The following is a 576,716-nucleotide window of genomic DNA, read 5'->3' as shown; positions in this document are numbered from 1 at the left end:
TCAGACATTATTATTCACTCCTTTTTAGAAATTTGACACAACCAGGGAGAAAGACACAACCATGGTCTAGTGCTGTCACATAGACCGATGAGGTACCTCAGGACACTTATTGTATTTCAGTGACATCTTTCAGGATGCAGGAATATTTTCTCCATACCATTCCATAAAAATATATATATATATATATATATATACACACACACACACACACACCGATCAGCCACAACATTAAAACCGTCTGCCTAATATTGTGTAGGTCCCCCTCGTGCCGCCAAATCAGCGCCATCCCGCACCTCAGAATAGCATTCAGAGATGATATTCTTCTCACCACAATTGTACAGAGCGGTTATCTGAGTTACTGTAGACTTTGTCAGTTCAAACCAGTCTGACCATTCTCTGTTGACCTCTCTCATTAACAAGCATTTCCATCCACAGAACTGCCGCTCACTGGATGTTTTTTTTTTGGCACCATTCGGAGTAAATTCTAGAGACTGTTGTGTGTGAAAATCCCAGAAATACTCAAACCAGCCCATCTGGCACCAACAATCATCCATGCGATTATCTAATCAGCCAATCATGTGGCAGAAGTGCATAAAATCATTCAGATACGGGTCAGGAGCTTCAGTTAATGTTCACATCAACCATCAGAATGGGGAAAAATGTGATCTCAGTGATTTTGACCGTGGCATGATTGTTGGTGCCAGATGGACTAAGTGACAAATAAAGTGAATCTAATTATTTCAGATATCTCACTTGAAATTAGTGTTTTTTATGGTGTCATGGGGCTGGAAGGTATTTTATAACAAAAAAAAAATTGAAGTACAATCTAGTCCCAATCTCTCAATTCAAGCGGAATACATTATAAGGTTTGTTTAAAGTGGTCAGTCACATCTAATGACTAGATTAGACATTATATCTCACTAGCGATTGACCGATATATCGGCCGATATCTGGCCATTTTTCAATTACGGGCATCGGCCGATAACCGCATTCGCTTGGTCGATTAACAGAAGTATTTACTTCACCTTGTGTCCGTTCCCAAATCTCCCAATAGATTTGTCAACACTTTGTTTTCAAGGTTTTTTCTTTCCAAGTGTATGCAAATTTTAGAAAATATTGCATAATATAAGTGTTTGTTTCACTTTAGAAAATATGTGTACATCTGATTTGCTGTTTTTAAATTGCATTATGTTTATCGGCCATCCTTGCTCTCTACATATCGGCAATGTTGGGTGTAATGCATTACTAATTAATTAATTATGGTATTTAAATTATTTTTTATTAAAAAAGTAAGGGATTACTCTTAATTTTTCAGTAATTTAACTACAGTTACTTCTGATATAATTGCATTAAATACTGTATAGACTCTAGAACAATTCTATATAAAACAATGGTGAATTTAAAATCGAAATTTAACGTCTAATGTTTTCTAATTTAACGCTGCCCCCCCTTAAATTCTTTGGCCAGTTCATGAATAATTCCTTTGATTTTATATGATTTATTTGAAAGAATTAAATGCAACCCAATCTCATGAAAAGTCGTATTTCGTGTGATGTCGCACGATTTTGATCACATAAACTCGTACGACTTCATCACGTGCAAATGCCCGGATGTCTAATGCTGAAGTAAGCGCGAGTTCCGCGCACGAGGCGTTAAGGACATACTTATTAATATTATGCCCTTACCTAAACCCCTTATCTAAACTTAACCAATCGGTAGAGTGTGTAAACTTGACAGGAAGCTGTTGCGTGTGACAGAAGAAAGTAATTGTCACGTATTAGATGTAAACGATGTCCAGCGACGTCATTGGCTGTGGTGAAAGTCGTAGGAATTCAAACGAGTGCAGTCGCACGATATTATACGAATTAGCCAAATTTAGAAAAGTCGTACGAATCCCACCGATTTCGCCACGAGAGTGTGTTGGATTCATGCCTATCCTTGTATTTTTTATCTGGTCGAGGTTGATCAGGGTTTTAGAAAGTAATTAGCAATAAGTAATGCAATTACTTTTCAGGCAGAGTAATTAGTAATCTAATTACACGGTAGAAGATGTAATTAGTAGTTAGTAATTAGTTACTTTTTTAGAGTAACCTTCCCAAAACTGCATATCGGTATCGGCCATTGAAAAACTGATATCGGTCGACCACTACATTTCACTAGATCAACACCTTACATTAAAATAGGCTTCCAAACACTCATTAATAGACTGAATTTGCCCCAGCAACTCCAGACTAGCAAGATCAAGCAACATGTATGCAGATATAAATACTCCAATAGAGATACACAGAAATACAATAATAGAAGCTGTGTCTCCAAACATAGTGAGTTCCCTACCTAGACAACAGATCAAAGCATTTGCAGTGTTCGAAATGAGCATTTTGCCCGAAATAGGCGCCTATAAACGCTGTCTAGGTAGGAAGCACACTAGATTTTGAGACACTGGCAGAGAATCTCGGGTTGGGTCGACACTCACCTGTGAAACTGAACTCAAACTGAACTTTTAAGAGCTCAAGCGGTTCACTCAAGAGGTTTTCTGTCCGGCAAAGAGCTTGAGCTGAAGTAGAAGCCCCGTCCGATCGTTTCTAGGATGATTTTTGTAGTTTTTTTGTGTCGGTTTTGGGAAGGGGAGGAACCCAATAGTGCCTCTTTCTGCCCTCTCGACTGCAGCAGCAGTTTCCGGTGCGATGGGGTTGAGAGGAAGTGAATAACAAAATAAAAGTCACCTGAATATCTGACTTTATTATTATTAAAGGTGCTGTAAGCGATATTAGCCGTTCTAGAAATTCCACGAGCCGTTAAATTACACTTTCCAGAGGCACACGCGCACACACAGAAATATATTTGGTTTGGGTACTGTTTTAATACGATATGTGATGGAGCAGGAGAGCATCTTAATAAAAATGCCATTTGATGTCAGCAATCCCAAACAGTTACACCAGAGATTATTTAGCAGAGACGGGCCACTTCTATTTAAATAAATGGGAGAAATTGGAACGCTCAACCAAGCAGCTGTGAGCGCCCGGATGTACAAAAGTAGTCCCGTCTTCCAGTAAAAAGAGCCAATCACCTTTTAGATACAGACATCACCTGTCAATCAACTACAGAATGCGCATGCGCATCAGCTATACAAGCAGGGAAAATTTAGTTTTTTAGCGTAATATGAGGTTAAGAATCACAGTTTATGATTCCAGAATTGTCAGATTGTATTGCTGATTTGAAAGATGTTCTTTGATCGTAATCTTGACCAACCATCTTTGAGTTTTCGGTCTTTTCCCATTCAAGTAGATCAGAGCTGCACTGTCATGACTAGAAATAGCCTCCCGAGAGCGTTCCAAAGATGGCCGTTAGTGGGCTGACTTGCTAGAAAGCCTTTGGTGACACTGAACTTGTACAGGTTATTCGGGTGCTAGTTGTCAAAAGCAACGGTAGCAAAATAGCCTTCTAACGTGACAAAATGACGCTCTCAGCTTCCTTTTGACCATATATGGGCTGCCCTGTGAACGCGCGGAATGATTGACAGGCAGAACGTGTTTGACCGCAGCCTGCGGTAATCCTTTCCAGCTGTTTACAGAGGCCAGCGCTGTCACAGAGACAGATGTGATATTTATTAACACTTTTAATAATATTCCTTAAATTCTGGGGGCCTGGGTAGCTCAGCGAGTATTAACTCACTACCACACCTGGAGTCCCGAGTTGGAATCCAGGGCGTGCTGAGTGACTCCAGCCAGGTCTCCTAAGCAACCAAATTGGCCCGATTGCTAGGGAGGGTAGAGTCTGTGGGGCACGTGGTGAGTTGTGCGTGGATGCCGCGGAGAATAGCATGACGCCTCCACACGCACTAGGTCTCCGCAGTAATGCACTCAACAAGCCACGTGATAAGATGCGCAGATTGACGGTCTCAGATGTGGAGGCAACTGAGGTTCGTCCTCACTACACCACCACGAGGACTTAGAGCACATTGGGAATTCGTCATTCCAAATTGGGGAGAAAAAAAAAAAAATAATATATATATATATATATATATATATATAAATACAGGCTGCATGAACTGTTGCTCTCGTGTCCTTTCATGAACGCACACAGGAGATCAACGGTCAGTGAACATTTTCACTAAATAACACATTTGATTTCAGTTTGTTTTGCACCAAAACTTATCGTATCCTTTCATAACAATCATGAGTCTCATGGAATAATTTATCAGACTTATGAATTATACTTTTGTGTTCTTTTGAAGCTTGAAGAGGTGGTCACCATAAACTGCCAAATATGACATCACTGAGAACAACATTTTTTCACAATTTCTCCCTTTGTGCAAAGAAAAAGAAAGAAAGTCATATGGGGTTATAACAACACAGAGGTGAGTAAACATTGACTGACTTTTCATTTTTGGGTGAACTAATCCTTTAAGCCCCAGAAAAAATATCAAAATTACTTTGAACACAGAAAGTGAAAACATGTTTATAATAGTAGAGGTGCATTTGTTGTAAAAGTAATTGTTTTGCTTGAACTGCATTTTTAACTTGAAAAAAATGAATGTCACACCATTGACCCATATAACAAAATGCACTGTATTCTTTGTGGCTTATATATCCTTTTTATTACCTCCAGATGTGACCACTGATGGAAATGCCATTTTGAGTGAAGATGCCAATAGTAGCGAAGCAATGTGGAATAAAGTTTGTTCCTCCATCAATCATCCTCATATAAGAGAATCAGAACACAAGCAAGATGCGAAAGAGAATCAAACCTGTGACGAACTTCTCTCAGTACTCAGGTGTGACCATCACATATATCACATTTTGAAATAGATTTCATGTTGTATTTATATACAGGTCAATATCAGGTCAGAATGTTGGTTAATTCCTCGTCACTCTTTTTCTAGACTGTAAGAGCATCAGAGCGACTGAAGCATCATGTTCGTCACAGTGTTTACCTGGAATCCGTCTCTTTAGCACAGCTGGAAAGACTCCATCTTATCCTCCGCGATTACTTGAGCGGCCTCAGTCTGGAAGAGTCTAGCTGCCCAGCGGGGCACCAACCCCAATGATGATGACCTCAATAAACTGAGCGATGAAAAGTTAAACCACAGGAAAGCCCAGATGGATGTGCTTTTCGAACCAAACCGTCGACACAAAGGCAATCCAGACTTTGTGTACGATCTAGAGGGGAAGTTTCCTGAGAATAGCGTACGAGAGACGTGTAGCTGGGATGAAGACAAGACCGATGATGAGTTTTAAAAGAACAAGGACACTGGATCTCATTTTAAAGTGCTTCTCAATTACAATCACATTTAATTATTGGAGTTACGTCACAGTCTGTGATGGCGAACATATCTCTATTCATTGTTATGTAGTTCAATTTCTTTTCCTACTGTACAGATTGTTCTAAGACCAGTTTCTTCGTTGTGGTTAATACACTTTAGTACACATTATTTTCAAGCAATATAAATCTAGTTAAAATATCAATAAAAATCTAAATAAAAAATGTAAAAATATATTTTTGGTGTTAGATTTTTTTTTACATAACATAGTTTAGCCTACCAGAGAACACGGTTGCTAATTTTTGCCAAATTTAAATCCGTATAATTTCCTTAAAATCAAAAAGTTTTTTAAGGGTACATATTTGTTTTTATGAAAAGCTATATGGAAAATCTAATCCGTTTATCTAGCGATAGTTCAATACAAAAAAAAGAAACCTAACAAATCATCAATTTTTTAAAGCTTCATTATTCAAATACTTTTTAGAAAATGTAAGTATTGAAGCAAGAAACCCATATTTTAATGTTAACAAATCTAGTCCATATATCCAGGCATAGTTAAAGTAAAAATAAACAACCAAGTATGATAAAAAAAAAAAAAAAAAAATATTGAAATATTATAACCGTCTATGGTCGCAGGGCTAGGTCATGGACACATCGGCCTCCCTGCTGCCCCTAGTGGCAGACCACTTATCCCACCTTTTTTTTATTTTTATTTTTTTCTCCCCTTTTCTCCCAATTTGGAATGCCCAATTCCCACTAGGTCCTCGTGGTGGCGCGGTTACTCACCTCAATCCAGGTGGCGGAGGACAAGTCTCAGTTGCCTCCACTTCTGAGACCGTCAATCCATGCATCTTATCACGTGGCTCGTTGTGCATGACACCGCGGAGACTCACAGCATGTGGAGGCTCATGCTACTCTCCACGATCCACGCACAACTTACCACACGCCCCATTGAGAGCGAGAACCACTTAATCGCAACCACGAGGAGGTTACCCCATGTGACTCTACCCTCCTTAGCAACCAGGCCAATTTGGTTGCTTAGGAGACCTGGCTGGAGTCACTCAGCATACCCTGGATTTTAACTCGCAACTCTAGGGGTGATAGTCAGTGTCAATACTCGCTGAGCTACCCAGGCCCCCTACGCCACTTATCCTACCTTAGTATTAAATATCCTTTTTCTTTTTATATATATATATATATATATATATATATATATATATATATATATATATATATACATATATATATATTTGAATGCTTACGATTCATGTAAGCAACTAAGTCACCTTGGCGCTTAAGGCAGGATAAGGGGTCTGCCACTAGGGGGGCAGTAGAGGACCTCGCGGGTCCATGATCCTGACCTGCGTAACATAGAGGTTTAATGATTTTACACATTAAAACAATATAACACTTGACATTTCCTTTCAAATAACAAAGAAGTTTTAAATGGTAAATATTTATTTGTTTTTACGAAAAGCTGTACGGTACATCTAGTCCATAGATTCTAGGATAGTTAAACATAAAAAATAAAAATAAAAACACACACACACAAAACGTTACTTGATTTTCACACTTTCAACCTAGTGGATTCTACCCACTAATGATATGACACAATTTTAAGATTTTCAATTGTACTGTTCATTCGCACAGTAATATAATAATGCAATATTGCATGTTTTATATTTGGATCACATATAGAGTCATAGAAATAATACAACAGCAGTGTAGCTTAAAACAGTGCTAACACTACTTAATCTCACTTTGGTAAATCCTCTGACATTTTTTGTGCCATCGCAACTGTTTGCGCATTTTTACGACCTATAACGCAATTGGCAGTAAAAAATGGCAATCGTGTCTCATTCTCTGCGAGTCGTATCACAAGTGCAGGACTACACAGCAAATTCAAAAAGCATTCTGGTCATAAGTGCCGAGTCTGGTCGATTAAAAAAGTGCATCAAAGCTGCAGGAGAAAAGAGATGGCAGATACTGCCAAAATCGATCGTTTAAAACATTCAGACGTGGAACAAACACAATAAGAATTAGCATGTATTCTGTTGTTCTCATGTCGCTGGAGTTCAAAAAGCAGTAGTCTCAATTACGGTTGCATTGAGTTCTATAAAATATCTCGGGAACAAGGCGATCTCAAACTGGAATGGAGTGGAATTCGATTGTCCAACTCAAGTGGAAAAGCATTCAAATGATGACACTTACGTCCCACGAGTTCTGTTCAATGATTTGTTCAGTGACTCTGAACAATAAAATATCTCATTTGCAATTCAAAGTTTCTCTTTGCTTAAACTGGTGGTAAAATGGTGGTCACCAGAAAAGTAGTCACATTGTACTTTGAGTGCAAGAAAATAAAGTTTACAGCTGAATACAAATCGTACATTGCCTGCATTCAGCAAGTCAAACGTTTTTATTCCAAGTAAATCCTCTAGATTATGGGCAAATTTGCGGATTTGCTCTAAACGGCGTGCCGTTTAAAAAACATTTTATGAGCGAAAGCTTGGATGCTTGAAGCTTTGTAAATGAAAGGGTAAGAAAAAGCTACATACCAATTGTTAAGTAAAGAGGAAAATATATATATCATATATTGTTGTGCTCAAAAGTTTGCATACTCTGGCAGAAATTGTGAAATTTTGGCACTGATTTTGAAAATATGACTGGTCATGCAAAAAAACTGTCTATTATTTAAGGATAGTGATCATATGAAGCCATTTATTATCACATAGTTGTTTGGCTCCTTTTTAAATCATAATGATAACAGAAATCACCCAAATGGCCCTGATCAAAAGTTTACACACCCTTGAATGTTTGGCCTTGTTACAGACACACAAGGTGACACACACAGGTTTAAATGGCAATTAAAGGTTAATTTCCCACACCTGTGGCTTTTTAAATTGCAATTAGTGTCTGTGTATAAATAGTCAATGAGTTTGTTAGCTCTCATGTGGATGCACTGAGGAGGCTAGATACTGAGCCATGGGGAGCAGAAAAGAACTGTCAAAAGAATTGCGTAACAAGGTAATGGAACTTTATAAAGATGGAAAAGGATATAAAAAGATATCCAAAGCCTTGAAAATGCCAGTCAGTACTGTTCAATCACTTATTAAGAAGTGGAAAATTCGGGGATCTCTTGATACCAAGCCAAGGTCAGGTAGACCAAGAAAGATTTCAGCCACAACTGCCAGAAGAATTGTTCGGGATACAAAGAAAAACCCACAGGTAACCCCAGGAGAAATACAGGCTGCTCTGGAAAAAGACGATATGGTTGTTTCAAGGAGCACAATATGACAATACTTGAACAAAAATGAGCTGCATGGTCGAGTTGCCAGAAAGAAGCCTTTACTGCGCCAATGCCACAAAAAAGCCCGGTTACAATATGCCCGACAACACCTTGACACGCCTCACAGCTTCTGGCACACAGTAATTTGGAGTGACAAGACCGAAATAGAGCTTTATGGTCACAACCATATGCGCTATGTTTGGAGAGGGATCAACAAGGCCTATAGTGAAAAGAATACCATCCCCACTGTGAAGCATGTTGGTGGCTTACTGATGTTTTGGGGGTGTGTGAGCTCTAAAGACACGGGGAATCTTGTGAAAATTGATGGCAAGATGAATGCAGCATGTTATCAGAAAATACTGGCAGACAATTTGCATTCTTCTGCACGAAAGCTGCACATGGGACGCTCTTGGACTTTCCAGCACGACAATGACCCTAAGCACAAGGCCAAGTTGAACCTTCAGTGGTTACAGCAGAAAAAGGTGAAGGTTCTGGAGTGGCCATCACAGTCTCCTGACCTTAATATCATCGAGCCACTCTGGGGAGATCTCAAACGTGCGGTTCATGCAAGACGACCAAAGACTTTGCATGACCTGAAGGCATTTTGCCAAGACGAATGGGCAGCTATACCACCTGCAAGAATTTGGGGCCTCATAGACAACTATTACAAAAGACTGCACGCTGTCATTGATGCTAAAGGGGGCAATACACAGTATTAAGAACTAAGGGTATGCAGACTTCTGAACAGGGGTCATTTCATTTTTTTCTTTGTTGCCATGTTTTGTTTTATGATTGTGCCATTCTGTTATAACCTACAGTTGAATATGAATCCCATAAGAAATAAAAGAAATGTGTTTTGCCTGCTCACTCATGTTTTCTTTAAAAATGGTACTTATATTCCCAATTCTCCAAGGGTATGCAAACTTTTGAGCACAACTGTATCTATTATATCCAAGATTGTATGAATTTTTTTTTTGACAAGACAGAATGAAGCTTAAACGGACAAAATGGAAACATTTCAAGTACTTCAAAAAATAAAAGCTTTGTTTCTAGTGACCCTCAAATATTTCATCATGGCCATATAGAAATGAGTATATATTATCCTATTTTACCACAATACATATTTAAGTTTATTCATATATAAATGTAATCTCTCAACGTTACAAATGTTCATCTCATTTTTTCTTTCGATCTTGGGTGCATCGTGGACAGAACCTGTAGGAAATAAAGCAATATGTTTTTTGGGGGGGGTTTTGTAATGCTGAAAAGTAAGATATCAATGGTTCCTCATTTACCAAATCTACTTACCATTTCCCTTTGGGTTTTGTCGTTAGATCAACACAGGCGAAGTGAAACCACTCGATAGGACACTGTAAAGGAATAGACTTTTGTTGAACAAATACATTTGGGAAAGGATAATAAAGTGTTTAAAAGTGTCACAAACGCATGTAAACATAAGGCAAAAAAATGAGTCATACATCAGGGTTGTCACATCCGATCATTTCTCCATATGACACTTGGTGACAGAGGCAGTATGTGGGTTCATTGGGGTCCACTGGCATGTCCAAGACGTCTGACGGGTGAACTGGAAGGATGGCTTCAGAGAACTCAGGGCTAAGAAATAGAGAAAAAAAGAAAACATGAGGCGCTATATGGAACATTTGGTGCTATAGGTATATAATATATATGAAACCAAAATTGCTCGTTTACTTGCTTTTTGTTCCTGGTCTTATTTTGCACTCAAAATATCATGTTATTGTAATACAATAAAACCTTCTACCAAACATTTATGAAAATGTAATAACATCCTCCACCTCTGAAATGACTTTCCTTTTCTGCTGATATAACCAAAGCCGTTAGGGTGGGTTGGAAAAATTATATTAACTAATAATATCATTGCCTACTTTTCACGATACAATCAAATCCTTTCCCACTTAATAGTTTCACATCAAGCAAGTTAAAAACATTGTGAATGCTGTTTCAATAAGTCTTTGATGTACATATTATGGTTTGATGTGTAATAATGGATTATAAGATAATAATAAATCATTGTAATAAATCATTTCAAAAGTATATATATATATATATAACAGATTAGATTTAGCTAGATTTCCACAACTAAATTAAGGTGTAAATGCATCAATGCGTCTGTGAACAGAAGCAAAACATTCACACTAAAAGCAAAGTCATTATGGTTCATACCCTAAAGGACTCCTCCACTGTCATTAGATCAACTCACACAAAGTTCTTTCATGCTTACCTGTTTTTCATTTTCTTTTTTCGAAGTGTGTCGTCGTCCGAACATTTTCTTCCTCTTCCTTTGGGGCCTCGTTTTTCCTTCAGGCCTCCTCTACCACCTGACTCTGCAGGAAAAAATCAATTCAAACTCTGCTTTCCATACATTTCGAATAGAATGTGGAGGCACATAATACTAGATCAGCAAAAACGCTCTTTTGTAAAAGTCATATGTGTTTGGAATAGATGTAGACCGATATATCGGTTTTACTGATTAATCAGTGCTGATAGTTGCTTTTTGGAACTATCGATTATCAGTAAAAATCTATGCCGATAGTTGCCGTTATATCATCCGTAAACCTCATCTGGTGAAATGTATATCTATAAAACTCTTTATCCGGTGAATAGACGTATTAATATATTACGTATTGTAATATATTAATCATATATTAATCATATATCGGTTTTACCAATTAATCAGTGCCGATAGTTGCTTTATGGAACTATCGATTATCAGTAAAAACGTATGCCAAGGATTTTTTTCAGCAGCAGTGCCGTTGTGCACGCGTCCACAAGCCCGCAACATCGGACCCGTGTTAATGCATATTGGTCGAGGAATAACTTAAAACAGGGGTGTCAAACTCAATTTCAGCTTGGGCCACATCAGGGTTTCTTTGTGCCCTCAAAGGGCCCATTGAAAATGTGGCATCAGCACATGCTTTGGTAGCACCCATGCAATTACCAATAATATTACATGTTATGTGCATTGAACATGTTATTGCACATTTGACAATACAGCATTGATTTTGAGGTCGGGGTGCAGATGAAAATTATGATATTAACAACAGTAACATCTGTGGAAAAATTAACACCCAATTTTTATATTGCTACATTTAAATATTCTGACAGTGTGATTAAGTTGGGTCTTTACAGATTCCTTTCATCAGGCTCCTACTGATTAAACTATAGTCATGTCTTGGAATTTCTGAAGGCAAACAAAACAATCAGAGAGCATTACAAGAGAACAGATTTTACACAGATGGAAAACTGATAGTTTGATCCATAATTATGAAAATGCACCATAGTTCTTCCATAATATCCATAGTTTTAACAATGATATTTGTAATAAGTCCATGGTAACCATAGGTAAAACCATGCATGGCTCCTCACTACCATGATTATTAACTATGGTTTCTATATAAAGAACTATGGCATTTTTGTAATGAAAAAACAGCAGCCTAAATACATTTAGAAACGTTTTCTGCTACAACTACTATAGTTAATACAGTACAGTTAGTGTTACTACAGTAAATCCATGGTACATTTTTGTAAGTGTTGTGATTTGAGAATGGAAAAGACTTCTAATTTCTGTTTTCTCCTGTTTTCTTTGTCAGTGCCATTTGGGGGCTGTTTATTTTAAACTAGTTTTATCACCGAGACATAAGAGTTTTGCTACAGACAATTCTGTACCACATTCAAACGAGTTTTGCAATCCCCGCCGCACATCTCCCTGATTAACAAGCGCATTTAAAATAGTCTGTGCAGTTGAGACCAGTCCTTGAATTACTGCACCTGCTCTGCACTCGTGCTGCTATGATTAAGCAGTGTTAATAACTGATCCATGTAGCGCTGTTTCATTCCACTTTTGAAGCGAGCAAAACGCGCTCCAAATCATACAGATGACAGTGGAAGGCTCATTAATATTTACGAGGAAAACACTAGCTGATTGTTCAGTGAAACGTTGCGATCCCCTGCCATCCTGCATTTCAGAAATGAGCTTGCGGGCCACTTGAAATTAAGTGAGTTTGACACGTGTTGTTATGCGGTGACGTCACTATGAGTATGTGCGTGTATTTGTGTGTGTATTTTGTGGGGTCTCTTACACAGTATAAAAAGCGCACAGCTGACTGGGGCTGGCAAGTGTTATGTTGCATCAAGAATATTAAATGAACCATGTGAAATCCCAAGAGTGGCACTGCTGCAAAATGCCTATAGGGGAAACACTGATCTGTAAACCTCATCTGGTGAAATATATATCTATATACAAAACTCTTTATCCGGTGAATAGAGGTAGACTGATATGTCAGTTTTACAGATTAATCGGTGCCAATAGTTGCTTTTTGGAACTATCGGTTATCAGCGAAAATCTATGCTGATAGTTGCTCTTATATCATCAGTGAACCTCATCGGGTGAAATACACTACTGGTCAAACGTTTTGAAACACTTATTCTTTACTATAATTTTTTTTTTTTTCACATTTTATAATAATAGTAAAGTCATCAAAACTATGGAATAACATAAATGGAACTATGAGAATTATGTTGTGACTAAACAAAATCCAAAATAAATCAAAACTGTGTTATATTTTAGCATCTTCAAAGTAGTCACCCTTTGTCTAGAATTTGCAGACATGTACTCTTGACATTTTCTCAACCAACTTCTTGAGGTATCACCCTGGGATGCTTTTTAAACAGTATTGAAGGAGTTCCCATCTGTGTTGGGCACTTATTGGCTGCTTTTCTTTATTATTTGGTCCAAGTCATCAATTTCAAAAACATTTTTTTTTTTTATTAAATTTTAGTTTTGTAATGAAATAAATTAATATGGTGGCACAATTATATTTTTGTCTACAAAACTAATTTCAAACATTTAAGCATACGCCTTCAGATCAAAAGATTTTTAAGATCATGAGAAACATTTCAGTCGTGTTTCAAAACTTTTGACAGGTAGTGTGTGTATATATATATATTATATAAAAACTCTTCACATATAGAGCACAGTAACAGAGGCAAGTCTCTGTCATTTCAAAATAAAATTCCCCGGTGTATTTCGGGCTTGTTTATAGTTAAAAGTACCGCATTATGCACCAAATCTTAATTTTTCTGGTTGTTATTATTGGGATTTTAGCAGCACAATAACCTACCGTTACTGTGTTCTATATGACAGTATATACAAATTATACTTATAATAACTTATATATTCACCGGATAAAGAGTTATATATATATATATATATATATATATATATATATATATATATATATATATTTCACCAGATGAGGTTTACCGATGATATGACGGCAACTATCGGCATAGATTTTTGCTGATAACCAATTGTTCCAAACACCAACTATCGGCTCCGACAGTTCCAAACACCAACTATAGGCACCGATAGTTCCAAACACCAACTATAGGCACCGATAGTTCCAAACACCAACTATAGGCACCGATAGTTCCAAACACCAACTATAGGCACCGATAGTTCCAAACACCAACTATAGGCACCGATAGTTCCAAACACCAACTATCGGCACCGACAGTTCCAAACACCAACTATCGGCACCGACAGTTCCAAACACCCAAACACAACCTATCGGCACCAATTAATTGGTAAAACCGATAAATCGGTCTGCCTCTATTGACTGGATGAAGAGTTTTATATATATGTATATATTGGGATTTTATTCATTTTTTGGACTAAGAATTTTTTTATCATTAAATAAATCGATTTTATCAGGCAATTAATCAGTTATCTGCCTTTTCCACCACCCTAGTTATTGGTACTGGCAAAATCTACTATCGATCGGCCTCTAGTTTGGAACAACATGAGGGTGAGTAATGATGACAATTTTCAATTTTGGGTGAACTATCCCTTCATTGTGAGCTGATAACATGATTGCTTTATGACCATTTCCATGACTTACTCTTGGGCTTTCTGTTGTCTGGGCTTTCGTAGCCGCTGACGTCTAACTTCTCCTTCAACTCATTCTCAAATCGTGCGAGATCAGCGTCGAGTCTGCGGATGTGTTTGTCCACCTTGCAGGAAGAAGTCCAAGCAATTTTCAATAAAAACAAAGAGAAAAAAAAAAAGAGAAAAAAGTAAATGCAGTTTCCCAGGAAAACTTGTTGCAAAGTTTTATTTATTATTTATAACCATATACACAGACATTTTAATAGACAAATAAACTCGAGAACTACCAATAATTATTTCCAATAATTCAAGTCTCACACATTTTTCATGTTTTTGAAACACATAACGCATACTGACCATCTCATACGTCTGCATGGCGAGTTGCACTTTGTCGTCACTGTATTCTTTGCATTTGCTGAAGCCGCTCTGAATCTTCTGCAGGTGCTCTACTCTCTGATCTGGGGCCAGATTTCGGATGTTACTGATGTACTCTTCAGCAAGCTTATCGATTTCACCTTTCTTTTCTGCAAACAGAGTACAAAAACAGTGCGGTCAGTTCCAAAAATGAATTGCCATGTTACTGGATCAGCTGTTCATGTAAACACACTCTACAGCTGTGTCTCAAAACTAGGGATGTAATGGTTCCAAGGTTTCACTATATACCTCTGTTTTAAAATGGACGCTTATCATACCGTTGAAATCTATTGTGTAAATATAGACAGATTTATTTCAGAACTTTTCTAAAATCCAAATCAGTTTAATTAAGAGACATTTACACAGCATCATATAAACTTGGTGAGATAAAATAAGATTACACCTTCCTCATGTTACATTCGACTGTCACTTAATTTTAAAGGTGACATGTAGGTGTCACAAGCGCATCATACAGATATGTACGAGCCTGAACCTTTATTTCCGCCGACAAAGCAGTTGAAGTCCGCTCTCTGGGATACTCTGGTATGTTAAAGACCAACGAGCACCATCAATGTTGATGGTTACCAGTCTGTAAAGTTTGTTTCGAGCAGGAAACCATCACATGAAATTTGCAGAGATGAATGTAAGTGGAAATACAGTATACAGGATAATAAATTATAGCCCCCGTTTCATCAAAAACTCCAGATTCAACGTAGTTTTACATGATTTGTAATGACTAGGTAGGCTAAAGTTATGTTTATGCTTTCTGTCACATTCACAAATGCAGCAACGGTTTTAAGCACTCGCTCAACGTTACGTTGTGCCAACTGTTTGTACATTTGCCTAAGTGCAGTGCAACAGTAGGCCAACAATGTGTTTGATACTAATATTTTTTATTTGTAAAACATAGCACTAAATAGGGTTTACAAAGTGCATGGCTTTTGGTGTGCAGGAAATTGACAGTATTGGACAAAATGCCAATAAATAATGAATGTTGCATTTATATAGCGCTTTTCTGACACTATACTCAAAGCACTTTACACAGTGAACAGGCAACTCTCCTCAACCACCACTAGTGTGCAGCATCCACCTGGATGATGCGACGGCAGCCATAGTGTGCCAGTGCACTCACCACACACCAGCTATTGGTGGAGAAGAGGGAGTGGAGTTATAGAGACAGTTAATGGATGGGGATGATTAGGAGGCCATGACTGAGAAGGGCCAATGGGGGTAATTTGGCCAGGAGACCAGGGATGCACCCCTACACTTTATGAAAAGTTAAAGGGTTAAAGTTGAAAACATCCAAAACAAAGTTCAAGAATTGGTTATAATTGAAATATTTCTCTGTGTGTTTATCAGACATATTTCATAACCAAATATTAAAGTTCAAAAATATTATCAATGCACCTCAGTACCGTGATCCCGTGGTATTTTTTGTGACGGTTTTCATACTGTGAAAATGTCATACCATTACACCCCTACTTAAAACCTTGTGCTGCCTACCTAGACAGCATTGTCAGGCAACACAGGCATTTTCTGAGTCAGCAGCATTCTTGGGAATCATATGGACGCTGAGCTGACTCAAAAGGCTACCTAGGAAGACAGCACCCTACGTTTCCAGTTGCATCCCAAATGTCATCTTACCCTCCGCTCTGTTGTCAAGCTCTCGCATAAGTGTGAAGTTTCTCTGGAGTTCACAGGGCAGGTTTTCAATGCCTGTGGACATACAAATAACGATGCATAATAAATGCATAAGATGCAAATAAAGCAACTTTAACTGTTTACATGCAAAAGGGAAAGTCTAGAATCTAAACTATCATGCACAAGTTATCAACGTAAAGACACATAATAATCCCATTAAAGACACATAAATGTTAAAACAACATGTTTGTTGACGTAGCATACATGCTAACCATATGCTAACTGCTTTCTGCCCTGTATTTACAACTATTTACTTTAGTTTCATAATAGCTATGTATACTTTCAAATATTTAAGACTTAAATAACAAAACAAAGCACTGAAAACATATTTAAGCAGTGTTATTGAGAAGAAATGAAGCAAATCAACCTGTTATCTAACTACAGTAGCTCGCTAATGCTAATCTGACATAAGCCATCAAAACACTCTCAGTTTAAGGCCACTAAAACACCCGTGAACCCTTTAAAATGACGATAAATACATCTAATTTATTCCTAAATATATTATACGTACTATCAAGATAATGTTCGAGATATATCGCTGTCGCCATGGTGACCACCGTCACTGGATTACTGTGTGATTTTCTACAACACCAGCCCGTGAGGTGAGACAACACTGACGTGTCATGAATAATTAATTAGACAACCCTCTGCTATTGGCTGAGACGTGATAGATGTGAATAACGCGGTTTGATTGGATGGCAGTGGGGCTTGGCTCATTAGAGATGTTTCAAGGACTCGTCTTCATAATAAATACATAACTTATTAATATTAACATACATACACACACACACACACACACACACACACACACATTATATATATATATTATAATGACAATATTTTACAGATAACGATATTTGGGGTCATTTTAAAATGAATAAAATATTTAGGAATAAAATAATATTGGTGGCTCAGCGGCTAAGGCTCTGGGTTACTGATCAGAAGGTTGGGGGTTCAAGCCCCAGCACTGCCAAGTTGCCACTGTTGGGCCCTTGAGCAAGGCCCTTGACCCTATCTGCTCCAGGGGCGCCGTATCATGGCTGACCCTGCACTCTGACCCCAGCTTAGCTGGGATATGTGAAAAAAAGAATTTCACTGTATATGTGCAAATGTGTGATAAATAAATATAATTAAAAAAAAAAAAAATTTAAAAACAAAAAAAATATATACATTATATTTTTATAATACATTTATAATATAATATTTAATATATTACATTTTTATTAATAAACAAAGCTTTAAAATACATTTTTGATGATATTATTTGAATTTTAATGTGTTGTTAAAATGTATATTATGCATATAATAAAATATTGTCATTATAATATATATATACTGTATATATTAGGCATGTAACGATACATGGACTGATGATAAATGGACTGTCTGTATACAGGTGAATATATGAGATCAGTTGAATTCAGTTAAACTTTTAATTATTTATATCATAAATGACAGCCCTTTCCCCCCTTTGGCATTTGTTTATATGTCAAAGATCATACGTCCACCAGATTACCAGAGCTCAGCGCCATCTATATATCAAATAAAGTAAGCATGAATTGATTTAAATGATTTACATGTACTTACTTAATTTGAGAAAATACATAATCTGGTTTCAGAGAATATGGGAATTTGTGCATTCATTGTATACATTTTAATAGTATGTATACTGATCTTAAATGCAATGCAATTCACTTTAGATAAAAGTGCTGCCAAATGCATAAATGTTAATGTAAAGAAACAATGTTTAATGTACTGAATGCAAAAGTCTGTCAGTTTAGAGGAACTGTATGTGTAAGTATGGTTTATTTCCGTATTGTCAGTCATGTCACGTAAAGTTAATTAGCCCGGCTACCTGTTTGATCTGTTATGAAAATCTGTGGGGTCTGAATGTGTGTTTTTTGTTGGTTTTGTCGTGTAGAGGGTATGCAGGAGAGAGTATTTTGTACCTCTGGGTGGAAAAAATCAGAGAATTCCTCATGAAAAAACCTCCAAAGCATGTAAAGATATTTCAGAAATATTCATCTGTAATTTCTGCATCACTAGCATCACCAAACGTAATAGAGTGCAACAGTCTGGTTCCGGAAGTAAAAATCCCATTCATTTTCTCCATAGGCGAATTTATCTATAACGATAACTTTTAAACCTTTAAAGACAGACCTACCATGAGCTCCAAAGTTGTGGTATATGCTTCTGTTGAAGTCGTCAGTCCCCGTTATTTCAACTTCATTGTTTAAAAATTGTGTTTGATAGCAGAATTTCTGGAAGAAGAACTACACTACCCATAATTCTGAAGAGAGATCCACCAATCAGAGAAGCGCTGTCACGGTCCTGTCACTCTGTCAGGTTGGGGTTTTGTCTGATGGGACCATGACATCATCATCCCATGTCTTGTGTTTCGTGTACGTTCTTTGTGTGAGCGCACAGGTCCGGTTGTGAGTTACCACCGTGCGGATGGTCTTGTTTCAAGTCCGGAGCATGGTGTCTGGATCCTGACTTCCTGTATGGTTCGGTTTCAGTCTGTGTCGGAATCCGGATACTCCTGCAACATATTCTGTTTGTTTTGGTCTAATTGTGTTGACGTTTCTCCCTCGTGTTTCAGGTGCCTCTGGCAAACGGAATCAGCATTTCCATGGGAACCCTGATTGTTTCCATGGGAACGCTGATCATGGCAACTTTCAGCTGGCGAGCGGCACCTGTCCCTTGTTTGTTCCTGCTTATTCTAATCTCCTCGTGTGTCATGTTCGTGGCTGGATTGTTAAATGTAGTCTAGTTAATGTTGAAGTGTGTTTGGTGTGAAGTAACTTACCTCACTCTCTCTGCCTAGTTGGTCCTGTCTCGTGTATCTGTTTGGTTGCCCGTCTCTGCCTGCATGTCGGGAGAGTGGTTGCCTTCCAGTTTGCTGTACGCAAGGTGCTTCAGCAGAGGTTTCCTCTCGGCTCTGTTGCTCGCCGTCACGGCACATGCGATCGCCTGCGGGAGCACTCTTCACGGAGGATTCCTCATAACTCTGTAAATAAATCCTTTGAAATGTTCCTCTGCTCTTGGGTCTCGCTCTCGCTCTGACAAGCGCGGCTAACAAAGAGCACCAAAAGAACTCTGCAGCAAAATATATCTGAATGTTTTGCAATATTCTTTAAATATATTGATTCTACATTTTTAGTAAACAACTTTAAATCAATAGTGTAATATTTTTTCATTGTTTTTAATTTGATTAAGTCATTTGCAGTGCTTCATGGGATTGTAGTTCCATCCCTCCAGATGGACATTAAGTACGCGGTCTTGTACCTTTGTGTTTTTATCCGATTTGCAAATATGTTTTTGCTTCAAATCCAAGTTTGTAATGTTGTGATTCACCTCAGAGATGAGTGGTTGGGTTCATGGCTTACAAGTTTTATATGAAGGATTTTATGAAATCGCTATGGAAAAAAATCAATGGGGAAAAATACTTCCGGCACCAAAACGACTGCAAAAGTGGATGGGCAATGTTGTACTCTATTGCAAACATAATCACTGTTTGTTTTTTTTTTTTTTCTCCCAATTTGGAACGCCCGATTCCCAATGTGCTTTTTAAGTCCTCGTGGTGGCATAGTGATTCGCCTCAGCCCAGGTGGCGGAGGACGAATCCCAGTTGCCTCTGCGTCTGAGACCGTCAGTCCTGCGCATCTTATCACATGGCTTGTTGAGCACATTGTCACGGAGACATAGCGCGCGTGGAGGCTTCACGCCATCCACCACGGCATCCACGCACAACTCACCACGCGCCCCACCGAGAACGAACAACATATAGCGACCACGAGGAGTTTACCCCATGTGACTCTACCCTCCCTAGCAACCAGGCCAATTTGGTTGCTTAGGAGACCTGGCTGGAGTCACTCAGCATGCCCTGGGGTTCAAACTAGCAAGCTAGCGAACTCCAGGGGTGGTAGCCAGCGTATTTTACCACTGTTTTAAACAGATTCCAGAGAACTCCCCATCTTTTGGTTGGACAAATATATAGTCCCGCCCCAAACTCACAGCATTGGCCGAGCCAGTGTTGCTTTGTCGGGCATGACGGGCCGCTTAAACAAACAGTGGAATGTTCCAATTGAATGTGAAATCAAAATGCAAATGGCTTACTTATATTTGACTTATATTAAGGTGGCATACAAGGAATTTTAACATCGAAAATGACACACATCAGCTGATTTTGGACAGTTGACTAAATATTTCACACTATACAGTACATTTTATTATCTTTATATTTAATAAATAATTAATTTATGTTTAAAGTGGCTCTTCTTAAATAATTGAAGTATTGAGATGTTGCTCAGGTCGGTGTATTTAACTCATTACCCTAAATCTTCAGCATTGCTTAGCACTTAGTACACAATTAAGAGTGTCTATCTAGCTGGTTTAATTTATCTCACTTGCCTGCCTCATTAGAATGTGAAAACACTCTTTCCCTATTCACAGAATGCATTCTAGTTGATCAAGCCTTCTGGTTGTCTCATTTCATGTAACACATGGGGGCAGTAGTCAGCCACACCATGTGCCTCACCTGAGATTTCTGATGAATAAATGACAGTTAGGTTTCTTATAGCCAGATGGATAAATATAGCACATATATCTAGTGTTGCATAAATAGATCAGAAATGTCACATAGTAACATCTCAAGTGTAAAAATTGCAGAAACGACCACTGGTGTGAGTTTGGGGTGGGACTTTCTGTTTATGCAACCAATGGAAGACGCAGCAAGTTTGTTTGAAAACATTGTGTATTTTTTGCATTTTGATTATGCTAGTATGCATAAATTACACACCTTTGTTGTAGACAGAAGGACCGTCTGCCCATTACAGTCACAGTCACAGACAGGACTGAGTTTGTGTTTGCATCAGTGGCTCCTTCTGTTTCTCCAAAACATACTAATTACCCTTTTTGTTAAAGCCCTGCTAGGGATTTTATTTGTTTTCTAAGCTTTTTGTTTTGAGCAGTTTCACTGTTGTCTCGCTGGAAACACACTCATTTGTGTATAAAGAAGGGTTGTTATAATTTTGAATTTCCTGTTTTCAATTAGTCCTTTCAGTTGTTTCATTTTCATTAGTTTTCACTCTGTGAGTGTTAGATTTAGTTTATTTTTTTGTAGTTTTTCCCCCCATTGTTTTCTAGTTTCAGTTTTAGTGTTTTCAGCATTTTTAGATTATATTTTAGCTTTTGTATTAATGCATTTACTGACATCATTTTATTAGGTTTAACCATATTAAATTTCATGGGGCCTGGGTAGCACAGCGAGTATTGACTATCACCCCTTGAGTCGCAAGTTCGAATCCAGGGCATGCTGAGTGACTCCAGCCAGGTCTCCTAAGCAACCAAATTCGCCCAGTTGCTAGGGTGGGTAGAGTCACATGGGGTAATCTCCTCGTGGTCGCTATAATGTAGTTCTCGCTCTCAGTGGGGTGCGTGGTGAGTTGTGCGTGGATGCCGCGGAGAATAGCGTGAAGCCTCCACATGCACTACGTCTCCGCGATAACGTGCTCAACAAGCCACGTGATAAGATGCTCGGATTGACGGTCTCAGACGTCTAGGCAACTGAGATTCGTCCTTTGCCACCCGGATTGAGGCGAGTCACTACGCCACCACGAGGACTTAGAGCACATTGGGAATTGGACATTCCAAATTGGGGAGAAAAAGGGGAGAAAAAAACAACAACGTTAAATTTCTCAGACCCGTCGAGTGTTATCGCTATCTAGTGGCATTTTCATGTTTAATGAAGGTACGCTGTAAAAATTTCAAAACGTGTAACATACTGTGAATTAAAAACTAAAACTCATTTGGGGTCATTAGAGGCCAAGCACTGAAGGTGTGAAGCATCTACTAATCTGTTAAGCCCAAAGTATGCTCCAGTCAGCGCTGTTTGTCTGCGTACAGGATGCGTGAAGCATATTTCGAGCGCGCGAGCACTAAACACGTGCAACTCGATTTTTCTAATCGCAGAATGCGCATGCGCCTGGAGTTATTTGCACTAATTAGTGGGTCCACAAGGTGGCAACACTCACATTTGAGCCGTTGCTGTCACGAGAAAGCAGTAAGAAGATGTAATCGCCACTTAACATCAGTAGATGAAGGTAAAAACAACAACAGTTGATGTGCAAGTCAAGAGCATGTGTGTGAGAAGGTCTGGAGACACCTGCATTTGTATAACTCGAGTCTGAAGGAATATAAAGACGACTTATGGGTTTAAACTCCTGAAGAGAAAGTCTGGTGACTCATTGCAGTCATAGCACGCATGCGCCAACCGCCTGTGAATGCGCGCACATTTATATGGATTATACTTTGACATGCTCGCGTTCGACTGTACGCAGACCTAGGGCTTTAGTGTTCTTAATATTCTTCTTCCACTGTTGAATTTTATGGCAGCCCATAGAATCCGTACATAGGAAAGAGATTAAATTTGGTGCACTGATATAGGATAGTCTGAAATGTAAATGTCCCAAATTTGGGGTCTCTAACTCAAACCATCTATCGCCACCAACTGTTAAAAATTTCACACACATTTAGGCAGTTAACTTTTGAACCGGGCGGTCACACTACACTTCGTGCTCCATTCACTCCCATTCAAACGCATCTAAACGCGTGAGACCGGAACGCAAGTTCATGCGTAGAAATTTTGTATGATACTGTGTACCATTGTTCAACCTTGGTGAACTCCAAACTGCGAATCTGACTGACGAGAGGACTCGTGACTAGTAGAAGATCGGAATGCCCCACACTGACATTTTTGCTCAATTCAAAGGTTTCAAAGCTGTGTTTTTATTGTTGCTGAAAAGTGAGTAGACGTTTTTTCTAACATTTTCAATATGATATTATTTTTTTCTTTGGGAAATGTTATTTACTAAACCCAGAAGCCCTCTGCGTGACATCATACCCTGGTCTGTTGCGTTATCTGAAAAATGAATTGCATGTTCAAAGCCTAGTGTGACCGCCACTTGAGGCCTAGAAACAAAATTATTTTTTTCCTCTGATTCCTTGGGTCATGCCACATCTCAAAAGGTTGCATCGTTTTTTTAGCTCCGCCCACTCCACCCATTTGGAATTTTCTGTAAAACCTACTTTTCTAACTTCTCCAAGATCGTATGTCCGATATGCTCCAAATTTGTTGTGTACCATCTAGAGACACTCAAAACAAATAGTAATGAGATTTATTATGATAGACCAAAGCGTTCTCATATACCGCAGTAACGATTTCGACCACGAGTACGCCAAAATGGACGTGAGGCTGTATGTTCGCAACGCTTTAGCGTATTGACACGAAACTTGCTATATGTCATTACAAGCACGACCTGAAGGTACCTGCACAGTTTCGGCACAGCGCCAACTAGTTCATTTTGAACTCATTAAAATGAGTTTTATGTTTAACTACGTAAAATTTCTCAGGACCATCTAGTGGCATTTTTACGTTTAATGAAGGCGATTTGTTAACATTTCAAATTGTTAAATATACCATGTATCAAAAACTAAAATTAATTTGTGGTCATTTTTATTTTATTTAAGGTACATTTGGAATTTTGAAAATATATATTAGTTTCAGCTTTTTTAGATATGTTATTTTTAATATGTATTTCAGTTATCGTAAATGGTTTTTACGTTTTTGTAAACAACACCATGCTTTTTTCAATTTTGTCTCAGCACCATCAGATGATTCTTCTGTCTCCACAGCACAAACTACTTTTTTGTTAAAGCCCTTATAGGGTTTTGTTTTGTCATCTGGCCTTGTTGTTTTGAGCAGTTCCACGGATGCCTCACTGGAAACACTCTCATTTGTGAATAAAGTGAACAATAGAATGAAGAGAATTAGAGTCAGGAGTGGTATTACACCAGTCATTTATTCCCTCCTGCTTTAAAAGGAACACAGCGTTCCACCGGCAGATGGAAATTACACCCGGCCATTTCTGTATCCGGAAAAGCCAGCTGGCCAACCTCCCTGGCTTTTCATATTTCTATAGTTGTAGGTGCTCGACGAGTTAAAAAAATCAAGCAAATTTTCAGGTATGTTGTTTCATACGCCCTCGAAAAGAATAGGAGGCATACAGCGTTCTCTACAGAAATGTACAGGAAGGAGGCACAATTGAAACAGGTGCACAGGGGACTGTAGGCAATCAGGTATATGGCCTGTTATTAAGCGAGAGCTAAAACACCCTTCAGCCGATGGTATGAAGCCTCATTGATTGTTTGAAACTGGTAGGTGGAGAACAGCAACCCAAGACAAGGAAGTTATACATGTTTATTCTAAGAATACAGTAAAGGCATATTCATTGTGCACATGGTGATGAGATTGGTCTGCAGTTACTGTACATTGATATTAAAGGGGTTAGTTGAGGTGAAAGCCAGATTTAAAGTTGGTCAGCTTTATAAAACGCTATGTTTTTTGTCTAATACCTATATTCTTAAAATTTTGCTTTTATGTTTTAAATTTAAAACTATATGTGAAGAAAACAATATGAAGAAAAAGTGAGTGGTGCTTTCAGGTGCAAAAGTCGCCTCCACAATTTTGGAGCGTTGACATACCGTTACTAGGTGGTTGCTGGTGTGTTCTAGCCCAAGTTCTGGCTCAGGTATCCTTTTCAATGTAAGCGGGAATCTTAAATAAGATGAGATAGTAAAGTCTTGCATTTCAATTTAAAAGGAAGTCATGTGGGGAACACCTGTGCTGATGTAAGGTTTACTTTGGTGTGGTGAAATCCTGATAAAAATAGCCCTAGAAATACAAAGCGGCATTTGACAAGATACATCTGGCTAACCATCTTAATATCCCTTGAGCCAGTGGGCACCAGTCCAATCTTTATCCTCTCTGGATGGATAGTTTCTAAGCTCGCAGTTTTAAGGTTGATGGTGTGAAGAGGGTTTCCAGCTTCAGCAGAGGAAATTAAATTTGTTTCTTTTTAGAAATGAAGGAACAGATAGAAATGTAAATCAGCATCCTCACGAGCTTTCCTTGGTGCGTTCATGAGAAACTAGTGATTTCTGATTCGTGAACGAATCATTCTTTTCGGCCAGATCTTTTTTAAAGAATCAATTGATTCCGAGACACAAAACCGATGAATTTGTTCATGAATCGGACTGAACCAGTTCTTACTCAATGGTCTCAGCAGTTAACAGCTCACTAAAGGGGAAATTGTTTTAGTGAACAATAACTTAAATTACGGTATATTCCACTCACAGTCATTACTGTTAATGGCTTCAGACTTGAAATAGATCTTACAAGTCATATGGACTACTTTTATGACACTGTAAAGGTGCTTTTTTGTCTTCTTTGTAATCTTGACAGTCCCCATTAACTTTATTATATGTTAAAAGCTGCCAGGATATTCTTCAAAACACAACATAAAAAATTCATTCAGGTTCCATGAGGCAATTTTCATCTTTGTGTGAACTATCCCTTTTAAAACAGGATGATTCTGTATTACAAAGTGTGAACAACATACTGAAATTCCCATTAATCTTTTGCATGGTTGCAAATGTTGGCATTATTTTCACCTGAGTAGCCCAGGCGCAATTTCCCAAGCCATTTGCTGTGATTGTCAGCCTCAAATCTCTCTTGGCTTTGAACAAAATTATTGCATGCTGGATATTGGATCCATGCCTTTGATCTAGTTATCTCAATAAAGTTGAATTGTTTGGATAAAATGAATACAGCAGCCTACCACGGAGGAGGTAGGTGGTTTTAAAGAAAGCTCCTTTCCCCTCGCTGTCACGAAACTCAGCACTGGGGGAGATCTAATCGCAATCGATGGAGAGACTTACACTGCCTTGACAGAACCTGTTAATCTTTTTCACCGAAGCACTAAAAAGCCCCATGAGGCCAGTGCCAAGTCTAGAATTGACTCTGATGTTTTTTGACACTCACGTCGTTTTCTGTGCTCTTTTCTTAAGGTGGAGAAAATCTTATATTTAAAGGAATTACTTTCCTTCTTAGGGAAAGGAATTTTTTTTTTCTTTGTTAGTTTGTGTTGATAACACACTCTTCTTAGCTGTCTAGTAGAGTTAGTCAACTAGGCATGTTTATCTCTGGCATAAGGTGCATTTTGGAACACCATTTATAAAATGTCGCTGCTACCTGAAAGATCACTGAAATAAGTGTCCTGAGAAATCACACCAGTCTCTGTGACAGCTCATCGCCCTGAAAAATTGCAAAAAGAGTCACACTTTTTTGGCTAATTAGAAAACTTGGAGGCTCTCATTGCCTGTCAGCTTTTTGCATGTTTGGGTTTGCGATCATCGGATTGGCTGATGCGTGGACATTGTGTTTTGGCTCTGCTATATGCAACATACTGTAAATAACATTTATTTAAACAACTGATCTCAGCTCAGGAGACTGTGGGCTGTCAGTAAAGGGTTAAACTTACCACGCACGTGTCCACGAGTCATGTGACGAAACAACATGTCACTGATCACAACAGAGTTTGTCTTTGGGAGAAACGCCAACAAAACTACATCTGGTAAGAAACCTAATTAAGTTTTTACATTGAAACCTGTTTGAGTCAAAAGATTAGTCTCTAGTTTCATCTGATATGCCTTTCTTTTAAATTTGAGCCAGTTTTTGTGAAACACCATGCTGCTAAACACAGTGTACACTATAGTGGACAATAGTACTTGGTTTTCATAAGAAATCCTATATTTACTGTGCACTTTCACATGGAGAAAGAAAATTGCTTTCAGATTCTTTATATGGAGTTAGGATAAAAATAAGATGCATTTCGAACTGTTCTGAGACCAGTGCAGACATACAGCACACTGGAGGTTAAGTCATTCACTAAATAGGGAGTAAGGGAGCATCCTATAGCTTTCCTATGAAGCCAAGTGCATTCATTCCAAACTTCTGATCAAAAGTTCAAAAAGGGTTTAAAAAGCATGAGAGTTTTGTGATGTCAGTCAAAAATGAAAGTGGTTTTGGAGGTGGAGAAAGTTTTAATGAAAGATTATAAAGATGAACACAACATTCACTGATGAATAGTTAACAGTAAAACTAGGAACTTGTATTAAAATAATTAGGATACATTTCTATTAAATTTGAGGTAACGCTTTAGATTACAGCCCGCAATTTACAGCTTAAGTACACCGAATTTACAGTGTACCTGATTGTTGTTTAGCATAGTATAAGATCATATACCCCGTAATATTAGAATAGTTACCCCTTAGTTATAAAATACTTACAGTATAATTTATTTGTAATTTTCCAGGCTGTTACCCCTTTATTCCCCAAACTTTGAATATTGTTCCCATATCCCTACAAGTATGTAACATGTAGTTACACTATTAACACAAAAAAGGTACGCTGTAAATTCGGTGTACTTACACTGTAAATTGCGGGCTGTAATCTAAAGCATTACCAAATTTGACTATCAATATGCACCCACGATTTTGCACTGACCTGCTTTTTTCCATCTGTCTCTTACAGTTTAAATGGTTTCAGCATCAAAAACATATTTCAGGGACTATCACTTGAGAATTCATTTATAACGGGCAACATCATATTTATCAACATCCGTCATTATATAGCCACTCTGCATTAGCATCTCATAATAAGCCCATAATTGGAACATTTATGTTTTTGATTTCTAGTTCCTGTCTGCTCATTACATGCTACAAGAGAAATAAATTGTGCATTAGTGTTGTGTGCATGCATAACAATTGTGCAACCTACAAATAATGTCAATTGGTTATTCATTTTAAGTAGTACTTGTTGCCTGTTGTTACATTCTGGGACAAGCATTAGATAATTTGTTCTGGTCTTATCACTAGTTATCACATATGGTCACATGACAGTCAACTTACAAACACTTTAATACAAATCCTTAAAAGCTTTTGTGTTTGAAAGACAGCTCTCCCATGCCTTTCTCTGAATGTGATAATTGCAACAGAAATTATGTATGTATGTTAATGATTTCAATATGCAAATGCATTACCATGAATGGAGAACTTGAGTGGGAAATGGAGACCGTATTGAAATGGGGAAAAAATGGAAATAGGTGAGTGACTAGCCGTCTTGTTTATTAGCCAAGTCCCATTAATTATTTTAAGTCTCACATTTCCACAAGTCCTTCATAAAACGCCATACTCTATAAACTCAGACGTGGTTAACATGGACACTCAGGCGTGGGAGTTTCGCGAAGAAATCCGAGCTCGCTTCATTAAAACCTTTAAATAGAAACAAAATTACATGTTTGTGGAAATAACGAAGGCTGATGGAGGTGAATAATGGGTTAAAAGGTCTTCTGAGCGTTGCTTTTGAGAAGAGAGAGAAACTAAAGTGTTAAGTCTCAGTTTTACCATCAATGTTTCAAGGTGGCCAAGATGTTGTTTAGCTGGTCTCCCAGCCTGACCAGTTGAGAAGTGCTCAAAACTCTTCTAAACCCATCAAACAGACCAGCCTGATGAGGCTGGGAGACCAGCATACCAGTTTAGTCTGGTTTATACTGTTCTTTCAGCCTGGCCAAGCTGGTGTTTAGCTAGTCTCACTGCCTGACCAGTTAAAGAGTACCCAAAACTCCTCTAAAACCACAAAACAGTCCAGCCAGACTTGGCTGGGAGACTAGCAAACCAGTTAAGACTGGTTCATGCTGGTCACCTGGTCTGACCAAGCTGGTGTTTAGCCGGTCTCCCAGGTATCAAGTGCCAAAACTCCTCTAAAACCATCAAACATTCCATCCTGACTAGGCTGGGAGACTAGCAAACCAGTTAATACTGGTTCATGCTGGTCTCCTGGTCAGGCCAAGCTGGTGTTTAGCTGCTCTCCCAGCCTGACCAGTTAACAATGCCCACAACTTCTCTAAAACCATCAAACAGTCCAGCCTGACTAGGCTGGGAGACTGGCTGACTAGTTCAGGCTGGTTTATACTCATCTCACAGCCTGGACAAGCTGGTATTTAGCTGTTCTCCCAGACTGACCAGTTCACAAGTGCCCACAACTCCTCTAAAACCATCAAAAAAGTCCAGTCTGACTAGGCTGGGAGACTAGAAAACCAGTTTAGGCAGTTCATTCTGTTCTCCTGGTCTGGCCAAGCTGGTGTTTAGCTGCTCTCCCAGCCTGACCAGTTAAGAAGTGCCCAAACTCCTCTAAAACCATCAAACAGTCCAGCCTGACTAGGCTGGGAGACTGGCAGACTAGTTTAGGCTGGTTTATACTCATCTCACAGCCTGGACAAACTGGTATTTAGCTGTTCTCCCAGTCTGACCAGTTCACAAGTGCCCACAACTCCTCTAAAACCATCAAAAAAGTCCAGTCTGACTAGGCTGGGAGACTAGAAAACCAGTTTAGGCAGTTCATTCTGGTCTCCTGGTCTGGCCAAGCTGGTGTTTAGCTGCTCTTCCAGCCTGACCAGTTAAGAAGTGCCCAAACTCTTCTAAAACCATCAAACATTCCATCCTGACTAGGCTGGGAGACTAGCAAGCCAGTTAATACTGGTTCATGCTGGTCTCCTGGTCAGGCCAAGCTGGTGTTTAGCTGCTCTTCCAGCCTGACCAGTTAACAATGCCCACAACTTCTCTAAAACCATCAAACAGTCCAGCCTGACTAGGCTGGGAGACTGGCAGACTAGTTTAGGCTGGTTTATACTCATCTCACAGCCTGGACAAGCTGGTATTTAGCTGTTCTTCCAGCCTGACCAGTTAACAATGCCCACAACTTCTCTAAAACCATCAAACAGTCCAGCCTGACTAGGCTGGGAGACTGGCAGACTAGTTTAGGCTGGTTTATACTCATCTCACAGCCTGGACAAGCTGGTATTTAGCTGTTCTCCCAGACTGACCAGTTCACAAGTGCCCACAACTCCTCTAAAACCATCAAAAAAGTCCAGTCTGACTAGGCTGGGAGACTAGAAAACCAGTTTAGGCAGTTCATTCTGTTCTCCTGGTCTGGCCAAGCTGGTGTTTAGCTGCTCTCCCAGCCTGACCAGTTAAGAAGTGCCCAAACTCCTCTAAAACCATCAAACAGTCCAGCCTGACTAGGCTGGGAGACTGGCAAACTAGTTTAGGCTGGTTTATACTCATCTCACAGCCTGGACAAGCTGGTATTTAGCTGTTCTCCCAGTCTGACCAGTTCACAAGTGCCCACAACTCCTCTAAAACCATCAAAAAAGTCCAGTCTGACTAGGCTGGGAGACTAGAAAACCACTTTAGGCAGTTCATTCTGTTCTCCTGGTCTGGCCAAGCTGGTGTTTAGCTGCTCTCCCAGCCTGACCAGTTAAGAAGTGCCCAAACTCTTCTAAAACCATCAAACATTCCATCCTGACTAGGTTGGGAGACTAGCAAGCCAGTTAATACTGGTTCATGCTGGTCTCCTGGTCTGGCCAAGCTGTTGTTTAGCTTTGTCTTGTCTAATGATCAAAAAATATCTGGATATTGGCATTGGCATTGGCCATTAAAGAACCCATATCGGTCGACCACTAATTTCAAGCTCACAGTTTTGACAGTCTGCTCGTGTCCTAAAGAGAATAGACCTTTGAATGATTAATAAGACAGCTAAAGATAAACAAAGTTCTTGATTACTTGTTTTGAACATCTGTTGCATTCAAATTTCATTTACTTTGTTTTCAAATGAACGTTTTGGCATCGATGGCACTGTGTGCGATTCCGAAACCCCCATCGACTCACAGTGATACACCTCAGTATGTGTGCTGTCGGGTTTTAAAGCGCAACTATTACATTAGCGATGCTAATTTGTTCCCCCCACACATTTTAGTAAACAAACAGACCTAAATACACTCTGTTCTCATTACGCGGCTCTCGTGTTGTCAGTGATGTCACTTCGTAAGAGTATATAAAACTTCAGAGGGTAGGTAATTAGCGTCTTCCCTCATCACTGAAATGATTACAGCTTAATAGACTACGGTGTCATGAAAAGTGCCGCCTCCCTCCACACTCAGAAAACATCAAGCTCTGTTTTTACAGTAATTATGCAAAATAGATGCTAGTTAGAGCAGGTTGTGCGGTGAAGGCCCCTTAGGGAGATCAAAAGGTTCAAGGCTATGAATATTCAGGTCTGACATTAGAGGTGGGTTAGTTTGGGGAAAACTGGAAAAGCAGTCAAAGGTTGCTAAAGCTTTGGAAGCAGTTTAATTTTTTGACAAGCTATAATTAAATTCTGAAATTGATTTGTCTTAGTTTTACAGAAATAAATGGGGTAGAGAAAAGCCCACCATGGCATGTCAGTTTAAGATGTGTTTTCTGGAGTGCCTGTTATCACCCTCAAGTGTTTGTTGAAAGACAAATTTGAGTGTTAATTTTATGGCCAGCAGGGAAGAGGCAGTAGTATTTGCTAAAAGTTATTGGTCGGGGGAGGTTAATTAATCAACCATTCAGGGTTCCCACAGTCCTGGGAAACTTGGAAATGCCAGGGAATTTTACAATTGTGATTTCCAGGACTGAAAAAGTAATCTTTGACTTTTTTTTTTTTTAAATCTTAGGGGCCCTGAAAGCTGAATTCCCCCTTGATATCACATTCAAATCTCAGGACATTTTTAGTCTCACTGAAGACATTTGTACTTTAATAAGTAGGGCTCAACAATAAGGATGACCCGATGCCAATTTGAGAGAGTTTAGGGCCAGCTGACACAACCTTCACTTGCACTTTTTGGCAAATACTATGTTTTTACTACATCTTATGTTTGTGAAATATATGTTTTTATGGCTTGCAAACTTAAATATATGTCTTTCTGTGATGTACTGAACATAATTTTTGTGAATTCCACTGATTTAAAAAAATCTAACATAGATTATTTTTTCTCGAAATTGTGAGAATGAATTGTTAAAGTTTTGTAACTTTAACATATTGTAACCATATGCCATCATTTCCCATCGAAATTGCGTTCATGAATTCATAGCTGTCATGGATATACTGTAGCAATTTCATTATAGCGGTACAATTTCTAGTGTTTGTATTTTCCCAATTAATAAATAATTTGTAAATTGTTTTGGTTTCTTTTGTTAAGAACATTTTACATGCACAAGAACAAGTTTACATGCACAATCTTAAAATATTTTGCTTAATAAGATGACAACGGATAAGGTCATGCAAATGACTTAAACTGTTTTCATGTATCGGGGTAAGGTTAAAAACGGTTTAAGCAAAAAACTATCGCCATGCATAGATTTTTGCCCATTACCCTGATTTCCCGTTGCATGTTAACACCTTTACTGTCATTCTTACCAGTTTATCCAATGTTTGCAATTGTTGTGCGAATGACTGCTTACATTTTGACGTCAAACTCAGAGAATAACCCGATGATTTCAAGTCTCGTGTAAACGCAGTTTTCTTGCGTTGTCGGATTTTTGGAATAAGATGATTTTTGGTAGTTATCAACATATTGGTGTGCATGTACATTAAATGCACTTAATGTTTACTGAAAAATCCGCTAAATAAAAATATGTTGCTAAATATACACAGATGAGCCAAAACATTATGACCACTCACAGGTGAAGAGAATAATGTTGATCATCTCCTAACAAGGCCAAATGTCAAGGTCTGGGTAGATTAGATGGTAAGCGAACAATACAGTAAGTTCTCGTAGTCAACGTGTTGAATGCAGGAGAAATGGGCAGGAGTAAAGACCTGAGCGACTTTGACAAGGGCCAAATTAATTTGACCAGACAACTGGGTCAGAGCATCTCTGAAACGGATAGGCTTGTGGGGTGCTCCCGGTCAGCAGTGGTGAGTACCTACCGACAGTGGTCCGAGGAGGGACAAACCACAAACCGGCGACAGGGTGTTGGGCGCCCAAGGCTCAATGATGCGCAAGGGCAATGAAAGCTATCCCGTCTGGTCCGAACTGACACAAGGACTACTGTGGCATATGTCACAGAAAATTTTAATGATGGTTCCTAGAGGAATGTGTCACAACACACAGTACATTGCACCCTGCTGCGTATGGAGCTGCATAGCCACGGAATGATCAGAGTGTCAATAATGACCCCATCCACTGTCGAAAACACCCACAATGGGCACGCGAGCGATGAAACTGGACCTTGAAGCAGTGGAAGAAGTTCGCCTTGTCCGATAAGTCCCATTTTCTTTTACATCACGTGGATGGCTGTGTACATGTGCACCATTTACCTAGGGAAGTGATGGCACCAGGATGCTGTGAGAAGACAACAAGCCAGTGGAGGGAGTGTGATGCTCTGGGCAATGTTCTGCTGGGAAACCCTGGGTCCGGCCATTCATGTGAACCTCAATTTGATACGTGCCACCTACCTAAACATCGTTGCAGACCAGGTACACCCCTTCATGGCAGTGGTATTCCTGATGGCAGTGGCCTCTTTCAATAGGATAATGCACTCTGCCACACTGCACACTGCAGAGTAACATGATGAAGAGTTCAAGGTGATCAAGTGCATGTGTGTGTGTTTGTTTTATGTTGAGTTTTACATTAAAAGTTACACTGACTGTTCAGCTGGTTCCCGCCTCCTCCTTACCCATCCCTCACCCCTGTTACATTGGTGCTGAAACCCAGGAGGGAGGAGGGATGTGCTGTCGTGGAGTCCTCACCACTGCCGTCCGCCCAAAGGAGCGGCCGTCACCGGGGGACGGAGGAGTCGCTGCCGGCCGCCGTCCATGAGGGGAAGAGGGACTCACTGCTGGCCGCCTGGAGCAGTGTAGCCATTTCCAGGGGCGGAGGGGCTCGCTACCTGCCGCTAGAACACGAAGGGGCGTTCCATCTGCCAGGGGTCGGAGGACTCATTCCAGTCCACCCAGGGAGGAGTGGCTGTTGTCCACCAAAGGGTAGAGGAGTGGTCGAGGACCAGGCGATGGCGTGTCTGGGAACTGGCGAGCAATTTTTGGGAAAGGCGGGGAAAGCCTGCCGGAGGCGCGGCTGGAAGGGCAACGACCCCCCCCACCTTCAGAAAAAGGGGGGGTGGATGTACATCATGCCAGAGGTTCCCCAGCCTGAGGCAAAGGAGGGAGGAGTGTGACAAGGAGGAGAGCGGGGCCGGGCCGTGAGTGCGCAAGGCCAGCCCCCAATCGGGATAATCAGCCAAGGAGAGGGATAAGGCCGAGTCGGATGTGGCAGTTCGGGAGAGAGAGAGCCACACGCAGCTACCGTGTGTGTATATTTTTTCATTAAACATTACTTTGATGCTTTGTCCGGTTCCTGCCTCCTCCTTGCCAACATTACCCTGTTACATGCACATATTTAGATTTATGCATAATTTGTATTTTTGTGTATATACTGTACTGATTATATCATTTGTTAGTATTTTTTAAAATTATTTTGACAGGCATCTAGTCAAATAACACTTTTGTATTTGGCGAATAAAGCTTCTATAGGAAGAAAGCATTTATAAACGATTTACACCCAAGTTGATTTTGCTTAATTTCCATAAATAAAGCCCATTTCATGTAATATTTGCAGAGAAAAATGTCTAACACAATCTGTAATGAATATGGAGCAAACGTCCTTGGTGTCTTATGTGCATGCAGTCTCTTGTTGATTGAATGAAATGTGCAATGGTCTGTTAAATTATGTGGTAATACAATTCTTCGTCCATCATCTGTCTTCTCTTGTCTTTGAGTATGTTTTTCCATGTTTCCTTAGACGGACCAGATACGGGCAAGACAATGACAACAGAGGAAGAAGGTCAAGACTACAGCAAGGACGATTACAACGTGCTAAAAGTTGGTTCCAGCCAACCAGCTTACCTCTTTTACATTGTGTCAGATGGTATGTTCCATTATACCAGCATTCATTTCCACTCTCGGCATTCCAAGAAATTCCAATTTTAGAAATAAGATTCCACACATCACATTTAAGCCTCCTATCCACACTAGTACAACATTTTCCTCCACCGACAACTAAGTGTTTCGAAGATGTTCTCCATTACTGCATATTTTGGAAAACGATAATGTAAGGAAACAAAAATGAATTAGTGTTAATGTGGCCTTAAAGTCAAAATGAAATGCAAGAAAGAAAGTGATCAGGGGCAGATTAAATATTAAAGGCAGATTAAAGGGTAATTTTTTGGTTAACTACCCTGTTAAGAAAGTAAATAAGGCCAATTTTCATGTTGACTTTACAATTCCATTGGGTAAAGCAATCTTACAAAGATATTGTTTTTTCTTTGGAAGCATGTGCACCAACAAATCGTGCACAATAAGACTATTAACACTCTGAAAGTTTTGAGTTCATGTTGACTTTAAAACTCCCTTCAAAGAACTTTGAACAGGGTGGCTTTGGGTAAAAACATTCATTTAGGTTCATTAGTCATCAGCAACTCGCCAAACATTCAAAGGAATAATTTAATTTGTTTTTGTTTTAGATGAAGAGCTGCCATCGATTAAACATGGGGAGACAATCACAGATAGACGGAGCCCATTCCAACCTCATTTAGCGCCAGTGGTGACTCCTAAACAGGTGTGAGTTATTACCCATAACCCCCCTTTGTATTAGCATGCAGCAGACTGCGCCTCAGTGATTAAATAAACAGCGATATTTCTCACCAAAATATCAGACCTATAGAATTGATTTTTCAAAACAGCCGTCACTGTTTTTATTCTCATGTGAAAAACGGATGTCAGTGCCTTTCAGTTTGGTCTCTAGTGTGCTCCGGGCTCGCTCCAAGCTGTTTACGGAGCTCTCTGTGAACTCTCTTTCACTTCTGGAATTCACTGTCAGATGCTGCCCCACGCACTCCTCTGTGCCGGCGCAAACAGACACTTGACAGTGTCACTGAGCCATCGCTGCTCACTTTGCCCAGCTGGATAGATGGCGGATGACTCATTCACACCTGCCCTGATGTGAGTGCGCTTCTGCATTATTACAGCGTGCATTTATACCCCCGCCCTTTTCCAACCCCCTACAAACTTTATTGTCTTCTAAGTCCCCACTTGTATGAAATCTTGATGGCATCATTTTACTAAATTGACTACAGATTGACAAATTGCGTTGGCACTGCAGTGTGTTATATCTGTTCCGCTTTCAAGAGCATCCATTCTGAGTGTCAAGCCATCCCTTAAGTGAGAAGTTGACATTTCTGACTCTTGTTTATTCTTAAACCAATTTCCTTCAAATGATTGACAGTTTCAAGCCAAATGCTTACTATTTACATTATCGACCTTGGGTCTTTTCATTCGTTCTGCTAGCTTTATATCAAAACAAGAGGTGCAACACATAAGTGAAGTACAAAATTCGTTTTTAAACTGATAGAGCAGACAATTTAAGGACGTGAAGCATTTTTCGAACTGTTGAATGTAACAAGATATTTACATTTTCTGAAGAACTGTTGCAAAACTCAGTTCTCCAATGCTAGAGTGTTGTGGTTGGTTGCCGTAGCATTGCTGTGTGGTTGCTAGGGTGTTCTCAATGGTTACTAGAGCGTTGCTAGATGGTTACTATGGTTATGGTTTTGGGTGGTTGACCCAAGTCAAAAGAGCCCACCCCTAAGTATATATTATGCATTGTAGTTATTAGATAAGTCTTGGGTCCCTCCTTAATGTAATTACAATATGCACCCGTTTTATCGTTCGCCAGGCAAAAATGTAATCGTTTAGAAAAGTAAAAACACCTTTTGTCAACAAGCCTCACAATTTGGTGTTTCATTAATGTCCATAGCACCAACGGTGCAGGGCGAGTTACGCACTGAAGTGTAATACTTAGAGTTAGATGATTGTTCAAATCTCTAACCCAAAATATTACTATAGAAGTAGTGATTCTTGCTTGTCAAACACCATTAGTAAAAGTAAAATGCATTTGGGAGTCTTTGTGACTTACTGTACTGAAATGTATTAGTTTCACATACAAATGTAGAAAAGAAGACCTTCCAAATCCCAAAGCATCAAGCAAAAGTCAGATACTATAACTGCATCGCTCTCACCACCAAGTCAAAGACAAAGGAAAAAGAAAAATCAGAAGAACTAAAACAAAGTAAAAAAGTGAGAAAAAAAAGATTTTAATGGCCTTTTATCAGCAGGATTATAAAGAATAAACACATCTCAGGCAGATGTCTTTAATTAACCACTCAGTCTGTCTCTAATATCATATTTCATCCAATTTAAAAAAATAAATAACCATAATTTAATTCCTCACTTGTCTGGGGGGATTTCAAATGAGTTGGTACAAAGTGTCTCATTTGCATTAAGCTGTATTATTCCTTTGATTTAATGAATATCATCTTTGGTTTATAGCAAAAGGTGCTATGAACGCACCGGTGCATAAAAACACAGTATTAAAGAAAGGAATGATATTTGGCGAATGCAGCACATACAGTACAATATGAACAAACTCTAATATGACAGATTATGTCGACATTGAAACCTAATAATGCCTAATAATTAAAGTGCCGCTAATCAAATGTCTAACAAACGGTTGGAGACACAATCTGTACGTTCATTTAAAGTGTTGTAATAAATTCCATTGGTATGTAACAGGTAAATGTTCTTGGTAGTTTTGCTTGTTACGCAAACATCACGCAAACATCTCGATAATTATTACTCATATTTAGGGTTAGGGATTTCAACAAAGTCCTAACACTAAATATTACAGTTCAGAATGGTTTGTTTTTGCCATGGACATGAGGTGTGCTATTAGTTTTCCATGCGATCAGAATTTTGCCAGTGTTGGACCTCCGGTGGCAAAGAATTTACCCTGGCGGATTTCGCGTGGAGTTCAAGTTTGGTGAACTTTGACAGGCGAATTCGCCACATTGACCAACAGGAAATTTTTTGGGTTTGGCAGTGACCTCTGTGTGGGCAGTGATTTGTACACTAGTGCACTGAATATTCACAATGGACATCATTTAAGCTGCAATTTCTTTTTAGCTTCACTCTCTCAGAGCATAAAGTGCAGCATTAAAAAGAGGCTGCTTGGCAATTAGCTTTTTGCTGATTTCATACGCGCTCAACATCCGCCCACACCTGCAAAGGTAAATGTGACCACGACTTTAGAGCAATTTTATGTCTGAAGACCAAATGGGGAAAATAATCAACCGCTAGAACATAATGTGAAGCATACAGGGTTAAGGAAAGACCCAAAGCCATATATAGGGTCCAGAATATCATGGAGACTTGACCTAGAGATGTGGACTATTATGACTTGGGCCAATAAGTAACGGCATAGCAACCACCCAGAACAGGATCGTGGCGGCAAATTTTGCACAAGCAAGTGCCACTCACATTTTCACATTTTTCTTCAGAAAATGTGAAAATCTTGCCATTCGGATGATTGTAGAAATGCATTCTTGGATTAATAACATCAGATGTATGTCTTATTGCACCAACACAGCTATACTAATGCCCTGTAGCAGCTTGAACAACCTTATCAGTTGTAAATGAGCTTGACAAGCTTGATATAAAATCAATGTATATGTTTAGTTCAGCCGAACAGCTGAGAGGATCTGTCTGAGAGCATTAGACTTGGAATTGTTCTGTACAAACAATGCCATGAAAAAGGAGGGAAAAGCATATCTCTTATACACTTTGTAGTTCTATTGAGATTTCAGAAGCTATTCCGATGCTTTTTGATCTTTTGCTAGCATGATATTGTGTTATCAACAGGGATTTCAAAGTTAGGCCACGCTCTAATTTTCATAAAAGGTTAGTGTTGACAGAAGTTTGTAAATGAGTTTGTCTGTGAACTAAAGATGCCAGACGAATCTACCTCTGGAGTTTTGATGGAACATATCTGTTTGTTAAATAAAAAACTTCAAGGAAGGAAAGCATCTTCTAGATCACAAAACATTTAATTCCATTACTTTTCAACAAAAAGATGTTTTCACAATAACCAAACAAGAAACATAAAGCGACCTCAGAGGAAAAACAAACGATTGAAAAGGGGTTTTACTTGTTTAAAGAATGTTACTTTGTGTTTACTTTGCTATTTAGTCTAGATCTGCAGTGATAAAAAGGAAACATTTGCAAACACCATTCAAAAGCTGTCTCATTAGCCTCAGTCTGACACAGGTGTGCACAGAGAGTGTATTAGCCGGAGAGAAAAACAGACTCTGTCAATAGCGAGCAATAGATGAATCGTGCTGATAGGGGCCCCGATTCGTCATGACTGTTTCTTTGGGGAAGTGTACTGTCTTAAATATTCATTAGCATTTTGCATGTTCTTGATTTCTGGTTAGAAATTGGATATTGAAACATGACTGAGTTGTGCTTGCAACTACCACATTTAAATAATGTGGTAGTTGTCCTTGTTGACAATACCCTAAAGGAAGTTGCAAAAAAAATGTATGTTTGTCTTGTTATCCAGTGAGAATGTCTACGCATATTTAAAACAAGATATGAAGAGCTAATATGACTTCTTTCAGACAATATACAGTTTCAAATGAAAATGCATCTATTTAGCATTTTTCTAATTCAATACTTTTTTTTTTCATTGCAAATTCTATTATTATCATAACCGTTTAAGTGAAAAGACCCGGTTCCAAGATGCAGTCTTTGGGCGTGAGAGTTTTGATCTTTAGGGTAGGCAAGTGGTTGTTTCTTCATTGGACCTGGAGGGGGGTGTCAGATGTTTGTGAGGGGGCACAAGGAAAATCTTTGAAAATCCCCCTCTTAGACCTGGCTATGATAACTTTCAGAATGTGTTAATATTTGGTATGTCTCTCTTTTTGTTTTAACGATAGCATGCTCTCGAGCTGGCATGGAAACTAAAAGTTTGTGCAAAACCTGATGATGCATGTTATCCATCATGCTTCGAGAATATTTCAAAGAGCATTTTTTGTGCTTCAATGAAAGCAAAGAAATCTGACTTTTTGTTCAAAGGTATTAATATACACAGTGTCACAAACTGACTTTATTAGTGACCATGAAAATGTGCAGAATTGTTAATATTTCATATTCATTTTACATCATACTGTTACTTTGTCCTAAAAAGGGTTAGATTTTCAAGCCCAGCTTTTCAATATGAACTATTATCAATATGGATGTGGAAATTGAAACACTATATCTTGAAATATGTTTATTTTTCATAGCTCATTGGAAACAGCAAAAATGGTCCCACTTTATATTAGGTGTCTTTTACTACATTGTACTAACATTGTAATATATACAGCCAAATAATGTATTTTTTATTTAACTACATGTTATTTTGCACAGTTCTCACAAGATTCACATTTGGTGCTACTGAGGTTGAGGTACGGGTAGGTTTAAGAGTAGGGGTTAGGTGTAAGGTTAACTGTATACTTGCGGTGTAATTACAGATGTAATTAAATGCAGCTACTTTAAATTTATTTACATAATATGTAAAAGTACATAGAAGTTAAAGACACCTAATATAAAGTGGGTCCGTAAAAACAGTTTGTCAATGGGGAAAGATAAAACGTAATTCAAGATATATTCTCTGAAAACAGTTGTTAATGTGTCATGCAATTTTGCTTCAAGTCAGTTCATCTTGTTTAAAAGAATTGTAGGTCTTTTTTCCTCAAAAACAAGACTAAAATAATTTTTGGCAGAGTACATGGTCATATTTATTTGCCCATGTTTTGTCGCTGTTTTTTGGCTTCAATAAGGTCTAGACCTGCATTATGGAAAAGCAGTCTCTGGACCTATTTTTGACTCGCTGGTCTCTCTCTTTCTTGGCAAATAATGGAAGGACACTCAGCACAAATATGCTGAAACCCAATTTGATGGAAAGAAACAACCAGTGGTGTCCTTCCCCAGGGTCTTAGAGCAATATTTGAACTCCTTGGTATTGTGTACAAATACAGATTTGCACTCAGTATCTGGTAAAACAATCCAGCGCAGCTGTGATTGTTGTGCAAGTAAAAGTTGTCTCTTTGATTAGTGTATTGTATCAGGGATGTGCTGCTGCTTTGGCTTTGGTAAGCCACCAATTCTGTATCTCTAGGATTAAAGCCTAATTCACACATACTCTGTGGAGCATGAGCGGGGCATGAGCAATGCGGTCACATTGGGCTTTCACAGTGGCCGTGTCTCTTCTGCAAGCCAGTGCTGCAGCTGTGCGCAGGAAAAAAGTTATCTCTAGGTTCATACGGTAAGTATTTTCTTGCATAAGGCCATACATTAGAGTTTTTTGAGAGGGGGTAACTGATACCTCCACAATCAATTGAGCATCGTCCATCGTTGTAGCCTTGCAAATCTGAATGAGGCAAATTGTTGCTTTATCCACAGCGGCTGTCAGTCACTTGCACTTCAGCGTTCTTGGTCATGATTGGTTAATGTTGCAAAGCCTATAATATACGGCGAAACAAAAACACGCTACTCATGATCTGCTCACGCCTCGCGGAGTAGGAGCATGTGTGACTCAGGCGAAAGACTGCGCAAAGTTTCTCTACCGTTTACTTTAGGGCATTGCGATATAATTAAACTGTTATAGCTTGGTATTTTTCAGCCTGTCAACTCGGTTTGATGTATATATCTTAATATTTATTTGGTCTGAAATGCCTTACAGGTGTGATTTCTTTTTAAATAATTATTAATTTAGTTTGAAACGTCCATCAATGCTCTTATAATTTGGCAAATTACAAAAATACTCCTTTGGTCTTAGCTTGAGGAAGGGGGCTTTCCCAGCTTGGTTCCTCTCAAGGTTTCTTTCTCTTCTATTTATAATCTTAGGTGGTTTTTCTTCTTGCCACTGCTGCCTTGGGCTTACTCACTGGGGGGGTTACTACTGTAAGCCACTATTTTTTTCTCTCTATAAAGCTGCTTTGGAACAACATGTATTATAGCTAGATAGGTAAAGTTTTTCAAACAGGCTTTAAAAGCCTTGTCTGAAAGTTTAACACGAATAAAAAAAGAATACGTTTGAAGATTATAGATACATAAATAGACAGATAGATACATGGATGGATGGATGGATGGATGGAAAGAAAGTTATTATGTTATACCTTATTATGTTGGCTAGACAAAGCCAACACACTGTTATTTTACAGATATAGTTGAGTTTTTCCCGAATCCTTAAACCAAGACCAAAATTTCCAATTGTAAACCCTCCTAGTGCTTTCAACCTACAACCACCAAACCTGGCACAGACCTTCAGAATGTTCTGACTCAGGTTGCTCTGACTTTTCTAACGGATCAGACTCATAGTTTTCCCATAACAGATGACTTACATTTATGGAATGGCCATGTTCAGATGGGCCACGGATTATTCGTTATTTCAGACTCCAATGTCAAACCATTCAAATGTACACACACAAGACCTTCAAGCTTCTTTCTATCTATTTATCTAGCTAGCTGGCATTTTATCTGCCTTTCTTTCTATCTTAGAGTCTTTGTGTCTGTCCATCTGAATGTTGGGCCTGTAAAACCTTATAACTTCAAGCTTTAAAACTATTTTAAACTGCCAGGGCAGGCTTTGTAAAGCCAACATCAAGGTTTGTCTTCATAAACCTATCAAGTGCTATACAAATAAAACTAAACTGAATAAAAATTTACCACCAAGTTTCCCATTCGTCCCTCCTTTACATAAAAAAAACAGTAAACATCTGGGGTGCAGTAAGGCACTTACAATGGAAGTGAATGGGGCCAATCTGTAAATGTTAAAATACTCATTGTTTCAAAAGTATAGCTACAAGACGTAAACAATATGTGTGTTAACATGATTTTAGTGTGATAAAATCACTTACTAATCTTTTCTGTGTAAAGTTACAAAACATTATGACCACCTGACTAATGTGCTGTTGGTCCTCCGTGTGCCGCCAAAGCAGTGCTGACCCACCAAGGCATGGACTCTACAAGACTCCTGAAGGTGTCCTGTGGTATCTGGTACCAAGACATTAGCAGCAGATCCTTCAAGTCCTGTAAGTTGCGAGGTGGAGCTGCTGTGGATCGGACTTGTTTATCCAGCACATCCCACAGATACTCATTCGTGTTGAGATCTGGGGAATTTGGAGGCCAGATCAACACCTTGAACTCTTCATCATGTTCCTCAAACCATTCCCGAACAATGTGCACAGTGTGGCAGGGCGTATTATCCTGCTGAAAGAGGCCACTGCCATCAGGGAAAACCATTGCCATGAAGGGGTGGACCTGGTCTGCAATGATGTTTAGGTAGCTAGCACATGTCAAATTGACATCCACACGAATGGCCAGACCCAGGGTTTCCCAGCAGAACATTGCCCAGAGCATCACACTCCCTCCACCGGCTTGTCGTCTTCCCACAGTGCATCCTGGTGCCATCACTTCTCCAGGTAAATGGCGCACACGTACACGGCCGTCCACGTGATGTAAGTGTCTCATCTCATCAGACCAGGCAACCTTCCACCACTGCTCCAAGGTCCAGTTCTGACACTCCTGTGCCCATTGTAGGCACTTTCGACAGGAGTCATCATGGGCAGCTTGGCCGGTCTGCGGCTAAACAGCCCCAAACGCAGCAGGGAGCGATGCACTGTGTGTTGACACATTCCTCCAGTAACCATCATTAAAATTTTCTGTGACATGTGCCATAGTAGACCTTGTGTCGGTTCGGACCAGATGGGATAGCCTTCGTTGCACTCGCACATCAATGACCCTTGGGCACCCAACACCCTGTCGCCGGTTTGTGGTTTGTCCCTCCTCAGACCACTGTCGGTAGGTACTCACCACTGCTGACTGGGAGCACCCCACAAGCCTTGCCATTTCAGAGATGCTCTGACCCAGTCGCCTCGCCATAACAAGTTGGCCCTTGTCAAAGTTGCTCAGGTCTTTAGTCCTGCTCATTTCTCCTGCATTCAACATGTTGACTACGAGAACTGATTGTTCACTTACCATCTAATCTACCCAGACCTTGATATGTGGCCATGTTTAAACCTTCCAAAAACTGGCCCTATTCACTTCCATTGAAAGTGTCTCACTGTAACACTGGAATAGTCAAAATACTTTTTTGGGTTAATCAACATTACGCCACAAATGTTGTCGATTGAGCTTAACTATATATTTTTAGTATATCAGGCTGTTTTTTTTTTCTGAGATGATCAAGGAAAATTTGACTCATAATATGGGCCCTTTAAAAGGCCCTAACATCTATAGCTCTTGGTTGTGAGTTTGTTTTACATTACTGTAATTAAAAGCATATCTCGTGGTCACAGCAGGGCTCGTGTTCAGTCACACTTTTCATTTGTTATGGCCAGACCTGTTGCGACAGGAATTGGTTGGTGATGAAATAATAAGTTGCGCTTCAAGTCCACTCGTGTTTTTGAAATAGTGTTTTATTAGCGTCAATATTTTTATGTACACACCCATCAAACACATACATTCTCAGCATGATAACACATCCTGTTTATAAAAACAACCCTCCCCATCCCTTTAAAGATGAGCATGGAAAATAAGCCCATGCAGGTTAATCTGTGTGTGTGCGTGCATGCATGTCTGTGCGAGACCTTTATATTGGCAGACAGTGCATGCATTATTGTGAAATGTTGCTGCTTGCACCCTCTTTCCAGCAGTGAACGTGTGAATTTTAGTTATTTTCTTCTCATTGTTTTATATTCAGACTTTGGATTTGTCTTGTAATAGTATCTGGTTTGGTACAGTATGTACATATAGTAAGTAATGCAATATTTCTCGTTTTGTATTTTATAATTGATCTATTTATTTACAGGTTCAATTTGTTCTTAACAATTTGTATGAAAACAAGATCGCAAGTGCCACTCACAATATCAATGAATACAGGTATTTCTGTTTTTAATTGACTTAGATTGATTACAGTGCCTTCTTCTTTCCTACATTAATGTGGAGAGTATCTATCTCTTTGGGGATTGTTTGGGAAACCTGTTTGGTGAGGCTAGTGGTACAGGAATAACACGCTTCGCTTTTAAGAAATTTGAGATTAAAGTTCAAAAATCTCCTATTGACTTACATTGATAGCAATGTCGTATTATTTGCATACTGAATTGTGATTAGTCCTTCTCACATGATTTGCATACTGAATTGTGATGCTCTGATACAGCATTTCATCTGTGCACTAGACTAGCGAAAGATCTGGTGGAGGGTTTCACGTATAGGAATGTGTTATTTTTGTCTTGTTTTCCATTGAAAATAATGAAACGTCCTTAAATCAAAATAAATGTACTGCATACAATATTTAGACTGGTTTTAAAAGAATAATAATCTTGAATTGAGTTTATTTTTCATACGCCATTGGCAAATAGTTTGTTCTTGTTTAATTAAGCCAAATTTACTGAGGTGTGCCAATGGGGTAGGAGCATGCATTGCAGCATTTTCTCAACTTTTGGTTGCATGATGGTGTGTCACTTTCGCACACCCATGTATTTTCCACTCTCCATCCTTGCAATGCACCATTCACATTAAAAATCAATGAATTCACAGTGTTTTCTGATGCAGCGTAAACTTTAGTGTCTAGGTGCCATAAAATGTCAACTTACATAAAACTTTAATATTATTCTTTGGCTGCCTTGCAAGGTATTTCACTACAAATTACTAATTCCTACTCTAAAATAGTAATCAGATTACTGACTGTACTAATTACTTCTTACAACAGTAATCAAATTACTAATTACTTTTTTAGTTGTTTTCTAAAACACTGCACAGAAAAGATTTTGTTTTTCCACTCAACAAATTTAAAATAATGTCATTAACTAAGTTTACATGGATACCAGAAAGCGGCTTATTGTGAAAAAGCAGCGTTCCCATTTACATGCACTGTATAGGCGGCGTACTCTTTACTCCCGTATTCATGTGGCTTGATCAATAAGTAAGCAGCTTTCTCCACAACAACGTAATTTCCCCACAACGCTTCGCATTATTTCCAGATATCCAGAGTTGTTGCTGTGTTTGTGTCCTTAACTTTCCATCCCGACATGCAGCAGAATTGCGCTGCAATAGTGGGGTTTCCCTCTAGCATAAGACACAGGGATTCCCCCGGTGTACAAGGGCATATTCGCGTATGTGAGGGACAGTCGGTGTTTTACATTGGTGTGTGTTTAAATGGGTATAGTTTATAGACAAAATTACTCTGACGTCACACCACAGGCTTCCGGGTTCTTTCGAGCAGCAGATTTCAATGGTGGAAATAGGCAGCGCTGCATTATTAATAATCTTTAATAATCTTTTTAAAGCATTTTAATAATCTTTTAACCTTTAATTAATGATGCCTGTTAATGTTAATAAAAGTTATTATAAAGGAATGTCTATGGTTAACAGTGAAGAAATTATGTGGGTTATTTTCTGAAAAATCAGCAAAACAAGTTTAAACTTGGTTCAGTGCACCTGTGTGATTATGTCGGACAATGTAACAGGTTGATGAATACACATTTGTGTACTCAGAAATTAGAACTACCATCAGATATACAATATGTGTCTTAACTGCTTAAATGATTAACCCACATACAATAAATAATAATATTTTACTTCAATATGATCATTTTCCATATAAAAACTTTACAGCCATTTTCGATTGAACAATATTATTTACGGCACTCAAAATAAATGCAAAGACAATTTTAGCAGTATGACATTATTTTTATTCACTTATCTTTTCACAAAGAGTAATCCATGCACAGCGGTGGTTGAGATGCGTCCCGTTCCTTCCATTATATCATATATGGTGGTCTTGATCATATAAAATCATCGGAAGATCATATTTTACCTGTCACAGCGACAGCACTTTGGAAATTAAAACAGCCGTTTGCGATCCAAGTTTGCGTGATTTCTTCTTAACAAAAGTTAATATCCACCAACAGTTGCTGCAGGTATTTTGTGTCTAATAGAGCAGACACGATAACAATGACGTTGACCCATGAAATATCATAATTATGTAAAACCCTGAGTTTTTCCTGATGCAGCGATCTAGTGGAAATTTAAAGAAGCCCTAAATTCCCATAATCTGTGGGAAACGGGATGTTTCATCCCCACAAACAGCACTTTTTTGGCAGTTTCAGCACAAATTGAGCGAAGCGCCCATAGACATCAGTTCTTTTCTGGGCTACCAAAAGAACCTGGATGTGGCGGAGCATTTGTTTGTTAACAGTAACTTCACCTATAGTGTATGTGCTTTTCCCACTGTACTCCCAGAAATGTTGAATTATTTCCACTTTGTTGACTTGGGCACCATCCTATGAGAAGAAACCTAGTTGTGTTAAACTGCTTTCTCTGAATACCTTAAACAGCGTAAGGAAATCTGCGTTCTCGTTTACATGACCGTTTCAGAACACCGCTTTCTACAAAAACCCTGGAATAAACCGTTTTTTGAAGTGCATGTAAACGTGGTCTATATTTCCTCCTTGTTCATTGACTTGTTAGGGTGTGCACGCCCTTCAGCTGTCACAATCAAGCTGTCACAATCTAGAATCTAGCTTATGTTTACAGTATAATGTACATCGCATTTAACATGTATTGCATGCAGCAATGCTAGCATGCTTTCTTTTTTTTCCAATTTGCAACTACATTTAATTCAGTAATCCAATTACACATGTATTTAGATTAATGTGTTTGACAAGACAAAAAATGGAATGGATGTGTGTGATGTGTGTGTGTAACCCCAGGAGGTTTTCTAGGACATGATTAATGACATGCAGTAGGAGAGGAGTGGGTGTCATTTGAGCGAGATTAAACCGCAGGTGATATTGACATTCAGAATGTTCCAGAAGCCCCCAGCATTGAGGAGGCAATGGATATCCGATAGAACTAAATCACAATCCGGTTTGCTTCCTGAGGTGAAGCCTGTAGCCGCCCAAAACACCAAAGTACAGCTGCTGTTTTAATTAATGTCCACAAGACATTTACTATTGACTACTCACAGTCATTTTGTCTAGAAGTATTGGATTGTTCTTTATTATTGCTTGAGGTGTGTAATTATGCCACAAAGTCTTTGAAGTTAGAAAGAAATAGGCGAGTCTCAATTTGTAAGAAATATCCAGGTTATATTTCACCCCAAGATCAAAAGAAAAATGTTTTATATTAACTGTCAGAATTAAGAGTCCATCTTTCTTAATTGTCAACATTATTAACTCTTTTTTGACTAGACTATATAGTAAATGTGAACTCATTTAAGCAAAGTAAAGTCAAACCCATGGGTGGGATCAATGAGCATCAACAGGTTAAACACGATTAATGCATTTACCGTTAATACGTAAAACCAGCATAAACACTGGTTGGAAGTGCGAAACCTTTGTAATGTGTCTGCCTGGAGTCATAACACTGACGCACACTTCACAACACGCACACAAATTATGGAGAAAGTACCTCTTAATGCTATCTGATGTACAAAACAAGCCCAGATGGGACTTATGATAAAAATTAAGTATATTTCAGCCTAAGTAAGGCACATTTTAATTACCACAGAAGCACATCAAATCTTAACTATCACCAAAACGCAGAATGAGATGTTTTTGTCTGCAAGCACTTTTCACGTGGAGTTCAAAGCGGCGCTGATGCCCTGACGTGAATCATGAACGCGGCTTCAAGATTGCTGTAGGAAAGTGGATAGCCACAGTCTACCAGCAGATTAATATTGTGGAGGATAGGGAGGCCTGGGTAGCTCAGTGGTAAAATACGCTGGCTACCACCCCTGGAGTTCGCTAGCTCGCTGGTTTGAATCCCAGGGCATGCTGAGTGACTCCAGCCAGGTCTCCTAAGCAACCAAATTGACCCAGTTGCTAGAGAGGGTAGAGTCACATGGGGTAACCTCCTCATGGTCGCTATAAAATGGTTCGTTCTCAGTGGGGTGCATGGTGAGTTGAGCGTGGTTGCTGCGGTGGGTGGCGTGAAGCCTCCACATGCGCTATGCGCGGGTTGACGGTCTCAGACGCAGAGGCAACTGGGATTCGTCCTCCGCCACCCGGACTGAGGCGAATCATTATGCGACCACGAGGACTTAAAAAGCACATTGGCATTCCACATTGGGAGAAAAAGGGAGAAAATCCAAAATAAATAAATACTGTGGAGGATAAGGGGCCTGGGTAGCTCAGCGAGTATTGACACTGACTATCACCTCTTGAGTCGCGAGTTCGAATTCATGGCGTGCTGAGTGTCTCCAGCCAGGTCTTCGATGCAACCAAATTGGCCTGGTTGCTAGGGAGGGTAGAGTCACATGGGGTAACCTCCTCGTGGTTGCGATTAGTGGTTCTCGCTCTCAATGGGTCGCGTGGTAAGTTGTGTGTGGATCGCGGAGAATAGCATGAGCCTCCACATGATATGAGTCTCCGCGGTGTCACAGCAAGCCACGTGATAAGATGCGCGGATTGATGGTCTCAGAAGCAGAGGCAGCTGAGACTTGTCCTCCGCCACCAGGATTGAGGCGAGTAACCACGCCACCATGAGGACCTACTAAGTAGTGGGAATTGGGCATTCCAAATTGGGGAGAAAAGTTTTTTTTAATATTGTGGAGGATGAGAGTTTAAGAGATTTAATGACCATTAGAATGAATATGCAACCAATGGAGGAAACTAGTTCTTTCAGTTATTCTAACTCCCACTTAGACTTTGGGAAATGTTTAATGTTACTTGAATTGGTGCTATTTTAATTTGTTTCTATCTTTATACTGTGGAAGACTTTGTTTGGAAAATGTTAATAAAGCATTATATTGTTAAATATTGCTTTGTTTTCTTTCCTAAGATGGAAATAAATGCATTTTGACATGAAAAGAGGTATATATTGTGTCAAATATCAGCACTTTCAAAATCTGTGATTAATCGCAATTAACTACAGACTACATACATTATTGCCATTATGTATGCATTATATTATAATTATGCAATAAAGTCTGAACTTGAAATTTATTTAGCTAAATTTGCTCAACAGCACATTCATTCAAATTTTCAAGAAAATTCCATATATTCCAAATATGACCATATTTCACATCAAAAGGAAAAATATAATTATATTAGATTAGATATTTATGTACTGTTTTAGATATTAACTATTTACTGTCACTAAGTTTAGAAATATTGGATTTTTTTATTACTGTTTGAGTCATGTAATTATGCCATATAGTTAGTGAACTCGGAAATACTTTAGCTAACTTTGCTAAACAGAAAATTCATGACATTTTTTATGAAATGTCTAAGTCAAAAGAAAAAATATATATTTTGCTCAAAGAAAATGAAGCTTTGCATGGAGACATTATGTTGCCACCTAACCACCAAACAACCATCCATAACACCCTAGCAACACCCTTGCTTCCTCATAGCAACACCCTGGCAACCCAGGCAAGAACCAAAAACGTCTAGTAAAATTGTATTCTAAAAGGGAGGTTACATTATTTCAACTTCAATTTCAAGTGACTGGTCACTTTATTCACCTCAACCACCTAAATAAAGCATCCAATTGGCTGCCATTCCCCATCACACATGAAAAGCAATATGTGATGAAAGCTGACTGTAAACATTGAAATGTTTACTCTGCCAACGTCTGTTGATATTCTACTTCCACGTTAACAACTCCCAAAATTATGGACCTTGTGGTCTCAATACCCTCGTGACCATGTCAAGCAGGAACCTCAGCGGGACTTCTCAGATTCACACACTCCTCCCAAAGTCTGGTATCATGCCTCATCCAAATCTTTTCTCCATTTTCCCTTCTGAAATACACCCACCAGCACAAAACCCCAGGCACCTCGCAAAAACCTGCATAATCGTTAGCATCACTGCAGGCTGTTTTATTAAAAGTGGCCGCTGAGGGTAAACAAGACTGAAGAGCTATGATTCATAGCAAGTTTTTGTGCTTTTCACCAATTTCTTTGTGTTTTCATCAGGATATACTGTGAGGATAAAAACTCTTTCCTGCAGGACTGTGAGGACGATGGAGAAACGGCTGCTGGCGGGCGATTGCACCATCTTCTGCAGGTAAACTTTGTGTGTGTACGTACTTCACTATTGTTTGGGGATAAAACTGATGGCAAAAGCGAGCTAAATTTAACAAAACCTCTCTTTGGGGACTTTCGGGAATGTCTTCAATTGGTAAAAGCAATTTATAAAAACTTTAAAGTAAATGTTTTGTTTTTCTAAATTCAAAAAATGTTTCCAAAAAAAGCTTTCTTTTAGAGATAGGTTGGCACTTATTTTAGGTAAGTGGTTAATGGCACATATTTTAAAGACAGATAGCACAAGCACACTCTGCAAGCTATACATTGGGCAACGATGCCACTTTCTTTGATATTTTGTTATCTAATGTGAGGACATTCAGACATTTTTGGTTAGTTCACCAAATCTTGTCGTCATCACGCCTTGAAGTGGGTGTGTCAGATAAGGGAGAAATCCAAAATGTGCAGTGTTTCATGTGTTGTAAAATGTGCAATTTTTATTTACGTATTTAACTTTAATAGAACATTTCAGCAACCTTGTTGTTATGCCGGTGGGTTTATCTGCCCTCACTTCCTGCCCTGATCCCAATACCGTTCTTGCCGTGTCAGATATTTACACACAGTTGTGTCATTCATCCATAATCTGTTCTCTTATCTCCTGTTTTCTGATGAAAGGCCTGCGAGCACCAGCATCAACACCCTGAAGTGTGAAATATGAATTGACAATGTAATCTCTGCCCACTTTCATTTAGACCCTGCGAAAAATGATACAGTATTTCTGTCAATAACGTTTGCCATAAACAAGCCCTGAATCTGTCATGACATTCATAAAATGTATTATGGAGCATGCAAAACGTTATATTTCAAATAATCTTGACTGAAATGTGATTTTGGAGTCCAAGTTTCATACATTAAGTCTTTGCTTCAAGTAAGAAATTGAGCATACAAAGCTTTTTCTTTTTTTTTTTTTTTAAATGATCTTGACTGAGTGTGATTCTGGGTAAATGTTTCACTCATTAGGTGTTTGCTTAAGTTACGAAATTGAGCATGCAAAACGTTATTTTTCAAACGATTTTGACTAAAATGTGATTTTGGAGTCAAAGTTTCACACTTAAGGTGTTTGCATCAGTTACGAAACTGAGCATAATAAATTGTATTTTTGGAATTATCTTGACTAAGTTTTGATTTAAGAGTCAAAGTTTCAGACAAGAGGTGTTTCGTCAGTTATTGAACTTAGCATACAAAGCATTTTTGTTATGATCTTAACTGAGACGCAATTTTAGAGTCAAAGTTTCGCACATTAGATGTTTGCGTCAGTTACGAAACTGAGCATGCAAAACTTTCGTTTTCAAATGATCTTGACTCAGATGTGATTTTAGAGTCAAAATTTTGCACGAGGTGTTTACGTCAATTACGAAACTGAGCATGCATAGCGTTATTTTTCTAATTATTTTGACTGAGATGTGATTTTAGAGTCAAAGTTTTGCAGATTTGGTGTTGCGTCAGTTACAAAACGGAGCATGCAAAAAGTTATTTTTTGAATGATCTTGACTAAGATGTGATTTTGGAGTCAAAAGTTTTGCACATTAGATGTTTACGTCAATTACGAAACTAAGCATGTGAAACGTTTTTCTAATTAACTTGACTGAGATGTCATTTTAGAGTCAAAGTTTCGAACATTAGGTTTTTGCATCATTTATATCATCTTGACTTTGTTTTTAAATGAGACATGATGAAAAAAACAGGAATTTTCATGCTCCTTTGAAATAAAACACTGTACTATGTAGTCGTGGGGTGTCTACATTGTACAAATTTCAATGTTGTTATTGTTCGATATGGTAAACACCTGATACGTTTGTATTAGTGGTGCAAAACATGAACGAGGAGCTAAGGAGCTTGATGACCCCTGTCCTAGTTTGTGAATTGAAATAAGCCAATGATATCTAACTAACAGCCATTCAACATGACATCATTTAGCCTTTTGGAACTTGTCCTACTATTTCCTGTTTTCTGAATGTGATGGCATGTTTCACAGAGAAACGAATAGACTATTAATAGCAATAGCACGTGCAGATGGTTGTGATACCACCTCCCCTCCAGCGGGTCGCAAGCTACATCCCTGTGGTTCCGCAGGAAAAAATAAAACAGGCAGGAGAGTAAAGACACTTGAGAGCTCATTCTTCACAAAAGAGCACATTTTGTCTATTCTACAGCTCTGAAATGATTGCCCTTCCAAAGAGCGACTGACAGGCTGCATTCCACCTTGGGAAAAATGTGGCATGAAAAGGCAGCATTAGTGAATTGGAGCTTCAGTGACACGTTGACATTGACTTCACCTTTAGACTAAAGCACACGTGTCAAAGATGTGTTTGTTTATTCTCTGGTGTGCAAAATGTTTAACGTATCTTTACTGATATTTTCAGACTAATGCAGCTCTATGAAGCGCATTCAGTAAATTCCATCACTTTCTAACTTTTCCTATGCAAAATTACACTATTGGTGCTAACATTTACCTGTACATTTACACATTTGGTAGAAGCATTGTTTGAAAAAGTCTGAAGATATTGGTTACATTTGGAGAAAAAATGTGGTACAGGCAACACAAAATCAACCTGATAGACTTCAATCAAAGTAGTATTAGTGGTGTTTGCTAAGGCATGCATCACTATTGCAGTCAACGTGTAAGTCTTCTAGTGCTACGGGCATGAATGAAACCTCAAATTATGTGGCTTTTAACTCTGTCTGTAGATCCTGGATGTTCGTAATGTACTAGTGGTGGTTTCTCGATGGTATGGTGGGGTTCTGCTGGGTCCCGACCATTTCAAACACATCAACAACTGTGCCAGGAACATACTCATTCAAGAGGGATACACAGACACCCCAGTAAGACTGCTATACAAATATATTGTTGTTCCAATTGTCTTACTGTTTTGATGAGCCAAAACATTATGACCACTCACAGGTGAAGCAAATAACGTTGGTCATCTCCTAACAAGACCACATGTCAAGGTCTTGGTAGATTAGATGGTAAGTGAACAATCAGTTTTCGAAGTCAACATGTTGAATGCAGGAGAAATGGGCAGGAGTAAAGAAGTGAGCGACTTTGTTATGGCCAAAAATTATTATGGCCAGACGACTGGGTCAGAGCATCTCTGAAACGGCAAGGCTTGTGGGGTCGCCTGGTCCGATGAGTCCCGTTTTCTTTTACACCACGTGGGTGGAGGGAGTGTGATGCTCTGGGCAATGTTCTGCTGGGAAACCCTGGGTCCGGCCATCCATGTGGATGTCAATTTGACACGTGCCAACTACCTAAACATTGTTGCAGACCAGGTACACCCCTTCATGGCAACAGTATTCCCTGATGGCAGTGGCCTATTTAAGCAGGATAATGCACCCTGCCACACTGCACACATTGTTCGAGAATGGTTTGAGGAACATGATGAAGAATTCAAGGTGTTGCCCTGGTCTCCAAATTCCCCAGGTCTCAATCCGATTGAGCATATGTGGGATGTGCTGGACCAACAAGTCCGATCCAGCGGCTCCTCCTCGCAACTTACAGGACTTGAAGGATCTGTTGCTAATGTCTTGGTACCAGATAACACAGGACACCTTCAGGGGTCTTGTAGAGTCCATGCCTCGGCGGGTCAGCGCTGTTTTGGCTGCACGCAGAGGACCAGTAGCATACTATGCAGGTGGTCATAATGTTTTGGCTCATCAGTGTATGAAATATCCTGAAATGATGAGCTCACAAATGCCTAAAACCCTTCTAAAACCAGTTAATCAGATCAGCCTGACCAGGCTGGTAGACCATCTAAGAACAGCAAACCAGTTTAGACTGGTTGATGCTGCTTTACTCAGTAGCATATGAATAAAATGGACAAAAATGACAAGAAATAATGTTGCACAATTGTTTTGCCACCTATCTCGTTTACACAGGTAGTTTGGTACATATTTGTGTACTTTCAATATATGCCTCCGAGTACCAAATGTCCAATATCCAATTTTTGGGTTACTGTTGTGGATTTGTATCAAGAGAAGCTCCCCTGTTAAGTGTCCGCTACTTTCTCACCCAGCAATCACAGTGATAAGGTCGGGGGAAAAACAAGTTATGAGGGGATTTGCCAGCATGTGTCTGACTTCTTTCAGGGATTCATTTGTTTGTTGTTTTCTTTCATTTCTGTGCAAATGAGGATGTGTGCACAGCTGCAAGGCTGCTATGGTTACCCGGATAATAGGGCCGCATTCGTTGTGTACACACATACAATTACACACATGTGCGATATGATTATTTAAGATTTTGCTAGGATGCATTACAAAAACCTCGATTCAATTAAAGGAACATGCGCCTTTTCATCACAAGCCTTCAAACATGAGCTCGTCGACATGCAGAACCTAATACAAAAGCAAGAAACATGCAAGAAAACACAGGCCCCCAAGATCCCATTTTGTGACATGTTGTGAAATTGGTGGCCATCGTGGTAATGGTGATTAGTGTTAAACGAAACTAAGAGGACACTGTGTTACGCCAAGCCTCTCATTTTTCTCTTTTTATCAGGGACTGGATGAGTCGGTTTTCAGCAGGCTCAAAACTTGCCATTTTCAAATTATGCGAATAGTGTAAAAATATTAATGAATTGAATGTATTTGGTGAATGTAGAGTCAAAGTGTAAGTGAATGTAGTCACGATGTGAATGTGATCAAAAAGCCAATTAGTTGATAGATGTGTTAAATTGTGCATGCAACAAAACAAGTGACATTAATTGCACTGAATTAAAAGAAACTCTTGTTCTTAATTGTCAGTCTATTTGTAAAGCTTTAGACACTCGTTACCGGATTCCTTCTCATTGCCGTATTTTCCATTACTCCATTTGGTGCTTGTGTATACCATATTTCTTTATTTTATCCTGTCTTTTTGTCCTTAAAAACCTTTAAATGTTAACAATACTGCAAGAATCCATTATTGCAATTATTGTGTCAAGGATCTCTGTACGTTTTTCCAATTCGTAAGCACCATTAAAGTATAATTAAAGTGTTCCATGCAATGATTCTGAGAGTTCTGATTTAACAGACTGAAATTTATGTTGCTATTCACAGATAATTTTCCCCTCTGGTGAGCTGTTAACTGCTGCACACGGATCATTAACTAATTCAGATGACCTTGAGAATCAGATCAGTCCGATTTGTGAATAAATCATTAAGAATAGTTTTTGTGAACCTGATGAATGATTCATTGAAAAGATCCAACTAAAAAGAACGATTCGTTCATGAATTGCCGTGAAGAACATAGTGCTGATGTTGAGATTTTCAGTGAAAAACTTTCAGTTTTGACTTCAGAACACTTGGAATATAACGAACGAATCGTATGGACTACTTTTATGTTTATTTATGGAGCGTGACAGCACTAGGTTTCTTAAACTTTCATTATAAGCAAAATAGTGGTCGGGATATTCTTCATTATTTCTCCGTTTGCATTCCACAGACAACATGAGGGCGAGTAAACAATGACAGATTTTTCATTTTTTGGGTGAACTATTGCTTTAAATAATGCACATCTTTCCTGACAGCAAGCATGTCTCAGCTGCAGATACATCATGCTGTTCACTCCGGGTGAACATGAATGTTGTTCTGTCTTCACAGTGAGGGATGGCTGACTCAATGTGTGTGTATTCTGTCCACTGTTTCTCAAAAGTAATTAACATTCAATACATAATAACAACCAGAGGCTCCAGGGCACTAGGACGAGTCATGTAAAAATAATAAAAATTGACTACTTTCTCGACATTCATTTGGACACTATTTGGTCCCTTGGGAAACAGTCCGAGTAGAAGATGCAGTAACAGAAATCTGAGCAAGTTAACAAGTCGTTCTTGTCCATATGTTGAAGAAAAACCGGTGCATAGAAGACTGCAGTGTGTGCCGCAATGCTAATTGGCTGGGTCTACATTGCCACAGCAAAATAAATGATGTTTTAGCAGAGTTGATGTGCAAACTTGCACTTGTACTTACAAACTTGTGATGGGCAATGAGAAATATTTCTATTGCATTGTCTTTGCTGGCTACATGCAGCAACAACAAACATTCAGTGCAATCGTTAGATTTTGATTGACGAATCAATGACACTGACAAGCCAGTTCTTTGTAATGAAATGTTCAGAAAGAATTACAGTTTTGGGGGGGCCTGGGTAGCTCAGTGGTAAAATACACTGGCTACCACCCCTGGAGTTCACTAGTTCGCTAGTTCGAATCCCAGGGCGTGCTGAGTGACTCCAGCCAGGTCTCCTAAGCAACCAAATTGGCCCGGTTGCTAGGAGGGTAGAGTCACATGGGGTAACCTCCTCGTGGTCGCTATAATGTGGTTTGTTCTTGGTGGGGCGCATGGTGAATTGCGCGTGGTTGCCACGGTGGATGGCGTGAAGCCTCCACACGCGCTATGTCTCTGTGGCAACACGCTCAACAAGCCACGTGATAAGATGCGCGGGTTGACTGTCTCAGACGCGGAAGCAACTGGGATTCGTCCTCCGCCACCCGGACTGAGGCGAATCACTATGCGACCACAAGGACTTAGAGCGCATTGGGAATTGGGCATTCCAAATTGGGAGAAAAAGGGGAAAAATCCCCCCCCCCCCCCCCAAAAAAAAGAATTACAGTTTAGTGTCGAACTCATGAATTATTGGTTAATGTCTGATTTAAGTCGTATGAACTAGAGGTAGACCGATATATTGGTTTTACCGATTAATCGGTGCCGATAGTTTCCTTTTGGAACTATTAGTTATCTGCACAAATATATGCCGATAGTTGCCGTAGTTTTTTTTATTATATCTCTGTGTTCCTCTGTAGTCGGCACTGGAAGACTGTACAGTTAGAAAGGCTTGGTTCTACAGTATAAAAGTGGCCTTTAGAGGTGAAATAAAAACAATCACCGACACGTCATGGGGATTTGCTGTGTCTAAATCTTTCATCATTGACAAAATTCGTCCATATTTTTATCCTCACTTCAATGCATATTTTGTTATTTTGATTATGTAAATCAAGTGTTCTAAATTGAAGCGAGGGCATGCAAAGAAAAATGTGAATATAAAGAAACGTGCCCCGTCAGCACATACATTGAATCTCCAACTTCATAAAAAACGAATCTGGGGGTTTATAGGCTATACTGTGTAGAGCAGGCATGTGCTGTGGTCTTTGAGACTGGGCAAGCATCAAAGATTTTTAATATGCTTTATTAAACGCGGCACCCAAAACGCGATATATGGGTGAGTATAATGTCGCGGAAATGTTATTGACGTAAATTGCCGCCTTAGAACCCATCAGTCAATGGAAACAGTTGTCACGGTGGCTTCATGACCAAATTGTTTTAAATTAAGGACAGTAATATTACTCACATCACACAAATGAAAGACTGTCATATATTGAGTCGAGCATGTTTATGTCCATTAAATCATACAATGAAAAATGTTGTGACAGATGAAGAGCTTGTTTTCACCCAACAAAAAGAAAAAGAAAAGATTGCCAGTTACTAGTTTCAACATCATAGGCCTCACAAGTCACTCTTCCCTCAGTTTAGAACCACTGGAATGGACAGCAGCAATTAACTAACCTGACTACCAAAGCAACGATCTTAACCTGAATGCACAAGGCAAATGTAACGCTGACACTTCAGTCTACATTCCTTAATATATCGTTTTTTAAACAGACACAGCGCCCTAACGTTAGAACTATAAAACAGACATAACACAAGAAGGACATGATTGCCAGATCAATACTTCATAGCCTCAGACTAACCAGAAACAATGACCTACTCTCTATGACCTAGTTTTTAATAAATAGATTAACTGGGGGTCCTGGGTATCTCAGCAAGTATTGACGCTGACTACCACCCCTGGAGTCGCGAGTTTGAATCCATGGTGTGCTGAGTGACTCCAGCCAGGTCTCCTAAGAAACCAAATTGGCCCGGTTGCTAGGGTAGGTAGAGTCACATGGGGTAACCTCCTCGTGGTCGTTATAATGTGGTTCTCACTCTCGGTGGGGCATGTGGTGAGTTGTGCATGGATGCTGCGGAGAATAGCATAAAGCCTCCACACGTGCTATGTTTACGCAGTAACGCGCTCAACAAGCCACGTGATAAGATGCGCCGATTGAGTACTCTAAAAAGTAGTCTTATTCACGAAGGAGTAATTTCTTTTAATGAATCAGTCAAAAAGATTTATGAGCTCAAGTTATTGGTTTTAAATCAGTCTAGCGAATTACTCTCTAAATACGTCAGAGCAGTTACTAAATGAACATCTGACTCACTCACTGAGAATGTTTATGACAACATGTAGTTAAAGACTTTTGCTGAAGTGTTAGGTGAAATAAATGGTTTTCAAATTAAAAAAAAATTACAAAAACCTGTTTATCTTATTAAATTTGTAATTATTTTCTTTTTGTTTAGTTAGGATTACTTGGTAAAACAAGAAACAAAAGCAACATTATGTAGGAAACACTGGATGACAGTGTCCATGCATTATTTATGGTACACTTTGTGTTGCATCATTACACTCTAATCTTGTGTTAAAAAATTGTATTCTTCTTTGCTGTTGACGTTTGTTATTTTATAAATGTTATCTATCATGTTCTAGATTTGAGTTTGTGTACAGCAATTGCTGATCCAGTCATTACATTTTTGTAATACATTTGTGTTCGTTCTGCAGCTTTTGGGCAAAACCCTTGAGTAGGAAGCCCTTCAATTCAGTTTCCCTTTTCACTCAAGTCTTATCACTTCATTTTCTGTTTTCCCTTTCAGGAGGAAGCTTCCAAAGCTGGAGGGAAGAACAAAAGACCTAAAAGCAAAAAGCCAAAGTAAACAGCACCAAAAACAGCCTACCATCTGGAACAGATGGTTTTTACTACATTTCGTTCACTATCAGAGCTTCTTGTGAGGAGGAATTGTCAAGCCTTGAGGAGTCTGATGAATAAAATAAATGGAAATTTCCTACAAAGGTGTAAGGCTTTTAGAGCATTTTGTGATTAGCATTATCGGAACAGTTTCTGTTATGCAGTAACAGAAATCTGAGCAAGTTAACAAGTCGCTTCTTGTCCATATGTTGAAGAAAAACCGGTGCATAGAAGACTGCAGTGTGTGCCGCAATGCTAATTGGCTGGATCTACATTGCCACAGCAAAATAAATGATGTTTTAGCAGAGTTGATGTTCATACTTGCACTTGTACTTACAAACTTGTGATGGGCAATGCGAAATATTTCTATTGCATTGTCTTTGCTGGCAACATGCAGCAACAACAAACATTCAGTGCAATCGTTAGATTTTGATTGACGAATCAATGACACTGACAAGCCAGTTCTTTGTAATGAAATGTTCAGAAAGAATTACAGTTAAGTGTCGAACTCATGAGTTATTGGTTAATGTCTGATTTAAGTCGTATGAAATAGAGGTAGACCGTTATATTGGTTTTACCGATTAATCGGTGCCGATAGTTTCCTTTTGGAACTATTAGTTATCTGCAAAAATATATGCCGATAGTTGCTGCAATTTTTTTTATTATATCTCTGTGTTCCTCTGTAGTCGGCACTGAAAGACTGTACAGTTAGAACGGCTTGGTTCTACAGTATAAAAGCGGCCCTTCCAGCCCCGTCTGCCGGCAGGTCATCCCTGCCTTCCTGGATCTGGGAGGGGACAAGAGGAGGGAAACAAAACAAACAAAATGCGGTACTTGTACGCCGTAACGGCGATGGTACCAAATTAAAACACTAATATTTAAAAAGAGAGGGAAAAGGCCAATGCCGAGCGGCAGCGGGAGAGAGAGAGGAGAGAGAGAGAGAAGAGAAAACAAATTATGATAATTTACTCACCGGTTCTTCGATACGCCATAGCCTGGTCCTCGGCCACTCCTCCACCCTCTAGTGGACGACAGTCGCACCTCCCCGGCCGGATCAGAGGCAGTCCTCCGGCCCCTGGCGGATGGAACGCCCCACAGCGTTCCAGTGGACGGAAGAGGACCCCCTGCTCCTGGCAGTGGTCCTTCCACTCCAGGCAGTCGGCCAGGGGCCCCTCCCTGCTCGCGGTCGGTGGTCTCAGACCCCGCCACATTTCAGCAGCTGGTAGGGGTCTCCTCCGCCCCTAGCAGTGGCCCTAACCACTCCAGGCGGTCGGTTAGGAGCCCCTCCTCCCCTCGTGGTCGGTGGCCATTCCTCCCCACTCAGGCGGCCGGGGGACCGCGGCTGCTCCGTTGGGGTGGATGGTAGTGGCGAGGACTCTACTACGCCGCATCCCTCCTCCTATCCCGGGTTTCGGCACCAGTGTAACACAGTTCAATGGACAGGAGGAGGCGAGAACCGGCTTGACAATATAAATGACAATTTAATAATAAACTTAACCAAAAAGACAAATACACCCACAGGTGTCGGGCAGCTGCCAGTAACTCTCTCTCTGTCGCACTCTCGTCTCTGGTCGCCTTTATCCCTTTTCTAGAAATAAAAAAATAGTGTTGAGAAAAACGTAATTTGTTGGTAATCTTCACTTCCAGTGAGCTGTTAACTCGAGAACCGGATCTGTCCGATTTGTTAAAGAGTCATTCTTTTAAGCCCGATTTTTGAACTATGAACTGTCATTGTACATAAAAAGAGGAGTGTGAAATTCCACAGAGATAATAACAGCATACAGGTTTGGATCAGCAAGTAAGTTAACTATTTCTTTAAACAACTTTAAAGTCACACTGTAAATGGGTTTTATATGTAATTACGGAGTTTATAGTCTGTTGATGCACATTTGGTTGTGGTACTCTGTCTTATGATAAAGATTTTTGTGAATTTCAAATTGATTTGCAAATGAGGGTTCGAGTCTTGCCCGAAGTCACAAGGACAAAAGGGTGCAAAATAGGTAATAAGCACCACTGGCATTCATCAGCGACCTTTGACCCTTTCTCTGGTTTACTGAAGCACTAATAATGTAATTTGATAAAGCCTGACAAAAGTAATTTGGCCATTTCTGCAAAGCGTCATACCAGCACGTTTAATAAGAAGACTCTATGTCAAATGTCAACACAAAATGGGCTGTAATGCTGTGGTTGAATGTCGTCTTTATGTTTGACTGTCAAATATCCATTATGGCTGTCCATTTAATCCCCCGTCACATACCAATATTGCGTTTTCTCTCATACGTACCCTTTTGAATATTGCATGCAGTTATTTTACTAATAAAACTTTGCAGGGCCAAAGACCACCACTACCTGATGAGTTTTGCCACTTTATGACTCGCATGCTAATTTTCCTTAATGAGCTCATGTGAGAATAATGCGGATTGTTTTGGCACTTATGACTCTAATAAGCAGATGCTAGGCCACGGGAGAACAGTCCAGGGGAGTTTGAATATCAAATTGGAATCAGAAGTAGATTGTGGGGGTTAGTAAATACTTTATTTCACTTCTATATCAAGCTATTTCACTGCAGCCCCAAAACTTTAGTTGCTTCTTTTGAGCTACCAGAGAGACCTTTACCATAACCTGCCTATTAAACTGGTGGTAGTTACTGTGATTTGAAAATGTAACAAATTATATTTTATTTTGTTATGCCACACCAGAACAATAAGGCTTGCACAGCATCAAGAGACATAAGAGAGTCGCTGTTAATGTGGAATGGGTGAACAAAAAACTGAACATTTTGCCTCTCTACAGTGGCAAGAAAAAGTGTGTAAACCCTTTGGAATTACCTGCATTTATGCATAAACTTGTCTTAAAAATACAACAATGAACAAACACAGTCTGTTTTAAATAATATCACAAATGGGGCCTGGGTAGCTCAGCGAGTATTGACGCAGACTACCACCCCTGGAGTTGTAAGTTCAAATCCAGGGTGTGCTGAGTGACTGCAGCCAGGTCTCCTAAGCAACCAAATTGGCCTGGTTGCTAGGGAGTGTAGAGTCACATGGGGTAACCTCCTTGTGGTCGCTATAATGTGTGGTTCTCGCTCTCGGTTGGGTGCGATGGTGAGTTGTGCATGGATGCCACGGAGAATAGAGTGGGCCTCCACACATGCTACGTCTCCGCGGTAACGCGCTCAACAAGCCACGTGATGAGATGTGTGGATTGACGGTCTCAGACACGGAGGCAACTGAGATTCGTCCTCTGCCACCTGGATTGAGTCGAGTCACTATGACACCACGAGGACTTAGAGTGCATTGGGAATTGGGCATTACAAATTGGGGAGAAAAGGGGAGGAAATTTTTTTTTACAATAATAATAATACCAAAATTATTATATTGTACATATTACATCATTCCAACATTCACAGTGTAGGTTGGAAGAAGTATGTGAACCCCTAGGCTAATAACATCAACAAAAGATAATTAGAGTCAGTAGTTGGCAAACCTGGCATCCAATTAATGAAAGAAGATTGGAAGTGTGGGTTAGAGACACTTTGACTTATAAAAATCACTCAAGCATTTTGAGTATGCTATTCACAAGAATAGCACAAAGAAGATGCTGACGTGGACCATGCCTCGCAAAAAAGAAATCTCAGAAGACCTATGATCAAGAATTGTTGCTTTGCATGAAGCTGGAAAGGGTTAGAAAGTTATCTCGAAGAGCTTAGATATTCATCTGTCCACAGACAAACTGTCTATAAATTGAGATGATTTAGTACTGTATGTTCTCTCCCTAGAAGTGACCGTCTAGCTGAGATGACTCAAAAGGCACACCGCAGAATGATCAGTGAGGTAAATAACCCTAGAGTGACAGCTAAAAACTTGAAGGAATCATTGGAGCTGGATAACATCTCTGTTCGTGAGTCTAAAGTACAGAACACATTAAACAGGCATGGTGTCTATGGCATGACACCACGAAGGAAGCCGCTGCTTTCCAGGATCACAGTTTATGACAATTAATTCAGAAAACTAGCTAACTCCAAAGGGTTCACATACTTTTTATTGCCACTGTATATAGAAAACAACATAGTGAATGTCACTTAGTTCACTATATGAGGAAAGAATTAGTGAAAATTAGTGTATTCGGACAAAGCTCCAGACAAGATTGCGCACTTTGTTACATACATTGTACGTTACATTCACACTGTGTCCCAAATGACCAAAAAAAATAAATAAATACTTTAAGTCCCATCTTATTGTTCAGGCAGAGATGTGCTCTGGAATCGAATATGATTGAGATTTGGATCAGAGTCAGATAAATCAAAATTGCTGTCTTCCCTCTTAATTTCCTCTAGGCCTTTGGCATTTTGGCCCCTCTTCACTCTCCAGCGCAAGTCATTGCCTTCTCGCTTTCATCCTCCCAGCATGCATCTATTCCCTTTTCTCTGGCCTATTCTTTCATGCCTGTCTCTCTCGCTCCCTGTGTTCCCTCGCTATTTCCTTTCAATTAATATTAACACACCTTTTGAGTGTCAGCACCAACTCTTTCATATCCAATTGCTTGCTTCGACTCAAGAGGAATTTCTAAATGTTTCAGGGAATTCTGTTGTGAAACGCTTGCCTTCTGCAAGAATAAATGTGGCTTGCATGCAAAACTTGCTCAGGGACTGTTTGGCATTTCATCTGTGCTCCGACAAAATGATGTCTTTTATTTTGGGCCACAGTATCAAGGTAGTGAAGATGATGGGGGCCTGGGTAGCTCAGCGAGTATTGACGCTGACTACTGCCCCTGGAGTCACGAGTTCGAATCCAGGGCATGCTGAGTGACTCCAGCCAGGTCTCCTGAGCAACCAAATTGGCCCGGTTGCTAGGGAGGGTAGAGTCACATGGGGTAACCTCCTCATGGTCGTGATTAGGGGTTCTTGCTCTCAATGGGGCACGATGTAAGTTGTGCGTGGATCACGGAGAGTACCATGAGCCTCCACATGCTGTGAGTCTCCGTGGTGTCATGAACACTGAGTCACGTGATAAGATGTGCGGATTGACTGTCTCAGAAGCGGAGGCAACTGAGACTTGTCCTCCGCCACCTGGATTGAGGTGAGTAACCACGCCACCACGAGGACCTACTAAGCAGTGGGAATTTGGCATTCCAAATTGGGAGAAAAGGGGATAAAATAAAATAAAAAAGGTAGTGAAGATGAGAACAATTTGCCCAAAGGACAACTGTGTTACGTTATTGCCGATACCATTTCTGGTGAGAAATTTAACTTAGCTTGTCTACAAATAACTGTACAGTACATCTGAAAATTGTGCCATACTGTGCATTGCTGCTTTTTAAATTGCCTAAACCAGATTTGAAGGCCAAACAGTCCCTAAACAAAAAAGATCTCATATGTGCTCAGATTAACTGATGTCTCCAATGTTGTCCACGGTAACAACAATTTGCCCAAAGGATAACTGTGTTACATTATGGCTAATGCCATTTCTGGCAAGAAATCAAGCTAAGCTTGTCTACAAATAACTGTTCAGTACATCAGATATATGCTGTGCATTGGTATATGTTGGTACATTGGTAAGTAGCTCTGAGATAACCGTCAATTTCACTGTCAAACAGTCCCTGAGCAAAATTTGGCTTCTCATTCATGCTCCGACCAAGGTCTTTTATTTTTTGGCCACAGTATTTTGGACAAGGATTCAAGCTAAATTTGACTATAAAGTACCGTATAGTACATTAGTAAACATCATGTTGGGTTTTGGTAGCCTGACTTGCTTATGGTCAGTATTGAACTTTCCAACTTCACCAGATAATATACATCCCAACAAAGAGGCTAAGATAGAGCAATTAGCATTGCATGAAAGTAGCTAATTTGCATTGTGGACAACAAACACTTCCCTTTTGTAAATTAACTCATAACAGTATCAATGAATAATATTAATCATGGGAGAAATCAAATCAGCCCATTAGCGGTCCTCCGTTGAGGCCTAAAGAAGCAAGAAGACTAGAGTTGAATGGTAATTCATGTTGTTTTATCGTCTGAAGTGGCATTGGGATACGGCTGCTGTTGTTTGTACAAATAAGGGACAGGGCTCTTCAGCTCTGGAGATCAAACATCAGAAGGGTGCAGCCGAAAGCTTGATTCATAAGAGTCTCTCCTATTTCTTTAGAAGGTGAGAGAGCAGATCCTTTTTATGTTAGTTGTAGCTTCCGCATTGGGTCTTTGGTTTATTGGGGTTCTTCCACTGCAAGAATAATTCAACAAAGAACTTGATTTCTAAGGTACTTAGCTGCTTTTTCCGGTTATCTTCCCTTGGCACCTTTGTGTACGCTCCAAGTCGAAGTGCTTTAATGTTTGAAATCCCTCGCATTAGCAACACGAGACAAGAAAAGCTGAAACAAGTCTGTCAAAGCTTTAGCTACAACCTACAACCCACTAATAAAAATGTACAAAAAGGTATGGGTTAGGGTGCTACCATGTTTGTTTGAACATGGTACCATAGTAATGCAATGTTATGTTTTGTTTTGTTGACATGGTACTATAGTACTGCAATGGGTTTTGTTTTGGGGGTTTTAAGGAAATAGTACCATAATACTACAGTTTTTTTCTTCTTCTTTTTTAAATGTGTTTTTCTTTTTGATATATACCATGGTAATACCATGGCTTTTTGGAAATGTACTACCCTTTTTGAGGGAGGGGGCATGCTAACATGGGAATAACTATCTATCGTTATTTGCTTTTTCTTTTTGTTCTATTTTTGTCTTGTTTATTATATTAATGTTAACAAGCATTAAATTGTTGCATTAAATATTGGTGAGATTTTTAGAAAGGCAGCATTACCTACAACAGTAGCAATTTATAACATTATTTGATATATACGAAAGATTATTAAGATAAACTACAAAGTTTTTTTTCTTTGGAATAATGTGTTTTATGTAAATAGAAATTAAAGGATGCTTTTGGAATTGGCAAGAATATCAGGGTGCTCTTCCAGGAATTAAATCCATTTGCATGATTTACACATTTGTTTCACTGTGTCAAAACCAAATTACTCCCTTCCCTTGCTTCTCATGTGATTGGAATCACTATAGCAACTTAAAAAAGGAAATCCCAGGTTCAGAGCCTGTTGTTAATTAGCACTTTATAATTAAAGAACAGTGAGATATTTTAAAACAAGATTACACAATATTTAGTTGGTCTCCAAGTATCAAATACAACAACCAAATAATCCTGTAGCAATTTCACTTAATTAAGTAGGGTATTATTTAATTCTTAGGTGATTTTTGACCCCATTGAAGTAAAAGTTCACCCGAAAAATAAACTTCTGTCACCATTTTCTTACCCCTCATGTTTTTCCAAACTTAAATTACTTTCTTCTATGGTGCACATAAGCAGAATGTAAAGAAATGAGACTGACATTCTGCCTTTTGTCTTCGATAAAAGGAAGACAAATGGGTTCAGGGTTCCCAGTCTTTTCAAGGCACAATTTTCCAGGATATTTTATGTGAATGCTCTGCTCACTGTTTTCAGTTTATGAGTGGCCAGCTTCACACAGTCATTTTGAAACACGCAGCACATGCAGATTACATATTTATTCAATTATTCAATTAAATCACAACCTTTTGTGGTAATAATCACACTAAGACATATTGCAATTTTAATTGGATTAATTGTGCATTCAAACATTCGTTTTCGTCCCAAATCTGTCAAATTCTGTGACATTCCATGTTTTATAGCTAAGGCCATTTTTATGACTGGATTTGGTGTGTTCCTCCGTGTTTTCCGCATCGCTGAAATAATAGGGACCTACATGTGGGAACCGCAGTAAAAGTGGACTCTGATCGTTGAATTAATACAAAATTATTTACATCCTGAGGTAAGCAATCACCACGCTATCACCTTGAGGTTTGAATTTATTTATTTTTTTAAATCAGCGGCCTGGCCGTCTTCAATGTCTGAAGTGTACAACTTAAATGTTTTTGTAGTTAACAAAACAGCATTGTTGGAATGAATTTAAAAACATAATTTGCACTATATCAATACTTAAACTATTTTGTTGGAGCAAAGTAGAGATGACAGCAGATGAGCAGAGATTGTACGGTACAGGGCTTCGTTCATGACAGTTAAATGTTGATGTTTTTTCTCAATGCGCAGCCGCCAGCAGTGACAAAACAATATGAATTTTTGTATTTGACATCTATTCCAAGTCCCAGTTATTACCATGTTTTTGTACATGTAACAAAAACTTTGTTAGCTACACATTCAAACTGTTTTATTATACTAAAATAATTCCCAGGACAAATCATTATTTTCCAGGACATTTAGGTATTTTTCTCATTTTCCATATCTGGAAAACTGCATTGCAAAATTCTAGGTTTCCAGGATGCATGGAGCCCTGGGGTTTGGAACAACATGACAAAATGTTCATTTTGAGGTGAACTATCCCATTAAGATCCTTCAGGATTAGTTCAAAATTATGATAGAAATTCCAACAGGAATCCTCTACACATTGCTTTAGGATTTTTTTGACATTTACACATTGGTTTCAAATGGTTTTCAAATGGTAAAGCCACACTTCTGCCAATCGAGTTGCTCCCCAGCCACTCAAGTGACCCTCTTTGGAATTGATTGGAATCACTATCGGAACTAGAAAAAGAAATCCCAGGTTAAGAGCTTGGGGTTAATTAGCACTTCATAATTAAAGAACAAAGACATGTAAAGGGGTTTTAGGGGTGTATTTAACCACACAACTGCTAGAACTAATGTAAGCTAGAGGGGCTGCACTATTTAGTGCAATTAAATTGGATTTCACAGATGCACCATTATTTCAGTATCAATGTCATGCACGTGTGTATGAACCACAGGAGCGAAGTATCTGCGATTTTCCTGCTCTGTTCTCAGCTGAGGAGCAGCACATGGGACTAAAGTTAGTCTTTTGTGTCAGAGGGGAAATGAGTCATACAGTAAAAGAAGACCAGCGTGCATAATTACAGATTTTTGGAAACCCGGAACACAGACTTGGTGAGCGTGTTTAGAGTGCAGAGGCAATTAAGGGATGTTTATTTGTCATGCTTTTGACATCATGTACTTGAATGATTATGGCATTAACATTTTATTTGTTTTACTTAAATGCTTCTTGAATTCACTGCTTCTGGTTTGATGTAGTAGAACTGCAAAATCATAGCCCAAAAATCTGTAATATATAGGTAAGGCACAGCTACTGGGTAGGGAAGGAATTACTTGATGAAAATTACCTCTTCGCTGACTAGCTGCCTAGAGTGGATGGCAATAATGGTGCTGTCCAAGGTGCTGAAACCAGTGAACTGTGCTAGAGTAAAAATAAGGTAGTGAAAAAATCCCAAAGGAATGTGTACTGGGTTCCTACTGGAATTTTAATCATACATTGAAAACCAATCCTAAAGGATCCTAATGGGAATTTTGATTGAAGATTCCAACCTAGCACAGAAAGAACTATAATATAATTTTTTAGAACTATAATTATCAATAGGATAAAATATCTTTGTTAGACATCAAAAGACATTCCAAGAAAATCTTTTGGGATTTTGTCCAGTAGCAAGAAATTATTTCAAAGTAGGGTTCTGATTACTAGTAGATTACACAATGTCCAATATAACAATTAGGACAATTACAAAATAATAAAATCCAATCCAATTTCAGTTCATTTTTTCAGCAGGTTCTTATTTGATTCTTAGAGGATTCTCATTCAATTAAAAACCATTAGGATCCTTTAGGAATGGTTCCAAATTGGGATACAAATTCCAAAAGGAATCCTGTACACATTCCTTTAAGATATTCAGACTAGGTTAATTATGGATTTATCAGTGGTTTTTATTCAGTAAAAAAATCATTAAACATCCTCAAAACAAGTTAGAACAAATTTTGATTTTATCAAACTGGAATACTGTACAATTTTATTTAGGACTGTCGACTGGGATCATGACTGATTAACAAATTTATGTTATAAACATTTGGACTACTCAATCAAAGCATCATCAATCTGTATATATTATTGTCTAGAAATAATTGCATTCTTTCTAACTGAATGCAAGTATGGCCCTGATCAAAAGTATAAGTTATAGGACTTTTAATAACAAATTTAAATAGTCGTTTTTAAACTCCTGTAGGAATGTCAGTTTATCCAGTAGGATCCTTTTAGGATCATTTAGCATTGGTTCACATTTATGATATAGGGTATGATAAAAATGCAAATGCAAATTGTAGTATGCTTGGTCAAATCTTCACCAAGTTTAGCAGAAATTGCGCAGAGTACATACCTTTGATTTCTTCCCAAAAAGAATAGCACCGTGTCCAACTGGAGGCGCGAGTGCGCAACAGTTGACGTGCGCGCCTGACGGGAACGCGCTTATGTTTTGGAAACTCAGAGATCAGAAACGGTGTGATTAGTCTCAGTACACGGACTTGACTTACCAATTCATGGAGTTCCCTTCAGAAAAAAAAAAAAAAAAAAAAAAAAAAGGCATTTCACATCGGTTTCAGGCATCGCTTTGACGACTTCAAAGAATGGCGCGCTCTCCGGGCGTTTGGAGACTCCAACTGGAACGTTTTTTTTTTGTTTGTTTGTTTTTTTTGGAAACGCTCTGAAGTTAACGCAACCCTAAAGGGGTGAAAACTCATCTATTGTCTTTGTCACCAGGAAGCGGGCACACAATGAGCTCAAACCTGTTGCTGGTTCTCCAAATGCTCTTGATCTGACAATGGTCACCTGCTTTTCTGGATTCAATTCTTCTGGTTCCAACATCACGACCGTCAGCTCGGATTTGGACGCGTTCCCCGGGTACACGATGGTTATCCTGGCGATCCTAATGATAACCCTGGTGGTCGTGGTGGTGGTCGGAAACGCGTTGGTCATCCTTGCCTTTGTCGTGGACAAGAGCCTGAGAAATCAATGCAATTACTTCTTCCTAAATTTGGCAATATCAGACTTCCTTGTTGGTATGTATAAAGCATTTAATTTTAACCTGCTTGCAAATTATATGCATCGCAATTTCGTATATGGAAATACATTTGATTACTTAGAAATGACCTATATGGCATGAACCATTGGAAACCCCATGTTCTAGAGGAGCAAAGTTTACTGTATGTCTTGTACTGCATATAATAGGAATATTGGATCTGACAGATATTCCAGAGAGAGAAGAGAAAGTTTTATAGGTCAGATTGAAGCATGCATGTTGAAACATTAGTGGTCAAATTGACCATATGGATTTTTCCATGGGCGATTGCTGATATATAGCTACACAATACAATTAAATGACAGCAAATGAAAGTAAAATGCTTATTTTACACAATATTTACAGAGAAAACCCGCTAAAAATGTCATACAGACAAGGCTGGCTCAATGGAAAGGTAACAATGCCGATAATCTCAAAATAGTCAAATATCGGCCGATTAATGGGTCTGGTCGATATTTTGGATGATCACTACAGAGCGTTGGATCCCTAAAGCACTGTCACAGTTACTGGTTACAGTATGTGCACTGTTTGACTAGTTTTGCAAGTCAAGTCCATTGGCATGCCTAGTTTTCAAACAGTGAATGTAAATGAATGTAGATATTCTTTCGTTTTGGAATACTGATTAGACCAAATGTGTCCAGTTTTGGATGCTATTCACAACCTCATCTTTACTGAGGAGAGCACTTGGATCACTTTCAAATATAAAAAAAAAAATCATGTTTAGTGCTTGCCCAAGAAACATTACGCCATACTTACACAATCCTCAGAGATGGTCATGCCACTGTGGTCATATGTTCTACATTTGGTCATATTTCTTAATAGATAAATTCGAGCAGTTGTAGTATGGCCAAAGTAGGGTTGTTGTAATGACCAATATATCAGCCAGGCTGATTAATCGGCCCATTTTTGACCAATTTAAGATTATCGTCCGATAACCATGTCCACTTGGCCAGTTAATAGAACTATCCTTTCCAAAACCGACTGACAGCTTTGTCAATAGATAATAAACATTTTCTGTTATACATTTTTATGTAAATTCTGAGTAAATGCTGTGTAAATAAAATGTTTATTTAATTTGAGTACGTTGTGTACATCTCATTTGCTGTCATTAAATTGCATTATTACACAGCGCACTGGAAAACATGATTCTGCGGTCAAATATCATTGCATAATGACCTCTATTTGACCGTTGTCCCTGACAACTAATCTCATATACTAGTTGATGTTTTTTCATAGCACTCAGTGCTCTTTTTTTTATCCCCTTTTCTCCCAATTTGGAATGCCCAATTCCCACTACTTAGTAGGTCCTCGTGGTGGCGCGGTTACTCACCTCAATCCGGGTGGCGGAGGACAAGTCTCAATTGCCTCCGCTTCTGAGACCGTCAATCTGCGCATCTTATCATGTGGCTTGCTGTGTACGTCACCACAGAGACTCACAGCATGGGAGGCTCATGCTACTCTCCGCGATCCACGCACGACTTACCACGCACTCCATTGAGAGCGAGAACCACTCATTGCGACCACGAGGAGGTTACCCCATGTGACTCTACGCTCCCTAGCAACTGGGCCAATTTGGTTGCTTAGGAGACCTGGCTGGATACACTCAGCACACCCTGGATTCGAACTCTCGACTCCAAGGGTGGTAGTCAGCGTCAATACTCAGCTGAGCTACCCAGGCCTCCCACATAATAAATGTTAATTTATATTTCATTTGTATGTTTTAATTATTTGGTAAGTAGCCATGTACAGTAATGCATGGTATAATGTACAGTAAGCCAGTCATTTTTTTAAAAGTAAGCCTTTCAAGCTGCTGATCACTCTGTCAGGGTTTATTTAGCATCTGGCACGAACGATCATGCCACAGTCTAAATCACTGAGATCACATATTCTGATCCCCATTCTGATGGTTGATGTGAACATTAACTGAAGTTCCTGACCCGTATATGCATGATTTTATGCATTGCACTGCTGCCACACGATTGGCTGAATAAATAGGTGGACAGGTGTTCTTAATAAAATGCTCAGTGAGTGTATATCAGCATTATATTGGCCATCGCCCAGCCAGCTTTCTAGATATCAATATCGGCATTTGGCCATTGACTACCCTGTATTGGACGACTATTACCTTAAAGATATTTAATAAAAGCCAAAGCTAATTCGGCATTTGGCCATTGACTACCCTGTATTGGACGACTATTACCTTAAAGATATTTAATAAAAGCCAAAGCTAACTAGAACCAAAATCCCCAATCAGCCAAGATTCTTAGCCTTTATATGTAGATTTATGATCTTGTCAGATTCTTTCTAGGCGCAGCAGTGTAGAAGACAATTATTCTGTTTGCGATGTCTAAAATTCTGAGGATCACAGTCAGGTTGAAAAGCTAACAATTACACCCATGCATCTGCAGTAGAGAGACACAGACCAAGTTTTCTGCTGTTCTGCGATGTGCCAGCACAATAAATTATTGGCTTGGATTCAGAGTGCATTAAGAGACAAAATCATGTCTGCGGTTCATTTCAAGATCCACACTGTCTCCCTGTCTATTCACTAAACCCACTCTGCCTCCTCAAGTGTTTGCGGCTCAAAGGCATTAGTGCTCAGATGATGTGCTCAAATGTTCTTTGAAAAACCTTGGGTATATCTTCGTGGTGAAGAGAGGAGGGTGGCACTCTCACTCAAAACTTGCTCATGTAGTTTAGATGATGCAGGAACTCACCAATAATGAATTGCACCTGGTGAAAGCATTGTTTTTAGCGCACTATTCACATTATGTAAATTAGCAATGGCGCAAACATGGCCACAAATTTGTGTTGAGCATAATTTGCACGGTGCAATTCCCTATGTTTCAGGTCGATTCTAAGTGCCAGATTGAGAGGGATACAGCAGCCATCCAGGATCTGGCATACTTTACTGGGACTATACAGCATCACTCCACTGCATCACCAATGCAATCCAGACTTGTCTGGATATACGCCCTGTATATAATGCTCTTCTCGATCATTTGATTAATTTTTGCTGAATTATCATTAGAAAAATGTACACAGACATCTCTTTTAAACTAAATCGCCAGATTTCTGTAAGCAGTAATAGCGAACGCAAATTTCAGCAGGCAAATAGCGCTGACTTTTGTGAATAAGGCACAAACTATATTAAGCCTAATTTACACAAAAGCATGTTTGCACTGAAAAGAATAACTAAAACTAGAATAGTGTACCCATAGAGTAGTTTACCCACATAGCGTGCTAGTCGTATGAACCACTTTTATGGTTTTTAAAGGTGCACTCAGTAAATGTAAAAAAGTTTTATTCCTATAGAAATTATTTGTAATTTTCAAATATATGTGGAAAATCATGACCACTCACATGACTTGAAGACTTCAGTCATATCAGTAACCATATAAAAGCAGTTTAATTCTACATGGGGGCTGACATTGTTAGGATCATATGACAAGTTAAATACTGCTGGCTTAATGCTGCATCCAAGGCGCTAGGTAAGTTCAAGAAAACACAAACAATAGTTACTGAGTGAACCTTCAAGCTTGAAAGGTCCAGTCCAAAAAATTATTCATTGTAATTGCATGTAAAAGAGAGTCCAGTACATGATTAAAAATGTCAGTCTCAAATGCTGCACTATATGCACTCGACCATCAAGTGTAGTATCGTCTCAAATGGAACTCAAGCAGTTTTGACTACACTGAAGCATTTGCCATTTTTCAGCTGACGGAAGTGACGTTTCAAACACACGCGATGTGTTGCCATTAGCTTTAGTGCATTTGTCAACTTCTGTCAAACACTTATCTCAAATGACATACTTATTCACACAGCGTTTGGTGATGGTAAAGCATTCAACTCACAGATGTAAGGTGCCACATTCACCATTAATTACAACTGTTTTGTCAGACCAGCATAGTGGGTAACCCTTCAAGAAAGAATTTCATACGGGTTTGGACTCATGGGTTTAGACTGAGTAAATGATGACAGAATAAGCCTGGTACATCACTATACCCACTGTACAAAAACTGCATTGTGGTTGGTTAGTGAATAAGACGCAGGTTTTTGGACTGGAATGCCACACTCAGAAGTGGTGACACTTTTTGGTGGAATGGCCACAAAGAGCCTCAGAGCCTAAAAGAGCTGCATTGTTTCTTCCTCTTTTTCCTTCTTTTTTCAACCAGCTCGAAAGCTCTTAACAGAGCGATTGTGCTGTATTTAACTGGATGATAGACAAGAGATCTCTGCGTCCTTCAGAGAGAAGATGTTCATGTGACTTCTTTCTTTATGCTTTTCTGGAAAAGCTTTCTCTTGTTGTGTGCCGTATATAAAGAAAAAGAGAAAGAGGTAGCCGGCTTTAGGCTGTCATTGTTCCCTCTGCTTCTCGATGGCTTTTAGATAATGGCTGTGGTTTTATTGGTCGTATTGTGAAGTGGCTCCTCCGTGACATGATCCATTGATTTTACACTCTGAAGGGCTTATTATATCCTGACTAGGAGAAGAGTGTGGCCTTTGATGCAAGTCTCATTATAACCAACCTGTGACGAGGATGAGGGCGGGACCGGGCCGTGAGGACACTCGCCCGGTCCTGAATTGGGCTAATCAGCCAGAAGGAGGATAAAGACAGAGAAAGCCACATGCATCCGCTGTGTGTGTGCACTGTGTATATGTGTGCGTCTATGCGTTTTATGTTGTTTTAAGTTGAGATTGTTCTACCGGTTCCCGCCTCCTCTTTGCCCATCCCTTACCCGTTACACAACCATATAATGCTATGACTCTCAACAGGTGGGTTGTGGCCCAAAAATAGTTTTCAGGTCTGTTCTGATAGGATCACAAATATCAGGGGAAAACAATGATAAACGCAAATCACAATGTAATCGTGCAACGTTAGGATAGCAAAACAAATATGCTTTTTAACTTTTCAAAAAGACAAAAAGGCACTTCTAATTTATGAGTGAGTGACACTGTGCACTGTCTCTACATGTGTATTAATTATTGCTCCTGGAAGGGCCACACTTGCTGAACTTTAAGTCATCATGTAGACTTTTGTAGTTACTACAGTGATTAACAATACATTTTAAAGTGAAAAGCAGACTATATAGTTCCAGAAGATTAGTATATCATGTTTATATAATTTAAAGATGCTGTAAGCGATTTTAGCCATATTAGAATTTCCACAAGCTGAGCCGCTGGATTAGCCACGCCCCCTATTTCCAAAACCCTGCACTCCAGAGATACCAAATGAGCTTTTTTAAAATAGCGCCCTCAACTGACAAATGTTATGAATAACATGACATAAAAATGGCATTAAGCCTCAATAATTCACTGCAAAAAAAGAATGCACAAAATGATTGACAAGCAGAAAGCATCAGAGGCTCTGCCCATCGACACATTTTTGTTTGCTGTTTACAGAGCCTAGAGCTGTCACAGAGATGGCACAGAGAGTGTGTGATATCTCACGACACTTATTTCATTCATATCTTTCAGGGAGTAGGAACATTTTTGCATACTTTTCCATGAAAAATCACTTACAGCACGTTTAATAATATTAAAGGTAGTTAACCGTAAAATATACCTGCATCAAAATTACATCCCGTGGTCACCGTATTTTTGAGGGTCAATTTCTGGCAACCAAAGCTGTTAGTATTTTACCGTAAATTTAACAGATTTTTTTACAGTGTGTATTAGCGATTCATGCATTAGGCTAGTTAATTACACTTCTGCTGTTGTTAATGCTTTTACTTTTTTGGTGTATTATAAACTATATTGGTACTGTGTTTGGATCACCACTTATTGTCCAATTTAACCAGTTGAGAACCACCAATATAATGCAACGTAATGTAATGTGATGTTTCTCTTCCTAGGGGCCTTTTGCATCCCGGTCTATATCCCCTACATCCTGACGGGCAGGTGGATGCTGGGCCGTGGACTCTGCAAGCTGTGGCTGGTGATGGACTATTTGTTGTGCACGGCTTCCGTCTTCAATATTGTCTTAATCAGCTACGATCGTTTCCTGTCCGTTACACGAGCGGTAAGTAAATAACACCTAATCAGCCTGCTTCAAGTCAACATGAAATTAAAATCGACCCTGTTTACTTTCTTAATAAATGTTCCTGGTCTTATGTTGAATGATTCATTGGTGCATGTTATTTTAGAGAAAAATCTGTACAATCTTGAATCAAAATGTAATAACTTGCTCCCCCTCTGAAATGACCTTCTTTGGTGGTAAATGTCACTAAGGCTGTGCAGACTATAAGTTAATGTTAGCTGTTTAGGCATTGTTGTATGCTACTGTTGTGGGTAATGCAGCCTTTCTAAAATCTTGCCAATAGTTTACTCCATTTTGTTATACAACAGCCATTTTTCACTATCCAATCAAGTCCCCCCTACACTTGATATTCATGCTGAATATCGCATTTCACTCTGAAATATGGCCCATTACGGAAGGAAAAGGGGTTGCGAATGCCGTTTCACGTTGACTTGAAGTGTGTAATTCCAGCACCACTAACAGCACCAAAAGGAATTGCAAAAATTGATTGTTTAAACAGGTTTCCCAAACACTCCCCACATCTACCATTGGTTGACAAACAGACAGTCCTGCCCCAAACTCACACCATTAGTTCAGCCAATGTTGCTGTCAAATTTCCCTTTCTTGAAACAACCAAGCTGTTCAAGAAACTTGCAAGATGCTGAAGAGTGTGTTATTGCAATCCGATGAATAATAAAAAATGAGTTCTGCTTTTTTTGCCCGGTTGACAGATTGTAGATAAGAAAGGCTCAGTAGACACACACACAGTCTGCATCCTCCGCGGACCCACCATTTAACTGCTCTATGGTCATGAATTTTTCAGTGCAATTTACTGCAAATATCCGCTTTGTTAGTCACGGACAGCATCATAAATTCATATTCATATTTCACAGTCATTCAACTCGAAGCCTGGTTTTGATTAAAAATCAATCAAAGACTCCGTTTCAAAGTTGTGAGCTGCCTTGCTGTATACGGCCTACTTAGACAGCTACCTTCTAAGACAGAACCTCACAAGTGACTGATTTGGAATGCTCTTCATAGGCAGCAACTCCATAAAAATACATAGTGCACACAAATAATTATGCTGCCTACTTTTTGGAATAGCCTTACACCTCGTCCTAACCAGACCTGATTCCAGCGACAAGCTATCTGCCTGTCTACACCAGACGCGATGTGACACTGCGATATTCATTTACTAAAATGAGGATTATTGACAATAAAATGTAGAAATCAGAGCCACCACAGACGGAACTGTGTGTTTATTGAACGCAACTCATTTTCTCACTGAAGCTTCGCAACGCTTTTTACGGCAAGCCCCGAGGTGATAAATGCACAATCACACACATACACAGGGAAAAGTTACTTTATGAATCGCATCCTTCTTTAGTATGTTACGAGTGTTTATGCTCATGCAGTACTCCTGATGTTATTTCGCCAATCTCCAATAACAGGGAAGTGGAGAGAAAGTTGGAATGAGCTGGGATATCTCCCCACTTCCATTCTAAACTGGTGTGTGTGTGTGTGTGTGACAGAGCTCTGGCTAAAGAGAACAAGACCTCAAGCACAACATTCGGTAGGTGTGTGACACCCTCGGCCAAAATCAAGTTGTTCTGAACCGGCTAATTACAGTAGATGCCGGCTTTAATATACTGAAATATGAATAATTTTAGACCAATTTGTTGACAGCGCTGCTTGGCGCGACGTCACAGGAATAGAAACCATTCCAGAAATAGAAAGCCCTGTTGCTGTCGCGGCTGGTTAGGACAAAAACTCTGACTAACATGGAAAAGATACCTTTTATCGCGTGTCGCGGCGCGTCTGGTTAGGACACGGTGTTAACGTCAGTTTCTTCTCTGAGCTCTTTGCAATGCATTCCAAAATCGCCTTCTCCACAAAGGATAAAAGGCAATGCTGCCTTAGAATTTGGCCTAAATTAGGTGCAGCTTAATAATACCGCCTACCTTTTGGAACAGCCTTCGTTTCGGGAGTGCACCTATGATGCCTTAAATGCTGCCTACATACCTCACTAGTTTGGAACAGAGGCTTTCTCTTATTTTGTAAGCAGTGATCGTTCTGTTACCTTACTTGTCACATGTTGTATTGTATTATTGTATTGTAGCATAAATGTGTTTTCTAGTTGGTGTATCACTCCTACTCTCAAGAATCTGTAGTGGCTTGATTGAATTCAGGTTTAACAACTGCCACACTGCTGTCAGCTATTTTAGACATGCAGAATGCTGCCCAGAATCTACGAGCTGTAATGACGCACGTGGGCCACCTTAACAAGACTGCCCCCTCTTCATGACCTTTATATCATGTTTGTGTATGTTGTGTGATGAAAACCACACGGCTAAAAGTCATGTCTGAAACAAGAGCCAACCCATCAAACCAAATATATATACACTGACGGTCAAAAGTTTGGAATAATATACAGATTTTGCTCTTATGGAAAGAAATTGGTTCTTTTATTCACCAATCGGGCACTTCTCACGCACTTTACAGTCTAGCTGATCCCACAAAAGCTCAATGGGGTTAAGATCCATAACACTCTTTTCCAATTATCTGTTGTCCAATGTCTGTGTTTCTTTGCCCACTCTAACCTTTTCTTTTTGATTTTCTGTTTCAAAAGTGGCTTTTTCTTTGCAATTCTTCCCATAAGGCCTGCACCCCTGAGTCTTCTCTTTACTGTTGTACATGAAACTGGTGTTGAGCGGGTAGAATTCAATGAAGCTGTCAGCTGAGGACATGTGAGGTGTCTATTTCTCAAACTAGAGACTCTGATGTACTTATCCTCTTGTTTAGTTGTACATCTGGTCTTCCACATCTCTTTCTGTCCTTGTTAGAGCCAATTGTCCTTTGTCTTTGAAGACTGTAGTGTACACCTTTGTATGAAATCTTCAGTTTTTTGGCAATTTCATGCATTGTATAGCCTTCATTCCTCAAAACAATGATTGACTGATGAGTTTCTAGAGAAAGCTGTTTCTGACGTAATATTGATCTTAAGACATGCCAGTCTATTGCATACTGTGGCAACTCAAAAACAAACACAAAGACAATGTTAAGCTTCATTTAATGAACCAAATAGCTTTCAGCTGTGTTTGATGTAATGGCAAGTGATTTTCTAGTACCAAATTAGCAATTTAGCATGATTACTCAAGGATAAGGTGTTGGAGTGATGGCTGCTGTCTAGATTTGATCAAAAATGACTTTTTTCAAATAGTGATGGTGCTGTTTTTTAACATCAGTAATGTCCTGACTATACATTGTGATCAGTTGAATGCCACATTGGTGAATTAAAATACCAATTTCCTTCCGAAACATCACAATCTGTACATTATTCCAAACTTTTAGCCGCCAGTGCATGTCTTGGTCTTATGGAATAATTATTGGTCTGAACAGTGAAATGAATGTAATTATTTGCTCATGATGTTCTAAACTCGTGTGACTTACTTAAGTGGAACAGTAAAGAAGAAAATTTAAAGAATGTACTAGGCGATCTTATCCATGCAAATAAAGCTTCACTGCAATTGCATGAAAAACAACAACCAGAATTTTTTTTCCAACAAGTCAGCGATCATTTCAATGAATAGCTTTGTAGCATGATAAAATGATATGTAGCAACATAATGTATTGCACGCAGCTTTACAGCGGAGCAAGCTTTGGTGAAAATGTAATGTTCTCTCATCTCTTATTTGTAAAATTTTAATGTCTGATTTGTTTTAGTGAATCAGTTTGATCGGATTGTTCATGTAAACAAACCGGATCAAAAATAAATGATTCACTAAGTCTCTGGAAGCATTTTGCATATTTTTTACGTTAATAAACTCATTGAGCACTTTATTAGGGACACTATACTAATACTGGGTATGGCCTCCCTTTGCTCTCAAAACAGCCTCAATTATTCATGGCATGGATTCCACAAGATGTTGGAAACATTCCTTTGATATTCTGGTCCATGTTGACATGATTGCATCATGGAATTTCTGGAGATTTGTCAGCTGCACATTCATGCTGCAAATCTCCCGTTCTACCACATCCCAAAGGTGTTCTATTGGATTCAGATCCAGTGACTGGAAAGGCCGCTGAATAACAATGAAATCATTGTAATGTTCATGAAATCAGTTCGAGATGACTTGCTTTGTGACATGGTGCATTATCATGCTGGAAGTAGCCATTTGAAGATAGGTAAATTGTGCTCTATTCAAATGCGTTTAAAAGTGGGAGACTGCAAAACGCAAGCAAATGCAAAGAAATTTTGCACTACGCTGCAGAGGAAAGTTTAAGTTTAGCGAACTCTGACCTGCAAGTTCAATTCAAAGGATACATATTTCAAAGCTGAATGTTTTTATTGATGCTGGAAAGTGAGTAGACAGTATATACTAAAATTTTAAATGATATATTTTTGTTATTTGTGATTTATAACCATAAGCCATCATGCGTGACATCATATCATGGTCCGTTGCGATGTCCGAAATAATTTTGCATACTCAAAGACTAGTGTGACTGGTGCTTAACTATGAATAAGTAGATTGGCAAGCCACAGTTTCAAATGAGCTCTCCCAGCATTGGATCTGAAGTGGTTTTGAGCTTCGAGAACCACATGGTTAAACACTGGCTCTTCTAGCTAAATCAAAAGAGGAAGGAAGTGGAAGTGGAAGGAAGGAAGTTAAATATTTTATTTCATTGAATGCAGCATGTGCATTTATCTCCAATTCAGATTGTAAAATGCTGATGATTTGGGTTCTTGAGGTCCCTAAATAACCTCTTATACATTCATACAAACCGTTGAGCAAAATAAGCGCTGAAAACACAGGAATGAGACCCCACTCGAAAGACGGATGCACTGAACGAAAAATTATGGCGTTTCAAAGCAGCCTATTTCCCAGCCCAAATGGCTTTTGACGTTCCAGAGTCACGTTTGAGAGAATAATGAAATGCAAATATTGATTTCCAGCAGAGAAAATAGTTCGAAAAGGTTCAGAATTGTCAAAAAAACATTAAGGCATAGATATACACTACAATAACAAGCCCCTGACTTTACGAGAGATCTTGCAATAGTGGCTTCGAAAGTGTTTAAAGGTCTAATAACTTAGCTGTACATGACTGCACTTTGGATTACCATGAGCAGCATATCATTTAATAGCCCCTTTACTGATATCCAAACATATTATGCAATCAAAACATCTCAGGAGTGTATTTGGCGCCCTCATGAATAATGCATAGGAATATGCATGTATTGCAAATACATTTATTATCCAGCTCTTTTGAAGTGCTCATTGTTTAACAGTAACGTCGCCCTTTCCTGTTTACAAATGGTCTATTGGCTTAATCTAATTGCTTCTGAAAGAGTGACAATCCATCACTGTCAATGACAAAGTGAAATGCTTTTCAGATTTCATATGACATTTCAAGAAGACGTATTTTAATGCAGATGTTTATGTAATAGAATCATTAGTTTGACATTTGACAAACACATCTGACTTTTTATGGCCCGACTATTCTCTTGCTTTAAAGGTGATTTTTTTTTTAATAGTTTTTCCACGTTAAATTGTTTCCTCCTGTTCCAGCTTAATATGCAGAGACAGCTATAAGACATTTGTAGGTTGACTACTTGAAAAGTGTAAACATTGTGGCTCTGTGGCACTATCAAAACTGGCCATTGGTTTAATCAGTGGTGTGAGGTTTAGACAGGACTATCTGTGTGTTTGGGAAAGCCATTATGTTCCTTTTGGTGACGCTCGGGGTTGGGAGTAACAGTAACGGGATTACTTATTTAAAATAAAAAATATTAGTAACTGTGTTCCACTACAGTTACAATTTAAATAGTTGGTAATCAGAATACAGTTACATTCAAAAAAAAGTATTTAGATTACTGAAGAGATTACTTGGAATTTTATTGTCATTTGTTACATTTAATATTTAGTCTATTCAGTTGGAAAACATTTATTCATATAAATGATGCGATCCAAAGAGCATTTATAACAGTGGTGAAACACTTTCTTATGATGTGTAACATTCATATGAGCAGACAGAGAAGTAGGTTTGGAGGAGCAGAAATTGTCATGCGAACATTTAGCTTTATGCTAAGCTAAAATGCTATTTCTAGCCATTTTACATGCACCTGTTACCAGGCACGATTATATTTATTTATCAAGAAAATCCATGTTGGATCATAATTCTTTTTTTCTCTAGTAAGACCTTTGATATTAGGGCATAAATCGTATTCTTGATGAGAATTTTTTGTATTGTTTTTCTGTAAAAATATCACAAAATCCTGAAAACAAGATCAATTTGCGTCATTTTGTTATAGAAGGAAACGTAAGCATAAGATATTTAGGTTTTTCAGAGAATGCATTTTTAATGTGTATTTTGTCTCAATGTACTGGCAGATTTTTGTATAGTTTTTGTTTAGTTTTTCCCCTTTTTCTCCCAATTTGGAATGCCCAATTCCCAAAGCGCTCTAAGTCCTTGTGGTCGCATAGTGATTCGCCTCAGTCTGGGTGGCGGAGGACGAATCCCAGTTGCCTCCGCGTCTGAGACAGTCAACCCGCGCATCTTATCACGTGGCTTGATGAGCGCGTTGCCACGGAGACATAGCGCGTGTGGAGGCTTCACGCCATCCACCGCGGCAACCACGCTCAACTCACCACGCACCCCACCGAGAACGAACCACATTATAGCGACCACGAGGAGGTTACCCCATGTGACTCTACCCTCCCTGGCAACCGGGCCAATTTGGTTGCTTAGGAGACCTGGCTGGAGTCACTCAGCACACCCTGGGATTCAAACTAGCGAGCTAGCGAACTCCAGGGGTGGTAGAGATTTTTTTATAGTTAAAACAAGTGAGAAAATCTACCAGTGCTGAAGAAGTAATTTAAAGCATTTAGATTACGTTAATAACCTTGAGTATTGTAACGGAATACATTACAAATGACATTTTACAGCATGTATTCTGTATTGTAATACATTTTAAAAGTAACCAACCCCGGTGACACTTTTGGCAAAGAAATTACACAATTCACATTTAATTACTGTATTATAGTAATGAGAATCTAATGAGAAGCATTATTGTAAAAACTGCTCACACAAAAGAATCAGAAGTAAAACATCTGGATATTTTCCAGTAATTTGGAGTGAAAATTTAAAATAATGAAAATAATGTCACGATAAACATTAATGGTTCTAAAAAAAATAGGTTGAATTACAATTTTAAATGCCTTCTGATTTGGGATGGAATATAATCTGGACATGATTCCGTGTAGATTCACTCTTCTTTGTACCAAAGCTTTCCCTCCAGCAAAATGGTAGTACTTTAATAACACATTTCACCATGGGGGCGACACATCAAAACCGAAACGTGTCAACAGAAGTTATTTACCAGCTGCGATGCCCCATAATCCAACTGTAGAGCGCTAGAAGGTGTGAAACGCTGTCATGTTTGTCCTCTGCTAATGCTAGCGAGATGTCCCTCACTCCCCAAAGACAACTATTATTTGCAGTAATTTCAGACTTCAAACGGTATTAGTTTATCACAAGCAGACAACCTTAAGGGCTCATGGCTTTTACGAATAGATGATTCCTTTCACTGGTTGTCATCTTTCCAATTGTCATTTTTAAATGACTGAAATAACTCTGGAGAGAGAGGTGCTGCGGTGAAGACAGCCTTATTGTAACACTGACCCTGCTGTCCATCAGCAGAGACAATTACGCCTGTCCATTATATACTGCTCTATGTCCAGAGATAAAAAAGAACAAGATGAAGTTGGAGAAAGAATTTTTTTTTTCAATTTATCCTGGAAATAAACATGCACAACATAAAGTACATTTATTCACTTGCACTGATATTTCATTAAATATAAATACAAATTGAAATGAAGATTCTACACTATTTCTAGGTCATTAATCATATGTAAGCATTTTTATATTAAAGTATTAAAAAATGCAAAGGATGCATTTTCAGTAGTGGTCTCGGACTTTTGGACCACGTACATGCTAACTGCAAAACATCGGATAATTTGAGTCGGGGGAGGAAAGCTGCTACTCGAGATTTAATAGCCAGCTGTAATGGTACCCGCGCTGACAGAATCCATGGCTACCCAACAAACAACATGTGTTATTTTTCGAATTACAGCAGTCACGGACATCTGGATCCTTATAATAATTTTGATGATTTCAAAATGAATTTTATGATATGTTGCCTTAGTCTTTATGCTCACTTTTAACGTAAATTTCTGCCAATGGCATTGTGTCTTTCAACATCCCACCTTATGGTAATTCATGTGTTTTTCGTGCTGTAATTTTGTAGTAAAGAGGAACACTGATAGGAGAGACGCTATATGCAGCACTCCCGTTTGAATAGAGCACAACAGTGCACGCCCACTTTTTCAGCCGTCTGGGTTCCAGAAGTATTTTCCCCATTAATTTCTTCGATTGACTTTTTATAAAATCCTTCATAAAGAGTTGTGAGCCATGAATCAAACCAAACAGCTCAGAGGAGAATCACAACATCACAAACTTTGTTTTGAGGCAAAAAAGTATTTGAAAATCGTACATAAAGACAAAGGTACAAGACTGTGTACTTACCGTCTTTCATGAGGGCACAAACTACAATCCCATGAAGCATTGCGAATGATGTCATTGAATAAAAAACGATGGGAATATATAAAACTATTGATTTTGGGTTGTTGTTTAAAAGTATAGAAACTAAATATATTTTACGTTTATTGCAAAATATTCCGATATGTCCAAATATATAAGTAGTTTAAGGGTGAAGGGAGATCAACTCGATTACATCATTCACAGTGCATCGTGCGAGCGCACTGCCACTCCGTGGCACATTTCACGAGTTTCGTTGGCTGCGGTTCTCTGATTGGTGGATCTTTCTCTGCAGGACCATGGGTAATGTAGTTGTTTATCATGAATTCCACTATCAAACACGTTTTGTAAACAATGAAGTTAAGATAACGCAGACGGATGGCTTCAATGGAAGCATATATTATCGATGAACAACCTCGTTGTTTACGGTAGGTCTGTCTCTAAAGGTTTATAAGTTATCATTGAAAATCAATTAGTCTATGGGATAAATGAATAGGATTTTTACTTCCGGAACCTGCCTGTTGCGATCTATTGACACCAGCATGATTTTACACACCACATTTAAGAGTATAAAAACGACATTTATAGTTTGAATTTCATGATAATATTGATATAATTTAAAAGATGAGACTTTCGGGGGCCTGGGTAGCTCAGCGAGTATTGACGCTGACTACCACCCCTGGAGTCACGAGTTCAAATCCAGGGTGTGCTGAGTGACTCCAGCCAGGTCTCCTAAGCAACCAAATTGGCCCGGTTGCTAGGGAGGGTAGAGTCACATGGGGTAACCTCCTCGTGGTCGCGATTAATGGTTCTCGCTCTCAATGGGGCGCGTGGTAATTTGTGCGTGGATCGCGGAGAGTAGCATGAGCCTCCACATGCTGTGAGTCTCCGCGGTGTCATGCACAATGAGCCACGTGATAAAATGATAAATCTGAATGGTCTCAGAAGCGGAGGCAACTGGGACTTGTCCTCCGCCACCCGGATTGGGGTAACCGTGCCACCACGAGGACCTACTAAGTAGTGGGGATTGGGCATTCCAAATTGGGGAGAAAAGGGGATAAAAATAAAAAAAAAAGATTTTCAAAATTGTTGTTTTTGATGACCCAAAACTATAAGAATTATCACGTTTTAGACCAAAATTAAAAAAAAATTCAAGAATGGCCCATTGTGACTTACAACTCATTCTGATGGAGCATGTCGGGTGTGTGTTTATGCCCCCCTTTAAAACTCTCCATGCACCCCAGTTTGAGAACCACTGATCTAAGTAATCAAACAAACTTTGTACTCCTGTTTATTGCTAATAAAACCAATACCTTTGGTTATTCTTCCAACAACAATGGCTTGCGCAAAGGGAATAAAGGTGAATGAAGAGAAGATAAAGAAATTGTGGTGCGAAGAGCAAATCAGTGCAGCCTTTTGTCTGTAAAAGACATAATCACAGCAATCATACACCATTTCCATTCGTACATGCCTTGCTGAAAAGCAACAATTACGACTAGATGTGCATAAATGAATAGAGGAGAATGAGATAACAATTAAATTTTTTATGGACACTTAGCTTACTCCACTTTACATGCAGTAAAATTGAGTTAAGATGGAGGAATGGCTTTGTTCTAAAAACATATTTCACTACCTACATGATAAGGCTTCATAGGCATGCCCCCAACACAAAGGCTGTAAGGCGATAGGACGATGTTATCGGATATCGACGATGTCTTACAAAGATCACGATTCCGACTGCGACACTCGCTGACAGACGACGATCGACAAAATCGTGAAATGGCAAAACCATGGATCTGGGAAGTCATCAAATATATTATACAGTAGCCCAGGGTGTGAAACTAGCACCCGCCACCCGCAAAATGCGACAAGGCTGAATCCAGTTTGCAGGCTCCTTGTCCAAATGTATTTCATGCGTGAGTAATTTTACTCATCTACCCGCAACAGGAGGACGACCTGTAAGATGTCTCGGAGTGACACATGACAAGAAATGCTGTTAGTCACAAAGACACCCTTAACACCTTAAATAAACACCGTTTATTCTATTTTTAATAACAGACAAAAGAAAAGCTGTCAATGCTTGTGTCTGATTCGCTGTTTGTTCAAAGGTGTCCAGCACGAGTCTGTCATGTGGAACAAGCGCATGTAAAGTGTTTTCACAATTGTTCCCTATGTTTCATTCATCTGAAAACCGTTTGCAAGAATAATGTCGTCTATAAGAATGCTGCAAATGATCTCTGATTATCTCAGGAGGTGCTGTGAGTTTAGTTTGCTTTATTTCCACACGGTTAACGTGATTTGTGAACGCAACACTGCAGGTTCAGTAATATATATCTTTGTATTAAAGAAACAAAGACGAAAGTGATTAAATTGAAATTTTTTTAAAAAGCTGTTCCAAAATGTGGGCAGAAATATTTGGTGGGTTAGCTTCAGCAATTAGCCCCTGCTGGTAGATACCATAACTACACCACTATGTGGGCAAAAAGCCTATTTTTCTATTGATAGCCATTCGAAAATAGCCGTGTATTCTGACAAAGAAAACTATTTCACCCACAGTTTTTTTGGAGGGTGCTTTGAAAGTGAAATGGACTTACTGTATACAGTTGTGGCCAAAAATATTGGCACCCTTGGTAAATATGAGCAAAGTCTGTGAAAAATAAGTCTTTATTTTTTTATCCTTTTGATCTTTCATTCAAAATATTCACAAAAATCTAACCTTTAATTGAAGCAAACTAATGTACATTTTTATTTAATTTATTTTAAGTTTTATTTTATTTAATCTCATAATTAAATATTTTTTCTCCAAAACAAAATTGCCACAATTATTGGCACCCCTAGAAATTCTTATGAGTAAAATATATCTGAAGTATATTCCCAGTCATATTTTTAAAAACAATTAGTACATCTGGGTGACAAGGAACATGAAATTGTTTAGCCATGACTTCCTGTTTCACATGGGTATAAATATGAGGTAACACACTGGCCAAATTCTCTTAGGCTGTGTCTCGTTTGGAAGGATGCGTCCTCCGGAGGTCGCATTTGTCGGCCGCATACGTCAACGAGGCTGTCTTGTTTCAGAAAAGCAAGTAGGACACTTCGAATGCAGCCTTTGAATGCGATCTTCTTTCACGGGAATTCGGAGGATGCATGAGGTGTATCCTTTGTGGGCACTGACAACCCACAATTCTTTGCTTCAACAGAAATGTCTAAAAAAAAATGACACCAATTTGCCCGTAAATATGATGTTCAAACGCAAGGGATGTTAATTCCCAAGTTGAAGTACCTCAGTAGATGGATGCAGAGTATATATTATGTATAATTATATTAATATATAATTAAAATAAAGTATTAGACTAAAAGTACACCTGTGAAACCTATATTTCCGTTTCCGTTTGTCCTACGAAGGCTATCTCGTTTAAACAAGGCTTGTTTAAAGGAGGACACTCGGTATACTGCAGCCTTCAAAGGACGCGTCCTACCTAGCATGCAGCCTTTGAAACGAGACACAGCCTTTGTCATCCATCACAATGGGTAAGACCAAAGAATAAAGTTATGATGTGCAGCAAAAGGTTGTTGAGCTTCACAAAATGGGAAGTGGCTATAAGAAAACAGCTAAAGCATTGAAAATACCCATTTTCACCATCATGGCAATAATTAAGAAGTGCCAATCAACTGGAGATGTTACGAATCAACCTGAAAGAGGACGTGTGTCTATATTGTCTCCACGTATGGTGAGGAGGATGGGTCGAGTGGCCAAAAATTCTCCAAGGATCACAGCTGGAGAACTGCAGGAATTAGTTGGGTCTTGGGGTCAGAAAGTCTCCAAAACTACAATCAGATGTCACCTACATCACTGCAAGTTGTTTGGGAGGGTTTCAAGAGAAAAGCCTCTGCTCTCATCCAACAACATATTCAAGAATCTTCAGTTTGCCAGAGACTACTGGAACTTCAAATGGGACCAAGTTCTATGGTCAGATAAAACAAAAACAGAGCTCTTTGGCAGTAAACACCAGAGATGAGTTTGGCACACACAGAGAGGTAGCCATATGGAAAAGTACCTCATGCCCACGGTTAAATATGGTGGTGGATCTTTAAATTTGTAGGGCTGTTTTTATGCCAGAGGTCCTGGACATCTTGTGTGGATACATGGCATCATGGACTCTATCAAATACCAACTGATAAAAAAATCAAACCTGATTGCCTCTGCCAGAAAGCTTAAAATGGGCTGTGGTTGGATCTTCCAGCAGGACAATGATCCAAAACACACTTAAAAATTAACACAAAAATAGTTCTCTGACCACAAAATCAAGGTTCTCCCATGGCCATCCCAGTCCCCTGGCCTGAATCCCATAGAAAACATGTTGGGTGAACTGAAGAGGAGAGACCACCAGCAAGGACCACTGAATTTGAAGGATCGGAAGAGATTCTGTATGGAGGAATGGTTTTGGATCACTTGCCATGTGTTTTCCAACCTCATTAGGCATTATAGGAGAAGTCTCAGAGCTGTTACCTTGGCAAAGGGAGGTTGCATAATTGCCAAAAATTGTCACCCATATATTTGACAAAAACATTTGTTTTTTGATAAAACTTGTGTTGTGTTTGGAATTGTTTGATATCTATTTGAGGATAGATTTTTGTGAATATTTTAAATGAAAGACCAAAAGAATAAACAATAAGGATATAATTTTCACAGCCACCTTTTCTCATATTTACCAAGGGTGCCAATATTTTTGGCCACAACTGTATATTTCCCTATTTGCTGCCTTTTGATGTCACAGCTCAAGCACCAGCAAGATACTTAATAGTGACTAGCCTGGTACAGTGTGTTCTTGTAATGCCATCAGCAATCAGCATTGTCAGGTCATAATTTTCTTGTGGCTCCAGAGGGATTAGTCAAATGGAATTTACGGCTCAGGTGGTTTGCCTTAAAATTTTTTAGAAAATATGCCGGTATGCAAGTAATGTGCCTCAAGGTGGTGTACACAACTGCCATTGAGAGTTATGGGACTGCTAACGGATAGCTGTCTCCAGGTCTTCTAGACCTCTTTGGCCTCTCTCGTAAGACTTTAATTTAATTCCTCCTATGTTTCTTATTCCTCAGGTGAGGTACCGAGCCCAGCAGGGTGTCACTCATCTGGCAGTGGTCAAGATGTTGGCGGTGTGGGTCCTGGCATTCCTCCTCTATGGTCCAGCCATTATCTTTTGGGAACTGCTGGTCGGAGAGAGCATTGTTCCAGATGACGAGTGTTTCGCTGAGTTCTACTGCACCTGGTACTTCCTGCTGTCTGCTTCCACCTTTGAGTTCTTCTCACCATTCATGTCAGTGGCTTTCTTCAACTTCAGCATCTATCTCAACATCCAGCAGAGAAACCGTAGCAGGATGGCACACATGGAGTCCGAGAAGGAAGACGGATGGAGGGTAGTGGACGGTCAGGCCTCGTCGGTCTTCTTTGTCAAAACGCGCAAGGTATCCTCTAGGGAGCCGGCGGCCGTGTCAGCCGTTATCGAAGACGACGAGGAAGTGTCGCCTTCGTCCAGTGGAGATCCGAGCAGCACACATTCTGTGTCTTTGACAATGAAGACGACCAATAAAAAACAGGGATTGTTCAACGGTTGGGTAAAGACACGCATAATACGCACACAGGAAGCTTCGACCACTTGTGGCCCCTGCAGGAGTGGAGGACACGCACGTCTTTCTCGAGACAAGAAGATTGCCAAGTCTCTGGCAGTCATAGTGTGTGTTTTTGGGGTGTGCTGGGCCCCTTACACCCTCCTGATGATCATACGGGCTGCCTGCAGTGGTACTTGTGTGGAACATCACTGGTACGAAGTCACATTCTGGCTCCTTTGGCTCAATTCGGCCATCAACCCTTTCCTATATCCGCTTTGCCACAGCAGCTTTCGCCGGGCCTTTGCCAAAATTTTGTGTCCCAAACGACAGTCTGTTCGGCCACACGAGGAAAGTCCTTCCTGCCAATGATAATCTGAAAGCAACAGAGGGGATTTTGCTTTCACACTGAATATTGAATGGTACAATAAAAGCACCAAGGCAAGAAGGCAAAAACATTTACGCCCTAGCACATTCAGCTCTGAAAATCAATGTCCTTATGAGATGGAGTAGCATGTTTTCTTCTTCAACAACACAAGACACATCCTCACATGAAAAAGATTTTTAAAAAACTGCATAAATAACTGACCTTTAATTGATGGATATAAACAGTGCATCCAAGCTGTTGTTATATCTTGTCTTAATGTCACATAGGAACAGAGTCGATTCACTTGTAAGCTAACGTACTGTACGTTGCATGTTGTGTGACATCTGTGGTGAAAAAGTGATGCAGCTTGTGTTCAGAACGTATCCAGTTGACAGTTTTGCCCACATAAACATGATTTACTGACTATTGTTTATTCCACTCCATTAAGTCACACTGTTCAGCAGAGAAGAGCTGATCTGTTTGAGACAGCAATTCAACTCAAAAGAGAAACGAAAAATGCACTGTTATAGGACTACAGACTTCACAGACAAACTCTAAGAGAATTCATATTACCTGCTATGGACAGGCAGAACTTCACATTGTTTTTGAATGTATGTTTTGTGGAATTCTTGTGGAATGTGTATGATGTTATTAATCAAAAGTATCGATTTACAATAATGAAGGAATGAATATAGAACTTGAACATCACAAAATTTACTGTATCAGGATGGAATTGTACAGGGTATGTTTATCGGATTATTATTATTATTATTTTCATAATTTACTCGGAAGCTATATTGCACAATGTCCAGAGTGCTTTTTACAAAAGTCTTTGGGTGCATCTTAGTCAGCTCCCTTATTCAGTAGTCAGGGCACTGTCGCAAAATCATTACAGTGCACTGAAACATTTGCTCCCTAAAAACTCCTAGAATGCACCGTAAAAACCAGGGAGCATCACCGCTTACTATTGTCCCCTACCCGAAATGTTGCCATCTGAAGCTCTTCAAGTCATTAGAAGATGAGCACAAGTGTAAAACTATGAAGTCACAGCCTTATTTTCCCTTTAAAAGATACAATATGTTGTTTGAAATGTGTTTCATTCATAATGACCATGAAAGGGAAACAATCTTTTAAATATTAAGAGTTATATACACTATTTTTATTTATGTAATAATCTATAATCTAATAATCTTCTTTATTTATCACACATTATACATTTGCACATATACAGTGAAATTCTTCTTTTTCACATATCCCAGCTAGGCTGGGGTCAGAGTGCAGGGTCAGCCATGATACAGCGCCCCTGGAGCAGATAGGGTCAAGGGTCTTGCTCAAGGGCCCAACAGTGGCATCTTGGCAGTGCTGGGGCTTGAACCCTCGACCTTCTGATCAGTAACCCAGAGCATTAACCGCTGAGCCACCACTGCCCCTATGTCATTTATCTTTCATAATAAAACTGTGTATTTGAATATCTACAATGAAAATGCATGACAGTGTCATTTATACAGCGACATTGTTGATTAAAACCAGCTGTTTTAATGCACAAACTCGTAATTGTGTCGCAGGTGATTTAGTCAAGTGTTCCCATGTTCAGTGGATAAAAACACTTGCTAGTGCCCGAATTCGTGTTCACGATATACTGATTCACGACACAGGGAGCTGGGGAACTGATTGAGATGCACCCTTTATTTTCATGTTTAATTAGCTGAAAATCTTAATTCCTCCACCATAGCACTCATCTTACTCAGTTCAAACAAGTTGCATCTTGACACATCTTATTTGAATTGAATGTGAATTATATTGGGGAACTACATCAGAGGGAAAGATTTTCAATGATTAATTAATTAATTTCGGTCTTTTCCTCACACAAACTTATTGTGTGGCTTCAAAATACTTGGACTATCGTGCACAAGTTGTATGGACTACGTTTATGGTGCTTTTTTTCATCTTTTGAGCTCGACAGTCCCATTCCCCATTATGAATAAGAGCACTCTAGACATTCTGCATCTTATTTTGTATTCCACAGAAGAAAGCGAGTCATACGGGAACAAATCGAGGGCGAGAAAATGATGATGGTGAGTAAATGACAGAATTTACAGTTTTTCGTGATTTTTCGTAGCAAGAAGGACAGAATCATTACAATGAAAACATTACTTTTTTACGAGAATATCTATTGTTGCTAGGAATGTTTGGAAAATTGTTTATAAACATGTCAATGTTATTTTAAACATGATATTCAAATCCTTGTAAAGGAGAATGTTGTTAATCTACACAATAAATACACTGATTACTTGTTTTGCCTGTGAAATGTTCATCTTGGTCCAGTCACACTGTGTGCATTCAATTTCAAAGAAAACTTTATAATTCAAGTAATTTATGGATTGAACCAGGTAAGCCAACTGAGACCAATTTATTTACAAATGAGATTAAACAGCTTCCTAGTTCTTTGAGATTAATTGAATTGAATTTGTTTATATCACGGAGAGGAACTTGGGTAAAAGCTACAAAAAAGTTGTAAAAAACTGCAGAGTTTTTGTTTCAGAGTTTATTTTAAAAACACGATATAGGATGTTCATTCATTTCATATTCTAAACATTTAATCATAAAGACACTTTAAATGAAAATGCCCCCAACACACCCAACAATCACAGTAATATTCTGCATACAACTTTGAAAATCAGGTCTTATCCCTGGAGCTGTCAGTACTCTTCTGCTGCTCTGGTCTGCTTTTTGCTTCAGTGAATTAGTAAATGGCTTTTTTTCCCAGATGGCTTTGAGAGCTCTCAATTTATCAGTGCTGTTTAGAACTCAAGTTAATTAAACGACAATGACAAGCATCCTCATCAGATCCTTGAATATGAAAATCTATAATCTCTTACCCAGGTGATGCTGTTGCACACTGGTTTTTATGTAAAGTGAACATTGAGAACGCCATGGTTATTTACATGATCAATGGGTTCAGTGGTTAGAGAGCAGCGTTTGAAGTGACTTCTTGATATTTGCTGCTTGACACTTGTGGAAAAAGTTGTCTCTTTCTTGCATGTTTTTTTGTTTTTTTTTAGATGTTGTGTAGTACATAGCTGTGTTGGGGAGTAACAAAAGGTAGAAACGCTACTAACTGCATTTTTTGGTAGCGTGACAATTAAAAACAGTGTAGCTTTTCCAGTGACAAGGTACTTTCTCCAGCCAAAGTGGAGTAGTGTGACAGAACGCGAATTGCTGGTTTTAAGTTTTACGTAACTTTAAAAATGTTGCTACGATTACGTGCTTAACGAATGATGTGGAATTAAGCGAATAACATTATGTCTTGATGTAGAAACATTTTAAAACCACACGTTTGAGGTATGACGGTGTAATTTCTTGTAGAACAAAACAAGTAATGTCAACCACAGGCTTTATTTTATTCATAAATCAAAAACCACTATTCTAAAAGCCCATTAGAAAGAGGGAACCCATGACTCAAACCTACTGATTCTCTGAGTTTTAAGACTACAAACTGAACAGATCTATTCAGCCCTGATATTATAAATTACACTGTGTAACAAGTTCCTGGGTAGTAAGTGTTATTTCCTAATTGCTTATGCCTCAAAAGTATAGAAAATGGCTGTTATTCCCCACAAACTTTGCTTTTGTGACCACAACAGTGATATTTTGAAATATACCTATTTCTAATGAGAAAACGGGCGAATTTGTGTCTTTTCGTTCACATAAAGTCAGAGAAAAACAACATATGAATCCAAATTAACATGTATTTATACTAAAGTAATATTCAAAGCCGTGCTGGTCCATAATGGTAACAAGTACCCGTCTCTTCCCCTGGCTCACACGGTGCACCTCAAAGAGGATTACAACAGCATCAAGACCTTGCTGGACGCCTTGAAGTATGATGAGTACGGCTGGGAGGTCATAGGAGACTTCAAAATGGTGGCATTCTTGATGGGTCTCCAAGGTGGTTTTACCAAGTTTCCCTGCTATCTTTGTCTTTGGGACAGCAAGGCGCACTACCACAGGCGGGACTGGCCACAGCGGACCGAGTTCTCTGTGGGGAGGAACAATGTCAAGTAGGAGCCACTGGTGGACCCCCGGAAGGTGCCGAAGCCACCACTGCACATCAAATTGGGCCTTATGAAACTATTGTCAGAGCTCTAGATAAGGAGTCGGCAGCCTTCAAGTACCTTCAAGACTTCTTCACTAAGCTGTCTGAGGCAAAGGTCAATCGTCGGACCACAGATAAAGAAGGATTTTTTATTCATATGTTGTTTTTTTCTGATTTATGTGAACGAAAAGACACAAATCCGCCTGTTTTCTCATTGGAAATAGGTAAATTTCAAAATATCACTGTCCTGGTCACAAAAGCAAAGTCTGTGGGGAATAACAGCCATTTTCTATACTTTTGAGGCATAAGCAATTAGGAAATAACACTTACTACCCAGGAACAAAAATTGTGTTACATAGTGTTATAATGTAAAGATATAGTAAAGATATTGCTCCGTAGCTTCAATATAGTTAGCTACTTTTTGTCAGTAACTTAAAGTAACTACTTTTTCAAAAAGGTAGCTTGACTGTAGTTACATTGACTAGTTTGTAGCCTAACAAGCTACAGTTTCAAAGTAGCCTCTCCTGCACTGGTAAACAGACTAGCAGACAGTTAGGGACAGTTGCTTTAATAATATCAAGCATTGTGTATATGCACACAGTTCTACTATAGCGGTCAAGGAAAACAGCAGGGAAGATTCGTACCACCATTGAATCGGATCAGCATGAGCTGCCGCTTGCGGATGATACGCTCCCACATATGTGTGTGGATATCAGGCTGCTCTGAAGTTACGTTGGCAGAACACAATAAACGGAAATAAATCTGGGACCAAAGCTCTTTGGAGATGTTTCACTGAAATGCAGAACTCAGTCTGACTCAAGCTTATAGCAAGAACCAAACTTAAGGGTTTAACATTGCAATACAGTGTCGAGGACAAGTTTGATTAGGTGCTTCTTTCATCATTTTCTGTAAGATTAACACCATTATAATATCTGTAAAAAGGTTGGTTAACCTGCTGAAAAGCCAGCTTAGATCTTCAAGAATCTCTTTGCATGTCCAGGCTGGTTTATGCTGGTTTGGTGTTGGTCTGGCTAATTGAACAGTATAGCCATGCAAAACTTGGTGACCAGCAAGGTCTTGCTGATAAAGCTAGTTAAGCAGCCTGGTGCATATGATGCTGGTGTCCACACCAGGCAGCCGGTCTATGCTAGTCTTGTGAACAGATTGGTCATTTAAGTCAAGTTTGGTATTGACAAAAAACATCGGGACCAGACAGCTAGACAGATACCTGAAACAAAATGAATGCCGTCTAAAGCTCTATCAAATAACGACAGAATAAAGTACTGCAAGTAAGATCCAGCATTCCCTTCCTCAGATTACTAGGATGCCAAAACACTCCCAAGAATGTCCCTGGCCTTGCCCAATCCCAGGGATTCCAAAACCCAATTACCTGCAGCACCTGCGTCTCTGGGATTATGACCCAGATTTGGCGAGACCTTTGCGGTGAATGTCACAGACATTCGCCCCATTGTTCGCCTTCCGGCACAGCAGGCACCACAACAGTCATTAACACTAGCAGACAGCGGCAGAAACTCTGAGCCATGATAGTGCAGTAAAGGACACAGTTTGTTCCAATTTAAAATCCCAAGCACAACAAACCTCACAGGGGCAGCACACTGTGCTTAATGCATTATGTATAATATTTATACCACTATATTATGCATTGTATTTTGTCCTTATTAAGGTAATTTGAACATGATTATTGTTTTTACACCTTACAGAACAAGCTGTTTACATACTGACATCAACAGACACTTGAGCCACTTTGATCTGGTTGTCTCACGCTGCGTTTGCTATCATTTCTTCTGTAAAATTTGAGCTTGATTAGATTCACAGTGGGCAATTGATTTTTGGAAGTCCAGATTTTTCAATTTACTCCCATGTGAAACTCATCTAAGCAGTGTATAGTCCTGTTCCCTGTTGAGATGGGTTTTTATTAAATTTTTCTGTACACTAGAGAATTATCTGTCTTATCGTTTAGTGGTGTGGCGAAGTAGCTCGAACTCAGGGCCTGTAAGTGAAGGTTGTTGATTCAAAACCTGCCACCACTGCGCCCTTGTGTAAGACACTTTAAATGGTTACTTAACGCAAAAAATAAAAATTCTGTCATCATGAGATTATGTTAGCCAGAGTGTTTATGCTGATCTTTTCCATACAGTGAAAGCAAATGAGGATGGACGCTGTTGAGCTAAAAAAATGACAAAAGAGCACTATAAAAGTAATCCACAAGTCCTTGTGTGCTCCAAAGTCCTTGAGTCTTCCGAAGTTATATGATAGCTTTGTGCTGAAGCATTGTACCAGGTTTTACATCGATGGTGTTCGATTACGAGACGTAAAAATCAATGGCGTCAAATCTCGTCACCCCATTCATGAATGTATGCACACCCACTAAACATTTGGAACATGGGGGGGTGAGTAAATGATGACAGGATTTTTATTTTTTGGTGAACTAACCCTTAAACCTCAGGTCATTACATGAGGATTATCCCATTCTGAAGAAAAAAAAAAAAAAAGCATCTCTGAAATGGCTACTCGCTTCTAATTGTCAAGAGATTATTTATACGTTTATTTATTTTTATGAATGATTGTAGGATATTCAGTCCCCTTTACAAACATAATAAGCCATCTAAATGTCCAACCAACCAACCTCCCACACACACTCTGTTACATTAAATAAAAACTTAAGCAAAAAACAAAAAGAGACAAAGAAAAAGACTTTCGTAAGACAGATGGGCAGTTAATTTTTTCTATGACTCCTCTTTTGTTCTCTATTACAAAGTTGCTGGTTAATCTTTGATTATCCATGAAAATATAAGAATAATTAAATTGTTTATTTTGGCATGCCCAGTGTTTCAAGATCACATAATGTGAATGTTAAAGTTAGATTTTTTTTTTGATTATTATTCAGCCAGACTTTCATGTGGACTTACCCTGGGTCCTTATGCAATGGACACAATTGGAAGACTCCAATGTGAATGCTGAAACTAAAATATTCTCCACAAAAGAGAACAAACACAAAAACATTCTTGTGCATGTACAGATGTGTTCCATCCAGAAACTTTGGGGAAAATGGTAAGAAATGCTTGCAAACTGCATGTAAGTTTTTGCCATAGTAGACGAACTGTCTGCAAAACCTGTTGAAACAAAAGTCACACTTCGTTTACTTCATCATTAAGACTTGAAACCCACTTGACTTGCCCTGATGTAAACCCTGAAACTTCTACAGTTGCATCATTATAGCGACAAGCTCTCTGCAGGTTCGGTAGAAATGTTTTCTCAAGGTTAAAACCTGAGAATAGACATAAAGACTTCTCTCTTCACAGTGCACAAGGTCAGCTCCACTGTGCAATGGAGCATAAAGCGGTCAAGTGCTCAAGAATACAAGGGAAATGCACAAATAATATGAATCCAGGATATGGGGATTCATTTAAGAGTTCTTTTCACAGTGCCAAGTAACAAGGGAATGCATCGGTATGATGAGAGATTAGGTTAAAAAGGTTAGGATACTGTTGTGTTTTTCTGTCCAAAAAGAACTTACCTACCAGCAGAACTGTCTAAAATGACAGCAGCACAATTTCGTGCTATGCTCTCGAGTCAGGTTATTTTTAGCACCTTTGGAGCTGTACAGAATTTTAAAATGCCTTTGGCTGACTGAATAACCAAGCCATTTTGAATGAAGGTCCTTAACTAAATCCCAGACCTCTTCTCCAAAATAATCTCGATTTCAAGTTTGGATTCACATTTAGATTTAAAAGAAATTAGTCTTATTTTTTATTTTGGAGCCTTTGAATAGATGGACTCTGAAATTGGACCTTGGGAAGGTAAAATGGAATTTGAAAAAGAGGCATTTGGCAGCGCCAGGCTTTTCTCACAATATTCGAAAGCTAAATGCAATAGACCATTTTAATTTGTGAAAAAAAGCCTCTTGGGTGATCTGTATTGGGGAAATACATAATTAACAGTAACTTGTCAATGGCATTGAAGGGAAACAAAGCATTGGATGAAATGGAAGTGAGCAAAATAATGAAAGGAACTGCAAAAAGGTTGTTTCACTCGTAAACAGCAGGGCACAGACACCCCATTTTTGCTCCCAGCGGGTGGGCTGTCAGTTGGTTGGTGGGCGTACAAACTGGACATTTGCAGGAATGTGACAAAAAGAAAACACAATTGCATTCAGATGGACTTTAAAACCAATTTGCCGCAGGATGGTGGCAGTAAACAACTAGACTGTTCTTTCGCCTTGGCATTAGCAAGTAATTTGATGCTGGACGTGCACTCACAACTAAAAACAAGCAGAGTGTACTACGGATTAACCCTTTCAAAACCACAATCCACTAATAGAAAGTACCAAAAGGAGGTACTAACATCGTTTTATGGACATGGTACCATGGCTCTGTTTAGTTTTTTGACATAGTCCCATGGTACTTCCATGTTTTTTTGGACACGTTCCCCAAAAAGTACCCTCACAGTATGGTATGGCAGCATGGTTTGGTACCGCGAGGGTACTTTTGTGTAAATGGGATCATGAAGGTACTATATTTTTGGGACATGTACCATGGCAATAAATCCCTTATAAAAAATAGTACTGTGGTGATACTATGATGGTATCAAATGGTAATCCCATGGTACTCTGCTATGTACATCATGGTACAGAAATTAATGTAATATAGCATTGTCAATACTCCAAGGAACTTCCAAAAAATAAGGGTACATGTCCAAGAAAAACTTTTGTTTTTTTGAAGATGTTCCATCGTACTAGACATATTCTTTGGTACTACCATGTTTTGGGACATTTACTATAATACTGCAATGTTTTTTTTTTTTTTGTACATATACTTACATATTTTATGTTTTGACATGGTACTGTGGTAAAGTTTTTAGATACATACCATGATGTTCTTTCTACGATGGTACTGTGTAGTCAGGGTTGGGGAGTAACGAAATACATGTAACGGGATTACGTATTTAAAATACAAAATATTAGTAACTGTATTCCACTACAGTTAAAGTTTAAATCATTGGTAATCACAATACTGTTACATTCAAGGAGTATTTTGATTACTGAAGAGATTACTTTGCATTTTATTGTCTTTTGCTTAATTTAATATTCAGACTATTCAGTTGAAACACTTTCTAATGATGTGTTACATTCATTCAAGCTCGTACTGTTATGAAAAGGTGGATATGACATCATTGAGGAACTTTCCCTTGGAAGCTTAGAGGATCTACATCATGTATCTACAGCTTAACAAAAAACAGTTAGAAATGCTTTGACAGATGAAACATAAATCCAATAAATTCACGATTGCATGCCTTGTCAATGTTTTTTATGCAGTTAGGGTATTTTCTACAAGAAATGCTAACCAGCCTTTAACATCGTATAGAAAGCTACAAATAATATATTTTCTGCTTCATTCTAAGAACAGAATCGACATACGATCAGAGAAGGATATCGCTGTGGACACTCTGTGGGGTTTTGAAGTTTGGAGCAGCAGAAATAGTTTAATAGTTAAATAATTTTATGCTAAGCTAAAATGCTATTTGTAGCCCTTTTACACGCGTGATTATATTTTAATGAATTCTGACAAAAATGAACGTTGGAGCATTACTTTTTATATTCATAGACCTTTGACATTAGAGCAAAGATGGAATCTTATTCCATTTTGTTTTTGGTTTTTTATTTTTTCCCCAATTTGGAATGCCCAATTCCCAATGCGCTCTAAGTCCTTGTGGTGGTGTAGTGACTCAATCCGGGTGGCGGAGAACGAATCTCAGTTGTCTCCGCGTCCGAAACCGTCAACCCGCGCATCTTATCACGTGGCTTGTTGAGCGCATTACGACGGAGACGTAGCGCATGTGGAGGCTTCACGCTATTCCCGCGGCATCCATGCACAACTCATCACGCGCCCCACCGAGAGCGAACCACATTACAGTGACCACAAAGAGGTTACCCCATGTGACTCTACCCTCCCTAGCAACCGGGCCAATTTGGTTGCTTAGGAGACCTGGCTGGATTCGAACTCTCGACTCCAGGGGTGATAGTCAGCGTTGATACTCGCTGAGCTACCCAGGCCCCAAAACTCTTACTCTTAATGAAAATGTAAATATTGTTTTTCTGTAAAAATATCTTTAAAAAAATCCTTTTTTAATATAAGTGAATTTTTTTTTATTTACTTCAGTCAAAACAAGCAACATTGTTTTCCAGTGCTGAAGAAGTAATCCGAAGTATTTCAATTACATTACTGACCTTGAGTAATCTTAACGGAATACATTACGAATTACATTTTACTGCATGTAATCTGGCACCTGTAGTGGAATACTTTTAAAAAGTAACCTTCCCAAACCTGTCTGTAGTGCTATATAAATACCATGGTATATGAATATTGTACACTCAGTATCGTGATGCATATCATACTACAACTGTACCACCATCTCTGTACCACAGTATTACCTCAGTAGATGGGTTTTGATGGGTTCCCTTTTCAAACATTTTGCAGGACTTTACTGAACAACATCAATAAATGTAACATCAGGAATTTAGCAACGATTGGTACAAGCTCCCCCACTGAATTGTTTACTGATAAGAGGCAGAGACATCTGGTACATGTCCAGCACGGAGTATTTAACACGCTCCGGCTACCAGCACACAGACAGCGTGGGTGTTGAGATAGTGTGTGGGAGACATGGCCAGTGTGTGTGTGTGTGTAATTGAGGGTGGGTGGATGAAAGACATAGAATGAAAGTCAGTGTGAGAGAGAGAGACCCCTTTCCTCCCCACAAGCACAAGAGACAAGGCTAGACGACACGGTTCTTACTGCAGGCAGCAGCACAGTGCACTAATGACAGAGACAGTCAGTAGGAAAATAAGAAATTGAGGCATGCGTGGGAGGTCTGGCACTGTAAGACCTTTCTTCTGAAAGGCAGAGTGAGGTTGGACTTAAGATGAACTGTGGTCTCATTTCTGAAGCTGAACATAATATTAAAGCTTTCAGAGTTGTGCAAAACAGTCCCTAACCTAGAAAGGTCACGGAGTGAATACAGAATGAAAACCCAGTGTATTGCCTTCTATGGTTTGAGTGAACAAGCTGATGAATTTATATTTCAAGAGTGCAGCGCAACCTAGCGGTGAAATGGGTTGTCAACTCGAAGAGTAATAATGCATTGATCCATGGGCACAAATTAGGGATGCACAATATACCAGTAACATCATCAGCTGATGTTATGCCTTAATTTACATGAAACATTTAAATGTCTTGATTTTATTTATTTTGTTATAATTCTTATATCCGACCACTTAAAAAAAGATATCAAGCATCATATTAGCTTTTTGCATCGGCAAAAATCAGTTTATTGGTGGGTCCCTATCTCAATTACACATTACAATAAGGTTCAATTTGTTAACATTAGTTAATACATTAAGTAACATAAACACTGAACAATTTTTTTTACAGCATTTATTAATCTTGCTTGATGTAAATTTACCGAAATACTTTGTGCATGTTAGTTCTTATTGCTAATGTAAATGAATACATCGTAATGTAAAAAAGTAATACTATATGTGGAAATCAAAAATGAGCATTAATGCATGCTGTAAAATAACTGTTCATTGTTAGTTCGCATTAATTTTCGTGTTTAAAAATGTTAATATAGGGAACCTTATTGTAAAGCTTAAACTACTAAAGTTTCACTGACAGCCAAAATAATTTTCTGAAATTGAAATGCGTAAATCTTACAAATTCGCTAAATATATTTAATAATAAACTAATAATGGTGCCTGCTTTGCATGATTAATAAGAAGTGTTAGCAGACGTATTTAGTAACTCCAACATTTGTACTCGATAACAGACCATTAAAAACAATGAATATGTAAAACATTTATTGGATACTGCGTACAAAACAAAATGACAAAAAATTAAAATAATGTATATCAAAATGAATGAGACACTTTTGGCATGCGCCCTCCCCTATTATAGCCCTTCAAAAGTCCTAACAATTAATAATTTGTTTTTTTACCCCGTCACAAATTTGATTCACATTTATTCACAATTTACTTTTGGCTCAATTTTTGCAGCCTTTAACTCACATTTCAGTACTTTTGATGGTTTTTCAAATAGCAATTTCTTTACAGTAGATTACAACAATTGCAATGACGGATTGACAATTTTGTAGAAAATCTATCAAAGCACATTGTACCTGTTACATCAGTCACAGCTCTGTCTAATAAAACCTGAAAAAACAAGGAAACTATCCCTTATGAAAACAGTGTTACACAGTATTTGTTAAGAAAAAACTACAACAAAAAACTACACAATGGTAAATTCACAGAAACAGAGTTTGCAGGAAAACAGTTTCCATTCATAAAGTAAACTAAAAAAAACAAAGGTAGATTTTATTAGCTCAGAGACCAAGTCACAAATGTATGCAAATACAATTTTACTTGAGCTCAATTTCACTTGCTAATTTTGACAATTCTTGCGCACACTGAGCCTGCATACACTATCAGGTAATTAAACATTACTTTTCCATTTGCGTACAATCTTCACAATTACCCCCAAAAAAGTAAACACAGAAGAATACAAATACCCCATTAAAACAACTCAATAGTTAAGCACTGCAGAACCTAAAATAATCCATTAAAAAACTGTTTCACAGGTCAATTTTTTGAGCACACTGCGTTTGATATATTTCCCGATTTACAAGGTATTTCTTCTACATTTCAAATGCAAGCACTGAGATTTCTTTTGCACTAGGGTTTTAAAAAACCTGAGGAAATATATCAAAAATAAGTATGTAGATAATATGTCGGTAGAACTGAAGCATCCCTACAGATCACGTTAACGCTCAGTGGCTGTTTAGATTCATTAGCAGTGTCCCTGATCATTAATTTGACTTGTATATAAAAAATATATATTTGCTGCATGCATAATTGACTGAGAAACATTTTTTTTTTTTTTTTAAACTTGATAGCTTTAAAAATGTAAAATGCAACAGAATCAACAGGGTGGAAGAACAGATTACTCACTGGTTTTGATTTCAAAATATTGATCCATTTATTTAGAGTGTTTCAGGCACTCAAGTCGAATTGGTTTTATTAGTCTCAATATTTATTTAAAAAAAAAAAAAAGGTCATTCATTGTTTCGTTGGTTAATGTCACAAAGCGTCTGTATTGTTGTTAGCATGTTGATTCTGGTCTGATTTTATTAGCACTGAATAGCCGCGTTTCCACTACTGGGCTAAAAGAGGGTGTGCTAGTGCGTGCCATGGTCAGTTGCGTTCCCACTGTCACTTCTGGGGCTTCATCGTGCCTCCTCTGGGCTTTCTCGGGGCCAACGGCCAATGGCCTTTGGCCCGCCAATTACCCTTGGGACAAACAAGGCCAACTGGAGATCGAGGCAGGTTCAATGCCAGGATATGTATCCGGCACACAACGGTGCAGGCTCAGGAAACAAATTAAAGAAAAAAAATGCAGGCACAGTACAAATCCGTTAAAACGCACAATGGACAAAGCGGTGTCCAAAGAAATTACGTTCCATGGCTCGGTGAACTTTCATAGACGGTGTGCTGGGACAACATCCCGCTGTTTGTGGACAGACCACTCGGGACACCACGGCAGTTACAGTCGGTGAGTTGCCAATGCTAACTTATCTTGCAAGCTAGCTAATGTTTACATTTGATATAAACTCGATATTCTAGATAACATGATACCTCAGCTTGAGCTTCCCTTTTGCTTGTGAAATGGGCGAGTTGTGCAACGTTGGCACCAGGGCGGCATTATAAGGGCTGGTTTTAGGGCAACGCTGCAGGGCTATTGGCCAGATGGTGGTAATGCAGATCGATTTTGGTCTTGCGGTTCGAGGTCCGATGCTATTGGCCACGGCTGGCCAGTTAATAGCTCTGGCTCACACTGGCCCAATAGTGGAAAAGCAGAAAATGAAGAGTCAAACTTCAGTGCAGAATTAAATAAACATTGATCATATGAACTCAAATCAAACCACTGATAAAAAAAAACTACATTGGTAAACTCAAAATGCTTCAAATTTCGGTGTATAGTGGATGTACTATACACTATAGATTTGTGTTTTAATTCTACATGATTTCTCGACACAATGCAGCTTGTATTCATTAATACTGAATTGCATGATTCAAGTTGTTTTAGCTATTTAGGATAGGGCGATCTAAAAAATGTCATAACATTTATTGACTTATTTAAACATTCACAATACTATGCTAAGCATTCATCGATACACATGATTATTTGATTTTAACGACCCCCAATTTTTTTTTTGAAGTACTCAGGATGAGTAATCACTTCAAAGTCAACTAAATGCAATTCGATTTCATTTCCACCCTGTTCATCTGGTTGGCAAAGTGAAAAACAAGAGGTGTGCTAAGCGACAGCTGTCAGTTATGTGCTACAGTGCACTACAAAACATAAACCAGGGAGCTAACTCCCCATCAGAGCATCCCATAATAATTCCCCCATTCATAACCTCGCAGCAACAAGAATAGGCATGAATCATTTGCATGAATATGCAGATACCTTAGTCACTGGCTTGCACAAATACTTGCTAATTTCAGATCATTTTGACTCATTGTCTAATAGCGCTATGCCGACAGTCCTTAATGGGAGGTTGCCGCCATTCAGAAGTGTTCCGACTCCTCCGACGAGCTGTCTGTTACGTCAAACGGCATTAAGACTATTCACTGATAAACTGCAGCTGAAAAAAAACAGCATCGTCTGCTGCAGTTCATGGTTAACTGGCTTTAAAAATGAGGTCCATAGAAATAAGAAAGGGTGGTAAGAAATCAATTTTAAAGAATAAAAAAGTAGTGGCTCTACAAAAGACTGAATAGTAGGGAAGGAAAATACTAAAGGCAAACGGCTTCATCACATGACGGCACATTCTCTAGATTGGGTCTTTGGGTCACCCTGAAAATAAAAAGCAAATGATCAATAGGTCTCAATATCTTTTTTCACAAAGTGGAAGATTATGAATTATTCGTTTTTCTGTACAAGCCTGTCACCTCATTAACCAGCTAAATCAGTAGTATTTCAGGCTAGCTTTATCACTATTCTTCATTTTTTTTGGGGGGGATTTTCCCCTTTTTCTCCCAGTTTGGAATGCCCAATTCCCAATGCGCTCTAAGTCCTCGTGGTCGCATAGTGATTCGCCTCAGTCCGGGTGGCGGAGGATGAATCGCAGTTGCCTCCGCGTCTGAGACAGTCAACCCGCGCATCTTATCACGTGGCTTGTTGAGCGCGTTGCCACGGAGACATAGCACGTGTGGAGGCTTCCCGCCATCCACCGCGGCAACCACGCTCAATTCACCATGCGCCCCACCGAGAACAAACCACATTATAGCGACCACGAGGAGGTTACCCCATGTGACTCTACCCTCCCTAGCAACCGGGCCAATTTGGTTGCTTACGAGACCTGGCTGGAGTCACTCGGCATGCCCTGGGCTTCGAACTAGCGAACTCCAGGGGTGATAGCCAGCGTATTTTACCACTGAGCTACCCAGGCCCCACTATTCTTCATTAACAGTACATAAAATGCATACAAACTAAATTGTGCAGTCAACACTTACAATGAAACTTAATTCTGACCAATACTAATTAGCTCCCACCATGATTCTATATTTGACACGTCCCCAACTCGGGGCTCAAAGAAAGTCCATTTCCATACTGGGAATAGCAACATGGTGGCATTTATGTGTGCTTACATTGTAAATACCCTTCCGACAAGACTTAAAAGTAGCACAAGTAAGCTGGTTTGCTTTTCAAATGAAATGGATGGCCAAAGCATTGACTAACCTGCTGATGGAAAAGATCTTCATCTCCAAAGTCTCCCTCCTCATCATCCCCATTCTCGAGCTCTACAACACTTTTCCTGATAGTTCGCTTAGCCACTTCCTGGAAGCAGAAGTTTGTTATAATATTAGATGAACAGAGTACCTTTTTTAAAAGCACACAATGACGGTTATTTGTGCTTCTTTATTCAAGGCTATTAAGCATTAATGAACAACCAATCAGTTCGTAGGAATTCATACCTCTCCATTTGAATTGACCAATGAGGTGAGGATGTTTTCTCCAGTGCCCCAGGAGCTCTGGCTCTTCCACAGCAGGTCTGTGGGGGGGCTGTGGGACATGCCAGCACTGGCACTCCACACCTTCCAATGTAACATCAGAATTTAGTTCAACGTTGCATCAACGGCAAGAAATGCTAAACAAGAGATTTGGTTCCATTCGCTTACCGTAACTTTCTGACCGGCCTTCAGGACAAACTTGGGGCTGAACTTGTATACGATTTCATCTTCATCTCCATTCTGTCTCTTTAGTCGCCAACTGCCCAGAGATTGATCCTAAAGTTAAAATAAAAAGCGATGAAACACACAGATCTCAAGTAGATACTGCATTGCCATGTAAAAGTTGTTCTTTAAAATCAAGTTCAAAGCAAGTTAGGCTCAATCGACAGCATATCGTAATGTTGATTACCACTACAACGTAAATGGGGTCAATTTAGTCATTAAAAGTTCTTACCTTATCAGAGTTGTTCCTGAGGGTGACAGACTTTCCTTCCAGATCGATTTCTTCAATGCTAACGTTGCCTGTGGCTTCTGCCTCCTGGTTGATCTGAACTTTAGGGGCAGCGGTAGACTCCCCTTCCAGTTCCACGCGCTTTCTCTTTGCACGAGAGGTACGTGAAGAACTAGTACTGCTCGCTGTAGTGCGGGACACCGTCACCCGTGAGGACGGGCTGGGGGACAACTTCAGCCTAGAGAACAGGGAACGGAGATTTCGTTTTCAATGCCAAACAGGAAACCATGTACAAAATAAAAAGTGAGAAAGAACGATGAGTGGACCACATCACTAAATAAAGGTTATGCAAATGCACTGCCTTCTTACCTTTCCTTCATATCATACATTGTCCAAATGTCTCAACTCTGTCTCTTTATCTAGTCTCAATGTTGAAGATGGTCTAGCTGCCTCATGGACTTCCTTGTTGCATCTTCATGCTAACTGAGCTCTCTTACCTCGTATTCTACTTATTTTCAACTGTCTAATGACAACGCTGTCTCGGGTCTTTTCTACAACTGATCTGCTGTCTGTTTGCTCAAATAACAGGACAAAGCTATTAGCGTTCCAGTGTGACATTTTACAACCTACCTTACTCTGTCGGCACTTTGCGAATGTCAAGTATGAAGCGTGATAATGTAAAGTGGATCTGAGGAACATTCCTGGGCACGTTACAAGATACAGGTGTCAGTGAAGATGACAATGTCGTTAAGCAATAATAACTAGGCTGCTAGAACAGAAGCAGCGAGAGACAAGTGTACAATCCCAGAGTGATTTAAACACTCAAGAACAGCATGTTATAGAACAGCATTTATATGCATCGTTCGAGCATGTTCAAACAGGTTTCAAACCAAAATGAGGCATCAGAGGTGCACTGCCACATGATGCAAAACCTAGTGAGCTGCCCATCTTGACAGCATTTTTTTGACCTTCATGGGTGCACTTTAAAGCCTAGTAAGACAAATACCTACACAGTATTTTTAGCTATTGCTGAATCTGAATGGTTTTGAAAACTTAGTAAGCTGCCTACTTGCTATGTTCAAATGCATTATTAAACCTAGTGAGCTGCCTAGCCAGACAGCATTTTTAGCCATCACATTTGCCTCAGATAGTGGCGTAACCAGGATGTGATATTTGGGTTGGCTCTTTATGGTGGGCGACTGGTCGCAGGCTGACTTTGAATGGGGGGGATTGGGTAGGCGATCCTCAGACAATCTGCGAGCAATGCCCACAGACAGGCCCCTGGTGTCAGAACATTTCAAAACCTAGTGAGCTGCCTATCTTAGCCACTTACCTTTCATGTCCAATAATGATGTCTAGGTAGGCAGCTCACTAGGTTTTGAAACACAACCAAACATTATTGTGTAATTGTTCTATGACTGATTCAAGAGGGGGGTAATTGGGGAAGCTTTCCTCAGACGATCTGTTTAGCTAGGCAGACAAAGTTTCAGGGTGGGCAATGCCCGTAGACAGGCCCCTGGCGTCAGAATATTTCAAATCCTAGTTAGTTGCCCATCTTAGACACTTACCTTTGATGTCCAATAATGCTGTCTAGGTAGGCAGCTAACTAGATTTTGAAACACAGCCAAACATTCTTGTCATTCTTGTATAATTCTTCTATGAGTGACTCTAAACAAAGGTCTAATTATTTTTCCAGCCATCTAATCCTTCAGTCTCTAACAGCAGGTGTGTATTGACGGGTGACTCTTCAGGAATGTGGACACTTACCTGTCTTCCTCTCCCTCCAGCAGTTTCCTGTAAGCATTGATCTCCATGTCCAGAGCCAGTTTGACATCCAGCAGCTCCTGGTATTCATTAAGCTGCTGTTGCATGCAGTCCCTCATCTCAGCCATCTCGCGCTCCTTAGCGTCCAGCTGACGACGGTACTTGTCTCGGTCGCTAGACAGAATGTCTTCCAGCTCGCGGATTCGCTCCTCAGCGGCAGACGCCTACAGGCGAGAAATTCGCGTTAAGGCCAAAGTATACTTAGGTTTTCGCATGTGTGATGCAAATCATTTGGCTCAAGTTGAAATTAGTACAAACTACACCAACACTGAAACTGAGACAAAGGCTCAAAATTCTTTTAATTTGCCAAACCCTTCTGTCACAGGATATATCAGGGCCTAAGAGACCATCAATTTTGGCAAAGTGGTTTTTAGTTTTGCCGATGCAGTGCAGTCTAAACTGAACGTCATGAAATAATACAAAAGACAATAAAGAGTAAACTCATCTATTGTGTTGTTAAGTCCTTGCTAGGTACATAGTAGGTAAATTATCTTGGTCACCTTTGTTCGACTTATTTTGAAACTACTATGATTTGGGACACACTATCTTGCATACTATATAGGACTTGAAGGGCACTAAAGTAGAGACAAAGTAAAGAGGGTAAATGGTGGGGCGTTTGTACCTGTTTCTGCAGGGAGTTGAGCTGATAGCTCAAGCCCTCGATTCTCATGTGGGCTTCCTGTAGTTCCTCACGGGCGGCGAGCACCGCCTTATCATTCAGGTCAGACGACAGCTTAGCGTTATCCAGCTGTGGAGAGAAGATGCACTTACGGTTCACTCTGCTCTACTTTTCCAGTAACGACAGCTAAATAAAGATTTCATCCAATCTCATACTTTCATGCAATGATGGTTACCTTGGACATGAAGGTATGCTGTAGCTCGTCTTTGTAGATCTGCACTTGTTCTTCATGCTGTTTGCGCAGATCTTGCAGTGCCTGTGCCAGTTTGAACTCATAGTCCTGCTGCACGCCCGTGTCCACTTCCACCATGCGTTTTTCGCGATGTCTACGAGTTTCGCGCACCTCCTGCATGAGACATTTGCATCTGGTGTTAGAACTGACCTTTGACCTTCTTAAGTTTCTGTGGTATAGGCAAACAGCACTCAATAATAATAGAAGAATTCACAAGTTAGTCTTTATTCACGCTAACAAAGGAAACACAAGAGTAAAGCCCAAAGTACACTTCGGCTAGACGTGAATGCTTGGTGTCTGCGTACAGGACACATGACACAAATTTCGTCATCAACAGAGTGCTCGAGCACTGCCGTGCATGCCAACTTTTCTAGCCGACTATGAGCAAGCACCTGGAATTGTTAGCATGAATAAGTTGGTGCACAAGTTGGAAAAACTCTCAGTTGAGCCATTACAATCAAAAAGAAGTGCTAGATGATGTAATCGCCGCTAAAAACAGGAGACGAAGGTGGAAACAACAACAGTGGATGTGCACATCAAGAACATGTGTGTGTGTGAGGAGGTCTGGAGATACCTGCTCTTGTATAACTTGAGTCTGAAGGACTATAAAGACATCTTAATGTATCAACTCCGGAGAAGAAATAGTCCAGTATCTCATAGCAGTCGTAGCTCGCATCCGCCAACCGTTTGTGTACCGATACTTCCTTTTCCATACTTGCCAGTACTGATACCCGTTTGTTTTATTTATTTATTTTTGGATTTGGAATGCCCAATTCCCAATGCGCTCTAAGTCCTCGTGGTCGCTAAGTGAGTCGCCTAAGTCTGGGTGGCGGAGGACGAATCCCAGTTGCCTCCCGCGCATCTTATCACGTGGCCTGCTGAGCACGTTGCCACGGAGACATAGCGCGTGTGGAGGCTTCACGCCATCCACCGCGGCAACCACGCTCAACTCACCACACGCCCCACTGAGAACGAATCACATTATAGCGACCACGAGGAGGTTACCCCATGTGACTCTACCCTCCCCAGCAACCGGGCCAATTTGGTTGCTTAGGAGACCTGGCTGGAGTCACTCAGCACGCCCTGGGATTCGAACTAGCAAACTCCAGGGGTGGTAGCCAGCGTATTTCACCACTGAGCTACCCAGGCCCCCTGCCGTTTGTTTTATTTTTTCTGAAAACCATGCCAACAGTTTTTCAATTTTATCATCAAAATGGTGTCTGCATCTGCCTCACAGCCCAATCCAAAATACAACATTGGAGTTGTCAAATAAAGTGCTGCATAACAGCATCATAAGAGATACTGCTTAAATATTACACAATTACTATTGATTGATTATTATTAGTAGTAGTAGTATTACAGTGAAAGCCCTTTACGTTTCTGCTTGCTTTAACGGACGTTTTCACCTCCAGAAAAGCCGATCGTTACGTGACTCAATGTGATTATTAAACTGCAAACATCTGCCATTTAATTAAATATGTAGTCTGTATGAAGTTAATTTGCGCTACAAACCGAGCACGTGGAGCGTGAGCCAAGGAGCTCGTAAGAGCAACCAAAGTCAGCACAACACCGGCTCCACACATACAAGTACGAGCGCGGCATCCCTACTGCTAACTGAGACACTGGATGAGCAGCGGGACTAGCTAATGACAGCTGTTCTATACCTTACTGACTGCAAGCATACAGAGCCCCCTTGAGGACAAAACTGGAACATTATTTTACAACCTGAAACAAACTGATACAGAAAGTGTCGCATGACACCTCGAATTTCCCCAGCCAAATAGAAATTTTACCAGCATTTGGTGCATGGCGGGTGTTAATTTTGGACCCTGGCGTGCAGTAAAATGAAGAATACTTTGAAAGGCTAGCGTTTGACTGTACGCCGATGCCAAGTGCTCGCATCAAAACCGAAGTATACATGGGCTTTAGAAGTGGTGGTAGACCAAAAATATTGGGCAGGCCAATAAACATGCCTATTTGGCCCATAAACCCAAAAATCTACCAACAGTTGTGTCAATGGATAATAAATGCTTATTTTCTAATTTTTTTGGATTAAAAAACAAAAAACTTTATCTTCCATTTTCAAATTTCCAGAGTCTTTTGAGAAAATAGAGTAAAATGAACAAAAACTATAAATAACTGAAGCTTTAAAATTCATAAATTCATTAAATATATGCAAATATAAAATTAATATACCTACAATAAATATACAGTGCATTCAGAAAGTATTCAGACTCCATTTTGTTATGTTGCAGCCTTATGCTAATATGCTTTTTTTTATTCACATCAATCTACACTTCATACCCCATAATGACAAAGCAAAAACCAGATTTTTGATAACTTTGCAAATTTATTAAAAAGAAAATACTTAAATTTCACATTGACATAAGTATTCAGACCCTTAACTCAGTACTAGGGGTATGCAATATTGACAAAAATTATATCTTGATATTTTCTGGGATTTTGTCAATAGCGATAAGTAGACGATATTTTGCATCCTTCAAAAATGTGTTTGTAAAAGTCTTATATTGTACTAGCTCGCTCTTGTTAATAGGATATTAACTTTTTTGCAGAATGATTCCGCTAAAGTTTGCCGAGTGTGTTTTTGTGCTGGTACCTTGGCTTGTTTAGGCCTGTCGTGGACAGCTGACACCTGAAGCCTGCGGTGGTTAGTTCGCAGATGGTGAAACAAGTCGAGCTGTCTTTAACGGCAACCGATTTCCAACATAGTTTGTAGATTGCCGTCTTTTGAGCAACATCCATCTTTTCAAAGTCAAACCACCTCCATGCGAGTGAGGATGACCCACGTCTAGCAATTAAATCTAACGATGTAGATTGTGAGGCTGATGGTGTCTGTATTTTGTCTCCTGGCGCTGTTTGTTTTTAGGCAGCTACGCTAGCTTAACTTGTGGTGCGGTGACCATGTACGCCTATACTAGCACACTGCATTCTAATAGGCTACATCACGCAGTGAATTCGTGGACTCTCAAGGCATGTTTTTTATTAATTTTTTTTTGCAATGTGAGTGACATACTCGATAATGTCAGCTCACACATCGTTAAAACAAGATATTATCGTAGATGATACATAACACACGCCCCTACTCAGTACTTAGTTGAAGCACCTTTGGCAGCGATTACAGCCTCAAGTCTTTTTGGGTATGATGCGACAAGCTTTGCACAACTGGATTTGGGGATTCTCTGCCATTCTTCTCTACAGATCCTCTCAAGCTCTGTCAGGTTGGATGGGGACCGTCGGTGGACAGCCATTTTCAGGTCTCTCCAGAGATGTTCGATTGGGTTCAAGTACGGGCTCTGGCTGGGCCACTCAAGGACAATTCAGAGTTGGTATTGTGCAGGTGATGAGCGGTGCCTGGTTTCCTCCAGACATGATGCTTGGAATTGAGGCCAAACAGTTCAATCTTCGTTTCATCAGACCAGAGAATCTTGTTTCTCACAGTCTGAGAGTCCCTTAGGTGCTTTTTTATGTGTCTTGCACTGAGGAGGGGCTTCCATCTGGCCACTCTGCCATAAAGCCCAGATTAATGGAGTGTTGCAGTGATGGTTGTCCTTCTGCAAGTTCCTCCCATCTCCACACATGATCTCTGGAGCTCAACCAGAGTGACCATCAAGTTCTTGGTCACTCTTACCAAGGCCCTTCTCCCCCGATTGCTCAGTTTGGCCGGGCGGCCAGCTCTAGGAACAGTCCTGGTTGTTCCAAACTTCTTCCATTTAAGAATTATGGAGGTCACTGTGCTCTTGGGAAAGTTCAATGCAGTCAAAAATGTTTTGTACCCTTCCCCAGATCTGTGCCTTGACACAATCCTGTCTCTGAGCTCTGCAGGCAGTTCCTTTGAGCTCATGGATTGGTTTTTGCTCTGATATGCATTTTCAGCTGTGAGACCTTACATAGACAGGTGTGTGCCTTTCCAAATCATGTACAATCAATTTAATTTGCCACAGGTGGACTCCAGTCAAAGTGTAGAAACATCTCAAAGATGATACAGAAAAATGGGATGCACCTGATAAATGTCAAGTGTGATAGCAAAGGGTCTGAATACTTGTCAATGTGATATTTCAGTGTTTTCTTTTTAATAAATTTGCAAAGTTTGATTTGATTTGCAAAGATCTGGTTTTTGCTTTGTCATTATGGGGTATGGAGTGTAGATTGATGCAAATTGTTTTTTTAAAGCATTTTGGCAGAAGGCTGCAACATAACAAAATGTAAAGAAATTAAGGGGTCTGAATACACTGAATGCACTGTATATATGTGTGTGTGCGTAATATATACACATACATATATACACACACACACACTGTATATATAATTGTGCGCCATATTGTTCAACTACAATTTTAAAGAACTAACCTCCTCAAACATGCTCTTTCTGAACTCCAGCTCCTCAGCCAGACTCTGGCAGCGGTTCTCCAGGTCCACCCTCATCAGAGTCTCCGCCTCCAGCTGTTTCTTGGCCACTCCGTGAGCATCTTCAGCCTGGAACAGCAAAAACACATCTCAGTTACGCCCCGTTCTGAAGCCTTCGATAGTGATGTATCTCAAATGTGAATAAAATGACTTACTTTGGCCAGCTGAGCCTTCAGGTCAGCCAGTTCTGCAGAGAGTGTGCCATTTTCACTGAGGGCCGTGTTGAGCGCTGCCTCCTTCTTGTTGTACTGAGCTTCCAGTTCTTTGATACGAGCCAGAGCCAAAGCGAGATCTCCATCCTTCTTTTTGAAGCTTAAAAAAAATTTCAATGAGTAAATATCACAATTCACGAGAACAAAGCTGATAAGTAATCTTGTCCTTGAATGCATCTAAGTCTTGGATGAAGCAGCTGCAAAAACAAATTTTTCTTGTAAAAAATATTATTTGACAAAAAATTTATCAAGAGACTTTCAAAAGAAATTGCAAAGCGATATTAAATCCTTTTAGCAATAAAAACCCCAAGTGCAGGGGGCCTGGGTATCTCAGCGAGTACCATCGCCGACTACCACACCTGGAGTCGTGAGTTCGAATCTAGGGCGTGCTGAGTGACTCCAGCCAGGTCTCCTAAGCAACCAAATTGGCCCGGTTGCTAGGGAGGGTAGAGTCACATGGGTCAACCTCCTCGTGGTCACTATAATGTGGTTCTCGCTCTCGGTGGAGCGCGTGGTGAGTTGTGCATGGATGTCGCGGAGAATAGCGTGAAGCCTCCACACGCGCTACGTCTCTGCGGTAACGCGCTCAACAAGCCACATGATAAGATGTGCGGATTGACGGTCTCAGATGTGGAGGCAACTGAGATTCATCCTCCGCCACCCAGATTGAGGTGAGTCACTACGCCACCACGAGGACTTAGAGCGCATTGGGAATTGGGCATTCCAAATTGGGGAGAAAAATAATAAATAATAAATAACCCCAAGAGCAAATATAAAATCGCTGTAATTGCCCATGTAAATCGTTTTCATAAAGCCTTGCAATTTGAGGTATAACAGCAAAGCAAAAATGGTGCAGGACGACTTGCGAACCAAAGTTAAAGCACACAGTGCTTTTGAAAAATCCCTAACTGCAAGTATGAGCAATAGTAATAGTGATGTTTGTCTTAGCAACCACTACTAACTATTGAAATCTGTGTGACAAATATAGGTTTACATCATAATGTAACACTACTTGTGGTTAAAGCAGTTACCCACAATCGGGCACATAGCAACACACTTCCTGTTTGAATGCGTTCCTTAGCAAAGAGATAAACTAAAGCCAGTGTTTGAAACTAAACTTCTGTGACTCATGCAAGTGCAATTTTCTAAGAAATGTAAAACAAAAACATAAAGCTGTTAATAGCCTGAGAATGTTTGTAGAGATGTTCTTTTGGTCGCATTATCCAAAGCAGCAGATGGAACCAGATTTAAGTCAGGTTAAGTAAGCCGACCTAAGTTCAGCTTTAAGTTCCGACTTTAAGCTTTGGGTGGGTGGGGTTGGGGCAATGCCCTCATCTGGCCCCTTCATATCACAAGATTAGTCAAAAGACCCCATGTTAAAAATCTGTCATGCACGGAAGGTCACATATGTTTTTGTGCTTCAAATTCAGGAATACTTACTTCTTAGTGACCTCCTCGAGATCAGAATTGGCTTTTCCTAGATTGATCTGAAGTCTGGCTCTTTCATGAGCGGTTTCGTCAAGAACACGCCTGGTGTCGGCAAGTTCGGCTTCGTAAAGAGACTTAATCCCTGACACCTTAAATGAGAAAACACACCATCGGTTAGAGGTTTAACTACGTGCCTTTGACCCATAAAACATGCTCAACACATGTTGCATTACGGCCAATAAACGAATTGAGCTTGGCATTAAAGATTCAAATTGGAGATTAGAGATTTCAGGACTCATGCAAGATTCAAAGCAAGTTCAAACCTGCTTACAAAACGTTTTAAAGATGATCTCCAATTAAACATTATCACCCATCTGCGAATTTATCAAGCAAGCAGAGTTTTAGTTCAAACTACTGAGTGTGCATGTGTCAAAAGGTGCATGAAAAGATCATGCATAAGTATTAATCTGTATTAATAACCTACAGAACAACTTTTAATATTTAGCCATTTTCTTTTTTTGCTGTTTTGATTCATGAGGGGGGGTTTGCTGTGGTCTCCATTCAAAACAAAGGGGGGAGCAGATGGTTGTGATCAGATTCAAATTTGAAAAGAGCATTTGGCCCCGCCCACAGTTTCAGGAAAACGCCCAAACACACCATGTCCAAAAGTCAAATAAAAACACACAAAGTTACTCAGAATTTATACTTAGTCTTCAAGTTGCAACTTTAACCTGCTTTCACATGTCTGATCAACACACACACAAATATGGGTCTTTTTCATGCTTTTAGGATAAACACAGCAAATTAGAGCCAGATGTCTGCACTTTAGTGTCCCCTCCCTGTTCTAAACATTACATATATGATACTTACATGCAATGCATATATGTAAATGTAAATGCATATATGTTTATACTATCAATACTCTTCCTGATGGTTTTTGCATATGCAAAGTTACATTTATTAGGCACGTGGTGCATTAGTAAAATGCATGGCATACTCGCGCGACTTTATATAAGCTTACGACTCTCATATAATATGCACATTTAGTATAAAACAGATTAAAAATATATTTAAAGAGTTTCCTCAAAGCTTAAAGCGTTTTAACAACAAAATGCACATAAACAGACTACACAAACACGTGAATTTATCATGCATTTAACCAGGAATCGTGTGCATAATGTAGGAAAGTTTTTACTGCGAATAACAATGTATTGCTCTGTACCTCTCTGGTGGTGACTTCCTCCTTCTCGGACACTTTGACTAGCAGTCGGTCGTTCTCGAGCTCCAGCGACCGCACGCGGTCGATGTACACGGCCAGGCGGTCGTTGAGCGCGCGCAGGTCCTCTTTCTCCTGCAAGCGCGAGATGCGCGCGGGGCTCAGCGGCGTTTGGGCGGGTTTCGCGCGGCTGGACTCGCGGCTCGGGGTTGCAGTCGCCATATCGCTTCAATCTATAGACCCACTTTACCTCAGAACAAAAAAACTCATTCCCCGAGGCGGTAGTTCTCCACTTCGGCCCGGTTTTCGCACTGGCGGCCGAGTTGTAGATGGAACGGTTTTCCAGTGGTGTTCGGAAGTTTTATGTTTGATGAAAGTGTTTTTGTAGTCCTGCTGCTGGTTGGCTGTGCTTGAAACGGAGGTGTGAAAAGAAAATGGCCGCCGGTAACGTAAAACCGCGCCAAAATTCAGTCAAAAGGAATTATGGGAGTTGTAGTTTGAAGCTCAAATTAATATTTTCTCAGTAATCTGTAGCATTTTTTTCAGTGATAAAACTGTACAATCCTTTTTTTGTAACATTTATTAACAAAATACATTAGATAATTATGTTTCATATATAATATTTAAAAATATTTCCAAACAGGCAGCGTATTTGTAGGATTTTCAGTGTAGAAAACAGATTTCAATGTTAAATTTAAAACGAACAGTGAATAAATGGCTCTTTGTTAAAGGAATATTTCGGGTTCAATACAAGTTAAACTCAATCAACTGCATTTGTGGCATAATACTGATTACCAAAAAATACATTTTGACTTGACCTTCCTTTTCTTTAAAAAAAGCATAAATCTGTGTTACAGTGAGGCACTTACAATGGAAGTCAATTAAAATACTCACTATTTTAAAAGTATAGCCACAAGATGTAAACAATATGTGTTATAACATTATTTTAGTGTGATAAAATCACTTACTAAACGCATCTGTGTGAAGTTATAGACAATTTTACAACTTCGTTGCCATGACGATAATGTCAACAAACACTAAAACGACTGTAAAAATGGCGATTTAAACAATTTTACAGCTCAAATAATACATTAGTTTTAACAGAAGAATTAATGTAAGTGCTTTTATAAAATTGTAAACTTCACATTTCTGCCTTTAAACCCTCCAAAAATTGGCCCCATTGACTTCCATTGTAAGTGTCTCACTGTAACCTCGATTTCTGCTTTTTTTAAAGAAAAGGAGGAACGAGTCAAAATTAATTTTGTGGTAATCAATATTATGCCACAAATGCTGTTGATTGAACTTAACTTGTATTGAACCCGGAATATTCCTTTAAGTACTGATAAGTTCATTTATTTAGTTTATCGACACATTGGACTAGATTTTTATTTTTATTTATTTTAATAAGACATTACCAAATTACAAAAAAACAGACAAAATGAGAAAAGTGACAATTTATACAAAACCTTTTCAATCTTATGGGATGTTTTCAAAGCTTTTGTATTGGAGGATATTTTATTAATATAATGAAAGACATAAAACCTTTGCAAACATTTTAGGAATGGAGAGGTGCTTATTATTATTATTATTATTATTATTATTATTATTATATAAAATCTATCAAATAAAACAGACAGAGGGAAACAATTATAATAGGTTATCATAGTATTCATTGAATTATGTTGTTGTTAATGCCTAATAAAGATTAAAATCAACCAAATAGAGTGGGAAGAGCCTGAGAATTTACAGTTATGAATGAAATATTTTCCAAATTATACACAAATTGACAATGTATTGAATCTGTGAGTTTTGTTGTTATAGTTAGTGTCGGGTGTAATGTATTACTAAGTAATGAATTACTATAAATTACTTTTCCGTTGAAAAAGTAAAGTAAGGAATTACTCTTAATTTTTCAGTAATTTAATTACAGTCACTTCTGATGTAATTGCATTAATAGAACAATTCTATATAAAACAATAGTGAATTTAAAACCGAAATTTAACGTCTAATGTTAAAGTTTATGTTTTCTAATTTAACGCTGCCCCTTTAAATTGTTTGGCCAGTTCATGAATAATTTATTTGATTTTATATGATTTATTTGAAAGAATTAAAAGAACAGTTTCATGTTTATCCTTGTATTTTTCATCTGGTCGAGGTTGATCAGGGTTTTAGGAAGTAATTAGTAATAAGTAATGCAATTACTTTTCAGACAGAGTAATTACAGTAACCTAATTACACTGTAGAAGATGTAATTAGTAGTTAGTAATTAATTAATTATTTTTTTAGAGTAACTTACTCATCACTGTTTATAGTAAATCAGAGGTGCTGAATTTGTACGGGGGGAACTTCAAAAAAATGATAATAAATAAATAAATAAATAAAAATTCGCGTGCAGACCTCCAGGTCGCGCTATATATTTTCCCGCGAGTTTTCTTTTCCGTCGCATCTGAAATATGCAGCTTCCGCCTAGCAGCGGTCCTTCCGGTTTGGACGCCATTAGCAAATCGCAGGTATGAACTGCCGGAGAATTATAAGTTGTGAAATCCGATTGATATCTAGTACATCTTGGCACAAATCATCATAGATGTGTTCTCATATGCACGTTTAAACGATATGAAGTGATATCCAGCTGTTATTGTGAACCGATTACGTGATGTTCGTGTGTTTTAGAGCTGTTCTTTACGAGAAGATACAGCAGAGCGTTCTGATGCTTGTCTGATGTGTTTCTCAAGCACTGTCATTGTGAACAAAACTACATTCGTGATTTTTAACTGTGCCACTTATTCTCTCTCGTCATGAAATATTAGTACAGTGATTCTGGGCTCATCTATAGACCATATTTCAGAACATATGCAGCCTATGCCATTAAGTATATATTTACACATGTATGTTCTCCACAGAGATGGCCATCAGGTATCCTATGGCTGTTGGCCTTAACAAAGGCCACCCAGTGACCAAAAACGTTTGTAAGCCCAAGCACAGCCGCAGGAGAGGGGTGAGTACACATCTGACATGTTCTTGTGAGAGTTCAAGTTGTCAATTCCTGTTGATCTCTTTGATTGTGAGTTCCATGATATAGTTTTAAAAAGAAGAAAACCAAAAATCTAATTATTTTAAACAACAAAACAACACCCAAGCGTTCAATTCTGGAGACTTTAAGAAGCATTTGTTTTCTTTTGTATGAGTAGCATTCATGTAACTATTGGCTAAAGCATTCCTTCCAGTAACCAATGGCGTAAGTCAATGGGGGACCAATCTGTAAATGTTAAAATACTGTTTCAAAAAGTATAGACACAAGGGGGGCCGGGTAGGTCAGTGGTAAAAGACGCTGACTACCACCCCTGGAGTTCGCTAGTTTGAATCCAGGGCATGCTGAGACTCCAGCCGGGTCTCCCAAGCAACCAAATTGGCCCGGTTGCTAGGGAGGGTAGAGTCACATGGGGTAACCTCCTCGTGGTCGCTATAATGTGGTTCGCTCTCAGTGGGGCACGTGGTGAGTTGAGCGTGGATGCTGCGGTGGATGGCGTGAAGCCTCCACACGCTCTGTCTCCGTGGCAATGCGCTCAACAAGCCATGTGATAAGATGCACGGATTGATGTAGAATAACATGATTATTTCAAGTGACATATATAAATGCAAACGGGCTCAATGTATAACTAATGTTGCTTTGTTCTTTTGTTTCAGCGTCTGACCAAACACACCAAGTTTGTGCGCGACATGATCCGCGAGGTGTGCGGTTTCGCCCCTTATGAGAGACGTGCTATGGAGTTGCTGAAGGTGTCCAAGGACAAGCGTGCCCTCAAGTTCATTAAGAAAAGGGTATGTGCTCTTCGTCAGCAACGCTTTGCATGTGTAGTTTGCCATTGCTTACATAGTGACGCTCTTGTATGGTTGGTTATTTGTTTAGAAAACACTTTATTTCACGAAGTAATTTGGGTTTAAGTGTTTCAAGGCAATATTTGTACTATTTTGTACACTGTGTAGACAGAAGTGGAACAACAATGACCTTTTATGTTCTTCCGCTAATATATTGGTCTGAAACCACTAAACTGGATAGGTTAAACGCTTTTTCCTAGACGTAGAACTGATTTTAAGGGTAGGGTATGTAGTTGTATAATGCAACATTAGATGCGTTTTAGTGTTTTTCTCATTGGGAGTATTTCTCTACATAGGTGGGAACTCACATCCGCGCCAAGAGAAAGAGGGAAGAGCTCAGCAACATTCTGGCCGCAATGAGGAAAGCTGCTGCCAAGAAGGAGTAACCTGTATTTTGACAAATAAATTTGTGTGTAAAAACATGCATTTTGACTCTTTGCCTCATTTAAACATGTCGGAGGTTGTTGTTGTTGACTTTCTGTTCTGATGGATCATATAAGGTTGCATTAACCAAATACAGTTCATTTTGTAAACATGTTGGATGGATGTTTATCATACGTATGAGACTGTGCGGTGTACACTGTATACTGCTTTTCCAAAACAGAATAGTATGTGAAATATCCAACGATAAACATTTAAAATGGTAGTGTCCTACATTTTCACATGACGTTGCTCTTTTAAGTCAACCGAAATCAAAACTGCAATTTAGCATTTTAAAATCTGTGTACAAAATGTCAGGCTAAATTTTGAATCGTATACTATATCTATTTTTGGCGTATTTAAATAGTACTGAAGTGCGCAATGCTGAATTTAGCCTTTCTGACTTGCACAAAATCAGATTTGAAAACTGGTTCAATACGAGTGAAACTCAACAGCATTTGTGTCAATATTGGTTTTCACAAAAAATAAGTAACTCGTCCCTCCTTTAAACAATAGCAAAAATTTGGGTTACAGTGAGGCACTTACGATGGAAGTAAATGGCGCCAATACATAAACGTTAAAATACTGTTTCAAAAGTAGAGCCACAAGATGTGTTAACATGATTTTAGTCTCATAAATTGACTTGTTAACCATTTCTTTGCGAAGTTTTATCCAATTTTACAACTTCGTTGCCATGATGACATAATGCCGCAAACCCTGTAATCCCGGTAATTTAGTAGTCCACTGAAAAAAAACAATGTTTTGGACAACTTTACAGCTCTAGTAATAGTTTTACCAGAAAATTTTTGTGCTTTTATAAAACAAGCTTAACATTTTTTGCCTTTAAACACTCACAAACAATTGGCCCCATTCACTTACATTGTAAGTGCCTCACTGTAACCTCGATTTTTGCTTTTTTTAAAGAAAAGGAGGGGCGAGGTGAAATATTTTTTCTGGTAATCAACATTATGCCACAAATGCTGTGGACTGAGCCTAACTTTTGTTCAGCTGCATTTATATGATTATGAATTTGGCCAGATGCAGATGTATTTTTACAGATGTAGTCATTCATCCAGGTTTTCAATTCATAGAAAGTATGTGCAAGCTATGCACATTAAGACTACTTTATTTACTGTATGCCGTTCCAAACAGCCACAGTGTTTATTCTCTAAAGTGGCTTAATATTGGATACACTCATCACCAGCTGTTCTATAATATTTTTATTGTAAATGACTTAAGGGGAATACATTTAAGGCAGTTATTTACAAAGATGACACTCAAAGATGTGATTTTTTTTTTCCATCATGAGAAGCTGAATATTAATATATAAAAAAAACATTTAATTAGAGGCTGCGTAGCAGCGATAGCAGTATCCCAGAGTCTTGAGGGATTTTACGATATTTCAAAGGTTCAGCTGCAAGATCTTTCCATCAATAAATACTTCAACTTTCTGATCCATGTACCACAATACAAGAGGCAACATGTCGCAAACTCCTGTGCAGCATTTCACATGCGACTTCTGTTGGATAAGAACACACAACAACAGAAGAACGAACCTCATTTGGCATCTGATTCAGTGTGCTTGTGATTTCCTGAAATGGGGGACTTCTTATCGGATAAAACTGTATCATAGTCCAGAGAAAACAATACTGTATATCTCGCTGTAATGCTCCACAAAATGCACTTCCAACCCTTCCCTGATGTACTCAGCAAGGTCTGAGAAGTCTTTTCTGTTTTCTGCCGGCAGGATGATGCAGGTTACGCCAGCTCTCTTCGCCTAACAGAAGAATTAAAAAATATTGGCAGACATATTTAGGTAGATAACTGGAGCAACACTGTAAAGCATATTTGTGTAGAAGTGAGATGGCGAGTGTGACCTTCCTCCCTATAAACTCACAGCAATGGTCTTTTCCTTGATCCCACCGACAGGCAGGATTTTCCCAGTCAGGGACACTTCTCCCGTCATGGCCACGTTCTGACGTGCTGGTGTGTTTGTGGCCAAGGACAGCAGAGCTGTGACGATGGTGCAGCCAGCACTTGGTCCGTCTTTTGGAGTTGCACCCTAAAAAGATCAACAAGTTTTCTTTACTAACTGACCTCCTTCCAGGACCTTGAAGATAAGAATGACTATCTAATGGCTATTTATACCAAGCTTGGTCCTACAATTACGAATCAAACTTTATTGAAATACAGGCCGTTGTCCTCACCTCAGGCACGTGGAGGTGTATATGGGACCCTACAAGGAAATCATTGTCTGGTTGCTCCTGCATGAGGAACGAGCGTGCAAACGTGTATGCAATCTTCGCACTTTCCTTCATCACGTCTCCCAGCTGCCCCGTGACCTCCAGTGATCCTTCTTTGAGACCGTCTTTTCCCTGAGGTTCTCTTGGTCGCCTCAGAGACGTCTCGATGAACAGCGTTGAACCACCTGCGGAGGAAAGTACAAATTAAAGGACAAACGTTTTCTTTATGCTTTTGTGTAGAAACATACCATCTTGAATGTGTTAAAAGTCTTGAGGAGGCTTGAAGGACCGTTCACACCAAGTCCAATGCAAACAAACAATACAAAAATATAAAATAGTCGCAAACAATATTGTGGACAAACGTAACACCCTCACTACGACGCAAGTCTTTAGGAGTTTCGAAGAACTGTTTACACCAGGTCCAATGTGACTAAATACGAAAATGTAAAATAGTCGTAAACACCCTCTCTATGATGCAAATCTTTCAGAGGTTTGAAGGAATGTTTGCACCAGGTACAACATTATAATCCGATACAAATGTAGAAAAGAGTCACAATTTATGGACAAACGTAACATCCTCACTACGATGAAGGTACAATGTGACTAATTTATACGGAAGTATAACACATTTGCAAATTTTGCACAAAACTATTTACTATAAGTCCAGTGTGACTTGACTTAATTAGAAGAAAATAATTGCAAACAATTTTGTGGACAAAAGTAACAACCTCACTACAATTCAGGTCTTTTGGAGGTTCGAAGAACTGTTTGCACCAGGTCTAAAATGATAAACCAAAACGAATGTAGAAAATAGTCTCAAATAATTTTGCGTGTATTGTCCGCGTGCAGCCCAGTTTTTCTAAATGTGGAGAAACCACATCTGTGCGCGTAGTCTTCGCATGTGCCTTGATTGTACCAAAGAATATCACAAAGTAGTCGTAATGCACATTCTTCAAAATTGTCCATCCGGGCTCGCAATCAAGAGTATAATTTGAAAGGCTAGTGCGACTGACCGCCGCGAGATGTAACGGCACATGGAAAAACGAAGTATAAGCTAGGCTTAAATGATACAAAAGTATAAAATATTTGCACATTTTACACGGAACACCAAGTCTAATGGCAATTTTTTGTCATTCTGTGAATGGTTCATGAGTTCACCTGGAAAACTGATCGTGCCTCCAAATGTAAAATTTTGGTCCAATTTTGGTCCTTGTGTGAATACGCCTTAACCCAAGTAAGACTGGAAACTAGCATATCATTTACTCTCATGAAAAGTTCTTTGTTGAATGCTTACCCATGGCTGTCCATGCCAAACCCATTACGACACCGGGTGGTGTGACATCGTACATTCGGTCCACGGTGAAGATTGGCTTTCCAACGTAATCCTGAAGGTTATCAGAGGTGACGTTGACCGCTGTTTCCTCACCCTTGACTATGCGGAATGCTACTTTCCGGAACACCTACAAAGTCGGCAAAAGGTACAAAACTTACCTACAGTTGCGAAACACCACTACAGAAAATTAAGAGAGACAAATAAGATAATCGCACCTTCTCGACTTGCTTCTGAAGGTTTCTGACGCCGCTTTCCCTGCAGTACTGTCTAATGAGCACGTTAAGAGCCTCAGAAGTGATGTTAGCCTTCTGGTCATCCAAGCCGCATAATGCTCGCAGTTGGGGTACCAAGTATCTCTGTAACCACAAAGACAAGGAAACTAAGCAAAGGGGAATTTTGATGCAAACATCCTTCGATTCTTTTTTTCTCCTCCCCTTTTCTCCCCAATTTGGAATGCCCAATCCCCAATGTGCTCTAAGTCCTCGTGGTGGCGTAATGACTCGCCTCAATCCGGGTGGCGGAGGATGAATCTCAGTTGCCTCCACGTCTGAGACCGTCAATCCATGCATCTTATCACGTAGCTTGTTGGGCGTGTTACCGCGGAGACCTAGCGCGTGTGGAGGCTTCACGCTATTCTCCGCAGCATTCACGCACAACTCACCAGAACCACATTATAGCGACCACGAGGAGGTTAACCCAACATGACTCTACCCACCCTAGCAACCGGGCCAATTGGTTGCTTAGGAAGCCTGGCTGGAGTCACTCAGCACGCCCTAGATTCGAACTTGCGACTCCAGGTGTGGTAGTCAGCATCTTTACTTGCTGAGCTACCCAGGCCCCCTTCGATTCTTTTTGATGAAAAAAAAAACTTCCAGTCCAAAGCTTTACCGACTACACCACACCCAAATTGTTAAATTGAGATTATGCATTGTCGAGTTTCAGGAAAACAGATATACTACTAAAACACACCTCTGCAATAGCCAGTTTTTCCTGAGCGACATAGCCCGATACGTTGATAATTTCCATTCGATCTCTCAAGGGTTCAGGAATGGTGTCTAGAACATTGGCAGTACAAATGAAAAGCACCTGAAAAGCAAAGAAGACACCAACAGAGATGTACACTGAATCAAGAGACTCCTTCCATCTACATTAAATAAAGTTTCATGATGATTTTTGCCCATTTATTTATACCTTAGACAGGTCAATGGGCACATCCAGGTAGTGATCTAGAAAGTTAGCATTCTGTTCTGGATCTAAAAGCTCTAGGAGAGCTGAGGATGGGTCGCCCTGGTAACCTCGACCGATTTTGTCAACCTTTACAACAAATAGAGCACCACTCATTATTACATTCCTAATGAAGAACAAGATTTTTCATAGCAATGTTTTATTAAAATTCATGAAAGATACCTCATCAATAAGTACCAATGGGTTTTCAGTCTTTGTTTTCTTTAAACACTGGATGATCTTTCCTGGCATTGCACCAACATATGTTCTCCTGCATTGTACATACAAAACGAATGTTCAAACTTATACCATCAAATGTATATGGCCTTGAAAGAAACATTAAAAGTGTGTAATTTCTGCACCACTTGCGGCACCAAGCAGAGTTGCAAAGGTAATGACTGTTTCCAAACAAGTTTCTAACACACTGATTTACATTATATGAAAAACAGGTAGTGTGTACTGTGCTAATGACGAAATTTGCGTCATATGGAAAACCAAAGTATATATTGGCCTTTTAACAACAAGACTGCAATACTATTTAGTGTCACTAGTGGTGCCAAAATGACTCTTTACTTCATCTTTAAGTCTTTTTAGGTAAAGTCTTCAATGCTCACCTGTGGCCTTTAATTTCAGCCACATCTGTCATTCCGCCTACACTAAAACGGAAGTATTCACGGTTAAGTGCTCTGGCGATTGAGCGGGCGATACTGGTCTTGCCAACACCAGGAGGGCCATAGAAACACAAGATCTTTCCTTGTGTGCTTCCTCTCAGCTGGCTTACTGCTATAAACTCCTGCATGACAAAACAATGACCAGGATTAATGGGATTTGAAATGCTCATGTGACCAAAGTATTTCAAAACAACTGAACTTTGTACTCATTTGGTGTTTTACCAAAATGCGTTTCTTGACATCGTCCATTCCATAGTGGTCTTCTTCCAAGACCTCTTTGGCTCGGCTCAGCTCCAAATTTTCCACACTGTTGGTGCCCCACGGCATAGAAGTCAGCCAATCTAAGTAGTTCCGAGTAACACTGGGGATTTTTAGGGAAATTGGGGAAATAAAGAAGGATTAAGGCAAGAGTAAGTAAAATACCATTTAAAGACAGTCAAGCTGCTTTTTGGAACCTACTATAGCTGGTTTTTTGATGGTCCAAGAAGGTCTATCAGCCCTAACTATATTGACCTAAATGGTCTACCAGGTCAAAACCAGGTCCACCTGCCAGCAGTCCAAATGATCAATTATCTAAACCAGCTTGGACCAGCAAATAACCAGAGAGAAACTATGTAAGGTGGTCCCAATGCTTTTTGGAAGATGAAATCTGGTTTGTTGATGGTCTAAGGTGGTCTGTCATCCCTAACCAGCTGGACCAAAATTGTCTACCAGGCCAAAACCAGGTCAACCAGCAAGTAGTCCAACTGATCAATTATCTAGACCAGCTCAGACCAACAAATCACCAGAGAGAAACAATTTAAGGTGGTCACAATGCTTTTTGGAAAATGATTTCTGGTTTGTTGATGGTTGAAGGTGGTCTACCAGCCCTAATCAGCTTGACCAAGATGGTCTACCAAGTCGAAGGTGGTCCATGAGTCCTGACCAGCTGGTTCAAAATGGTTTACCAGGTCAAAGGTGGTCTTTCAGTCCTTGCTAGCTTAAGCAAAATGGTCTACCAGGCCAAAACCAGGTCCACCAGCCAGTAGTCGAACTGATCAATTACCTAGATGAGCTTGTACCAGCAAATGACCAGAGAGAAACAATGTATGGTGGTCACAATGCTTATTAGAAGATGATATCTGGTTTGTTGATGGTTAAAGGTGGTCTACCAGTCCTAATCAACTTGACCAAGATTGTCTATCAAGTCCAATGTGGTCTATGAGCCCTAACCAGCTGGACCAAAATGGTCTACCAGGTCAAAGATGGCCTGTCAGCCCTTACCAGTTTGATCATATTGGTGTACCAGATCCAACAGCTGGTAGTCCAACTGATTAACCATCTAGACCAGCTTTGGCCAGCTAGTGACAATGTAAACCCAGCTACCATCTGGTTTTAGCTGAATATTCCACCTGGGAGAAACTTCATGAGCATTTTTATGGACATTAAGAGGAAAACTTAAACCGTTCCTCACAGTTTTAAAGTTTATAGCAATAGATCTTTTGCAGTTGTAGATCCCCTTACTTGAACTCAGAGGAATGGTTATCTAACATCCCCAGTTTGTTCAGCTCCTCATTAATGACATCCATGATGTGCTGAGGAACAGTGCGATCCTTCAGTCTCTCTCTGAACTTCTCCTCAATAGCGTCTTTGTCTTCTTTCTCCAGCCCGAGCTCTTTCTTAATGATCTTCAGCTGCTCCTGGAGTAGATACTTCCTGTGTGTCTGCTTGATCTTCTCCTCAACCTGAACATCAAGATGATCAACCATGAAGTGTCTAGGGTTCCATTTTCAAAAGATTCACATTGCCCACGTTCAAATAGCTGTCTGAGATACTTCAAGCACACTATTGAAACTTTTCTCACCTCCTTTCCAAGACGCTGCTGTAGTTTACTCAGTTCATATTCTTTCTTCAGCAAAGAAAGAGCTTTGTAGAGTCGTTTGGGAATCTGTCAAGACAGTATTCATGTCAGGTACACATTAAATGAAGGAAACAGAGTGTGAATGTTGTGGGGGTCATAAACATACATTTGTTTCTTCCAGGACGTCCTGTAACTCATGCGATTCTGCCCCAGTCAGAGCAGCCCCCATGTCACTTAGGTAAATGGGGTTATCAACAACTCTCTGACCCACCTGCATCATCTGGAGCACAGACTCTCTACCAAACAAACAGAGAGAAAGAAATGTTCTTTGAATACTTGACACTGCCGTTAGATACCAGAAAGACTTCCACTGCTTTTTACTTAATTTGTATATTTTTTTCTAAACTATAGCTTATAATTTGTTTATTTGTTATTTAACACTAAAGGTTCCTTGAGAATTTACTTGAGAACTTAAAGCAATGTTTACTTAACATGCCATTGTTTCACTTAATTTGTGAATATTTATTTAATACATTTTTAAAGGTGCACTTTGAAAAATTTGTTTTATGTTCTCAGTTACCAATGTCTAGGTAAACATATTTGTAGTCAGCCATGATTCATTTATTCCGCAAGCGAAAGCATCCGATAAAGTGAGTAATATTACCATTTCATTCATTCAAGTTAATCAATTTGCAAAAAAACTACTGAGTGCACCTTTAAATAAACAAGTGTGTTGTTTAGCATATTAGTTTTGTTGCCGAGTACTGTGTAATTTTACTGGTATTGGAATCGACAACTGATATTTTGGTATCATAACCCTACTAGCGAGTTTCAGAATAGAAAAAAAATATTACCTGTACAGAGGATTCAAAGCAATAATATCACGAATAGTCTTGACAATCTCAGCAGTCAGGGCCTGGTTTAAAACAACGGTGCATATAAACTCAATTTGATCAAGTGTATATCATTTCAGAGATCCTGTCTTAAATGCCTAACATTCTAAATCTTAATACCTTGACCTCCTCTGTAACCTGAAATTCTTCATGGACAACATTGTCCACCTCCACCATGAGAATGGAGGACAGAGGCCCCGCCTCCACCACAAACTCCGCCTCCTGCACCGTCTCCTCCATCGCCCAGGGTAGCGATGCCGAATCCTTACGAGATCGCTTCTGTTTTCGGCGTGGAGCTTTCGGCTGCGCACCTTCACCTTCGGTCTCCAGGGATATGGGCTCGTCAGGCTCGACATCCAACTGTTTATTGATACGAATTCTGCAAAACAGGTCAAAATAATTACAAAAATGCTTGAAAAGTTTCACAATCATTGGACAAACAATCAAACAATGTAGTATTCTTTCGATGGTGAAAATACATGGTTTTCCCACTGGCAATTTTACAAATCTCTAGTGGTTCGAGATGGAACTGCAGGTAGTTTGTGAAATGCCAAACCAATTAAAGCTGAAGTGTGTAATTTCTGCTGCAACAAATGGAATTGCAATAATAAATGTTTGTTTTCAAATAGCTTTATGAATACGCCTCCGTCTGCTGTTGATCAAACAAACACACAGTCCAGCCCCCAACTCACGCCATTGGTTGAGTCAATGTTATTGTGTGGGTATGGACGGGTTGCTCAAAACAAACGCATAGTCCCACCCCAACTCACGCCATTGGTTGAGTCAATGTTATTGTGTGGGTATGGACGGGTTGTTAAAAACAAACGCATAGTCCCACCCCAACTCACGCCATTGGTTGAGTCAATGTTATTGTGTGGGTATGGACGGGTTGCTCAAAACAAACGCATAGTCCCGCCCCCAACTCACGCCATTGGTTGAGTCAATGTTATTGTGTGGGTATGGACGGGTTGCTCAAAACAAACGCATAGTCCCGCCCCCAACTCATGCCATTGGTTGAGTCAATGTTATTGTGTGAGTATGGACGGGTTGCTCAAAACAAACGCATAGTCCCGCCCCCAACTCATGCCATTGGTTGAGTCAATGTTATTGTGTGAGTATGGACGGGTTGCTCAAAACAAACGCATAGTCCCGCCCCCAACTCATGCCATTGGTTGAGTCAATGTTATTGTGTGGGTATGGACGGGTTGTTAAAAACAAACGCATAGTCCCGCCCCCAACTCATGCCATTGGTTGAGTCAATGTTATTGTGTGAGTATGGACGGGTTGCTCAAAACACACACATAGTCCCGCCCCCAACTCATGCCATTGGTTGAGTCAATGTTATTGTGTGGGTATGGACGGGTTGTTAAAAACAAACGCACAGTCCCACCCCCAACTCATGCCATTGGTTGAGTCAATGTTATTGTGTGGGTGTAGACGGGTTGCTCAAAACACACACACTGTCCCGCCCCCAACTTATTGTGTGGTTATGGACGGGTTGCTCAAAACAAACGCATAGTCCCGCCCCCAACTCATGCCATTGGTTGAGTCAATGTTATTGTGTGGGTATTGACGGGTTATTAAAAACAAACGCACAGTCCCACCCCAAACTCACGCCATTGGTTGAGTCGATATTATTGTGTGGGTGTAGACGGGTTGCTCAAAACACACACACAGTCCCGCCCCCAACTCATGCCATTGGTTGAGTCAATGTTATTGTGTGGGTATGGACGGGTTGCTCAAAACAAACGCATAGTCCCGCCCCCAACTCATGCCATTGGTTGAGTCGATGTTATTGTGTGGGTGTAGACGGGTTGCTCAAAACACACACACAGTCCCGCCCCCAACTCATGCCATTGGTTGAGTCAATGTTATTGTGTGGGTATGGACGGGTTGTTAAAAACAAACGCATAGTCCCGCCCCCAACTCACGCCATTGGTTGAGTCAATGTTATTGTGTGGGTATGCTCAAAAGAAACAGAGGAATTTGTATTGCACCACAGAGACACACTGTTTACAGTTTTTAAGAAAATTAAACAACAAAGGGCTTACTTACAGTTGTTTCTGGATATTAAGGTGGGATACGTATTTTAACACAGAAAAAGTTACACATTTCAGCTCTAAATTAGAATTTTTGTAGATTTGTTTAATTAAATGATTTTCATAAATGTTTATGTTAAAATGGAGCAAAACTTTCAAGGAATTAATGGTTATTTTTTATTATTTATTAATAAAAATTAAATTAAATAATAAAAAAAAATATATAATATTGAAAATAATATTTAAAGTACAATAATTCATCTGAACAGATTTTGACCATCACCTTCGATGTCCCATCACGATCATACGAAGCTTGTCTCCGAGGTCTTGCATTTCATGGATCTGCACAAATGTTCCGGTGTGATAAACGGCTTCCAGACTCTCCACGACATCTGACTCATTACTGACAAGTAAAAATGTGAAATTATCTAGATATGTAATAAATGTCATACAAATGACCTGGATTTTACATATATTAAACCCTTACTTGTCATCTTTCTTCAAAAAGACACCAGCATATGGCTGAGCAAGACGTACTTTTCTTCTTAACAGGTCCATGAGCTGCTTATTTTCAACCTAAAGATGTCAAAATATTACAAAAAACAATATACATATTAGTTACTTACTGATGTAAGCTAAACAAATTCCTGAGTAAATATATTGGTAGTTGACAAATAAAATATCCGTGACTTATTTATTTTCAACATCAATATTTATGGTTAAAATGTATAATGTACATTGAAAACGTAAATCTCAAGTGGTCACTATTTAAGTTTTTCACCATTTTCTATAAGAGATCAAATACATTTTTATTTGGTACTGCCCTTCAGAAGCTTCTTAACAGATATTTACATATGTTCCACAAGACAAAATAATAATTTACACAGATCATCTTGTTCAGAAGTTTGGTTCTTAATATATTGTGTTGCATTGAGCATCAATTCATGTTTACACCTTTTGTAATAGTTGTCTAAGAGTCCCTCAATTATCCCGTGTCAAAAGATGGATCTCAAAGTACAGACACTGTTGGGAAGAACTCGGTGCAGAAAATGCTGTGAACCAAAAACTGTGCAGTACCTGTAGGATTTTTCTTAAGAACGGTGGACAGTTTCACTGCTCAGGACAAAGCAGAAACTCATGCACAACTATCACAAAACATAAAAACAGTCATTGATCATCGAGGAAGCAAAACACCATATTAGGAATCAATGGGATGTAAATGTTTGTACATAATTATTTGTGTAAATTCAGTTATTATGTGCTGTGGAATATATGCAAATATGTGTTATGTCAAATAGCTTCATCAGGGCAGTACTAAATAAAAACAAATGTGCAATTTTTATGATCCCGCTTATTTATTTAAAATGATAAACATCTTGCAGATTCTTATGCACTCAAATGAAATTCCAGATGTAGTGGGATTGAGTTGAAATCCCTGGGAAAAAAAAGAAGATTTGGTACAAAATGCAAGGTTTTTAATTATAAACAAGCCCCAACACAACAGGGACTCTTATTTTGAAATGTATGTGCTCTAGGCGCTCCCATTTTTTAATCCATTGACGCTCATGAATTCACTCTATGGGTCGCTGAGAAAGTGACTCAATTTTAAACTGATTCAAACTGCTAACCTGAAATCCTGAGTTCAAAACCGTTTTGTGAATCTTTTCGGCTGATTCATTTAAAATAACCTGTTTGAAAGAATCATTTGTTCGTGATTCAGACCTCACGGCTCATCTAAACGAAGGGCGAAACATGGCGGAAGACACACTGGCACGCGTTCTAAAGATGATATCTGATTAAACCTCATATGAACGCACACAGTATTCCTGACTGTCACCAATGGCGACTAGATTTTAAATAATTGTTGCAATTATTTATTTTTTGTCGCATTTGTGACCAATTTAGTCGCAGTCTGAAGCCCTGTTGAGTAACACTTTGACTTAATAAAATTGTATTTGTTAACATTAGTAAATGCATTAATTATCATATTCAAACTTAACATTTAACAATATATTTTTACAGCATTTATTCATCTTAGTTAATGTTAATTTATAAAAAATAAAAAAAATTATTGTTTACATTTTTAGTTCATAATCTAACTAATAACATTAACATATAACTTTTGATATAAAACATGTTTTAGTTTATATTACAAAGTACACTGCCTGGCCAAAAAAGTTGCCATTTGGATTTAAATAAGCAGATACTTACGAGCCTGTGATTGGATCATTATTGCAGTGATTAATATGTTTCAGCTGGCAACAATTCTTTTAACCCTAACTGATGCAGTGTGAAGCTTCTCATTTCTTAAACAATCATGTCGGAAGACATATCCCGTGGTCATGGAAAAGATGTTACTGTGTTTCAGAAGGGGCAAATCACTGGCCTACATCAAGCAAAGAAAATAACTAAGGAGATCGCTGAAATCACTGGAACTGGGTTAAGAACTGTCCAACGTGAGGCCTGGGTAGCTCAGCGAGTATTGACGCTGACTACCACCCCTGGAGTCACGTGTTCGAATCCAGGGTGTGCTGAGTGACTCCAGCCAGGTCTTCTAAGCAACTAAATTGGCCCGGTTGCTAGGGAGGGTAGAGTCACATGGGGTAACCTCCTCGTGGTCACGATTAGTGGTTCTCACTCTCAGTGGGGCGTGTGGTGAGTTGTGTGTGGATGCCGCGGAGAATTGCGGGAAGCCTCCACACACGCTATGTCTCCACGGTAACACGGTCAACAAGCCACGTGATAAGATGCACGGATTGACGGTCTCAGACGCGGAGGCAACTGAGATTCGTCCTCCACCACCCGGATTGAGGCGAGTCACTACGCCAACACGAGGACTTAGAGCGCATTGGGAATTGGGCATTCCAAATTGGGGAGAAAATCACGCAAAAAAAAAAAAAGAACTGTCCAACGCATTATTAAAACCTGGAAGGATAGTGGTGAACCGTCAGCTTAATGGAAGAAATGTGGTCGGAAAAAAATCTTGAATGATCGTGTTCGGAGATCACTAAAACGCTTGGTGAAGTCACATCATAAAAAAATCAACAGTAGAACTCACGGCCATGTTTAATATTGAAAGTAAGAGCATTTCCACACACACAGTGAGACGAGAACTTACAGGATTGGGACTAAACATCTGTGTGGCCACAAGAAAGCCACTTGTTAGTGATGTTAATCGTAAAAAACGACTTCAGTTTTGTTAGTGAGCATAAAGATTGGACTGTGGAGGAATGGAGAAAGGTCATGTGGTCTGATGAGTCCAGATTTACCCTATTCCAAAGTGATGGGCGCATCAGGGTAAGAAGAGAAGCACATGATGCACCCGTCATGCATAGCACCCACTGTACAAGCCTCTGGAGGCAGTGTTATGATCTGGGGTTGCTTCAATCGGTCAGGTTGAGGCTCAGCAGCGTTATGCGGCAATAAAATGAAGTCAGCTGACTACCTGAATGTACTGACTGACCAGGTTATCCCATCAATGGATTTTTTCTTCCCTGACGGCACGGGCATACTCCAGGACGACAATGCCAAGATTCACCGGGCTCAAATTGTGAAAGAGTGGTTCAGGGAGCACGAGGAATCATTTTCACACATGAATTGGCCACCACAGAGTCCTGACCTTAACCCCATTGAAAGTCTTTGGGATGTGCTGGAGAAGACTTTACGGAGTGGTTTGACTCTCCCGTCATCAATACAAGATTTCGGCCAAAAATTAATGCAACTCTGGAGGGAAATAAATGTTGTGACGTTGCATAAGGTTGTCGAAACTATGCCACAACAAATGCACACCGTAATCAAAGCTAAAGGCTGTCCAATGAAATATTAGAGTATGCAACTTTTTTTTGGCCAGGCAGTGTACCATAAGTATGTATTTCATAAGTATAGCTAATTTGTGTTAACTGATGTCATTAACTAATGTTAATGGATACAACTTTATTGTAGAGTATTAAATACATAAAAAAAAGGTTAAAGCACATAAAAAAAATAAATAACAAAAATGCTAAATGGACAAACGTCCATTGCCATTCACTGCACAACAAAGATTAGCTCACACACACTGAACTGCCTCTGTGGATGATGAAATCCCCAGCAAGCAACAAAGTAACCTGTAGTAAGTTTACTGTAGTAGAACTGCAGTAAAACACAAAACATTCACTTTAATGCCACTAAATGCTACAAACTATACTGATATCCTAAAGCAACAGTTTTCAACTTCTTAGGGTACTTTTGAGACGCATTTCACTCCATATCCTGATTGCATCATATGTGGATGATTTAAACCCCTCACCTCAATGATTTTGATGAATCTTGGAAACACTGGATTTCTGTTGACAGCTATTAGAGGAACATTCGGAAACACCTCAGGCACGAGCATAGGGGTGAGAGCTGTCATCTGAGGAGGAGTGTAAGGAACTTCATCACCTCCAGACTCATCCCCCGCAGACCCACTGCTGTTCTCAGCCCCATCCTCTCCAGAAAAGCCGCTGCCCTTATTCCCGAACAAAAACCTCCTCTGACAGTCGCTCATGAGGGTCCCGGACCCGACAGCACCACCCGTGACCCGGGTCCACCTGTCAGTCACCATGGATGCTGTGGTCCTGGCATTGCATAATAATGTTCTGCTGGAGATGTGTGAATAAGAGCGCTGGATGTGGATGAAGGCGCTCCTGCTGAGCGGATCCCGCGGGAACAACGCGTGTAGTCCGGCTCTGATCGCGGCGGGACCGGCTGCAGAAGCAACACTCATGTTCCTAGACGCTTGTCTGTATGATCTCCACATTCTCATGTACGCCGCCATGTCTGATCTGGAGTGTTCTCTCAGAGGAGCACGTGACTTCTTGGGCTGCTGTAAACGGTTGATGACGTAATAAAAACACGCCCCCATCGCGACAGCCGTGATTATGAAAAACAAGAGACTGAACATGTAACAAGGTTTTCAAGGTCTAAATTATGCTAACAATAAAATTACGAAAATAGAAAAGAGAATAGATAGACAGACAGATAGATAGATATAGGAGGGTTACGTAAACTGCCAAATTTCACTATAGTCCCATAACTTCAAAAACTGTTTCATAAAATATTTATTATCACTTTTTTCCATTTTGTTTTAATTTACCATAGTTAATGATAAATTACTTTTTATTATTTTAAGCATTCATAGTAAAAACAATAGTTGTTATTATTATTATTCTTGTTGTTGTTGTTTTATTGTTATTATTCAATAATTTTTAAGTAAACTTGAAAGTCTGACAATAGTCCCATAACTTCAAAATCATAACAGCTGTAAATCCACTAATGATTTTATGGCAAATTGAAAATATCTAATATTAATTTTTTTGGAAGTAGCCTTTATAAATTATACATTTATATTTATTAATTTTAAGCATTGATAGTAGTTATAGATGTTACTAATATTGTTGTTGCTGTTTTGTTGTTTATTACATCTTTATAGTATAATTTATTTATTTATCTGTTTATTTGTTTGTTTATTTGTTTTTAAGAAAAACCTCAAAGTCTGACTACAGTCCCATTCCTTTATCATCTGTTTCGTGAAAGCTGAAAATCCACTAATGATTTTTATGGCAAATGAAATTATTAATTAACAATATATATATATATATATATATATATATATATATATATATATATATATATATAATTAACCATTATTAATTATAAATTACTATTCATTCATTTTAAGCATTGATAGTAATAATAATAATAGTTATTATTTTTTTGTTTTTATTATTATTAAATCAGAATAGTATTTATTTAGTTATTTATTAAGTAACTCTCATAGCTTCAATGTCTGTTTCATATTGGCTGTAAATACACGTCTAAATTTTATGGGAAATTATCATTTAGAGGTCAAGTGTTTTACAATTATTATTATTTGATTAATTTGTGATGGATGAACTCTGTCTTACACAAATGAATGGCCTACATAACAGAAGAACACAAAAATATTTTTTTTTGCATGGATTTATATATATATATATATATATATATATAACATATACCTCATATACACAGTAAATTATGATTTACATATTAAAAAACTTTTAGTGCTGAAGCCAGACGGTGAGAAGTTATATGAAAAGTGACGTCATCTCAGTGCGCCACCAAAATACACGTGGAGCTCCAGCGGAGAAGCACGACACGGTGAAAAGTGTCCAAATACTGCTGGATAACTGTTAAAAACAGAAATCATGGGTAAAAAACTGAAAGTGGGAAAAACCCGAAAGGATAAATTCTACCATCTGGCAAAAGAAACCGGTAAGTCGTGTAAACTCGTGTTAGATTGCTGCATGCGAGTTAGATCTGGATAATTTTTCATACTTTACCATATTCAGTTGTTATTGAGCTTCACAATCTGACATAATCTGGTTGTATTTATGTGTATGAACTACTACAATAAAGTTGTGTAAGTCAATGTAAACCATTTGTATTACAATAATCATATACCTTTAGGGTGCCCAGTCGTTTATATATTTCAGGTTGTTATACATTTTTGCTTATTTATTATTAGTCATGTCTTATATTTAAGGTTATCGGTCCAGATCATCGTTCAAGCTCATTCAGCTCAATCGCAAATTCCAGTTTCTTCAGAAAGCTCGAGCTGTAGTGGATCTATGTGCAGCACCTGGTGGATGGTGAGTTGATCTTTCACAGTATTAACTGAATATTATTTCTATATTGATGTAATACATTCATGGTCATTGAAATCTCTCATTCAAATCCAGGTTGCAGGTGGCATCCAAGTTCATGCCTGTATCCAGTCTTATTATTGGTGTGGATCTGGTCCCGATCAAACCCATCCCAAATGTTGTCACATTACAGGAGGACATCACAACTGAGAAATGCAGACAGGTCAGATCACTGTTAAATCTGACTTTATCTAAACTGTACATGTAATATTAAAGCAGCATTGACGAACGCTCTTTGTCCATCAGGCTCTCAGAAAAGAGCTGCAGACATGGAAAGTGGACGTTGTTCTTAATGATGGTGCTCCCAACGTCGGAGCCAACTGGCAGCATGACGCCTTTACTCAAGGTATGTGAGAACAACACGTGCACAAAGGTAGAAATGGTTTTTAGAAAAAGCTTTTCACCTTCTGCAGTCTAAATGTATAAATGGTCATGAGTTATATGTGTCTTCTCTAGCTCATCTTACTCTAATGGCTCTCAAACTGGCCTGCGAGTTTCTCACGAAGGGTGGGACGTTTGTCACAAAGGTTTTCCGCTCTAAAGACTATCAGCCTCTCATCTGGATCTTCCAGCAGTTCTTTAAGAAGGTGCAGGCCACCAAACCACAGGCCTCCCGAAACGAATCTGCTGAGATCTTTGTCGTCTGTCAAGGTAAATCAAACTTTTCATGACTGTCTCTGTAAATAATTGAAGTGAAGTGTTTGAATTTAGCTTTTAGAGGTTTAAGTATTGGAATACTTGGAAAATTGGGCAAAATATGGGTATCAGTATCGGCCAGTAGTTATTTGTGAATATCGGCCAAAATCGGTGCATCCCTAATTTTTACCCAGACCTACTGAATTATATAAAAAGTGCAGCGTTCTCTCACTTGAATAAAGTCCTTGAAAATGTATGCTGGAAAAAGTACTTGAAAGTCCTGGATTTTGCCTGTATGAACCTTCTCTGTCTAAATAAAGTTTCTGTTTGTCTTTCTGTCTTTTTCTTTTCACCCATAAATGTACTGTAATAAATATATTAAGAATATGTATTATACTTTTTTTTTTTTTTTCCCTTAGGTTATTTGGCCCCGGATAAAATTGACAACAAGTTCTTTGACCCCAAGCATGCTTTTAAAGAGGTCGACGTTCAAGTGAAAACTGTTAAAGAGCTGATAACCACAAAAAAGCCCAAAGTAGGTGTTTACATTGCGCTCATGTTGACATGTACATAGTCCTATTTAAAATCTTTCAAGCTACACACACCAAACTTGGCACAGACCTTCAGACTGTTCTGACTTGAGTTGCTATGACTTTTCAAACTGATCAGAATTACGGTTTTCGCACAGCGGGTGATTAAAGATCCCCAAAATCCCATAGATGTACATTAACAGAATGTTCAAATGGGCCAAGACTAAATTAAACAAATTAAAATGTAAACAAGCCCTTCAGTCTTCTTTAACTGTCTCACTCTCTCTTTCTTGCATTTCTTTCTATCTTTAACCTTCAAACTTAAAAAAAATAAATAAATAAAAAAAAATAAGAACTTTACCTATCTCGTTAAATATTGAATTATTTCATATTTTTGTTTTACTTACATTTATTTTCTACTGTTTTTCAGGCAGAAGGCTACAGTGATGGTGACCTCACTCTCTATCACACTTTCTCAGTAACTGAATTCTTAAGAGCCGAAAACCCTGTCGATTTCTTGAGCAAAGCCAGCGAAGTAAGTTTTCGAAGAATATTATTTGCCAACTTCAGTATGCCAACCTTAGGAATGTTTTTCACTGTGATGAGTTTCTAATTTCAACCTTTTGTTTTGTTTAGATAACCTTTGATAACCCAGAGCTAGAATCCCACTCCGCTACTTTCTCAGAAATCAAAGAATGTTGTCGCGACATTAAGGTCTTGGGACGAAAGGAATTGCGGTGAGGCCCAATGTTTGGTTTTAAAAAATGTATACAATACCAATTTATTTGCAAAACACCTCATGAAGTTGTTTGGGAGAATGAGTTACCATAGCTTTGATTTTACTATATTTTTTATAATTTTTATCCCCTTTTCTCCCAATTTGGAATGCCCAATTCCCACTACTTAGTAGGTCCTCGTGGTGGCGCGGTTACTCACCTCAATCCTGGTGGCGGAGGACAAGTCTCGGTTGCCTCCGCTTCTGAGACTGTCAATCCGTGCATCTTATCACGTGACTCGTTGTGCATGACAACACGGAGACTCACAGCATGTGGAGGCTCATGCTACTCTCCGTGATCCACGCACAACTTACCACGCGCCCTATTGAGAGCGAGAACCATTAATCGCGACCACGAGGAGGTTACCCCATGTGACTCTACCCTCCCTAGCAACTGGGCCAATTTGGTTGCTTAGGAGACCTGGCTGGAGTCACTCAGCATACCCTGGATTCGAACTCGTGACTCCAGGGGTGGTAGTCAGCGTCAATACTCGCTGAGCTACCCAGGCACCCCCTTGCGATTTTACTTTTCTTTTAAATTTGGAAAATAATAGTAATAAAGAATGTAGGTGTGTCCAAACCATTGACTGGAAATGTTGGCCTGTTTTGTCGTCAGTTTGTTGCTATCATGGAGGTCCAAGCTTAGGAGGTTCTTGGCTAGAAAACTGAAGGTGGAAGCCAGACATCCGGACCAGGAAATCAGGTACGTTATGACCTCATAAAGCCGCAAAAACAATTATTTTATTAGTTTGACAGCTTGTCGTTATTAATCATATATGTTCATGTAGCCTTAGCTCAGGCGAAGAGAGCGAAACCGATGAGAAGGAAAGCAAGAAAAAAGGAGTGGGAAAAAAGGCAGAGGACGACAAAGCAGAAGACGATGAAGACGAGGAAGAGGAAATGGAGAAGAAGTTGGCGGAACTGAAGGCCGAAGAGGTCGCAGAGCTTAAACGGTAAAGTTTGATAGCTTTAGATTGTTTGTTACCTCCACACCGTTTGGGAGGTTTAATATACGTTCTTGGCTGTAAACAGGAAAAAGAAGAAGCTTCTAAAGGAAAGGAGGAAGCAGAGAGAGAGGGTGGAGCTGAAGATGGACCTTCCTGGAGTCTCCATCGCCGATGATAACGATACATCCATGTTTTCACTCAGTACCATCAAGAAAGCCCAGGCAAGAGAGTTGCATAAGCCTATACATGCCTAATAATATGATCATAATAAGGTTGTCAAGTTTCAGAAGTCAATACCGGTGAATTTTCACGATTCTCGATACGAATTTCGATACCACAGCAAAACTAACATGCTGTTAAACATAATAGAAAGTTGAATATTTAAAATACAATTTAAAATGATGACTTTCAGCTTTTCCTAACAAATAAGCACAAATAATTACAATATTATATTTGGATTGTTATCATAATTTAATAAAGAACTTGTTTGAGGTTTTCTTTAGGGGTCATAGATTGTTGTCGTCACAGCTAATATACTGGTTATATATAAAGTTGTAATTGTTTTGTAGGTAATAGAGGTCAACTGATAGGGGATTTTGCCGATATGATAACTACGGTGGTGGAAAAGGCCGATAACCGAAATAACAGACTAAAGCCCAAAGTATACATCGATTTTGATGTGAACGCTCAGTGTCTGTGTACAGTCGAGCGCGAGCCTGTCAAAGTAAACTTCATTTGACGGTGCGCGTATATACATGCATTTGGTGCATGTGCGCCACGACTGCTATGAGACACCGGACAGTTTCTCTTCAGGAGTTTAGACCCATAAAGATGTCTTTATATTCCTTCAGACTCGAGTTGCACAGGTATCTCCTGACCTCCTCACACACGCGCTCTTGACGTGCTAACGTACTGTTGTTGTTTTTACCTTCATCTCCTGTTATTATTCGTGCCAGTAATTCCAGGCGCATGCACAGTCTGCGCGTTCAAAGATGCACGGTTAAAAAATGGGGCTGCACACATTTAGTGCTCAAGCACTCTGAGTGCTAAGTACTCAAAGTGTAATTCGGTCTGACCGAATTATACTTTGGACTTTAGCTCCATTACAAGTATTAACCAAATTAAGATTTTTATAGCCTTTATATTCAATAGATGAAGGGTTTTGTATATGCGTGTATAATATATATATATAATTTTTTCTCCAGATGAGGTTTAATGAGGAATAAGGTTTATTATTATTCACAATATATGAAGTTAGACAGTGTATTTGTTGACGCAGCACGTTTCGATAGTCACGTTTCTTTGCTTGCCTCTTCGCTTCAATTTAAAACACTTGATAATCTAATCAAAATAGCAAAATGTGCATTGAAGTGAGGATAAAAATATGGATGAATATTGTCAATGATGAAAAATGTAGATATCACAGCAAAATCCCCACGAGGTGTCAGTGATTGTTTTATTTTACCTCTAAAGGCTGTTGTTGTACTGTAGACTCGAGACATTTCAACTGTAGAATCTTCCAGCGCTATCGGTATAGGTTACCGATAACCGATATAGGTTACCGATAACCGATAGTTCCAGAAAGCAACTACTGGCACCGATTAATCGGTAAAACCGATATATCGGTTCTACCTATAATACGTTAACAAACTCTAAAAATTGATGTGAATTTGCTTTCCTCCAGTCTCTCAGTGAAATCACTCAGGGTGATATGAAAATAGCGGACGCTCTGGTAGAGGATGAGGAAGATTTGTACTTCTCTGAATCTGAAGACGAGCGCATGTCTCTGGCCTCTGACCTTGACTCAGACGATCTCGAAGAAATAGAGAAGAAAGAGAAAGAAATCGAAAAAAAGACTCCCAAGAAAAAAAGGTACTGCACAATCTTGTTTCCTTCCTTTATTTTTCCTTTGCTGAATTAGTTGACATTTTCAGCTACAAGTAAAAACTGTCGCAACATCTTTATTTCAATATGTGCGAATGTGATTTGAGAGCTGTTTCGGAAGGGAAGATTTTTTTCTGTTGGATAACTTACATTTTCATTTTGTTTCTCTGCAGAGTTTCATTTGCCAATGAGGAGCAGGATGAGGGGGAAGCGAACGGGAACAAATTACTCGTTGAACTCGAAGGAAAAGGCGAAAAGAAAGAACGAGAGACCAATATGTGGTTCAGCAAGGTATTTGAATCGCTTGTTTACATGTTTCAACTACAAGAGGACTGCACTATTTCAAAATTTGGATAATAGATTTTTCTGTTGATTATTTCTTCGATTAATGCGATACAAAAGTCAAATCAATCTGTTTCGATTTAAACTCTCAATGTCGTGCTAATTCTCGTTTACGATGAACGTCTGCACAGGGCATTTTCACTGAGTTGGATTTGGACGATGACAAAGACGCTATCAAGGAACTCAAGCAAACCCAACTACTGCAGAATAATCAGTCTGCAACTTCAGGAAAAGGCAGAAAGAGGAAAGCTGACGAAGAGGCGGAGCCTGCCAAACAGGAAGAGGAAGTAGCCATGCCCACACAGGAAGCGAAGAAGGTGGAAGATGATGACGACAGTGATTCTGACGATGACAGCAGTGATGATGATGATGAGAGGTGACGTTTATAATAAGCACTTGCGTGCTTTCCTATTTTGAATGATCTGCGCGAATTGTGTAAAAACGACGAAAGTGCGAAAATGGTTCTAGCTTAGCATGCTCTATGTCAATGCGATGTTGCATTCCCAAAACCTTCCGAATGCAATTTATAACGTAATAGAAGTACGCATTGCATTCTCAGCATTGCCACAAGGGCCGCTATAGTGGTATATTAGCGGGAACTGTCTTCTGTGGTCAGTTTTCTATTTCAGGTCAACTCCTGTCAACAGTTTCAAGAGACTCTTGCTGAGCAAGTTATTTAAACTGTCGACATGTTTATAAGTAGGTTTAATTGCACTGGCATTTGAATGTCACTCTATTGCAACCTTGAGGATTGAGCTTTATTACCACCACAGTAACGCAAGAGCATCAAATGTTCCCATTTGTGTACTTTCGTGGAGTATATACCTGCCAAAACTTTGTGTAACTTGTTCTCTAACAAGAATAAAATGTTTTATTTAACAGAGATATTACCCAGATGCAGAAAGCTTCCACGGCTGCCGGCGTGGTGGGAGCAGGCGACGATGAAGACTTTCAAGTTGTTCCGGTTGAAAGCATAAGTCAGTTGTAAATGTTTACACATTTGTTTGACATTTGTGTACCAAATATGAACATTGCATATTTTAAAAACCTGAATATATTGTACATTTTACTTTGCAGATAAACGGGCTCGAATTCTGGACGCAGAGGGTCTGGCGCTCGGTGCACAAATCGCCACTTCTAAAAAGAGAATGAGAGACCTAATCAACGGCTCATTCCACAGGTGAGAACACCTGTCCACTAATGGGAAAAAGATATAAAAAAAATAAATTTTGTTATTTGAAAGTAAAAATTATGAATTAGCTTAATTTATGGTCTGTAAATGGACGTTTATGGACAATATGCATACTTTTTAGGGATGCATCGATATTAAATTTTTTGGTCGATACCGAATTTAACAAAACTATATGTCGATACCGATATTTCGCCACTTTCCTTATTTTGTCATCAGATCACTGTTTAACCAAGGAATGCTTATAAAATATAAAAAGAGGTACAAAAGCTTTTTTACTGTTCTAACAATAAATAATTATCATTGAACATTGGATCTGTTGGCCAAAATTTTAAAGAGCGCCACAGTGAAAGAAAAACAAGATAAAAATAACTAAATATGATAACATGATGATTGATATGCAAAAAGGTTATTTTGTACTTTTAAAACATTTTTGCACTTCTGTTTTTGTATTTTAAAACGCAGCCTTTTAAGGTTTAGTAAGCACACAGGGCCATATTGCAATTTCAATCTTAATTTAATCAATCGTGCAGCATTAATGGATATACCGATATCTCAGAAGCCAAAGTCTGGAGGTTTCAAAGCATTTGAATGTTTTTTTTCTCATCATGTATCCTATAGGGAAGTGCCGCTTCCACAACCGTCACGTTCGTAAATGGCATTTTATCTGCGTTTAACGTGACAACGAGAAAGAATAAACAGTTTTTATCAAGTGTGTTTTTAATGAATTATAAATCAACCATCATTTTTTCATATTGCCGTTTTCATGCTTATTACCAATATGCCAATTGGTATTAATTTGGTCAATAATTGGCTGCTAAATATCGGTAGCTGATACATCGATGCATCCCTAGTATTTTTACAAAAAAAATTTGTAAATTATTTTTTTTGGAAATAAGTCACTTTAATTTGGTGGGCTTGTCACAGATCTAGTTGTGTTTTTGACGTAATCAAGTAATCTTTGTGGTGCTTTTTAGGTTTGCTAACTCTGAGGACATGACCGAAGTCCCTGCTTGGTTTGTTGACGATGAAAAGAAGCACCGGAAGAGGCCGCTTCCTGTCACCAAAGAGATGGTGGAGGAATACAAGCAAAAATGGCGGGAAATCAACGCCCGTCCAATCAAAAGAGTGGCAGAGGCCAAAGCCCGCAAGAAGAGAAGGGTGAGACTAGCAAGATGGGAGAATACTTGAATAATGAGAATAAAATAAATAATGAGAACGGCTCTCATAATGGGCCATATCATAGAAAATTTTGATGTAATATGTAGACATTAAAGTTCAAAAGCTAAAGCCCTGTGACCATTTTATTCAGATCATTTATGAAAAACGAAACTACAAAAATGGGTCATGGTTGCCATGATCTTCGAAAATCTGGAAATGTCAAGACATTTTTAAATTGTGATTTCCAGGTCTGGAATAGTGAATATAAATTGAATAGTTAGTAGTATAACTTCAGGGCATTTTTATTCAGACAGTCATTACAGCAAATCATTTACATATAGAATCCTTAAAGCTACAGTACGCAAGTTTTTGGTGCAAGAAACTTTGACAATATTAGGAGTGTACGCACTTCAGATGTCACAAAAAATGCAGAGAATATAATGTATTCTTTGCATAAATTAATAGTCTAATGATTATTATTGTGTCAAAAAGCATAAAACACTATCTGGTTTTGCATATCGGTTATCAGACACAAAAATTAATCGGTATCGGTCAAAAACGACTATCGGTAGATATCTATAATGTATTCTTTGCATTAATTAAGTCCAATGATTATTGTCAAAAAGCATAAAACACTAATTATCTGGTTTTGCATATCGGTTATCAGACACAAAAATTAATCGGTATCGGTCAAAAACAACTATCGGTAGATCTCTATAATGTATTCTTTGCATTAATTAAGTCTAATGATTATTGTCAAAAAGCATAAAACACTAATTATCTGGTTTTGCATATCGGTTATCAGACACTTAAAAAAATGAATCGGTATCGGTCAAAAACGACTATCGGTAGATCTCTATAATGTATTCTTTGCATTAATTAAGTCTAATGATTATTGTCAAAAAGCATAAAACACAAATTAACTTGTTTTGCTTATCTGTTATCGGACACTTAAAATAATTGTTATCGGTTAAAAAAAAAGCTATTGGTAGATCGCTATAATGTATTCTTTGCTTAAATTGATAGTCTATTGATTATTATTGTGTCAAAAAGCATAAAACACTAATTAACTGGTTTTGCATATCGGTTATCGGACCCTTAAAAATAATCGGTATCGGTCAAAAAAACAAACATTTAATGTATTCTTTGCTTAAATTAATAGTTTAATGATTATTATTGTCAAAAAGCATAAACACTTATTACATTTTTTTTTTTGGCATATCGGTCATCGGACACTTAATGATCGGTATCGAGGGAAAAATATCGGTAGATTTGTATAATGTATTTTTTGCATTAATTAATAGTCATATAATTATGAACATAATTGTACATGTGTCACCCAAATAACATACTTAAAAATCAGTAATTGTAATCTGACTACTAGAATTTAATATGTAATGTTTTACACTACTTTTTGAACTAAAAAGGTAATTAGATTATTATAATTACTTTGTAATCTGTTTACACCCAACACTGCTTTTTTGTGTGTTGCAGATGCTGAAGAAGATGGAACAAGCTAAGAAAAAGGCTGAAGCTGTTGTAGACACCGTGGATATTTCGGAGCGAGAGAAAATGGCGCAGCTCAAGAGGTCAGTCTTGGCATCAATACAGCGCTCAATCATAATCTTTAAAAACCTTTTTAAAACATCTCTAATCGCAGTTTTGTCATTGTTTTATATCTCTCTTCTGCAGCATCTACAAAAAGGCTGGTGTTGGTAAAGAGAAGAGAGAGGTCACATACGTGGTGTCCAAGAAGGGCGCCGGACGCAAAGTGCGCCGCCCCGCTGGGGTGAAGGGTGCTTTCCGCGTGGTGGATGGACGAATGAAGAAAGACACGAGGGGCATGATGAAGGAGCAGAGAGAGCGAGGCAAAGGGGGGAAGGGAAAGAAAGGCGGGCGGGGTATGAAAGGCGGGCGGGGCATGAAAGGAGGGCGGGGTATGAAAGCAGGAAAAGGACGTCCGAATAAGAAGTGATTGACCACTTCCTACCATGCCACGGCCTTTTGATTTCACTCGGCACTCAAACTGCTTTAATTTAGCCAAGTTCAAGACTAGCTGTTTCATAGTGACCGGACTGTACTTTACTTTATCTAGTACTATACGCTGGTCTGATGTTTTGGCCTATCGAAAGGCCACTTTGTAATTACCAACAGCATGTTATTCAGCTCGAACTTTGATATACTTGACTATGAATAAGGGTCTGAACCCTTAGACCAATCAGATCTGGGTCAGATTGTTGACGTTTCTCAGCAGTGTTATAATGCTGTATGTTTTCATGTCGAATGTCCTTTATTGTGGAGGACCTTCAGGTGTATACGTTAAACTCTTGAGTTGTATGGGTTAATTGTGCTTGAAATATTATCTAAAAAATATTCTGCTTGTATTGTTGTTGTTGGAAAATATACAAATTGAAATGATCGCTGTTAACTGAAATTAAAATACTTTTAAGTAATACTAAAAACAATTGTTATTTTTATAACCATAATTTAAAAATGTTTTCACCTTGCATGGCATTTTTTTGGTTTGCCATGATTTTGAGTGTTTAAATACTATCTAAGTGATAGATATTGATTATCTAAGCCACTTTGACTGAAGCCAACAATTTGTAAGGTCATGCGAACCATTTAAACAGTCTTTTATCGGGTAAAGGTCAAAATAGAATTTTTTAATTATAAATACTGTTATTTTTGCTTATTACCCACAATTTGTGCTCTTCTTGTAAACACCTTCAGCAGTTTATTCAATGTGCGATGGTCTGTTTACATTTTAAAATCTCATGTAAATATGGTTTTCTTGTGTTGTCAGGTTTTTATAATTAGCTAATATTTTTTTATATATGGTTATCAGTGTTTGGTTGTACATGTAAAAACATTCATTGACTAAAAACAGCTCTTATAGCTATAACTGGTGTGATGCGTTTCCCATCCTACAAACTAGACATAGACCGATAATCGGTTTGACCGATATTTTTTCCTAGTCATCACACTTCTCTATTTCTCTGGTTGTCAGTTCATTAATATTGAGTCAGCTGATAAATAAGGCCATTTGGTGGGTCTCAAACAAATAGCACCCAAAAACTTCATTACACCACGGAGTGTTTAACAGGCAACATTGGTGTTCACAGTTAAAGTATCTTATTTAATGTTTGTTTATTCTTTTGTAAAATTTCAGTTGTTACTCAACATTCATTCTCAAGTGTATTAAACATTCAAAATGCATGTTTTTATAATTGTAGTCTAATGATTAATATTGTTAAAAAGCATAAATAAACCTAAATATCGGTTCTGCATATCGGTTATCGGACACTTAAAAATGGTCTGTATGGGGCGAAAAAACTTAGTAGATATCTATATTATTTAATGTATTCTTTGCATAAATTAGTAGTCTAATGACGATTGTTATTGTTAAAAAGCTTAAACACTTTAAAAATTGGTTTCGCATATCGGTTATCAGACACTTAAAAATAATCGGTATCGGTCGAAAACAACTATCGGTAGATCTCTAATGTATTCTTTACATAAATTGATAGTCTAATGATTATTATTCTGTCAAAAAGCATGAAACACTAACTGGTTTTGCATAGCGGTTATCGGACACAAAAATAATCGGTCGAAAAAATCAATATTTGTAGATCTCTAATGTATTCTTATAATAGAGTATATTTAATAGTCTAATTATTATTATTGTGTCTAAGCATAATTAACTGTTTTTGCATAGCAGTTATTGGACACTTAAAACTGGTATCGGTAGATCTCTAGAATGTATTTGCATAGATTAATAGTCTAATGATTATTATTGTGTCAAAAAGCATGAAACACTTATTAACTGGTTTTGCATATCAGTTATCGGACACTTAAAAATAATCGGTATCAGTTGAAAAAAATAGCGTAGATATCTATATTTAATGTATTGTTTGCATAAATTACTTTTAATAGTATAATGATTATTATTGTGTCCAAAAGCATAAACACATTTTAAAAATGTGTTTTGCATATCGGTTATCGGACACTTAAAAATAATCGGTATCGGTCAGAAAAAAAATATTTAAAAAATATCGGTAGATCTCTGTAATGTATTCTTTGCATAAATTGATAGTCTAATGATTAATATTGTATCAAAAAGCGTAAAACACTAACTGGTTTTGCATATCGTTATCGTTCGAAAAAATATCGGTAGATTTCTACTACAAATTATGTAATCATCTCTTCACCCAAACACTGGTTTGGTTTGACCCCCAACAGGGATGGTAGGCAAAAGCCAAGACTTTCTACCAGGATTCATCAGCAAATTTCGGCCCAAAGGACAAAGAGATGGAGTGCAGCTAGAAAGAGAGAGAGGCAAGTGAGTGTCAACACAAGGGTGGCATACGTCAAGAAACGTCCCACATTGCATTCTGAGACCATTGTTGATGTAGAAGACTGGTGAGATTGTAAGGGAACGAGAGAATGAGTAAACGAGTGCAAAAGATGTGCATTACCTCATTTCTCACATGTTGGACTGGATCATTCTATTGTGGCTGGAACAATGATGGCCAAGTGAAGAGAGCTTAAAAACCCAAGAATCAGACAGACAGATATCAAGCTACTGGACAGACAACAACCAACAAAGAGGTATGTAAAACTAAATTATTTACATACTTATACATGCATAAGTTGGAAGAGCTAACTCAAAACCTTACTTTTATACAATATTGGTAAAATCGAGACTTTGTTTTCTATAGATTTGTTTTTAGGATAATCTTTATTTTGGGAATGTGAATGCACTTGCTTGTTTTGAAATTATTTGACCATTGCTTGAAGAGATACAATCCACTTGTTGTCTTTAAATTGTGACATTGCTGCAAACAAAGGCCTGGTTTGTTCTTTGCGCATCTAAAAATGCATTTTATGGCATGTTCTTGGAGATTCAATATGAATAGCTCTCTTATGTACTTTATGAATAGAAAATGGTGGTAAACTGGTTTTGCATGGCTTTTCCAGACACTGCTGGAAGTGTGTGTGTGTGTGTTTGCTGGCAGCCTTTGTGCACAAGTTAAAATGTGCTGATGTAGTTTGTGCTGCATGAACAATTTGAAATCAAAATCTACTTATGCATATTAAAAACATATAAAGCTTGATTGGTTGGATGCTCAGTTTGATGTGATCCAAATGCAGATGGTGTTTTTGTCCAAACTTAAGGGACAGTTGAAGGGACTAGTATGCAAATGAACTGTTGGAGACTGTGAACAGTGTTATCAACCTTGCAAAGAGATTTTAATGGTTTTGCAAAAATGATAATACCTTGTTACCCTTTGAAGTGCCTTTAAGTGCTGTGTAAATACAATGGTATATGTGTATGGCATATCAAAGTACTATGGTACCATATAATCACTTTACTATGGTGACACAACAGTACTTTTTTGGGTACTTTCTTATGGTAAGCCACCATAACACATCTCTCAAAGAGTGTCATTTTATATATATATATATATACACTACCTGTCAAAAGTTTTGAAACACTTGACTGAAATGTTTCACATGATCTTAAAAATCATGAAGGCGTATGTTTAAATGTTTGAAATTAGTTTTGTAGACAAAAATATAATTGTGCCACCATATTAATTTATTTGATTATAAAACAAAATTTTAATTAAAAAAAATATATATATTCATATATATATATATGAAAATTTAAATTATTGTATTTATTAATATTATTTATTTTAAATCAGGAAATGTGTAAAGATTAATAATAATTAATTTAAATATTAATCTATAGATATATATTATCTTTTATTTATGTATGTATTTTTATCCCCTTTTCTCCCAATCTGGAATGCCCAATTCCCACTACTTAGTAGGTCCTCGTGGTGGCGCGGTTACTCACCTCAATCCGGGTGGCGGAGGAAAAGTCTCAGTTGCCTCCGCTTCTGAGACCGTCAATCCGTGCATCTTATCACGTTACTCGTTGTGCATGACACCGCGGAGACTCACAGCATGTGGAGGCTCATGCTACTCTCCACAATCCACGCACAAATTACAACACACCCCATTGAGAGCGAGAACCACTAATCGCAACCACGAGGAGGTTACCCCATGTGACTCTACCCTCCCTAGCAATTTGGTTGCTTAGGAGACCTGGCTGGAGTCACTCAGCACGCCCTGGATTCGAACTCGCGACTCCAGGGGTGATAGTCAGTGTCAATACTTGCTGAGCTACCCAGGCCCTAATAGATATACATATATATATGTGTGTGTGTGTACATTTGTGCATTGAGGGTAATCCAATCACAGAGTAATTAGTTACTGTAATATAATTACTTTTTAGTCAAAAAGTAGTGTAATGCATTGCGTTTTTAATTCTTGTAATCAGATTACAGTTACTGACTTTTAATTTAATTACTTTTAAGTACTTAATAGGGTTATGTTAATTTCTAATATATTATTTATGTAGAATAAATGAATTATGGCCCCGTAACGAGTCATTGTGAAGGAGAAATGTGAGGTGTTGAGTGCATGAATTGTGTGAAACAATGAACAAGAAAGAAATATAGACTAATTACTAATGTGATTACTTTTTTAATGATATTAATAGGAAAGCAGTAATTAGTAAAGTAATCTGATTACAATTTCTGATTACAGCTATTTTTAAGTAACTTACCCCACACTGCATATGTGTATATTTATAGATAAGAATTTTTAATACTTTAATACTTATGTGCCATTGACAAATAAGGTTGTCCAAGGTGTTAAAATAAGAAATCTTTTAAAATCTTGTGTAAAACACTTGTGTCAAGTTCTCAGAAATGTAATCTTTGTGTCCAATTTCATACAATTTTGAAAAACTTTCTAGCATTTTCTACAAAAAAATTTTTTAACTTTAAAATTGTCATGCGGTGTGACCATCAAGTAAACAGTATAATGATATTTTCTTGCACCGTGAATACATAAGAGTATAAACAACTTAATAATTAATTTCCTAAAAGTTTTCAACACATTTGTCAAGGTAAAAAAAACAAAAAAAAAACACATATATATATATATATATATATATATATATATATATATATATATATTTTTTTTTTTTTTTTTTATATGATGCATTTTTTTTACTGTCTCTCAACACCACATGACATTTTTTACTTTAAGCCCCAGAAAAATAAGCTCATCATAGAAGAGGTGTATTCAAGTAAATGGTTTGTGTGAATTGCATTTTTATTTTTATTTTGATGTATTTTTAATTTAATAGATCTGGACAAAAATGAGCGTCACTTCATTGACCCTTATGACACATGGCCATAGTATGCATAATATCGCTCACTGTCACAGACATAACTGAAGTATTAAGGAAGTTTGGGCTGTTTTGACTGATTGATTGATTGTCATTGTTTTTACAATGAAATGTTGAGTAGCATCATCTCCTCCAAATAGCTCACACAAAGTGCCTACACCTATAGAAAAGTGCACAGAATAATAAGTGCCCTAAAAAACAACTATGCGCTTGCTGGGACATTACACGACGTGTCAGGACATGCAACAAAACAAGTATTTCATCATAGATCAGTGCTAGTGCGTGTGTGATGGGTGGGGTCGATCTATAGCAGCACAGCTGGAGCTGCTCCCCCCAAAAACAGATCTACAGGAGTTTAATAAGTTTACTGTTTTTCAGTCTTTTTGTACATGTTGCCACTGTTCTGAACCGCCTTCCCGATGGCAACAGCTCAAACAGTTGGTGTCCCGGATGAGTTGGATCTTTGCTGATGCTCCTGGCCTTCTTAAGGAGTCTATGAAGGATGCTTAAACAGTGGTGGAAGAAAGTTGTTCTACTCACTTTTATGGGCGAAACCCTGAAACTGTTTGAATTAAAAACATGTACACGTAATTGTACACTTATCATAGCAGTGTCTTAGATTCTGTTTTCTTTATTTTAATGACGAGTGATTTTCTTGAACTGTTCTCTTGGCCATTTTTGAAATTGAGCAGAACTTGCAACCCATCGCTAAACTCCGACATACCTGTTTGCCAGTGTTACACTTTTCGCAGTGTAGTGAGAGCTTGCGTGCTCAAGTTTGCCAGATTGTGTGACTAAAGTGTCACCCTGCCAGAATATTTCCAAACTGTACAAATGTCCAGATGTGATTGGGATATTTCACCTATTTAAAACTGGCACCCGCACACATGTCGAAATCTAATTCTGACCGGCTAATCGCCCTTATTTAAAGTCTGTTTTTTATCAAACGTAGAAAATTAAATATTTCACTTGCATGATTAGTTCTAAGTTATGCATGTCATAATTGATCTAAAGGGGATGATAAGGGGGAATGGTGGTTTTACAAGTTGGATACTTTTTGGTATTTCTTGCAACAAGGGGGATGGCATCCCCTCGCATCCCCCCTCAACTCGAGCCCTGCTTGTATCTACAGGAGAACGCTGATCCGGGTCTCTCCTTGATGGTGTTTTCTCTGGTAGGCGGGGCCACACTGTGTGGCGCAGCAGCCCTAGTGCTGCTCCTCATCTCTACTGCAACGGACCATTGGATGCAGTATCGCTACTCGGGAAACGCATCCAATCAGGGCCTCTGGAGGTTCTGCATCAATCGCAAGTGCCACGCCCATACGCTCACTGCGGGTAAGTTTTATAGGATTAATCTATAATCTTTTCACTCAAAAACGAAAATGCTGCGACCATTTCCTTATCCTCATGACTTTCTTTCTTCACTGGAACTCAAAAGGAGATATTTTGCATAAAGTCCTGGTGGCGCTTTTCTATATAAAGAAAGTGAATGGGGACAGCTGCTATGGAGCTACAAAAGTGACAAAAACACACACACGCAAAGTAGTCCATATGACTTGTGCGCTATATTTCAAATACCAGCACAACGGTATCATATGGCTTCCGAAGACTTGGAATAAAGCACAATTACTTTTATGACTTTATAGCTTAAAATTGAAATATCAATTGTAGATGTATGAATTCAGTGAAATGTTCCTATTTGCATAACAAGTCAAGCTCTGTCAACAGTATAATGTGGATTTAAGGAACATTTCTTTTACTTAGTTAATCTTCTGGCTATGTAACGTATTTAATATTTATTAAATAATACGTGTATTGTGAATGTTTACATTATTCAAGTTATAATAGGAGTCAGATGTATAAAGTTTATAGTAAAATATCAAGCCCTCCTTGCTGAAGTTACTTACATTTTTATATTTTATATTTGCATATTATTACAAATAATCACACATTGAGATTAAGGACAAGCATGTACATTAATGTATAAATTATTTATTCTACAAAAAGATTTACACTCTATATTACATTACCCAGCTGCCTGAGACAAGAGACATCATTTTAATGCAGAAGTGTGTTGTTTTTTCCATGTTAAAATCAGTGTTGGGTGTAATTGTATTACAAATTAGTTACTGTAATTAATCACTTTTTTATTCAAAAAGTAGTGTAACACATTACATTTTGATTCTTGTAATCAGATTACAGTTACTAATTTTTAATTAAGTTAATTACATTTAAGTACATTACTTGGATTACACATTTAAAAAATATTATAATTGTTATTTTAAAAATACGGAAGCCCTGAACTGCACTGTGAAAAAAAATGTAGGCATCTTCTTGAGCCTATGTCCTACAAATATAGTTTTTTTTCTCATTTTTTTTTATTTTCCTCATACTTTTTTTTCTATAATTAATTTTTCTCTCTAAAAAAACGTTTCTACTTGAGGCAATGCATTTTTTTTTTTCTTTTTGCTTGCTAGCTAACAATTAGCATGCGGTACCAACCTTGGCCACCAGGTGGCACTACTAGTAAGCACGAAATCTTACAAGGTGACATATGACAGCTGTGGTACTTGATCTGTTGATTTGTAGTTGTATAACACTCTAACAAGAATGTTTTGCAAATCTTATTCAAGGAACAAACATATATAATTTTAGAGAGTCTACTAATACATGAAATCCCACAATTAAATGAATATGCCTCAGATTGCATCCTGTATGTTTCATATGGCATTCAGGGGTTATTTCTGGTTGTTTGATGACATTCACCACTGGGAATATCGATGCTGCTATTGATATTGTGCTTTTTTAATTTGTTGGCCTATGTAAACATGCGCTAGATAGACATCTTTGACAGTTGCGACGCCTCAGTGCTGTGTTTAAAGGGATGACTCATGTTACCATTGCCCAAATCAATGAACTCTATGGAGCGACGTGTCAGCTTAAACGGTATCACGGCACCGTGTCGAATTAAAGGAAGATGCAGAGCTGCTTGAGGATCATCAAACAACCAGAAATAACTCACGAATTCCATATGAAACACATGTGACCTGAGGAATATTCATTTAACCTCAAAATCTCTGAAGCATATTAAGCCAGCAATTTTTCACACTCAAATTTAAAAGCTCATTTAAACCATTTACACATACTGTGGACTACTACCAAAATGTATTCTCATTTTTTCAGAACTCATTTTTTTAACTGTTGTATTAGTGCAACAGTCTCATTCCTGAGAATGAGAGCTTTCATTTGATATATGACTTGTCTATTTAAGTGCTTTTTTAAAGACTTTTATATTCATATTAATATTTCTACCACATAACCACTAGGTGGCGCTTATTTGCGACGTTGAAGTTTTAAGGCCTTATTTCCTTATTTTAAGTAACACAAATGTAGAAATTATCTATGAAAAGTTCAGATTCTAGGCTTTCAAACGATACCACATATGCCTGACCTATGTATATGGGGACTTGAGCATTTTAAGCGTAAATAGCCCGATATAGTGCTCCCTTTTTGTGCATATTTCATGTATTAGTAGACTCTCTAACTCCTCTAAAACATTCTTGTTAGTGTTGTACAACTACCAATCAACAGATTAAGTACTACAGCTGTCATCTTTCACATTGTAAGCATTAGATTTCATGCTTACTGATAGTGGCACCTGGTGGCCGAAGTTGGAACCGCATGCTAATTTATAGCTAGCAAGCAAAAGAAAAAGAAAAACATTTTTTTTTTTTTTTTTTTTTTTTTTACAAAGAATTTGTTTTTTAGAGAGAAAAAAATTAGAAAAAAAGATTGAGAGAAAAAACTTTTAGAGAGAAAAAATTTTAGAGAGAGAAAAAAACTTTTTGGAGATTTATTTTAATTTTTTTTTAATTTTTAAATTTTTTTTTTTTGAGAGAAAAAAGGCCATAGTGCCTTCCTGAGCCAATGTTCTACAACTAAGACACCTAAAAAAAAATTGTACCTAGTGGATTTTTTTTTTTCATAGTGCGGTTCAGGGCTTCCGTATAAAAAGTCAGCCATTCACCGGATGATTTAAAAAAAAAAAAATAAAATAAAAAAAAATATATATATATATATATAGCTCCACAATATAGCAACATTGACTCGACCAACGGCGTGCGTTTGAGGCAGGACTTTCAGTTTGTTCGACTAATTGCAAATGGGTTGAGTATGTGGGAAAGCTGTTCGAAATTGTTTTTATTCTTGCTATTCCATTTGGTGGCGCTAGTGGCTCAGTAATTATACAGCTTCAGCTTTAAACATACACTGCTTACATATATATGTTTTTGAATCGTAAAATGATCAAGAATTTCCCACAAAGCTCTGAAGAACCAGTATGTAACCTAAACAAAGTCTAATTACATCTGATAATGACAAACAGGATGTTTATAAAGTCTTTTTTCTTACCCATAGCTTTTTGGGATGCCACACGAGCCTTCATGCTGCTGTCGGTTTTGAGTGCTTTTGCTGGAGTGGTTTTGGGCTTTGTTGCATCCAACAGGCCCAGGAGCAGCCGAGTACGGACCGGAGGGATTGCACTGCTCCTGTCTGGTGGGTATTCACTCTACAGTCTCATTAGATTAGTAGTTAAAGGGTTAAAGACAAATACAGATGTCCAAGAGAATGATTCATGTTTAAAATGTTTAGCTGTTTCAGAAATTAATAATAAAAAAAACATTTATGCTATTTTCAACAAAGGTTTGATTTAATGACTCTTAAAAATGTCAGGTGGCACAACCATCAAGTAAAAGTCAAAACATATTATATACATGGAAAAAAGTAACTTTGTAAGTTTTTTGGGGGTTATACCATTTGACATTTGAAAACGTGTGTGACACAATTGACCCAAACCCTGATAAGTGACAACTGGGGACTGTTCCAACAATTAGAGCAATGCTAGTGACTTTAAGAAATATTTAACAAATGACAAACAACCAGTAAATACAGGAGGTTAATTATGAGAGATTATTGAGATATTTAATCACTTGTGAAAGACTTGATACTTTTAGCTGATTTACTCTTTTTGGATAAGTAATTTCAGGCCTCAAGTAGTTTGTTTTCTTTATACTTTAGGATTCTTTGCACTACTGGCTTTGGCAATCTACACTGGAGTGATGGTCGATTTCTTTGGCAAGCGTTACATTGACTGGAGGTTCTCATGGTCATATATCTTGGGTTGGATTGGCATCATTTTGGCTTTGGGGGCGGGTAAATCTGCTCTAACTCTGTTCAGTATTCCTGCTTTTTCCATTCCTCCATTTTGGCAACAAATACATATAATCGCCAATACAAAATGTCTATATTTTTTAATGTATATAGCAAAATTGCAAATTTAAAGGATTAGTTCACTCAAAAATGAAAGTTCAGTCCCTGTTTACTCACCCCTATGTTGTTATAACCCTATAACCTCTTTCTTTTGCTTAACACAAAGGGAGAAATTGTGAAAAAATGTTGTGCTCAGTGATGTCATACAATGGCAGTTTATGGTGACCACCTCTTCAAGCTTCAAAAGAACACAAAAGTATAATTCAGAAGTCTAATTAATTATTCCACGAGACTCATGATTGTTATGAAAGCATATGATAAGGTTTGGTGAGAAACAAACCGAAATCTAATGTGTTATTTAGTGAAAATGTTCACTGACCGTTGATCTCCTGTGTGCGTTCATGATGGGGTACCCTCACGACATTGGTGCGTTCAAGCGATAGTGACAACAGAACACAACACAGCTGCACAGAACAGAACTTACTAAGCAGGTCTGAAGAGTTTGTAGTTGAAGAATTGATGCATTTCTATGCCCAGCCTTATTTTTTTGAACGCAGTACTTGGAAATCAAACAGAAACAACGAGGAGGCTACAGGCAGCCACAGTCACACCATGTCCTAAACTGATGGCAAACAACACACGATAAAATGTCTCTTTACTATGTTAATCAAAGAGTGACGAGCACCATCAGTGACGAGCAACGGTACATTCTATCGATTGCTTGTGTTCTATTTTCGGCATCGTGCGGGTAAAACGTCCACTGGGAACTGGCACCGGTCCAAAAACACTCAAAATAATAAGGCTGGGTATAGAAATGCATCAATGCTTCGACTACAAACTCTTCAGACATGTTTAGTAAGTTCTGTTCTCTGTTTTGTGTGCAGCTGTGTTGTGTTCTGTTGTCACTATCACTGTGGAGGATCTGTTTTTAGATAAACAAAACGGGTTTTAACTTGAATGCCCCAATGTTGCGAGGAGGCTGAGTGAACTGTTGCTCTCGTGTCCTTTCATGAACATGCACAGGAGATCAACGGTCGGTGAACATTTTCACTAAATAATACATTAGATTTCGGTTTGTTTCTCACCAAATCTTATCGTATCCTTTCATAACAATCATGAGTCTCATGGAATAATTTATTAGACTTCTGTGTTCTTTTGAAGCTTGAAGAGGTGGTCACCATAAACTGCCATTGTATGACATCACTGAGAACAAAATGTTTTCACAATTTCTCCCTTTGTGTTGAGAAAAATTAAGAAAGTCATATGGGGTTATAACGACACAGAGGTGAGTAAACAATAACTGAATTTTCATTTTTGGGTGAACTAATACATTAACTCTTGTTCAATATTCCTGTTTTTTTCCATTCTTTTTGCAAATACAAAATTGCTTTTTTAATCTATATTGCAAAATTGCAAATTTAAGAAGTTTGCAAATGCAAAAAATGCTTATTTACAAATACCAAATTTCCATTACATTTGTTTTTTAATTACACATTTCAAAATTGCAAAAGTATACATAAATATTTCAAAGCAATTTTGAAAATCTGATTTATATGTGTGTGTGCGTAATGTGTGTATATATATAAATATGTTTATATACACTGATAAGCCACAACATTAAAACCACTGACTGGTGAAGTGAATAACATTGATTATCTCGTTACAATGGCACATGTCAAGGGGTGGGATACATTAGGCAGCAAGTGAACAGTCAATTCTTGAATTTCATGTGTTGGAAGCAGGAAAAATGGGCAAGTGTAAGGATCTGAGCGACTTTGACAAGGGCCAAATTGGGGAGCGAAGGCTAGCCCGTCTGGTCCGATCCCACAGAAGAGCTACTGTAGCACAAATTGCTGAAAAACTAAATGCTGGCCATGATAGAAAGGTGTCAGAACAAACAGTTGTTCGGGAATGGTTTGAGGAACATGATGAAGAGTTCATGGTGTTGCCCTGGCCTCCAAATGCCCCAGGTCTCAATCCGATTGAGCATCTGTGGGATGTGCTGGACCAACAAGTCCGATCCACAGCAGCTCCTCCTCGCAACTTACAGGAATTAAAGGATCTGCTGCTAATGTCTTGGTGCCAGATACCACAGGACACCTTCAGATGTCTTGTAGAGTCAGTGCCTCGATGGCTCAGAGCTGTTTTGGTGGTACGAGAGGAACCTGCACGATATTAGGCAGGTGATTTTAATGTTGTGGCTGATCGGTGTATATATATTGCAAATACAAACAATTGCAAATAATTTGTGAATACATAAATGGTATTTTTTTAACTCCAAGTGCCTGATTATTCAATTACATATTTATCAATATAAATATGCAAATAATTTGTAAAAAAAAAAAAAATAATAAAATAAATGTATTGCTCTTTTTCAATCTCTAGTTTATTTGTATATACAAACAATTGCAAATAATTCCCAAATACAAAAATTTTCAGTAAAACAAAATTATACAAAAAAGCGTTTTTTTTTAAACCATAGTGAACACTGAAATTATAGAGTCTAGATGAACACTCTCTTTCCCGTCCTCCAGGTGTTTTGCAGCTTTGTGCATATAAAAGAAGCATTGCTGAGCCTGCACCTGCAAGTGTTTCAGACAGCTGAAATACTGCCTGAACTTCTCAAGAAAATGAAAAACATTATTGTGGATCTCCGGCATTCTGAACAAGATCTCAAACATCACATGATAACTCATCATTACAAAACCATTCTAAAGAACATTCAAATATTGGACAAAAAATATGGATGAAATAAATTGCTTTTGGGCTCCGTTTGTCAGTGCCATGTTGTACTTTATGTATTGACAGTGTTTATAGTACATATGGCAAGCATCTGTAATTGTGCACGACCAACATGATTAAAGACCTGGCATTAAAAACAGACCTGTCCTACATGGTATTCTCATGAGCTAAGGTGCATGTATGTTCTGTAGATGGTGTACAAAACCAGTCATTAAAAGAGGAATCAGCTGTTTGTACACATTTGATAAATATCCACGTACTAGAAAGGGTTCAGCAGCCAAACTTAAAGCAATAACAACTACCCAGAGTTCAAGTTTTAAAAAAATCCAATTAGAAAATATGTTTGTATATAATCGTTCTCATTGAGTTTTCTGCACAGCCAAATCTGCGGTGCAAGCTAATATAACATTATCACGTCTTTGATAGTACTTTCAATAATTTCCCCCAGTTTTATGGTGATTTTTCATTCATTTTTGCCTATATGCTTTTTAAAAAGGCCTAAAAATGGTAAGAAAAATGGTCTTTCCAGAAGAGCCATGTAAACTTTATAATGCTGTAAAGTTTACAGATCAGATCATTTACATACAAGTCAAAATGTCATGAAACAATATTTTCATATTTATTTTTAAATGTACATGTAAATGTACTCATGTTTTAAGCATTATTTCATGTTTGGACTGCTTATAAAGTGTTACCAGCCATAGTCATTATAATGGAAACAATAAATCTCACTAAGAAGCAGCTATAAATTTAATTTGGGACTTTGAAGGGAAACTCTGTTATAATTGCATTCATATGCTTCATTTCTTGTTTTATTGGTGCAGCACATATTCCATGACGTTTTGGTGGCAAAATAATAACTAAAACTGTCCAAACCACAGTTCATACTGGCAATACACATAGCACCATGCACAAAGTTGTGTGCAAAAAACTGCACGTCGCAATTGTAATTTTTAGCTTGGGTTATGTACTTGAAGAGAAACCCAAAGTGGACTGGGAAAAAGCATATGACAAAAACAACCAAATTGGCTGAGATGATGAAGATGCATTGGATCTTTTCAGTACGAGATCCGATGTCCAACTGTTTTCGTAGCGTATCAATGACTTTGATGGAGCAATACAACATGACTAGAATGGGCAGGAGGAACCCAACTATGTTCAACACCAGAATGAAGACCAATGGTAACTCCTCTGTCTGGTTCTTCTGAAAGCACTTGATCGTCATGTTATGTTCAGGGTCGTCCACGCGGTGGAAGGCAGCACTGAAAGAGCAGTTTACCACCCATATGAGCGCACAGACCACCAGAGCTTTCCTGCACGACAGAACATCTCTCGCCTTCATAGGGAACCTGATGGCCACATAACGCACAACACTTACGGCGGTCACGGTGAAGATGCTGACGTACATGTTTACGGTAGTACACCGACACAAGTACATAACACAATTCCTTGTTCGAATGGTCCCATAGTTTTGAAGTTCCCTCCAAATTCTGGTAGTATGAAGCAATCTTGATGGGCAAGATCACTAACACAATGCAGTCGGCGATGGCCATATTGGTGATGTAGATCTTCACGTAGTTCCACTCTGATCTGGGCTGACGGCAGAACATTAATAAGATGTAGAAGTTCCCCAGAACTCCCATGATGAATGTAGGTATAGATGTGGCTAATTGGAGAATCTGGATGCCTTCTGTGATGTTGAGGTTGCAGTTAGCCATCATGAACTATCCCTTTGCGTAATGGACTTGGTTACACTTCGAAACCAAAAGCATTCAAAATAATGAAGAACCTAAAAAGAAAATGGATCACACTTTACATTACAGTGTTCGTGCTACTGTATATTCACAAGCGGTGTTCATACTGAAAGCAATTAAATACACTGAGGTTGCCAAAGTGTTGATCGCTAATAGAGCACAACAATCACTCTGTCTTGAAAGGTTCATGTAACTGTTAAAAATCAATTTCTCTAAATGAATTTACTTCCTGCTAAAATGTAACTCAAATTAAGCCATATCCACACTAATCCATTTTCTTTTTAAAACTCTGTATTCAGTTTTCTATCGTTAACATTACAGCACAGTGGCAAGAAAAAGTATGTGAACCCTTTGGAATTACCTGCATTTATGTATAACTTTTTTTAGGTTTGATCTTGTTACAAAATTGAACAAACACAATCTGTTTTAACTAATAACACACACGTTAATATTTTGTTCTTGTACATATTGAATACATCATTCAAACTTTCACAGTGAAGGTTGGAAAAAGTAAGTGAACCCCTAGGCTAATGATGTCAACAAAAGCAAGAGTTGGCAAACCTGGCATCCAATTAATGAAACGAGATTGGAGGTGTGGGTTAGAGCTTCTTTGACTCATAAAAAGCACTCAAACATTTTGAGTTTGCTTTTCACAAGAAGCATCTGTTGACATGGACCATGCCTCATAAACAAGAGATCTCAGAAGACCTACAATCAAGTATTTTTGCCTTGCATAAAGCTGAAAAGGGTTAAAAAGTTATCTTGAAGAGCTTAGATATTCATCTATCCACAGTTAAACATTTTGTCTATAAATGAAGACAATTTAGTACTATAGCTACTCTCCCTAGAAGTGGCCGTCCAGCCAATACTGACTCAAAGGGCACACTGCAGAATGCTCATTGAGGTATGAAAGAACCCCAGAGTGACAGATAAAGACTTGAAGGAATCATTGGAACTGGTTAACATCTCTGTTCATGAGTCTACTATACAGAAAACATTGAACAGGCATGGTGTCCATGGCAGGACACCACGAAGGAAGCTGCTGCTTTCCAACAAAAACATTGCTGCGCACCTGAAGTTTGCCAAAGACCACCTTGACACTCCACAACACTACTGGGAAAATGTGGACTGATGAAACTAAAGCTGAATTGTTTGAGAAGAACACGCAGCACTACATATGGCGTAAAAAGGGCACTGCATACCAACATGAAAACATCATCCCAACAGTGACGTACGGTGGAGGGAGCATCATGATTTGGGCCTGCTTTGCTGCTTCGGGGCCTGGACCGCTTGCCATCATCAAGGGAAAATAAATTCCCAAGTTTATCAAGATATCCTTCAGGATAATGTCAGGGTGGCTGTGCGCCAACTGAAGCTCAGTAGAAGTTGGGGGATGCAGCTAGAGAATGACCCTAAACATCGAAGTAAACCGACTACAGAATGTCTTTCAAAAAAAGAAAATCCACCTTTTGGAGTGTCCCAGTCAGAGCCCAGACCTTAACTCAATAGAGATGCTGTGAAATGACCTCAGGAGAACCGTTCACACCAGACATCCTAAGAATACGGCTGAGCTGAAGCGGTTCTGTAAGGAAGAATGCTCCAAAATACCTTCTGATCTTTTTGCAAGTCTAATCTGCAGCTACCGGAAATGCTTGGTTGCTGGCAAAGTAGGATCGACCAGTTATTAAATCCAAAGGTTCACTTACTTTTTCCACAGCACTGTGAATGTTTAGTGGGATGTGTTATATAAAGACATGAAAGATTATAACTTCTTGTGTGTTGTTAGCTTAAGCAAATTGTGTTTGTCTCTACTAGGGCTGCTCCGATACCAAAAATTTTGGCTTCGGTATGATACAAGCCCTGGTACCTCGGTATCGGAACTAACTTGATACTTAGGAAACAAATAAAAAAAAATGATTGACAAAAAGAGCTGCATAAAGTCTTATAGATAATTATGCCTTTTCTGTTTTAATTTGTCTGGATTCCATGTTAAATGTTTTAATTAAATGTTACGATCAAACTGTGTTTAATCAACTTTGATCAAATAAAAATATAATAATTTATAAATAATTATTTTTGGTAAAAAAAAACAAAAAAGATGCACATCAGAGCTTTACAGTATTAATGAAAACATTAAATGAAAACAATCTGATTACCTGAGGCGAAAGGCTGTCATGGATGAATCACAACATGCTGATATTCAGTACTGGTATTCAGCTTTTGTGAAATTGCTTACAGATAATAATACTAATAATATTACCATTTAATATAATATTATTGTTATTATGAGTATTATTGCTACTACTTTGAATATTACACTTTTATACAGTAGTAATATTTTTCTGTTGTAATGTCTTCAATTTCACGCATCCAGTTAACTAAAGCTCTCATTTCAGCGGGACTTTTATTTTGAAAGACCTCTGTTTTTGAAGGATTCGTTATATCAAACTTCCCCTGACTAGCGAGCTAAAATCTTCGGTGAAAAAGTCATTTGAGAGTTCACAGCCATTTATACACTAAACACACTGCTCTGCGGCTCTGCGGCTCTGCAGATGGATACTACTGGACACACTGCATGAAAATCAAGCAGTAATAGTGTGTTTCGCACACGTGTGTGTGTGTGCACGCCTGCGTGCCTGTGTGTGTGAAGGAGATGACAGAGCAGAGCGGAGCCTCTCATTCATTCTGTGGCATGCAGCACATGTGACTGTATATTATTTAACTAAATTACATCCTTCAGCTGCTTAATGATCACACTTTGCCATATCGAGACTTTTTATTTTAATTATTTTCAAATAGTCTTTGATTTCATGTGAAAACTGTCACATTACATTACACAAATGGCAGCATACTTTAATATGGTACCAAAATTAACAACAAGATGATATTGTACCATTTAAATATTTTTGGTATCACGATATTTCATTAGTATATACCGTGCAGCCCTAGTCTATACTTGTGACTTTGATGAAGATCAGATTTTATGACCAATTATTGCAGAAAACCAGCTAAATCCAAAGGGGCCACATACTTTTCCTTGCCACTGTATGTGGTCATGGAAAGCGTTTTCAAATAGCACCATTTTCGGTGGAGGGAAATGCCATTCTAGTGAGAACATGGCTTTCAAATAAAAACGTATGGGTGTGGACCACATACACACTAATCCATTTTCGTTTGAAAGTGCATTGATTTTGCTACGTTTATGTCTCTCATCCACACTGGGATGGCGTTTTCCTTTATCGAAAATGGAGACTCTCCATAACCGCATATTCTAGATAACGATGACATCAGGAAACTAAAAACGGAGGTTTCAAACTTATGCTGCATTCAACTCGTAAAGTCGGAATTTCCAACTTCCTACTAGGGAAAGTGCAATGGAACGGCACTTGAAGTAGGACTTCCAACTTGGAAACTTGTGCGGAAATCTTCAACTCCAAAGTTAGTGATAATCATCCACTTTTAATAAATAATATCAATCAATGAGTCAAAGTTCCTACATTACATGATATTAAAGCTTTTTAAACAAACGATTGCAAAGACATTTAGCACAAATGCAAGCGTTGCAGCTTTGTTTATCAATTGGTTTGAGACTTCTCTGGTGACAGTGGAACACCTGCTTAGCTAACGAGAGCATTGCAGTTTTATGGCAATGGAATTCCTTAACCCTCTATGGCATGGTGTTGCCCTCAGGCAACAAACTACTTTTTGGACCTAACGCCGCCCCTTTCATTTTTTTTTTTTTTTTTTTTTTTTTTATGAAAAGAAAATATATAATATCACCTGACATGTCTGTGTTCAATGAAAAGAGGGGTGAAGTGGGTCTGGCCTTTTGTCTGGGGGTGGAGCAGTCCTTTCAGGAAGAAAAGCCACATGGGACACAGTGCCTCCAATTGCTAAGATAAATATCACTTTTTAACATGTTTAAATTGAAATAACTTTATATGAAAAAATATAAATTTGTGGTATAATCCACAAATTACATGCTCATGCATGTGCGTGAGCATGTAAAAAGTATGTTTGATTGTTTAAAGATTTGTTTTGTTTTTAATTATATACTAAAACTGTGTTTTTTGGTTTGTTGCCTCAGGGCAACATTGTGCAGTTAGACCACTTTTGTTCGGGCAAGTGTGCTCGGATGCATAATTAGGACCATATCACCTGGCTGCTCTACCGAAAAGATTGTGAAGGCACTGGCATGAGAAAGAAGGAACATATGAAGCTGTATACCATCAAGTCATACATCGCTGAAGGCCTATGCAACACACACACACACAGAGTCAACTGGATGTTGGTTTATATGATTATATGAAATGTGAGAAACATTTATACATGAGGTGTTAGCTGTAATTAGTAGAGCTTTGTTTATTTGATTGTGTGATGTTTGTGATTGGTTGGAACCATTTGTGGTTGATGTTTGTCAAAATAAAAGTTTTTCTAATTTGCATATATTGCTTGTTTTCCTTATTCCACTTATCATATGCACTATAGAAATCCTTGGTGTTTCAGTACCCTCGTAGCACATTGTTGCCCTTAGGCAACAAACCAATATCTGGTTGGGGGGGATTGGATGGACACATTTTAAGATGGATATATTATCAGGGTCCCCCAAGCTCCCAAAAAATGGGGTGAAATATTTTTTTCACCCCCAAAATAAAAATTCATGCCATAGAGGGTTAATGGTCAGCGATATCAAGTAGGAATATCCCACATCCAACTTTGAATGGAATGCAGCACTAAACGGATTAGTGTGGATGTGGCCTGAAATTAATGATTTCCAGTCACTTTTTTGCACCCCTTTACACAATTCAATAACATGTAGGGGCAATCAGGGATAGTTAATACACAACAATAAGTCAGAATGTATTCAGTAATGTTAGAGAAGTCTTCACATTTACTGTTTTATCTGACACTTGCATGTTCATAACAGGAATTTCATAACAGATGTGCCATCTGCACTGTATCAGATTTCAGCTTTACACACCTTCACACAAATTCATGTTGTTCTGTTTTCACTAAAGCTGCTGTAAGGCAAACAGCACTGTGCATGCTCAATTGTTTCTTTCCCATATGTCAAATTACCCCAATTATGTTAAAGCTTACCCAGATACTGGGCTACGTTGTTATATAATAATAATAATAATAATAATAATAATAAAATCTTAAAATGACCAATGTTTTCAGCAGATTTGTTAGTAATACTATTTGTAGACAAATGTATAAATGTATTTTGTGAAGATGTTTATAATGATGCATTATTGTACATTGAAATATGAAGAATATTAGTGTATCAAATATGCATATTCTAATATTACACACTTCATATAATATACATCATTTATACTGTTTTATTTGTATAAGTTCAAATATTTATTCAATGCATTACTGTATTTATTGCTCTTACAATGTATATTAACATGCAATATGTAAAACATAGATATTGCAAAGTGTTACTGAGAAAGGCATTTTCACAAGTGAAACCAACATATACATAAAGACAAACCTTACCTTTGCACGTGCACGACTAGAAGAAAGAAGTGTGATTTTGTCCTCAACCGATTCCGAAAACAGGTAAACCTTCAAGATTATTACCGGATTATATAGGTAAATAACATATTATTTACATATATATATAAACACTTAAACAGCGGCAGGTCTCATACTTTGTTGGTGGTTCTTGCAGAGATTATGGTGTAGACTAATCAAGAGTTTCAGGAAATGGTCTCATATATGTTGATATCTCGCAGACAGAAAAGTCTGAATCATTTGAACGAATCGGTTCGTGCAAATGAACCGACTCGCCGTTCGTTTGAGTCATCACTCAAAAGTGTACAGGTGCATCTCAATAAATTAGAATGTCGTGGAAAAGTTCATTTATTTCAGTAATTCAACTCAAATTGTGAAACTCGTGTATTAAATAAATTCAATGCATACAGACTGAAGTAGTTTAAGTCTTTGGTTCTTTTAATTGTGATGATTTTGGCTCACATTTAACAAAAACCCACCAATTCACTATCTCAAAAAATTAGAATATGGTGACATGCCAATCACCTAATCAACTCAAAACACCTGCAAAGGTTTCCTGAGCCTTCAAAATGGTCTCTCAGTTTGGTTCACTAGGCTACACAATCATGGGGAAGACTGCTGATCTGACAGTTGTCCAGAAGACAATCATTGACACCCTTCACAAGGAGGGTAAGCCACAAACATTCATTGCCAAAGAAGCTGGCTGTTCACAGAGTGCTGTATCCAAGCATGATAACAGAAAGTTGAGTGGAAGGAAAAAGTGTGGAAGAAAAAGATGCACAACCAACTGAGAGAACCGCAGCCTTATGATTGTCAAGCAAAATCAATTCAAGAATTTGGGTGAACTTCACAAGGAATGGACTGAGGCTGGGGTCAAGGCATCAAGAGCCACCACACACAGACATGTCAAGGAATTTGGCTACAGTTGTCGTATTCCTCTTGTTAAGCCACTCCTGAACCACAGACAACGTCAGAGGCGTCTTACCTGGGCTAAGGAGAAGAAGAACTGGACTGTTGCCCAGTGGTCCAAAGTCCTCTTTTCAGATGAGAGCAAGTTTTGTATTTCATTTGGAAACCAAGGTCCTAGAGTCTGGAGGAAGGGTGGAGAAGCTCATAGCCCAAGTTGCTTGAAGTCCAGTGTTAAGTTTCCACAGTCTGTGATGATTTGGGGTGCAATGTCATCTGCTGGTGTTGGTCCATTGTGTTTTTTGAAAACCAAAGTCACTGCACTCGTTTACCAAGAAATTTTGGAGCACTTCATGCTTCCTTCTGCTGACCAGCTTTTTAAAGATGCTGATTTCATTTTCCAGCAGGATTTGGCACCTGCCCACACTGCCAAAAGCACCAAAAGTTAGTTAAATGACCATGGTGTTGGTGTGCTTGACTGGCCAGCAAACTCACCAGACCTTTTGTATTGTCAAGAGGAAAATGAGAAACAAGAGACCAAAAAATGCAGATGAGCTGAAGGCCACTGTCAAAGAAACCTGGGCTTCCATACCACCTCAGCAGTGCCACAAACTGATCACCTCCATGCCACGCCGAATTGAGGCAGTAATTAAAGCAAAAGGAGCCCCTACCAAGTATTGAGTACATATACAGTAAATGAACATACTTTCCAGAAGGCCAACAATTCACTAAAAATGTTTTTTTTATTGGTCTTATGATGTATTCTAATTGTTTGAGATAGTGAATTGGTGGGTTTTTGTTAAATGTGAGCCAAAATCATCACAATTAAAAGAACCAAAGACTTAAACTACTTCAGTCTGTGTGCATTGAATTTATTTAATACACACGTTTCACAATTTGAGTTGAATTACTGAAATAAATGAACTTTTCCACGACATTCTAATTTATTGAGATGCACCTGTATTTGCACATATTCGATTCAAGTAGATTTATAAGTATTTGTTTAAATACGGCGGTTTCTATATCGTGTTTCTACTAGATTTTTAAAAATATTTTTTATGGTTTTGTTTAGTGTAAATGTATATGTTCCAGTTGTATGCTGTTACACTGAGAGTATACAGGTGCATCTCAATAAATTAGAATGTCGTGGAAAAGTTCATTTATTTCAGTAATTCAACTCAAAATTCTGCCGCAATGACATCTCAGATCATTACCTCGTCTCTTGTATGCTGTGATCAGCTAATGTTACTCAATCTACACCATGCTATCATTCAGGTAGAACTATTCTTTTGACCACTAAAGATAGCTTCAATAATAATCTTCCATATATATCTCATATATTCAGTAAGCCAAAAAGTCTAGAAGAACTTGAAGTAATACCAGAAAATATAGATACAGTCTTCTCTAGCACTCTTGATAGTGTCACCCCCCTTCGATTAAGGAAAATTAAAGAAAAAAGCCCTGCACCATGGTACAATGATCACACTCATGATCTCAAGAGAGCAGTTCGGAAAATGGACCTCAAGTGGAAGAATACAAAATTAGAGGTATTTCGCTGTGCATGGAAGGATAGTGTCTGTAGCTACAGACAGGCACTAAAAGCTGCCAGGTCAGCATATTTGAGCAAATTCATAGAAAATAACCACAACAATCCTAGGTGTTTATTCAGTACTGTGGTTAAATTGGTTAGGAATAACGCATCGACTGAAACGGATATTCTGCACAGCACAAGAGTAATGACTTCAATGAATTTCTTTACTGATAAAATTGAAATAATCGGAAATAAATTTGGAATTATGCAATCGTCTGTCACAGTACCACAGAAAACAGTGTCTCATAATTTTCCTCACGAGCAACTTCAATCCTTCACTGTCATAAGTCATGAAGAGCTAGCAAAACTTATCAAAACATCAAAAGCCACATGTATGTTAGATCAAATACCAACTAAGCTCTTAAAAGAAGTATTCCCTGTAATCTCAGAACCTCTTCTTAATATTATTAACTCCTCACACTCTTCAGGATGTAGACACACTCACTCAAAGTCTAGACTAAAGACTCATCTATTTAGTCAGGCATACACCTAATTTATCCATCAACTCACAATTAGGCTGCTTTAGTTAGGTCTGCCGGAACCAGAAACATTTATCATGATCCATAACTCTGCAAAACATTTTATGGCATCTATGCTAATATTATTCTGTTTGTTTCCCTGTCTCAACCTCGGGATTCATATCCCGAGGTTATCAGAGCCGGCCAGATCCACCTCCATTCCTTCTTGGTGTTGGACTCCACTGCTATGTGTCTCTGAGGGATAACGACTAAATGCTGCCGGTGCCAGCCAAACATCACTTCAGTCTATTAAGATGGACTTTATGGGATGAACTAATGCCAACTCCAACCAGAAGACATGGGATACTTCATATGCCACTGCCTGAACCTTGGACTTAGGATAAACCTCACCGAAATGACTGGCCGGTTGAACTGCAATGCACCTCACTGATCTCTGCCTGCATCACCTTTGTCTAATGATGGACTATACTGTTAAACATAGACTATCATTTAATTGCCAACAAAAGCCTTCATCAGCCAACTAACAAAGGACAATGCATCTATATGAACTTCTGCAGTTAATCCAGGATGAACTTCAAAGACATTAATCATTAATCTTACAGTCCATGACTTGCACTGCACATAAGTAACTAATATTGGCATTATATTCATGTTGTTTAGCCAGAGGGGAACTGGCCCCCACAGTGAGCCTGGTTTCTCCCAAGATTATTTTTCTCCATTAATCAACATCTTATGGAGTTTTGTGTTCCTTGCCACAGTCGCCTTCGGCTTGCTCACTGGGGTTATAAAAACAATTATTATTCAATTACTTATTGTACTTAACTTACAATCATATTTACACAATCTACACAATGATGACTAAGACTTTATAGATATTACAGTTTCATTTATTAACATTCAGTTAATTAATGATTTTCTGTAAAACGGCTTTGAAATAAATGCGTGTTGTGAAAAGCGCAATACAAATAAAAATGATGACTATAATAGGGGTTTTGAATGTTTCGCGGCCGGCCACAGGGAAAATCCCTGTTCAACCGATGGCCTCTGCTCAAATGTTCAAAAACCACATTATAAAAACCCATAGGAAAATTCTGAGGGAACGCATGGTGAATTCTCTTTTGTGTTTTTGGACTACAACCTGAACAGTTCTATATTCCTTTAATGTAAATAAACCGATTCAAACAAGGTTTGGAGATTTTGACCATAGCATTTTGACCTTTAGGGTTCTCTTTTCAGCTGACTGGGAGGGTCCCCCTTGGTCGATTCCCGATCCGACTTAGAGGGCACAATGAAAATCTAGCTCCAGCCATGGTCTTGAGACACTTCTAAAGTTAATGACTTATGGTGAATTGCTTATGCTGTAGTAAAGCAAATGTATTGCAAAATAAACATACATGTACATTTAGAAAAGCATTTATTGCAACTTAATTTGGCACTATTCAATGTTTACCACATCTCTCCAACATTCTTGAAGTTCCACTGGCCCCATTTGAGAGTCGATAAATACAGTTTGCATTGTATTAAGATTGTTACTTTAGAACTAAACAAAATTGAGACAGGTTTCCTTAGCACTTGATTTATTCAAACAATGCCAAAGCCAGTCTCACAGAGACCACTTTGAAATACACATTATGCAATAAATAGACAAAATTAGATTTTTTACTGACAAATTGATACAAAAACAACAAGTATAACACTTCAATAGTGCAATATAAACAAATTATAAAAAGTTGGGATCCTTGCATTGTGGTTATTAGACAGCTGTTAAACAGACTTTGAGGCTGCGCGGTCCCAGCGTTGAGTTGAAATGCAATGCTTCGACATGCTATGTGCAAATCATTTTTAATTGAATCCCCTTCGTTTGTTTAGATCAGGACATCAGGAATCTCTGTTTTGTAGGGCAACTGCCTTATAAAATGTGAAATCCACAGATCTATGTCGACATGCATTGATGTCATTGTTTGGAAACTGGACATAATTAATGCCAAGGCAAACAGACAGTTCTGTGTAATTATCTTGGCAGGTTCATGTGGGTGTTCATTCCAAACGTTACGATATGCATTCCGAACGGCTGAAGGATTTACGAACCATGAAAAACAGCAGATCAGGTCTGCCAAGAGGACCAAGATGCCAAAACTGACACGCAATGCATTGCAAATTGGAGGTTAGTCCCAGCCCTGAGTGAGACGTCTTAGCACCATCTAATACCCCACAACAAAACGACATCAATAGAATGCCTTCTTCATCCACTCCATGCAATATAGCGCCTCCTTTTGGACAGTCTCTACACTTTAAAGTGCACTCTATTAATCACAAACATCTACACTTCTCACTCTTTTACACGCAGTCTCTTTAAACAAATTGCAACATATTTAGAACACACATACACGTAAAAATCATGCATATTTTGGACCATTTTCATTATATCGCTAAATATGACTAAAGTATCGCAATCAGTCTCATTATAAGTCCTGAATGGAAACGGTCCTTTTGGTTGGCGCTAACATGCAATAAACCATTTTAGCTGTAAAAAAACGTCCCGTGTTTGAAGCACTGAGATTTGCATCTATGCAATATAGTCAAAATGCATTTTTTTTCATTCTTTTTTTTTTAATGGGTTAGAACAGTTGGGATTTGGAAGAGACTAGCATGGCGGACTACATCTTCCCGAGTATAAAAAAGACAAACAAAAAACAAACTCTTTAACTACCTGATTTGAGCAATTTTTTTATGCATAGATGTATACATACAGTAATATTAAGGGTTGGCAAGTTAGATTAGCTCTTTTTTAAATATCGTGCTAAACCAGGTTTAATATAGCAACCACGAAGAATCAAAGACGAATGAAAAACAACTTTCACTAGAGGAAGATGAAAAATTTAACATTTTTGTCTGAAAGATGCGCCTACCGCAAAACAAGAATTGATAAACAAAAAATGGAAATTTGAAAAATGTAACAAAGTAATTCGTTAAACTACAGTGACAGTTTGATGTTTTGATGGTCGTAAAAGTTCCAACACATACAACAGGAGTGTACAAATGGGTCAAGACGAAACTCAAATATTGAACATAAAAACTGGTGAAATGTTTTCCCATAGTAGAACTGTTTGGCTCCTTTGCTGATTTTTTGACACCATTTAGAAACAAATCAGTTGTCTTTGGTTGTTTAAGGTGGTTTTGGTTACCTTAACACAATCACAAGTCAAATCATGCCCGTTTCTTGTCAAAACGATCACCTTCCCATAACTGTTTGCCTTCTGGTTGTTATCTTGGAACAAAGTCAGACATGATTTACTACTGGGGAACTGGCGAGTATGCAACTAAAGTTCCTTCACAACTTTCTCTGTGGGCAGATAGGGGATCTTCAAGAACAAGAGATCCAACGTGATTCGTTTTTGGTACTTTTCACAAAAGCCAAACTTGATGGAATAAATCTCTTCGGTGGTGTTGGGCTATGTTTCTTTGTACCTGAAATGGAGAGAAACAAATTGTGTAATGTACTGAGGCTTTAGGCAGGTAAGAGCAACATCATGAATAGCAGATTAATGCAATAAAACCATACATCACGAATTTTGTCACATTGTAATGTGTGCACAGCTTCACAACCATGAGAGCTCACCTAAAATGTCAACCCTCTCTCATATGAAGCACTGATTCTTTTAAATGAACCAGTTCTAAAAATGACTCATCAATGCATTTTACATCTTTGTCACAATAAACAAATTACAATCATTTTTATAAAAAAATATATATATTTAAATAAAATGCTGCTGTTCTTCCTATATTATATTATTTTGTAATAGTGTGATTCTTTACCTGCTCTGTAGGGTAAATTCAGGTAGGGCCCCTAGGGAAGTCAGCTGTTCTTCTAAGGCCACAATTCGCAGGCCGATATAGCCAGAAGATAACAGGAGGAGAAACACCCTGCCAAGAACAAAGACATACATTTTTCATATACCACAAAACCAGTTATTGTTAAAACAGTAGTGAAACACCCCAACAGGCCTGAGGGTGTTTCACATCACCTTAATAATCCTACATCCTCAAATGGCATTACTGTACAGGTGCATACCAGATACATGGAACTAGTTTCCACAGATATCACTCATACAAACAAAGCCCCTTTTAGTCCCATTCATCTGTATGTACTTCAACCAATATAATACACGAGATACTATGGACAAATCATCATAACTAACTAACTAAAGATTATAATGCATTGATGTAGAAAATTAGGCCGATACTGACAATTATGATAATTAACAGATTATTGTAAGTCATTTTTTATTTGTATCCTGCTTTCACAATACACATCTTTTTAATCAGCTTTACAGAAAATCAAACTGTAGTGTCTAATGTCTTAGACACCATTGAGCAGTTGCCTTGAAGTTTTCTTGGAAAGTCATGCCTTAATGTTTGTGTTAATATAATAAATGTTAGGGCCGATAACCAAGATTATAGCCGATAATTAAAATAAATGTTATGGCCAAGAACCGACACTATTGCGAAATTTATAGTTGCTAATTGTAATACATTTTATGGCCGATAACAGATACTATAGCCAATTTTATAGCCGATTATTGTAACAAATGTTATGGCCAATAACCGACATTATAGCCAATTTATAGCCGATAATCATAGTCAATATTACTACCAATAACCGATACTATAGCCAATTTTATAGCCGATAATTGTAAATGTAATGGCCGATATCCTATATTATGGCCAAATTTATAGGCGATAATTATAGTAAATATTATGGCTGATAACCGACACTATAGCCAATTTTATGGCTGATTATTATAATAAATGTTATGGCCGATAACCGACATTATAGCCAATTTATAGCCGATAATCATAGTCAATATTATTACCAATAACCGATACTATGGCCAATTTTATAGCCGATAATTATAAATGTAATGGCCGATATCATATATTATGGCCAATTTTATAGCCGATTATTATAATAAATGTTATGGCCAAGACCCGACACTATAGCGAATTTTATAGTTGATAATTATAATAAATGTTATGGCCAATAACCGACATTATAGCCGATAATCAGTCAATATTATTACCAATAACCGATACTATGGCCAGTTTTATAGCCGATAATTGTAAATGTAATGGCCTGTATCTTATATTATGGCCAAATTTATAGGCGATAATTATAGTAAATATTATGGCCGATAACAGACACTATAGCCAATTTTATAGCCGATTATTATAATAAATGTTATGGCCAAGACCCGACACTATAGCGAATTTTATAGTTGATAATTATAATAAATGTTATGGCCAATAACCGACATTATAGCCAATTTATAGCCGATAATCATAGTCAATATTATTACCAATAACCGATACTATGGCCAATTTTATAGCCGATAATTATAAATGTAATGGCCGATATCATATATTATGGCCAATTTTATTGCCGATAATTATAATAAATGTTATGGCACTAACCGATTCTATGGTCAATTTTATAGTTGATAATTATAATAAATGTTATGGCCTATAACCGATTTTATAGCCAATAATCATAGTCAATATTATTACCAATAACCGATACTATGCCAATTTTATAGCCGATAATTATAAATGTAATGGCCGATATCCTAATTTGGCCAAATTTATAGCTGATAATTATAGTAAATATTATGGCCGATAACCAATATTATGGCCAATTTTATTGCCGATAATTATAATAAATGTTATGGCCGATAACCAATATTATAGCCGATAATTAAAATAAATGTTATGGCCAAGAACCGACACTATAGCCAATTTTATAGTTGATAATTATAATAAATGTTATGGCTGATAACCGATGTTATAGCCAATTTATAGCCGATAATCATAGTCAATATTATTACCAATAACCGATACTATGGCCAGTTTTATAGCCGATAATTGTAAATGTAATGGCCTGTATCTTATATTATGGCCAAATTTATAGGCGATAATTATAGTAAATATTATGGCCGATAACAGACATTATAGCCAATTTTATAGCCGATTATTATAATAAATGTTATGGCCAAGACCCGACACTATAGCGAATTTTATAGTTGATAATTATAATAAATGTTATGGCCAATAACCGACATTATAGCCGATAATCAGTCAATATTATTACCAATAACCGATACTATGGCCAATTTTATAGCCGATAATTATAAATGTAATGGCCGATATCCTATATTATGGCCAAATTTATAGGCGATAATTATAGTATATATTATTGCCGATAACCGACACTATAGCCAATTTTATGGCCAATTATTATAATAAATGTTATGGCCGATAACTGACATTATAGCCAATTTATAGCCGATAATCATAGTCAATATTATTACCAATAACCGATACTATGGCCAATTTTATAGCTGATAATTATAATAGATGTAATGTTAGGTATCTGATATTATGGACACATTTTAATATTTTTGATAATTTTTGATAAAACAGACTAAATACAATAATATTAATGTAGACTGCTGGATGTCTGGTTAACTTACAGGATCAGGTAGATAAGGAGAAGTGTGTTGAGGCTGCTCACATCTCTTTGGATGAGGAGAGATCGAGCCCTCTCCGTCACATTCCAAACCCATGAACTTCCTGTGGTTAGAGGAAACACAATCTTTGTTAACCAATCATACGATAGCTGCATGTTGCCAACTTACTGACACTGCAACGATTTTAACTGGAATTTTATCATGTTTTATTTCTGGATCTCATTTATACATGCCTAAATAAACATCGCCATTTAAACACAATATAAGGACTTTTGCAAGTCATGACAGTGTGCGTCTAAAATAATTCTATTCACATCATTTGGTTCCAGGTTTAGACAGTTTTTCATACCATTGTATTCTTCGGTGGAGGTGTCGTCTTGCTCTTGTAAAGCGCTCTTTGTAGTGGAGTGGGTTCCAACAGCACTACTTTCTGTAATAAAAGAACGCACAGATATTTTAACAACCAAAACTTCTCTTTGCACTTTGTTTCATCCTATGAAGTGTAATAATGATGATTTGCATACATCATGTACAAAATATGCCAAACCAAACAGATACATTTACTAAAGTTACTTGGCAAAACATCCTTATTGGCATAAATGACTTGTGTGTTTTGGGATTGTACAAACCTTTTGTTAGTCTAGATGCAGAAAGTTCCAACTGGGGAGTGACACGTCCTCCATCCACCTCATAAGAGTCATCAAGACTGGACTGACTGGAGTTCTGCTGAGAGAAATGAATATAAAATGTCACACACTGGTGACACACTAAGTCTGCACCCAAACAAAGTCCTTACATCACTTACCACCAGTTTGACTTGATCGAAGCTGTTCTCAGCTGATGAGAAGAGAGGACTGCTGTTGGCACTTCCTTCCTGTAAAGAATAAGGTCATCGTATCAGAGGTGAATATAATGACACATCAAGCCATCAACGTTATCATGAGAGCAATGAAATTGCAACAGCATTGTCAAATATTTACCTCTATCTGAGGGCAAACTGATCGTAGCAGCTTGTAGCATCCTTCTCTATTCCGTAAGGACACAAATAAATACTGTAATACAGAGAGAAAGAAGATCAGATGGTATTTTTATTTATATTTTTTTATACTTTAGATCCATGGTTCTCAACAAGGGGGCTGGGGGGCCACTAGGGGGCCTCAGCACAAAGTTTGTAAAAAACATGTCCAGGTCACATTTTAGCCCAAAATAAGAGGAATGAAATAAAGAAAATGAAGCTTATTTTAGGAGCATAAGGAAGGGCAGTCGACAGGGTCAAATATGGATGTCTGAGAAACTGACCTTTTCTCCTTCAGTGGTTCTGATAGAAATGGCATTTGGCACGAGCAACGCAGTGTTCTGCTTCTTAAGAATATTTACATTGGACACGGGAATAATCACCTAGAAACACAAACATATTAGCTTATAAGACTTTTTGTCTTGTATTAAAATGCTTTCTTTGTTACACTGAATATGCAGCAAGAGGTTGCGTTAATGTTTCAAAAATTTCCATCATTCACAGAATCTTACAAAAAAAAACAATGACAGATGTGGTACATCATTTCAACAGATAAAAAAGGGTCCAACTTTATATTAGGTTTCTTTAACTACTATGTACTACCATTAAAATACATACAATACAATGTATTTATTGTGCAACTACATGTTGTTCTGCAAAATTCTCACAAGATTCACAATAGCTGCTACTGAGGTTGAGGTACAGGTAGGTTTAGGAGTAGGGTTGCGGGTAGGGTTAGGTTTAGTGTAAAGGTTAACAGTGTAACTATAAATGTAATTAAACGCAGGTAATTTCAATGTAAGTACAATGCAACAACACATAAGTACACTGTAAATAGTAGTTATAGACACCTAATTAGGAATGCACCGATGTTTCGGCCGCCGATATTTATCGGGCAATTAATGACCAAATTAAATCTATCGGCAAATCGGTTTAAGGGTGAAAACGCCGATATGAAACACCGAAGGTTCAGTTATAATCATCATCACACTTTGTAAAAACTCTGAATTCAAAAGCACAATCCAGAAATAATGATAGCCACAATATGTCGAAGGGTTGGCACCCCTAAGAACATGTAACTACATTTTTATTCTCTCGTTCTCACATTAATAAGGAAAAACGTTGTTACGTGACACTTGTGAAAGCGGCACTTACCTATATATATATATATATATATAGTTAAAACCATCCAAACGCTTTGAAAACAGCAAACTTTATTGGTATGGTATCCATTAAGGCTACACAATTAAGTTTGAAATCGCAATAAGGTCTTGCGCGATTTCGAAAGCTTCAAAGACTGCGTTTAAAAATAGACTGCAATTAGCGCTTCAGTCAGCATTGTGTAAGCAAGCGGCGCCCTCTAGCGGTCTGGACGGCATTTTCCATTATCCATTACACCACTATAGAATTTAAAAGGCCGTTTTGTTCCTTTAGTAACTTTTTATTTTTAATTGATGTGGTTGATATTTCCGTGGAATTGCCCAACATCTGCATAATATGAATCTGTGATGTTCATTATATTATATACAGTACAAACATGTAAAATGTGAGTTCTGTTCTTTTGAACTGCAAAAATGTTTTAGAATAAAAATAACATTTTATTTTTACATGAAGCATCATGCTATGATATTTAGTTATTTTTCAATATATTTTAAAATCTTTTTATCTTCCATTGTGGCTCTTTAAAATTTTTACCTGTCATGTGTTCCACAGATCCAATCCATGTTCAAGTGAAATTATTTATTGTTACAACAAATGCTTTTGTACCTCTTTGTACATTTTTAAAAACACAATTCCTGAGCAAAACAGTGACCTGATGAAAAAATAAGGTAAGTGGCAAAATATTGGTATCGGCCAATTTATTTGTTAAAATTGGTATTGGCCAAAACTTTTCATCTCGGTGCATCACTACACCTAATATAAAGTGGGTCCAAAAACTATTTAAACCTAGTGCATCATTTAACCATATTTGTGTTAACAGAGCTTTTAGCCAAGAGACGTTAGGAAAACATCACTTTTTAATGCAATAATCTATAACGTTACTTATATTAAATCTGAAAATTAATAAATAATCTGACTCGCGTTAGTTAATTGTTCATAATTTTCGTTTTTAAGATATGTTAACATGTAGCCAAGTCCAGGTCACTTTACTCCTATAAATGGATTACGACTCTATATGATATAGGCTTAAAGTATCACCATTAAATACTTATTACCGAGTTAAGCTGGTCCCAGGTAAAAGTTTTTTCAAAAATGTTAATATTGGCTATATCAAAGACGGTATCAAATCTACATACACAAATGAAATGGCATACGTCTATATAAATTATCTGGTTAATGAAAACAAATATCATGTGCATATAAGTGATGGATCATTAAAATTTGTTGCGCAACCTCTGCGTGCATCAGGGCGGCAAGTCATATCACCTTGGTGTCCTTTCGCAGCACAGAGGAGTAGAAGCAGACATTACTGCCAGTGATGTATAGACGACCATGATAAGGCACCTCCTTTTGCAGGGCACAGATGTAGGCTAAAGAGAGAGTGACAATAAGATCAGTAATATGGAAAATATGACATCACACAATTGTGTACTTTGTGCGTCAGCGATTCACATCACGACCCCACCTGCTTTATTGTCTACAGGCCCTAAATGTCAATGACAGCTCTACAAACAAGTATTTCAGCAATACAACAAATATTTGTAACAGTAGCTTCCTAAATGCACAAATAGAGTATAGGTAAATATTGACAGACTCCACTTACCATGTAGTAAGTCCTCACTTTCTGGGAGTTCTGGGAAGAGTTTGTGGAATGTTTTGTTGTGCTTTATAAAACTCTGATAAAAGAAACATAGATAAATTACAATAAGAAGAATGGCAAACGATAATTATGTACGAGATGTGAAATCGCTCAAAAGTTCAACGTAGCAAAAGCTTACACTTCTAGAGTTGATGCTCTCACTTCTTTCCAAAGGTCTGTCAACATCAAGAGTGTGAGACCTGCCAATAATAACGCCACAAATTTAAACACACATGCGATTTCAAAAGTAGTATTTTCTGACTTATTTGGTCTGTTTTGCAAAGAAAGTCACGACTTTTGCAAAATAGCGATAGACTAATATAACAGAGGGGAAGCTAATATAATTTAGATTATCGGTACCAGCCGATAACCATATCCAGTTGGTCGATAAGACCAGATCAAGTTGCTGTAAAACAAGATTGACATAAAATTGGATTATATTAGCCATTGGTCACCCTGGTGACTAGATATTGGTATCGGCCAGTGAAAACACCGTCAGTAAACCACTACAAAAAAAAAAAACATTCGTAATTAGGCATTTGTTTTGGTATACAACTAAATCATTACAAGATCTGAAATGGTACTTTGTCCCTAGACAATATACGTCAAACTTTTTTTTTTTTGCCTGTTGGCCATTAGGGTTACTGTTTAAGCTTTAAGGTCTTTTTCAAAAGGAGTGGTAGAGGCAAAGTGGTCAAACAGAATATAATGAATGGAAAATAATAAAAGTAAGTGGTTTACCTGGGCGGGACCTGCCGGCTCAGGCTCTTGGACTGCTGTTGAAGCTCAAGTTGGTTTTCCTCTAAACTAAAAGCTTTCCTGCTTCCCAACTTTGTTTTCATCTTCCCCTTCTTCACCTTTCCGGGGAGCGCCCCTGCTTCCACTGCATAACTGTGAAAATAGCAAAACAAGACTGAGTCTCATAGCACAGAAACCAGTATCAAAAACAAAAATTTTCTTAAATCAGTATTTTCGTTTTGATTTCCAGTAAAACATTTAAAACATCTTTAAAACAACTTAAGATTACTTGCAAGGTAACTTGTTTTTAAAGGTAAAGTTTACTTATTCCATTGGCCATTTTTATTTCTTTCTTTTTTGGTGTTGTAAACAAATCTAACCAAATTATGTGCACATTATGTACAAAACAAGAAAAATACAATTTGCTATTAGGGTAAGAGCTACATACACTGAAAACAAGTCTTAATATCTACTGAATTTGCTTCTAATGTAAATTAATCTTGCTTTAATGTTGTTTACATATTTTACTGGAAAACAAGACCAAAATGCTGATTAAGAAAATTATTTTTTGCAGGACAACAGATTGGTCGAAAATTAACCCTTCAACAGTAAGTCTTGTAAAAATTTTATAATCCACATGTAAAAGAGTAATAAGCCTCCAAACTCCAAAACTCAAAGCCAGCAAATTGGCTGAAAACAAGAGCAATTTTTGTTTATTTAATAAAGCCAATTCTCGGAACATAATTTAATTGAATCGCTTCTTTAAAACGAGAGTGGCCGTGAAAGTTCCAGGTTTATGGGTTATATATGTTTTTTTTTATTTCGCCAGAGTCGCAAATGTTGGTGTAATGTTTAAACCGAGTCAAATAAACACCACAAAAGCAAATACACCATTAAAGCCTTGATGCACAGTACTTTAGTTTGACCTTAATAACTGTATTCCATCAATAATAATAATAATAAAAAAAAATGCTCACAGCTGTTCAAAAACTTTCCTCTTTATATAGTGCCTTCTGTGAAACACTTTGCTTGAAGTGTGTTTGTGCTGTGATTCTTTAATAGAAATGATACTTGATTTGATTTTTTTGATTCATACATTGTGTTGTTTAAGTGTCCAAATACTCTTGGAGCCACTGTAAAGTCAAATACATCTCAAGTATTCCTCACCTGTACAGATGATTGCCATGTCTTCTAGGTACTCGTAAACTCAAAGATCTATTCATAGTTAAAATACTCCTCCAAAAATGACAAAAGCCCTCAACACTGGCCTCAAGCCATATCTCTTCAATCCGACAGTTTGCCAGAAATAAAGAAAATCTGAACGAGTTCAGATGGCGTAAACTAAAAACAAACACTACTGGCAAGCAAACTTCTGTCTTCCCAGGGTCTGTGGTTTAGTTCCTATGGGAGTTCTTTCCTTCCTCTGAATGCAAATAAGGGGGCGGAGACACTGACTTCAGATGGTGTGACATGTAATGGAACACCTCATGCATGTGGGCTCAATACACACACAGGTATAAACATGTTCACAAATGCACCACCCTGTTGGACAAAAAACATTTAGGCCTACCTTTCAAAAAAATGAAAGCAAAAATTTTCAAAATGCTGAGTAGCTACATATCTTGACAGCTTACGAGAAGTGCAAGTCAAATAACCCTAATAGTTCACTTGAAAGGAACGCAACAGGAAGTAAAAGCTAAAAGGAACCACAAGCCACAGGGTGAAGAGTCACGAAATGCAAGACTATTATCTTGAGAGTTTTGGGCAATTTAAGCTGAATTAGAGGGTTCAAAACAACATTTCCACAGTCTGTCCAATTTGGTGGCTATATAAAAGCAGCAATGGAAAGCCCAACAGTTGTTGACCACATCCATACATATCCAGAACTTTTTAAACACTATTAAGGGTGCTTCCTGCAACCGTCCCTTACCCTACATTCAGATAAAAGGCCAAAGACAAGAAGGAAAACTACAATTACGATATGCCTCAAGGACAAACATGTTAAGTGATGCTTAAAGAAGCAACACTTTGTTAAAAGATAGCACATGACCAGACGAAATAAAAATAGTCATATGACGTCACATGACTAGGCGTAAGTATGCAAAACTTCAACTTTTTAATGGGTTGCAGTGAAGAGCTCCTAGCTACGTTGGGCGTGATGGCTACAAACAATCTTTGAATGGCACTCAAACATTTCTGAAGTCATTAGTGGGGGAAGGGATGGAATTTTCAGCATGAAGGAAAACAAGAAATTGATTAGACATTTTAAAGAGAGGACACAAGGAAATGGGCAACAGTAATGTGACGGATATAACATCTTGGGCTAGCATTCGCTGTTGCGCGATGAATATGTTTTAGAGAATTTGTTAACTACAACAGGACATTTTGTTAGCTTGTTTTTGCCTGTATGCCTTTTTCAAAGCAAATTTGCACGTGGCACACAAATGGATTCAAAATAGACAACGCATCTACAAAATGGTCCAAATTGGCGAGCTGAACTGGCTATAAATCGAATAAATGCTAGCATGTGTACTTTTGTACAACATTGAGTCGTTGTGAATACTGGAGAATATTTCCTAATCATCTCAAAGTGTAGCTAAAACAAAGTCATTTACTTCCCAAAATAAATTTCAAACACGTCATTACAAATTATCTTGCTGGAATAACATTTTTGCTCAAGCATTTTTGAAATGCTGAGGAGTGGCAAATATCAGGTTACAAACATTGTCACTCCAACATGTTCAAAGGACAAATTAGATCACATCTGTGTAAAGATGAGACGTGGAGCCTATTTTTGGCCTGCACAAATGCATGCTATAAAATGAAACTACAATATAGATTAAACTATTAAAGGCAACGCTAAGTGTACCGCCAATGTCCCTACCTAGGGTTTAATGTTTCTTAGTTAAAAGAAAAGTTCAATCAAAAATACAATTATGTCATCAACATTAGGGAACAAGAATTTTCATTTTTGGGTGAACTATTCCTTTATAAGTGCAGTTGTAATATACATTAGAAACACCGTGAATCAAATTGGGATTTACCTTGAAATCTTTGCATTAACAGCCTAAAAAAATCTGAAACTAATTCAGCTAAACACCTTTTTCTTACTTCTCATTTTCTAGCAGTGGTTAGCTTTCTCTTTCAACAAGTTGTAATTCCTGTAAAATGAGAATTTTTAAGCCATCAATGAGTTGTTTCTGCATTTCTGAGGTTGAGCTGTGGTGTATTTGGACTTGGTGATATTAAGGGAAACTACTGCCCTGCCGTGGGTGTTTAGGGGAAACACAACACAAGTAGGTAAAGCAGTCTAGCCCCAGCGTTTGAGAAAGGTGTTACATGCTGGTAAATAAAAGAACATGCTAATTTTAAAAACTTTAAAAGTAAATCTCCTAAAACTTGTATTTGTACAAATGTACATTTTACCCCAGCATATGGCAAGGCAAGTTTATTTATATAACACATTTCATATACAATGGCAATTCAAAGTGCTTTACATATACATTTGATCTATCAGCAAATATGGACCGAAGTTTGCCAATAACCGATATTTCCAAAAAGCAACTATCGGCACCGATTAATCGGTAAAACCGATGTATCAGTCTACGTCTATTCACCGGCTAAAGAGTTTTATGGATATATTTCACCAGATGAGGTTTATGGATGATATAACGGCAACTATCGGCATTAGTGCCCGACCGATATATCGGTTGCCCGATATTAGCCTTTCACTGATATATCTGTATCGGTGTATATGTTTACCGATATGCGCCGATATGAAAACTTTTTTTCAGAACATATAATGCAGGAAAAAAAGGCTTTAGAATTAGTGTCATAGCGTAGTTTGTCCAACAGAGTGTGCTCCGACTCCATTGTTTACAGAGCTGACGGTGGCTTTGCAGACAGAGCGGAGTGAATTGAGCGGTGTTTTCAAGGCAAGTTGCTAACTAGTTTGCGAAATACATACTGGGAAGTTTATAAACAATGACCCCATCATTTTATCTAACGTTAACCCTGTCCCTGACAACCATGTCACTCATGTTTATCACAACTGTTTGCTGTTAGCCAGCTATAGTTTGTAAGTGCAGTCAGTAATGTAGCAGATTGAAAGGTAAACATCAGAGCATCTTTCTGCAGCTCAGCATACAACGGTGCAGTGGTGGATTGTGTGTGGTGAGTGTGGATTTTACGCTTTGCTGTTACCTAATTGGTGAGACGCAATGCTGGAAAGTAAATAAAGTCCATCTTTCACTCTACGTAACAACGAGCTTATAGCTAACTAGCTAATCACATAGCTACTTTCATTGTTGTCAGCTGAATGGAAGCTAATGTGTAAACATGTATTCACCAAACTGTTTTGTTCAGGATTCATAGTTTGGTACCCCCTTCAACCGAACAATACCAGTCATTGCATTTATAAAATGTAATATTTAAAAGTCTGGTTTTCCAGACATTTAAATAGGATACGTAATAAAAGTACATTTAATAAATAGTATGTATTGTTGGAACTGTATCTAAAATAAAAGAGGGGTGATAAATACTAATACAACAAGCTGGAAAAATAGACATTTATTCATTTTAATATCCTATATATATTTTGAATTTGTTGAAACTTGACACCGGGTGACGCACCCTAAAAATGGCACTGTTAGATCAGTTTCATACTGAAGAGCTGCTTAAAAAAAAATTCTCTTTCTCGTAAATGTAAATGCCAACATCATCATATATGTCGAAAGGATTGAAGCCTGTCACCCACAGCATGGGCTCATTGATGTCATTAAGTGAGTCTGCACTTTTTATTCCATCAGTTACTCCTGGTCGGAGGCTGCCGTATATATTTAGTTTACATGTAGGGTTACGCCCTACATAAATGTAATGGTGCAACGCTCATATTTAATAGTGCATACATTTTGACTTAGTGCCCATTTATTTCACAACTAGGCTAAGTTTTAACTTACATATATTTGGTGCAACCAGCCCCTGATGTTTATTTATTGTATTTTTATTTAAATGGTCAGCCATTGACTGATACTAAACAGTGCTGATATTTATTTAGCCATTTATCTATTCTTTATTTAGATGGTCAGCAACTGACTGATACTGAACATACAGTACTGATGTTTATTAAGCTATTTATTGTATTTTTATTTATTATTTATTTTCTCAGTGTTCATTTCTAGAATTTGTTGACAATGTATAATAATGTCAAATGTTCTTTGATAAAAATATTTAAGAAAGCAGCCTTCGGAGTACCTTTGCATAGTCATATCGGTGCAAAATCAGTGCACAATCCACGTAGAAAAGGTCTGTTTTCATTCCATCTCAAAAATTAACTATATCGGCCACCATATTGGTAATCGGTCCATTTCTCCCCTCTAAAATCGGTATCGGTCGGGCTCTAATCGGCATAGATTTTTACTGATGATGATAGTTCTAAAAAGCAACTATCGGCACAGATTAATCGGTAAAACCGATACATCTGTCTACCTCTAGTTTTTTAGATAAATTAACAATAACCAAGATGAATAAATGCCAAATAAATATTCATATTACCTAATGCATTAGCCAGTGTTAACTAATAGAATCTTATTGTAAAGTGTTAACATTTATATTTAGCTGAATCTCCCCCCCCCCACCTATTTTAAGAGCATTACAATGTATTACAACAGTCCCCAATTCTCATTACTGTTCTGCAAATTTTAGTAGTATATGTTGTACTGCCTTTATGATTAAAAATATGTTTTATTTTAATACAAAAAAAAACAAAACAAAACTGCATTACACCAATAAGAATAAGAATATTATTTTTAATAATAATGGGAAATAATAATAAAAAAAAAGGCAAATAAAAAAAAATAAAAAAATCAGATGCATTACAGTAATGAGAATTCACAATGAAAATAATGTTACAAGGTAAACAATAAAAATAGTCATTTAAATTTTTTCCCTTCTGATTTTGGGGCAAAAATTGGCCTGGCCACATTTTTTTGTTAGATTCACCCTTGAATGAATAGAGTTTGACCATTTGCATTTGTTACATCTTTTAATTACCCAGCTCCTTATAAACAACACTGTAGTTATCAAGCAAGACATTTTGACCCAACTTTACTGGGAACTTTTTTTATTAATCCATGAGATAATAATCAATCACCTAGAGATCCTATTCAGACACTAAAGGTTCTGTTTACACATCCATTTGTGGCGTAACATTGTGTTAGCATTGTATAATCCCATTTACACTGAGTGCTATAGCCTCCCCAACTTCTATTCTTCTAAGTCACACACTGATTTACAACAGAATCAAATATCCCCTGCTGATTCATTCGAATACCCAAGATAAAACGCAAGGCCCACACAAGAACTAGAAATGTCCTGTCTTGATAGTTATCAAATCAGATATTTGCTAGCATCAGACACAATGGCTTGAGGCGCTTCATAAATATGCCAAACAAGGAAATGTGCTAAATGTTTATCAGTGAGAAAAAGCCTTGAACTTTATCATACTTCCCTCTGTACTATCTAAATGACTAAAGATTTGTACCTTAAAGAGCAAAAGTGCATTAGTTGCTTAATTAGTTTCCTTTTACAATAAATACAGAAGTACAGATTCCCAAATTTATGGTGACTGCTGAAGACGTTAATCTGTATTACATGAGAAATATAGCAAATAACTTCACATAAATTCAGTTTCATTTCAAGAATTGAACTTTGATGACTTAACAGAAACTACAGATAACCATGAACATTATAGTTTACTTGTGGTGACTGCACAAAATGTTTATACAAATGTCACAAAAAAATGTCTTGTAAAACAAGCACTACTAATTACTGTTATTTTTGAACAACTGTTTGTTCGAATTGAATCCACTAGATTTTTACAATAAGTACAACTCCCCATGAACTCGTCCCAATTTCTGGTGACTTCACAAGATGTTTAACTTTACTAAAGTACAAATATTGCAAATAGCTTCCTGTAGGACCAGGAATTTCCATTCTTCTCAAAAACAACAACAATTCGTACAAAATATATCCAAAAGAACCCCCTACACTGGTTAACAAAAAAAACAATTCAAACCCCTGAACGTGTCAAAGTTTCTCTGCAGCTGTTCGAAGACGTATTCCCAGCTGCCGTAGACAAGACTATATATCACCTTGTTGGAAGCACATGGCTAATATGGACACCGGTTGCAAATCCTGCTTACCCTTCTACGTCTTCACACACCGCTGTGTCCATGTGGTTTGGGTCCTTTTCGCTATCCATAACAAAGCCAGAGCTCTCCAAAGAAACTTCAAGTGCTTGGCCTTACTAAACGTCTCTCGACTAGTTGAACAAAATTTCCAGCAACTGGGTCTAAAGGTTTCCTTTACAGCTACTCCACTGCACAAGCACTGCTCAGCCAGGCCGTTGGAAAAATTAGATAATGAGGACAAGGAAGCCAAGGGGGAGACCGAGGGAGGGAATAAACAAGCCTTTGCCGGCCCACTCCGCACACCTCCAACCGTGGCAACTGGTGTTTCCAAGGAAACGAGTGGGGTGGTGGGTGATGGAGTTATACTACACAATGGTCCATTTAAAAGCCATTGAAGGAATGCAAAAGAAAGAATGGCCAAAGACAATACAAAACACATCCAGACAAAGGACTTGCTAGTGGTCCACCAATTCTCTTTGGGATAGGGCAGAAGCTAAACATTGTAAAGCCCATGATAAAGCTAAAAGAAAAGAAAAAAGAATTGCAGATGCTTAGAAATTCACAATATATCATTTAATTGCCAATATTGGTATTATAGGTCTGGTAAATACCAACATAAGATGCAGGTTGAGCAGAAACATGAGGGCAAGTACATGACAGAATTGTAATTTTGGGGTTAACCATACCTTTAAGTTGAAGCTCAAACCTGGCCTCTAAAGGAGACCCTTGGACCCGACCCAACCAGCACGGTCATATTTTAAGATTAAATTCAAAATAGTTCTCCAACAGCTTGCTAAACTCTCATGTGAAGATGGAACGCATTTGCATGTGCAAAAAATGTGTTGTTGAAATTAAAATATGAATGCCCAATTACAAATCAGAACCCAACACAAACTTGATTGTTATGAAAAACGTAAAATCCACGAAAAACTGACCCGAAACATAACAGTTTGTCGGACCTTTAGGTTTAAAGCATGCCTGTTTTAACTTTAGTAGTATGCAAATTCTAGAGAAGCTCTTGTTTACAAAAGACTTGTTCATATTAATAATATTGGTCATAATAGTGATGTTGATCATACCGATTATTGAACAAGATAAAAACTGGCAAATCGAAAACCCAGTGCATTACTTAAAGGGACATTTTTATTGCACTGATAGTTACGCAAGATACACAACAGCCTTGTGACCAAATTAAGATCTGGGCCACAGCAAGTTCCAGTTCAATCACCATTGAGCCTGTTCTCCATCTGACCTCTGACCTCCTTATGACACGTTAATTCAGGATAAGTCATCCCCGGCCTAACGCACAGCACACATACACAAGCTTATGTTCACCAATAGAAATGCATTAGCTCATGTATGAATAGAAACAAAGCTAGGCTTGCACTACACTTTTGTCGATGCCTAATTAGCATGCAAATCTTTGTCACTGTTATAATCAAAGTCCTGTTACAAGTGAGTTGACTTGGTGGCTATCTTGGTAATGCCCAAGGGCAGCTATTTACTATTTAGACAATAGGCAAACACGTACAGTCCCTATCTACTTAAATGTCTCCGTAATATTTTCTGTTTTAGTACAAATTATTTGTATTGGTACTACTTAGTTCATTCTGTACTCTGGTTTAAAAACATTCTTAAATGGTATATCATTGTGCTAGTTGTAGTACTGTATTTTAAAACACTACCACAGTGTAAAATGATCCCACACCTGTCTTCGCCATGCTCGCTTCATTTTTCAAACATATAACACGCAGCTCAATGCTACAGCGTGCCCTCTAGTGATGTATTATTTCTGATTTGCTTGCTGCTCCACCGCTCACATTATGACCAAACGTAAATAATAAATCGACAATCAATAAGCTTAATCGATTAAATTATTAATGCCAATTAATCGATCATCGATTCATCATTAACATCCCTACATCTAACCTAGATCAAAGTGGACCTTGAATGTGATAACTATACTTAAGTTTCTTGCAAAGTGGCTTACTCATTAAACCATGGAGCTGACGTCTACAGTCAAAGGCGTGGGCCAAGAACTGTGCTTCAACATCGCCCAACCAAGTGGTCTGTTCAGCTAACACCAATCGCTGTGGCCAAACAACAGCTTGCCACTTGTGGAGGGGGCCAACCAACAACACAGAGGACATTTGTGCAAGTCATGTGACCCCAATGCATCATCTTTACTTCCTCAGTGTGACTGCTCTAAACAGAGGAGCTCTTTATTTCCACTGACCAATCCAGTCACATAAATCATGGAATTTCCATCCAGAAATCATATGATTACTGATCATACTGTATCTTGTTCTCCATCAAATGTAGCTTAGGGGAAGTTTAGGGGATGCAAATCATGCAAATATATCTTTCTTACTAAAGAGAATATGAGGTACAGTATCGGAAGTGAAATGAACTTTTCAATTAAGGGACAACATTTGCCTCCTGGATTTGATTTTCAGGGCCAATTTTTACTTTTATGCGATAATATAACTATCCCTGATAGCACATGTACATCACGTAGATGTCCATTTTTATCTGGGAGACATATTTGAGTGTTCGCTCATTTGCAATATGTCTATAAGACGTTTCCTCTCAGATGTCAAAAGGACATTCAGCAGATGTCTTCCAGGCAATTATGCTTTTAAAATGCATGTAAAACTGCCTTTATTTTCTTATTATTTTCTCCCCAATTTGGAATGCCCAATTCCCGATGCGCTCTAAGTCCTCGTGGTGGCGTAGTGACTCACCTCAATCCGGGTGGCGGAGGACGAATCTCAGTTGCCTCCACGTCTGAGACCGTCAATCTGCGCATCTTATCACGTGGCTTGTTGAGCGTGTTACCACGGAGACATAGCGCGTGTGGAGGCTTCACGCTATTCCACGCACAACTCACCATGCGCCCCACTGAGGGCAAGAACCACATTATGGCGACCAGTAGGAGGTTACCCCATGTGACTCTCCCTTCGCTAGCAACCGGGCCAATTTGGTTGCTTAGGAGACCTGGCTGGAGTCACTCAGCACACCCTGGATTCGAACTCGCGACTCCAAGTTTGGTAGTCAGCGTCTTTACTTGCTGAGCTACCCAGGCCCCCTAAATATGCCCTTACTAAGATGTTTGCTTTCCAGATTATACGCTCTTAAACAGACGTCTGCGAGATGCTCGTGTGCTATCTGGGTAGGCTTAAAACTGAATATTAAAGGTAATGCAAGTGATTTTTTATGGAATGGTATGCATAAAATGTTCCTACTCCCTGAAAGATATCTCTGAAATAAGTGTCCTGAGATATCTCACTGGTCACTGTGACATCACTAGACTGTGTTAACAGCGAACAAAAATGTGCCTGTGGGCCACGGTCACATTCTTTGATAAGCCAATGAGAAGACTGCCTGTCAATCATATTACACATTTTCAGTGTAGTAGTTTAAGTGGTTCATTCAGGTTTAATGGCACACTGCTGCTCTTCTACTCATTGTCTGTTTTGATGGTATCTGTAAAAGGCAGGGTTTTGGAAAGAGAGGGCATGTCTAATTCAACGGCTCAGTCTCATGGAAGTTCCAGAATGGTTAAATCGCTTACAACACCTTTAAGGACAATATCAGATGTTACAAATAAAAAAAGCAGAAGTCATTGCAGTGGCACTTTTCCATTTGGTGGGGATTTATGGCACTTTCAGTGGCATTTTAGCCCTGAGCCCTCCCCCTTAATTTCTGACCCTGGTATCAGTAGAGGTACAGAGCATTAAATAGGAGACAATATGCCAACTTGTGCACATTCATTTTGGGTTATTCTTCAAACTGATGTCAAATGTCGAGGAACAAAATGTAGGGAAACAGCTAGAATGTTTGTTTGACTTATGCTAATAACTTTTGCTAATGAGTTGCTAGCAAGTTGCTGGGAAAACATGCCAACAAGAAGAAAAAAATAATAATTCACACGCAAACGATGGAAACCACATAAAACTGGACTTAGGAGTGGCCCAAAGTGCGAATGTCAACATGGAAATGCAACAAACCGGTCACACCACTTCTACAATGATCCCAAGTCTACCAAAATAAAGTTAGATGGTCAACTTGACCTTGTACGAGGGACCATGCTCCTAAATTGTGCAAGACCACCATAATAACTCAATGGCACATCTTTGGCTATCTGTGGGAATGATAAGCAGTCAAGGCAATGTGGGCCCATAACTTTCTTTTCAAGGTCTGGAGAAAGTAATGCAATTTCAGTGGGAAGCAAAATCAGCATGGACAGCTTTCTCGAACCTGGAACTGACCAACAATCTTTCGGGTTAAAAATACAGCGGTAAATGATATCATGACCTGCATGTGTTAGGACATTAATACAATGCTACGAGATCATTGCTTTATCTGGAGAACTACTCGTCAATCTAAACCACTTAACATGCATTGTGATGAAATGTAGACACTTTGCAAATGGTGTAATTTGATTGAGACGTAATTGGCGGAAGGGCTGTTTAATACCATCAATGAAAAAACTGTTTAGCCGAGAACGAGGTCAATTTACATTTCAACTGCCCAAGCGACTGCAAGTGAATTGTCGTTGTGACCTCAAATGTGAACATTCACACCTTGGAGATAGTTAGGAATTTGGAGCATAACTGTGATGTTCATTAGTTTGTTGTGGTCCCAACAAGAGAAAGGACTCCGGCTGGTACAATTATAACATCCATTCATGAAGGTTTACACTAAGAACAGCTGGCCTAAATTGGTAGTTGCCATATTTTCTATTTAAATGGACTAAAGTCAAATTTTTTATGAGCATGGATACAAATTTGAATTAAATATAAAGTCTAAACATATCCCATTGTCAGGAATAGCCCACTCATTGGAAAATGTGATACGGGGAAATAAGCTCGTCTAAAATTAACCCAGTAAATCCTTTACAATAGCACGAGTGATGCGAAACAGGTACACTAAAGGCTTCACAACTCAAGTCAATATTAACCAATATTAACATGTTTTAATGTGTTTGAGTATTAAGGTGGTTGACATGATCTAAAAATAGAACTTACACTAACATAAAAAATATTAAGTAACATGGCACTACAATGTTTTAAATGTACCATGGTAATACCAGTTTTTTTTTTTACATGTACTATGGTATTACTTTAAGTACCTTGGACCACCAAGAAAATACAATGGTAAATGAACATGGTAATCATTCAGCAGCATTGTATATCTCTAATTACCACGGTATTACAATCAGATACCATGAATGTACCCTGGTAAAAATCATAGTATTTTTGTAAAGGTAAAGCCCCCCCCCCAAAAAAAGAAGCATTAATGATGTTTCACCAGTGTTGGTTGTAATGCATTACTAAGTAATCAATTACTTTTTCATTGAAAAAAGTAAGGGATTACTCTTAATTTTTCAGTAATTTAATTACAATTACTTCAGATGTAATTGCATTAATAGAACAATTCTATATAAAACAATAGTGAATTTAAAATCTAAATTTAACGTCTAATGTTAAAATGTATGTTTTCTAATTTAACGCTGCCCCTTTAAATTCTTTGGCCAGTTCATGAATAATTTATTTGATTTTATATGATTTATTTGAAAGAATTAAATGAACAGTTTCATGTCTATCCTTGTATTGTTCATCTGGTCGAGGTTGATCAGGGTTTTAGAAAGTAATTAGTAATAAGTAATGCAATTACTTTTCAGACAGTAATTACAGTAATCTAATTACACTGTAGAAGATGTAATTAGTAGTTAGTAATTAATTACTTGTTATTTATTTTTAAGAGTAATTTACCCAACACGTTAAACTGAGTTTAATTGTATTCAGGCCAACTATATGAGTATTTTGTAATGTGTAGCCTATATAAATTTAAACAAAACTACTATTTAAACAGCGACGTATTGCGATAGTGTCCAATTGATTTATTTGTTTATGAACCTGCCAAAAGAAATGCCATCACTCACTCACTCACTCACTCACTCACTCACACACTCACTCACTCACTCACACACTCACTCACACACACACTCACACACACACTCACACACACACTCACACACACACACACACACACACACACACACACACACACACACACACACTCACACTCACACACACACACACACACACACACACACACACACACACACACACTCACACTCACACTCACACTCACACACACACTCACACACACACACACACACACATTAATCTGTTCCATATCAATGCAAATCGCATTCATCACATAATCTAATCATGACAGACACACTAGGACCTTATTATCATAATATAAATACAATATTAACATATGTAAATGAGCTTGTGCATATATGGGATTATCTGATGTACACAGCTGATGACGGTTAGGCTCACCTCTCCTTCATTAAATGCTTGATTCGCGATATGGCGCTTTCGTCGATTTTCCTCAGAAATGTTTTCAGTCTCTCCCTCTTGCTTTCCAGCATTCTTCCTTCACTCACACCGACAAAAACACGCCGTCGAACGAGGATGCGATGATCCGGTTTCTCTTTGGCGATCCATGAGCGTTGCCTGATTAACGAAGTGAGACAAAATCGGACCAAGTGCTGTTGGCCAATCAGAGCGCGCCTGATCAGGCGCTTCGTCCAATAGCAGCGGGGCACTCGAATGCTAACTCCTCCCATGCCCTTGTATGGTCAAGACGCGTGTTCGCCTGCAACGTGGTGGAAGGCAGAGGAAGTCAGGGTGGGTAGCTGTAGTTTGGAGTGGATAATACAGACTGGCATTGTTTTTTTTGGCGATGTTATTTTCATATGATCGGTCTCATAATGAACACATTATGTGTGTATAAATGTTCAGTATTCATCTGTATCATAGCTATTTCCTTCCCGCGTTTGCCACATATATGAAATACTTAAGTCATCAAGCTACATCATTTAGTAATCAAATCATGCCCTGCAACCCAAAATTCCATCATGACACAATCATCTCATCCCTTTCCTTTCCACATATGACTGTCACATGACATCTCATGACCTGCAGACGCCCTTTAATGCATAAAACATAGCAAGTTGCAGTCTTTTTAGTGTATAGTCAGTAGTGTATGGAGGCCAGGAGTTGACACAGAAGCTCATATTACACTAACCCTTCAGACTGAACAGAAGACGCACTGTACCAACTGCAGGACAAATATCAAATCCACAGCCAGTGCCTGGTATCAGGCTGCAGTTGATTTGACCTTTGAATGATCGTTAAGAATTGTCCTAACATTTAATGAGGCCGGTTTAAGATGTCTTGTGCCATAGATATATGTTAAAAATAATAACTGTAAAAATAATGAACTAAAACAAATAATATTCAGTGTATTTATGTAATTTTTTCTAAAAGATTGGCATTACATGCAAGTTACTTGCATACGTTTTAAAAATTCAGTTCTTTGGTGTAAAGTTTGATGTAAATGTTGTATTAATACTGGCTAAGAATGAAACATGCATTTGTTAAATTCATAATTCTAACATATAAACTTGCATTATCTGATTAAATGATGTAAATATTTTATTGGAGGAGGTACTGTCACCAAAAACTGACAAATTTCTCAAATGGCATTCTCCATTCTGTGCATTTGAACTGGCATGTCACATTTGGTGAGGAAAAATGCAAGAACCAATGGTGTTTGGTGTCAATTAGCGCATTTACATGAACAATCTTTCATCGATTATGCGTAATAAGCCAAAAAATGTGTGTGGTCATGTTAACGTCTTAAACGGTTTTCCTTATTCAGAATAATGTCATAAACGGTTTAAGCAAAAAAAGATCGGCACAAGTAGATTTACACCTTTAGCAGCGTTCTTACCGGCTTGTCCAATGTGTGCGAGTGTTGTGTGCATGACTATTTAAGTTTTTACGACGCAACATCTCATCCATTTTTCGTGAGAGCGCTAATTCTAAGTGCAATTTACATGCCAGCGCAAGTGGGCGTGGGTGGGAGTGTTTGCGCTGTCTATGGGTGTATTGTATGTAAATGAAGTGGTGCAAAGTGCAATTTGCTATTTTCCTGTGAAAAAGGTCATTGTGCTAAGACGTTTTGGTAGCAGGTCTGTTTTCAGTGCAAAGTCCCAAACATTTGCAGTTTGGAGATTCCACCAGCAGATGGTAATAAAGTTTATGACATTAAAGTATCATGACATTCTCTTGAATAGGCTGGAGAATTATGTTGGCATTTGTGGACTTGCATTAGAATGGTTTAGGTCCTATTTAGCAGACCGCTACCACTTTGTCTATGTAAATGAGGAACTGTCAAATCAAACAAAAGTTAAGTATGGCGTGCCACAGGGATCAGTTTTAGGGCCTCTGGTTTTCTCCTTATATATGCTTCCCCTGGGAGATATTATCAGGAATCATGAAATAAGTTTCCACTGTTATGCCAACGATACCCAACTTTATCCAAATTCTCCAAATTAGCAGAGTGTATCAATGAAATCAATGATTGGATGGCCAGAAATGTTCTTCTACTCAATTCCAACAAAACAGAGGTCCTAATTATTGGACCAAAAATCACTAAAATATTTGACTCTTGATGGATGTACTGTTACATCGTCTTCTATGATTATTGTAATGCATTACTGGGAGATTGTCCAGCAAGTTCAATAAATAAACTTCAATTGGTTCAAAATGCAGCAGCCAGAGTGCTGACTAGAACCAAGAAATATGATCATATTAGCCCTATTTTATCATCGTTACATTGGCTACCTGTTCAACTTCAAATTAATTTTAAAATTTTGTTAACTATGTACAAAGCTTTGAACCGCAGTACTTAAGGGACCTTCTACCGCGCTATATTCCATCACGTTCATTACGATCGGAAAATTCTGTTAATAGTTCCTAGAATATCAAAATCCACAAAAGGAGGTTGATCCTCTTCCTATTTGGCTCTGTTCGGGATGCAGACACACTCACTCAGTTTAAGTCTAGACTAAAGAGGGGGCCTGGGTAGCTCAGCGAGGATTGACGCTGACTACCACCCCTGAAGTTGCAAGTTCAAATCCAGGGCGTGCTGAGTGACTCCAGCTAGGTCTCCTAAGCAACCAAATTGGCCCGGTTGCTAGGGAATGTAGAGTCACATGGGATAACCTCCTCGTGGTCGCTATAATGTGGTTCTCGCTCTCGGTGGGGCACGTGGTGAGTTGTGCGTGGATGTCACAGAGTATAGTGTGGGCCTCCACACACACTACGTCTTCGTGGTAATGCGCTCAACAAGCCACGTAATAAGATACGCGGATTGACGGTCTCAGACGCGGAGTCTAGACTAAAGTCTCATCTATTTAGTCAGGCATACATCTAATTTATCCATCAACTCAAAATTAGGCTGCTTTAGTTAGGTCTGCTGGAACCAGAAACTTTGATCATGCTCTATAACTCTGCAAAAAATTGAATGGCATCTAAGCTAATATTATTCTGTTTGTTTCCCTGTCTCAACCAGAACCGGCCAGATCGACCTCTGTTCCTGCTTGGTGTCGGACTCTACTGCTATGTGTCTCTGAGGGATGACAACTAAATGCTGCCGATGCCAGCCAAACATCACTTCAGTCTATTACGATGGACTTCAGAGGATGAACTGTCCAACCATAAGACATGGGATACTTCATATACCACTGCCTGAACCGTGGACTTAGGATAAACCTCAACGAAATGACCTGCTGGTTGAACTGTGATGCACCTCACTGATTTCTGCCTGCATCACCTTGGTCTAATGATGGACTGTACTGTTAAAATGGAATACATAGACTATCAATTAATTGCCAACAAAAGCCTTCATCAGCCAACTAACAAAGGACAATGCATCTATGTGAACTTCTGCAGTTAATCCAGGATGAACTTCAAAGACATTAGTCATTAATCTTACAGTTCATACAAAATCTTTGGTAAACACTGGCCCTTAACACTTACTTAGTTTACTAATTTTAAACCATGACTTGCACTGCACATAAGTAACTAATATTGTCATTATATTCATGTTGTTTAGTCAGAGGGGAACTGGCCCCCACAGTGAGTCTGGTTTCTCCCAAGATTATTTTTCTCCATTAATCAACATCTTATGGAGTTTTGTGTTCCTTGCCACAGTCGCCTTCGGCTTGCTCACTGGGGTTATATACACAATTATTATTTAATTACTTATTTTAATACACAACTTAATCATATTTAATCAAACTACACAATGATGACTCTAAGACTTTATAGATATTACAGTTTCATTTTCTGTTAATGCATGATTTTCTGTAAAGCTGCTTTGAAACGATGTGTGTTGTGAAAGGAACTATACAAATACAATTGACTTGACTTGACTTCATGTCCAGACTCTGAAAATATAGTGGAACATCAAATTATGTCCATGACGATCACTGTTGTAGTCGTTTTATGAAACAAATTATGATATTTGTTAAACTATCTTTAGGTCATGATTTATGAGTTATTCTAATTATGTTTATATTTACAATAGAATTTATGATCTAATTTGTATTGGTATTTTTCCACCTGTTGTCTTAGAGTGATTTTTAAGTCACTGCAAAAGGGGCCGGTGGAAGAAGTTGGAGAGAGTAAAATGTTTGGATTTGGTATGATTTTTTTGACCACTTTGTTATTTTGATTATATTATATAAGTGTCATTTGAATTTAGAAATATTTTTGCTTTCATTTTTTCGTGTTTCAATAAATGAATTCAAGTTTTCAAAATCAAAATCAACCGGTAAAAGTGAAATGTGCATGCCGATACAATCACTGTTAATACTAGCCATGATTCGTGTGCAAGTAGATGAAAATGATAAATAATGCTTACATTCTTTACAATTTAACGGAGCATAAATCCAAATCCTGATGAGAACCACATTTTCCATGCATATAAAAGGAGCGTGTCATATTCAACAAGGATGCAGTAAATGCACAAAAGAACGTAAGTCCATATTTCTATTCTTCTAATTCATTGCATACAGTCCATTTACTCTATACTACCAACTTCTTATGAATTTTCTGTGCTTGACTATGAATTTGCATATGAATATAACTGGTGCTTGACAGGGAATTTACTATTTATTAGGACGCAGATGGTGCCAGAGAAGAATTAAATTGCACTAAGTTAGCGCATGCCTAGACTTAGTGCATGCTTGCATAAAAATACTAAAACTTCATGGCCATGCCCACTGACTTTACACTTATGACTTATGGCATAGAGCTGCGCTTAGCACTGGCACTTTTAAAATAGGACCCTAAGTCTCATGTAAACGCATTATTCTTGCGCTGTTGGAGTTTTTGAATAAGCTTAGTTTTTATAAATGATCAGCATATTGGTGTGCATGTAAATGCACTCAATGAAGTAAAACATGGGCATTTTTTAATATGCATGCAAAATTGAATGGATTTCATTTTTGGTGGAGTGGAAGATAATTAACAAATAACCAATTAAATTCGGTCTGTTCCTCACAAAAATCATATGACTTCAGAATACTTGGAATTAAGCGCACAAGTTGTAAGTACAACTTTTATGGTATCTTTTGGTTCTTTTTTTAACATGACAGATGTGGACACTCTGAGCTGTTATGAAAAAACGATGAGTGAAGATTCTTCCACAGTAAAAACAACAGTAAATGGGTTTGAAACATAGTCGGGTCAATGGGGGGCTAGGTGGGCCGTTGCCCCCGTAGATTTTACCTGTGCCCCCATCCCCAGTTGGATGGTGAAATGACCAAGGGGGACCCCTTCAGTCAGACGAAGCGTGAACCTATTGCCCTTCCTAAAGCCCAGGAGAAAAGAAAACATATTACCAGCCCTGGTTTGAAAATGACAAGAAGGTGATTAAATAATGAAAGATTTTTCATTTTTGGGTGAACATTTCCATTACGAAAATCCCATTTTTAGTCATTCTACCTACATTTATGCTCACAACCCCAAACCAAAAACACAATGTACACAAGTTCCATCTCTTTAGACTTTAGCATGAAGATCTTCCGCATTGCCAGCTCCACCAGATGGCCTCCACGTCCTCAGCTGTGTTGCTTCACTTCAGCTGTCTGGCTGGTGTGATATATCTGTTTTTTGAAGAACTCGGTCCTGGTCTCCAGTGTCACCCATGAGATCTCTAGCTCAGGTGGTTTTGGGTTTCCACTAAACAGGGTCCAAAATCGCTCACCTGTTGAGAGTTGCTTAGCAACCCTCATCATTAATTTATCGCACCAGCCCCAACTCCCGACAGTTGCGTATGCCACAGTCCAACATGCAGCAAAACCAGGACCAGGAGCCGATGCCGAACGGAGAAGCCATGAGTCCGGATGTACAGGACTCCAAAAGTTCATTGGGAGATGAGGAGAACCAAGGAGTGGTACCATCAGCACCACCGCTGCCCCAAGAAGCTCCACCATCCGGGCCTTCTCCGTGTCCTAGGCCGAAGTTAGTGTTCCACACCCAACTGGCTCACGGAAGTTCAACGGGCCGCATTCATGGGTTCACCAACGTAAGGGAACTCTACGCCAAGATCGCACAGGTCTTCAACATCTCAGCTTCTGAGGTAGAGTGAGCGGTTGGGCCTCATAATCCAGTGTTATCTAACTGTCTTATTGGGATGTGGGGTCTCAAAGGAGATGTTACTTGTATGAAAAGTAATGCATGGTTGATTTGAAAAACGTGTTGCTAAGATCACTTGTTTACATGACGTATAATTAGGACTTGCTGGGAAATTTATTTCAATTCCAAAATTATTTTTCACCCATGAGATTTTTCACCCATAAGAAAAGTGCAAATTAGAGCATTTAAATAAATAGAAATATATATATATATATATATATGATCATTCTTATGTCCCTTCTTGTACATCAACAGATCAACTTACTTAATGGGTCAATTCTATCAGTGTGATTTTAACAATACAGTGCTCTTGATGAGATAATAACTTTAAATGAAGAATAATCATGCAGATTTTCAGCATTAGTCCTAATAGGAAACTAGAACGTTTGATCTTATGTGCGTTGGTAAAGATTGTAATACTATATGAATATACAACATTGCTGAGTGAATGCTCATTTGATTTTACGAAATATGCAAGTAATATTATTTATTGATCATGACACCAATAAACACCACAGTGCTCTCTTCTGTACAGTCCTGTGTGTGACTGAATCGACTATAGAAAACACTGGTGAAGGTTTAGGTGTCTGTGTTCCTGACACATGTACTGTATGTGAATACACTGAATCAGGTCTTCTGCTTGAATGGCTCTTTACATTGTCTGGTTCTTCTTTGCCCAAGATCCTTTTCTGCACACTGAATTCCCACAAAGTGGACATGCAGAAACTTCTAGGAGGTCAGATCGGACTGGAGGACTTTATCTTCGCCCATGTGAGGGGAGAGACCAAAGAGGTGGAAGTCATTAAAACCGAAGATGCCCTCGGTCTGACCATCACAGATAATGGAGCAGGATATGCCTTCATTAAAGTAGGTGACAGTACAAAAGTTAACGATCCTAAAATAACTGATTCAGATGCTTCACCTACAATTTCTGAGGAAACAAGCTTAGAGACTTTAGTATAGAAAATTGTTGTTAGAACATTAAGATACTTTAGAATTGTGGAATCTTAGAACATTTTAAGACTTTGAATCTCTACTTATTAAAACTAAGCTTTAAAATCGTAACATTTTATAATCTTATAAATCTTTTGAATCATAGACTCCTAGAATCTTAAGAATCATTGATTCTTTTGAATCTTATAAACTTAAGAATCTAAAATCTTTTGAATTGTAGATGCATAGAATCTTAAGAATAATAGAATCTTTCAAATTGTAGACTCATCAAATCTTAAGAATCATAGAATCTTTTGAATCGTAGACTCATAGAATCTTAAGAATCATAGAATCTTTTGAATTGTAGACTCATAGTATCTTACGAATCATAGAATCTTAAGAATTATAGAATCTTTAAAATCTTATAAACTGAAGAATCTAGAATCTTCTAAATCCTCGACTCTTAGAATCTTTAGAATATTATAAACTGTAGAATCTAGAATCTTTTGAATCCTAGATGCTTAGAATCTGAAGAATCATTGATTCTTTTGAATCTTACAAACTTAAGAATCTAGAATCTTTTGAATCGTAGACTCATAGAATCTTAAGAATCATAGAATCTTTTGAATTATAGACTCATAGTATCTTAAGAATCATAGAATCTTTTGAATCGTAGACTCGTAGAATCTTAAGAATCATAGAATCTTTAGAATCTTATAAACTTTAGAATCTAGAATCTTTTGAATTGTAGACTCCAACAATCTTAAGAATCATGGATTCTTTTGAATCTTATAAACTGAAGAATCTAGAAATCTTTTGAATCCTAGACACTTAGAATCTTAAGAATCATAGAATCTTTAGAATATTATAAACTGTAGAATCTAGAATCTTTTGAATCCTAGATGCTTAGAATCTGAAGAATCATTGATTCTTTTGAATCTTACAAACTTAAGAATCATAGAATCTTTTGAATTATAGACTCATAGTATCTTAAGAATCATAGAATCTTTTGAATCGTAGACTCGTAGAATCTTAAGAATCATAGAATCTTTAGAATCTAATAAACTTTAGAATCTAGAATCTTTTGAATCGTAGACTCCAACAATCTTAAGAATCATGGATTCTTTTGAATCTTATAAACTGAAGAATCTAGAAATCTTTTGAATCCCAGACACTTAGAATCTTAAGAATCATAGAATCTTTAGAATATTATAAACTGTAGAATCTAGAATCTTTTGAATCCTAGATGCTTAGAATCTGAAGAATCATTGATTCTTTTGAATCTTACAAACTTAAGAATCTAGAATCTTTTGAGTCGTAGACTCTTAGAATCACAGAATCTTTTAAATCTTATAAACTTTTGAATCCTTGACTCTTAGAATCTTAAGAATCATAGAATCTTAGAATATTATAAACTTTAGATTCTAGAATGTTTTGAATCCTAGATGCTTAGAAACTAAAGAATCATGGATTCTTTTGAATCTTATAAACTTAATAATCTAGAATCTTTTGAATCGTAGACTCCAACAATCTTAAGAATCATAGAATCTTTTGAATCTCATAAACTGAAGAATCTAGAATCTTTTGAATCCTAGACTCTTAGAATCACAGAATCTTTTAAATCTTATAAACTTTTGAATCCTAGACTCTTAGAATCTTAAGAATCACAGTATCTTTTGAATCTTATAAACTTAAGAATCATAGAATCTTTTGAATCATAGACTCATAGAATCTTAAGAATCATAGAATCTTTTGAATCTCATAAACTGTAGAATCTAGAATATTTTAAATCGTAGAATCTTAAGAATCATAGAATCTTTAGAATATTATAAACTTTAGATTCTAGAATCTTTTGAATCCTAGATGCTTAGAAACTAGAGAATCATGGATTCTTTTGAATCTTTATAAACTTAAGAATCTAGAATCTTTTGAATCTTAAGAATAATAGAATCTTAAGGATAATAGAATCTTTAGAATTGTACTCATAGAATCTTAAGAATCATAGACTCTTTTGAATCTCATAAACTGAAGAATCTAGAATCTTTTGAATCATAGAATCTTAAGAATCATTGAATCTTATCAACTTTAGAATGTAGAATCTTTTGAATCGTAGACACTTCCAATCTTAAGAATCCTAGAATCTTTAAATATCTTCGATTCTTCGATCTTTAGAATCTTTAGAATCTTTCATATATTTTGCACCTGAATAAAGGTGATTATGGTAATCTCAGTTTATATATTATATATTTCTTTCTTTCAGAGGATAAAGGAAGGCAGCACCATTGACCGAATAAAAACAGTATGTGTTGGAGATCACATTGAGGCTGTTAATGACCAGAGCATTGTGGGATGTCGACATTATGAAGTAGCTAAGATGCTGAAGGAGCAGCCGAGAGGAACACCCTTCACCCTGCGCCTGGTGGAACCCAAGAAAGCGTTCGGTGAGTCACAAATGACAGATTTCACTTGTTTCAGAACTGAGTCAGTAAAATGAATTACTTTAAAGCAGTGTGTTTATATTTCATTTGAATGATTATATTTAGAACACATAATGACCAATGTCTATTTGGCACACATATCATTTGCTGCTTGAGTTAAAGTGTCCTGAAGAGGTAGAGCGCCATCGTGTGGTCAGACAGTGGAATAACACTCCTCAATATTAGAATGAAGCTAAAGACTTGCCATCATCCTGTAACCACCTTGAAACCAGAGCTTGCCAAACTACAAGATACTAAAAATAGTGGTTAAAACTACTTAAAATGTCTTAGCTACAGTTAGCTAAAGATGCTCTTAGATGCAGTTAGCTACACTTCAAGTTACTAAGAAAAAACAGCTAATTACATTAAAGATGGCATTTTAAAGTCATGCTATCATCTTTTGAAATCCAATATTTATATGGCATAAAAATGATGAGGATTCCAATTAGGAATACAGCATCAAATTTGAACACAATACAACTAAAAAGACTAAAACTGCTCTAATTTATATAACCACACCAATAACACAGTGAGAAATAACAGAAAGTCTCCTGAAGTATAGATTTGTTCCAATACAAAAAGGAACGGAGCGATGATTCAGATGAACTGGTGAATCGGTTCATTCATAAAAATCATCTGAGCTAACCGAATCGAATCGAAAACTCTATTTGAGCGTGTGTTTGACAATGCTTGAATTCAATACATTCAAGTCATTACAGTTTTGTTGCTTTTTTGTAAATAATGCTGAAAAAATTATAAATGGTACCATGATACCGTAATGGTATTCTGTGGTGGTACCACAGTACTTTCATTACCATATTGATGTACCATAGTATTTACATGGTACCCCAAGAACTTCAAAAAATACCATACTATGGGACATGTCCACAAACCATGTATCTGCATTGTACATGGTATTACACAAAAAAAAAAAAAACATGTTGTAACCATGGTACCCTTTGTTAGTGATGAATGACAAACAATTCTGTCTTCAGTAAATGCACACACGTCATTTAAAAGAATGATATCTTACATTACATTGACCTTAGGGCAGAAAATAGGCGTTTAGGAAATAGGAGTTAACTCATAAAGACATAAGAGGAGAATTCCTGAAATTGTACTTTGAATGAATTCAGTCGCGCAAAGGCAGACAGAAACGGAAAGCCACGTTTTCCTCTGTAATTTATAAAGGAAATGTTCCCAGGTTACAAAGAGAGGTACTGACATCCACCCCTTGTAATTAAAATCCCTGTGCAGACAGAAGTTAGGGAAGTTTAAGCTTTGAAATCCGGTGAGTCACTAAACATAATTGACTTGATTACTGTTTTGTCTCTTGGATTATAAAGTACATAATTTAGTACATCATGCATGCCATACTTCACTCACCTTCATGTTGTTCCAAACCCATGCGTTTTCCTTTCTTCCATGGAACACGAGGAGTCTTAGTAGAAAAGTTTAGCAGAATGTCCAAGCTACTCTTTTCCAAGCAATGAAAGCGAATGGGGACTAAGGCTGTGGAGCGCCAAAAATGACAAAAATAAAAAGCACCATAAAAGTAGTCCGTACTACTTGCACGCCATATTCCAGGTCTCCTGAATGCAATGTGATAGCTTTGTGTGAGGAACAGACCGAATTATTGCAGTTGGAGTCTGTTTTATCTGTATATATTCCTTTTAAAACACCAAATGCGTTACTGCCCCTTCTTAAATTAGCTTGTAATTACTCCACAGACAGGTCTAATTTCTTTTGCTATTATTACAGAATCTAAGTGGTAAATGCTTATAATTAGACGGCTGTTTTGCTCCTACAGGTCCCTGCATTCGAAAAACAAACACAACTCCCCATCTCTCTCGCACGCATGCTCTTGTTCTATTGTGCGATCACCCCGACATGCTTGATAGCCAAGGCAAATTTGGAATTAGCCTTAATATGCACAAGCTGAAAATGAGCATACCAACCTCTCCTTTCTGTGACAGCAAATTACTGCTGTTAATAATTGAAAGACCTTTGATTATCATTATAGCATTAGCTAATTGGATGTTTTAGAATGATGGATTAGCCTTTGTGAGGGAATCGCGGGTAATTACACTCCCGAATGCACACAGAATTTTTCCACTGTTTTTGTACACAGAGGGGAGTAGAAGATCAAAGCCATATGGAGGAAGATGGCTGGCGGAGAACAACACTTAGATCTGTCTGCTAGCTAATTTGACGATATTACAGGCCAGTGTTGGGATAACTACTTCCCCGAAACTGTAATTGGGGAGAAGCTAACCAAAAGTAGCGATGCTACGAACTATGTTTTTCAAGAATCTGACAGCTGATTTTAAAACAGTTACTACAAGCTACTTTTCCCAACAAGTAGCAATGTAGTATTACCAAAGTCTTTCTAGAAAGTCAGTCCACTTTTGGCCATCTTTGGAACGCTCTCGGGAGGATATTTCCAGTCATGGAAGTTCAGCTCCTATCTACTTGAATGGGGAAAGATCGAAATCTCCAAAACAGTTGGTCAAGATTATGATCAAATAACAAATTTCAAATCAGCAATAAAATCTGACAACACTGGTATCATAAATTGTGCTTCTTTACCTCATTTTACACTACAAAAAACACAGTTTTCCCAGCTTGTATAGCTTATGGGCATGCGTGTTATCGAGTTGATTGACAGGTGATGTCTGTCTAAAAGATGACTGGCTCTTTTACCTGTTAGGCAGGACTTCCTTTCTACATTCGTTGACCACTGGGCATTTCAATTTCTCCCATTCATTTGAATAGAAGAGTCCTGTCTCTGCTAAATATTCTCTGGTATTACATATTTGAAAAGATAGCTTTAATTCTCTTTTTGTTAGCAGCTTGAAGTGTAGCTAACTACTTATTCAAAAGAGTAGATTGAGTGTAGTTTAACTTCTTTAAATTGTGTTAACAAGCTACTTTTCCCGACAAATAGCAATGTAGCATTATATGTTTAAAAAGACATTACCTCCTTAGCTTTACTGTGGTTAGGCTTTTTGTAGCTAGCTAGCTTGTAGTCTAGCTAACTACTTGGCTTGACTGTAGTTTAACTACTTTAAATTGTGTTAACAAGCTACTTTTCCTGACAAATAGCAATGTAGCATTATATGTTTAAGAAGACATTACCTCCTTAGCTTTACTGTGGCTAGCCTTTTTTTGTAGCTAGCTAGCTTGTAGTCTAGCTAACTACTTAGCTTGTCTGTAGTTTAACTACTTTAAATTGTGTTAACAAGCTACATTTTCCAACAAATAGCGATGCAGCATTATATGTTTAAAAAGATATTAACTACTTAAGTAGCTTTAAGCCACTTTTTGTTAGCAGTTTGAAGTGTAGCTAACTACTTATTCAAAAGAGTAGATGGAGTGTAGTTTAACTACTTTAAATTATAAGTTTACATGCTTTTATTTCCAATAAGTAGCGATGTAGCCTTATATTTATATTGCCTCCTTAAGTAGCTTCAGTGTGGTTAGCCATTTTTTGTAGCTTGCTAGCTTGTAGTCAAGCTCACTACTTAGCTTGACTGTAGTTTAACTACTTTAAATTGTGTTAACAAGCTACCTTTCCCAATAAATAGCAATGTAGTGTTATATGTTTAAAAAGACATTACCTCCTTATCTTTAGTGTGTTTAGCTTTTTTTGTAGCTAGCTAGCTTGTAGTCTAGCTAACTACTTTAAATTGTGTTAATAAGCTACTTTTTCCAACAAACAGCGATGTAACGTTATATATTTAAAAATATATTACCTCCTTAATTAGCTTCAGAGTGGTTAGCCATTTTTTTTTACTAGCTTGCTAGCTTGCTTGAAGTCTAGCTAACAACTATTTCCAAAGAGTAACTTAACTGTTAGACAAGTAGGGTTTTTGAATGAAAGAATGAAACTTAAACGGATACATTTGCACTTGACACACAAAAAATAAAAGAATATGCTAAAATTTATTTAACTATTTATCAACATCAAGAGTGTTTACATGCACAGTCTTACATCAGTTATGCTTAATAAGCCAGTAATGTACATGACCATGTAAACACCTTAAACGTTTTCCCTTTATTGGGGTAAGGTCATAAACGATTTAAACAAAAAATCAGATCGGCAACATCGATTGTTTCCCATTACCTCGATATTACGTTGCATGTGAACACCTTTACCGGCGTTCTTACTGGCTTTCCAATGTGCGCAAGTGTTGTGCGAATTACTGTTTATGTTTTGACGTCAAAAGCAGAGAATAATGTCAAATCTCACGTAAACATGGTTTTCATGGTTTTTTGAATAAGCTGATTTTTGGTTGTTATCAGTGTATTGGTGTGCATTTAAATGCACTAAATGGCTCAGCCATTCCTGTAAGTTTGGGGCGGGACTATTTGTTTCTCTGACCAATGGAAGATGGGGGAGTGTTCGGAAAACCTTTTGAAAAAAGTGGACCCTTTTTCAGATTGTGAAGACTCGTTTCTACACTTCCAAACCAGGAAATGTGAAAAGTGTAAGTTTGCAGTTTTGTTTGGTGATGCTAGTGGTGCTAAATTACACACCTTAACTTTAAGTTACTAGTAGCGTTACTACTTATACTGTAGTTAGTTGCTCTACTATGCTGTTGCAGATACAAAGGTTCTTATTGGCTGATTCTTGGACCAAAGTATCATACATGAAGTTTAGCATGATATCTGGACTGGATATGACATGATAGTTGTGATATGTCCAGATGAAATGTGATAGTTCCTTGCCAAAATTAGAAAATCATTTTTTATATGCAGTTTGGAATAGTGCTTAAATTTGCTCTCATATAACTTGAATCCCTGCTGGGAAAAAAAGAAGCCAAAACTAGCCTAATCTGGTTGGGTACTTAGCTGGTTTTAGCAGTTTTTTCAGCAGAGTTTGACCTGAACAAGGGGACACATGCTTTCAATAAACAGGCGATGAGGACTCAAACACATTGGAATTTGCTTTCATCAATTGTGGTTGATGATTAAATTTGTTTTCCTCCTTATTTTTGTAACCACTTTAAAAGATGACCATCAGTAGAGTACTGAACTGATTAACTTGTAATGTTAAGTTTTTTATTTTCATTCCATTTCGATTAGACATGATTGGCCAGAGAACGCGAGCACCCAAGTCCAGCGAGGGCAAAATGGTCAGTGGGAAAGAGACTCTTCGTCTGCATTCCAAAGGAGCAGCGACGGTCCAGGAAATGGTGAGTTCAGGGTGTGAAGTCTGCAGTCTGAAAAGTATAGTTCACCCAAAAACCATTTACTCACCTTAGTAAATAATGACAGAATTTTATTTTTGGGTGAACTACTTTAAATACAGTGTTGCCTGCAAAGGCCCTCCACTTCAACTCATCTCCATTTATTTATCTTCCAGCCCAGTGAGTTTGAAGACAAGGCCATCAGGAAGGTTGACGACCTTTTAGAAAGCTACATGGGGATCCGGGACCAAGAGCTTGGTAACGTCCCCACAATTCCCATGCATTCATTGCCTGATATCATGAGTTTTAGCAAAAGTATTTCTTGGCTCCAGGGATTGACTTCTCTAGGATTGTCTACAATAAAAATTAACATTACAGAGTAATGAGAGTAATCTTCAGAAAGACATGGAATGAAGCAACAACCAATTATAATATTCTCAAGTAAAATGACTTCTGCCAGATTTGCCCTCTTGGTGATTGTATTGATCCATCTCTGTCAGTTAATCTATGACAATATTGAAGGGACACATCCTTTACACTGTTACGAACTTTAGTCCCACTTGTTTACTTAATGCACTTCAAAGAACAGTTCACGCAAACATGAAAAATCTGTCATTGTTTACTCTAAACCAATATGCTGTTATTTATATGTGGGACATAAAAGAAAATGCTTGTAAATTTAAATTACACAATTCAATTTGATGGAATTTTATGAAACTGAAATCTTTAAAATAGGTGGAAATATATTTTTGAGTGTGGCTTTGTCTGAGGAACAGTTTAAACCAATTAATCAGACTGAAAAATGGCATGTCAACATCAATGATGGCAAAACGGCATTGGTTTGCGCATGTGTAATAATCAAATGCAACTCAGCATTTTTTAAGTCTGGAAGCAAACGCAGGCTATACGCAAGCTTCAGGGAAGGGGTAGATTATGTTGGTCTGTTACTCTGTTGACCTGGACTTGAAATGAAGCATACTAGTTGCATGGACTACTTTTATGATACTTTTATAGTGCTTTTTGGGTGTACTAGACAGCTAGACAGCTGTGGTCACAGTGAACTATCTTTGTATGGCAAGAGCTGCATTTGAGTCCTTTTGAGAAGCCCTAGTTTGGAGGGAAACGTTTTGACGCAGCCTTACCGTATCTCATGTGTGCTCTACAGCGACCACTATAGTTGAAGCTGGGAAGGACAAGAAGAACCCGGATGATTTCGCAGAGGCGCTTGACTCAGTATTGGGAGACTTTGGCTTTCCTGATGTCTTTCTGTTTGAAGTTTGGGGCGCTCTCGGAGATGTCAAGAATGAAAGAATTTAGAGGTCAGGTAAGGTTAAAGGTTTTAATTGGTTTCGATGATTACATTCGTTTTCTTTTTTCTCCCCAAAACTCCAGTTTTAAACATTGCGTTCATAGGTATCTGCTGAATAAAACCATGTTAAACCAGCCTAAGCTGGTTTGCTAGTCTTAGCTGGTTTTAGCTGGTCTGTAAATTGCATCTTTCGATACTAGGGCGTAGATTTGGCTTGAACGTTGGGGGAGTTGCAGCGTGAAGCATTTACCCATGTTTCCAATGTGAACAATGCTAATTTCAAATACAAATTTACAAAACAAAACTGTGATTATTGCAATAATTTTAACACACTCGCAAGTATGAGAGCGTAAAGACCAAGATATTTTTATTGGAAAACATAAAATAAAATGTATAAAAATACAAATATATATTTGAATTTACATGATTTAATCATGTACATCAGTTCCACATGAATCATATTTTTACCGCATTAATTCTAACCCATTCTTTGTCAGAAAACATAATTTCATAACGTAATTTCAACAAAATGGAATCAAGTTATTTTTAAATGGCTCAATTAAGTAGTGATTTTATATATGTCTCTATGATTAATTTTTTCAGTTTTACATCTTATTTTTGTGTCACATTACTGATTTATGTTATAAGATTATGCTAGTTAGATAACTTTTAGCTAGCAATAGCATACATTAGCATGCTTAATGCTAGGTAGTAATTGATCCATGATACAAAATGTTTGTGTACCCGTATACCGCCAGAAAGTCTGAAAATTATCTAGATGTTTTTACTATATCGCCAAGTCCTAGTTTCATGAAAGCCGCAAATGACGATAGTGATATTTGTGTACTTAGTAGAGAAAAGCGCAAAGATAATAACTAGCTCATCTCAGGAGGCCTTTATTTATAGGTAGTTCTCAACTGAAATCGCTCCTCCACAACAGCTGAACAGACAGCAACACTTACAAGAAGCAATTAACACTTATTTTTACTTGAAATTGGACGAATCTCCACGTCAAGTTCTGCATTCAGTCTGTAGTTTACGAGCTAAAGATATCTCACTAAAGCACATGCTTTTCTTGTCTGTGTTTCAGAGCATGTCAGACATCTGAGAGTTGCGGTGGATTTGTAAAGTCTGTCATGTGATTTCAGATACAATCCTCCCGATTCTTGTGTTGATCCAGAGAAGTGGAGAATCTCAAGGTGTTACAGGCGAAATGGCGGACTAAATCAAACATTCCAGTGTGTAGAGAAATAAGAAGTACGATGAACCTCATTTCCCATCAGTATGTATAGCTAACTAAGGATATAAACCAATTATCTAAATGCTTTCCACATTACAGGGATAGTTCACACAAAAGAATTAACACTCCATTTATTCACACATGTTAGTCTAAAACCGTATTACTTACTTTCTTACGTGGAACACAAGAAATAATATTTTGAAGTACATAACTCATCTTGCATTTATTTGTCTTTTTTGCTTTAAAACTAGTTTCTTTGTGTCATCTATAACTATACATCATGTTACAAGGGAAATGAATGATCTTTTAATGGTAGTTCTTGTGTAAATAATTAAATTCTATGACAACATTAAATCAGTTATATGTATGTTGAATATAATAACCATGGGTGTTTACTTAACTCTCAAATCTACTAAAAGTAGAAGAATAATAGTTTTTGTGTATTATATATTATGTTTTACAATGTATGTACCCTTTTAAATGATCTGATGTGACATATTTGAATATATATGAAGATTAAAAACGATCTAGCATACCAAACATCTTGTTTCCAATTACATTTTTACATTTCCAAATTTAATAAATCAAAACATGTACTTAACATACTTACTTGTAAACCAGCTTAGGCTGGTTTAAGCTGTTTGTTTGTTTTGTCAACAGGAAAGTCTTTCTAAAACTACACAAAATGTGGTTATTTCACCAGGCAACTTTATTTGAAGTTGGTGATACGTTAGCAAGCATGCTAATGCTAAGTGTAATGGGGTGTGGCCTACACACTGACAGTGATTTTAATGCTGGATGGTTGCCGAGTTGTGGTCCATAGCATTAGAAAATCTGATCATAAATGATATATATTCATTGTTGGGGAGTAGTTAAGTAAAAGTAGTGGTGCTACTAACTTAACCACATTTTAGCAGCGTGAAAGTAGCTTAGCTATTTTCACAATAGTGTAGCCTTTCCAGTGACAAGCTAATTTCCAATGAATAGCGCTGTAGCGTCACAAAACTGTCTGGTTCCGAAAGTAAAAATCACATACATTTTTTCCATAGACGAATTGATTTTCAACAATAACTTATAAACCTTTTAAGACTGACCTACCTTGAGCTCCAAGGTTGTTCATCGATGGTATATGCTTCCGGCGAAAGCCATCAGTCTGCGTTATTTCAACTTTATTGTTTAAAAATTGTGTTTGTTAGCGGAATTCATGGTGAACATCTGCATTACCCATGGTCCCACAGAGAAAGGGTCAGTCCACTGGCAGCCATCTTTGGAACGCTCTCGGGCAGCTGTTTTCCTATGTAAACAAGCGCCATGCAAGAGCAGCTCCTATCTACTTGAATGGGGAAAGACCGAAATCTCCAAAACGGTTTGTCAAAATTATGATCAAAGAACACATTTCAAATCGGCAGTAAAATCTGACAACACTGGAATCATAAAATGTGCTTCTTTACCTCGTATTACACTAAAAAAGTGCAATTTTCCTGGCTTGTATAGCTAATGCGCACATGCGTCCTCGAGTTGATTGACAGTTGATGTCTGTATCTAAAAGGCGATTGGCTCTTTTACCTGTAAGGCAGGACTTCCTTTCTAGATCTGTTGACCACTGGGCGTTTCAATTTCAATTCACTTAATAGAAGTGGCCCGTCTCTGCTAAACAGTCTCTTGACTATATAGAGCGCAACAGTGCCCGCCCACTTTTTCAGCCGTCTGGGTTCCGGAAGTATTTTCCCCATTCATTTCTTCCATAGACTTTTAATAAAATCCTTCATAAAGAGTTGTGAGCCATGAATCAAACCAAACAGCTCCGAGGAGAATCACAACATCACAAACTTTGTTTTGAGGCAAAAAAGTATTTGAAAATAGGACATAAAGACAAAGGTACAAGACTGTGTACTTACCGTCTTTCATGAGGGCACGGACTACAATCCCATGAAGCATTGCGAATGATGTCATTGAATAAAAAACGATGGGAATATATAAAACTATTGATTTTAGGTTGTTGATTATAAGTATAGAAACAATATATTTGTTTGTTTCAAAATATCCTGATATGTACAAATATATATGTAATTTGAGAGTGAAGGGAGATCGACTCGATTACATCATTCACAGTGCGTCATGGGAGTGGGCGATCGCTCTGAGGCACGTTTCACAGGTTTCGTTGGCTGTTGTTCTCTAATTGGTATATCTTTCTCTGCAGGACCATGGGTAATGTACCATGAAGTCCACTATAAAACACTATTTTTTAAACAATGAAGTTGAAATAATGCAGCCGGATGGCTTCAGCGGAAGCATATACTATCGATGAACAACCTCGTAGCTCACGGTAGGTCTGTCTTTAAAGGTTTATAAGTTATCATTGAAAATCAATTAGTCTATGGGATAAATGAATGCGAATTTTTACTTCCGGAACCTGACTGTTGCGCTGTATAATGAAACGTGCTCGCCTAAAACCGTCCTCTCTGTCTATCATGTAGCACTGGGAAAACCATATCATTTAAGTGAATTGGTTCCATCGGACAGTTCATGTAAATGAACCTGTTAAAATAATCGATTCCCTTACAAATAGCGTTGAGAGCTTTGAATTATTTTAGTGAGTTGGTTCTGTCGGACGGTTCCTGTAAACGAACTAGTTCACGTAAATGATTCACTGATTCACTTGCCTTCTTTTTTTTTTTAGCCAAATATTTCGCTAATTGCTGTTGTTTATTGCTATATTTCGATTCATTTATATAAAATAGAGTGTTTTCTAGTTTTATTAGTGTATATTAAGTGTAAATTTGTTTAATTTAATGTTGTAAGCCTAGATGTTTAACCCTTACGAAAATAAACCATGGTTCTACTATAGTAATATTGTAGTAACCGTGACTGTAGTAACCATGTTTTTTGGCATAAAACATTGTTTTAAAACAATTAATCATGGTTTTGCTACAGTAATACAGTAGTATCCATACAGGAACCATGGTTTCACTATAGCAACATTTCGGTAACCATGGCTGTAGTAACCATGGTTAATTTTGTGATTACTATGGTTACAAATGGTAAATCACTGGTTACTTTACAGCTTCAAAGTAGATTCCTAAACACTGGATATAATGCTGGTACAAATAACCTGCAATTTTAATTTGACAAATATATTGGGGTCTAAGCATATATGGAGAGAGGACCAAAATAATCAGATTTGACAGAAAAGATCCTGTGGATGCCATCGACATAGTTGTTTTGGTGTTGGTTAGGGTTAGATAAGCCTTAGGTAACTCTAACGCTAACTTTAACCCTGACCCTTAAGGCCTCAGTATACTTCGGTTGTCCGTGTTGCTGATGGTCTGACTGCGCCCCACCCAGTTTTTATTGACCCGCTGATGCGGTTGTCGTTTGTGTGCATCATGGTTGCATGCGCCGGCCATTGACTGTCCCAAAACTGTCCCATTTGCTTGCAATCAGAAAAGTATACTTTGAAAGGCAATGCGGTCGGCCTGGCGCGATCCAATCCAGAATGCAGAAAAATTAGCCAGGGCTTCAACTCAGACCCTGACCCTAACCCTAACTCTAACCCTAACTGCCTGTTATAGTGCCCCCTAGCATCACAAATTGATGAAATTTAGCCAGTGACCTGCAGAATATTCTCTTGTACATGTGTTTTAAGTTTTGTTCAGTTTGAATATTGCGCTTACAAGAAACAGGTCAATTAGTCAATATAAGCCACACCCAAAAATGTATTGGCTTATATCTTTAGAACGACAAAATTAATAAAAATTATTTTGTTAACTTTATGTCTGGAGGGTCTGTAGATGCTGTATACCAAATTGTATTCAAATCGGGGAAACGGCCTAGGACGAGTTTAAATAAGTAGGTTTTTTCAGAAAAATCGAAAAGGTAGACAAGTTTTCTTGTGGAAATGGAAATCCATGTGACCATATGATTTGGGGGCACTGAATGATTTTGAGAAACTAAAAAAATATATTCTAGCCTATGCGGTTGCGGCGTTATTAGCAAAAATGCGAATTAGCTTATTATAGCGCCACCGTGTGACCGATTCTTACAAAATGTGATATACAGCTTCGTGTCCACACCCTGCTAAATCTCAGTCTGTGTGAATGCTCCTTAAGTGGCTGTGAAACAGGGGCCCCCTGGGGCCAATAATTAGTTAGAAAGAGGATGCAGATATGAATCTAGACATTCCATGTTTGTTTGTTTTCCTGGTTCTTCCTTTCCCACCTACTAGCTCTGCTAGCAACATTGCTTCCCAGAAGTCATCTGTCACAACAACGCAAATGCTTTTCAGACTGACAGACCAACGCAATCCAAATAGAAGTGGGACGAATCATGAGTATGACCATTATGATGCAACATACTGTATGGGTTAGCACATCAAGAATAATAATGCACAACTGTTTACATTCAACATAAATATGAGATCATACCAAAAAATACCAGACATTTTCTCAAAATATTTAGGAGCTGGCTAAGTAGTAAGCATTTTAAGGCATCATAAGTGCACCCGATGCAAAGGCTACTCCAAAAGTGCTTCAAATCGGTTACTTAGAAGGCAGCTGCCCATGTACACTGCTAAAAAACAGCTTAAACCAGCCTAAGCTGGTTTGGTGGTCTTAGCTTTTCTCCCAGCCTGGTCTGGCTCATTTGTTTGAAGGTTTTAAAGGTGTTTTGGGTACTTTTCAGCTGGTCAGGTTGGGTTAACAGCTAAAGACCAGCTTGGCTGGGCTGAGAGACAACTTAAACCAAGTAAGACCAGATTAGGCTGGTTTAAGTTGTTTTTCAGCAAGGTATAGGCAGTAGACAGCAAGCTCATTAGGTTTTGCAACAGAGCTAGGGTTCCATGCTAACGTTAAATATTAGTAATACAATTTTAACGACCTATTTTTTTCTCTAAAAGACAAGAACTTTCCATGATGAAATCGAGCAAGAGTCTTCTTTTCACATTTAGACTAGAAATAAACCAGAATTCCTTTCATAGTTGCATTCAAAAGCAGACAATTGTTTTAATGCCATTTTGACAAAGTGTGTGGTCCTCATAGTTTTAACGACAAGCAAAGGGAGTGTATATGTCTGGGAAGCAAGCCAGTACTGGGCAGTATTCCTGAAATGAGACCCGTCTGTGAGCTTCCACAACAACATCTGTAAGTTTGCCTCAGTTTAATCCCTCTCCATGTGTATGCTTTGAATTACTACAAGTTTGCCACATTAAGACAGCTCAAACATGGCCTTCTTGAAAAGTCTTTTGGCCAGACCGGCCTTCAGTGACTCTCCGAAAACGATGCATCTCGATCCGCCACAAGCTGAGCTCATTGCTCAGAGGAACGAGTGGAGAACAGTGAGTGTGATCCACAGCAGATCACAAACATCTGATTTCATTCCTGATGGACGGGTTTACTCGGGCATTAGACCAGTGGAAACCGAAAACAATTCACATTCTTAGAGGCGAATTTACAGTTGCGCCACTTTTGAGCACGGTATTTCAGCGCAAAAACTTGCATCTTATTCACAAACCATCGCAATCCAGTTTAACCAGTTTATCTGTGATGGAATAACATGTATCTAAATTAAGTCAATGGGCCTGATTCATAAAAATATGACTAGAACGAATGTGCTATTTTTAATTGACGGTCTATGTACTGTACATAAGCATCAGACGGACACTTTTGGAGCTTCTCATTGGTTTTCAGAGTCGTAAATGATGTGTTTTAGGATGCGTGGCAAGTGAAAAATAATTTGATAGTTTTAAAATCGCATCTTATTCTGTGCTCCATCCAGTTGTCAAGACAGTCTCTGATTCGGTGAGACTACCTTTTGGAGTTGGTGCAACCCCCTTCTGGAGTAACCCTGCCCCATTGTGGAGATCTCCGGCTTGCAGCTATACCTACTTGGATTCGGTGGCTGCGCTGCTTGTGAGGTTTGTTGAGGCGCGCTGACTGCCCCCTGCCGACGTGGCTCGCGAACACACAAAGTACTTCCAAGCTTGAATTGCTCCAATGGTGGAAAAAAGTACTTTAATTATGGAATTAACATTCGGGTAAGGAGGCATAATTAATTGCAACACGTTTCTTAACACATCATTTTTTAATATAATTAATCAAACTAAAGTAATGCATTAAATCAACAGTCCAAGTAAGAACCTAGCATTTTTGAATGGTTTTCACAACAACACCAAAAATCGCTCTGCTCTTGTTTCATAAACAATTTCCATTGTCATCCTTTGCAGTGCAAACACGCGTCCTTTCCATGTAAATTAATTATTATAAAACACGCATTATTCACACAAGTCAGCGCTATTCACCCGCAGAAAGCAGGCGGTAAATGAAATTTCGTTTAAAAGAGATGTTTATGTTCATTTTCTAGAGATCATTGCTACAGTTATTCATCTAATGATGATCAAACGATTTTGAAGAGCATTCTAACCAGGCGTCCATCTAGTGTAGCTGAGCGAATTTTCAGCATTTTAAAGACCCAATCCAGCGATATCGTGAAGTCGCGATAATCTGCTGCATCGTCCACAACCTAGCACTCAGAATCATGATGCACAAATTGCATTCTGCAGAATGTTTTTGGGTGTCGTTATCTTGATTTGCATAATTGCTTTATAGAGTCGGGTGCTAAAACAACGCAGACAGTGCATGCAAAGAAACAACACTAACAGCGCAATTCAGTCTTTGCAAATTCATGACAAAGTAGATTTAATAATTACAGTAGTACAATCTACACAAGTTTCAACTCTTTAAATTGCTAAAGGATTGAGAAGAGCCAGAGGTGATTTGTACTGATAAGGGAGTATCCTCCTGTTTAGATCCGTCTGGATTTTGTCGGACATGATCCAAATCGCCAAGGGTTCCTGCGAAAGAGGCACGAGTGAGCTTCCGAACTGAGGTGGAGAATGATGAGTACATGCTGACGATTGAGCCACGGGACCAGTCCATTCTGGGGTAAATCTGTTTCAGTATGGAACGTCGGAACAGGATGTAGACCCAGGGATCCAAGACCTGGTTCCCCGACGCAAAACGAAGCCAGAGAAGCAGGTAACGAACTTCGAGCCTGCTGCCCGACAACACGGTCTGTGCAATAAACACCTGCAAAGAGCAAAAAAACGAGTATGTGAGTGAGAAATGGTTGAAACAAAACAGAAACATAATTGGCCATGTGTACGCTGAGCGTGAGCCAACGCTTGAATTCCACTTGAGTCAGACGTTGAAAATTAAACACAGTCATTGTGGTGCACTGGGGTCACTAAGGGATTTGTCATTTAAAAATGTATACAAGATGACTTGAAAAACAAATGTTTTTTTTTACAATATATATATATATAGAAGCAAGACCAGAATATATCATCTGAGGGTGTCAGACAAACAGTTTCCAGAACCAAAATTACATCATGCCGATACTAAATATACTGTATTTGGTAATGTTTTTTCAAGTCTCTGAAAACATTTATTGCATGAATCTCACATAATCTGTCAAGGACAATATAGATATATATAGGCTCCATTTCCTTCATGCAAATATAATTTCTGTTTCATTTTTTCCTAGAAAATACTGGACATACTGTAAAATGAATCATGTGAGGTCAGACGCCGCCTTATTTGGAGACTGCAAAGAATTTTTAAGCGTGGAATTGTCTGGTGGTCACATGACCTTTTTGATTATTTTGATTATTCCTGTAAGATACCAAAGGGGTATGTTGTTATCATGAACACTTAGAAATAAAAATTGTGAGCTAGACAGTTCTAAATTACACATCTTAACAGTGTTCACTCGACAGAATACACACATGCTCAAACACACACAGTGCATTTGATGCAACAAAACATTCTCATCAAACATTTACCAGCTTACCATAGTAACCACAGTATCCACCAAAACAGTATAGTTGCTACAGTAAGTACTGTCATTTTTTGCACTTGGTTTAGCTACTGAAGTCATTCAAATAAATTAATTAAATCGCATAAAATATATTATATTTTATAATTGTATAAATTGATTAATAATTTATAATAATCCTATAATAATTTTGTTTATTACCAAAACAATATAGTTGCTGACATTCAAATAAATAAATAGGTAAGTAAATAAATACAATGTAACAAAATATATTTGTTTTATATTATAAATATATAAATTGGTTTATAATTTATAATAATTCTATAATAATTTATCATCAAAACAATATAATTGTTACAGTAAGTACTCTTAACTTTGTATTAGCTACTGAAGTTATTCAAATAAATAAATTATATTGCAAAAAATATATTATATTTTATTTTATAATTGTATTAATTTATATTTTATAATTCTATAAGTAATTTATGTTTATTATCAAAACATTAGAGTTGCTACAGTAAGTACTGTATCTTTTTGAACTTTGTATTAGCTACTGCAGTCATTTAAAATAAATAGATAAATAAATAATGAAATTGCATAATATATTATATTTCATAATTGTATACATTGATTTATAATTTATAATAATCCTATAATAATTTTATTACCAAAACAATATATGCAGTCATTCAAATAAATAAAGTAGGTAAGTAAAAAAATACAATTTAACTAAATATATTTTATTTTTATGTTATATGAATGTATAAATTGTTTTATAATTTCTATTAATCCTATAATGATTTTATTATTACCAAAACAATTACTACTGCAACTTTTTGAACTTGCTTATAGATACTGCAGTTATTCAAACAAAGAAACAAATAAATACATAAAATGTAACAAAATGCATTATATGTGTGTGTGTATATATATATATATATATATATATATTATTTTATATAAATGTCTAATTCTTTTATAATTTAGAATAATCCCATATCTATGATTTTTACAGTAGTAACAATAACTGGAGTAAAAATAGTATTTTGGCAGAAACTTCCGTTACCATGGTAACCGTAATGAGATGTCAGGAGGATGATGATGATGCCAGTACACAGCGGCCATTCTTGCACTGTTGCTGCAATGAATCAGCAAATGGCAGAAGAAGTCTGCAGCAATCTTATGTTACATTTGACAAAGGAGTGTGAATGGTGCTCGCTGTTAATTCGGATTGCAATCTGGATTAGCCAACTGGATCGGTTAATGTACTCGCCTCAGTCTAGACTCCTGACATAGGATGTAAATCCAGGGGTCACATATCTGATTGAAGGTGGCCAATCGCAGAGAGAACAGTACGCTATAAGGGTTCACAGGTACGGAGGACACAACGGTCTTCAAAATGTATATCTGTCCAGGAGAAACAAGGTTAGGTAGTGTCATTGAAACCTTAAAAACTTCTGGTGTGCAAAGAGTTATTATCTTTCATATTTTGTTAAAAATGCTGGATTGTGTGTGTGTTGGACTTCCTGTTCTTTCCTTCCACAGGAAATGACTCTTTCGCATTAGTCTTATCAGTATCCCACACGCAATTCTGTAATGTTCCTCAACTTACAGAACACTGAAAAAACTTCCTGAGTTAAGCCTCTTAACATATTATTTGAAAACCTGTAAAACCTTAATACATCTGCCCTTATGACTTCAATACTGTTCCTGTATTGAGTTAAACTAATACACAAACACCTTTTGTAAGATAAATGTGATGAGCAGGAAATAAAACAAGCAGCGTCAGAGATAATTAAAATAGACAATTACAAGAAGCAGTTCTCGTAAAGTCACATCACAAGTTTGTACCAGATGCTGCTGACATCTGGATTTATAATTGGTGAGTCATATTTAAAGAACATTGTTTTGCATTAACAAATTATTTGAAATCAGATGTGAACAATGAACTTGTACCAATGGCATGTTTACAGATATCACAACAAGTCTGTGTAGTTTGAAAAAAACCATACGCCAATGAACAAGGCAACGTTTTGTGTTGAAAGCTAACTTGAGACAATTGCTTTGTTCCAAAACCTAGTGAGTAGCCTATATAAGCAGTATCCTATGTTTAGGGGTTAGGTTCAGGACCCAGATGTAAAGGATGTTCCAAATGGTAGAGGGACAAACTATGATGCCTCCTAAGATACCTTGTTTTAGCCAAATTCGAAGGCAGAAAAAACAAGTGGAAAAATAAATCCAAGATGGCCGACGAGTCAAGAATTTTTTTGTTTATGAATATATTTCATTCAAAAAAGTATTGTATAAGTGCATGTTATGTCTATTTTGTGCTTTTAGATTTATTTTATATAATATAGATTATTATAAAGTCATTAGCAACATGTTAGCATAAAACTCTATTGGAATCAACAGCAAGTTTTCCGTGCTGAGTGCTATTTGCATGGGGTGTGGTGTTGCTACATCTATAGAGTCACTTATGAGGTTTCTATCTCAGTTAGGATGCTGCCTTAGAAGCCAGCTGCCTATGTAGGCAGTATGCAGCTCACTAGGTTTTGAAACAGAGGCTATTTATACAACGATTCCAGCTAATTCCTGGTCATTTTGGTCAGTTGAGCAAAAACAGGCTATTCAATATTTAAGAATAATTTCATAAGCACAATGCATGTAATGATGCCTGCAGAAAAACCCAGCTTAAACCAGCATAAGAATGTTCACTGGCCTCCCAGCCTGGCCAAGCTGGTCTTCAGCTGGTTTAGCTGATCTTCCTTGCCAGCCAAGTCCCCAAGTGCTCAAAACCCATTTAAAACCAGCAAATCAGACCAGCCTAACCAGCTTGGCAGGGCTGGAAGACCAGTTACCCACCTTAGGCTGGTTTAAGTTGTTTTTTTCAGCAGTGATAGAATCAACACTTACCAGTAGAGGGCACCAGCAGATAGATGCAATGACCATGATCAGGATCAACTGTACCATCATCTCCACTTCATAGTCTCGTCTCCGTTGACTGGCGTCTTGCCCGCAACACACCCTTAGAAGTGTAATCACGCTCACCGTGTTGAGCAAGAAGGACATGACCAGCGACAGCAGACCAACCAGTGAGAAGATCAAACTGAAGGTCATGTCCAGAGGTTTGGAGCTGATGTTCAGGAAACACCATGATCCAGGCATCTGCAGGTGATAGCTTCCAAGCCCCACCAAAGGCAACAAGCTGATACAACCTGCCGTAACCCACAACATGGCGACGATTGACAAGGCTCTGCTCTTGGACATGTTGGTAGAACGAGCAAAGGGTCGGTTGATCCCCACAAAGCGTTCCATGGCCATGGCGGCCCCCAACAACAGCGGGCAAAGGCCATAGAAGACCATGGACATGCCCATGAAGTTGCAAAAGTGGCAATGGGGGTCCAGCTCGCGCCAGTTGAAGTGTGTAATATGGAAGGACACCACAATGGAACCAGTGATCACGAGTCCCATGAAGTCGGTAAACACCAGGCCACCGAGAAACAGCAGGAAGGAGGAACGGGACCGGCTCTTGGTGTGATGGAACGTCTTGGCTAGCACCACCAAGGCGAAGAGGTTCGAGCTCAGTCCAAGTCCGCTAAACACTGCTGAGAAGTAGGCAGAGGCAATGGTGTGGTTGTATTCAAAAGGGGGGCTGTTGATCGAAAAGCACAGGGGAGTTTCATTGGATGATACAGCAGTTCTATGGTTCGAGAAGAACGACGAAAACATGATGGCAGCAAATGAGTTGCTTCTCCAGAGGGAACTTCTTTTGCTTATTTCATCTTGTGAACTTCACATCTAAAGATCTTTGGGCCTGGTGGAAATACACACACAAAAAAATGGATGGCAGTCAAAAAATGTATAACGGTTGCCAAGCAGTACTATTATTACTCAAGAAGACTAAAACAACATCATCACACAGGAAATCAACATATTGCTTCCGAAAGTTCATGTACCCTAAAATCAACATTTTGCATCAATTGGAGCATTGACACATTTACCTCAAGCTCTACTGATAGCTTAAATTAATATTTGCTTTAAAATTCAAATTTTACTCCACTTACGGTTGGTTTAGGTTTGGGGTTTGGGGGTACAGTTAATCAAATATGCATTCTTGTAGACTGTATTACATCATTTATAAGTAAAAATACAACTCGCTTTTGGCGCCACTCTGTGGACATTTCACTCGCAAACTGGAGCTCATGCGCGCCTATACGTTCAACAACACTTCCAGCTTTGGCCACTTGAGGCAGTGGTTCGAATTTTGGTAAGCACAGACTGATTTGTGTAGGATATTCATATAGGAACTCGCTTAGGGCCCCATATGCTCAGAAACCCTTCTGTTAACACCTATCATCCACAATGCAACAGCATTTTTTTCCACCGAAAATGGAGACTTTCGAAAATGCTCTCCATAACCACGTACTTTGGAAAACAATAACATTAGGAAACTGAATTTTTTTTATCTTGTTGCATAGTGCGTGTTAATTATGAAGCTAAACAGTCAAGTTTGACGTATTGTTTCAACACTTCTTGTGCTTTCAATCATTGATTTGGAAGAAAACCGAATAAATGAGTCAAATCCATGGGTGTTGTTTTTCCAGACAGCAACATTACAGAACTCAAGATTCTAAACAAACATTCAACAGCACACGTAATCTAAAACATGAACTATGATGGACAAAACGTGTGGACTCGGTGTTCTCCAACCTTTGCTTTTCTGTGAAACAGGCGTAAACAGGAAGTGCGAGACATTTGATGATTAATTCCATCACAAAACACAATCAGACTCCTTAAAATCTGAGAGGTCATAAAAAGAAAAGAGGTTAAGCCTAAGGTGGTTTGCTAGTCAGAGCTGGTCAGGTTGGTCTGGTCTGATGGTTTTTGAGGGGTTTTGGGTACTTGTCAGTTTGTCAAGCTTAGAAAACAGCTGTCCAAATAAACACCAGCTTGTCCAGGCTGGAAGATTAAACCAGTTGAAGACCAGCTTTACCAGGCTAGAAGACCAGCTAAACAAGCTTGAACCAGTTAAGACCAGCAAACCACCTTAGGCTGTTTTTTTTTCCAGCAGGGTTTCCAGTGTTTCCCTAAGGAATGTGAAGTGTCCACTTACAATAAACATTAGTGGCTTCATCCACAAATAATATTTGCTTTCCACACTTAGATCGATACCTTAAGTGCTATTATCTCTCAGCCATTATTTTTCATTGGGCAAATGGCTAAACACCTAAATACATGAGGGGGACACAGGATACCTCGCTGGACGATGGATCACAATGTTGTTTCCACTGCTAGGTTACTGTAATCCGGGTTAATGAGGATACAGTATACAGAAACCCGAAGCTCTTGATGCTGTTTATGTGTCTCTCTTAGCAGCAATTCCAATACAAACTGCATTAGTCAAACACAGCGCTTACCACAGCACACGCTTGTAATCTATTTAATTTGTAACAGACATAAAAATAAGCTAGACAAATGTCAGAGGAAGAGAGTGGACTGCATAGTCTCATGGTTCCAGAAAAAGATTCATTCTTATGCATGTATATTCAGTTTTTCAATGTAAAACTGCATTTATCCAGGACAATAAAACATTGACTGTGGGGGCCTGGGTAAATCAGTTCGCTAGTTCACTAGTTCGAATCCCAGGGCATGCTGAGTGACTCCAGCCAGGTCCCCTAAGCAACCAAATTGGCCCGGAGCTAGGGAGGGTAGAGTCACATGGGGTAACCTCCTCGTGGTCGCTATAATGTGGTTCGTTCTCGGTGGGGCGTGTGGTGAGTTGAGCGTAGTTGCCGCGGTGGATGGCGTGAAGCTATGTCTCCGTGGCAATGCGCTCAAAAAGCCACACGATAAGATGCGTGGGTTGACGATCTCAGACGCGGAGGCAACTGGGATTCATCCTCCGCCACCCGGACTCGGCTAATCACTACGCGACCACGAGGACTTAAAAAGCACATTGGGAATTAGGCATTCCAAATTGGGAGAAAAAGGGGAAAAATAATAATAATAATAATAATATGTTGACTGTGTTATGCTATATAAATTACATAGGGACATCTTTCTATGATTCTTTTATGTGTTTCAAACTTTCAAACTCAGCATTAAATAATCTTTTTTGTGTCTTACATTTATACCATTTACAAGATGTTCCACTGATATTACTCGTATCTATTCATCAATGTTTATTTATACAGTACTGTGCAAAAGTCTTAGGCACATACTGTAAGATGTTTCTCTTTTCTTAAGATGTTTATTTATATCTACCGCTTTAGTGTGTCAACAGGAAATATAAATGTTAGACTCCCAAACATTCCTTTTGCAAACAGAATAGAAGAACAGGGAGCCCTGCAACATATGGCATGGCCCCCACAGAGCCCCCCACTGAACATTGAGTCAGTCTGGGATTATATAAAGAGACAGAAGCAATTGAGACAGCCTAAATAGATAGAAGCACTGTGGCGAATATTCCAAGAACCTTTGAACATTCTATCTGCCAACAACTAAGAAAAACTGCACTGTAAACCCTAAAGGACTTTTCACACCAAACTCGACGCGATTATGAGAGGCGAATCACCGGCAAATGGCCCATTCCATTGAAAGCGAAGCGACTGTTCGCCGTTAGCACATTCACGCCTTTACAATAGGTGGTGCTAATCGACAAGCAATTTTATCCTGGTATGGTAGGCGGTTTAACGCACCTTTTGAGCTGGTCCACCCTACGCCCGTCAGCGGGTTAGAAGAAATAACCACTTGACAAGTTTGCAAAATAAACAAGAAAAGCAAGCTATCTAGTGAGCAGATCGAAAAAATAAAACGCATCACTCTACCAGCTGAAGCAGCAATGATGAGTGTGTTGTTGATTTGCTCAAAGAGTAAGAAAACTTTCGAGACACTTCACAAATTATTTCAGTTCATCTGCTGACAAGTTGACTGACAGTATTATAATGATTAGAAAGAATCGAGTGTGAAAAATGGTTTAACGGTTAAAGCATGTTACCATTTGAAAAAAAAAAAGTTTCTCCCCAATTTGAAATGCCCAATTCCCAATGCGCTCTAAGTCCTCCTGGTGGCGTAGTGAATCTGCACATCTTATCACATGGCTTGTTGAGTGCGTTACTGCAGAGATGTAGAGCGTGTGGAGGCTTCACACTATTCTCCGCAGCATCCACGCACAATTCACCACGCGCCCCACCAAGAGTGAGAACCACACATTACAGCAACCACAAGGAAGTTTCCTGATGTGACGCTACCCTCCCTAGCAACCGGGCCAATTTGGTTGCTTAGGAGACCTGGCTAGAGTCACATTTGGAGCAATATTAATTATATGCCACGGTCACCAGTTGCTCTGGCTCTGGTTACTGCAACGGTTTCTGACACGTGATCTAAAGCTTATATATTATTGGTCAGGGCAATTGTTCGGGCGAAGAAAAACAAAACTGTGAAAAAAGCTTCGCTTTGTCGCCACGCGATCCGGCACAAATGTTTGCTCCAGGTGAGAATAGCTCGTTAGGAATCTATTGTTTGGATTCAAAATGTTACATTTGTTATTACTGGAAAAATCAAGTTTTGGGCTCATAACTCAAATATCTGTGTTCCTTGAACTTATTTTTCTTAAAAATCTATAGACTTAAGATTTTAAGTGTTAATAACTCAAACTATTGAGTACAAAATTGAGGCAATGGGGTATAACTATAACGCCTTGCGCTTGAATGATTTAATTGTAATTATGTTTCTTGGTCAAAGGGAACATATGGGGGCATTTAAATAGTTGTTATTAAGACTTCATAGAGGTTTTAGCTCTTCTGAGTTTTATTTGAGTCTACTTGCATCTAGTTACCTTAATTTAAATAGTTAAGTTCATATGATCACCAAGTCAAGTGAACTTCAGTTATTACGTTTTGGAGACTTAAGTCTCTGTTCAACTGAGGGAACGAGTGTACTCAGTCAATTAAGTCAAGTCAACTCACTATAGTTTCCAATTCTAGGAGAATTGGTGCTGTTTTGAAGGCAAAGGTGGTCACACCAAATATTGATTGAGCTTTTTTATGTTTACTAGGCTTTGTATGATGTTACTTGATAAATGAATACACTGTGTGACATTATATTTTAAGACATCCTCACTATGCAACATTTTTCAAAAGTGCCTAAAACATTTGCCCAGTATCCTGTATGTGCTAATGACATCATTCTAATTCTTTATTATATACAAGTGGTTCAAATTCAGGTGTGTTTTTAATCATATCTATTCAATTATGATATAACAGTTATACTATGTTCAATCATTTATTCTGTAAAGGCTAATAATGTCCTTCTGATTCAGTAGGCTACTAGTGGGTTGAATTTAGGGTTGAAAAATCATTAGTATATCTTTATATGAATTAAGATAGATGTTCCACATTTATGACTCATATGATATCTTAATGATATAGTTTTTTAGGCTATATGTTATATAATGACATCATTCTGATTCTGTATTAATATGTAAAAGAAATAACGCTAATAATTAATCTTAAATCGATACAAGATGTTCCACAACTATAAATCATACTAAATATCAATTATGAACTGCTATATACTATGAATCTACATTTATCATCATTTGTAGCTAATTAGAGCTTTATAAATGCAGATTAATAAAGCCAAAACTTTATATCTCTTACGACATTTGCTTAATAATTTACAATGTGTTTTGGTCCAAATAAATCAAAACCAAAAATAAAAAGTTTACAAAATAGCTATTGGATCTTATGCAGAAATACATTTAATCATATTGTGGATTTTTTGGGGATGGGAGACTAACATCCTACAATGTGCAAAAATTCATTTTCATCTGCATTAAAAAACAAATAGAGCTCTACTGCATGATGTTTAAATTCTAAAATAAGTTCGAAAGCAAAACAGTCAATGTTGACTTATCTATAAACACCATTAATCATTTTATAAATAAAAAATGTAAAAGTACTTTTACCTCTCAAAGGATGAAAGTTCTCGGTTCTCCAGAGCGCATTTCTCCAGTGACACCAAAGACCTTCAAGATGTGCGTCTTATCACCTCCATCCTGCCTGAGCACTTACACTCCTCTGATGTTGAGCTGAAAACACGCATGACTGTTATAATCATCCACAGACTATAGACACTATTCTCTTTCCTTCTTCCTCTTGCATTAGTGCTGCAGTTCCCAGAAGAGCCGCTCAATGATACTGAGATAATTTTTGGACTGGGGCCAAAAAAAACAATCAAAACAAAACTGTAAAATTAAAATCCATATCAGAAACTCTCAGAAACCACAATTTAGGTTGAAATGTTCTGAGATGATGGAAAAAACATGTTAGAACAAATATTAAGTGTGTTGTGTATTTGCAGTTCAGTTAGGTTTAAATTTTGCATGAGCATGTAATTGGCTCTGGGAGAATGTTTTTTCATCTTTAAGTTTAAATAATGCACGACAGTAAGAAAACTCCAGAAAACATTTTAGAAACCTGATGTCAGTGAATAATGACTGGAAGTGTATTTGTGATCATGACAAACATCCCCCTTTAATAAAGGCAAGCCACTATTTTAACATTTTAAGATCATTTTGAAGTCATTTCCATAAAGGTGAAAATATTTTGATCTTTAGGGTGGGCAACTGGTTGTCTCTTCATTGGGGTAAGGGCATGAGAAGTTTCCGGGGCGGGGCACAAGGAAAATCTAGTGGGGCAATGCCCCCCCTAAGACCCGGCCATGTTGTAGCTATTTCCTGGAGTATGTTAAAGGGATAGTTTACCCAAAAATGAAAAGTCAGTCAATGTTTACTCACCTCTGTGTTGTTATAACCCCATATGACTTTCTTTCTTTTTCTTTACACAAAGGGAGAAATTGTGAAGAAATGTTGAGCTCAGTGATGTCATATTTGGCAGTTTATGGTGACCACCTCTTCAAGCTTCAAAAGAACACAGACAGTATAATTCAGAAGTCTGATAAATTATTCCATGAGACTCATGATTGTTATGAAAGGATACGATAAGATTTGGTGCAGAAACAAACTGAAATCAAATGTGTTATTTAGTGAAAATGTTCACTGACCGTTGATCTCCTGTGCATGTTCATGATAGGATACGAGAGCAACAGTTCACTCAGCCTCCTCGCAACATTGGGGCATTCAAGCGAAAACTCGTTTTGTTTATCTAAAAACAGATCCTCCACAGTGATAGTGACAACAGAACACAACACAGCTGCACACAAAACAGAGAACAGAACTTACTAAACATGTCTGAAGAGTTTGTAGGTAAAGAATTGATGCATTTCTATGCCCAGCTTTTGTTTATGGACCAGTGACAGTTCACAGTGGACGGAGCAATCGATAGAATGTACCATCGCTCGTCACTGCAGGTTTGGACAAAAACTCTGATTACCATAGAATATATACCTTTTATCGTTTGTTGTTTGCCATCAGTTTAGGACATGGTGTGACTGTGGCTGCCTGTAGCCTCCTCTTTGTTTCTGTTTGACCTTGAGTACTCCGTTAAAAAAAAATAAGGCTGGGCATAGAAATGCATCAATTCTTCTACTGCAAACTCTTCAGACATGTTTAGTATGTTCTGTTCTCTGTTTTGTGTGCAGCTGTGTTGTGTTCTGTTGTCACTATCACTGTGGAGGATCTGTTTTTAGATAAACAAAATGAGTTTTCGTTTGAACGCCCCAATGTTGTGAGGGCGCTGCGTGAACTGTTGCTCTCGTGTCCTATCGTGAACGCACACAGGAGATCAACGGTCAGTGAACATTTTCACTAAATAATACATTAGATTTCGGTTTGTTTCTCACCAAATCTTATCGGATGCTTTCGTAACAATCATGAGTCTCATGAATAATTTATTAGACTTCTGAATTATACTGTTGTGTTCTTTTGAAGCTTGAAGAGGCGGTCACCATAAACTGCCATTGTATGACATCACTGAGCACAACATTTTGTCACAATTTCTCCCTTTGTGTTAAGCAAAAGAAAGAAAGTCATATGGGGTTATAAAAACACAAGGGTGAGTAAACAGTGACTGAATTTTCATTTTTGGGTGAACTAATCCTTTAAGCAGAGGACAATTACTGCTGTCCAGATCAAGGCTGGAATTCTCTATCTAAGCCCTATCTATCTAAAACGGGTCAACCTTTTAAAGAACTACTAAGTTTACACTCAGTTGACTGAATTTGTGATCTTTTAATTTTAAATAAATGTTTTGTAGATAAATGTGATGTAGAGTATCAACATCATGTGTTCTCAGAAGATTGTCATTTACTCTAGTTTTTACCAAATGACTTCAAAGTGCAAGTCCCTCTGCAAAGCATTCCTACTTGATCAGACACATGTGTGCACCCCATGACCACCGTAAATAGCCCAGTCTGTTAGGTTGAGGATCTTTGACTGTTATGGATCTTTAGAAGACATTTTGTCAGGAGTAATTTGAGCATAGCTTGCAAAATACATCCATCAACCATGAGAAAACAACATTTAAAGGGATAGTTCACAGAAAAAATGTAAAGTCTGTACCCATTTACCCACACTCATCTCTTATCCAAACCGATAAGGCTTTCCTCCTTCTGTGGAACACAAAAAAAAAAAAAAAGAAAAAAGGAAATTTGAATTATGTTCTGGTCGCTCTCTTTCAAGTAATTACACTGAAAAACCCTAATAAGTTGACTTTACTTAATTGATTGAGTAAACTCATTCACTTAGTCGAACTGAGTAATGGCATCTCCAAAACTTGTGTAATTAAGTTCACTTAACTTGGTGATCAAATAGAATTAACTATTTAAGGTAACTAGATGCAAGTAGACTTAACTCATATTTGCTATTTAAATGTTGTTGTTTCTACTTAATCATTTCAGTTGAATGGACTCAAACTGAGGTATTACAATAACACAGCTTAAATAAAGAAGATTATAACTGTTTATAAGTCAATTACTAAATAAACTTATTTCTCCACAGAAATGCACAGACATCTGTACTTCGGATTTCTCTCATGAGTTCTCATGAAGGCGGCAAGGAGAGCAAGAGCGGATATCCAGATTTACTTAGTGAATAATGACTTAAATGTTACGGAAAGACAAACATTACATTGAAATTATTATATTAGTGATTAATGCTCTTTTCTGAGTCACTTTATTTAGATGTGGATGAAACACATTCGCACAAACACGCTTACAGATTCCCCTTTTAGAAAGTCTGATGTATAACAAAAACCATATGACTGGAATGAGACACTATAAACCAAACACATACAGCTGAACTTCAAAGCTGAACCTCTGACCTGGTTTACTTCATGCTTACAGACTTTTATGACATGTCTGGAGTCATTTGCCAAAGTTAATTCTCAGCCAGGTTAAGAGCAGCGTTAGAGTTTTTGAACTCATCTAAACTCTCTCTCAAACTGATGATTCGGCATAGCATGTGTCTTTTGAACGTCTCAGGCGAGGGCAGTTTGACATTTGGCAGCATTATTATCTGCCTTTCAAGACTGCAGTGAACTTTTGTCCCTGTGTCACATTTTCTCATATTCCTTCAGGTTACATATGCTGCTTCTGCACAGCTTCTTATTGCCGTAAAGCCAAGAACCAAGAGCATCACTAGATTATTATTATATTTTTTTTTACTGACATGAGCCCCAGTAAATTTCTGCTATGATACAGGAATCTGATATATGGCAATATGCAACTTCTTTGAAACATAATTGTGGTTACATTAATGCTGTAACATATATTTTAAGGGTGTGAATCTTTGGGTTGAAAGCGAATCGATTCGATTCACGATTAATAGGTTTTTTGTTTTCGATTCAAAAGGATTTTTTGCAAATTCAGAACGATTCGATTCCTTTCGATTCAATTAACGATTCAGTTAACAATTTGATTCTGTATTTCTTTTTCTTTTTATTAATTTATCGGATTTTTTAAATACTCCCCCCCATGTGTCTTAAGTAAGAAAATAAAGACAAACTACTTAAGAATGTTTCTTTCACCAAAAGTAACTTGAAACAAATGAAATACAGTATACGTACATACAGGCTACTTCGAAAACAACAAAAAGTTCAATGTGCTCAAATAAAATATTTCAGAGCTGAGCATAACTAGGAAAGTATTCCATATTCCACTATTAAAATTCCATGATACTAATTTGTAAATAATTTGCCGCACATTACTAATTTATACATTTAAAAATATCGTACACTGTTTTGCCGAATCGTGATTCATTAGATTTCTAACGTTTAAACCGATTATTGACAAACACTAATGATTATCAATTACAAAATCATATTTCTAGATGCCGGTTTAGTAATCGATGGATCGAAAAAATTTGTCAATCGTTACACCCCTAACTAACATAGAAAAAATACACTCAAGGAAATGTAAAAATTCTGCTCCCAAAGTTACAAGAATTTAACGCCTTTATGCTGTTATTCCAAAAAATAAATTAAAACAAATCTCTATGAGGGATCTCTACACCACCGGACCCCCTAGAAAATAAGGGTACATTATGCTTTAAAGCTGCAAGATTCTGGATAAATTGAGAATCACGGTTTTTTTTTTTTTATTTAGAATAAAGATCATGATTTTCTCACGATTCTGAAGAAAAATGCTTATATCAGTGATTTACAAAACCTGGACATAAGGGTATTAAACAAAGTAAAATGTCATTTACTAGAGGTTCTCTGCTTCAATCTATGCAAAAATGCAATAAAGTTCATATATAATATATAAAGTTCAAATATATAAATTTAAAAAGTCCTAAGTCCACAAGAGGGCACAACAAATACATTATAAACCAAACAGCACCTTGTGATTATTGCAAAAAAATAAAAAATAAAAATAATAAAATAAATAAATAAAAACGGCATAATAATAATAATAATAAAGCGATTTAACCTGTTTCTCACATGCTAAGTAAAAAGCAAAACGAGCAGAAAAAAGCTTCATTAACAGTTCTATGTTAACTTGGTATTGCACTTGTATGCAAATATGCAAAAAAACCACTGTTATTTTTCAAAAGTTTTTTTTTACTATAAATTTTAACAATTTAAATGAAAACAATGAGGCCTTCAGTGTCTCTTACTTGCTTCAAGCTTGTAAAGGAATTATTCAAGAGCCAGTAATTAAATAGAGAATAAACAGTGCTTTAAGTTTATTAGCAACAGTAGCAATTAAACATTAAAAAAATTATAATATAAATTTAAAGTTAAACGAATCTACTTAAATACTTGACACTCTTTACTCTGTGGCAGATCTACATTAAAACTGATTTGATGCCGTAGGAATGCCTGAATGCCTATAACAGACAGCATATAGCTTATATACATTTAGACATCGCACAAATCTGACATTTTGAAGAATTTGTTTCGTCTGCTTATACATTAACAACTGTGTTTGCTTTAATATACTGTTAAGACAGTGTAGATTTAATCCCGTCTGTTTACACTGGTAATTCATTAACAGCTGTGTTTACATTAATATCACTTAAAGATGGATATTTTGATTAAAAACAGCGCAGAGTCTCGTGCAGGAGCGCTGCATTCATCACAAGACACAAGTGCATGGGCAGACACACGTATGTGAGCATTTAAAAGCAGCCGGCAGTGATCAAACAGCTCACAGGAAGCGAATTTAGTCAGACCTAGGTAATGCCAGTATTTTTGCAGAATCATTGTCATTCAGAAATGAGATCGCGTGGGTGTCTGAATTAAGATCGCGATCTTTTAACGAATAATCGTACAGATGTACTATGCTTACATTTTTTTACTTGTTGGGGGATTTTTACTACAGAACTGATAGGCCTAAAAGTTTAGAAACGCAAACTTTTATCGCTAAAATAAAATAGCTAGAAATAGCTAGAAATGCTAGAGTCGGCAAGACTTATTGGTTGAGGTCCGAAACCTACGCTACGCAAGTACATAAACACAGATGCTTCAAACCACTTTAGCTTGATTTTGTGCACTGTTGTGTTTCGAGATGTTGTGCATTGTTGTGTACCTTGTCCACAAATCATATACAGTGCAAGTACATGTTGCAGAATCAACATTGCCACAAGGGGCACTATAGTGAACATTAGTGTGATCTGTCCGCTTCTACGGTAGATTTGCCATGGTATCATAATTTTCACACTGGTGCGGTGTTCACATTCAAACTGACTAACACTGGTATTACCGCTGGTTGGACGCTAAGTGGTACTAATGGGTAATTTTCGTTAAGCAATAACCTACACAATAATGCAAGGCGGTTTGATTTCAAACTTTGAACTTAATTTTTATTTAATTAAAAATTTGAATGAAACTGAAAAAAATAAAGTGCAATTAAAATGTGTGTTGTTCAACTTTTTGAAAGATGGCTTTTCAACAGTTGCGAAGGGCAACATCTCTTTGGTAATGAACCTACTTCATCCGTACATTCTCTCCATCATGGGCTACCGGTCGGTATTTTGTTGTCCGGGCAAATACATCACTTACTGAGGGATCGGTGAATATTCTTGCTTTAGTGATTTTGCATTGAAAATTAAATAAATTTATTTAAAAAATGAAAAACTTAAACCAAAGACATTTCTAAATTCAAATTGCACTTCAAACGAAACGAAAAAGCAATGAAAATAACGAAGTGGTCAAAAAAAAAAAAAGTATAACCATTTTTCCATTTACCATCACGCAAGTATCCGTCTATGACAACAGGTGGAAAATTACTAATACAAATTAAAATATGAAAACTAATATAAATGTAAATATAATGATGATAATAATCACTGAAATATAAATCATGGTTCGAGGTGAATGTGTTTTCTTTATTTTATGATTTAATCAAAGATGTATAGTCTATATATAGAGTGACAATGCAGAGTTGCGCTCACAACAAACTGCTCTGTGGAAATAAAGTGAACTGAACTCTAAGCACCTTCTGAGCTGAGATGGTCTGAGGTCATTTACAGCATTCTCATAGATGATACTATTCTTGCAAAACAATTTCAGAAGACAGAAACAAAGAAAGAGTGAGAACTCTTTACATACACGTGTTCCACTAGACTGCACGCCTCCGAACAAACAGCGCATCAGACACATGCATAGATGGTTTTTCTGTCATCTGTTCTTAATAATATAATAAAGTGTGTTTCTTCAAGCACGTGTCTGTGTGTCTAACAGCATTTCTTGTGTCATTCCGAATCCGAGACGACTTACAGTTACCTACCATGCACATTATATTCGCTACCTGCAATTAAACATCTTCTGTCTGTGTGTGTACTTTGCTGCCTGTGTAATTTGATACGTTTGTAAAGAACATCTGGAATTCAATGCGTTTTTTAGCTTCATTTTTCATGGGTCACAAACTCTTCATTAGGCAACTATTCTTTATTTAAGACTATCCTATTCGTTAGGCTATTGTATTGATGTTGAAAGTTCCATTCATAATGTTTCCCCCTTTTACCCGGTATAAAATTTCACACCGGTGTTGTCCCTTGTACAGAGTAAAACCGGTAACACCGTACACCGTGGCAACCTTGTCTACTGTAAGTTTTCTCTTTTAAGTCAACAACTGTAATGGCTGAGCAACAGATTGAAGAGAATATTGCTGGACAAATTAGTTCACATATTTATAGCTGATTAGCTGATAGCTTACCTGACTATAAACACATTGGTTTAATGGCAAAAACTTTGGAAGGAAACTCTCTTGCCCTCTTAAGGTCTGAGATTTGTTACAGCCAAAGAACTGGACTGCGCATTGGTCGAGCCTCATGTCTGCATTCACAAACTTGCGTGAAATGTAAGCGCAGCGTAGTTCTAGTGGGAAGACTAGGAGCTGTATATCATCGCACCATAGGCTACGTACTGTAATTCCTAGCCAATCACATGTAAGCCATTGCTTTATAAGTCTGCTTACAATCTATCATATTGCTGTTTCAGTGTGCTAACACGGCAACCTCCACCACCCCACCACCACCAGTTGAGTCCCGTCCTGCATGGGGGTAGGCTCCTCGCCCCTGCCTCCTATCTCCGGCAGGATCTGATGGTTCCGAATACAACTTCTTCGGACCGCCAGACGGGGCTTACTCCAAAGAGAGACATTACATTCCTGTTTTATATTCATCAAATAAATGCATCTTAAACTTTACTCAAGTCTGCGAGTCTTCCTGATAGAAGTATGTTTCCGGCCTTATTTTTAAGAGTGTTTTTGCGCCATTGTTTAGTTAATGTTGCTGTGTCATTCTGGTTGGGTGCTAAAACAAACAGCAATACATTGAAAGCGCTACAGTTTTATGCTACAGTTTTTGGTATAGGAGTACTATTTTAATATAGAAAGAATTACCCATGTGCACTTTACGATTGGTATTTTCAAATGTTTTATAATGCTCCTCTCCAAACTGTTAATATTTATAAAATAAAATGCAATGTTTTTATTGGTTTTATGCTCCCATTAGCATGAATGATCCATGATACGCTGCGGTAGGTAGCGTCAGCCAGCGCACTTGAATCCAACCGCTCTGTCAGTCAAGTGGCAGTCAACTGCAGCTAACAAACCAACCGACAGGTTCTGCTTCATTTCACCCCAGATCAGTGCATTGCCATGTAATTAAATTAAATGGCCTGCTGCCATGCCCACTGGGCAGCTTGTCAAACCACCCCTGTAATTGGGCATGGGCACCTGCAGTGCATATGCCAACACCTGATGCCCGCGATGCCACCCTGGCACACGGGTACAGATGAAGGTCATGGCCATCTACTGTTTTACAACACGGTATGTGTGCAACATACACACACACACACGCAGTGTCAATCGCAGCCTGGTGCATTTAAGAGCCAACAATCTCATAATTTGACCCAAAGGGGGATGTGGTAGATGCCCAACTTGAGTGTCTGTGCCCTCTATTTAAACTCTTACGAAAAATCACAGTCAAAATATCAAGGCAAGATTCCAGACTTGCAATAACTGCATCCAAATTCAACATGTTCAGTATGAGAGAAGACGAGAGAGAATGATAAGCAGTGACAGCAATGTCTAAAAATATTTAAACTAATTTCTCAATTTTTTCTATATTTGTTATTAACGCACTTATTCACTGAGAGAAATATACTTTAACAAATCTTGTCACATGATACGCTAAATAACTATTTCAGCCAAGATTAACGCATTTCAAAGCATGACAAATTTCCATAAACTGAATTGCGTTATGTTTAAAAATAATGTACATATTATGAATTCAGAATAAATGTCAAGTATTTAATTTAACTTAATGAGGAGTATGATCTCTGGATTGCCAAAGGTTTGTCAGTTTAGTGGCATTAAATCTTTGTTGGAGGCACTTACTAGCAAGTAAACTAGATACCCATAGGCAGAACTGTAAATTTCATTATATCTGTGAAATAATGAATATTTATTACTTTTTCAAGATTTAAAGTCCATACACATATTTGCAATTTTTCCGGTGTTTTCTGTACACGCGATCGACTGTCGTGTCATTACTGAATTCATACAGTTCTATTATTGTGTTATTATTTATTCAGATAAACCCACCCCTACACGGCACGTTAACCTTTTAAGCTTGAATGGGCCAGTGTAAGAAAAAATAATTGTAAAAATAATAACTACAGTTCTGACCAACACAAACTAGGTATCATTTGAAAGCTTAGAAGCTCTACTTTCCAATGCATGTAGGCATTATGATCAAAACTGAACAAGTGCTTTGAAATTCGCAGACTGATCAGAAGTGTTCCATTTTGATCATTTATAAAAAAATTTGCACTGTACATATTATTGCAATCAGTAAAAACATCAGACTGATCAAATAGCCATGTGTCATATGTTGTTGGAAAGCTCTTGAAGAGTAGAATACAACCAGACAGAAAAATAGAGTGAGTAATAGCTACGTATATGTCTTTGACATTTATGTTTCATGTAAACTGGTGTGGCTTATATGCCGCGTTTTCGCTAATAACTTCACGAAAAATAAACCAAACAAAATATCACATACCATTACTTAGAGGAGGTGATTATATTTCAAGATAGATCATTAGTTAATTGACATGAAGCACAATGTGCACATAGCATGTGGCTATCTGGAATCTTGCAATCTGGCATCATGGAACGCTAAACCAATCATATCGGTGCAAAAATCATCCATATTTGGGCAGAGAGACATGTGATTGGTGACTGTTACATATGGCCACCAGGAGATGGCGCCAAGTAAATAACACAGACTCAATGATGACTCAAATGACACAGAATGAAACCCATTCTGTGAAATTTCATTACTAAAATCATGTTTCCATGCTATGCAAACCTTTAGTCATTGTTGTGTAATTAGTTCTTATGTACAATTATTATGCTTTATTTGTTTGAAGAGGCTTTTGGACACTTGGAGACGTTGTACACTAGGATAAATTATTTTTGTAATGCTATAACTTTTGATTGCTTTGTTGAATCAGCACAAAATTTTACTCCGATACAGATGACATGACTGGAAACAAAGCAAAAGTAGTTTTTCGGAGCCACCTTATTTACACCCTGAGATATACAGTATAATGTCTCAGAATCAGAATAATAATTTTTTTTATTATTATTTTTGGCTTGTTTTTTGTGAAACCTGTAAGTTTCTTATGCTGATGGTCTGAGAATTTATCATAATTTATATCATTAAAAAAACTGAAATGTTTTCTTTACTATGATTCTAAACACTTGGCCCTTTTTGAGTTATGAGCCTTTAATTATGGGTATGCCACTGAAACAGGAAATCTTTAAAAACACCCTCAGATTTTAAAGGGTTAAAACAAAACAAACTGTGGTTGGTCGCTTTACCCCAAAGTGCGATCTCCGCTCCTCTAAATCTGGTCTTTTAACTGTCCCTCAGACTCGTTTACGTTCTATGGGTGACAGGGCCTTCTCTTCTTACCCTCAGAACTTAGAGAAGTTCAGTCTTTTAGTGAATTTAAATCATATCTTAAAACTTACTTTTTTCCGGGAGGCTTTAATTTGATCGTATTGTTTTCCATTAATTTATTATTATCATTTTATTTACTGTGTTTTATCATTATCTGTTTCGAGATGCATGTTTATTCTATTTGTATTAAGCTCTGTATTTGTTTTTCCTTTCTATATAAAGTATTGAGAGGCCTCTTTAAAGGCACTATATAAAATAAAGTTTATTATTATTATTATTATGTCAGTCAGACAGTTCCTATCTAAATGGGCAGTTCTTGGCCAGACTTCATGCCAATTGTCAAATGTCTGGCTATGTGAAACTATGTGAAAACAAAGAAAAGACAAATAAAGCAATGACTCGCACTGCCTCCAAACTGGCATTTATTTCCATTATCAGCAATTACCATACAAAACTCTAGACATGTTTCAACAAACTCTTGTAACTGATTTGTTCATCATTGTAGACTAAAATCTGAGATGACGGAATAAAATCTACCAAATAAGGCTGCTGGCGTTACAATCAGACCTTTGAACTGTGGGAGGAAATGCTTGTTTTTGAAAACAAAAATCGGACTGGAATCTGAATTGACGAGCTGTGTTGATGTCTTCTGCAGGATGTGCAAAATCTAAACTTTTCATAACATCTTATCAGGAGGGAGAAGCCTCTTGGAACAACTTAGTAGTTAAAAAAATACCATGGGATTACCATGCTGTTTTGGACATGGTACCATGGTAATACCATGGTATTTTTTTAACTACCATTTGAAGTGCCATGGAAATACCATATGGTAATTATTCAGATCTATGGTATCAAAGTAGCACTAGCATTTGATATCTAATGTAATATGGTAATATCATGGTATTCTTTAAAGTGCAACAGAGTACCATGAAAATACCACGAAAACACGTAAAACTGTACAAAAAAGATAATATTACAATGGCAAATTTCGGTGAAATGTGCTAGGATACAAAATAATGAAATAAACCACTATGGTAAGGTGGACTCAAAAAAAAAAATAGCTCTTTGGCTGAACTGATTCAAACGTGGACAGTGGTTCCACTTGTTTGAAATGAGTTTTCTTAACTTAAAATTACTATGTAATCTCAACACAAACACTTTGTGTAGAAAGAACCCAGCTGAACTGGGTAAACCCAACAAAACTAGATGTGTCAATGTAACTCAAATAAAGCTTTTATTTCTTAATGTACTAACTAGTAAAAGTGAATGTTAGCATGCTAAATACATGCTAGTTGGAAGCACTACAGTGTGTAGTTTAGTAAGTATGCTATGGTTAGCAGATAATTTTCTCAACGAAGTGAGCAATCAAGTACCTGTCCTCATCGTTAGCTCAAGCTCCAGTCTTCACCAATCTCCAACAGTAACAGAAACAATTCTAAATCTCAACATAACAAAATATTAAACACTAACAAGTATCCCCCTTTATGTTCGTCTTGCACAAAAACACATAAAATAACAATTAATTTTAACATTTACTTTCCCTGTCGAGTTGAAAACCATGCTGGAAACCCCCTTCCCAGTTTCATCAATGCTACATTAAAACCACAATAACTATTAATGTAGTCCTAACTCAAAATGATTAAGTAAAATTACATTTCAAAGTTTAAATGGATAGAACGCAATGGAATCAAGTTGTCAAAATGTTCTAAAATTGTGTTGCTTTAGTTGATTTTAATTAAGTAAATTGAACAAGCAGCAAAAATCTTTTTTGAGTGTGATGGTATTATATGGCAATAAAATATCCACATAACTAATTGAAGCGTTGATGTGCGGAACCTCTAGATATGGAAAAAAAAAAAAAAACCTGCTATACAATGGTTGTGTAAAACCACTGAATGTGTTCTTAAACTAATTTAAACCTTAAACTAAACCACAACAACTGTACGGTGGCCTGTGCGTATTGCCTACGTCTATAACGACTTTGTTATCTTTGTTATCAAGGCACAAAATGAAGCAAATAATATTCATAAAAGGAAACAGTTCTCCACAGCCAAAAAATGATTGTGTTTCAGTGATTTCCACAGAATGTGTTTATATGGCACATTTCCAATAACTGGCTCATATCCCAGAATTGTGTTATCTTTAGTTAGGTTTAAATTACCTTTATTTTATTTTGTTTAAATGACTACTGTTATAAGGAAGATATTAAGAGACAATTGCAATGTTGTTACAGTGCACAGACCACTATATTTCTATATGAATAGGAAATATTGGCTTCCTTATTACTGTTTGTGTTGTACAGCAATCCAATGAAATTATTTCAGAGTTTATCACAAGAGGGCAGCATAGTTTCAAGCTTGAGAAAGAGACAGAGAGAGAGAGAGAGAGAGAGAGAGAGAGAGAGAGAGAGAGAGACATCATAATTCTAAATTATTTATCAAAAAATATACAGGAATACATATGTCCTTCATGGTTTAGCAATTTTTTTTTTTCATTCCCGTTGGTAAAAAGAAAATGTTTAAGCATTTAAATTTTAAGCATGCCATAATCTCAGTTCTGTTTTCACTTTACCCTTGTACCACACAATGGACAACAAATATGCCCTTGCATGATAAAAATATAAATAAAATAAAATAACATTATTGCTTGCTTGTAAAATGCACAGTTAATGTTTAGTTGTCTTTTTAACTTCAAAATCTAATGCATAAATTAACCTAATGGACATTGAGAAAATAAATTATATAATATAAATGATCTAAACAATATGAATTACATACATTAAATAATATATTTAGTAAAAATAATACTATAAATACATTGACATAAATTATATAAATAAATAATATATCTAGTGTTTAAACAAATAAGTGCATATATGGTATAGTAGGTTTTATATATTTACTGTATGAACAAATTAATCAATTATCTAAAACATTAACATTTTAATTCACAATTTAAAATTAATATCTGCAATGTTTTGTTGTGCTTTAAACTCAAAACGTTTAACTTAAAGATTACATTTTAATGCACATACAGTATGAAAAAAAGTGTTCTAGTGCATACTGAATACATCATTCAAACATTCACAGTCTAGGTTGGAAAAGTATGTGAACCCCTAGGCTAATGACGCCAACAAAAGCTAATTAGAGTCAGGAGTTGGCAAACCTGGCATCCAGTTAATGAAATGAGATTGGACCTACTTTGACTTATAAAAAGCACTTAAACGTTTTGAGTTTACTATTCACAAGAAGCATCTGCTGACGTGGTCCATGCCTCGAAAAAAAGAAATCTCAGAAGACCTACGATCAAGAATTGTTGCTTTACATAAAGCTGGAAAGTTATCTTGAAGAGCTTAGATATTCATCTGTCCACAGTTAGACAAACTGTCTATAAATGGAGATGATTTAGTACTGTGGGTACTCTTCCTAGAAGTGGCCGTCCAGCCAAGATGACTCAAACGGCACACCGCAGAATGCTCAATGAGGTAAAAAAGAACCCTAGAGTGACAGATAAAGACTTGAAGGAATCATTGGAACTGGTTAACATCTTTGTTCATGAATTTACTATATGGAAAACATTAAACAGGCATGGTGTCCATGGCAGGACACCACAAAGGAAGCCGCTGCTTTCCAATAAAAACATTGATGCATGCCTGAAGTTTGCCAAAGACCACCTTGACACTCCAAAACGCTACTGGGAAAATGTTTTGTGGACTGATGAAACTAAGGTTGAATTGTTTGGGAAGAACATGCAGCACTACGTATGACGTAAAAAGGGTACCGCGTACCAACATGAAATCATCATCCCAACAGTGACGTACGGTGGAGGGAACATCATGATTTGGGGCTGCTTTGCTGCTTCGGGGCCTGGAACGCTTGCCATCATTGAGGGAAAAAATAATTCCCAAGTTTAATCAAGAAATCCTACAGGATAATATCAGGGTGACTGTGCGCTAGCTGAAGCTCAGTAGAAGTTGGGTGATGCAGTAGGACAATGACCCTAAACATCGATGTACATCCACTACAGAATGGCTTCAAAAAAAGAAAATCCACCTTTTGGAGTGTCCCAGTCAGAGCCCAGACCTTAACCCAATAGAGATGCTGTGAAATGACCTCAGGAGAACCGTTCACACCAGACATCCCAAGAATATGATAGAGCTGAAGCAATTCTGTAAGGAAGAATGGTCCAAAATTCCTTCTGAACGTTGTGCGGGTCTAAACTGCAGCTACCGGCAACGCTTGGTTGAGGTTATTGCTGCCAAAGGAGGATTGACCAGTTATTAAATCCAAGGGTTCACTTACTTTTTCCACAGCACTGTGAATGTTTAATGGGATGTGTTCAATAAAGACATGAAAGATTATAACTGTTGTTAGCTTAAGCACATTGTGTTTGTCTATACTTGTGACTTTAATGAAGATGACAAAAACCACAGTGTAGCTAGGCCTACTAGTTCTTGTCTTAATTTGAATAGTCATCTTGGTCCTCAAGACAGAGTAGATGTATTACTCTTTTGAGAAAGTGCTTTTGAGGACTTATGAAGTTAAAAGACCCCAGAAGCTCTCCTCCATATAAACATGCCTGCCGCCCAGTGCAATGGCACACCATGCAGAAGCCAGCTGCCTGTGAACAGTGATTATGAAAGGTTGCGTGCAATCTGTCAAATAGTTTCATTTGCATAATAAACTCAGAGAGCAGCCACTCTCCTCTTGCGCAGATAAACCGTAAGTGTATTCAAGCAATTTTTTTTTAAAAGAAGTGATTTGCGTCCCCAAAAAGGTCTCAGTTAAAGTTGCTCAAGAATTATAAGTGGATTACCACAACAGAAACCTCACATTACACTTTCATTTACAGTATAGTAATAGTACTTAAAATACTAATATATCATTGTGTGCTATATAGATCCAGTGGATGTACAAAAAATCCATTTAGAACTTAAGAATTAACTAACAGGTACAGTTATAAAATGCACAGAACATTTTTAATTGTCATTTTAATTTACAACTTATTATTTTCAAACCTAATGCAAATGAACTTTGAGGAAAGTGTACAATAAATGTAGTATATAAATAAATATGATAAATATTAGAGGTCGACCAATAGTGGATTTTGCTGATACGATAACTAAGGTGGTGAAAAATGCTGATAACCAATTAATTGGCCAATAGTTTTTAAAATTGATCAATAGAATGTTAAAAAAAACTTTCTTAGCTTTTCTTTACTATGACCAAGAGTCCAAACTGAATAAAATCCCAGATGCAGTTTTATTGTGCAACCAAAATCCCAATAAAAAACAGAAAAAATGTAAGATTTGGAGCATAACGCAGGATTTTGCACAAGCCCAAACATGACTGACATGAATATGCCACAAGTGAGTGACCCTCATGTTGGGCCAGGAGGGGAGCACTCAGAACTATATTCATATAGTATGAATTAACCCCTTTACAAACCCAGTTGGGAAAGGAATTTATTTGTAATGAAAGTACTTGTGACTTTATGGTAAATTACAATGGCCTAAATGCAGATGGTTGTGTAAAATGATGGGGAGCCTGTACTTAAGGGGAGGGGCATAAGTATATGTTTGGCAAACGAAATAGCAAGCGCTCTAAACAGAGAGGACTTGTGAAGATGTTACGTCTAGGTTGTAACCTTGCGAATGTGTTTTGAGAAGACCATCCTGCTGCAAAACATATGTCTTGTAAAGACACACTGTTCGTCCAAGCCAATGAGGAGGCCATGCCTCTAGCTGAGTGTGTTTTAACACCAATTGGGCAAATTTTACCCTGCGACTCGTAAGCCAGGGCAATCGCATCAACAATCCAGTGAGAAAGTCTTTGCTTGGAGATGGACATTCCTTTCGTGCATCCTTCATAGTACACAAAGACCTGATCAGACAGTCTGATCTGGCGGGTGCGCTCAATGTATGCGTGTAGCGCCCGCACAGGGCATAACAAATGCAAGGATTGTTCCTCATCCGAATTAAATGGAGGAAGGAAGAAAGCTTGAAGGTGAACCACCTGCACTCTTAAGGGCATGGTTAGAACCTTAGGCACATAGCCTTTTCTGGGTTTGACAGTGGCTTTTGAAAGGCCGGGGCCAAACTCCAGGTATGAATTGTCAATTGATAGTGCATGTAAGTCACCGACCCGTTTTACTGAGGCCAGAGCCAGCAGTAGTGCGGTCTTAATGGAGAGCATGTGCAAATCAACAAGTGGGGCCTTGCGAGTGCTTTAAGGACCAAAGTTAGGTCCCAAGTCGGGACTGTAGCTGGCCGAGTTGGATTTAATCGTCTTGCTCCTCTAAGGAACTTTATGATTAAATCATGCTTGCCTATAGTAGCGCCGGCTTCAGGTGCGTGATATGCAAATATATTTGCCAGCATTGATGGAGTAAGTCCTGCATCTAATCGCTCTTGAAGAAATATGAAAATTTCATGTATGGGGCAGTTTACTGGGTCTTTGCCATGTGAAAGACACCAATCAGTAAACACATTCCATTTTAGTGCATAGAGGCATCTCGTGGATGGCACTCTGGCCTGTAAAATGGTGTTCATGACTGAATGCGTCAGTTCAGGCGAGTTTAGTGCGCTCCGTTCAGGGGCCACACATGCAAATTCCACAGCTTGGGCTGGGGATGCCAGATTGTGCCTTGCGCCTGAGAGAGGAGATCCCTCCTCAGCAGTATTTCCCATGGTGAGCTGTATAACATCTCTATCATTTCTGGAAACCATGGCTAATTGGGCCATTTCGGCGCAATTAACAGAACTGTTCTCATGTTCACTCGGACATTCTGCTGATGACAGAATGGAGGTGGCGCACCAGGGGAAGCACATACTTGCGTTTCACCGGCCATATGTGGGCCAGCGTGTCATGGCGACATATATACGCCACTACTGCTGTGTTGTCTGAACGAATCAGAATGTGGTGATTCACAATATCGGAATGAAAAGCCCTAAAGATAGAAAGACAGTCAGTAGCTCCAAGTGGTTGACATGTCATGGCCTTTTCACACCTGTTTCCATGTGTCGAAAGTTGGGCGTCCATTACACACTGTGCCCCAACCTGCGTTGGATGCATTTGTGGTCAGCACTTTCTTTCTAAAAACTTGACCCAGCATAACACCCTGTTGGTAGAAGGCTGGTGCTGTCCATGGTGCTAGAGCAGCCAGAGTTACCGTGATGCACATGAAAATGAAATGTGGACTTCAGTGGTAATGTTTTTTCAGTTTGAACTGAAACGGACACAGAAGAATGGTCTGTACGTGTTCGTTCATGAGGTGCACAAGCATGAACTCCTAAAAAGAAGATTTACTGGCTGGGGAAAAGTGAGCTTTTCGCCAGTAGACATTAGACCAGATTTTCCATATGGCAAAGCAGCAAGTCTCTGTGTTCACTCGGTAATGCCTCTGATTGGCTAGTAATAACCAATCGCTGAGGTAATTCAAAACAGACACACCATTCATTTTCAATGGGGCGAGCGCCGCAGCGATACATTTCGTGAACGTGTGGGGAGCCAGAGACAGACTGAAATGAAGGACTTTAAATTGATCCGCAGTTCCCTCGACCGTGAATCTAAAAAGCCGCCTGTAACACAGTGCAATTGGTACATGAAGTACGCGTCCTTCAGATCTATTGACGCAAATCAGTCCTGAGGACGGATGTGCGATAATATCTGTTTCTAAGTTAACATTTTGAATGAGCGCGTGATTCAAGCTTCTCAGAACTAGAATGGGCCGAAGCCCACCGTCCTTCTCAAGAACGAGGAATTAACAGCTGTAAATCCCGCTGTGTGTGTCGCAGTCTGTGCATGCAACACCGGCATATCGTGTGGTCAGACCACAGATTGTGCTCGATTGTTGTAAACACCTGCTCTGAAATGCCTGTGAGGACTTGCCACACATTCGCGCAGTGGGACAACAGGCATATTAATTCATATGAAACAACCTCTATCGTGTTCTTTGTGAGAATATTGTGTATTTCGACTTGTAACACTGGCGTGTCTTCAGACAGAACCGTGGAAGACAGAACACTGTTGAAATGGGGCAGCTGACATGCAAACTGGATTGTATCACCATGTTCGATCGTTTTTTAGCACCCTGTCGGAATGCCAGTAAGAGCTCGCCACACGTCCGGTATATCATAACATGATATAATGCGGCGCTCACCATTGGGAAGCGGTTGTGCAAAATATGTGGGCTTTGAAGTGGGAAAACCCTTTATTGAAAAAGTGTGAGCATCTCGTGTGAGCGCTGTACTCTATTTACAATCTTTGTATGTTCATACATGATATAATGCACCGCTTGCCATTGGGAAGCGGTTGTGCATAATTTGTGGGCTTTGGAGTTGGAAAGCTCTTATTGAAAAAGTGTGAGCATCTCGTGCGAGCGCTGTACTCTTTTTGCAATCATTGTATGTTCATACATGATATAATGTGCCACTCACCACTGGGAAGCAGTTGTGCATAATGTGCAAACTTTTTTGCACATGATTAATGTGAGACACAGAAAACAACATATTGAACAACATATTGAACAGCAGTGGAGAAAAGGGGAATTGTGTGTCAGGAATGTTTTTTTCCCAACGGCGCAGGGCTTGCGCTGAGGCGGCTGCCTTCATTTGGGGCACGGCTTGTGTGGCTTTACCAGCGGCTCAGCGGCAACATTTGGCAGGGCTGAGGCAGCTGGTGTGGGGGTTTTTAGCCGGATGCTGGACCGAGACAGAGTGGGAGCGAGCCGGTTGTGATGAAGTACCGCTCTGTTTTGGCATAAAGTGTCTCATAGCCTGTGATTGTTGCCGAGTCATGATGTAGCGCTCAGCAATTCTATTCACAGAGCCTTCGAAAAGGCTGACTGGAGACACCGGAGCATCAAATAGAGTGGCTTGTCCAGCATCAGGCATTTCCATGAGGGTCAGCCAGTGGCCTGTGCAGTGACTTTCGTGGCTTGCAGCACTAAGTCCATAGTGGTGCGGAGCTCTTTGAACATCCCTGGCTCGTAGCTCATCCATTTGTTTGAGGAGCTTAGCTGGGAAAACTTGGAGCACCGTCATCGCGTGGAGTGCTGAACCAGCTTGGCCCGCCACTTCCAGCCAGTGTGGACGTTAGTTGACATGCTTAGATGAAAGGAGCGTGAGTTCCATGCCCTGCTACTCACCGGGCAGAAATGTGCCACTACCACCTTTTTCAGGGAGGTAGTTGGGCATAACTGTTTTCTTCCCTGTGATCCACATTGAAGAGGAGGTAATTGCTGCGTGGGCAAGCTGAATAGGGCGTGTTCCAGGATTTTGACAGTTCATAATGAACTTCAGGGAAGAACGGTGCAGATCTACAAGACGCGTTCGCTTGACGGCATCCGGACTGCAGGAACCATTCATCAAGGTGAAATTGTATAGGTTCCTCTGGAGGAGACCACTCGATATCGGGCTCTTCGACCGCCCATGAAAGGACGCGAAGCATCTCCTTGTCGGTGGTGCATTGTATAGGTTCCTCTGGAGGAGACCAATCGATATCGGGCCCTTCGACCGCCCTTGAAAGGACACAAAGCATCTCCTTGTCGGTGGTGCATACACGCTCCTCGCTGGGTGGAGGGGTGGTAGCATCATCCATTGACCACTCGCCTGATGCAGCGAGAGACATGACATCGTCATCATCCCCAGCGTCAGAACCGCTGAACGAGATGAGGCTGGGAGATGAGGCTTGTCACGCACATAATGTATTGGCATAGATAAGTTGCATGGAGATTGAGGGGCTCACGGGGCATGTGCTGGCACGTGGTCCTCCTCAAATTCATCCTGCTCGACCTCGCGGCCGTGCCTTCTCGTGTGATCCTTCGGGTATCACAGAAGAGGTGGGTGAGAGGGAACAGGAGGCTGAATTATCCCTCAGAACGAGGGCGATTCACTAGCGCAACATCTTGAGACTCATGCCCTCACAGTGAGAGCAGTCTGTCTTGATAAGAGCTGAATCTGCATGGGTGTGGCCCAGACAGTGAATGCAGCTCTCATGCTGATCTGACAGCAGGATGTGCCTCTCGCACAAGGAACACTTACGGAACGACATCTTTAAAAGTGATGTTCGCCGGAACACTGCAGGGGAGCGGAGAGTATTCAAGTTGCTGTGAAGATTCCGCCCGCTGACTCGTGTAGTCGACGGTGAAGCAGTAGATGGCTTCTAGATGAGAGATGAATCGATGTCTTGAAGGAAGAAAATTCTGAGGAATGGTGTTTGCGCACCTGCTTTTATAGCGGACAGCTTTGCGCCTAAAAAGGCGGGGCTGAAACACCATAGCCAATATTAGAATATTGGTGTTATTGTAGAGAGGTATCAACTAGGTCGTGTGGGAGGACACTCCCCATATGCGTAAAGTGTATAATATAGTATTCAAATAAATGTTGTATAATATAGCATGGTGTGCTATATTATATGCACAAAATAGTTAGATAAAAAAAAACTTGTAAGATGTAACTTGCTTAACGTAATTAATATAAATGTTTTACCATAAGAGAAACCTCACATTCCACTTTCAGTTACAGTATAATAATACTTTGAACAGAATACTAGTAACTTTTCAATTAACTAACAAGTTCAATGATAAAATGTACAGTAAAAATAAATATATGCGGTAAACAAATATAGGTGTGGATTTTGCCGATACCGATAGCTAAGGTGGTGGAAAAGGCTGATCACGTGGGACTTTTAACTATACAATTTTAAGTGTATAATATAGTATTCTATGGTATATAGTGTAATATACTGTACCTTGGTGTGCAAAACATATAGTTAAATTATTTACATTTGGTAGCACTTCACAATAAGGTTGTATTCATTAACATTAGTTAACTACATTAGTTAACATGAACTTGCAATGAACAATACTTTTACAGCACTTATTTGTCTGGGTTAATGTTAATTTCAACATACTGATACATTTTTAACATTTAAAGTTGTATATGTTAGTTAATACATTAGTTAATGCACTATGAACTAACAATGAACTAACAATGAACAACTGTATTTATATTAATAAACATTAACCAAGATATACAGTATAAATGCTTTAATTATTGTTAATTGCTTGTTCATGATACCCAATTTATTAACTAATGTTAACAAATAGAACCTTATTATAAAGTGTTACCAAAAAAATTTCCATTTAATTAACAGTAAAAATTATATAATGAACAGTAAATTTTTTACCACAACAGAAACCTATAAATTTAAGTAACTATAACAGAAACCTCACATTCCACTTTCAGTTACAATATAATACTTAAAACAGAATACCATAACATGTGATAATATATTTGTTTGCACTTCAACACTTCACTTCAGAAACGGTTTGAAACATCTGTAATGAGACATGCTGGAACTCTGGGACTGAAATTATTCCATCGTTTCTCGTATTTCGCTTCCAGGCTTATACTAATGAACTCCCTTCTTTGCCAGCATCTGCTTTAGTGCTTTTACAAAATAACAAACAAACAAATAAACAAGTGTATGTTGAACAATTTATCAGATGAACAATTTAACCACTGCAAATACAAGGAACAATAAGGAAGCCTATAACCAAACTGTTATTGTATCAAATCCTGTTTAATGGTGAAGTTACAATTTCTGCACAACTTGTGCCATGAAACTATTAATTACTGTCATATGCTATTTGTCAGACAAACAGATAGCCCCGCCCCAAACTCACGGCATTGGTTGAGCCAATATTGTAGTGTTGGGCTGCTCAGACAAATAGAATAATGTTTTAGTAGCGCCATAGAGGTAGTGTTTAGACTTTTAAGGGGAATCAATCTACTTAAGGACTTTTAAGAGTAATGGCTTACAGATCCATTTTACCCGGGATCCGAGAAAGTATAGAAAAGAATTACACCCATCACCCCTAAGGAATACCACGTTGATTAAATCCGAATACAAGTGATCAATCAAAAACATTTCTAGCAAATACTTTCTATTTTGTTAGTCTTCCTCTAAACAAGATTCTTGGCTCTTTTTTTAGTATTGGTTTTCTATGCCTTGATTCAATTGATGTGCCATTTGTAGCAGAGCTCCGCCATGGGCAGCGGATGGTCCAATTTATTTATTTCTCGTTTATTATAAATTTCCATGGCTTTTGGCTGCTCTGATGCAAACGCTGCTTTGATGGGCTCCTGAGGAAAAGTGCTAATGAGTTAGCGTCTTATGAGGAAAGCAATTAGGCCCAGATCTCCTTTACAGTTTTTTGTTTTGCAATATCTATATGAATAAAGATTCTTAAAGGTCAAGTCAAGTGACAGCAGCACTGGTATGTGTATCTGAAGAGAGGCAGGAGTTATGGACAGAGGAGACGGCAAATAGCATCAGGTGAAAAGTTCAGACAGAACTAGTGGCATTTGTTGAGATTCACATTGAACTGACCTCACATTATCATACACCAGATGAGACCACAAGAGGAGAATTAATAAAGGAGAATATAAAAGGAACAAGAGCGCAGCCAAGAGACGATTCCCATAACACGAGACTCCCCTCTTAATTAGAGGTCGACCGACAGTGGATTTTGCCGATACGATAACTAAGAAAAGGGCGATAACCGATTAATCGGCCGATAGTTTTTAAAATCGATTTATAGAATGTAAAAAAAAAATTATTAGTCTTTCCTTTTTTTGTCTTTCCTTAATATGAAAAAATTAAGATTGGGTGCATAACGTTGGACTTTTAACTATAAACAACCCTGAAAAGGCCAATAACCGATTAATCGGCCAATAGTTTTTAAAATCGATTTATAGAATGTAAAGAAAAATAAAAATTCTTAGTCTTTCCTTTTTTCTTTTTTTGTCTTTCCTTACTATCAAAAAATTAGGGATGTCCTGATATCGATACTGGTATCGGAATCGAGTCCGATACCACGCTCATGTACTCGTGCTCGTAAAAATGCTCGGATACCATCTGATGTACAAATGTCATTGTGTAAACATTCAGCACACAAATTAAAATCACATTATGTCCTAGTGAGATTATTTAGCCACAAAAGCTGCAATTTAATGAAATAAATTATAGTTGGAATGTGCTGCGTTCTTCAAATGTGAGCACTTTGTGATTGTGTGGAGACAGTATTGTGCCGATGCCGGCTGCAGGAACCTTTTAAAGCTCCTTCTTGGCTCATACACGGAAAACACCATCATGAGCATCGCGCTCTGTTTCACTCAAGCGCAAATTCACTTTGTAGTGTGAGGCACATACGGACTTCATATTTATTTAATTAAATAGAAGCCTTTTGCGGTTTAATAATCACTTTGATTCACATAGCGAATGGCTTTTCCGGATTGACCATCATAAAAACACAAACACTTCAAAATAAAAGCTCTGTCAAAATAAAAACTCAATTTAAATGAAAAAAAAAAGTATGACAGAAATATCACTATTGAAGTGTTATAAAATATTCACTGTACTACTACTACTACTACTACTACTTCTACTACTAATAATAAACCAATAGTAATTGCATTATATTTAAGCAATATCTCACATCTGAGATCAGGGTCCGAAATTAACTTTTAGCCTACCAGCAAAGGTGGATGGTAGATGAAAAAAATGTACCACCCAGTCAGATTTCTTACCAGACAATTTATTTTATTTATTCGCTACAAATAGTGAAGCTATTAGCTTAACTACGTTTCTGAGTAGTGAGGTGGTAGCTTTGCTAGTATTTAAATCAAGTAGCTTTTCAGTAGCAAAACTATATTTTTGATTAGGTAGCGCGTCGCTTTGACAAAAGCTACACCGCTACCTCATACATCACACACCGGTGTTTACTATCGGCAGTTTTGAATCAACACTAAAGATGTAATACTCACAAATGAATCGCTCATCTGAGTTATTTTTTATTTTTTTACAATGAATCAGTCACACTTTATAGCATAGCTGTCTGAATCGGTTTGCGATTCAATCTGAAAGACTCCGAAAGCTTGCGCGTGCTGCTGAATCATTTTGTGCGAACTCTCACTTGCCAACACGCTTGCAGAATATTTTAAAATACAGAAAATAAAGATAACGCTGGTTGCATTGAATCTACAATCAAGGGAAACCAAATGTGTATGGGTTTGTAGAGGTAGTAGTATAAATATGAAAAATAAAATGTAAAAATAGTGATTTTTCATTTTGAACACACGGGTTTGTACAGGTAGCATGCATAAATATGAATTTACATGTTTTTTTTACATGCATATTATTTGCACCATACTGCATACCTGATACTGTACTGTTGCACTATACTGTACTATGCTGTACCATGGCTTTGATAAACACTGTGTGAATAAGTATTTTAGATGCTTTGCCTATGGCTAAGATGAATGTGAACGGGGTCTGAGACGTTCGATGAGCAGAGGGACTATCCAATGAGAGCCGTTCTATGTAAACACCTGCAACCTTACTGACTGCAGGCATATAGAGCCCCCTTGAGGACAAAACTGAAACATTATTTTACAACCTGAAACAAACTGATGTAGAAAGAAAAAAACGCCACCAGACTGGCGCATGACACCTCGAAATTCAGCAGCCAAATAGAAAATTGAAAATTTAATTGGTGTTAATTTCGGACCCTGTCTGAGATGCTCTGTTCTGTAGCACTTTATTTGACCAAAATATAACTACCAAAGTTGTACTTTGGATTGTACTGTGATGTTCTGTATAAAAGCACTTCATTTGATAAAAATAATACAATATTATGTTGAAAAATCCTTGTTATTTTCAATTGATTAAAGTTTTAATTCATTCATTTATTTAAACACAATTTTGAAAAACTGTTTATATGGATTTGAGAAAAAAAAATAAAAATCGGCAAGTACCAAAAGGAAGTATCGGTACTCGAACTCGTTCTTAATAATGTTGATGCCAGATGGGCTGGTTTGAGTATTTCTGTAACTGCTGATCTCCTGGGATTTTCACACACACCAGTCTCTAGAATTTACAAAAATGAATTAACAAAAAACATCCAGTGAGCGGCAATTCTGTGGACGGAATTGTCTTGTTGATGAGAGAGGTCAACAGAGAATGGCCAGACTGGTTTGAACTGACAAAGTCTGCGGTAACTCAGATAACCGCTCTGTACAATTGTGGTGAGAAGAATATCATCTCTGAATGCTATTCTGAGATGCGGGTTGGTGCTGTTTTGGCGGCACGAGGGGGACCTACACAATATTAGGCAGGTGGTTTTAATGTTGTGGCTGATCGGTGTATATTATACAAGATGAATTATGTTGTAAATAACAATAAACCTCAGTGAGGTTGCTGTTATACTGCAGAATCAACCTGTTCTAAATGTAGGAGGAACACGAAAAAAACAAGAAACAAAAAAATAATCGGCATCCATCGGCATATATTTTGCCGATAACGTATAGTTCCAAAAAGCAACTATCGGCACCGATTAATCAGTAAAACCAATATATCGGTATACCTCTACTCTTAATCAGTCTAAACGCCCTTAAAACAAGGCAAAACTACATAAGATATTAAGTCTTGTTTTCAGACAAATATAACCAAATGTAGTAAGGGTTATGTTTGGACAAGAAAAATAAACTTGTTTTTCATTTGAATTACATTTATTGTTCTTAAACCATTAACAAATAGTTCTTCATTTTGTTACAGTAGATGCTTGTTGAGATATTTTTACTGGAAAACAAGACAAAAATACTCATTTAAAAAATGTTTTTTTTTTTTTTTTTTTGCAGTTTGTCTCGATTATCATAATAACTTATCTCACAAACGTTTCAACTCTATTAAAACCACTCTAATAGAGTGTAATAAATGCATCTGCTCCAATTTTGACAGTTGAAACTGTAGCTTCCCAAGCTACAAGCTAGTCATAATTAAAAGTAGTTAAGCTACAGTCAAGCTCTTTTTAAAAAAATAGTTAGCTACACTTCAAGCTACTAACAAAAAGTTGCTAACTACATTAAAACTAGTTAAAGAGGAAATATTTTTAGATATAGAACAATCAGATGATATTAATTCAACAATCGGTTCCGATGGCAGAATTCGATAATATCACCTGATAGTTATCAGTTTAATAGAGGCATAGTCACATTTACATTCGCACAGCGCAAAAGTTACCACTGTCGTGCAATATCCTATCCACCTTGAACCCCTAGATGTCATTGTTTTTAATGGCTGTAAAAAATGTATTGAGTTAGCATAGCTAAGCAATATCTTGCTGGTTATCCCTTTGAAGCAGTAGTAGCTATAAAAAAAAGTGTAGTACTTGCATAGGGAATATGCTAATGTAGCAGGCTAATCAGCTAGTTGCATGCTAAGTTAGTAGGCTAACCGGTTATCCAACTGAAAAAGTTCAGACTGGCATACTACCATACTACTCTTACTGCTTCTGTATAGATACTTGTGTACATACAGATATGGCAGAAATAGTAAAAGTGTATGTTTATATTTATTGGGGAGCAAACCATATGTACCACCATTTACAAAGTGAATAGCATCTTCTTCCTATCACACTTACTGTGAATAACTTCTGTCTGAAGATTGTGAGCAGTGGGTGGCAAAACACATCAATATGACATGAGATGTTGTCTTATGAAGTGATGCACACACGTTGAGCTTATAGATATGATTACAATTCAGATATGCGGCCAGATTGTAAAATAATTGATTGTTGTGTAGAGATGTCATGTGTGATGACAGCTGATTGGTCTTCGTCTATGAGGCCGATAAGCAGTTTCATTCTGCCATCTGTCTTGTCAAACTGAGTTGATCAGATTTTAATGATCCTGTGCAATATAACAGATTTGTTGCTTATGAATTTCTGGCTGCTGATGTTAATGACTTTGTACTCACTTAAAAGCTGCAAGTGTTTTTTTTTTTTTCTCATAATACCACAGATAAAATATTGCTTCTACCTGACAGATATCACTGAAATAAGTCAGGAAAGCGGCCTTTGTTTTTCTTTTTTAGTCAATCCAAAGCACTCTCTGCCTGTCAGTCTGATTGGCTGACATGTCTTTGTGGTTTTGGAGTGAGAGCATGTGGTTAAAGTTAGCAAAATAGCTGAAATCGCTAACAAGTACCTTTAAAATGTCCTTGTATATTTTCACACAAAATGAACCAATGTTTTCAGACAACATTTCTTTAATACAAAGTCAACATATCTACATACACAGTGGTTTCAAACCAATTATTGTGTCCATCAGAAGTAACAGTTTGAAAGCGAAAGCACTTGGCCTTCGTACAAAGAAAAACCATTTTTACGTTCGAGTTTGGCTTTTTTCTCTTCTTTTAGTTGGCCATTGTGTTAATACGTTCAATTTTTGTACATTGGTTCTCCATTTTATGTACCCTAATACGTTAACCCCAATGTCTTGTTAGTTTGGCTCCTTTTGTCCGAGGTCCAACGTCCTTATGTTTGGACAAAACGTTTTGACATTGTTCGAACTTCCAAGCACCTCCAAGCCATTGTAGTTTTTCGTGAGCAGTCCTTAAAGTCCAATCAAACAAGTGTTCTTTGCTTTCCCGAGGAATAGTTCGTTAGAAACACACACAACTCCTAACAGTTTAAAAGGCAGCGCTGGAATTTCCAGATTCCAAGTTCTCTCGGCTCTCGTACTTCGTCCCTTAACGAAAAATCCCCAAAGTAAAAAATTTAAAATTAACTAAACATGGCATGCATCTGTAAACTTCTAGAGCTTTGTAATGACCTACCAATTATTATTTAAAAAGAATAAATGACTTAAAATATGAAACATGGGCAGTGGTGAGAGAGGAGCCCTGTTTTATCGGGTCTTTATGCTAGCTAGCTATGATGTAGTGAAGCCAATCGCCAAACACGCAACCATTCAAGGCAATTTGTTCTCACTGTTCATATGGCATTTTATAGGCACTGGGCATGCAAGCCCTTCAAACATCAAACTCATCATCCAAATCAAACAACAGAATTACTCGGAATGAGATTAAAATGCAAAATCACCTGTTTCAGGCTTGGTATGGGTAAAAATAGGGTTCATTTTTGGGAGAAGCCAGTCAAGAACATGTCCAAGTCATATTTGATAAGAAATTGTTTTTTTGCATAAATAAAATGAAGCCATTTTTTTTCTGCTGTTAAGATTGTTTTCATTGTGGCATTGTTTTTATGTCAATTAAGCACATTTTCACTCCATTTCTCATTACCGTAATGCAAAAAAATTAAAAATACAAAATACAAATAAAAATTGCGATCACAAAGATGGATTACAGTAATGAGAATTGGGTGGAAAATGTGCTTTACTGACAAGAAAACACTGTAACAATGCAAAATATAAATTCATTTTTTTTCTTTAGATTTTAGGGTGAAATGTGTCCTGGACATGTTTTCGTGTGATTAACTCTATTAGATTAGAGAGCTCCATCCTTTACCAATGAAAAATAAAACTGATGCCCAAAGACTCAGGGCAAAAGGAGAACCCTTGTTATTTCTCTCACCACTGGGCTTGAGGAATGTGGCGGTAAGATAAGAAAAAAATGTGAATGGATCAGAAAAAAGCAAAATAAAGGGATAAAAAGAGCTGTTGGTGTAAGACAAAGCTTCTTTCAAAACTGTGGAAGGTATTTCCATTAGCATAAACATTTTTTTTTTTTATCTCCGTATTGTTCAAAGACAGAATTCTTGTGGGTCAAATTATACAAATACATATAATATATATATTTGTTTATTTACAGGCATTATATTCAGGATCACAGCTAATATTTAACAAACAACCGAACATTCTGTGGATGAAAAGTAAAAAAAAAAAAAAAAAAAAACGTAAGAAACATCAAAAAACGTACATGAAAATTTCATAGAGATGGACGATAACAAATTACTTTTTTTTTTATTTGTATTTTTTTCAATTTAATGTTTAGTAAACCAGTTTTACACCTTTTATAAAAGTAATACTTCAGTTAATAATAGGCCTACCGCCAAATAACAATGGTAATCGAAACTGTAATTCGTTATGGGGCGACAGGAAGTCAAAGGCTTTTTGGCCGTGGGCCTGGAAATTTCTGCATTTTTGTGAATGCATTTCCTCAACTATAAAAAAAAAAAGAAAAAAAGAATGCATGATTTTATACAAGCAAATCATCGATTCATGGTGGTATATGAAAAAAAAAAAAAAGGACACAGTAAAGGATATTCCTTTCCTGTGATCTTACGATTTGGATAAATCTATATATTCTGCATTTAAATATATGTGTTTGTGTGTCTGTTTACATACACACACAAACACATCTCATGTAACATTTCTACAGTGAAAAAATAGAATGTCTTTTAACATAATATGACCATTATTTTGTTTTGCTAATTAAAAAAATGAGTACATTATTTTTGTTAAAGAAAAAACAAACAAAAAAAAAAACAACCAAGAAATCAAATGTCTGTTAAGATAATCAAAATAATACAACATCAATGTGTATTTTTTCATATGATGTAACAAGAATAAGGCTTTTTTGGAAATAAGATTACACACGGCTCCTTTCATCCTCTCACCAATCAGAATCCATAGTTCAAGCATTCACCATTATAGCCAATCAGTGGGGAAAAGACTCCTCCCCCTCATATGCATATGCATGAGCGTGTAGACTACTCCCACCCTAAACAACACATTTGAAGATTCACAATGCGCAAGTTAATTGTACCAATATTTTTATGTCGCAAATGTATCACGATTGTCCATTTCTTGCTTGTAAGCCAAAATCCACTGATGGTGAAACTCCCCAAAACAAACCAACAAATAAAAAAATATCCATTGGATGGGTTGTTTGCCATGATGATGAAATCATATTTATGGAATATTTAACCATAGGATTTTAACGGGGCAACACAGGGCAGTGGACACCTTTCCCCAAGATAAGGTTGTCCATGGTTTCATCCGTTAGAAGATCCTTGGGGCATCAAGAAATGGATGGAAAGGTGGGACCAATACACATGCTCACACTCTCATTCACTCAAGTCATATACTGTCCATTAAACTGGAATCTTCACATGTACACATACAGCATAATGGAGCAAAAGCAGCATGTTTGGTATCGAAAGTGGAGAAAAAAACAAACAAAAAACAGTTGTGAGACAAAAAAATTGCTTGAAACAATGGCAATGAACGTTAGTCACTGGGGACGCCAAAGTACCGAAAGCAAGAAATATCAACATGTTGCTATTCGGTGGCGACTGCATCAAATACATGGTGCATGTCAACTGAGAAACAAGTCCAAATGTACCGGTTGAAGTCACAGAAGAAACTCGAGTGATCCTTGGTGGTTTCTCTGGTCCAAATCTGCAGCTAAAGCAACCAATACTTCCTGCCTACAGGAGGATGAAGATGGAGCTACACCGATTAACTGTCTGCACCCCAAGAGCAAAGGAAACAGATGCGGTAAGGGATCCAATTTAAATGGTATGCAACCGCTTCCTTGAATGCCTCAGTACCTTGTATGGTTCTTTTTTGTCTGAGATTCTTGTCAGCTCCAGTGGTTTTGAGAGGAGAGTTACTTCAAGTGGATGAACGGTTTGCCTTGAATTACTTCTTAAGTGGCTCCCAATTTTGTCCGGATGGCAACATGTCACTAGGAGAGGCTTAGAGAATAACCCATAATGTGAGAAGCACAATAAATCTTTTACAAATTGTTTATACCCTTTCCCCAACTTCTCCTAAGATGGCCAATTAGGTAGACTCTCCAGGACGTCAAAGAAGTCCATAGTTAAACAGACAGATATTCTTTCATTGAAAATGGTAATGAAGATTTGGAAACTGCGCATTTGCTTTTTTCCATCTTGGTAAATGAGGAATCTCAACCAATTACCTAACCAGTTTCAACTGCTCAACATCTATCCATTTAGTTTATTTGCGGGCAAGTTTTGACTTTGGCCAACAAGTTTTTCCTTCATTTTACGTTAATAGAGTTAGTTTAAAAAAGAAACAACGTATGTCCTCAACATCAGAACACTTGAGGTTAGGTTAGAGGTCCGACACCTAGATCATTCCCACCCTACAGCCAGAGCCAATACATTTGGTTCCTCCTCATGAGTTTGGGATGTAGAGAGATTTGTTTCTAGTGGGATCCTTTAGCATGCTTCTCTAGTGTTGCTGTCCAATTAGGATTACTCACAATTGCGTTTTGATTGGTTCCAAAAAGACGATTTGTTGAAAATTTCTCTTTATTTGAATTTTGTATAATTGTCATTGTTTTAAATTTTTTCAAGCAAGTTTCTATGGCTCAGCAGGCTGTGGGTGGATGGGGCTTGAGGGGTAGGGGCAACAAAATGGCTTTTTACGTTGCATAGTGATCAAAACTTCCAAGGTATTCCAGAGCCGCCTGGTAGCAAAACTGGTACTCGTCCTGTTGAAATAATAACAAAGGATTGTTAGTGTACTCCCACATTAGTTTTGGGACACTGCAACTTTACAATGATATTTAGAATACTGACACTTAGTACCATGGAAATACCATGGTTTTTTGGACATGGTATCATGGTAATACCTAGTTATAACAAGTAAATACAATGATATGTGAACATGGTAATCAATCCGTATCATGGTACTGATACCATCTGTATACCATGGTATCACCACAGTACTTTTTGTTGCCAATTAACTGGTACTCTGATTCAGACTATAATCAAAAAAGGTTTCAATGTTGACCACAAGAAACAGTTTCAATCAAGGCTCAGGCTCTCACCTCTGTTTGCACCATTGCTGGTCGTTGCGTTCGCAGCATTTTGACTGTCTGGAAGATGTCTACCACTCCTTCATAGCGCATCCTCTCTAGCACGATGCTTAGCGTGATGAAGACGCCAGTTCGACCCACACCAGCACTACATTAAGGAAGATTGAAGCTTAGAGTCAAAAAGCGCTATCTATAATGGACCCAAGAAAGGGCAGCACAAGCAACTGAATTCATTGTACAGTGAAATAGAAGAATCGTGTAGATTATTATAGTACATTTGGAATGGAATACTAGTGTACTGCTTGGTATGTACTGTGTACTGCTTATTGTTTTTTCAAAAGTACATGAAACAAAACAATATTCTAAGACAAAGATTTCAAACAGTTGTATGCTACATTGTTGTCACATTAGGTTGCATGCTTAATTCCGTGAGTGGCGTCCAATTAAATACATAAGGTTATTTTGTTTTTTTTAATCCAGTTGTGTGTAAAAATGTCTTGGCGGTCAGATCAAATATAGAGTCAAGAAGAAGATTGTATATGATACTCCTTCTGGTTGATTCATCACACTGGAAATGGACGGTTTAGTTGACTGCATGACATTGTGGGATACAGTATACATATTGCCTACTACTTTTTTCAAAAATAGTAGGTAGTATGCCATTCCTAAAATACCCTACACACAAACACATGCATTCTAAGCTTATCTTGCTTTGACAGTGCCTGAAATAGGAGGAGTCTTAAGTATGATTCTTCATGGCTGCCTTTATAAGCTGCTTTGGTGCCAAGCAATTTCACCAACCGAACAATAACTGAAATGACAACAGGCTTATTTTTCCTTTTGCCTCCTCTTGGCAAGACTGAAAGTGACGAAATGGCTCGGAAACGTAGGGATGGACTTGACACTAAAACTTAAAGATGGTCATAGGTCAACTACAGAGGTCTCTGATCGGTTCAAGCACCATTACAATGATGCAACTTCGTCAAAATAGTTCAAAACCTTCTGGATTACAATGAATAACCAGTTTGTACCCTAAAGACACTGAATGCCAGGCAACAAAACGTTTTTGACATTTCAGTCCTATGTGTTGCCAAAATCCCCCGTTTGCTACAGAAAAATGGATAAAGACAGAAATAAAAACAGAAAGAAAGAAAGAAGTGCCTCTTCTTGGCAGCTGGTTGCAGCCCGTCCCATGGCTTTTAGACTGGTTGAAGCACTGGTTAAATAGATAGACTTTCAAATCTGACAGGCGTGAAGGCGCATAGAATGAGCAGATTTACACTTCCATTCAGTGTACGTAATCATGCAATTAATGACAAAACCATGTGGCTTTATTAGATAGGAAATCTGGGGGCGAGACTGATAGGAGAGGCAGGAGAGGAGAAGATTAAAGGAATAGTTCACGAAAAAATGAAAATTCTGCCATTATTTACACACCATACCCATATGAATTACTTTCTTACGTGGAACACAAAAGGAGTATTTTTGAAGATTCTTTACATTGCTTGCTGTTTGTCTATCTATCTATAATCAAATCAATGTATGTATTTATATTATGCTAACAATTTATTTGATCAAAATAATTACCTGAAAGGACAATAAAGTATTTATCCTTCCTTGTATTGTCAGCCTGGTTTGGTTTGTTGTGGGTTTTAGAAATTAATTCATGAAGTAATATAATTGTACTTCAGACAGAGTAATTAGTGAAATAATCTCATTACAATCTAGATAAAGTAATTAAGAACTGATTTTATTTTTTGGAGTAACTCCCCAAACGCTGTTGTCTACATATTTCCTCACACAGCAAGTCTAGAAACATTTGACTTGTGCCCTTTTTAACAACATGTTCATGGTTTCTGTTAGTTGATAACACGGCAGGCAAAAGCATGCACAGCATTTTACTCCACGCAAATAATGTTGTTTAATATGCAGCAGAGCATCAGCAGTATTGGCAGAGGCAGGAAACAGACAATCTGTAGCCGTTAGGCGAACAGGACCCATTGCTTGGCGCTCTTGGGGACGGGTGATTATTTATGTGGGGGTGGAGGACAACTTTTTTGAAAGAGTAACGATTTGCTTGTTAAATGGCGACCATGCTGGAGAAGGACACTTTAGTCGCAGGTCATATCTGTAATGAGGACCGGTGGCCTATCCCAACATAATGGAGTCACATGCATCATTTCTGATGATAACAAGATTTTTTTTTTAAATAAGGCGAGGGGGAATGGTGTGTGTGTCTGTGTTATTTGTAAATTTATGATAAAAGGAGCTCTGTCTCACTTGCCTGGCATCCATTTGTCATTTGTGGTGTCCACTAGCCTGAATTTAAAGGGATCGTACACCCCAAAATAAACGATTTTGCCATTATCTACTTCATGATATTTGGCTAGGACAAATTAACACATTTTTAATGTAGCGTGACAGTTGCTCAGTTGTTTTCACAATTGTGTTGCTTTTCCAGTAACAAGGTACATTTTCCAACAAGTAGCATGTTTTTCGTATTATATTGGGAACGCAGCAATGGAGCAGAGAGAGTAATTAAATGAACTCACCTAAATCGTCCTCTGTCTCTCTAATGTAGTGTTGGGGAATTAGAATAATTTTAGTGAGTTGGTTCTTTGGGATGGTTTGTGTAAATGAACTAGTTCACAAATGATTCACTCAAGCCCCATATCTTCATCTCCTTTTTTAAGCAAAATATTTAGAAATCTTCTGCTGTTTATTACCATATTACAACTCAGTTATTTAAAATAAGGTGTTTTCTAGTTTTATTCATTTATATTAATGTTGTCACCCTAATTAAATATATAACTATTAGTTGATATTATATCCTACTGTAATCATAACTGCTGTAGATAATATTATCTGATTATTATGTATTCAAAATATTTTCTTCTCTACATAGCTTCAATGTAGTTAGACCTGTTTTGTTAGTAACTTGTAGTGTAGCGAACTACTTTTTTTTAAAAGAGTAGCTTAACTGTAGTTTAACTACTTTAAGTTGGGAAACTATAGTTTAAAAGTACACTGCCTCGCCAAAAAAAAAAAAGTCGCTGTTTGGATTTAAATAAGCAGATACTTACGAGCCTGTGATTGGACCATCATTGCATTGATTTGTTTCAACTGGAAACAATTCTTTTAACCCTAACTGATGCAGTGTGTAGCTTCTCATTTCTTAATCAACCATGACGCAAGACATATCCCGTGGTCATGGAAAAGATGTTACTGTGTTTCAGAAGGGACAAATCACTGGCCTACATCAAGCAAAGGAAACAACTAAGGAGATTGCTGAAATCACTGGAACTGGGTTAAGAACTGTCCAACGCATTATTAAAACCCAGACAGATAGTGGTGAACCATCAGTTTCGCAGAAGAAATGTGGTCGGAAAATAATCTTGAATGATCGTGTTTGGAGATCAATAAAACGCTTGAAGTCACATCATAAAAAAATCGACAGTAGAACTCACGGCCATGTTTAATATTGAAAGTAAGAGCATTTCCACACGCACAATGTGACGAGAACTTACAGGATTGGGACTAAACATCTGTGTGGCCACAAGAAAGCCACTTGTTAGTGATGTTAATCAGAAAAAAATGACTTCAGTTTTGTTAGTGAGCATAAAGATTTGACTGTGGAGGAATGGAGAAAGGTCATGTGGTCTGATGAGTCCAGATTTACCCTATTCCAAATGATTGGTCCATCAGGGTAAGAAGAGAAGCACATGATGCACCCGTCATGCATAGCACCCACTGTACAAGCCTCTGGAGGCAGTGTTATGATCTGGGGTTGATTCAATCGGTCAGGTTGAGGCTCAACAGCGTTATGCGGCAATAAAATGAAGTCAGCTGACTTCCTGAATGTACTGAATGACCAGGTTATCCCATCAATGGATTTGTTCTTCCCTGATGGCACGGGCATATTCCAGGATGAGAATGCCAAGATTCACCGGGCTCAAATTGTGAAAGAGTGGTTCAGGGAGCACGAGGAATCATTTTCACACATGAATTGGCCACCACAGAGTCCTGACCTTAACCCCATTGAAAGTCTTTGGGATGTGCTGGAGTAGACTTTACGGAGTGGTTTGACTCTCCCGTCATCAATACAAGATTTCGGCCAAAAATTAATGCAACTCTGGAGGGAAATAAATGTTGTGACGTTGCATAAGGTTGTCGAAACTATGCCACAACAAATGCACACCGTAATCAAAGCTAAAGGTGGTCCAACGAAGTATTAGAATAGCTTCCCCAACACTGGACAAAAGGCAAAAAATTTGTGTACAATTTTTTTGCTTTTTGTTTTTCACACAAAGCTATCATATGGCTTAGAAGAAGACTATAACATGAGTCATCTTTTATGAGAACTTTGGGTCATTTTTGGAGACTGGCAGCTGTAATCATCATCCACTTTCATTGTATGGACAAAAGCAGCAGGGATATTCTGCTAAACATCTCATTTTATGCTCCAATACAAAACACCATATGAGTTAAGAGTGTGAGTCAATAATTCACTTTCATTTTTGGCTAAACTATCCTTTTAATGACCCTATGAAATCAATTGATGAGTGCAGTTTTCTTGCCAGTGTTGAAAATATGTGCATGTCCTCACCTGCAGTGGACAGAAATAGGCCCATCCTGCCCAAACTGCTCCTTGGTTTTATGCACCTGCCCAATAAAATCTATGAAGCCCTCTCCGGACTTGGGCACCCCTTGTTCCGGCCAATCTGTGAACTGGAATTGCCGTACAGTCCTGGATTGGCCATCCTGTGAGCGAGAAAACAAACACAAAGATAAATGTCAACAGAACCTTATATCAATTACCCTCTATCAGGGCTTCCATTGGTTTTATTCCGACACAATCCCTTCTTTCATGGAATAAGATTGCCCGGATCAGTCAATAAATGACTATCCAGACGAAACGCTGCCAACCACAATAGAGCCCTGCCATCTTGATAGTGGATTACTCGAGGGAGACTACGCCAAACATCTACTGCTCAAATCTGAGCGAACTCTACACCCTTATGTCTTTTGTCATTGTTTTTTTCCTGCTTTTTTTCGCCGGAATAACTCTCGGTTAAGGGAAATCAATGGTGCATCTGGCGTGACTGGCGTTGTTTTGTGCTAAATGGAGTGATCCGGGCAGGTGATCGATGGCTTGACTCTGGGTTTGGAGAACCCTGCGGCTTTGGCACTGACGGATGAGTGGAGACTGCACTCCTCCATTATGCCTCCCGTCAAAAAAAAAAGAAAAAGAGAGAGAAAGGCCTGGTCGGGTAAGCAAAGATGCCCAACGAAGGCTGATGTCCATTTCAGAGAACGAGAAAGAAAATAATCGAAGGGAAACTCAGGCAGAACGCGGAGTTCAGCACTGTGAGAGATGCAGGCGGATCATACTGGTCGAGTAGACACTTTAACTAAGAGCTTTTTGGATCACATACACTACAGTTGGTCAAAATCTTGCTCATCTTTTTTAGGGTTGGGCAATATATTGTATTTTCCCGATGTATTTGCAATGAGTGCGTTTACTTGCACGATTATGCTTAATAAACCAACAACATGTGTGGTCATGTAAATGCAATAAACAGCATTCCTTTAAATTGCTGTAAAATCATAAACTGTTTAAGAATAAACTGATCGAAACAGGTAGATTGTTGCCTATTACGGCATTTTCGTGTGTCACGTAAACACCTTTACTGGTGTTCTCACCGGCTTATCCAATGTGCGCACATGTTGAGCGCATGTCTCTTCACGGTTTGACGACAAATGCAGAGAATAACGGGATTATTTAAAATCTCATCTAAACACGGTTTTCTTGCTTTGTCAGATTAAAAAAAAAAAGCTGATTTTTGGGAGTAATCAGCGAGTTGGTGTGCATGTAAACGTGCTCAATGATTTTGCTGCCGTTGTTTTTATTAGGGATGCACCAATTCGATACCTGGATCGGTATTGGCTCCGATACTGAAGCTTTTATACGGATCGGGTATCGGTCCGACGAGCCTGATCCAAATCTGATACTGTGTGTTAGTCATGTTCGTTACTGTCAAGCTCCAAAAATGACATAAAAGAACCATAAAAACACCATTAAAGCAGTTCATATGACTCGTGCATTTTATTCAAAGCCACTTGAAGACGTGCGATAGCTCTGTGAATCACAAAAGACTGTGTTTAATAAGTAAATATATAGTATGTGCAGCACCAGCGTGTTAGTGAATGGTGCTGCTCTGTTGACACAAACTCATGCACAGGCTGGTGATGCACTCGCGGCTATTTTTAGCCTTCACAGCGGTGTGCAATATTTGAGCACTACTCAAGAACAGCATCTCAGATGTTGATGCTCAATAGTTCGGTTCACTTATAGTATGCATTTAGAACGGCACTGGAGGAGCATTTTAACAGAATTTGAATAAGAAGCGAATTAAACTACTGTGAACTTGCCTACAAGCAGACACATACAGGACTTCCTGGAGAGTTCAGAATGTCAAAATAAAAGCGTGAGGGTTTAAAAAATGCACGATTTAAATATATTACTGTTGTATTTAAAATTACAATTAAAAGTCAATAATAATCATATTAATAACAATTTATTATTATTATTATTATTATTGTCATCATTAGTATTTGTTTACAATTTATAACAATATTTAAGTTGAATGGGTTCCAAAAAAGAACTTTTGATGTCTTACAACTAAATTGAACAAAAAAGAGATCCGAATCCTTTAAAGTCCAGATGCAAGTTGAAACATTTTAGGGAAAACACTGGTTTCTTTTCTACTGAAGACTTGAAGACTGGAATTACTGTTAATTTTGCTGCTACATTATCCAGTATACTAGTTAATAATAAAGTGTTTCTTAATAAGCTATACGTTTATATTGAAATAATGTGTATAATGTGTGAAATAAAGTGGTATCGATGCATCCCTAGTTTTTATAGCGTCTTATGTTTAACGAAGTTACGTTTCAACTCAAACGACACTTTCTGTAAGTCAGTATTTTGGTAAAAAAAAAAACAAAAAAACAATTTGGGCAAAATTAGGGCCATTTTTTTATGCGTTAAAATGTTCAAGTAAAAATATATCTAGGACTTTATTTTTATGTATTGTTACATTGGTGCATAAAAAAGAATTAAGTGAAAAAACTGTGGAAAACATGCCTTGATTATTTTGCTAAGGTTCACTCTAATTTACTTCTTGCATTAAACATTATTATTATTATTTTTATATTTTTCATGTTCGCAATAAATTAGCTGCCAATATAAAATTAAGCAACACTGAATACTGCAATGATTTAATGCGTTTTTTATTTCTTAAAGACCATACGATTAAATTATTGCAGCAATCTCTCATTGTCTTGCGAGTTTGAGAGCGTTAAGTTTTTTTTATACAAAAACGGCCGTAAGTTCTGTGTTTGCGTGAAGGAGTTCAAATTGTATAAATATACAGTATGTTGGTAAAAATTGCTGTTTGTTAATATGTATTATATTGGTGCATATAAATAAATTCAATGAATTGGTTGACTCCGGTTCAACGATTAGTTTGCGGCCTAATTGGTGCCATTTTCAATGTATTAAAATGTTTATGTAAAAAATATCTAGGTAAATATTGCTGTTTATTACTTTGGTTTAGTTATATTGGTGCATATAAATACATTCATTTAGTGAAAGACTGCAGGAAAACATGCCTTGATTATTTTATTACCTGAACTTTTCCTGTTTTTCACCTCTTGCATCAAACCTTTCAGTCTATTTGGCAACAGTGGCTGTTTGGTTGGAATGATGATTCTTCAGATTAAAAGAAATCAACCTTTAACCATTTCACAGCAAATGCATATACACTGACGTGTATATCAAATAAAACAGACTTTTTTGCTCTATTGTGCAGGCTTAGCTTATCTCTTCTTGGAAGTGCTAGTTTGGAATCACACAACATCATTATTCTTCTTTTGATGAACTGAAGCAAGCACTTTGTTTTTGCTACTAACTAAGAAAGGGTGAAATAAAGGCGAGAGAGAAACAAAACGAGGTGGAAAAGAGCCTGAAACTAATTGTGCACACACCCTAAAGGCCAAGTGATGTGTTTCGAATCGTGTGATTAAATACGTGACTTGTTCGCTGCCAAACTGAATGCTGCATCGTGGCTCGCCTCCTCTTTTCTCCTCTCTCAGCTCCCATCCATCCATTGAAGCCCCACCTCCTCCAGTCCTCTCTGATTAAAGTTTGCTTTGATTCCACAAGCCACGTTCTACAGTCTGATTACTGGAGAGCCTTGCCTGGATGATTCAATCACAATTAAAGTGCTTGGCTGGAGTGAGCAAGGCTCAGGATGCTCAATTCTTTGCCATGCTGTCCGTTTGCATTTGTGCATACTGTGACAGTCAGAGGGCAACTTGACAGATGAGAAGTTTGAGTTGTTAAATAAGACGTTCTGCTAACCATTTGCTCAACTATAGTGATCGACTATTTCTAGAGAAAGACCCACTGCTAAGATTCAAGGGGCAGGCCAAGACAATCTACAAACTGTATGCGCTAAGTTTGATGGAAAATCTGCAGAATTCTGTGGGCTGTGCTCACAGTACCATCAATGAATATTATATATGATATTTTTGTCACATATAAATTGTTTAATGCATAAATTATACTATTTACAAGTATATTACATTGATTTGTAGAACACGTGCAAAAAATCGGTACTGTTTCTTTAAGAATTCCGGAGCATATTTTTACGAGAGAGGACTAAATAGCTCCTATCCTCATCTGTGCTATTCGTGATTAACATTAAATATTAATTTTTTGTTGTTTTTGATCAACAACTGACTGTAAAGAACAGAAAGGATATTAAAAAAAGACTTTATTGAATTACAAATGGATTGCATGGATCTGGTCTTTGGACACATATTACACTGAACAAGTCTGTAGAGCCGAGGAGGGCGGGGCCAGGCTGGAATGAGACACACCCGGTCCCCAATCAGCCTGATGGGGCGTGCGAGGGATAAAGGCGGCCGGGGACGACAGTTCGAGAGAGAGAATTACAGACAGCTGTGTTATGTGTTTGTAGTTGTGTGTTTTTTGTTTAAATTGTTTATTAAATTATTATTTAAGTTGTCAAGCCGGTTCTCGCCTCCTCCTTTCCACTGAACCCCCTTACACTGGTGCCGAACCCCGGGTATGAGCAGGGATTCCCGTCGCAGGGTCCTCGACACTGCCGTCCACCCAGGGGAGCGCCGCTGCCGTCCGACGGGGAACGGAGTAGCCCGACCACCCGGACGCGGGGAACGGCCGCCGTCCGCGAGACGAGTGGGGACGGGTCTCCTCGATCGCCTGGAGTGAGGGAGCCGCTGCCGGGGGCGGAGGAGTGCCCTGCCGTCCCCCGGGAACGCGGAGGGGTCGAGAGAAGACCGCCGTCCGCGGGGGGAGGAGGGAAGCAACTCCCCGACTGCCTGGAGTGGTAGGGCCGCTGTCAGGGGCGGAGAAGAGTCCCCACGGGACGCCGGGAACGTGGAGGGGCGTTCTGTCCGCTGGGGGTCGGAGGTCTGACTCCGGTCCGCCCGGGGAGGAGCGGCTGCAGTCCGCCTGAGAGGGTGGAGTAGTGATCGAGGACCACGCGACGGCGCATCAGAGAACCGGTGAGTTTTTTTTTTCTCTCTCTCTCTCTGTCGCTCCGTGTTGGCCTTTCCCTCGCCATTTTGTGTTGCTGTTGTTTTTTCCCCTCCTGTCTCCTCCCAGGTTGAGGAAGGCGGGGAGGACCCGCCGGCAGTCGGGGCATAAGGCACGCCCAACCCCAACCCCAACCCCCCCCCCCGGGAGAGGAAGGGTGGGGGGGATGTACGTCATGCCGGGCTGGAATGAGACACACCCGGTCCCCAATCAGCCTGATGGGGCGCGCAAGGGATAAAGGCGGCCGGGGACGACAGTTCGAGAGAGAGAGAATTACAGACAGCTGTGTTGTGTGTTTGTAGTTGTGTGTTTTTTGTTTAAATTGTTTATTAAATTATTATTTAAGTTGTCAAGCCGGTTCTCGCCTCCTCCTTTCCACTGAACCCCCTTACAAAGTCAAACCAAACTTTAACTATCAAGATGGAGTGAAAGGTCTCATTGCTAATTTCTGGACTAATATACCACTTAGCCCCTTAAACTCTGGTGCATTTTTGGGCTGCTGCCCACAATTTTTCACACTCAAATTCACACATTCTGTGGACTAATTGCCAAAAATTGGTCTCATTTTTCAGAGAACCACCCAAATAAAAAAAAAAAGACTCCAATTATTCATCAATAATATTGTATGTGTTTATAATCTTATGATAAAAACTTTTTTTTGTTGTCGTAACTTTGTAAACATGTAATTCTGGTTCTGTTCACTCGACCTCACTTTGAAAAGGCTCATTTTATTCCACTATGTGGCAGAAAGCTCTAGAATTTTTTTCTTTATCACATTGCATCACAATATACAGATCTAAAATGTAAGTGGCCCTCTAATGCATTTTAGCTCTCACAGATGTGCTCGTCCATAGACATTCAGTCTAATTTTCAGTTCAAGCACCACCCTTGTTATTTCATTGAATATATCGGCCTCTGAGTAGACTAGAAGCTCAATTTAAGTGTCATTAGAATGCAGAGATCCTCCCCTTTGCGATGATATAAAACATTTAATCATCAATAGTCAAAACATCTTTTTTTGATGATTTGTTTTGCATGTTTTTCCTTCTGGATGGCATATTTTGTTCTGGACATCTAAGAGATAACATTGGATTATTCAGCCAAGCAAGCTCACAGACAAGTAAACAATGGCTCATTTTTTAGAGAACTTCCTATGGTAAAAGCAGATATAAAGTTTTTATATATTTGGGGCTTACAGCAGCAGATATCGGAGCATAAAAGAGACGTTTGTATTTGATGACTTACTAAAGTCAGATTTCAATTTGTTATTCTTTTGAAAATCTTTCAAACTGTGGTATTAGGGCAACAAAGTAACCTGTACAGTCACAGTCTTGAGAATGAGAGCTTTCTTTTGATATATGACTTGTCCATTTAGGTGCTATGTGAAGGACTTTTATTTATTTTTATATAAATATTTCTACCCCATATTTCTGTGGGCGCTAACTTTCAACGCAAATGTTTTGAGGCCTTATTTTGTTATTTTAAATAGCATAAATGCAGAAGTGATGGTTATCTCTGAAAAGTTCAGATTCTAAGCTTACATACGGAGACTTTAATGTTTTAAATGTAAACTTTCTTCACGATAAGGCGTCCCCCCCTTTGGACGCACTGGGAGACATAGAGTTTGAGAGAAATCTGAACATTTACCAGCCAATGGCTAATCACAGACATTTTAGTCGCATAGGGTGAAATACGGTCTAATATGCGAGCGATTTACTTGCATTGTAGACGTTTGCGCATTGATCTTGGGATTTAAGAATCTATATCGTGATTGTTCAAATGAAGATTGCGATGCATCGGAAAATCGATATTTTTACCCAGTACTAGGTACCATTGTAATACCATGCTATTCTTTGAAAAACCTTGATATACCATGTCCACACCTTATCAAATGTACAGTATATGAATATGGTTATACTGTAACATGGTATTATATGTAAATATTGCTGTTGATTACTGTTTTGTTATATTGGTTAATATAAATAAACTTAAGTATCTTTCTTCGTTCATTCAATGAAAAAATTATGTATATAATCGTTCAGTACCATATATAAATATAAATGTGTTATATATAAAATAAACGTGGTATTACCATGATTCAGTCGCATGGTACCATGGCAGTATCATGGTATTCGTTGATGTAAATATCATGGTGTCTGAATATGGTACATATCAAAGTACCACATTTTTGTTTGGATGTTTCATGGTAATACCACAATATCCTTTGAAGCACCTTGGAGTACACCACGTAAATAGCTTGTCAAAGTTAAATGAACATGTTTATCAACCATATCAAAGTATTACCATCTAATACCATCACAACACCCTGGTTCCACCAAAGTACTCTTTTACAAGGGTTTTAAGACTCACCCGAGCATCTGTCACTTTAAACTCTCTGAGTATATACTGCGGCATGTTGTACTCCGCCATGGGGTCCACCACAAAGTACTGATATCTAGCAGAACGCTCTGCGGGCCAGTACTGATGACACTTTTCCTGTGAAAACACAAACAATTGAATTCATTTGTACCAATTTTTTTCTATACATCCATGTAACAATGAAGTTGTTCATTTTGAGGAATAAAGGTACTCACTCGGCCCATCTCTCTCAGTTTGGTGAGCATCACCACGATGGTGGAGTTGTTCTCCCACAGCATTCTCCAGAAGTCCTCAGTGGTTTCTGCTAATGGGCCTTGTGTTGCTATATAAGCCTTCTGTTGTCTGTTGGAAAGAGTTGGAAAACGTGAAGCCAATTTATGCAAGCCGCTCTTAATGAAAATGGTTAAATAGAGTGTGTTGTTCACAGCTAAGAAGAGCATAGTAGTTGTACCTGTATCCATCGATGAAGCTGGAGTTGATGTAGTCAGAACCCTCCAGGCCTCTGATTGGCTGCAAGCAGACTCGAGTGGTCTCGTACGGCATGATGTTGACCAGGCGGTTTTTAAACTTGTTACATGGCAGATTGGCACTTATAAATCTAGACGTGTGAGCTTTAGAGTTTGCCAAACGCTGCGGATGGAGAAACAAACACAAGAAAATTAGTAAATATAACGCGACAAATAAGAAATCTGGATCCAATTTCTAGTTTTCATCCTAATCGGTGAGATCAGTCTCAAACGATGTGCGAAAAGACATTTCGTTGGTCGTTTGGCTTCTATTTCAGTTGTGTTGCACTGAGTAGCTCCGCCCACAGTGAAATCTCATTGGTCCGAATTCAGACTCAACATAGAAATATATTAAATGTCAAACTTGTTCTGACTGGTTGTGATGTTGTTGCTTTGCATAGCATTTTCGCTTTCAGTGAGAACAGAAAAATGTAATTTGAAAGATTAGAATTGCTGAAAACGTGTTGTGTCAAAAACGATTCGCCAGTATAATTTGCCTTATAACCTAAACTGTTAAAAAATACTGCCTAAACTTAACTTACTCACAATCTTTTTGTCAATACAGCATCACGTTTACAAAGATTCTGTTGGATTGACACATCTATTTTTTTTCTACTCCATCTGTTTGTCCTAGAGTGTCTGTAAATGGGCACGACTGGGTGACCCAGTTTATATCTACTAGCAGGAAACCTGTCAACACTTTGTTGTTATAATTACCAAAATCCATCAATCTTCCATCAGGTGGCATGAAACCCTACTTTAAAAAACAACCCAAATGTCACACAGAACTTGACTCCAATTGGCGAAATGGGTCACTGTAATTTTAGGGCGCTTTTATTTATATTGTTACAATACACCAGTGTGTAATTCCGCCATTCTGCACGCACACATTCACAAGTCCCGCACTCTTGTGTCATGATCCAAATTAGGGCTTGTAACCATCAATTAACATCAACAGCGCCACAGTATCCACAATTTTAGTCTGTTTCTAGGTCACTTGTCTGAAAGGATTGTCTCCTTTCACTGGACAAGCCTGGAACATCCAGAAACTGTGCCACATAATGTTCCAGGTAATGCCTCTGCCTGACCATAAATCTATTCAGTTCCAGCTCAAGGCCCAGTCTCTCCTTCTTTTTCAGAAGCTGGACACTGGTTGATTGTCCTTCCTTTGAGTAGCTTTCAAAGAGGCACCTGGATGGGCATGAGATATTCCAGTGGGGAGCGCCAGTCATAATAATCTAAAATCATCCCCCAAAAAGGGCTCATTAGACGCCTGTCATAGATCAACAAAAACTTTTGACCTGGATATAAGCGCTCAAGTTTTGGCCCCATTATACTCCCCATAGATAACAACTCTACAGAAAATGAGCTAAACAGAAAGCTATACATTAAAAGAAAATAGCTAGTCACGCTAAAAGCTACATGGCAAAAGTAGTGTGCTACATTGAAGCTAATCAACCTTTTTCATTCACAAGCAGCAAACAAGTGTCGAAACTAAAAAATAAGCATGTTCGTTTTTAATTAATTTTAGGAAAATATGTTTTTGTTCTGTATGGAATAAGAAACTGCTCCAAATGATTCAATGCATAAGCAAATTGTTAGACTGATTCAAACCAATTTGTGAGCTGATTTAGACTGTTTTGCCTACCTATTTGACAGATCTCATGAGAAGAACTGACTCGAAAGAGTCATTTATTTGTCAAAAATCACAAATACACGATTCAGACCCCTTTGCTTAGCTGTTTGACCAATCTCTTCAAACAAACTGACTCGAAAGAGTCATTTATTCGTGAATCAAACATCGATAGTTCTGAATCTTAACAGCCGACAGAAAATCCCGAACACATGATTCAGACCCCTTTGCTTAGCCGTTTAACCAATCTCTTGAAACAATTTGACTCGAAAGAGTCATTTATTCGAGAATCAAACAATTACTAGTTCTGATTCTTAACAGCCCACAGAATATACAGAACACACGATTCAGACCCCTTTGCTTAGCCGTTTAACCAATCTCTTAAAACAAACCGATTTGAAAGAGTTAGTAATTTGTGAATCAAACATCTCTAGCTCTGAAAATACCGAACACACAATTCAGACCCTTTTGCGTAGCTGTTTGACCAATCTCTTGAAACAAACCGACTCGAAAAAGTCATTCATTCGTGAATCAAACACAGCTGACAGAAAATACTGAACACACGATTCAGACACTTTTTTTTGGCTGTTTGACCAATCTCTTGAAAAAAAAAAAAAGAATGACTTGAAAGAGTAATTTATTCGTGAATCAAACCTTGCTAGTTCTGATTTTTAACAGTCGACAGAAAATACAGAACACATGATTCATACACTTTTGCTTAGCTGTTTGACCAATCTACTACTTTGTTCCACAAGCAAGAGAAAGACACAGATAGTGAGTGAGGGAGCTTAAAAAATAGGAAGAGCTCCAAGGTCTTCAAGCCCAGAAAGCTAGTGTTTGAATATCCATATGTGATTCTGTGGCACCACAATCCCTCTCTTCTCATTACCTAACACATCCGTTCTCCTCAACATCCGTCTTCATTGGGTGTTAATTACCCTTCCCACAATCCATCTCTGCTTGTCATCAACTCTGTGCCAACTAAGTCGTTTCTGTCTCAACTAGAGCTAGAGTTTCACATCTGTATCCACGGAAACAAAACACGCTCCCAAGAGACGTGGATCATTATTAGCTGTTCTGCATGACCCGGAAGCACCCCTTCGCTGTGACAAGTCATTAAAAAAAAACAACAAATGATTATATGGTGCATTAAATTATTTCACGCCTTCCAGATCAACAGTTCTTGAAACTTCATGTTCGATGAGATGTAATTAGAGGTGTGTACTGCTCTTGCATGGAGATCTTCTTGTGCGGAGACATTGGGACGTTTAACAGTCAGGTTTACGAAAATGGCTAGATGCACAAAATATGTTTTTCCGTGGTGTTGCTCCTGCTGCTGCTTTAACCAGCCTAAGCTGGTTTGCTGATCTTAGCTGGTTTAAGCAGGTCTATCAACATGACTACAACTGGTTTTGCTGGTCAGCCATATATTCTAACAACAGACATGTGCCCAAAACCCCTCTAAAACCAGCCAAAACACCAGCCTGGGAGACCAACTAAGACCAACAAACCATCTTAGGCTGGTTTAAGCTGTTTTTTTCAACAGGCCCCATTTTTTTAAAGCTAAAGTATTAAAGATGTAATGTTGATGGAACTTTTATACATCGACAATGAAATTCTGCGGCATCAAGAATTTTGCCAATTTAGATGTGTGGTTCTTATATGACGTTTGGTACCTTAAACTCCAACTCCATGCCGCTGACATGCTCTCCGGTCTCCACCTGAGCCAGCTTCTGGATGTACGAGAAGAGGCTTCGTGCCGCCACCTCTGTGTTGCCGCAGGAAACGGCCTCCAGCAGGGCGTCATGTATGAAGCTGTACTGGTCTTCTGTCTGCACCATGTAGTTCCTCTGGGAGCGCATGAGGGTCACATGACCATAGATGTCCACTGTCTTCTCGTGTTTTATGCGCTCCAACATAGCGTCAATCACGATGAAACAACCCGTACGACCAACACCAGCACTGAAAACACAATTCACTTAAGTCGGCAAGGTACAATACTATAATGCCAATTTGTTTTTTCCCCCAAAAGATAGATGGAGAGAGAAATAGCACCAGTTACGGTTCATTATACACCAATCAGTCACAACATTAAAACCACCTACCTAATATTGTGTAGGTCCCCCTCGTGCCGCAAAAACAGCACCAAACCGCATCTCAGAATAGCATTCAGAGATGATATTCTTCTCAACACATTTGTACAGAGCGGTTATCTGGGTTACCGTAGACTTTGTCAGTTCGAATCAGTCTGGCCATTCTCTGTTGACCTCTCTCATCAACAAGCATTTCCATCCACAGAACTGCCGCTCACTGGATGTTTTTTGTTTTTGGCACCATTCGGAGTAAATTCTAGAGACTGTTGTGCATGAAAATCCAAGGAGATCAGCAGTTACAGAAATACTCAAACCAGCCCATCTGGCACCAACAATCATCCATGTGATTATCCAATCTGCCAGTCGTGTGGCAGCAGTACAGTGCATAAAATCATGCAGATACGGGTCAGGAGCTTCAGTTAATGTTCACAAAAATGTGATCTCAATGATTTGGACCATGATTTGGCATGATTGTTGGTGCCAGATGGGCTGGTTTGAGTATTTCTCAAAGAGAATGGCCAGACTGGTTCGAACTGACAAAGTCTACGGTAACTCAGATAACCACTCTGTACAATTGTGGTGAGAAGAATATCATCTCTGAATGCTATTCTGAGATGCGGGTTAGGCTCTGTTTTGGTGGCACGAGGGGGACCTACACAATATTAGGCAGGCGGTTTTAATGTTGTGACTGATCGGTGCATTTAATAATAGGTCAGCTCTACTTAAGATCTCAGGTGGTACTTCAATAAACAATTTAGGTCAAATAATTTAGGCTGATAAAACGTTTGGGAACCCATGGTTTAAAGTTTTGCATGTAACCACAGCTGGAATTCTAGACTGTCCTAAACTTATGCTGCCTTAATGTGCTATCGGAATTATCCTACTTCCCACTTCTAAAGAGGTAATTAAGAGTATGTTACGTTCAAGTGCTTTGTTGTTGAAAAGAACAGGAAACATGGATGACACCAGGTTTATTCATACGTATTTCTTAAGGAACTTTTATTTTGACACAATAATACATATTACTCTGCTAGCTTTCTGACGATAATGGAATTTTGGTCAAATACAAGCTATTTTCACAGTGTAAAAACGTTCAACATCAAATGGTTGCTGATATACATAAATGAATATGACCGAAACTGCAAGCGTTAACAATTAGCTGCATTTCGAAAAATATCAAAACCTGTCATTTACTACAGAAACCATACTTTCCTAAACCATGTTGAAAGTTTACGACTCCTTCCATCTCAGAAACTCAGGTATCAAAATTATCTCAGTTTCCCTGTCGTAATTACGACTTGAGGGGTCGTTTATGTGCAACTTCCGAGAGGGAAACTCGTATTTACGATAATTCCGATAGCACGTGAAGGTACCATTAAATATTCTTCAGGTCTAAACTTTCTCAGATTCCTGAGAACTGGTACCAGGAGTTCTGACCTGCAGTGGGCAATGATGGGGCCGGCATCAGGTGGGCTGCAGGTCTTCACCCTCCTGAGGAAAGCCAGGAATGGAGTGGGGTACTCAGGAACGCCGTGGTCCGGCCATGCGGTGAACTGGAACTGTCGCACCTCTCGCTTTTCACTGGATCCGTTCTGAGAGAAAGATGAAAGGCAGGTTTGAATGACAAAAAAAGTTACAAATAAATTATAAAGTGCCATAACGCCAGATTTTACTTTGCTTTGATGGTAGAAACAATTAGTGATAGACCGATATATCGGCCAGGCCGACTAATTGGCCGATATTTGGCTATTTTGCGATAAAGGCCAATAACCGTGTTATTGACAGAAGTGTTAACATTTCCTTGTGTCAGTTCCAAAATCTATCAATAGATTTGTCAATGGATAGTCGACACTTTGTTTTCAAGTTTTTTCTTTTCTAGTTTATGCTAATTTGAGTAAATATAGCATTAAATAAATGTTTGTTTCACTTTAGAAATTTGGTGTACATCTGATTTGCTGTTGTTAAATTGTATTATGTTCATCGGCATTTATATCGGTCATCTGCAATCCTGCTTTCTAAATATCATATCGACATCGGCCATTGAAAAACCCATATAGACCACAAGAAACAATGCAAGAATTATATATAGTAAGTTTGAAATATGCGGTGTAGTGGTTAAGAATCAAAGCTAGTAACCAGAAGGTTGTTGGTTTGAATCCCACATGGGACGAGCCATGTGCACCACTCTACCATTGAGTGAGACACTTAATTAAAATAAACCTGTTCCCTAAGTAAGTATAAATTAGCTTTAAGAGACCTGATTTTGACAGAATGGGTAGTTGCGGTTTGCCTTTGCATGGCAGAATTGTTTAGTCTAATTATCTTTTGGCCATCACTACACATATATTCGTAGTCTATGTTTACATGTTTGTCATCAGTATACTAAGCACGCTAAGTCAACATGCAACGACAGTAAGACTGCAGCCATGTGTACAGATTCTGGCATCGCCTTCTGTCACAAACACGTTTGCTGCAAAAAAATCCAACTGTGTCTTGACGCAAGTAAGAGAGCCAGGGATGTGTCTGCTGCATGGAACATTTCTGGGAGAAAAGACAACTTACAATGTCCTGCTAGTTTTAGCATCTCGTTTTATTTTTTATCCTGGACATCTTTAAAAGGAGGTTTTGCATTTCAGTGTGGCTACTTTTCTGACAGAGACTTCCTTTGAATAAATGAATAAATAAACGATGTAATTAAGAGCAAAACTGGCCCAGTTTTCTGGATTTTTCTGTGGCTGTCTTTGGCAGAGGTGTTCTTTGCAGTGGAAGGGCTTGTGCAGGATTGTTTTTAAGAATTCGTGACTTTGAGAATGCTGTGCGTGCGACTGCTGGATATGCATACACATAAATACACCTTGCCATTCCAACTAGTGTGTGTATGTGTGTGTAAAAGTCTGTGTAGGTTTCCAAACTGACTATTCACCCTTACAATGCAATACACTGTGCACTCTTTAAAGGAGAAATCTGTCATTTTTTACAAAGTTAATAAACAAAAAACAAGCTATTACTTAGACATTAAAATCAAAATGCCATTCACAACCGATTTTACTTCCATAGTCTGATGTATAACAGGATATTCTACTAAACAAAATGTTGGACAGGGCTTGATTTAATCCATCAGGAATTGATTGGATCGTGAAAATTGGGCGTTACATGCCCAAATTGAGCCTGAGTTGGTTGGAAGTAAGCTTGATGATGTCATCCAAAATGGAGAGGTGAAGCAAGTTATAGTTTCAAAGACAAACAGTTTTTCTTTGGAATAACATATACTGATGAATGGTTCACAATAAGAGCAGTAACATGCAATAAGTAAATAGCCCCAGTTTTGATTTCATGTTGGTTTAAAACAAAAAGCACTACATCAAAGCCATGAGCACACTCTTCATATCTCTTTGGCCCGGGTCTTACTGGCACCCTTCACTACAGTGAAAGTGCAATCCATTTTAAGTCACATTACAGCCTGACTGTGCAACTCAATGATCCCTCTCTATTTCTCTCCCTTTCTCCAACCTCTTTGTGCTTACTTGACCGCTGTGCATCTGGGATGCCAATTTTGTATTTTTGCTCGGGCCACTTAGCTAAGTGCCTGTATTTGGCAGGCGTAACATTAAAAGATGATGGATGAGGAATGAGGAGATTATAAAAACGTGTGTTTGTGTTTGTGTACAGGGTCGGAGAGATGAGTACCCTGGGAGGGTATTTGAAAATCGTTTCCCTGCTTCAACCGTTTGCAGTCGTCCTGGTTGCTGATTTTTGTCGGGGCTCCAAAGCGAGACTGTGTTATGTGTCTGCTTAAAGAGAAACCTGCTTTAGGGTCCGTTGGGAAATTGTGTGACGCAAAACTCTTTAAAATGTCTAAAGCAAAGCGTTCCTTGGAGAGAGAGCTCACATCTCTGGAATGGTAGTCTTTTGCAACGACGAAATAGTGTTTGTCATCAATATGATACACAATGTTTGACAGCTCCTGTTTCACTCTTTGTTCAAGCGAGTGGTTTCAAGTGTTTATATCGATCTATTTAAAATGCCGGCGGACTTGTGCGAAAAGTGACTCTTATGTTGGGATAAATGACAGCTTATTTTAATAAAGTAAAAGAGACAGTAATGATAATATTGTTACTGATATTTTAAAATGAGTATTTGCTGAATATATGCAACTTGTGCTTGGTTAAAATTTTTTATATTATTTTATTGAAAAAAACCCTTTGAAATCCATGTATCAAATATGATACAACCGGCTTTTGAGGTAAATCTCTCAACTAGTCTCTCCCCCACAATGTCTATAGTGGTTAAGGTCCTGTCATTCAATCATCATTACATTTCATTCATGCCCACAAATAAAAAAAAAAGTGTATTTTTGGGGGAATTTTGATATTTCAACCTCAGTTCCTTTAATAGAAAATCGTTTAGGACATCTACTTTGTGTATGACAAGAGCAATTTTACCAACAACTATTTACAGACAGATTGTTTCACATTTAATTGACTATATCACAATTCCAGTGGGTCAGAAGTTTACATACACTAAATTAAGCAGCTTGGAAAATTCCAGAAAATGATGTCAAGCCTTTAGACAATTAGCTTCTGATAGGAGGTGTACTGAATTGGAGGTGTACCTGTGGATGTATTTTAAGGCCTACCTTCAAACTCAGTGCCTCTTTGCTTGACATTATGTGAAAATCAAAAGAAATCAGCCAAGACCTCATAAAACAAATTGTGGACCTCAACAAGTCTGGTTCATTCTTGGGAGCAATTTCCAAATGCCTGAAGTTACCATGTTCATCTGTACAAACAATAGTATGCAAGTATAAACACCATGGACCACACAGCCATCATACCGCTCAGAAAGGAGATGCATTCTGTCTCCTAGAGATGAATGTAGTTTGGTGCAAAAAGTGCAAATAAATCCCAGAACAACAGCGAAGGACCTTGTGAAGGTGCTGGATGAAACAGGTAGAGAAGTATCTATATCCACAGTAAAACGAGTCCTATAGCGACATAACCTGAAAGGCTGCTCAGCAAGCAAGAAGCCAATGCTCCAAGACCACCATAAAAAAGCCAGACTACAGTTTGCAAGTGCACATGGGGACAAAGATCTTACTTTTATGAGAAATGTCCTCTGGTCTGATGAAACAAAAATGTAACTTTTTGACCATAATGACCATCGTTATGTCTGGAGGAAAAAGGGTGAGGCTTGCAAGCTGAAGAACACCATCCAAACCGTGAAGCATGGGGGAGGCAGCATCATGTTGTGGGGGTGCTTTGCTGCAAAAGGGACTGGTGCACTTCACAAAATAGATGGCATCATGAGGAAGGGAAATTATGTGGATATATTGAACAACATCTCAAGACATCAGCCATGAAGTTAATGCTTGGTCACAAATGGGTCTTCCAAATGGACAATGACCCCAAGCATACCTCCAAAGTTGTGGCAAAATGGTTTAAGGACAACAAAGTCAAGGTATTGGAGTGGCCATAACAAAGCCCTGACCTCAATCTGAGAGAAAATTTGTGGGCAGAACTGAAAAAACGTGTGCGAGCAAGGAGGCCTACAAACCTGACTCAGTTACACCAGTTCTGTCTGGAGGAATGGGGCAAAATTCCAGCAACTTATTGTGAGAAGCTTGTGGAAGGCTACCCAAAACTTTGACCCAAGTTAAATTAAAGGCAATGCTACCAAATACTAACAAAATGAATGTAAACTTCTGACCCACTGGGAATGTGATGAAAGAAATAAAAGCTGAAATAAATCGTTCTCTCTACTATTATTCTGACATTTCACATTCTTAAAATAGTGATCCTAACTGACCTAAGACAGGGAATGTTTTCTACGATTAAATGTTAGGAATTGTGAAAAACTGATTTTAAATGTATTTGGCAAAGGTGTATGTAAACTTCTGACTTCAACTGTACACTCAGGACCTTAAGGATAAAAATGAAACCCATTAAAACTGCAATATATGATCCCAGTGTCATTAAAGCATAAAATCATGAATTCTATGATATTATGCTTTCATTCCGGAGCCCTGGCTTTAAAATTAATGTTTTTAATATTTTTCACCAGATGGCGCCATTTTTCTCATGTTTAGCCTATGGAGCAAATACAAGCTTTTTTACCTATTCTCTGTTTGCTCTATATAGAGCACTGCAGGCCAATTGAATAAATGATGCAGCTAAAATTGTGTGTGTGTGTGAATGAATGAACATTTGGTAGTTATAATCAGGACTGATCTTGGTTAAAAAAATGTACTAATTGAAAGTGGAAAATAATATGAATATATTATATTATTATGACAGTTTTTTGACATTTTTGTCCTCTAAGGACATCTGAGTAATTTTTTTAAATTGATGCATAAGGGTTAAAAAAACTTAATTTGTAGAGGAACGCAAAAAAAAAAAAAAATAAATAAATCTATCGGCAGCTATGGGCATACTTTTTTGCCGATAACCGATAGTTCCAAAAAGCAACTATCGGCATGATTAATCAGTAAAACCAATATATCGGTCTACCTCTAGCTGAGACGCAATGGTATAACCAATGACATCCTTTTGACGCATGTGTACATTAACTAGTAAATCAAAAGGAAGTCTTACCTTGTGTAGGGAGAAGGTGCGCACACAGAAAGTAGCAAGTTCGATGGTGTCCAGGAGCGTCACTTGAATCATACCGTAGGTCTCCGTCCCTCTACTGGGCCAGTACTGATCGCACTTTATCTGCAAGTGGATGAGATAACAGAGGGGACATTAGCACATCTAACAGACATATATCTCTTTCATGTGGGTTCTGGTGTCTTTTTTGGATGTGACCTCAAATTCTGTTCATTCACTCTTGTTTACCCAGACAATCATTTGCAATTCCTCGCGCCCTTCATTGAAATTCAAACTTGCGATTCAGTTTGCTGAGGAATTAGGGTGCTACTGAGCTAAATTTCACCAAAATCCTTCTTGTAATTTAGTCAAACAACCATCTAAGAGCTAACGGATGTACATGGAAATGCACACATACCCCTTATCCAAAAAAAGCAGTTTTGGGGCAAAACACAACAAACTGCTTACTGGCCACTTAAATCTGCTAGTCAAAATCCAGGAACTGCTAAAGTCATTTTGTCCTCTTCTGATAAGTTTTCTGAACTATGATGACTATGTTTTCTAGACTGAAGCAACAAAGACTATGTTGCAGAAAACTAGATCACTTCTATTATAAACAAATGAAAATCCCAGGAGATCAGCAGTTATAGAAATACTCAAACCAGCCCGTCTGGCACCAACAATCATGCCACGCTCCCAATTTTTTCCCCCATTCTGATGGTTGATGTGAACATTAACTGAAGCTCCTGACCCGTATCTGCATGATTTTATGCACTTCTGCCACACGATTGGCTGATTAGATAATTGCATGGATGATTGTTGATGCCAGATGGGCTGGTTTGAGTATTTTTGTAACTGCTGATCTCCTGGGATTTTCACACACAACAGTCTCTAGAATTTACTCCGAACGGTGCCAAAAACAAAAATCATCCAGTGACCGCTCAGTTCTGTTGATGGAAATGCTTGTTGATGAGAGAGGTCAACAGAGAATGGCCAGACTGGTTTGAACTGATAATGTCTACTGTAACTCAGATAACCGCTCTGTACAATTGTGTTGAATATCATCTCTGAATGCTATTCTGAGATGCGGGTTGGCACTGTTTTGGCAGCACTAGGGGGACCTACACAATATTAGTCAGGTGGTTTTAATGTTGTGGCTGATCAGTGTAATAGCTCTTTAATATAATGTATATATTCAAATATATATACAATATTTTTACTGGAATACAAGTGAAAAGAAAATAAATTAAAAACTCATTAAGAACTATTTTTTGCAGTGTTGAGCATGGCCCTGGCAATGCCAATATTATGGGTTGATTCCCAGGTAACGTACATATTAATAAAATGTATAGCTTGAATGCACTGTTTGGATAGAAGTGTCTGCAAAGAAATGTAAAGGTAACTCAATGGAAACGTGGGCATTTTCTGAGAGTTTTCAAACGGCTCCCCATTGATTCACAAATCGACAGCAGTGATTCAGAAGTACAGTTGGTTGGAAAAGACCATCCGACCTCAGCCCCAGGGGTTCATACCTGCAATCACAACCCCTCCTTGCGTACCCATGTCTCCCGCCACGTCACATCAGTTACCCTGGCATAATGTTTTCCTTTCCTCCTTTGACACCTGGCACATTGACAGACCCCCAGCCCGCCACAGTCCTAATTAAGATTCACTCAATACAGAGCATGGCGTGTCGGGCCGCCTTCCCATGCCCTGATGCAATGTGACAGCTCGCTGCTTCAGAAATGTACAGGTTTAACGCTTTCTTTGCGCTTATGTTGCAGATTGAATGGCTCATTCTGATCGCACCTGACAGAGCTCTAATGCGATGTGTGGCGCCTACTAAGATGGTGAGAGAGAAAGGTAGAAAGACAGAGAAGTGTCCTGAGATATTGACGGTGTGTAGTAAAGTCAATTTTATTTGTATAGTGCTTTTCACAACACACATCATTTCAAAGCAGCTTTACAGAAAATCATGCATTAACAGAAAATGAAACTGTAATATCTATGAAGTCTTAGAGTCATCATTATGTAATTTGATTAAATATGATTGTAAATTGTGTATAAAATAAGTAATTAAATAATAATTGTATTTATAACCCCAGTGAGCAAGCCGAAGGCGACTGTGGCAAGGAACACAAAACTCCATAAGATGTTGGTTAATGGAGAAAAATAATCTTGGGAGAAACCAGGCTCTCTGTGGGGGCCAGTTCCCCTCTGACTAAACAACATGAATATAATGCCAATATTAGTTACTTATGTGCAGTGCAAGTCATGGTTTAAAATTAGTAAACTAAGTAAGTGTTAAGGGCCAGTGTTTACCAAAGATTTTGTATGAACTGTAAGATTAATGACTAATGACTTTGAAGTTCATCCTGGATTAACTGCAGAAGTTCACATAGATGCATTGTCCTTTGTTAGTTGGCTGATGAAGGCTTTTGTTGGCAATTAAATTATAGTCTATGTATTCCATTTTAAGAGTGTAGTCCATCAATAGACCAAGGTGATGCAGGCAGAGATCAGTGAGGTGCATTGCAGTTCAACTGGCAGGTCATTTAGGTGAGGTCTATCCCGAGTCCAAGGTTCAGGCAGTAGCATATGAAGTACCATATGAAGGCATATGAAATACATGAGTTCTTTGAGCCTGACAGTGTTGGGCTTATCTTAAATGAACTCTTGGGCTGCATCCGAATTCCCGTAGTTTTATAGTATGTACTGAATTTGAAAAAGAACGGTTCTCTCTCTTTTTGGTAAATGTACCACACTGCCCTGTTAGAGCTGAGAGATGATTCCTAGCTATTATCGGACAGAGACCCTTTCTTTAATTTCCTCCATTCTTATCTATACTCTTTGGATATTCATTCAGCCAGTACTGGCAATTCAACTGGAATAATGTCAATTTGTTCAGTCTTTTAACAAGCCCAGTCATCTTCTAAGGGGCCATTCAAAAGCTAGACGCAGCGCAATGCCAGTTTCTGGAGATTTAAAAGTTACAGTTCTTTTTAAATAGACACATGAAAAAACGCTAAAAAAAACCAGCGAGCTGACTCTCAACGGTCAAAGATGTCCATCTAACACATTTACGCACAAAATCTGTGTGAACGGCCTCTAAGCTACCTTGTTTCGGCCAAATTCTGAGGCAGCACTGGATGTATCCTTTCCAGAGACAGCAATCAAAGAATGCATTGCAATGAGCTGGATTGAAGTACTGATTGAAAATAATTTCTGATGTAAAAAATTAAAAAAAGCGTTTTTAATTACTCAGAGTTGACATCATATCAGTGGCAAAACAGTTAGATAATTAATTGTGGAATTTGATTGGTTGTGGTTTGACAAGCCTCACCCGTGACTTCTCCTCCAGTCTCGTCATCATGACAACAGTAGCAGCTCGTTGCTCCCACACCATCCTCCAAAAGTCTCCGAATGTCTCTGGCAGCGGACCCTGTGTGGCTATGTATGCGTTTTGCTTCCTGTAGCCATCAATGTAGTTAGCGTTGATGTAATCACTGCCTGTTATTCCTGGAAATGAAGCATGAGGGTTATATGTGTGAAAATTAGAGCTGGAATTGCTGCAAAATTCACTGGCAAATTAATTGGCAAATTGTTTTTAGCATAAACCTAACAATAATTTTGTGGGGATTATGTTTAAACCAAGTAATACGTTTTAATATCTAATATTTGCTTCTCAAGTTAACTTATCTTGTTTTAAGGAAGAAAGTTTAGATATTTATACTGGAAAACAAGAGAAATATATTGATTAAAATATTTTTGCACTGTAACACTATAACTTCACTTTAACTTTCCTTTTAAAAGTGTAGAATGTGTCCCCTTTAAAACAACTATTTTTAAAAGTTCTAAAATTGCTGACGATGCTATTGTGTGAGTCTGTTAACTTTTAAAAAAACAAGTAGTGCTGTTTTCTACTCCACTAATATGATATAAAGTCACACTCTGTTAAGAGGCTACTGCAGAGCTTGCAACAGATATCTATCATAGAAAATAATCTCTGTGAAAGAAAAGTCATCAAGCTTCTTTGCTGATCTCTCCTTGTTTTTTACTTTCTTCCCTGCTATTCTGGCCCATCTAGCCCTCCCAGGGCTGCCAACCACATCCACTGTAACTGATTTAGGGCCAGATGCTATATGGTGGAATTAGGCTGGACTAGGTGTAAATCAGCAGAGCAGAACCCATGCTGGATCTTTTCTCACTCTCTTTCTGCCATCGTTCTGGGCGGCCGGCTGTAAATCTCCTATAAAGGAGCCAAACACACTCCCTATAAGCTCAGCATCCAAGAGATGGTGGGAATAAAGGTAAAGGGCCTGTGTGCTACTGCTACAGGTTGTAACAAACAGAGTTGGAGTCTTGATCTTGTTGCCTCCTCAAGACCACATAATTGTGGCATTGGTCTGGATCCGGGCACAGGTCTAGAATTGCTCTGGGTATGGGCCTTGAGGGGTTTAGTCTTGGTCTGGTGGTTAGTGGGTCTGGTATTCATCTGGATCTGGGTATCAAGAGGTCTAGACTACATCTTAGGGGGACTAGTATTGGTCTGGGTCTGGATGTCAAGGGCCTAGTAACCTGAAATTGGTTTGGGTCTTGGGGGTCTAGAATTTGTCTGAGTTTGAGTTAGTCTGGTACTGGTGTAGGTCTTAGGAGGTCTGGTATTTTTCCAGGTCTGGGGCTCAAAAGTCTAGTCTTGGTCTAGATCTTTGGGGGTCTGCAATTGGTCTAGGTCTTAGGGGGTCTGGTATTGGTCTAGGTCTGGGTCTTTGGGGGTCTGGAATTGATCAGGATTTTAATTGGTCTAGTACTGGTGTGGATCTTAGGAGCTCTGGTATTGGTCTAGGTCTGGGGCTCAAGAGTCTAGTCTTGGTCTGGGTCTTTAGGGGTCTACATTTAGTCTAGGTCTTAGGGTGTCTGGAACTAGTCTAGGTCTGTGTCTTTGGGGGTCTGGAATTGGTCAGGGGTCTGAACTGGTTTGGGTCTTAAGGGGTCTGGTATTGGTCTAAGTTGTGGCTTTGTGGGTCTGGAATTGGTTAGGGTTTTGAATTGGTCTGGTACAGGTCTAGGTCTTAGGAGCTTTGGTATTGGTCTAGGTCTGGGGCTCAAAGGTCTAGCATTGGGTTCTGGAATTGGTCTTAGGTGTCTGGTACTGGTCTAAGTCTGTGTCTTCGGGGGTCTGGAATTGGTCAGGGTTTCAGTTGGTCTGGTACTTGTGTGGGTCTGGATCGCAAGAGTCTATTCTTGGACTGGGTCTTTGGGAGTCTGGAATTGGTCTGGGTCTTAGGGGGTCAAGTCCTGGTCTGGGTCTTTGGAGGTCTTGAATCAATCTGGGTGTTGGGGAAACTGTTATTGCTCTGGCTGTAAATCTTGGAAGTGTTAGGGGCTTGTTCAAATCCTTAACCATAATTATGAGCAATGGTAATAGTGAATAGTGATGAGTGCCTCAACAAACAACATTAATTATCTAAAAGGATTGAAAAAAATCATTTATAATTACACTTGGGAGTCAGTGCTTGATTGTAACCTCTCTCAAATAAAGAGAGGAATATTTAATTGTACAGTTTACCAAACACAAAAGCTTCAATCGCAAACACATGCCTGTGGTGCTAAATTGTTGTCATTCTTTATCAGCGAGCAACGAAACACTTGGCTGTGCTTATTTTCAAGCCCCCACTACATCGGAGAAAAGGCAAAATTAGCAATCAGGGGGAAAAAAGAGAGAATGCCATTAAAAGCCTCTTCCCAGTCTCACAATGCGATAGTGGGAGCGTTGCTTTAGTCATAGCTAAGTGAACAGCATACAGCTGCCTGCAAGAATCGTTCGACTGCTGTGTCTAATGGCGAAATCACTGCACTGTAAAATGGAAATTTCGAACTTGATTAATTTATGCATTTATGGGCACTGTCTTTGTGATGATTTTGTTATGCTGTGTTATTGCTTGTCTAAATTGGTTCGTGGTGAACTGTGGCGAAAATCAAGGTGATGTCAAAACGAGTGAGGGAACTTAAGGGGGGGGAGGGGGATAAGTGTAAACAACACAAGGTAGGATTGACAGTTTGCTCTGAAAGCATTCTAGATGGAAAGAAACAATACTTATATCCTCTCAGGGCATTTTGCCGGAATAATAGCAAAGAGCTTTGTTGAAATAGAGGCAGCTGCAGCAGTTTTTTCATTTTCTGTGACATTTTCTGTTTCATCCAAAAGCTTGAAAGCATCTATACCTCACTTGGCCAACCGAGGGTCTCACAGAACTCTGAGACTTTACTCCTTTATGAACCCTTTCACCTCTAAAGGTTTTATTTTGACATACTATGCATTATCCAACACTGGCTTTCTAAACGCAAGTAAAATTACAATAAAATTAAGTGGAGGAAAGAAAACAGATTGATTTATAAGGACAAAAACAAAAAAATGAATCCCACGATCTTTACAAATAGACAAAACTGAATTTTTACATTTGTTAGAAAGATTTTTAGATCTTTCAGTAAAATAAAATGTTCTGATCTTCCTAGAACGCATATGAGACTCTTCATTCAGCCATTCTGTAATTTACATCTTGATACACAACTTAAATACACAATATACAACTTAAGATGTTTCTTTAAAATTAAAACAAATATATATATATAGTTGAAATGGTGTATGCGGTTCTGCCTGACCTTCAATGGGAGCCAGGATTACGCGGGAGTGGTCATAGGCGATGACGTTTGCGTAGCGGTTCTTGGGTTTGTTGACCTCCAGGTTGGAATGTTCCCAGGTGAACTGCTGGCCCGGATCGATGGACTGTAGAGAGAAAGATGAAGTTGAGAAAATAACCCTCAGGGCTTTGCCAGTCCTGTAATATATTCAGCACCAAAACTAATGCTAAGAGAGGACATCATTTTGAACATTAGTGTCAAAAGTTGGTGAAGAAACCAAAAAGAGGATTACTGTCAAGGCATCAAGAAATCACTTGACCAGTACAGTTCTCTTTCCTGCGTTGATGTACAGTATTTACTATTGAAACCTGAAGTTTGGGCAGGACATATTGAAGGGCTTGTCTCTTAAAAAATATTGCCAATAATAGGTTTTAGTTTGCATCACTGCCATAAAACTAGAAATTGCTAGTCGATTTCAGGTGGTATTTGGGGGATGAACTCATTCTAGAGATCATTTGATTGGACAAAATCTGTGTAGAGCATCCTGAGTCATCAATATTTGTGTTTAGTTTTCCTGGACATTAAAAACCTTAAAATTTGCTAAAGGTTAATTTGATCAACTTTAGCAGTACAACTGCATTTAGATTAGCTTCAAAGCTAATAGATTAACTAAAAGCCACCAATCTCCAATTTTTCTTTTGGAAAGTGGGGTTGAATGAGGCCATCAGTCTTGGAAAACTAAAAATTAGCAAATTAAAGAGAAAATCAGAATAAATATGGCAAAGACAAGAGAATCGTTCACAAGGCTCAGATAATTATTAGCAACAAGATAAAAGCCTAGCTCCTCCTGCAATCACACTGCACATTAAAGTGTAATTAAAGTCTGTATCGCTTTAAATATTCACAAGCATTCGGCCAGGTAGCTTTGTCGAGTTCATTACATGGACAGTGAATAATAGCAAAGGAAACTCTGATAAAGGAGTCCGTTCCTTCCTGTGAAGGAAAGCGAGGTGTATTAGAGCCGGCCCGACGTCGCCAAGATAAATGCTGGCGCATTCCCAATATGAGAATTTCAGAATAAATATTCTATTCCCCTGTCAGTGTAATTTAGTATTCCATTATGATTCTGAGCCCATTCGCAGGCTATGGCTCCGTCCCAGCTTTTACTAGCTTGAGGGTTGTTTTCATTTGGGGGACCGTCTTTGCATGCTGAAATTGGGGCTAAATAACCAGTGAAGAGGGGTTTGATGTAGCTATTTAACCTGCAATGATTACAGGGATAAATAAAACAGCACAAATACTCCACAGGTTGCCTATGTTGTCAAACCTGTCTCTTTTATCCCCCCTGCAAGCTACCGATGGGTTTTTAACACAACCAGGATTCTTTTGGTTCTGTACAAAGCCAGATGTCAGACCTTACCATTTCTGAGATCTTACAGTTCATGTGCATGTATGGTTGATGATTTAGTCAGGATCTTAAAGGAACAGATCACCCAAAAATTAGTTTGGAACTCAGATTTGAAACAATTTGAAGGACAGTAAATGATGACAGATTTGTAATTTTTGGGCGAACTATCCCTTTAACTTGAATTTGGTAATCCACAACATATATCTGCTTAACACCTAACCTACATCCTCATATGTAAACAAACCCACCAACATATTTTTCTACATCACCTTCCATCTCCTACTTTGCCTCTCTTCTCTCGTCCACTTTTCTGTAGAAATCACTCACTGAACTAATAGCTACATTTGGCATGCTAGTGCACCCTAAAGATCAGCCAAAACTTAACGCCTTCCAATTCGGTCATTTGTTTTCTAGAGAAGGGAGTCCCAACCATTTTTGTCAGCTGAACCCTCAAAACCTAAATTATTTACTTGAAGTGTAATTTTAAGTAACGTTCTATCTACACAATAAATATAAGTAAGGGCTAATATACAGTCAACTGGTCAACCCCAACAGGGAGTATATTATCAGACAAGCTTTGGATAAAATCGAATCAACATTGCTGATTCAAATCAATAATGCTAAGATTACAGTACTGTTATTGGTAGCTGAAAGCAGTTTTAAATGACCCAAAATATTTAATTTTGGCACTTCAACAGTGCTTACCCTTTAATCAAAAACTCCATCAACTAAACTCATAAATTCAACAGTCTTCTTATAAGCTAAGCTGCTCATGACTGACATTTCTTCATATGGTTAGCACTTGCTGCTAACGCTAATCAATATGCTAAGCCAATGTCCCAAAAATAATAGTGTGTTCGCTCAACTCATCCATTCACATGTTCCTGCTGGGATATAAGGTCTGGCTCATGCTGGCTGCCATTTAAGATGGCATTACGCTCCGGGGATACTGATGGCACTGCTGCTATAGCACACTGCACTTTAAGATGGGAGACGACATTTCCTCTATGCAAATGAAGGCTGATTCAGCAATAGCGAACGCTAATCAAAAGCCGCTACATTTATGAGCCCAGCAGTCAAAGCCGAGGCAGTCTTGGCACTGCAAAGCTCCATAACACTCGAGTAACTGCCATGCAAATACTAAAATTAAGACAGGGAACGTCTCAGCTTTGATAAGAGGCTGAGTGTTCAACAGGAAAATCCACTTGCTGTAGCTCTAAATTTTTGTAACAGCCTTTAAAAGAACAGTTCACCCAATATTGAATATTTTCATAGTTTACTCACTGTCATTATTCACTGATAATTTTCCGCTTCTCAGCAGCTCTCAAATCAAATATGGTGTCATTGATGTTTGGTCATGAGACACTCGAGAACTAATGGAGTTTGGTGCCAGTAAAATGAGTAAAATGGCATGAATGCACTATTTTTGTGGACCAAATGACATTTTAGTGGTAAAGATTAGTGAATAATCACTTGCTGAAGTATGTAACTTTCTGAAAAATTTAAATACTGTCTGTGTGGCACAGTAAAAATTGTTTTTTTTTAGCGACCTGTTTAGACCCGCCCCAACAACATTACTCAACCAATGACGTGAGTTGGGGATGGGACTATCTGACTGTTTGAACAACAGCAGATGAGGGGCATATTCAGAAAGCAAGTTTTGAAAACATTGTATACGTTTCAATTTTATTCGGTGGCTCTAGTGTCACAGAAATGACAAACCTTAGCTTTAAATTTCGGTCTGTTCCTCACACAAACCTATTGTATGGCTTCACAAGACTTCAAATATAGTGCACAAATTATATGGAACACTTTTATGGTGCTTTTGTGTCTTTTCTGGTGCTTGACACACCCATTCTCCATTCACTTTTATTATATGGAAAAGAGTGGCCAGGATATTCACTTTTCTTATTCCACAGGGGGAGGAAAGTCATACACATTTTTTTTTTTTTTTTTTCAATTTGGAGGTTAACGATTCCTTTATTGTAACAGAAATTGGTTTCTTTTTTGAGCATGTGCTTACCTCGTACTCCTGGGAGAGCTTCAGGTTGTCATTGGCCTTCAGTAGCTCCGTGTGCTCGGCCAGCTCCGCAATAGGTATAGGAGGGTGGTTCATCATACCTGCACACCAATCAGGAGAAGATGACGGACACAAAGAGACATGATCACTTAGATGGCCATGGACAACACAGGCAATAAGAAGCCAAATCTAAACATTGGCCAAGCAGACAGGATCATGGTGTAGGGGGGTGGAAGGAGACACCCAAGCAGGTAGTAATATGAGGTGGGGATTGGAGTGAGGGACAGTGGGACACAAGGGTGATGTTAAGGACACAGTGTGACCAGGCCAGAGCTCCAGGTCGTCAATATGACCAATCAGAATTGTCCTAATACATAAAAACGGACTGCATTTATGCAGAAGATATAAAGGAAGGACCTAAGGATGATTGCTAAGGTGCTACAAAAACCCCAGACCAATTACAACTCAATGATAGTGGGTCAAATGGTGCTTAATAGCTTTGCAATATTGCTACAGTGATAACATTTCATTTCCCCCCCAAATATCTCAAGAGCAGGATGACATTTTGAACACTCTATGTGTCCGACAAACCATAAGTTTGTCCTCAGAGAGCCAAGACGAAAGGAATAATGGGCTTGGTTGCCTTCATGAAACCAAACAAACCTTCTTTCAAACTGAGTCACAAGAACAATAAATTGGGGGGAAAAAACCCCCATAAAAAACTGCCCTTGAGAAATACGCCGGTGTCTACAGAGGCAAAATTGTAATTGATTTAATCAAAAGCCAAATCTATTTTTCACAGAGGAGAGGGAGAACTAAGAAAAAGACTAATTTGCATTTTGTTTGCAGTCTTGTGTAACAAAATACAAAACAAAATATGGACTTTTTGTTCTTCTTTGTTTGCCCAAGACCACTCGTTTAAATTCTGTGGAAAGAACTGGAAGGTTCCACACTAAATGCAAAAAATAAAAAAAATAAAAATATGAGCGAGAATTAGAAAAATACAATATTGCCTGACCCTGGAGTAAACTTCAGTGCCTTAATATTTCTAACTGCTTCTCTTTTGGCAGAAAATTGCAAACATTTCCTTATGTAACCCTTCATTTAAGCCATGATTGGGGTGCAGAGGAGGGATGAGGGGGGTAATTGGTGTCCTGGGGCAGGTTGAGGCGGGTGATTTATTCTCAAAGAGTTCTGGCCTGTGTTAAGATGACCCGATGGTACCAGTGCCAAAGTGAAGTGCCGTGGTTTCTGCTCACCTTCTGTTCAGCCAAAGCTAAGCAAGCGCATCACGGAAAGCAGTTGCCAATGCTAACCTTCCAACAACCTCTATGTTTCATTATGCTTGCTAATTCCCGACGACATCAATCAGTATATTGTGAACATGAATTGGGGCACTTGCAAGGGCATTGATCCACTAAACATGGGGACAATGCTGACTCAGTTATCTGGGATGCGGTTAAGAGACCGTGCATTAAAACATAGCTGGTATTTGTCAACAACATCGCTGTATAACATGCCATTGTGCATCTTAATTTTAGATATTAAGTAGTACAGTGCCATCATGAAATATGAGCCCACCTGCTATTTCTGACAACTCAAGAGACTGAAGAAGATATGACAACATTTGCATTAAGTGAATATACAGCCGATGTGGACTCCCTACGGAGCGGATTGAGACGCACTCTACAAGATCTTTATGGATACAACTGTCCTTCCTGATCCCTCAAACATATATGCTAGCTGTGATGTCTTGGACCCAAAACTTCCACAATTCTCTAGGTCTCAGTGTAGAGTTAATCCACTTATGAATTAGTTACGGAATATGGGGTAAAAATGGGCAATAATGCTAGACTCGATAAGCCCTAATTTGGATGCTAATGTTTTTATAGAGGGCGTTCAACTTTCTTTCATCTTCACCTTCAGTGTGAGGTCAAACGTTGGCTAAATGTTGACATCTTGCAAGTATACTGTGATTTAATTAAGCATGAATAATCTGCATAATCACATTAGCCATCCTCAATTTCACTTACTGTTCACAGTTTTTTTTTCTTCCTCAAAACGTTGCATGGTGCAAATGGACTTAGCATTGGTTTGATTGAGACCAGGGCACTTTCCTATTCTATGCTTTTTTTTTATATATAAAAACCAAAAAAAAAAAAAAAAACCCAACAAGACAAGTTTGGATGATACGACACAAACAAACTGAAGCAAATCATCCACAATTCCCCTTTAAAAGGATACCTTGAAAAACACCTGGGTTCTGCATTGAAATTGAACATTTTCACTAAAATGAGGCTTACCAAGCTATGCGAGTACATTTCTATTTGTCTACTACTTCAATAAACCTAAGTCAGGGTATGCGACATTTTGAATTTGTTGTGAATGAAAATGTGGAACAGTGAACCGTTCATTCAATAGTTTATTCCGTCTACTATGACGTCTACCCTGTCTTAGGTCCACTGATTAATCTTGCTGGCAATTCCGAATTTGCTAATGCTAACACTCGTTACTTCACAAAGTCTGTTCTGCCTGGCAAGGGTCTAGCAAACCTAATATCTGACCTGAGCCACCACAACACAATGAGGCCATCTAAAGCCAATCAAAACCCAACAAGCTCTGAAGATTAACACTTTTCAATGTCAACATATTCCTCAACTTTGCTCTGTCAACAACAATCACTCGTAAAAAACATTTTCATCTGTCGACTCCATAAATAAGCTGTTGTTTGTTTGTTCTTATGAACTATCTCCCAGCAATGGCATGAGAAACAATTACATTTAATCCGATCCGAATGCAATTTATGCTTTAACCTCAGCATAAGACAAAATAGTTTGCTTGTTATAGCGTTCACAGCAAACTTTACGTATTTACTCCAAAGACACTGTAGTAATCTAATGCAAGACTGTTTAAGCAAGGCCCAACAGGACACGCTGCTGCTGTTTCTCATTTAAACTCTATAATTTTTGCAGGATTTTTCGGTCTCTCTCCACCATGGAGTCTTTTTATCCCAAGCAATCAACTGAAGATCACTGAGCGAGAGAGAAGCAAACAGTCTAATTATCTATTTTCATTCTCTTATTTAATCTTGACAGGTGATGGAAATAACAAATCCTTTTGATATCCGCTGCTACTGTTCACAAATCATTTTATGCATTTGTTCATTTATATATAAAAGCGAGGGAAAATGCTTGGGATATTCGAAAAAGGGAGTCGTGTTACCCTTTTTTCTGCCTCGCTGGGAGACGGGAGGGTTGTGTCAAATGTCGGACCATTGTTTGCGGAGGGTTTAATTAATTCTGCTCGTTATCTCTGCCTGCAGAACGACCCCATCGGTGGAGAGCGTGATGGGGGGCTGAACGGACAGCTGGGCAGAAGGGGTGAGGATAAGGATGTTGGAATGTGGAGACAAGACCCGTGTAAAACAAATCATACAGCAAACCTTTTCTACATCATCAGCTGTGATTGCAGTGGTTTTACTGTGAATTAATAGTGTGCAGCCAAACAGCTTGTAAGAACAAAGCAATTGAGTAGCAGAGACTGAATAACAAATGAAAAATTGATAAATTAAAAAAGGAAGATCAAAAGCTGTGTTACAAATGAAAGTTAGAAGCAGTCGTAATTAAGATAAAATAGTAACTGGACATTTTTAATTTCCATTATAACTTCCCACATGTGTATAATCTAGGACAAACTGTTCAGAAAATTTGAGTTATATTATTCACTTCAATTAGTAACGTCTTTCGCATTGCAATAAGTAAAAATTCTGGCAAAAATTAAAATTAAATATTTTTCTAAATGCGACAAGGCTAGAGAGATGGCTTTCGAGCAAAAATATAAAATTGACTTAATTTTGTCCTAAATTATGCACTTCATTTAGGAAAGGCAATCGCTAATTGTACCGAATTTCCAGTGAATGCAGTTTCATCTGAATTATGACTCCTTTTAACTTTTCACACGGTTACTGGAGTGAAAATTAGCGCAGTTCTGGCAGTTTGTGAGTCAAATGCAAATGTATTTCCGAAAACACAACCCATTATTCGCATGTGGGGCAAGACGCATTAAAAAAAGATAACGCAAGACAACAACAAAAGCTGAGCACGAGATGTGAGGACTAACTTTCGTAGTCAAAACCGCCTTCGCTGAGAGGGCTGCTTAGACCAGAATCTGTGAAAAACAGCAACACACGAAAAAATGTACTCTCTTTTAATGTACTCATAATTAGTTGAGAACAAAACCTTGAAATGGACTCAAATAATGGAATTTAAAAAAACAAAACAAAGGAAATTAGAAGCAGAAAATAGAACTCCTCTTTTACACATTTCTCTCATCTAATAAATTTTTCAAAGTGTATTGAGCATTACTAAACAGGGAGGAGAAAGGAACAACCCCTGGATTGAATGATTCTCGCGAGGGTCCTCAGTGTTGGATCTGACGCCAAGTAGTCTGTCAGACAGCAAAAGTAGGACACTCGCTCTCTCAGAAATCTGATTCTCCCATCCTTCATCCAACATCAGAGCCGGTGCTGTTTATTACGCCCGCCACTAGGACTGGGCAGAATGATGATGCAATGGTAGAAATGGGTCAACCTTTAGAGATTCTCCTATATTGTTTATATCGTTGAAGCTAACTTTGCAAACTGTTGTTTTCACTGTAGACTGCTTTGTTGATTATAATGGAAGCAGTTTAGTTTTGATGCGTTGCAACGTGCCGCTCACGTAGGTAGTTGATGGTTGCAAACTAACGGTGCAATCGTGTTATCGTATACAAAAATTTCAAAACATTTTTGTAAAGTGAAACCAAACAGTGCAAAGCAAATTAAAAATAAAAAAGAACATAAAACAGTGATTAAAAAATACATTTAAATTTTCGTAATCATAAATTAAAACATTCGTAAAAATGGTATTAAAAATAAAAATGTTGCGCAACACGTGGGCCTGGGTAGCTCAGTGGTAAAATACGCTGGCTCGCTAGTTCGAATCCCAGGGTGTGTTGAGTGACTCCAGCCGGGTCTCCTAAGCAACCAAATTGGCCCGGTTGCTAGGGAGGGTAGAGTCACATGGGGTAAACTCCTCGTGATCGCTATAATGTGGTTCGTTCTCGGTGGGGCGTGTGGTGAGTTGTGCGTGGATGCCACCGAGAACAGCGTGAAGCCTCCACATACGCTATGTCTCCGTGGCAACGCGCTCAACAAGCCACGTGATAAGATGCGCGGGTTGACGGTCTCAGACGCGGAGGCAACTGGGATTCGTCCTCCACCACCCGGACTGAGGCGAATCACTACGCCACCACGAGGACTTAAAAAAGCACATTGGGAATTGGGCATTCCAAATTGGGAGAAAAAGGGGAAAAATCCAAAAAATGTTGCGCAACCTTGGTCGCATTAATAAATAATATTTTGTCGATATAATATTAATGAATATTAACATAGAATATTACTGGCTATTTTACAATGGCGTTGAATGTGGTTCGTCAAATCAGATTTCAAATGTATTACTAATTTGAGTCTTGTTTTAACCTCATTTGACCCCGCCTTCAGATGCGTGGACGTTGTATTTTGGCTTCGCTATACGCAGCATATAATTTAAATGAATAAAAATCGACTGAATACTGTTCACAAGACTCTAGACTGTCATTTAAAGGGTTAAACTTCTGCCGCACTTCTTGCCTATGGACGCAGCACCAACAAAAGTGCCTCTGGTAAGAGTTTTTTCATTGAAACCTGTTTGGTTGTAAAGAGTAGCATCTCTAGTTATGTTTGATATGCCGCTTTAAAAATCTGTTCCTATATTCACTGTGCATTATCACATTATCACATTGAGAATAAATGGATGCATCCAAAAGCTGAAAAATGCTTTTTTTTTTTTTTGTAAGAATTTTTTTTATGTCACAACTTAGTCCCGCTGTGCACATATGTGGAAACTATTTGCTCTAGAAATTTGTATTAGTTTTTGCTTGTTTATTAGGTGCTACTAGTTACAAATCAAGAAGGGAAATTGAAAATGCACACAGCAGTCACGCAGGGTCTCGGGAGGTTAAACAAAAAAAAAAATTGGGGGGTTGCATTTCCAGCAAAAATACCTATATCATTAAATATACCGTTTACACGATATAAAGTTATTTATACTGTTATTTACAAAGAAAGGATACATTTTTGTTCTCATTGTCAAAATATCAGATGGCGATTTGATTGAGATTCAGAGTTGATTGAGCGGTAAAAAGGCATACGGTCACCATTTAGTGTTAGTCCAGCTGTCTAAGAAGCTGCGGAGAAGAGCGAGAGCCAATGAGGAAAGTCTTTAACTTCTGTTGTCTCTGTTTGAGCCATCTGTGAGGACTTCAGGCAGAGGATGGTAACACAAACCAAACCATAACCTTAAAAATACCAATTCAGACAGGCCTTCAGTGAAGAAATTAATGCTAAGACTTAACAAGAGCGAGTGGATCCGTTTCGAAATTATAAGTAGGGATTTACGATATATCGGTGACCATATCTGTATTTGTCTATATAAATTAAAAGGCGAAACAGTATGGCTTTATACTATTGACGATCATTAAAAAACAATCAAACGCTATAAAAAAGAGAGACTGCCCAAACAACGCTTAAAATACATGTTGTTTGGCTTCTCTGACTCCCAAATTTACATCAGCGTGAAACATTTGGAACCCATTTTACCTGCAGAATGTGATGTATTTCCGAATAAAACAGAATAGGAGGGGAAGTCTTATTGCCAAGTACTGTATATTGTTTTGCTGTAACCGTTAAATATTAACGTTAAATGGAGTGGTGGTGGCGTAGTGGGCTAAAGCACATAACTGGTAAGCAGAGGTTGCTGGTTTGATCCCCACAGCCACCACCATTGTGTCCTTGAGCAAGGCATTTAACTCCAGGTTGCTCGGGGGGTATTGTCCCTTTAATAAGTGCACTATAAGTCGCTTTGGATAAAAGCGTCTGCCAAATGCATAAATGTAAATTGCTTTAAATTACTGCGTTAACTATTGGCAAGATTTTACCTACAACACTAGCCTAAAACAATGCACAGGTTTACATTAGTAAATGTCTCAGCACGAAAGATTGATGCACATAATGAAGATGTAGACAATAGCCACAGTCACAAGAATAATTAAAAAGTGCACAGGAACAACCAATCTTCTACTTTAAGACCCATTCTTTATGCAACAGTCAAAGCCGGAATGTGTCGCATTAAACAACACACTTATCAAAAACATGTTTTCTCTCAAAGGTGATTAATAGTTTTAATGCAAGGAAGACGAGGCTAGAAATTGAGCAGAACTTGACCCTAAATGCACCACGAAATGAACATAATGTTGGTGTTTTTTCCCATTCCCAACTGTTGCGTTACAGCTTTGTGTGGCATATGTGCCAGTCATCCATGTGAACTGAAGTGTGTTCAGTTTGAACAATGGCCCCTATTAGCTAATGGAAATGACACAAACGTTCCCCGTCCTAGTTAATTGGGCTTAAATGTCCCCTTAAATAAAATTCACCAAGCAAAGAGATAATGACATCATTTAAAATCATTGGCTCGTTTAAACAGGAAAATGGCAAATGAACGCTTTTCAATGAATAAAGTCGAACCTGGCTCGCCTCTTTGTGATAGAATGAAAGTGTCATAGCGGACGAAAAAAAGACAGCAAATAAGATAAAAGCCCACTGGGTTCATTTTCGACGTGTTATTAGGCTGCAACCGGACAAGATACTTGACAATGGGCGATTATGGGAAATGAGGTGGCGATAGTGGCTTTCTCGCATTCTCTTCCCTCACTTCTCGTCTATCTTGAGCTCTCTCTCACTTTTATCTCCGGTGTAGATGGAAAGCTCTTGGCAGAGGTCGAGCTATGACCTCCTCAGGAAGCTGCGGCGAGATTACCGCCTTTGAAACGAGAGCTGTTTGATGGGGAGACGCAGAGAATGGACAGGAGAGAGAGAGAGAAAGAGAACAGCATCTTCAACAAATTCACTCCGCGCCACTTCAAGAAGCTAGAGAGAAATGTCAGACTAGGTTTAGCGTCCAAAGCCAGCGAAAATGAGAATGGCAAAGAATGTTCTTTGAACTGGAGGATTTTGGATGAGACGAAAAGATCGTCTAGTTCGGAATGAGATGTGGAGAGACAACTAGGGGAACGATGAAAACATCTCTAAAGCTACGTAGACTTTCAATTCACGTTTTCTCCCCCCCAGAGTTGGAGTAGTATTCTCAACAAAAGTTGAAGTGTATAACACGGCCTTCTTTCAGAATGAAAATCAAGGATGATTGCCAGTCTGTATGCAATTATTTGCAAATTGCATCAGCAGACTTCGAAATAACAAATTAAAAAAATAACAGCAGGTGCTCTTTACATTGACAGTTATATTAAGATTAATTTACAATATATGCTTCAAAGTGTTGATCAAATGTACACCTGTGAACTTGTGTTTGTAGGGTGTTTGGTTGAATCTCATGAAAACATATCCAGATCACATTTCACCCCAAAATCATAAGAAAACAAGTGATTCTGTTTTGCATGAAGAAGTTTTCATGATGATTAAGCCCCCCCCCCCCAACACCCCCCCACACAAAATCTCATTACTATGATGCCGGTCATTTACTTCAGTATTTCAGAGAGAAAACAGCTTACAATAGTGTTGCATTCATTAACATATTCAATGCATTAGGTATCATGAACAAACAATGAACAATTATTACAACATTTGTTAATTCTGGTTAACGTTAATTAATTAAATACTAATTTGTTGTTCACATTAGTTTATAAAATTATCTAATGTTAACATATGCAACTTTTTATACAAAATGTATTTGTGCATGTAAAAAAATGCTGCAATAGTATTGTTGAATAACAATAATAAAGTGTTAACAAAAATAATGTCATATAATAAATGTTTTATTTAAATAAGCATAAATTAAAGGCAGTACAACAAATACTACCATGATGTATAAAAACTTTAACCATTTCTATATATATATACATATATAACATTCTCTGTTGACCTCTCTCATCAACAAGACATTTCCGTCCACAGAACTGCCGCTCACTGGATGTTTTTTGTTTTTGGCACCATTCTGAGTAAATTCTAGAAACTGTTGTGCGTGAAAATCCCAGAAATACTCAAACCAGCCCATCTGGCACCAACAATCATCCATGCGATTATCTAATCAGCCATTCGTGTGGCAGCAGTGCAGTGCATAAAATCATGCATATACGGGTCAGGAGCTTCAGTTAATGTTCACATCAACCATCAGAATGGGGAAAAAATGTGATCTCAGTGATTTGGACCATGGCATGATTGTGGGTGCCAGATGGGCTGGTTTGAGTATTTCTGTAACTGCTGATCTCCTGGGATTTTCATGCACAACGGTGCTATTCTGAGATGCGGGTTGGCACTGTTTTGGCAGCATGAGGGGGACCTACACAATATTAGGCAGGTGGTTTTAATGTTGTGGCTGATTGGTGTATATTATTTTATTTCTTTTGATTTTTGGGGTGAATTATTTCAAGTTTGGTGAGATTCATGAGATTATTGTTATATGATGTTTAAACCGTGTTTAAAGTAATGTCGATTGTTTGCAAGTTGATGTGTGTGTACCTTGAGTTTGGAAGTTGATGCGTCTCATCTCTACAGGGTCTGTCGGGTGATGTGCCGTGATATCTGCGTTATTCAGCAGGCATTTCGTACGTGGCTCTGACTCTTTCCGTTTGCTGCTTTATAAAAGAAAAGAAAAATGCAAAGACTAAATGAAAATTGACAGAGTAGGCAGAAAAATATAAAATAAACAAAACTAGATATCTAATTGAATGAAATAGCAGTGCTTGCAAGGCAGCAAAAGAATAGTTTTATGTACAGTATTGCCATTGTTATCACACTCAGCAAGTATTATGTTTTCTGTCGGCACACGACAGGGTTCCCGTGGGTAGTCTTAAATTCAGTTTTCAAAAATTAAGGCCATATAAAGGTCTTAAATATCTTAAATTATATAACAAACTCATTTTAAGAGGTCTTAAATTTAGGGACAGAAAAACAGGAATCGCGATATGGCCAAATGTAATTATTAAAACTGCAAAAGGCTGTGATTTAATTAAATAAATCTATAGTCTGTATGTGCTCCACGCTTCAAAGTGAAGATGCGACACTGTTCTCCAAGCATGCAGAGAGCTCATGATACAGTGTTTCCAGCGGTTTCAGAGCAGTTTTTCCCTTATCTGTTTGTGTGAGCAACTGGAAGTACAGACTGTTCAAAATAAGAGTCCCCGGTGTATTTACGGCTTGTTTATAGTTAAAATTCCTGCGTTATGCACCAAATCTTCATTTGTTTTTCTGGTTATTATTGGAAATTTGGTTTCTTTTTGCATCTGTGTCTGTGCCCAACACAGTAAGGAAATGCTAAGAACATTTTTAACACATTCAATTTTCCAATCAGCCTATTTATCAGTTATCACCTTTCTTCCAACACATTATTGTATCAGCAAAATTCAATATTGGTCAACCTCTAATTCACGTGTTGATATATTGGTACATAAAACAATTTTAATATGATCTGGTATGGACATACCATTCTAATTTTATTTGTTCAAGTCTTAAAAAAAGTCTTACATATGATATTAAAATCTGTGCAGCATCCCTGGACAATATCTAATAACATCCTTATCAATAAGAGGCTGTTCACACTGAGCACATCTTTGCATTCATCGGCACTGTCGTTGAATGGTTTTCCTATGAAAACATGAGTGCTTTGACAATTGTGCCACGTCACAAATTTAAAGAACTTCAACTTCAATAAAAAAGTGTCTCGAGACACTTGCATTCTGTTCCATTTGTTGCACTGTGTCTAACTTTATTAACGCAAGAATGTGTTCCGTCTGAGCGGCCCATAAAGTTGGCAAAAGATGGCTAAATAGATGCAAGACACTCACCCATTTAGACCAATCACAATTTAGTATGCAAATAAATGGAAGATGAAAGAATTCAGAACGCAAATGTTACAGTGACCTCATCATTGTCGAATTAATTTTAAATGCTGAACATTCTATCAACATCTATGAACATTCTAGTGGGAGATTTTTCAAATTTAAATCCTAAACTTTTAAGTGCCTCACTGTAACCCAGACTTTAGTTTTTTAGCTTTTTTGTGGTAATCAACATTTTGCCACATATGCTGTCGATTGAGCTTAACTTGAACCCTTTAAGAGGTTCAGGTTGAATTATTTGCTAGAGTTAATACTTGTGTTTAGGGGTTTAGAAGAACCCCTAAACAGAATATCAATACAGTGCTGCCTTGCAAGCACTATAATCACACAGACATGAAATGGCCACCCTCTATATACAGGAAGCAAAATGCAAGCACAAACCAAGCTATGACCGCAAACAACACAGTCTTGCCAGGAAGCCGAAAGGCACGTTGGTCGAACCCGCCATTTCATTCTGCAGTTTTTCCTCCACCATCTAATTAAAACCAGCTTTTATGCTGAGGTGGGTTGTTTTCGTTTGCCCTCTTGAAAACAGTAATAAAGTACAGCTAAGCCTTACCTGTCAGGCTTGCTGCTTCCACAGAAAGCATTGAAGAGAAATAAATATATAAAACGTGAAAAAACAACAAGAGAACAAGGGGGAGAAGAAAAAAAAAATCAATAGAGTGCATTTAAATTCACAGGGCAGGCTAGCGATGCCAGATTAACCTCATCTGCATTTGGACAGACCTGTTAAATATCATGTTTGTGCCCAGCGTGGGGCTATACAATCTCAAGACACTAGAGTTCAAATTCAAGGTCTTGCCAATAAGGAAATACTACCCAGGAGGCAGCATCTTTTAACCTTGTTCTAATGAGGAATAGCGTCCCTTTTGAGTTTGGCCGCGTTTGCATTGCTAAAAGTCGGAGAGATCTGACGCGGCTTCTCTGAAACTATCGGCTATTATTTATCACCTCATTCATTTTTGATACGTTAAAATTGACTGCTCTCCTCATTTCGACTTTGAACCTTGAAGATACCATGCTAACACTAGGAGCAAAGTCTATAAAATAAGGTATATTAAACGACTTGTCATTAATTACAAATGTATTTACAGTAACATCGTTTTGGTTTGAAGGTTTACACTTTCAGTCAAAAGTTTGGACACACTCCTACTCATTCTTTCTTTTTAATTCCAGAGTTTTTTGACTGGTAGTGTATATGATAAGAACGAAAAACTGGTTCTTTATTCATTAGCACAACGAAGCTCTGACTCACTTCTTGTAGAGGAGAATCGCAATCACAATACAGATTATGAAGACTACAGCGAGAACGGGTCCCACCACCCAGATGAGGCCGTCTCCTCCCGTTTCTATTGGCTGAGGATCCACGTCAGGAGCCGTGATGGGGTCTGTGTATGGGCTGGAAGCAAACATTTTCTGTACAAACACAAAAAAAATACATATTTCAGTTGCATTTTCTGTTTCAAGTTGAGAGGCCTAGCCTCATTGGCCATATTCATGAAACACCAGCAGAAAATATTAGTGTGAATTGTTCATAAATGTATTTTTATGAAAATTCTATTCAAGACGACAATTTACGATTTACATAGAAATTCATTGTGGGATGGTTCACTCACCCCTCCAGTGGTGTTGAGCTCAGCTAGGATGAAGAAGACATACTCCTGCCCAGGATCCAACGCCCTGTTTTCAAAGCCGCTGTACACCATCTGGTTGCCCAGGGTGAATGATGGTGGCATGAATGAGGGCTTGAAGCTGGCAGCGATGTAGGGCCTCATACCATCCACCTGCTTGAGTTGACGGGTGGTTCGGGCGTGACGTTGACTGAGTCTTTTCTCGCCCAAAATCTGTGGAAGAAAACAATATTGTTGAGAATGATCACGCTACTGAAAAGAACAGTTTAGACCAGCATGAATTTCCATAAGAAACAAATAATTTTGAAGTCAGAATGAATACAATAATACATATATGGATTACAGGCACAACTGAGCCTTTCACAGCTCAAGGTCAAGTGACTGAGACTTGGCAGTTTGCCAGTGAGCAGGATAAGAGCTGTGTAATTGTCCCCTCTCCCTGACAAACCCATTGGGAACATTTCCACAATGCTCCTGTAGGAGCACTTCTATGGCTCTGGCTCCACTGTGTCTGTGAAACAAGGACAAAGAACAAAGGAAACAGACAAAAGAAGGTGTAGACATGTTCACCTCTTCAAGGTCCAGCTCATCAGGAGTTTTAATGTGTCTGATTGGCCCTCTACCCTTCTTCAGCGGAACGACCACAACATAGATGGCCCTGCAATTCAGACAAGATGGTATAATCAAATGAATAATTCCCCACAGCAAAAATCATTATAAAAATACAGTGCCATAAAATAAAACAAGGTTCTGAATTAAAACATATACACATTCAAGAACACAATGCTTTATCTACATGCATAAATTCACCAAATTTTATTGTATATACATGAACGTAAACAAAGAAGCTTCTTGCTACGCCAGCTTGATTTGACACACTGTACGGTGAAATGTACACGTTGCATTCTTATTGTTGCCAAATAGGAGGCAACAATGTTACCAGTTTAATACCTCCTTGTTGGCAATGTGAACTTGAGTTGCATTGTGAATTGCACTCGGACATGTTTTTGAGTACAAACACAAACGTCTCGTGAAATAAAACTTCCGTAGTTGCAAGTATTATTCGATGGTCAGTTTTCTCTTTCAGGTCAACAACTGGAGCAACAGTTTAAAGAGAATCTCGCTAAGCAAGTAAGATAAAGTTAGTTAAACTGTCAACAAGCTACCTCAATGGGCAAAGATATATAAAAGTAATTCTAACGAGGACAAGAATCCACATTATGCACAACAGGACCGTAACTTGCAATGCATTGACCAAGCATTCACATCTGCTTAAATTGTTACCAGAGCAATTATTTTTCTTTTCCTCACTTGATCATGTCTTTGGTTTCCAGCAGTGGGAAGAGAATTGTCAGGGTGTTGTCTGGCTCTCTTTTCTGGTCCAACTCGGGCTTTCGGACCAAAATAGGTGGCGCTGTTCTGGCGACAAGCTTGTGTTTGGGTCCACCCTCGCTGCTCTCCTGGCACGTGATTCTGAACTCATAGGTGGTGTTAGGCCGCAGGTTGGTAATGAGAGTTTTGGTCATCCTAGCATCAACTGCAACCTTTTGTCGATTGTATTCGATCTGTGAATGACGGGGTGCAATTGCGATTCATTTAGTGTTATGCAGGTGTTTACAATGTTGAAGTCAACATGAAATGTTGTTCGCAACCAATTTTTTCCCGTAATGTGATGTATTTCCAATTACAAAACTGATTACAAAAGTTGTGGTCTTGAATGCTGATTGGTCAATGCAGCATTCCAGCTGTGCAAAACTCTACCATGTAGCAAAAGCAATGATGCAAAAACATCAGTTCACAGTTGCTTAGCACCCTTATGTCAGGGACTATCTCTTAAAGTGGAAGGGTACATTTTCATTTCATGTTGACTTCAGTGTTGTTTTTGTATCATCAGATTACAGTAAATACGATGGACAAAATTGATCGTACATCAGGTTTCATATACTTGCAAGACAGGCCAGATTCAAAAAAAGGACTTAAAAAATAAGGACTACAAATCATCTTACTAATGCCATTTTCTTCTAAATTTTTAAACATAAAAAGGTAAGAATATTTTGTATTCCCAAAAAGTCATTCTTATCTTATAAGAAAATCTTACAAAGATTTTCCTGAATCCGGCCCCATATTCCAAATTAGTGGCTTAGGTTCACTCACATTGCAGTGGTACGGGGAACGACTATCGGAAAACTTCCAGGTGAGCAGCGCTGTCGTCTTGGTGACCAGCTTCACTGTGAAATTCTTGGGAACATCTGTCCAGATGTGAATGAAGGGGAAAAAAATGAGACTGGCATTTTAGAAATGGAAAAGTATGATACAAGACTGTAGGGAAAGAAAGCAGTGTTTTTGGTGTTAAGGCCGTTTTCCTGGGGGATTGAAGGGTTTGGACCCTCTGAGTAAGCAGAGTGTTGCGTTAGCTGTGAAAGGGGGAGGGGGGAGGCGCTCAATTGGGACAAACATCACACTAGACTGGACTGGTGAACACAGAACCACAGAATCGCACAGTACCCTGCCTGTCCTGGCCCGACAGTACCGCTCCAACACAAATATTTGGCGAACAGTACCTATAATCCCCCTCTAGATGGATCCGGAATAGTTGAACCAGCATTATATCTTAGTTACCCTCTGCTGTATGCTCTCAAATTTGGATGAGTACTGCCGTGCCAGGAAAGCCTGACAAGAACAAGGACAAACCCCAAACATAGCATGCCCACCCTTGTAAGCAGTGCATCATGGCAGGCCATGCTGCAACACCATCCCAGTGTGCAGGTAGGAGGAGAGGTGAGTACAGAAAAGTGCAATTTTCAAACAAAAAACTAAAATAAAGAAAACCCAAATAAAGTACACAAGTGTGTTTCGAAACTGCCTAATTCCACTTTAGATATGAGTTTCTCCTTGATGTGGTTCTTGCCTACTTTTGTACACTAGGGGAATTGTGATTGGATGAGTGAGTGTGCTGGGCGTGTCTGACCAATCAGCACTTACCTTGTACCCTCGATGCTCCTCCCCTTTCAAAACTGACTGACTTTAACTTACTGACTTTTTACCTTGTTTGTAGGGGAGGGTGTTAGTGAGGTAAGTGGCTTCCCAAGTAAGTTGTTATTTAATCGTGGTTTAGGTGCATTGTAGTAGAAAACGTTGTTTTTTTTTCTAGTCCCTTGAGGCGAGGGCCAGAGAAACGAGGAAGCCCTACCTGCTTCGAAGGCCACTGTTCGATACTGGATCGACGGGCTGTAGGGCCCTGGACCTACACTGGTGTGTGCTCGAATTTTCACATCGTACACTACATTGGGCCTCAGGCTGTTGAGGGTGTAGCTATTCTCGCTTGCTGGCAGACGCAACTCCTTCGGTCCACCTGCAGTACCGGCCTCTTGATATGCCAGCGTGTATTCTGTTATAGCGCCGTTGCGTTCGGCTAGCACTGGAGGTAGCCAGGCGAACTGAAGCGAGCAGCAGGTAATGTTGGATCGTTCGGTTATTTGAGGGTAACCTCGAGGTACCTCCTCCGGGACACTTAGCTCTCGTGTAGCTTCTTCGCCGAATCCCGATTTAGACTTGGCGGAGACTTTGAAGATGTACGTTGCCCCTCGGTGGATATTGCTAATGGAATATTCTAGTTCCTGAGGACCAAATTCCAGTGTGGCCAAAGGGCTCATGTCCTTTCGGCCGAACTGTAGCCGATAGCCCTGCACTTCGAGACCTGAAGCGATGAACTCCGGGGGTTGCCAGCGTACTAAAGCAGAAGTCTCTGAGATTTGGTTGACTGAGAGAAAGGGAAGCCCCGGCACTGCAGAGACAGAGAGTGAGAGAAAAAAGATGAAAGATGATAAATTCAAATGAACCGTATCGCACTCAAGTTTGTTGTAGTGTAACCAGGTCTCTTTTCATCCTGTAACTCTCTACTAAAGGAAAAGCATCTGAATGAACTTTAAAAGGATTTATTATAACCCATACGCTGCTACCTGAGAAATGGACTATTTCAACTACAGTATTTTAAGCATGTACGTACTGCACAAACTGCCATAAAGGTGCAAAAATATGTCTACTCCCTAAGTAACTGCAAATGTTCCTAAATCATTATTGTTAGCTCAAGATTTTTCAGACCTGCACGAGTCATATGCCTTTTTTGTCAGCTTGGACATTCCTTAGAATTTCTCCTTTTGTGTACCACATTTGAAAAATACAGTTTTGAGGGTAAATGATGAAAGAATTTACATTTTTGGAGAACTTTTAAGAAATAAACATTAACATGCACACTATTCTACTAAACAAAAGTTGCAGTCTGCTTCAAGAGCTTACTTTCAAGAGGACAAAAGTGACAGATGACTAGATTACAGATGCAGTTAGGAGGGGTAAAAACAGCTGAAAAGATGTGAACTGATGAAGGTGATGGGGAAACAGCGTAATCTGAGAGACGACTAGATTGGTCCCTGCTTCCCTTTTCAATGCCAACAGCACTCCAATCCACTCCACTGGACGAAACACAATCCTCTCCACAGGGCCACAGGCACGTTTCCCATTAGGTCTTGCATTAACGGCCGCTGTTGACCTACAGCCACTGATTAAGAAAGGATTGTGGTTTACTCTCATGCCCTCCCATTCCCAATTTTCCCTCTCTTTCCTGTCCTTCTCATCTCCAGAGCTGATCAGACAAAATTGACTTGGAAGATAGGACATCATATGGGTCTGGAGTAACATTTACATTATTTTGTTTATGTCCACAGCACACATGTGCATTTCATAATGCCAATTTGTAATCCCATAATCCAAAATTTGCAGTCTACAAAGTAATCTCATCATCATGCCATGGCATCCTGGCACTGGATGGTATAAGACAAGAAGCTCCAGAGACAAACAAGGAGCTGTTCACTCTCCACAATCAGGACTGGAGCAAGTGGCCCTGAGTGGGCCGATTAATTGAAGAGAATAACCACAGGGCCTGGAGGATTCTGAGTCATCCAAAATTGTGTGTTCCCACAGCCGTGGAGACTGTCCAAACGGCCACTCATGATGAGAACCTCCAGCCCTGCATTAGCATCCAATCTGCTCACCTCCCACAACGATGGTGCGAGACAGGAAGAGATGGAAGGAAATTTTAAAAAGTGTAGCGCATAAGCTGCTGAGAATGGTCACAACTGATTGGGATCTGGCCTTCAGACATCTAAAGTGAAAGACGCATCAGAACTAAAGAAATAGTTCACCCAACATTTGTCGTCTTTCTTCCTCTGAACCCAAAAGGTGATTTTTTTAAGAGAATATTCTTTAGGATTAGGCTGTTAAAAAGCACCATAAAAGTATCCTGAAAGTGGTCAATTTATGCATATTAGTGGTTTGAAGAAAATAGGGTGGATGTCAAGATTCTCAGTGAATAATGACTTCTATAAGCTATTGTATGACTTCAGAATGCATTTTGGAGGTTGAAAGCCTCTGTTCCCACTCACTTACATTATATGTAAATGAGAGGCCAGGATATTTAACAAAAATAAATAAATAAATTCACATTTTGTGTTCCCTAGAAGGAAGAAAGTCATATAAGGGTGAAATTCCATGAGGGTTAGTAAATGATGACAGAATTTCCATTTTTAAGTGAACTATTTGAATGGACATCCAATCCATTGGGCATATTAGTGGCAGCAAACCAAATGAAACAACACAGGATTTGACAGAGTGCCCATCAATCAGTAGAAGACCGTCAGCTCTAAAAGGAGAAAAGAATCAATCATTCCCATGTCTTTCCTCTTGGACAACAGGATGCATCAACAAGATCAATTCAAGGACATCTGCTTTGAGATTAAGGCATGGTAAACCAATGATGCACCTCTTTGATTGTAACATCAAAACTGTTTATCACTATGTCGGACACGTTCCTTAAAAAAAATTATACAAAAATGACATCATATGAAACATCAAAAGTTGACATTTTTTATGCATTTTAACAGCCCAAACACTACTTAACAAGTGAACTAATGTAATTTATGCACCACTAGCATCACCAAATGGAATTGCAAAAAAAAAAAAACCCCCAAAAAAAAAACATTTAGAAAAGTTTCACAGACTTTCGTCTCTTCTGCCATTGGTCATCAAACAGATTAACTTGGACATCACTTATGAGAAAGTTTTAAGGGGCCGTTCACATCAAATGTGTTTTTCCATCCGTCTGCACTGTTTTTCAATGTAAAAATGCACTAGACGGACATCTTTAACCATTGCGCAGTGTCTCGCCATTTCTTTTCAGTGTGTCGTGCAGCAGCGCCACGTAATTGTTTTTTAGATGCTGTGTCAGGTTAAAGAAGAACGTCAAATTTTAAAAGTACAAATCTCGAGACATGCGTACTGTTATATTTGTTGCACTGAGTTTGGACTGGAGGGCCCCTTACTCTACACAAAAGCTAAATCTAGCTGATGAGATATTTTTGGAGCAGAGAAAAATTTGAAAAATGTATACAGTTTTAAAATTCCCAGATATTTCCAGGTTTTCCATGACTGTAGGAATCTTGTTACTTACAGTTGTCTCTGCATATTAAGCAAGGACAGGAGAAAGAAAGAATTTTCACTCTAGTGCATATCCATCACTTGCCAGCATTTAAGCAAGCATATCCCATTTTCTTTTCCGTACCTGTCTGGTATCATCACAACTTGATGGAATGACGGCTTGGCGTGACCGTGCAGCCTGACTGACGGGCTTCACGCATGGAGAAAAGTTCCATGAAGAGCTCTGAAGTCTATCTATGACAAGCAGAATAGCAGCTTGGGGACGGGCCTCTCTCTCAAATGACAGCCGGCCACAGAAGGGTCCAGGCTTGAAAGGGGCGGGTCGGCTCTTATCAATACAATAAGGCAGGGGCTTAAGTTATCTGACAGTATTATGACAGTATTATGTCACAGAAATGAGGCATGAAAGCGCCCTGGAGTGGCTTCTCTGAGCCCCATTGGTCAAGGTCTCTTCTCTGTTCTGGGCACATGAAAGAGCGTAATGCTTCTTATTTAAGTAGGGCTGAGTCTGTGCTTGTTTATTTATTTATTTCTTTTGTCCGCTTAAGCATTTCGCCACAGTTTTGCTGGTGGGAAAAGTAGGGACATTCTTCCACTGAGTGCCGTGCTGACTACGCCACATCACGGTGTGTATGTGGCAGAGTCAGTCATGGAGAATGACAGCCACATGTGGTGCCATTGTGACACTCTGGCACCTGTGATAGGCTCACCTGTCTCGTCAACGTTTGAGATTTTATGCGTTGACATGGATGTGTGCCTTGCTTATAGCCGTCTTCCAATGCATTAATTTAGAAACCCCACAAAATACTCAGGCTGTACCATCATTCAGTGATGATAACGGATGGTAAAATCATGGTACTTTGATATACAGTATACCATGGTCAGTGTTGTGTGTAATCTGATTACAAAGTAATTAGTTACTGTACTTTATTTTTCCAGTCAAATGTAGTGTAACCAGATTACAGTTCCTGATGTTAAATAATAAAATTTATGTAAACTGCATTTAAATCATGATTTATCTTCATATGACCATCTGTTTGCATTTCTGTGACAGCTGAAGAGCGCCACCCCAAACGAGTCACTGTAATGGAGAAACGTGTTGGGTTGAGTGCATGACTTGCGTGCGACAATTAATTAGTTGAGCGGAAAAACAAAAACTTTTCTGTTTAAAGAGTTTCAGAAAGTAACTTAAAAGTAAAGTAACTAGTAAGGTGATTACTTTTTCAGTGGAGTAATGAGTAAAGTAATCTGATTAAAATTTGGGAAAATTGGTAAATTGTAATGGATTACTTTTACTGAGTAATTTACCCAACACTGACCATGGTTTGATTACCTGCTTCATTACCAGTATTCATATGCCATGGTATTTAGATGGTACTGTAAGGTACGTCAAAGAATGTCATGGTATAAGCATGATGATAGTGTCCATAAAACCATGGTTTATTTTAGTGGTAATACCATAGTATACCCCTCCCCCTGATTTTACACAAAACTTTTTGGGGGAAATCAGCCTCCGAATAGCTTATTTATAGTTGTCTATATATAAAGTTGGGATTGCAGAAAGTTTTAACATCACAAACATTATACACATCACATTTTGAATGCAGTAACTGACCACATATGGCTAACATCAAAACAATTCCACCTGTACTTTTCCATTTTGCTTTCATGTAACATTTTTTCCCTCTCATTCGATTGAAATCTCTTAAGGTTCATTTTGCTCCTTTAGCCAATACCAGCTGGCCTGCAGGGCCATGGAAGTCAGCTAATGATAACATTATTACTACCAACCTGCTCCTTTAGTCACCACCAGTTTGGGTTTGCTGCGGGCACCATCTCCTTTGGTGGTGTAGGCTGCCACGGTGATGGAGTAGGTGGTGTCAGGTTGCAAGCCCCCAATGACCATCTCCTGTGGTTAATGGACAAGAAGAGAGAAGTTAGCGCTATGTTCGAGACCTCGATTTTTTAAAGACTACAGGACATGTCAACCGCACAGGCACCATGGGGCCATTCAGACTGAATGTGTTCCTGGACTAAAAAAAAAAAGTAATTCGACACAGCGCAACAAATATAACAAAGCAGGTGTTTCGAGGCGGTTTTCAAATACGTACGCTCTTTTTAACTTGACACATCGTCTAAAAATCACAGCGCTCCTGCACGTGATGGTCAAAAACTTTGATCTAGTGGATGATGAAAATAAAAACTCAGAGGCTAATTTTCACCCTCTTCTCAATTAAACATTTCCATAAATTTCATGCCATGTAAATTTTCCCTCTTTTCAATTTAACAGTCGACTTTTCAATTTTAAGTATTTAAACATCTATATATAGATATACAGAAGTATATCGACTGTATATTTGTGTTTTGCTGAGCCATAAAGCAACATGGCGCACATCAGCATTTTTCCAATGGACTGAATGCAGCTCATCCATCAGAATTTATAGTCAGAAGTTACAATCCTTTTAACAATAAAGCAATTGGCCATGAGAGGTCGTACAGCTAAGAGCGCGCCACATCCAATCAGAATTTACAGTTGGAACTATTTGTTTTTATAAAGTCCTTTAATAATTGAATTTACTTTCATACAGGATATTTCTTCAAAAATGAACTTCATTTTTACTGCACTGCAGATCATTATTATTGCCATTTAGCGTGTCATCTAGCATGACCAGGATTTGGATTACAATTCCCGCTCATCTACAACACATGCCCATGAATTAATTCAATGGAGAGCCTGAGAAAATGGTTCTAGCAAACAGAAGGTCTGAATAATTCATTTTTGGATCGGCTTGTAAGCCGTGTGCACACATGCCTTCTGACGGGTTGCTATTTTCCAATATTTCACGTGAAAGAAGCAAGCTTTGATCAGCGTGCATGACGAAGGGGAAATTAATGCCGGGCACTTGCAGGAAAATAACCAACTGCAGGTCCTGCAGCTTAGAGGGAAATTCAGCTACACATCAAACCTGTTCAAATTCAAAATTTTCATGCAGTTTTTACATACATAAATAACAACCAACGAATATTCATTCTACAAATTGAAATAAAGGCAGTTTGGATTTTGCGCAACAGGAACATCTTTTTCATTTCCAATATTTCTTTATTGTATGTAGTGCTGTACATAGCACAAATGCACACACAATCACAACACCATCACAGCACAAAACACACAAAGAAACACTCTTCCATGCCAGGCATAAACAAACCCTGATGTTACATCAATTTCTCAGTGTACCGTAAATATTTTTCACATATACACATATAGATTGGGTGTGAGTTTACATCCGATTTCTGATGTAACCACGTAACTGACAAAGAACAGCTAAATAGGCTTACCAAAATTATCTCATAATAAAAATACAACAATGGAAGAAAAACAGTTAAATAAGACGTTAACCTTGTGCGACCCATTGTACATATGCGAAGACATTGTATTTTGGCTTCTCTATACGCAACGCATAATTTCATTTCATTTAAACCGACTGATCTCGGTTCAGGAGACTCTGCTGTCAATAAAGGGTTAAACATTCGATGTAATATGTTTGCTTTCGACGTAAACGTTTGAGTCATGTTACAAAACAACATGGCGCTGACCACAGCGGAGTTTGTCTTTGGGAGAAACGCCAACAAAACTACATCTGGTAGGAAACCTAATTAAGTTTTTACATTGAAACGTGTTTGAGTCAAAAGATTAGAGTCTCTAGTTTCATCCGATGAGCCATTTTAACAATTTGAGCGATTTATCGCGAAACACCACGCTGCTAACACAATGCACACTAATGTGTACAACAGGACAATGTATAAATATGAACACTGTAAAAATATAACAGATATGTGCAGAAGAAATAAGCACATAGAATGCTGATAGATGAATTTACATGCAAAGCGAAATTTGAGAAATAAAGCCGTTATATGAGCCGTTGTTACCGCTACAGCAACACAAGAGCTCTCATTAAGTGATGCAGGATGCAATGTGTCATCCAAGCATTCACATCTGCATTTGCGTGCTTGTGTAAAATATATTTAAGGCCGTAATATGTGTGATCGGTGAGACACTATGTCTGATGTAACATCACAGGTTCTCAGATGATACAAAATGCTTGTTGACAGCCATACTTACATATTCAGCCGTGTCGTCGTTTTCCCACTAACATCCCCCACCCAGGAGGAGAAAGAGGGAGGTCGGTTTAAAAGAGAGGGAAAGACAGATAGAGAGAGGGGAAAAGTGTAAGAGTACAGGAGGTAAAAGTGCCAAGAAATGGAAGAAAGAAGAGTGTTTTAAAGTAGGTCAGTGTGGATTAGAGTGAAAACATTTTTTTTTTTTAAGATGAGGCAGGAAATTAAGGAATGGCAGCTCTGAGAATGTCATTCTTGCAGTTTTTCCCTTTATTCAATTTCTTTTTTTTTTAAAAGGTGAAGTTTGCAATTTCTGTGCAAAAATAATGACACCACCCAGTCTACCCTTCTGAAACTGTCCAGCCAAACATCAATAAGGCATTTCCATCCACAGAACTGCCGCTTACTGAATGTTTTTTGTTTTTGGTGCCATTCGGAGTAAATTCTAGAGACCGTTGTGCGTGAAAATCCCAGAAATACTCAAACCAGCCCATCTGGCATCAACAATCATGCCACGCTCCAAATCACTGAGATCACATTTTTTCCCCATTCTGATGGTTGATGTGAACATTAACTGAAGCTCTTGACCCATTCTGCATGATTTTATGCACTGCACTGCTGTCACACGATTGGCTGATTAGATAATCGCGTGGATGATTGTTGGTGCCAGATGGGCTGGTTTTAAAGCATTGTATGCATATAGTAGTTTGTTGTCTTCTTGAGCATCAATGAATGTTTTCACCTTGTGTAATAGTTATGTATGAGTCCCTTAATTGTCCTAAGTGTCAAAAGCTGGATCTCATATCTATATATATATATATATATATATTGGTGTGTGGCTTTTAATTATAAAGAAGCCCAAAATACACATAGGACTCCTATTTTGAAATATCTGCACTCCAACTTGTGAACACACTGATGAATGATTCACTGAGAAAGTGACTCTGATTCAAACTGCTAACCTGAGCTCCTGAGTTCACACCTTCCGTGTCCAAATTACTTCATTCAAAAGAGTCATTTGGTCACGACTCTCTCGCGCTGGGTTTGTTGTTGCGTGCGGTGCAGCGAGCTCATCACAACAGATCGGGTGAAAAGCGTGTGCATGCTCTAAAGATGTATTCAGTAACTCACAAGATGATATCTGATGAAACCGCATATGAACGCACACAACATGACTGTCGCCAATGGCGACTAGATTTTAAATTATTGTCGCAATCAACTATTTTTGGTCACATTTGCGGCCATTTTAGTCGAAGTCTGGAGCCCTGATCCTACATAAAATTAAACTAATGTACTATCAATTACTGTGCAACTGTAACGGCTGAAAACTCATTTGTCGTGAACATAATGGGAATACCTTTAAAAGCTTTTTCACAGTTGTTCAAGGTTGTAAAAGTTGCAGCTGTAAAAAGAATAAAAAGCCTTGTATCTGTAATTTCACCGCTGTTTTTGTGACAGAAGCTTCTAATATAATTTTAGCTTTCAGCCAGAGGCATTTTTTAATTTTTATATTTTGCTTTCATATCAAGTCTGATATGAATTGTGAATGCAATGCTCAAGTGCCTCTTGTTTTTGTGGCACACTCGGGACACTCCATACACAAAGACATAATCAGCTTTTGTTGACTTTATCTATGGCACGAGCGTCTTCAAGGTTAACCTTATTAAATATCTGACTACACCGTGCAACTCTAATGGTAGATAAGATGTTTTGGAAAGCATTCTAGAGATTATAATAGAAAAGCCATAAGAACATCACAGACTAAATTATTAATAAAAGGATTTTCATATATTTGTTGTAATGACTATGTATTAAAGTTACAAAACTGTAGGAGGTAAAAAAATGTAATGTCAACATGAAACACATTCACAATCCATTTTACTTCCATAATGTGACATAAATAAGAATTAAACGTATTGCTGTGACCTTTATGTTCACAAACATTGGCAAGATTTTAAAAAGGCTGCATTACCCACAGCAACAGCTTAAAACAAATGATTCAATATTGGTGAAAGATTACAAAAACCTCACGCTATTTATTTATTTTTTATTCGAAACATCGCACACTGATAAATCATACACAATAGCCATTTTCCACTATCGGACCAGTGCGAGCCAGGGTTATCAACTGGCTAGCTGGGGTCAATAGCCTCAGACCTCAAGCCGCAAGACCAAAATTGATATGCGCTCCCACCATCTGACCAATAGCCCCAACGTCACACACCCCACCCATTTCACAAGCAAGAGGGAAGTTCGTGCTGAGGTATCATGCGATCTAGTTATCTAGAATCGAGTTTAAATCGAATGTAAACAGCAAGATAAGTTAGCGTTGTAAACTCACTGACTGTAACTGCCATGGTGTCCCGAGTGGTCTTTCCACTAACAGCGGGACGATGTCTATGAAAGTTCACCGAACCATGGAAAGTAATTTCTTTGGGCACTGCTTTGTTCATTGGCCGCTTTAACAGATTTGTTCTGTGCCTGAATTTTATTTATTTATTTATTTCCCAAACCTGTGCTGTTGTTCACTGGATACACAACCTGGGAAGTTTGGCGAAACTCCGCCTTTGACACTGAACCCGCCTCAATCTCCGGTTGGCCTTGTTTGTCCCAAGAGTAATCGAAGAGACAAAGGCCATTGACCATTGGCCCTAAGAAAGCCCAGAGAAGGCATGCACTATCACGCCCTCATTTGGCCTGATAGTGGAAACGTGGCTAATAAGACCACGATACAAAGAATGTAACTAGGTTCAATTTTGATTTCATGTTGACTTAGACTTTATTAAACCATTTAAACTTCCAATGTTTGGAATTTTGTGTAAAACCAGCAGAAAAAAAAACTATCGATTGAGCTGGACATGGGACAGGAAACAATGACGTTGTTAGACAACATTACGGAATGTTGTCGAACCTTAAACTTGCATTGTTTTCAGCAACATTATTTATCGTTACACGTAAACCTACCTGTGCATCGGCTAGCATGACATCCTTGATGAGGGGCAGGCCACGGGATTCGCCATTCTCAACGCGGACGTAGTGCACCTGGTAGCCGCGGATCTGCCCGTGCTGTTTCCCTGGCAACAGGGAGCGCCACATCACCTTGATGGCAGTGGAGTTGAGAACTTCTACCTCCACGCGGCGAGGGGGGGCCCCGGGCACTGCGGACAGAAAAAAAGAAACCATGACAGATTGAATAAAATGTCTGCAAATCCAGTACTCATCATTCCAATAAAATTATGATGATTAAAATTACATTTTCTGAAGTAAACACCAGTGGTGTAGGATGAGTTACATACCAAAATGTAATACTTATGATTAGGGATTAAACAAATCCTTTAAGGAATATTCTGGGTTCAATACAAGGTAAGCTCAATCGCCAGCATTTGTGGCATAATGTTGATTACCACAAACATTTATTTCGACTCGTCCCTCATTTTAAAAAAAAGCAAAAAGGCACAAATGTTAAAATACTCATTGTTTCAAGATTATAGACACAAAATGCAAACTTTGTAAATGTTAACATGATTTTAGTGTGATAAAAGTGCTTACTAACCTTTTCTCTGTAAGGTTATATCCAATTTTACAACTTCGTTGCCATGACTCAGTAACAACTAAAACCCTAAAATGACTCAAATAACACAAGTTTTAACAGAAGAACATGCAAGTGCTTTTATAAGATTATAAGCTTCACATTTCTGTGTTTAAAGTCTCCAAAAAAGTGCCTCAGCGTAACCTCGATTTTTGCTTAAAAAAAAGAAAAGAAAAAAAAGAAAGTGAAACGAGTAGAAATACATTTCTGTGGTAATCAACATTATGCCACGAATGCTGTCGACTTAGCTTAACTTGTATTGAACCCGCAATATTTCTTTAACATTTACATTTATGCATCTGACAGATGCTTTTATCCAAAGCGACTTACAGTGCACTTATTGCAGGGACAATCCCCCTGGAGCAACCGGAGATAAGTGCCTTGCTCAAGGACACAATGGTGGTGGCTGTGGGGATCGAACTGGCAACCTTCTGATTAACAGTTATGTGCTTTAGCCCACTAAACCATCACCACTTTAACACCAAAGCCCAAAGTATACTTCGGTCAGACGTGAAATCTCGTCATTAACAGAATGCATGAGCACTGAATGCTCCAGCCTGATTTTTCAAACCACATGTCTTTGAACACACAGAATGCGCATGTGCCTGGAGTTATTTGCACTTATTAGTGGGTCCACAAGGTGGCAACACTTACATTTTGAGCTGTTGCTGTCACGAAGCAAGCTAGAAGATAATGTAATCACCGCAAAATAGCAGAAGATGAAGGTAAAAACAACAACAGTGGATGTGCAAGTCAAGAGCGTGTGTGAGAGGAGGTCTGCAGACACCTGCATTTGTATAACTCGAGTCTGAGAGAATATAAAGACATCTTTATGGGTCTAAACTCCTAAAGAGAAAGAGTCTCGTAGTAGTCGTAATGCGTACGCGCCGACCTCCTGTGTATGCGCGCACATTTGTATGGATTACATGTGCAGACACTGAGCGTTCACGTCAAAATGGAGGTATTCCCAGGGCTTAAGTTTGAGCAATAGTAATGGTAAGGTTTGCCTTAGCAAACACTGCTAATAAGGAATAAAATGATTTTTTCATAAACCAGCCTAAGCTGGTTTGCTGGTCTTTGCTTCCTTGGTTTTCCTGGTTTTAGGGGAGTTTTGGCCATATTAGCTGGCCAGCCTGGGAGCTTAAGACCAGCAAACCATCAAAGGCTGGTGTACGATGTTTTTTTTTCTCTTAGTTCCTTTGTCATATTACAATGTTGAAGTTTTAGAAAGTAACTGCGAAACTATTAAGAAATCCTAATTGCCCACCTAAAGACGATATCAGTACATGATGTACTACGCTCACCTCTGTGTGCTTAAAAAGAACCAAACCCCTGTCGTCTCGGCTAGTACGTACATTTAATTACGTGAAACCAGGTTACTGATTAAGCGCCTATCTTCAGGGACATTTAATCAAATGTAATATCACACCCCTATATACCCATCTCATTCCATTTAACTTTCACTCTTATCTCAGCTCTGACCAATTCACTGTCTGCCGTCTGCAGTCTTCCACCTGTGAGCTAATGAAAATCCTTTTATACGAGGCCTTGATGTTTAATGCCTCTGGTTATACAGTATTACTGTAAGGAGGAGATGACGGTCAATAAAATACACTTATAGTGCCGTGAAGAAAGGGGAACATATGTTGGTGCTCCACTCCAGCGTTAAAGGGATAGTACACCTAAAATGTGCTCACACTCCTGTTTTCCATTGTCCTTTATTTGGGTAAAATTGACATGGGCCATGGAGGAAGGGGGAATGTTTGTTTGTGCTCGACTCTTCAATATAAGATGCTTTAATGTCAAGTCTCAGGGGACGTGACCACCATAATGTATCGCCACTCAAATAACTCCATGTTGTGGGGTTGGCGGAATGAGATTTCTCATGGGAGGTCTTGGAGAAGTATTCCCTCACTCCTGATCTGTCTAAAGCTTTCATCTCTGGTTGACCACTCTGACAAAACCATCCATTGTAGAGCGACCCATCCTGACAGCTCACAGGGCTAGTGAAAGGTTGGAATTGTGTTCCTTATTGATTAGTAGCTTCTGTCCTGAACTAGCACTGTCAGTCACAGTGAAAGACTGCTGTCACAAGGGACATCCAACACAATTTCTTATGAACACTAGCCGGGTGGCTGGATTTATTTCAGTGCTCATAAGGGGCCTGCCTGAGAGATGTGATGTGAAAAAGATGACAATGTTTTCCCAATCTAAGTGATTTGTCACAGTCAAACTTGGACTGGAATGCCAACTTATAATGTTACTAAAGGTTACTTGCACCATAAATATAGTTATTTTGTTTTTCATGACCATTTTCCACCAAACGGGCTGTTTAATACTGTAGATTTAAGACTTCAATATGTAAATGATCTCTGTTATGATTATGATGCATTGATGTGTGAATGTGAGCAGTCATATGTTGTTCTTCAGAATGTTTTTATGAATGCTCTTTATCAATTGCACTTAGGCAAATTCTTACAAATTTCTTATAATTGATCCTTATAACTTTCTTTTTTTTCGTAAGAACACTTTCACGAATCCAGCATCTGAACGAAGCTTTCATTATTGCAACTTAATTTAAATAAATGCTCTGGTTGAACTGGGAAGGGAGCTTTGCATTGTAATTCTTAAGAAATTGTGTGAAATAATTTAGTACCATCTTCATCCGTGCGGCAAAGTAGAGGCTGGCTCTCAGGGCCCGGACCCACGCTGGTGGCAGCCGCCACGGTGACTCGATACATGGTCCATTTCTCCAAACGCTGCAGCAGTATCTGGCTGGAGGTGGACGGTACTGCCGGCTCCTCCACGGGCTCTGAGCTGACCTCTGCCCCGGCCCCCACCACCACGTAGCGCACTATGTACTCGGCCAGCGCCCCATTCTGGCTCTCGACCGGCGGAGGGCGCCAACTTACCAGCAGGGTGGTGGAGCTGGAGCTGGTGCACTTAATGTCTTGAGGGGGGGCGGAGGGCTCTGCTCAGGTTTGGAAGGGGGTGGGGGGGGGGGGGGGGGGTAGGGAAGGAAGGAGGGAGGAGAAGGGGGTGGAAAACAAAAAACGAAAGATGGGGAAGAGAAAAAGAAAATGAAAAAAAAAAAACAAGCAAAGACAAATACCAAATCATATGAAAAATCGAGGAAAACAAATGGACGCAAAGGCCAAATGCAAACAGAAGAGCTTGGTTTTGGAGGGGTTGGGGAGTTTACATGCATAGTTATAAAGCTAGGGTGTTTCACTTAAAAAAAACAAAACAAAAAAAAAAAAAACAGGGGCTTGATTCCAATATAACACCATACAAAAGGTCTAAAAGTTACACCACAGATGTTGAGTGGACCAGCCAGTTTGCCATAAATCCAAATAAAACCGCTCCTATGTGAGCCAAAGATTTCTCACAGTAAATACCCTGGGCTCCAAGGATATATTTCTACCATGAAGGGAAAATAGATCACATTATTTGCATTTGAATGAAGCCCATTCATTGTGGTATTCAGAGATTTTTTTGCCGGGCGCTTCCCTTGCGCATTTCAGAAATTACAACTTCTGTGCCATTCTAAATCAATACAAAAGTCTTGTTTAAACGCGAAGGCTTTTACAGTCTCTGCTTACTAAATGCTTATGAATATGGGGTTTAATATATTCTGTAGAGACAGAAATAGGCCTCTAACATTTATCTCCATGTGGAACTTACTAAAATACACTATAAAAAGTTACTTGTTGCCCAGGTTGTTGTCACAGTGATGGAAACCCCTAAGCTATAAGTCTAAGTAACATAAATGAATGAGGGGGAAATTGAACAGAGAAGAATAAAAAAATATTTGATACTGAAATTTAAATGGATGAGCACCTTCGATGAAAAGCAAAACAAAATATTTCAAAATGGATAACAGGAAAATGAAAAAAAAAACAGTGAAATAATGGCTGGAAAGAAAACATTAGAATCCAAAATGTCAACTCATAAGAATCATGAAAAAGCCACCAAGCTTCAAACTGAAAGCAAGACCATTAAAAACCAGCAAAAAAAAAAGAAAAAAAGAAGCATTTTCATGTACATTATACTTACCTGACATCTTCAAACACTAATTTTTAAAGACTTTCTTACCACAAGCACCCGATTCGAGGGAGTCTATATTTTCCTCAAGTCGGTTGGGTACAGCCCTCTCCCTCAACTGATAAGCTCAGCAAATTAAGCTTGTACCAGTTGAATTCACATAATAAGTTCCCAATTTACGTTAATTCCTCTGGTCTAAAATGTTCATGTCGGTATGTTTTTTGGAGGGTTGAAGGTAGAGAGCTTTCCCGGTGCTTTAGTTAGGCTGTACTATTCACTGTTTACACTAGCCTGAGGGTCCACAAGACTGAGATCAGGGTGCTAACACCTGGCTAGCTTTTAACAATCCATACCCTCATAATCCAAACCCATTGTACGATAGAATCTCGCTTTAGCCCATAATTTTAGTTCCAGTGTGACCTGTCGTAGGGGTGTTGTTAACTCCCAGATATGGTCAACTGATTTGTCCCTTCACCAACCAATTGTCACCGCAGGTGTTTATCAGTCCCAAAGAGTTCTTTGCACAATAATATTAAGAACCCTGTTGATTTACAAAATGGGACTTTTAACTTTTGTTTGAAGATATACTTGAAGATGTACTTCTCTTCAAGGGTACTGGCATTCTCTTAAATTGTTATGGATCTGGTCAGGAACCTTGACATCTGAGAACTGTAGAAGTGCCTGAAGATTTAGACCCATGATTCGTTCAGGATTATCCATGACTGTTACTGTTGTACATCTAAAAGCAATAAAAGCCTTGGGATTCAGTATTATACATGCAATTCCTCTTCAAACCCAAGAGTTGAACTTCAAAACCAAGAGTTCAAAATAAAGAGTTGTTAATTGCCATAATTAAAGAATTAACCCAGATCCAATTCAAATTTTAGTACTGCTGCAAATACACCAATTGACAAGTGAAAAAGCTCACAGCAATTACAGTTAGTGGGTGGCTAAACTTGTTTGGCTAAACAGCTGGGATTTATTTTGAGAGAAAACACTAATGGCTGCTGGCAGCTTCAAGGCATAATCTCTGTGTAACAAAGCATGATAACTGAGGTGTTCACTATCTTGTCTATCAGACTGGATTGAAATGGAACTGATATCTGCCACTTTTGGACAGACCAACCTTCATCTACCACCCGGAAGATGTTCTTGCCCCTAACCAAATGTCTACATTCAGCCTGGTCGAAGTTAATGGATGGATCAGAATACCTTGCTCTCAGTTTGTGGACCCTCTACGACCATGTCTGAACCTGATCACAAGAGCATTTTCCAGAATGCCACTGCCGCCCACTTGGTCAAGGAAGGAGTGTCTATCTCCACTAACCCTCGGGACTGTGGACACATCCCCCAGCATTCAACAGAGTCAACAAGGCATATCAATAAGTATGAGTTCTGTTTTGGTAGGGGGATATGGAGGGTGAGGTGAGTACTCATTGTCAGACCATCACAGGGGCTAACCCTCAACCCTTAACGGTGACCTTTAGGCACTCTGAACTAACTGACCATCAGCTTAACAGTCTAGAACCACTTCACTGTACCAAATAAAGAAACATAGACATTCACTTTCATTTCACGCCTTAATGAGGAAGTCCAGGCTGCCACTTGGTGTTTGCATCCACTTAGACAAACCCAGGATGAGCATATTCTGGTGTGGAAAAGTCAAATAATCGTTCTCATTAAGGCCATAGTATATTTTGGTTTACCGCATGCCGCTACGTCTCGCGCACAGTGCACATGGTTTCCAAAGATCCTGTACAACTCAAAATGCAGGGCAGGTTATATCAGAACTGTTAAACAGCTTTTGTCTATTACTCCTAAAGCGTGAGGTGGCAGACTGGGCTTCCTTTGTTTGGCGGTCACTTACCTCACTGGAATCCCCACTATAATGTTTGTTTGTTTTAGGTTGAGGGGTGTTTTGGACTAAATTGGTAAAAAGTCTTGTCACCTTCATGACCTTGTTCTGGGTAACTGTGCTACTTTAGTTTCTGCTTGAAGGAAGACGTCAGCAGATGTGCTGAAACAGAAGTGAACTTTGTGTCTCCATCTGTGTGGTGCTGTTTAAGACCCTGTGGGGCAACACAGAATCCTACAACTCTGGCAGAAGGCTACAATCATCCCCCAGAGATACTTACTCTCACCTTTAGTTTAATGGATTTGCTTTGGCAATGCTAAGTGCTGTTGCTGCATGTTGAGTGTCACGGTTAAAGAAACACAAAGCGAAACACTGAGAGCTTTTGCTCATGTGTGAAGGGAGCCGTTAGCGTCTCAGATGAAACCAAAATGGTAATTAAACTCAAACTTCCCAAAAGTGTAACAAACAGATATTGAAACAAATTAAAAGCAGGTGACATTAAGCCAGAGAGCAGGTGAGCTTTAGTTTTGTTTCAGAAGAGGGCAACAACGTAAAGCAGATAATACACAGAGCAAGTAAACAAAAGGAAGGTAAAAAGTGCAGCAAATTGTTCCCGAATACATTACAAGAAGACATGAACGGCGAGACAGACATTTAGAGATGGAACAGGACACACAGTGTAGGACATGCCTTGACTGGACATAAGGGAAAGGATGAATGAACAGAGCGCCCCCCAGGGTAGGGTGAAGTAGTACATGCATTCTGTGCACTCTCTCCGTTATGGTGTGTGTAAACATAGCACGTTCATTCTGTCCCAGCACCCACCAAACCAAACCAATCCCACCCATTCTGCACCAACAAGCTGCACAGGTAGAAACAGAAGATGTGTTAAAATGGACAACACCTGCTGCCATGGCTTTCTAGCATCTTTCACCCACCATAAGTGTAGATAAGTCTGAAGAATCATACCTACAACAGGAACCTTAAAGTCAACATGTAACAGCATTCGCTGCCTATTTTACTTCCGAAAATGTGACAGATTTCCAATTTAAAAAGGACATTAAATGATATAAAAAAGTAGGACAGGACTTGATTTTATCATGAAAAGTGGTCTCTATCTAACAGGTGGGGTTGAAAAATAAGTGTTCTTGGTAATGTCAAAGCAAAGTCATTTTATAGGCGGAGCAAGTAATTACATTTTGATGAAAGATTGCGAAGACAATCTTTTTTTATTTGAAACACCATGCTCTGATGAACAGTGCTTAATAAGACCAGTAACATATTTTAAGAAAGTAAACAGGGTTGAGTTTAATCTGTTTAATCTTCTGTTTTTAACTAACTTTTTGTCATACACTCAGAATGGTGAATGTTTATTTTTCTGAGCTCAATTGTAGGAGTTGATTTTGAGGTGCACAAAGTAATTTTCGGTATGTTTTGCTGGCCGATGTGACAGTGGTTTTGGTCTCTATACTGACACCTACTGGTGTGGATGCAGCACAGATTCGATTGTATAAATATTCCAGGCATATTTGTCACCCAAAGATTATTTCTAGATACAGCCAAATGTTTCTGATAATAAAGGGTTAACGAAATAAAGCAAGTATTCGGCTGGTCATCAAATCTTAACATGGTGGCACCATAGTGTACGTCATTTTAAACATATTAGTAAAAAGTACTAATTGTACTTTTGATTTCTTTAATGTAAAACATCAGAGAAAAAATTATATATGCACCTTCAAAACCCAAAAGACGTATTTTTAGTCGTCAATTTAATCATTCAGAGACATACACTAAAATATCCTATATTTACATATGCAACTACACATTACAAATTTGTAGCATAGGACACATGTCAGCTGCAAGGTTCTCCACAAGCACTGACGATTTCAGGCACAGAATTCAAATCATGATTGTACTCAGCAAGGGTGTATTTTTAGGCCGTAGGCTTGAATAATTCAACCGGTCTCCCAGCGTAAATGCTGACTACCTGCAGGCGCCAGCGACCACTAACTGTGCAGTTTTCAGTAATACACAGTGAGGGACTAGATGTGTTGGAAAGCCATGGCAGACACCAGAGTCAATAATATTTTGTGTGCTTCAGTTGCAAGGGAGAAAAAAGTGCATTTGCTGTTGACACATGAAAAAGAAATATGAACACAGAAGAAAGGAGGGAGCACACAGGGGAGCCAAATGGCGCACTTGCCGTGGATCAATCAACCCACATTGATTTGTTTGTTTCTCATGTAGGGAACCTCTGAAGTACATAACTGTGACATAGAAAGACCCAGATGAAAGGAAACCCAAACAAAGAAGAAAGAAAGTGTGTGTCAACAGTGTGCGACACCACCCTGCCAAGCGGCAAGGAATCCATTAAACTAAACAACACAGGTCATTTTAAAGTTTTGGCTCTAACTCTTACCTACTTAAAACATCAAAATCTGTGGGCCATATTCCTGAAATACAAGCAGAATTTGTGTAAAATGCTCGCAAAACCAATCTCATGAAAACTGTCACTTTCAATTCGATAGGAAAGTTTTGTTACTAATGATTTTAAGAATGATTTTCATAGAAATCTGCTCATGTTTTAAGAACTAGACTCAATCAATGTAAGAATGGTTTCACGAAACATTTACACAGAAGTTCTGCCTATTTTATAGTTACTGAGGCTAAACTAGGAAACAATTATTTCATTATGCAAACAAAAATATAATCAAAAGCATTGTTAAAATACAGTACAGGTTTTGGCATGTGGTTTTGGCAAAGCAAAAGTCATTTAGAAAGGTTCTTGCAGAACAACATCACCTTTGCTGTGTGCATATAACACAACTTTTGGCTCAAAAGTGATGCTGTTTTGCACAACTCATATATGCATTTACATATAAACAAAAACACACACAAAGGAAAAAGGGAACGAATCAAGAGCTATGCCAGAACCCAGCACCCATAGCAAAACACTTGTCAAAATCAGGGACCAGACAAAGTTCATGTCTTTAACACGTATCTCCTTCAGACACAAGCTCACCATTAACATTTACTCCTGACATTTAGGAAAACAATATCCTTGGAATGAAAACCGGGGTTAAGGTTACTGTGGCACTTTCAAACTGTATGATGTTGTATCCCGACCCCATCTGAAGCTCAGAATAGATATTTCTTGGCATTTCTCAATCAAAATACAACACTATACCCCCCTCCCGCTCACGTCCATACAAAAATAAATGGACTACATACTGGCTTGCGAAGTCCTTTGGAATATTTTGTTGGTGAAGGCTCCAATGCCTTTGTTGGAGATGGCGGCCAGAGAGAAGTAGTACTCTGTATTTGCACGCAGACCCTCCACCACATAGGAAGAGGTTGGACCAAATGTTTTCTTTACCTGTTTAGTAGAAAATAACAATAGTCACATCAAAATTACGATCAAATTAAGCATAGATATTGACTTTTGACTAGAAGCTAATGAGATTTAGTGGGATGTTTCCCAAGAGTGAAATCTAAAATGTGTGACTGTTGTATTGACAACATTTTGTGGTATGTTTGAGAATGTCTGTTGTGAAGATGGCACCTGAAGTCCTTGATTGCCCTCATTGTAATGCAGTTCGTAACTGATTATTCCCTCTTTTTCGAATGCCGGTTCCCATGTAAGCTCAACGCTTGTGTCTGAAACCTCACCAACCTGGAAGCTGGTTGGCTGTCCAGGAACTACAAACAGAGCCAGTGTAAAAGTTTTTCAGACATTAAATAAACTAGACAAACAGCTCTGCAACAGAATATTTGGTTATGGAAAACAATTATCTAGTGGTAACTGGTTTCACTACTTTTTCCAGGTTACAGCAAAGTTGCTACATCTTTGGCGCACCCAACACTGACAATGGACATTTCCAATAACTAATCTCTAAACTTAACTTGTTAAATCTTTGACTCAACAAACACTGAAATTGGACATTACCAATCACTAAACCAACCTTGCTACATCTTTGGCTCACCCAACACTGACAATGGATATTCCCAATCGCTCAACTTACCTTGACACATCTTTTGCTTTCCCAATACTGACAAATGAAAATTTAAATCACCAAACTCACCTTGCTACATCTTTGGTTTAACCAGTATTGAAAAAGGACACCTGTAGTCAATAAACTAACCTCCTTGTAACACTTTGACATGAATGGGATCTGAGAAGGGTCCATCTCCTACGGACGTGAAGGCCAACACTCTGATGGTGTAGGTCTCTGAGGGCACCAGACTCTGGATGGTGGTGATCACGCTGTCTTGTACATTGTGGATCTGCCACATGCTCATGGGCTGAGATGGATCCATGGTATAGTAGACCCGATAACCCTTGATCTGTCCATTGGGTTCCTCTGGTTCATCCCAGCGGACCATCATGGTGTTCTGGGAGATGATACGGGCTTGGATATTCCGTGGTGGGCTGGCAGGAGCTTGTTCCCCAGTTCTAGCCTCAACAGGTTCACTGGGTGGGCCCTGTCCAATAGTATTAAAGGCTGACACGCGGATCTCGTAATCCGTGTTTGGAGAAAGTCCTCCGATACTGTAACGTGTAGTTGTGATGGAGTCCACGATCTCAAACTTGCTCTCGGGAGACTTGGCACGATACTGAATGATGTAATGGGAGACAGGCTCAGGGTTGCCACTGTCCCAGGTGATGGTGATACTGGTGGCGGTAGTTTCTGTTACGACAGGTGCACCTGGAGGTTTTGGTAAGGCTGCAGTGGGGAATACGAACATACCAAAGGTTTAAAATTTTATAAAAGGGACATGTATACTCTGTAGAACTTGCAACAATGCACTCAGTACATGCAATACTTTAGCTTAGTTTCAATTTCTATTGACAAATGAACTCCTGAGTGACCTTGGAGGACTCAAAATTGAATGACCTTGGAGGACTCAAACTTGAGTGACCTTGGAGGAAAAAAAATCTTACACTTGACGATTATTTGAGCCACAGCCTCGATGATGCCCAGGCTGCTCATGGCCACACAGGTATAGTTGGCTGACTCGCGGACACTGTTTAATTCCAGAACGTTCCTGCCTACTGGCATCTCATCCTCAGGCGTCAGGTCCTCAGAGTTAAGCATCCACTTGACGTAGGGCATGGGCGAGCCCACAGCTACGCAGGTGATGTTGACGCTACCACCTGGCATGATCTCGTGGCTTGTGGGGAGGATGGAGAATCTTGGTGGCACGCGTCGAACTGCGAAGGGGCGGAGGAATGGTGACAAGAAAAAGAGAAAGGTAACAAGACACGCCGATGAAAATGAGCCTTTCTTTAGAACGTGCATGTTGTCTAAAGAGAGGACAACAAATTATATAAATGAGGTTGAACTTAACAGACTTTTTGATTTTTAGTTTACAAAATAATGGTAAAGTAACTAAATTAACAGAACTGCTTCACCAACAATATAGATTAACATTTAAGCAACAAATTCATAGCAACAAGGTTCCATTGACCAATATCTGACCCATCACAGCACGATTAATTACACAAAAATCTATTATGAGTTTCTCATCTTTAAAACTAGTTTTCTATGTGACCTGTACTTGTATTAAACAAAATGAAAAACATGCATTGGCAATTACTGTAAAATAACAACAACAGTTGTACTCTACAGTTTGAACAGAAAATGCTCCCTTTGAAGACATTCTAAGGGTGAAAGAGTTAAGTTTGAAAAATAATTGGCAATTTTTTCAAATCTGCCTGTACTAAAATAACCCACAAATGTATGACTGTAAGTTTGGTATGTACATCTACTGGTAATGGTAAGCCCCTCAAAGAAGGACTAAAGATGAGAAACCTTAATCAGATTTTTGTGGTTGAGATTAGATCAACTGGACAAAGCCTTTTTTAAGATCTGACACGCTTCCATTGATAGATGCAGCTGTCATCTTCACAGACATCATGCAGAAAGAGGTAGAGGTCAACCAAAGAGTAAATGGAAAGAATAAAACCAGAGAGAAGAATTTGATAAACAACGCAGAGGAATATAACTGAAGGGTCACTAGCATGCCCGGACAAAGACAACTGGAGAGGAATATAATATAAGAAGTATAAGAGAATAGAATGCGAGAAAGAGGAGAAAGTGAAGGGTTGGGAGAAGGAACGAGGGGGGAAACCCACTTCAATGCAGAGAAAGGCTTTTTTATCGAATCCAGCCAATATAATGTAATGTGACAGAATTGTACTGTCACATTGCAGTCCTGGCCAGAAGTAACACAAAACTTGCAGCTGAGATTACAGATTCAGTCTAAGTCAAACAGTAACTTTTTAGTTTAACTCGACTAACTTTAACACATATCAAAAAACATGAAAAAATAATTGACTAAAAAAGGACACATGATTGGTGCAGATGCTAGTCTACGATGGGGACAACAATGAACCTTAACTACCGAGATGTAAAACCAGAACACAAGAGCTCAAATGGAGAAACCGTTGAGGACAAGGGTCTAGGGGTAGATGGATATGAGTTATGGGGTAGATGAAGTTGGCCAGGTTGTGGAATAGGCTCTTTTCAAAGCCTGCCTGGCTCAACCATTTTTGGTAACCCTGCTTTTCTGACATGTCTTGCCCAATTAGCATCAATAGCTCTTAATCATAGTAGATGTATTTGATCTGATGTGAGGTGAGTGATACAAGTACAGTTCATTTCAATATGTTGGAGAGTCTTTCACGTCATTTTTTTACAACCCAAATTTTACGTCCATTTGAAAGTTTTTGGATAGAAGTTTTGAAAAGTTTTCTCAGCGGAACCATCGACACCACGGTACACAACAGTTCAAGCAGTTGAACTGACTGTACTCCAATCCTTAATGGCTTCCTTTTCATTTCCATCAAATTTAACAAGGCATCTACCCTGATTAAGATCCATATGCTGAGGTCTAAATGCACCCGTTTCAGGTAAATACCCGCATTACGAACTAAACAATAAAACCCATATAATCATTACAAAATACTTCAACTTACAATCAGGGTATAGATTTGACAGATTTCAGGTAAACAGTGCTATTTGTTATGTATGTTACATATATGAGGAGTCAATGAGGAGTTGTGTTAAAATTTAAGATTGCGCCAAACTTTAGAGTTTGGTTTCCCCAAGAATTGTCAAGGTAACTGTTGCCCAATTGATGTTGGTGAATGCAATGACAATGAAACATGAAGTAGGAGGGTGCTGGGTGTGACCTAATATGGCAGGTGGAGAGGAGGGTCATGCCTCATTTACATTTGGCAAGAGGAGGGAGGATAGGAAGAGGGACAGCAATGGAGTTTAAGGTGCTGGGGCTAGCTCAGAAACAAACCAAACTAATAATACAAATAAGAAAAAAAACAAAACAAACATAGACTCAAGGAGGACAGATACGACAGGTAGAGACAGGGCACAAGGCAGGACAAGACCTAGGCTGCAAGACAGAAAACGGAGGCATGGACAGACTAGAGGATATACACGCTGGGCAAGATACAGAAGGAAAACAACAAAAGGAGCAAGAGGTAGGGGCAGAGAAGACTGTAACCCTGGCCCAACTTGGGTAAAATTATGGCGCTTAGTAGGTTTGACTTCTCACACAATAGGGCTTGAAATTGAAGATTAAACTTTCACCAAAGTCTCAGAAAAACAGCAGGCAAAGAGCACAAAATCTTGGATTTGAAATTTGACACCAACATCTAACGTTTCATTGGTGAATTCAGCTTAAAAGGTAAAAAAAAAAAAAAAAAGTTAGCATGCTTTTAAATTACTTTTAGAGCGACTGCAACTGGCACAATCGTTAATGTCTAAAGTATCAAAAAGTCATGAGTTAACAAATATATTCACAATTTCAGAGATCCAAGTGTGACGGGTGACCATGGTTGGTTTCCGGCAGGCGATAATCACATTTTAACTCAACCTACATTCGAACAATTCTAGAGCACATTATTTACAGTCACTTAAGCCAGTTCAAGTTAACTTTATGAGGTTAATCATGTAGCTTACATTAAAATCTATTCAACATATTAATACATTTAAATATAACATTTGTATCCATTTTGATACTGATCTGTTTACAAAATGTTGTTATTGATGTTGTGATTTTTTTAAAAGAGTGTATAAAACTGCATTTAAAGGAATGTTCCAGGTTAGTTACAAGCTCTATCAATGGTATTTGTGGCATAATGTTGATTTGACTTTTTTTTTTTTTTAAACAAAAGAACTATTGTGGCTATACTTTTGAAATAGCATGTATTGTTTAACATTTATTGCTTTGCCTTGTGTCCTTCCATTGTAATAGGTTAACTGTATGTGATTTTGTGGTTAACTATTTTTTGTGGAAACACTATACCATAACTTGACTAACAATAAATACTATTTGTACAACATTTATTTTTCATGCTAAATATACATTTCTAAATATGCTAACAAATGTTGTACATTAAAATGCATATTAATTAACATTAATTCATGCATTATAAAATAAACTAACATAGAACAATAGTATATTAGAAATTAACAAGTCTTAATTAAGATTAAAAAATACTTTAAAAAAGCATTGTTAGTTCATGATACCCATTACATTTACTAATAAAAAAACTAAAAATATTTTCTGCAATAATCATTATGCCACAAATGATGTCTCAATAACTTGTATTGAACCTGGAACATTCCATTAATAGTGAAAAAACAGCTGAGTCTGTTAAGAAACACCAACATCACTGAAACGACCCTCTAAAAAGTGCATATTCAACAAATATGTAATAAAGGTGAAAGGGCAGCCCATGTATCACAACATCATGCATGACTGTGCTTGCAAGAATGACAAGAATAAAACGGCACCAAACTATTGACCAGGCCGACTGCTACTGTCAACACATACTGCTCCAGCATGCAACCCCACCCGCTTGCAATTTAAGAATTTTTTTGGGGAAGCCACACATTTGAAATGTTGACATTGTTGAATTTGTCACAGCACACACAGATAAAACAGTGCATGTGTGTTTTAAAGGCTCTATGAAATGAGAAAATCTACTGCAACTTTATATTGCCTCATACTTTTGTTACCATAAATCCTTTTCACTTACTAACTACCACTCCAAAGTATTTATACCTTCTTCACTGGGCTTTTAGAACAATGTTTTTCATTGTCAACAAGTACTGCTGCTGCTGTGTTCTTGCACAAATAACCTTTGCCTTAAAGACACTTATTGAATTCAATGTGGGCCTACTGATGGGTAATGCTGCATTTGGCCAATTCTCAAAACTACATTTAAAAGAGGATAGGCTGAGAAGAGAAATGGAGTTGAATCTTTTGAATTTCACTTCCTGCGGCCACATTCAGGCCTGTTAACTGTAAGCTTTGGTTGTTGAATGAGGGCTGCAGACTTTCACCTTTTGAATTATTCATAATCCAAAATTTCCATTGTTGCTCTTGTTGTATGCTCAAAGCCACGTTTGCTAATCTGCACTTGAATTTCCAAGATTAAAATCAAAAGTTCAACTTAACCTGGTCATTTTATAAATGGAACAACCATCTTAAAAGAATGTAAGGAGCTTGGCAACTTCAAAGCCAAAGTCAACAAAGAATCAAGTACTCATACGGCTTAAATAAACTGGCAAAGAGGGAAATTATAAGCGGTTCTAATGTCTTCAGATACATGTCGGCATTTATCAATTGATCTGCCTCTTTATGCTTTGAAATGCTGCTGCATGAAATAAGAAAGCCATTCTAGGCTTTATCAAAGTCCTGACACATGGTCCTAAAGCTCAAATCCTGATGTTTGATGTGTGATGGTACTCTCTGCTGTTATATTCGGAGGAATATGGTCAAAGATTCCAACTGAATGGACACGCTCCTTATTCACTAAGACCAGGTGCCCTGCAGCCCAAACGAGTGGAACGAGAGCAATGGAATACAAAAAGAAATCTCTTTGAGGTCCAGAGTCAACATCCCATTTCAAGCCCGAAGTGGAGAAACACAACTCAAGAGGTTTGACGGTGGACAAAGGAAAGGCAAGTCAAAAGAGGTAAAGGCCAAACGGTTCCATACTCCTTTTAATTCTTGACTAGGACGTGGAAGTTGCGCCAAGCCAATGTTTCGAAGGTGGACATTATCGCCCATTTTGGTGAGACAGTCTGTCTGGCCTCTAAATGAAGGGAGGGGGAAGCCAAAATAATGTGCAGCCTTTAATGTCACCTTGAAGCTAAGATTACACCCCGTTTAATGTCCGATATCCACAATAATCCATTTCACTTGAAGGTAAGAGAGGTTGAGCATAAGAAGTAAGAGGTTTGCATGCAGTCCGCAGGGGTTTTTCCATATTAACATTCACACCTCCACCGCTACAATGCAAATCACTCTCTGCAAGGATTTTGGAAGAACCAGTTCCACTAATGGAAGCAGGGATGCCTTTGTAATACAATCACAACCCCTGATTATAGCCTAAATATTGTGCAATAAAACCGTCCAATTATTTCGAGGTTGTGCGAACAACTGCCCCTTCACGACACTGAACAGTTGTAGCCGATGCCTAAATCAGCCATTTTGCTCATTTGGATGGGGTTCAAAGTTAGCCTCCCTTTCAACCAAGTAAATAGGGTGTGATTTAGCTTTCATTTCCATTTTTACACAAAAAAGCACAACACTGCATGCAAGGACATGCAAGACAACTCAAGTAGCAGCAATTGGGGAAGTTCACATGCATCTTCATGCACATACATTGCACAAATCCATTATGTGTTGTAGCATAGCATAACATATCATATCATATCGAGTACAGTCCAGTTTTCCAGCAGCTCTGAGAGTATCAGTGAGGTCTAGATTTTCTAGTCTGTAATATGCTCTCATTTCCAAGAAACATTCTGGGATCTTGAATCCTTAACTTGTTTCCTTTGACACAGCATTACATTGAGTTGAATGGCGGAACATTTGAGCAAACATTGTCAGGCAGCAACAATGAAAGATTAGCGACCCCATTGAAACAAGTAGAATTATAATTTCCGTTATTAATTTGGAGTAAAATAGGAGAGCACTTGTTTCTTTTGAGTCTTAGCTCTGATAAGTCGAAGCTCAGAGGGGGATTTCAGCATACGGAGACAATTAACTTCTACGCCTATCAAGACAGAAAACAAAAAAAAGAGGAATATCTAGTTGAAAAGTTGCTAATTCAGAAAGTTGTCACTCCTTTAAGATGCTGTGTAATTTCATTGCCACTAGTGGCAACAAATGGAATTGTAATCTGTCTGCCCGAAATTGCAACATTAGCTCAATAAGTGGCGTGAGTTTGGGGCGGGATTGCCTGTTTAGTTGACCAACAGAAGACGAGGGGAGTGTTTGAAACCTATCTTGAATTTGAGTTGGTAAATAGTTTATTTTTCTTGTTTTAAGCATAACTCCATTTAGTGATATTTATGCTCAAAACAAGAAATTTGTCAATTGAGTAAGAAAAATAAACTCAATTAAAGATATATTCTCAGAACACAAGTCATATCTTAAACAAATGTATCTTGATTTAAGGTCATTTAGATATTATTACAGGAAAACAACACATAAATACTGTTTTAGAAAATGATTTTTGCGTGTTGTTATAAAGTAAGCAGCAACAAGAACGTATCAGGGGAAAAGGGGTATGAATGTCACTATGGGAACAGCCGGATATGAAAAATAAAGCCTGCCAATAAATGCCAGTCCCTGAGAGACAGTGTAGCGGCAAAGCACACTTCATTATTTATACACCCAAATCATGCTGGGGGCCGGCATGACAACTACGTCAAGCTGTGTTGGCCACCCCTCCCGACAACACCATGTCTGTAAAAGTGAATAATTCAGAGAGCCATTTTGTCTTAGACATTACGAGATAGCCGGCAAGGCGTAAGGATCAGTGCCAAGTGAAGCAGGGGTCTTGTGATTTGTCATTATCCTAGACAGACAGACGAATGCACATTTAAAACGGCACTACAGTTGTGGAGGGCAGACACTAGGGAGAAATTCTGTGCACAGAGTAGGCAGCGTTTGTTTGCCCCTAGTGAGCCATTCGCACGATTGGACAAACTTGTCAGACATAATTTGATCTTTCTGCTTGACGTCCTATTCTACAGCTCTAAAAATTCTTCTTAATGAATTTCAAATACCATGAACAGAAAGACAATGGTTTGAATTTTCTGACATAATGCAAAATGTTGGTGCTAATAATAGCAAAAAATTAACTTGTTTTACAGTAAAAATGATGTAAACATTCTTAAAACAAGATACATTTACTTAAGCAGCTAAATGGCTAGATTTTTTGTCTAGTTTTCAGAAGACTTGAACAAAATGTACTTACATTTATGCATATAACAAAGAAACTTTATCTTAAAATCCCACTAAATGTTATTATATTTCTCTGAAAACAGGACTTAATATCTTATGCCATTCTGCTTTAAGTATTTTTTTTTTTTTTACAGTACTTTAAGTTTTCAGATAATAAATTGTTTTTGTTTTTTTAAACAAATGTTGCAATTTTGCAATTACAACTTAGCCAGTTTTATTCTTAACAAAAACAAAAAAACAATAAGCCAATCTTACATATTTTTGCTTAGAATGTTTTTAATCTTGTGTTAAGGATATTTTTACTGAAAATCAGGAAAAAATAAAATAAAATACAGATTTTAAATTTTTATATCCCAAAAAGTATTGAGACGAACATAGACATTTTTATATGTTGTACTGATGAGTTTACTGTATGCGAGAGAGAATATCTAGAAACTGAAAGGCTAGCGGGACTTGGCAAAAAACATCACTAGCCTGATATGGAATTAGCTTGCAATTAATTTGCCATACTCTCAATTGCATTACCTAAGGATTAGCATAGAAACACTCCAAAACAAAGCACTCACATTTTGTTTTGGTCCAATTTGGGGGTTTTAATATTGCACATCACAGCAATGTGAAAAGCAATTCAAACGTTTGCTGCACCGAGGGACCGAATGAATGAGAAATCCTGCTTTGATTGAGCCAGCAGACTGCCTACTCACTGGGGTACCTCAGGGCTCAGTGCTTGGCCCACTACTCTTCTCTATCTATACAACATCACTGGGACAAAAGGGCAAGAGGCAGTCAGTAACCTTGAGAGACTATTGCTAGCTAGTTGCTACCGTGCAAAAGTCTCGTGTTAAAGCGGGGTGGGTGGGGGTGTGGTGATGCGGTGTGGGGGGTTGTTATGAATCTACTATTGCTCCATGAGGCACAAAGAAACAAATTAGTGGAGTGAATTCGCAGCCAAAACAATCAGAGTTAACCAGGTTGTCGCTGGCTTTGTTTTCAGATGGCGGGAAAACTGCTGTAATCTTGTATAAAATTCCACAGTGAGTATTTTCAAAGCAGCCACGTTTCACGGGACAACAATGCACAGAAATACAAACCACATCTGACAAACCAATAACTACAACATAAAGGAAGTTTCATTAAACTAAGGGCACGCACAACACAAACACCACAATACAAGGAGCAAACTAAGGCTTAATTTGGGATAAATTGTCGTTTGGAGTAAACAAAGAAAATACTTTTTTTTTTTTTTTTAAAAGACACAGGAATGCAACAAACACGACAGCCAAAAGGAACTTCGTCTTGAGGCATGCAAGTGAAGTTACATTCTCTCATCATGCAACAGGCTGAGTTTTTTTCAAATGCTAGGTTTCCATGACAGCATGTGCAGCAATTTTTAACTATTTGGGCGAAAGCAATACCAAAGGATGCAAACGAGAAAAAGGCCCCACAATGCAAACTTAAAATGTAAAAGGAAAACGAACCCGAATTAGCGGGTTTGTTACTACTACTTTTTGAATTGCTTTGCAATTAAATAAACTTTTTCCCCATAATTAAAACTTATTTAGCAGGATCATTTTATACTCGGAATTGCCAATAAGCTTTCAATTAAGATTAAGCTTTTAATACATGTTGATTTTCGCTTTTAATGTGGGTTAAAAAAAAGTGAAAAAAGAAAAAACACACCAACCTTCTCGTAGCTCTGAGGGATGTTAAGGGTTTGATGCAGAACACAATGACATGAGGAGAAGAGAAAATAGGGGAAACAGAGAGAGAGTAAAAAGGGCCACCTCAAGGCTTTTAGCTTCTTTTTTCCCCCTGATGCTTTTTTCTTGACACGCATTTGTCACGTGACATGTCTGCTGCGTTAACCTGCTTTAACCCAGAACACTTTGATTCACACCCATGGTTGTTTGGCCAGCTAAGAAAAGTGCTTGGCCACTGGAGTCAATTCAAGAATGTTATAACAATGCAAAATCACTAAGTTGTTAGCCACCTAAAGGGCTTCCACTGTGGCTTTAAATACAGAAACAAAACAGACAGACAAAAAACAGTAACTCAATAAAGCAACCCAAAGTAAACCGTACAAATAAAATAAGACATAATTCGCATTAAAGTTAGCAGCTTTAATTAAGACAACCGATTTTAAAAGAAGTGCTATGCTTTTGTCAGACTTACAAGACCAATTTTAACAGTTTCTGAGTACAAAAATGTAAATGCGTTCTATTAGAAATAAAGCAGGATATTCAACTAGAAACTGGATGTTTTCTCTATTGTAGCTGCTAATTTCAAGTGCGGTTCATTCTAGGAAATAAAAACATTTGATTGTACTCAATAATTAGGCTTAAAAAGAAAACAAAAGGAGATGAAATACAGAACAGTCTTAATGCAGTACGAGTATAATCAGTAAAAAATCCACACAGTCATGTTAAATAAAATAATCGCTATAATAATTTGAGAGGATGAAATCACCCAATTAAATAAATCTCACTATAACATTTTAAAATAAGGTAAGTTACTGAACATCTAATACTGTTTAAGGTCTTAAGTATCTTCAGGCTCTTTAATGTCAAGTAAAATAAAGCAAAAAGCCTCTACAAGACTCTACATTATAGTCATTTTACCACGCTAAAAGCGATGTTTTAGGTTCAACATGAAGAGAGAAGTACATAAAACCCCCTTAATCAGGGTAAAAGAATTCAAATGACATGTGGACACAAGTGTACACATAATGGCTATTTTACAATAGCTCATCCAATCAGAATTTAGTGCAGAAACTCTGTTTTACATTTCACTAGGCAACTTGTGGTCTTGAGATGCTGGATATATTACATTACTTACATCTGCATCTCAAGCTGGAGAACAATAACAACTATAATAACGAAAAGCCAACTCCCTGACCTAATGTAAAGTTATTTGGGACTCAGCGGGTAAAAATCCATCCCATATGCTGTCGTTTTTAATATGCAATAAATAAATAAATAATGCACAAAACGCATCAGCCTAGATTTATTAAAGTCATCAACCTGGAGATTCGACTTTTCTTAATGTTAACAGTGAGAACTGTCTGTGCTTACGGTATGCCTTAAAACAATACCAGATGTTCATTTCTAGTAATAACTACTGAAGCAATATAGGAATTCGTTTTGCTTGTTAGCACAATTGCACTGACATTATGTAAGATTACATTGTGAAATTAACATTTGTGCATATGTGATGTACAGCATGCATATTCTGTGATCAACACATTCCAAAATTTACCCTTTTACCTTGGAGGGAGTGAGCATTTGATTGGTTTAGTGCGCTTAGGCACCCAAATCAAAATCAAGACTTACCATCATCCTCTTCTGCCTGAAAACTTAAGAAAACATACCTGTGCGACCCACGATTTGGCCCGTCAAGGGAAGACTGAACACTAGTTAGATCCCGTTAAGTATTAAAATTGTAACTTTGTTTGGTGCACATTTCTAAATATATATATTTGTACTCTAATGCAAATTTACACCATTCAGGAAGCCACCAGGCTGGTCTTGGGACTATTTAAGAAGGTGTGATTTTTCGATGGGCTCCAGGGCCAGGTTGCTCCCTACCTCGCACATACAGGTTGGCAGGGGAAGAGTATCGGACGCCTTCCACGTTAGATGCCACACACTCGTATTTCCCCTGGTCCGTTTCTTCCGTGTTTTCGATCTGAAGGGCACCTGAGAGAGCAAAAAAAATCCCAAAGAACAGGATGATAGAGAAGAGAGAGAGAGAGAGAGAGAGAGAGAGAGAGAGAGAGAGAGAGAGAGAGAGAGAAGACGACGAAACGAATATTAGAAATACGAAAGTAGCATGACAATCAGAAGCTCTTTATTTTATTTTGCAGGTTTGATGCTGCACATCATCCTCATGAAATGCTAAAAGCCCTTTCCCATTTAGAAGCCAATGTTGCCTTTTAACGCTACACACCGTGTTGAATCTGAGCAGTTCTTGACTTGAGGCTAGAAAAATTAGACGGCGAAACATCTGATCTAAATATGTCCAAGTGTATCGCGTCAAACTGAATGGAAGAACTAGCAGCAATGTTTTCTGCAAAGGAGTGCCGGATCAATGTACCAGGAAGTAGCAGGGTGTGGAGTCGAAGTAGAGTGTCTAAAGTGTGTAAGAACGACTCCATCCCAACGGGAATAAAGTTGGCGAGGGTCAAGGCTGAGCTGTGAGCTGAACGTCCATTAGTTCCGAAGCTTACCACAACACTTAAATCCCACAGCATGAATTATTTCATTGGGCTCACCAGGAACTGAGAGTTATACTTGTGTCAGTATCTGCTGGAGTTTGGCAATTGGCTTCACATGATAAACACTTGATATTCTTCCAAATCAGGCCTCAAATCTTGGGCTGTTAACCAAGGCCGATGCCATGTGGGCCAAAAAACCTGAAGGGGGGTAAATCCAAATGAAGGTTCTAGACCGATAAATCCTTGCAGAAGAAAAACTGAAGATTTGTCTACATGGAGACTTGGAAGATAAATCCTAAATATTCTAGGTGTCTGGACACTTTAACGTGACATTTTTTTTATCCAAAGCAACTTACAGGACATTTCCCCTGCAATAACCTGAAGTTAACTGGCTTCCTTGTAGATATACTCATGGTCTTGCTCAAATGGTGATAGATCACAAACCACCACTTCTGGAATTTGAACCAGGAGGTTAGGTTTTGGCTGATTAGCATGTCCCAGTTAGCCCCTTTGGTAGACGCCGGAACTACATCATAAAGTGCCAAAAGTCAGTTTCCTCATTGACAGTCATTTAAAAAAAAACAAAAACAAACAAAAAAAAAAAACAAACGGTGCATTTTGAAGAAATATTTTTTTAAACATTTCAATTGAGAACAAAAATGTCATTATATTATTGGATTCGTTTCACCAATGAATTTTTGGTAGGCTTTTAACAGTGTAAACATCCTTAAAACAAGATATATTTACTTAACAAGCAAAATGACATAGAAATGAGATATGACAGAGAAATCAAACAAAATTGAGAAAAATATTCAGTCTATAAGACAAAACTATTTGCCAATGTACTACAAAAATAATTTTTTAAAGATATTTTGTCTTGTTTTCCTCTAAAATAATATAATAATAACAACGCTCAATATCATTCAGACTGGTTACGACAACACAGTCCTCTTCTCATTCCTGGAGAGACATTTGCTCTCACAAAACCTGGATGTCAACCCTCAGCAATGGGACATCACCAGCAGTGAGGTGGAGGGACTCACGCTGCAGTTTAAGTGCTTATTCTACATCCTGTGGAAAATTCGGTGTGCCAATGTGCTTCTGGGTCGATGCATCACACCTGCTCGCAGCGGATCAACAGCATGACGGGATCACGGTGTTTAGAGGCGTGGCACGAAGAGACCAAAATGAAAGTGTGTGTGTCTGTACACAGATCGTTTGATGTGCACATTTACGAAGCGGGCGTCCAGTTGACGGTAGGAGGTCTTGGAGAGCGTTCTAAATCTCGTCAGGTGCATGGCCGACGGGAACCGCTGTTGTGCAACCTGTGCAATGTAACTTGGAAATCTGCACTATGATTTTGTCTTCCCTCTCAGTCAATTCCAGAGCCTCTTACTGCAGAAAACAGCCACTAATTTTAATGTTATTGAATTAGAGGCTGATAAATAAACCATGGCACAGTGGCGTGCCAAACTCTCATGGAGGCCTGAACTCTCTCACACTTTCTTGCTTGTCCTCACTCTTGTGATGCCCTTTCTCTCGTGAAAAGTCTTTGAGATTCTACAGACAGCAAATACCCTTCCGTCAAACCAGTAATTAAGCGGCGCCATATAGATCGGCAATTGAGTAAAGCTTACTGGGATGTAAACATTGCATACCCAAATTCATTAAACACACACTAATTCCTAGTGGTTCCAAAGCAGGAAAATTTACTCAGCACTTCTTCCTGCCTTTACTGGACTATTTTAGGTACTCCTGCTTGCTATTCAGCCGAACAGTGATTCCCTACTGACTTCATTACATATTTGCTGCTTGGTTTTTTTTCCCCGTTTCCACTCGAATCTATCTGGGGAGGGCATTCAAGGATGATATACCTACTTTATTCTTTTTCAAGTAGTGTTCTACCAATCTATCAGTCTCTTTGTCCTTATAGCTCACTGGTACGGAGAAAAACTAATCGCAAGCGAAAAGCTAATCATGGCTTCTTCATTCTCTTATCCTGTCCTCGTCTTAGTGGGCGTCTAATATTGTGTCTTGCTAGCTTTTTTTCAAGCCAATTTGTTGTTGTTGGATTGTACCAGTATGATTTGCTCATATCATTATTGTTAAAGCCCTGTCTCTCTTATTAAAATTCTGTCTCGTCTACCAACTCGTCCAACTGAAAAGTGGGATTTTTTCCAACAACCCAAGTACGTTTCACATGTTAGAATCCAAAGAAAATGTATTTCATTCCCCCAGCTGTTTCCCTCAAAACTCCCTTTCTGCTCAGCCTGAAAATGTTGTTTTCAGTTATTATCTTTTATGTATAATTACATTTTGAATTTCCATTATCCAGCCTGCCTGTGGCTTTTTTTAGGCTAGCGGCGTAGCTTTCCGTTAGCAGCACAGTAAGCAACAAAACAAGGTTTTATCTTGCTTCAACCAATAGTGTCGGGCTCAAAGAGTCGTAAAGCAAGTGTCAGTTTTCTTGTGTTAGATAAAACGTCATTTGTTGAATATCCATAGGAGACACAAAACCTCCGGCTGTGAACTATTATCGCAAGCAGAACAATAACGAAGATATTAAAGTATTCCAAATGCGTTCTGCAAAGTGTTAGCACACTACACATTACCCAAGGGCAAAAGACATAGACGCCATTGCTAATGATGACCAGGCCTTGGCATAATATGTAGTTTTTTTTGTTGGTATACATATAGGAGTCTGTGGACTGGATTTTAACATGGTAAAATGTGTCAAACAGAGCCAAGAGTATAACTACATCTTGGAAGCTGCTAACATATTCAAATTAGCCAAAATATTTATTTAATGAACACTCAAAGGGTGAGGGATTGCGACACTATAAAATATCCTTATTTAATTTTATTTAATTAGCACTTATGTCTTGTCCTCCAGTGAATTTATCTAAATTCCTTTAAAAGAACAAATTTGTTTGAGAAGCGAAATTGCATAAGATATTAATATTTCTTTTCACATATTTTATCTTAAGGTTGTTTATATAATTCAATTGGCAAACAGTTTTATTTAGTCTTGTTTTAAGCATTAGTTTAAAAAGATTTAGGGATGTTTATGCTTTAAACAAGGCAAAACTATATGCCAAAGGGGTATGAAAAATAAACCTTCTTCAAAATGTACTCTCTTTAAAGTTTATAGAGTTATTACATCCCTAACCAGAAAACTGGGGTAAGAAAAATTGAAAATGAAGTTTTTTTTTCCTTAACCCATTAGTAAATGTTTAAGCTCAAACTTTTGTTAGATTTCCCTGAAAACAAGATTGTTTGCAGTGTAAATGAAGAAATATTCTCCGACAATAACAGCTCTTCAAGTGTCAGTACAAACACATTGTCCTTTAAACTGGACATTAAGTGTTTTTGTTACAAACAGCCACAGTTGGCGTTCGGTTGATAGACACGCGGTAACCGTTGACCTGCGAACGGTTCAGGCTTAGCGATGGCCTCAGGAGACGAGGTCTTGCCATCTCCTGTCAACCCTCGAATCCCGGATCGGGGGGAAACAGGCTGGGCTGTCTGTTAAGCGGAGGTCGTGACAGGAGGCAGTTCTGCTGAGGCGTGGAGCGTGGCAGCCAGGTGTGGAGCTAGAGAGGAGCAGTGAAGCGTGACCGATGCTACGATGCAGCTGTCTATTAGGGCCAACCGCTAACATGGAGAGACTGCAGCTCTGTTTCAAAACCTAGTGAGCTGCTTCGCCCATGTAGGCAGCTGCCTTCTAAGGCAGCATCCTAACCGCCATGGAACCTGATTTAGTGACTGATTTGAAACGCTCTACATATGCATGAAATCTGTGTAGAAGGGTTACTATAGCTAAGAATTTTTAATTGAGTTTTAGTTTCTTTTCATTTTTAATTTGATCTGATAATTTTCACTCTATTTTAGCTTTGTTATTTTTGTATTTTCTAATTAGTTTTGGAGTCATACATTTTTTTAAATAGTATTTTCTGCCTTCAGATTTTCCACTTATGTTTCATACTGTAAAAAATTTCTGTAATTTTAATGGTAAAAGATGCTACAGTCAAAAATGTTAATTGGTTAATGGGTAGAGTTACCTTTAAAATATACGGTAAAAAAATTTAATAAATTTAACAAGACAATACATGTCATTTTATGGTAAAAATGTTGTAAAATTATGTTTTTAGATGTAAAAATTATGATTTTACCATATAATTAAATGGTAAAAATGTATATTATGTTTACCAAGAGAGTACATGTACTTGTGCATTAAATGTCTGGCAACCACAGCTGCTGGTAATTTACCGTAAATGTTCCGGTTTTATTTTTTTACAGTGCCGTTTAGGAAAATGTTTTGCATTTGCAAACTTTGTAGTTTTGATAACAATAACAACACTGTAGTGTGCCACATAAACGGCATTTTGCAATTGATTTTAATAGATTTTGATGCTAGCATGTTGCTAAAGTAGCTAAAAAACACTCTTAAAAAGCATGAAACTATATAACACAAATATTGGGTAAGATAATCAGCTTGTAATTACACAACTTTTTTTTTTTTATTATTGTTTTCAGTATTTAATAAAAAGTAATTACATTCAAAAAATGTCTCGCCTCATCTCACATACTGGATTATGCTTTTATTTTTATTTTAATTACCGATTTATTTTTTCACATCATTTTTCTTTGTAGCTTTTGACATCAGCTTTGACGTTATCATGTTGCCACGATAACAAGGTACTCTTAAAAGCGTAAAAATACATTTCACACAAATATTAAGTAAAATATTTCATTCGTAGTTAAATTGAGCTACCTTTTATCAAAAGATTATCATTATTGAAGTAAATTTATTTATATTCGACAATTCTCTCTCCTCGTACATTATATTGGATTATGTTTTTTACCGCACTTGATGCAATACATTTGGATCAATACATGATGGAGTGGTGGCGGCGTAGTGGGCTAAAGCACATAACTGGTAATCAGAAGGTTGCCGGTTCGATCCCCACAGCCACCACCATTGTGTCCTTGTGCAAGGCACTCCAGGTTCCTCTGGGGGTATTGTCCCTGTAATAAGTGCACTGTAAGTTGCTTTGGATAAAAGCGTCTCTCAAATGCATAAATGTACTTGTAAATGTACATTTTGGGATTGCCCTCTCCGCAAAGGATACAAGCAGTGCAGCCTATGAATTTAGCTAAAACAAGGTATCTTAAAAAAGGCAGCATAATTTAGATGCCTACCTTTTGGAACCGCTTTCACGTCAGGATTGCATCTACAATGCCATAAATGCGTCTAGGTAGGCAGCTCACTAGGTTTTGGAACAGAACACGTGTGCACGTGATGGCTCTTGGCATGCTTGATTAATCTCAATAACAGCTCACGGCTAAAAGCAACCTAGTCATCTTCAATACACATGTTTTCCAGCACCTACAGTTCTATTTGTGTAATTCAATTAGTGGATGATGGCCACGCATGACTGATTTGTTTGTGGGATCAACCGAATGGCTGGATTTTTTTTCTACATGTGCGGAACCGGTTAGAAGAGAAGTGAATACTTTGTATATTATTCCAAACATACCCAAACACTACTCTTACTATTTCTGCAGTATATAGTATGTTTCCTTGGTTTTACAACATTTCGTAGCTCAATTTATCGTTTTTCTCACTTTCCTGCTTGTCTTTTTATTCCGCTTTTTCGCCTGATCACAAAAGTGGCTTCACCTAAGAGGCACTGCGACCATGAATCCACAAATCATAAAAAAAAAGGGAGTTTTACTTTAAGAATATGACAAACAATGACAAAACCCTGTCCGTATAGTTTGTTTGGTCACTACAGTAGGAAAAGCGCAAACAAGTACGGACACGCCAAGGTCATTAAACACGAGACCATCATCATTTGGGCTAGACATAACGCAATTGTTGTCAACTTCCATCTGTTGGCTTGTCGAGCTCTCAAAGATGCCAATGATGCGTGCCCACATCCAAAGCATCCACCTCGTGCCACTCAGTCATTTAGCCGCGCTTTGAGCTAATTAACCCGTATAAAATAAATTGGCATGACATGAAGAAATGTTACATTTTTGGGTGCACATATGCAAACACGCATTAGCTGCTGACCAATTCGAGGGCAGGTGTTGCAGTTTAATTAATCTAAGGTGACTTAATTAGGTTTGCTCCTCATTCACCGGAGCAGCTCCTTGGGGTGGGTTTAGAGGGAGGCCTCCAGCATAACTGCCCCGACTCGTTTACCCCAGATGGGGGTTGAATCTGCAGTAGCTGCCCTGGGCAAAAGGTCTGCTTTGGATCACTAATTCCATTATGCAAAGGCAGACTTTATAAGTCACGTTTGGGTTAGTGAGCAGAAAATGTTTAATATGCTGCGTTTCTGCATTATAAATACTGGAAGCACTCTAAGAAAGAGTTAGAAGTAAAGCAAATCTACCCACCCGCTACATGGTCAAATTTTATGCTGTGCTCCTATGAGTCTACCAAATCATATATTGAAATACTGTGATTCTTTTTCTCATGACTGCATTAACACTTTAGATACATAACATTTCCTACAGTTCAACTGACAAAACAACATGATTATGCAGGAAGTTGTCGATATATTTTCGACCCATTCTGCCGAGTAACTAAAAAGCACCAGCTCCCATCAGACAACTTCACATCAGTTTAAATGTGTTTACCTTTTCCTGTGGCACGACTGATAGCGCAAAGTGGTTTTAGAGACACAGGTTCTTATACTGTTGAAAGTTGGAAGTTTGCGCAATTTGGAGATTGCATTTTCGCTTTTAAATAAAAAAATTTTACTCCACTGACAGTTAGGTTTAGGGTTGGGGTTTGGGGGTAGAGTTCATGAAATGTGCATTTTTGTTGACCGTTTAACCTCCTTTACAACTAAAAACAACTCAGTTTTACAGTTTTTTGTAGTTTTAATCGATCCAATCATGATATTGTGATGCAACATAATGTATTGAACTGTAATGTACACTCACCGGGCAGTTTATTAGGAACACCTGTACACCTACTTATTCATGTGATTATCTAATCAGCTAATTGTGTGGCAGCAGTGTAATGCATAAATCATGCAGATACAGGTCAGGAGCTTCAGTTAATGTTCACATCAACCATCAGAATGGGGACAAAATTTGATCTCAATGATTTGGAGCGTGGCATGATTGTTGGTGCCAGATGAGTATTTCTGGGATTTTCACACACAACAGTCTCTAGAATTTACTCTGAATGGTGCCAGAAACAAAAAACATCCAGTGAGCGGCAGTTCTGTGGATGGAAATGCTTGTTGATGAGAGAGGTCAACAGAGAATGGCCAGACTGGTTTGAACTGACAAAGTCTACGATAACTCAGATAACTGCTCTGTACAATTGTGGTGAGAAGAATATCATCTCTGAATGCACAACACATCAAACCTTGAGGCAGATGGGCTACAACAGCACTTTATTAGAACCATAGTATTCCTAATAAAGTGCAGAGTTTGTGTATATTGCAATGGATATCGTATCGTGTGGTAGTTGGCGATACACAGCACAACGAGACAAATTTAGACACTGTAAATCTGACACAAAATTGGAAAGTAAATTGCCCGAAACACTGTGCATAATTGCCATTATTGACATTTGAACATTGTTTATTCCCCACTAACCCATTTAAATTAAATAAATAAAAATAAAATAAAAAAAAAGATGACTTTTTTTTTTTAATAATAAATAAATTCAAAGTTACGCTCAAACCAAAGGTGTTTACTTACCTGCTCACTCTGTAAAACAACACTTTGTTAGGTTAAAAACAGTTTTAAACCACAAATTTGTCCAATTTTTAGATCTAATAAAATAAACCGATTATTTTGGACCAGTCCCTTTAGCTTTGATAACATCTCCACGTTGCTTTTCCATTTCAGTGTCAAAAGAGACATTTTAGCAGAAAAAATGTGGGCTACCTTCTTAAGGATGGGTCACAATGGTTGGCTAGTTGACTTTTTTTCTCATATTTATACAGCTCTGGGAAAAATGATCAGTTTCTATGGATTTACTCTTTATAGGTATGTGTTTGAGTAAAATGAACATTTTTGTTTTATTCTATAAAGTACTGACAACATTTCTCCAAAATTCCAAATAAAAATATTGTCATTTAGAGCATTTATTTGCAGAAAATGACAACTGGTCAACACGACAAAAAAGATGCAGTGTTTTCAGACCTCCAATAATGCAAAGAAAACAAGTTCATATTCATTTTTAAACAACACAATACTAATGTTTTAACTTAGGAAGAGTTCAGAAATCAATATTTGGTGGAATAACCCTGATTTTCAATCACAGCTTTCATGCATCTTGACATGCTCTCTACCAGTCTTTCACATTGCTGATGGGTGACTTTATGCCACTCCTGCCGCAAAAATTCAAGCAGCTCGGCTTTGTTTGATGGACCTACCACTTGATCACATGCCAAAGGTTTTCAAAGGGTTCAGGTCTGGAGATTGGGCTGACCATGACAGGGTCTTGATCAGGTGGTCCTCCAACGACACTTTGATTGACCTGGCTGTGTGGCATGGAGCATTGTCCTGCTGGAAAAACCAATCCTCAGAGTTGGGGAACATTGTCAGAGCAGGAAGCAAGTTTTCTTCCAGGATAACCTTGTACATGCCTTGATACATGTGTCCTTCACAAAAACGAATCTGCCTGATTACAGCCTTGTTGAAGCACCCCCAGATCATCACAGATCCTCCACCTGGTCGTGGAGACCTGGAGAGGCCTTCAAGCCACAGTGTCTCGCACCCACTGTAAAATTTGGTGGAGGATCGGTGATGATCTCGGGGTGCTTCAGCAAGGCTGGAATTGGGCAGATTTGTCTTTATAAAGGACTCATAAATCAAACCACTGTCATGGCTAGCCCAATCTCCAGACCTGAACCCTTTGAAAACCTCTGGAATGTCATCAAGAGGAAGATGGATGGCCAAAAGTCATCAAACAAAGCCGAGCTGCTTGAATTTTTGTGCATAATGTCACCCAACACCAATGTGAAAGACTGGTGGAGAGCATGCCAAGACGCATGAAAGCTGTGATTGAAAATCATAATATATATATATTTGTCACATCACATTTTAGTAGCAGTGTATATTAAAGTGAATGGTGGAAATCTTCTAAAATTATGAAAATTCATTGAGCTGTTGGTCACGCCTTAGACCCCACATTTTACGTCAATTTTCGTGATGAGGTCGATTGGCCGGGCAGGTGGAGATGAGATCAGAGCTGACACAGAAAGGCGGCAACATTATTTACTTCGCATACTAATTAGCATGATAAGCGAGGCCTGCCCCCACAAACCCTGCAAATGTCATAGACATAGGCAAACATCAACTGAACACCTGTCTTCTCCCAGACACTGACATTTTAATTCACAACATTGAGGAATTAACAAACACACAACACACACATTCAGCCACAGCACTCACAAACATGGAACAGGAATAGACACGGACACACACAAAGACACAATTAAGGACAAAGAATGAATGTTAACAGGAAAAAGAAGATGGCAGCTGGTCTCCGTTGGAAAGAAAGGTTTAGCAGTCGTCTGGAGTCATTAGTTTGGTGATTAAATTAGGTTAGTTGTGTTATGACTGTGTTTTCATATTAGCGTCTTACCTCGGATAGGAGTACCCTCTGGAAAAAGACACAAATGAGACAAACATCAGTTTAGTTCAAGATTAATATTAGTCCAGGTTATTTAATGCTGTGGAAGGGAGACGCTTCCTAATGTACTGATTATTATTTTGTTTGAGATCTTCATCAATCAAAGTTTAAATAAAAGTTCAAGACCTCCCAGTGCTGGTTTTGATAAATGGACTTGAAGCTTTGCATGTCTGGTTGTATCTCTAATCTCTTCTTCTCTACCTGCATGCATATAAATAAAGTTTGTGACTTTTAATGTTTCCCATAATTTCCTGGGTCTCATTCCACTCCCTAGTTTCATACGTTGTGAATAGTATATATCGTGAACAGAATTGAGGACTAGCAAAAGTTCAAATTCTCTCAACTTTTGGTCATATGATGGAGCGTCACTTTTGCAAACCTTTGCATTTTTCTTCGACGTCCTTCCGACACAACATCCCCTTCGAAAATAATGATTTTGTACTTCTACGTAGCGCCGTACTGGACAAAAACAAACTGCGTGTGAGAGATTAGAACTGATAACGTGCGGTCCTACATGTTTGCCGCAGTTTTAATCATGATCCAATTAATGTATTAAATCGTGTATCGCGATTCAATCTCAATAATGTATATCGTATTCTGAGGTACTTAGAATACGATATACTTAGCCCTTAGATTTCTAGCCCTAAACCAAAATCAAACTCAACAAATTAAGACACTTAAAATTTGACACAATATTGGAATTGAAATTGCTCAAAAACATGACATAGCTTCCTATGTTGTGAATAAGTATATTGTGAATGCGGTTTCGGGTGCTAGCAAGGGTGTTGAACCAAAAAACGTTGGTACACTGATGACTCAAATGACGATTGCCTAAGTTATGCATTAAAATGCAGCTGGTATTTATCATCAACATTACTGAATAACACGCCATTGCACATCTTCATTGTAGATGATAAAATATACAATGCTATTGTCAAAGAAGACAAACGTAAATGAAAAAAAAAAAATGGGGTGTATTGCTAATCTTCTTCTAAAACTTACGTTTCTAGGATTTCAGTTTGTACATTCGTGAAATAATTCATGAATAATTGCAAAAAAAAAATCTCTAAATATTGAAAATAAGCTTCAACTTCATACATTTACACTTGTGCTCATTCTCTGACAACTAGAGACCTAAAGACATACCAATATTTCCGTAAGGGAACACGAAACACGAATGCATTTAATTGGATTTCTGAAATTCGCAATGGTCGACGAACGGCTACGTCAGTGTACATTGAAGCAACATTTCCATAAGTGAACATAGTTTAAAATGAAGCAGGAATACACTGAATTGGATTTCCAAAATTTGCAATGGTCGATGGACTGCTATGTCAGAGTACGTTGAAGAAAAAGTCAAAGGACAGACAAGTTTTTCCTCTACATCCTTCCAATACAATATCCCCTTTGAAATCAATGGATTTGCGATGTTCTCTGATGCAGTGTAAACTCTAATGTGTATTTGCCGTTAGTTCCACCGCTAGTCAATGTTTGTATCCATTAGGTGCAAATCACATGACTTCAGTTGCGCTCGTTCTACATGCCGGCCTGTTTGCGCATTTTATCGTCTATAAATATTAAAGAAAATAAATGTGACATCTGAAATTACCCTGACTAAGCCCTATATGTGCATCTGATCTGCACTTAAATGTGATAATAAGAGTTACAGTATACAACTTTGCCAAAACTCATGCAGAGAAAACAGTGCTACTTGTGTAGCCTTGCCAGTCCGAAGTCAGCGGGTGTAGGAGATATTCTGACCTAACATGGCTGTCTGAATGGTTTTCAACAATGAAGACACTATACTTCCTGTAGCTGTAACACAATAGAAGTCTGTCAGTGTGGCTTGCTTATAAATTGGGCCACCGTGTGCCAATTTTCAGGAGGCCAACATTACAAAGGTCTAAGGTTAATGTGGCTATCAGAAAAGTGTCTTCATGAAATAGATTGGAAAGTTATGAACTGCATTCCAAACATCAAATCTGTGAACCTTTTGAGGAGATTTTCTTCTAACATGTTAATGATATAAAGCAGAATACCCTCACTGACTCAGACAACACAGAAAAACAGTGAGCTCCTTTGTCCACCAGCAATAGGAAGGTCATCATGGTCATGTGAAGGATATTTTGCCTGCTTCTCGATTGGATGCCCCTGATATTAAAGGGACAGTTCACCCAAACATTCTGTCATTATTTACTCAACCCTTATGCAGTATAGTTTGATTGGGGTGGGGGGTTGGGGGGTTAATCTAGTATTTCATCTAGTATTAATAGTTTTGACCGCTGGCTCCCCTAACAGCAATATACAATACAAATGCACAAATCTGAGAGATGTGTACTAAATTATTCAATTTACGACTGAACGCATATGTGCTTTGAAGCTCATAGCCGGGTCTTTGACAAGCAGGCAAAATATTCATAATTTAAACGTTGTTTATGTATATTTTATGAAGTTTTGAAATCAGTAGGGCAGAGGGATTGTGAATTGTCAGTTTGTAGTTAGTATTATTAGGGACGTTGAGGCAGCAGAATTAGGTTGTTTTAGATGTTCCCGCTAGAGTTAAGGTTATGGTTAAGGTTAGGAATAAAACTGGTTAGGGTTAGGTGAGGTTAGAGTCAGGTTAGAGGTTTTCAGATTGTGACGGGGTAAACAAAGCATTTATTAACTACAACAGGAAGAACTTGGGTGTTTTGGAAAAAGAAAAACATAAATACACTACTCTACTCTTTAAGTAAAACAAAAGATTGAAAAAAAAAAAAAAAAGAATCGCCACCCCTCAAACAAATGGTCGCACAATCTCGCCAAGAAGACGTCAAGAGTCAGCAACCCTTATTGGCTCGATTCCACTGTGACCGTTCGGGCTGTCATTTACTCTGAGAAACTTTCAGATTTGTTCAGTTTATGGGGGAGGAATGGGGAGGCAGAAGACAATCTGGCCTCAGTCTTCCTCCATCTGTATGGCTAAAATGGAGTTTGGGCTTGCCGCCATGCGTTTCGACGAGAGTGACCTTCAAACCGCCTCAGCAGGGACACAGATGCTGATTCTCCTCAAAGACAAACGAATCATAATATCCGTCAATCTTACATTGATATGAAGCGTTTAAGGAGTATAATGATTACTAAAAGATGTGCCTCTGTTTTCAGTACAAAATTAAAGAATGAGAGAAAGAAAGATGTGTCTCGTTTTCAAGGAAGAATATCAAAACAAAATTAGGTGAAGATTATGCTTAAAACAAGATATTAACACAACGATTAGCCAATGTGGTTAAAAAACTTGTTTTCCTTTTTTAATTTTTAATTAAGCTTTTTTTAAGCCATTGGCCAGAAGTTCTTTTTTTTTTTTTTCTTGTTTAAATATAAATGTAACTTTTTTGTAAACACAAGCCTTAATACTTAATGTAATTTTGCTTCTCAAGTAAATGTATCTTGTTTAAAATATGAATGTTTTTAGAAACATTTTGCAAAGTGTATGCTTAAACAAGAAATGGTGATTAAAAAAAAAAAAGCTAAAAAAAAAAAAAAAAGCTTAATTTCCATAAAAAGGAAAACTAGTTTATTTTTCTTACCACATTGGCAAATAGTTGTTTTAATATCTTGTTTTAAGCATAAACCTCACTTAATTTTGTTTAGATATTTATACTGAAAACAAGACTTAAATATTGAGTACATTGCAAAAAAATATTTTTCTTATTCAGTATTTTTGTCATGTTTTCACTATTGAACACTACTGTAACAGGTTCTTCATTATGACGTAAGGAAGAAGCGGGAGACGGCGAGATCCAACACAAAAGGTACTTTATTACTACAATGAAAAAAAAACTCGCTTTTCAGCAGAATTATTAACTCTCACGTCCTTCTCTGTCTGCGTGCACACTTTCTCCCCCTCTCTGGCATCTGGCTCGCTCTTAAATCCATCTCCAACTCTCACTGCAATGACAAACAGCTGTTGGAGATAATCAATGACAGGTGATGATCCTCACCGTTCTCATCTCCTAATCTCGCTCTATTCACAAGCCGGCGCTTGACCACGACCCCCACCTCCACATCTATATATCAGACATTGACCGATAGTGGATTTTGCCGATACGGATAACTAAGGTGGTGGGAAAGGCCGATAACCGATTAATCGGCCGATAGTTTTTCAAATTGATTCGTAGAACATTAATAAAAAGATCTTATTCTTTCTTTTTACTGCGGGCAAAAACAAAGAGTCTAAAATGAATACAATCCCAGATTTCAACCAAAAACCTAATAATAACTAGAAAAAATTAAGATTTGATACATAACGTGGGACTTTTAAGTATAAACAAGCCCAAAACACACTGGGGACTCTTATTTTGAAATGAATAAATGAAACAACTATTGGCAACTATTGACAGATTTTTGCCAATAAACGATTGTTCCAAAAAGCAACTATCGGTCAAACCATCTTGGAATGGACTACATTTGCAATCTTCCATATTCCTGGCTAACCCTAACCCTAACCCTAACATCATATGTGATGATGTTTCTTTAAAACGCTTTAAGCAGAGTGAACAGCCCCTTTAATGCGGACAGAGTGAAGAGACAGTAGAGGGCTTCTTTGGTGATGTTTACTTTAGTGGGCCACCGCTTCTGCTAAAGTGCTGCTGTCTTATGCAGTTGAACCTGTAGGGATTTATGCTGATGAGAAAAAGGCCTGCAGCAATCCACAGCAGTTTCGAATCCCCAGCCAAAACTCCTGCTTCCCTGTTTTTAATCTTTATTCCAAAAAGAAAGTGATCTTTTGAGTTTCAAAGCTTGGGACAAAGTTGCTCCTCTCATTCTCCTCGTCTTCCTAAAACGAACAGTTCACCCAAAAATGTAAATTCTGTCATTGGTTACTTACATTCATGTTGTTTCAAACCCATTTGACATACTTTATTCTACGGAAAACACAAGGAAACGTTTTTCATGTCTTTTTGCAATACAGTTGAAGTAAATAGTGACTTTGGGCTGTTAAGCTCCATAAAAGGACAAAAAAAACCTAAAAATCATCATAAAACCACAGTAAAAGTAGCCGATACAACTCGAAGTCTTCTGAAGGCATGCGATCACATGAAATTTGTTGATATTTACTCTAAAATCAAATCAAATGTAAATAATTTACCAACTCCTATGAACTACGTCAAGAACAGCAAACCTCATTGGTTCCTACATTATGACGTTATGATGTTTGGTCTCGTGACGTGCAAGAACCAATGAGGTCTGAAGTTATTGACACAGTTGGCATAATTAATTTTGGAACTTGATTTGGGAGTGGATAATGATTTAAATTTCAGCCTGTTTATCACACAAAGTGACAATGTGCCTTCTAAAGATTTGAAATATGACGCATGAGCCGCATCGACTACTTTTATAACACATTTTGGTGCTTTTTTAAGCTTTAAAGTGAGTCACTATCAACTGCCATTGTACTGAAATCAGCAATCGTGACATTCCTCAAAATGTCTATTTTTTGTGATCTGCAGAAAAAAGAAAATCAATTGGGTTTGAAATGAGATGAGGGTGAAAAAAATGACAGAACCTACATTTTTGGGTGAACTATTACTTGAAGATTAGAGCAAGATTTCACATTAGTGTGTTTATTTCTTTTGCTTGCAAGTTCAAAAAACATATTCTTAAGGAGTTTTTTGTCCTGTTTTCCACTAAAAAATATGTATTCATTCTTAAAACAAGATATATTTGCTTGAATAACAAAATGGCATAAGATAACTTTGTCTTGTCTTCAGAGAAATCTAACAAAATTTAGTAACATTTATGTTTAAATCAAGAAAAAACGATTTGCCAATGGGGTAAGAAATAAAACTTGATTCTAAGGGAAAACAAGTTTATTTTTCATAGCCCATTGGCATATAGTTTTTTCTTGTTATAAGTATAAACCGCACCAAATTTTGTTGGATTACTCTGAAAACAAGACTTAATATCTTATGCCATTCTGCTTCTCAAAGTCATTTTTTTTTCTTGTTTTAAGAGTGTTTTGATATTTTTACAGGAAAATAAGGCAAAAATACCCGTCTTTTGCAGTGTAGTTACGGTTGCAGCCATTAACTTGTCAAAGTCTACTTTTTGATAAATGGATATTGTCCTGATGTTGGTACAGTTACTCCATGAAATTACTAGAGGGAATACCTTGGGAGAAGCACACTGCAGGAGAGATAAATGGACGGGTTACTGCTGTGGTTTGCACTTCTTCTGTAGGCAGTCTAAAGCTTCTGATTGGCTTTCAGCAAGCTCCGGCCGTGGGAGGAATAGGCCCCAAGTTGCCCATTTAATTGATAGATCTGAAGTTTTGGAACAGAGGGTTGGAGTTGATACCATGTTCAATTGTTCAACAGCAGCCTTACTGTAAAAGCACTGCAGTGCTTAGCATTGGTACTTCTGTCGAGAAGTGCAACGCAAGCAATTCAGACACAAATTTTGCCTGGCGGATGATAAAAAACCCTACGTACCTTACATTGAAGGTGAAGCCAAACCATATATTTAGGAACCAGAACATCACAGATACTTGAGACTTAAGTGTCGTTCTGTCTCGGGCACGGTCGAAAGCTCTAGTCTTTCAAAGTATACTCTTTTGACCACGATCCCATACGGATGTGTTCGCCACATGCACGCTACAAGTGTTTTGTGATACACTTTTAGGAAAACCGAAGTATACTTTGGACTTTAAGGGTGGGCGTTTTGTCTTTAGCCAGTAAGCAACCTCCTAACTACCACCTACAGTAGCAACAACATTACAACCCTAGTATCGTGGTTGCGAGTTTTGCATGGGCAATTGGGCAAGCACCACTCACATTTCCTTCAAAAAATGTAAAGAACAGTTCAGGTCAGACTATAACCACTTGGGGTCTCTGACCGGCTCCAGCAGTTTTCAGGCATCGAGGCCGGTTCTGTCCAGAAGATAAATATGTCATTGTGATTCTTCACGGGTTGAGTCATGAGTTGACAGAGCTCTTGGTGGCAAATGAATCGAGGGTGTGCCTAACAGTCAACTACAGAACTGCTTGGCTGGAACTTCTGAATTTACACTCTGTTACGCTTCTGTTTTTGTAACCATCTGAATATTTGTGGCCATCAAAAGCTGAAGCAATGCCAGAGAACGAAATCTCTTGAGAGCTACAGAGTTGCCTAAGAATGTAGAATACTTGGGGTGGGGTGGGGGGGGGGATCATTTCACAAGTAAACCCAAAAGAGCACACATCTAAATGCCCAAAGACTGCAAAAATAATTGACTAAATCAGTATTTTTTTTTGTCTTGTAGTCCAGCAAAAATATCCTTAACCACATGAGACCCGAGCATGACTGCTGTGTGCATTTTCCATTTTCCTTTTTGATTTATAACTAGTAGCACCTAATAAACGAGCTAAGTTGTTACATTTTAAACAATACCTTCACTTTTGATCAGATTTTAGGAGTGAATGCACTTATCTGCATTGGGAAGCTATAGGATGCTCCCTATTTAGTGAATGACTTAACCTCCAGTGTGCTGTCTGTGTGCATTGGTCTCAGAACAGTTCGAAATGCACCTTATTTAACTCCATATAAAGGCTCTGAAAGCAAAAATTTTCAGTTTTTGGAAGAACCCATTTATTCTCAATATGATAATGCACAGTAACTCTAGAATTTCTAAGGAAAAAAAATTGCTGAAATACACATTAGTGTACATTGTGTTTAGCAGCGTGGTGTTTCACGATAAATCACTAAAATTGTATAAATCGGATGAAACTAGAGACTCTAATCTTTTGACTCAAACATGTTCCAGTGCAAAAACTTAATTAGGTTTCTTACCAGATGTAGTTTGGTTGGCGTTTCTCCCAAAGACAAACTCCGCTGTGGTCAGCGCCATGTTGTTTTGACTCCGTACATTGAAATGTTAACCCTTAAATGAGTCTTCTGAACTGAGATCAGTCAGTTTTAATGAACTTAAATTATGTGTTGCGCATAGAGAAGCCAAAATACAACGTCACACGAGGTTAAAACAAGAGAAATTTGAGAAGCAAAATTGTGTAAGCTATTAAGACTTCTTAAATATATATCTTGAATAAAGTAAATAAAGTCTTATTTTAAACATAAATGTCACAAAATTTAGAGAGTATATGCTTAAAACAAGCAGAAAAAAACATTTGCCAATGAGCTAAGGCACAATAAAATATTAGTTCACTCAAAAATTAAAATTCGGTCATAATTTACCTAGATTTTATGCAATTTTGCTTCATAAGTAAATGTATTTTGTTTTAAGGATGTTTAGAGATTTTTACTGGAACGCAAGACAAAAATACAGATAAAATTTTTTTTTTTGCAGTGTATGAAAATAAAATGGCCTAAAAAATTGTTTCACTAGAAAATCCAAAGAGAAACACAACTAAATGTCCATAGAAATGTGCGCACACACTGAAAAACACACACAAAGACTCTCTGTGGTGTGTGTCGTTGTTAAAAGCTGGGTCCAGTCTTGAGAAAAAGGGAAAACGTTTCATGTTAGTGGGCAAGGAGAAGAAAAAAGGAATATGGAGGGTACAGACAGTAGTTAAAGGCAAAGGAGAGGGTAGGACATGCATTTTAAAGAGAAGTTAAAATGCCATCTGCTTCGGGGACAGTAGGAAGCTGTGCACTCACTGAGACACTTACCAAAGGCTTCTGAAAAAAGATAATAAATAGAAAAAGAAGCAGAAAAGGAAGAATAAAACAGCACATTTTAGGGTTGGATTTACACCAGTGTTGCACAGCCTGAAATCAACAGAGTTTAGTGGGGAAGATCCCATTGGAGGGTGACAATTTGATGTTTATAATCAAGTTAAACACATTTGTTAAAGACGTTTATGAAAATGTGTTATTCACATTTAAGGTGACTGGAGACGTTCAAAAAACCTGTCACATTTGACCCCAATAATATGCCACAATGCAAAAATCCTTAACTGTCCTAAAACTAAGCTTAATTTATGTTATGCATTGAGGTAAAATGCGATCAGGACATGTTCTTGGAAGGTTTCGTGAGATTCGCCCTTATATTTACTCTGATTAGAGCTAATATATTATATACTGTAGGTACTGTAGTAAATGCATTATAGCTGAAGGTATTAATGTGACATTAGTGTTAAATTAATTGCTCTTGGTAAAACAGTTATTGCCTTCAGAAATTTAAATGAAAATCTTTTTAGATTTAAAAACAATGTTTGCATGTTTAATTCATAACCATTTATTTTATACTCAAAATCAATTATGTGTTTTAAAACATGCTACTAAAAAGCAATTCAATAACTCACTAGATGGACTGAATTAAAACAATGATCATAGCTGATTAGTACATGCTGTACAGCGTGCATACTGAATTTAGTTTGTCTAATTAGTAATACTTCAACAATATGTTAATTAATGAGGTTCATCCAATGCATGTGAATGTGGAAATTCGGCCAGCGACCTGTTTCAGTTTAAACAGAGAGACATTACAAAGAAGAAGACATGCAAAACAACATTTATGACCCATAAACCCATTCACACAGAGACAAAAGACAGACAAAAAATACAGAGGTAGGACAGGTAGGACAAACTAAAACTTTTAGCAAGACAGCTTATTTTGAGGTTATAATTTCTTCTCTTAACTGCAAGCTGATTTATATATATATATATATATATACACATTTTCAGAAATATATATCTATCTGCTATACAGTGCCACCAAAAAGTATATGGATACACAAGCTTAAAAAAAATGTCCGGTTGTCTTTGCATTAGCCTATATAACAAAATATCAAACCAAGAGGCATTTATTTCAAAGAGAGTACACTTTTCAAACAAAACATTTCATAAAAAGAAGTTTGTTCAGTTTCAAATAATAAAACTATAGACATTTTGTTCAAAATTGAGACAAAATGCATTTGAACACTTTCTGGTTGTCAAACTTGGTGAAAAATCACATCTGTGGTTACTCTGCTAGAACACCTGTGTGAACTTGAAGAGGAACTGACTTCATACATCCACAAAAATCACATTAAGACCACCTGGTTAACAAATAATTGCAAAACGTTAGTTCTGAGAAAAGCACGAACTACCATTATTTGTTTGCGGATGCAACTTGGTTTTCCACTTGGTTATCTTATTCAATGACATCCATACATTTTAGGTGTGACTTTAGTGTCCAAAAGTGTCCAAAAACTTTTAAGGACACTGTATCTGTGCGTCTTTCAGCACAGCAGACTAATTTGCTTGCTAAAGCTACTAGCGCAATGCTAGCCTCAAAGCTTCTGACATTACTGCGCCAATGAATGCTAAAGAGGTTGAATATTTGGGTATAGCCCAACATGCTACACGATAATATCACTGATTCTTTCTTGTCCTCAACTACTGAAGTCAAATGCATTTGGGTATGTGTACCAAAAGCCAATGGCGCTACAGAGCACAATGATACCTCCTTAGTGAGTCTGGGTTGTTCATTAACATGGCGCAAATTAAAGCACTCAAGTCTAATGTAAGTGAGAGCAGATGTAGCCGTTCACCTCCTAAACACTTTGCTGGAAAATTAAACTTTTATTTTGAAAAAGGGGAACAAGTTCAGGTCAAGGGTTGCTAGTCTAGTATCTACTGTCTATACTATTTTACGTCAACAGCTCCAAATCAAATGCAACCCAACAGATATTTCTTTTCTCTGGTGCTTACAATTCATTGACCCACAATGCTGGCCCTGGGGCGACTCGAGCGCAGGACTTAATGAGATATATAATTAGACTCTCCTTTACTGGGTCTTTCAATAAAGTTTCATTAGCCCCAACCAGACATTAATCATACGCTTGCCACAAAATCTGGAGTAAGCTCCTCTGACACAGTTCATTAGAAGTCATTATTTTTGCATTTCAGCTCTCTTAGCACATTTAGCATGTAGTGCAACCAGAAGGTGGACCAATATGGATTCCTTTAACAAAAGCAGTGAAATAAACAGATAGCAATAGCAATGCATTGGTTTGTCTTACCTGATCTTAGATGTTTGATTCGCCCATTACTCGTGCTTGGGTCAATGGGGAGGAAGTCTTTAAACCAGGTGATTTCGGGGTCTGGGTTACCACTGGCGGCGCAAAGCATGGTTGCTGTGCGCGTACGCTCAACCACTTTCAGCTGAGGGCCCATGTCAATGTTGGGGAAGCCCGCAGGAAGTAGATCCTCTGTAGGGGAGAACATAGAGAAGTTGAAGCTACACTTGGACCTATAGAGACAAGCGGTGGACATTCAGATTGCCAATACAAACACGAGAGTTCCTCACTGAGCAATTTCTGAAACAAAAACATTGGTCTTGAATGTCTTGCTGAAAAGCAGAGGATTGCTGGTCACCAGGATATGTTGTGTTTTGGAAGTTGATCTCCAGCATGGGATGCTGGTGTGCTGTTATCCCCACCAGGCTTGGCCCTTGGTGAACCAGTTTTATCATAAAGACAATGCTGGTCAACCTGATTAACCAGCTATGTTTTGCATGGCTATGATTGTTCACAGGTCAGACCAGCACCAAACCACACTAGCCAGCCTGAACCAACATGGAAATTCATGCTGGTCTTAGCTGGTCTTTTCAGCAGGGCGAGCGAGCAGCCAGATATCATCACTGGTTTGGCTACGACCTGTTAGAGTGTCTCTTGAAGGATCCTCAATAAGACTTGCTGAATGATAATCACAATAAACCTGTAGACCACAATAAGATGGTCTTGATGAGACAGTAAAGACCACGCAATGGTCATACTGTTAGTACATACTGTACAGGCTCTACGGATCTAAGACCTCACCAACACAGCAACAAAAGCATTTAATCAGACCAAACAATGGTGTCCTTTAACCCCTTGTTCCTCTGTAGTGGCTTGCTACACTGAGTCAATTCAAGGAGACAAGCGGCACATACAAACACACACTTGTCTGACCAATTAAGCCAGATCTTGCAACCAGATTCTTGTGTGCACGGTGCCTGCAGTTGCAGACCAAAAAGGGTCTTGATTGGAGCAAATTGCCTTCGCTCTCCACATTGGCTGAGCCAATGACAGACAAGGAGGTAGGAAAACCTCTCGCTTCTCTGATCTGGCTGAACATTGGCATGACTAACATCCTGGCAAAGAACTGTGGACACCACACACTGTGCCAATGTATCACAGCACCAACGGGCACCCTGAGCAGGTACAGGTCACATTCTTAGTGTCAAGGTCACATACTTTTAACATTTGTGAGTCATAAACAGGTTCCAAGGTAAAAAACATAACCAAGGAAACCCAAGCAATGGACCTACTATTGGAATCTGTTGTTTTTAAAAGGTCACGACACTAATACATAGGGATTTATGCCATCATACTGTGCAACGGTTGAAGTCGACAAACATGTAAGAAGAACACTGTCCTCTCAAAAGCAGCTATTTGGTAGTTTTCCGCCTCTACTGTACATGTGGTCCATGGTGAGATTATCCGTGACCCCTTGACACCAGAATAGGATTTCTGCAAACTACTCAAATTAAGCTTTAAACGCAAGATTAGTAATCTGATTTGAGCTTAATTAAAAGTGTCACAAGGATCATGGATAAACACAGACAAGTGGTGGGCAAGAAGAAGCCATTGCAGCAAACAGAGACCATGTTTAGAAATGTTAAATCAATGGAAATTATATTATCTACTGAGGTGCTAACTGTGGGTCAGAACCAGGGAATGAGGTTGAGACCGGAGAGACAATAATAATGGTTAGTAGTTTTGTGATGGCCAATACGACAAAGAAAGCAGGGTGGCCAATGGCTGATATAATGCCGATATATATATAATGGTAATATATAATGGTAGCAAATAAGATGTACACAAAATTGCAGAATTTAAAAGAACAGTTATTTAACATAATATATACTTAAAATAAAAAATAAAAACAAATATTGGCCTGGCCGATATATTGGTTTATCACTAGTCATGCTAGCATTGCTTATTTACAGCGACAATGACAGTAACCATAGGAATGACCATTTAATGCATTTCTGTATCATCACTGAGATGTAACAATTGACCTGGAATCATCCACTAAGAGCAAACAAACTGTCCACAAGTGCTCTTCAGGTAACGGAGAATGACTAGAAATAGAATTTGCTTTGGGGTTATACTCATAGCTTCTCAATGCTCGAGTTTGTTCAGGGTCAGTGGCTTTAATAAAATACACAGGAAATCAGGCAGAAGTGCATGCATTTCCACGGCAAGTGCCATTAGCCCTGTTCTGCCTGCAGTTATATTTGCCTTCATACTAAAAATGCCCAGACGTTATAATTCCACAATGCTTATAAAAGCATTCCCCAAAAATCAGTTTACTTAATTATCTAGCTATTGTCTTGGTCTCCAAAATAGCTTTATTTTATATTGTTACAACCAAAGAGGTCTAAAATACCTAGAAAAAGCTATCCATTAGCATTCACATTCATTACAATGACTGCGCTTGACTGGCGAATGCAAATCTGCCACCTTTGCACAAGGGGACAATCCCTTTTTGAACCAATCACCTGAGCTGTACATACCATGTGACTAAAGGCCAAAGTAGCCTATACATTGGTTCTCCGCATGCCGCCACGTTTTACGCACTGTACACCTGACACAAATTTCGTCTTTGGCACAGTATGCGTGTATTGTGTGCGCACACCTTAGTTTTACCTAGACATGCGGACTGTCCGCGTCTGCGGGGGTTATCTGTGCACACGCCTAGAAAACTACATGAAAATGGGGCACTATAAAAAAAAAAAAAAAAAAAAAAATCTGTCAGAATACAGCTAATTTTGAATTGCCGTCAATGAAGAAAGATGTCTACCAGCAGGGGCTAACGTGACTATGCTAACCAGCCAAACCTTGATACCTTGGTCACAACCAGTCGATTTACAATTAGCTGTGAGGCCTTGTGCACGTGTGCCTGGCAAACTCTAGTACTAGCCTTGTGTTAGCGCAGACTGCTAATGCGCTGTGGCACCTCCCAGTACCTCAAATAACAGTCTTAATTTTAAGGGCTTTCAAATGGATGGCCATCAGACAAAAACACAGCTTTCTACACTCAGTGACTGAATTGGCCTCTGTTGAAAGCCTCCTCGCCACAGTGTGCAATTCAGGTGCTTGATGCTAGCTGAGGTCCTTTCTTTTGTTTCTTTTCAAAGGGCCAATTCGGCCTTGCCGATAATTCCTTAAAATACGAACCAGAATGTAATTACAAGCCTACACTCGCGGTGCGTTTATATCCAGGCAGCTCTAACGGCAATCCCTAGTCTGGCTGAGAGGCTGTTAAGCCGTGATGATAATGGTGATGTTATGATGATCAGCACAGCTGGGTGCACTGACCACTTTAGCCAACAGCTGCAAATTCACAGATACAGCAGGGCATTGAAGTTGCCATGTACTACCTCAGCCCACTCCAAATGCTCAAGCCGTCCTCTTTGACATGGGCTTTTACGCCCGCTGTTATTATCTGTAATTGCCTTTAATTGTAGCCTGTGATTTAATGCCATTTTGCAAGTGACAGGTGCAAAGCCTCTTAACCTGAGCGGTCAGTTCAGTGGAAGAGGATTTGCAGTCGTGTGTCCATGGTAATAAGCAAATTAATTTGGATTGATTTATGATTATCTCTGAAAATGACATTTATCCAAGCAGCTGTAATGTTTCACTTTATAACAGATTAAAAGCAAAAACGCCTGTTGCAGCTTGCACATCAAAACAAGTGGGTAATATTATCCACAACCACAAAAATTAAGGGCCAAATTCACAAAACATTCTTAAGAAAAGTTTTCTTTTTAAGTTAATATTTTGTATGCCTAAAAAGACTTCTTATTTTTTACATTTATATCTAGATACCTAATGAACTTCTTATAATTTATCCTAAGAACTTTTAACATTTTTCTTAAGATTTTAATTAATCCAACCCTAGTTTCTTTAATCAATATCTACGTTTACATGGACACCAGAAAGTGGGTTATTGTGAGAAAGCAGCATTTCCATTTACATGCACTGTATAAGCAGTGTACACTTTACTACCGTATACATGCGGCTTGGTCAGTAAGCAGCTTTCTTCACGCAACGTATTTTCCCCGCGACGCTTTTGTAAATAACAAACATGGTATCCGACGAAGACTTCACTATTTTTTTTCAGATATTCCAGAGTTGTTGCTGTGTTTGTTTCCTTAACTTTCCATCATGATATGCAGTGGAACTGCACTGCAGTAGTGGGTTTTCCTCTTACATAATCTCTGGGATTCCCCCAGTGTATGAACTCATATACGCGAATGTGAGGGATCGTCGATATTTTACACTGGTGTGTATAAATGGGTATAGTTTATAGTGTATGTGCTTTTCCCACTGTAGTCCCAGAAATTTTGAATTATTTCCGTTGTGTTGTCTTGTTTTTTTGGCTCCATCCTATGATGTTTCTTCTCTGGTCTGTTCCACGCACATGCACACTCCTCAAAAACCTGTTAGAACACTTCTTGTGTTTACGTGGCCACATTAAGCCACTTCTTCAAGGAGAAACCTAGGTGTGTTAAACCGCTTTCTCTTAATCTTTTAAATGAAGTAAGAAAATCAGCGTTATCGTTTACATAACGTTTCAGAATGCCGCTTTCTTGCAAAAACCCTGTAATAAACCATTTTCTTAAGTTCATGTAAATGTAAATGTCTTTATCTTGTTTTCCAGTAAAAATATCTACACATTCTTAAGAAAAATATACATTTTTTTAATCACGATTGTGATTTGTGGAGTGGTGGTGGCGTAGTGGTCTAAAGCACAGAACTGGTAAGCAGAAGGTTGCCTATTCGATCCCCACAGCCACCACCATTGTGTCTTTGAGCAAGACACTTAACTCCAGGTTGCTCAGAATTGTCCCTGTAATAAGTGCACTGTAAGTCACTTTGGATAAAAGCGTCTGCCAAATGCATAAATGTAATCGCATAATTTTTTGGTAGTTAATCACGATTAATCAGAGATTTGGAAAGTTCTGACATTTGACACTATATATACTTTTCCTGTCAAAATGTATTTTTCCCATTTTAGGAAAGAAAACAAAACAACATTTAACAATATAATGCTTTATTAACATTTTCCAAACAAAGCCTTCCACAGTATAAAGATAGAAATTATGATAGCATCATGATGGCTCCACGGATGGCTGCCCCGGTGTGGAGCTCCTCAGTTCTTTTGTTGTTTTTGTTTGTTTGTCCTGTGTTTAGTAATCTTTTCCCAGTCAGTTTTACCAGAGAGGAACTGCTGAACATTCGACAGCATATACCAGACAATCTTTTCCCGGTTTTTGAATATTCAGACATTTTGCTAGACATTTTAGTTGGAGCCGCAGCTCTGCTGTTCAAGAGACGCAGGCGAGGGAGATGAGCCGGTGCGCTGGTCAAACTCCGTCGGCACGGATTTTAAACAGTGCTGCCGAGTATTCACTTAGCGAATCTCCGCTCTCTTCTGAACAAAACGGACGAACTACATCTCCTCATCCGCACAAACAAGGACTTTTCAGCCTCTGCTGCCTTGTGCACCTGAATGTGTTCTACTGCAGATTTGAAAGGCCCAATCTCACACCCCACACCCACTCTGACCTTCACTTCACACAAACACCTCCTGCAACCCCCCCCCCCCCCCGCTACTCAACCTGCACTTAAGATCTGTGAAGATGATGTGAGCCGCGTCTTTCGGAAACAAAAGACGAGGAAAGCTTCATGCCCAGATGGCGTCTCACCAGCGTGTCTTCGATCCTGTGCTAACCAGCTGGCACCCATCTTCACACAGATCTTCAATAGATCACTGAAGCAGTGTGAATTCCCATGCTGCTTCAAAAGCTCAATTATTATTCCTGTCCCAAAGAAACTAAAAATCACAGGACTTAATGACTACAGACCTGTCGCCCTGACGTCTGTGATCATGAAATCATTTGAGAGACTGGTGTTGGCCCACCTAAAGAACATCAATGGACCCTTTCTAGATCCCCTTCAATTTGCTTATCGAGCAAACAGATCTGTGGATGATGCAGTCAACATAGGATTGCATCATATCCTGCAACATCTGGACAGACCAGGGACATATGCAAGGATCCTTTTTGTGGACTTCAGTTCGGCTTTCAACACCATCATCCTAGCTATACTCCAGAATAAATTACACCAAATCTCTGTTCCCATGTCTATCTGTCAGTGGATTACCAACTTTCTGACGGACAGGCAGCAGCTTGTGAGACAAGGGAAACTCACTTCCAGCACCTGTACAATCAGCACTGGTGCTCCCCAGGGATGTGTGCTCTCCCCACTACTCTTCTCTCTCTACACCAATGACTGTATCACCAAGGACCCCTCTGTCAAGCTCCTGAAGTTTGCAGACAACACTACTGTCATCAGCCTCATCCGAGATGATGATGAGTCTGCATACAGAAGGGAGGTTGAACAGCTGGCTGTCTGGTGCATTCAAAACATCCTTGAGCTGAACACGCTCAAAATGGTGGAGATCATTGTGGATTTTAGGAGGAACACCCCAGCACTGACCCCCCTCACCATTCTAAACAGCACTGTGGCAGCAGTGGAGTCATTCAGGTTCCTGGGCACTACCATCTCACAGGACCTGAAGTGGGAGACCCACATTGACTCCATTGTGAAAAAGGCCCAACAGAGGTTGTACTTCCTTCACCAGCTGAGGAAATTCAACCTGCCACAGGCGCTGCTGATACAGCTTTACTCAGCAGTCATTGAGTCTGTCCTCTGCACTTCAATAACTGTCTGGTTTGGTTCAGCTACGAAATCAGATATCAGAAGACTACGAAGGACAGTTCGGACTGCTGAGAGGATTACTGGTTGCCCCCTGCTCCCCCTTCAAGAACTATACACTTCCAGAGTGAGGAAAAAGGCTGGAAAAATCAGTCTGGACCCCACTCACCCTGCCCACTACCTTTTTGAACTGTTGCCTTCTGGCCGACGCTTCAGAGCTCTGCGCACCAGAACCGTCAGGCACAGGAACAGTTTTTTCCCTCAGGCTATCCATCTAATGAACAGTTAAAAGTGCCCCACTGAGCAATAACTATGTGCAATACACAGTTTAGTCTTTTTTATATTTATCCAACACATCCAACCTCTTCTGCCATTACATTCATTAAAAAAAAAAACATTTGCACTGTACATAACAGATTGTATTAGATTTGCACTACCCATGTGTAAGTGTGTATGTATGTATGTGTGTGTCTGTATGTATGTGTATAATTATTTTTTATTTTTTATTTTTATTATCTATGTCTTGGTGCTGTTTTTATATTGTTGTACACTGGAAGCTCCTGTCACCAAGACAAATTCCTTGTATGTGTAAGCATACTTGGCAATAAACCAGATTCTCATTCTGAAATGTACTAAAATAGCACCAATTCAAGTAACATTAAACATTTCCCAAAGACTAAGTGGGAGTTTGACTAATTGAAAGAACCAGTTTCCTCAATTGGTTGCATATTCATTGCAATGGGCATTAAATCTCTTAAACTCTCATCCTCCACAATATTTATTATATACAATATATATATATATATATATACACACACGCACACACACACACACATACATACAATATATATATATTTTTTTTTAATCAACAAAAGAACACATTTCATGATTATACGAATAAATTACTTAAAGGCATACTTTTTGAAAACTGCATCTTAGCAAACATTTTCCTGCTGATAGAAGTCTCCAGGGCGGAATCAAATTCCATGAATGTATTCTCAACTGTATTGGCCATTTTATTATTTTCACTTACTGAAATCATTTAATTTAATCAGTTCCATAATCAGGTTAACTGATTACCTCAGCCACAGCCAGTGATGGCTTTAGAAGCACGTTAATATTCCAGAAAACTCTAGGAGGGCTGGGGAGGAGTGGGCGGAAGAGAAAAAGAGAGAGAGAGAGAGAGAGAGAGAGAGAGAGAGAGAGGTTTGTTTCAGACAGAGAATTAAAGGGATACCCATACAGTTTTTGAATGAGGGTGAGTAAATGATACATTTTTCATTTTTGGGTGCACTATCCCTTTAAGATAACTAAGATAACTAATCTGCAGCACCAGATGTTTGGATTTCAGAGATGGTCAATTTAATTTTCTGTGCTCCAAAAAACTGCCCAATTAACATAATTGACCTGCCGTGAGGTGAAAAAGGGGGAGTAAATAATGACAGAATTTTCATTTTTGGGAGAACTACAAAATTGATCTTTGCTCCTCTCAAACCATCAAAAAGATTGTGTTTCTGTTTTCTACAAGCACACTTCTGGTTTACAGAGACACCAAAGACAGATGCCCTGTTACATACCGGCATACCCCTACTGAGCTTTGATAAAGCTACTATCACACGATGCACACAGGCTCGGTCGGGCGCTGTACAATTAGGCAATGGCGTGCAGCGATGTTTGTGCATGGAATGTCTCAACTGATGATCGTGAGCAGCTGTTCATGTCACGCTCTTGTCAGGCTGACTTATCTGTACCTGAGGAGGTGGAGTTTAGGAATGGGAGGGGCACAGTGATTAAACCAGAAAGCTTGTTGTTGAGTCAAGCGAAGATCAGTGCTGTCTGCAACACCTCTGTCATTACCACTCACGCCCTAGTTGCTGACAGGCAACAGTTGACAGTCAGAGAGACTCTTCATTGTGACAGAGATGGATGTGTTTAATAGCAGTGACAACCTGCGCGTTAAGTGGCTCGCCATCAGAGAGACTGTCACTGTGTTTACGGCAACCGTACAAGCTCGGGGCCAAATTCTGTGGCCGAGCAACTCTTGTGAAGGTCACATCGCCTTAGTGTAAGTCATACAGTAAAGTACACAGTTCACTTCTCAGTATAAAGATCAACCAAAAATAAAAATAACCATTTTCTCATCCTCATCATGTTCCAAACCCGCATGACTTTATTTCATGTGTGGAACACAAAATGACAGCGTTAGTCAGGTCACTGACAAATAAGGTTGTCTAAGATGATTGTCAGAAATCTAGTTTAAAACATGTGTTTGTAGACATTTATACAGTTACAATTTTTTAAAATCATTTTTTTTTTATTTTTTTTTTAATAAACATTACAAATGTAATGTGGTGTAGCCATCAAGTAAAAGGTATTTAAGTAGTTTCCTTGCACCTTGAATACATGAGCATGTTCACAACATAATCATTAATTTCAAAAAAGTTTTCAAACATATTTTGCAAGGTTACATTTCTTTTTTTTTTTAACAAATATAATGATTTTTTGAGTCAAGAATATCAAGATGTTTTCTCAGGGTTGCACTAAATTACATGACATTTTTTTGTGCCTTTTTTATAAAAATTTTTTAACAAATATCTGTTATTTCTTTTTATTTTATTTTTTACTTTACACAGTCATGAGGGTCTAAATATTTTTTTGAACCACATGACTTTGATTTGGTGGACAAATATTCTTCAAACATTTATGTTACTTTCAAATAAAAGAAAAAAATGTCACTGCTTATTTTTTTTTTTTTTTTTAAAGAAATAACAATACAAGATTATTCAGCGCTACTCATGCCAGCAGTTATTTCTTCTTTTTTTTCAAGAATTTCAGATGATTACACCATGTGAAATGTTTTTTAAATGACTTTGAAATGAAAAAAAAATGTAAAAATACATACTGAGTTCAATGTATTATATATATATATATATATATATATATATATATATATATATATATATATATATATATATATATATATATAATTTAATAGATCTGGCAAAAGAAAGAAGAAGAAGAAAAAAAAAAGAAGAACGTCACGTCATTGACCCAGTCACCATTCGTTTCCATTGTATGAAAAAAGATGTAATGAAAGTGAATGGTGACAGAGGCTAACATTCTGCCTAACATCTCCTTTTGTGTTCCACAGAAGAAAAAAAGTCATACAGGTTTGATTAAATGAAAGAATTTTCATTTTTGGGTGAACTATCCCTTTAAAACTGGATCATGCCAGAGCCAAGCAAGGTTCAAGGCTTCGACTTGGGCAACTTAAAACACGGCTGCCTGGACTCCTAAATTACATATGATTTACAGTTCCCACCAAGGCCTTATATTCCACATTCCCAGGCTGTCGGCTGGTTTAAAAGAACTTTTTCTCCAATGGAAATCTGGATGGTCAGAGATGGAGCCCTTGATCCCGTGGGGAGCGTGAGGCATGCCGTTAGGTGCATACCAATAGGCATGGTGCCATCAGCAGAAGCTGGGCTCTGATAGTATAGCTGGAGAGGTTGAAATGTAATTCACGCTTTTTAATGGGGCATTATGTGGTTTTACCTCCATTCTGAAGGCCTGACTCTATCCACACTCAGTCCATGATTAGATTACTCATGTTGCTGTCGCTTGTGCAGGAGTGCATGCTGACACCACACTGTTTGATGTGACGGGGCAGCCGAATATGAAAGCCCTGGCTGCACAACATGACCAGGGACTCTTCCTTTCAGTTCACCTAAAATACAAATTCAGTCAATATTTACTCACCCTCAAGCTGTATGAGTTTCTTCCGTGGAAAAAAAAACAAAGAGAGAGAATTTAAGAATATCATGGCCGCTCTTTTCCATATAAGGAAAGTGAATGGAGACTAGAGCTGTCAAGCTCCAAAATGACAAAAAAAGCAACATTAAAGTATCATAAAAGTTGTCCAAATGAATTGATGGATTGATATCATTGTTAACGAGACCTAAAACAAATACTAAATGAAAACATTTGCATTAACTGAAACTAATATATATTTTCATGACTCTAAAACTAACTAAAATAAATTAAAAATGGGCACAAATTAGTATTCGTTTTTGATACACAGTGTATTTAACATTTTGAAATGTTTAAAACCATCCATCCATCATTAAACATTAAAATGCCATCAAATAGCAATAACACTAGACGACCCTGACAAATGTAATGGCTTTAAACATATATTCAAATTCTACTAAATTATTAACTAAGTTTTTATCCCCCTTTCTCCCCAATTTGGAATGCACAATTCCCACTACTTAGTAGTTCCTCGTGGTGGCGCAGTTACTCGCCTCAATCCGGGTGGTGGAGGACAAGTCTCAGTTGTCTCCGTTTCTGAGACCGTCAATCTGCGCATCTTATCACGTGACTCGTTGTGCATGACACCGCGGAGACTCACAGCATGTGGAGGCTCATGCTACTCTCCGCGATCCACGCACAACTCACCACGCGCCCCATTGAGAGCGAGAACCACTAATCGCGACCACGAGGAGGTTACCCCATGTGACTCTACCCTACCTAGCAACCGGGACAATTTGGTTGCTTAGGAGACCTGACTGGAGTCACTCAGCACACCCTGGATTTGAACTCGCGACTCAAGGGGTGGTAGTCAGCGTCAGTACTCGCTGAGCTACCCAGACCCCCCAACTAAATTATTATTAACTAATGCTAGAAAACACTGAAAACCCTAAAACTAACCTAAACTTGCAGTTTTAGAGGGAAAACTAACAAAACCCCAAATTTAAAGGACAAATAAAAATTATATTTTCTGTAAATAACATTCTATATTCTAAGAAAAAAATAGAAATAAAAATTAGAAACTATAATAACCCTGTTATGTTCAAAGAGAGTGCATGAATGAATCATTCAGTCTGGTTCTCGGTTCAACTCACTGCCTCAAAGATTCAGTCACATTGTAGGATACGCAAATATTGTTAGAAATGTCATTTTTGGGTGAACAGTCCTGTATCGTACACCGACTCCTGTACACTGGATGAACTCCACAGTGTTGAGAACAGCAAGGTAATTGCTCTAGATAGTGCAGTCCAATCTCCTGCCCGAGAGAAGGAAAACAGCGTTCCTGTGTTTATTTATTTGCTCATTGCACTTTACTAGTTCCCAGAGTGGCCCGAGGGGGAGACGGGGCGAGCTACAGGAGATGAGGTGAAACCATTAGGCAGCTACAAATGCTCCGACAAGCAGAGTACAATGTCAATGAGGCCATTTCCATTCCTGGAACCATTTCCTGTCGTCTTCCGCTTCAATCACCTTCATTAGCAATTCAAGGTGCAGAACAGGACTTCTTTGCATAGATTAAAAAACTGCAGACCTTTAATATACCAATGTACAGATCTATGGAAATCTAGAACTGTACCTTCTGCTAAGCAAATCAAAAGTATACTTTATAAAACAAGCATTTAGCCCACAAATGCAAAAAAAAACGATGTAAATACTGCCTGTTTAACTGGCAATACAAACTGATGACCAAACAATAGAGTGCAAAATTGCGCAAATTAAATATGACACTGTATTCTGTGCGCTTTTAGCAGAGTACAATTACGCATCTAATTACAGGTTGAGCTATTCCCAAAGACTAAATATTCCAATAGGAAGCTTTTTGGGGTAAATGGAAAAAACGCCTCTATTGAGCCATTTTTATTATTGCCATTAACTGCAAATGCAGCTTGGGCAGAGAGCGTGTGATGTGAGCATAAAGCACTATATATATGAACAGGAAAACAGCATTACACACATTTTAATGAATAGTTCACCCAGTATGAAAATTGTGTCACCCTAATGTCATTCTGAACCCAAATGGCTTTGCTCTGTGGAACACAAAAGGTGAATTTCTAAAGAATATCCAGGCCGTTCTTCATATAATGTGAGTGAATGACAAATGACGAATGCCAAATAGATCATGGCAACCAAAAAATATAAAAGCACTAAAAGACTGATAGAGCATGGTGTAAAAATAACTCTGTTGGACTGATCTGGCTGACTTCTTTACATAAGAATCCATGCAGTGGGTGCAGTTTGCAGGAGTAAAGTTATTTTTCTGCCAGCATTGGAAGTTGACATCCTAAGGCAATGAGCAAACCTGGTGGCACCACTTTGCCCACGCACCTGAAGAGCACTGATTCCAACATTTTTTAAATAAATAAATAAAATAAAATAAAATAAAATATCGGGGGGGAGCAAATAAAGGAACATTCTTGGGACCAGACCATTTTGCATGGCCGAGTGCCAATACTGCATAAGAAAGTGAATACCAGTTAAGGCAGAGGTCTAGGCCTGTACAACTTTGCATGCAAAATGCCCTTTAAGGCCACAAGACTGACTGTCCTTTAAATATTTACAGCTGCTGCTGAATCTAGTTCAGTGCTGACTCTATCAGACAGCGTTCCAACACAGAAGCTCTGTAATCAAGTAATCAAACTGGCCAAGATGTTCTACACTACCATGTAATAGAGTTGGGGTGAGGGGGTACATATTTTAAAGTATTGCAATATTCAACTCAATACTATATTGATATTCTTGCTGTTAGCAAGTGTGTTAAACGAGACGTACAGCATATGACGTCAAAAAACTCTCAATCATTTCCATTTATCCAAAATGAAAACTCAGAATGAGCTTTAACTTATAACAAGCTACAGGTCTATAAGTTGTTTCATTTGTAAGAATATTCGTTCAGATTCTCTGTAGAGCTAGATTGCATGGGTTTTCGTACAATGATAAATATGCTGGAACCAAGGTACGCTATTCCCTCACATCATTTGGTTTTTTGACACTGATGTGCTTATGCTTTACATTATTTCTATGGCTAAATGAGGAAGTCAGTTTAGCGCTTGTTGTGCAAAGCACGATACACTAAATAATCACAATATTATCGTATCTTGACCCAGATATCGCTAAAATATTGTATTGCCAGGCCACTGCTGATCCCACTCCAAACACCTAAGTGTGTAAAGACTTTAGGAGACATCTCAAATGGAGCTAATAGTTTAGGATTGGTAGGGAAAAAACTCAGAAACTACAGAAGCACCTAGTTAAGTTGATTCATGTTCATTCATGAGGAAAGAAAGATTTTCTTCTTTGCCCTGCTCTTGAATATTCATAACCAGGGACCTCTATGTATTCGGTCACTCAATTCAAATCTCAAATGAAACTCATTATCAATCTCTTATTTTAGCTCTCAGAGCTGTAGCTGACCTCAGAAGAAGAGGAGGAAGATGAAGAAGAGGAGACAGAAGTAGAAGAAAAAGAGGAAGATGAAGAAGCAGAGGAGAATGAAAGGAAGAGGAGGAAGAAAAAGTGGAAGAAGATGAAGAGGAAAAAGAAGAGAAGGAAGGAGAAAAAGCAGAAGAAGATGAAGAAAGAACAGGAAGACAAAAAGGAGGAAGAAGAAAAAAGAGGAAGAAGAGGAAGAAAAAAGAATCAGAATAATCAGAGGAAAGGAAGGAGGAAGAGAAAAAAAGAGGATGAGAAAGAAGAAAAAGAAGAGGAAATAGCAGAAGAATGAGGAAAAGGGAGGAGGAAGAAAAAAGCAAGGAAGAAGAGGAAAAGAAAGAGGAAGGAGGAGAAGGGTGAGCAGGAAGACAAAAAGAGAGGAGGAAGAAGGAAAAGAGGAGGAGGAAAAGTAGAATAGAAGGAAAAGAGGATGAAAGAGGAAAGAAGAGAAAAAAGAGGGCGAGGAAGAATGGAAACAGGATAAAGTAAAAAACAGGAAGTAAAAATAGGGGGACAAAGCAGAAGAATATAAAAAAGAGGAAGATTAAGAAGTATAAGGAGGAGGATGATGAGGATGAAAATGAAAAAGAAGAGGAATAAGTGGATGAAGAGGAAAAAGAAGAGGTGGCAGAAGAAGAAAAAAGGAAGCAGAAGAAAGAGGAAAAAAATGAGCAGAAAGAGAAAAATGAAGAGGAGGAGGAAGTAGAAGGAGGAGGAGGAGGAAAAAATACGATGAGAAAGAAAAAGACGAGGATGAGAAAGAAGATGATGTAGTAGAAGAACAAAGAAAAAGAGGAAGAAAAGAGTAGGCTGAGGAAGCAGAAGAATAGTAAAAAGAGGAAGAAAAGAGTAGGCTGAGGAAGCAGAAGAATAGTAAAAAGAGGAAGATTAAGAAGAAGAAATGGAGAAAGTAAAGAGAAAGATGATATAGAGGGAGAAGACAGAAAAGTGGAGGATAAGAAAGAAGAAAAGGATGAGGAAGAGAAAGAAGAAAAGGAGGAAGAAAAAGAAGAGGAACCAGAATAAGATAAAGAGGAAGAAGGCGGCGAGGAAGATGAAGAAGAGGGGACAGAGTCACCCTTCTAGAGAAGGCATTACACAAATCAAGGGTGAAAGCTGGGGAGCCAAGTCCCTTCAGAGAGGAGAGTTTGAGCTATTTATCCTGGCTGACCGCTCCCCATGTCCAGTCAGGCTTGATTACTGCTCTACAGGTTCGGAGGATCAAAGGAGTGGAGTATCATAAACTTGTCTCTGCAAATTTCCTCTGAGCGCCTCTTTCAGAGACGAAGCGTGTGCTGTGTGAGAATTCACAGTTCTTGTTTGGCTTCTCTCAATCCCCCACGCTCGCTCAGCGAAGTTGTGTAAATTGCCTGGAGCGAGGAAGGGATTTTAAAAAGACATGCGTCAAGTAAACGTGATGAAATGTTTCTTGCACATTTGGAAATAAAATCAAAAGGTAGCTAATATGTCACTCTTTGCTCTTCCAGGTGAGCAGCCTTTTAAAGAAAAAAATCTAACAATCATATCATCATACTAACACTTTTACAACTGTATGCAAATTGCTTAAACATGATTTTCTTAAGACTGGGAAATGGAAAACCCAGATTAGTGTTGGAGTGGAGTGATTACTCTGCACTGCCAAGTAAAAGACAAGAGTTGAACTTTTCAGGCAACGTATAAACTTGCCCCAGTGGAATAAAACCTTGTGACAGTTGCTTGAAAGACATTCTGTGAGTGACATCTCTTACTTCCAATTCTTATTCCTTAAGGCACTCCCTTAAGCAACCCCAGACACCTAGTGTGAAGAATGTGACAATAAATAATCATAAAAACTGTATGTTGCTTCCTGCCAGATTGACAGTACAGCTAAGGGATCAAACAATGCCAAATGGGAAGTTTGATGTCACACTAGCTTGCAATGTTTTACGCGGCTGTCAATTATTGCCTTGTAAAAAACAGGAAGTGTTAGGCATGTCATCATTAGCCGAGGTAGTAAACAGGAGTTGTTTGCAACAACACAGCGCAACGTTTATGGCAGGGCTCCTCAGCCCATGGATTGAGACTGCAGACAATACCCAAAGCAGGGAGTCAATATACACTGATCGGCTACAACATTAAAACCACCCACCTAATATTGTGTAGGTCCCCCTCTTGCCGCCAAAACAGCGCCGACTCGTATCTCAGAATAGCCTTCAGAGATGATATTCTTCCCACCGCAGTTGTACAGAGTGGTTATCTGAGTTACCGTAGACTTTGTCAGTTCAGTTTATGAGAGGCGGATGCTGGGAAAATACAGCTGGGTACGTGTTAACACAAGCCCAGTTCAACTTCCTGTAGAGAATCATTTCTCTGTCTTTTTCCTTACCTCTGATCTTCATTACTACTTCCATTTTCCCTATCGTTCGTGGCTCCTTTTCCTCTCATTATCTTTATATTTCCTTACATTATTCTCATCAAGGGTCTGTAAAGGTAAAAGCAGTACCTTCTGGTCCAGAGTTTTCCAAACTAACCCTAACCCTGACCCTAACTCAACCGTTTTTGTCTTAGTAACCCCTTCAGTAAAGAGATAGTTCACCCTCATGTTATTCCAAACCTGTACAACCTTCCTAGAGGTAAACTGCCATTGAAATCGACACTAGGTCCATCACCAAGTAAAGGGTGCTTCTACCAAGTAATTTATAACCGCTAATTACGCCCATGATTAATCCATTTGGGATGTGGTGAACTGTAACCAGCTTAAGCATTGCCCCTTAACCTCAAAGATTGAGGGAGTTTGGAAGACCTAAAGCTGCTCCAAAACACACTAGACTCGCAGCCAACCATGCAAACAACAATGAAATAACAGAACAGCTAGCCAACAGCGGCAGTCTCCCCACATCCGCTGCAGGGCTCCAGACTAAAAAAATGACTTAGGAGCCATTGGCTCCTAAACTGAAACATTAAGAAGCCAAATGGCTGTTTTTAGTCACCAAATCACACAATTGCTCAATTTAGATTGCTGTTCAGAAACAAGCTAGAAAGCAGAAGAAAAGGAAGACAGCTGATGACACATTAATCGGAGGTTTAATAAACAGTATACAGTATATAGTTGAGAAGATTCCCTTTTGTCTCATAAATGTTCACACCCCTTTCATAATTTATACAAATAATATAAGAGATAAATTGTTTTATTTAATACTGCTCTTCACAATCTACATTACAGATATTTACATAAAGTACAGTATGCATATAGTAGTGTGTTGTCTTCTTGAGCATCAATGAATGTTTGCACCTTGTGTAATAGAAAGATTTCAGCCACAACTGCAAGAAGAATTGTTCGGGATACAAAGAAAAACCCACAGGTAACCTCAGGAGAAATACAGGCTGCTCTGGAAAAAGACGGTGTGGTTGATTCAAGGAGCACAATACGACGATACTTGAACAAAAATGAGCTGCATGGTCGAGTTGCCAGAAAGAAGCCTTTACTGCGCCAATGCCACAAAAAAGCCCGGTTACAATATGCCCAACAACACCTTGACACGCCTCACAGCTTCTGGCACACTGTAATTTGGAGCGACGAGACCAAAATAGAGCTTTATGGTCACAACCATAAGCGCTATGTTTGGAGAGGGGTCAACAAGTATTGTGCTCCTTGAAACAACCACACCGTCTTTTTCCAGAGCAGCCTGTATTTCTCCTGAGGTTACCTGTGGGTTTTTCTTTGTATCCCGAACAATTCTTCTGGCAGTTGTGGCTGAAATCTTTCTTGGTCTACCTGACCTTAGCTTGGTATCAAGAGATCCCTGAATTTTCCACTTCTTAATAAGTGATTGAACAGTACTGACTGGCATTTTCAAGGCTTTGGATATCTTTTTATATCCTTTTCCATCTTTATAAAGTTCCATTACCTGGTTACGCAGGTCTTTTGACAGTTCTTTTCTGCTCCCCATGGCTCAGTATCTAGCCTGCTCAGTGCATCCACGTGAGAGCTAACAAACTCATTGACTATTTATACACAGATACTAATTGCAATTTAAAAAGCCACAGGTGTGGGAAATTAAACTTTAATTGCCATTTAAACCTGTGTGTGTCACCTTGTGTGTCTGTAACAAGGCCAAACATTCAAGGGTATGCAAACTTTTGATCAGGGCCATTTGGGTGATTTCTGTTATCATTATGATTTAAAAAGGAGCCAAACAACTATGTGATAATAAAAGGCTTCATATGATCACTATCCTTAAATAAAATAGTTTATTCAATGCCAAAATTTCACAATTTCTGCCAGGGTATGCAAACTTTTGAGCACAACTGTATGTATATATATATATATATATATATATATATAGTTTTACAATATTGCCTTAGTCTTTTACTGTTACCAGATGGTCCAGACACAGAGACAACAAGAGAGCAAATTGAATGAAATCCCAGATGCAGTTTATTGTGCTACTCCAATCCCAATCAATAATTACCAGAAGAAAAAACGTGGTACACAATACGGGACTTTTAATTATAAAGAAACCCGAAATACACATGGGACTCTTACTTTGAAATGTCTGCACTCCCAGTTGTGAGTTCACTGATGGCTGATTCGCTGAGAAAGTGAATCTGATTCAGACTGCTAACCTGAGCTCCCGAGTTCAAACCTTCAGTAAAGATCAGGTGATTCATGAAAAAGATCCGGTTCAAAAGAGTAATTTGGTCATGACTCTCTTGTGCTGGGTTTGTTGTTGCGTGCGGTGTTCGTCAGAAACAGAACAGGTGAAAAGCATCGCGAGACACACTGGTGCGCGCTCTATAGATGTATTCAATAACTTACAAGATGATATCTGATGAAACCGCACACAACCCGACTGTCGCCAGTGGTGACTAGATTTTAAATTATAGTCGCAACAAATTATTTTTGGTCACATTTGTGACCATTTTAGTCACAGTCTGGAGTCCTGCGCTGTATTGATCAGACAAGCCATTTCTCTGAGACTCAACCCAACTTTATGTACCCTGTTAATACAAACCACTGCTAATTACAGGCTCATATTGCTAGAGCAGAGATCAGCCATACACAAAGATTATTTGAACAGAAGATGAGGAAAGAATCAATAGGCAAGGAGAAAGAATGGCCCTGGATTTGTTGGCCCTTAACGATGGGGCACACTGACCAGAAAACAGTTTGCAGGTGTTTTCCTGTATATCTGCATCTGCACACTCAGGCATAGCATCACCCAGGCGGTATGCAGAATTCTCAGGTTTAGCTGATATTTATAGGAGAACAACTATCATTAATCATTTTGTGGGCAGGAAATGAGGGACCAGATCCTTATTCATGGGTCATCTGAGGTGTACCGCAAGAGGAAATTTCAAAGAATAAAAATAAATTCTGTGAATATTTACTCTCCCTCATGGCATTTCAAAGCCGTTTTACTTTCTTTCTTTCTTAAATTTTGGTCTGTCCCTCCCACAAACCTATCGTATGGCTTCATTGACCACTTTTATTATACTTATGTTGATTGCGCTTCCTTTTTGAGACTACACATCTTCAGACAATTTTCTAAATTGCTTATTTTGCGTTCCGCTGAAGAAATCATACGGGTTTAGGTGAACCATTTCTTTAAACGCACTGATACTGTAACCTAACTTCACCTCACCTTAAGCATTATTCTTCCATTGTGTATGTCAATTGTAGTCACATACAGTGAAAGAATCAGACTCTGTCTATGGCCTCTGGCACTCTAATGTTTTATAATGCACTTTTCTCTGCTGGACATAGTTATTTCCACCCTAGAACAGCGGGAGTGGTAATCAGCCATTCTCTTTTCCTCCAAATCACTCACATTGTGGCTTTAAGAACACAACAGTGGTGCTAATACACAAAAACCCGCCGGGTTGGCCATCCATTGGATGGTATGTCAAGAGAGACAGAGAAAAGAGACATGTAGAAATTATGAAGAGTGGAAGGAATAAAGATAAAAGGCAAAATTGGATGGATGGATGGCAACCGTATCTGTGAACTTGACATATCTGTAGTGTCCGCAAATGAATCCTCTCCCGAATTACTACAGTGTTGCGTTTCACACAAGATTTCACACTTTCAGTTCCATACTGCAAAAACTCAATGAACATGTAGATTGATGGATTAAAATTTTCAGTCCAGCCAGAATTTGTTTTCGACTATGTGGGGGCGACATCAGAAGTGCACGTTTGCCGAGGCGCACAGCCTAGAGGGATTGTCGGTGGAAAGAGGGCTGATTGTCTGCACGGCAGAAATCCACAAGCCAGAGAAATGTGCGAGACGAGATTTCAGAAAAAATTAGTCACTGGACTATGTGTGTCCACAAAACGCAGAGCATCCCCTCTCCTCTGATCAGAGAAAAAGACATTTCAAACCAGACACAGAGAGCGATAAAGTGACATTATGATTGCTCAAACTGTTCTTGAGTGAGACAAAAGAGACAGGGATGAATTTGGAAATGGTAGTGCAAAAGTGGTGATTAAAGAAATGGCCAAAAAAAAGGGGTTCTGAGGCGAGCGCCGGGGTCAGAGCAGTCCAATTAAAACTGTGCAAGGCGCAGCAGAACAAACGCACTTCGTCCTGCAGGGTAGCAGCCAATTAGAAGCGACTGATCAAACGGGTATGGTCTGTGGCGAGATCGTCCTCTCTGACGCTCTGCTGTGCTAATGAGTTTCCTGTACCCAGAGTTTGAAGGAGGCAGGGTCACAGTGTGAACACACACACCAAGAAATGAAGGATGATGTTAGAGAGGTGAAAGTGAGAGAAATAATAATAATAAAAAATGAAAGAGAGATATATAGAGCTCTGTTCCAAAACTTGGCGAGATGCCTTGTGTCTATTTGCTACATAGGCTACATAAGTCAAATGGATCCTTGTAAGTGACTGATTTGGAGTGTTATTCATAGGCAGCATCTCTGTATGCAACAAAAGTAGTGCACTTTCTGTGAATTGCACAGGAGAGGGGGGTGCTCACCCTGTGGTCTGTGTGGGTCCTAATGCCCCAGTATAGTGACGGGGACACTATACTGTAAAAAAATCACTGTCTTTCGGATGAGACGTTAAATGGAGGTCCTGACTCTCTGTGGTCTTTAAAAATCCCAGGGCACTTCTCGTAAAGTGTAGGGGTGTAACCCCAGTGTCCTGGCCAAATTTCCCCTATAGCCCTTATCAATCATGGCCTCCTAATAATCCCCATCCATTAACTGGCTCTATAACTCTACTCTCTGCTCTCCACCAATAGCTGGTGTGTGGTGGGAGTACTGGCGCACTATGGCTGCCGTCGCATCATCCAGGTGGATGCTGCACACTGGTGGTGATTGAGGTGATTCCCCCTATACTATGTTAAGCTCTTTGAGTGCCTAGAAAAGCGCTATATAAATGTAAGGAATTATTATTATTATTATTAAATATAAGTCCATTTACTAATCAATTTGAAAAAAAAAATCAATACATTTTATTATTACTAAGCTAAAAACGCAAGCCTCAACTTAAACTGCACAAACAAATATTAGTCAAATTGTAATTCGATTGAATTTTTTTTATTCAATACTTTTCAGTATATGATGTAATTATACATTATTATAAATCAATATTTCACTCACTTTGTTCACCATCTTGGATGGATTGAATCAGAATTGGCACCAGAATTGCTTACATTTTCCATAAACCACCTTTTAAATAAAAACGTAATTCATTTAGAGTAACTAATTATTTTGCAATCCTGTTACACCCAACACTGCTACTCTCGCTAAGGAACTGAAATCATTCAGAGGAATTGGAATGGTTTAACTACTTATGCTTCCCTATACATTTCTTCACTAAAAAAATGATTAGATTACAGTAACTTACTACCTTAACTGCATTGCACCCAATATTGCTCAAAAGTACAAAAAGACAACTAATTGACCAAAACGTTAATTCGGTAACTGTAACTAATTCTTTTGCAATTGGGTTAAACCAAGCACTGCTCAAAAGTACTAAAATAATCATTAATGAAATCTTGATTTGAAATCACACTTGTTTAATTCCTTACGTTTCCCATAAGCTACTTCATAGTAATTTGATAACAGTAAGAAATTACTTTGAAATGGTAGAATCGTTTAGACGAATTGAACTTGTTAAATTCCTTACGATTCTAATCCCACTGACGTCTGCAGTGCCACAACGTTAAGCAGAGTCTAAGAGTCGGTGATGAGTGCATGTTTCTTGCCTCGCATTTCTGCAAGACTCCTCCAAGGACTCCCAGCGGACCCTGCGACAAGGTGGAAAGCAGATGGCACATCTTAAGCATTCAGCTCACCGCTCTTGTGGGCAGCCAGAAGGCGGCTAAAAACAAACCTAAGCCCATGGAAAGAGCACAGGCAGATTTACAGCAAAGCCTTCCTGTGTTTCTCTGCCACAGGCGGGTGGACACACCCGCGAGGCAGCAAGGTGACTGAGAACTTACTGTAGTCACCAGCTTCTGAAATTTGCAGCTGATGGCAAAGCCTTGAGCAGGGGCAAAAAATTAAAGTGCTGTTTCCACTGTAGATGTTTAAACACAAATTCTGACTGTGATGGTAGATGTTCTAAATGATTTTGATTGATGTCGGCACATGAATCTAGGAGACCCGGTGTTGTCCTATGGGAGCATGCATACACAGTTGACATATGTGTTCAGATGTGTATGAGTGTTTATGGGGCTTGCTGATAAGGTTAGGTAAATGCAAGACCACAGCAGATGGGAATGAGTGGGCAATGGGAGAGCCACAGTTTTTTTTTCCAAGTGCTACCGCCTGGGTTCCTCCTGGCCCACATGGGTCTTGCCAAAGCCTGGATTTTCATACAAAACTGGGCTGCCTACAAAAACCCTCAGCTTGGATTTAGGCCCAGGAAGAAGCCTGCAAGCTGCCTGCTCCAGTGACAAGGCAGATGGCTAGACCTCAGCATGCAGGGAACAAATGAATAACTCATTGTTGAAGAAAGCAGAGGTTCTACTATTGGCCAGGATGGATTTAGACCTTCTGCGACAGTACAACTGGGTGTTGGGGTCAAGCTAAAACTAAACCAGAGAATGCTGAAAGCTGGACTATTCTGCTATTCTTCAGGGTTCCCACACCTTTTTGACCAATCAATTTCCTTGAACTTTCCAGTTGTTTGTGATTAATGAACTTCTAAAAAATAATTAAAAATCAGAACATTCTGAATGAATCATTCAGACCAATTGTAATCATTACCCAATTTGGACCAATCACGAATCCTTTAGACCAATTTGTGAAGCAGTTCGACCAATTCATTAAGAAGAGCCGACTGAAAAGATAGATTTTTATCAATATCCAGTCGATAAAATATCTTAGAGTAGAGCATAACTAGAAAAATGGATAGTCGTTTAATACATTTTCATTACCTTTAAGGTTTTTTAAATTTCCACGACTTTTCAAGCCTGGAAAACACAATTAATGACATATTGAATTAAATATTGAGTGATATTTCCAGGTTGACCGAGGGATACCTGATACTCTTGCGAGATTCGTATTCTCTGCCACCAAGATTAGGGTTGGCTTGCTGTGGGACTCCAAATAAAAAAAATTTATGAATGCTTGAGAGCCAATCTCTCAAGACTTTTCCCAGAACAAGGGTTACCATCTTGAAACAACTAGGGTCTAAAAGGGAATTTCAAGGAAGTCTGTAGCACAAAAAAAAAAAAAAAAAAAAAGTTAAAAAGTTTCCACACTTGGTTGCAATTTTACAGCTATGTTGCTTAAAATAACTATTGAACAAAATATGCAAATATTTGTTCTCTTGAGCTTTTGTGGACTTGTAGATTTTGTGCTACATCACTTCGCAAACAATTGTTTGCATTCCACTCAATATCTCTGCCGGTCTTTAGCGAGAAACTTGCACAGTTGGAAATGTAGGAAATCTCCAAGGTAACTTCATACTATAACCTGAAAGAGTAATCAAGCTTTGTTGTCATTTACATGACACTAATTACATCTACAGGCAGGTACAGTGACACTCCAACAAAGAACTGTTTGTGCTAAAGGCTTATGGTGTAATTAAACATTTTCATTACGGTTTCCATTTATATGTTCTGCTAAATAACTGGACTCAAAGCAGGCTAACATCATGTTTACACTCAACGTGAACAACATTGTATCTACACAATGTTGACTTGACGTTGCCTACATTGGAATCATCAAATAAGCATGTCATCTTTTAATGTTCAAATCAGCTTCAATCTCAAAGATTAAAGTATACTTAATTTTTCCACGTGCCATTCCATCTCAAGCACTGTCGAGCATCAAAGTATACCTTCTGTTGACCGCACGGAAAAACGGAGTATACTTTGGGTTCACGGCTAGATTTCAATATATAACAAAAAAAAAAAAAACTCTGCAACAATTCATGATATTTTAAATAAAATAAACATTGCAGATGGACAGGGGAAAATAACCTCTAATGTCTTACCTCTAATGATTGACAGCTTAGCTTGGACATTGATTTCGCCTTCGCTGTTTTCCGCCACACACTCGTAGATGTTCTCGTCTCGAGGTGCACGGAGAGGCTGGATCCTCAGAACGGCTCCCGCACCTTCGTCAAATTCTATTGTCTGTGTTCAAGGACAAAGAGCAGGTACATATTACAACACTATAAACCTTCCCCTAACCCTTAACCTAAACCCTAACCACCTACCCGTACCGCAACCTCAGTAGTTGCACGTTAATTTTTTGGAGAATTTTGCAAAACAATATGTAGTTACACAATATCTACACTGTATTGTATGTATTTTAATGCTCGTACATAGTTAAAGAAACCTAATATAAAGTGGGACCACTTTTCTTACAAACACTGTGTGCCTTATGACATGTAACATATGTTTGTGTACACAATTAAAAGAATATTTCACCCAAAAAGATTCTTCAAAATTCACTTTGTGTGTTGCACAGAAGAAAGTCAGTCATAAATGTTTGAGGGTAAGTAAATGACATAATTTTTATTTTTGGGTGAACTATTACTTTAAGCTTGAAGAAAAAGTGTCCAAAAACACCACTAATACATAGATGATGCTTTGAGCTCAAATTATGAGAGAGAGATAATTAGATTCCAGGGGCAGAGCCAGGAGTTTTTCACAGGGGTGGCCTGGGCCAGCGATCAGTCTGTAGTGGCACAGAAATGTTCAGGGGGAGGGGGAATATAGTGACATCTGGGACACAGAGGTGCAGCGACCTTGGTGTGTGCACATGTTAAGACTCCTGTGTGTTGCGGTTGTACAGAGACAGTTCCACCTCTAAAAACTAAATTATGCCCAAGACAAAAAATGACCAAAGCGGCAGTTGCGAGCGGGGTGGCCAATGGGGTGGCCAGGCTTCGGTCCATGGTGGCCACGGCCACCCCCTAGCTCTGCCACTGTTAGGTCCTGCTGTGCTTGTACATTTGATGTCATTGTAGTGAAAACAGTCACATGAATAAATAGGGAAATGACATGGCTCTTTGTGAGCCAGTGGCGAAAACTCTCTTAAAAAAGTCTATGATAATAAGGAGTGTTTGTGAAGGGGCACTGTCCTAACTGTGTGTAGATCAATATCAAAGCAAAGCCTTCGGGGGGAAATGAATTAATTCAAACCTCTCACAAAATGATTTTCAAATGCAATGAAAATGATCATTCCAGCCTGCGCTGAACATACTCCTGGGTTTTCACCGTCGAGTGGATGAGAAAAGGCAAAGCTAAATCAGAACCGCTAACTCATATTGTTGCATTGATCTGTTTTTGAGAGAAGTTTTGCGTGTTTCTTTATGTCTGACACACTAAGCATCAGTGAAGAGTGTACAGCTGCCAGCTGTGTTATGACAAATCAAAACAAAAAAACATGGCAAACTAGCAAGGAAAATAAGACACAGATTGACTCTTTGCAATGCTACATAAACACTAGAGAGCTAGCCAATTAGCAGTTCCAGTTTATGAACTTTATTTGAGAAATACAAATGGAAATACTACTCTACTACTAATCATTTTATAATAAGGTTGTACACATTAACATATAGTTAGCAGTTAAAGCGAAAGTTAACACGAACTAACAAGAAACAATAGTTTAACGGCACTTATTAAACTGCGTTATTTTTATTTTCTACCTACAGTATACTACTACCTTTGTAACATTAAAAGCGTATATGATAACATTAGTTAATTTATTATAAGCAAACATGAATTAACAAAGAACAATTGTATACATTCTTTATAAATAAACAATTGTATTTCATTATACTTAATTAATGTTAACAAATACAACCTTATTTTGAAGTGTTACCGAACTATCTTTGGGGAAAAAAAATCATTGTCCACTATTATTTCATGACACATAATTAACTAATGTTAAAGCTGCACTATGTTATATTTTTTGGTAAAAAATGAACAAATTGCCATTATTGATCCGAGTACATAAACAATTAGTGTTCAATGTAAGACTATAAAAAGGATTGTATTTTGAGCTGTCGGGTTCAATTTGCCGTGAAATCGCTGTCTTATGACGTTCATCCTTGTGTCATTACATCATGTCCGTAAACACAGGAAAGAAGCACCGGCTGTCTCATTTTCCAGATGGAGAAACTATCTACGCTGTTCAGCTCAGTTCAGTAACACTCACACAGTTCAGGACAGCATCGCTGCAGTCTAGATGGATGTTTATCTGTTGTTTACCTGCTATAATGCTTGTATATGTTGTCTGGTAGGGTTCTTGAAACTTATATTGCTTGTCATGCTTTTATGAATCGAACATTACTCGTGTGTTAACCGATCGCGATACATCTATGTTGTCCGGTGAAGTTGCCGTTACATGTTTAAAATGCATGACTTCTGAAATGTACTTCTTGTAATTGTTATATTGCATATTTAAGCATATTATTTTTACGTTTAATAAAGTATATTTTATCCCCATCATTACTGAATCCTCATTGTATGTTTTTAGTTTACGGTGTTATTGTGTGCATTGCATAGACGTGCTATTGTAGTAACGGAGGCTGGACAACATCGTTTAAAATTAATAAAGTCTTATATTGAACTCGCATCAGCCATATCACGAGTTTCACCTCTTAAATTGAAAACTGTAGTACAATTCAAACATTAATAGTAGATAAAACACTTGAATAATCATATTAAGATCTGCTGGTGGTGGCTGAGGACAGTCCCCTTTTCTCTATTTAAAAAAAAAGTGTTAAAAAAGTGTTGTGTCAGAAAAGCGATTTAAGTGTAAAATTCATTCAAATATGTAAATAAGAGTATTGTTTATCTTCATCAAAGCAAGTAATATTTCCGTTTCAAATGTTTAATCGTATAACATAATATCAACATGAAAACAGCACGTTATGACTCCGGTTCCAGTCATGATCACACACACAGTCGATGTCCAGGTAAACTCAAATTGGGAGATTCATCTGCCAGAAGAGCAGAGCCAGAACACGACTGACGTAATGTATTCTTCCGCAAATTGCTTGCAATTTTAAATTTCAACCACAGATGTCGCTAGAGAGCACAAAGTTACCTAGTGCAGCTTTTACAAATACAACATTATTTTGAAGTGTTACCAAACATTCTTCAGGAAATACTAAGGAAATACTAACTAATATTTTAAAATAAGGTTGTATATGTTAACAGATAGTTAACCGTTATAGCAGTTAACACAACAGTTAACATAAACTAACAATGAACTTTAGTTTTACAGCATTTATTAAAGTTCGCTAATGTACGCTATTGTTAATATACACATTTACCAATAAACTGAGTACTTTAAAAGTTTCATATGTTAACATTAATTCATAATAACTAACTTGAATTAACAATGAACAGTAGTATTTATGTATTTTTTTTATGTATTTTTTTTTAACCAAGATTAAAACATTCTGTTCAGAAAAATGGTTAATTCCTACCTAACAGGGAATGTTTCAACAACTTTGGCTAGCGTATTTGAAGGTAACGAACAAACGTTGTCGATATAACGTAAATTAATATTCCATAAATGTTCTCACAATCAAGTTCTAAGTGCAACATTGTTCACACTATACATTGTTTTAAACTAAATGTACTTTTGAGATTGAACAAAATTTAAATCAGCAAATTTTCAGGAATGTTATGCTAACCTTTAAATAACGTTCTACTCATGTAAAAAACATTTTCACATTCTCACAACCAAAATGTAACATTTGGAAAATGTTTTAAGAACGTAAATTTGTTAGCTATGTTGTTAATTCATGATACGTAATGTATTAACTACTGTTCACATACAGTACCTTATCGTAAAGTGTTGCCAATGTTTTTGTTGCTCAAATTCGAATCATGTCTAGATGATAGCCCATGTATGCGACATACATAACCCTAACTTTACCCTGACTCTAACTAGCACCAAATCTTGAAAGAGCTTCCTAGAACAAGGTTTTCTATCTAGAAATAAACATAATTTTGACATGTAATGCTAGCATGCTAAGCATGCTAAGTCTCACCTCGATGCGTTGCGAGTTGACCCTCTTTCCTTTCTTGTTCCAGGTTACTCTTGGTTTGGGGTCACCTGTGGCTTGGCATACGAAGGACACAACACCCCCAGAGACGCCAATCATGTCCACAGGTACTTTTGTAAACCTGGGTGGAGCTAAACAAGACAAAATCAAACAAAGAACTATTAGCACTTCTAATAGCATATTGCTAATAACATGGAAATAGAAAGTTATTTTGCACATTTTTGCAAAAGTAGCAGGTCTTTCATTCTCTGCATACAGAAAATTTGCATACTGTGCACAGTATACATTGCATAAACAGTAAGAGTAGCATGGTAGTAAGCTTTTCCAAGCCACAGCCAGACACTAGGTAAAGTGAAGCTAACCAAATTCATCACAAGACCATTGTAACAGCAAATCAAATTACCAGGTGATTGAATGCCCACCCGTGTACACGCAATTTAAACAGTTACTTGTAGTGCACTCGGCCATAAAATAGCTGAGGAGGAGACTAGAACTGGAGTGGGCTAGTGAATTGTTCATCTGGATAATGGGATCCCATTCACAGAGAGACAGAGTCAGAGAGAGACACAATCGAGAAACCAGGACCACCATGAGTCAATGCTCTGAAATGGCTTGCGCAAACGGACAGGAAGTGCCTATGCATCAACAAGGCGGTTATTACACCACAGACAATGTGCACGCTGGCACGTCGACGCCACCATGAATAATTTATCAGGCAATGAATAATAAACTACTAGAGAGATTCTGTCTTAATTTGAAAGCCCCTTGTCACCGAAAACATCAAAAACCCTATGCACATCTCTCGTAAGCCATGGCAGATGTAAGCTAATGACATCTAAGAGATGATTGGGGATGACAGTCGGCCCACGATAAATCATTTGTTTGCATCTGGAACAAACCGCATGACCAAGCGATTCCACTTGTGGAGCATCCCATTTCCTCAAAGGGATAGTTCATGCAAAATTAAAAAATATGATTTATGATTTTGATATTTTTGTGTTCCATAGAAGACCGAAAGCCCTGCAGGTTTTTCGAAATACATGACTGTGAGTAAATAATGACCTTTTTTTGTTCATTTTCGGGTAAACCATTACTTGAAGACCCAAGACTGTCCTTTTGTTCACCTTTTAAGCTCATTCTTGTACATTAGGGTCAGGGTTAGGTTCGGTTTGTCATCAAATTATCATGCCATCTACCTCAACCTGCTTTTCTCTGCTTCAAGTTCTTGCTGTTTTTCCCTTCATGGGGCAATAGGTCAAACTTGACACAACAAGACATGAGAAGATCCTCTCTGGGGGAACATGCTAAAATCCAGAAAGCATGCAGATATGAGGACATGATCAAACGGCCAAGCAAGAACAGCAAATTAATTATTAACCTCCTGTGGGCAGGCATGCAAGCAGCCCTGCTTGATTCTCTGGGTACAGATAAACACATATAAAGGAGAATTCCAGAGAGTCGAAAGGATAGAGCCCACAGCCTCTCTTTTTTATATTGAAGTTAAGAAAACTCAACTTTTAGAACACATATTCACAGAGCACATGGTCAAATATGCACAGGTTTACCCCTTTAGGTGGTATGAGTCATAATTGTTTGGTATAGCAAAAAATAATCCATCTAACGTCATTCTTTGATCTGTAAGCGTGGTGGAACCGCACCCATGAGGGTTTCAGAGAGTTCTCGTTTTGGATGGCGAACACTGGAGGTATGTGTATTGTATGTGCTGTATGTTATGGTGTAATAAAGAGATATAGGATACAGTCATCTCAGGAGCATTGCTGGCTATTTACGTCACAAGCTACCCCATATGGAAAATACATGCTAGGGTGAATCTTTCAAAACTTGTCAAGAACATGTTCGAGTTTGAAAGAGTTCGATTTGAGTTGAAGAGGTTAAATCATTTATGACCTTTTCCTCATAAAGAAAAGCTTTCTAAGGCGTTTACATGACCACACATATTGTCGTCTTAATCATAATCATTGTAAAATTGTGCATGTAAATGTGCTCATTCTTTTAAGCACTACTTGAAATAAGAATGACAAATGTGATGACAAATTAACATTCAAAATATATTGTAGATTATTTGATGTCTCTGACTCAAATGGGAATCCAAAGAGACATCCAAAGAGAAAAAAATGCTTTCTATACACCAATAAGGACAGCAATTTTCCTTTGCATTGCAAGCAATGTCCTTACAATATATAGTTTGGCCAATTTCACAGTATTAATCCCTCAGTAATTATGAAATATATATGATGATTAAAAAACAATTTTCTAATTTTTTGGGTGAACTATCCCTTAAAGATAAGATAACAAACAGAAAAAACGACAGTGATGTATTGACTAGCACCCTATAGCTTAACCTTTGTGGTTTAAGCATTCTGTGCAACGCCTTGCATAGCGAACGTAGCCTGAGGCCACATACTCTCCCTTGCGTATTATCTGCAATTTGGCCGTGATTAAGCGCCAAATGCACTGCGATAGCTCCAACAGGAGAGTGGACAGCTTGAGGCACAGTCCGTTATGGATTTTCAGACAGTATATTTTGACGTGAATGAACGTGTGCTGAGTGTAATAGATATGCTTTGATGGGCTGTGGTACTTCAGAAGACAAAGAGAATCACTGGCACAATTAACCTTTCCACTAGCTGAGAGTTACGTTTATATGCCAGAGCAGGTGCGGAGCTGAACTAACGATCAAATCCAACTATTGTTAGGTTTGTCGAGATGAGAATACTCCTGTGTGTTTACAGTACACAAAACACAAAGAAAGAGAAAACAACGCATTCTCAAATCTACACTTGTCATGGTTTTAGTATGCCACTTCAAAATACAACAAACATAGCATACATGTAGCCACAATTGTGCATGGTGTGATGGTATGGTATAATATACTGTATCAGTATAATAACTACCTAGTCTTATAGAATCATGTTACTATACCTACATTTTTGCGAACAATTTACGTGGCTTGATGAACATATCGCGACAGTTTCCTAGAGGTGCTACAACAACAATGGCTTTTATTCCCTTTCACACAAATCACAAGTACAAATGGTAGAAAATGTACATGCTTTTAGTGCCACACAGTGGACATTTCACCCCGGAACTGCCACTATACGTGTAATGCACCACGTAATATCATTTTGCAAAAATGGCACAACAGTCATTTAATTTTCATGAGTTCAGACTCTATAAAAAACAGTGATAATAAAATAGATCGTTCCGACTCTGCACTCTGATTGTACAAGCTGCATTCAAAGCCGTTGTAAAATTACTATAAATGCACACGTGATCGTGCATTCTGTATTAATGCGATAAGTTGCTACGTTGCTTGGCAGACGCAAACTCCAGCAGTTGGGATAATTAACAATATTACTTAAATGGAAGAATTGTTTATTATGAATATCATCATTCTTAATTATATTTTATTTTTAACTGAAAATTGGTGTCTTATATCGCTATTGCCGGCATTTTTAAAAACCAATAAGCTCCGTATCTTGCAGTGCCTAAGAATAACCCTCACCCAAAATAAAATCATTGTAATGCTTTTATAGAATGGTGTCAACAGCAATATGATCAAATACACCAATGTGCAATAAATACATTTATTAAAATTAATAATAGTAATAAACAACTCCTAACAGTCTAAAGAAGTCTAAGGGTGCTTTCAAACTGGCAGTTTAGTTCGAAACACAGCACGGTTCGCATTAAAAATTGGTAACGTGAAAGCTGTCATGCAGACCGGGGAGCGCACCTGGTCTGAGTTCAGTTGCAATGGAACTGTAGCGCGATTCGCGTGAATGTGAAAGCAACTCGGACTCGGGTGCGCACTCGTTCAGGAAGTAAAGTAACCTGCGCATGCGTTTTAGCCGATGACGACATCTATCTATCTATACACCTTATAAATACTATATATAAATACTATTATAGGTTATAAATATAGGGTATAATAGGAGATAACAGTAGCGATAACTTCACGTTGGACACGAGCGTAAGCGTGCAGTGTAAACAAAGATGCAAATGAATTCCTTGCAATCAGCTGTCTCCTCAAAAAACGCCGTTTGCGAGCAGCAGCAAGCCGCCTTCCCCTGGACATCTGATGAGTTACACCATGAAGCGCACATATACGCAGTTGTCGTTCACTCTGCTGTGCATAATGGCACCAAAATAACAAAAAAACTAAAAGTATAATGAGTCGCGTTGTGTTCTCCATGCACGTTTGTGATGACGTAAGATGAACGCAAATGGACAGTTCGATAGAATCAAGTGAGTGTGAAACCAGACCAAAGCTGCGGGGGGCCGGGAAACAATCGCACTCGGAATCGGACCGCAGCAAACGTGCCCAGTGTGAAAGCCCCCTAACTGTAGGCGTCTTCAGGCTGCCTTGCATTGTAGCAACTTGGCGCATTAATATACAGAATGTGCGATCACAGGTGTGCGTTTATTGATATGATACAACGGCTTAGATTGTGGCTCATTCAATCAGAATTTAGTGTTGTAACTATACATTTTTCAATAAAGCAATAAGTCAGAAGAGGCTGTACATTACCATGATCTTACCAATGTTAAGGGGTGGTATTAGGAACAATATGAAGCAGAAATCCTTCCACCAAGTAATATCGTTCATTAGCCTAACTTTAGGTCGTTCATGGTGGCCAAGCAATTAAGAATCAAAGATCATTCTATAAACAAAGGACTGGCACATTAATATAGAATTTAATTGCTGTTATTCTCACAGAATGCATTTTTGTGTCCATCGGACACATGTCTATTTTTTGGAGCACCACATTGTTTAGACGTTGTGTCAAGTTAACACATTTTTTAGAACGCACATTTAGACACCTGTGTTCTGTTATATTTGTAGAGCTGCGTCAAGCTTTTTTTGTGCTAAATCGATTTGCATCCAAACCAAATCTTTCATCCAAATTTTCACACAAAACCTTAGTTTGGAGTCATAACTATCTATTTATAATATACTCTAATAATTCAATATTAGCTCGTTACAGTTGGGTGTAAAGTGGACTGTTTGCACACTCAGGGCTGATTTAAAGTGCATGGTGACCTATCTCATGATTCCTCAGGTGAATGGCATGTTCGAGAGTTTATGACCTTCTGAAACAAAATTTCTGTAAATTTACAAAGACAAGCACAGATACTAAGTTTAAAAGTTCATCAGCTGGAATGGGGTGCTTCAAAGAGATTAAATGGTAAACACTCTGATGGTGATGGATGGTGGGCCACATGCATTATCTCTTTTCTGATGGTTGATGTGCACTCTCTCTCTCGAAGAGTGCTGCAGGACCTGCAATCCAAAACACTTCCATTTGGCGAGACTTTTTTCTAGCTCCTATAATGGGCGGCTTGGGGTGACAGACACGGTTAGATGAATAACACCATAATCAACGGTAAAAACCTTTCAGGGCTTATAAAAAGAGATCCATTATGCAGAGAATTAGAAAAATGCAGGCGCAAAATGGCAGCCCATCAGCACCATTTTAGGAGATGGAAGAGAGCATCACCCATCTTGTTTTGAAATAGCCACCTTTCAACCGCTGATTGAGGTGCATATAAGGGGTGAAAAGGAACATTTTGGTGTCATACACGACTTGCATCCGGAAGAGCCAATTACAGGGCAAGAGGATCCCCATACGAGATAATGTTCTAAGTGGCCATAATTTGAGAAATCAGAGCAAACATCGTGTTTGAAGTAGCTTTGGCCAAACATCTAACCTTTATGCTCTAAACGAATATCTACACACAGGCCAGGCTTTTCATATTGACAAGGACAGGTTTTGATGGTAATGTCTAGTTTAGTAATTCTCAACCAGAGGCCTCAGTAAACATACAAGGGGGCAACCAGAATACACTACGGAAGTCCGGACTCTCTATCGACAACTGTGGTTGAAACATGCAAGTTACTCATGGAGGAACATGTTTTTTTGTTTTTTTTACATTAGTTGTGCTTCAGCACTGCCTGTCTAGGCGGATGACTCATGGTTGCCTGAAAGTTAGAAGAAAGTTCAACAACACGTATATTGAAAAATAAGCCGTCTGAGCGAGTAAGTAGCATATCTGCCACCGGAGCTTCTTTCTTTGTATACAGCTATAACATAAACACTCAAGAATGAATGAACTTGAAAGCTCTGAATATAAATCATTATTGACGGTTGAAACTCACTTTGGTTTTCCACATACCGGTATGTCTTGTGCACAATGCGTGATGCAAATGTCGTCATTGGTACAGTATGCGTGGACTAGTTTTTCCAAGCAGGCGGAAAGTACGCATCTTTGTGCACCGTTGGCGCATGCGCCTGCCACTGACTGAACTAAAGAGTATCACAAAGCAGCCGTGGTGCACACGTGTAAACTGTGTCCATACATGCTTGTGTTCAAAAAAGTATACTTTGAAAGGCTGCAAGCGAGACGGAATGGCAAGCGGGAAAACTGAGTATACTGTAGTGTTTACCGTAGTGACTAAAGGTAAGGCCAGGACGCAAATTTGTAAGTACTGGCTCAATAATTGTATTTTGTTCATTTCTAACAAATACATTTACATGAAATACTGTGTAGTATACCTTTAAAGTGATTTAAAATAATATTAAAACATATTTAAAAACAGTAATAATCTAACTTAATTAAAATGCCAAAACACTCAAATTCAACATTTTATCCTACAACATGTGAACTGACCACATAAAGTGCAACATTTGCGACAGATTTAACTACAACCAAAACAGGACTAGAAAAAGCCTGCTGGCCTTAGTCAGTGAAAGTCTACAGAGGTGATAATCGAAACGAATAGGACTATGTCTCACGTTTAGCCATGCCTACTTGAACACGGAGATTTGTGTCACTGCGCTCGACTGTGTTCTCACATGGCCACATCCGCCGGTCCCAGAGGGCCAGTCCGTCTCCACCAACCGTGGATCATCCTTCCTCTTGGACTTCTCTGTTTCACCCCCTCCCTTCGGCCACACAAAACCAAACACGTCTATCGGTCAACAAATCACACTTCGAGCTCGCTCAGACTGGGCCATTGCTATGGAAACACACGCTCCTCTTCCCTCACCTGTGCAATTCTCTTCCTCATCTTGATTTCTTTTTCCCCATCTCTTGCTCCGGGCACTGACTAATCGACTGCTGCAATAGCTTAATCAGAGGCTGGAGAAGAATAAGCAGCCCCACCAAAAAAGCACGTGGATGAATAATAAAAAGGATGGAGAATGTTTTACCAGGAGAAAAAAACGATATTGCAATTTATAGGATTAAATGACCACATAAGCCGCGTTCATTGGGAGAAACCTAGGTGTGTTAAACAGCTTTCTCTTAATCCTTAAAACGACTTATGGAAACAGATGCTCTCGTTTACATGACGTTTCAGAATGCCACTTTCCCCAAAAACCCTGGAATAAACCATTTTCTGAAGTGCATGTAAATGTGGTCATTATTTGAGAGACTACATGCAATATATTTGTATTTTTACAAATGAATTTGTCACACGCAGGGCCCTTTAAAATTAACAACTGAAGAGAAAAAGACATTAAAATGGAGAAAAATTTGGAAATGGTGAACAGTTACAGGACGTAAAATAAACAATTAGCCTTAAAATCTACCCACATCCAGTTATACGACAAAATGTATATCATTACTCAAAAACATTCAGCATCTACGAGCATCACTTGGATATGGTCAGCTAATGCAACTAATCGCCTAAAAATTGGATTATTTTTAAACAGATGGCTATAAAGGTTAATTGCAATCTCTGTACAGATATTTTAATAAGGTCATCCTGGACAAAGTGCACTGGCCAAAGCCAAATAGATCCTCAGAGCGAACATTATGGATGGTAAAGTATGACTATGCCATTTAAAAGTAACAGAAAGCCTTCGCTTATTTATATACTGTATATATTGAAGCCTTCACATTTCTTCTCAAGATCTGATTCAATAGGAAGTCTCACTTATTTGGCCTGCTGCAGTCATCTTTCCACAACTCTTCCATCATATCATTACAATTACCATCAGTTCTAATAGCCCCAGATTGACCCCAATGAGCCTGTTTATTTCTGGAACAGTCTGCAGAATTCACAAAGAAAATCTTTAACAGGTGCAGAATGAGTCAAAGTCCATCAAGAGGTTTATGTAATTAAGTTTAACAATATGGCCAATTTTGAAAAAGCCGGCCACCAAGAGAAGTCAGGAAATTGAAACAATTTAATGTGATTTGCATTCTCCGCAGGCGATTGGTACTTGTTGGCAGGCCTTGTAAAATGGCCACCTGCAATCTCTGAGGGCTCAAGAGGGTTAAAGATTGGATGGTAATTTTTTCACCCTTTTTCACCCAATTTGGAATGCCCAATTCCCAGTGCACTTTTAAGTCCTGGTGGTCGCGTAGTGACTCGCCTCAATCCGGGTGGCAGGGGATGAATCCCAGTTGCCTCCGCATCTGAGACCATCAACCCGCGCATCTTATCATGTGGCTTGTTGAGCGCGTTGCCACGGAGACATAGCGCACGTGGAGGCTTTGCGGCATCCGCGCTCAACTCACCACGTGCCCCACCGAGAACGAACCACATTATAGCGACCACGAGGAGGTTACCCCATGTGACTCTACCCTCCCTAGCAACCGGGCCAATTTGGTTGCTTAGGAGACCTGGCTGGAGTCACTCAGCACGCCCTGGGATTCGAACCAGTGAACTCCAGGAGTGGTAGCCAGCGTCTTTTACCACTGAGCTACCCAGGCCCCCTTGAAAACTGGTATTTAAGAGAAAATGTCACAAAGATAAGATTATAATGCAAGCTTTAAAAGGCAGATATATATGGTAAGATACCACATCACTGTAACATCACACTGGTTAAGCTGTACATCAAAAGGCAAACATCTGGTAAATCTGCAAAATTGGTTAATTTCATAAAAAGGTATTTGGAATAAAAAAAAAACAAATAAACAAAGTCATTATAAAGCCCGAAGAAGCGTTCTACTACATTTGAAAAAGATGAAGTACTTTCTGCACTACCAGCGTCACAAAACAACATTTCGAAAATAATGATTGTTTTCGAAAACACTCCCCTTTTCTGCCATTGGTTGGACAAAAAGATAGTCCTGCCCCAAACTCACGCCATAGGTTTAGTTAATGTTGCTAGGTCGGGCTGGTCACTTTACACTTTTCTGGAAAATCAACCTAAAGTTGCCTATCCACTTAAAGCAGTTAAGGCTACGTTAAACTTTGTTGATATGTCTTGGCCGAGAACTCAGTCTTTCTCAGTCTCTTAACCGTTAGCATGTACAGAGGTGTTTCGACACATAAACACAACAATGTTTTGTGATACGTAGACAACATGCAAAGACGTGGACAAATTCCTGGAGCTTTCAGATTTAGTGGCTCGAGGAAAACCAAAGTGTAACTTTGGTCTTTAGCGATAGGCAGTTGCTAAATTCAACGAATGGATGACCGCCTTCAGTTATGGTTGTGATATCAATTATGCAAATACAAACAATAAACAAACTAAAATAACTGACCGCTACTAGAACAATACAAATCGCATTGACATTTCTCATTTGGAATCAGTCTTTTGAAGGCGAAGATTGTTGAATAAGCACTTTGGAACGTATAATAATTCACCAAAGGCCGCTTGCATGTCCGTTTCCCAAAAAAAACGTATATACCTGCTGATTTTGCTGGCAAATCTATCCATGATTTAACCCAACTACCTAGACACTTTTCAATCTATCAGCTCTATAATTCGTAACAAACCCCTTCCTAGTAGAGCTCAGCCTGGGAGGCCGGATCAGGAAGGTTACATGCAATAATCATTTTTGACATTCAGTAAATCCGAGCCTGCTAATCTGCTGCGTGATTAATCTAAGCTGCTCAGGAAGGTGTGTGTGTGTGTGTGTGTGTGTGTGTGTGTGTGTGTGTGTGTGTGTTTGTCAATTATACAGCAGGTGGGTTGATGCCGTCCTCTGGGGCGCCATCTTCTGGTAAATAATGATCAACAAAAGATGCACAACCAGATATATGCAACAACATTTCACCCAACAAAAATGAAAATACAGTCACAATTAACTCACCATCATATTGTTCAAAATTGGTTTGACTTTCTTTGAGGACTGAAGCTGTGAAGCTCCAAAAATGATAATGAGATTTTTCAGTGCCGTTACAGTAGCTCAGCAACTGATTTGGAAAACCAAATCATATAAATCAGTTCTTTTGGACAGTTATTTTAAACGAACCGGGTAAAATAAACGATTCACTTATATTTAGCAATGGGTATTCGTCTAATCATTCTAGTGAGTCGATTCTTTAGTGCAGTTCATGTAAATTAACTAGTTCACAAATGATTCACTGATTCACTTTAGTCCCGCACAGCCTTAAAGGGACTTTGCTTCTTTTTTTAGCCAAATATTTTGTTAACTGCTGTTGTTTATCGTTATGTTTCAGTTCAGTTCAGTTATATAAAATAGAGTGTTTTCTAATTTCAATCAGAATTTCTGTTTGCAGAATAATATCATCCAATTGTTAAAGGTGCAATGTAACAATTTTCATGTAATATTCGCTTTTTTTGCCAATGTGTGAACGGCTTGTAACGCAACTTAAAAAATGAGCCCTTCCCGGACTTCCCAGGTTGCCTATTAAAGCCTGTAGACTGATTTTCATGCAAAGGGAGCGGGTTGCTTTTGCTGGGAAAATCCAAAGGATGTGACGTTTATGCGCGCTCCCGAGAGCCTTGCCTCAGACAGTAGCTTCTCTTCTGCTATTTAACAGCGACAACAAACTGCAACACTAGGTAACGTTATCTTAGAGATAGAATCCAGCAAACGTCCGGCTTCCAGCACAACACCGACTCCTACACAAACTCTGAATAAGCCAAAAATACATTTATCTACTGAATCCCGTCTGGCTAAGCGGAAACGTAACCGTGGTCGAGCGAAAACTAGAGTGAACATCGGCAGGGCATTTGATTCCTGGCGGGACCTCCGTTCGGTTTTGGGGATCAAAACCGACCCTGAATTGGCATTCTTCTTATTGGACAGGTGAGCTTACATAACTGCAAAGCATGTGAAATATAGTGCCATAAGGATTGATCTGTGTCATTTTAGCTAACTTGATCTTCCTGTTAACGCTGACAAAGTGCATGCTACCTTGCTTCATAACTTTCAAATAATTTCAACAATCTTCTCTTTAAACTAAAAGTCAGGTATACAGGATAAATGTAAGCAAATACGCTGGTTTCTTGATCGTAGTACAACATATGACATACAAAACATACAATAGTGCAACGTAACAGTGCAACAGTGAACTGTCTGGTATAGTTGGGTAGTATGTAGCTGTATGTGTGTATCAGTATGCTATGTTAGCTGATAAGTAGTTTTAGTTTAGTCTCAAAGTTTGTAGTAAAACAATCATAACTGTGTCATTTTAATTATGCTACCTCATCTGTCAGCATGATGCCGGTGAATCACGTTCAGCCTCTTTGTATGTTACGTCATTGTTTTGGCTGATGCTCGCGTCCCTATGGAGTGTGTGCACGAGCACGAGCAACGGATAGCTGGCTGCAGTTCACTTAACGGCCACAGGTGTCGTTAATAACAAGGGTTTCTGAATCTTACATACTGCACCTTTAAATAACTAAAAATATTTTCTTCTTTACATAGCTTCAATGTAGTTAGCTACTTTTTGTTAGTAGCTTTAGTGTAGCTAACTACTTTTTAAAGGAGTAGCTTAACTGTAGTTTAACTACTTCAAAGGAATATTCCGGGTTCAATACAAGTTAAGCTCAATTGGCAGCATTTTTGGCATAATGTTGATTACCACGAAAATTAATTTCGACTCATCCGTCCTTTTCTTTAAGAAAAAAAATATAAATTGAGTTTACAGTGAGACACTTACAATGGAAGGGAATGGGGCCAATTTTTGGAAGGTTTGAAGCTTATGATTTTATAAAAGCATTTACATTAATTCTTCTGTTAAAACTTGTGTATTATTTGAGCTAAGTTGTTTAAATTGTCATTTTTACAGTCATTTTAGGGTTTGTTGACATTACATTGTCATGGCAATGAAGTTGTAAAATTGGTAAGTAATTGATTATCACACAAAATCATGTTAACACACATACTGCTAATGTCTTGAAACAGTGAGTATTTTCACGTTTCACTTCAACTGTAAGTGCCTCATTGTAACCCAGATTTGGTGGGTTTTTTTAAAGAAAAGGAGGGACGAATCGAAATTTTTTGTGCTAATCAACATTATGCCATAAATGCTGTCGATTGAGCTTAGCTTGTATTGAACCCGGAATATTCCTTTAAGTTAAAAGTAGAGTGTAGCTTGGGAAGCTAGAGTTTTAATGTAGCTTCCCCAACACTGATTGCTTCTATCTTCCTAACAAAGCCTTAAACGAAAGTCCACTTTCCCACAATCCTCCATTGTAACACACAAGATCTAAAAACAGTTTGTTTGGTTTGGGTGTGCCCTTTTCTAACCACACAACACCCAATCTTAACCTCTCACCCTCCTGTCTTACCCCGAAAAGCCTCCAACGACCAGACACCCAGCGTCGCGCTGTCCGACCGAAAATATCCCACCTCGAAATTGTACACCAGAATCTGCTCATTTCAGTTTGTTATGCTGTGGTCACAACTACCACCATACACACACAAAAAACCCTTCACATTGTGTTTTTGCTAGCTCAGAATATATTATTGCTCAATAGTAGAGGCCCCTGTTTTCTCCGATTTAGAATGTGTGCTTGGCGGGAAAGCTACATGATTTCCTGTGACTATAGCTGTATTAAGAAAGGATCTGGTGTAGCTTATTTGTTGTTGTTACATAGAATAACGCTTGCTACTTTGTAATATTTCGGGAAGCTTTGCACAATGGATCGCTGTAGCGCTGTTTAGCAATCTTCTTAAGTGTCCACGCCAAGCTCGTGCCCTTGCCAGCTCCTCTCAGCTATGATTGACTCGGGTGGAAAGTGACGAAAGCGATTTAAATAATTTATTTTTCCTTTGAAGCTTCCAAGTGAGAGATTTGAAGGCCCTGAGGGAACCTCAATACCCAGGACCTTGTCTCTTTAAAGTTATCAGCTAAAAGGGCTTGAATGTTCCTCATTACCTGGTTTGTGCAGTGCTGCATTTTAACCTCGCTAACGCATCTCGTTTGCCAAAGTAAATCTCTGATCCTTCCTCTCAACTCAACTTCAGATTGCAAAAAGTATCAGTGTAGTTGATCTGACTCGTGCGCTATTTTAAAAATCTTCTGAAGTTATACGATATTTAAAAATGAAATTTAAGTCAGAAAATGTTGCCCTCTGCCGTAGGTCTCAAATCTAATTTGCTTATATTCAAATATGCAGCATTTAGTAAATAAATATGCAAGATTAGTAAAAAAGAAAAAAAGCTATTGTATGACTTCAGAAGATTCAGAATAGCTACTACTGAGCTATTTTAGGGCTCTTTGTCATTTTTGGAGCTGCTTTGGTCCCCAATCACTTTCACTGTAAGGAAAAAAGCAGCATAAACATTTTGGCTTTTGTTTTTCAAGGATGAAATAAAGCCATACATGTTTGGAACGTCATGAGGGTGAGTAAATGATGACAGAATTGTCATTTTTGATGAACTATCCCTTTAAATTCGGACTTAAGCCTGGTTTAAACCACAGCTAATGCTGTGTATGTATTCATTGGACACCACTTTTTCTAAATTGATCAATTGTGAGGACAGTGTGTGTGTGTGTCAGTGTGCATGGCGAAAGCTAATCCTGTAAATGTGAAGCGCTGGACCTTCTTGCAAACCACACACACACACACACACACACACACACACACACACACACACAACCACACACACACACACACACAAACAAGCCCCCTAGCTTTATCACCACAGGCAAGACTTATTCACAGCTTTTTTTTTCTTTTGATTAAAAATGTCTCCTCCACATGTTGATTTATGAGTGTAAGAAAAAGAGCAAAAGAGACCTAAAGGATGACATCATGCAATTGGCAACCTCACACAGAGGTGACATCCACTTGCTTTGTGTGTGCGTGCGTGTGTGTGTGTGTGTCTACATAAAAGCCAGAGAGAGAGAGAGAGAGCGAGCGAGTGAGCGAGAGAGAGAGAGAGAGAGAGAGAGAGAGAGAGAGAGAGAGAGAGCACAGCTGTGTAATAGGGCGACAACAAATTCACCTGCACTGTGTGTGTGTGGCCAGTACATTGCCATTAAACAGGTGTTTAATGTGAACAAAGAGAGGTTTGCAAAGAAAGGGAGCGGGTCGTGTTTAAAGTCAACATTTAATAACTATCAACTTTCTTAATACAGGTTTCTGATGTTATTGTGAATGATTGTTGCATGCTGTTCCAAGTAAATAAATAAAAAAAAACATGTTTTTCTTTATAAGCTTTCAAAATTGCTCCGCTTCAAAAAGACTTTGCTTTTCCGCTGACATCATCAAGGACGCAGAAAAAATGGGTGGGGAAACTAATGTCAACCAATAGTCTAAAATCATTGATTTAATGTTGTAATGCAGCTTTTTAAATCTTCTCGATAATTAACGTGGTAATTTATTGCGTTATTTAATACTGAAATGTTACAGCAACAATAGCAAAAACAACGGATTTGAAAAAGAAGTGTTACCATTGGGATACCCTTACTTGCCAAATATCCTGTTTCACTCGGAAAAACGTCACATCATAGAATTAAAAGGGACTGCAAAGGTCGTTTCATGCTAACTATAAGTTCGCCTCAAAGAATAGCAAGCAGCATATTTGTCTTTTTTTTTTTTCTCCCCAATTTGGATTTCCCAATTCCCAATGCGCTCTAAGTCCTCGTGGTCGCATAGTGTCTCACCTCAATCCGGGTGGTGGAGAACGAATCTCAGTTGCCTCCGTGTCTGAGACCGTCAATCCGCGCATATTATCACGTGGCTTGTTGAGCGTGTTACCGCGGAGACATAGCACGAGAGGCTTCATGCTATTCTCCACGGCATCCACGCTCAACTCACCACACGTCCCACCGATAGCGAGAACCACATTATAGCGACCACGAGGAGGTTACCCCAATGTGACTCTACCCACCCTAGCAACCAAGCCAATTTGGTTGCTTAGGAGACCTGGCTGGAGTCACTCAGCATGCCCTGGATTCAAACTTATGACTCCAGGGATGGTAGTCAGCGTCAATACTCACTGAGCTACCCAGGCCCCAGCATATTTGTCTTCTTAACGGTTGTTGCATATTGTTCCAAATAAAACATATTTGTCTCCGTAATCTTTCATCAAAATTGCTCGCCTCCGAAACGACTTTCCTTTTCCGCTGACATCACCAAGGTTGCATGGGCGGGAAAACTAATGCTAACCAATAGCCAAAAAACGATCTTGTCATTGTTTTAGGCTATTAACGTAAAATCTTGCCAATAGTTTACACAATAATTTAATGCAGTTTAATGACAAAGGTTACAGCACAACAGTAAATAACACTAGATTTGACACGTTAACATGTTGACTATACTGATTAGTCATATTACAGGAGTAAAATGGATCGTGAAGGTTGATTCATATTGACTTGAGGTTCGCCTAAAAGAATAGCAAGCAGTGTTTTTGTCTTCTTAATAGGGCTCTTGATCTAAAGTGTTAATTCAATGTGATTAATTATATAAAAAAATAACCTTAAAAAAAAACAATTACGCAATTAATCATGTCCCCGGACCATAATAAGGAATATATTCCTACCATCTAGGCAATTCAATCTTGAAGTACCACCTGTTTTCTCCAGGGGGCAGTAAGTGAAACTCCAGCTGTACAGACAACAAAACACACTCAGGCTTGCTCGACACTAGCGAAAGCACAAGATGAGGACGCGTTCTATAGCTGGACGGAGCGCATTTCTGAATAAAGGGATCGAGATGTGTTTTTCTAAGCTTCAAACATGGTTTAACTTGACACAGCGACCTAAAACGCCGTTTATGACATGACGCAACCAAAGTGAAATGCTCCAAAAGTGTCCGTCTGACGCATGTGTACATTGACGCGTCTTTAGAAAAGCCCTTATAATAAATCTATCCTGGACAGATTGATGAATTGACTGTAGGCCAACGATAGGTTCATGTTCAATAATATAATTAATGGAAATAAATAATATATTGACTTCTAAAGTCACTTTTTGAAATGTCTTATCAATGCTTTACTCGTCTGCCACAATATAATGTATTTTAATTATCTGAAGTATTTATAATATCTATTATATTTATGCATATTTATATGTAATCTTTTATCAAACTTGCTCCGCCTTCAAAACGACTCTCCTTTTCCGCTGACATCACTTTGACCGCTGCATGGACGATGAAACAAATGTTAACCAATAGCCAAAAAACGATTTAGTTATTTTGTTTTATTTATTTAGCTATTGTTTTAGACTATGTCCACATTAATCCAGACACATTTGAAAACAGTGTTTTCGTTTTCGATCCACACTGCCATTTTCAAACATTTTCCAAAAGTTGCTCGTCCACACTGAAACGTACCAAAACGCTTAAATCTCCATACTGTGCATGCGAAGAAGAAGAAAAAAAGCGTAAGCAGCATGGCCCTACGTCATTTCAATGTGAGGAATATTGGAATGCAATATGAAGGCTGTACAAAGTAACATTTATCTTTAACAATGCTATCAAAGTGGACAGCAGGCACAACAAAGCCGCTACAACATGGGCCGCCATCTTGATTGTTTTGGGTTGAATGGATCACATGACTGCGTCACATGACAACAAATACGTAATCGTTTTCAAATATCTGTTTCTCTGTCCAAACTACAATGCAAAAGACGGCGTTTTCAAATGTATCCATTTGGGAGAGTGTTTTCGAAAAGCTCCGCTGGACAAAACCGCCATCTCAATGTCGACAGAAGGCCAAAACGTAGCGAAATGAATGCGTTTTCAAAGCAAAACGTATAAGTATGGATGCGGCCTTAGGCTAACGTTGTAAGTAATACAGCTTTTAAAATCTTGCCAATAGTTAACATCAATTTAACGCCATTTAACGTAAATGTGATGACGGTTATGGCATTAATAGCAAAAATAAAAACAAACACCATTGGAATATGTCAAATTATGGAAGTAAAATGGGTTAAGAGTGTTGCTTTATGATAACTTTAAGTTCTGATAACTTTTTCTGTTCTGATCTGATTTTAAACTGTTCACAAGCCAATCGATTCCCCATGGATTAAATCAAGTCCTGCCCTACATGTTTTCCCCAAGGAATATCCTGTTCCACACAGAAATATCTCACGTTATGGAAGATTAAATGGGTTGCGAAGGTTGTTTCATGTTGACTCAAGTTCGCCTCAAAGAGAAGCAAAAATCGCAGTTATATGGCAAACAAACACAAACAAACATCCAAAACGACACAAGAACAACAGTATCATCCTCCCCTAGCTGGCTGCTCTGTATGACAACCTGACGAGATGGTAATTAGAGATCGGAGACTGTGAGAATACAGTGAACGACATCACAGCCAATCAGACGACGGCATGCGGAGGGGGTTGCAGGATTTGGTGGACAGGGGTTTGAAGGGGGAGGGAGGAGTGATTACAGCACTGGAACCGGGGGAGATGATGTGCACTGACTAGTAAACATCCACCATCACACCAGCTTGCACATAAAGACAACAAGACAGCCAGGAAGAACAACTCGAAAGCACGACAGCCGACTTTTGCTTTAAAAAAAGAAAAAGAGATGAACAGACTGATAGCGAGTAACGTTATATTCTATGCTAAGAAACGAATAGACAGCGTGCAATAAAGAAATATCACAAATGAGATCTCTTTAATAATATGACAACAAAATGGATAACAAGTGTGTGAGATGCATACTAACTGAAGGCGACCACAGAAATAGACATTCATTAGCTTTTCTCTTCTGGGCTGCCCTTTAAAACCAACAAACAGAAGAACAGGCACACAAAGACATGTGTCGCTTATAACATTGGCATGATCTTGCTTCATCTCCCTCTGTCTCAACCCAGTGCTTGAACTGCACATATTTTAGGCCTGTAAGCAGCATGGGAGGCTTTCGTGCCTTGTACAACACTCTCCTCTCTTTACTTCACTCGATATTTTGTTTTGTTTTCCTAATGCGTCTCTAAATCCATTTTAGGGGAGAAATGGTGCAGAACAAATCCGGACTTCAAGCCTCGAAAATTAAAAGACAGCGTGGCCTCCGGTCCTTGTGATGAAGAGATATAGAGTATGGGAAAGGAGAAAAAAGAGTGATATAATAATGTAATTATCAGCAATCTCGCACTGTACGTTTCTGTATGCATGGGGAGATTCGCAAACAGACTGTTCCTTACAGTTTTTAGCATAAAATGATGAAACAAAAAGGTTTAGGTTTGGTTGACATTAAGTGTTAAATTTCAGTGTAAGAGCAAAAAATAATGACTCTTTTTTTTTCTTTTTTATTCAAACATCAAACGGGTAGTCCATCCCCAAACTCACGCCATTGGTTGAGTCAATGTTGTCTTCTCAAACAAAACAAATGCAATTCGGTTTGATGCCACAACAGGCGCAGAAATGACAAACTTCACCTTTAAACTTAAGTGTTTATTATTAGTCTGAGCTTACTTAAGGCCAGTGATCCGGTAAGCAGCGGAGAGAGCAGCAGGGCGCCCAGGGAGAGCAAGGTGGGCAGGTAGGGCAGGTGGCCGGCTGGCATCATTTTGCAGATGACCTTTGACCTGGCTGGAGAGCCACGGCCCCACAGGCTGGAGACAAGAGGTCGGCACGCTGGACGTTTGGCACTCTAAAGAAGATAAAGAAGAAGAAATGACAATGAGTAATGATGTTAAACTGACAAAGTTAAACAAACCGTATGTTTACACTGTTTCACCAGTTAACCATCAAGTATATTCAGGGTTTTCGCACTTTTTGAACAATGCATTTTAATTAATTTTCCAGTCATCTGTGATTACTGGATGAAGACGGTTTTTTAAAAAAACTTTCCAATTCAAACTGTCATTCATAATAATTTGTGAACCGGTTCAACCAGTTCATTGAACGAACCGACTCAAAAGAAGAATTCTTTCACAAATCAGACATCAGGCTTGAAAGCGAGTTTTATGCAAGCATCATTTACCCAAAATGTAGCCTATGAAATATTTTAGAGCATAATTAAAAAATGTATGTTCATTATGGAAACGTTACTCAAATTTTACGATGAGGTTATATGCAATAGTTAACAAACTAACAAAGTGCAAAAATTGTACGGAATTTATTCATGTATTATATTACATATATCATTTAATAAATAAATGTATTTAATAATGTAATATTATACTAAAAATATACTAATACATTTTAACATTAAAAGTTGAATATGTTAACATAAGTTAATGAGCCTAACATGAACTTAAATTGAATAATGGTATATTAATAAACGCATTATGCATTAACTTAACGTATAGAACCTTATTGCAAATATTTATTATATTAAATACATTATATTAAAGCACACTTAACATAAACTAATATATTTCAACATTAAAAGAAGAACAGGTTAACGTTAGTTAGTGAGCTAACATGAACAAAACTTGAATAGTAGTAAATATTCATAAATGTATTATGAACTAACTATTGTTATCAAATAAAACCTTACTGCAAAGTGTTACCGAAATTTCCATGACAATTCCAGGCCTTAAAACGCAATTTTAACATTCCCTGATATTTTGCATGACCATAGAAACCCTGCATATTAACACATTTTACCATAAAACTTCTCGAACCATTCTGACGCAATTTTAGCAAATATCCCCCGAGTTCAGTCTGTTTGTACACTCTCAGGCTCCCAATTAACTCTTTTACACAACTCATAATTAGTCAGGCATTATCACTCACTCAATCTCATCCTTATTTACATATCAGCCCATCTTGTAATTACGCAGACGCTCATCAATATTTCACGCGGCGTCTCTTTGTTTTAGCCAAATTGCGATTAATCCACTCGTCACCGTTCTGCCTCCGGAGTTGACTGTGGGTTGCTATGTTTTCGACACACGCAGGTTGGAAACCCAGAGAACACTCTTGTACACCATTTAATTAAAGATGGCATCAACATCAGATGGCAAGATGGCAAGAGACGTGCAAACACGTGTAGTTGATTTCGGAGCACGGAGTCGGGTTGAGTATGAAAGAGATGTTGACATGCGGTATTAAAACTCTTTTAAGGGTGACAGCGTCTTCTTTTGACGAACCTTCAGGCCTGTGTGACTCAAATGAGAGAGTTCAGACAAGCTGGAGTCTGTGTTGGTCTGCAGGAGCTTTTTTTAGTGAGTCTAGCAGGTTTGGAAGACCAGTGGCGTTGAACTTAAATTTCAGGTTTTTGTATGGCTTCAGAAGACTTGCAATATGACGCCCAGGTCACAAGGACTACTTTGATAACTCTTTTGGGTTCTTTTTTTAAGTTTGAAGTTTGAGACACTTCGAACTTTAATAATCTGTCTTTTGTGTAATCTCATGAATAACCCCTTCGAGATCTCTCCTCAATACAATGGCGCTCCTACACACTCAAGCACAACATGTACACACAAACGTGTCAGTCTGCACCTCTACTATTTATGCAACTCTAAAGCAGTGTGTGTTATGTTTCCAGAAAGCCTGGAAGTCATAATGTGGGAGTGATGAGTTGGTGGCAGCTGGCTTGTCAGCTGGGGGTTTCCAGTCAACCTGCATGGCGACACTTCCACCCCGTATAAACAATCGAAAATGTCAGTCAAGAGGTTCCACAACCAGTCAGCCCAGAGTGGGCACAGCATGACCAGAAGAGAGGAGAAATATGCCTGCTTTGATTTATGGAGCTCCTCTACCTTGGCAAAGCAAGACTCCAAAAGCAGCTTCCATTCACAAAGTGTGGGTGTTTGAATGCTGCTTCTGTGAACGGAGGCGTATTCAAAACGTGTGGGAATTTTACACCATGACAAGAGAGAAACAAACAAAACAGTTTTTTTTTTTTCGCTTGGCAAAAAACACACACAAAAAAAACAAATCATCCAATATGATTTACACTTATGCAACATTTTATTGGAAAGCAGTATCTACAAAATGGGAATGCATTCACTACAACCCTTAAGTGCGAAATTGACCCAATGACGATTCTTGTAGGTAGATTTATTTTTGTACTTTAGGCAGAAACTCACGTTCCATCCACTCCTATTTAAGCGCATCTGACTACGGGAGACTGGAAATGCAAGCTCATGCAGTTCATACTCTGCTGTGTCCTAGAGTTCAAGTTTGGCACAATCTGACCTGTGAATCCATGTGATGAGAGGACGCGTGACCAATAGCAGATCGAAACGTCACGCTGACCTCTCATATCTCAAAATTCACCCAAAGACAATGCAACCGTTTTTGCGTCTCGTAAATCAATTTGTGTTCGTTCTGCAAAAAAAATAAAAAAATTTAAAAAAAAATCACCGACCAATAAAATCCACATTTTTGTGCAATTAAAAAACGTTTTTGTGCAACTCGTGTCGCTGACACTAAACAATGCAGCCCCCAATGCACCCCCAGTGCAAAAATTCGCCCAAATTCACCATCATCTACCTCTCATCATTGAAAGTGTTGCATTTGTCAGAGGTCAACAACAGCTGGTCACAATGTAAATAACTTGAGTGTGGAATTTCATCTGTGACTCAAAACCAAAAAGTGCATCCCTACACCAAGTGCAAAAATTTGCACTATAACAATGCACACGCTTTTTTTGCAAACTTGTATGACGATTTACGTTTGTTCTGCAAAAAACCCGCCAACCAAAAAGACATCAACTTTTGGGCCTTGCATTCTTCAGAGGTTGACAAAACTGTCACACATTCACATCGTCAAGTGCGAAATTTCGTCTGCGACTCAAGTCGCTAAAACCAAATAATGCATCAATTCACACCAAGTGTGAACATTCTCCCTATGAAGAAGCAAATTAATACCATCAGCAATACACCTCACTTGGTTGCAACAACATGTTTTCAGAGCTGCTATAAATGAAGCCTCAAACGACACACTTCTGCGACGTTCGTTATCATTTAGTGCCTCAGCACTCAGAGAGTGGGAAATCCTGTGTAAGTAGGGTATGCATGTAGCTCTATGAAGGTTTGTAGACACATAGATGATCCAAACGAGCATTAAAACTGTATAAGAGTGAGTTAAACGCACATACAGTAGCTGCCAGCTGTTAGCATCTCGTTGCGAGAGAGTTGAGAGTATGGCATTTCAGATTCGACGGATGCCCACCCATGTGCTGTCTGATGACTCATACTCCTGACAGATTAATCACCTAACGCAAATAACCAGGTGGTGGAAAAAACAAATACATCTAAATTAGCGCTACACCTCCAAACCGAATGCTAAAGCACATTTTTCCTTTCTCGGCTTGTCCTCTTTATCTTAATTCATGCTTAGTCCCTTGTGTTCACCTGGCCAGCCCTCAAAGGCTGAGAAAAAGGCAGTATTTTCAACCGCACCAGCATGCAATATGCACAAGGACTATGCGTATGAATAATTGAGCTATGTGTGAGGCGAATGTTCCAGGCTATGAGCCGGGAACGATGCTAGATGTAGTGACTCTGAGCAAAGAAATCCAATGTATAGCATAGGTCCATTTTTGTGAGCTTGGCAAAAACACTTATGACCAATGAGATTTAAACTTTCGCAAGATGCTTTTGGCACGCAGTTGCTGCCATACTTGGAATGTGTTACATTCATCAAGTGCAAACGGTGTTTAAATAGTTGTTTTCTTATTTTAACAGTAAATGTAACAAAATTCTGAGGTTTATGCTTAAAAAAAATTGTGTGACCAATATGGTGTGAAAAACTTAATTTAAGATATATTATCTGAAAACAGATCGTATTATCATACAAAAGTTTTGCTTCTCAAGTAAATTAATCTTGTTTTATATTTAGATTTTTAGATAAGTTCACCAGAACCTAGACAAAAATACTGATTAAGAAAAGTTCTGTTTCATTTCTGTCTTGCCTCTTTCCACCCCCAGCCCTGTTCTTGCATGCTAATCTGCCGTGTACTTTCTTTTTATGGAGCGTTCCAGCAGTCAGATGTAATCAGGTCTGCTCTCTATGACTGGCTGAGTTCCTCATCCTGCACGTTTACATGCATTATTAATGCTAATATGTTGGATTTGGCACTAAAGAGGGGAGACAGAAAGAGAGCGAGAAACAGACAGAAAAACAAGGGCATATTCAACCCCGTGTAGAAGTGTTTGAAATGCTATCAACTAGGGGTATGACAAAAGCTACTTGCCCCACTAGCATCCACTAGCATCAAAGTCACAATATTCATTCTAAAACAAACAAAAATAAGAGTCGTTATTACTCATTATGTACAGCACTTGTCTGTAGAGTGACTGCAATGGCGGGTGCATGCTGCATTTATTGTGTTAGCATTAATGTGAGTGATGATTACTAAATCCGCATTGCTGTTTATACTCCAGGGAGAGAGCTACTGAGAGAAAGACAGACAGAGAGAGAGAGATAGCACCATGGGGTTTCTGTACAGAATGTCAAAAAACCTGTTTGGACAGGACTAGTTTTCACAGAGGAGGCTTGGTAAATTTGTGACTGTTTTTTGTGTTTTTTGCGCACAACCTTTGTAAAAAAATTACTGCATAAATTACCTACTGAATTGAGCTTTTTGGAGGACACTGGAGGAAATCAGAAAAATGCCTGTGATATATTTTGTTGATATTTTTTTTTTTAAATAAATCAATATATATATATACATTATATATATATACAGTATAAGTATGTATGTATATATGTATATATATATATATTGTACATATACATTTTATATATATATATATATATAAATTTTAAGTTGCGGTAATGATAATGACATTTCGGGAGTAGAATAAGTGTAACTGTCATTAAAATAATGTCACGGTGTAAAAAACACGCTTCATTGTCTTTCTAAAAAACATGCTTTCTTATTTCTTTTGATTTTGGAGTAAAATAAGACCAGGACATTTTCTTGACAATTCCCGTGAGAATCACCCACCTTCGTCGAATACCATAAATAAGGCAACATTTCTCGTAGTGCTGTCTGGTGCACCTTCACTACGGATAAAGACATTTTCTGGGTAAAATAACAGTCAGCAGTTCAAATAAAGCTAGTATTTCATCCATCCGAAATCCCAATTTTGTCCAAATCATTTGCATGATTTCCCGCTCAAGTTCAAGTCCTTGATCCAGAAATCAAAGCGAGAACAATCTAGACGCATGCTGCGCCAACAAAGAAATTAACTACTGTACAGACGTTTTGAGAAGAAACAGATGTAGCTTCATAATAACTGAGAGCAAGACAATGTGCATGTGATTATTAAGGCTGGGTAATCAGAGGAGGAAACCAGAAGCCAAATCTGAATCCCCAGTGACCCATTGCGAGGGAAATGGAAGGGAAAAACCATGGCGAACGTCCAATTACAACTCCGGAGTGACTATTTGCACCCAGGTGTAAATAGCACCTGCCTCACAGTGTGGCTATCTGTACCAATAGTCTAGAGGAAACAGAAATTTATGACAAACTGCATTGTAAGCGTCACTGCAGTGGCATGGGGCGTAACGGCGGTGCAAACGTTACATATTCAGGCAGGCGACCCAGGTTCGATTCCACTTTTGTCCAACTCATTTTCCCATTCTCTTAATATTTTACTTAATACTACTTACAATAATGAATAAAAATGAGTATAAATTTAGTTTTAATATAATTATATAGTAGTAACCATGTTTTTGTTGGAAACCATAGTTTTAGTGCAATTAACCATGGTGTTACTACAGTAATATGGTGTTAATACAGTGACCATGTTTACTTTTGTGGTTACTATGATTTTACTACAAAATACCATGGTGATATTATGGTGACTATATTAAAACCGTTGATCATTTTGTGAAGGTTGTACAAAGTAACAGTTATCTTTAACAACGGTCTCAAAGTGAATAACAGGTACAATAACGCCGCTACAATGTGGGTCTCCATCTTGATTGATTTGGGTTGAATGGATCACATGATTGCATCAAATGACAACAAATACCTCATCGTTTTCAGATATCGCCATCTTCCCCATCCACACTACAAAAGGATGACAGCGTTTTCACATTTATCCACTTGTGAATGTGGAAAAGCTCAGAACGAAAATGTATTAGTGTGGATGTGGCCTTAGGGCTAGAGATTGGTGTAGGGTATCTGTGGGACTCTAAATAAACACAATTAACATGCTGTAGTGATGCCCCTATACTGTATGTTAGTATTTAAATTGTGAGTGTTTAATAAAGGGTGCATATAGAAATCAAATCGCTGATAACGTTGAGATCAGGTGCGCTCACAAAGACACGGCACTACTACTACTACTACTACTACCACCATGTAACCTTTGGCTTAAAAAACAGAAATGTCGTAGACAGTGAATTAAATAAAGGGCATGCTAATAGCATTCATTTGAAAAAAAGGTTGCTTAATGTTCATTCCGCTTAGATGTTAGATTCGTAACCATTATATGAAGTAGCGGTCGACTGATATTGGTTTTTCAATGGTCGATGCCATTATCGATATCGAGATGGCAGGGTGGACAACGGCGAGATTCATATAAAATACATGGCTCTCAACAATACTTATACGTTTTTTTTCCCCAATGTTGGAATACCCAATTCCCACTACTTTAGTAGGTCCTTGTGGTGGCGCAGTTATTCACCTCAATCCGGGTGGCGGAGGACAAATCTCAGTTGCCTCCACTTCTGATATGGTCAGTCCGCGCATCTTATCACGTGGCTCGCTGTGCATGACACCGTGTGTGGAGGCTCATGCTAAACTCCGCAATCCACGCACAACTTACCACGCGCCCCATTGAGAGCAAGAACCACTAAATCACGACCACGAGGAGGTTACCCCATGTGATTCTACCCTCCCTAGCAACTGGGCCAATTTGGTTGCTTAGGAGACCTGGTTGGAGTCACTTAGCACACCCTAGATTCGAACTTGTGACTCCAGGGGTGGTAGTCAGTGTCAATACTCGCTAAACTATGCAATACTATGTTTTTGCATTGGTACAATGATTTTTTAAACACAGATTTGCTAGTTTCATGTCTTTCGTAGCACTCCGCATTCTCTTCTCACAAAGACATGGCGCAACAGCTTGCAGTATGAATGGTCCTGTCTTTATTCACAAGTTCGATGACGGTAATTCTGCTTCAACGTTAGATCCGTAACCACTGCGGAAAGTAGTGGATGACTAATATTGTTTTTTGGACGATGGGCGATAAATTAATGCTATTTATATCAATAACATGGCTCTCTAGAATACTTGATTCTGATTGGTTAATTGTGGTATAAATTGTTTTTATAAAATGTATTAACTGGATTGTTAGTTTCCCAAGAAACCAATTTTCTACATAGCTTTGCTACGCCTCGCGTATCACTTCGTACTTTCTTCTCATATAATAATAATAGAAGCATAATACATTGGTACAATGTATACATTTCCTAAATATATATTAAAAAAAATAAATAAACACTTGTTTTATGCAATGTTTACTCAAAATTCACAAGGGTGAACTAGTATTTCTGCTAATTAGCCAATTACTAGTTAATCACAACACAGGTTATGCCCCAAAAAGTTATTCCACCACAAAAAGCCCATTGGGCTGACAACTAAAAATGAATACAGGCTCTTGTCCAAGATTAATTTCATATTTTTCGTCCTGAGCAGGCAGTAAAATGGACTGTCTGGTATAAATATAAATATATTATATATGGTATAAAATAATTATGGTTTAAACCAGATTTAAGGAACAATGCCGTACCCATTTCTATTTTACAACCAAATGTAATATCCAATGAAGGGCCTGAGAAATGTTGACACCGCAGACGCCATACTAAAACAGGCCATTCTAAATGGCTCATGATTCTGTCCAATTATCAAGGACATTCACTCTTCTGCGGTCAAACACACTTGTGTCTGTCCACAGCAGTAAAGTGAGACAGCGAACACACACACACACACACACACACATCTGGCTTTCATGTCAGTGCCAGATTTGACTGTGTACTCCAGGTGGCTCGAGTTCATGTACATCTCTATGTGGCGTTCAAGCTGCCATTTTGAATATCATACTGCGAGGGATGGCCTTTCACTGGCCGCCTTCTAGAGGATTGTAAACTAGATGATTTTTGGCACTTTTACAATTCATCCACATCCTCTTCAGTTCTGACAAACAAGTTGACTTTATTATTGTTACTGTGAAAAATTCTTTGAACACGTTGATTCCTTGCACAATTTAAGGAGGGCCAGAAAGGGCCCTTTTCCCAAACGCCCACTTTTCATGTTATCAAAATCAAGCCCCGACCTACATTTTAGTGTTGTTGAATATAATGTTTAACTCTGAAAAAGTATTAATCTGATGGCACTTCCTGCCTTTTGATATTTACAAATTTAAATTTTATTAGACATTTAAAGGATAAATCTTACCAAAAAATGTCTGGGACATATTTCTGCCAAAATCAAATGAAACAATAAATAAAATGTAATCAGAATATTGCCTAAATAACAAAGTATGATTTACAATAATATAATCATAAATACAATTAATACCATTGAAATATCATTATTTGTGTGACATTTGTGTGATTATTTTCATAACAATTAAGCACACAAATTCTCATATCTGGATATCTAACTTTTACGTTTTTTGTAATTCCCATTATTCACAGTGGTGATTCTCATATCTTTACTAAAGTAAGTTTTTACTGTATTACAGCAATAATAATTATTTTAATACAACAATTTATCATTACAATCTGCATTAATTGAAGTACAACAAATACAGTTAACATTATTAATTTAATAGTTCTCATTACCGTAATATTTTTATTATATTCCATTTTAAATAACAGTAAAAGTTATAACAATACAATGCTTTTTATTTAAAATTGGCCTTTAAAGAGTTAATAGTATTTATGTTTTTTTTTTTTTTTGGCATAACAGAAAAAATTATTTGGGGAGAAAATGTGCTTAACTGTTATGAAAATAATGTCACAATCACCGAAATGTTTCTGTAATATGTTTACTGTATTAAAGTTTAAATAACTGTAAAAATTACTAAAAAAAATGTTTTTTATTTAAAATTGGGATTTTTTGTTTTTGCTGGTTTGTCCTGCGTTTAGTAATTTTTTTTTCCAACTGCTGAACATTCGGCAGCACATACCAGACAATCTTTTCCCAGTTTTGGACTGTTCAGACGTTTTGCTGGACATTTTAGTCGCTATGAGACGCAGGCGAGGGACACGAGCTGGCGCACTGGTCAAGCTCCGACAGCGCGGTTTTCGAACAGTGCTGCAGAGTATTCATCTAGCGAATCTCTGCTCTCTTCCTAACAAAACGGACAAACTACATCTCCTCACCCATACAAACAAGGACTTTTCAACCTCTGCTGCCTTGTGCTTCACAGAAACCTGGCTGAGTGAAGCCATTCCGGACAGCGCATTACATCTGCCGGGCTTTCTGCTGTTCAGAGCGGATCGCATTGCGGAGTTAACGGGGAAAATGAGAGGCGGTGGAACATGCTTTTACATCAATGAAAGTTGGTGTACAGATGTAACAACGTTAAAGAAGATGTGCTGTCCTAATTTGGAAGCACTCTTTATCAACTGTAAGCCTTTCTACTTGCCGTGGGAGTTTTCCTAGTTTATTCTGGTGAGTGTTTATATCCCACCACATGCGTGTGTGAACGCAGCGCTGCAACAGCTGGCTGATCAGATCACAGACATGGAACAACAATACCCGGACTCACTTATTATTATTCTGGGAGATTTTAATAAAGCCAACCTCACCCGTGAACTGCCAAAATACAGACAGCACATCACATGCCCCACCAGAGACAGAAATACATTGGATCATTGCTACACAACAATAAAGGATGCATATCGCTCTGTTCCTAGAGCAGCTTTGGGACCCTCTGATCACTGTCTGGTTCATCTTCTTCCAACCTACAGGCAGAAACTAAAATCAGCTAAACCTGTAGTAAAGACTGTAAAGGGATGGACCAGTGAAGCAGAGCTGGACCTACACGCCTGCTTTGACTGCACTGATTGGAGTGTTTTTGAGGCTGCAGCCACCAATCTGGAAGAGCTCAGATACTGTGACATCATATATTAGTTTCTGTGAGGATATGAGCATTCCTACTAGGACTTGTTTAACATACAACAATGACAAACTATGGTTTACAGCAAAACTCAGACAGCTTCATCAGGCCAAAGAGGATGCTTACAGAAGTGGGGATAAAATCTTGTACAATCAGGCCAGGAACACACTGAATAAGGAAATCAGAGTGGCTAAAAGAAGATACTCAAAGAAGCTGAAAAAACTAGTTTTCAGCTAATGACCCTGCATCAGTACGGAGAGGCCTGAAAGACTTTACTAACTTCAAGACACCATCCCCCAACACTGTAGCGAACCAACAACTGGATGACGACTTGAATGTGTTTTACTTTAGATTTGAAAGGCCCGGTCTCACACCCCACACCTGCTCTGACCTTCCCCATCTTCACACAGATCTTCAACAGATCACTGGACCAGTGTGAAGTTTCCTGCTGCTTCAAACGCTCCCCCATCATTCCTGTACCAAAGAAACCCAAAATCACAGGACTTAATGACTACAGACCCATCGCTCTGACGTTTGTGGTCATGAAGTCATTTGAGAGACTGGTGTTGGCCCATCTGAAGGACATCACTGGACCCTTTCTAGATCCCCTTCAATTTGCTTATCGAGCAAACAGGTCTGTGGATGATGCAGTCAACATGGGATTGAATCATATCCTGCAACATCTGGAAAGACCAGGGGCATATGCAAGGATCCTTTTTGTGGACTTCAGTTCGGCTTTCAACACCATTATTCCAGCTATTCTCTGGAATAAATTACACCAACTCTCTGTTCCCATGTCTATCTGTCAGTGGATTACCAGCTTTCTGACAGACAGGCAGCAGCTTGTGAGACGGGAAATTCTCTTCCAGCACATGTACAATCAGCATTGGTGCCCCCCAGGGATGTGTGATCTCCCCACTACTCTTTTCCCTCTACACCATTGACTGCACCACCAAGGACCCCTCTGTCAAGCTCCTGAAGTTTGCAGACAACACTACTGTCATCGGCCTCATCCAAGATGAACGGCTGGCTCACTGGTGCAGTCAAAACAACCTGGAGCTGAACATGCTCAAAACAGTGGAGATGATTGTGGACTTTAGGAGGAACACCCCAACATTGATCCCGCTCACCATTCTGAACAGCACTGTGGCAGCAGTGGAATCATTCAGGTTCCTGGGCACTACCATCTCGCAGGACCTGAAGTGGGAGAACCACATTGTACTTCCTTCCTGCCACAGGCGCTGCTGATACAGTTCTACTCAGCAGTCATTGAGTCTGTCCTCTGCACTTGAATAACTGTCCGGGTTGGTTCAGCTATGAAATCAGACATCAGAAGACTACAAAGGACAGTTTGGACTGCTGAGAGGATTACTTGCTGCCCCCTGCTCCCTCTTCAAGAACTGTACACTTCCAGATTGAGGAAAAGGGCTAGAAAAATCACTCTGGACCCCACTCACCCTGCCCACTACCTTTTTGAACTGTTGCCTTCTGGATGGCGCTTCAGAGCTCTGAGCACCCGAACTGTCAGGCACAGAAACAGTTTTTTCCCTCAGGCTATCCATCTAATGAACAGTTAAACTGCCCCACTGAGCAATAATAATAATAATATGTGCAATACACAGCTTAGTCTATTTATATTTATCCAACATACCCCACCTCTTCTGCCATGCATCAGCATATAACAGATTTGTATTTGTGTATATATAGTCTTATTGTGTATTTCTATAAATACTTATATTTTCTATTCACTTTTTAGTTTTATTAAATTTTTTTATTTTTATCTCGGTCTTGCTGTTGTATTGTTGTACACTGGAAGCTCCTGTCACCAAGACAAATTCCTTGTATGTGTAAGCATACTTGGCAATAAAGCTCATTCTGATCTGAAACTTCTGAATTTAAAGAGATTTTCTTCTTGTCCCGCCATAACAGAAATTATTATTTGGGAAGAAAACATGCTTAAATATTATGAAAATAATGTCACAATGCAAAAAAAAATTAATTGTCCTAAAAAAAGGCTTCATTTTCTTTAAGCAAACAAAAAGTTATTATTTCTTTCTTTTGTTTTTGGAGTGAAATATTACCTTAGACATGTTCTTGACAGGTTTCATGATATGCACACGAAAGCCTTACACTGCCAATGTTGAGCAATCACATTAATTTGCATGTATCTGCAGGACCAATATGTAAATAATGGTTGCCAGTTACTCTCCCTTTCCTCTAGTGCTGCAAACAGATGCATCACAATCACTGCATTATCAGCTGATTGCCTCTCATCACAAAGCACACAACTGCTATTGTCCTCATGTCTGCTACCACAGAGAGAAAGAGAGAGAGAGAGAGAGAGAGAGAGAGAGAGAGAGAGTGAGAGAGATAGCAGCATCTCCAACATCTTCTGTGACTGAAGCCCTCATTCCTTTGTGTTTGTTTACAATGGCAGCACGATGATCTACAGCTTTTCCCTGAGCTGCAGATATGCCGTGGAGCCAAGATGAAATGTTGATGAAAGATAGAGACTGCAGTCTCGCTGTCTCCACTTAAAGGAACAGTTCACTCAAAAATATTCTCCCATTATTTACTCACCTTCATGTTGCCCAAATTTTTTTTTCCAAGGAACAACAATTTTCACAAAGCTCTTTTATTTAAAACAACAGTTCATAGTGTCTATGTCTATTAGGCTCCAAAAAGCAGCCCATACAAAATTTTCACAGAAATGTAATTTTAGGGAGAACTATTCCTCTAGGCAGAGAAAGAGACGAAGAAAACAAGGCGGTCGACTTTGCCAAAAAAACATCTTTCTTCTGTATTCTCTCCAAACAAGTGTTACATAATTAATAATAGTCTTGTTTATAGAGTTTTTAGATGTGTGTGTGCATCGCATCAGAACACAGCAAGTGGTGCTTCACACTGGTACATCACTCCGAGAAAAACAGGTGGCATGTTTGACCTTTGCATCTTCGGAGAGATAAATCCAAAACTCTTTTCACTTGTGTGTGAGAGATCTCAAGAGACATTCTGCAATGCTTTCTAACTCAGCACTCCCAGTATCTCAAAACTAATGAACACAAAGCTGTGACTTTTAGTTCATGTCTGTAAACTTTGAGGCCAATATATATGCTAAATGTTGACAAAACTAACTTGATTTAATTTAAAATTACATTTTTCTTTCTATTTTGTGGTAAAAATATTGCATTGTCACCGAGTTAAGTGTGACACCTTTTGGCTCATCTGTGCCTTTCAGAAAGACAGGACACATCACGGACGTGTATCATTTAATTACAAATCCAGCCCCGATCTGGATTTGTCCTTCAAAGAGGCATGACGTCAAGCTTTGGACTTGTGCCAAGCCATCTACATGTGATTTCTGCCCTTTAAGACCCAACTGAGAGCTTTTCAAGGGCCACCCTAACGGTGGAGATACCAGAGCACATTCAGTTTCCGGCCCACAGTGAGGAATAAAATTACATTAAGCATAGGTGCCCAATGGCAACTGGAATACTTTGCTTTGCAAATAGCAGACATGGCATAGCTCAGCGTAGATCACGGTATAAAATCATTCAAATCAGGCTAAATAAATCGTTGTTTTCAAAGCAGGCAACCTATGATTCGGCAGCTGCTCCGAAAGATGGGACGGTTCCTTTCAAATATGGACAATTACGCTGCCACTCACTGTTATTGACAGAGGAGCTTGGGGGCGTCAGATGGGGATGGTTTGCATTAGTATTCTGGCGATGTGCATCTATTTACCGTGCGCTAGGTGTAACCAGACTGCCACAAGCAAGATGCTACTTCTCAACACCGCAGACAATATCCGGCTCTCACACTGAAACACTACAGGAAACATTCAATACCACCATCAACACAAGACAGGAGAAAATTGTGCTAAATTTTGTAGAAATGTGCAATATATTGAATATGCATACTGACTATCTGCCTATATATTGAATAACTATTGATATATTCGCAATGATTTTGCTTGTTATATAAAAGCAACAATTTGAATATCACTGAGCCCTATATCACAGCTCATTTAAAGTGTGTTCGAGTGTAACAGGCCTTAAGCACTGCCCCGCCAAATCCGCTCTGCGTTGAGAAGCAGTTGTGGGTTATTATTTGCACAAATGGCACCTGAACTTCATGAGTGGCACTTTTTAAGAGTAAGAGCTCTCTCCTCAAGGACAGCAGCGCCCCCCTCGTCCCATTAACTGAAATAACTTCATTGTGTTAATTAACAACCCCGGGGTCAATTTTTCACCTTGTTTATACACAAACCACTCAATAAGGTCTGCTCCGAATTTGCGATGAGCGACACGTTAATGGTCGCTGTGGCAACAAATGGGGAATTCAGCCTTCTTAGCCCATTTACTCACCATAATAAAACCATTCTGCTCAAGCACGCTGACTCTTCGCCACTGTAATTACATGCCAGAGCTGTGGTGAGTGGGAGCAAGAGTGTATAATCACATTCTGACCGAGACTGGAGCCTCGGGAGGGAGCACACAGAGAGGCAGATGTGAATGAGTGTGTAATTTTGCAAGCAATCTGCCAATTCTCAATACCAATTTTGACGCCAAAATTTGTAAAAAAATTTTACTCCAATAATTTAAGTCTTAAAGATAATTTAAGTCTTAAAGTAATTAATCAAGACCAGTAAACAGTCAGTAATAAGAACAAAGCAACAAATTACTATTAACAGAAATAGCAGTCAAACAGTGCACACATACCAAAATTAGTAAATAAAAAGTGAATCTGTCTACTCTCTTTTTCTTTTAGCATATAAACAAAATCAACCAGTGATTGTACTGCAATCGACTGGTGGATAGCGATTGATGAAATGGGCATCCCTGGCATAAAGCGTACTTTGAAAAGATAAAGTGTTCAACTGTGCACGAGACATACCAGCACACAGAAGGTGGAAGTTTTCGCTAGTCATAATTCCCAAGTCCCTGGGTTCATGCCTAGGCTGACTAGATGTGGTTCCACCCACTCAGCCTGCTGAACCGAGAGACAGGGAGGGAGAGTGAGACGTGTTGAAGACAGAAAACAGATGGCCAGGCTTGGGTTTGTGTCTCCTGCCTGTCACCTCCCTTAAGCCCGGCTCGGGAATAACAACTGGCCACATTTTATCGGCATTATAAAAACTGTTAGAAGGCAAACAGAGTTGCGCATTTCTGAGCCCGGGAGCTCTACCACAACCCCGCTTTCCCATGTTGCTAATCTTGCGGCTTTCGCTGACTAGGCTTTGGGGCAGCACAAGAGGGGAATTGTACATTGGGTGCAGGGGTCAGGGGTTAGGTGACCCCACACATATTCAAGCGGCAGCACTAGGAAAAAGGTGTAGGGGGGTAGATAGACTCAGCTTGGGCAAAACCGGGTTGATTCGCTTTCTGATGTCCCTTAGCAGCCCTTCAGGGAACAGAGGGTGTGCTGTCCACTTGTCAAAGTCCGACTAATAAATTGGAGTGGAAACACTAGGGTAATGTTTGAGTACGACCTCACAAACTAACCATGAAGGATGCACATTGTTCTCCAAGTTTGACACTGACAAAGCGGAGGGTTGAATTCAGAAATGTACATTTATGCATTTGGTAGATGCTTTTAACCAAAGCAACTTACAGTGTATTCAACATATAGACTTGAGTGAGCAAGCCAAAGGCGACTGCGGAAAGGAAAAATGGTCGATAAGATGTTTAAGTAGTGGACGGAGAAAATTATACTCAACTGGGGGAGTCCATCCTCTGACATTACAGTAAATGTAAATATGCAGAATATTATCTAGTTACATTATGTGTAATAATAGTTATGTTTTCATTCAATACAGGCACTCAATATTAATACAGGAATTCAAGTAATGCTTATACCAGTTTGCCACAAAATGTTCCCTTACTCTCAAACCTCTTGCCCAAAAAAAGTTCCTTTTTACCTCTTTGGGCAATTGAGAATCTGCAGGATGGGTCAAAGGTTAAAGTTCAAGCAGCTGGTAAAAGCTTTTTTAACCACACAGCATTCCTGCACAGCACTGGCTTGCTGAGAACAGACTGAGAAAAATATTGCAAGACCATCAGACCATCAGGAGGTCGCTCAATAGGTATAGGTCGCCTAGTCAATTAATGAAGTTGACTAGTTTAGCTAGATAAATCTGCTGAACTCCAACCAGCTTTTTTTAAACATAAGAATGTGTGAGGGCTTTCTTAAGACTGATTTGCCAAATAATCATTTGATCAGCCCACTTACTAGTTGATTTTGAAAATATGCTGTTTCCTACATCCCTATTATTCAACCAAACAGGGCTGATGCATTTAGCTGTTTACACACAATAATGAGCAACATCGAGTGCCGTGAATGACCCTTGAGGCACCCAAAACTCTTGCTCTTGTCAGGCAACTGGCGATAAGTCAGCGCTCCGCTGTGCAAGGTGTAGTCAGTGCGAACGTAAAGCGGCGCCTTTGCTTCTTTATCGCCAAAGAGATCTGACAGGCCCTTTAAGCAGCGAGACAGTACCTCGTGCTAGAGTTTGACTCAGTGGTGGCGCGTTTGCTGCCCCGCGGCCTCCGGCTTGTCTAGAGGGTTGCAAGCAGTCAAATAAATGACAAACGTCCACAGAACACACAGGTAAGGGAACGACAGCACAACACCGGGAGCACCAGTCTGTCCTTTGCCGTAACCTCCATCAACAATGCTCAATTGACTCTCAGTCATGGAACAACAGGCTGAAATAAAGAGAGAAAATGAGTTGAGTAAATCTTTCCTTGTTCTCCTACAAAAACAGAGAGAGACCTCATTCAGGTCAATCCAATCAATCGATCACTCTGATTGGTTGACGGGCAAAGGGAATTGACAGAGGGCCGTTTCCCCACAAGCGATTCAGGCTGATTATACAACAATCAATTTTTCATTACAGTAACAATCTGCACTGACCGAAAATGCTTGAAATAGTGGGAAGCTAGTTCAATACTTCAGGCCGTGCAACTTGTTAGTGATCCCGCTATTAGCTAATAAACACTGAAGTCTCTTTAAGCTCTGGTGAGATTGGCACAACAAATAGAGTCTAATTCTTATCTTAGATACAGCTACTTAGTTTTCCAACATAATATCAATACTTTAACAAGCTCTTTCTAGGCTGGGTTTGCTGGTTTAAGTTAGGTTAAGCTGGTCTAAGCTGGTCTCCCAGTCTGACCAGTTGGAAAGTGCCCAAAACCTGAAACTAAAAAATAAAATAAAAAAAACATCTTAACATCAAAACATCTAAAACCAGCCTAGACTATCTGATGGCCTTAGGTGGATTAAGCTAGTGTTAGCTGGCTTAATCTGGTCTCCCAGTTTTGATCATCTGAAAAGTGTCTCGACCCCTTTAAAACCCGACAAAAACATCTTAAACCAGCGTAGACTAGTTTGCTGGTCTAGGACAGTCTTAGCTGCTCTAAACTGGTCTCTCAGTCCAAACAGCTGAAAAGTGCCCCAAACCAAAGTCCTGAAGGAAAAAAAAAAAATCTTAAACCAGCCTAGAGTATTTCTGGCCTTTGGTTGATTAAGATAGTCTTAGCTGGTTTAAACTGGTCTACCAGTTTTTACCAGCTGAAAAATGCCCCAAATCCCTCTGAAACCTGACAAAAAAAAACAAACAAAAAAAAACATCTTAAACCAGCCTAGGCTGGCTTGCTGGTCTTAGTTGGTTTAAGATAGTCTGGCCAAGCTGGTTTCCAGTTGGTCTCCCAGCCTGAGCAGGTAAAAAAGGCACAAAACCCCTCTAAAACCAGCCAACAGACCAAGTGGGGAAACCAGCAAAGGCCAGCAAACCATCTTAAGCTGTTTTTAGCAGGGTTTCTTTTTCATTAAGAGCTAGCTCTCCATGAGGAAGTCTCACCAAACTCTCCTTTTACTTCACACCGCCCAAGTCTCGTTAGTGCCCGCTGAGCGTGAACGAGAGTGTGTAGGCAGACTTAATCAAAATCACTTGCGAGGAATTTAAATACTTTAAATTAAGAAGCTGTGACGCTCTTTTCTCCCGGCCCCTACGGTCCAGCCACCTGGTGCGGAACGTCTGCTGGTTTAAGAGGAGAAGGGGAGGCTGGATGCATCAACTGAACTTCCAACTGTGCTTGCAGGCAACGAAAATGGAAAAGGACAACACAACCTTAAGCTGTCTTTGACTCATGCCTTTTTTTGTCATTATTTTGGCAGGCGCCGTATGCTGGTTCAAAGCGTCGGCTCCCTCAGAAGGGAATAAATGCAGCGAGGGTTGCGTTTAAGGGGTGTACTCCTCAGAAGCGAAGCTGTTACAATTCCAATTATCTATTCCTCAGAGAAATGGAGGGTTCCAAGCCCTTAAGAGGGACAATAGCTGAGGGTGTTTGTGTGGCATCATGTAAAGGGATAGTTCACCCTAAAAAGACATTGTTTGACACCGTCATCGTTTACTCTACCTCATTGTTCCAAACTCATACGGTGAGTCAGTGATGACAGAATTTTCATTTTAGGGCAAACTATTCTTTTAAGGGTGCTTAAATTGCAACAGATTGTTAAGGATGTAGTTGTCAGTGGATTAGAGTGTTTGCCCGCTAAACGTGATGCTAGTCCTTCATTCCATCTGTTTGGTTAGCAAGGGGAAAACAATTACGATGAAAACTAAAGAGAGAGAAGCAGGTTTGTGAAAACCTGGTAAAAAGAACTGACGGCTGCCATTCCAGTACAGCCTAAGCTGTTTGACTGTCGTCAGGCACGCTCAGCGAGATGCGGTGTGCTCCATATGGCATATTCGGATCTACCTTCTCATGGGAAGAGCTGCCTGCCTCAGGGATTGTGAGAGTGTGTGTCATTGTTGATCAGTCTTAAAGGGATAGTTCACCCAAAAATGACAATTCTGTCACCTAATGTTGTTCCAAACCCTTCACCATCCATTTTTATTACATATTTTTTTACCTACAATGAAATTGAATGCTGATAGAGGTTGACATTCTGCCCAACATCTCCTTTTGTGTTCCACGGAAGGGTTTGAAACAACACAAGTAAGTAAATAATGACAGAATTTTAACATTTGGCTGAACTATCCCTTTAAGAAAGCCCTGTATGATGAGGCTGGTTTCCAGAAAACTTTCCAAAGCAAATCTTGCTGAGAGAGATGCTTTCTCCCAAACCTAGTAACCTTGAGGATATGCCCACGGAGCAAAACTAGCAAACTTGTGTCCCAAGACAGTCTCTCTCTCCCCCGAAGACTGAATCCGAATCTACCAAAGACGCCCAATCTACCATTGTGTTTAAAACAATTCTTAATGGATAAATCTCACAAAATGTCCAGATCACATTTTAACCCCAAAATAAATACATACATATTTTGCCATTTTATCAGTTTTATAGACCTTTTAAGATTTTTTGAATAGTAACATTACAGTAATTAAAATTTGGGGAGAATGCTTCAATTGTCTTGAAAATCATCCTGTACGGACACCTTTAATTATTAAAAATATTATATTAATATTAACGACATTACAATTGTTAAAATACATATTTTATCTACATCATTTTATATGTCAGCAAAATGTGTTTATATATAAAAAAAACATTTTTGAATTATATATTATTTTATTTATTAATTTAATAATCTATTATATAAAATTATATTAACACACACACACACACACACACACACACACACATATACATATACATATATAAATAATATTTAGATTTCAACATTTTAATAAATTATATAAAGTACATCATATATTACCATGATGCTGTTGATATTTTATTATTATTATTATTTTACAGTAATGAAACTTCAAAAAATGTGCTTCATTGTCATGAAAATCATCCTGTATGGACACCTTTTTATTATTTAAAATATATTATATTTATATTAAAATTATTAAGATATACATATTCAATCTATATTGTTTCATACTGCAGCATAAGTTATTAAAATAATAGTTTATAATCATTAATATTTATACATCATTAATATTCAAATGATTATATATATATATATATATATATATATATATATATATATATATATATATAGATGTGAAAATAATATATTTTTGCTAAATATAATTATAAATCACGAAATCACAATTACCAATATCTTCTTTTGCTTTTGAGGTGAAATACAACCTGTATATTTCTTTTTTTTTTTTGATTCGTTTGCACAAAAACAAGACAAACATATTGGTTAAGCATAAGGTTTTTCTGCAGAGTAGATGATAAAATGATTAAACATTGACAAGAAAACAAGACAGTATTCAAGCATCCTGAAAGTCATTAATTTAGTCTTTACACACAAATGCAACTGAGAACCTTTGCACTAGAGAGTTATCACATGGAAAACACAGAGCAGCCCTCCTCCCTCCCTGATCAAGCCGGGGTGGTGTGAATTGTGTGGTTGTGTGTAAGCAAGAGTTTGATCGAGCAAGTGCGAGTGGTAACAAGGCCCGAGGGGATGAACAGACAGGCAGGAGACAGTGGGAATTACAGGCAGGGACTGAATAAACTCACATATGGAACACACGAGAGCATGGAGCCCTGTTTACTACAGCCAGCTATTACCTGGAATATGTCACACTACACATTTTCAAACTCGCCTGAACATCTAGTTGATTAATCAGGAACCCGTATGACTTTCTTTCTCCCACTGAACACAATAGTGACTGAGGCTCACATTATCCCTAACATCTCCTCCTGTGATCCACGGGGAAGTCACATAAGGATGATAGACTAGAACATATATAGTACACTCGGAAATCAAAGGTGCCGCCAGACAAACCATATTGAGCTCTCATACTGAGCCATATGTGCTTGCTGAACTTTGAGTCAATTTAAAGAGAGGAATGCGAAGCACCACTACAGAAACAAAAGAGCTCCACATTCATATGTTGTACAGCCAATAAACTAAACTTTCCTCTAATTTTACCTCATAAACTATCACAACGCGCTTCGATCTCTCAAATAAAGTTTTATTTGAGGCTTAATTTTACTGACCGCCATTTTTATACAAAATTAGATTGAAAAAAGCGTTACATAATGCATTATTTCTCATGCTATTTTTAAAAGTATACAGTATGTACTGCACAGTATGCAGTAAGTCGTTAGCTAGTATTCCATTCCAAACATAGTCAGGATTTGTGCTGTAACTTGGCTCAGCTAGAGTGTACTAAGGGCTAGATTTAGTGAGTGTACGAAAAAAGATGGGGTCAGTAGGAGAGGAGGGCAGCCAGTCACCATCGTTCCCCATGGAGATGTGAACCAGCTGATGTATTCTGGGGGCCGATCTGCAGGGGCCGATAACACTGGGCCTTTTGTCCATCTGCCCTGACTTTCTGACATTCTCCCACTCTCTCTCGCCCTCTCATTTCTCATCCAATTCTCACTCAACCGCCACTCGGCTAGAGAAAACAATCTTCAATAGGTAAGTGGGAGGTCTCTGTCTTGCAGAAGAACGAAATCCAGTCACCCAAACACAATACGTACACGCACACATAAACAAACAGAGGTCTTGTGCCGAACAAAAGAGGCTTGATGTGTTGTTCAAAAGAACGGACATAAACGGCTTTGTGGCTTTTTCAAAACTAAGATGCCCAAAAATAACAAAACAGCAAGGGAAAATTTCCGTTGTATATAAAGGTTACAACGAGATATTCAAACAACGTTTCAGTAACTACAAAACTTGTAATTCAAGTTATGCGTATTCTCACCTGCCGCCAAATAGATGCTAGAAAACAGATGTTGGCATAAAGCCTAATTTATCAAATGGAAGCCAAACTTTTTTCTCCCGATTGAACTAAAGCATGCTTATTATGTTAAGGAAAACAAAGAACCCTTACGTCCAAACCACACCCACGATTAGTTTAACCAATCATTAACGCTCTTCGAATAGCCGAGTTCTCCTACGGCAAGAATTCCAGGGATGTGTGCAAAAACTGGCCTGTTTGCCCAGTTAGTTTACATTAGCCTTAAGGTTGCTGCAAAAGAACGCTGTTCGAACGCTTTTCGTTGCGCAAGCAGTATATCTTTTTTGTTAAACACCCAAAAATATTTTTAAAATGTAGCATTATTAGCTAACTGTGCTAGTGGCAACGAATGACAATTTTTGCTGTGCGACACAAACCTCAACAGTTTGCCCATGTAAATTATCTTAATAATAAGTCACACTGGCACACCTACTCAAACTGGGTTAACAAAACACGACAAGCATGGATGCTGGAGTTTGTTGGGGCAGAGTGAATTAGCCTCGAGCAGAATAAGCCCCTCGGAGATTGGCCACCTCACAAAAAAGACAACGCATGAAGCTTTTGTTTACATTTTCATTAGCTTCCAGCATGGATAATTATCGTCATAGAAGAGGCTTTGCGAAAATCCAAATCCCGCGTTGTACGCCAGCGTGGAATAACCGCATTTAGCTGTCCATTAAGCCAACAAGATCTACCTCTTCTCCCTGTACTCGGCAGCACCCTTCCTAGCATTCCACAGCTAAAATAAATAACCCTACTCTGAATGGTATTTTAATGAGAGTGTGGGAGTCGAACCATTAAGCGCAGCTATGTGCATGCCAACCTCTGAAAGTGGCTCCCCTTTATGCCCCCAACAATTAGTTAGCTAATATGCTTCCACTGTGAGAGAAATATAGGTTCATGAACATAAATCGATGGGGACAGTCTAGAGACCTGCCCATGCTAAGCTGCATTGAAGCACATTACTGCAATGACAACCTTGTTGTCCGCATGGCGTAGTCGGCGGGCTCTTAGCTGTGGCTCCGTACCCTTGGAGAGAGGGCATACATTAACCTTTAAAGAGCAGGTTAATGTATGGAGAGAGCTTTAACAGCCTAGGATGAATTCATTACTTTGACAATCTAGGCTGATTTGCCATTTCAACCTTCTGACTATCAACGTACGGACAGCATTTTGAAACCGCTATCTACTGTGTGAGTTTTAACCTTAATCTAACCCTTTTCTAAGAGGAGATATCAATTATGTACTGAGAGGTATCAATGTCAAACAGACAATACAAGCTGCTGGGGTCTATTTAGGCTAGCTTGTGTTTTCAAGACAGGGAGTCTTGGTTTGGGAATAAAGTGCAAGCTTCATGCTAGCTTAATGTGGTTAATTCATCATTGGCTCCCTGGACTAAAACAGTAATCTTGGGACTCCTTTTCCATTCAAATGGTGCTGGTTCTGTCAATTTGGTGCTTAGCTGGGACGAACCTCTCTCAAAACCATTTCAGTGTTCACTGATTTGAGATTTGAACGATGACGTAACTGACAATGCTACTGCATGACCTCTTATCCCCATATGCAATTAGGTTTAGCGTTTTTATTCCATCTCAATTTGATTTTGTTTCAATAATCGTAAGTTATTTAAATAGGCCTATAAAATGTATAAAACATCTTTCTTGGAATGTTTCAAGGAATAGACATGCAGTGGTGGAGATCTGTGATGCCATTAGATAGAACCAGGCTGGCTGCTGCTGACAGTCGCGCAAGACGCTTCAGGAAGCTGCATGGCCAAATTTACTGGTATGTTCCCTGACAGCGAGCTAGTTTTAAATAAACAGCCACTGTGTTGAAAGCAATTAAAGTTGCTGTTGAGAACAGCATTACAGCCACTGTAGCATGTACGGCAGGTCTCCCGGAAGTTCCATTAAATTCAGAGGTGGGAATTTGCAGTTTCTCTCTGTTACACACACACACAATGAAGGGGGGATGGTTGACTTGTCCTCTCGAGAGGCGGCTGCCGCCAATAAATCTTTGCCTATAGGAAGCATCAGTGATCCTCTTCAGTTACCTGTGAGCAATACGCCACTCACACTCGCAACCATTTGCAAGTCAAGTGGTTCACTTCACATTCAGTGCAGACAGCAAGGGGTGGATAGAATCTTTCTAGGACTCCAGGCAACACTGATAAAAAAACGAAATTAATACATACAAAACAAGGCTGTTTATAAAGTGTTACAAGGAGAGGTTATGGCAGGGGACTTACAGGTGCAAGCACAACTTTAAGAAGGTAGACTTACATTTAGCTTTCAACAACACCTCATATGGCCGCTGACAGAACTGTCTACTGTGATGTGACCAAGTGACCCAGGGTGTCTGGGGAATTTAAAACAGCCTTTGATAGTGGCATGTAGGTAGACGCTGCGACTAGGGGACTGTGCTTGCTGTATGAAGACGATATATTCCATTTATAATGGGAATTCCCGGGAAAGGAACGGGCAGTTTTAGCAGTGGCTAAAGTGAAGACAATAGTCAAGTATTGGCAGATGTTGGAAAGGGAGAAAGAAACAAAATTGAATGATGGCTTCTAGAAAAACCCAAATTCCTCCTGTTCCTCCAACTCCCCTTTCATCTCCACCCGAGGCTAAGGCTAAAAATAGAGAGACTGGGAAAGCAAATTTTTAGCTCCATAACGGTGGAGAACTAAGTTTGACACTGAGCTGATGGGGTGGAGGTAGTAAAAAAGAAATCAAGGGGCTTTTTGAATTATACTGGGTAATAATTTCTGTAATTTAGAGCTTTATGAAAAAACAAAAACTAAACAAAACATAAAAAAAAACAAACAAAAAAAAAACATATCAAAGCAACAACAAAAAACAAAAGTAAAAAACAACAAAAAACAAAGCAAAAAAAAAAAAAAACTAAAGGAAAAAAAACAAAGAAAAGCATAAACAAAACAAAAGAAAAAACAAAACCAAAGCAAAGCAAAAAACAAAAAAAACAGCAATATCAAAACCAAAAACACAAACAAATCTAAACCAATAAACTAAATCAAAAACAAACCAAAACTAAATTGGTATGTCAATTAGTTGAGGCTAAATATCTTTATATTATAAATTCATATCATAAACGTCTTCACATAGGAGAATATCTATGGTATATCACGCCGTTTAGATACTCATTAGCTTAGAAAAATGTGTTTCTAATACAGTTAACAGGCAGATGCTAAAACTCTGCCTACACATTCAGTCTAGCAGTCTCCATTTAGTCAAGTGTTTGGTCAAAGGTCAGGTTAGCTGGCGCTCTCCATGGCAACTACGAATAAGTCTACCCTGAAGGGCAGCTTATGACCCAACCCCTATCGCCAACTTGACACATGCTCTTTTAATTGTCCATCACGGTAATAATCCTACCATTCCTTACAACCTTGTGACCCTCTTGTCTCTAAAAAATGAGGGAGCTGCAAGACTTCCTATCTGCCATTGGACTCTGCAGTTTGGGCAGTACACAAGGACCATGAATAGGAACTTCCAAGAGTTCCAAGAAGACGTGAATTTATTTATAGAAAAGGGCCAGCGGTAAAGTTGGCAATAGAGCTGGAGGGGTGTCTAGAATAAAAAGCAGGTTTGCCCTTAAAAGAACTCTAGAACTTACTGAGATAAACATAACTATGAGAGGCAGCCAGAGCACTGAAACTGAATAATGACTCTACAGAATAATTGAACAACGTGTAAACAATGGATACTGGGCTACAACTCTACAAACATGAGCTAGGAATTGTCCTGTTGGGGTAAAACAAGCCAAAAGGGGGTTGTGTTCTAGGATAGATAATAGATAAACATTAACAAAACAGAGAAATGCTGTCCTTTTCCTTTCCTGTCCTTTCAATAGTGGCAAAAGCCCCCGAAAATCTTTGTCTTCACAACAGTCCACATAAATGTCAAGATACAAAGTGTTTTATAGAAATAGCCAAAGTACCTCAATTTACTTATGCACTGTTCATCATTAAATCACGTTCCAGTCGTTCCCGGTCAAAAGTGACCGGAAACAACAAACGTGTATGTGTGTGGGGGTGGGGGGGGGGGGGATTTAAACCTTTTTTATTTTATTTAAAAATGTATTTACCTATACCAGGTTAATGTATGGTTATTGACCTTTTTTTTTCTTATGAATATTTTCTCAAATACTAAACCAATCCCCATAAATGACATACCGTTTGAAAGCTTAATCAAAACTGTGCTGTCAATTAAAAAAAAAAAAAAAAAAAAAAATGAAGTTACAAGTATAACCACAAGATGGCTGCAGAGAGCTACTTATTCATCCCTGACTGAAGAGAATATGATTTCTAGATTTTGTCACAAGTTCTGCATTTAGATATATAGTTAAACATGATCAAAGACTACTTTTGTCAAAGTTTAGCATTTTGTTTGAGATTATTTTTGTCAGTGTTTGCATACCTGACATGAGTAGAATAACAAGTAATAACCTAATTTATCCCTGGTTGTAACAAGATGAATGTGTGTGTGTGTGATTTCAGCATTATAGATGTGTTATGGTCTCACCAATTCATTTTGGTGTTTGTGTGTTCTGCATTGTGGCTGATTTATTGTTTTATTTTTTGGACAAATGTAAAAAAATGTGTTCTATTTTATAGTCTGACCAGTTCAGTTGTGTGTGTGTATGTTTGTGTGTGTGTGTGTTTGTGTTTTGCACTCTTGATGTTTGGTAGTCTCACCCCTTCATGTCTGTGTTTTTTCTGCATTATGGCTGTTTTTTAGATTTTATATAATAAATAATGAAAAAAAAAAGTTATATTTTTTGGTGTTTCCCATTCATTTCCTATGGCGGTCACTTATGACCGGGAACAGTACAAGTGTAATTTTTTTTTTCTACCACTTAGACTAATCGAATCAACTCCAAATTCTGTGTGTGTGTTCAGATATCAAATGGACAAAAAGGCACCAAGTCTCGTACCCGTCAGATAAAGGAAACCAGTTTTATTAAAGAAAAAAACTGATTTCGGTCAAAAATGACCAAAGAGTGCATGAGGGTTAAACTAGACTATTGTCTGAGACAGGTTTGTGACAATGTGTGTGTGTGTGTTCAGCTCCAGTATAGATTTCTGTCAAGGTCTCCTGGCCGGATAGTGTCACAGCAGACAGGCAAAGATTCATTGTAAAGATTTACAGATGCATCCAGTTACCCACATATCTTCTGATAATCACATCTCAGAACACATTGACACATTGCATGTATCCCCATATGTGAGGTTGCACATACTGCTGATAACAAATATAATTTATGACTGTATTAAGAAAGTGAAAGAGAAAGTGTAGCATATGTACTATGTTCATTTGTGGGATGTTTTGATACTGTTTTACCTCCATACTGTATCATAACCTAGACTGTAAAATCGGTTCCATTTGGTTCCAAAATTGAACCACGTAAACATACACAAGTATAAACACAAAAACTGACTGCAAACAAATGTCTTAATAAAGAGATGATGTGTCTCATAAGTAGAAGACAACATACTTAGGCCTTAAAACACATGCAGCCCATGTTTGTTTATGACCACAAGTATGTTTTCATGCCAACAGCTCCCCATTGACAACGGAAGCTCATATTCTCTAAAAGTGCAACCCTCTTCTTGAACAAGGCAATCCATTGATGATAGCTGCTTTCATGCCTTTCAAATGTGTATCACTTCTGTCTTCGTAATCAAATTTCACTCGTGTTACTATTTTCCAGCTTGAACAGCATCCAAGTAGCAGGCGGAAACCTCACAATGGGGTTATGCAAGAGCTGACCATACTGAGCTGGAATCCAAAGGCAAAATAAAGAAAAACAAGCAGAACAGAGTGAAGAAAAATCAATAGCTCTCCTTCCAAAGAGCTCCACTAGATGTGCAATCATAACTATTATGCTATATGTTTTAAGTACACAGAAAGGCAAGGTTCAGTTACAGAAAAAATACAAAATTATATTTATTTGCAGTATTTGTAGTGCAGTATGTACAATTGCCAAAAAAAAAAAAAAAAAAAAAAAGTATTTGGACACTTCTTCATTTCAACTTTATTGCATGAGACAACCAACTGGTGTCAAGGTGATTTTAAGTGAATGCATGAAATCTGCATATTTAAATACTAAAATAAAAATCAACATAAAACAAAACATGAAATTCTATTCTGAAACTTGAACACAACTGATATACATGTGCTCCATCTTGCACATAAAGATTACAAAGGATTTCATGTTTTATTTTAGATTTTTAAATAATTCTTTGGTTCATTTATGACCGCAACAGGGCCTGATTTGCACTTGGACCATTTAATATATTGTAATAACAAAATAAATAAAAAATGTGATGTTTTAGATAATACATGTGCATCCATGCATCCAATAAAAACAATTAATTTGAAGTTCCAAACATCACTAAAAAAAAAAAAAAAATGAAATAAAGCCATTCTGCCATTATGCACTAGCAAATGTTACCTGGATACCTCACTTTTCTAGAATAAAAATGCTGTAGTTGTATCTTTTTCAACACTTTTTCAACTGAATTTAATGATCAATTTTAAACAGTAAATGTATTTTTAAACCTCTGTAAGATATCCACAAACAAATGTGTGTTTATACATTCATAGTAGCTACTTGAGCATTGATAGCTCAGATTTGTTTTTTCAAGAGAAACTAATTTCCTGGCTAGTTTGACTTTTTCCAGCTGCGCGCAACGATACCCAAATTTTCACTTCGCCCACTGAGACGTTTAGGAAGTCACCATGCTGCTTCCCAGAGTTGTTAGAGCTTTCCGGCATGAGATTCAGATGTCCCGCAAGGAGAAGAGGGCTTTCATAACATGGCAACCGAGATCAAACGCTCGTCTCAGATGGTTGCACGTGCAACGTTAGCATGGCAAGAAACTGTAAAAAGGCCCACATGAAAGCCACTGAACAACATGAAAAATACTTTGGATGGTTGTTTTTGGACTTTGAAAGAGTGCCACAAACCTTTGTGGTGTTGTTCATGACACTAAAATAGATGTTGTTTAGTAGACGCTTTGATGCTAACAGTATTAGCTTGCACAAATCACAAGCATGCCACCCTTGATTTTCAAACACTTTTTAACCGTTATCAAAGCTCCACTGTTTGCGCCACAAGACACAGTAATCCCGTAGTTTGTTGTTTTGGTTACGCTAATGTTTTTAGCTAAATGAATATTCAAGAAGTAGTTCACCCACAACAACCTAGCTGGTTGCTTGTAGTAAAAACACCACTCACATTTTCTTCCAAAGTGTACAAATCTAGTTTATATAAGTCTTGCAGCAAACATGCAATGCCAAACAGATCATTATTACCTAATAATCTGCACAAATCACAACATGTGAGACTGTAGACTCACACAGAATTCGCTTGGACCATTTACTTTGGTTGTATTGTGTACTTCAGTTCCACATTGCATGTGACACAATTTTCGTCATCAGCACAGTACGCGCAAACTGTTCTTTGCACATGACCAAGATAAATAAAAACCAGACATGGTGTGCATGTGTCGAACGCGTTTGTGTGGGCTTACGGTTATGTATACTTCGAGTACACTTGACGGAACAGCATTAACAGGGTTGAAAAACTGAAAACAAATAAATAAATAAATTAAAAGCATTACACGCAAATAACAATACTACTGAGTTGGACCTCTTGAAGCGTCAACATTTTCTACAAATTAAGCATTGACTGAAAAAAAAAAAATGTCACAAGCTCTATCTTGTACACTTTTAACAGAAAGTGCTTTCTGAATGTCTATTGATTTTTCAAGGCATTGATTTTATTTAGCTTAAGGGAAAAACTACAGACCAGCGTTTGCTCTGGGCTCAATTTAGACGCCCTTTAATTAGGTGGTGACACAATATCAGGGAGTGGTGGTAGGACATTGGTGACACTGTGATAATTGAGTGAGCAACCGCCAGACTGTGTGTTTGTAGAGGGGATTCGGTGCCTGCCGTGTGGTTTTATTCCGGGCTGAGCACGGATGAACGGTGGTCCTGCACATCGCCGGTAGACACAAATAGATAAATGGTACGAATACACCCATTGTTCACTGGTCACACTGTAATGAGTCGGACGCCCATGGGAAAGTGGAATTTATTGCTCCGTCATTACACATATATCACCAACTAGCACATACTCTTTTGCTCTGTTCCAAAACCTCACAAGCTGCCTACGTAGGCAGGATTTTAAGGCATCATAGGCCTTAAGGCCAAAGTATACTGAGGGTTTTCGCATGTTGGTACATCTCATCCGCAGTGTGCGTGCCACAACTTTTGTAATAAGCATAGAAATGCGCAGACTGACCTTGTGTCTACAAAAACTAGGCTGCATACGTACTCTGCCGATGACAATATTTGCATCACATACACTGTGCGTGAGGCACACCGGGTCTGCATCTTTGCATGTTGTCAGAGCACGCGCCTGCCTTTGACTGTGTCGCACAAACATGCATCGACAAAAACTTAATTAGGTTTCTTACCAGATGTAGTTTTGTTGGTGTTTCTCCCAAAGACAAACTCCGCTTTGATCAGCACCGTGTTTTTTTGTCACATGATAGTTTAACCATTTACTGACAGCACAGAGTCTCCTGAACTGAGATCAGTCAGTTTAAATTAAAATAATGCATTGTGCATAGTGAAGCCAAAATACAACGTCCACCCATGCATGAGTCGCACAAGGTTAAATGTAAAAAAAAATATATATATATATATATATATATATATATATTACTCAATATGTCTCTGCTATATATTTTTATACTTGGAAGAGTATGACGTCATTAGCTTAGCCACTACGTCACAAATGGGAACTGTAAAAATAACAACTTCTCAATTTTCCCAAACTTTCCCAATGTCTGATATTGGTCGCCCAAACAGTCAATCTGCACCATTGGTTGAGCTAATATTGCTAAGTTGGGGTGGTTGTGATACACAATCAAAACAGTGTTAGAGCCACAGTGTTTAATTTTTGTTGCATATTAATTCAACATCGAAGAAATGACACCTCCTTAGAAGGAAGCTGTCTATGTAGACAGCTCACTAGGAATTGAGAACGCAGTCCTTGCAAAAATACAAACCCTGAGTGCTGCCAACACTCCTACTCAAGAGTGCGTGAGTGTAAGCATGTGTGCTATGCATGTTTGGCACGGGATAAAAATCAATACCCTCCTTTTGTGATGTTTGCGAATGCACCTCGGGCACGAAAGCATGCTGATTTGATAGGATTTGCTGCTGATCTTTCTTGTTTCGTGTTTGTTCTATTACTAAGACGTGATTTGAAACTGTTGTCAGGAGACATTCCAGTCATCATTAAGGGGCCGTTCAAATGAAACACGTTCAAACTGCTAGATATAATGCAATGGTATTGAACAGAAGGTGGATTTATGGATGCTTTCAATGCCATAAAACATAGAGAATATAAACATTAATTAAAATTATCCATTTGTAAATGTTTATTTCGCCATCTGATTCATCTGATTGGTCCATTGTTTTAAAACTAACAATGAGCTACTATGCTGCATCTCAAAAGTTGAACTATTTTTAACCGATTTTTTCACCGTTTAAATACTTTGACATATCGAAGCTTAATATGCACAGACAACTTATAAGTAAGCCATTTGTTGGTTGCATACCTCAAAAAATTTAAACAGTCAATATGTTTAGCACTTTATAAGTTCGATTTCAGTCAGACAATTAAAAATAAATTCATTCCAGTTCAGCTGAAATTTTGTTAGTTTTTGTTTTCTCCACGTTTTCTAGTTTCAGTTAGTTTTTATTTTAGTTTGAGCATTTTATGGCTGCTAAGGCATTAATCCCTTAAAATCTGGTGCATTTTTGGGATGTCACCTGCAATTTTTCACACTCAAATTTAAAAGCTGGATTGGTTAAATTGGTTTAATTTTTCAGAAATCCCCCCAAATAAAAAAAGAGACTCTTATGACAATTATTCATAAGTAATATTGTTGTCCTAACTTTATAAACATGTAATAAAGGTTTTGTTCACTCTACTTCACTTTGAAAAGTCTTATTTCATTCCACTAGATGGCAGCAAGCACTAGAAAATATTTTTTTCTCTCTTTCACATGCCATCACAATATACAGATCTGAAATGTAGGTGGCGCTCTAATGCATTTTAGCCCTCACTGATGTGATCGTCCATAGACATTCAGTCTAATTTTCAGTTCATGCACCACCATTGTTATTTCATCGAATATATCGGCCTCTGAGTGGACTAGACGCCCAATTTAAGTGTCATTAGAAAGCTGAGATCCTCCTGATGATGTATAGCATATCGAAAACATATTTTTTCTGATGATTTGTTTAGCATGCATTTCCTGCTGGATGGCGTATTTTGTTCTGGACATGTACGATATAACATTGTATTATTCACACAAGCAAGTTCACAGACAAGTAAAAATGGCTCATTTTTTAGGAAAATGCCTAAGGTAAAAGCACATATAAAGTTTAAACTATTTGGGGCTTACAGCAGCAGTCATCAGCGCATAAGAGAGACGTTTGTATTTGATGACTTACAGAAATCAGATTTCACTTTGTGATTCTTTTGTAAATCTTTTGAACTGTGGTATTAGGGCAACAAAATAAACTATACAGTCACAGTCCTGAGAATGAGAGCTTTCATTTGATATATGACTTGTCCATTTAGGTGATAAATGAAGGATTTTTATTTTCATATAAACATTTCTACCCCATTACCTCCAGGGGGAGCACATTTTCAATGCAAATGTTTTGAGGCCTTATTTTGTTATTTTAAGTAACATTAATGCAAAAGTGATGATTATCTCTGGAAAGTTCAGATTCTAATGATAACTATTTTTATTTCAGTTAACGAAAATGTTTTCATTTAGTTTTTGTTTTAATTTTTCATTAAAAATAACATTGTTGCGAAGTCGGACTAAAAGACCTAGATAATGCAATTGTAGGCCGGCTTCGTCCAGCATGTATATGCGTTATCGTGTCATGTTAACTTGGACAAACAGAGGAAAACCGTAGCTTGACTACACATAACCCGCTGTAGCTCGATTAAAACTGTGCATGTAAACATACCGACTGTGGCGCTCCAAATGATTGCTTTTTGTTTGAATATCTCGACCTGCCTGACACAACTCAACCAATGACTTGAGACTGGGGCGGGACTATCCAATGAAAGACAGGGTAGTGTTTTGTAAATCTGAAACCTTAAAAACAGCGCTTATTTTTGTAATTTCGTTTGTGGCACTCACACTAGTGACGCAGATATGAATAATTAGTGTAATTAATTGCAGTAATATTACTATCAGACAGCTCATCTCAATTCTATTGAGCTTTATGTGGTGAAACTATATCAAAATATAATCCACAGTATGCCTGCCAATATGAGCAGTGCAAATCCCTTTTCAAAACATCTAGTAATTGAGTCATGGGCTTGACATGCACACAAACATGTTTGTTTGTTTGACCTTGAGATCACAGGCTGAATTCATTAAGTTTGGTTTCTCAGATCTGTCTTGCTTTCTTTCAAGCTTTGAAAGATTCAGACATCTATACAGATAAACAAAGAGCAAGACTGCCCTATGCTACAAATTAGTCACCACGTCTCTGACTACTAAGGGAAAAAGAACAAACTGTGATCTACAATAGAAAAGGCACTCTATTTAATTAGCACACTGGCTCCTCTGGTTAAAAACATTAGACTGCAGACGACAGACGGCATTGTTGTATGTTTGTATTTCATGAAGAGCGATTATTCTCTGGTTAAAAAGTGGCAATTTTAGAAAACAAAAATGGGGTATAAACACAAACACATGGGCAATCAAATGAAACAGAATAATTAGAATTAAAAATTGTATCCATTGGAATTTAACTGGATTGTGAGTGGGTGAAACATTTTCCGCTACATTATTGTTTAAAGGCACCATGAAATCAGAACTGACGCCATTTACTTTCTTAATACACGTTCCTGGTCATATGGTGTGTGATTCATCAGTGCACATTATTCCTAAGAAAAAAACTAAATTGTTCACATGATCTTCAACAAAACGTAAAAACTAGCTCCAACTCAAAACAAAGTTTTTTTTTTCAGGCAAGAGCGTAGATTTACCCATGTTTCCATTGATCATGGCATAAATAATGGGGGGGGGGGGTGGAACTTGCTTGTTTTTATTATTATGGGGGGGTTAGAGGTCGACCGATAGTGGATTTTGCCAATACGATAATTAAGGTGGTGGGGGGAGGTTGATAACCGATTAATCGGCTGAGAGTTTTTAACTATGGCGGACAAAGACAAAGAATCCAAAATGAATAAAATCCCAGATGCAGTTTTTTTGTTCAACCAAAATCCCAATAATAACAAAATAAGAAGAAAAAAAAAGATTTGGTACATAACGCGGGACTTTTAAGTATAAACAAGCCCAAAATGCACTGGGGACTCTTATTTTGAAATTACTAAATGATGAAAAAACTAAGAAATATCGACAGATTTTTGCCAATAACCGATATTTTCAAAAAGCAACTACTGGCACCAATTAATCTGTAAAACCAATATATTTGTCTACCTCTATGGGGGTAGACATACCCTTGGAATCTACGCCCATGCACATAGGCCTCGCAGGCTATTGGATAATGTTAACCAATAGTCAAACAGCTTTTTAGACATTGTTTTAGAAAACTTTCATTGAGGTTTGGCTCGATTCTGATACGGAACGGCAAATTTTCATGATCCAATCACTTCCCAATGTATAAAAATCAAGTCCCGCCCTACTTTTTTTTTTTCTTTTCTGGTTGAATATCCTGTTTCTCTCAGAAATGCATCACATTACAGAAGGAAAATATGTTGCAAATGCAATACACGTTGACTAATTTAATTTTAATCGGCACAGTCCTTGTTACATTAGCAGGAAAGTTGTTTTACAGGCAGCGAAAGTTATTCCATTTTAATGATAGATTACAAAAACAAACATTTTTCATCTTTATAACAATGTACACTGATGAATCATGAAAACTAAGGCTGAGGAAATTCATTAAGAAAGTAATTTTGATTACATGGGATCTTTAGCTGTTGATTACAGCTATTTTACCTGAATGCTAATGTTAGCATCTCTCGACTCTCCCTACAAAACACTAAAAACACCCTTCCAGCTACACCCTCCACAAAGACATTAGCATAACTCCATCTACAACCAGATGGACTTGCAGGCTACACCCCTCTGTTTGTTGACATTATCACCCCCCCAATCAAGCGCTGAATAGGCAGGCAGAAGATAACTTGCAATTCATCTGTCCATTCATTCCCGATGTCTGTGATTCAACCATTTCCTTCGACTTCCACGGGTTCTCCATTGGCCAGATAAAATGCCTGTGTAAGAGCTGCAGTCAATGCCGAAACAAGGTCAAAATACAGCGAGAATATAATGGAGCTAATAAAAGGAGATCAGAAGGTGATATTAGGCCCCGTACTCTAAGCATCATCTGATTTCATTCCCTGCAAATCCCCACTTACGTGACAAAAGCCGAATACAGCTTCATGCCTCAATAAATTTATGATCTTCACTATTACAATTACAGTAGGGGAATGCACAAACTTCAAGTGCAAAACACAAAGGCAGCTACTGCTGTTATGAAAAAAAAAAAAAATGACGACCACCTTGTTCTAGCGTGAACTAAACTTGACTCTCAACATCTTCCTCATTGGCAGGTTGTCATGTTTTTTCCCCAAAGGCAGTACTACTTTTACGCTGGATTACTTCCACTTGCACTACAACAGAAGAGTTTATTTATTTATTCATTTCACTTTCCAATTATATTATCCATAACAGGGAGCTTCTGGCAATTGGAGACCAACGGCAAACAACAAAGATACAAAAGAAAAGTACATTTCTCAAATTTTTGTATCTTTACATACTGTGTATATATATATATATATATATATATATATATACATACATACATACATACACACATTAATGGGCCAAAACATTATGACCACTCACAGGTGAAGTGAATAACATTGACCTGAGCGACTTTGACAAGGGACAAATTGTTATGGCCAGAAGACTGGGTCAGAGCATCTCTGAAATGGCAAGGCTTGTGGGGTGCTCCCGGTCAGCAGTGGTGAGTATCTACCGACAGTGGTACGAGGAGGGACAAACAGCAAACTGGGACAGGGTGTTGGGCGCCCAAGGCTCATCGATGCGTGAGGGCAACGAAGGCTAACCTTCTGGTCCAAACCGACAGAAGGTCTACTGTTGCACAAGTTTTAATGATGGTCACGGGAGGAATGTGTCCCAACAGTGCTACGTATGGAGCTGCGTAGCCACAGACCGGTCAGGGTGCCACTGATGACCCCTGTGCACCGTTGAAAGCGCCTACAATGGGCACATGAGCATCGGAACTGGACCTTGGAGCAGTGGAAGAAGGTCACCTGGTCCAATGAGTCCCTTTTTCTTTTACATCACGTAGACGGCCGTGTACGTGTGCGGCGTTTACCTGGGGAAGTGATGGCACCAGGATGCTGTGAAAAGACGATAAGCCGGTGGAGGGAGTGTGATGCCCTGGGAAATGTTCTGCTGGGAAACCCTGGGTCTGGCCATTCACGTGGACGTCAATTTAACATGTGCCACCTACCTAAGCATTGTTGCAGACCAGGTACACCCCTTCATGGCAATGGTATTCCTGATGGTAGTGGCCTCTTTCTGCAGGATAATGCGGCCTGCCACACTGCACATATTGCTCGGGAATGGTTTGAGGAACATGATGAAGAATTCAAGGTGTTGCTCTGGCCTCCAAATCCCCCAGGTATCAATCAGATTGAGCATCTGTGGGATGTGCTGGACCAACAATTCCGATCCACGGTGTTCCACCTCGCAACTTACAGGAATGAAAGGATCTGCTGCTAATGTCTTGGTGCCAGATACCACAGGACACCTTCAGGGTCTTGTAGAGTCAATGCCTAGGCGGGTCGGCACTGTTTTAGCGGCACGCAGAGGACCAACAGCATATTAGGCAGGTGGTCATAATGTTTTGGCTCATCAGTGTATATACTGTGTGTATATAATATATATATATATTTGAGATTCACCCAACTCAAGTATTTAAATTTAATAATTGCAGTCAATCTGTAATGTGCGAATGCAAATGAAAAATGAAAAGATCACACAGGCTAATTCAACACTCTCTAAAAGAAAAAGAAATGTGATTTTCATTCATTTCAGCAATGTAATGAGTTTCCTACAGAGCTTAATCACATGTTGGCATTTGTGCTAGTTAGCGGCTATAGAACTCCCCATTTGAAACCATTTTGTCATTCCTAATTAAGGGTGCTGCATTGACAGGAAGGTATTTACTTGTGTTTAACTCCAGATACACTTGACTGACTGTTTCGTAACTACAAGACCCCTCTATCCACACAAAAATATGGCCCCTGGCTCCCAGAGGCCCTTGTTTTCATGCTAGCATTACAAACAATTACACAGATCCATCACCCCACCAACCCCCTTCAATATATCTTGTCCTTTTCCCCTCTTCCAGCCCTATTGCCTCTGTCAGCTGGGACTCTACCCCCATTCCTACCAGATGTCCCCTGATTTGGGAGAAATTACAACAAAAGGCCAGGCACTGTAAATGCCACAGATTTCCCATCTTGCACTGAGCTTTCAGCTACAATACAAAGGCCACTGGATTAGCAGCTTTTACCACATGAAAAAGCCCTCATTGTGAAAAGTGTCCCTCCACTGGGTTTACTAAACATTTTTCTTTGTGAGTGAACAAGGTGTGCAAAAACTACTTCATATTGTTTTAGAAGCCAGATGAATATTGCATAGTATTAAATTATTACAGTGGAACCCAGTCAAGTTTATTATTATAATATAATACTGAGTTATTATTATTTTCAGGATAAGATTTTTTAAAGATCACTGCAGTCGTGTTTATTTCACCTTCACCAGGAGATTTTATTATGAAAAGGGAAGTGCAACGTTTGTTTGACAGTTATGAGTTTCGCATCTTGTGAACTGTTGTCAAACTCTCATTTACTGTTCTGCATTTGTAGATTTGTATAATAACTTTATATCGGCTACTAATGTTTGGAATTGCACGAATGCTTGAACCGGCAGTACTTCACAATGCAGGTGAACTATGTTAAAAACATGAGCTCATGTGGGGGCTTGGGTAGCTCAGTTTTAAAGACGATGGCTTCCACCTCTGGAGTTCGCTAGTTCGAATCCCAGGGCGTGCTGAGTGACTCCAGCCAGGTCTCCTAAGCAACCAAATTGGCCCGGTTGCTAGGGAGGGTAGAGTCACATGGGGTGACCTCCTCATGATCGCTATAATGTGGTTTGTTCTCGGTGGGGTGCGTGGTGAGTTGAGCGTGGTTGCCGCGGTGGATGGCATGAAGCCTCCACACGCGCTATGTCTCCGTGGCAACACACTCAACAAGCTGAGTAAATCCGCTGATAAGATGCGCGGATTGATGCAGAGGCAACTGGGATTCGTCCTCCGCCACCCGGACTGAGCAAATCACTACGTGACCACGAGGACTTAAAAGCACATTGGGAATTGGGCATTCCAAATTGGGAGAAAAAAAAAATAAAAAAAATGAGCTCATGAGCCCCGCCGCCCCGTACATGCACACAGATCAGCGCATCGCCGGTTCATTCCGAAGCGCACGCAGCCCATGTTCATCTGTCTTTAATCGCAGCCTTTGGCAGTTAAATAATCACATATGACCATATCTCCATTTTTATGTTATTTTGATTAATTATTCAGCCCTGAAGGATCATGAAATTAGTCTAATGATGCACTCTATGAAACATAACGGCCAAATAAAAGGCTCATTAAAATCATCACGATATTCACAATATTGTTGAATTTTACATCATCGGCAAAACCATCGCAATTATATCGTGGGTATTCGATGTATCACCCAGCCCTAATTTGGATGGGATAAAAATAAAAATCACAAAATACCATGATTTTGCTGCATTTCCACCTTGATATGAGTGGTGGTGGCGTAGTGGGCTAAAGCACATAACTGGTAATCAGAAGGTTGCTGGTTCGATCCCCACAGCCACCACCATTGTGTCCTTGAGCAAGGCACTTAACTCCAGGTTGCTCCAGGGGGATTGTCCCTGTAATAAGTGCACTGTAAGTCGCTTTCGATAGAAGCGTCTGCCAAATGCATAAATGTAAATGTAAATATGAATGACAAATGGTGAGTCTTGCAGAATTATCCAGCACTTGTTCCGACGAGTTCCCAAGACCTGAGTGAAATTCGGAACATTGCCCTTGACGGGCCTTGTTGAAGATGAGCAATAGCTTCAACTCGTAAATAAGCTCAAGAAATTTTTTGAACTCTCTGGCCTGGTTGCTCATCCGTTGCCCTGGACCGAGTCCCATTCAGAAGCTTGGCCCAACAGGTTAGCAGCCAAGAGAAGATAAGACGCAAAGCAACAGTAGCCGGTGCTGCCGATGGGATTGATCCATCTCGCTCTAAGTTTAATTTCATCTCACACTTGGCCAGTTGCCTACGTGAGGCTGCAGGACTGATCGTTCAGCCCTCTCGCCTGCCGGGTTCCCAGTCCTGCAGCGGAGCTGATAAAGCCAAAAGCTACTACCTGTTCTTAGCTTAAAACCTTCACCGCCAGACTGGATTTCAAACCAATGATATTCTCCACTTGTGTTGATGCCATTGTGATAATGCGTTAATTATGGTAGAAGAGTGATTTGTTTTAGTCATAGTTTTTGGCTTATGATGGATCATTAATATTTTGGCATGTCAAATCAATTCATTTCAGTCCATTTTACACTGAACAAAATTGGCTTTTAATTTCAGTCAATGAAAAGTTGATGTTAATGTGCAAAATGAAAAAAATGTGCACTGCAACAGATAAAATCAACCACATTAAAAAAAAAAAAAAAGAAAAAGTATAAACACATTGTAACACAGTTAAGGTTGGGAAAGGAGAAGGCAGGACATGAACAGTCAAAATAATATTTAATAATTTAATAAGAACTTAAACAAAAAGACACAACACAAACACACACGACAGCTACATGTGGCTTTCTCTCTCAAACTGCCACGTTTCGCCACATTTATCCCTCTCCTCGGCTGATTAGCCAAACTGGGGGCCGGGCATGCATAGTCACACCCCAGCCCTCCTCCTCGTCACACATGTATTCTGATATAACAGCATATAATGCGTATATAGAAGTATTAAGGCCAAAATATACTTTGTTTTTCCGTGTGCCAGAGCATATCGCTTAAAGTTCGCATTAAGCAAATTTCATGCGGACCGTCCACATGCAGCCCAGTTTTTCTAGACATTTCTAGTTTGCGTCTTTGAACGTCACCGCTGCATGTGTCTTAACTCATCCGTTTGGGCTTGCGGTTTAAAGTCTGAATGCTCGACTGTGGGTGAAACGGAAAGGTACGCAGATAATCCAAGTATACCCTGGACTTTAGCTTATATAAGTCACTTTGTTGTGTGTGTTTATGCTTTAGAGACTAATATCAATGTTTTAGAGATCAGTAAGCAGCTTTCTTCACAGCAATGTAATTTCCCGCTTGTTTAAGTAAGAAATATGGCATCTGAGGAAAACTTCGCTATTTTATTCCCTGTTGCTCCATGTTATTTCCAGATATTCCAGAGTTGTTGTTGTGTTTGTTTTCTTAACTTTCTATCGCGACCTGCAGCGGAATTGCACTGTAATAGTGGGGTTTCCTCTTATGTAAAACTCCGGGATTCCCTCAATATATGAACATACACACATATACACACACACATATATATATGTGTGTGTGTGTGTGTGCAAACGTAAGGGACCGTCAATATTTTACATTGGTGTGTATAAATGGGTTTAGGTTATAGTGTATGTGCTTTTCCCACTGTTCTCCCAGAAATGTTGGTTTTTTTCCACTTTGTTGACTTGTTGATGGGCTCCATCCTTTGACATTTGTTATCTGGTCTGTTCACGCACATGGGCACTCTTTAAAAACCTGTAAGAATGCTGCTAATGCGTTTACATGACCACATAAGCCACATTTTCCAGGAGAAACCTATGTGTTAAACCACATTCTCCCAATCCCTAAAATGGCATAAGGAAATCTGCGTTCTTGTTTACATGACATTTCAGAATGCCACTTTCTGCAAAAACCCTGGAATAAACCATTTCCTTAAGTGCACTTAAATGTGGTCATTGACACTGGATTGCGTAACAGTCCAATCATGCATTATAACCAATCTCTATCCCTCCCACTGGCCTTAATGTTCCTCTCTATTTTGTAGAGGGTCCAGATTAATGCATGTTGTAAATGAGGGCACACTTGTTGTTTACCCCCACCATGGTGATTTTTCCGCCTGGACTGCTTTCAGCTCATGATGACCAGCTGGCGTTCCATGTTGATGGCTGTCCCGCCAAGCCTCGGGACATTTAGACAATGGAGATCTGTCACAGACACACCCCACCTTGGCTTCAGTCTGATTTATGACCCCTCTGAGGTTTTGGGGGACCAACCCCACCCTGCTCTTCAAGTCTGGAGGTCAAGATGGACATCTGTGATAATCATTTATTCTCAAATTTGAGACCAACTAGATGGTTTATAGACCTCAGTGAACCAGACTGAAGGTGTAGATCCTTATTTGATAGACATGGGGTGTTTATGGCTTTATGTATATGACACCTTTCCAATTAAACATCTCCAAACACCATTAAGTGTCAAGTTATTGAGTTGGGAAAAACAATAAAGACCACAAATTAAATGGAAGCATTGGATGACCAGAATTTATGGGTGAACTATGTCTTTAGTAATTTTAGCTCAAATGTCGTTTAGGATACAAATCCCATCCAAATATTGCTAATGACAAGGCCATGGGTCCTTCTCTGCTGTGCATGCAGACGCAAGCGACGGACATATTAAGTCTAGAAGAGCTTGTTTCAAAGACACAACACTTGTTCTTTTATTACGACCAAACAAATTGCACCCACCGTGAGCTGAAGAGTACCGATTTAGCACTCAGGGCAAATTAAGAGGAATAAACACAATTAGCTGGCAGAGCTTAGACACCAGCAAACATCTCTCTTCGCCTCGCTTTCTGCTGATAATGTGAGCAGCTACAGTGCAGCTGCCATTACTGCATCTGCCATTCAAAACCGAAGATAATTGCACCGCTCTTGCGGTTACACAAATTTGGCTCATTTTAACTACAAATACGATCACGTTGGCACATACGGCTTAGAATAACCAACATGAGGGGGCTTTTATTAATAACTGTTGTTTTGATATTGCTTCTACAACATGTTTTTCTCCATTAGTGCTTTTCCTAGGCTAAATGTATCCATGGTGCTTTTACTCTATGTGGCAACCCTCTAAAATGCAAGTAAATCACTTGCATGTGCAACCAAATCTCACGCTGTATGACTAAAAATGTCTATGATTAGCCACTGGCTAGTAAATGTTCCAATTTCACAGTGGAGAAGTTATTCGCACAGAGATCCTTTCACTGCATGTTTGGTTTAACTTATGTGTCTAAAGACGAGATCCACGGATCCATATGTCATTGAATAATGTCTCTTTTAACCCTTGTGCTGTGTTCGTTTTGTGCTAACACATTTTGTGTTCCCGATCAAAAATGACCGGCCCACTAAGATTGTTTATAAATCTCTCATATTGCATATATTTTCCCAAGAAAATGCATTAGGTCTTTTTATCAACTTCTTTTAGTAATTATGACAAGTTTTGTACTCCTTTAAAAATAGATATATTTTTATTGATAGAAGGATTCATTGAAATGAGCCCATACCGGGCTAGTGGGGGGCACTCTCTGCAGAAGACCAAAAAATTATATTATAATTATATAATAAATTAATAACCACTTGCTTAATCTGAACACAATAGATGTCATTTTAAAGCTTAGAATCTGGACTATGCATATAGCTGGTCCTACCAATTCTTAAATAATGCTTTTTAATTTGCTGACAAATAAGAACTGTTTCTTTCTCATCATTTGCATATTTGTTATCACAACAATTATATTCAGAGTTGGTAAACCCATAAAAAGATGAGATAGTCATGTGTTATATATCGTTGGAAAGGTCTCAATTAGTACAATGCAATGAGCAAACGTGTTTCACTCAGAGGCCAAACTGCATTGAGTTTTAGTGTATTAAATTCCCACCAACACACATAAATATAATAAACAGAATTTTTTTTTGACTTTGTCATGTTTTTCCATATTACTTGCTGAAACATGCATATAACATAGACAATAACATATTGTAACTTACATCAGACTATCCCGATTCAAATGAGCCAAAACACAACATAATAAGATGAGTAGATCTTGAAATATTCCTCAAAGACTGTATACGGAAAGACAATGCACAAATGGGTGCTCAACACATACAGTGTGTCTGTGTGAGTGGATGTTTGTGTGTGTGTGCGCGCACATGTCCGAAGATTTTGTGTGTACAAACACAAATCCACATATATGCTGATCTAAAGTATTGGGATGCTCCTGAACATTTAATAGTTCTGTATTTTATAGTCTAGTTTAGTAATTTCCCATGGCCGGTCATTTTTGACCGGGAACACAACAAGTGTAGCAAAGTGAAATAAAACCACAAAAAAAAAAAAAGTGTTAAAGTAAATGGTCCAAATTTTGTGTGTTTTCAGATACCATATGTGAACAAAGTCAATGACATTTTATTCCAATTGGATTACGTAACAGAAAAATCATAAGAAAAAAAGTTGTCGGGGTCAAAATGACCAGAACACAACATAAGTCAGTTTTACAGTCAGTTGTTGATTAAAAACAACAAATAAATAAACATTTAATTTTAATCAATCATGCATGCGCCAAAAAAACCATGCACGACTTTTCACGTTATATGCGCTAAATGGCTGATGCTGGTAGTTTAAGCCGTTTAAGCACGTGTTCTACATACCAATTGAAATACTTTGAAATAGTCCAAATTATGCTGGTAAACAATAAAAATTTAACAATATATATATATATATATTCAGTTTCAAGACATTAATTGGTGGAATAGTCTGAATTTGAAAGTGTTTCAAAAGCTAAAATGTGACCAATTTGATTAAAAACTAATGCTAAAATATAATTTGTTAAAACAATATTTTCGAATCGTACCAAGAAGGGTTACCTAGAAGGTTCTTCTATAATAAAGATAAGTAGCTGAGACTGAGCTGTTCCTGGAGGCCCCCCAACACTGCATATTTTGTAAATCTCCCTCTTCTGACACACCCAATTCAGGTCTTGGAGTCTCTAACGAGCGGATGAGTTGAATCAGGTGTGTTTGATATGGGAGATATCCAAAATGTGTAGTGCTGGGGGGCCTCCAGGAACGGGGTTGGGAACCACTGAGCTGAGAGATCATTTATTTTATATGTACTGTAAACAAAATGGACATTGTAACAGAAATATATCCATATGAATTGAAAGCTTGTGAATCAGAATCGGGATATCTGTATCAATACCCAGCCCTAATCCCACTCATAAGCTCCTAACATAGTATACTGTATATTTAGTGCCATCATTAGCTCCTCTGTAATATCTATAATATAAACAGTAAGCTAAATGTGAAATGCAAGAGTTCTCCCCTCCTCTTCTCTATAAAGTTTGAGAGAATATTTATTTTGGCATAGACTGAATCTCTCTTAGGCGCTGTCCTTTAAACTCCATTCAAAATCAGGGAAAAAGGTTACAGCGATAAGCGTAGGAAAACAAAAAAACTACACCAGTAGGAATAACTTCTGAGAAATAAATTATAAAACCTTAGGGAAGACACCTCACAAAAGACATTTCACCAGAATTCAATTCCTCAGCACAATTCAATTAACTTTTCATCCAGAGGTGACACAAAGTTCACATGGGGAAATCAGAGTCGTTTTCTCCTGAAAAAAAATCCTTCATTCAGACAAAACCCCAACTTCGCTGATTCTCGTTGGTTTTTGTTTAGCCAGACAAGATAGATAGATCCTGGTCACGGGTAACAGCTTCTGTTTGGCTAAATTCCTAAGCATACGTCTTAACGTCTTGCGAGATCTTACAGTGATCGCCTATGATAAATTGTCCAATTAAAGTGACATTTAGAAACTACTGCACACTTGACACAAGCTTTTGTAATTGTTTTGTCTAAGCAAGATATATAAGAACAAATACAGCTTTTGACACCAAAGCTAAACAAGTTTTTGCAATAACAGCTCAGAAGTCTGTTGGCGTATAAATAATGGTACAGTTTTCTTTTTTTTTTTTAATGAAAGAACCAATGATTACAGTATACTTGATGGTGTCTGGGTGGAAAATATACACATTTCCAATAAGTTCTAAGAGTTAATGCAACCTTGCCATCAAAGTAACTGGATGAGACTCCAACAAGAGCCAAACTTGTTGATCTAAGTGTTTTCGTTACGTCTCGAGACTTTTATTATGTTTCAAAGAATTGGACTCTTTACAAGTTTCTTTCAGATGTTAGGCCAAACTGTTCTCGAAAGCAGAACCCAAGCAGCCCAGTGCAAATGCATACTGATACGGGGCCCCTTGAGTCACATTACAGTGATTAATGGCCACATATGATCTGTGACTAATCAAGATACTACCTGCACACTGCATTTACTCGGCTTTGGTAAAAACCTGTACGATATGCATACATGTACCATTTCACACCGAAGTAAATAAAAATACAAGTACATTTAAGGCATACAAGGTGTAAAGAGTGGCCTAAAGCCACGCATTAAATTGCCAAGAATTATATGGACGAAAATCCTCAATTGATTAGTTGTGCACAAGGTACACTTCATTAACTGCAATATTTATGCTTCTGTTCAAGACCAAAATGCAGTACCTCCAAACAAACGTGTGATTTATAACTTTCTACTCTTTAAACTCATTTTTTTTTACCAGATTTTCACCAGGAAACAGCATTTTTCCAACATGAACATTGGTTTAAGCCTCCAGAATCCCTCTTTCTCTGTTGAGATAGCGTTCATTGTATTTATGTCTGGGTTCCCAGAGACCCCAATGATTCATGTGTGTAATAATAATAATAATAATAGTAACTCCAAAATGAATTTATTGTATTCCTAATCATACCCCATTAAACAGATATTAACAAAGCATTAACCCTCTATTCTATCACAAGGCATGCATTTTCAGATAAAGTATATATATATATATACACACACACACACACACACACACACACACACACACACACACACACAGTTGTATACAATTATCATGGCGATAAGATTAAAAAGGGTCCGTTAAATCAGTTAAATGATCAGATATTCCGTAAAAGTCACACATTATCAATATGAACGCTTTTAGGAATTAATCGACCATAAAAATGTATGAAAATAGCCATTGCGTATACTTACTATGCACCAATTTATCCAAACGCCAATACAAGTTACTCTCGTTCGGACAAATGCAGATGCGGTTCGACCATATAAATCCTCTTAAAAGCGTCCCATGTTGCATCCATGTAAAACTGTGGAAACCCTCTCGCAAATAACTCCTTGTACACGCGAAGTTTTCAGATGGAGAAAACAGTTCCCCGTGGCATGTCGACGGCGTCCGTGCGTAAACGCTCCGCGAGCGCACGACAAAGAAAATCTAAACTTGCGCTTTAAAAGACGTTTCAATGTTGGTCCACCGCGTCCCAGAGCTGCATTAGATTCTTTTCTTTCAGCTGGGGGTAGGGACAGTTGATGAGGGTCTATTTTGCCCCCCTTTTCCTCCGGTTCACCCTCTCCAAAACAGTGGAGTAGGGGACGGGCTCTGCGCGCCCACGTCACCGGGCAGTGAATGAACGCGCACAGATGAGCGCTGCTCTGGTCCGGCGTCATTTGAAACCCTCATTAAAACCCCTCCACCTCCAAAAGACGTCTTTAAACTGACCTAAACAGACTGTAGTGCATCTATATTTATCTTTATGAAAGCCAAATGCATTTAATCAGGATGAGCATTGGATTAGCAGGTCCAAGTAAACTATGGATGACTATATTTAGATAATTACTATGGTTAGATGTTTTGTATGTTTTTTTATTGTGTGTGTATATATATATATATATATATATATATATATATATATATATATATATATATATATATATATATATACATATATATTCTAGACTAAAAAATTAATAAATAAAAAATATGGTATTTGAAAATAGAAGCCTTAAACACGTTTTCTAACTATAACAAAAACAGCCTATTAGCCTATGTTATGCTATGCTATGTTTTGTTATGAATGACGCATCAAATAATGTAGCTTGTGGAAGAGAGGTGTGGTATTTCTTTACCATTTTCACTTGGTAGTCTATAAAACAGGGTAAAAAACCCTTAGACTTAATTAAAAATAAACTAAAATTAGCGCCACTACTAAGTTTACTACATTTCCAGTAGTGTGACATTAGCTTAGCACAGCATTGTAGCTTTTCCATTAACGAGCAATTTTTTGAAACGAGTAGCGGTTATAGCATCACAAATAGCTACATATATATTGTAATATATACAAACCCTCAGACTTAATTAAAAATAAACTAAATTAGCGGCATTACTAAATGAACTACATTTCCAGTAGCGTGACATTAGCTTAGCACAGCATTGTAGCTTTTCCGTTAATGAGCCATTTTTTAACACAAGTAGTGGTTATAGTGCCACAAATAGCTACATTTATATTGTATTATATACAAACCCTCAGACTTCATTAAAAATAAACTAAATTAGCGCCATTACTAAATGAACTACATTTACAGTAGCGTGACATTTGCTTAGCACAGCATTGTAGCTTTTCCGTTAACAAGACATTTTGTTTAAACGAGTAGTGGTTTAGCATCACAAATAGCTACATATACATTGTATTATATACAAACCCTCAGACTTACTTAAAAATAAACTAAATTAGCGCCATTACTAACTTAACTACATTTCCAGTAGTCTGACATTAGCTTAGCATAGCATTGTAGATTTTAGTTAACGAGACATTTTTTGAAACAAGTAGCAGTTATAGCGTCACAAATAGCTACATATATATTGTAATATATACAAACCCTCAGACTTAATTAAAAATAAATGAAATTAGCGCCACTACTAACTTAACTATATTTACAGTAGCGTGACATTAGCTTAGCACAACATTGTAGCTTTTCCGTTAACGAGCCATTTTTTTAAACAAGTAGCGGTTACAGTGCCACAAATAGCTACATATATATTCTATTATATACAAACCCTCAGACTTAATTAAAAAGAAACTAAATTAGCGGCATTATTAAATGAACTACATTTTCAGTAGCATGACATTAGCTTAGCACAGCATTGTAGCTTTCCGTTAACGAGACATTTTTTGAAACAAGTAGCGGTTATAGCGTCACAAATAGCTACATATATATTGTATTATATACAAACCCTCAGACTTAATTAAAAATAAACGAAATTAGCGCCACTACTAACTTAACTCTATTTACAGTAGCGTGACATTAGCTTAGCACAACATTGTAGCTTTTCCGTTAACGAGCCATTTTTTTAAACAAGTAGCGGTTACAGTGCCACAAATAGCTACATATATATTCTATTATATACAAACCCTCAGACTTAATTAAAAAGAAACTAAATTAGCGGCATTACTAAATGAACTACATTTTCAGTAGCATGACATTAGCTTAGCACAGCATTGTAGCTTTCCGTTAATGAGACATTTTTTAAAACAAGTAGTGGTTATAGCGCCACAAATAGCTATATTTATATTGTATTATATACAAACCCTCAGACTTCATTAAAAATAAACTAAATCAGTGTCGCTACTAACTTAACTATATTTACCATAGTGTGACATTAACTTAGCATAGCATTGTAGATTTTCTCCTGAACACAAATGAAGATTTTTAATCGAATATCTCAGCTCTGTAGGTCCATATATTGCAAATAAATGGTGGCCAGAACTTTGAAGGTCCAAAAAGCACATAAAGGCAGCATAAAAGTAATCCAGAGGTTTAATCCATGTCTTCAGAAGCGATATGATAGGTGTGGATGAGAAACAGATGAATATTTAAGTACTTTTTTACTATAAATTCTCCTCCCAGTTTCCAGTTGGTGGTGAAGCATTAAGAATGTGAATCGGCAAAAACAAAGAAGAAATGTGAAAGTGGCGATTTATGGTAAAAAAAAAGGACTTAAATATTGATCAGTTTCTCACCCACACCTATCATATCACTTCTTAAGACATGGATTAAACCACTGGAGTTGTATGGATTACTTTTATGCTGCCTTTATGTGCTTTTTGGACCTTCAAATTTCTGCCCTTGCATTGTATGGATCTACAGAGCTGAGATATTCTTCTAAAAATCTTCATTTGTGTTCAGCAAAATAAAGAAAGTCACACATCTGGGATGGCATGAGGGTGAATAAATGATGAGAGAATTTTACATTTTGGGTGAACTATCGCTTTAACTTCTGCTGTTTAGCACCATGGTTTCGACTCCGTTTATAAAATAGATCGTTTTCTAGTTTTCTTGGTAATGTTTAGTAAATGTATGCTCAATGTCAGTCTAACTCAGATCGCCATTGTAAAACATAGTTTTGCTAAACTACCACAGTTAAATGTGTTGCAGCTCACAGGTCGAATCGGTGTTCTGGGCTGAGAATCCACTAAAAAAATATACATCATTGGGAGATTATTGAAGACAAAACATCTTTTTTATTCATGAAGGTAACTTATGAGCTATTGAAAGCATTACAGAATGCTCATCATATACAATATATAATATTGTGTTGATTTATTGTAAATTAAACGCCTGCACATATAACGGCACCAACACTATATGCAATAACTCATCCCTTACAGAGAAGCCCAGGAGTATTGTTTACACACATTTTTCTCTTTATGTAAGGGCCATGGTGATCTGTACCATTATAATGGGCCAGGGACCAATCAGCAGGAATGCTGTGTAAAGCGTCTCTGTGATTTTATGTTGGTTCCCCTCATGTTCCTTTATTCACACTTGCCTAGTTTAATCAGCCTTATAAATCGAATGCTATACTGCATCCTACGTTCTCCTGATGGCAGAAAACATGGTAAATTTCACCCACTGAAGAGCCATTTAAGGACGCTGGGGAAAATGAAAAAGAAACACTTACCGCTTGACATGGGCAATCCATAACACCATAATGAGCATTGTATAATGGGAAATCTTTGTCCTTAGTGTCAGTGCAATGTTGTAGTATGTGTGTGCATATATGTGTGTGTTCTGTATGTTCTCTGGTTTAGGCACATCGATGCATAGTATAGTGCTGGATAAAAGCTGCAAATGAATATTTTTGTGTTGACATATTCTTTTTGGTCCACAATGAAACTAGGTACATAATCAGGGTAATTAGGTTCAAACTTGGTGTATTAAAACTAAATAATTAGAGGAAGAACAATGAATATTATAGTTTCAAGAGAAATGTTTGTACGGTGTATACATACATTTTTTATATTCATAAATATAAAGGATTTAGAGTAGATTATTTAATATATTTTGCATAAAGAAAATGAAGCAGACATCAGTATTAACTCAAGAAATCTGCAAATGTAAAGAATTCACAACATTAAAGTCCATAAATAAAGTTGTGTGTAATAAAGTTGAATGACACAGGGAAAAAGTATTGAATACGCTAACTGAAATGTATTTAATACTTAGTGGAGAAGCTCTTGTTTGTAATGACAGCTTCAAGACGCTTCCTGTATGAAGAAATTAATCGGCCGCAGTATTCAGGTGTGATTTTGGCCCATTCTTCTAAACATATTGTCTTTAAATCTTGAAGATTCCGGGAGGCCCTCTTGTGAACCTTTAGCTCTTTCCACAAATGTTCAATTGGATTCAAATCAGGTGATTGACTGGGCCATTCTAACACCTTGATTTTTTTTTTCTCTGAAACCAATTGAGAGTTTCCTTTGCTGTATGCTTTGGATCGTTGTCCTGCTGGAAGGTCCACCCACATCTCATCTTCATCATCCTGGTGGATGGCAGCAGATTCTTCTCAAGAATCTCCCGGTAAAGGGCTCCATTCATCGTTCCTTCAATTATATGAAGTCTGCCAGTACCATGCGATGAAAAACAGCCCCACACCATGATGCTTCCACCTCTAAACTTCACTGTTGGTATAGTGTTTTTAGGGTGATGTGCAGTGCCAATTCTTCTCCAAACATGGTGTGTAGTATGACAGCCAAAAAGCTCAATTTTGCTCTCGTCTGACCAGACTACACAGACTACACGAGCTTCGACATGCCTTTTCTTTAGTAATGGAGTCTTGCGGGGTGAGCGTGCACAGAGGCCATGGCGGTGGAGTGCATTGCCTATTGTTTTCTCTGTGACAATGGTACCTGCTGCCTCCAAGTGTTTCTGGAGCTCTTTCCGAGTGCTCCTTGGCTCTTGGGCTACTCTTCTGACTGTTCTTCTGAATCCCTGGTCAGAAATCTTGCGAGGAGCGGTTGATGATGCAGTGACGTTGCTTCCACTTGCGGATAATGGCCCCAATGGTGCTTACTGGAAGATTCAGAAATTTTGAAATACGTCTGTATCCGATTCCATCAATATGTTTCGCAACAATAAGGTGGCGAAGGTCTTGGGAGAGCTCTTTGCTTTTACCCATCATGAGATGTTTCTTGTGTGACACCTTGGTAATGAAAAGCCTTTTTATAGAACATCAATTTACTAACCCAGCTGATATTAATTTGCACAGATAGGAGGTATAATTACTTTCTAACTACTTACAGATTTCAGCTGGTTCCTTACCTTGCCTTGGAGAACTGCTTTTTCTTAGCGTGTTCAATACTTTTTTCCTGTGTCATTCCACTTTATTACTCATAACTTTATTTATGGACTTTAATGTTGTGAATTCTTTACATTTGCAGATTTCTTGGGTTAATACTGATGTCTGGGGAAAATTTCATGTGAATAGCCTCATTAAAAATATATTTACTGAAAAAAATGTTGACGAGTTCAATACTTATTACCCCCACTGTATACACACACAGTATATATTAAGGCTGTCTATTTAACGTGTTAATTCATTAATCATTGTGATTAATTATATTTTAAAAAACACGTTAAAAAAACGTACACAATTAATCATGTCCCTAGACCGTAATAGGGAATATTCCTAACCAATTTAAACTTGAAGTACCACCTGTTTTCTCCAGGGGGCAGTAAGCGAAACTTCAGCTGTACAGGCAACGTGCAGCTCATACAGAGAACAAACCAACCCTTCAGCAGACAGCACAACACAAGGATGCGTTCTTGCGTTTTAAAACACAGCTCGATGAAGCGCAAATCTGAACTTGTGGATCTCAAGACGTGTTAAAGTATTAAACTACATTTAACTTGAAAAGAGTGACCTAAATATTGTATATTTATGATGCAAAGCAACCAAAGAGATGCTTCAAAAGTGTCCGTCTTAGACAAGCCCTCATAATAAAACTCGGACTGACTGACAAATTCAATTGCAAAATGGATTGCTGTGAACTGTAAGCCAATGATTGGCTTATGTTCAATGATATGGAAATAAATAATATATTGGATTCTAAAGCCACTTTTTGTATTGTCTTATCAATGCTTAACTCTTCTGCCACAATAATGTAATGCATTTACATTTTCTGAATATTATTTTTTATAATATATACTGTATATATATACATATATATATATATATATATATATATGTGTGTGTGTGTGTAAATTAGGGCTGTGAAACGATAACATTTTTAAAATAATCACACAGTTAACTGTGATTAATCACGATTAATTGAGGTACATGTTACATTAAAACAAATATTAATTTGCAAATGTCGTGTTTTCCAGTGTGAGTACGCTGTGCGCATTTGGCCGGAGCTGTTTGTCTTGTCCTGATGTGGTAGTTGTTTATATGTACATTTCTCTCCGTTCTACTTATTCATAAAATGGACATTAATTTAATCCTAATGGACATTCACCTGTTTTCGTTGTTCCTGCTGGTGCGTGGGGGTTTGTTGCTCCGTTCCACCGGCCTGGTGTGGTGTCTCGGCTTGGTTACTGCGGACGGCTGCACATCTGACGGAGAGATTTCATGGCGTGGTGGCTGTCGTTTTCGTGTGTGTTCCCGTTTGCCATTTGAGGTCCTGGAGTTTGCACTCGCCTTGGCTCTGTGGCATGCGAGATGCGGGCGACACTGGTTGCTTGGTGCCCCCATTCCACGCAAAACTACCTTGGACATGTCATTATTCCCCTACTGCTACTGTACTGTCATGTCAGATACGTGCAGATTGACAGAATACTTTCACTCCGGACTACATGTTTGAATCTGGCTCTCTTGTTTTGTGGTGTTTGATGTATTTACTGTGTTGTAATGTTGTTTGGTTTTGTTTTGATGTATATGTTTGTTGTTTGTGAAGCACTTTGAGCATTGGAAAAGTGCTATATAAATTAAACTTATTATTATTATTGTTAAAATATAATCATAAATATATTTACTTTATAATTTCTCAAAGAACTTGCAAGAAATTGGTTAGTCATCATTTATTTTAATTATTTTAATATAAGCATAATCAGTTTTTTAAATCTTTTTATTTAGAGTTAAATAACACATTTTTACAAGTATAATTCTTTGTTTAGCTTTTGACACTGTTTCAGATGACAGTCAGTGAGCGTTTTCGGTCGATACGAAGAGATACGGCAGCTTGCCCATATCTCTCCCACACCTGGCTCACCTTTGCGGGTAAAGTCTCCATTCTTTGTACTGTAAATCCACTCCCGTGTTTTTTTTTTCTTCTTAGTTTATTTGTTTGTTTTTCTGCACAGGACATGCATTGAGCATAATGAATAAGCATGCATTGCTCCACACGATCCTAGGATGTGCAGTCGAGTCGAGTGTATTACCTCCTGAAAATGTATATACTGTATGCATATTTTAGCCACAGGAAGTGGGGGGAAACAATGAAGTTTGAAGAAGTGAAAAAAAACCCCATGATGCATTAATTTTTTTTAATGTTTTTTTTTACGTGTTAAAAAGTAATCTATTAATAGCAGAAACTAACACATTGAATTTCCCATCCCTTATATATAAATATACTTGTAAAAGATCTTAGTTCGTGGGCGATGGAGGAGTACGGAGTCAACGAAGCAGCTTCAACATCAGCCTTTTAAAGTTCAGCTTCACACTCTCCTCTCTGACGCTCTGGCAAGCCTTTTCAGGTCTCCCTCTGCCATCACTATAATGAGAGACAGGTGTTAGAGATAATTATGACTCAGGTGAAGAGCCTTACCGCTCTCCCTCTCCCGCGGACCGACACATGACCACGCCCCCATGTCACAATACTTAACTGCACCCAGACGTTTGGTGGTAAAGAGTTCTACTCTAATCTATTCGATAGCTTATTAAACTGTATATACAGTATAATATAATATAAAAACCTGAATAATGGTTTTCAGCAAATAAAAAAGCCATACAGAATGCCCAGTTCAGTTTAGTGTATGCAAACCTAATAAGCTTACACAGTAATATTTACTCTCGTCAAACTACTTCGTCAATAGCTCATACCGTTGGGGGCCTGGGCAGCTCAGAGAGTATTGACGCTGATTACCACCCCTGGAGTCGTGAGTTCGAATCCAAGGCATGCTGAGTGACTCCAGCCAGGTCTCCTAAGCAACCAAATTGACGCGGTTGTTAGGGAGGGTAGAGTCACATGGGGTAACCTCCTCATGGTCGCTATAATGTGGTTCCCGCTCTCAGTGGGGCGCGTGGTGAGTTGTGTGTGGATGCCGCGGAGAATAGCGTGAAGCCTCCACACACGCTACGTCTCCGTGGTAACGCGCTCAACATGCCACGTGATAAGATGCACGGACTGACGGTCTCAGACACGGAGGCAACTGAGATTCATCCTCCGCCACCCGGATTGAGGCGAGTCACTACGCCACCACGAAGACTTAGAGCGCATTGGGAATTGGGCATTCCAAATTGGGGAGAAAAGGGGAGAAAAAAAATAGCTCATACCGTCCCCATAGGGGACATATGGGTGTATTTGATGGCAAGTTTTCAATTTCTGAGTCACACAAATGTGAAACTTTGAAGTTGCCTTCAAAAAGTTGCCTTTCAAAGTGGCTTTCAAAACTTTTGCTATGTTTGACAGCTGAGAAAAATGGTGGGGGCCTCTGCTCGCCAAGTTTTGGGGGAAAAAAACATATGAATTGTGGGGGGCCGAGTACAGAGCCTTGGGGGATCTCCTTTCAGTGCTGTACAGAAATGCATTCTCTGTGCAGACTGAAAATCCAGCGGCTTTCATCTGTTTGGGTAAAGTGCATCTCAACGTACAGACCTTCTCTGTGTGTGTGTGTATGTGTGTGTGTGTTTTTGTCTTTTAAAAGTGAACTGATCCATAGCCAGAAAGGAAAGAAGACTGGCAGCTATTAGAATGCAACTGTGCTGTCTTATCTCATGCCTGATAGGAATCTACAAAGACCCACTACCAAGATTTATGAATTCATTACAGGCAGCACTCTCACACACATAAAGAATCTTTAAATTCACAGAGCAGAGTAAGGAAAGAGAGGTCATTTATGTTTACTTTCATAAATATTAAACATGATCGTATCATGGTATCAGTATGAAGGAGAGTATGAGTCTGTTTTTAAAAGATACAAAGATACGCCCACATTCTTTGGAAAATGAAACAAAGTTTCAAACTAAAAAGAGTCCAAAACCAACCTAAAAGACCAGCTAAGATCAGCTTAGGCTGGTTTAAGTTGATTGAAACTTCTTTAAAACATCTCCTTTCGTACTTCTTTTGTGAACTATCCCTTTAAAGAACCGAAATGCACCGAAAGGGCATTATGAGAGAAAGAAGGCAAGTAAAAGGAAGATAAAAAGATGGTAATGGAAAGAGAGAAATTCAAGAGGCCTTTGGAGAGAGGGAGCAAGTGTGTGTGTGTTCATCGAGCTGTAAGGATGGCATGTTGCCAGTGATCTGTGCAGTGGACGCGTTGGCCTTATTTGGAGAGAGAATGGAGAAGGCACCGACTCTCTCTGCTTGTGTTTACCCAGCAGGTCAGAGGGCCAGTACACCTCAGTACTGCAGAGCAAACACATCGCCTGCCACTGAGAGGAACTAATCAGCACATATCAGCTCTGACCTGACACACACACTATATCACAAAATTTGACTTATGCAAGCACAAGCACACACACATTTCTTTTTGTAAAAGGAGGCGGCTTAAAGGTGAATTTCACGACACCTGTCAAGAACATGTCCAGGTCATATTTCAGCCCCAAATCAAAAGAAAAAGACACACACAATTTTTATTACTGTAATGTGAGAAAAAAATATACCCATTATTGACAATATTTTAAAAATGAAAAAAATAAAATAAAATAAAAAAAATCTTTAAAGTATTTATACATTACGGTAGTATTTGTTATACTGCCTTAATTTTATGCTGATTTAAAAAATAAATAAAACAAATAAATAAAAAATAATAAACACTGTATACAATACAATAAAAAATATTTAAAAAATATATATATATATTAGTTTTTCACTATAATAAAGTAAAAAAATAAAAAAAACAGTAAAGAGAATTAACACTGAAAATAAAGAAAATGACAAAAAAATGAAGTGATTTTTAAATTGTAAAGTAATTATATATCATGGTAGTATTTGTTTGGCTGCTTTTAATTTATGCTGATTTATGCATACATTTAAACAACAACAACAATAACAACAACAACAACGTATTACAGTATTTTTTTTAATTGTAATAAAGCAAAAGAAAAAAATTATGAGATTCAACCTTGAAAATAAAAAGAGAGAAAGAAGAATAACACAAAAGTTCAAAGTAAAAAAAATATACATTATTTTATTTGTAATTGTCATGGTAGTTTTTGTTGTGCTGCCTTTAATTTAGGCTAATTTGCAACAATCTTAATGATCTTGAAAATAGGACCATTTCATTTTCTTTATAAATCTGTTTTGTTTTTCTGTTGATTTTAGAGTGAAATCAGAACATAATTTCATGAAATTCGTGAACAAACTCTCTCTCTCTCTCTCTCTCTCTCTCTCTCTCTCTTTAAAACACACATGGTGTCCATCCACTGCCCTCTCAACTCTATTCCAATGTGCATGTGTGTGTTTACGAAAATAAGTGCCCTTCCGTGCACACACTTGTTTGAGTGCCAAATCAAACAAGCCCCCTGTGGCAAAGGCTCCCACGCCTGCAGAGACCCGGCCATGAGAGAAAAGTATTCGCTCACTATGCACTGTGCCCTGGAGCGACTCTAACTCAGTCTGGCACACAAAATCTGCACCATTCATAGGTGGATCAACAGGATGGCACAGTTCGGCAAGCACACTTTACTCAGAATATTAATAGAGCTCAGGGCATATCCGAACCTGCGGTTAGTGCCCCTATCGATTTCTGTGCGCCAACCGCACCAACCACCATAACCCCTTCTATCCTTCACTGAAAATACACGCCACACTTCTTAAAGAGTTAGAATTTCTCGCCTACTCTTTCATGAATACTGAGGATTCAGAGACCGTTCTCCATTGGCATACTCTTCCTGGCATACTATATAGTACGGAAGTACTTCAGACACAGTTTTCATGAAATCAAAAGTGTTTTATTGGCTTTTAGTACATGTCTGTTCAGTTAGCTTTGTACTAAACCTGTCAGCTAATGATAACACCTGCTAACCGCTAACAATAGCAAGAAGCAAATTATGGTTTAGCAGTTTGTCAAACTACAGGCTACTGGAAATTTAAAATAAGAACAAGCACTTTGATTTGTCCCACTCCAACTTCCTGTTTCAACAGGAAATACATCAATAAATAAACGCAAATTGTGTTTGTCAAACAATAACAATGTTGCGAATGGAATACTAGCATACAGCTTACTGCAAACAGTATATACTATACACTAAATATTGCCTACTATTTAAAAAAAAAAAAAATAGCATGTGAAGTGGTATGCAATATACAAATATTCAAATGCTACATTGTTTTTGTTCCATTGCTATGTTCCGTATGGAATCCTATCGTACTGCTTACTGCATACTGTTCACTGTAAAATAAATCCCGTTGTTTTTACAAAAAACAAAAAAATCCTGTAAATGTTATAGTTTAAAACTGTTGTTTTTACGGTATATTTTATGGTATAGTACTGTCGTTTATATTATTAAATTATAAACTTAATATATTAACCTTCTGAAACTGTAAAAATCTGCTTTTTACTTTATAAGGTAATGTTAATCACTGTAGTATTTACAGAACAGCACATGAAGTTCACCAATAGTGGCTCTTCCAGGATCAATGACCAATAAACATGTAGAGACAGTGCTCAGTGTCACTCACACAAACAATAAACAACATCAGTGTGACGCGTGTGAAATTAAAATAATGCAATAAACATTAACTAAACTACATTAAATATAACACAGAACACCCCAATGTACATAACTGATATTAAAAATAAGAAACATAAATATTCTCATAAAATATACGGAAATGTATTGGTCACGCAGGGAATTCTGGGAACGCCTGATTATTTTTTACTGTAATTTTAACAATAATTTACCGTGGAGGCCTGGGTAGCTCAGCGAGTACTGACGCTGACTACCATCCCTTGAGTCGCGAGTTTGAATCCAGGGCGTGCTGAGTGACTCCAGCCAGGTCTCCTAAGCAATCAAATTGGCCCAGCTGCTAGGGAGGGTAGAGTCACATGGGGTAACCTCCTCGTGGTCGTGATTAGGGGTTCTCGCTCTCAATGGGGCGTGTGGTAATTTCTGCGTGGATCGCGGAGAGTAGCATGAGCCTCCACATGCTGTGAGTCTCCGCGGTGTCATGCACAACGAGTCACGTGATAAGATGCGCGGATTGACGGTCTCAGAAGCGGAGGCAACTGAGACTTGTCCTCCGCCACCCGGACTGAGGTGAGTAACTGCACCACTGTGAGGACCTACTAAGTAATGGGAATTGGGCAGTCCAAATTGGGAGAAAAGGGGATAAAATAAATAAATAAATAAATAAATACTGTAAAATGTACATGTACTCTCTTCTTAAACATTATATAAATTTTAACCGTTAATTATACGGGAAAATCACACTTTTTACATCAAAATTTATTTTATTTTTACAATATTTTACCATAAAACTACGTGTTGTCTTTTCAAATATATTTACAAATTTAACGTATATTTTATGGTAACTACTTGTTAACCAATTTAGATTTTTCACTGTAGCATTTTCACAGTCTTTTACCGTTAAAATTATGGACATTGTTTACAGTGGGTATACACTACAAACTGCCTACTATTTATTTTATTTTTTTTAAGTATGTGAAACAGTTGTCATGACCCATTCAGTATGCAGCGCTCAACGTTTCAAACAGTAGTATGCTACACTGTTGTTTAAAGAAATGCTACATTGCAGTATGCCATATATATATATATATATGGCGTGAAAATGTTTTTTTTTCACAGTTTAATTCACAGATACTTTTGGAAAACGATAGCATTAGTTAACTGAAAACAGAGTTTTCAAACTTAAACGGATTAGCGTGGAAATGACCTTACTGTGCAGTAAACAGTAAATACAGCCTTTTATTTAAACAAAAAAATATATGTGAAACCGTATTCAATATGCAACACTAAATGTTTCAAACAATATTTTCCAACTTTGCCATTTTTAAAATAGTAGTATGCTACGTTGCTGCATGCTATATTTATAGATATGTGGCTACTTTTGAATGGCCGTCAACAGCAAAATATGGGTTTTGCACGGAGGATGGTGTACACTTAAAAAAAAAATCATTTATGAGTTTTTTGTGGTAAAAATATCAAAACATCCTTAAAACATGACTTGAGAAGCAGAATGGCATAAGATATTCTGTCTTGCTTTCAGAGAAATCTAGCGAAATTTGGTGCGATTTGTGTTTACAACAAGAAACAACTATTTGCCAATGGGCTAAGAAAAATAAACTTGTTTTCCCTTAGAATCAGTTTTTTTTTCTTACCCCATTGGCATACAGCTTTTTCATGTTATAAGCATAAATGTTACTAAATTTGGTTAGATTTCTCTGAAAACAAGACAAAATATTTTGTCATTTTGCTTCTCAAGTAAATGTATCTTGTTTTAAGAATGTTTAGATAATTTATACTGGAAAACAAGACAAAATCGTCTGTAAGAAAGCGATTCTTTGTCATGTAGTTACAGTGTCTACCAGCAGGGGCTAACTGAACTTTGCTAACTAGCCAAACATTGACCCCTTGCGTTCCCACATATTGTTAAGGCTTTGAAAACAAGAAAATACATTAACACTGGCTGGGTTTCAGAAGACGGCATACATGACAATAACCCCCCTCCAAACCCCCATAATCAAATGTTCTCTCTGAAAGACTGATTATAAATATCACGCAAATAAAAAATTATCCTCTTTCCCCATCCGACACAGCACTCCGTCAGAGCCCCATTACTGGAACATCTAAGCAGCTATGCGTCTTTGATTCCCAAACACCATAAAATAATATAAGCTGGCACAATAAAAATTCATCACCTCTGGCCTTGCGCTTCTTTCACATTTCTTTAAATACCGCCATAAATAATCGGAGCGTTGATAATTGAATAAAGGTAATTTATTGCTGTTTCTTTTTTATGTAGATTAAAGTTGGAAGGCAAAGCCAATGGGGGGGGGCGGCGGCGTATTTAATAGATCGTTGGGCATGCTTTTGGCTTGTCAACCAAAATGCACCCCCCCCCCACCCAGTGCAACACAATGGCTCCAATGCATGCGTAAAGATTAACAGTGCTTTGTTTAACTGCAAACCGGTCAGTAGAGAGCCATGTGTTGCAAAAGCAAGACCCAAGTGGACGTTCTTTTGTTCAATGAGGTGTGCTGTTTGTAGGCCCTGCTCACAAATGAGTAGCCTTCCAGCACAAATACAAATAAAATCGGTTTACCATCAGCAAGGGGAAGACAAGGAATCCAGGACCACATACTATAGAGTGTAATAAAACCGAAATGTCTTTGTGGACCAGACACAATGCTCATATCTCACCTTTACAGCAGTACTGCATGCAATATTCAGCTTATCACATTTCTCGGCCTTTCTCTCTCTCAGAAATAACCTACGGCTACAAGTGCACGTGTGTCAACACTATGCACTCCACTTGTTGAGAAGAAACAGGTTCAGACTGCAAGTAATCCCTTGAACATGCTCCGTTTGGCTTCTGATACCAGCACAGACTTGAGGCTAAACTCAAGAGTCTTGATCATTGACACCAAAAAGGAAGTATACACTTACATATCTCCGTAAAAACCTGTTGGATAAAAGTGTTTTGACATGAGGTGAACAATATATAAGTGGCCGATATATTATCGATATTGATGGTCCAGGGGGCCTGGGTAGCTCAGCGAGTACTGACGCTGACTACCACACCTGGAGTCACGAGTTCGAATCCAGGGCGTGCTTAGTGACTCCAGCCAGGTCTCCTAAGCAACCAAATTGGCCCGGTTGCTAGGGAGGGTAGAATCACATGGGGTAACCTCCTTTTGGTCGCGATTAGTGGTTCTCTCTCTCAATGGGGCGTGTGGTAAGTTGTGTGTGGATCACGGAGGGTAGCATGAGCCTCCACATGCTGTGAGTCTCTGCAGTGTCATGCACAGCTAGCCACGTGATAAGATGCACGGATTGACATTCTCAGAAGCGGAGGCAACTGAGACTTGTCCTCCGCCACCCGGACTGAGGTGAGTAACTGCACCACCATGAGGACCTACTAAGTAATGGGAATTGGGCAGTCCAATTTGGGAGAAAAGGGGATAAAATAAATAAATAAATAAATAAATACTGTAAAATGTACATGTACTCTCTTCTTAAACATTATATAAATTTTAACCGTTAATTATACGGGAAAATCACACTTTTTACATCAAAATTTATTTTATTTTTACAATATTTTACAGTAAAACTACGTGTTGTCTTTTTAAATATATTTACAAATTTAACGTATATTTTACGGTAACTACTCGTTAACCAATTTAGATTTTTCACTGTAGCATTTCACTTGTCCTCCGCCACCCGGATTGAGGTGAGTAACCGCGCCACCACGAGGACCTTCAAAGTAGTGGGAATTGGGCATTCCAAATTGGGAGTAAAGGGGATAAAAATAAAAAAATACCGATGGTCCAATTACAGCCGATAATTGTAAGCACTAATGTGTAATAGTTTATTCACTTGTGACGTTATTTTATTTATTTTTATTTTTAATAAGTGTGACCTGGAAAGACTCTTGGCCGTATTCAGGAAACACTCAGAGAAGATATTTGTCTAAATCAAAAACCATTCTTGTGTAAACCGTCCCATTGAATTCAATTTAATGGCTTTAGTTTGGGCTCATTTTAACGGCATAATCTGCTCTAAGTAACGCTCTGCCATTTTCCATTTTGCGTTTATGTTGTTTCAAGTAATAAGCAGAAAAGCAACAAACATCGGCATCTATATCTGACTTTGAGGCTGTTCAAACAAGACTCATTCAATCTGCGCTACTTTTGAATCGTTCTTATAAATGTCCTCAGATGGACGTCTTAAGGCGTGGCCTCATTTACCTTTGCACGGCTAAATTTCGTTGGTGAAGAAGGTGTGGGCAGATGTTTAAACATGCGCACTCCACACGAAAACTGTGGGGGGAAATTCTTCGTCACCGGAAGTCCATCGCGCAAAATACACAGTCGCACTGATTCCCATTTAAATGATTGTATTTCACCATGCAAAGGTAAATGTGACTGCACCTTTAGGCTACTGCACTGTATTTCTAGAGAATTAGCCTTTAGCAGCATAAAACAATGCTTAAACATGGGAAGCTCTTCGGCATCGGAAGTCCATCACGTGAAATTTACGATTGTGCGGATTCCTATTGAGATGACTGTATTTCACCTGTGGTATTTCACCATCCGAAGCTAAATGTGACTGCACTGTAACAGCATTAAGAGCGCAATTAGGGTCAGTTTTGATTTCATTGACTTTAACAACAGTTCATCATAAACAAAAGTCATTGTTACCTCTCTGTTGTTTTCAAAACTCTTTCAGCTTCATTCTTCGGTTGGTTTTAGTGGCGTTTTCCTCTGTTGCCTTGGTTGCACCTTGAGCAAAGAGAAAAAAATGAAATAGGAATGTTAATGAAAAGGACTGACAAATGAACAGCAGTTCACAAGCAACATTTTTCCTTTCTGTAGCTGCTGAGTGACTGTTGGGGAAGAAAATATATTTTGTTTTAAGAATGTCCAATGCAATCGAGAACCACTGGTGTACACACACTCTCTCTCTCTCTCTCTCTCAAAAAAAAAAATAAAATAAAAAAAATAAAAAATGGTACCGTTTAAGGTATAAGGCCATCATTGGGATGGTACCCTTGTTTTGGGTAGATATTTGTACCCTTAAGGAAACAAAAAGGTACGTTTTTTTTGTTCCCAGAGAAACAAAATATATAAATTTAAAGCTGCACTACAGAACCTCAGGCTCTCTAGTGACATCTGTGGTTGAAACCTAAAATTGCAAGCAAATTGCAGAGGAACATTTTACGTGAGTTGTGTTTCAGCACTGCTCTTCTGCGCAGATGAATCTCATGGTTTGGGGTAACCTGCTTTGCCTGTGATCACCACTCGGAAATATTAATCTGCAGAGCCGAAGTCAAAACGTGCAATTTTCATGTTGATATAATGTTCGTTTAGACATTTATAACAGAGATATTTCTTGCTTTGAGGATGATATACAACACTATTATTTACACATTTTATGTGATTATTCAAGTGTTATTTTAAATATTTCCTTAATCGTTTCTTTGTAAAGAAGTACATTTATAATAGAACGATGGGTACATGCTAAGGAAATTAATATACATTACTGTTCTATGAATTCGGTATATTATAAACAACTTCAGATGAGCATACATTCATGGGAAATACACCTTGTACCTATAGTGGCTTTTAGATGCAAGTGTAAAGTATGTTTTGGACTAATTCATTACTTTTGAAACATTACAGAGAAGGCCACTTTTCACTACTGTCACAAAGTTTATAGTTCCACTAGTTTATCGTTAACAACCTGCCAAAGGATTTGTGCCCCAGTTGTACTGTTCATTCGATTCTTCCATTTATCTTTCTACTCTTCCTTCTCCAAGCCTGTAGACAAACCCCAGCCTCTTCTGGGGTGCGGTTTCCACGACAACAAGCCAGGCAGCCAGCGGCCAAACTTGATTCCCCATCCTGGCGGGCCACTTTAATTTGAGACTACCCAATCATAACAGCTGAGAGCTGCGAGAGGTCCCTGAAGGCCCCGGGCCGGGGAGGGTGGGCCGCACAGTGCCCTCTTAGCTCTCGCTGCCAAAACGAGCAAGCGCCCGCACTGGGAATTTGTTTAATGCACGACATTTATTCTCCGCACACATGCTGGTGCACAACCGCTCCCTCGTAGCGGACGCTCCCTCCATCCTTCATTAAACAGGCAGAATGTTGCATGGCTCTGAGCTAACGCTAGTGCTAGCCCACGAGGGGATGCGACAGTACATTAGCCTCAATGCTCCGAGAGGACACCTGTCTGAGAGGGTCTACAGTATACTGACAATTTAAAATATGTGTCTTTGCATCACATAAGAAATATCAAAACTTGTGGCATTTCTTTTAAAGAAAGATCGCACAGAGCTGTATATTAAACTATTTTATTATGATACGGGTGGAGTCGTGCTCTTCAGTGCTCTTTAGTAAGAGTCTAAATGTAGATGATTTTGTCACGGCCCCTCCAACATACTGGCACTGGAAGCGGTCACTGTAACGACAGATGGTGTAGCATCATGGTGCAGGGTAAATTTGGAGATGGTGGTACTGTGATGAAAAACAAAAGGCAAAAGGCTTCAGAGGGATGTGCAGAGGGATCGCTCATGCTTTCAGAAGTGAAAAACTTAACAGGAAGAGAGTGAATTATATTATGAAACTTGGGCAAATTAGTCATTTTTTAACTGGGAATATGGTTTGGACCACTATTAAAAAAAAAACTTTATCTTAAGTATGTATAAATAAAGCATTCAGTATGTCTCATAAAACACACTGTAACCAATTATACCTTTTACACTGCAAAATAATTTTCTTACTGATTATTTTTGTCTTATTTTTCAGTTAAATATCTAAACATACTTAAAACAAGAAAATATTACTTGAGAAGCAGAATGACTTCCTGTTTAAGGTGACAAAAAAAAAAAAAGGTTGCCAATGGTGTAAGAAAAATAAACTTGTTTTTCCTTTAAATCAGGTTTTTTTTTATTTTTCCATATCCCATTGGCAAATTATTCTTTTTTTCTAGTTATAGGCATAAGCATAAACATACCATAAAACAAGACAAAATGGTGTCCTCTTGATTCTCAACTAAATGTATCTTGTTTAAAAAAAATTTAAGGTAATAAAACATAAAAACTAAATAACTAAACCCCATAAAGCCATTTGAATAAAATATGATACACAACGTTTGACGGCTCCTGTTTCACTCTCTGTTCAAGCTAAAGAGCCAAACAACCTATGGTATGTAAGTTTCACATGTTTATGGCACCATCTAGTGGTTACTTGTGAAAAAAAAGTGGTTTCAGTGTTTATATCGATCTATTTAAAATGCTGGCGGACTTGTGTGAAAAGTGACTCTTATGTTGGGATGAATGACAGCTTATTTTAATAAAGTAAAAGTGACTAATGATTATATTGTTAATGATATTTTAAAATGAGTATTTGCTGAATATCAGCAACTTGTGCTTGGTTAAAATTTTGTATATTATTATATTTAAAAAAAAACAATCCATGTATCAAATATGATACAACAGGCTTTTGAGGTTTATCTCTCAATCATCATTACATTACATTCATGCCACAACAAAAAAAATCAGAGCTTTGAAAATTCTGACATATACATTTTATAAGATATAAAGTGTGAACTAATATTTCTGTGCATTTTCATATATGCAGCCTGCTCTGTCATTATAAAGATCTCATTATATTACATTACAAGCTATTATGATGTCATCTTACCATAAGTTCCTGAGACCCAGCGAAAAAAGTTTTACAATTTCCCTTTTTTAAAGGTCAATATAGTGTTTGGTGCATAAAATACATATGATCAAAATTCTTTATTGAAAATAGAATATTGTATTTGATGTGCTGAACTGAACTGATATACTTCAATCCATATTTATAGACCAGGGAGAGGAAGTTGTCATGGTCAAACTCGCCAACATTTGGTATCTTTGAAAAGCCCAGGGAGTCCTCTGGTAATACCCCAAGATTTACCACTGTAGCATGTAGTATGGGCTAAGATAAACTTACAAAACAAATGTCCTACACAAAAATGAATTGCTGGGCCTCAAGAGGATAAAGACCTTTAAAGTCTAATGTATCAAATTTGATGCATAAAAAAACAAAAACAAACTGTTTGTCTAACAGTCTAATTAACAGGGTTAAGCATTTGATACAACTGACCTATTATGTAAATATGTGTTGTTGCATTGTACTTACATTTAAAATACCTGCATTTAATTACATCTGTAGTTACACTGTTAACCTTACCCCAACCCTAAACCGACCCGTACCTCAACCTCAGTAGCAGCGAATGTGAATCCTGTTAGAATTTTGCAGAACAACATGTAGTTGCACAATAAATACATTGTATTGTATGTATTTGAATGTTAGTACATAGTAGTTAAAGACACTAAATGTAAAGTGGGACCAAAAAAATATATGTAAAGAAAAGGAAACATATTAAGACCATCAAGACTCATTGCACTGTGTTTTACACTATTTTCATGAAAATTAAGCAATTAACAATTATACTTTATTTAAATAAAAAATGTGTAATATTAAGTAATATATTTTATTTTAACATTACTTTAATAGGGGGGCCTGGGTAGCTCAGTGTGTACTGACACTGACTACCACCCCTGGAGTCGTGAGTTCGAATCTAGGGCGTGCTGAGTGACTCCAGCCAGGTCTCCTAAGCAACCAAATTGGCCCGGTTGCTAGGGAGGGTAGAGTCACATGGCGTAACTTCCTCGTGGTCGCTATAATGTGGTTCTCGCTCTCGGTGGGGTGCGTGGTGAGTTGTGCGTGGATGTCGTGGAGAATAGCGTGAAGCCTCCACACGCTCTACGTTTCCGCGGTAACGCGCTCAACATGCCACGTGATAAGATGCGCGGATTGACGGTCTCAGACGCGGAGGCAACTGAGATTCGTCCTCCGCCACCCGGATTGAGGCGAGTCACTACGCCACCACGAGGACTTAGAGCGCATTGGGAATTGGGCATTCCAGATTGGGGAGAAAGTAAAATAAAATAAAAAATACATTATTTTAATAGTTTACAATTCTAACACATTATTTATAAATATTTACACATTTAAGTAATATATAAATTAAGTAAAACTGAAAAGTACAATTGTAATTATGCATAATGGTAGTATGTGTTGTTCTGCCTTAAATTTATTCTGATTTCAATAATAAAAAAGGACATGATTATTTCCATTACTGAATGGGCTTTGTTGTCTTCACATAAATGCATCTTGATGCATTATATTTTATATACAGGCTTCATGTAATGTGTTGCCAAAATTACTTATCTCTAATTATGACTGAGTGTAATTATCAAAACCAATGAATGACGTGTCTCACAAGCCAGCGACTGAATTACAGAGCACAAATGATGTGAAAACAAATCCGCAGTAAATGCGCCGATGACAATGGGAATGTTGTGTCGACCACACTAAGTTGAAACCCCAGAGGTCACAGGACAATAAAAACTAAATTGATTCAGTTACCATACAAATAAATCCAGTACTATGCCCGAGAAAGTCAGGGAAAAGTTATGGCTATCATCAGAATTAATGGGAATATTTCCATTTTGTCATCTGACACACAAGTATGCCATACATAATGACTTCAAAGATGAATTCTAGAGCGCACAAACCATGACATTTGACAGATTCACAGCCAATGTTCCTCTTTTTCTACTGAATTAATCTCTCTATCCCAAGCCATTTTGTTAGTGGTTCTGTTTTGTACCGATAAAAGCTACTGCATCCATTAAAAATAGCCAGCTTTATTTAAAAGCAAAATAATAATTATTTCAAGGCCTGCCAAATGAAAACAGCCACTGTTCTCGTTGATACGAGCCAATCTGGATTTGACCAGACAGCTGTACGCTCATAACTCCAGTCCAAATAAACAGATCTAAGGGATAGTTCACCCAAATAAAGAAAATTCTGTCATCATTTACTCACCCACATGTTGTTCTTAACCCGTATGACTTTCTATTTTAGGCGAACTACCCCTTTAAATATGGAATAACCACAGATCGTAATGATCTGCCTCATGATATCACACTAATAAAATAATTATTTGATGTTTTTTTAATCAAAGTAATCACATCGCCCTTCACTGACACTATGACATTGGGAACAGCACTCCGTCGCAGATGTGTCCCAGCTACTGGACTGCACATATGCAATTAATTATGATAAATCAGTAAGTGCACACCTGTTCACAACCATTCGTCCAGCCAAAAGCATCATCTCACGTGTTCTCGAACCCTGGAAGCTTTTTAGCGCCGAACGTGTTGTTTTCTGAGCCGCAAATCATGTTTCTTGATGCAAAGCCGTGATATCACTGCAACATCTACGTATACATTGCTATATGGATGTTTCTTTAACTAAAAGCATATTTATGTCCTGGGGGTTGCTTTTTAATTAAAACTAACTGATTTAAACTTCTTTTCTTTTTAAGTTACATGAAGGTCACATTAAAACTGACACATTTTGATACTTTTCAAATGCCTTTTATGTACATATTTTATATATTTTTACCCTGGTTCCAGACCAAGACCTTCAATCTAAAATTATGATTTTTTTTATAAAAATATACTCTTATTTGTTTTTTTTTAAAACTATGAAAATCTAGGCAAAAGGTTAAATAAATGATCAATTTGAATATTTATTGTTTGAAAATGATCAATTCTGAGACACTTTACTAATGTTGTGGTGTCATTTTCACAAAAAACAACCATTTTAATAATTAATAACTAATTCAGTGCTTTCCAAAAGTTAGTGTTCTTGTTTATCGGTGACAAGCGCATGCTTGAAAAAAAAATAAATAAGAAAAATATCACAACAACATAAGTTATTGTGTCATTTCCAATCAAGCTGTAATTGACAAATTATGCAAAAAGTGCTAAGATTTTATTTCACTGCATGCATTTAGGATACACATAATGCTAGGTAAGAAATTAGCCTTAGCAAGACAAAGGAGTCAGCCATTTTATATATATATATACATACACAAGTCAGAAATTTACATACACCTTAGCCAAATACATTTAAACTCAGTTTTTCACAATCTTTGACATTTAATCGTAGAAAACATTCCCTGTCTTAGGTCAGTTAGGATCACTATTTTAAGAATGTGAAATGTCAGAATAATAGTAGAGAGAACGATTTATTTCAGCTTTTATTTCTTTCATCACATTCCCAGTGGGTCAGAAGTTTACATACACTTTGTTAGTATTTGGTAGCATTGCCTTTAAATTGTTTAACTTGGGTCAAACGTTTTGGGTAGCCTTCCGCAAGCTTCCCACAATAAGTTGCTGGAATTTTGTCCCATTCCTCCAGACAGAACTGGTGTAACTGAGTCAGGTTTGTAGGCCTCCTTGCTCGCACACGCTTTTTCAGTTCTGCCCACAAATTTTCTCTCAGATTGAGGTCAGTGCTTTGTGATGGCCACTCCAATACCTTGATTTTGTTGTCCTTAAACCATTTTGCCACAACTTTGGAGGTATGCTTGGGGTCATTGTCCATTTGGAAGACCCATTTACGAACGAGCTTTAACTACCTGGCTGATGTCTTGAGATGTTGCTTCAATATATCCACAAAAGCACCTACACAACATGATGCTGCCACCCCCATGCTTCACGGTTTGGATGGTGTTCTTCAGCTTGCAAGCCTCACCCTTTTTCCTCCAAACATAACGATGTTCATTATGGCCAAACAGTAAAATTTTTGTTTCATCAGACCAAAGGACATTTCCCCAGAAAGTAAGATCTTTGTCCCCATGTGCACTTGCAAACTGTAGTCTGGCTTTTTTATGGTGGTTTTGGAGCATTGGCTTCTTCCTTGCTGAGCAGCCTCTCAGGTTATATCAACATAGGACTCGTTTTACTGTGGATATAGATACTTCTCTACCTGTTTCATCCAGCACCTTCACAAGGTCCTTTGCTATTGTTCTGGGATTGATTTACACTTTTCGCACCAAACTACGTTCATCTCTAGGAGACAGAATGTGTCTCCTTCCTGAGCGGTATGATGGCTGTGTGGTCCATGGTGTTTATACTTGCATACTATTGTTTGTACAGATGAACGTGGTACCTTCAGGCATTTGGAAATTGCTCCCAAGGATGAACCAGACTTGTGGAAGACCACAATTATTTTCTGAGGTCTTGGCTGATTTCTTTTGATTTTCCCATGATGTCAAGGCACTGAGTTTGAAGGTAGGCCTTAAAATACATCCACAGGTACACTTCCAATTCAGTACACCTCCTATCAGAAGCTAATTGTCTAAAGGCTTGACATCATTTTCTGGAATTTTCCAAGCTACTTAAAGGCACAGTTAACTTAGTGTATGTAAACTTCTGACCCACTGGAATTGTGATATAGTCAATTAAAAGTGAAACAATCTGTCTGTAAACAAATGTTGAAAAGAATTACTCATGTCATGCACAAAGTAGATGTCCTAAACGACTTGCCAAAACTATAGTTTGCTAATATTAAGTGTGTGGATTGGTTAAAAATATTTTTTTTTGAAGTGCATGCAAACTTCTGACTTCAACTGTATATATATATATATATATATATATATATATATATATATATATATATATATATATATATATATATAAATCTTTGGAAAGTCATTTACAACTCAGGCTGTAATTTTGTCAAATTATGTAAAAAGTGTGAAAATATTGTGTGATATGATATTAGCCATAGCAAAGCAAAGGAGTCAGCCATTTTATTCCAAGAATTATTTTTTTATAGTCATTTTCACCACAGAATAATCTGAAATGTTGTAGAAATTACATTTGTTTCTTCTGATAAATGCCAGAATTCTCCTGTGATTCATATATATCCACTGTTTGATATTGTCAGTAGACTAATTAAATTAACTAGTAAAGAGTAAACAAAGTGTGTTTTAAGAGAGCTTATTTTCTAAAAGCGCCAACAGTTGAAGAAGCGCCAATAAATCCATTATCAAGATATCAAGACAGAACACAAAACACGAACTGGAGATTCTAACTAAGCAGGCAGCGGCTTCATCCACATACAGTCCGCATACATTTTGCACCATGTCAGCATGAAATTAATCTAAGGTTTCGGTATGAATATACATGATGCATATAATCTGTATTTATCCTGAGCTGGTGGATCGTCGAAAAATAATGTTGTATATTATAACTATATCCTACTAGTGTAGGATTTGTGCCATGGAACTCTGAGCTGCCTTTGACGTCTGGAACGCCGGACGAGAGCTTGGCAAAGCCTGGATCATCCGACGCTAATCCATACTCATTAGAAATGAGCTGTATGATACCACAGCAATAGCCCCCCAATAAGGGGGTGGATAAATAGCGGCTTTGATGGCAAATGTAAAAAATTACTACAGATAAGCACTTGCAAATAGCCCTGTAAATAAAACACACACACAAACAGTTCCAGAAGCCAGGAGAGGAGCTATAATGTTGATTGCTATGACAACATCTGCATTATCTCTAGAAGAGATGGCCGGCATTTGTCCAATCGCACAGAGCACTTGAGGGAAGCGAAAGCCTTTTATTGAAATGAAATGCGCTTGAGGCACTGACATTATGAATCAGCTCTTGGCGGTGAGGCTGTGCGCTCTTTGACACTCACAGGGCGTGCCACTGTCTCTGATAATTTTTGAAGAGATTGTCAACTCAAATAATGCTCCAGAACACGTCGAACAGGGTGAATTGTCTCCTTCCTTTTTCAGAAAAAAAAAAAACCTTCTGACAAAACACAAACTCTGATTTTCTAGATCAGTGGTTCTCAAGAGGTGCGTTGTGACTCAAAAATGGGTTGCAGGTCTGTTCTGATTGGCTTGCGAATAGCCGGGGAAATAACAATGCTAAATACAAATAATAAAATGGAAATAACCTTACAATCATCCATTGTTAAGATAGCGAAATAAAAAGTAACGTTGAAAAAGGGAGAAAACATTTCCATGTTTTTTATTGTTGACAATAAATATTGAGTACAAATTAAATCAAAACTTTATTTTTGTAAAATAAAGTAACGTAATATAGCTAATACTAGTAATATTTTTCAACCAATGTTTGTTCCATGTGTTGTAAACCACACCTCGAAATTGTATATTTAGATGCATCTACGAAATTGTGCATTGGGCATACTAATTTAATACGTTTCGATGTTTGAAGTGAAAAGTAAAATTTTTCAGATGTTAAAATACCTTCTCGTGTCTCAGTTTGATATGCAGTCAACTATAAGTAAGCCATTCATTGGCTGATTTCTCTGACAAGTGTAAAAATTCAGCATTTTTACGTGCGCAATTAAAATCAAGTTACAGCTGGTTTTTCGTAGACGAGCAACAGTCTTCATTTGTCTGTCCAATATACTCAAAACAATGCGTAATCAAATATTTGAAGGGAAGACGACAAATATGCTGGGTTAAATACATGTTGCGCGTCACCTCTGTCTTTCGAGCTATGCACACAACGTCAAGTCCAATTGTGGTTCAATTAACGTAGCTGCACAATGCTGAGCTACAATCGCATAATCAAGGTTTACTTTTAGAAATTCGATTTTAGTCGAACTAAAATTATAATTTGTCTTAATGTAAATGCTTTAGTCTGACTGAAATCAATCAGTCAGATTTTTGTTAAGTCGAACTAAAGCATTTACATGACATTTTATAAAGACTTTTATCATAGTCCGACTGAAATCTAACTTTTAAAGTGCCTGTAAATGCTCCAGTCAGGCTTCCTAAGCAACCAATTGGCCCGGTTGCTAGGGTGGGTAGAGTCAAGTTGTGTTAACCTCCTTGTGGTCGCTATAATGTGGTTCTTGCTCTCGGTGGGGCGTGTGGTGAGTTGTGCATGGATGCGTGAAGCCTCCACACGCGCTAGGTCTTTGCGGTAACGCGCTCAACAAGCCACGTGATAAGATGCGCGGATTGACGGTCTCAGACACGGAGCCAACTGAGATTCATCCTCTGCCACCTGGACTGAGTCACTACACCACCACGAGGACTTAGAGCGCATTGGGAATTGGGCATTCCAAATTGGGGCCTGTTAACGTACTGACTGTGACTCTGTTGTGCTATTAAAACGTTGCTGCTTGTTTTAGCGTCTCGACCAGCTCGAAACATCAACAATGGCTTAACCAATGGCATGAGTTTTGTGAGCAGAGCTATCTACTTTCTGACCAATGGAAGACCGAGACAGTGTTTGGGAAACCTGTTCGAAAAAAATCAATTTTCACATTTAGTTTGGTGATGCTAGTGGCGTAGAAATGACTTCATTTCTTGTTGACGTGTACGATAAACAATTTTGCTACTGTTTTGGGTAGCCAAAAGACGTTATGGTAATATTGATGTTTCGATGTTTGATTTTAAAAAGTGAAAAGTTACATTAAACTACTTTCTCATATCTTAGTTTAATATGCAGTCAGCTATAAGTAAGCCATTCGTAGGCTGATTTTTCAAAAAAAAAAAAAGTCTCAGTACGTTTACTTGTGCAATTAAATTCGAGCTACAGCAGGTTTTTCGTAGTCGAGCTACAGTCTTCATTTGTCTGTTCAAATATACACGATACAATGCGTAATCAAATATTTGAATGAATGGCGACAAATACGCTGGGTTAAATACATGTTGCACGTCACCTCTCTCTTTCAAAGGTACGCGCACAATGCCGAATCCAATTGTGGTTCGATTAACGTAGCTGGATGAAGCTGAGCTACAATAGCATATTCAAGGTCTACTTTTAATAAAAAATATTTTAGACAAACTAAAATAATAATTTTTCTTTTTAAAATGTCATTTAAATGTTTTAGTCTGACTTAAATCATACCAGTCTGACTGTTGCGAAGTAGCATTTACATGACGTTTTAAAAACATGAATTATTTTTCTCCGACTGAAATCGAACTTTTAAAGTGCATGTAAATCAAAACTTTGCTGTTTGTTTTAGCATCTTGACCAGCCCCACACAGCAGCATTAGCTCAAGCAATGGCATGAATTTTTGGAACGAAGCTATCCATTTTCCGACCAATGGAAGACCGGGCAAGTTTTTAAAAATACTGTACAAAAGCAGTCCATTTTCAGATTTTGTTTGGTGATGCTACTAATGCTAGAAATTAGTTCACCGTGTTTTGTTGACATTGTGTATGTCGCCAAAAGACGACAAATATGCCGACAAATACGTTAAATTCACGTTACGCATCTCTTGTCTTTCAGAGCATGCTCACAAAATCTAGTCAAATTATGGATTAATTATTGTAGCTTGATGGAGCCAAACTGCAATCGCATTTTCTAGGTCTACTTTAAAGGTTTGATTTCAGTCAAAATTAAATAAAAATTTGTCTTTTTTAAATGTCATTTAAACGTTTAGTCTGACTTTGATCTTTGCAAAGTCAGACTATTTTAAAATGATGAATTATTTTTGAATTTTCAAATAAATCGAATTTTAAAAGTGCATGTAAACGTACTGATTGTAGCTCTGTTGCGCTATTAAAAGGTTGCTTATTTTTTTAGCGTTTTGACCAGCCGACACAACAACAATGGCGTGACTTTTCGGGATGTAGCTATCTGTTTTTTGACCAGTGGGAGACTGGGCGTGTGTTCTGCGAACATGTTTGAAAACTATTCTTGCGTTGATATTACTTTACCGTTTTTTGTTGTTGTTGTTGTTGACATTGTATACAATAAAAGATTTTGATTCTGTTCTGAGATTGTCACTTTAAGTCCAATCAGCTTCATCAAAAAAACCAGTGGTGCATCTCCCCCATCTCCTCTCGAAAACTCAATCTTCCAGTTTCCTGTTGACATTCAGCGCATCTGGTTTTCCTCGGAAAGTTGTAATACAGATACTGTATATCATCTCCGTTGTCTTAATTTGGCATCCGCCAAAATAACCCATTATAACTTCAGACAAATTTCTAAATAAATTACAGCTATGCTATCCTTGTTAGATGCAATCTTTTTTCCTGTGCAAATTACAAATTTAAACCCATTTAGCAAGGTGCCCTGAGTAACTTGAAGCAGTTCGGATTGAAGCCACGATATAATCAAAACCTCGACTGCCGTGTCTGTGTGAGTAATGTAGATAGTTACTTCAGGCTTAGACAAAGCAGAAGGTAGATATGAATCTACCTCAACTCAGAAAGTAGGACAACTTGAAGAGTGCTGGGTTTCATGCAAGTACTTGGTTCAAAGTGTGAACGCAGAGTGCTTTTCCTCTGATCGTGTACGACAGCCTGGTGAGGCGAAACTACAAAGTGAGTGGAGAATGATTCTCATAACAGTTATACAGCTGCAAGCCAGTCAGCTGCAATGAAAAATGTACCAACCACAGCTATTTGAAAAAGACATTGCTAACAATTGCATGGATTGTGCCTTTGAACTAAGTATTTAATATATACATTCAATAGCAATTCAAATATTCAATAACTATATAAAATAAATAATATTTATATAACACGAATGACCATTTTATTTTGATTTTTGTCAGTGATGGATAATACAAGTTACCACAGTTTTATTGTAGTAGCAATATGGTATTGATAATGGTAGTAGTATTTTGGCAGAAACTATGGGGGAAATCTAACCAGCATGTTTAAATGTGTAAATAAACTGTATTTTTACTTTTTCTGATGAAAAAATGAGTGCTTGTTTGCACAAAACTTGCCACCGCAATCCTTTGGCTTGGTTCCCTCTTTAAACATTAGTCTGTGGGATTTTTTCGTCCACTTTAGCGTCCACCAGTCAAAAATCGTAAATCCAATCGTTTAGGAAAAGCGTAACATTAATTGGTTCCATCGTGTTTATTAATACACGAAACCTATTTCAGTCTAGATGTATGGAGAACTATGCTGCTTTCATAAGTCTACGAAGACATGAGCACTTTTTTCAAGTCGGAATTTCGTAATTAAGGTAATTCCGACATGACGTGAATGCACCATTATATTATTAGCTAATTTTGTTGCATTAAGTGACGGATTAGTGGTGGTTTTCCCAACAATACTGATGTGAAAAATAAAAATACTGATTCTTGGCGTTAGAATATCGATACAGTACCATGCCATAAAAATATTGCATAAACCTCCTAGCACCAATTTTGCGTATTTATTGTAATAGTGTAAATTTTCCACGTTTATTTTGGATATTTAATATTTACTTTTACTATTATATGTATTTCTTGTAATATATAATGTGTTTATTGTATAAATTGTTGCATAATGTTTAATGTTGACTAAAAATTATATGATTAGCTCATTTTATTGCATTTTAGATAGTATTAGCTATGTTACGTTAAGTGACAGAATATTTCGCGAATATAAATAATTGACTGTTCGTTGACGTAATGCTGTATGTTTTTTTATTAGATTTTTTTCACTAACTTTCTCTGAGTGGTGGTTTCCCCAACAATATTGATGTGAAAAATTAAACCAAAAATACTGATTATTGCCGTCGGAATATCGATACAGTATCGTGCGGTAAAAATATTGCATACAATAAAATATGGATTTTTCACCCACCTCTAAATATTAGCAAACCTGTCCTGGAGAGCACAATGCTAGTCTGTTATTTCTCTTCATCTCTGCTAACACTAACCTGACTTAAAACATCTCTTAGTTGTGACCTCTATAACCGCAGATAAATAAAAGCATACATGCTCGATTGATTCGAGATACAGCCAAGTGCAGTGTTAGCTTCTAGGATCTCTGACAGAATCCATTAAAAGAACGCTTGAAAGCAAAAGCGGCCACACTAGCCTAGCAGAAAGAGAAAGATGAGGTGATAACGTTCTCTCTCAGTAAAACAGAGAGGTCTTTGAGTGGGCAGGGTTACCGAGGGGCTGCGTTTACTCCAGCTCTTGTCTCGCTGGATTAAACTAATCAAAACACCAGTCAGACTTAAAGCACCAGTCGAGTCGACTTCCTCAGGGTGAGATAATTAGGACAGAGGCGAAGGGAGACGCGTTTCCCACACCTTTACCTACCCCATTGATTTTTTAAGAGGGATTCTGTATCCTTTACGTGTTCACACGTTCTTTAGCAGCTCTTTGAAATTCCAAAAGGCAACACACACTTGTGCAATTTAAGGTTACAAGACAGGTAAAAGTTTTTTGCTTTCATAAAAAATGTGGTTCTGGTTATAACACATTTGCAATTTTAATAGTGTACATTGCCATATGTTTATTTTTGGATATATACATCCAAGTTCGAATCCAGGGCGTGCCGAGTGACTCCAGCCAGGTCTCCTAAGCAACCAAATTGGCCCGGTTGCTAGGGAGGATAGAGTCACATGGAGTAACCTCCTCGTGGTCGCTATAATGTGGTTCTCGCTCTCGGTGGGGCGTGTGGTGAGTTGTGACGTGGATGTCGCGGAGAATAGCGTGAAGCCTCCACAAGCACTAGGTCTTCACAGTAATGCGCTCAACAAGTCACGTGATAAGATGCGCGGATTGATGGTCTCAGACGCGGAGGCAACTGAGATTCCTCCTCCACCACCTGGATTGAGGCGAGTCACTACGCCACCACGAGGACTTAGAGCGCATTGGGAATTGGGCATTCCAAATTGGGGAGAAAAAGGGGAGAAAATAACAATAATAATAATAATTATATATATATATATATATATATATATATATATATATATATATATTTATAATGTGTATATTATGTAAATTGTCATATAATGTTTAATCTTGGCCATCATTTTTACTTTAACAATTCTGTGTATTTATTGTAATAAGTAATATGTTTATCTGGTAAATTGCAATATAATATTTACGTTTCCAATTGTATTTACTGTAATTTGTTTTGTTAATTGTCATATAATGTTTACACTTGGCTAAAATGTTTACGTTTCCAATTTTGTGTATTTATTGTAATATATAGTGCATGTATTTTGTAAATTGTCATTTGTTTAATCTTTGGTACAACATTTACATTTCCAATTTTATGCATTTATTTATTTTATATACTGTAAACACTACCAGTCAAAAGTTTTGAAACACTTACTCATTCTTTATTATAATTTTTTAACATTTTAGTATAACAGTAAAGTCATCAAAACTATGGAATAACATAAATGGAACTATGGGAATTATGTTGTGACTAAACAAAATCCAAAATAAATCAAAACTGTGTTATATTTTAGCATCTTCAAAGTAGTCACCCTTTGCCTAGAATTTGCAGACATGTACTCTTGACATTTTCTCAACCAACTTCTTGAGGTATCACCCTGGGATGCTTTTTAAACATTTATTTAATCATACGCCATAAAATTAAGGTTTGCACAATATGAAAACCTTATATATATATATATACTGTATATATATATATATATATATATATATATATATATATATATATATATATATATATATATATATATATAAATATAAGGTTTTCATATTGTGCAAATTGTCGTATTATTTAAAAATGGCATCAGATAGTATGACTTGTTTTCAGAATATACTGTATACTGTGTATATACAGAATTAAGATTATTTTTCATACCTCATTGGCAAATATTTGTTTTTATTTTAAGCATAAAATGCACAATCAATCTATCCACCCTCCATAATTTTTATTTTATTTTTTCATTGGAGAAAGCAAACCTTGCCTCTATCACAAAGAGTATGTAGTAAAGCATACAAGAGATTTTATGTGGCTCAGGGATTTGAATGCAGACACTGATGAGCGGACTGTTCAGGGAATATGGGTTAAAAGTACGGGAATGCTTCTAAAGAGCTTAGAGCAGGAAAAATACAACTGTAGGTTACAGACGGACATTCCATTAACCTGTGCATCAGTTAAAATCATCAGTGTACATTAAGACCGGCGTCAGCATTCCTGCTGTCCGGATCGGATAAATTGGAGGCAAAGTGAAGGATATGCCAATAAAACACATCACAGTTTTATTTACTTCTGTTAGGAGATGTTATACAGTGACCTCAAAAGTATTAGGAAATATAAGTCACACATAAAAATGTCTAAATGTCATTGCATAAGATAACTGAATATCTAACTAATAACAACAAGCTTCCACCATGATTCTTTAACTAACACGCCCCCAACTCGGAAAATCAGAGTTTCCCACTTGTAAATGCAACATTTAGGCGCCGTTTGTGTGCCCTAATTTAGTAAATAAGATCATTCTGACATGACTTGCAGGCAGCATCAGCTAATCCGAAAGGCCGATTAATCTTTCTGTGGGCAAACATTACGCTTTTTTAAGGTTTTAGGGTCCATATGTGGGGGTTTGTTGTTCTAGAAATTGGTAATTGGTGAAGGTGATTTGATGGTCTTAGCTGGCCTTCACGCTGGTTTCCATTCGTCAAGATGGTCTAGTTTGCTGGTTTAGGGTTTGAGGACTTGTTCGCTTGGCCAGGCTGGGAAACCAGCTTAGACTAGATAAGACCATCAAATCATCTATACCTCCTGAGACCCCCGCGTGACTGCTGTGTGAATTTTCCGTTTCCCTTTTTGATTTGTAACTAGTAGCACTTAATAAACAAGCAAATAGTTTCCCTAAAAATGTATGTCCACATATGTGGGCAGCGTGACTACGTTGTGAAATTTTAAATAACACTAAGCTATAAAAAGTCAGATTTTTTTCATCAAATTGTTTATGATGTTTCCAGGAGTGTTGGTTATTCATGTTTTTGAGACGTTACAGACATTACATCAGACATTAGCATAATTACTTCTGATTCAAAGTAATGTCCAGCATCATCCAATCACTGCCAATCATGTTAAAATAAAACGATACATTATAAATTCTGAATCTATGTACTGATTATCATTGTCACATGTCTGTCAAACATGTTGAGTGATCCAGACATCATCTGCAGCCTGAAACTGAACTTTTAATCAGATGTTAGGAGTGAATGCACTTAGGTGCATAGAAAGCGATAGGATGCTCCCTTGCTCCCTATTTAGTGAATGACTTAACCTCCAGTGTGCTGTCTGTCTGCACTGGTCTCAGAACAGTTCGAAATGCACCTTATTTTCATCCTAACTCCATATAAAGCATTTTTCAGCTTTTGGATGCAACCATTTATTCTCAGTGTGATAATGCACAGTAAATATAGGAATGCATTTACTAATGTTAAGGAATAGAACCGTATTGTACAGTGATAACAAAATAAAATATAACAAAATGTATATTAAAATTATGCGAAATTACTGACAGATGTGTTAGAGTTGAAAGTTATTCAAAATAACTCAAATGTTTTTTCTACTTTGATTTTTAAAGCGGCATATCAAACATAACTAGAGATGCTACTCTTTACAAACAAACAGGTTTCAATGAAAAAACTCTTACCAGAGGCACTTTGTTAGCGCTGTGTCCATAGGAGTGCTTCAAGGAAATCGACAGCATGCTGTTGTGTCTTGTGACTTGGTGTGCCAGATGTTTAACCCTTTAAATGACAGTCTATAGTCTTGTGAACAGTATTCAGTTGGTTTTTATTCATTTAAATCATGCATTGCATATAGCAAAGACAAAACACAATGTCCACGCATGTGGACGTGGGGGTCACACAAGGTTAAACTGGCTTAAACAGGTCAATGCAGTAAGGTAGTAATAAATGCAAAATGTTTGGGCAAGAACAAAATTTAGTTTAGTCTGGACTGATATATACCAAACCCATTATGGACCAAATTGGGAAAAAATGGGACATAACTTTATCCATTTTATGGGCCAAATCCGATGAGAAATGACTCAAGCTTTTTGAGTCTCTAAGATCTTCGAAATTGGAGTCAAGAATCTGTAGCGTTTGTTCCATTTTGCCCTTTTATACAATTCTTCATAGCCTGTAGTTTCAGTCTCTGCCAAAACCAATCTGTAAAAGCCTTTAGTTTACTCCATTGATATATTTTACCCTGAGAACAATCCTCGCCACTACCAATTACACTACCATTGATTAGAGTTAGGGAACAGTACAAATACTTGAGTACTACTTTGTACTTAAGCATTTGATGCTATGTACTCTTTATGTACATGCACATTGTTGCATTATACTTACATTTAAAGTACCTGCACTTAATTACATCTGTAGTTACACTGTTAACCTTACACCTTAGCCTAAACCCTAACTCTACTCCTAAACTGACCCGCACCTCTACCTCAGTAGCACCAAATGTGAATCTTGTGAGAATTTTGCAGAACAGCATGTAGTTACACAGTAAATACATTGTATTGTATGTATTTTAATGTTAGTACATAGTAGTTAAAGACACTAAATATAAAGTGGGACCAAAACAGCAATGATCAATAACACATTAAATTGCACGACTTGTCATTTTTAAACGTACAAATATTTCACATCCACTGAAGTCCAAATAAACTAGTAATCAGTAGTTATTTCCCTGCCATGCACTCCTCTGTTGATCTCATGTTTCATGTTCGGAGCATGGTGTCTGGATCCTGACTTCCCTGTCTGGTTCAGTTTCGGTTGGTGTCGGGATCCGGACACTCATGCTCCATGTTCTGTCTGTCTTTGTGTGAGCACACGGCTTCGGTTTTGATTTCCCTGCAGTGCGCTCTTCGGACGGTCTCGTGTCTCATGTCCGGAGCATGATGTCTGGATCCTGACTTCCCAGTCTGGTTCAGTTTAGGTTTTGGTGTTTGGATCCGGACACTCATGTTCCATGTCTTGTCTTCTATTGGCGTGAGTGAATTTCGCTTATGTCACCTTGGCGCGATGCACTCACGTCAATAATCTGTCTCTGTCTCGCGCGACCGCGCGTTGCGCTCGCTTTGCGCTGTGCACCCGGGTCGCGAGCTGTCTTCACGTTGTGCTGAGGTTAGGTCACTTCGGTCTGAGGTGTCGGGTTTGTGTGTGGCCGAACTCTCGCAAAGGTGTCCTATCTTGTCGCCTGTTGCGTGCATCTTGTGGCATTTGCCTCGTGATGTACGCTCAGGCTTTTTTTAGTGTGGGAATGCGTGGCATCGCTTTTCACATTCCCTCATCTTGTCTGTCGGTTGGCATGAGCGTATATTGCCTTATTGTATTGACAATGTGCGCTCATGCCATTCGGATTTTTGTTGTCTTGTGAGAGCACGTGGCTTTGTTTTGTTTCTGTTTTGCCTCATGTCTCTCTGCCTTGTGTCATACCCCACCTCCTTGTTTGATTATTAGTTCATTTGCCTCACCTGTCCCCTTGTTAACCTGTTTGATTTCTCTCCCTATTTTAGTCTCCTCATGTGTGCTGTCCAGTGCCAGTTCGTCTTGTTTGTTGGTCCCGTTTATGTCGGTCTTGTTATTTCTCCCATCCCTGTTCGATCCGGTCAGTCCTGTGTCTAGTTACGTTCTGCTTCAGCCTGGATTATATTATTCTTCTACGGGGTAGTTTATGTTTGTTTTCCCCTTTTTGTACTAATAAATTCCCCTTTGTTTTAACTCTGCGTTTGTGTCCTGAGCCTTCTCTGGATTCTCTGACACAAAGCTCATGCCTCAAAATGCTACACGAACAGCTAGAAGCAATGCAACGGGCAAAGACGTCCATTTGATGCATATGTATAGACAGACAATTAAAAAAAATAAAACCGTCTTTAAACCGTTGACTTATCTGTTGAAATTGTGAGTAGTCAAAATGGTCACAATGCCTATCCCTAATTTAAATAATGCAATCTGTCCTCTCTCAGCTCTGTCACACTTATCATCTTTCTCACACAGTAAAATTGGGTCTTTAAACATGAAAATATAAAGCTGACTATATATTTTTATAAAGGGGGTCCCTCGCAAGGGCATCATCCTACTGGGAGTCCTCAATGTCGAAAAGTTTGAAAACCCCTGTAATAGAGTGTTGTTTTAGTCCTGAGGGCACTGTTTTGTAAGGATAATTACTGGCTTTTATAAAGTATAGTAGACTTGTCGATGAGGCAAGTTGGGTCGCACTGGGAACTGTACGCTACGTGAGCAAGCTAACATTAGCCAAAGAGCTGGAAAACCATTTTGATCTCGATAAAACCCACTCCATTTTATTGATCTGAGAATCTCATCAAGACAATCAAAGACAAACACTTTTCTTTCTCTCTTTATTTCTCTTTTTCATCCTTTCTTCTTGTTTTATCACTGTTTATTCAACATGCACTTAAACAGAACAATGGAAAGTAGAAGGAAAAACCACTTAACAGGCAGAGCAGGTAACAGCTAACATTACGATAACTAGGATGCAATTCATCCAAATTCAATTTCTGGCTGATTTAAAGCAAGTACGGCAACTGTGTAAAACTGGGCTTTTATGGCAATTGATCCACACTTCCCATGTTGTGTAGAGCCCATCTTTGCTTATTTGTATTCCAGTGCAGCGAGCAGCACCCCTGCTGTGAACCACGGTATGACTTCCTGTCAAGAGTTATAATATATACGTAGTCCAGGTCTTTCCACCAATATGTCTATCTACCGGTAAGTATTAACATAGAATAATACACACAAAATATGGGGTATTTCCAGAAACATTTGTCATTAATAATCAATGTGTGAAATGCCACCAATAGAAACTTGCACTTTGTTAAATATTTCATTATATTTAATAAAAAATTAATACATTTAATCAAATTAATTAATATTTTATTAATCGTTAATAATTAAATTATACATTATACTTTTTGTTTAATATTATTAAATGTTTGAAATGTAATTAATATTATTATTACTAATTAATTTTATTAATCAATTAAAATGTAATATGATAAAAAAAATTATCAAACAATTATATTTCATAAAAATACTAAAACAATGTTTTAATAAAATTACAATTAATTCATTGGTATTTAATATAACAATTATTGAACTGATATTATAATGAATAATTTAATTAATTAATAAGTTATAATATAATTTAATAAAAAAAATGACCACACCAAACTCTTCAAAATGGAGCCAAACAACATAAAACAGGCTTAAATGACAATTAACTTCAAAAATAATTTGTTCTTGCCCATTTTGTGTGGGACGAATGGATTTCCTCTGTTGTGTGACAGTGTTTAATTTCTTTCAATTGTAATTAGGTAAATTCCTCTTTCTGACGTTACACTCTAAATTCAAAGTCACAAATTGAAACAGAAGCCAATTCTAATTCATGTTGTTCCAAACCCGTATGAACCCTAAAGGAAAATGTCCGGCATTCTTAGCGCTGGGTGATATGGCTTCAAAAATGATATCTCAATATTTTTCAGCCTTTTGACGATATTCGATATATATCTCAATCATTATGTATTTGCTCTGAAATGGCTCAAAAGTTTGTTTTTTTTTAAATCATAGAACCATAAAGCAAAGAGCCATTGTAGCCAAGTAGATTAAACATTTTAAAGGCATTAAATACAAATCTATTTAAATATAAAAAAGGCATGTTTCCCTAGTTTTGCACTAAATGAACACAAGGAAGAATGAGACCTAGTAATCATTGTCATTGATATGCACTTTCATATTTATATTTTATATACAATGATACATCACAGCGTTATAAATAAAGCATTATTTACATTTATATATTTTTATAATCACATATGACCATATTGCCATTTTGGTCTTATTTTAATTCATTGTGCTGCCCAGAAGAATAGTGAAATTATTCTACTGATGCACTTTTTCTGAAACTCAATGGCCAAATAAAAAGCACATTAAAATCAATGCGATATTCACAATATTGCTTAATTTTATTTCGTCAGCCAAATCATCGTGATTATATCGTAAATATTCGATATATCGACCAGCCCAAGGCACTCTCAGTCACTATTCACTTTGATTGCATGGGAAAAATATACAAAAGTGAATGGATGCCGCTTTGGAACGGCATGAGGGTGAGTAAATGATAGAGTTTTCATTTTTTGGTGGACTATCCCTTTAAAGTCTGAATTTTGCCTGGTAGGTCCATTCACATCTCTCATCTAGCTCATTTTTGCATTTGCCCCAGGGGAAAAACCACAAATATCTGTAGACAGGGGCGCCACAGCTTGGCGTCCTGAACGGGGGTCCGCGCGCCCCTGAGGGTTGTGCCAGAGATTTGAATGGAGGTATCCAACACTTACAGATGCCCCAGGCACAGATAAGAGGATTATACTCCTATTATCTGCCCTAGGAGGGCATTATCCAGACACCGGCAACAGTGTTTAAGAGGGCAGGACTTTGCCCTCGGCTACAACACGATAATGGAAGGTTACAACCAATGCTGGCAGACAATACAGGATGGAGGTCAAAAGCAACATGCTCTTTAACCCTACATTTCTCCTTGGAGGGGCAAGAGACTGGTTTCAACACCCTCTCATCAAGAGTGCTTGCTCACGTAGCTCAACCCCGAGAAGCAAAGTGGACATGGACGAGACAGTTGCTATCAAGCTGTGGATGGGATTTTTCATCACATATTGATTTCCAAGCAAGTTCAATTCACACACCACCGATTCTTCCTGGACTTGCAAGTCATTTCCTGTTAGCGCATGGCTAGGTGAGGCACGTATCGGTTGGTGTATCCAAGCAAAGGCAACAGAGCTAAAACAGGTTACTAAGAAAATGTACCTAGCTATTTTTAAGCCAACAGCATCATTTCAAATAATGATACTAAGACAAAGTGCAAAATTGTGTACTTAAAGCTAGCACCACCATGTGTACTTCATGTACTAGCGCTAGCTAACGGAACTGCAAAAATAAACATTGTTTTCAAACAGATTTCCTCAAAACTCCTCACATCTGCCATTGATCAGATAGATAGTCCCGCCCCAAACTCATGCTATTGGCTGAGCCGTTACTGTTGTGTCAGGCATTGGGCAGCTTAAACAAACAGAGCAATCTTTTAGCATGACAGACACAATGTTTACAGTTTGAGGAAATCTACGTACAAATCGCTTAATTGTCTTTGCATTTTAAGCTGGGATGGAAGAAAGTATTTTAATATCGAAAAAGTTACTTAAACGTCTTTTTTGAGGAAACAAACTTCTCATCTTATGAATTTTAAAGTATATAATGTAAGTCCTTAATAATTATAAAATACCATTTATTTTAAATGTATCGCTAAGTATTCAAATATATATCTATAAGTATTTATATATTTATCTATAAGTTATTTTAAAGTTTGATATAATGCAAGAGTTGTATTTTATGGAAAAGAAATTATAAATTATTAAAAGATTTTTTTTTGTTTACATTTTTTTATAAGTTAAATTTGAAAGTGTATAGAAAATGTCTCAAATCCATAATGGTTTAAGGAAGTGGGCGGTCACTGCTGAGCTTCTTTACGAATCCTGCTTCCTGATTGGTGGATCTCTCTTCGGGATTATGGGTAGTGCAGTTTTTACCATAAATTCTGCAATTAAACACTATTATTTAAATTGTTGCTTCAATAAAAGCATTCATTATCGCTCAGTCTTGAAACTCATGGTAGGTCTGTCTTGAAAGGTTTGTATGTCATCACTAAAAATAATAATATTTATTATATTCGCTGATTTTTACTTCGAGAACCCTACTGTTGTGCTCTTTTATTGCTTTCAGAAAGAGCACATCTCATGGACTTGCTTCAAATATGAATGCTTCAGGAGAATGGATCACTGACTGTAACTAATACCACTGAGGCCTCAGAAATAAATGATATAATTACTGTCAATCAGAAGATTACGAAGCATGGTGGAGGGGTCAAAAAACCTTAAAGAAGCCACACAGTTGTGATCTAGAAGGCAAAGGAGCACTTTTATGCCCTGGATGGGCAGGAAATTCCTACAAAAAGGAATGAGGACTGAAAAATATGCAAGTATGTAAACGCAAAAACTTCTAACTATACAAGTATTTTTTTGTCGTTTTAGGATGGGAAGTTTGAAGTAATCAGTATTCTTATAATTTAATCATTACTGTTATTGTTTAAACATTGCATAACTTTTTTTTTTCTCCCAATTTGGAATGCCCAATTCCCAATGCGCTTTTAAGTCCTCGTGGTCGCGTAGTGATGCGCAGGATGAATCCCAGCTGCCTCCACGTCTGAGACCGCCAACCCGCGCATCTTATCACGTAGCTTGTTGAGTGCGTTGCCATAGAGACATAGAGCATGTGGAGGCTTCACGCCATCCACCACAGCATCCACGCTCAATTCACCACACGCCCCACCGAGAATAAACCTCATTATAGCGACCACGAGGAGGTTACCCCATGTGACTCTACCCTCCCTAGCAACCATTCCAATTTGGTTGCTTAGGAGACCTGGCTGGAGTCACTCAGCACGCCCTGGGATTCGAACTAGCGAACTCCAGGGGTGGTAGTCAGCGTCTTTACCACTGAGCTACCCAGGCCCCGCATTACTGAGATATTAAATCATCTTGCTTCCTAGAATCCACAGTGCAAACTAACTAAAGGAACCTGTGATTGCCAAGCTGTGTTTGGGACAAAGTTTCCAAGCTTTTCAGTAGTACTGGCAACAAAATTTCATGGGGCATCTTGGCACATGCAAGGAATAACTTGTGCTTTCCCACCAAAACAGAACTGCCGAAAAAAGAAGCTAAACTACGAATGTGAAAAAGCAGTGTTCCCAAACTTTTTGACCAACAAATTTCCATTACATTTAAATTATCTTTCTAGTCGTTTGTGACCACTGGATAATTCGATTCTCTAATGAACTGATTTGCTAATGAATCATTCAGACTGATTTGTGAACTGGATTGACGATTCATCTGAAAGAATCGATTTTAAAAAATGATTCGCTCTCAAATCAGCACTTTTTTCATTAATGTCACAAAAATAACTAATAATAATAATAATAATAATTACATTAATGACAGATATTTCCATGACTTCACCAAAAATGGAAAATTCTCTCATCATTTACTCACCCGCATGCCATCCCAGATGTGTTTTTGTGTATTTTTGGGTGAATTTTCCCTTTAAGAATTGATTAATTTTCAGACTTTTGGAACCAAGTGAACGGTCAAAGAATTTCCACTCACATGGAAAGTGAGTGAACATGAAAATTAAAAAAAATAAACCTAAGAAATCAATTACAATGAAACGTATACTGTTTACAATACTGACTATAATAAATGAAAACATACTGTATGCATGTATATTTTAGATATAAAATCAATCCAAATTCGAAAAGAAAGGTTTTCTCAAGAAGATTTTTCCTTCCTCTTCTGATATTTTCTTTCCAAACTGTGTCCTTTTCAATATGTTTGACCCGTTTCAATCGACCTCTTCCAACCCCCCCAAACCTTTTACATCACACACTAGAAAACACACACGGGCGCTCGCTGCGCAGCAGTCAATATTTTCCAGAGGGCCACCTCCCGAGGGACCCAGCATGCAATCTGCGGAGACCAAGGGCCCGTGCAATGAAAGAGCCTCTGATTGCTTTCGACCGAGTCTTAAAAAGATGTCATACATCAAACGGCACAACAGATAAAACGCTATCCTGGGCGAGTTAATCAGCCGAGTGCTTTCACAGACACACAAACATTTGTCTCAATTTTGCGGGGAAGGTCCGTGGCAGCCTCATTCATTAAATTGCGTGACTGTAAATAACTTTGTATAACTTCTAGAAGAAGATTACGGCAGTTCCTCCAAAATAAAAAATAAATAAAAAAATAAATGTAGATGCATTTTCATGTGACCTTGAAGGTTATGCCAAGTGAGCAATGCTTTCACAATATTTCCCTGCTAAACTACACATATAAACTCTATCGTTGTAGAGTAGTGCAATGCACTGGAGAAATTAACCAATCAAATTAACATTGCATGTATTACATGTATGCATTTGGCAGATGCTTTTATCCAAAGCGACTTTTATCCAAACACTTATTACAGGGACAATCCCCCTGGAGCAACCGGAGTTAAGTACCTTGCTCAAGGACACAATGGTGATGGCTGTGGGGATCAAACCAGCAACCTTACCAGTTCAGTGCTTTAGCCCACTACACCACCATTGGTAATCAACATTGTGCCACAACTGCTGTCGATACCGATTATGCTTAAAAACCAACAAGTAAACGCCTTGCAAACGGCTTAAAAGTTTTTTTCTTTAAACCACTCAACACATGCCGATTTTTGCCCATTACCCTGATTTCGTGTTGCATATAAACACCCACTTACGAAAATCGAGAGACCATGGCAAATTTGCCAGTGATCATTTTCAAATGCAAATTACAGTAGCTTTGTGGCAAACTAGCTGCAAATTGTCCATTGTTGCCAAAGGTAAACACCAGAGGTTCACCACTACCGGCGAAGAACTGCAAGCGTCTGCCAAACATTTGCGGTAAATCAAAAGCTCATTTGCATGTTACACTTTTACGTCAAAACCAGAGTAATCCAATGATTTGAAGTCTCGTGTAAATGCACATTTGTTACGCACATTTGTTACGCTGCGTCTTACAATTAAGTTAATTATTGACAGTTATCAGCAAATTGCTGTACATGTAAACACACTCAATGTTCAGGAATAGCAAACTATGTTACGCTACAAAATATGATACTTTATCAAATTAACTCTGATTTCCTAAACATCGATTATGGCAGCTGAAATTTATATATCTGACACTGTTTAAGGTTAAACAGTCTCTGTAGCTGAAGATTATGATGTTGTTATGAGCGACAGCACATTTAAGCACAAGTTATTCAGTCAGAACTAGCTAACTAGCATTAGCATTCCCTTAGATTGGGACTTTTTACATGACTGATTAAGAGCTGTTTTCTGGTACCTGCTGAGAAACAAGCCACTGAAAATATGGGAAACCTTCAGCCCCGTGCTGACACGATATTTCAGTACAAAGCCACAGAAAACCAATACAAATCAAATAACAAAATCAATGAAAATGCAACTTTCTCTACTCCCAATCAAGGACTACAAATACCACAATGCACTTTGACATTTCAAACACTGTATTTTTTATTATTTTATTATTATTTTTTCCTCCCCTTTTTCTCCCAATTTGGAATGCCGAATTCCCAATGCGCTCTAAGTCCTCGTGGCCTCAATACAGGTGGCGGAGGACGAATCTCAGTTGCCTCTGCATCTGAGACCCTCAATCCACGCATCTTATCACGTGGCTTGTTGAGCATGTTACCATGGAGATATAGTGTGTGTGGAGGCTTCATGCAATTCTCTGCGGCATCCACGCACAACTCACCACGTGCCCCACCGAGAGCGAGAACCACATTATAGCGACCATGAGGAGGTTACCCCATGTGACTCTACCCTCCCTAGCAACTGAGCCAATTTGGTTGCTTAGGAGACCCGGCTGGAGTCACTCAGCACGACCTGGGATTTGAACTAGTGAACTCCATGGGTGGTAGCCAGCATCTTTACCACTGAGCTACCCAGGCCCCCCCCAAACACAGTATTTTTAACAAGGTCAGAAAATACATTTTGTTCCACACAGACTGATTGATTAGTTAGTGTTTAAACCTTAACCAGATCACTAGTTTGATGCTCTGCAGGGGCTAGCTACAAACGTCACCTGAATATGCCCTTGACCAAGATACTTAAAGGAATAGTTCACCAAAAAATACAAATTCTGTCATCATTTATTCACACTAATTTCATTCCAATTCCATTTTTTCCCACGTGGAACACAAAAGGAGATGTTTAGCTAAATGTTTGCGCGGCTGTTTAGCATACCATGAAAGGGAATCGGAACTGGTGTTGTCGCGCTCAGAAAAAGCACCATAAAAATAGTCCATACAGTTCGTGCGTTATATTCCAAGTCTTCAGAAGCCTTTTGATAGAGCTTTGTGTGAGAAACAGACCAGAATTTAAGTCATTATATACACTGAAAATTGTCGCTTCTGCCTTAGCACTCAAATCTCATTCACGTATATGGATATTCAAATTTTGTGTGTCAAATTCATTTACGTGACTTGTGAGAACTAATGTTGTATGGCTTCCTATTTGAATATATGCAAATTTAACAGGCGAAGATTATCAGTGTATAAAGTTTTAAATCATAAAACAAAGCTATTTTATGACTTCAAAACACTTGAAATGGAGCACACAAATCGTATGGACTACTTTTATAATACTGTTATAGTGCATTTTGCAATTAATGAATGATTTTTTAGATTTCAGCCGCCATTTATTTTCATTGTAAGGAAAAAGCAGTGCAAACATTCTTCAAAACATCTGGGTTTATATAGGTTTAAAATGACATAAATAATGACAGAGTTTACATTTTTGGGTAAACTAATCCAATAAGTTGCTTTGGATAAAATTACGTATGAGCTAAACGGCTTCTCTTTAATAAAATGGAACATGACATGAAGCGGACAACAAATCTGAAAATATTCCTTTTGACTGTCTGGGTTTAAAATACAAACATTCAAGCACTTTTGGTCAAAATAATAACTGAGGGCCATTTCTGTCGACACCTTCAACCACACTGTCTCTGACGTTCCAGAAAACCCTTGACAAAAACCATCCATCCCAGTTTTTTTTCTCCTTTTTTTCGAGGAAATCCATCAACCCTGGGGAACGGGATGTGAGTGAATTCCAACAGCTCTAGTGACATGAAGGAATGTGTATCAACTCCCCTCACAAGAGCATGACGGGCGACGGCAGTGAATTACATTTTGGTCAATATGGAGACACAATGGCCCGCTCAAATCTCATGACCTCCTCTCCGCCCCTCAAACAACTAATAAGACCGCTACACTGTGGGTTCTTAGGGTGTTGCAATATAACATGTCTCTTTATTTGTCCTTTAACTCCACATTGCAAAAAATAAAAAAATAAAAAGACATTTTCTACATCAGTATTTTGGTCTTGCTTTCCAGTAAAAATATCTAAACATCTTCAAAACAATATCAACTGACTTGGAAAGCAAAAGTGTTTAAGATATCTAAGATATCTATGTTTTCTTGGAATATATCTCGTTTCCCTCGTTTCTCTCGTTTCCCAAGCATTAACCTCACTAACTTTTGATGAAAACAATGCAAACTGCCAATGGGCTAAGAACAATACACGTAATTCAAGATATATTCTCTGCAAACAAGTGTTGTTATCGTACACAATTTTGCTTCTCAAGTAAATTTGTCTTGTTCAAAGGACTTTTAGGTATGTCTACTGGAAAAAGAGCAAAATACGGATTAAAAAGTTTTTTTTTAAAAGTGTATCTATTTTTTTTTTTTTAGCTCTAGAGCTGCTAGCCATCTTTTGGCTAAGTATCATCAGTTTGGTCTCAATAAAAAAAAAAAAAAAAAAAAAAAAAAAAGGGGGCCTGGGTAGCTCAGTGGCATATACGCTGGCTACCACCCCTGGAGTTCGCTATCCCAGGGTGTGCTGAGTGACTCCAGCCAGGTCTCCTAAGCAACCAAATTGGCCCGGTTGCTAGGGAGGGTAGAGTCACATGGGGTAACCTCCTCGTGGTCGCCATAATGTCGTTCGTTCTCGGTGGGGCACGTGGTGATTTGGGCGCGGATGCCGCGGTGGATGGCGTGAAGCCTCCACACACGCTATGTCTCCATGGCAACGCGCTCAACAAGCCACATGATAAGATGCGCGGGTTGATGGTCTCAGACGCAGAGGCAACTGGGATTCATCCTCCGCCACCCGGATTGAGGCGATTCACTACGTGACCACAAGGACTTAAAAAGCACACTGGGAATTGGGCATTCTAAATTGGGCAAAAAAAAAAAAAAAAACTTGTCTTAATTTAGACAAATCTCACTATTTAAGTTTCAAGATATCTTTACCTGTGAGACTACTTTTATTGCCAGCATTCAATATTAAATCACAGACTTCTTTGGAGATGCATTTATAAAGAGCTTAGCTCTGTTCCAAAACCTAGTTAGCTGCCTACCTAGACTCCCGAAGTTAAGATACCATCTATATGCGGCTATCTATGAAACCTCGCTTTGGCCGAATACGAAAGCAGCGTTGCTCATGACATCTCGAAATAATTTGTATAATATGGCGAAATCGTAGGATATCATACGACTTGGCTCATTCAAAAATGTATGACTTTTATTCTCTTAGAGACCAACCAATCAACAAACCGAATTTCAAATCGATTTAATACATGCATCAAGTTTTAGCTAGCCTCCTATCCAACACTTTATTTTAACGAAATGTCAATGAACAAATCTGGTTACTTATTTAATATAAATTTTAAATTTGCCTTTCTCTCGTCTCGTTCCAAACCCTGATGTTTTCTTTCGTCTGTGGAACACAAAAGTAATTTTCCTATTAAAATCATAGTTAAGTATTGGTTTGGGGTTAAACATCGTAATAACATTGTCCATTGGTTCCTTTATTTTCCTCCATGGGAGAAAGCCCATGATTTCTTACGATTTCACCAACTCGTACTATAAATACAGGTTGTCATTATACCGGGTTGGCATTACATGTATCCTTAGTAATGCTTTGCAATGAGCTTGGCGATAATTCCAAGAAATCCAGGAAAATGTGAAAAGTCAAGAAAAATGTACAATATACTTATATTTAATTTAATTCCAGAAATGGTCAATACCAACAATTTAATCTAATTTAAATAAACAAAATTTACCCAATATTTGTGTGTGATATGTATTTTTATGCTTAATATAGTGTTGCAAAGTTAGCTTAGAAACACATTAACGCAAAAGCAAAATTAATTGGGTCGAGTCTTCCGTGCACCTTACGTGTCGAATGTTTTTTCAAATTGGTCACTTTTTAGCAAGGAAACTGCCTTCGAATGTGGCTGCCTATATTGGCAGAAGGTAGCAAAGCAGCTCCCAAAGTTTTGGAACAGATTGGACCAGCTTGTTCAGATGGTTTTAGAGGGTTTTGGACATTTGTCAGGCTGGGAGACCAGCTTAAACCAGCTAAGACTACCATGCTGGTCTTTTCACCAAGGGGTGTTTTTGAAAACACGGGGCAGAGAGGAAAGGCGAGGCTAAGAAGCCCAACGGATCATCTTAAGAATGCTCAGGATAGATCTCTCTGAATGATTAATTAGCAGACAACAAGGAGTCAGAATGGCTGTGAAATATCTGATGCAAGGTCAGTTCCAGTATTTCCTCTCACCAGATCTCAGACACACTCTTCCACCATTCCTTTTCTATCACAAACACACACAAAAAGAAATGGAAACCACAGGCTTTGGGCTGCTGGTCACCAGTGTGAAGAAAATCCCTGCTTTGTGAATAACACATCATAAACGTTCAGACACACATTCACCAAATCCACTCTGTGCCTGTACCTCTACAGCATGTTTTAGTTACAAACTGTAAAATGCATTTACAGTAAACCGTTAACAACTATTGAACCTTTCCTTGGCATTCAGTGAATTATAAAGAAGTGAAACCAATGTAGGGTTGGGAAAGCTCCCTTAAAACTTTAGCATGTCAACTTACAAGCTACTAATATTTTAAAATAGTTAAACTACATATAAGCTACCCTTATGAAAAAGTAGCTAGCTTCACTACAAGCTAATTATAAAAAGTAGCCAACTACACTGAGTATAATGGGACTACATCTTTTTATTTATATAACAAATATTATGTTTCAGATCTATCTATCTATCCATCCATCCATCCATTCTTCTAAAATTAATTTTAAAACAGGAGTAATACTTATCTGGCACAAAGCACAAAAACACCCTATTTCACTAAATCAACTGAATTTAAAGACAGTATTTGGCTAAATATTTATTTAGCTACAAAGAAAATGTGAAAAATGGCGTACAGGGAATTTTAGGAACACAACTGAGTCACAAATGACTCATTTTTTGATTCAGAATGAGCCAATTCACTGAGGCCACATCCACACTAATCCATTTTCGTTTCCTATCGTAATCGTTTTCCAAAGTATGCGGTAACAGAGAGCGTTTTCGAAACGGAAAATGCCGTCTAATGTGGATAAGAGGCGGAAACGTCGCAGCATTAATCTGTAATGTGGACGTGACCTGAAATAAATCAGATTTCTCAATGCTACTTGAAAAAGAAGATATTCTAAGAGGTGTGGCATAAAAAAACACAGATCTGATCCGATTTGTCATTGCTTGTAGCTAGCTAGGCAAGCTGAAGTCATGTCAACCAAAGAATGTGAAAACACAATTATGGATTGTAGCCATTAGTGTATAAACCATGTCCTACAGGCTAAGAACACATAATGCTCGACATCTCGCTGTAGCACCTCTTTTATCTTCATCAAACCATGTCTGCCCGTCTCTTGTGATGGAGTGCTGAGATCAAGCGAGGCTGGGTAGAATGCTCCGGCCCCTCACATCTAACGTAACACTTCATATCCATCAGAAACCAGGAAAATGGGAAAATAAAGCCCATCGACCTCATTCCAACAGACAACACGAGGCAGGCCAGTGTTGCTACTTGTAACTTAAAGTAGTAAAATTACATTAATATATTTACATTTAAGCGATTGACAGATACTTTTATCCAAAGCAACATTTTGTACATTCAAGGTACACAATTGACCACTTAATGCTGCTAGTGTCAAACTAACGTTTTGAAAATTCGCCTAGCTACTCCAAGCTACTGACAAAAAGTAGCTAAATGCATTAAAGCTATATAAGGGGAAAATATCTTTACAACAGTTATTATTAGTATTATTATTATTTCAAAGGTGTATTTTTTCTGGAACAAAAACAACGCATATTTAAATTTGGGTGACAGCATTCGATTTGAACATAAAAATATGCACCAAAAACATTTATTTATGTATAATGACACGCAAGGACTTTAGTGAGTAAGGACTCTGCGAATCTATAAACTTTTAACTGATTCATTGAAAAGAACCAATTCGAATGAACTGATTCGCAAATTAAAACAAACTAAAATAAATCAGACTTCGTAACGCTACTTTATAGACCCAATAGGAAAGCATGTTTAAGTATTGCCTCAGGCGGCGCACTCCAATGTGACATAAAAATTCGCGAAGAAGCGTTCTGTCAGCTAAACCGCGACTTGATGAAAATTAGCTTGTTATTGGTAAAGTTAGATCGTTCTGAAAACACCTGAGCTACAATCAGGTTACGTCCACATTAATCCGGATAAATTTGAAAACTGTGTTTTTGTTTTTGAAACATTCTCAGTCCACCTCGGGAGGTGATCTGAGTACGGTTCGTTTACGGGTCCTTTTGTGGTTCAATTGATTGTTGCTATGTGAAGTCGAAGAGGTACCAGTCCGTTTTGCTTTTTGTTATGACATAAGTACCTAGAGGCTTGCCATTCAGCTGCATTACATAATCGCCTTGTCGAGATTAATTTATCTAGCCGCGATTATTGTGAACTTTACACTGCACTCGCATTTTGCTGTCCAAATAAATGAATTTTAAGCGAATATGGAAATACCATGATTACCATGAGCACGTCGTTATCTGAGCACTCCAAATGACACCGGCCGCAGTCAGAGCAGCTTCTGAGGAGCGCGTGAAGATGAATTGCTTTGAAGCGGTGTGATGCGCGTGCCGTTTGCTGAGGTTCACGCCAAACCTCCACGAATATACCAGCTAATGATTTGGGTTCAATATTATATGCAGTGTTAATGACACGCAGGAGGAGACGCCTGCTTTATTTACTGTTGAGAAACATATTTTCAAATAGTCACAGAATCTCGTTTCGTTTTCCTTCATGCGATATAAGGGTTCGAGGGTTTAATCGGAGACCCTTAACATAAAGTGAAAGTAAAGAATTTAGGACAGAATTATATTACTATTGCATAATATTAATAGAATAGATTAGATTAGAATAGAATAGAATTGGCTGGGTTGTCTGAGTTATATTATAAACTGTGTAAATGTAAAGTAGACCAAAAAGAGGGACATGTTTGAAGTTTTTGGAAATATTTTAACATTGAAAATATTAGTTTTCATGTCATTCTATCCCTGTACAATATTTTAAGTTGTTAAAGCCTTAAAGGAAATCATATAGTCCTATTATGTGATTCCAAGTTATATACATTAGTACTTAAGGTGAATGTGTATTCCGCACATATACACTTTATAAAGTGACAATTTATCATTATAATCACAATTATATTGTTAGCAATTTATTGTTAGCAAAATGACATACAGTAATCGTGACTGCCATGAGGTCTTAGTTCTGAAGGAACTGTGGTATGAACAACAAAGGGTCTGAGACAACATCAATGCAAAAAGGACCAAAAATGAAACTGGGTCCTCTTTAAAGTTCACTTACATTGTGAACACCAAAAGCACTGAGGTCATTTGCAGCTGGTTCCCTTTTTGGTTCACTTTAACTGAACTGGGTTTGGTTCATTTTCAACCGGACTGACGAAGTGAAACCACCCTTAGGGACAACTCTGTGAATTGTCCTTGAGTGGCCCAGCCAGAGACTGGACTTGAACCCAATCGAACATCTCTGGAGAGACCTGAAAATGGCTGTCCACCAATGGTCCCCATCCAACTTGACAGAGCTTGAGAGGATCTGCAGAGGAGAATGGCAGAAAATCCCCAAATCCAGGTGTGAAAAGCTTGTTGCATCATACCCAAAAAGACTTTCAAAAGACTTGAGGCTGTAATCGCTGCCAAACGTGCTTCAACTAAGTACTGAGTTAAGGGTCTGAATACTTATGTCAATGTGATATTTCAGTTTTTTCTTTTTAATAAATTTGCAAAGTTATCAAAAATCTGGTTTTTGCTTTGTCATAATGGGGTATGGAGTGTAGATTGATGTGAAAAAAAAAAAAAAATACATAATTGAAAGTATTTTAGCATAAGACTGCAACATAACAAAATGTGAAAAAATTAAGGGGTCTGAATACTTTCTGAATGCACTGTAGCTCTCTCCGTAAAAACAAAACACATACAGTATAGCCCAAAGACTTCCAGAAGATATACTGCTCCACACTACACAAAAAGAAAGGAATGAGTGTTTTCTCATGGCACTGCTGTCAATACCGAAATCTCTCTCTCTCTCTCTCTCTCTCTCTCTCTCTCTCTCTCTCTCTCTCTCTCTCTCTTCAACGGCGCCAAAAGGCCTGCCATCCATCAACCCCTCAACTCGTACAACAAGGCGAAAGAGCGAAAATACAACATGATATATGACTCTCACTGGTCACTCCTTAAAGACCAAACCTCCCAAACATTGAAGCACTGGGTGTTGTTTTTTAGCTTAGCAGTGCAAGAAAAACCCTGCTTTCTTTGAACGGCAATAAATCTGTGGACCATGTCGACAACAAACTCAAACGCCTCGCTGCTTGTGTCAGTCAAATCCATATAGCTCACTGCTACAGGTCAATCACAGCAAACACTGTGCCAATTAACAGGGCTAATAGACCAAGACCGAGCTAGCTATTGTAGCAAACACAATATATCAACTTGACGTCCCCGACTCCTTCTAAATTTCAAGTAGCTTGTTATTTTTCCACTATGACTGATTGTGTTGTTTTAGCTTCTTAATTAAATGATGACCCATAGTGTAATTACTTCATGCTGGTTTTACTTTGGGAATAGATGCGACTGAGCTAGCACTGGGCTTTTGCTCCAGCTGTGCTTTTTGAAATCTGCTGAGGAGGAACTTAAACATATGGATGATTCCCAAAGTGTACGGTGTGATCTTTCATTACCGCCCTCGCATGTTTGTTACCGTAATCAGGGTAATTTGTTACATTTCAGAGCACCATCATGCTATTTAAGTGGCAAAAGCAAAGAGGAAAGATTATAAAGACCCTATGTATTCAACAGGCATTGTTTTCTTTCCAGTGTTGACGAAGTTTGAATTGAAAAAGGACATTTGACCATTACATATCCAAGGTCTCTTTTGTAAATAGCCAACAGCCTTTAGTTTACATCATAGCCGTGTACCAAGACTTGCTATTTGCTAGCCCATTAGTGCAAGATGAGTCGTCAATATTTTTGGTCCATTTCCAGGAAGAGAAAGAATGTGATTTTTAAATGCGTAAAAACACTGCTAAAAGTTTGTATTTATAACATTTTAGGTGTACACTAGCATATAGCGATGATCTCAAAGCTTAAAGACAGGATCAAAAGGCCCCATAACTCTTTAAAATCGCAAGCTCCATTCAAATCCGAAAATATCCTTTTCCTTAGTTTTTTTCACACCAATGCATGTCTACAACCACTAATCAATGGTGCTTGAATTATGAATTCCCCCAAGGCATTATTGCATTTGGTACACAGTGAAGAGGAAAGTGCAATTGGCCTTTAAAACCACAGGAATCACACTGGCCACAGCGGGTCCAAAAAGAAACATGGATATTTGTGTTAGGCGAGGAAGATTTATTGCGGTAGACTAGTGTTTGTATTGTTTAAGGCATTGTTTAAGTGGAGTCAAGAAAACATGTCCAAGTGAGCTTGGAGATTTTTGAAGACCTTCATTGGGCTGGGCGATATAGTTAGAATGGTAACACTTCTCAATAAGTTTGTATTCGTTAACATTAACGCAATTAGTTAACATTAACAATGAACAGTTCTTTTACAGCATGTGTTAACATTGGTTAATGCAATGTATACTAACATGAACAAACAATGAACAATAGTTTGAAATAATATAACCAAGATTAATAATGTTCGTTCATGATAGCTAATGCATTAACTAATGTTAATGAATAGCACTATATTGTAAACTGTTACCGCTTAGCTTCCGAGTTTCTCATACCGCTTCGCAGTTTCTTTGCTTTCAAAAGCACAGGTGCCATTAAATCCAACACCTTGATGACACACATCTACAGCGCCCCCCAGTGGACTCAGTTGTAACTGTGAGATTTCGTGAGAGATTCAGAGGGAAAATAAAGTATTCAGCGCTGCACACGGCACACAAATGCGCAAATTAAAATCAATTTACGATATTCAAGGAGTGTTTTTAATAGTCGAATACAGTAGCTGGTGCAGAACGAGTACCCGATTAGTCGATTTTCTCATTCTTACACCTGATATTCACTAACATAGTTTTGTACCAAAACATATTTATACCTAAAAAAATACCACACAGAGATTTTGGCGAACAATTTTGAGTGACGACACAAATGAATAGAGATTTGTACCGTTTCACGGAAGTTAATCGAACATACAATCGAACAAATTAGGCATGCTATTAAGAAAATCCATCTTAACACTTTCATATTCGCAAGTCACAAGCGGGATTGCAAAACTAATCTATTGATGTGTTCGTTAAGAAACTTAATGGCAAAATCGTTGCAAATATATTGTGAATATCACCCAGTCCTAGACCTAACTGAGAGTTTAGCTTACCAGACCAGCCTGGTAATCCAGCCAAGAACAGAAACCAAATTAGGCTTGTTTGAGCAGGTTTTTCTCAGAAAGGTTAATAAGTAATCACGTGGCAATGCCTATTTTCGGAAAATACAGTGAATTAAATACTTAATGAGGGATCTCATGATAGCCGTGCAGATAAATTGCCAAAATATAGCAGAATCCCTAATGATTAACACATTTCTACCACCACAAGGTACATACTGTAGCATCGTACCATCTAGCCCTAGCAAGACAACAAGACTCTAATGCATTACAAAGTACAAGACAGTAGAGGAAGATATCTGTCTTGTAGTTTATTCTTGTCCGTTCACTGAAATCTGTAGAATATGAATAAGCCTCAGACATAATTGAATAAATTCTGCAGACTCGCAGGCAAATGAACAATCAGCAATTCTTTTTGATCAGCACAGCTAAAACATTCCAGCCCCAAAATCAATGCAGGCGTCATACAGCAGCAATCAGAAAAGCACTTTGTAGGGCACTTGCGCTTGTGCCCCATCAATGGAAATATTGATCTACAGCAAAGAGCTGCGACACAGTGACCAACCAGACTGCAGCTGACTGCAGCACATGCATACAGTACATGAACTGTAAACCAAAGCACGAACGCATGATATACGGCCATAGGAAAGAGAAATCACAAATCAGAGATCTCTAATATCTCAGTAGTTTCTCCTAGACAGCTATGAGATTAAGTGGAGAACAAATGCAGACTTAAGCCTGCTTTAATGTTTATCCTGAGAAAAAGACCCCAGTCATGTCACATGTCTCTGAAGAGATCTAAACAATGTTTCACACTGTGCTTACATTGCCAAGATATCAAAGTCAGAGATTTCAATATGAATTCAAACATTTCTCATCAAATCCTGCCAACAATTATGCTATCCACATTAATTATACAGTTCAATATTGTTATTTTATGTCAACAATTGTGATCTTCTCACAGGACATTTAGCTTGGTTTGTATTTATGCAGCGTTGCGCTCACGAGCTACACCCACTATGGAATTTCATTGCTCCAAAATCCCGCTCCCCATTACTATATATTAAACATCAAATTTGTTCCAATACATTGTGATTTTGTGGTGTTGCGCAGCATTTTTGCAATCAGAGTTGACTTGTTTTTTTTTTTTTAAATAAATCACTTGTCGCTTGGAACTTGTCGCATCGTAATTGGTTCGGACTCAATGTTTAAGTGTCCTGAAGCCAGATTCACAAAAATCTACTTACAAAATAAAAAACAAATGTTCTTTTGTTAAATGATAAGTTTGTAAGAAGTAAGTATCTCGCTATAAATGTTGACAGTTCTATTAAAAATATTAGAACATTCTTAAGAAGTCTTTTCGGGAATAAAAATATTTTTGACTTTTTCATTTAGAAAATAAGAAGAAAATAGTAGTTAAGAAAAATTGCTCACGCTGAAAACTTGTCGCATCGTAGCTGGTTAGGACAGTGTTTAAGTGTCTGGGGCCGGATTCACAAAAATACTCTTACAAAAAGTTCTAACGATAAATTATGAAAATTCTATAAAAAGTTATCTAGCTATAAATTGACAGATTAACAGAAAAAGATAAAAACATTCTTAAGTAGTCTTAATGAGAATTCAAAATAATTGTAAAATTTTTCTTAAGTTACTTAGAAAATAAGAAGTAAATAGTAGTTAAGAAAAATTGCTCACAATGAAAACTTGTTGCACCGCAAATCCTTTTACGGAAAAAGTTTTTACGGTAAATTCTAAGAAATGCGTAAAAAGGTATCTAGCTATAAACTGACAGATTAACAAAAAAATCCTCTTACAAAAACTTTATTACGATAAATTATGAAAATTACGTAAAAAGGTATCTAGCTATAAACTGACAGATTAATGATAAAACACTTAAGAAGTATTTGCGGGAATGCAAACTATCGTTAACTTTTTTTTAAAGTTAGAAAATAAAAAGAAACTAGTAGTTAAGAAAAATTGCGTGTCGCTGGAAAATTGTCGCATTGAGCCTGGTTAGGACTCAGTATTTAAATTCATGGGGCCGGATTCACAAAAATCTTCTTTTTCACAAAAAAACAAAAACAAAAAACAAAGTTATTTAAATGATTAGAAATTCATAAGAAGGTATCTAAATAAAGTTGACGGTTTAAGAAAAAAAGATAAGAACTGTCTTAAAAAGTCTTAGAGAATTCAACATATTTTAAACTTTTTTCTTAAGTTAGAAAAGAAAAAAAGGGGTCCTGGGTAGCTCAGTGGTAATATACGCTGGCTACCACCCCTGGAGTTCGATAGTTCGAATCCCAGGGTGTGCTGAGTGACTCCAGCCAGGTCTCCTAAGCAACCAAATAAGTAACCAAATTGGCCCGGTTGCTAGGAAGGGTAGAGTCACATGGGGTAACCTCCTCGTGGTCGCTATAATGTGATTCATTGTCGGTGGGGCGCGTGGTGAGTTGAGCGCGGATGCCGCGGAGAATAGCGTGAAGCCTCCACACGCACTATGTCTCCGTGGCAACACGCTCAACAAGCCACGTGATAAGATGCATGGAGGCAGCTGAGATTCGTCCTCCGCCACCGGATTGAGGTGAATCACTACGCCACCACGAGGACTTAAAAGCACATTGGGAATTGGGCATTCCAAATTGGGGAAAAAAGGGTAAACATCCCCCCCCCCCCCCCCCAAAATAAAATAAAAAATAAAATATTAGTTAAGAAAAATTGCGTGTCGCTGGAAAATTGTCACATTGAGCCTGGTTAGGACTCAGTATTTAAATGTCCTGTGGCCGGATTCACAAAAGTCTTCTATGAAAAAAAGTTCTTTGTAAATGAAAAGAAATTCATAAGAAGGTATTAAACTATAAAAGTTGACGGTTTAAGAAAAAACATAACAACTTTCTTTAGAAGTCTTTAGAACTTTTTTATTAAGTTAGAAAATAAGAAGAAAATAGTAGTTTATAAATGTATTTCTTAAGGATGTTTTTAAGTGTTTTTACATTTTAAGTTCTTCCAATAGACTATAAAGGGTATACTTAATTTTTCCTCATTCCGGATCGGATCGCGCCTGCGTTGCCTTCCAAAGTATACTTTTCTGGCCACGAGAGAATACGAACGCGTTCGACGCATGCGCATTACTATGGTTTGTGATACTGTTTTAGTACAGTCAATGGCCAGTGCATACGCCGACGATGCACACAGATGAGGACCGCGTCCGCGGGTCAAGAAAATCTGGGTGATGTGGTCAGGCTGACTGCGCGGCTGTGCTGATAATGAAATTTGTGTCACGCATACTGTGTTCAGGACAACCGAAGTATACTTTGGCCTTAAGAAGATTGTAAGAAGATATCTAACTATAAAAGTTGATGCTTTAATGAAAACGACAAGATGTTCCTTAGAAGTATTTTCAGGAATACAAAATATTCGTAACTCTTTTCGTAAGTTAAAAAATAAGAAGAAAATAATAGTCAAGAAAAATGTATTGTTGCTGGAAACTTGACGCATTGCGCCTGTGTAGTATTTGATATTTAAATGTCCTGGGGCTGAATACACAAAATATTTTTACAAAAAAAAAAATTAAGAAAGTTCTTACGATAAATTATAAGACATACAAAGTATCTATCTATAAAAGTTAACAGTTTAAGAAAAAGATAAGAACTTGCTTGAGATGTCTTTTTGGGAATACAAAATATTCATAACTTTTTTGTTTAGTTACAATTAGAAGAAAATGGTCATTTATAAATTTAATTCTTAAGAATTTTTTGTGAATCCGGCTCCAGCACAATTAAAGAGAACCCTCTAACACCGTGTCCAAACCAGACGTGCCTCGACGCCGCGACACTCGATAAAAGGTATCTTTTCCATGTTAATCAGACCTTTTGTCGGTTGCTAGGGTGTTTTGAGTGGTTGCTATGGAGTTACTGATGCTTTTTGAAATGGTTTCTCTTTCTGCGACATCGCACCGGTCAGCGCAGTCAACAAATGGGTCTAAAATGATTCTTTTTACAGTATATTAAAGCTGGCAACACACTAGCCGGTTCAGAACAACGAGGGTGTCGCACACCTACCGAATATTGTGCTTGAGGTCTCGCTTCAGCTGGAGCTCTGTCATACACATGCACACTGATTCAGAATGGCAGAGGGGAGACATACCCCTAAACAATCGTAACAGAGTGAATAAGTATGCGATTCATAAAGTAACTTTTCCCTGTGTATGTGTGTGATTGTGTATTTATCGCCTTGGGGCATGCTGTAGAAAGCGTTATGGAGCTTAAGTGAGAAAATGACATGCTTTCAATAAACATACTGTTCTGTCTGTGATTGTTCTGTTTTTTGTTTTTTTTTACATTTTATTGTCAATTATCCTCATTTTAGTGTATGAATATCGTGGTGTCGCATTGCACCTGGTGTGGACAGACAGATTGCTTGTCGCTGGAATCTTTATCGCATTGCATCTGGTTAGGACAAGGTGTAAGCAATAAAATCGTCCTCTAGGTGCTCAAAGTGACCTTCAAAGGATCTAAAAACCATTGTGGCCATGAGCGATCACAGATCAGTTCTCTTGACTATTTGAATACACTACACACAGCTCGTTGCCTGGTGGAGTGGTTTTGATGTGCAGTTTGATCGGGGGAGGCACTTACAAGCGTGCAAGCTCAGAATGGATTGCCTTCTAGCTTTTATAAATAACCATAAATTAGGACAAATTTGTCAAACGAAAAGAGACACAGTGAGTATGGAGTCATGGCTTGGAGCACCACAAATAAAAGCGTATCACAACATCTCATCCATTATGCTGTCAGACAGCCGCCGCAGGCATTGTCTCGTGACAATATGCAGATATATGGCATACGATAACAGCCCTGTTGATTTACTATGACCGCAGAGCTGTTTACGACCACCTGCTTTACACAAACAAACCAGCGGGGAATAATGCAAGATTTACAGTAGAATTGATAACATGACGTATCCAAACAAACAGATTTGAGAAATTCATATAATGTGACAGAAACACCAAAAATGTCATAATTGCCATATGCTGTATGTGACATTGACTCATTTATATATTTAATAACTGAATCACAACTAAGTATATAAACTAGATTTTGTGCTTGTCCCGCCATGAGTGTTGTGGGTGGTTTCCAGAGCATTGCTTTGTGGTTGCTAAGGTGTTCTGGGTGGTTGCTATGCAGTTACTAAGGTGTTCTGAGGGTATTTAGCATATTACTTATCGGTTGCTAGGGTGTTTTGGGTGGTTGCTATGGAGTTGCTGATGTGTTCTGAGGGCATTTAGGAAATTTCGGTTGCTAGAGTGTTTTGGGTGGTTGCTGTGCAGTTGCTAAGGTGTTGTAAGTGTTTTTAGCATGCTGCTATGCGATTGCTAGGATGTTCTGGGTGGTTGCTATGCAGTTGCTAAGATATTCTAAGGGCATTCAGCACATTACTTTTTGATTGCTAGTTTTTTTTTTTTTTTTTTGGGTGGGTCCTATGCAGTTGCTAAGGTGTTCTGTGTGTGTTCAGCACATTGTTTTCTGGTTGCTAGGGTGTTCTTGGTGGTTGTTATGCAGTTGCTAAGGTGTTCTGAGTGTATTCAGCACACTAATATGTGGTTGCTAAGGTGTTCTGAGTGTTTTTAGCATGTTGCTATGTGGTTGCTAGGGTGTTCTGGATTGTTGCTAGTATGTTTTTGACATAACTTTTGCTTAGAGTTAAAACTAAGAAGACAAAGAGCTGTCAGAATGTTTAGAGACTCCCTTTGGTTGACAAAATCACAGTGTTGCAGCAGCGTATGAATTAAACAGTAGCTGTTTCCTCTGGAGTGAAGTGTTTGAGCACTTACTCGACAGTAATAAACAACCCCGTATTTGTCACTTCCCCTTTGCCTGACAGAACGGTGCCAAAAAAAAAAAAAGGATTACCTTAAAATGGATTTCATCGCCTAAGCATCCTTCCTACTTGTCTTTCAAGTGCTCGGTCAAGTCAGCGAAAAGCTAACAATTGAACAAGAATATACAATGCAAAACAGCTCAAGTGACACTTTGATTTGTTGGGCCACTGTAATCTATGAATACGCATTTATTACTGGGGTTGTGTGAGGAAAAACAGGATTTTGATTTCAAAGTACTGTGTAAACAACATAATGCTAACAAGCTAACTCAAAGCTCCCTCCAGATTCCAACCAGACCATATATTAAGCAAAAAGGACTCGTTCAGAATTCATTGCTATTATTATAGCTAATTAATCTTAATAACAGTGTGAAGTTTGGAAGTATGTAGAGGCTAGCCAGTCATAACATGATTAATTTACATATAGACGTCTTAAAGGTACAGTACAAAAAAAAAACAGCCTGTTTGGTTTAGTGTGTAAAACTAAATTACTACAAATAGCCTTGGAGCACAAAACCATTACTAACATTAAAAGTTAATTTATGTGCAAACGAATGCACCAAAAATGCAGAATATGACACATTTTTGACATAAGAGTTAGAAACTCAACTTGCGTAAATTGGGTCCTACAGAAACAGGATGTTAAAGTCAACAGAATCTGCATTCGCAAGTCGCAATTAATTTTGTGTCCATAATATGACAGATACAAGGTATTTAACAAGACAAAAATGTAGGTCAATTTTTGATGTTATCCATCGGGACATGAATGGATGGTTAAAAGTGACCTCTAAACACCTTTTTCCTGAACGCAGAAGTGTTCTACGATTCATAACAGAAGCCTGTTTTTGTTTTCTGGCCTTCAGTGTTTTCACTCACATCTGCATATTTTTTAGCGGATAATGTGATTGTAGAGCTGAGGAGGGCGGGGCCGGGCTGGAATGAGACACACCCGGTCCCCAATCAGCCTGATGGGGCGCGCGAGGGATAAAGGCGGCCGGGGACGACAGTTCGAGAGAGAGAGAGAATTACAGACAGCTGTGCTGTGTTTTTAGTTGTGTGTTTTTGGTTGGGTTTTTGTTTAATAAATTATTATTTAAGTTGTCAAGCCGGTTCTCGCCTCCTCCTTTCCTCTAAACCCCCTTACAGTGATGTTTAGTGCATTCAGTTTATCCAAAAATGCTAATACTTGCAGATACAGAGTTATGATGACTGTCTTTTGACAGTGCCTACCCCATCAAAGTTTGAGGAGTTGGTAGATGACCCAATGGTTAGTTACGTTGATATCAGTGCACAAGTCCGTAGTTTCCGTAGTTCGGCACATATTGTTTACAATAGTGTGTAACAGTCTGGTTCCGAAAGTAAAAATCCCATTAATTTTGTTCATAGTAATTTATTTTCAACGATAACTTAGAAACCTTTAAAGACAGACCTACCTTGAGCTCCGAGGTTGTTCATCGATGGTTCCGTTGAAGCCATCCGTCTGCATTATTTCAACTTCATTGTTTAAAAATCATGTTTGATAGTGGAATTCATGGTAAACAACGACATAACCCATGGTACAGCAGAGAAAGATCCACCAATCAGAGAACCGTGGCCAACGAAATCTATGAAATGTGCCTCGGAGCGACAGTGCGCTCCCATGACGCACTGTGAATGACGTAATCGAGTCGGTTTCTCTTCAGCCTTAAACTGCTTATCTATTTGTACATGTAGAAGTATTTTGCAATATCCATTAAATATACTGTGTCTATACTTATAATCAACAACCTAAAATCAATAGTTTTATATATTCCAATAGTTTCTTATTCAATGACATCATTCGCAATGCTTCATGGGATTGTAGTTTGTGCCCTCATGAAAGACGGTAAGTACACAGATTTGTACCTTTGTCTTTTTGTCCAATTTTCAAAATTTGTTTTGCCTCAAAACAAAGTTGGTGATGTTGTGATTCTCCTCGGAGCTCTTTGGTTTGGTTCATGGCTTACAACTCGTTTATGAAGGATTTTACAAAAAAAGTCTATGGGAACAAAATTATGGGAAAAATACTTATGGAACCAAGATGGCTGAAAAAGTGGATGGGTACTGTTGCACTCTGTTGGCAGTTCAATAGCCTATTATTGATTTGTCTGTGTTTTAAGTAAGTTTAGAAGATAGCAAGCTGTAAATAGGTAAAATAGGTGAGTATACGAAAGTAAAATAGTTGCTACATTTGCAACGTTTGCGAGGTTCATGGTTTTGCAAATGTCCTGGCTCATGACTTAAAATGTGCAAATTCCTCAAGCACATCTGTATATATTACTCTGTTTTCAGGGTTATATATCTAAATATATGGATTTTACTGCATCTGAATGGACCAACTCAACGCAGTTTCCTACATCTCACCAAGACAGCTGCAATCCCGAGTCGCGAGCGCTATTCTTGCATTCGCGCATATACGCACTTAAAGGCAGCCACCAACAATTCAGTACTGAACTGGTTCTGTATTTGGTATTATACTGTAGAAAGACCGATATCATTAACTGATTTTATAATTAGTTTTAATTTGATACCGAAGCACTGGTACTTTTGACATAACTACAAGAAGATAAAAACATTTGGGCATTACTGAAAACATTCGGGGCTCAAGCCCTGGTAAACTACTTATAGCGTCGCCCCTGGGAGAAGGATATAGCTGCAGGCAGAGCTCCAAAAAGTGGCGGGAGCTCCAAACATATAGGGAGCCCCTAGCCTAACCCTTCCCCTAACCTAACCCTAACCCATTTTGGAGTTGATGCAACCACCTTTTGGAGTAACTCCGCCACCTTCTGGAGTAACCCCACCGTCTTTTGGAGATCATGCCCCCATTTGGAGATTGTTACATTTTAATTAAAAATAAATAAATAAAAAAAATAATCAGATGCATGTCTTTTTCTTTGCAAAAACAGAATTATGCAAAAGAGGGTCACATCCAATACTTTTGAAACAGAGTCGATTAAGATTTCGTGTTGACTGCAAGGGCAAAACTGACCTAAGAAAAAACATGTTTATTCCTTTGGACTCTCAAGCTTGGCCAACATGTCTTCGCCTCACTCTACCAGCAAACACTGGACGCCTCCCAAACCTCCATCCACTGTGCACCTGGGAATTCTCTAAACTCCACAACCTGAAACTGAGGAGGGGAACGAATAAGCAGCCAAATTCCTGAAATTCCTCCCAAAAATACTCTCTCTTCTACTCAGCAAAGCAGCACACACACACAACTAAAAGCATCTGTTTTTCAAATGTTCCCATATGTAACTAAAAATTAGGGCTATTAAAGGGTGCTGCTAAATGGCTCTACATTGTTCAATTACAGAAAGCTGTGCTTCTTAAAATGTAAATGAGCTGGCAGTTTACCTTGACACTTCTGCTAAAATCACTTCCCTTTTTTTTCAGCTTCGAGTTCATTTTGTTAGTTTCGTGGCGAGGATGATATTTTAATCCAGCAATCAGCGAAACACTGTTTGCTAATGAAACCAGGGCAAAAAAAAAAACAACACTGAAATTCCATAATCAATGTCACTAGACAAACTATAAATCCCGCAAACTGCGGCAAAGCGAGAAAATAGAACGGCTCTATGGAAATGAAAACCTCTCTATTGGGTTTTATCTTTGAATGATGGCTACACCGCTACACTTATTTGCTTGCTAACTCATTAGGACTCGATGAAAACAACGTTGTTACAGTTAATAAAGTAAGAACCCAACAGAGCAAAAACACAAAGATGAATTTGAGGAAACAGAAAGCCAATGAAAGGTGGAACAAACAGCTACCAAAAGAAACAACTAAGGTGAATCTCATAAGAACATGTCCGGCTCATATTTCACCCCAAAATCAAGATAAAACTAAGAAAACATATTTTGATTAAATAAAAAGCAGCCTATTTTTAGGCTCATGTGACATGCCTTTCATGACAATTAAGCACATTTTCACTGAACTGTTAATAATGTAAATAAATAAATAAATAATTATATATTGTGTAAATATTGTAGGATTTTGTTACGTTTTGAGTGGTTTGCAATCCTAATTTTAACTGTTACTGTATATAATAAAAAATTATCATTTGTACTACAGTAATAAGAACTACTACTCAGAACAATGAGAAATACAGAAATACTGTCCAGGCTTCCCATTACGGTAATAATATTTGTTGTTTTTTTGGCGAATATGTGCTTATACCCCTTAAAATGTTTACGCTTAAAACGCTGAAGTCTCTGTATACGTAAGTCAGGCATATGAGGTATCATTTGAAAGCTTAAAAACTGAACTTTTCAAAGATAACCATCATTTCTGCATTTATGTTACATAAAATAACAAAATTAGGCCTCAAAACATTTGCGTTGAACATTAGCGCCCCCCAGAGGTAATGGGTAGATATATTTATATGAAAATAAAAGTCATATATCAAATGAAAGCTCTCATTCTCAGGAATGTGAATGTATAGTTAATTTTGTTGCCCTAATACTACAGTTTGAAAGATTTTCTAAAGAATCACAAAGTGAAATATGATTTTTGTAAGTCATCAAATACAAACATCTCTTTAATGCTCCATAATTGCTGCTGTAAGCCCCAAATAGCTAAAAACTTTATATCTACTTACCTTAGGGTGTTTTCTAAAAAATGAGCTATTTTTTCTTGTCTGTGAGCTTGCTTGGCTGAATAATCCAATGTTATATCTTAGATGTCCATAACAAAATATGCCATCCAGAAGGAAAAGCATGCAAAATAAATCATCAGAAAAATATGTTTTCGGCTACTGATGATAAAATGTGATATATCAGCGCAAAGGGGAGGATCTCTGCTTTCCAATGATTGAGCTTCTAGTCCACTCAGAGGCCAAGATATTCTATGTAACAATGAGGGTGGTGCATGGACTGAAAAATAGACTGAATGTCTATGGACGAGCACATCTGTGAGGGCTAAAATGCGTTAGAGCGCCACTTACATTTTAGATCTGTATATTGTGATGCAATGTGAGGTCTGTATATTGTGATGCAATTCTAGTGCATGCTGACATCTAGTGGAATAAAATGAGACTTTTCAAAGTGAGGTAGAGTGAACAGAACCAGGATTAAATGATTACAAAGTTAGGACAAAAATAAACTTTGTTTATCATAAGATTATAAACACATACAATATTACTGATGAATAATTAGAGTCTATTTTTTTTTATCATTTGGGGGGTTAGACCAATTCTTTGCAATTAGTCCACAGTATGTGTGAATGATGAGCTTTTAATTTTGAGAGTGAAAAATTGTAGGCGACGGCCCAAAAATGCACCAGAGTTTAAATATCATAATGCAAACTAATAATTTCTTTATGCAAAATTAAATTTCTTATTTTATTCCTATTGACTTGGGGGTGAAATCTGGACATAGTTTTGTGACATTCATCCTTTCACTTTGGACAAAACCCGGACCACATGCTGTGCATTATGGATAAAATTTCCCTGTAAATACAGATTTCTCGAGCTTAGACTAAGCAGATAAGGGCATAATATATATCCGAAGACTAGACAGAGGATTTTAAGGTGCAGAATGGGTTGTGTCCAGCTGTCCGACTATGATACTTCCTGTAGAGATATGAGTGAAAAAGATTAGGGCAAGATGACATTTGGGAGGGCGGCCCATGTTACAAATCTCATGGATAGTTAACAGATGATGTCATTCACAAAGGCCAGAAGTCTGCTCAAGCTTACCTGTCAACCGATGTCTATTCCTTCATTTTCCTCATTTTGTCCCTGTCTTTGCCTAAGCTTCATAATTTTCCTGTCATAGAAACCCATATGTGGATCCCATATGGCAATCCCATGCATTCTGAACGGATTATGCCACAACCAAGTATTCAATATCTGAACAGTGTATATATAATAAAGCTTTGAAAAGAAAAAAAAAGACCTGAGATGGCACTTTCCATTAACAGGGTTCAAAAATAGGGTGTAAAACTCCTATAAATATCTAATAAAATAAATACATGGGGCCTGGGTAGCTCAGTGGTAAAATACGCTGGCTACCAGCCCTGGAGCTTGCTAGTTCGCTAGCTCGAATCCCAGGGTGTGCTGAGTGACTCCAGCCAGGTCTCCTAAGCAACCAAATTGGCCTGGTTGCTAGGGAGGGTAGAGTCACATGGGGTAACCTCCTCGTAGTCGCTATAATGTGGTTCGTTCTCAGTGGGGTGCATGGTGAGTTGAGCGTGGATGCCACGGTGGATGGCGTGAAGCCTCCACACACACTATGTCTCCATGGCAATGCACTCAACAAGCCACGTGATAAGATGCACGGTTTGACGATCTCAGACGCGGAGGCAACTGGGATTCGTCCTCCGCCACCCGGATTGAGGCAAATCACTATGTGGCCACGAGGACTTAAAAGCAAATTGGGAATTGGGCATTCCAAATTGGGAGATAAAGGGGAAAAATCCAAAAGATTAAAAATAAAATAAATACATACATTTAGTCTTGCTAGAAAAAATATATATAAATACACACACACATATAATTTTTCTTTTTCATAATTTTTTTTTGTAGGCAAATTTATGTCAATAGTGTATAAAACCATGATTTTTATGATTTTTTATATTTTTAGCAATAAACAAAATAAACTTCAAAATTAAATAGACAAAATGTATTAAATTAAAAAATAAAATAATAATGATAATAATAATAATAATAATAATAAACTAGAATTCATAACAATTACAGTTGCAATTAAACTATCATTCAAGTGTTTATCTAGTTTGGGACCAAATGTTGGTTTGTAGTAATTTATAAACTTATATTTCCAATAAATTAAAGACATATTTATTTGGTCATTATTTGGTCGTTTTTTTATCATTTGTCTTCTTGCCATGAAAATTATGAAGTTGCCTGCAAAATTTGGGACACGGCTAAATACAACATTTTAATTTAAATTCTATTTAAAAAATAAATAAATTCTAATTAAAATGAGTTATCCATTTTAACTGAGACATGTAGACATTTGATGTGTTTAAAACCACATAATTGTCTTGCTAAGTTACTGTTAGACAATAGCTTATCTAACATCTAATGCGAAGTTCTCACAACTTTAAAAAAAATCATGGGATTGGTGCTTCTAATGCTTTAAAAAAGCAATGGAACACCAATTTCAACATTATTTGTGTAAAATGCCATCTAAGCCTTCATCATTTACCCATTACACAAACCCAGTTGTGGATCCCATATGGCAATCTCCTGCGCTCTGAACGGATTATGCCAGAACAGACCAATAAAGATGTAAGAGGGGGATATATCATAAAGTCAAGCTAAAATGTTCAAGGCCACTATCCTGAGTCTATTTTATACATAATCTCATTCACAATACTCTCTAGACACCGGCGGAAAAGCCATTGTCTCTTTTCATTCAATTATACATGAGCGCAGTCAAGATAACGATGAATCATTCATGGATATTATGTCAGCAGACGAAAACTGCAGATGACAACCTCACGGCGAACGAAAAGGAACAAACGAAAGTTGTCTCCCTTTGTTTGTCCAGATGCATTAACCTCGGGAGACCTTGACGGGCGAATTATCTCAAAACTGGAAAAACTGAAATGTTGCGGTAACCTTCGAGGTTTTACGACCCAATGGGCCACGTACCGCCACCTCCCTCTCGACAGGCATCTTCTAAATGGTCTTTGTGAATACGGACCTGTTGGAGGCACTATGTCATCCATCTCTATGTCTCCTAGTGACCCAGTCTCCAATTTGACCTTAGCGATGAGTCACAAACGCATTAAAGGGAGACACTGTGCTGTCATCGCTACAACCCACAGTGTGTCAACGTAATACGTTCCCTGAAGCTTTTCAGTGTCATCAAATATTAGCTATTACCTTGATTCCAAGGCAAACTCCGCCCCCTCATTAATTTCAGCCCAGCTGCTTGAAAACCGGTGATGAATTTTGCCAAGATAATTATTCCCTTCCTGGTCCTGTTGACCCTAACACTATGGATGAACCTCCTTATGCCTGAAGCTGTTCTATTCTCAGAGGTGCAAAAAAGGTTTCTCCATCTTATCTGACAATGAAACCAATCTTTCTTTTATCTCCATCCTTTGCTTTTCCTGTGCTTGCGCACGTACACATCAAACCCATTAAAGTCTCAACATGCTACAGAATATATGCTGAAGCTTTCCTGGAAATGCTAGCAAAAGCTACTGTAAACTCAGCATTATACAACCAGGATAACAAAGAATAGGAGGCCAGAGTCTTTACTGTAAAAACATTTTACATATACTGTACTACACTGTAAGCAAGACACTCAGTTCTTGGTATATATACAGTAGCCACTGTATATTTTATGAACAATCCATTCTAATGACCTCTGGTCTTAGAGTTCTTTGTCAGTGTACTTAGATTCCTGCTGGAAAATCCAGTTTAAGATGGCATCTGTGATCTGGGACATGGTAGCTGGTTTCTTGCTGGTCTAAGCTGGTCATTAGCTGTTTTAAGATCAAAACAGATAAAATCAGCCATGTTCTCAAAACCAGTTAGACCACCTTAAGCAGTTACCACCCAGCTTATGATCATTTTAGACCAGCTAATATGCATTTTAAACCAGCTAATGACCATCTTAAACCAGCTTAAACCAGCTAATGACCATTTTAGACCAGCTAATGTGCAGCTTGGACCAGCTTAGACAAGCTAATGACCATCTTAAACCAGCTTAAACCAGCTAATGACAATCTTAGACTAGCTAATGTGCAGCTTAGACCAGCTAATGACAATCCTAAACCATCTTAAACCAGCTAATGACCATCTTAGATCAACTTATGACCATCTTAAACTGGCTTAAACCAGCTAATGACCATCTTAGACTAGCTAATGTGCAGCTTAGACCAGCTAATGACAATCTTAAACCACCTTAAACCAGCTAATGACCATCTTAGATCAACTTATGACCATCTTAAACTGGCTTAAACCAGCTAATGACCATCTTAGACCAGCTAATGTGCAGCTTAGGCCAGCTAATGACAATCTTAAACCATCTTAAACTGGCTTAAACCAGCTAATGACCATCTTAGACCAGCTAATGTGCAGCTTAGACCAGCTAATGACAATCTTAAACCATCTTAAACCAGCTAATGACCATCTTAGATCAACTTATGACCATCTTAAACTGGCTTAAACCAGCTAATGATCATCTTAGACCAGCTAATGACAATCTTAAAACATCTTAATCCAGCTAATGACAATCTTAGATCAATTAATGACCATCTTAAACTGACTTAAACCAGCCAATGACCAGCTTAGACCAGCTAATGACCATCTTAAACCATCTTAAACCAGCAAATGACCATCTTAGACCAGCTAATGGCCATCTTAAACCAGCTAATAATGATCTTAGACCAGCTAATAACCATCTTAAACCAGCTAATATGCATCTTCGACCAGCTAATGACTAACAGATTTAAACCAGATATAAATCCAGTTGAAACCAGATATAATCAGCTAAGACCAATTAATGACCATCTTAAACCAGCTTAGCTGAGTTAATGACCATCTTAGATCAGTTAATGACCATATTAGATCAGCCAATGTGCACCTTGGACCATCTAAGACCAGTTAATGACCATCTTAGACCAGCTAATGACCATCTTAAACCAACTTAAACCAGCTAATGACCATATAAGACCAGCTAAATCAGCTAATGAACATCTTAGACCAGCATATGTGCAGCTTGGACCAGCTTAGACCAGCTAATGACCATGTTTAACCAGCTTATGACCATCTTAGACCAGCTAATGTGCAGCTTAGACCAGCTAATGACCATCTAAAACTGACTTAAACCAGCTAATTACCATCTTAGACCAGCTAATGACATCTTAAACCAGCTCAAACCTGCTAATGACCATCTTAGACGGGTCAATAACCATCTTAGACCAGCTAATAACCATCTTAAACCTGAAAATGTGCATCTTAGACCAGCAAATGATGAACTTAAAGCAGCTAATGACCAGCTAAGACCAACTAATGACCATCTTAAACCAACTTAGCCTAGCCAATGACCATCTTAGACCAGTTAATGACCATCTTAGACCAGCTAATGTGCAGCTTGGACCATCTTAAACCAGCTAATGACCATCTTAGACCAGCTAATGTGCAGCTTAGACCAGCTAATGTGCAGCTTAGACCAGCTAATAACCATCTTAAACTAGCTTGGACCAGCTAATAACCTAGTTAGCATGTTGCTGACAACATAATACTAGAATTGCCTTTTCTGCAAAGAATACATGCAGCGATGCCATAGGATTTGGGCCACAAAAGGTATCTTAGAATGGTAGCTGTAAGGCATATGAAAATATTTTTTATATTACAAAATCTGAATAACACTTGTTGCAAAAATAACTCAAGCATTCCAACCCTCTGGAAAAGCCCAGTAGAAAGTATATATATACTGTATGATAAACACCGTGAGCTGTAACACAATCCCAATAAATATATAAACAAATATTTATCTTAGCTACACTATACCTTAATATTTCATCTACTTGAATGACAGAATAACTGAACTACATATTAAAACGTGTGTATGTGTACAAATGTTTGAGTATTGTTTCATGCTCCATAATCCTCTCTTCCTGGTCATTAACTGGGTATTTTACAGCAGGTACTGTCATGGATTCATAGAAGCCAGTGTCGCTCTTAAAATGCTCATGAAAGGCACTCATCCTTATCAGTTCAAGCACTTCTGGCTCCGAAATAACAGGCAATCCATCTTTACAAAACGAGAGGTTTCCATAATCGGAGGCTACATTCATATGGCAGCAGAACTTGGTTGTCAGTCTTGTTTTAGAGTGCTAAATACGGTTACACTCGCACACAGTTCAGTTTTTAGCAAGAGTGACAACCGCATCTTAAAACTGAAGTGACTCCCTTCGATTTTCAGAAATCACACCCATTTTGAAAGTGAGTCTGCTTAGCTTGTGCTGTGTTAACCGAAGTGGACAACTAGCTAGGCTACATTCATACAGCAGCAGAAAACGGTTGTCAGTCCTGTTTTAGGCCACATCCACACTAGTCCATTTTTTGGTTTTCCAATTTATGCAGTTATGGAGATCGTTTTCGAACATCTCTGAACAACGCCGTTCCGGAGTGGATAAGAGGCGCAAACATACAGTAGCTACTAAATCAACACAATGGTATGCTGAATAAGGTTACATTTGCACACAGTTTGGTTATAGAACGTGGTTTTTAGTGTAGTTTATAACTCAACTGTCTGTAAACGTAACCGAATTTAGTTTTTTTAGCTTGTGCTTTGTAAATGAAACCAAAGCGGAAAAGTATTTATCATGTCATTTAGTGTGATAGCCACTCTACACTGCACACACACTTGTCTCATGTGTGTTTTGAGTGACAGTCTGTGAAGGTCTCAGTCTTGTTCAGTGATAGAAAACGCTGACTGTTTGAGCTAAACAATCTAAATGGATTTCTTACACAAAAGTGACATCTTTTCACCTGAAAGACCTTCAACACAGTGACTAATGCTGCGTTCCATCTGTCTTGGAAGTCGGAGCTCGGGACTCGGATCGACGTCATATCCGTTAAAAAAAACAAGAAATCCGAGTTGGATGCATTCCTTTTACACACAACACGACAAGTTGGAAAAAAAGATGGACACCTCCAGGAAAGTAATTGTTGCACTAGCTCTTTTGGAGTACAGAGAGCTACAAAATAAGTATGCCCTTCACCTAAGAGACCTCGAGGAAGATGACAGAAAGCGGAGAAGATATGTTAATGTTTCCGTGCATTTGACTGTATGTAAACATGTTAACCACGTTTTAATCGAACCAGCGGTGTAAACAAAGGGCAATGCCCTATGGAAGTACAAACGTATATTTGCAATATAAATTTGCCAAACTGTGTTATGTGTAAAAGGTTTTACGGTTTGTAACGTTAGGCAGTGTTGTTGTAGCAACACTGACCATTGTTGTTGTTAGCAGCAGCCACCTAGCCAATTTTAGCTGTACCAGTTTATAAACAACACATTATGCGGTAATTCATGCATAACAGGATCGTAGCAACATGCCTATAGGCAATGGTAATACAGTATTGTGTATACGACTTACTAAATTGGACACAAAAAAGACAAAAGTGCTAAAAAAAAACTTTAAACCCACAGCATACTACAGCCGATGCTCTTCGTAGCCATCTTGCTTTCTGAACTCGGGGTCCTCTGAGTTCGTCCGACTTTCCGAGTAGGAATTCCGACATCGGGGGGCGTTCCATTTGTCAGTTCTGGTCTCGGAACTCGGAAAATAACTCGGAGCTCCGACTTCCGAGACAAATGGAACGCAGCATAAGTCCAACTCCACATGGCCTACAGTGAAAACTGTCAATACACACATTTACTGTATTAGATACTTCTATATATTCAATTCGGATAGTTCTGTCTAAAATGTAATAGTAAATATCTTGGTATAATATAACAGTACGTACACAAAATGTACTTAAAATGAAAGTACTTGAGTGTTTTCATCGTTTATTACAAAATAATTCAATTAAATTAAAATAATAATATAAAAATGTTTAATCTTGTGCGACCCCGCGTCCACATGCGTGGACGCTGTATTTTGGCTTAGCTATACGCAATGCATAATTTAAATTAATTTAAACTGTCTGAAAATTGTTCAAAAGACTCTAGACTGTCATTTAAGGGTTAAACTTTTGGCGCACCGAGTCACGTGACACAACAACACGATGTCCATTTCTGTGAAGTGCTTTTACGGGAGCAAAGTCATCAAAAGTGCCTCTGGTAAGAAACCTCTTACATTTTTCAGCTTTAAAAAATGCATACATTTTTCACGTGTCAGTGCACTGATAAACATGATGTCCACAAACGTGGATTTTGGGACATTATTCCCTTAAAAGTTATTTTGAATAACTTTCAAGATTAACACATCTGTGGGTTATTTTGCTTCATTTTAATATACATTTTGTTATATTTCATTTTATCACTGTATAATATGGTTTTATTCATAACTTAGTCCTGTTGTCCACATATGGTCTTAACCTTTTCGCACGTGAGTTTCCTATACCCCTTGTACCGCCAAAACAGCGCCAACCCGCATCTCAGAACAGCCTTTAGAGTTTATATTCTTCTCACCACAATTGTACAGAGCGGTTATCTGAGTTACCATAGACTTTATCAGTTCAAACCAGTCTGGCCATTCTCTCTCAGGAATGTTCAGGGTGTTTCCGTCCACAGAACTGCCGCTCACCGGATTATTTATTTTGTTTTTGGCACCATTCGGAGAAAATTCTAGAGACTGTTGTGTGTGAAAATCCCAGGAGATCAGCAGTTACAGAAGTACTCAAACCAGCCCATCTGGCACCAACAATGATGCCACACTCCAAATCACTGAGATCACATTTGTTCCCCATTCTGATGGTTGATGTGAACATTAACTGAAGCTCCTGACCTGTAACTGCATGATATTATGCATTGCACTGCTGTCACACGATTGGCTGATTAGATAATTGCATGAATAAGCAGGTGTACAGGTGTTCCTAATAAAATGCTCTATTAGTGTAAGTGGCCTGTCAATCCGTCAGTGCCCCGTGAGCCTGTATGTACTGTAAATAACACAAATGTCCACTAATGCGAGAGCGACGAGCGGTTTCATACATAGGGACTGACAGGTACTTTTCCCAGTTTGCTGCCGTAAGAGTTGCATGGAAATCAAAGACAAATCCGACTATGAGATTCATCGAACAGCTCGGATTGTGTACTGTAAACTAGAATAAATGTACACTTGATTCTTGTCTTACAGCCTTTGGCAATGACCTGCAATCTATAAATGGCCTGAAATATCCTGCAGGGACGCCAAACCAACTCCTCAGGCAATATAAGCAACACACTCACTCACTTAGGATGCAACAAAGAAAAGCAGGTTTAAGAGTAGGGGGAATCCTATTGAAGTCTTTTCTTATATTGATTTTACTTAGCTATATTTAGGGACAATTTTGTTCTTAGAAGTGAGTTGAATTTGACAAAAATACCCTTTGGGAAAGTCCTCAATTGAAATAATAATAATAATTCATAGATAAAGCAAATATTCCCAGTTAAGTAAATGTGTGTCAATGTGAAACAGCTAGAAATAGACATGCGAAACTAGATTATTGTACCAAATTAACAGTACAAATGCAATGCACTTTACAGCAGATTTTGATTTAAGTGATACATGTTAATAAAAGGGTGTGGCTTTGACTTACTCTACAGTAAAGCACGCCCAATTTTATGCAAATACAACACTGAAAACCACACCGAGACATCATGTCCATTACTGTGCAAAACACAAATCCGTCCCTCATAAAACATTAAACACTGATGTCCGCTCACAGCAGAAGAACACTGTAAGAAACAACAACAGTTCAACTAAAGTTTTGGCTCTTGAGACAATATTTCACACACACTCATATACTTGAACAAAACTAGAATGTAAACACACATTCAGTATTCAAGAGTCAGTCATTGAAAAACCCATATTGATTGACCAATAAAGGAAAAGTCCCTTTCAGTACTTACTGCATACACATGACCCCAAATGAACAAATCCTCCCCATTTTGCATGAATTTTTATAGTAGAATAAGATGAAATAAAACAAGCAAACAATGCATTTAAGCTATTCCATGTGAGTTAAAACATATTCTATATTATGTATGATACACATTATAGAATTTGAGAACATGAAAATGTAAAACGGTAGTCTTTAACAGGTGCATCCGGACAGATCTCGCGTAAAAACCACCAGTTATTGGCTTTGGGCTGCACGCGCCACATTACCGAGATTGCATCAGTTTTGAAGCATGCGATTGATTCCTACACTGACTGATATTGATTATCTGATTACAATCAATCATATAGTGAACCATAATGAATGAACTTGGGTTTCAAGAGAATATGAAGAGGAAAACATCTAGTAAAACCTCACCAAAGACACTATCTACATACTTTGACCATGTTAATCAATGTCTTCTAGCCAGAAATCGATTGTTTTTAAGCAGTTTTCAGCAGGTGGGCATCCCGAAAGATGGCATGCGTCGAGTTTACTCGCATCCGACACAGTGTGCATGGACAAATCTGTTGCAGAAATATACAGATCCCACTTTCATCAGAAATGTGCACTAGTCAACGCGGTTTTCTTGTGGTTTCGGCTCTTGAAATATAAGATGCATGAGGCTGGCACGGCGCATGGTGGCACCGTTCACATTTCTCACTTTACACAAGGTTCTTGGGATGGCAGGCTGACTGTCCCACAGAAGAAATGAACCAAACAACCCCTCCAAATCTATTGGGAAACTGCTTAAATTTGCCAAAACTGACTTCTTCTGATGCGCAAAAATGCGCACCGGGCACCACCTTACCCATGCGCGTGCAGTATTTAACGCTCTCCAAAACAATTACACACTCCATCTGAAGTGGGGAAAACGGGGTATTCTTACTGTTAGTGATTTTTAATCACAAAAACACTGTGATTTAATAGTTCTTACCTGATTTTAAAGAGCGCGCTCCTGTTCTTTATTCTGCACGCGCAAGACTCCCTTACATCTTCATGTTCGTCGGACGGAGAATAAAGAATAGTAATAATCCAAGGTGAAAGGAGATCCAAGGAGATAGAGAGAGCTCCAGGCAGGGACAGCGGTGAATAACAGTTTAAATCCCTCGGATGGCGCTGCGACTCGCCCGGCGCGTCTGATTCTTGAGCTCCGTTCCGGAGGAACCACAGCTGAGCGCGCTGAGGAGAGCTGGAGGCTGACGTCATGTACCCCCCTTCTCTCGCTCTCTCTCTCTCTCTCGCTCTCTCTCTATGCGCTCGCTTACTTAGTCTCCGCCCCTCTATGGCAAAACGCTCTCTCGGAATCCTCCCCCTCTTATTGATGTACACGCCCATTTAGGGTTGGGCCAGGTGCTTGTATTAAACTTTAATAAAATAATTAATTTAACTTTTAATTTAGCTATTACTGTCTCTTAAATTAATTAAGAATGAAAAGGTATGTTTACTTAATATTTAAAGTATATATATATATATATATATATATATATATATATATATATATATATATATATATATATATATATATATATATATAAGTGGACTTATCGTTGGACTTTAAAATTATTATTTTTCTAATTATTAATAGTAGTAGTAGTGTTATTACATATGTCTTTCTTTATATTTTTAATGCATAATAGAATACATAAAATAACAATAATTTTGTATTTATAAAATATAGAAACTATTTTATTTTAATATTTATATGAGAAATATTTTATATTTTTTATTAATATAAATTTTTATACAGTATGACTTACTATGGGACTTTTAAAATATATTATTATTATAATTTTAATTATTATTATTATTATCATATTTTTTTCTTTAAATATATTTTTAATGCATTATACAATACATAAAAATATCAATCATTTTGCATTTATAAAATATATCAACTTTTATTTTAACATTTATATTATATAAATTTATATATTAATTAATATTAATTTATATATGACTTACTATGGGACTTTTAAAATATTATTATTATTATTATTATTATTATTATTATTATAAGTATCACTATTAATATAATATATTTTTTCTTTACATATATTTTTAAAACATAATACAATACAATACATTACAATAACAATCATTTTATATTCATAAAATTATTTAAAAAAACATCATTAAAACTATTTTCATTTTATTATTTACATGACAAATATTTTATATATATTTTTTTTATTAATTAATATTCATTCATATATAACTTATTACAGGACTTTTAAAATATATTATTATTAGTAGTAGTTTATTCAAATAATTTATATTTTTCTAACAAGTCCAGTGGCCCCTTTCACATGCTAGTTGCGTTGTAATTTCAGCCAAAATACAACGCGTCCCGGCAAATAAGGGACAGTTGGCAACCCTAAAAATATTGGAGTTTTGAGGTTGTCAGGGCTTAGCTATGTGGTTGCTAGGGTGTTGTGGGTGGTTGCTAGGGCATTGCTTCCTGGCCCAAGTCAAAACTAGGGTTGGAAACCGAGCCTCAACAAACAACAATAATAACATAAAATAGATAAGAATCAAAAAACAGTTAGCTTCCGTGGGTGTGCATTTTATATATATAAAGCTGATAATTCACTCTTGGATGTGGTATTTATAGTCATTCTGTGGCTGTTGCATAAAACAAAAAATCATTCACAGACAGAAAGAAGTGCATTTGTTTTACTGTCAGAGTTTAGCACCCTCGCCTACTGGTGCCATCCGTTAGACAGTTGCCATAGATATCCCATAACGCCATAATACGTGGCAATGCAGAGAAGCTATGAGAAGTGAGCTCAGTCTGTCTTCAACCCATAAAACTGATGTTGTGTTACAGAGCTCTCATACAGTACATGGTGAACTCACAATTTAATGAACTGTGACTCAATGGCTGCGACTAAGAGAGATTAATGGGCACCAAACTGACAGACGCTAATTGATTGACAATATTTTTGTCCATCCTGGCTATTATTCCAATTAAATCAAGGTTTTTCCACAATACTTATCATTAAAGCAGTATTTCAGCCAAAAATGAAAATTCTGTTATCATTTACTCGCTGTTAAACTGTTCATTTAAATCAGAGAGACTACCATGAAAATTGTTCCCATTTTGTGACAGACAATGTACAAAGAGAAAAGTTTTAAGAAGGAAAAGCCTTCAGGGTATCCCTCTCAAGTGTCAATGAATCACGAAATCAGCCAAAAAAAGGAATAGCGTGTTGTGTAACAGTTGGCGCAATGGTAGATTTCAAACTCCAGAAGATGTTTCTTGTTGCCAACGCTTCCTGGTGTCGACTGGCCTCCGCTCAGGCTAAGTTTGGCTTTCATCTGTGAACGGCAAGATGGTTGGCATGTATAGCAACCCACATACATGTCATAGCTACGAAAGAGAAAAATAAGTCACGAAAAGGCTAAGAATAAGAATTTATGAAGGTAATAAAACATAAACGCAGAAGCAAAGGCACTTTCACTATTACTATTGTTCATACTTTGTTTTAGGGGTTTGAACAAACCCCTAAACGCAAGTATTACATTTTGGTGTGTAAATCTTGCACCGATTATGCTACGGACTGAATTATACTTTGTTGAGACTTGTTAATGAGACGTGTTCTGTAGCACTGTAGCATTTGCGCGGACAAGCAGCACCAAGCACCACGAAGTTAGTGAAAACATGGCAGTTTTATGTGTTTTGTCATGCAATAACCTTTGCAAGTTTACAAATCTGTTGTGCATAAAGTATATGCATTTTCTGTTGGTTTTAGCATTCTAGCATTTAAGTCAATTCAACATGATCACACGGGAAATCAATATGTTGCTTCCGAAAGTTCATGTACCCAGAAATCAACCCCATTCTGCCGAATTTAACCTGGTCTCATAGAATCACGTAACTATACTTACATATTTGCGACATTACTTTTGTGTGCCTAGTCGTACATATTGTAGCAGTTTCCTGGTGAAATGAACACTAGAGGCACTACAACAACAATGACAATTGTAGTGCATGACGTGATAAAATTTAACGTTTGCATTACATAACCAACTACATTACATTCAAGAATGATACAGCTGAAAGAGCATTACACTAGCAATTCAAAGGACCGGGGTACGAGTCTCAAAGAGCAAGCGATTGGACACGTGAGCCGAAAGTGTCAAAGGAGCACCACAGATTGATGTGGTTGTGTTTTTCATCTCACATTTCCTTTTTCTGACACTGTAGGTTAGGTTTAGGGTTTAGGGTGATTTAAAACTCAATAGAGCATTAACCTTAAAAACCTTATCTATTTGGGAGAACATTAAACTCCCTTTTAACGCCACTTAGTGGAGGTTTCACCTCATAACTGCTGCGATATGTGCAAGGAACCATGTCATTTTGCATTAGCTATGTTTCCATCAACTTTTTTATGCGCTTTTTGGGATATCGCATTAAAACTGCTGGATGGAAATACCAAGATGTGAATTGAATCTCCAAAATGTGCATAAAAAATTTATACGCTTGCTTGAGGTGGATACATTTTGTATTCAATAAGAAGAAATGCACATAAACTTTGATGTAAACACATATACCAAATAAACTACAATCGAATTGATTAGGAAGACACATCAAATGCGCATCAAAAAAAGGACCAGTCATCGCATATGAAATGTTGCTCTGGTCATCCTGATATAACAGTGTCTAGAAAATCCAAAACCTGAAAAGAGTTTGCAGAGCAAATAAGTTGAACACAAACTTTTGAAAATATATGATAGATCCGCACAGCAAAGACATAAGAAGGAATGCACACACATAGTGCTCCCAGAACTGTAAAACGCACTGTTGCTCCCAGACATGAGACAAAGTCCTTTACAGTGTTTTGTCTGTGTGCTCTAAATTGCAAGTATTTTATTAAGTATTTAATTAAGTATTATATATCAAAGTAAAAGATGGCGCCGCAGATGGCTGCTTCGGTGTGGCGCTTTCTAGCATTTTTGTTACTTTTGTTTGTTTGTCATGTTTTTTGTCACTCTTTCCCGATCAGTTTCAGCAGGGATGAACTGCTGAATATTCGGCAGAGCATACCTGATAATTTTTTGCCGGTGTTTGATTATTCGTACGTTTTATTAGACATCTTAGTTGGAGGTGCATGCGAGGGTAGCAAGCCGGACTCTGCTGCTGAGTATACATCTGGCAAATGTCCTCTCCCTCACCAACAAAACAGAAGAAATGCTTCTGCTCACTCAAACAAATAAGGACTTTTTTAACTCTACTGCTCTGTGTTTCATGGAAACCTGGCTGAGTGAAGCCATCCCAAACAGCGCGTTTCATCTGCCGGGCTTTCAGATGTTCAGAGCGGATCACATGGCAGTGTTATCAGGGAAAATGAGAGGTGGTGGAACATGCATTTACATCAACGAAAGTTGGTGTACAGATGTAACAGCATTGAAGAAGATGTGCTGTCCTAATTTAGAGGCGCTCTTCCTCAACTGTAAGCCTTTCTACTCACCATGAGAGTTTTCCTCGTTTATTCTGGTGAGTGTTTATATCCCGCCACAAGCATGCGTGAACACAGCGTTGCAACAGCTGGCTGATCGCATCACAGACACAGATCAACAACACCCGTACTCTCTTATCATTATTCTGGGATATTTTAATAAAGTTAACCTCACCTGTGAACTGCCAAAATACAAACAACACGTCACATGCCCCACCAGAGAAAGAAATATATTGGACCACTGCTACAACACTATAAAGGATGCATATCGCTCTGTCCCATGTGCAGCTTTAGGACTCTCTGATCTCTGTCTGGTTCATCTCCTGACCTACAAGCAGAAACTAAAATCAGCTAAGCTGTAGTAAGGACTGTAAAGAGATGGACCAAAATAAATTTGACTGCACTGATTGGAGTGTTTTTGAGGATGCAGTCACAGACCTGGACAAGCTCACAGATACTGTGACATCATATATCAGTTTCTGTGAGGATATGTGCATCCCTACTTGGACATTTTTATCATTCAATAATGATAAACCATGGTTTATAGGAAAACTCAGACAACTTCGTCATGCCAAAGAGGATGCTTACAGAAGTGGGGATAAAACATTGTACAACCAGGCCAGGAACACACTTACTAAGGAAATCAGATTGGCTAACAGGGTTGGGGTTTGGGTTAGGCATGGAGTTAGTAAAATATGCACTCCTGTTTTACTGTATTATGTAATTTACAACTAAAAATATAACTCACTCCACTCTGTTGACATTTCACGCAGAAACTAGAGCTCACACTGAAGCCTATACGTTCAACAACACTTCCAGCTTCAACCACTGGGGGCAGTGATTCGAATTTCGGTAAGCACAGACTGATTTAAGCAGCAGAACTTTCAACCTACTTTTGCTGATTTCACAGTGAGAGCAGTCTTTTGCATTCTACCCAACCCTATGATTTGATCTAATTGTGTCAAACCTTAAAAACAGACACTCCAAAACCCAAAATCAACAAGTCGACTCAGTTGTCGCGTGCTAGCACATGTCTTGACATGTCTTTCCAAATTACTGAAGTTTAAACAGTTTTTCATCCTTTTCTCATCACAATCAGAGATTTTAGAGCTAGATGTTCGCCCACACCAAGCTTCTTAATGAGAGTTGGTTGCTATGAAACAACAGTTAGTTAATTGTTAATTCATGCTTGACACTAAGACCAGGCACATTGCAGCGATGTGGGCTGACTCTTGTCAATGTTTTTGGTTTAGCTGATGGTAAGTATAGCTCATGTCATCTCACATTTTTTAATGTAGATGGTGATTCCATCTTGACTTCTATGATACAGTGAGTGCTAAATCACTTCGCTACACTAAACTGTGTCTTAAAGGCTTCAATAATTGGCGTTCATTAAATCAGACAGATTATTTTGATATAAAGAGCATTTAAGGAAGTCTTCCCACAGATGTATATTGCAAAATTTCACTGCTAATTCTTGATATCAGCAATGGAATTACTACTAGTAAAAATTATTTTTGATATCGGTAAGTTTGCACTAGTGAAAACATTAATTCTTGAAGTCATTACTCGTGGAAATACCCATTCTTGATATCAAAAATGGATTTTCAACTAGAAATTTTTTTATTATCTGTAATTATATCTGTAATTTGGCTTTCACTAGTGGCATCTTTAATGTTATTGCAACTAGTAAGACAGCATTTTACGATATATTTAATTTCTCTTCAATTTATTTATATCTGAAATCCATTTCCAAATATATGAAACACCACACTGAACATGTTGAAATAAATGAACAGATATCAAAATCCCATTGCAGGAATGTGCATTTGCACTAGTAACAATATCATTATTGATCCGATAAATTCAAATGTTTTACTTATAAGTACATATGTGTATTTTGAATTTCAATTAGTAAGAAATTAACTATACACTGAAAAGTAATTCTGTGGTGAAGTAAATATAGCATAAAAGATTTAGTATTTTCTACATTGAACAAGTAAGTTTGTAAGTGTGAACTTGAAAATATTAAGTAAATTCTACATTTTTACTCAATTCAATCATGTAAAAATAAATATTCTAGTTTACAAGTAAATATTATTTATGATTGTTCGTTATCTTTACAATGTGTAATCATTGTAGCAATCCTAAATAATTGTAACCAATCCTAAAGTAGAAAACAATATCATATTTATTTGCTAATTATAATAAAATAAGAACATTTTACTTAAGAGAATTTCTAATTAAAACCACCAATAATTTTGTGTAGCGTTTACTTGAATATATAGTCTGTTAAATTTAAGTAATTTTTTTAAGTAAACCCCGCTCCATATTTTTATCATTGTAGATATCAGTAAATGTTGAACAGGAGTGAATGGCAGATCATTGTGAAATTCTACAAGAAAAAATGCAGTTACAGATAATCAGCTATGTTTTTTACGAGTTGAAATTCCATTTTTAAAATAAAGAATGGGTGTTTGAGCAAGTAACTACATCGTTTTTGATATCTAGAATGCACATTTTCACCAGTGCAAACTTACTTACTGATATCAAAAATGAGTATTTATATATAGTTTGTTTTTACTGCGTTGTTCTGCGGTTCTTAGGGTGTTCTAGGTGATTACTAGGTGCTTAATGGGCCAACCCTTAAGTCTCTATGATATTCCTTTCTCTAGACATGGCTCGGGTACCTCCTTCAAGAAGTCTGTTTATTTTTTCAAGACTTGCTAGCATCTACATGATATTTATAGCTTTTTACTCATACTGTCCCGTCTGTGATGTTTCTCTGTGAATCATCTCTTGGCCTGCAGTATTACCAGGTGGAAACTGTGCAAATACAAAAACAGCATCAGCTAGCTGCAGTGTTCCCCTTAGGCTGTCACAAGTGCTCAGCGTTTAGAGCTTAAACCGTTAAATTTGAAATACAGGTAAAACCCATCAACCATCACTAGTTTTGTGAAGCATCCTTTGATGTTCATGCTTAAACTTTCTGTGAGATTCCTTCCACAATTACCTCACGTTGTCGCTAAGTTTCTTGGCAAATATTTAGCATTTACCGCTAATGTTTGGTTGGTTAGCATGTTCCAGTTAGCCCGGCTTGTACATGCTGTTACTATAACATTATGCGAGAAAAAATATCTTTCTCTACTTACGGTGATTTAAAAGCAGCTAAATTGTTTGGCTAGCAACATACAATAAAGATTGCTAATATTTCATTTGATCATAATAGATGTTTTAAAAATGCCTTTTATTTTTTGGAGGGCTCTGAAAGTGTGAAATCAACTTTTTCATTTTTTCCCCCACTCTGTTGTTTCTGATGTCACAGCTCAGGATAGTGAGTAATGAAGGGCTTCCTTTCCATTTTATTTACATAATATTTACATTTAGCAGATGCTTTTAACAAGAGTGACTTACAGTGTATTCAGGAAATCTTTTCAGTATGTGTGTTCCCTGGGAATCAAACCCATGACCTTGGTATTGCCAGTGCCATGCACTGCCGATTGAGCTACAAGAACATCAGTATGAGTTAAATATGAATTTAATTGCAGTAGTTCGTCAGTACACATAGGAAAACTCTGACATGCTGTAGCTTGGTATCTGTCTGTGTCTGTGCTGAACTAACAGACCTGATTTACTACTCGCCTGCCATGTTGGCACCAATTGAAAGTGGCAGAAGAGGCCGGTACTGAATCCTAATTAAGAAGCTGGTTGCGGCTCTCTCCGCTGCTGTGGGGCAGATCTGTTAGAACACGCCCAGCCGTTATTGGCTTCCAGAGAGCTGGGAGACAATAGTCGCCTATCTAGAACACTGACGTCACGTCTGGAACCTGTAAAGATTATGTTATCACTTATAAATGATAAAATAAAAAGATAAATAAAATAAATGTATTTTAACTAAAATTATTCTAAGCTAAATATGATTAAGCAAAAAATAATTGAATATTATTATTTGTGGTACGCATTTTACTTTCCTAAATTCAGTTTGCTTTCTACCATACACTGCCACGTTTTAAATCACACGTCCATACAAAGTACAGTCCTATTTACATATTTATACCAATTTAATATTGTTTACATTCTATTTATTCAGTCAAAACACTTATTTTGTATAGTATTTATTTTGTCGACACTTGTTACTTGTGATGTTTTCAGCAATTCACAAAAGTCAAAATCACTGCAAAGCCAGAATCCTCCAAAGGCAAATAAAATAAGAATATCCAGATTAATAAAAAAGCTGGCCAAAGTCGACAACAAATAAAGCCAGACCTTACAGACCAACATAATTAGAGAACCCAGTCCTATGCTGTTTTACAAAGAACAAACTCATCTACAACACTAACACTTCATTTGTGTGGAACAGGAAATCAATGAATGAGGTGGACGGATGTCCTCCATTTCCACGAGTAGAATAGGTCACGTGAATTAATACTCTGTAAAGTATAACCTGAGATCAGGTGAAAAGGTTGTATACATTTGTCACAACACCTTAAAGGTTCACATGTATTATATAAACGCCTTGACAGTTGACAATATCTAGAGAGATCAGTTCTTGAAAATCACCGACATCAAGATGATATCATTAAGATTTTATTGAAAATTACATTAAAAAACTGTAGCACACATTGACTGTAAGTCAGTGGAATTGTGGATCCAAATCAACTCTATATGAAAAAAAAAAACATACCAAAAAATGGGATCACGTGGAGCGGTGGTTAAATTCAACATTAAATGGCACTCCCAACCTATTTCAGTAATGTGACAAAAGTGAAACAGGATTTAAATAATAATAATAAAATAAACATTAAACATTAACAGTGCTGTGGAAAAAGTAAGTGAATCCCTAGGCTTAAGACAACAAAAAAATCCAATTAGAGTCAGAATCCAATTAATGAAACGAGATTGAAGGTGTGGGTTAGAGCTACTTTGACTTATAGAAAAATAGACCATTGTGCTATAGAGCCACTCAAACATTTTGAGTTTGCTATTTGCTATGGATCTGCTGTCGTGGACCATGCCTCGCAAAAAAGAGATCTCAGAAGACACACGATCAAGAATTGTTGCTTTGCGTAAAGCTGGAAAGTGTTACAAAGTTATCTCGAAGAGCTTAGATATTTATCTGTCCACAGTTAGACAAATTTTCAATAAATGGAGATGATTTAGTACTATAGCTACTCTCCCTAGAAGTTGCCATCTAGCCAATATGACTCAAAGGGCACACCGCAGAATGCTCAATGAGGTAAAAAAAAGAACCCTAGAGTGACAGATAAAGACTTGTAGGAATCCTTGGAACTGGTTATCATCTCTGTTCACGAGCCTAATATACAGAAAACATTAAACAGGCATGGCGTCCATGGCTGGACACCATGAAGGAAGCCGCTGCTTTCCAACAAAAACATTGCTGTGCGCCTGAAGTTTGCCAAAGACTACCTTGACACTCCACAACGCTACTAGGAAAATGTTTTGTGGACTGATGAGACTAAGATTGAATATTTTTGGGAAGAACACGCAGCACTACGTATGGCATAGAAAAGAGCACCACATACCAACATGAAATCATCATCCCAATGGTAATGTATGGTGGAGGGAGCATCATGATTTGGGCCTGCTTTGCTGCTTTGGGGTCTGGACTGCTTGCCATCGTAAAGGGAAAAATGAATTCCCAAATTTATCAAGAGATCCTACAGGATAATGTCAGGGTTGCTGTGCACCAGCTGAAGGTCAGTAGAAGCTGAGTGATGCAGCAGGACAAAGACCCTAAACAGCTAAGTAAATTCACTACAGAATGGCTCCAAAGAAAGAAAATCCACCTTTTGGAGTGTCCCAGTCAGAGCCCAGACCTTCACCCAATAGAGATGCTGTGGGATGACCTCAAGAGAACCATTCACACCAGACATCCTAAGAATACGGCTGAGCTGAAGCAGTTCTGTAAGGAAGAATGGTCCAAAATTCCTTCTTAATGACGTGCAGGTCTAAACCGTAGCTACCAGAAATGCTTGGTTGAGGTTATTGCTGCCAAAGGAGGATCGACCAGTTATTAAATCCAAGGGTTCACTTACTTTTCCCACTGCACTGTCAATGTTTAATGGGATGTGTTCAATAAAGACATGAAAGATTATAATTGTTTGTGTGTCATTAGCTTAAGCACATTGTGTTTGTCTATACTTGTGACTTTGATGAAGATGAGATCACATTTTATGACCAATTAATGCAGAAAACCAGCTAATTCCAAAGGGTTCACATACTTTTTTCTTGCCACTGTAGCTAGTCATCACATTTAGATGAAAGATTACAAAAAAAAAAAAAAAACATTTCTTTCAAAATAACGTGCACTGATGAATTGCTAAGTAAGACTTAGAATATGTATAAAGAAATCCATTTTGATTTCATGTTGTGCTTGGCTGGAATCCAAAAAATTTTAGGTTTGAAAACAGCTAATCCATGAGCAAAAAACATGACGCGAAGTAGCTTTGGACAAAGACCTTTACGTATACAGGAATGTTTACTAAGTTCAAAATCACACTAATACGTTTTCGGTTGAAAACATATTGATTTTACATTGGTGTCTCTCCTCTATAATGGAACGGGTTTCCTAAAATAAAAATTGAGAATTTAAAAAAACAATTATATCACGTTTTAAACCATGTCAACACTAATACGTTTTCGGTTGAAAACACATTGATTTCACATTGGCATCTCTCCTCCATAATGCAACAGTGTTTCCTCTAATAAAAATGGAGACTTTCAAAAACATTTCAAGCATGTTTTAGACCATGTCAACACTAATATGTTTTTGGTTGAAAACGCATTGATTTTACTGTGGCGTCTCTCCTCCATACTGGAACGACGTTTCCTCAAATAAAAATGGAGACTTTGTAAAAAGCATTCTAGCATGTTTTAGACCACGTGAGAGTGGTTTTGATTTTCCAAGCCAGACATACCCGTCAGGTCTGACAATATTCTCTACCACTTTGGGAGATGTCAAATCCAGCTGACAAAAAAGGGTTTAATCATGTACTCCCCTCTCAGCTGAGAGAGCATGTAAGCTGCGATTGATCCACCAGTGAAGTAGATATAGATCATAACATCAGGACAGCTCATATATTAAAAAATATGTGCATGGCTGTCATGGTTATGGTGGGTTTGTTGTGTTTCTTCCTGTGTGTCTACGTGGCTGATTGCTTCCCTCTTGTGTTTTCCTCTGTTTCATGGACAGCGCGATTGACATTCCCATTGGAGCGCTCGTTCACGCTGTTCATCAGCTAATTGTCTGCACCTGTCGTTCATTTCCTCCTGCCTAATTATACCCTCTTGTTTCTCATTTTCATTGCCAGATTATTTCTCGTGTTATGTGCAGTCTCGCCTCTCCAGTCCAGTCAAGTTTAGTCTAGTCTTGTTTGTTCATTTTTTTCTGTCTAGTTTTTTGATCTTCGCATGCCCAGTTAGTTTCCTGTTTTCCTGTCTGTGGAATTATCGCTGTTTTCCGTCTCTACTTACCAGGATTTTTGTTGCCAGATTGTTTCTCATGTTATGTGCGGTCTCGCCTCTCCAGGCCAGTCCAGTCAAGTTTAGTCTAGTCTTGTGTGTTCATTTTTTTTCTGTCTAGCTTTTTGTTCTTTGCATTCCCAGTTAGTTTCCTGATTTCCTGTCTGTGGAATTATCACTGTTTTCCGTCTCTACTTACCACGATTACTAACCTTGCTGTTATTCCGATTCTGCTCGCCAGGGACTCTCACTCTGACCCACTACCTGTTGTAGAGCCACACCATCTTGGGAGACTCCAGTTGCTGCCACCTCCCACTTCTACCTCTGTGGAACCCGTGTCAGAGGATGAACCTATGGAGGTCGGGAGTTTGGCTATCCTCCAAGGAACGACATCACCGCATCGCTAATGGTCTGTGTCTGTACTGCAGGTGACCAGAGCACAAGGCTATTTTGTGCCCAGTAAAAGACCGAGCTCACCAGTAGGATGGGGGTTACTGGTCACATAAGACTGTGTGATTTATCTGTGTCCTGGCACTTTTCCACCTCGAGGTTGTCTCTATTCGTTCTCTGCTCCAGAGAGGAAGGCCATGGAGAAGTATATCCCTCTTCTTCTCCAGCTGGGGCAGGGTTCTTCTTTGTTGGCAAGAATAATAGCTCTTTAAGACCCTGCATTGATTATCGTGGGCTGAAAGATATCACGGTGAAGAATCGCTATCCTTTACCGTTGATGGCATTGGCCTTCGAATTCTTACAGGGGGCCCACCATCTTCACAAAGTTGGACCCATGCAACGCTTACCGCCTGGTTCGGATAAGGGAGGGGGACGAATGGAAGATGGCTTTTAATATTCCTACTGGGCATTTCAAATATTTGGTCATGCCGTTCGGCCTTTCCAATTCCCCAGCCATCTTCCAGGCACTCATTAATGATGTGCTCCATCAGACGGGTGCTTCAGCGGCTGCTGGAGAATCATCTTTTCGTCAAGGTTGAGAAGTGCGAGTTCCACGCATGGGCGATTTCGTTCCTGGGGTTCATTCTCTCAGCCGACGGTATCTGAATTCCGGGGGTTAATTCTCTCAGCCGATGGTATCCGAATGGATCCCGATAAGATTAAGGCTGTTGCTGATTGGCCAACCCTGGATTCCCATAAGGCGGTCCAGTGGTTTCTGGGGTTCTGCAATTTTTATCTGTGTTTTATTCAGAACTCCAGCCAAATCGCCGCAACTCTGACAAGTCTAACCTCCACCTTGTCGAGTTTCAGTTAGTCTCCACAGGCTCAGGTTGCCTTTTTCAAATTGAAAAGCTGCTTATAAGTCCTGAGCCGTCTCATCAATTTGTGGTGGAGGTTGATGCATCAGAGGTCGGGGTTGGAGCTATATTGTCACAGAAGTCTCAGTCAGACAAGAGACTGCACCCTTGTGCATTCTCTTCCCATTGGTTATTTCAAGCAGAACAGAATTATCATATTGGCAATCTAGATTTGCTGGCTATCAGGTTGGATTTGAGGGAGTGGCGCCATTGGTTGGAGGGGTCAGGGGTCCCTTTTTTGGTCTGGACCAACCATAAAATCTAGAATATATCTGCCAATCATTGAAATTCCTGGCAGGCTCATTTGGTCTTTTTTTGGTAGATTCTGTTTTTCTATCTCATATTGCCCTGGTTCTAAGTATGGCAAGCCCGACGCCCTATCTTTCTCTTTTGAAACCGAGAGCACCTTCACCTCCTTGGACACCATCCTGCCATCTGGTGTGGTAGTCGCAACAGTGTCTTGGGGGGTGGAGTCCAAAGTCCGCTCAGCCATGCGTACCATTCTTGCACCCGTGAAGTGCCCAACGAACTTGTTGTTTGTTCCTGAATCAATTCGGACCAATGTCCTCCAGTGGGGTCACTCATCTAACCTTGCCTGCCACCCCGGAGTCACTCGTACCCAGGCATTAGTTAAGTAATGGTTCTGGTGGCCTATGCTGGCACGGGATGTTCATCGGTTTGTCTCGGCCTGTCCTGTGTGCGCTTGCGGGAAAATTTCCAGTCAGCCTCCTCCGGGGCTCCTACAGCCGCTGCTGATCCCTTCGAGACCCTAATCCCACATTGCCATGGACTTTGTTACCGGCTTACCCCCATCCAATGGCAACATGGTTATCTTGACCGTGGTGGACAGGTTCTCGAAGGCGGTCCATTTTATTCCCCTCCCAAATTAACATCAGTGAGGGAGACATTGGCAGCATCTACTGTCATTGACCATGTCTTTTGCATCCATGGCCTCCCAACTGAAGTTTCTAACAGAGGTTCCCAGTTTGTCTCCAGATTTTGGGCCGAGTTTTGCCAACAACTGGGAGTGACTGTGAGTCTTCTGGGTACCATCCTTAGACTAATGGACAGGCCGAACGGGCTAACCAGGATTTGGAGAGGGTTCTGAGCTGTGTGGCCTCACGTGAACCATCGACTTGGAGTTCCCAACACGCTTGGGTCGAGAACGCACACAACTCCTTGCCGGTATCATCTACGGGTATGTCACCCTTCCAGTGTTGTTTTGGCTACCAGCCCCCTCTGTTTCCCAAGAACCCGACGCCATTGTTCCATCTGCACATGCCTTCCCTGAGAAATGCGGTTGTACCTGGAGGGTCGACGCCAGAAAAGCCCTGTTGTGGACTGGTGATTGGAACAAGGTGTCAGCAAACCGTCACCGGTCTAAGCCCCTAGTTTACGTAAGTGGTCAAAGGGTCTGGCTATCTTCCCAGGACCTGCCTCTCAGGCTATCCTTACATAAACTGGGACCTAAATTCATTGGACCCAGTGGTGGTTTGACTTAAATGACCCCCCTTTTTGAAGAGAATCCACACGGTGTTTCATGTATACAAGATCAAGCCCATCATTCGCTCCCCGCTTCACCCCAAAACCCCTTTTCCACCACCTCCCTGTCTAATCGAGGGGGTCCCGGCCTACTGGGTTAGACGTCTGTTGGATGTGAGATGGGGGGGCAGGAGTTTACAATATCTGGTAGACTGGGAGTGTTACGGCCAGGAGGAGAGAAGCTGGGTTCCAGCCTGTGACATTCTGGATCCTGCTCTCATCACTGACTTCCAACGGTGTCGTGGTGGACCCTCTGAGAGACCACGATGGTGGATTTGTTGTGTTTCTTCCTATGTGTCTACGTGGCTGTTTGCTTCCCTCTTGTGTTTTCCTCTGTTTCATGGACGGCACAATTGACCTTCCCATGGGAATGCTCATTCGCACCGTTCATCAGTTAATTGTGTGTACCTGTCACTCGTTTCCTCCTGCCTACTTATACCCTTGTGTTTCTCTTTTTCACTGCCAGATTGTTTCTCATGTTACGTGCGGTCTCGCCTCTCCAGTCCAGTCTAATCAAGTTTAGTCTAGTCTCGGTTGTTAATTTTTTCCTGTCTAGATTTTTGTTCTTCACTTGCCCAGTTAGTTTCCTGTTTTCTTGTCTGTGGAATTATTGCTGTTTTCGTCTCTACTTACCAGGATTACTCACCTTGCTGTTATCCCCGGGTTCTAATCACCCGGGAGTCTCACTCTGACCCACTACCATGCCTCTCAGCCATCTCTGCCATACCCGCAACTGTCATCGCTGTCTCACCATTGTTGTCATCGCTGTCACCATCATTGCCTCAACTGCTACTCAACTTTAATGACTGTTATTTCTCCTGAGATTTGCTATCTACCCTTATCTATTTACATCATCATTAAACTGTGTTTTGTGTATTTCTGCATCTCTGGTTCCTTCCTTACATACCCTGACAATGGCTAAGGTAAAAGAATGATTTGCGAAATATGATCATTTATCATTCAACTGGAAAAGTCACGTTTTTTACTCACCTTCTTCCAAAAATTATCTTTGTTGTAGCATTAGTCAATTAGATTTTCTCAAGAAAATGTAAGTGGTGTTTCCTAAGGTGTTGTGGATGGACTCGCATATGGAGGTGAAACGCTAAAAGTATAAATGCTAAAAATAATAATATAATAATATTATTATATTAATAATATAAACAATATTTATAAATGTAACAGTATAAATTAAAAAAGACAAATGAAAAATTAAATTAAATTATTTAATGTATATATTCTATAATTGTTTTACATTTTTTAAATTATTCTGAGCTAAAAAAAAATAAAAAATAAAAATTATTTCCCACAATTCCCAAATTGTCATATATACATATTTTTATTTTAAATTATGTTTAAATTATTTTCATTTTGTTACTAAACATGCAATATTATATATGTATGTTCATTACGACCTTCAGAGCAACGCACATACAGTATGTGGTTTTTAGCACGTTGCTATGTGGTTGCTAAATTATAAGTTACAAAAGTAGTTACAAAATATACTACAAAATATAAATAAAATAAAATACATATATTTTACTTTGATAGTTTTAAATGTTAGCAGTAATTCTGAGCTCAAATATGACTGACGTAAAATGATGTATATTTATTAAAATATTTTTTATTATAATTTATTATTTATATTTATTATATATATATATATATATATATATATATATATATATATATATATATATATATATATATATATATATATATTTTTTTTTTTTTTTTTTTTTATAAATTATTTCTCATGTTTGTCCATAAAAAGTTTATACAAACATGTAAATATGTCTTATATACATATTAAAACATAAAAATTTACATTTGTAATAGTTCGTCAATTAACATGCAATAGTATGTGTTTATCCGTTGCGACCTTCAGAGCGATGCAGACCCGTTGTTGCTAAGGTGTTCTAGATTGTTGCTAGGTGGTTATTTACAAGTTTTTTTTCCACCCATTTCGCCAATCAAAAATTTTAAGATTTGTTCAACTCCCAAACCCTAAGTATGAGCAACAGTAATAGTGATGCTTGCCTTAGCAACCACACATGCCTTACATGTTACACATATCAACCATTCTACACTGGTTTAAAGCTCACGGATCATACAAAGCTTTATACAGCAGTGATCTGTTTCATGCACTGCATCTTTTATTCCATATAAAGCATAAGCCCGTTTGCATTTACCATACAAGGGGGACAAAACAGAACCCCCCAACCTCCAGTGCGAGACACAAAGACAATAAAAAAGCTCATGAATTTATATAAGGTTCAGTTGAAATCTGCAGGGAGTGGACAGTGCAGAGTACTCGCTCGACGTTTAGAAATTCATATGAAGCTGGTGAGCTATAAAATGGACTTTTAATTCCCCAAATATCCATGTACACCTGCATAAATACAAAGAAATGTCTCTACCAACTGAATACGCATTAATATTGGATTCAGATTTAAGTGCTGCAGGGACCAAGCCTTTGCAATGGTAGATTGTAGTTGAGCTACAGTGTTCAACTGTCTGTCCATTTATACATGATATGATACGTTATCAAGCATTTGAAGTTATAATTTTTTACAAAGATAAATGATTGTTTTAGTCCGACTGAAATCTAAATTTTAAAGTACATGTAAGCACACTGCCTGTAGCTCTGTGCTCTATCAAAACACTGTTGCTTTTAAAATCACATCTGTTGTTTTGTGCATGTGCATGCCGACCAGCCCGACATAATGTAGCAAAATTTATGTTTTATATTTTTTTTTTTATTTTTTTTTTTACAAGAAACCTGTTTGAAAACAATCATTATTAATTGCCTAGCAAGGAACATCTTTGCAACTTCTCTAACTTTGGGTCGGGATCGGATTTGTAATCAGTGTTGGTAAGTTACTTAAAATAAGTAATCCACTCAAAATTAATAATCACTTCTCTCAAATGAAATTAGATTACTTTACTGATTACTTCATCTAATAAAGTAATCATATTACTAATTATTTTACTTTTAAGTTACTTTCTAAATCACTAAGCCCTCATTCATTCATTGTCGCATACCCTTCAAGCTGTCACAGAAATGCTAATGGATGTATATATCAGTTCATATTTTACATGTACTATACATATTACTTCAGCGCAAGTAATTTACTTAAAAGTAAATAATTTAATTTAAATTAAACTGTAATAATTAACTGTAATCTGATTACAAGAATTTAAAATGTAATGTGTTTCATTACTTTTTGGACTAAAAGTAATCTAAAGACTAAAAGTAATTAGATTACAGTAACTAATTACTTGGTGATCGGATACACCCAACACTATTTGTAATTAATGAAAAAATTACGTCACTGTAGAGCCAAGGAGGGCGGGGCCGGAATGAGACACACCCGGTCCCCAATCAGCCTGAGGGGGCACGCGAGGGATAAAGGCGGCCGGGGACGACAGTTCGAGAGAGAGAGAATTGCAGGCAGCTGTACTGTGTGGTTTTTGGTTGTGTGTTTGTTTAAGTTGTTTATTAAATTATTATTTAAGTTGTCAAGCCGGTTCTCGCCTCCTCCTTTCCACTGAACCCCCTTACACTGGTGCCGAAACCCGGGAAGGAGGAGGGATTCCCGTCGCAGAGTCCTCGACACTGCCGTCCACCCAGGGGAGTGCCGCTGCCATCCGATGGGAGACGGAGTAGCCTGACCACCCGGACGCGGGGAACGGCCGCCGTCCGCGAGGCGAGTGGGGACGGGACTCCCCGACCGCCTGGAGCGAGGGAGCCGCTGCCGGGGGCGGAGGAGTGCCCTGCCGTCCCCCGGGAACGCGGAGGGGTCGAAAGAAGACCGCTGTCCGCGGGGGGAGGAGGAAAGCGACTCCCCGACCGCCTGGAGTGGTAGGGCCGCTGCCAGGGGCGGAGGAGTGTCCCCACGGGACGCTGGAAACGCGGAGGGGTGTTCTGTCCACTGGGGGTCGGAGGTCTGACTCCGGTCCACCCGGGGAGGAGCGGCTGCAGTCCGCCTGAGAGGGTGGAGTAGTGATCGAGGACCACGCGACGGCACATCAGAGAACCGGTGAGTTTCTTTTTCTCTCTCTCCTCTCTCTCTCTCTGTCGCTCCGTGTTGGCCTTTCCCTCGCCATTTTGTTTTGTTGTTTTTCCCCTCCTGTCTCCTCCCAGGTCGAGAAAGGCGGGGATCACCTGCCGGCAGTCGGGGCGTAAGGCACGCCCCCCCCCCCCCCAGAGAGGAAGGGTGGGGGATGTACGTCATGCCGGGGGCTCCCCGGCCTGAGGCAATGCCGGGAGGAGTGTAGAGCCGCAGAGGGCGGGGCCGGGCTGGAATGAGACACACCCGGTCCCCAATCAGCCTGATGGGGCGCAAGAGGGATAAAGGCGGCCGGGGACGACAGTTCGAGAGAGAGAGAATTGCAGGCAGCTGTACTGTGTGGTTTTTGGTTGTGTGTTTGTTTAAGTTGTTTATTAAATTATTATTTAAGTTGTCAAGCCAGTTCTCGCCTCCTCCTTTCCACTGAACCCCCTTACAGTCACGTATTTTAACGTAACTTGTTTCATGCTCTCACTCACAGACAAACACAAATTGACGAGTTAGGGGCTGTTCACACGGAACATGTTTTTTCCATGTGTCTACACAGTTTTTCCCATTGTTTTTCTATTTAAACGCGCTGGATGGACGCCTATGACTGTTGTGCCACATCCCGCTTCATCTCATGCAGGACCACCACGTCTTAAGACACTGTGTCAGGTTAAAAAGGACATACATTTTTATTGTTCATGTTTGGTCGTGTTCGGGTTCGTGAATAATGAAAAAAATTACTTACATTTTAATGTAACTTGTTTCGCGCTCTCACTCACAGACATGCACAAAATAGGGGCTATTCACACTGAATGTATTTTTTGCATGTGTCTACACAGTTTTATGTAAACACGTGCTGGATGGACATCTTTAACTGTTGTGCCACATCTCGCTGCGTCTTGCGCAGGGCCGCCATGTTTTTTGACACTGTGTTAAGTTAGAAAGAACTTAAATGTGGGGGGCCTGGGTAGATCAGCGAGTACTGACACTGACTATCACCCCTGGAGTCGCGAGTTCAAATCCAGGGCGTGCTGAGTGACTCCAGCCAGGTCTCCTAAGCAACCAAATTGGCCTAGTTGCTAGGGAGGGTAGAGTCACATGGGGTAACCTCCTCGTGGTCTCGCTGAAAAATGGAGTTACAGTGAGGCACTTACAATAGAAGTGAATGCGGCCAATCTGTAAATGTTAAAATGCTCACTTTTTCAAAAGTATAGCCACAAGACGTAAACAATATGCTTGTTAACATGATCAGATCTCTTACTAGCCTTTTGTGTGAAGTTATTTACACAAGCTATTTTTAACAACTTTACAGCTAAAAAAACCCTCAAGTTTTAAAGATAAGCTTTGCATTTCTGCCTTTAAACCCTCCAAAAATTGGCCGTATTCACTTACATTGTAAGTGCCTCACTTTAACCACTATTTGTTTTTTAAGGAGGGACGAATGAAAATTATTTTTGAAGCTTGAAAGCTACCATCCCCATTCATTGTAATAAAGGAAACAAGCAACAAGTACGTAATTCCAAATTTCGCCTCTTGTGTTCAACGGAAGAAAGTAAATCATACAGGTTTAGAACAGTTTTTTTTCTTTCCATTTTTGGGTGAACTATCACTTTAACCTGAGGGCCCCTGTGTACTGAAGTCAGAATATTCAGCCCTGAAGAATGGTATAAGAAGTACTTTACAGTCGGCGAATGGATTAGACTGGCTTATTACACCTTGAAGGTTAGACAGTGTATAAAGACAAAGAAATAGAGGAGAGAGTGAGGCAAGGATGCACATACACATTAAACAGGCTTTACACTTATAAGCAAGCGTGACTTTTCTTTTTGTCTGAACACTCTCCTTGATGACTTTTTCATGCTGCAAAACAAAGATGGGTGACATGCGAGACAAGATCAAGTTCATGTAGAGGCTGTGGTTGAGTGTTATTGACTTACGCTGTGGCAGAACTTACGAATTCAGGTTAAATTGTACTGTTTTTTTTGTGTGTTTTTTTACACTCTCGCTTTTTGAGTCGTCAAGTACATCATTTTCAAAAGCAATAGTCTAGACAGTTAAGTTCTTTTCAAGCTAGCTAATTTAACGTTGACTGCTGTTAAAGGAGTAGTTCACCCAAAAATTAAAATTCAGTCAACATTGACTTGTCCGCACAACAATGTCTATCAAGCTCCAAAAAGTATCAAAAAAGCACCATATAAGTAGTCTATACAGCTTGTACATTATATTCCAAGTCTTCAGAAGTCATATGATAGCTTTGTGTTAGGAACAGAACGAAATTTAAGTCGTTATTTCTTGACCTACGCTGCAGCTCAATCAATCAAATTCATTTTTAAATGTCAGATCCTCACACATTATTACCATATGGCCTCCGAAGACCTGAAATGTAATGCACAAGTTAACTGGACTACATTTATGATTATTTTAGTTGTGTGGACTATGTTTATAGCAGTTTTATGGTGTTTTTTGTCCTTTGTGGAGTTGGGTTCGTTGTATGAAAAAGAGCTGTGGAAATTCTTTAAAAAAGTACTCCTATTGTGTTACACAGAAGAAAGAAATAACAACCTTCAGGTGTGGAATGACAGGAGGTTGATTAATACAAAATTTTCCTTTTTGAGCGAATTTAGTCTTTGAACTTTTTTTCTAAAAAATATCCCAAAATCATCTGTCTTTTTGAGCTAGAAGTGAGTACTTCCAGCATAATCATTATTCTGACCTCTTGACATATTTTTATCATTCTGTTGCTCACCACAAACACAACTCACAAATGTTAATGGCGTTTGACATATTCAAATGCCCCTAAAAATAATTCATCATTCACATTCATGCAAAGCGAAAATTCATCAGGACCGAATTACCATCCGATGTTAGACATTATCATTTGACTGTGCCAGCGCCTGACTAAAGACTGCCCCGCAGACATACTTTTAAATGTGCGTGCCGAATAATAAAATGCATTAAGCATCTATTTCAATGTCAACCCGAAATATAATAAAATCAGCTGTCAAGGTTTACAGCTTCAAAAATCCATTCAGAAATTGCTCAAAAGAGGAGCTTCTCACTCAGTCAACAGAACATTCAAAAACGTCAATATTTATTTCTAAGAGAGTGTACACCTGAGGAAATTACTCCCGAACTCTCGGTCCGACCATCAAAACTGAGGCTAATGATGTTTCAGAAATCAATGGTGAGGGAAGGCAGAAACTATTTAAAATATTTACACCACCTCTACATGCTCGGATGGTCTAAATGCTCTTTTGTAATACCAGAGTGAAAAGTTCTGTTGGTTCATAGAACTGATTTGATTTGACCATATTTGTGTAGTCTATTTGGTAAAGCACTTTAAAGTCGCATGGTTTGGAAGTTTAGGCCAGAAATATACTTTTCACGCAAACTCAGTCAAGAATGCTTGCAAGTGCATTGCAAGTGGGAAGTCTTTCAGTCAGAGTTTTTTATTCTTTCAATATCTTCTACTATCCTAGCTTAATATGCAGAGTGAACTATAAGTAAGATGCTCGTAGACTGACTTCATGAAGTGTATAAACACTGTTACTCGTTTGCGCTTTGAAAACATTTCTCTATTTATTTGAGCATCTCGACCAACTTTAACTCAACATTGACTCAACTAATGGTGTGAGTTTGGGGCAGTACACACGTTTTTATTTTTTTTTTTACCATTGACAGATTGGGGGAGTTCAGGAAAATTCTGTTTGATAATGTGAAGTATACTTTGGTGCATTTATGGGCTGCCGCCCGCAGATTTTCAAACTCAAATTTAAAAGCTCACCATTCACACATACTGTGGACTAATTGCCAAAACTTTGTCTAATTTTTCAGGGAACCCCCCAAATAATAAAAAAAGACTCCAGTCACTCATGAATAATTTTGTATGTGTTTATTATCTTATGATAAACAAAGTAAAAAAAAAAAAAAAAGTTGTCGTAACTTTGTAAACAGGTAATTCTGGTTCTGTTCACTCTACCTCACTTTGAAAAGTCTTATGTGATTCCACTAGTTGGTAGCAAGCACTAGAAAAAATACAAATAAAAAGGTCTCTATCACATGCCATCACAATTTACAGATCTGAAATGTAGGTGGCACTCTAACGAATTTTAGCCCTCATAGATGTGCTCATCCATAGACATTCTGTTTAATTTTCAGTTCAAGCACCACCGTTGTTGTTTCATTGAATATCTCGGCCTCTGAGTGGTCTAGACGCTTAGTCTAAGTGCCATTAGAAAGCTGAGATCCTCCCCTTAACATTTTATCATCAATAGTCTAAAACATATTTTTCTGATAATTTGTTTAGCATACTTTCCTGCTGGATGGCATATTTTTTTCTGGACTTGGATTGGATTATTCAGCCAAGCAAGCTCACAAGACAAGTACAAAATGGCTCATGTTTTAGAACACTGCCTAAGGTAAAAGCTGATATAAAGTTTTTGGTTACTTGCGGCTTACAGCAGCAGTTAATGGTGCATACAAGAGACGTTTGTATTTGATGACTTACAGAAATCATATTTCACTTTGTAAAATACACTATATTGCCAAAAGTATTCGCTCACCCATCCAGATAATTGAATTCAGGTGTTCCAATCACTTCCATGGTCACAGGTGTATAAAATGAAGCACCTAGGCATGCAGACTGCTTCTACAAACATTTGTGAAAGAATGGGCCGCTCTCAGGAGCTCAGTGAATTCCAGCGTGGTACTGTGATAGGATGCCACCTGTGCAACAAGTCCAGTCGTGAAATTTCCTCACTACTAAATATTCCACAGTCAACTGTCAGTGGTATTATAACAAAGTGGAAGCGATTGGGAATGACAGCAACTCAGCCACGAAGTGGTAGGCCACGTAAAATGACAGAGCGGGGTCAACGGATGCTGAGGCGCATTGTGCGCAGAGGTCGCCAACTTTCTGCAGAGTCAATCGCTACAGACCTCCAAAGTTCATGTGGCCTTCAGATTAGCTCAAGAACAGTGCGTAGAGAGCTTCATGGAATGGGTTTCCATGGCCGAGCAGCTGCATCCAAGCCATACATCACCAAGTGCAATGCAAAGCGTCGGATGCAGTGGTGTAAAGCATGCCGCCACTGGACTTTAGAGCAGTGGAGACGCGTTCTCTGGAGTGACGAATCACGCTTCTCCATCTGGCAATCTGATGGACGAGTCTGGGTTTGGCGGTTGCCAGGAGAACAGTACTTGTCTGACTGCATTGTGCCAACTGTGAAGTTTGGTGGAGGGGGGATTATGGTGTGGGGTTGTTTTTCAGGAGCTGGGCTTGGCCCCTTAGTTCCAGTGAAAGGAACTCTGAATGCTTCAGCATACCAAGAGATTTTGGACAATTCCATGCTCCCAACTTTGTGGGAAAGTTTGGGGATGGCCCCTTCCTGTTCCAACATGACTGCGCACCAGTGCACAAAGCAAGGTCCATAAAGACATGGATGAGCGAGTTTGGTGTGGAAGAACTTGACTGGCCTGCACAGAGTCCTGACCTGAACCCGATAGAGCACCTTTGGGATGAATTAGAGCGAAGACTGCGAGCCAGGCCTTCTCGTCCAACATCAGTGTCTGACCTCACAAATGCGCTTCTGGAAGAATGGTCAAAAATTCCCATAAACACACTCCTAAACCTTGTGGAAATCCTTCCCAGAAGAGTTGAATCTGTTATAGCTGCAAAGGGTGGGCCGACGTCATATTAAACCCTATGGATTAAGAATGGGATGTCACTTAAGTTCATATGCGTCTAAAGGCAGATGAGTGAATACTTTTGGCAATATAGTGTATTTCAAACTGTGGTATTAGGGCAACAAAATAAACTGAACAGTCACAGTCCTGAGAACTTTCATTTGATATATGACTTGTCCATTTAAGTGCTATGTGAAAGATTTTTATTTTCATATAAATATTTCTACTCCATTACCTCTAGGGGACGCTAATTCGCAACGCGAATGATTTGAGGCCTTATTTTGTTATTTTATTTAACATTATGTAACTTGCAATTGTGAGAGATAAAGTCGAAATACGAGTTCTAAAGTCGCAAATGCAAGATTAAAAAGTTGAAATTCCGAGATATAAATTTGAAATTGTGAGATATAAAGTCGCAAATACAAGATATAAACTCGTGATTATGAGAAATATATATATATATATATATATATATACAGTATATGATAACAAGTTGATTGACAGCAATGCAGCCAATTAGATCACATTGCCATTTAATTATTTGTTTATTTATTTGATTTTATTAGTTTCACAAATTTGTTGCGATTTCTTTGAGTACAGACTTTCAAAAATTTTGAATTAACATTTTTTTTTTTATTATATAAATATATTTTAAATCAGAGAATGGCCTCTAATATAGTGGCTATACCCTTAATTCTGATTTAAGTCAGAATTACCCATTTTATTTTTTTTTTCCACTCCGTGCCGAGATCAAGGCACATTAAGGTTTCAGTTGAACTACGCTATGTTGTTGACAACTACCAACTTAATTGGAACAAGAGATATCGGCACTATTCACTGTTGCATTGTTTGTTTTGTTTTTTTCGGTAGGGCTAACACATAAAATTATTATCTTTTAAAAGGTATTTTTGTTTAGCTTTTTTTCAGGAAGGTGGTACGATAACCAATACCTTTGAAGCAACAGTTTCTATTTATTGTATTTATTTATTTATTTATTTTTTTGCAATTATACAATGTTAAATTCATGAGCTACAGCTTTCACGCTACTATTTATTAATTGTACTGCTTGATCACAATTTCACAAATTAAATGATAAATATATATATATATATATATATATATATATATATATATATATATATATATATATATATAATATTATATTACCAATTAAAATAATTATCTTAAATTAAGATCAAATATTTACGCCTAAATCCAAGATTTATTCTCTGAAAAAAAGTTTGAATATATTACACAATTTTGCTTCTCAATTAAATTCATCTATTGTAAAGTACACAATTTGATATTTTTACTGGAAAATGACACTAATACTATTAAAGAAAATTATTTTTGCAGTTGCATAGTGTACAGTGTTTTCTAATTCAGGTTGGGTAACTCCTTGTATCCGTACAGCCCATCATTCACAAATGCTAATGACAAGGCAGTGAGTGGACAAAATGTTTTTGTTTCTAACTTTGCCAAAGTTATTTTGAAATTTCACTGACAGGCCTCCATACCCATGGGCTTTCTCTCTTTCGACGGCCGATGACAGATCGCCCAAACTAAAGGCCCATGTTTTAAAAAACACCTTAGTTTCTCCTCCATGACTCACATGTACCTGAAGTTAAAAAATAGTGCTAGCTCGATTCGTGCACCCGCAGCTGCAGCATTTTAATAACAGCTAATGCTCTTTCATTAATTTCTCATGTCACACCTTTTGCTGAAATGACTTGAGGCGAGACAAAAATGTAAGCACAGCATGAAAAATGAAATAATGACCAGAAAGCAGGATGCAGAGCGGCTCTGGTGCACCCACTGGTTGACAGGTGTTTGTGAAAGTCACATCAGCGTCGATGCTTATAAGACTGTTGGTGCCACCCGCCAAGTGACACGGGTGACGTGATTTTCTCCAAGAGTGGAGTGTGTTTTTTTATATTTAATGATGTGTTATCAACAGCTGTGCCTGATTAGAGAGTGCGGGTTAACAAAAACGTGATAGGAAACAACTGAAGATATAATAAGGAATTCTGAGTTAAAAACATTAGGAATAGTTAATCCTAAAATGAAAATTGTCATGATTAATGTTGATGTAAATTAATCAAATAATTGAAACAAACGAACTGAAATAATCAGTTTGATTCGTTTAAATAATCGAACTTACCGACCAATGACATTTTTGAATGTTGACACTAAAATAACATATCTATCTTAACTCTGTCTTACACGTTAAGATAGAGACAAGAAAGTATTGCAAAACTATAATGACACAGTCTTGTAATCTACATTTAAAAAGTGCATTAAAATCATTGTGATATTCACAGTGTTGCTTAATTTTATATAGCCAGCATGATCTTGCCTCTCATCATCTTAACCAGACATTTGTTTCAAATTACACTAAAATGTTACCTATTCCTCTCATTCAAACTGTAACGATGATAGTGAGACAAACAGACCTAAGAGCAGAGGAACAGTTCAAAGGATTTATTAACAATAATGAGCAGTCACTGGGTTGAGGAATGTAGAAAATCCAGACATTGGCTGCAGCAGCGGGAAGTAATCTCCAATGGTGTGCGCGTCATAGTCGCGCATGGGGCAATCCGTGAAGAGTGTGTTCGTAGGATGAGTGTGTGCGTTGTGGAAGTCAGGAACAGATTCGTAAAATCCTTAGTTGAAGCTTAGTGAGATGCAGAACAACGCGGGAAGAGACGAGGTATCCTTCATTGAAGACCAGCTGACACGCAGCAGTACTGGAAGGCAACCACACACCTGACATGCGAGCAACCAACAGATATACAAGACAGGACCAACTAGGCAGAGAGAGTGAGGTTAGTACTCACATCAAACAACAAGCTAGCAAAGATACTGAGAATACGACGGGCTTAAGAAGGGAGTGAATTAGGGGAGAACAGGTGCTTCTTGGAACGCTAATCAGTGGCATGATCAGCGTTCCTCAGAACAATCAGTGTTCCCATGGAAACGGCGATCATGCATGCCGGCCGCACCTGCGAGACATGAGGGAGAGAAAATGACAAAACATACAAAACAAACTGACAAACTCACCGGAGCCATGACACAAATACTTTTGCAGCCTCAAACATGGATGAGTGAATCTTATGAAAACTGCCAAGAATTTGTCCATATATTTTTTACCTTCCTATAATAATAATAATTAAAAAATAAATTATATTTTTCTTAAGAATGTAAAGCATTTTTTTGAATGAAGCATTGTGGCATTAAGCACATTTTCACCAAAATGTCATTACTGTAATGTGAATAATTAATATTGTACGATATAATTACTATTATACAATATAATTAGTATTATGTTTTACAACAATATAATTTAGTATTGTACTTTAAAAATGCACTTTGCAGTTTTAAATCAGAGTCAAAAATGTATCGGGGCTCGGGCCCACTGAAACTAACAAAATCGCCCCAAAATTAAAAATGTGGGGGCTTCTGTGTTTTATTTGAAAAATCTGATATATAGGGGCCTGGGTAGCTCAGCGAGTATTGATGCTAACTACCACCCCTGGAGTCGTGAGTTTGAATCCAGGGTGTGCTGAGTGATTCCAGCCAGGTCTCCTAAGCAACCAAATTGGCCTGGTTGCTAGGGATGGTAGAGTCACATGGGGTAACCTCCTCGTGGTCGCGATTAGTGGTTCTCGCTCTCAATGGGGCGCATGGAAAGTTGTGCGTGGATCGCGGAAAGTAGCACGAGTCTCCACATGCTGTGAGTCTCCGCGGTGTCATGCACAATGAGCCACGTGATAAGATGAACGGACTGACGGTCTCAGAAGCGGAGGCAACTGAGACTTGTCCTCCGCCACCCGGATTGAGGTGAGTAACCGCACCACCACAAGGACCTACTAAGTAGTGGGAATTAGGCATTCCAAAATTGGGAAAAAAGGGGATAAAATAATAAAAAATAAAAATCTGATATATTTCTTCATATTTCAATATATTTTCTATTCTAGGTCTAAGTATACATATTATTGCATAAAACATAATTATTCAGATGGAAAAATGTATGTTAATATATTATTTGAAGTATTTGACATAACTTTTTCATATGATTAGAAAACGTATGCCCTCATAAAGATAAAAATGTATTCATTGTAAAACGTACAGTATTGTATCTTTATATAATGAAAACCGTTATAAAACGAATAACGAATAAATGCTGAAAAATTCACTTTAGTAGAAATACGTTAAGCAGAAATAAGTAATTTATAGCCTGTTGGCTGTTTATATAAAAAAGGACTCCTTCAGTATGTCCGGCCCCAACTTCCTGGTTCAACAGGAAATACATCAACACAGGAAAGTAAACTGTGCTCTTCAAGCCAGTTCATGGGGTCTTAAAAATATATTGTGGCTATCATTGTGTATCATTTGTAAAAAAAAAAAACAATTTGCAGGGTGACAAAACCACAATATATATATATTTTTTAATCTACAGCGATAGACCTCCTGTCGCAGCTTTTATTAAGTGTTGTGTAGCTGTATAAAGCAGAAGACAAACTTTTATTCAAAGTCACCCAAGCATGAAAACCAGCCAGAGAGATTTTTTAGAAACATCTTTTCAATATGGCATTAAAAGAAAAGTATTTTTTCTTTGGCAAGGCCTTAATGTTGTTTGTTTAGAATGTGTACTTGCATGTGATGCAATAACAGCCCTATGAGAGAAGACGTCAACGTTCTTGAAACAACCCCTGTTGCTTTTACTCTCTTTCTAAAGAGCACTGTGTGTTTTTAGCTGAAATCACTGACTAAACCACATTTTTACCTCACTCAACACAATGTTAGGGTGTTGCTATGCAGTTGCTAGAATGTTCTGCTGGTCTTAGCTGGTTTAGATGGTCTCCCAGTCTGACCAACTGACAAGAACCCAAAAGCCTAAAACCAGACCAACCTAACCTGTATGGCCAGGCAGAGAGACCAGAGAACCAATTCAGGCCAGTTTAAGCTCTTTTTTTCTAATTGGTTTTTGGCTTAATGAATAAATAAATGAGAAAAAGGAGAGCCTACTGAGAAGTGTGAGTCATCTTACCCTTACCATGACTATTGAAACGACCTAAAAACCTCACCCCACTCTGTCTGTCTGCCTGTTGGGCGTCCTTGGTTAAGAACTGTGAGATAATCCAGTTCAGATGTTCCTGTTTCCTCAAGAAAACAACCTCCAATGTCAGAGTCGTACACATTTTCACTTCTCTTTTGCCACCTCTACTTCTAAAAATAATTTGTTTGTTTCCTGCTTTGCAATCCTGGCTTGCTGTCCACAGGAAATGGCACGTACAGGCCAGTCAACAGCTTTACACTGAAACGTTTAATAAAAGTTATAACGAACGCTCTGTCTCCAACTCATTTATTTATTCTATCAAGAATAATCAGAACTATGTGTCCTGAATCTGTGACAAGCTAATGTATTGTTTCTATTATTGAGCTTCTTAAGCGGAACAATCTGAGATTTACTATCTGATCTCATAGTCACGTTTCTATACCTACATTTTTGCAAAATGATTTTTGCATGGCTTGTTGTATGTATCGCGGCAGTTTCATGGTGAAATGAACACCAATGACAACAACAATGACTTCTATTCACTTTCACACTAATCACGAGTAAAACGGCAGATTATCAGTTCACAAACAGATACTTTTCGCCCTGTTCCTCACACAATGCTATCTTATGACATTTAAACACTTTTACTATAGCGCATGACTCAGCAGAACCGAAGTGAAGATTTTTATAAGCACATTTCAGCTCTTTTTGTCCATACAGTGGAAGTACTGTATACAGTGCCATCTGTCTGCTGGCTATTCGATGGTCCAAAAGGCATATTTAGGCAGCATAAAAGTAATCCACACGACTCCAGTCATTTAATTAATGTCTTCTGAAGCAAATCGATAGGTTTGTGTAAAAAATAAATCAATAATTATAAAATCGCTCTCTGCCAGCAGTCGATGCATCAGTGACGTAAGCATAAAGGTGCGTTCACGTGAGAAGCCAAAAGCTCGCACTTTGTATACAATAGAGGAATGAACGTCACGCGAGAGATAGTTGATTTCAAACAGCAACCGGAAGCAATGATTTAAAGTTAAAAATGTTTAAATATCGTTTTCTTTCTTACACCAACCTATCGATTTTCTTCAGAAGATATTCAGAGATCGACTGGAGTCATTTGTATGGACAAAAAGAGCTGAAATGTGCTTATAAAAATCTTCACTTTGGAAAGACATACACATCTGGGATGGCTTAAGGTAAGTAAATCATGAGAGGATTTTCATTTTGATATGGCACATCGCAACACATCGTACACGTTTTGAGGTAAATAATTGCAAATGTCGTAAACTACAAACTACCAATGATTATGAATAAATTACAAAATTAGCATTTTTGAACGAAATATTCTTTTTAAAGAAACCATATTGTACACTTTAGTAGCATTTTGATTTATCCACTTGTTAAAAAAAAAAAATTATTTAGCTAACAAAAGTGATAGGGGCTTTTTTACACAGAATGCGTCCTTGTGCAAAAAAAAAAAAAAAAAAAAAAAAGGACAGACGCAGCACCACAAATCAGGCATCTCAAGATGTGTTTTTTGTAGGGCAGTCAATCGATTCAAATTTTTAATCTAATTAATTGCATGGTATGCCGATTAATTAATCAAATTAATCACAATTAATCGCATACATAAATATTTGATGAAAAAGCCCCTCATATATATATATATATATATATTAAAAAATAATAATACAGAAAATGAAAATGCATTACATTAGACAACACAAAAAGTGGCTTTAGAATGCAATATATTGTTTATTTCTATACTATTGAACATAAGCCTATCATTGGCCCACAGCAATCCATTTTGCAATTGAATTCGTCAGTCAGTCAAGATTTATTATAAGATCTTGTGTCAGACGGATGCTATTGGAGCGTCTCGGTTGCGTCACGTCATAAACATACCATTTTAAGTCGTTGTGTCAATTTAAACAATGTCTGAAACTTAAAAAATATGTCTGTAAAATCATTGTGTTTGCACGCAAGAACGTGTTCTCATCTTGTGTTGTCTGCTCTCGGTAATTGTGGTTTGTTCTCTGTCTGTTTGAGCCTATACAGCAAGTTTTGCTCACTGCTCCCTAGAGAAAACAGGTGGTACTCCATGCTTGAATTGCTTATATGGTAGGAATATTCCTTATCACGGTCCGGGAACATTAATTGCATACATTTTTTTACGCGTTATTTTTTATAGAATTAATCACACTGAATTAATGCGTAAAATCAACAGCCCTAGTTTTCTATAATGTATTTCTTTATTTATTTTTACTTGACACCATGTCTAATAACTTGCCGATCCCGAAAAGCTCAACAAAAAAGCTGTGCAACTGTAAAATATGTCCGTCTTGCACGTTTACATAGAAAAGCAATTGAAAAACAGCGCAGACTGACGCAAAAATGTGTTTAGTATGAGCAGCCCCATTGTGTTAGCTTCAAATCTACGATAGCTTTATCAGTTAATTATAGTAAACAACTTTAATTGAGTTAATTTTGAATAAATATCGTATTTCAGCAATTTTGCGTTTGTCTCATTTGCAATATCTCCATTACACTGGCCATCAGCCACCTCTAAGTATCGGATTCGACCCTTAACATCAAAAATATCAAAAATCAATTTTGAATGGAAAGCAGCATAATAAATCAATTTTTATTGCCTTCAGGGTGACACTAATTTTGAGTTGATGTATTTTCAGTGTGACAACAGGTTTATCGCTGGACTCTGTACCATTAATCACAGTCCTTTTTGGTTCAGGACCAGATTTTCACCAAGGAACACAAGCCAAATTTTGAACAAAAGGCCATTCTCTGAACAGTCAGGGAGTAATGCTATTGAAATGAACCTGTGGTGAGCCAAGAAAAAATTCTCGGTCTCTTTCCTTCTCATTAAATCTTCCAAACGCATGCTTTATAATCACTTTTGAGACTGATGCGGGAGTCAAAAACGATTATGTACAGGAAGCAACGTTTTCTGTAGCTGGAATAATCTTTGTGTTTTCGGTTGAAAATGATAAAACAGCCTGATCTCATTATTATTCGTAGGTATTTTTATAAAGTAACATTTACACGTTCATTTCAGTATATTTGCATAGACGCTAAAACGTAAAATATGGACGTATTATCGGCATCTAACACATAAACGTTTTTAACGTATTTACAGTTTTAGAAGCGTAAAAGTATTTACGAGTCCTTTACATTATAAATATATTTGTATTTTTACATTTTTACAATGTTATTGATATTTATAGAAATGTAACCAACCTCACTGGGCCAGCCCAGAGTTTCCAAATACAGTCGTAAAAAATGCTCACAATGTTTTGGAGCAAAATTGCCATGAGATTCAACAACGTTAGCGGCCTCCCGTTGAAGCTACGAGGTCATTTGTTGGCATTCAGAGCAGAAGCTGTGAATGAGAGCTCCTGTAATTGCCTCTGAAAGCAGTCAAATGTTTTCACTGGGAGTTAAAGCAACGGCCTGAACTCATTTCTTACTCAACCATGTAAAGATCTTGTCTCACTAGAAGCTGTTTTGCATTAAGTTAATAATCACTTTCCCCTCTTTCATCTTTGTTATTTTGCGGTATTTAGGGAACTCCACACCACACGGGATAAAGAACGGCAAAGCCTGCAGACGAACAAATAACATATTGTCAACAGACAGCATGAGTGAGGCGTTCATGCTCCGCTAGACTCAATTATAATTTACTTTACTGATTCCTAAAAATGAAAAGAGGCCAAACATGAAAGTCTTGAAGTTATTTAGCTCAGTTCTCAAGTACTATTTATATCTTGTATTGAAAATTACAGCAGGTTGAGAAATGTATTCAGGTAGCTTTAACTGAAATCACGGACATCATTATTATAGTTATTTTACATTTGATTATTATTGTAATTATTACAGATCATACTTTGGATTTGCTCTGTTTGACTGAAACCTGGCTTAAACCGGATGAATATATTAGTTTAAATGAATCTGCTCCCCCAGGTTATTGTTATAAACATGAGCCTCGTCTGAAGGGTCGAGGAGGAGGTGTTGCTACAATTTACAGTGAAGTTTTTGGTGTTACTCAGAGGACAGGATATAAGTTTAAGTCTTTTGAACTAATAATGCTTAATGTGACTGTCAGATATAAATAAAATATATTTTGCCCTTGCTGCAGTCAATAGATCACCCGGGCCATACTCTGGTTTCCTTGGTGACTTTGCAAGTATTCTATCAGATCTAGAAGTTAATGTACAGTAGATAGAGTTTTAATTGTTGGTGACTTCAACATTCACATAGATAATGAAAATGACACATTGAGATTAGCATTTATTGATATTCTCAACTCTCTTGGAGTCAGACAAAATGTGACAGGACCAACTCATCACCATAATCATATGCTAGATTTAATTGTGTCATATGTAGTTGATGTTGACACTATAGATATTCTACCACAGAGCGATGACATCTCAGATCATTACCTCGTCTCTTGTTTGCTGCAGTCAGCTAATGTCACTCTATCTATGCTAGCATCCTATCATTCAGGTAGAACTATTCTTTTGACCACTAAAAATAGCTTCACTAATAATCTTCCAGAATTGTCTCACATACTCAGAAACCCAAAAGGTCTAGAAGAACTTGATGTAATAACAGAAAATATAAATGCAGTCTTCTCTAGCACCCTTGATAGTGTCGGCCCCCTTCGATTAAAGAAAATGTAAGAAAAAAGCCCTGCACCATGGTACAATGATCACACTCGGAAAATGGACCGCAAGTGGAAGAATACAAAATTAGAGGTATTTCGCTGTGCATGGAAGGATAGTGTCTGTAGCTACAGACAGGCACTAAAAGCTGCCAGGTCAGCATATTTTAGCAAATTCATAGAAAATAACCACAACAATCCTAGGTGTTTATTCAGTACTGTGGCTAAATTGTTTAAGAATAAAGCATCGACTTGGAACTAAGCAATCAACTGTCACAGCACCTCAGAAAACAGTGTCTCATAATTTTCCTCACGAGCAACTTCAATCCTTCGCTGTCATAGGTCATGAAGAGCTAACAAAACTTATTGAAACATCAAAAGCCACAACATGTATGTTATATCCAATACCAATTAAGAGGTATTCCCTGTAATCTCAGAACCTCTTCTTAATATTATTAACTCCTCGCTATCCTTAGGACATGTCCAAAGAAACTTTAAAATGGCAGTTATCAAACCGCTTATTAAGAAGCCACAACTTGATCCTGGAGAATTGGCTAATTACAGACTGATTTCAAATCTATCATTTATTTCAAAAACACTAGAAAAGGTAGTGTCCTCCCAACTATGTTCATTTCTACAGAGAAATGGTATATATTAACAATTTCAGTCAGGATTTAGGCCCCATCACAGTACAGAGGCTGCACTTATCAGTTACAAATGACTTGTTCTTATCATCTGATCGCAGCTGCATTTCTCTTCTAGTGCTTTTAGACCTTAGTGCTGCCTTTGACACGATAGATCATGTCATTCTCAGGATTGAGAATTATGTTGGCATTAGTGGACTTGCATTAGCATGGTTTAGGTCCTATTTATCAGACCGCTACCACATTGTATGTGAAAATGAGGAATTGTCAATTCAAACAAAACTTAAGTATGGAGTGCCACAGGGATCAGTTTTAGGGCCTCTGCTTTTCTCCTTATACATGCTTCCCCTGGGTGATATTATCAGGAATCATGGAATAAGTTTCCACTGTTTATGCCGACGATACCCAACTTTGTATTTCTTCTAAACCCAACGAAAATTCACAATTCATTTGAGTGTATCAATGAAATCAAAGATTAGATGGCCAGAAATGTCCATCTACTCAATTCCGACAAAACAGAGGTACTATTTATTGGACCAAAAACCTCTAAAAATATGCCACTAAAATATTATTTAATTCTCGATTGATGTACTATTACGTGATCTTCTACAGCGAAGAACTTGGGTGTTATATTTGATACCAATCTGTTGAATGAAAATCGAATTTCCAATTTTTGTAGAACAGCATTCTTCCACCTCAGAAATACTGCTAATTTATGACACATGCTCTCTGTTGCTGCTGCCGAAAAACTAATTAATGCGTTCATGACCTCAAGACTAGATTATTGTAATGCATTACTGGGAGGATGTCCAGCAAGTTCAATAAATAAACTTCAATTGGTTTAAAATGCAGTTGCCATATATATACATACAGTATATATATATATATATATATATATATATATATATATATATAAAAAAATATATATATATATATATATATATATATATATATATATATATATATATATATATATATAGACTGTATTTTCTATTCAATTTTTATTTTATTCAATTTTTTATTTTTTATTTTACAGATGCAGTTTATTGTTCAACAAAAATCCCAATAATAACCAGGAAAAAAAAATACGATTAGGTGCATAACGCAGGATTTTTAAGTGTAAACAAGACTGAAACACACCAGGGACTCTTATTTTTAAATGATGGCATTTTTAAAAACTGTCGGTAACTATCCCCATAGAATTTAGCAGATAACCGATAGTTCCAAAAAACAACTATTGGCACTGATTTATTGGTAAAACCGATATATCGGTTTACCTCTATCTCTTGACAGAGATCTCTCAATATGAACTCATCTCTCATTAAATTCTCAGACTGATCTGAGGTATGCTATCTACATTTGCTTTATAGCTCTGTACTTTTGTCTGTACTCTCATTTGTGTCCACATTTCTTCCTCTCAGTGACTTTTAGGAGAAACATCTGAGAAAAAGTTGATACTTCTATGATATCCAGGAAACCTTCAAAGCCATTTAAACAACAACAACAACAACAACAAAAAAAAAATAACAAGGCTTTTCAATCTCATGCTACAAGTGGAAGGCAGCGTTTATCAACTGTTTGATCCTGGTTAAAGATGCGCAACATCAGCTGTGCGTAGACATCAAGGGTGCCATACCTTGACACATGCTTTGAATGTTTCTTTTTTGAGCGTACCTACATTTTCCAAGAATTGCATCACGTGGAAACCTGCTCTGACACTCTGTAATCCCTCTTTCATGCATAAGCAGTGTCTGCTCTCTGAGAGCCCTTGAAACGCTGCTGATATCTGCAAAAATAAATATTCTTATGACTATTTTTAAGTGCACTCGCAAACTTCTACCCTTAGCAATTGTACTGTATTAAAAAAGGCTGCAAAAGTACTGTTCACTGTTAGTTCATGTTAACTGTTGCGTTAACTAGTGCTAACAAATACAACCTTATTGTAAACTGTTACCAAAATCGTTATGATGATATCAACATTTCAAAGTTTTACAGTATGTAAGCTAATTGTCAATCCCTCTTTAAGCAATGACTACATTTAGCTCTTAATTTTTATCGTGTTAATTTTCTAGTCATTATGTAAATAATCAGGTTATAATTAATTAAATGTAAGTGCCTGAGACTGACCACAGCATATTTCTGAAAGTCTGCTAGACTCTTAAGAAAAACCACCTTTAATTACGATACAAGCACATATATAAGAGTCTATATATATGCAGAACCTTTTGAACTTTGTAACTTTTATACTAATATATATATATATATAGTATGAAAGTTACAGAGTTCAAAAGGTTCTGCACATTAGGAATGAGTCAGTTCAAACGTTGATCATGCACAGATTCTTAAGTCGATTGCAAGTGCTTAATGTTTTTTTTTTCGTCCGAGTGAAAGTGAGATGATATTAGCATAATGTTTCAGCAAGTTAAAGTTATACGGTTGCTATGGTGAAGCCATCAAAGACACATCTATCCTTGATATGGTATGAGCATATTACATTTACATATTCTGTTAAAGTGTAAGAATGTTTCGCTAAAGTATAGAGAGGACAGTAAAGTCACTTTGACAGAGGAAAGTGTATTTTAAATGGGAAAAGATGCATAGATATTTAGTGTGATGCGTTTACAGTATTTGCAGTAAAGATAGAGACTGTACTAAAGGTTACTAAAGCACCATAAAGCATAAACATATTTATCTAGAAGATGGATTTGAAGAAGAGTAGGCAGTAAAGAAGTATAATGTAGATTATCCTGATGAAAAGACCATCTTAAACCAGCCTAAGGTGGTTTGCTGGTCTTAGCTGTTCTCCCTGACTGGCCAAGCTGAAAAGTGCCCAAAAGATCTCTAAAACCAGTTAACAGATCAGCCTAACCAGCTTTGCCAGACTGGGGATGCATTGTGCCGAGTTTGACGTCAATAGTGATTGGTAATGGAATCAAAAATGTTTAATTAACTGACCTCGAAAAGTGTTACAGTAAGTTGTAGCATTCAGTTTAATTCAACAAACTGTCCGTAAAATTATTCTTGCATAAATTGTTGTATTCAATTCAACAAATTGTTCGTAAAACTATTTTTATGTAAATTGTTGCATTCAGTAAAATGTAAGAAATTGTTTGTATAACCATTCTTCTGTAAATTGTTGCATTTAATTCAGTTCAGAAAATTGTTCGTAAAACCATTCATACATAAATTGTTGCATTCAATTCAATGTGAGAAATTGTTTGTAACCATTCTTGCGTAAACTGTGACATTTAATTCAAAGTGACAAATTGTTTGTAAAACTATTATGAACATTTTGCATTCAATTCAATATGACAAATTGTTTGTAAAATCATTCTTACATAAACTTTTGCATTAAATTTAATGTGACAAATATTTAAAAAACTATTCTTAATAATATAGGTAAATTGTCACATTGAATTCAAAGACCAGAACAATACGGATCTACCCGAACCAGAAACCTTGGATTAATAGCGATGTTCGCGCGGACCTCCACTTTTAATTCCGGGAATGCGGAGGAGCATAAACAAGCCAGTTATGCCCTCTGAAACAGCAAAACGTCAGTACTGGAACAAGATTGAAGGACAGTTCAACACCACCAACTCTAGAAGCATGTGGCAGGGAATTAATTTCATCACGGACTTTAAAGGGAATAAAAACTCCGCCGTGAACACCGCTGCCTCTCTCCCGGATGAGCTAAATACTTTTTATGCTCGTTTCGAGGGAAATAACACCGCCGTCGCGGTGAGAGCTCTCGCGGCCGAAGCTACAGAGGTTAGTTCACTCTCCGTCTCTGTAGCGGATGTAACCCGATCCTTCCGAAGGGTGAATATTCGCAAAGCCGCGGGTCCAGACGGCATTCCAGGCCACGTCATCAGAGCGTGCGCGAACCAGCTGGCTGGTGTTTCTACGGACATTTTCAACCTTTCCTTCTCTTTGTCTGTAGTCCCCACATGCTTTAAAACATCCACCACTGTGCCTGTTCCAAAGCAATCCAAAATCACTTGCTTAAATGACTGGCGTCCTGTTGCTCTGACCCCCATCATCAGCAAATGCTTTGAGAGACTAATCAGAGATTACATCTGCTCTGTGCTGCCTCTCTCTTGACCCATTGCAGTTTGCTTACCGCAACAACCGCTCCACTGATGATGCCATTGCATCTACAATACACACTGCTCTCTCCCACCCGGAAAAAAAGAACACTTATGTGTGAATGTTGTTTGTAGACTACAGCTCAGCATTCAACACCATAGTGCCCTCCAAGCTAGATGAGAAACTCCGGGCTCTGGGCTTAAACAGCTCGCTGTGCAGCTGGATCCTGGACTTCCTGTCAAGCAGACGCCAGGTGGTTAGAATGGGCAGCAACATCTCCTCATCACTGACCCTCAACACTGGAGCCCCGCAGGGCTGTGTTCTCAGCCCACTCCTGTATTCCCTGTACACACATGACTGTGTGGCAACACACAGCTCCAATGCCATCATTAAGTTTGCTGATGACATGACGGTGGTAGGTCTGATCACTGACAGTGATGAAACAGAGAGGAGGTGCACACTCTGACACACTGGTGTCAGCAGCACAACCTCTCCCTCAACGTCAGTAAGACAGAGAACACAGTCCAATCACCATCAATGGAGCACCAGTGGAGACAGTCAGCAGCTTCAAGTTCCTGGGTGTCCACATCACTGAGGAACTCACATGTCCATCCACACTGAAGTCGTTGTGAAGAAGGCTCATCAGCGCCTCTTCTTTCTGAGATGGCTGAGGAAGTTTGGAATGAACTGCCACATCCTCACACGGTTCTACACCTGCACTGTAGAGAGCATCCTGACTGGCTGCATCTCCACCTGGTACGGCAACAGCACCGCCCACAACCGCAAAGCACTGCAAAGGGTGGTGCGAACTGCCAGACACATCATCGGAGGTGAGCTTCCCTCCCTCTAGGACATATATACCAGGCGGTGTGTGAGAAAAGCTCGGAGGATCATCAGAGACTCCAGCCACCCGAGCCATGGGCTGCTACCATCAGGCAGGCGGTATCGCAGCATCAGGACCCGCACCAGCCATCTTCACAATAGCTTCTTCCCCCAAGCAATCAGACTTTTGAACTCTTGATCGCCCACAATCAAAATACATCAGCACTGCACTTTATTACTCTTATATCTCACACCGGACTGTCATAAATTATATTATTATTATATTATATTCTCTCTTAACAACACACTGGCAACTTACTATCAACCGACAGCCTGAATGTCAGTACAGTACAATACAACCTACTGTACATTTTATAAATACTATATATACTTTTTTATTGTATTATGTGTATTCTATATTGTGTATTGTATACCGTACATTGTATGTTATTATTTGTATATTGTGTTGTGTGTAATTATGTGTATATTAGATTTTAAATTGTGTTGTAAATCTGATGTTTATTGTAAATTGGTATATGTCTCATCAATGTCATGACTACTATGTTGCTCGGAACTGCACCCAAGAATTTCACACACTATTGCACTTGTGTATATGGCTGTGTGACAATAAAAGTGATTTGATTTTGATTTGATTTGAAGCAACAGATTTTTTGTAAAACCTTCCTCGTAAATAGTTGCAATTTGTAAAACTATTCTTATAATTGTGCATTCAATTCAATGTAATTAATTGTTTGTAAAGACCATTCTTCCATAAATTGTTGCATTCAATTTAATGCA

At 38.3% G+C, this 576,716-nt stretch overlaps 13 protein-coding genes and 2 pseudogenes across 26 annotated transcripts in view; 7 read left to right on the top strand and 8 right to left on the bottom strand.

The window, feature by feature from the left end:
• pak2b (p21 protein (Cdc42/Rac)-activated kinase 2b) overlaps positions 1 to 2,667 on the bottom strand; it is a 19,336-nt gene extending 16,669 nt beyond the window's left edge. For all 4 annotated transcript variants that reach the window (XM_051693630.1, XM_051693631.1, XM_051693633.1 and 1 more), the window contains exon 1: positions 2,474 to 2,667. The gene's annotated coding sequence lies outside the window, so the exon portion shown is untranslated. The remainder of the gene's footprint in view (positions 1 to 2,473) is intronic.
• A 1,977-nt stretch (positions 2,668 to 4,644) lies between these two features.
• On the top strand, positions 4,645 to 6,440 carry LOC127438375 (centrosomal protein of 19 kDa-like; annotated as a pseudogene).
• Positions 6,441 to 6,697: 257 nt separating this feature from the next.
• On the bottom strand, positions 6,698 to 17,198 carry LOC127438374 (inhibitor of growth protein 5-like). The gene is made up of 8 exons (XM_051693917.1): positions 17,099 to 17,198; positions 16,531 to 16,602; positions 14,830 to 14,996; positions 14,486 to 14,597; positions 10,807 to 10,909; positions 10,025 to 10,160; positions 9,855 to 9,916; positions 6,698 to 9,761 (listed from the first exon to the last, which is right to left on the bottom strand). Exons 1-8 carry the CDS (start codon positions 17,133 to 17,135, stop codon positions 9,722 to 9,724), a joined length of 729 nt encoding a protein of 242 aa, XP_051549877.1. The 5' UTR covers positions 17,136 to 17,198; the 3' UTR covers positions 6,698 to 9,721.
• Positions 17,199 to 28,582: 11,384 nt separating this feature from the next.
• Positions 28,583 to 60,116, top strand: LOC127438056 (protein IMPACT-B-like). Its single transcript, XM_051693341.1, has 7 exons — positions 28,583 to 28,592; positions 35,154 to 35,279; positions 35,875 to 35,969; positions 45,099 to 45,169; positions 51,210 to 51,300; positions 54,006 to 54,140; positions 60,039 to 60,116. The coding sequence occupies exons 1-7, from the start codon at positions 28,583 to 28,585 to the stop codon at positions 60,096 to 60,098; spliced, it is 588 nt and encodes a 195-aa protein (XP_051549301.1). The 3' UTR covers positions 60,099 to 60,116.
• A 3,835-nt stretch (positions 60,117 to 63,951) lies between these two features.
• LOC127438055 (histamine H3 receptor-like) lies at positions 63,952 to 91,695 on the top strand. Its single transcript, XM_051693340.1, has 5 exons — positions 63,952 to 64,041; positions 66,152 to 66,279; positions 70,783 to 71,081; positions 76,957 to 77,123; positions 90,817 to 91,695. Exons 1-5 carry the CDS (start codon positions 63,952 to 63,954, stop codon positions 91,693 to 91,695), a joined length of 1,563 nt encoding a protein of 520 aa, XP_051549300.1.
• Positions 91,696 to 103,645: 11,950 nt separating this feature from the next.
• On the bottom strand, positions 103,646 to 118,781 carry LOC127438112 (lamin-L(II)-like). The gene is made up of 12 exons (XM_051693387.1): positions 118,348 to 118,781; positions 117,138 to 117,274; positions 115,641 to 115,797; positions 115,429 to 115,554; positions 111,004 to 111,174; positions 110,772 to 110,897; positions 110,093 to 110,313; positions 108,329 to 108,563; positions 108,043 to 108,150; positions 107,839 to 107,958; positions 107,603 to 107,701; positions 103,646 to 106,717 (listed from the first exon to the last, which is right to left on the bottom strand). Exons 1-12 carry the CDS (start codon positions 118,561 to 118,563, stop codon positions 106,676 to 106,678), a joined length of 1,758 nt encoding a protein of 585 aa, XP_051549347.1. The 5' UTR covers positions 118,564 to 118,781; the 3' UTR covers positions 103,646 to 106,675.
• A 2,000-nt stretch (positions 118,782 to 120,781) lies between these two features.
• Positions 120,782 to 122,641, top strand: LOC127438113 (60S ribosomal protein L36-like). Its single transcript, XM_051693388.1, has 4 exons — positions 120,782 to 120,851; positions 121,242 to 121,336; positions 122,026 to 122,160; positions 122,514 to 122,641. Exons 2-4 carry the CDS (start codon positions 121,244 to 121,246, stop codon positions 122,601 to 122,603), a joined length of 318 nt encoding a protein of 105 aa, XP_051549348.1. The 5' UTR covers positions 120,782 to 120,851; positions 121,242 to 121,243; the 3' UTR covers positions 122,604 to 122,641.
• A 1,201-nt stretch (positions 122,642 to 123,842) lies between these two features.
• On the bottom strand, positions 123,843 to 137,710 carry LOC127438111 (lon protease homolog, mitochondrial-like). The gene is made up of 18 exons (XM_051693386.1): positions 137,169 to 137,710; positions 133,368 to 133,456; positions 133,164 to 133,283; positions 130,962 to 131,220; positions 130,803 to 130,864; positions 130,115 to 130,244; positions 129,952 to 130,035; positions 129,612 to 129,832; positions 128,331 to 128,469; positions 128,052 to 128,230; positions 127,621 to 127,708; positions 127,405 to 127,527; positions 127,183 to 127,299; positions 126,429 to 126,569; positions 126,175 to 126,340; positions 124,845 to 125,065; positions 124,535 to 124,699; positions 123,843 to 124,414 (listed from the first exon to the last, which is right to left on the bottom strand). The coding sequence occupies exons 1-18, from the start codon at positions 137,676 to 137,678 to the stop codon at positions 124,265 to 124,267; spliced, it is 2,964 nt and encodes a 987-aa protein (XP_051549346.1). The 5' UTR covers positions 137,679 to 137,710; the 3' UTR covers positions 123,843 to 124,264.
• Positions 137,711 to 138,996: 1,286 nt separating this feature from the next.
• Positions 138,997 to 150,270, top strand: ftsj3 (FtsJ RNA 2'-O-methyltransferase 3). Its single transcript, XM_051694071.1, has 19 exons — positions 138,997 to 139,156; positions 139,428 to 139,533; positions 139,624 to 139,750; positions 139,834 to 139,933; positions 140,044 to 140,238; positions 140,643 to 140,758; positions 141,184 to 141,288; positions 141,390 to 141,490; positions 142,145 to 142,231; positions 142,317 to 142,481; positions 142,561 to 142,696; positions 144,160 to 144,347; positions 144,533 to 144,650; positions 144,833 to 145,077; positions 145,584 to 145,678; positions 145,779 to 145,881; positions 146,868 to 147,051; positions 148,546 to 148,640; positions 148,744 to 150,270. The coding sequence occupies exons 1-19, from the start codon at positions 139,090 to 139,092 to the stop codon at positions 149,024 to 149,026; spliced, it is 2,616 nt and encodes an 871-aa protein (XP_051550031.1). The 5' UTR covers positions 138,997 to 139,089; the 3' UTR covers positions 149,027 to 150,270.
• A 363-nt stretch (positions 150,271 to 150,633) lies between these two features.
• On the top strand, positions 150,634 to 162,274 carry LOC127438520 (lens fiber membrane intrinsic protein-like). The gene is made up of 5 exons (XM_051694160.1): positions 150,634 to 151,662; positions 155,454 to 155,658; positions 158,740 to 158,877; positions 159,400 to 159,534; positions 162,126 to 162,274. The coding sequence occupies exons 2-5, from the start codon at positions 155,481 to 155,483 to the stop codon at positions 162,194 to 162,196; spliced, it is 522 nt and encodes a 173-aa protein (XP_051550120.1). The 5' UTR covers positions 150,634 to 151,662; positions 155,454 to 155,480; the 3' UTR covers positions 162,197 to 162,274.
• A 794-nt stretch (positions 162,275 to 163,068) lies between these two features.
• Positions 163,069 to 169,786, bottom strand: LOC127438519 (G-protein coupled receptor 35-like; annotated as a pseudogene).
• A 4,360-nt stretch (positions 169,787 to 174,146) lies between these two features.
• si:zfos-943e10.1 (GRAM domain-containing protein 2B) lies at positions 174,147 to 197,395 on the bottom strand. 5 transcript variants are annotated; one of them, XM_051693304.1, is made up of 13 exons: positions 197,210 to 197,395; positions 183,667 to 183,816; positions 183,065 to 183,125; positions 182,890 to 182,962; positions 182,553 to 182,656; positions 180,410 to 180,508; positions 180,091 to 180,162; positions 179,916 to 179,984; positions 179,740 to 179,836; positions 179,460 to 179,540; positions 179,114 to 179,213; positions 176,403 to 176,510; positions 174,147 to 176,054 (listed from the first exon to the last, which is right to left on the bottom strand). In XM_051693304.1, exons 1-13 carry the CDS (start codon positions 197,299 to 197,301, stop codon positions 176,039 to 176,041), a joined length of 1,122 nt encoding a protein of 373 aa, XP_051549264.1. In that variant the 5' UTR covers positions 197,302 to 197,395; the 3' UTR covers positions 174,147 to 176,038. The 5 variants fall into 5 exon arrangements, with proteins under 5 accessions (XP_051549264.1, XP_051549265.1, XP_051549266.1 ...); XM_051693305.1 differs by having other exon boundaries at positions 179,740 to 179,833; XM_051693306.1 differs by lacking the exon at positions 197,210 to 197,395 and adding an exon at positions 190,866 to 191,050.
• A 5,698-nt stretch (positions 197,396 to 203,093) lies between these two features.
• On the top strand, positions 203,094 to 218,388 carry gipc3 (GIPC PDZ domain containing family, member 3). Its single transcript, XM_051693309.1, has 7 exons — positions 203,094 to 203,369; positions 204,107 to 204,292; positions 206,619 to 206,799; positions 211,924 to 212,033; positions 212,204 to 212,285; positions 213,193 to 213,351; positions 214,427 to 218,388. Exons 1-6 carry the CDS (start codon positions 203,106 to 203,108, stop codon positions 213,342 to 213,344), a joined length of 975 nt encoding a protein of 324 aa, XP_051549269.1. The 5' UTR covers positions 203,094 to 203,105; the 3' UTR covers positions 213,345 to 213,351; positions 214,427 to 218,388.
• A 120-nt stretch (positions 218,389 to 218,508) lies between these two features.
• Positions 218,509 to 231,520, bottom strand: LOC127438036 (thromboxane A2 receptor-like). Of its 2 annotated transcripts, XM_051693303.1 has the most exons (4): positions 231,375 to 231,520; positions 225,320 to 226,220; positions 223,680 to 223,813; positions 221,510 to 221,658 (listed from the first exon to the last, which is right to left on the bottom strand). In XM_051693303.1, exons 2-4 carry the CDS (start codon positions 226,133 to 226,135, stop codon positions 221,526 to 221,528), a joined length of 1,083 nt encoding a protein of 360 aa, XP_051549263.1. In that variant the 5' UTR covers positions 226,136 to 226,220; positions 231,375 to 231,520; the 3' UTR covers positions 221,510 to 221,525. The 2 variants fall into 2 exon arrangements, with proteins under 2 accessions (XP_051549262.1, XP_051549263.1); XM_051693302.1 differs by lacking the exon at positions 223,680 to 223,813 and having other exon boundaries at positions 218,509 to 221,658.
• A 27,855-nt stretch (positions 231,521 to 259,375) lies between these two features.
• Positions 259,376 to 536,229, bottom strand: LOC127438034 (receptor-type tyrosine-protein phosphatase S-like). Of its 6 annotated transcripts, XM_051693295.1 has the most exons (35): positions 536,025 to 536,229; positions 477,192 to 477,272; positions 413,794 to 413,971; positions 395,169 to 395,314; positions 391,146 to 391,287; positions 366,719 to 366,907; positions 355,689 to 355,706; positions 345,435 to 345,545; positions 334,505 to 334,774; positions 333,705 to 334,286; positions 333,125 to 333,261; positions 332,794 to 332,938; positions 326,320 to 326,634; positions 323,039 to 323,232; positions 317,750 to 317,867; positions 312,660 to 313,253; positions 311,624 to 311,718; positions 310,781 to 311,034; positions 310,040 to 310,127; positions 309,455 to 309,682; positions 309,094 to 309,254; positions 306,457 to 306,572; positions 300,969 to 301,016; positions 296,853 to 296,950; positions 293,443 to 293,566; positions 290,123 to 290,298; positions 286,786 to 286,905; positions 281,633 to 281,787; positions 279,779 to 280,064; positions 276,415 to 276,593; positions 276,179 to 276,305; positions 275,955 to 276,080; positions 268,545 to 268,699; positions 263,951 to 264,086; positions 259,376 to 263,611 (listed from the first exon to the last, which is right to left on the bottom strand). In XM_051693295.1, exons 3-35 carry the CDS (start codon positions 413,885 to 413,887, stop codon positions 263,543 to 263,545), a joined length of 5,796 nt encoding a protein of 1,931 aa, XP_051549255.1. In that variant the 5' UTR covers positions 413,888 to 413,971; positions 477,192 to 477,272; positions 536,025 to 536,229; the 3' UTR covers positions 259,376 to 263,542. The 6 variants fall into 6 exon arrangements, with proteins under 6 accessions (XP_051549255.1, XP_051549256.1, XP_051549257.1 ...); XM_051693296.1 differs by lacking the exon at positions 355,689 to 355,706; XM_051693297.1 differs by lacking the exons at positions 300,969 to 301,016; positions 355,689 to 355,706 and having other exon boundaries at positions 306,457 to 306,569.
• Positions 536,230 to 576,716: the final 40,487 nt, after the last annotated feature.

Source organism: Myxocyprinus asiaticus, chromosome 49 (assembly GCF_019703515.2).
Source record: "Myxocyprinus asiaticus isolate MX2 ecotype Aquarium Trade chromosome 49, UBuf_Myxa_2, whole genome shotgun sequence".
NCBI classification, from domain to species: domain Eukaryota; kingdom Metazoa; phylum Chordata; class Actinopteri; order Cypriniformes; family Catostomidae; genus Myxocyprinus; species Myxocyprinus asiaticus.
This window is presented reverse-complemented; position numbering and strand designations above follow the sequence as displayed.

Coding starts and splice junctions, on each gene's coding strand:
- LOC127438374 (XM_051693917.1), bottom strand. CDS start 17,135: ATGGCGACAGCGATATATCTCGAACATTATCTTGATA. Junction 10,910..14,485: donor AGACAACAGAAAGCCCAAGA/GTAAGTCATGGA, acceptor TTTTTCCTGCAG/AGTCAGGTGGTAGAGGAGGC. Junction 9,762..9,854: donor ACAAAACCCAAAGGGAAATG/GTAAGTAGATTT, acceptor TATTTCCTACAG/GTTCTGTCCACGATGCACCC.
- LOC127438056 (XM_051693341.1), top strand. Junction 35,280..35,874: donor CTTTTACATTGTGTCAGATG/GTATGTTCCATT, acceptor TTTTTGTTTTAG/ATGAAGAGCTGCCATCGATT. Junction 51,301..54,005: donor GATTGCACCATCTTCTGCAG/GTAAACTTTGTG, acceptor CTCTGTCTGTAG/ATCCTGGATGTTCGTAATGT.
- LOC127438055 (XM_051693340.1), top strand. CDS start 63,952: ATGATCAGTGAGGTAAATAACCCTAGAGTGACAGCTAAAAACTTGAAG. Junction 64,042..66,151: donor TCTCTGTTCGTGAGTCTAAA/GTACAGAACACA, acceptor TATCGTCTGAAG/TGGCATTGGGATACGGCTGC. Junction 71,082..76,956: donor AATATCAGACTTCCTTGTTG/GTATGTATAAAG, acceptor TTCTCTTCCTAG/GGGCCTTTTGCATCCCGGTC.
- LOC127438112 (XM_051693387.1), bottom strand. CDS start 118,563: ATGGCGACTGCAACCCCGAGCCGCGAGTCCAGCCGCGCGAAACCCGCC. Junction 110,898..111,003: donor AGCATACCTTCATGTCCAAG/GTAACCATCATT, acceptor TTCTCTCCACAG/CTGGATAACGCTAAGCTGTC. Junction 108,151..108,328: donor TCAGGAACAACTCTGATAAG/GTAAGAACTTTT, acceptor TTTTAACTTTAG/GATCAATCTCTGGGCAGTTG.
- LOC127438113 (XM_051693388.1), top strand. CDS start 121,244: ATGGCCATCAGGTATCCTATGGCTGTTGGCCTTAACAAAGGCCACCCA. Junction 121,337..122,025: donor AGCACAGCCGCAGGAGAGGG/GTGAGTACACAT, acceptor CTTTTGTTTCAG/CGTCTGACCAAACACACCAA. Junction 122,161..122,513: donor TCAAGTTCATTAAGAAAAGG/GTATGTGCTCTT, acceptor TTCTCTACATAG/GTGGGAACTCACATCCGCGC.
- LOC127438111 (XM_051693386.1), bottom strand. CDS start 137,678: ATGGCGGCGTACATGAGAATGTGGAGATCATACAGACAAGCGTCTAGG. Junction 131,221..133,163: donor ATCGTGATGGGACATCGAAG/GTGATGGTCAAA, acceptor CCTGTTTTGCAG/AATTCGTATCAATAAACAGT. Junction 127,709..128,051: donor GCTGAAATTAAAGGCCACAG/GTGAGCATTGAA, acceptor TGTACAATGCAG/GAGAACATATGTTGGTGCAA.
- ftsj3 (XM_051694071.1), top strand. CDS start 139,090: ATGGGTAAAAAACTGAAAGTGGGAAAAACCCGAAAGGATAAATTCTAC. Junction 139,751..139,833: donor CAACTGAGAAATGCAGACAG/GTCAGATCACTG, acceptor TTTGTCCATCAG/GCTCTCAGAAAAGAGCTGCA. Junction 145,679..145,778: donor TGTTCCGGTTGAAAGCATAA/GTCAGTTGTAAA, acceptor TTTACTTTGCAG/ATAAACGGGCTCGAATTCTG.
- LOC127438520 (XM_051694160.1), top strand. CDS start 155,481: ATGGTGTTTTCTCTGGTAGGCGGGGCCACACTGTGTGGCGCAGCAGCC. Junction 155,659..158,739: donor CGCCCATACGCTCACTGCGG/GTAAGTTTTATA, acceptor TCTTACCCATAG/CTTTTTGGGATGCCACACGA. Junction 158,878..159,399: donor GATTGCACTGCTCCTGTCTG/GTGGGTATTCAC, acceptor TTTATACTTTAG/GATTCTTTGCACTACTGGCT.
- si:zfos-943e10.1 (XM_051693304.1), bottom strand. CDS start 197,301: ATGCTGGAAAGCAAGAGGGAGAGACTGAAAACATTTCTGAGGAAAATC. Junction 183,817..197,209: donor AAGCATTTAATGAAGGAGAG/GTGAGCCTAACC, acceptor CTATTTTCACAG/TTATGCAGTGGAAGCAGGGG. Junction 183,126..183,666: donor AGCCGGCAGGTCCCGCCCAG/GTAAACCACTTA, acceptor TATTATTGGCAG/GTCTCACACTCTTGATGTTG.
- gipc3 (XM_051693309.1), top strand. CDS start 203,106: ATGCCGAACGGAGAAGCCATGAGTCCGGATGTACAGGACTCCAAAAGT. Junction 203,370..204,106: donor TCAACATCTCAGCTTCTGAG/GTAGAGTGAGCG, acceptor TCTTTGCCCAAG/ATCCTTTTCTGCACACTGAA. Junction 206,800..211,923: donor GGAACCCAAGAAAGCGTTCG/GTGAGTCACAAA, acceptor CATTTCGATTAG/ACATGATTGGCCAGAGAACG.
- LOC127438036 (XM_051693302.1), bottom strand. CDS start 226,135: ATGTTTTCGTCGTTCTTCTCGAACCATAGAACTGCTGTATCATCCAAT. Junction 221,659..225,319: donor TCTGCTGGTGCCCTCTACTG/GTAAGTGTTGAT, acceptor TGCTCTTTGCAG/GTGTTTATTGCACAGACCGT.
- LOC127438034 (XM_051693295.1), bottom strand. CDS start 413,887: ATGATGCCAGCCGGCCACCTGCCCTACCTGCCCACCTTGCTCTCCCTG. Junction 395,315..413,793: donor TACCGGATCACTGGCCTTAA/GTAAGCTCAGAC, acceptor TGTCTTGTTTAG/CTCCACCCAGGTTTACAAAA. Junction 391,288..395,168: donor TCAACTCGCAACGCATCGAG/GTGAGACTTAGC, acceptor CCTTGAACACAG/ACAATAGAATTTGACGAAGG.